Here is a 576,716-nt window from a genome sequence, read left to right on the forward strand (position 1 = left end):
AGTGCAAGAGTCTCTAAGGGTAAGACACTGACATGAGAGAAGAGGTAAATGACTGTTGTGTTTTCAATTTGTTCCTGGGAGAATGCCTTCTTCAGAACAAGTAAACAAGAAAGCAGGAGAACCTCACCAGATAGCAAGATAACTAGCCTTAGTTTTAAACCAGAGATGCACAGAAAACAAAGGCACCACACAGATTACGTTACATTTTAATTAACATTTTATGTTTGAGTTCAGGAATTGTTTATGCAGTCCTTACGAGGAACATTTTCTTTTGGATGTAATCAAAAGTCAGCATATATTTTTGGGAGGGACTTTGCCTTCTTGTATGCTAAACCTGCATTGTACAATCTTTGAAGTGCTGTGCTATTTTTGTGTGAGACTGCTGCATAGCTTTGGTGAGCGTGGCCCAAATCCTAGGAGTTGCAGACTGACACGTGCTGTAAATCAGATGCTTGCACGAAAGGACGATACAGCTTGCCTTTTTTCACTTCAAATTCTTGTGTCCACTTTGTACAGAATTCATTCATCAGTGGGAGGGAAAGCGTCATTTATCTGCTTGAAGTTTAGGGTGGTCCTGTGGGGACTCAGCCACAGGACTGGGAGATTTGAGCTGGATTATGTCAGCAGCAGCAAAAAAGGAGAGGAGCGTAACATACACTGTTAGCATCCATTTTACGCTGGGATCCTTGTGGGTCTGATGGAGTACTCAGTAGTGCAGTGCAAAATACCAGTTCCACACCGGAGAATCTGGTCTGTTATCTCTTAAAACAACTTGCATCAGTAACAGATATTAATGCAGCTAACATGTTTAGTTATCTCAAGTAGCAGGGTTTAATTTATATTCAAAACTTAATATGTTCAGCAAAATATGTCACTCTGCTTATTGTTTTGAACGTCCTGAAGCAGATTAATCTATCTAAGCAATATTCTAATATTAATTGTTTTATTTTTCTCTACGGGCTGTCATTTTTGTTGATGTGCTTGTGAAAAGGTGATAGTCTGATTAAAAGGCTTAACTGCATTTACAAACAATGCAGGGTTTTCTGTACTTCCAATGGTGCAGTATTTAATTATGTTAAAATGCAATTGCCCTAAATACTGCTTTATAAACTACTATTTCTACCTTCAGACCTTGTTTCCTTAAATGCTGACAGATTTTACGTTCTTAACTCTCTGTGTCAAACTGCAGACAACGTCCTGGTTCCTGGCCAAAAAAAGTATTGATGAATAAATACTATTTATTTAAAGAGACCATTAAAATTCTTCTGCTCACATTGACCTTTTACAGCCTGCTCACACCATATGGAATTTGATGTTTTCCTCATGATTTTTTCTTAAAAACACAGTATGCTAGCACTGGAGACTTTGTAAATGACTTTTCCTGCCACTTACAAAGATTCGTGGGATTAGGGAAAGAACACACAATTGCATTCAACAGGGCAGTTGTTGAACAACACCATTAAAAAAAATAAATCACAGAGTTGGAATATCTTTCAGTAACTGATAGGCTGCGGGATGCAATGAGCACAGGTTCCTGATAGGCTGCCGGATGCAATGAGCACAGGTTCTTACCTGTTTGGTCAAAATTACTGAATTATAGAAAATATAGGCTGAATGAAATGTTGCTTTTAACTGAAGTCTCTAGCACTAGCTGAATTTAGTAGGACAGACTTTTTGTCCATTATATTTTATAATCAGAATTCATAACTGTATACCAAAAGGGTATAGTATGCTGTAATCTCACTGTGCGTTTTCAGGGTAATCACTATTCTTTATAGAATTTGTAGCCAAAGACAGCGGTCTGATCATTTGCTCTGATGTCCTGTGTAAAATACCTTGGAAATGGTTCAGTCATAATTCATTCTGCCTTAGGGTAGAAGGATGGACTAGACCTACATGAGTAAATCCATGGTCCACAGGCCCTGATGGTATCCTAAAGAAGCCTAAACATGATGGCCTCATCATGTGTCAAGAATTGCAGTTACAACAAGCAAAATAAAACCTCATACAAATACATTTTTGTGTGAGTTGGCATCTATGTGCCAGAGCAGAAGTCAGGTTTTTGTTGAGCCCCGCTGTTAAGGTAATAAAGTTTACATTAATCTGTCAAATCAAGAAATAGCATCTTCCCTGATCAGAGTTTAATGGAGCACATTGGGAAAGGTCATGGAAGTAGAATAGCCATCATTTGCAATGCACCAGTGTTATTTTGTAAACTACATGAACACCCATATACTTTTTGTATAGCACTGCTGGTAAATTTGCAGTTGAAGTTGGTTTTAAGTAGTATTCTTCATTCCTACGTTACACTTGCTACGTTACAAGTTACTATTCCAGGAGGTTTCAGTGAACTGGTGACATGGAGAAACAGGACTACAGAAATGTTTTATGGTTTTATTATAGTAGAAGAAGCTATATTCCAAGATTTATGAAAATATGAATTGCAATGATGAGGTGACACTTAGGAAAAGGAAAAACAACTAAACAAAAACCTTCAGACAAAACCAATTGAACCCTTCAATTACGTTTTTTTCCCAGTATAAAAAAATCAACAGGGAAAGTTTAATCCGTTTGTAGCAACAGCGACAGTGAAATCTGTTGCTACATTGAAATGGCGATTGCAAAGGAATTAAGCCTCATGGATTAAAATATTCTAAATTATGTTTTCAGTTTTTTTCAGTGGACTGAATAGATACACTCAAGTACATTTATAATAAACAAGCAAAAAACCCCAACCCCCTACCATCTGTCTATAAAAAGCAGAATTTAACCATAGAGTCCTACATGGAATTTAAAATTAAGCTTTTACAATTTAACGTAAAAGCTTTATATTTGACTGACTTCATTATTGCCAAATTTTGGGTTAGGATTTTGACTGTAAACAATTTCCTTGTTACATTGCTGTTGCCTCAAATAATCTGATAGGAAAAAAATTCATGACCTACTTCAGTCTAATACTGTGTCTGTGTTTGAGTCCATTATCAAAAAAATGAAATATACAGTCTTAAATGAAAAAGTTACATCTTTTCCTACACAGTCACAACATCCAGATCTTGATACCCTCTCCAGTGCTCACTTGATGAAATTCCTTCTGGATTCATTCTGAAGTTCTTATTTCTTATTCCATTCTTAGCACTTTTAGACTTGCAATCGCGGACTTGTCTGTTGTTCATGAATTTATTGCTGCGCTGGGGTGTGATGTAAATGAACTTACAAAGCATACAGCTAAAAGCAGAAGCAACCTGTCCAGGGAGTGGAAAACGGTTAATGTTTAGATTACAAGTCAAAACGTGTTAACAGCACTGGGCTTTCAAACAGAAGTTGTCTCATTCCCTTCTCCCTTGCCGTCTCTTCCCAATCATGGGATCACTTGTCTGTCACGTCGGATTTGGTGCCACTCGGATTGCATGGTGAACTCATTCAATTTGCTAACTCAGCAATAAAATACACACTTTTACTGGGTTGGTATTCTGTCATTTTAGTGCCTAGAACATTCTTCGCCATGCAATTTGGTGGTTGCTAAAGCAGATGTTGTGGAGAGCTCGCAGGGATTTGGACCTCACCTTTTTGATGGTGCTGAGATGTTAACGCGGCTAAAGCTGGAACATGAAATTGTCTTTTTGTAGCTTTTATAGCATTGTTATATTTTCATTCTAAAATCTAGAAATGCATACCCAAGAAAATATATATTAAATAATTTTCCTCATTTCATTCGAAGATTTGAAAGTGTATCTTGTGTGAGTCCAGAAAATCGTATGTTCAGTTCTTGTCCTCTGGTTCAAAGATTTGAGAAGATCGCAAGTCCTGGACACATTCCAATCAGGGACTGATAAATCTTTGCTTAATTGAGCGTCAGCCATATGGTGCAGTTCAAAGGTCTAAGCAAAAATGTGCTGCTGATGCTTAATTTTTAAGCTTTACATTAGTAAAAATTCTTTTTCTGCCACTTTCTCGTCATGTGTCAACCTAACACTTCTCAGAAAAAAAATAGACCTAATACCTGAAATAAATATTAGCTTCAACAAGGTTCTCCAAATCATGTGTAACTTGAGGGAAATTAAGAGGTTTAAAAAATACATACTAATGATATTCTCCACGATATACGAAGTTGTAATCCTAATGGTTTTTAAACAGTTATATTACTTGGAATATTTTGTTCTTCTCAGAATGTTATACCTCCCTTTGTGTGAAAGTGGTAGCTTGATGCCTAAATAGCATTCATTATTCATAGGAATGTTATGTGGAGATGATGTTTTCTGCAGTTATATGTTACAATCCTTTACTGAAGTTATTCGGACACCTTTGATAATAATGTAGTAAATGAATTGAGTTAGCCATCAAGGCTAAACTAAGTAACATTTGTTCCCTTTTTTTTCCTGCTGCATTCAGCTTTTTGCTAGGAAATTAATTCCACTCATGCTTAATAAGATGCATTAGCTTAGAATTAAGTGTGCTATTCAAATCTGATTAGAACAGACTTTTCAGAATTTAGAGTCCTTTTCCTATTCACTGGTAAAATCCAGGTAAAAAATATTCATCTTGCAGAATATTCACCTTGCAGTAATCTGGTCACATAATAACCGGATCACTTACATAGCCTAACTCACATGATCAAAAGTCTCCAGTATCTATTGTCAAGTAATGGTGTCTTTGTCCCCTGAACTAGAGTCCTTTGGGTGAGATAGTTTTGCATGTGTAGGCTGCACTCTGTCATTGCAGGACTGTTCTTCGTAAAATAATGATAGCATTCTACGCAGTCTTGCCTAAAAAAAATCTATAGTTACAATCTGTACAACACATTCAGACTTCACTAAAAATCAGGCGGTAGCATTTAATACAAGATACTAGGCAACGGAGGATAGCTCCTACAGGTTGCAAGTGCATGATGCCGTCAGTCCATCATCAGGCAAAACCTTGCTATGGAAAGCTGGATGCCTGTCATTGTGTAGTACGCGGGCTGTGTTGTTATGTCCATGCTTTCAGTCTGTCTGCTTGTAAATCCAAGTTTCATAATACATGGTTTGGTATTTTGCCTCAGAGATTAGAAAGTGGGTCTTTATTAAAAACAATATTTAGATAAATGGAGTGCGAGTGAAGTGTCTAAAGTCGCCTTGTAAAAGAACTGGAATGATTGCCATGCGGTAGTTTGGATTCCTGCTCTCAAATCACATACCAGGCCAAAATCTTGCATAGGATTTAAATGGTTGCCTAATACAGTGATGTGAGCTCAACTGAAATCTGACAGATATTCCTGATCCAAATGTGCCAGGATAAGAGTGACTTTGATTTGTTCAAACTGCACTCCAGATATCCTTGCAGTGTGTCATCTGGATATCAGGATATTTAAAACGGTAAGTACTTGTAGAGATTTATTTTCGCCGTGCTTCAGTTTTTAGAGAGTTTGTGCAGCGATATTCCGGACTGGTCTTACTCTAACTATTTTTTCTGAGCTTTGGGTTTTTAATGTTTGTCTCAAGAATTCCTGTTCTTCTTGGCTCTGCTCTTCCAAAGCACCTGTGGGGCTTCAGGTTTAGTCTCCAGCACGAAGATTACATGAGCAAGAGCTACTGCATATTCAGCAGTATACAGCAGTATACACCACCACTCTTTTCTACAGGTAACACAGGCAGATTTGTGTACAAGGCTCAGCAGTTAGCTGTGCTGTTGATGGCTATGGAGTTCTTATTTGGGCCTTATTTCCTACTCTGTGTACTGCATTTTCATTTAGTCTCTAAACTCAAATATTTGTTTGTTGTTCTTTGTCAGTGTGAAGATTTCTAATATTGTTGCTTCCTCTAATGTTCTTTGCTGCTATCATTTCTTCTGTATGTGACATCACACTCTTCTGAGCAGTTTTTGACTTTTGACTGAGATTTTTTTTCACAGATACATGTGATGTTTTTGCCTGTTGATATTTGGCTTAACTTGATGTACATGTTTAAATTTGTCCCTCTTCAGTTAAGCAGTGAAGTTTGTGTTTGAATTTAAGTGCATGCTTAATGCACAAGCACTTTGTAGCATATGGTACTATGCCTCATTGTGGCTTTAGTTTTGAGCCCTTATTTTTATGTGTTGTTCAGCTGAGGTCCCCATTGTTGGTCATAATAGTTGCTACACCACCACATTGCCAGGTCTGGGTATTCAGAATCTATAAGCCTCAAAAATCAAATTTTTTGTTTGCTTAATTTTTTTTGTAATACATACAACAGATGTTGGAAATCTGAGTAAAAATTTTGAGTTTTGTAAAATCTTTCTAACATAAGGCAGAGGAACATGTCTAAAAAAGTTATTTATATTATATTTTATGTAAACTTTCTAAGAGAGAGGTATACCTCCAGGCCTCTTTCTACACCTGTGGTTGTTTTCCGAATACTTCATTTATGAACAAAAGCACTGACTCACACAGTGGAGCTGCCCAGTGGGCTACTGTTAAATGAATGTATCATAGAATCACAGAATAGTTTGGGTTGGAAGGGACCTTTAGAGGTCATCTAGTCCAACCACCCTGCAGTGAGCAGGGACATCTTCAACTAGATCAGGTTGCTCACAGCCCTGTCCAACCTGACCTTGAATGTTTCCAGTGATGGCGCATCTACTGCCTCTCTGGGCAACCTGTTTGAGTGTTTCACCATCCTCATTGTAAAAAATTTCTTCCTTATATTTAGTCTAAAACTACCCTCTTTTAGTTTAAAACCATTACCCCTTGTCCTATCGCAACAGGCCCTGCTGAAAAGTCTGTCCCCATCTTTCTTATAAGCCCTTAAGTACTGAAAGGCCACAGTAAGGTCTCCCCGGAGCCTTCTCTTCTCCAGGCTGAACAACCCCAACTCTCTCAGCCTGTCCTCATAACAGAGGTGCTCCAGCCCTCTGATCGTCTTTGTGGCCCTCCTCTGAACTCACTCCAACAGGTCCATGTCCTTCCTGTGCTGAGGGGCTCCAGAGCTGGATGCAGTACTCCAGGTGGGGTCTCACGAGAGCGGAGTAGAGGGGCAGAATCATCTCCCTCGCCCTGCTGGCCACACTTCTTTTGATGCAGCTCAGCATACGGTTGGCCTTCTGGGCTGCAAGCGCACATTGTCGGCTCATGTCCAGCTTTTCATCCACCAGTACCCCCACGTCATTCTTGGCATGTGATGCCAAAGAAAAAACACTAGGTGAAAATTAACATTGAAGTTGTATAACACCTTGCAATAAGAGCAAGGTTAAAATATCAAAATACAAGCTCTTCCTTTTGCTTTGAGCCTCAACAGGGAGTGAGATTATATTAATGGCTGTTAGGATTTTGCAGTTATCTTTGTAATGGTACTGGATATGGTTATGGCAACACTTCTACAAAGAAAACTGACTGAACACTGGCTTTAAGGTCACCGTCATTTGTATATTATGCATTCACTGAAAGAAAACCTTCTCCCTATGAAATCAGCAAGAGAGTTGTGGACCGTAAAGCCCTAGTAATTTTCACCATTCTGAATTGAATTCTTAGCCAAAATAACAGTCTCAGTATTTGTACTTTAGACAACTCTGTGGATTCTTAAATATAAACGTATAGTCCTTTCATAAATGGAAGAGGATATAATAGGTAAGAAAGCTATTGTGGATGGAAATCATGTCAAGTATCTGTTTTGAATGGGACTTTAAGAAGGTTTAGCTGGATTAGGCACAGGCAAAAAGCTTCTTTGTTGATTCTTCAGCCTTTCAGAGTGGTTTATTTTTCTAGCATTAATGTTTATTTGTTGTGTGCAGGATAAATGTGGCTCAAGCATTTGACAGTTTTTTCTCAGTTCATGCTAAGTTGAGTTTCCATTGCTGATCAAGCCTGTTAGTGAAATGTATATTTTTGTTACCCTGTTTGGTAAAGAGCAGTGAAGCACAAGCGTTTCCTGTAGAGAAGCTTCCACTTACAGTGAGAAAGTATATTATTTCTGCCACAGCTGCAGGGGCATTTTCCAGCTCTGCTAATTCCACATTCAATCCTATGTAGGATGCAGAAGGAATTAATGTCACTAGGGTAACCTGCTGCCTGGTTGCCGAAGAAATTACTGCTTTCTTCAAATCATTTAAAGAAAATTCATTGGCAGTATAGCTTGTTCACTTAATATCTGCTGTATTTGCTTACTAAATGCATCTATGTGGTAATTGTTGCTGCTGTGGGAAGTGGTAAGACTCCCAAAGAGATCATTTGAGGATTTTTAGTCAAATTATTAACCAAATATGTAATTCAATAAACCATTGTTTATTGTCTAGAGAGGTGTAAACTGATGTGAAGAGGGGCACCACCTAAATACTCTGGGATTTGAATGCTAGTGATAGTAGTGATGTGGCAGCTCTCTGCCACCTGTTTGAGCCTTTTCAGCTCTCCCTTCACTGGGGAAAACGAGGAATTGTTCCACTACCATCAGTACAGATCTTTAAATTCTCCAGGGTTCTAATACAGGTTTATGATCCTCTTTTCAGCCTCACTAATGTCTTGATACCTTCACAAACTTTGTATCATTTGTCTTCTCAACATGATGTTGGACTGTTTCCTCTCAGACGCCTTTTACTTGCTTCAGCAAGACTATTCCAGAAGAACAATGCGTTCATTTTAATCAGTTATGGAAGCTTCCTGAATTTACAAAAGCATGGTGCATGGATACAGTAACATACTACCTCAATACAGCCTACATATACTGCAGGCTTTCTCTGTGGATTGGACTGACACGTTTGTAAGTCAAATAGCAAGATCATGAAAGTGTGTTTTACAAGTGACATTTCAGTATGACTTTGGATGCAGTGTGTATGGATCTAATCCTATATTACTTGCCTAAGGGTACAGTTCTAAAATTAAATCACTGCAAGTACCAACAGAAACTGACAATTGCTTTTATCATCATAACTTTAACCCCAATTCAGTGATCTTGATGCACATTTCAGTACTATCTGGAAGCATTAGGAACTGCAGCAAATTTCATTTTTCTACCCAAGAACGATTTCCATAATTTCATAAAATGTTATTGGTAGGAGATTGCTTTAATATTTGCAGTTAATATACTTCTCACCAATGGTTTGAATTTTTTTAAATGAAAACTTGGCCATGTGTTTATTTGCTGTAGGTATTAATGTTCCTCTAGGTCTGAGACCAGAAGGCCAACTCAGGTAAGTGCTCAGAGATATCCATGGGAGTTTTGCCAGATTAGGGTCTGGAGATTTGAGCTCTAACCAGATTAGCCCAGATGGCCCTGTGCAGTGGGTCTCTTCTCTGTACACCAGAAGGGTGGAGAGCTGCTGTGAAGCCGCTTGACTCTCTGGCTGCATAAATGACTGCCCTGGCACCAGATTGTACCAGATGGCAACAGCTCCCAAGGCCCATGGACCAGCTGCAGGCGACTGGAGCAGCAAAACCCAGGTGTGCTTTCCCCCACTGTGTCCTCCCCTCTCTCTGCTCAGCTTGCAGGGGCGTGCGGCCTCCCATGGGGTGGACAACTCCACAGTCACTCAGGGACTCTTTTATGTCACAAATATCACCAGCTGGGGAGCTGCAGATGGTTTTCACTCTCATTAAGTCTTTTGTGCAGCACAAAAGAGGCAGGCCAGGCCAGAGAATATGTCCTGCAGATTTTGGCACCTAGGGTGATTCTTTCAATTAATACTTTCACCTGCTGTACAGTAATCTGTCCAGAAGTCTTGTGAAACGTTACATTTCCATTTGACATGAATGTTCTTCCAGTTGATCCTTTTAACCTTTTTATGTTTGGCTTTATAATGGTCATGGCAAAGAAACTCTTATTTTGGGTATTCAGCTTGGCCCATTGTCTTGCAGAGAATTGAATTGCTGGGAAAATATGACATCTTCATATAATATAGAACAGCATTTGTTGTCTTTTAACACTTCTAGCTGTTGTAAAGGAAAGTTACCCTCTCAAAGGGCACTGCTCTTTGTTCACTCTACTGCTGATCACACGGTGCTAGACGATGACCTTCAGTGATGACTCATCAAGTCCTTCTTTGTTTGCTGTAAATGATAACCAAAAGGAAGAGAAAGGACTTGGGAAGTGCTGGAAGATTGCTTTATTTTCTTTGTTTACTGTTTGTTGAAAAGTTATATTTTGCTTTTTCTGTACTTGTACTCTTACTTCTTAAGTAATTGTGTGGGAATTAAGTAATACTGCCAGGCAAAATGTATATTGCTTTTTAATATTAATGTCTAATTAATTAAATTAAGTATATGTCCACTTTTGTTGAGTTACCAATATCCAAAGTTAGAGCAGCTGAAAATCCCTTTTAGAGAGGGTGCACCCTTATGTCAGTATGACATATGTTTTCAGCCTGTACAGAACTTCAAGAGTATTGATTAGAAATGTTGGATGTCTAATTTATTTTTATGGTAAAATATTTTTACAGTTCCTTGCATTTTGCATGTTTTTTACTAAATAATTTCTGGGGGTGACTGAAAATTGTTTTTTCTCCAGTGAAACCTTTTCCAAGAACATAATATATATATTCTTTGGAAGTTTTAATATTCTAGTGCTACTGCAGTTATTTTTAGGTCCTAATCTCCACAAGAGAGTAATATACTTTTCCAACTTTCACCCAGTAATAGCTTCGCCTCAGATACATTGTAACTTAACTTTAAAAACATGTTTCTCGGTCCGGAAAGGTGCTGCCCTGAGCTGTGCACTGCACATCTCTGTTACAGAATGTTATTGGAGCCCTAGTGAAGACAGTAGGAACGCCCACTTGGTCAAAGGTCATTTTGTATGAGTTTCTGTCGCATTGGTTTCTTTCATATTAACTTTTTGGCAAAGGAGATATGAGATGGATCCGAGGGGGGCGGGGAAGCAATAGAGTTGGAAAGAGGAGAAAAGACAGCCGTTTGCTCCAGAAAAGCAGGCTGGTTTTCTCTATTTTTGAGTCTGTTGAAGGTTAACTACCCATTGCCTCAGTGCACGGCTCTGAAAAGTTACCCTATTCCTTATCAGCATCATGTCTGTAGTGTGTAATCATCTGTGAAGACAGACATAGAAATTCCTCTATGAAATGTGTTTATTTTCTAGTGTGCATGCAATTCTATTCAGTTACAGCCAAAGTTACATCTGGGGAAAATAGAAAAGAATCCTAAAGCATACCAAAGACACGGGAACTGTAAATAAAGAACTATTCCTGTAGCATCACATATAATACAAATACATCAGAAATATAAGGACAGAAATCAACAGGTTTGTAATTACTGGAAAGCAGTAGCGCTGAATTTCTACAAATGCTTTATATTTTACTATTGTTGTGATCGCTGCTGTTTATGTTTGGAGGGAAGTCAAGCGGATTTAAAGATTGATATGGATTAACATTTTGTTCAGTGGAAATAGCATTTTTCTAGCATTGGGCGCAAGAACATTCTCAAGATCCATTTTGAGGGAAAGAAACTTGAAAATCTAGTGTATGATTTATGTAGTTTTTTAGTTTGACAGATGAGAAGCCTTAACTTAAAGACAGTCTGCACTTGTGTCACACCATCAAAGGGCTTTTACAGCTTGCAAATCCACTAAGAATAATTCATTAGCTAACAGTTCTCATCTTCTCGGTTTCTCATCTTACCATCATAAAAATGTCACGATAACCAAAAACAAAGCACAAATAATTATAAATGTTATGAAACTCCTGGCATTACCCATCCTTATTTCTCTTTTCATCTTGTTTCAGAAAGTAAAGCAGGCATTATATTATCAATGCCAAGTCAGGGTACCGCAGAAGGGAGAGATGTATCTAAGAATGCCCAAATCAACACTAACCTATATCTGATCATCCAAATCTGAGCCTTTAATGGAAATCTAAACAGATTTATTGCAATGACACATCAGAGTAGTACTCTCTGAAGTGTAGGGAGTCAGGGAAAACTTGTATGAGAGTAATCAGTTGCACCCTGATCACTTGCACATTAAGCACGTTTAAGCTACAGCGTAAGTGCCGTTACACAGAAAAGAACCAGAACAAAGTTTTAAAGCTTCGGATAGACGGAAGAGTGTTAATGACTTTCATAGCTTGACCTACTTTGGAATACAGCCACATACACTTGTATCTGGAGCAGTTTGTGTAGTATCACGCAGAAGGGCTGAAAAGCAAATTCCTTCCTTCTACTGAAGCCCAAAAGTGACATGGGCTTCAATACAGACAGCATTTCAAGCCCAGGGCTTTGAGAATATGCTATAAGGTATACAAAATTTGTGGTGTATTTTGACGTACATTAATTTAATATAGTTGCGGTCTGGTTTTTCTGAAGAAACAGTGTCTACAGAAACCCATGTAGTTGCCCATATATTGGTAGAGATATCTATGTCAGAAGACAGATGTAGAATACAAAGTAGTTAGGACTGATGTGCTGCTTGCTTGTGGGAAGATTTTGCCTTCATGTGACTCAGAAAAGAAAACAAAGTGTGAGGCGTTGTCTCATAATAAGAACCAGGACCTGGATCACGCAAGAATAAGTCTAATGTGTCCATTTTCCCTGTCGTTGGCATTACCATGTTTTCGTTGGGCTGTGATTCTGTAGAGTTTCACATCACTGGTTCTCTGGTAACTCCTGTGTGTATTTCAAGTTTTCATTTCATTTACTTTTTTTTGTAACTACATTTTCCTATGAAAACATTCCTGAATTCATTGTGATGGACAAAGCACAAAGTAAAATTGCCGGAAAAGTAGGAAATGTAGAGCTGATCGCGCCTAACTGCTTTCAAATAGACAGGATAATTGAGAAAATGATAAAGGCTGGCTCATACCCAGGTCGATGGCACTGATAACTGTCAGGGCTAATAACCGTGAGTGAATTAAAAAAAAAAAGAAATTGGCATTTCAAAGCACCGTTTCCGTGACGCTTTCTCAGGAACAGCGGTTAAAACGCAGCAGCTGCAAGACCATTCCCGCCCCCCCGGATCCGTACGGGGAGGGCTTCGAAATAGGATTTACCTATTACGGGTGCACGGGCCGGGGCTCGGTGGGGCCCGGGTATCCCCCGCAGCCCGCTACCCTCCCGCGGGGCCCGGGCGGCCGCCGAGCCGCGGCCTGGCGGCATCCCGGCAGCCCCCTCCCGCCGGCGGGGCGACCGCATCCCGCTGCCTTCCTTTCGCCGGGGGGAGGCGGGTAGCGGGCGGCTTTGTTACAGCTATCCGCCCCCGGCGCCGCCCAGGCCCGCGGGGCTGCGGCCTCGGCCCCGGCCCTCCTCAGCCACCCCGGTTCTGCCGTGCCTGTCGGCGATCGCGGGGAAGATGCCGGCGCGGAGGCGGAGGCCGGCCAAGGGGCGGGGGGCCCAGCCCCGTCGCTGAGGCGGCGCGGGGGCGGGGGGCGGCGCGGGCGCCCCTGCGCGGGGAGGCGCTCGCCCCGCCGTGGGCGCGGAGGGGCCGCCGCCGCCACCGGCGGGAGCCGCCTGCTGCAAGGACGGGGTGACTCCGGTCGCCGCCTGGCTCCGCAGCGGCACGGCACGGCGCGGGAGCCGCCCTCCCCCGGAGCCCGCCACCGGGCGCGGATCCGCAGTGCGCGCCTCTGCGAGGTGAGTGGGCGCCGCCCGGTGCCGGCGGCAGCGAGGGACGCGGCTGAGCCCGGGGGGCGGCTGCAGCCTGAGGGGGACCGGGCCGGGGCTGGCCTTAGCGGTGCCGATGCCGCGGCAGGTGCGGGGCCCCCACGGCCCCCGCCCGCCGTACCCCCGGGGCGGGCCCGGCGCTCTGCGGGCCGGGGCGCCCGCTGCCCCCGCGGCGGGCTCCGCTCCCTCGCCCCAGCGGCCGCCTCGCCTGCCCCGTCATGCCGGAGGCTCGGGCGGCGGGCTGCCGCGCAGCCCCGCAGGGCTCCCTTCGGCTTCGTTTTAATCGCTTTTGGGCCATTTAATTATAAGTCGTTTCCTGCCCGGAGAATGCCTCCAACACTTTGTGCGACGCGTTTGTTTCCTCCGCTCTTTTTTTTTTCCCCTCGCCATTTAGGGTATTTATTTATTTATGTATAGGGCTGTTCTCCAGATTTTATGTAGCAGTGTCCGCGGTGGGGAAGAAAGATCGCTGCAGATTTCAAGCATGTTGTTTTCAAAACAGTGGGGTTTAATGTGTGGTTCTGTTCTTGTGTGCACGAAATACAGCACAATGACACTGGGGGGGAAAAATAGGCTTATATTCCTGTTCTTACCATTCTGTGGATTGTTTATTGACGTGGAGATCTCTTTCTCAGTACGCTTGTTTTTTTTTCTCTTAACCTTTTCTGTGCATGTCACTAAAAACCATGAGGGTATATTTAAAAAAGAAAAATAAAAAATTCTTTTTTGGGCTCTTTGATGTCAAAATACAGGGAGTGTGGTGTATGTAGACAGTAGTAGTTACATAATTTATTATCTCTTATTTTATTGCTGGATATATGTCAGGAGGATGGAGAGAGTATTTATAACTTTTTTTTTTTTCTTTTTTCTTTTCTGGGATGCTGTGTGAGGGAGTCTTTGCACTACACTACATTGCATTGGAATGTTTGCAAGAGGTTCAGCCCTAAATCCCTCCTGTACAGAGATCCCAGCAGGGGCCTTACCTTGCTTCACTTCATAAATGTCCAGGACCGCTTTCTGTATGCTTAAAAACTTCTTTTGGAGATTTTTTTTTCCTACTTCCCCCAACGATTATAGTATTTTTTTACTTTTTAAGAAAGTCAGTCAAACCGTTCTAAATATTTCAGTAGTGATTATTCACAGCACTGAGGAAGAGAAAGAAATCTATGTCATGGATGGATTAAAAAAAACTTCTTCCTATACGCAGGTGAGCAGTTTGCCTGCTTCTTAGACTGCTTTGAAAAATTTTTTCTTAGAAGATGATAGTGTGTGGTTGCAGCATTGGGTCATAAGGTATGATGTCATTATTAGCATATGAAAGGGACAAACCTAATGCTGCCTTTCAATCACCGCTGCTGTTCAGGCTCTCAATTTCCAAAAATGTGGATGCTTTCATGTCATCTGGAGATACCACAGTGGATGTTAGATGCTAGTCTGCATGTGTGTATCTGTCTTTCTCTCCTTATTTGTGTCTTATGCTGGAATTTAAACATACCACCTTAAAAGGCGCTCTGAGGTTGCATGGAGCTCATATGGTTGACTGGAGACCATTTTTAAAGTTGTGCTTAGTAGTAGTTTAACTTCACGGAATTGTTGTTGAACAGGCTTCCTTCCGTTCATCTGTCTCTATAAACAGCCTTCTGGTGATGCCAGTGCAAACTCGTGGTGTATCTTTCAGTCTCGATGGCACTATGGAATTGGTTTGGCTTGGAGCATTTGCCACTCTCTGTAAGGACCCTCTGCCTTCCTTAAAGACCTATTTACTACCTTGCTATTTATTTTTAAAGTCAGTTGAGCTAACGGGCATTTCTATTTATTTTATGCTTCCAGTGCTTTTTCAAATCTGATAGAATTCACAATGTTATGCCTTTAAGAAGCGTGTGATAGTGCAATGGCTGCCAGCCAGAAACAATATACTGTTTTATCAGATTTCCTGAGAAGAAATGGAATTTACTTTGTGTTGCCCCCTTTATAAGATTAAATAGTAATGCCTAACTGAAAAAAAACCCAACCCTTTTCTTCCCTTTATGTTCCAACACTCTTTAAACTGCAGCTAAAGCTCCAGTATGCTGCAAAATAAGGGGACTTTCTGCATATGCAATCTGCAGATTACATTCTTGAATAATTAAGTGTAACTCCTTTTCCATTTTTTCTTTTTTGATCCAACTCAGCATTTTGTTTTTTCAATAACTCTCCTTTAATCAGACAGAAACAGGATGCTTAGGCTATTGCATTTACTCCATTGGCTAATGTGTACTGATACAAGGGAGATGGTGACAAAATGCTTATTTGGGTAATGTTGCTTAATCATGGAAAATGAGATGTAAATGTCCACTTCAGTAGAGCGTTCAAAACCCCTTGTTTGAGGCCATAGCCAACAGTGCTGCCTTTCATAGTATGAGATGCTCTGAGTAGCTGAGCCTAATTTTGTTTGATCCTGCTGTCATCATGCATGGCACAGTCATAGCCTTTGTCTTCACACTGTCTGTTGGTGATTTTTTGGTTATATTACAAAGGGGGAGAGGCTGGAGTGAAGTTACTCACTCACCAGTACGAAGAATATTAATTTTATTGCCTAACAGATGTAATGGAACTGAACATTTTATACAGAAGTCCCCCAACCGAAATGGAGAAGAGATGTATTCTTGCAACCTTGTGAGCTTGTGTTTTGGCACTTCGAAGCTAATGGCAGTACATGAGGTGTTTATCTAATCACATCAGGGCCCTTTGCAAGATGAGAATGGGATTAACTGTCATTGTTACAGATTATTTTGATATTTGAGTTTAGTATCTAAAAGAAGTTCCATGTCATTTCCATTGAAATTGAATTAACTGTGCACGGTTTATATAGACAGTGATACAGGGCCTCTGTGATCTTCCTCCATGTCAGCTTGTTTGTGATCAGCTGGAATATCAGTGGTATTGAAGAAAAGGTTGGAAATGCCCATTTCTCTGGCAATAAGATCAAAAATGGTGATAAAGCTTTGTGTAGCGTGGACATGTGTTACAAGGGCACCTCTTCATGGGATGAGAGGCCAAGTAGGATGTGATCCTGAAATACTGTAGTCCTTGTAGAAGAGTTCAAGTAACACTTTTTTTTTTTAAATATTTTTTTTACAGAAATGTAGATGTCAGTGCCTGAAACCTGTGTGTTTTCTTAAAATTGATTGCATACTCAGTGAAAGTAGCACAGTACCCTCATTAAGTTTGCAGATGACACCAAGTTGGGTGGGAGTGTCGGCCTGCTTGAGGGTAGGAAGGCTCTGCAGAGGGATCTGGACAGTCTGGATCGATGGACCGAGGCCAATGGTATGAGGTTCAACAAGGCCAGGTGCCGGGTCCTGCACTTGGGTCACAACAGCCCCGTGCAGCGTTACAGGCTTGGGGCAGAGTGGCTGGAGAGCTGCCTGGCAGAAAAGGACCTGGGGGTGTTGGTTGACTGGTGGCTGAATACGAGCCAGCAGTGTGCCCAGGTGGCCAAGAAGGCCAACAGCATCCTGGCCTGTATCAGGAACAGTGTGGTGAGTAGGACTAGGGAAGCGATCGTCCCCCTGTCCTCGGCACTGGTGAGGCCTCACCTTGAGTACTGTGTCCAGTTTTGGGCCCCTCACCACAAAAAAGACATTGAGGTGCTGGAGCGGGTCCAGAGAAGGGCAACGAAGCTGGTGAGGGGTCTGGAGAACAAGTCTCATGAGGAGCAGCTGAGGGAGCTGGCATTGTTTAGCCTGGAGAAAAGGAGGCTGAGGGGAGACCTTATTGCTCTCTACAGCTACCTGAAAGGAGGGTGTAGAGAGGTGGGGGTCAGTCTCTTCTCCCAAGTAACAGGCCATAGGACAAGAGGAAACGGCCTCAAGTTGCACCAAGGGAGGTTTAGACTGGATATTAGGAAAAAATTTTTACGCTGAAAGGGTTATTAAGCATTGGAACAGGCTGCCCAGGGAAGTGGTTGAGGCACCATCCCTGGAGGTATTTAAAAGATGGGTAGATGGGGTGCTTGGAGATATGGTTTAGTGATGGTTTTTGTCAGAGTTAGGTTCGTGGTTGGACTTGATGATCTGAAAGGTCCCTTCCAGCCTAGGCAATTCTATGATTCTGTGCTGTCTTCCAGGTGTCATGATAAAACTTCTGAGTAGTTGTGTTAAAAGACTGCAGTCAGATTGTGAGTGCTCATTGGAAGTGCAAGCCCTCGACTGTTAGTTCAACATGTAGTCACTCACGTTAGAAGTGTATGCGTTCCAGTCATCCCTTGCAACATCTAGGAATCCTATTACTTGTTTTGAAAAAGTCAGTGTTAGGTTTCCAAGTTCTGCTGACAGGATGTATGGATTTAGATTTTGAGGCAAATGGCGAGTCATATCTCTCTATCTTATTATGAAGAGCTGTTCCTTCTTCTCATGATACCCTCTAGTACTGGGGAGAAAATGAAAAGTGACTGAGGCTAAGTCTGGTTTGGATGTAGACAGTTATGACTGCTGTCTTAATTGTGCCAGTATTTTGTGTTATGTTACTTTTACACAGTTTTATGTCCCAACTGTATTGTTTTAAGTCTGGGGAGGACTGGTATGCCGATACCTGTTGCTCAATGGACATTAATACCTGTATTTCATAATTTATTTAGCAAATTTTGCCCTGAACTGGCATGCAGTTTTGAAAAAAAATAGATAGTTATGTTTAAAGGTAGTTTTGAAAGGTGAAAATAAGAGAGGATCTTTTCTTTGAAGTGTAGTCATCAAGCTTTCTACATGGCAGAATTGCAGCTTGTATGTGTTCTGGAGACGCGGTAATAATTGAAATGAATTTGAAATTGTAATGTGAATCCAGCATTATTTGTCCAAAAGACCCAATTAGTACAGTCAAGCCAAACTTAATGGTTGAAATAGTGCACTATTTGTCCTTTAGAATTAAGGAAGTACCCCAAAGTATGTGATTGATGGGTCATCTGAGCTGTTTGCATTTTGGGGGGGGGGTTAAGGAGTCATTGTGACATAATTAATAACTTGGATTTTTGGTCTCTGTATTAGCACTGTAAATGGAAAAAATCTTGAAAATAAAGAATAGCATGTTGAAATAGGAAAAAAAAAACCCCAACAACCCCAAACAACTGTACTGTCGGCCTGGTATTTCTTGATGCTGGCATACAATAAATCATGAGATCAGCAGAGAAACTGAGGAGTTGTTCAGATAGTGTTTTGATTCAGATTTCTTAAGGTGCGCGCCTCTTCATTTGTGAAGCTGTATTTACGCACGTATAATTTGACTTGTTGACTTTTAGTCATAAAAACTTTAATAACATTGTCAATATACCTATATGCCTTGTATTGACCACCAGAGAAAGATATTAGGTAACAAAAATTAACATTTTGATAATAAGGCCACCTAAATATTGCATGGAGGACAGTCAGATGTGTTTTGTTAAGTGCTATGGTGGCAAGGATCCATTGGCTAGGATCCACTTGAAAAATCAGATTAAAAGTTTATATGCTTGACAAATACAATGTCATTAGTTTAAAAATTCCCTGAAGGCTAGTACTGTAATTAGATGAGCCCAAAGCATGCAACAGTAAAACTCATTTTCTTCCAGGAATGACCAGCAGCATCTTTAAAAAAAGAAAACATTGACTGATCCTTGTCGGATAGAGTAACCACAGTAAGAGAGAAGAGTTTGCCAGGAATGACTGTGACAGCTGAAGCCACAGCACCTTATGGTGAGTGGAGTGGATCAGCCGCACTCTGTTGGGGAGCAGCGAGGAATGTAGGGATCCTGCTGAAAGAACGCTCAAAAATGATCACTCACTAGGTGCCCCAAATCAAGGGCTTCACTAAATTGGATATTACAGATGCTGAGTATTGGCAAAGTAGCAATAAAAAAAATTACAAAACCAGCAATTTCCTTTGGCTCCTTATTGTCACAAAAAGGCATGTGCCCATCTTTATGGGATTCCTTCGCTCTCTCAAGAGCATGTGAGCTTTGTAGTGCTAGGCTGCAAAGTTCCAGCTCCAAAAGGTGCGCTTGTTAAGCTGTGTGTTTTCTTTATTTAAGATGCATTTTAAAAACAGCTGATCTGATCAGTTGATCATGTTATTCTTCTGCTAGATTACCGATTGGAGTCTGTTTTGAGTGGGTAGTTTGCTAAGAGTTATTTTTCCCACTAGAAATAACAAAAGAGTAGAGATTGTAAACTTATCATCTCTTTAAAATGTAGCTATAGCTGCATAAAAACCATAATTTATGGTTCTTGATTCATTGCTCTAATAAAAATGTCTACATTTTCTTCATGAACATAAAAATTGTTGTCAAGGAACTAATCTCCCAAATATTTGTATTGCATAGGAAAATAGGAAAATTGCAAATGTAACTGTGGTGGGCTCTCTGAGACTTGAAAACCTTTCGTTGGGGTCAGCAAGGCTATGGCTGTACCTGCTGTCTGAGTGACTTAGTGCCTGAACTTAAATGCTGTCCCAAGGTTGTGGCACTGTTTTATTGTTAGTGGGCTCCTTGGCATGCTTTTTGGCCAGTGTCAGCAGCCCAAACAAGGCACAACTCAGGGAAAGCCATGGACCAGGGACAACCCCAAAATGGGCTATGGATAAGACAGCCCCATTTTGTGAGAGAAGAGCATTTAGTGTGCGTGGTACTGCATGGCTTCAGCATTTGTTTTGTGGCCCGTTCTGCATATGAGTGCAGATGTAGCCATAAGGATGCTGCTGCATGTTTTTGCATAAGAAAAAGCTGCAATTGCATGCCGTTTACCTAGAGAAAAACAAAAAGCCACTGTCATTTATGAGAAAGCAACACTTAAGAAAGTTTATTGCATATTGTTGTTTTCTATTTGTTTCCGTATTGGAAAAAAAACTATCATAGAATAGAGTGGGTTGGAAGAGACCTTAAAGATCATCTAGTTCCAACCCCCCTGCCATGGGCAGGGACACCTCCCACTAGACCAGGCTGCTCAAAGCCCCATCCAACCTGGCTTTGGACACTTCCAGGGATGGGGCATCCACAACGTTCCTGAACAACCTGTTCCAGTGTCTCGCCACCCCCACAGTAAAGAATTTCTTCCTAATATCTAATCTAAATCACTATCCTGATAAAGAGTCTGTCCCACTCTTTCCTGTAGGTCCCCTTTAAGTACTGGAAGGCTGCTATAAGGTCTTCCTGGAGCCTTTTCTTCTCCAGGCTGAACAACCCCAACTCTCTGAACCTGTCTTTATAGGAGAGGTGCTCCAGCCCTCTGATCATCTTTGTGGCCCTCCTCTGGACTCGCTGCAACATGTCCATGTCCTTCTTATGTTGGGTGACTCCAGACCTGGATGCAGTCCTCCGTGTGGGGTCTCATCAGAGCAGAGTAGAGGGGCAGAATCATCTGCCTTGACCTGCTGGCCAGGCTTCTTTTCATGCAGCCCAGGAAGCGGTTGGCCTTCTGGGCTGCAAGCGCACATTGCTGGGTCATGTTCAGCTTCTCATCAACCAACAGCCCCAAGTGCTTCTGCTCAGGGCTGCTCTCAATCCATTCTCCGCCCAGCCTGTGTTTGTGCTTGGGATTGCTGTGACCCAGGTGCAGGACCTTGCACTTGGCCTTGCTGAACTTCATGAGGTTCACATGGGCCCACTTCTCAAGCCTGCCCAGGTCCCTCTGGATGGCATCCCTTCCCTCCAGTTGTGTCAGTTGCTCCACACAGCTTGGTGTTATTGGCAAACTTGCTGAGGGTGCCCTCAATCCCACTGTCCATGTCACCAACATGATTTTAAACAGCGCCTGTCCAACCCATGAGGAACACCACTCATCACTGGTCTCCACTTGGACATTGAGCTGTTTACCGCAACTCTCTGAGTGTGACCATCCAGCTAATTCCTTATCCACTGAGTGGTCTATCTGTCAAATCCATGTCTCTCCAGTTTAGCAACAAGGATGTCGTGTGGGACAACATCCAATGCTTTGTACAAGTTGAGGTAGATGATGTCAGTTGCTCTTCCCTTATCCATCAATGCTGTAATGCTGCCGTAGAAGGCCAGCAGATGTCAGATATGATTTTCCCTTGGTGAATCCATGTTGGCTGTTACCAGTCACCTCCTTATTTTCCATGTGCCTTAGCATAGTTTCCAGGAGGATCTGCTCTATGATCTTGCCAGGCACAGAGGTGAGACTGACCAGCCTGTAGTTGCCCAGGTTCTTCCTTTTTTCCCTTTTTAAAAATAGGGGTTATGTTTCCCCTTTTCCAGTCAGTCAGAACTTCATCGGACTGCCACGACTTCTCAAATATGACGGATAGTGGCTTAGCAGCTTCATCTGCCAGTTCCCTAAGGTCCCACTGCTGCATCTCATCAGGTCCCATGGACTTGTGCACCTTCAGGTTCCTTAGATGATCTCGAATCTAATCTTCTCCTACAATGGGTGGTTCTTCATTCTCCCAGTCCCTGCCTTTGCCTTCTGCGACTTGGGCAGTGTGGCTAGAGCACTTGCCGATGAAGACTGGAGGCAAAAAAGTCATTGAGTACCCCAGCCTTGTCCATATCCTGGGTAACCAGGTCTCCCGTTCCCTTCTGGAGAGGGCCCACTTTTCCCCTAGTCTTTCTTTTATCACTGATACACCTGTAGAAGCTTTTCTTGTTGCCCTTGGTGTCCCTGGACAGATTTAACTCTATCTGGGCTTTAGCTTTCCTAACCTCATCCCTGGCTGCTTGGACAATTTCTCTGTATTCCTCCCAGACTACCTGTCCTTGCTTCCACCGTCTGTAGGCTTCCTTTTAGTGTTTGGTCCTTGTTCATCAATGCGTGCCTCTCGGTGTTTTGCCTGACTTCCTATTTGTTGGGATGCATTGCTCCTAAGCTTGGAGGAGGTGATCCCTGAAAATATTAACCAGCTTTCTTGGGGCCCTCTTCCCTCCAGGACTTTATCCTATGGTATTTTGCCAAGCAGATCCCTGAAAAGGCCAAAGTCTGCTTTTCTGAAGCCCAGAGTATTGAGCTTGCTGTGTGCCCTCCTCGTTGCCCTAAGAATCTTGAACTCTACCATTTTGTGGTCACTGCAGCCAAGGCTGCCCTTGAGCTTCATGTTTCCCACCAGCCCCTTCTTGTTGGTGAGAACAAGGTCCGGTATAGCATCTCTCCTTATAGACTCCTATATCACTTGAAGAAGGAAGTTATCATTGACAAATTCCAGGAACCTCCTGGATTGCTTATGCCCTGCTGTGTTGTCCCTCCAACAGATATCAGGGTGGCTGAAGACCCCTCATGAGGACCAGGGCTTGAGAACGTGAGGCTGCTCCTATCTGTCTATAGAGGGCCTCACCCGCTTGGTCTTCCTGGTTGGGTGTGCCTGTAGCATACACCTACTATAATGTCATGTGTCCCTGCCCTCCCTTTAATTCTGACCCAAAGGCTCTCAGTCGGCTCCTCACCATGCCCAGGTGGAGCTCCATGCACTCCAGCTGGTCATTGACATAGAGGGTGGCATCCCCTCCTTGTTTCCCCTGCCTGTCCTTCCTGAAGAGCTTGTATCCTTCCATTCCAACACTCCAGTCACAAGAGCCATCCCAAGGAAGGCAAAAGCCCAGCTGGAGCTCAACTTGGCCACTAACATAAAGGAGAACAAAAAAAGTTTTTAAAAATACATCAACAAAAAGAGAGTCAGGGAGAATCTCCGTCCCGTACTGGACGTGGGGGGAAAAGTTGCAACCAAGGACGAGGAGAAGGCTGAGATAATGCCTTCTTTGCCTCCGTCTTCAATAGTCAGACCAACTGTCCCCAGGGTGTTCAGCCGCCTGAGCTGGAAGATAAGGATGGAGAGCAGAACAACACACCCATAATCCAGGAGGAAGCAGTCAGTGATCTGCTTCTGCACTTAGACACGTGTAAGTCTATGGGGCCGGATGGGATTGACCCAAGAGTACTCAGGGAGCTGGCAGGAGAGCTCACCAAGCCTCTCTCCATCATTTATCAACAATCCTGGTCAACGGGGCAGGTACCAGATGACTGGAGGGTGGCTAATGTGATGCCCATCTACAAGAAGGGTCGGAAGGGGGATCTGGGGAACTACAGGCCTGTCAGCCTGACCTCAGTACCAGGAAATATCATGGAGAGGATCATCTTGAGTGAGCTCTCATGGCAAGTGCAGGGCAGCCAAGCGATCAGGGCCAGCCAGCATGGGTTTAGGAAAGGGAGGTCCTGCTTAACCAACCTGATCCGTTTCTATGACCATGTGACCCGCCTTCTGGATGTGGGGAAGGCTGTGGACGTTGTCTGTCTGGACTTTGGTAAGGCCTTTGACACCATCCCCCACAGCATTCTCCTGGAGAAGCTGGCGAATCATGGCATAGACAAGTTTACTCTTCACTGGGTAAAAAACTGGCTGGATGGCCGTGCCCAGAGAGTTGTGATTAATGGGGTGAAATCTTCTTGGCGGCCGGTCACCAGTGGTGTCCCTCAGGGCTCAGTTTTGGGGCCAGTTTTGTTTAATATCTTTATCAATGATCTGGATGAGGGGATTGAGGGCACCCTCAGTGAGTTTGCAGATGACAGCAAACTAGGTGGGAGTGTTGATCTGCTTGAGGGTATGAAGGCTCTGCAGAGGGACCTGGACAGTCTGGATCGATGGGCCAAGGCCAACTGTATGAGGTTTAATAAGGCCAAGTGCCGGGTCCTGCATTTCGGTCACAACAATCCCAATCAACCCTAGAGGCTTGGGGAAGAGTGGCTGGAGAGCTGCCCAGCAGAAAAGGACCTGGGGGTGCTGGTGGATGGCCAGCTTAACATGAGCCAGCAGCGTGCCCAGGTGGCCAAGAGGGCCAACAGCATTCTGGCTTGTATCGGGAATAGCGTGGCCAGCAGGAGCAGGGAAGTGATTGTGCCTCTGTACTCGGCACCGGTGAGGCCTCACCTCGAGTACTGTGTTCAGTTCTGGGCCCCTCTGTACAAGAGGGACATTGAAGTGCTGGAGCGTGTCCAGAGGAGAGCTACCAGGCTGGTGAGGGGTCTGGAGACCAAGTCGCATGAGGAGAGGCTGAGGGAACTGGGCATGTTTAGTTTGGAGAAGAGGAGACCGAGGGGAGACCTCATGGCCCTCTACAGCTACCTGAAAGGAGGTTGTAGAGAGGTGGGGGTTGGCCTCTTCTCCCAGGTGAATAATGACAGGACCAGAGGAAATGGTCTGAAGTTGTGGCAGGGGAGGTTTAGGTTAGATATTAGGAAGAATTACTTTACTGAAAGAGTGGTCAGGCACTGGAACAGCCTGCCCAGGGAGGTGGATGAGTCACCATCCCTAGAGGTGTTTAAGAAACGTCTAGATTTGGCACTTCAGGGCATGCTCTAGTGGCAGAGATTGTAGGGGTTTTTTTTTTGTGTGTGTATGGTTGGACTCGATGATCTCAAAGGTCCTTTACAACCACAAAGATTCTATGATTCTATGATCATGTCTCTGTGATGCCAATAAGATCACAGCCCTGGAGGTGTGTGCATGTCTTTAACTCCTCTTGTTTATTCCCCATGCTATCTATATATACACACATACACGTTATTTCATTTAACAACAAGCTCCTTATGTTTTGAATAACACCATGTTGAGTGCTGTCCAGATCTTTCCAAAATGCTGTTAGGGTCTTGTAAGCATGCGTAGCAAAGTATCAGAACTAGAATAAATGTCGGAGTTCATGGTTGTTTTACATGGTGTTTTTGTCTCAAATGCTCACCTAATAATCTCTGAGTGTGTAGATGACACCAGTTCTCTGTTTCATTTCCTAAAAGGTGTTTTGACTTTCTTAGAATGAAATAACTTCCAGCAAAATGTAACTTGGTGCTAGCTCCATGTTTATGAACACATTCTATTAACTTGAGTAAGTGCGTATTATGAACTTGCTCTGAATTTGGATTATGTTCTGTCGGACTGTTAAGTGTGACAGGTTGATATTTTTCATTATGAAACTATTGGTTAATGTAGAGAGCCACTGTAAACACCGTGGTGCTGCTGCTCAGCGGTTGTAAATTGTCACCCTCCTTAATGTTCCACAGAATTCTGACAATTTCCACTTCTTGCCTTAGTTTGTGTCACACGTTTAGTTACACTGAACAGTTTAGATGTGGTTTTCTTCCTGATATCAAAGATGTAGGCTCTTTTTTTTTTTTAGGGTTTTTTTTTCTCCTTAGGCATTGTGTGAAACATACTGAATACTGCAAGTTATGGAAGGCTGATTTTTTTCTAGAGTTGATTTATGCATACCTTTATGAAAAATAGGTAAATAAAGCCAAATTGTCAGACTTAACGTTCTAAGCAGTGAACTAGTTGCTTGTTTAAAATTTTACCCCTATTTTTCTTAATTGAATTTGGGTGGGTGTTTTTTGTTTGTTTACTGCATTGAGGTGGGTGTTGTGTTAATTTTGCCTTGTAGTCCTGAAAATACTGATTTCCAGTGAGAGCCTGTGTCTTTTAAAAACTGACTCACTGTTTTGGAGGAAGTCTTTGCTTTTATGTTAAGTTGTTTCATTTCCACTTAATACTGATATTGATACTGACTGTGTGCAAAGGCATAGACTTAAGTACTGGATTTCTAGCTAAGGTAAGTTAATAGGTTAAATGCTTTAGCTTAAATACACTACAAAGAAATCTGGTTTTGACTTATGTTGAACTTAAGACAGGTTTGCCTCATGATGATAGGATAAATCACTAGCTGTAACAATTATCTGCCAAGGCTCTAAGAGCATGAAGTCAGGAGGTTTTTAAAGCTTACTTATGCTTATCTCAGTTTGTAAAGAGTTTGAGGTACTATAGATACAAGAAGCATGTTCAGCACCTCTTGGCGTGAGGTTCATCAGTTGTCGGTAGCTGTATGGAGACAGCCCTTTTTTAAGGGGGGGGGGAAAGCTAAGCAGTTTTGTTTCTTGCTTCTGTAGATAAACTTATTTCTATTACATTTCTGGATAATAAGTGGGTGGGATAAATATAGCCAATATAAGGAGGACTAATGCATATATTTAATTTTTCTTTTTTCTTTTAATGGGAGACCTAACATGTGTTGGCACAAAAGAAGCCTTTGTTTTAATCTTCCGCCTTTTTTTTTTTTTTTTTTACTGTAAATTGGTCATTCCTACACTGCTTGTTGGTGGTTTGGTTTTTTTTTGTTTGTTTTTTGACACAGTCCATTTTGAATCTGTTTGTAGAAGAAAATGTAAACCTCAGGTCTTGTGCATGTTGCTTGGTCTTCTTTCCAAGGTTTGTGTTTTTATTGTTGCCATCTAAGTGCTTTTCTTTCCAATGCTTTGATAAAAATCCACCCAAACAACTGGGAGACTGCTGTAGGGGAACAAAACACAAACTCTCAATTATTCAACCTGGAAAAATAGAAATACTTTCCCTCAAATCTTTCTTCTGTGTAATTTCAGGTTTTTTTTTGGTGAGGCTCTAATACATTAAAAACTTTTCTGACAGATTAATGTGATTTTTAAATTAATGACATCCCTTTTTTAATGCAAAAGGCAGTGTTGGCTATCTGTATATTAAACAAAGACTTTGTAACTAAAATATGCATTGATTAACCACATGTGAAATATTTTTAAACAGAACAGACAGGATCTTCCTAAGTGTGGATGATGAGGAATTCAGTCTTCCAAACACCTCAGAAATAAGAAAGGCCTGGAACAAGTCATATATCCCAACTTAATTTCCAAAGGAAAAACGTGTTGATTTACTGTCTTAGCTGATTGTGTGCCATTTGGAAAACAAAAAGCAGTATTAAAAGGGTGAAGAATTTAGCTTTCTACTAACTGTGCTTCGCGACTTGTGATGTAGGCTGTGAGTCAGCTGCAAGCAAGCCTTATTTGTCAAATAATTATTTTGATCTTAGTTTGCAACCCTAACACAAATTGATTAATGTTTACTCATGTAAGTAGCCCCATGAAAAATCAATATTGTAATCACTTCTTGTTAGTACAGAAATGGTTGTGAAGTCCCTCCCTGCCCCTGCAGCCTTGCCAGCAGTGGGGGCAGGACGGTTAGGATCCATGCAGTATCACATCAGGTTCTGATCGTGTGCCATCTTGCAGTCATGGATGGCTTATCCTTTTATTTCTCCTCTATCCAAAACACATTTAAAAGGCAAACATCATTCATTACCTCTTGGGAAAAACCGGTAATGAAATCTTTTACTTTCAGGTTGACAACCTAAGTCCAATGTGGATTGTTGAAGCCTAGAAATTGTGCCTTCTAAGGGCGGAGAAAGTAAGGGAAGTTTTGCATCATGTGGAGGAAAAAAATAATCTTCTCAACTGAGTTCTGTACTTAATGACTTGAATAAGGGAAGTTGGTCTTGTGTCTAATAGTATTGTTATTTTTTGAATGTTTTCAAACTTACTGAGGTTTACTTAAAAAGGAAGCATTCATAGGCCTGATTCCAGCTAATGTAAATGGGCATAACACTTAATTGGGCTACTGTGATTTACACTTCTTGAATCAGGCCAAGTACAGTTTAAATTGTTAAGTGGATTAAGAGAATGCAGTCTGCTTTGGCTGGTGTATCTGATCAGTTTTTCCTTCAATCTGTGCAATGTAGTAAGAAACTAGTTTAAAAATTTGGTGAAATATAGCTTACTACAGCAAAATAGCAGATGTATTGCATGATACATTCACATTTCCTGAATATGGGGGAAAAAGTGTTCTCATATGAATATTCCACTTTCCAAGTTACTCACTGGGTATCAGTATTACTGCACATACTCTCATCTTCGTAAAACCTTACATACTTCAGTCTAACTGAACTTGATTGAAGACATTTTATTTCATTAAAATGTAAGCGTGGGTAAAAATACCTTGCATTTTTGTAGCTCTTCACTTAAAAGTTCAGCTTTTCTTGTTGTTAGTTACCTGGAATTAAAACCAGTCCATACGTGATCTCTAGAGCATGAATATTCCAATATTTATGTTGGGTGTTATAGCCACATTTTCTTCTCCAGGTGATATTTTACCTATCTATAGTTTGCATTAGATAGCATAGCTAGGAATCTTTACTGAGGTGAACAGAATATTAGCTGTTTTACAGTTAGCAGGAGCTGAACGTATATGAGTGCAAACTGTCTGCTTTTTTTTTTTTTTTAAAGAAATATACAATAGATTTAAATATTTATCCATTATTCATACATGGAAAGGACCCAAGGAATAAAGAGTTACAAGTGATTATAGCGCTATTCCTCTTGGACCATGCAGGAAAAAATTTTGTATAAGCATTTGCGGTGGAAAGAATGAGTCGGATTGTGAACTATCCCATAGGTGTGCCGTTCTGGCACGATGCAGTTAGCAAAGCCCAGGATTAACACTGAAAGAACTGGGGATAAAACACTCTTGGTGGTAATGATTCAGCTATGGAACAGTCTTCCAAACCAAATCAGTGAAATCTGAACTCCTACAAATGCTTCTAGACTTCTGGTTTTGAGAAAGCCCTTTCGTGACAAATGATGTCTCAATGTGAAAAGCCCCCTCTTGCCACCCTTATCTTGCTTTCAAAAAGCATGTCATATAAAATGCTACCCTAAACAGTGCTTTTATTTCTTAAACATGACAACCTCCACTAAATCTGTTGAGGACTTCACTATTGCTTTTGATTTACAAACACTGTAATATTGGTCATGGTGGTTGTGGTATAAAATCCAAAGACTAGAGCATACATCCTCCTGTTTGCTGTTGAAACAGGACAGGAAAGTAATGCATCCCCAAAACACCATCAAGCTTCATAAGCGTCATACCTTCGTAGAAATAATGTTCGATAAAGAGTTATGCCTGACTTACCCTCCAATTGTTGAGTGATAGTTCAACCATTATGGAATTGATTATTTTAAATTTAGCTTGCTTATTGTAAGAGTCCAAGTGATTTTATGTAATATCAGATTGTGAGATCCTTTTCCCTCTGATTATCATTAGTGTGTGTTTAATGTGGCTTTTTAATTACAAAATGACAGAACTTCAATCAATTAAACTGCAGAACAAGAACAATTTGAGTTTTAAGAATATATGTTCTGAAATGTCACGTATCCATTATTTTTAAATTATTCTTTTGATTCCTTTCTTTGAAGTTTTCCTATCTTACCATCCTATATGTCCAAAAGTTCTTTCTCTTCTGATTTCCTTCCTTCACTGATTCCACACCCCCCTCCCCCCACCCCCCAGTTTTGTCTTCAGGCATCTCTGCAATTCTCTTGTCATTCTCATCCCTCCCCAGACCTCCGGTAATTTTGGATTTCTGCAGTTCTCTGCATACACATTCATTCTTATGGTCTTGGTCATCCTTTTCTTTCTTGTCCTTTTCTGGTTTAGTAAGGGTGGGAGCCTGTAGAGTAAGGTTGAAGATTGATTACCCTTGTGTAGGGTAATAGAAAAAACGTTTTTTAAAAGGACATACTCTAGCTATTGGGGACAGCTCTGGAGACAGCCATGCTGACCAGCCATGGGACTGGCAAAATGTGAATTGAAAGGAGGATTGTGCCCAGAAAATAGGGGATGTGATGAGCATTCAGCTCCCCCTCTCCTTTGCCTGGTCTGTAGCAGGTGCCTCGGGTCACTTTTTAGTCAGTTGCTGAAATCTGCCAGTGCGATAACTTTTCTTAAAGATACTGCATCTGAGAGATTGCAAGTCTTTGATGTCAAATTTTCTCCCATGTGTCAGGAAAAGGTGGCACACACTAGCTTTTGCTTTCACCTCCAGCAGCTCCAGTGCATTAGCAGTATGGAGAAACATTCACTTGAGATTTTTTCCTCTCTTCCTTAATGGAAGAGAGGGATGCTGTCTTCCAAAATATGCAACAAGGCAAATGGAACAAGGAGTGACAGGGATCAGTCTGCAAACTCATTTGCTGCAGGTATGCATATGATTTTTTTTTATCACTTGGAGTGAATTTTGCTGTTTCTTTTTTTTTTTCCGTAGAACTTAGCCATAGAAGATTAAGGTTAGTATACAGAAATTTTTTTAGTCTGTTCAAGAAATTAAAAATACAGTGGTATGCCCACACACAGAATACTAATTTTAGGTTAAGATTTTTTTTAGCAAAATCACGAAATTGTTAGAGCCATTTCTGAGCTGAGAACAAATTTGTAACATTTTTACATTTTCTGCATACAGTAAATTTGAAGCATCAGTCTAGACGCGATCCATGATGCTTTATTAGGCTTTGAAAAGCAATTTTATCAGAAGCCAGGAGTGTGAGTAATAAGTAAATGTAAGTGATTTATATGTACTTATGCAGTCATAAGTATTGCAGAAATATTGCATGTTAGTGGGGCTTCTGAGATTCCTGAATAATGAAAACCCTTTTCTGTTTCTTTTAGGACAGTGGTGCCTTAATTGCATCTGCTCTTGGAAATCCTTGACACAGGCAATTACATTTGTTTGGATTACTGGAAAAAAAATAATTCCTCTGGCACTTAATGATGTCCAGAAACCTTTTGTACTCTCATTTGCTTTGTTAACTTTGAATATTATCATCAACACTTAGAAACTCTATGTAAGCTTACTTCACTATCATAATTGATCCTACTGAAATGTGCTTATGTCTAAAATTCTGAATTTTGATCCTTTTGGCTTTCCTATCTAATGGTCTTGTTGGAGTCAGTTGCTCACAGCAAAGAATTTAAAAAGCAGCTGTATAAGGATTTCCAGTCATTTACATCTATCAGTGTCCTCTGTTCTTTTGGTCTGCCTGAATTCATACGTTGCGCTTGACTGCGGTTGCTTCATTTGAGGCACAAAATTGTGGGTTATGCTCTTGAATTTCTATTGTACTTGATGAGGATTTGGCATTGGGTAATGCCTACTGAGCTGCAGCTATGTTTTGCCCTGCAAAATAACATACCAGGTATATAATTCGTAACAAGAACATCAGTTAGTAAAATTAGAATACCTTTTCTTTTGGAAATCTGTGTAAGCAAACACGTGGTTTCATGGGAGATGAACAACTTTTGCAAAATTAAAGGCAGAAGTCACAGTGAAATTGTAAATGTTTGGTATAGCTTGATAATTAACACTCTTGCTCTACAGGTGTGCTTAGTTGCCAGTTAACGGCTTATTTTCACTGTTATTAACGCACTCAGAAAAAAGCTTGGCTCTAAGGAAAGAGGAAGAGAACAAATATGCGTGTCAAAATGCAACTAATTATTTAGACAAAATTAGTTTGTCTGGAAAAGACTCTGGGAATTGCATAAGCCATGTGTTGGATGTGTATCCATTACTGGTTATAGAAACCAGCAATACATGGCTGTAAAAGTGTGCTAAGGTAGAAGGCAAGTGCATTTCAGCATGGAATGTAAGATGAAAGATTGATTAAATAAAAGACGGAAATGCCAGAACACTAGCACTAATGCAGTTACTGAGTGAATTTCCTGGTACCATCATCACGCATTGTGTTTCATTTCTGTGTTTTGTTTTGGTTTTGTTTTTTCTCCTTGTTGTCATCAAAGTAGCTGCGACATATCCAATTAACAGTTTTATTAAACCTGCCTGACTACTGTTTCTGATATAGTTACTGCTACTATTTGCTTCACATTTTCTTTCTTCTCCACTATTGATCTGTGAGGAAGAAATGACTCTGGACTGTCTTTACAGTTAAAATATGTTCATACAAGTATAGGCAGTCAGTATCATTTTTAGGGAAATCACTGATCCACATTGGAAGTGTCTACCCATCACCTGAAATACCATAGTTGCCCTTGTGCACGCTCCTTGTGCTTTCCAAACGCTAAGTAAAAGGATTCTTTTAAACCACTATAAGCATCTTTTTAAAAACAATCAAACAAAAAAACCAACCCATAAAAATCCCACCAAAAAACCACAAACGAAACACAAAAACCACCAAGAGGTCAGTTGCGGTGCATTGCGCTGCATTCCGAAGGTGATCCAAGATGGACTTGCTGTGGTTTGATACAGTAAAATTCCACCTTCTAAAGTGGCTTTTCTGCTTTTCGTCCTTCCCTTTGAGAGCCGTAAGTGTCCAGCTGAGAGTGGAGATCTTGACAGGTTGCAGACAGAAAGAAGATCTCTAAAGTAGCTGTGAAGAACAGGACCACTTGTTCAGTGCAGGGAGCTGCTGTATGACTCAACTTTGCTTCTGTTGCTGATGATGGAAAAGCCAGCTGATGGGGTGGGGGTGTGTTTGCAATATATTTGTGATCAGGGAAATATAAAAATAAATAAAATGAATGGGAGGATTTTTGAAAATGTAGTTCAACAAAACGGGTTGGATTATGAAGATTAAAGAATAGCAAATAAAAGCATCACGCTTATTGAAAAGAGTAGCAATTTAGAAAAACTAAGTATGTTGCAAGCCTTAATGAATCCGTACATCTTCATTTGTTTTCATTAAAATCCTTGAGTGCAAGCTAACTTAAAAAAAATAACGTATGTTTTATTGTTTAACTTAGGAGGTGGAAACTGCCATTATTTTGGTAAGTTTGTCAGCTTTTGTGGTTCAGAAAGAGCCTCTGATGTAACATTGTCTTGAAACTCTTAACAGTACCAGCTCCCTAAATTAGTGTCTTGCCCTGTTCTTACTATATTCATTAAGCGGGAGGGGTAACAAGTTTTCTTCTTTTAGCAGCTGAAGAACAGCAGCATCAGAAAAACAGAGACTCGGATAGCTTGTTCTTCTAGTACAGTGTCCAGGAGATTTTATGCTTTATACGGAAGTTAAAATCACAAAAGTATTTTTTAAATGTACTATCTAAATCTGTAGTAATTTCAGAATGACTAAACATCTTTTGTCTAGATCTGCTATATTCTTAAAAAGCATGAAATAGCTTTAATGAAACTAAGTTGAGTGGATCTCTTATTTTCTTGTAAAAAAAGGCCAGTGAGAAGGATATGACAAATACATATAGAATAATGAAAAATACAGAGAACCTGAATAGATTTGCGGTTTTTGTTCATGGTTTCGGATAATGTAAAATCTAGGAGGCATCTAGCAAAACCATCATGGAACAAGCTTTAAGAAAGCATAATTACTTTATGGTTGTCATAAAGTTTTGGGGAATCTAAACCCAGATACATTCCATGACACTAGTACTTGGAAAGGGCTCAGAGCGGTGCACAAATGTGGCAAGATCTGGGGGGAATCAGAGGTGGAAGGTACAGTTTATACTGAATGAGCTGGTAAGACTCGGGGGGGAATAAACAGGCTTTTGAATATAGAAGCCCTTTTTCAGACATCAGGTAGCAGCACTAATCTTTGAAACTAAATGCACATTGAAAATAACAGCTCTGAGTTTAACTAGTAAGATAGACAGTAAGTTGGTCAGGTACCTGAGAGAGAATGTTATCAGAGATGACAGAATCTGTAAAAGAAATACCTGCAGTTTCCTTTCCTTGTTTGCAGACTGAGCTTACTGTTGTATTTGTCGTTCGAGGGAGAAGGATCTACATAATCCTGCTGCTAGCATATTTTATTTTCCTCCTTTTCCCTCTTTGGCTGGTTGCTTTGTGCTTATTAATGTTTCATAGGACTGATATTATATCATTCAGCATGCGTTTTTCATTTTTTTTTTGCTGTTGGTTTTTCACAGGGCAGATAACAGGACAGACAACTCTTGCTTTTTGCTGATTACAGGATATATGGGTAGCTGTACAGTTCTGGAACTGATGCTGTTGTCAAAGTGAGAACATTGAAGGGTACACGAAATATATGTGATATTTTATAATTATTGTACCTCCAGTTGCATGGCTGTTAACTGCGTTCTCCTCTGCAATTTCAAGAGGATAATTCCATAGCCTGATGTTTTGAAAAATACCAAAGAAGATGAGTAACACATACTAGACACCCATGATGTTTTCTCCCATTAGATGGCACACAGTGGCCCATGTGATGTGGGCTATGGGGATGCGTTAAACTTTAACTAACAGCTGTGCTCAAGGCCAGTTCTTAATGCAAAAGTGAGGGAAAAGAAGAGGTAGAACTTGACTGGAAATCAGTGTAACTATTGGTTCCCTGAAGCTACCTTTCAAAACAGAAAACCAAATTGACTGCTGTTGTGGTGAGACCCTCTTTTTATGCTTAGCTTTCAGTGTGGAGGCTAAATGATACTTGCTTTGGAAATACTGTTTTATGTCAATGCATTCATGCAGTAATTCTGTGTAAGGGAAGACTTTCCTGCTGGAGAAAAGCTTTGGATAACTTAATGACATTTCAGCCCACTGGCAAGTTGCAGGTGGTGCTCTGGCTGCTCTTCCAGAAAGCAGTGACTCATTGTGATCTACAGCAGGGTTAAGACATAGGTAGACCCTCATTGTGCTGAGTTTTAGTTGAACTGAGACATACATTTGGGTTTTTTCCACAATGTTTTCTAGACAATTACACACACTCAGTTGTGATTCAATAGATGTTCTTTTTTGAAAGAAATGCCAAGCTTGTTAAAATGCTTCTGGATTCTCTAAGAGAAGTCTTTAAAATGCTTTATATAACTTACTATGATTAATTGTTTTACGAGGTGTTTCAGAATAAGGAAAATAAAAGTTGTGAGAAAAACTGTGTGAGGTTAACTGGCTGAGAGCAAAAAATATGTAGCTACTATGCTTGGAAGGAAAGGTAAGTAGGGATAATTTAGCAGTTTTGCACTTGAATTCATGAAGACTGTTCACTTACAATACTGTTATGACTTATGCAAAAATTTACTGTAGATGTTGGTGAGAATTTTTGTTGTATTGCAAATTGTCTTCACTGAAAAAATCTTGCTTTGTTTTTTCTTATAAGCAAACAAAGCAGCCATAGATGCTTCTAGTGATTTGTTGGGATTTTCTTGTAAAATGGATTTTGATTTCTGTGAATGCACTACTAGTGCACATCTTGAAGCTTAGCCCATGCAATTGCAGGGATATGATATATACAGGTTGCTCAGTATAGACCAGCACCCGTATAAGTGCAAGGACAGTGGGAAAGCGGGTCTTGTCAGTTGGGGACTGTGAGGAAGTGGGAAGGAGACATAAAGAGAGTTGAATGACTTTAATTAAATTCAAATCTAATGGCCATGTCAAATCACCATTTAGTCTGTGGAAGGGTTCCTATGTTTGTCACATGTTATCGGCATGTTAGCTTTATTTAACAGGCTAAAAATAGTTAAACAATGCAATTATTACTATTCGTTGTTCTAGTGTCATGTTTCTTCATTTCAATTGATGATTTTTGGGATGAGCAGCATTGCACAATTGCTTTCTATTTCAAAAACAAAGAAAATGGGTCGCATTTAAGTAGACACAATGTATTGGTCATATAAGGTAGCCTGTTTGGATGTTAAAGTAAAGGCAGAAGAGACATTTCTCATGCTTTGATTCTCATACTGTCACTGTTGGACAATACCGTATTTCGTATTGTCAAGAATCAGTCATATCAAAGCCATTGTGTACCACTTGATTTCTTAAGTCTTTCTGCAGTTCAGTTCCATTTCTGTGTTATTCTGACAATATTAAATAAATTGATATATACATTTAGCTTTTCCCTATATTGAGCCTAGTATACAATATTGTATGCTTTGATGGGTCCCTGTAAGCAAAAGTCTACTGTAATTTTTTTTTTCTGGTTCTGTAAGTACGTGTTCACACTTCCGTGACTTTAATCTGGAAACGTTTGATCTGTAGCGAAGTTCTCGTCACTGGCTATGATTGAAAGAGGACCTTAATACTTGGTTGGTCTCCAAGGTATTTAGTCTTCATAGGGATATGGAAAAAAAAATGTTGGAGTTCATCTAGAATATGATTGTAACAAGCATGTTTTTGTTTTGCTTGCATATTGTGCACAGTATAAACCATGCTCATTTTTTGAAAAACTGATTTCTTGTTTTAATTTCTCAGGATTATCTGCTACAGAGCCTAAGCTAACATAATATTGTTGGCTCAAAGATAGGAGGACTGGGTCTTCTTTTTTTCCCAGGGAACACACTAAGTATATAGGAACACTTTGTAATCATAAGAACTTGTTGTGACATCATGACTGTACTTGACTTGTGTTTAAATTTTCACATGTGAGTAGCTATTTAGGAAAATGTGAATGTGAAATTAAATGTGTAGGTAGCTCACTATCACAGACATGTTTGTATTTTACGTCTTTATAAAGCATTTATGTTAATAACAGTTTTCAGAACAAGAAATTGTAAAAGGGAAGTTATGTAAAATAGTTTTCCTTTAAGAAAGGAAAAAGAAATGGTTTAATAAACACCATGGGCATTCAGATTCTAGCTCTGATGCACTTTTCATGAAAAAATTGGCTTTAATTCAAGTACACAGATTTGTAGGGCTATGTAGTTGAACTTTGTTTCATAAAATGAAAGCAGTCTTAAGCAGTTTTAAAAGATGTTTCTGATATAATTCATCTTTAGACATGAAAGAGGAACTGCAAAGCAGAAGTTAAATTTCATTTATGATTCTGATAGAAAGGTATGAGACACTGAGAGGGCATTGCACACTTAATTTTGAACCATATCTCAGACAAAAAGTCTTCATTTTCTTATGGACCTTGCAGCCAGAAGCTTAGTGCAGGACTGGGGCTCTGCATAATTTTTTTTTATAAAAAATGTGTTGTGTACTTGATCAGCCTTCAAAAGGTAGTTACTTCTGTGGTAGAAATGTGGGACTAAAAATTGGTGGCATTATGGCAAACTCTGGCCAGAAGGAAAGAAGATATTGTCCTTGTCCTGAACAAAGTTGCCAAAGAATTGTGGGCCAAATTTGAACACTAAGTGAGAAACCTGTGTTTTGTAGTGGAGCGTATTTAAGACCTGAACTGTTTTGAAGATGAAATCCCAAGTCATCCAAGTATTGAAGCATGTTTTTCAGTCCAGTTTGGCAGAATGCTGAAGTGCCTACTTAATTTCCATAGATGCTTAATCAGATGCCTGGGGGAGAGCTGCAGTTGCAGATGTGAGTAATTTAAGTCAGACTCCTTCCTCTTTTCAAAATCAGCTCTATTTTTACAAAATAGAATCCCTAGATTATCTTTTAAAAGCAGGTTCCTATAAGGATTTTTTTTTCCCCTCTAGAGAAAAGGTTTTAGATCAAAAAAGATGGAGACTTTTCTGTTGGAATGGAGAAATAAGAGTTTACGGACAAAGTGAATACTAGCGCTTCCTATCTTTGAAATAGCTTTTGAAGACAAACACAGATAAATTTAGTGTGTTATTACTTAGAATGTTCTTCTACCTGTTATTTTCTTCTTGTTTGCTGTAGATCACTGCGTATTTAAGTGCTAATATTTTGTCCAGGTTAAGATTTATTCATATTACATGTGGGGTTTTTGATTGATTCATGCCTTATGTGTAACACTGAAAATAAGTGAAATGCAGGTGAATGTTCTTTTTTGTGATTTTGTGGTATTTGGGGTCTAATGGGATTACTGAAGCTCGAGCCTTACCTCCTGCAAATCAGTAAATCAGTGTCAGTTTGGGTTCAGGCAGGTACTATACTGACCACACTGACATTACACTGAACGGTTGGGTGGTTAGAAACCAGGAGAAGAGGGGTGGTAGTAATGCTCAGGTCCTGTCTGTTCAGTGTGATATCCTTAGACAATCCAGGTAACGGAGAAAAGCAAAATACTCCTTTATTGAATTCCCTGCTCCCTAGTCAAAACAGACACAAAAATACAAAACAAAGATGTAACAGTCTAATTGGATGAAATAATCTGTTCCTACACCAGATCTGGCAATCTGCTTTACTTCAGTCAAGTGCTCCACGTTTGTTTAAAGCATTCTGCAGGTTATCTGGGAACGTTTGTCTAAGGAACACGATTTGGGCATTAAAAGGTACCACCTTCTCTGTGTGGCTCACAAAGGAGTGAAGGACAATATTTGTAGATCAAGAGATGCAGATCCCAGAAAGAAATGCTGTTCATTTCACAACTTTTATATAAATTCTTTGAAAGGTAAATTAAAGACTTCACTTTACAAAAATATGTGACACAGATTCTGCCTGATGGTAAACCTTGCATTTTTTTGTCCTCCATCTTTCCCAGTAAACTGTTTCAAGGTTCAGCTGCAGTCACTGCTAGGAAATTGCAGGCTGTTTCAAGGTTGAATTGATCTAACTTTAATTGTTAGCTGCTGGATCCTATTGCGTTATTATCAGCAAGGTTGAGGAGGTCTTGCTATCAGATCTCCTTCTCAGTGAGTAAATGCTTATGTCTGGTAATCAAATGACCTCTCAGTAGTCTCTTCATTTAGCTGACGTAGGCAGGACTCCCTAAGACATCAGAAAGGGAAAAAGGAGACGGCAGAGGAAAACAAATGTCAAATAATGGTAAGAGCGTAGGAGGTAAAGCAAATAAGATGACAATTACGAAACATCTCCCACTTCAGGGACAGAAAAATTGTCTGAGAAAATTTGAGTATACCTTTAGGTCTTTTCCCAGGTCTTTGAAGCCCTACACAAGACGTGAAATGGTGCCTGGCATGGCCAGGGGTGCCAGCGCGGATCTTGGCCAAACACTGCATTGCAATTTTCAATGACTGCAATTGCCATGAAACAGGAAGGCATTAATACAAACGTAAAGCTTGGCTGAGACACTGGGAATGATGTTTCTTTGAATTAGTATTTGGGATATTAATCCACATGTTTCATTAAAAAAAGCCAGAAGAAATATCATACACAGTATATGAAAATGTTTAAACACATTTTCCCCTCCAACATTATGGACTTTCCATTTACATCTGTATCCAGCGTTGATTTAAGCTCTAATTTTGGGACCCTTTTTGTGCAAATTTCCATTACATTCCTTACAGATGTGCAGAGTCTGCAATGTTGTAATCCTCTAAATTTAGGGATTTGTAAGGTAACAGAGGAAGGGCTAAGAATAGCTGTAGGAAAATGGTGATTGAAGGTTGCTACTACCAGAACCATTCATCCAGCCTGCAGCCCACTCTCTGTGTGCTCTGCAGCTGTGCCAGAAAATATGCTGCATGAATAATTCGGACAGTTGTGGCCTATTCCCTATTTCTTGGCTCAGGTTCAGAACGAATCAGGAGGTGTGCGCGTGCACATGCTCTCTGGCAAAATACCCTTTTCAGAAGTGTTGGAGGAGGGTGTGTAACCCAGTAATGTGTATGCTTGGTGCACGCAGACAAGTTCAAGGGACAGAGAGGAGATGCAGGATTTGTTCTTCCATTGACACTGGAAGAATCTTGGGTGTCTTACCTGGACAGGAAGACTGGATATACCATATTCTCCTGCTGAGTACAGGTCAAAACTTATTCTAGTCTTGTTGGATGAGTTAATACACAGCTTCTGGGGAGGTGAGATGCAAGATTTAATGGGTGAATTCTCCAGCCTGTGCCATGCTGCGAGGCAGATTGGATGGACTGAAATCCGTCCTTGGAAGCTAATTCTGTGGCAGTTGCTACATCTTCCAGGATCAGTGTATAGCCTTTGTACAGTTTTCAAGTGTTCTCATTTGTATTTTTCCCATGTTTTAAAATTCATTTACTGCATTCCTCTATTTTCCTTGTTATTCCTTCTACTAGCTTTCCTTTTGAGTCCTTTTAGCTTCTGCCAGTTACTGTTAGCTCTAATCCTGTTGGTGTAAATTTTTTTCATTTGAAAAAAAGTGCAACTTGGCTGGTGATATCTGGAAGCAAGCTAGTAACAGCTAAAGAACAAGTGGAAACAAAGTCTGCCAAAGCTTCCTGATTTTAGATTGTTAGATGAAACTGCCTGACTTGGATCTCATCGGTTTGAATTTTTCCTTTTTCCTTTTTTTTTTTTTTTTTTTGAATGGAAGCTGTATTTTGACTGTAAGGCTGTAAGGTGATACTGGTGATGATGTCCACAGAACCACAAGCCTCTCAGATACCTGTTTTTCCTTGCCCTATGTGACTATTGGCGCACCAGTTGGTGATGTTACCCTGTAGAATCATAGAATCATTCAGGTTGTAAAAAAACCCTTAAGATCATGAAATCCAACCATGTATGTAGCACTGCCAAGTCCACGACTAAACCATGTCCCTGAGCGCCACATCTGCACATCTTTTAAATCCGCCTAGGGATGGTGATTCAACCATTTCCCTGGGCAGCCTGTTAGAGTGCTTGACAACCCTTTCCATGAAGAATTTTTTCCTAATACCCAATCTAGACCTCCCGTGGTGCAACTTGAGGCTGTTTCCTCTCCCTTGTTACTTGGGAGAAGAGACGGACCCCTGCCTCTCTACAACCTCCTTTCAGGTAGCTGTAGAGCGTACTAAGGAGCTCTAGAGAGCTGTACTACAGCCTCAGTGTTTAAATGAACGTCTTCAGCCATGTTAGGTGTCTTGTGTTCGTGCTGCGTCACCCTAAGGAAATAAAAATTACCTACTGCTGAAGGGAAGAAAAAGCCTTTCTATTTTTCTGTGTGGCTCTGTTGCGTAAATAGCATAGCAGTGCAGCACTGCCGAAATTCAGAGTTCTTTGCTGATTAGTTAAATATACGCTAAGCTCATTTTAGTTCAAGTCAACAAGTGTGCATATGTTTGGTGTAGAGCTGGTTAATGAGCAGAAAGTGAGAGTGTTGGGAAGTCAGGCCATGGGAACTGGCAAGCTTCTGCCTCGCGCCAAGGCACGCCGCATCCATCCCAGGGTGAAGGCAGGCTGTCTGTTGGATGTATTTGCCTCGGGGCGGATCATGGAGCACTAGAAGCAAACACTGTTAATAGTATTAACTTTGTATGTTATACTGGTGTTGCATTTGTATATGCTATGTAAAAATAAGAGGCTCTTTGTGTTTTTAGGAAAACCCAAAAGTATCAGGAAATTTGATGCATGTGTAGCTCAAGGAAGCTTTGTTATCTGAAAGCAGTGGACGTTTTTGTTGAATAGGAATCCTCTCAGTGTTTGCAGGTCTTGTGAATTTTCTATTTTTTAACAATTCAACATCAATAGGCAAAATAGATGTCTTTCAAAGTACTGTCCCAGCTAATTTAGTGCAGAGAAAGTCGTCTTTGTCTCTTACTGCGTTGTTTTCAGTGAAATGCAAATTGGCTTTCAGGTTGAAAATAATACCATAGATATATTGCTAATAGGATATAATAAAGAATATGGATGTGTATTATTAAATAAACGTAAAGCTTTGGTCTAAGGAGGAATTTTGAATCAAACTGTATATAAGCATTGCAATGAAATGCAGATAAATGTAAGATTTAACTCAGGGTTAGGCTTTAGAAACACTTAACTCGGCTTAAAACTTAAGTGATTTTAAAGGTTGAGTGAAATGTGTATGGCTTTAGATTAATGAGCTATATAATCAACATATCAGAGTTTAATTTATTCTGTTCTTCTGGCATCACTCCTCTGGTTTCTTTTCTTGTGTGGAGAAATTCAGGACCAGTATCTAAGGTTTAACAGAAATTTTGGATAATTCATTAGTCTGATAAAAAGGGAATTGACAATTGATATAATTTCTTCTTGAACTTACTATGTTGGAAGGTATCAGACTAATGAATATATTTAGTATCAGTGTAAAGATAAATATAAAATAGATAAATAGTTAAATAAAAGATAAATTAAAATCGTGATTAGCTTTGAACTTGTGTATAAGAAAACATACTTGCATGAAGGGGGGGGGAGGTGACCCGTCTCTCCTAAAACTCTCATTAAACGAGTTTTGCTGCATAGTTGGTCCTGCTGGAGGATTCTGAATGTGGGATTAATGATCATCGACATGGCTTAAGTAACTATCTTCTCAGGGGTCTTCTCAGGCCTGAAATCTGCAGGAAGGACCTGGTGTGTGTTTTCTTTTATTCCTCCCCCGCTGCCGCAGCCCCCCCCCCCCAAGTGAGAATCATGCTTCTGATTATAATCTGTTATAAATTCGTGAGAGTTTCAAAGTAATAAGACCAGAAATTGAACCAGTCAAAGACGTTCTTGTGTTGTGTTTGGCTTGTACTGCTGCCAGTGATACGGTTTCTAATCTTTCAGGAAAGATGAGTTCTGCATCTTTTATCACTGAGATAACAGATAATTGTTACTGTCAGGATCGCTCTTCATTTTCTGTCTGCTTCCTTTCATTGAATGAAAATCTTTATTAACCTTTGCTGCATGTTAATTTTTATTTGATGTGGGTTTTGATTTTGTAGATGTTTATTCTGATTTCTTAGTTTTCTACTTCAGCATTTGTTGAGACTAATGGATAATGGTAGTCTTGCAAGTACAGCTTCAGAGTCTATACAACAACTAGTGAATTAGAGCTTGACCTAGAACAGTACCCTTCATCCTGTGGAGAGGACTCAAATACTGGTTTGCGGAGCTGAGAATGCTGTATTCTGAATCCAAATTTGCTGTCTGACTCTTGTCTACCATTTTCTACTTTCCTTCCAATCCAAATTTCATCTTTAACAATATACATCTTAATTTGAGTACACATTGCTTGCTGACCGATCTCCTTTTCTCTTTATACATGGATGCTTCCTGGATCATTTGCCATTAAAATTTTGTTCCATGTTCCAAGCAGTGAAATTTTAAGTCCCAAACTTTCTGTTCTGGAAGTCTGTGCATTCTCCCACTGCTGGCATAAACCCTTCACTGTGCTGCACAGATCCTGCACCACTCCAGTTTGTGTGGCACCCTTGCCATCAACATCAATAATCCCAGTTTCATTGTTTGCTAGGATAAGAGGCATTTCTTTTGTGGAGTGTTGGTTGTGTAATGCTTATAGTAGCATGGGTGCTTTTTGGTGAAACAGTGCATTCCTCCGCAATACTTTTAAGAGTTACAAAGAAGCAGCTACAGGATTAAAATTTTTGAAAATATATGCCTGTCTCCTTCATGGGAATGAGTTTCATCCTGCCTAACTAGGCATGAATTACTTCCTCAAGTCCCTTCCAATCAGGATTGTGCTGTGATTCTATTAAGGATGCAGAAAAATAAGCCTTCCACAAATAAAATTTAGAAAAGGCAGCAGAGGCTGGTTTATACAACATGTATGACTTGCCTAGCACTTCTGTCTCCAGGGGGGCCTTATTTGTGAATCTTCACACGTTCTCTTCTGTGTAAACAGGCTGCACAAATGGCGTTTAGTATTGCATAGCTGATGTATTAAATAAGGAGAACATACTTCAGGATACCATGTGTAGTATTTTTTGTTATAGGGAGACGATACAAGAAAATCAGAGGTAGGTCCTCAGTCTAGAGAAATAGAAGCGTAGAAAGCAGGAGGGAGGAAGAACATATGAATGGATTCTACAAATCATAATTTTTAAGGACTTTAGAAAAATAAACATATTTTCACAGATTCTAAGATGCTTTTGGCCTTTCATAAGCTTACTGAACCCTAGGGAGCTGCTAAGCAGTTCAAGGCTAAAAAAGTGCTCCTTCAGTGGTGAGGTTTCTCTAGTGGTAAGAGGGCAAGGTCGGCCTTTCATCTGCGTCTTTAACTAAACACTGTCAGTTGAGAGCATGATAGAGCTATTCTTCAGCATTCTTAGTGCTCTGGTCTGGCAGACCTGCAGAGAAGAAATGTCAAGTCCTACCTTGGATCAATATATGTAAGTTCCCACTGATTTCTTGAAAGCCCAGTGCTTTCTAAAACGCAGGCTCTAGCAAACTGGATATTGTTTTAAAGATTTTTGCTGTGCTGTTGACCTGCTAGCTGCTTCTCATTTTGATATTTATTTTCTCTCTCTTTAAATCTCTTTTGTTTACATTCTTCAGGGCAGGAATTGTTCCTCACTGTCTAGGCAGAGCACCTTGCTCGATCCCTGCTTGGTGACCTTGCTCAGTATCTTAACACACGAATACCCCCTAGACAGTTACTTCACTGTTTATTCCTGAAATGTTAGAATGATTTTTATTTTTTTTTAACAGCTCCATTAAAGTTGGATAGACCAATCTAAATTGAGTGTAGCCTTCCGTGAGGAATTCCAAATGGGAAGCTTCTCCAAGTTGATGCTTATGGATCTTTCCAGTCAATAATGATTTTGTTTAATAGACATTTTTTTTGTAGTGCAAGCTGTCTCTTCCCAAGCATCCAAAACATCCTGGGCATCCAGGTTTTGACTTCTACCTGTTAGAGAACACGGTTGTGGTTTTTTTATTTTAGTTTTTTTTTTTTTTTAAAGTTTGTTCCCACTGCCCAGACTGCTACCGTCATACTTCTGTCACCGTAAGGGATGTCAAAGTAATGGACGTTTCCCTGGGTTTTCTGGCTCCAGGCTAAGTGAAGATTTTTGTGTAATCCCAAGGTTCTGTAATGATTATGCCATTTTTAGAATGTATGTGAGTTAGCAAATTTTGGGATAGCTTTGCAATCAGAATAGAAAGCAAAACTTGAGGGTCGGATGCTTAGCTACATTTTTACCATGGCTACAGCAAATGAAGCTTGAAACACACAGAGCAAAGTCCATCATGACAGTTCTGTATAAACAAGTAAGTTTACCTTTGCGAACATGGGAAAATAAAAATATTATGCTATAAAAATCTGCACTTCTGAAAGGTTGATGAATTTAACCAATTCTGAAGAAGTCTAATCCCCTTGTGTAGTATATTTTTTTTTGAGTCTAGACAGTTAAGGACTTCACAAGTGAAGTTTCCATGTCAGTGGTTTGAGAGTGCAGGTATACTGTGGAAATGTCAATGGAGAGCAGGAGTTGTTTCTCAAACAAAACCTGACAGCTTCTTTTTGACTCCCATTGTTTTGTGGACTTCATGCTGGGCAGCTCTAGTTACAAATTCTGACCTGTGGTAAACTATGGCATATCCAAGCATTATAAAAGGGGTAGAAGGTAAAGTACGAGGTCCTCATCAAGTACAAGCTGGCATAGCTCCTTGGAAAATCAGTTACAATAACCTTGGTTTATGCCAGCCTACATATTCTTGGCATATGGCTAAGAAAGGTTCTTACAAATTGTATATAAAAATAAATTTCAAGGTGAATGGGAAGTTACTGTATATTTTATGTACTTAATCTACTTGGATCAGTTTTTAAAGATTCTAGTTTTCTCCATTGAGAGTTCATCAGTAATCATGAATGTCACACAAGTAACACCTTTTAACTTGCTTTCGGGGTATGATACTATTGTATGCTGTGATTTTGGATATACAGGGCTCCTCTAAATCCAGGTTTTACAATATTATAAATCTGATTTTAAATAATGAATTTTATTGTGTCGATATATGTGATGTTGGTGAGAGTAACATTTTGTCTTTAAGATTTGGATTTTTAATACAGGAAGGAAAACAAAAACCTGAAAATCATAGAATCATAGTAATAATTTCATGTTGTTAGGGAACTTAGAAAAGTACCAGCAAAAGAAGCACAAAGAGAAAAACCTCCAGGAAATGAAGGGGGACATGAACTATGGAATAGAATATATTAAATAATATTACGCAAGGGAAAGGATTGTTACTATATTGCAGTGGTATTAGCCTCTAACTATTGTTAGACATTTTAGTTGCGTGTCAGCAGAGTTCCTCACTTTCACCTTTTAATTTTGAACGTTTTGAATGAAATTAATTTTATTCCGACATCTCTCATTCCAGCATATTTTTATGACTTGCATGGAAACAGATTCTTTTTGTATTGTATTGTATTTTGCTCCAGTAATACCTGTCCAATGGATGTAATTTTGAGGATCTTTTTCTTCTGTAATGATGATCTGTCCATGATACCCGTCTACTTTCATGTGGGGTTTTTGAGCATTGCCATTGTTTGTTATAAACACCAATGAACGCAGATACTGTGATGACTCACTGGTGGTAAATGTCTAATCTATAAGTGTCTCTGGAATATTATAGTGTTACAGGCTTCGTAAATAAATAGATCAGGTAGATGTTGCAAACATCTTCTTGTGGAGGTTTTCCACAAAATAATTATTAGCGTGTGGTAAAAGTCGAAGTGCGCATGTTCTACAGAAAGGAAGAGTGATAAGGAGTGTTTTGATATAATTCCCACTATGCCAGAAAAACTTCCTAAAAAAAACGACATTAGAAGAGTGAAGTAGCAGCTATCAAAAGTATTTATGTATTAGTCACTCACTGAAAATGGTTTTCCATTTAATCCTGGAAAAAAATAGATATGATATATAAAATTTGATAAATGTATGGGTAATTTAGGGTGAAGGCATATCCCTCTTCAAAAGAAACAAATGCTTTGTTCTCTAAAAATGTATTTATGAATCTAAAAAATAATCTTTGTGTGGGAGAAATGGCATAAAGTTATATGAAAGATTCTCCTAAACACTATTAAATATTTTTGGAGGCTCAACTCTAACAAATGGCTATTATGAGCTCCTTACTTCATCCATGCACTACTGAGTTTTATTTATGTAAAATATCTAGGAGTCTGTACCCATGTCCCACTGGATTTGAACACTTGGCATGAGTTTTGTCTAAGTGCCGCATAAGGATTGTATAATTTAACATCATAAATACATTAGTAAACATGGATCCATATCTTTTTGGTAGATGAGCTTCACTGGAGGAAGGGCCTCTACTTGCAAATACAAAACATCTTAATTTTTTATTTAGTTAAGCTTTTGAATTTGAGATTTAAAAAAATTATAACTTCCACACTGACAATTTCCATTTATATGCTTATATATGTGTGTATAAATATATGTATGTGTATACACACACATTTTTTATAATATATATAATATTGTAAGCATGTCTGTATATGCCTACACAACACAGGCATCCTATGCATTTTACAACAGAAAAACTGAAAAATCCAGAACTGAGACATAGTAGAACTGAGGCTCCCGTTGCCTTGGTTACAAGGGGGATAAGTCTTTTCTGGACTGTTCACTCAGTGTATAGTATTTAAACAGAAAATGTATGAATATTTTCATAACAGTTTTGCTCACACACTGTTACGGTGTATCAGAGCACACTGTCGCTAATAGTTCATTTCCAGTTCCCTAATGCTAAACTTATGAATGATTTACTATCCGCAGCAGCAAAAGCTGCATAATTTAAGAGCAATGTTGAAAAAGGATGGCTTTCTGCTTGTGGCAGTAGACACCCATGCATAAAACAACTTTAAGGTCATGCTGATTCTTTTTTCTGTGCTCAGGAAATACCTTTTAGAAGTATGAATGTCAACAGGAGAGAGTAAAGGATGCCGGAGTCGAGCGTTCCCTCCTGACTGCACAGTTCAGCAGCTCAGCTCAGGGGAAGGGATGGCCCAGGGCAGGAGAGAGGAGAAGTGGGGGCTATTACAGTGAAGCAGTGGGCCCTGAAATGAATTGGCACAAAACATCAAAGCTTCTTGAAAGGAAATTGGAATACATAGCTCTTACGGAGTTTAAACACGCCTGGGTTTTACTATCTGTGACACATCCTATCTGAAACTTCTTGAAACCTGCAGCTTTGTGAAAGAATCTTTTATTCTTTGGTTGGTTTGCTACTGTACTTGTGACTTACTGATATACTTGTGCTGGAAGGGTGTAATAATTTTTCAAAAATGCATTGCATAACTTCGTTTTATTATTTTTTCAACTAGGCTGTTGCGAAAACTGATTTCATAGTATATTTGTTATCTCAGTACCTTAGTATGACCTGAGATATGTTCCTATGTGAAATTCATTCTGATTACAGAGAGCACCCATCTTTTGCAATCTAGCTGTATCGAACTGTAGAAATAGTTTTATGCTTTCCCCTTTGTCCTGCCCTCCTTAAATAATTTCAGGAAACTAATGTTTCTATAAAGTCAGTTTCATTACTGAGAAAGGTCTAAGACAAAAAAAGACACTCCAGATAAGAGGCAAATGACTGCTATACATAATGCTTCTCTCTCCTGCCACCCATAGATGCTTTGATGTGGGATAAAATTAAATTGTTACTGATTAGGTTCAGTTCTTCTCTTAGATTAGAGAGATCGAGTTCATTAGATTATGCGTTTACCCAAAGTAGAAAGGAGTCCTCTTAAATCCCAGCTACAGTATAGCAGGATTTTGCCTACATTGAAAAGATATGTGTGAATTCACAGTAAGTATTTTGAGGAGGTTATAAAAAGAAATAAGTAGTTTATCTGAGGTAAAATAAATTCATTTACTCCTTGAGAATACTGTGTCTGCATCACTTTCAGTTTTTTTAAAAGGGAAAAAAAGTGTTACAGTAATTTCACTAATAAAAATTATTTAGGAGTGTTTCTGAAGGATGATCACACAGGTGCAGTGAGTTGTGTAGTAAAAGTAGCTAAGGTTTGCATGTTTTGTTTTGTTTTTTTTTTTTTCCCTGGTTTAGACCAGTATTTTTTATCAAGTGATGTTTAGCACGAGACTAACTAAATTCTGCAGGCTTCTGCTAACAAATAGCAGTGGTACTTTAGTCTGTTGTACTACCTGTCAGTTTTGTGCTTTTCTTAGAGTCAATTTCAATTAAATTATAGAATCATAGATTTGTTAGGGTTGGAAGGGACCTTAAAGACCATCTAGTTCCAACCCCCCTGCCATGGGCAGGGACATCTCCCACTAGACCAGGCTGCTCAAAGCCCCATCCAGCCTGGCCTTGAACACCCCCAGGGATGGGGCTTCCGCCACCTCTCTGGGCAACCTGTTCCAGTGTCTCACCACCCTCATGGTGAAAATCGTCTTCCTACCGCCCAGTCTGAATTGTCCCTTCTCTAGTTTTAATCCATTCCCTCTAGTCCTACCATTACCCGACATCCTAAAAAGTCCCTCACCAGCTTTCCTGTAGGCCCCCTTAAGATACTGGTAGGCCACTATAAGGTCTCCTTGGAGCCTTCTTTTCTCCTGACTGAACAACCCCAACTCTCTCAGTCTGTCCTCACAGGAGAAGTGCTCCAGCCCTCTGATTGTCCTTATGGCCCTTCTCCGGACACGTTCCGCCACGTCCATATCTCTCTTGTAGTTGGGGCTCCAGAGCTGGACGCAGTACTCCAGGTGGGGGTCTCACGAGAGTGGAGTAGAGGGGAAGAATCACCTCCCTCGACCTGCTGGCCATGCTTCTCCTGATGCAGCCCAGGATGTGGTTGGCTTTCTGGGCCGCTAGTGCACACTGATGGCTCATGCTGAGCCTCTCGTCTACCAGCACTCCCAAGTCCTTTTTGTCAGGGCTGCTCTCAAGCCAGTCACTGCCCAGCCTATATCGGTGCTTGGGATTGCCCAATATAGGCTGATATTATTAAGTGATATGTGGCTAACATTTAGTAGGACACCAAAATAAAGATTCCAAAACATTATTTCCCCCAAAGAATGCTCACACGTAACTCTTCTGTGTTCTGAAATTGTTGGCTTCAAAAGGAAAAAAAAAAAAAAGCAGCCACCCCAGACCCCTAAGCGAACTTCTTTTAGATTTGTGAATAATCCTATTTTTTCCTATTTATTTCCTTCAGTTTACTACATCCAAAATCAAATGTAAGCTCAGTTTGCAGTTAATGGGTCAGAAGAGCCAGTTCCTTCTGCAGCTCCCTCTTGCAGTAGCAGTGAGTTGGGTTGTGTTCCTGTGTTCCTGCTGAGAGAAATAACGTAACGGTCCTTTCCCTTGGTGATGAGTTAGCGATAGAGTTTAGGCTCTTAGGTCTGATATTTATTAAATCTAATTGCAGACCCCTAGCTCTGCGCAGTAGAAGGATTGGGTCCCAGATAGCAGAGGAACTTCAGACAGAGCAGGAGTAAGGCAGTCTTCCTGATGGTGACTTTACAGAATGTGTTTTCCTTCTTCCTGGAGCAGATAGCCTGACGTATTGGTCTTATATCAGTCCTTCTGGGAAATGTGGAGAACAATATTATAGTCCAAGGTGGTTTTTCTGTTGCAATAATTGGAAAGCAGACTTCTCAAGGTTTTTTTTTTCTGTAGCTACAGATTTGGTACTTACGACCCTGAAGCCATATGAAAGTTTATTTATTTATTTTTCTTATTTACAGAAAGTCAGAACAGAATAATTATTCTCAAGTGAGAAAAGAGAAAAGCGGAAGGAACTAGTGGCATTTAGACACAGTCTTTCAGATGAAAAGACTGATATATGTTCAGCTTCCCTCAGGAGTGTTAACTTGGAATCGCCAGTTTGATAAATGCTTTTAAAAGAGAAAGTGTACTTAAATTCCTCTAGACTGGAAGCTCTTGCTCTGTCTCTCTGTGGATATATCTTTCACCACTTTCCCATGTCACTGAGGGAACACTGAATATGAATTATCACTGGAGATTTTGTGAGGAGAAAAACCTCACGTCTAAGTGTTGTGGTTTTAATTCTGAAGGGAAGAAGGTTGCTGGGAAATTGTTTTACCACTAATAAAAAACAGCAGTAAAAGTCATTGGAGCTGGCTGTATACATTTAACCACAACATTTCTTTGCAATTGCAGTGTCACCATGGAAGAAAGCAGCAGAATTTTTCTTTTCCCAGCAATGGTGGTGAGATGCGGTGAGGTGCATTATGTGTAGTTAAAATTCATCCTCTAGATTCTGTTTCTTCATATTACTCCAAAGTTATGTTGAAAGAATATAAATTAGCTTTGTAAAGCTTTTTCATAAACCTAAGATCTCAGGAATTCAGAGCTCCGTGCATTAGAAATATTTCAAGGTATTGTATTTGTATTGAGCCCTGGCTTGTATTGGACAGGTTTTTTTAGCAATTGCATTTAGAGGTGCCAGTTTTGCTTTGCTTATTTATAGCATTAGTCGGCCAAATCAGGTTGTGTTCACAGGCTGTGTTGGGAGAACCGTAGAAATGTGCTTAAGTAACTCAGAGTGATAGTAGTAGATGATTGCAGAGACAGGCTGTAATACGAAGGAAAATTACAAACACAAAAAAGCATAGCATAAGGATGGTGAAGCATCATTAAAAGCAGCTCAGCTGTTTAAAACTGTTTCACCTTGGCAGCAAAATGTTATTTTAATCTGCCATTTGGCATGTTTAGGTGCAACCCCGTTGGTTTGACTGTAAGCCTCCATTACAGTTTAGGTGTAGAACAAAAGAGTAGTTCTCTGAAAGTGATCAGTTGTGAGGCAGCAGCACTGAGGTCCCTTATGCAGGCTTTGGGTCCCTTTCTTAGAAAGGTGGCAGTGCCAATCTGGTTGGCTTTCATGGAGGGGGTGAAAAAAAGAGCAGAAGGATGCTCCAGCCCTCCTTTGGGGGGCTGCTGAAAGCTGGTGCCACTGCACCAAGAAAGCAGTGCTGAGGAGGGTTCTCCATCCCGCGTCCGTGCTGACAGAAAAGAATCTGCCAAAAAGTGGAGCAGAAGAAAGGAAAGTGGAGACAGTATGAGTGGGAGGCAGAGAGCGCCGATACTCCACACAGGGCGTGTTTTTTTGGCATATGCTTTACTAACCTTTTTCATTTCTGTTCTTCAAAAAATAGGGGTCTGCTGAGAATGAAAGATTATTGCATGTGAATCAATGGAGCGCTTTGCAAATACTCACTACAGCTTTAAAAAAATCAATGTAGTTATTGTTGGGGAAAAACTGATAAATATTTTGACACGAAAATAGAGAATGTCAGCCACTTACTGTGGAGAGTTTGGCAGTCTTTCCAAATTAGGCAATTTGGACTAGTTTTCCATTATTTTTGGCCAACTTTTCTGGCACTGAACTGGTCTATCAGAAACATCACAAATAATTTTACCAAAGTGAATTCTTGAGGAGAAATAAGATGGTACGCTTTTCTTTGTACAGAAAAGATCATATATCTGACTGACCTATGATAAAACAAATCTTCCTTTTACTTTTTTCACTGTGATGAGATATATCTTTGAGTGCTGGAAGGGTCGTGTGATTAGCCTCAAACTTACACATTCCCTTCAAAGGGCATCACAGGACATCAGGACATGCACTTGATTGCTGCAGTAACTTTTGGTAGTTAGAGGCATGGAAAAATAACGTTCCGAAAAAGCGTGTGAAAAGAGTTGAGACTATTATCTTTAGGAAAAGAAGGAAATAAAGGGAATGCCAAAAGCATACCAAATTATGAGTGTGTTTAGTAACTGTAGTTGTATAATCTAAACTCATAAATGCCATGCGAGAATAAGATACTGATGCGGTCAGGCTTGAACCAGATCCTTGTCCAACTGGAACATCAGCCCCTTAATTTAGTTTAAGCTTTTCTTACAAGAAGGGTCGGAGAAGAAAAGTTATTGATTGATAAGAAACTGTTCTAAAAAGAGTGGGTTTCTCCCAATGAGTAAATCGGACTTTATCAAAAGCACCACACTATTTGAGAGTAGTGCAGTTTAAGTATTTAAAGGGAACGTTGGCATTGTTGGAATTTTAGAGAGTCATTGCTGAAATAAACTTCAGTCTCTCTATTCAAATACTTAGTTTCAAACTATTGTACTTCTACACCCTGCAAGGCACAGATTAAAATTTTCCATGAGGCAAAAGAAACTGGTGAAAGTGAGGGCAGGCGGCAAGATTTGTGCTGTTTTCAAAGTATATCTTGACAATCAAAGCATGCACGTTTTCTCCTGGCTTGCAGACGTGGGACTAGATCGAATGAAATCTGCAAAGATTTCTGAGGATAAAAATTTCAGGAAAACACAAAAAGTGTTAATGAAGAAGTTTTAACAGAGAGATCTCTTTATTTAGGATGTGCAAGAGAGCTTCCCCCTCTTTCCTTTGGTTTTTGGACATGACTTCTGACATGGTTGCTTTTTACTGATTGTTGACCAAGTTTTCCTGGTTGGCATATTCACTTAGTTGATTTTGTCCCCTTGGAGAACAAGTTACCCTGTTGTGTTTAATGACTAAAATAAATTGCTTGTGCATATAGCTTTAAAATGTCATACTTGGAGTCTACTGATTTTTTTTCCCCCTTTTTTTTTTTTTGTTCCCTGACACGTTTCCTTTGTTAGACAATGAGTCACAAGCTGTCTTATCCTATTAATACCTTGTTAATTTTTTAATTTCAAAGTCTACTTTTGTAAATGTATTATATTCAGTAAATCATTAGGAGTACTCTGCTTCCCTAAATATCTAATAATGCGTTTCAAGGTAGTTTTATCAGTTTAATTCATTGACTACGTACAAATTGTATGGAATAACAAACAGCTTGCTAATAAAATCCTCTCTTTATTGGAGGGTGACAGCTTTTCTCTTAGATAAAACATGGCTCTGGATAACTGTTCCTGGCAGCGTGGCTTGTGCGTTGTGTTTTGTCATTCAGTTTTTCAAATCTTAGATCCTAGTGGTATGTATTAAAAATAGTTGGTAACAAGATCAACAATATGCACTCTGACAATACTCTTCAGTCTTTTTTCATAAATATTTTGAAAGTAATTTTAAATATTCACATAGTTGGTGGCAATACAGTACTAACACACATCAGGTACCAATTAGAGAAGCTGTCGGGTGCTGTGAAGGAGAAGTGAGGGGAGCTTTATATAGCAATTTTCAGTTGAATGTGTTGGGAGGGTTTAGCCCTTTTCTTAGTGTATCATACGTTGAAAAGTGTTTCAGGGATGGTTAAGATAATGTTGACACATACTGATAAGGAATCGAAGCAAATGGAGGAAGAAAAACCTCAAACCCAGAAAGTAATGAAAAATCTGCTTTAAAAGTAACAGTCATTTCTGTAGTTTTTATATTTATTTAACAGAATAACATTAAGATCAGAGATTTAGTTCTGGGACTCTCATTAGTTAAGAAATTTTATTGTGTACACTCAAATTGCCTCTGGTGAGTTCCTGCCTCTTTCACGCTCTGTTTTGCTCCCCTTCCTGCTCCCTAGTACAGATCCTAAAACCTGCCTCATAGGAATTTCAGTTCTTTTAGAAAAATATACCTGTTATTCTTATGTGGGGTTGATGTTAGATGTAAAATAGATTTTGTATATCCAGTATCTCACCTACTTCTGTTTACATCTTTAACAAAAATAATGGCATGTTATGAAATGCAGGGTGCCTACACCATGGTGTTGACTAATTGGAAATGGTAATGTTTTACAAAAACAACACAAAAACCTCACCCCACAGAACAACTGTTTAATGCCCGTGAGATAGTTTGTTGTGTGAAGTTGAATATTCCACTGTTGATCTATTAATAATGGAAGAGTTCAGTCATATCTGAACCGTGACTGTGGATTAATAATGGGATCATTATGAATTCTAGGTAAGGAGGAACAGCAGCCACTTTATGGCTTTAATGTCTGTTACGAGGTTAGGCTTGGTGGTGCTTACAGGGAATGGCATCTTCAAATTGGAAATTCGAAGTGAGTAAAATATTTGCTACACTAAATGTATTTCTGAGGTGTGTTTTTCATTCTATGATTAAGAAAAACAAGATCTCAATTTTGTTAGAGCTTTTTTGTCACAAGAATGTTACTTTATTTGGAAGACCTAAGGCACATGGCGTTTTAGGCTTTACCCTAGCGCCGAATCAGCCCTTCAGTCTGGTCCTGATCCCAAGTGCTCCGAGGTGGCAGAGAGGCTCCCCTTAATTTCAGCAGGAATTGAGTTGCCTTTACCTGGTTGCCATATGTTTGTGTGCGTGCTTGAGTTCATCCACTAAATGTTGTGATGCAAAATACCCTCTGGCCGCAGTTGGAATGGCAGGGATGATGATTCACTGGCCACACTGTTACTGGGTAAATTGCATTTTACTCTGTGCCCCACCAAATACAAGTGGAAGACGTATTTGTGCCTTAACACATAAAAGGTTCCTCAGTCTGTATGTAGATTGTAAAACAGCTGCAAAAGGTCATGCTGTATTTGGATCTGTTTGGTTATTGCTTATTAGACAGCATCCAAAATTATACTTTCGAGCAATAAGGAGTCATGCATTTTTCAGGAATTGTTTTTCTGGTCTCATATACTTAAATCACTTTATTTCTGTTGCCTGGCCTTATGACACCTTCTGACACCCTCTGTGGCATTCTGTAGTCTCTAGGAATTTCAGTGTCTATTATATCATGCATTCGTAATTAAATCGTGCCAGTAGCCTGTAGGTAGCAGAGGGTACTGTCCTGGTGGCTTAAAAGAATTTCCAGTAGAATTTCCTGATTTAAAAAAAACCAAAACAAAAAAAAAACCACACCCCAAAACCAAACCAACCAAACAAAAAAAACGCTCAAAAAAAACCCTAAACAAAACAACCCCACCATACATTTCTTAGCTGGATTCTGGTTAAAATGCGATGCACGTAAAACACTTTGTGAGCCTTTGTAGGCTTTTCTAAGTGCGTTGTTAGGGCATGAAACCCATGTGCCTTTCAGCCGCTGGGGCCAGGAGACCGCCTGCGTTCCATGTGCGCACCAGAGAACAAGTGGGACTATTTTAAGAGTGAAATGAAAGAATTGCAGACTCTGGTTAGCTCTGAAAGGCCAGTGACATGACATATAACGGGACCAATTTAATTTTGTGACCCACTAGAAAGTTCCCTGATGGATCTGTGGCAGGATTTTCTGATCTTTTAATTACCGTGCCTCTCCCTCTGCAAAACAGTCTGTTCAACCGCTAAGTTCGCTATTAACACTTTTTAAGAGCCTATCGATCTGTTTTTGTGTAACCTATGCTCCCTGTACATCTGCTGGTCAGGGCTGAACTCTGGTAGATCGGCACCAGCTTCCCCTGGCATTGGTGTCCGTCGCTCTGCGAGTGGTGAGGCTGATTCCCGACGGCGAGTACATCTCATCTTGGCGTACACAGGAACGTGCTGCCTCTGGATGTAGTTCAGGACCTGAGAGGTTACTACATCACCGAAATTCAGAGCCATGAAAGCAAATTCTAACGCTTAATCTTTTGTGGTCATGCAATACTTCAGTTTTGAAAGTGCTCATTGTTACTTGTGCCAAACCTTTGTCTTTATTATAAAATATTTGCCGGTTTGCTTTGAAGGTTGGCACATCATCGTAGCGTTTTTCCCTTGCATCAGAAGGATCAGTTTGCATATCTTAACACTTAAGTGCCACAAGCGTGGTCTGGCACTTTAGGTGTACCTTTGCTAGGTCTTTTATTCCCATTTGCTTTAGGAACTGTAGCTCTAAGGTGTCAAGGAAGATGCACAATTGCAGTGGTGATCCAAATTTACGCTGCCAATCCACTGCAATTCAGATTGGTTTTGCTAACCCAGCAGTTCTGGTGCTTATTTCTAGAAAATGCCACAAAACAAAGTAATAGGTTTCAGAACGTTATTTTCATGGAAGGTGTTTGGCATGAGTGTGTGTCATATATTTTCTGCTCAGAGTTGGTCATGACTTCTGGTAAACAGCAGTGAGAACTACTTTTACCTCTGTGTTAGGTTGGATGCAATTATAAAGCAATTTTTTCTTTACTGGTAAGATGAAATATTAGAAAACAAGTGTGTTTGAGAATAGCATGTTTCATAATTGACACTCTACTTTTGTTCTAGACAAGATACAGCATCTGATGGGATGCCAGCAATGCTGGTATATGTGTTCCTCTGTGACCAAGGAGAAACTGATTTAAAGTAATTACATTTGTGTTGGTGACTTTAAAAATAGTCTGCTTTGTTTCATGCCATCAGTACTAGTGGAAACCTCTCAATTTCCGGTGAATTTCTTCTACTGATCACAAACTAGTGACTCAGTGTTATGACACTTGGATTCAAAACTTTTGCCATGTCCAGTAGGGCTATTAATTTGAAGTTAGCTAACACAGCCTGCGTTATGTTGGTACCGGAGGCTTGCTGAGCCGTTTTCAGCACTCTGTGCTTTCCCAGCTGCAGTTGGCATCACCGGGGTGTATCGCAGTCTTGCAGGGTCTTACAAAAGGCTTCCAGTGGAGCTTTTTGAATGGATGAGTGATCTGATTCCTCAGTGTCTATAACGCTATGGCACTTCAGCAGCAGACCTGTGTTGTCACCAGATGTGGTTGTGATGGCAAGAAGAGCTAATTGCTGCTTCTGATAGTGTTTGTGACTTTCTGAAGTGTTCGGCTCCTGGATTCTAGCAGCATTATTTTAACAAGTGTTTTTCTGTTGTATCACTGCTTTGTCTAATGACTGGTATTCTTTTGCCGTTGCAGCATCCTTCCTGAGTTTTTGATGTTGGCAGCTGTAAGATTTATTTGTATTTTAGTCTGAGGTTTGTGTATACATTACAGGGTGGGGTAGGATTGTTAGTAAAGTACGACAACATCCTCCGCTTGATTGGGCTGCTTCTGCTGTTTAGGAAACACAACTCAAACTTGCTGCTCTGGAACCTGATGGAAGGGTGGTTGCCTAAACCTGACATTTTTTTCTTATTGAGCTACTGTAATTACACCATAGGGAGAAAACAATTTAGTGGTAATAATTAGTAATTTGACTGTAATCGTATGGTATACATAATTTATTAGACACATGATTAAAAAAAAATAAAGCAGTCTCAAACTACATAGAAAACCTCCAGCTAACTAGCAATGTTGATAGGAGACTTCATTCATATGTCTTAAAATGAGGACATTGTAGTTTTGGCAGACTATGGAGTCCAATCAGTATGCAGGTGTTTGTTTCTAGTGATTTCTCTTTAATTCTGCTCAGTAATAACCTACAGCAGAGGTTGGCTGTGACAATTTGGCACGAGTGGAGGCCTGACACAGAGGCAGTGGCATTATCTAACCAGAAAGCTGCATTGCATCTTACTTTTTGGAAAGGTGACCCTGTGAAGTTAACTTCCAAATGCGGGAAAATGCAGGGCATTTCCATTAACAGGAAAAAAATCCCCAGCCAACCAGGATAGGATCTGACCACCTCCCCTTCTTCTCTCCCAAGACTCTGGATCCTGAACGGTCGGGGGGGGGGATGTTTGTTTGAAGCCGAAAATGCACCTGTGAATAGTAAAGGCACCAAAATCACAAAAGATGTCAATGATGATGTGGGTTTTTTTCTGGTTCTGTGTATTTCTACAGCTGTGGTAAAAGACCGATTGTTTCTGGAAAATCTCTGATCACTGTGACTATAATGTGTCATAGGAAAAACAAACACAAATCCTGAGTGTTTGCTAGGATGAAGCTCTAGCAGGGGAAGAAAAGTGTGCTTTGCCCATGATATTTTGAGCTTCCAGTTTTACTCTGAGTTAGTGGTTGTATGTCTATGAAAACCTCAAATTTGAAATTGTCTTCACAAAGACTAAGCCAAGGACATTGCAGTGAAAATGCCTATCATGTTATCGCACCTTTTGTACTGAACTCCAGAAAAAAGATTAAAATGGTAATAGGTGATAAAAATATGTTTGTTTTGATAAACTGTTATTTAAAACTGCATATTTATTCATAAAAAGTTGAACATTAGCTCTGGTGTTTGTTGTGGTTTTATTGTTTATTTTTAATTAGGAATATATCTGTTGTGGATTAAATTACTTTTTTGTTTTTATACATTGAAAAATAGAGAAAGTTCAAAATCAAACCAGAATTATTTTTATAATACAGAGTTCAGAGTAATTTAAGATGATACTAGAATGCAGTGTGCTACGATTTCTTTGTTTTTGTTTCCTTTTGCCACACAGCATTAGCAACTGGTAACTCAATATGCGTGCTTTGATTTAAATACACCAAGGTCATTTAACATGAGTACACAAAACAAAGTGTCTTAAAAATAGCAAGAAATTCCTCAACATAAATAAGTGTAGGAAATTTATGACTACAGATGAGATTGTCTTAACTTCTGTTTATATATTTGGTGGTATGTGTGCTAGGATTTCTTGGCTGTATTTATAAACACTGATTTCAATCTTCTTCCGTTTCCTGGTGCTGTAGCACCTACGCCCTGGGGTGGATTTATATAGAATTGTGCTACGTTCCAGAATGCGCTCACTCTCAGCCAGAATTAGAGCAGTCTTTATTAAAATCTATTGTTCATTTTTATCTGTAACATGACACAATGTTAGAAATGAATGCTAATACCCAAACAGAATATTTGGATTTGTTGCGTTTGGCTTCATTTTGGACTTCTTTCCTTGTTGGAATGATGAAGGAATGAGGAGAATATGTGTATTTTTTTAAATTAAATATTAAGATTAAAAAGTAAAGATGTAAATTGTTAATTTCAGTTTTATTTAAGTCTAGTGGTTACATCTGCTGCTGTTTGTTACCTGATGCAGGAGTCTTCTTTCAAATGTATTCTTTCTAAACACACAAATGGGGGATGTGGACTAGGCTGCTGAGGGACGTGTGCCTGTTGGTAGATGGGTGAAGGGACTGTGAAAACCCACACAATTTGCTGCAGATTCCTTCCAACCTTATGGCAGAGGCTGGAGGTCTTCAGAATCCTTTATGCCTGGATCCCAGGGGCTTTTTTTGTATGCAACGATGAATTAGGTCCAATGACAACAATGTGAAAATGCACGGTGAGAGTCCTTTTAGCAATGGCCCATTTCTTCACAGGATGAAAATGAATGAAAATTGTACAGCCTGGAGAAACCCCGTGATACATGTCTCTATTTTTAGCTCTGCTTATTAAAAACTCATGCATATTTAATAGTAAAAGTATTAATTCATAATAGGCCTCATCTTTATATAGCCCACTTCATATTGTTGTCTTTTCATTAATTGTTCATTTAGATTCTGAAGGATTTCTGCTTCATCTAGTGCAGAAACCCAGGAAAGCAGCAAATGCAGCAGTAATCCTGCAAGAAAAAAAATTAAAGTGTATGATCACTGAGCTAAATAATGAATTGTAATGTGTACTCACAAGGCAAGGAAGCATGGGCGGTGATAGCTTTGATATCTCTAACTCCCTAGTGGTCTGCATTCTAGCTCAAAGAATTTTCTCACATAGAGAACACAGACCAGGCACTGACAAAGGCATATTGGGTACGCTTGCAGGTGATTCTATGATGGTGGTGGATGCGAGTTACCACAGGAGTAGAGTTTTTGTCATAGTGGAGCTCCTTAGGGCTCTTAAACATTTTTCTCTTGAGTGCAACTATGGAAACTATTACTTTTCTGTTAATTTCCCTTTTCCCTTCTAGTTCTTTCTTTGAAATTTAGCATGTGTCTCTGTGCTTTTAGCCTGTTCCTGAAGTAGACTGTGTTTCCGCAGAGCTGGGGTCCTCACCTCTGACGGCGTCAGCAATTAACACTGCAGCTGTTCAGCATTAAGCAGACAGAGACTTCGTATGGCGTAGAGTATGTCCAAGTGTCCTGCTGATGTTCTTGCTACACCATAACAAGTGCAGGCATCTTCTGTTAATACTTAATTCTGCTAAGTACTCTGTTTCTTGAATGATCCAGCTAAAAATTATTTAAGTAGTGTTTTCAAAAAAATAGTCATAGAATCATAGAATGTGTTGGGTTGGAAGGGACCTTTAAAAGTCATCTAGTCCACCCCCCTGCAGTAAGCAGGGACGTCTTTAACTAGATGGGATTGCTCAGAGCCTCATCAAGCCTGGCCTTGAATGAATAGTAAAGTAGTTGGTGCGTAGGAATACTGTTGTAGTGTCCAGGCGTGAACTTCTGAGCTAAATTATATTTCTGGGGAAAATCTGAAGTAGCATATAAAGTTGCAGTTTGCATTTCCTTAAAACAGATTGTTAGACTTGGAAACGTTTGTGTGGTGTTGTTTTCTGGTTTGTAAAAGACAACCAACAGAACCGAAGTGCGTAGAGTATTAGAAGTGATGTATCCTGTGAGTACAGAGGGCAGTATCATCATATACAGCCCTACTGACTTTCTACTTGGATTTATTGAAGCTGAAGATCAGCATCTGTGCAAACAGTGGAAACAGAATGCAGACAAATACCTGTTTTTTTCTCATTCTAGGCTCTTTTTTGCAGTTTATAAGGAAAAAGTTTAAAAGAGTGTAGAGAAGGTAAGTTTTCTGGAGGAGGAAATCTTTAGGGCTTAACATCTCTTGTTTCTGCAAAGATTATATATTTGATTCTCTGCAATATTTGTAACTTAATGTACTGAACGTAGTCAGCATGGCATTTTAGCAGTGTGTTAGTCACTGTGGTAATGCTGTAAGTTCTGCTCAAAAAAATATATATGAGCACGGGGCTTAATTTTTACCTTTCAGCTACAAGCTCTTATGTATTTTGAAGTGTTATGAAGACGAGGAATTGAAGAAAAGCTGATTAAAAGAAATTCCTAGTAAATCTAGGAATACTGTTACGCAAATGACAATAGTATTGAAATATTTTTGCTGATGGCACCTCCTCCTTAAGGACGTACCTTGCACCGTCAGCAAGCAAAAAGCATTGCCTTTGAGCAGGCCTAACACTTCTGCTATTGCTAGTGTCAGGGACATCTTTGGTGGCTGATTGCTTAGTATATTATCAGGAAAAAAGCTCCATTGAACTGTTGGCAAGCAGAAATGTTCTGACGTTTTATTTCAGCAATAAGTCTCCTCAAATATTTATGGAAATGCAGGCTCTTTTGGGGGGAGATTATTAACTGGTAAAATGTTCCTAATTGAAATACCAGAAGGGTGAAAGGGGCAGGAGGATGGGTATTTGACTGTATACTGATGGACAGTTAAATTCACTCCAGCAAAATTTGTCAGTTTTTAAAAATAATTGTTTCCTGTTTTCCTGTTCTACTTGATTGTATCTGTAGTTTATTTATAAAACTTAGGTACACAAAGCTTTGGGTTGGTTTTGTTTTTAAGGAGACCAACTGAGTCTTTTTAGACATCTTCCACCCCTACTTTCCAGTCAGTTTTACCAGGCTAGAACTTTTAAAAATTGGAGAATCAGGGAAATTTCTTATCTACAGACTGGCGGGCACTCATTTTTATTCTACTTTTAGTCTGGTAGCATGTTTCAGTTATGGAATTCCTGAATTTGAAGTCAGTGAATATATGTATTACACAAAGAAATGCTGTTTTTCAAGTTGATAATATCCTCTTTGTGACAAAAATGAATAAATAACATGATGAATTGGTGTGCTGCTTTGAGAAGAACAGAGCATTCCTGTGTTTCCTTATAATGTGGGAATCTCTCAGCGTGACAGATGTACCTGTTCTGTGGTGGTTTGATACCATTTCAGTGAATGAAATCAATTTTACATGGTAGAAAACTGAGCTTGCACAGGCTTGATAATGGGAATGATTGTATTGGATTTGGACTTGGATGAGTGGAGCAATGAATGCTCATTCATATTCATTGTACATTCCAGGGATTTCCATCAGTATAGAATGGATTTCCAGTTTAAGATTGAGTAAAAATAAATTTATACAATTGCTTATTGCATTGTATATATGCTAGCTTTAAATAACTGCCAAATAAACGCTTAATTCAGGCTCTGTTGAGTATCACTAAAATACAGCTGTCATTTATGGATGTGACACTCATTGAATAGTATCTGCATTGGTACAGATTGCAGAGACTTGGAATGAAACTGCAGAAATGCTCTGATAGTAAGTAGTAAATAATTGTACTACTACTACTGTCAAGTGCATTATTTTATAAACATCTTTTTGAATTGTGGCTTTTTTGGCCTGGCAGTTTTCCTTTCTTTTTTCAAAGGAACACAACTTTTCTTTGCTGTTTGTCAGGCTTTTTGGCATTGTACTCTTTCTTCTGGTTTGCGTTTATTTACTTTCCTGGGCAGACAGATGCTAAATTGTTCTTTTCTGTAAAATGTTTGTATTTTCGTGTTTACTGTCCCTTGTTGTGAAGAAGCCTTGGAGAAGACGTATAATTGGGGAACTCTGGGCTGGTGCTGCTGATGTTCTGGAAGTCCTAAAGACGGACTTTTTTGTCAGAGTTAGGTTGATGGTTGAACTAGATGATCTGAAACGTTCCTTCCAACCTAGGCGATTCTATGATTCTATTCTATGATTCTATAACAGGAGGGAGTTTCAAGAGAATTAAATGGGCTACCCATTTTTCCTGTCATTAATATGTCCTTGCAGGCTTTCACATATGTAAGTATGTGCCTATATTACAGTTTATTCACAGAATAATTAAATTCCCCTCCTGTGACAGAGTAGCTTCTCACAGAGATTATATTCTGTCTTTCTGGTATGGATATTTGAAGGGGGCTATGTTTTTAGATGGATCGTGTGACCTGACATCAAAAGGCTAAACTGAGAGCAACTGCATCAGTACTTCAAGGGAAATTCTTCAGGACAACCAATCGACAGCAACTAGCAGCAGACATATCAGTGTCATGAACACTGAAGATCAAACCTCTGGCAGTGGGCATTCTGATCTTAAAGTTTATATAGGGTAATATTGTATTGTAAAATATACCAGGCCGTGGTTTCATGATGTGCTGGGTTTAATGGCTACATGTCTGTACCTCCAGTCTCTGCCTCGTTGGTGAACTCAGCTTTTTGAGGGGTGTTGCTGCAGGTAAGATTACTGAAATAAATGAACTTCGTTAAATTACTTGCCACTCCAGGAGGAGGTTGAGGGGCTGGGTCATACATATGGAGCACAGCCTCTTGACTATGAAGTCACACTAAAATTTCCAGTCAAGCTTTGTTTCTTCATGTGAATAGTCTGGAGGATAAAAGTGTATCTGGTACGTTTCACTTAAATTTATCTGCAGTTTTTATTGCTGCTTCTGGTGAAAGGCAGGGATGAGTTTTAGGCCACAGACATCCTCTTGTATATCTGCAGAGCAATGCTACGACACATCTGCCGGCCAGACAGACCTCACAGCCTGGCAGCCGTACCAGAAAGGATGGTGTGAAACCCTCCATTATCTCTTCAGTGCAAATTCAGACATATGATCCAAACTCTTGGGGTTGAACACTGTAGTTCACCTGGCTGAGTTAGCTTGAAATGTTTCAGGGCTTGATTACTCCATCTTAGCAGTGGGGACAGCAGTGCGGCGACATGGGACGTTTGTAGACACTGACAATGCGGTATGTCAGTAGGTACACTCTAAAACTGGTATAACTGTAGACATGCCAAGCTATACATATGTGTATGTATGTACATGTACACTAGTCTCTGTGTACATATTTATGACCTTTTACTCTTTTGACCGGTGGCCAGATCCTCTGTATACTAGCTAGCTCCATGTGTGTGAGAATTAATACAATAAGTTGTACAGAAAGCACGGCAGTGCCTGATGGGCAGGCTGTGGAGACCTGTCAGAAATACCCAGAACTCTTCAGACTGCTGGTCCTCATAATAGACTTGGTCAGTAACTTACGCCTGATGTAAGGGAGTCGCAATTGGTGGGATGGAAGATGTAAGCCTTACTCAAGCAGTTAAGGTCATATGATAATAGGAGAGTGATATTTGTTTCCAGCCAGATACAAAAAAGATTGACTTTACAAATGAACTGTACAAAAATGCATTGAAAAGGCCTAAAATAGATATTTTGTTACTCTCTGAATTAACTCAGCTGTTCTCTGGCCAAATAATGTGCTGCATTGACTGTTTTTTAAAAATATATATTTATGCTGAAGTATATGCTTTTTCCTTAGGGAAGATTTTCAGCCAGTGTAAATTATATGGTGGTTTTGTAATCTGAGCTGATATTTAACATCTGAGCTGAGTCACCAGATTTGAATCCAAAGGAGACTAGAGTATGCATGCACACTTTCTCTCTTTCCTTCTCTTCCTCCTTCTTTATGGCAACATCCTTGTGAAATTTTAGCACAGTAATTTTTAGCTTTACCTTAAAACATCTGAATACAATTTCCAGAAGTAAATTCCAGTGCTAGTTGTGATTTCCCAGCAGTGAGTTCAGAGGATGAGTTAGCAGGCCGAAGGCAGGGTATTCTCAGCCCAGTTTACTTTTTTTGTTGTTTTGCCAATGGTATGGGCACGGCTCAGAGCAGGGTAACCAAGGAAACGGGCATCTAGACAAAATTCTCTCCTCTTTTGCGTGGTCTCGGGTTACTCCAACTACCTGCACAGATCAAGAGAGGGAGTGATTTGGGTGCACTGAGTGGTTTTTCAGAGGAGCCTCTGACTCTTCACTGGGGAGGCCAGCTTCCTAGCACAGCCGCCTGCCCGGCGTAGGGCACATAATTTTATCTGGCACTCCTGCAGAGATCGTTTGAATGGAGAAGTCAAAACATTTCTCTTAGGAGAAGATTTACAAAATGCTGCATCTTTCATGATGCTTCTGTTGACTTTCTTGGCAATTTTCTTGATTAAAAAGGAAATCTGGTTGAACGATTGTGAGCATATAGGAAACTAGCAAGTTTATTAAATTCTTTCGTCGTCATTGCTTCGGGCTAAGCTGCTTCTAAGAGTATCCAGTAATTGTCCTATTTTGAAAGTCTAGGGGGCTTTGTTAAAAGAGAAAGTGAGCAGATCAGCAGAAAGTGTTTCTGAATTTAACTTGTCTCTCTGCACTTCTAGACAGAACAATTTGTATTTCTAGACAGTTACTATCCAATAACTTAAAGTTGAATTAAAGTAAATTTGAATTTTACTTAATTTAAAAAGGAAGAAACAAATTTAAGTACACTTAAGTACTTAAACTATATCTAAGTCCTGTGTCAGTTATGATGGTAGTTTCCTATCATTTTTAATATATTTTCAAATGAAAGAAATACTCAGAACTGGCTATTCAAGGAAAAGCAGTGAATACAAATTTACTGTCAAATGTGTAAATTACAAGAACTGGAGAAAAGAAAGAAACATCTTTCCCTTTTAATCTCTCTGAGATATCCTCAGTAGCCTTGTAATTAAAAAGAAAAATGGTGTCAGAGCTGTAATGATGTGATTTTTCAAGTTTATATCATCTCTCTTTTGCACTGAATTCAATCACAAATTCTCTAGGTTTAGAATGATCATGTTTTTCCCTCCAATATATCCATCACTGGACTTATTTGTATAAATTACCTGCATAATTTATTATTTAAAACATACAGACCTAATGATCACTCAGGCATTCTAGGTAGCAATATTGAACAGTTATGATTATATTTTAGCTAAAGGATCTTAACCAGTTTTCTGCCTGGTGTTGATACTCGGAACTGTGCAGTTATGTAGTATAATGGTGGTTATATTTTTGAAATACCGAACTTCGTGGTCTACTGGAAAAATACTAAATTTCTGCTATATGATAGAAGTTGATTAAATCATCCTAAAGACTTAGAAAATTGTCATGCTCATGTAAGTAAAGAGGCCTTATTACCCTCTACTTGGTAAACAGTGGAGAAAAATAGAGATCCCAAATAGCTGATTTTTCTTGGCTCTTGAATACTGACAGCTTTTACATTCCTGCTTATCCGGGTGGCTGAATAGGAAGCATCCAAACGTGTTAGCTTAACTCAGATCTGATAAAATGTTAGCTAATGAAGAAAAATCCTAATAACCAGACGGTGAAGAAATTCCGAATTTCTGAGAGAAATTACATTCTGTAGATCGCAGGAAACCTGATGAGTAGAAATTCTTGGAAATATTCCAGGAGGAATAAGAAGAAAAGGACACCTGGGCAGAAAGATGAAGCTTTTTTTTCTTATTTCTTTCTGTATAGAAAAGGATACTTCATGTCAGCTTTATCTGATTTTATTATTATTATTTTTTTATATAGACCAAATCTGTCCCTCCAGATAGCCATTGGAATACCAGAATATAGGCCTGGAAGGAAATTTGAAGAGCTAGGGAGTTCATCTCTTTGTCTTGGGCAGAATCAGTTACTGATGATCTTGGTGAGTTGCTGGTGACTTTTACTGGGAGGGGCCCCTCTGTCCTGCTGTCAGAGGTACACAGCAGCAATAAAGGAGCTTGAAGACTTGAGTACTGAGAGCAGGATAAGTGCAGGCTGGTTAAGCATATGAGTTAACCATATGGTTAACCATCACCCAGCTTCTTAGGCAGGTTTTGCAGCTCGCAGTGAATTCTGACTATTCTCCTTTTGCCAGTTTCTAGCAAGTTTGAAGCCAGCGTATGGATAGCTGCAAATGGACTGTATCCCAGAAAATAGGCTAGTTTTGGGTTCTGTGGGGAGAAGAATCCCCAAATTCTGAATTTATTCAAGAAGCATTTTCTTTTCTTAGCTACTTAGAGCTGAGAGCTGGTCAGTTTGAGCCCTCTACTTTATTGCAGCATTTGTAAATCTTTGTCCTGAAAAAAGCAATGTCACACAGTGTATAACTGGGAAACCAGCATGTTTTCTGTTCTTCATATCCTTAATGTTTTCTTTTGCCTGTATAATTATGTAGATTGCTTATCTCAGCAGGGGAGTGGCATTTGAGGGAGATACCAAGCATCATCTGAATGTGTCCAGAGAAGGGCAACGAAGCTGGTGAGGGGTCTGGAGCACAAGTCTTATGAGGAGCGGCTGAGGGAGCTGGCGTTGTTTAGCCTGGAGAAAAGGAGGCTGAGGGGAGACCTTATTGGTCTCCACAACTACCTGAAAGGAGATTGTAGAGAGGTGGGGGCTGGTCTCTTCTCCCAAGTAACACGTGATAGGATAAGAGGAAACAGCCTCAAGTTGCACCAGGGGAAGTTTAGATTGGATATTAGGAAAAAATTCTTCACGGAAAGGGTTGTCAAGCATTGGAACAGGCTGCCCAGGGAAGTGGTTGAGTCACCATCCCTGGAGGCATTTAAAAGATTTGTAGATGTGACGCTTAGGACATGATTTAATGGTGGACTTGGTAGTGTTAGGTTTAGGGTTGGACTCAATGATCTTAAAGGTCTTTTCCAACCTAACATTGTAACAGGCTGCCCAGGGAAGTGGTGGAGTCACCATCCCTGGAGGTATTTAAAAGACGGGTAGACACAGTGCTTAGAGATGTGGTTTAGTGATGGTTTTTGTCAGAGTTAGGTTGATGGTTGGACTGGATGATCTGAAAGGTCCCTTCCAACCTAGGTGATTCTATGAATGAGGGGAAAATTTGGGGGCCAGTTGGGCTGGATGGTTCTTCTTGCCCACCTGATGTAGAGCAACAGAGATGCTGCAGTGCAGAGCAGTCCCCAAGGGCTCTCCCTGCTGAGCCGTGGCTGGCGGGCTGCCATATTGCACACCTCCTCGCCTCCCTCCTCTTGTGGGTGACATCACGTTACAGCGTGGTGACGTGAAGCCAATCCCCCAGTGAAACCTGTTAATCGTCGCTTTGCCAGCAGCACCCTCGGCCACCTGCGGGTGTCCGGCAAGTGACGGGTCATGCTCTCGGGGCCAGCCCTGTAGAGTCAGTTTACAGTAAATGCTGTGGGAAGAGGCTGTTGGCAGGACCCGTAAGCCACACAAAAGATCACTACATAAACAAGAAATGAATCACCGTTATGAGTAAGATAAACAGGGCAGCATGTGAACTCTGGTTTGTTTTGCGTGGTGGGGTGGGATTTTTTTGGTTATTCCTGTGTTGGAGCCCTTAGACTTTCATTCATGTATTTTTTTAAACTAGTGAATGTTTGACTACACGTCAGAAATTGTTTGACATTTCTTTTCAATCTCCTTTAGTGAAGAAGGTTGGGCAAGGGGATTTTTTCTATCTGTATTTGATGTATTAAGTGGAACTTTTTCCGAACTCTGGTCCCTCTATGATTAGTAGTTGAGGAGTATATATAGATAGAAATAATCCTGAACTTGTGCCATTTAGAGATTAAGAGGAAGTCAGTCCTGTTTCTCTCTAAGCTTCTTGTCAAGTATTGAAGAAAATGCTGTGATATGGATAAGCAGCTTTGGTACAGGTTTCACTTTTCAACTAAAATACTTTGCTAAAGTTAGTATCTGCTGATTTCTCAAATGCCTATGTTTTCCCTATGCTTTTGACTCGGTTTCCATGTTTCAGCTTGCCTTCACGAAACAATATTCTTTGCCAGCTTGGTCTGATGCTTAGCGAAATTGCTGCTCTGATCACATTCAGCCCGATTAGCCAAAGCTTCATGGCAGGGAAGGCGCACACAGCTAATAGAGGGCATCGTCTTTACAGCATAGTCTGGGTGCCAATGCTGTTAGTGGCGCTTAGCAGGAATTGAAGGTGGGAGGATGATTCTTATTTTCAGTCTCTGGTAGGATATATATGTTAGTGTACTGTTAGTTATGTTATTAATGACAGACATTGGGAATTGTTAACCAAATGCCAGCTAAGCAGTTCCTTTTGTAGGCAGGAAGGTACTGTGTAAGGTTTTCATCCCATCTTCAGACTGAATTTTCAGAGCGTGAATAATTAAAGTAGTGGCTCCTGTTTTCCCTTCCATCACTCCTCGGTTTTATGGCAATCACCTTTTTCCCCTTTTACAATATGAGTGTCATATTTCTATCTTTACAAATCTCCTTAATTAACCTCCCAGGTTACTGTGAGGTGCTACATAGCAGAGTGCTGTCTGACACTAGGGCTGCTTTACGACTTCTTTCACTGAATTTAGACAATACTCTAAAATCGTACAAGTCCTGCATTTTTGGAGGTATTTTTTCCATAATAAGAGCTCATTTCCTTGTGACTTTAACGTGTTCATTGCAAATTTATTTCAGTTGCTTTATGTCATTTGTTGGGATCATTGCTTAAATCATGACTTTAAGACAGTTGGATTTATGAGTAGGATCAGAGAAGTTACCCAGCATTTACATCTGTGGTTTACTTTACATTAAGAAACTGTAGTTATATCTGTGATTCACCAGAGTGACATCAATTAGGACTTAAGAAAATGGACTCTTGCAAAGGAGTTAATGTTTTTTTCAGGCTGTTCTCATCTCTCAAACTGTGGGATAGTCCTAGCTAGCACAAGTTAGTTCTCGTGTGTCCTTAAACATGGATGAATTTGTCCATCTGCCACATACAAGTTTTCAATATGTTCCAACAAATGCCAGTCCTGCCCCGGGTACAGCGTGTGGCTCTGCAGCTGAAGGAAATTTTTTCATCCCTCCTATTGAAACTTTGTCTTTAACTTGTAATCCTCCTGCATGACGCTTATTCTGCAGTGATTTTACTGCCGTAAAACCACTGTATACAACAGTACAAAATTACATAACTCTCTCGTTGTGGGACAGAAGAAAATTAACTTGCTAGTGCGCTGTCAGTCTGTTAATTAATCTCGCCTGATCTCCCGCTGCGGGGGGCGGTGGTACCCAGGCAGGTGTACGCGCTTCTGTGGTGGGCAGGCTCAGGTGCAAATCGGGGCTCTTCGCTGTGACATTGAAAAATTAACTGTTGGCGTGTGCCGCTGCCCAGATCACAAAGTAAAAAAGAAGGGGGATAAAAAAAAAAAAGGTGGGGGGATCGCAGCAACTGGCTGATCCCTGCATGTTTCACTGGCTTGTGGGGAAGTTGGTGGCTATTTCTTATTTACCTGTCTGGTCTCAAAGTCATCCAGGATTTTCAGATCTGGCAAATAATACTCCGTATAGAGAAGCAAGATACTAACTTACCTGGCTCTCATTTAAGAAGGCCCTTTTTACCCAAGTTTCCCTTTTGTCAGTGACACTGGTGTCAGAGGCAGAGTGTGTACGAACATGACAGAGAAGGAGTTAGTGAACCCCGCTGACGTCCAGCACCAAAAATAAAATCTTTTGTTTATGGAGCCAAAACATTGCTCATGTCAGGAAAGACTGTGTCGCGTACTTTGTGAAGTAAATATGGTAATCTCCATGTTACTTCCCTATATGTGGAATTATCAAACTGAATTTTTGTTTCTTTCCTTTTCTGTAATATTTGATGCTGAACCGTGTGCCGTGTGTGATGAATTGCATACGACTGGATGGGTTGAACTTTATTTTTCCCCTTTGTTGGTTCTTAATATTTCAAAACATCTTGAATTTAAGAAAAGCTGAAAAATAGCAGAAGAATTTGTGATACATTGGAAGAGAGCATACACTGAAATGTTATTAAACTGAAAATTGAAGATGAGTGGTAAGAAATAGATGTGAAGGCAAGAGGCAGTTTTTGAAGATGGGTCATATGGGAAAAGAGGGATGAATAGGAAAAGAAAACCCTCAAAATAGGAAAATGCCCCCCGTTTGTTTTTTTTTAAATTATGTTTTCTTAATCACATTCTTAGGATCTCCAAGTGCTCTACTTGTTTTTTCTTTTTAATAATTAAATGTCTTTTGACCTCTAGAGGCAGAGGTTTCTGTTTAATAAACCAGTTGTCAAACATTTGATTGATAGTGGTAGTGTACTGTAGCTCTAATTACAATTATAATACTATGGAAGTGGCCAACCAATCTATTCGCTTCTTGTGGGCTCTACCTAATTCTGCATTACAGGCTTCCTTGCTTGAAACAAGAAGCGTTATAGCAGGTGACAGTCAGCACTGTCTGACAATGCTTAGGTTATTTTAAGAGAACAAATGTGTCTGCATTATGATAGCCAAAGGCTATGACATGAAGAAGAAAGCCCAAGAATAATATACAGGTACCTCTTATTTGCCTTTTTTATATGCGTACATGGGCATATTTTTCTTATATGTGGTTATTTGTATACGTAAAAATAAGGAGGTCTTTCCCGCAGTATACATCCCTCACAGAAGATACTGTAGTGGAACAAATGATGTTGTCACTGATTAAGTTGCAATCTGGCCAGAAAAGTTGTAATAATATTTTCAATTAGTATGAAGAGTGTAAGGAGCCCAGGACACAATTTCTTCCCAGTGAGCTCTGGAGTTACTACTGGGCAGGAGGACTGCTTTGGTTTGCTTTGACTTTGGAGGAAACACATGATTCCTCTTCCAGGTGAATATAGTATGGAAGATCAGTTTCACAGTTTTCACTGAAAAACACATTACCAAAATATTCAGTTTCTTCTGAAAGCAAATGGTTCTGCCAGATGAGCACTGTTTTGTTTCCTCTTTAAAATAAAGAAAGAATGAGTTGATATAAACTATAGCTTTGAAAAAGCCAAACAGCTTTGGTCAAAGTCACTTAGCCTAGATAAGGAAATTTTCAAATACCTTCAATGGCAAGAGGTTCCCCATCTCCAATTCTCCTATAAGCTGTTCCCTCTCTTTTTCTATTTTGCTATTCTTGTCTTTCCTTTCTGATGATTTATCTCAACTTGTGAGTAACGTGAGGGCTTATTTTCAAATGATGGTACTTTTAGTAGCTATGGATAATGAGATGCAAGTTCTGTTTCTGAAGGTATAGTGTGATGACATTGGCATGACCGTTGCTGTGAAGACTTTCTAGTGTCTCCCCAGGGCTAGAGGAAAGCTGTTACATTTATAAGGCCTCTGTTTTCTGATGTATGGAAAAGAACAACAAAATCTGACTGCACAGATAAACTGTCATGGGCTAATTGAATATATACCTGTAGTCTGAGGTACTCCAGTCAACGGTCTGACATGGGTTTGTATGATATAGAGACTCTCAGAAGCTATGCTTTGTATCTTAAAAAATAAAATCCTTACAAAATTATTTTATAGTAGCATAAATCTGTGATACCACATTTCTAATGAAATATTTCCAACCTTATTAATATCTTCAACAATGATACTAATTCTGACCATACAGTGCATAGGAAGTATTGTTGGCAACTAACGTATGTAAGTGAAAGTACCTCATATACTGATTTTGTTGGTGGAAGATGAGTTCATTATCTCTTCACTCTTTAGACTACTGCCAGACTTAAATTAGCTTTGTTACTGTGGCTGTTCTTGCTTGATAGATGGACTTGGATGTCTTGCTTTCTGTTGCTTTCTGGCTTATAAATGTTATTTCATGGTATGTGGTTAACTCTGAGTTTTGTCGGAAGTGATTCATGCGGGTTTTTTTGTTTTTTTTTTTTTTTTTTAATGTACAGACACTCAGGTGGCTGCAGTGGTAAAGCAATGAAGTAAAACATTTTACTCAGTCCATTTTAGGCTTCTGTAGGAAGATTTTTGCGTAACTTGCTGTCTCACTTTAACACTTTCTTTTTTTCTTCCCCATGGTAGATCTTCGAACAACAACTTTTTCACGTAAATTGACAGAAGTGGAGAAGAGATGGCCAGTTCAGCCCGAGAACATCTGCTTTTTGTGCGACGTCGCAACCCACAGCTACGGTATACTCTGAGCCCAGAGAATCTCCAGAGTTTGGCATCTCAGGGCACCATGGCTGAGAACATGAACTTGCAGCGTGCCAACAGCGACACTGATTTAGTGACCTCGGATAGCAGGTCTAGTTTGACAGCCAGTATGTATGAGTACACCTTGGGGCAATCTCAGAACCTCATCATCTTCTGGGACATTAAGGAAGAAGTAGACCCGACTGACTGGATAGGACTTTATCACATAGGTAAGTCAGAGCCACGCTGGACTATTTCTGTGAGTTTCTTGCTTTTCTGATACATGTTCTGGCACACTACGTAATTAATCTAAAGATAAAGTTGAAGTAAGACTGCAGAAAAGTACCTTGGATTTCTCTTTGCCTTTCTCAGTGCAGTGAACTGTGTAAAAACATGATTCTAATTAATGTAGATCTGGTTCCACAATGACTTGCTAGAAGATGAAATGCATTCTTCTTAAACAACAAATGTGCATACAGTTTGCTGGTGGCTGGCTTATAGATCGGAAAATTTGGAGTATGGTATTCATCATGTAACTTCATATGCTTACTGTCCAATGTTTATACAGTTTTTTTGACAAGTAAATTCTTAACATTTGTGAAAAGGTATTTTGTATGTCATTGATTTTGTAGAACTGAAATTGTACTTCAATTCTGAAGGAGCGAGCATTTCTATTTATGAAGAATTCTTGTAGAAGGAAATCCTCTAAAGAGATTATTTTATGTGCTTTTTTGTGCCGTTCAGGATATTTCATAGGAGGAAGCTGGAAAGAGCTCTAGGCTGGCGTGCCAGGGCCTGTGGGCAGTGTGTGCATTAGCAAATAATGTGTCTCAAAAGGAGTGGATCAGTAGGTCAGAGCAGTTGGTGCTGAGACTCTACCATCAGCAGCATATTTGGGTTGGGAATTTCCATTGTATTATCTTTAATCAGGTCCCTAGATCCAAACATCCCTGCTGTGTGTGTGGTTTAGAGCTGGCCGAAGGACAATCTTTATGTCCCCGCTAAGAACTAGAGTGTAGCTAGCGGGTAGCTGTAGTGGCACATGGGGTTTAGTTGTCTTCTCAAGGAATCCAGTTCGCGTGCACTAAAATTACCCTTTGAATTTAACCAGTGCTCAGTAAGTGGGACGCATCAGTTGATTTGTTTCCAAATTGCACTGCTTCTCGGAACCTAATTACTGATGTAGAAAGGAACTGCCAATTCAACCTGTATAGCAGAAACTGGTGGAAGTGGGTCTGACCACTGGAATTTTGTCTGTACTTAGAAGTAAGCTTAGTGCAATGAAATCGGTCTCAGCAGGATTTTGGAGAGATGTTTGCTGTGCCAGCTTTTTCTCAAGATGTTCCATCTCTGCATCACTTAATGTTACGTGCTGTGTAGATGGTGCTTCCAGTTCTCTCTTTCTTTTTTTTTTCTCTTTTTTTTTTTTTTTTTGTCTGATATATTTTCCCACCATTACTGCAGTTCCACAAACTGGACAGTATTGACTTGTGCGGTTCCAGCGCTTACCTGGTTACAAAAGCTGTACTGGAGTTGCTGCATGAGGTGCAGTGTCTCCAGGGATGAACTGTGAATATGTGCTAACCTTTAAGCCACCTAAATGAAGGGTCTCCATAATAAACAGAAATGAATCTTCCCAACAGCATTAGCAACTGAAGTATGATCTGTGCTGTAAAATGCAGACTGCTAAATGGAGCTTAAACGTTCTCATTTAAATACACTGAGATCTTCATCTGAATAAAGGTTTGACATCCCTTCCTGTTTGTTTTTTCATGGTTCACAGCACTTTAGGGTTGGTATTCAAGGTGCTGAAGTACAGCATCTTTCTGTAAAATTCTCCTTGGTTCTTATTGTAGGCTGTAAGTGATTTTTGTCCTACATTAATGATTAAAAATATTTCTACTTTCAGTCTGTTGAGCTCCTAAAGTACAAAACAATGTTAAGTTACCACAAGGTAAGAATCCTATAAGGAACAGCCAAATTTATGCCTTCCTGGGCCTAAACCCCTATCATGCTACTGTGTAATACCAGAGTGTTTGACTATGTTGGGTTTCCTGTTTTCTTGTTAAATGGTGAAAGGTCCAGGAACTCAGCTTTTGTCTCCGCTGCCACTTGAAATCCATCAGTGCTGGTGAGAGTTTTGTTACTGATTTAAAATAGATCAGAGCAGTGTCTTTCTCAAGCAGAGACTTGTGGTTTCATCATTCTGAATGACGGAATTGCACATTTTTTACAACAGAGAGGTAAGGATGTATTCAGCCTGATAGGCACGCCTGTCTGTCTTTGATTTAGGTTTTTTGATAAGCTCTTTGAAGTATCTAGCATCTTTTACGAATAAAAAATGATAAAAATTGTAAGAGTACGATCTAAAAACTCGTAATTTGCGTAACTTTTATAGACATAACTAAGGTAAATTAAATCCCACAGGGTATAATCCAGGATTTTCAGTCCCTTGTAATAATTGCTGTGAAGTACCCTCTTACTCCTTTGGAAGTTCGGTCGCATCCAGAGGGTAGTGGTCAACGGCTTGATATCCAGGTGAAGATGGGTGACAAGTGGTATCCCTCAGGGGTCCACATTGGGACCAGTACTGTTTAATATCTTCATCAGTGACATAGGCAGTGAGATCGAGTGCACCCTCAGGACGTTTCCAGATGACAACAAGCTGAGTGGTGGGCTTGACACACCTGAGGGATGGGATGCATCCAGAGGGACCTGGACAAGCCCAAGAAGTGGGCCTGTGTGAACATCATGAGGTTCAACAGGGCCAAGTGCAAGGTCCTGCAGCTGGGTCAGGGCAAACCCCAGTATCAATATAGGCTGGGGGATGAAGGGATTGAGAGCAGCCGTGAGAACGACCTGGGGGGTACTGTTGGATGAAAAGCTGGACATGAGCCGTCAATGTGCTTTCACAGCCCAGAAAGCCAACCATATCCTGAGTTGCATCAAAAGCAGCATGACCAGCAGGTCAAGGGAGGTGATTCTGCCCCTCTACTCCGCTCTGGTGAGACCCCACCTGGAGTACTGCGTCCAGCTCTGGAGCCCCTCAGCACAGGAAGGACATGGACCTGTTGGAGTGAGTCCAGAGGAAGGACACAAAAATGATCAGAGGGCTGGAGCACCTCTGCTATGAGGACAGGCTGAGAGAGTTGGGGTTGTTCAGCCTGGAGAAGAGAAGGCTCCGGGGAGACCTTATTGTGGCCTTTCAGTACTTAAAGGCAGCTTACGAGAAAGATGAGGACAAACATTTTAGCAGGGCCTGTTGCGATAGGACAAGGGGTAATGGTTTTAAACTAAAAGAGGGTGGATTCAGACTAGATATAAGGAAGAAATTTTTTACAATGAGGGCGGTGAAACACTGGAACAGGTTGCCCAGAGAGACGGGATATGCGCCATCCCTGGAAACATTCAAGGTTTGGTTGGATGGGGCTGTGAGCAACCTGATCTAGTTGAAGATGTCCCTGCTTACTGCAGGGTGGTTGGACTAGATGACCTCTAAAGGTCCCTTCCAACCCAAACTATTCTGTGATTCTAAGTTGAGGACACACTTCTTATTTTCTCTAGGAGAGGGATGTTTGTGGGTAAATATACTTAATAATAACAGCTCCGTTCTTGAACACATTAGTAATATTCAACGTAGTTGCTGGAGGTTATCCATCATGTTCTTTCTTTAAAATGAAAACCATCTCACTTAGAAAACTGTTTTCCTCTGGCACTGCCTCCTGAACGCAGTGGACATTGTGTGTGGACACTAAGAAAAGATAGCGCTGGGGCTGTGCCAGCCTAGTGCTGTTACCTCCAGTGTTCCCCCACGTCTTGTAGTAAAGCACCTTTTTTCAAGGAGCTAGAAAAAGGCAAATATTTTGGTCGTCTTTAAAAAAAATGCACTGCATAACCAAAAGCGGAGTCCTGTGGCTTTTTTTTAAAATGTTGGTTGTACAACTAACTGTCATGAAAGCTGGATCAATGTTTTGAGGGGGGGTAGAAGTGGTTCCTTAATTCTGTAAAGGAAGAGAAGGTGAAATCCTGAAAACAAGCATCGTTCTGAGCTCAGGCATTAGTACAGAGAGAACTGGCAAAGGTCTGAGGCAAGCCAGGTACATTTTCACTTCAAATTAATTTCGTAGAATACATCCATTATAAAAGGAATTGAAAATGACTCACTGTGAAACTGTCTTGCCTCTTCATTCATTAATTTATTCAATTAGCGCTCTCTCATTAGTTTTCCATCATGAGGAAGCATTTCTGTGCTTCTGAGTGTGGTTTTACTGCCTGGTTAAAATTGAAGTGGCTCATTAGGAATCCCACCAAACTTATTACAGCCTTTTCTTTTTATGAGACTGACTACAAAACCACTGTACACATTCACCCCGGCGTCGCATGGTGCAGTTGGTCACAAGACTGTCACTGATCAGTGTCACTGCCTTTACTATAGGTGGTTTGCAGATGATGGGCTTACGCTAGGGGACAGTAGATGGAGCTTTTTCTAGTGCGGTACAACTTCAGTGAAATCTTTGGCCTGCTAAATGGTTATGAAAATAGGTGTTATCTTTTTAAAAAGAGAAAAGCCTAAGGGGAGAACCACAGAATCATCTTGTTCTGAAGGACTGGTAATTTTTTTTTTTTTTTTAAGTGCATGTGGATTTTTTTCCAGGCTTCTGTTTAAAGGGGAAAAAAAAAAAAAAAAGAGGAGGATGATCCTCTGCAGTTACTTTAGTAACTTTTGGTCTTTCATTTTTAAACGCAAGAAATTGAAGCTAACTGTGAAAAATTCTAAATAGTTCTACATCACTGAATTCATGTTCAGATTTTCTAGAACTTTGTATTTTAAGGAATGTTTTTAGATACATGTGCAAGTTTCCTAGTTTTAGTACCATATCTGTATCTTCCTCGGTTTCATCACGGTGTACCGCTAAAATGTGATCTGTTTTCTTGTTGAGGGACTGCTTTGTACAAAGGGTGTTCTTCTTTTCTGGTGTGTTTCTAAGGATTACCAAAAGAAAAGTGTATGTGAGGGACACAGTGTATTCTGTGAAGGCAAACATCCTTTTTCCTGACTATTTCTGGTTTTGTACTGTCTGAACTCTTTACAGTGTCAGTAGCACTTCTTGAACAGCCTTGTCCATCAAGTTTTATTGAGGCAGGCTTCTAGCTGCAGAGGCGAAATGCATGAAGAATGTGGATAACATATCTATAAAAGCACAGAAAAGCATCCCAGTGAGACTACATGCAAGGGAGAAATGTTATTTATGATGTTATTTATGAGTTTTAGCTCTTCTTCAGGTAAATTGAGTAGCGTTGCATGAAATGTAAAATTGTCAAATCTGAAATACAGACTTATCATTTTGAATTCAGCTTTAAGCTTTGCCTAGGATGGGCTTTTCATTTCTGCTTCAGGACCGGTTATAAGGACTGTCACTTGAGAGTGAAGAGGTGTGATGATATTCCGAGCGGGGGCTTTTTAGTAGAGGTATTGTACCTGTGCTTACTCTGAAGAGTAAAGGTAAATTTTCAGTCCTTCTGTCCTAGTGAGAAGAAAGGAAGAGGTCCATTGTCTTAATTTCTTTTTTTTTTTTTTTTTTTAAGAGCTAAACTTGGATTTAGTCTAAAAACCTTCATCTTTTGAAGTGGTAGAAGACTACAGAATTTAACAAACAGGTTTTGCATCCTGTTAGACCCATGAAGTTTTCTTGTCCAGTACTGACCCAGCTTTTGCTCTTTACATGTGTTGTTTTAAAAGTGTTTGTTCCGAGCAATATTTAAGGTACTAGAGTTTTACAGTGATTTTTTTGTCTAATTAAGAGGAATCTGAATCTTGCTATGGCAAGAGTGAACAGGCTCTGGAGTCCTGTAGTGAGTAAGGCTGGGAAAAGTATTGGACCCAGCTGGAATCAAAGAAGAGAAATGGATGGATATTCAGTTCAAAGGGTCTATAAGACATCCCAGTTTTCTTGTTACTGTGTACCAGGGTACTTGCAACAGGGTACCAGGGCTTCCTTGGGAAGTGGGAACTGTTGAAGATGAGCAGGTGGACTCTCTACTGCTCGTGGGATGCTGAGGAATGCGGAATCTTGAGGAGTTTTATGGGTTGCCATGAAGTCTCATATTTAAAGAAATCAGAAAGTACAAAATAAAGAATAAAAAGTCAGGAGAGAGAAGCAAACCCTACTTTTGTTTAAATAGATTAACTCCCATGGCCAAATTGCCCAGGTTGGCCTATTTTTGTCCTAATTTACAGAGTCCTATTTATGAGATGCATGCCCTTATTCTGGAGATCCTTAGCACATTTAAAATGCTGGTTATCAAAGGTCATTATATTTATTTCCATTAGCTGCTTTTCACAGGCTGCTTGGCTTTTTGTTATACCTACAGCATGGATCCACAATAGCATTATAAAAACAAACCAAAAATCAAAACAACAACAAAAGAAAACTGATGCAAAGTTATATAGGGCAATTCAGATAGGATGTAGGTTTATGCTAAGCTTCCTAGGTTAATGGAGTTCGGAGCCTTTCCATTTCAGGTCAGACAAGATTAAAAAGAAAAAAAGCTTTCACATAAACTGTCTTTAATACACTTAAAATAGTGGCTTACATTAGACAGAGAGATTATAAAATGTTAAGATACTTTATTCCCAGAAGACTTCTCTGGTTTCCATTATAGAAAACATACAAAGTAGTAACTTTATTATCTTTCAGAAAAGCCTGATTATTCACTTGATTATTTTTTTTCCTTCCTGTTTTAGCAATATGAGTACTTTTCTGTACTTTAAAATCTGAGCAGTACTGTTAATGTCTATTGACTAGTTACCAGGCATAATACTACTAATTTGTGGTTACTCCTCATTTTGGCTGCTGCTAATGTCTGCAAACCATGGGCTTGACTTCCTATGTAGAAGAGTTGGTCTTTACCCAGCTGGCTTCATGGTAGTCTTTGGCTGAGCCTTCCACGAGGCTGGTGTTGCACCGTTTGTTATCAACCATTGGGGATTTTGGTTTTGGTTGTTTGTTTTTGTTTTGTTTTGGTTTTTTTTATGATATCATCTGAATATCTAAGCACCATGGTGGTTTTTTTATCTTCAAAAGATAAGCAAAAGGAGTAGCTATGGCTCTGAAGCTCTGGAAGAGCCATACCTGTGTGTGTTGAGATGTTGGTGAAACACCCTCTGGAGACCTATGTGTAAATAATACATATAACAAAGCAAAATTCATAGTCTGCACTAAGTAGGGTTACAGGAGAGAACCTGAATTTATGTTGGCATGCATCTGGGATTGGCGCTAGTCTGTGTCTGTCTGATGCTGATATTTGTGATAAACAAAAGTGTGTAGAAAAAGCTGCCTTGAAATACCTCATTTGCTGGTGACTTAGTACTATTTAGGAAAAGGCCACCTCTTGAGTGGGCTAATGAAAGATGAAGCCACTCTAGTATTGGAATTGTATCCTAAAATCATATGTGGTGAGATTTACAGCAATTTAAAAAAAAAAAAAAATCTGTAACAAACCGAGGGTCTTCAGAAGCTTACCCTCCAGGTACTGCATTTCAATCTTACTCTTTCCTTTCTTCCTGGATCCTAACCCATATGGAAAGCTACTTTTTCCCCAGCGCAGAATTTGGTGTTCCCCCTCCTCAGTTGTGAGCTAATAAATTTTGCTCAAGAATCAGTGTATAGGCAGGATAATACCTTCTCTTTACTACAAAAGTTAGAAGACATGAATAGAAAGTACTTTCTCTATGTATTTTCTCTGCATGCAGCAGATACCTTAAAAGATGCCCTCACTACGTTAAAATACATTAATTGTATTTGTTGTAAGAAGAAAAGCATTACTTCCCTGCTATAAAATCTTGTAGGATGGTATTTATGTCTGGAAGAAGTTCAGGCTGTGACAGAGAAAGTGTTGCCAGAACATCCAAACTTTTCAGTTAATTGTGTTTTTAAAGTTTTTGAGATACCCCTGACCTGAAAACCAGACAAACGTAGCTGCAGGGAGGACACTTTCAGCTGTGTTGTCAGTATCTTTCCACTGCAAGAGGTTTTGGCATGACAACACTTATAATCCTTTGGATAGAAAGCAGTAGTCTCCCCACCCTGCCTTTTTGATTTAAGTGGCTGTTCCAGCAGATGGGAAGATGGCAAATACAAACACTGGATAATGGAAAGCAATATACATTTCTGAATTCATAATATTCCCTTTTACCATAAAACTGCCTTGTGTTAGCTTGGGGTTTTATTTGTTTGAAGGAGGTTGGCTTTCATTTTATTTTTTTAAGACATTTGCTGAGCTGTTTTCTGTCATCAAATCAACATGCCATACAGTATTTTCAAAATAATTTGGGAAAAACAGTTATTCCAAATCACTGGCAACTGGGTTGAAAAAGTAGGTGCATTAATTCATCTATTCATTTGTTTCATGTAAGTAATAGATTATGGATTAGTTTTGCATTATGCACAGTGTTAGAATTCCTCCTGTAAATTTTTTATGAAGTTCTTGGCTCCTTCATCTGCACATATTTATCAATGACTGTATGAATCTGAATTAATGGAGAAGTGTAATAAGCTGAACATTAAATAGAGTATGTTAAGGACGTGACTGATGTAGTTAAAACCAGTGTCACTTAAAAAGACGAGAAACATGCATATTGGGACTCTGAAACTAACACTGTATTGGTGGATATGTTTAATATAATCCTTTAATATATGCTGATATTGGATACACAGGTTCTTAAATTATAACTGGAGGAGGTTACTGAAAGTACCAATATTGATCTTGATCGGCCTCCTTTCCTAGGAAAGCTCATCAAGATGTATCTTGCAACTTACGCTACCTGAGGAAGAAAAAGATGCAGAGAATGGCCAGACCTGAGCATTTTAGAGCTCCTCTGGTATGGAAGAATTATCAGCTGGGCCTGAGCCGTACCCAGCCCTTGTACCATTTGCCATTTTGGCATAAGAAAGGTTCTGACGTGGGGTGCAGATGCTGCAAGAGTGCAGTTAAACTGACTATGCTTCGCTGGCGTTTACTCTTTGGGAAAAACAAAGCTCACAGACGCCTGCCTTGGCAGCGTTTCTTGTGTCTTTGCCCAGCAGCATCCAGGACTCCATCGCTGTCACTCTGGTGGGCAGCCAATTCCCAGGCAAGCAAATCCCGTGCTTCAGAGCTTTGTTTCAAGGTCTGGTCAAACTCTAATCACGAGATCTTGCCTCCTTTGTCTAGCAGTCATTCAGTGTTAATGTCAAACTGTTTAGTCTTCAGTTGTATTCCGAGTCACTAATCACTCGTTTCATCAGTAATGTGTCAGTAGTCCTAGAAAGTTTATAAAAATTAGTAGATTCATTGCCCTTTTCACTCCTGTCCCAACCTTGGGAATAAATTAATCCTTTATATCTCCGTGTGTGGTAATGCAAAAAATGAACCTACAGTTTCCATAAAAATAACATAGCCATTTTCCATGTACTGTAGTAAGGAGAAGAGGAAAAGAGGAACAAAGATGTGTTACTTTGCCTGAAAGAAGCGAAGTGAATATTGTGTTAAGTGAATGTAAAGGAGTTTATTTTGAAAATTTATGAAATATATTCAAAATAACTTGCATAGTTATGCAGGTAGATAATCAGATCGTAAGGGAAATGGACAAAGAATATTTATTCTTAAAGGGCATATTTAAGAATTCGATTTCAGCTTGATCTCTTCTTGCATGTCATTGTTAATTAACATCCAGCCCTCTTTAACTGTACACAGAAGAAGGTTTGATGGGTACAGGTTTCTAGTTTTCTTACAGAAAGTGTCATTAGAAATTCAGTTTCTGTTTTTCCCTGGCAATAATTCTCTGACTGTTGCTATTCAGTTGCCATTAGAAGTTTTCATTATTGGATGTGGTGTGAACGCTCATGCTCCACGAAACGCTTCCTACCTTGAGAATTTAAACTTAATCTGATGGTCATAAATGTGCTTCACATGAGTGGAGACACACTTGAGGATCATTTTCAACAGATTAAAACTGAAAGCTTGGACCTACTAGGTGTCATCTATGAAGAGGACAAAGAATTGAAGGCATTCAGTGTCATGCAAGATCAGGACCTTAATCGATGCTTTATCTTTGCCATCAAATGTGGAAGCGCTTTCCTGCATATGAAGTCAGTTAAGCCTAAATGGGTTTGACTTAGTAAGACAAAATATGTGTAGAAAAACATTATAGCAAAATAGCAGGCACATACCGTTGTCACTGAGATAAATATCTGGTAATGACCTCATAAAAAAGGAAAAAAAAAAAATCTTTCTGTGTTCACTCTAGTTTAATTTGTATATAGAGTTTCATGCATGACATAGTTCAGCAGATGGTAGCCTACAGGGAGAGGGAAAATTCAGTTCAAGTAATTTTTCAAAATAAATGCATCTCTGAATTTTAGTAGACTTACAGTCAGGCAGTTGCTTTCAAGATACTGAATGAGGATGCAACAATCTACCAAAGTCAACAATGAATAAGATTTCAGGAGTTATTGATGGAGTAGTATTTAATGTACAGGCAATAACATTTTCTTTGATGTATTCTTTAACTTGTAAATTAGTTGAGCAATAAGATGAAAAGTGCCTTGTCCAGTTTCCTTTAAAAGAAACCCCACACCCGTGATCTGTTTTCAGCAAGTAAAGTCAAAGACAACCCACCCAACATCAGTGGCATTTCACCAAATGATGTGAATAGCTTTATGACTTCTGCTGTCCATTTGGGGAGAGGTTCTGAGTCATTAGCACATAAGATTTCAATTTTGAAAAGCAGTCCTAATTACAGCACACTTAATTGAGTACACTGCTTCTCTCCTGCTCAAGCAGTTAAATAAAAATTACCGCTTTCCAGATTAGTGTAGATTACTGTCTTCAGTGCTCTATTTACTGGCCATTGGCTGAGCAGAGCTAAACTGGCAGAGCATACGCTCTCCCAAGAGTACCAACAGCTCCGTGCTGGTTTAGCGTCTTGAACGGGATGAGGGAGAGCAGCAGGGGTAGCTGCAGGGAGCCCGCAGGAGTGTGTAACCGGGAGTGAGAGGGACTCTCTCTTTGGCAGTAATTCCCCGCTGGACCCGCTCAGCTGCAATGTGCAGCGGTGACGCCAGCAGAGAGGGTGTGATGGGATGTGATTTGTAGGCTGCTGTAAGAGGAGTGCAAGTCTGAGTGCGCCTGTTGTCATCACTTATTTATGCTCTGGGTTTGCTTGTATTGCTGGGAGTAGCTGGGTTGGCAAGCCTTTGTTTCTAGTTGCGTCTAATTCTAGGTTCTGTTCTTTGCTTGCGGAGTCACAGGGAATTACTGCTAGGAATTTAAAGGAAATAATGGAAATGTTGTTATCTGTAGGTGCTTTCAAGATATTTACACAAATAATACAGTTTCTTTGCCTTCGTTAGTCTACCCAGTTTTGTGGTCCTTTTTTGCTGCTGCATGTTAATGCTGCAAGAGAGACCTTTTAGTTCTGAGATTCCATGCTAAAATATTAAATAAGCAAGATGTTTATCTCCTTTTTTGACTTACAGTGATGATTTTAATATTATTGGCTTTGATATTTGGCACTGGTAAAATGATACTGCTTCTAAAGAATTGCCACATGACCCTTGTGTTTCTTTTATCTTTGGTCTCATCCAGTTTAGTCTGCAGAGCCATTTAGTACTTGTCATAAGCAGTGTTCGGCTTCATCTGCTCTCATCTTTGTGACATGAACGTAAAGATTTTAGACGAGAAGTAACCATATCCTTTTTGTTTAAGAGGTAAATCTTAACCCTGAAGAAATAATCCATCTCATTACAAAGCTGATAAAGCATGTGTGTGAAGAGAAAGATTTAGGCAATGTATGTAGAAAAAAAGTCATTCCATTACTCTGAATATGATACAATAATGTTGAAGGGAGGTTAGTAGTTCTTGTGGCTATTACAGGAAAACTGTTTATATTCTCAGTGCATTACTCTGGACTTAACTTATCCTGAAAATTCTAACTTCTGCTGGAGTAGATTGTAAAGATCCTGGGCGATCTTCCAACTGCCTCTTTCACTCTTCTGCATCTACTGCGTGAGAGGTAATGAAGAATAGATTAGTAAGATGCTATTGCTTGGATAATGTCTTTTTACTTAGGATTGCTATGCAATTAGACATAATTCATCAGGACTGTGTCATAAAACACCGTCTTAATTTACAGTGGAAAACAGTCTTCCATTTAGCTAGGGCATGAACTGCCAGTTACTCTGAGGTAGGTTATTTGGTACTCGAGAATATTTACTAACATCTTGGTAATCTTCTTGATACATACTCACCGGAAACTCTGGTTATTGTGAATAAATTGAAGCTGCGTTTGGGTAGTTGGATATGAAGTACATTCTTCTAAAAACTGCATTTGGCTAAAAGTAGAGCACTGTGATTCTTTAAAGATGAGAAGAGCCTGTTAAATGTAACTGATTTCAAAATAGTGGAGCAGGACAAACTTGCTCTTTAGAGGTTGCTCACTATTCAAGGATCTGAATTACCACTTAGCATTACTCCAGTTCTCTTTTTGCTCGGGCAAATGTTGAGCAATTTCATTCTGAAAATTAACTTTCTGCTAATAAGCTACGTAACCTGCAAAAAGTATTTGGGGTTTTTGTTTGTTTGTTTTGGGGGTATTTTTTTAGGGATACATTGGCTTGCATTGAGTGTGTGATTTTTGTTTGTCTGTTTTTCTCCAGATGTCACTTCTCCTTCTCATATTTTTATACCGTATTTCTTCTGTTAAGGTGAGGAGGATTCTGGGAAAATCATTAAGATGATCAAGAAGTTGAATTTGCCTTGCCCTAGAGAAAACTAACACCACCTCCCTTGACTTTCAGTGTAATTTTGGGTTGAGTCTAATTTGGTTATAGGTTTCCTTTGGATGCTGGCTGATCTAACTTAGCGTGCATCGAACTGACTGTTTTGTGTGGTGCAGCATGGCAGGAGGCAGTGTGAGGCTGCTCCTCCACAGCCCGTCTGCTCATCCCGTGGTTGTAACTATTAGCTGCAATGTGAAACTGCGTCATTCGAAGAGCAGCTGGATCTCAGCTTTCCTGTATGAGATAAAGGCTTTAAAACAATGAAATATTTCTGGGTGTTGGGATTGGCATGTTTAGAACTTGTGTATGATGAAGGACTTAATGGATTGCACAGGGGTATGGTATGTTTTGGAAACCTCTTTGTTTGCCAGACAGGGTAAAGATGACAAATTATAGACAGGGAACAAGGGATATTCCGATACAGAGAAGTCATCAAATAGAAAAGTGAAGTCCAAGGCAATCAGCTGGAAAGACTGAACAGGCACTGATACAAACTGTAAAACTGTCAAGAGTAACGGAGAAAAGGAGAAGGAAGCACAAAGATTTTATTGTCTTGATGGAATCTGTCTGAAGAGTGACTTTGTGCTGCAAACTCAGGGTGCATTTTCCATCTATTGTGAGAACCCCAGTTGACCATTTCTTGAAGAGTGGGGTGGTGTTGATTCCCTCTCAGAACTGGCTGGCGGTGCTAATGTGTTCTGGGAGATTCAGTACCACATCTGGACCATGCAACATTTCCAAAAGCTATATGTGCATATGGAGTGAGCCTTACAAGCGAAAGAAGAGGCTTTGGCACCTTTGCCAGCCCAGCACATGGACATATGTCGTCACTTGGTAAACGTCTGGCCAAAGGCATCTGTTCAGCATTGTCGTGTTGCTAAATTTGTGTCTAATAGACAATGGCATAGAAAAGTTTTAATGAAAAATTGCCTTTTTTCACTTAATGACTGAGAATACTCAGAATGCTTGAGTTTCACTCTTTGTGCTTCACAAGTATGCAAGAATCCAGAAAAGGGCAAAAGCAATTTGTAATAACTACTGTTTCATGAAGTCTTTATTGTTTGGCAGATGGATTTTTCATTTGTTCCTGTCATGATTTCGGATATTCAGAAACATGAAACCGTGGTGATGTACGGTTTTTGGAAAGGCTGTAGAAAAGTTTCTGGTTCTTTGCTTTTGTTTTCAAAGAGTTGAGCTTTTACAAGACAGTGCACTTGATTACCTTGCTGGAGACCCTTGAAGGTTGGGACTTTTTGCTTCCTTGTCCCTGGGTGATGACCCCCCAGGTCACCAGAGCTCTGTGATGAGGTGGTTCTGTGGTGCGTTGCGCATCTCACTGAAAAGGCTTCGTCTTGGGATGTATAGTTTGACCATGGACTCTATGCCCCTGAGGGTAAGCACCAAAGACCTGAAATAAAGTTCTCATGAGGCATAACGGCAGCAATATTTTTAGTTTAAATATTGTGGAGAATCACTAAACTATTTCAGGGAGGGTTTTTTGTCTCTGCAGGGGAAAAAAACCAACAAGAACTGTGATACCTTCCTGATCAGCCATAGTATGTTGCTTTTAAAGTGGGCATAAGGAGAGTTACGATGATGGGAAACAAACATTGTGTTTCACAGAAAATATTTCAGGTTCTTTTAGAACTTCCTCCTGCTCATTTCTTTAGAAATCTAAGACTGACTTATCTTATTGTGTCTGTATTGGATGAATTTCTTCCAGGATGTGTTGGCTCATTTCCTTGAGTACTTCTAAATTTTCTGAATTTTTTTCAGTCACAACAGATAGCTGAAAAAGCTTTAAGGAAATGAGTCAACCTCCTGAAATAAATTGCTTACTGAATAGAGGATACTGCATTCGAAATCGTAGAAGCTCTTGATGGTTCTGTGGATACTAGTTTACAGATATTCTCTGAAAATCTATTATATGTACTCCATGCTCCAAAAGGATTTGGGAGAAAATATCCCAAAAGAGCACCTGAGCTTTGCAGTTAGAAGTGTAGAGTGTGTTTTCAGGTATCAGCACGAGAGAGGTGCGGGTAGGGAAGTGACAGGCGAAATCTCTAATGCAAAATTAAGGATGTCCCTGAACTTGAGTGTAAATTAAGAGGAGTAATGTAAAGATGCTGAGTTGAGGACTACCAAGCTTTCTTAAAATAGCACCCTGAAATCTGAAGGCTGCATAGGCGATGTTCTTCACTTCTTATTTCATCACTGGCAAACAATTTGCATTCTGATTTCGGGAGCCCTTTCTGACGGCGTCCTGCATCCCCTAAAGCAGGCGCGTTGACCCTGTGAGGAAAGGCCCACGACATGGCCGCCCTCCCTCCTTCCTTCCCTTCGGGGCTGCAGGAGTCCCAGCAGGGAGTTTCTCTGCACAGGGCTTTGCTGAGTCGCGCCACTGGCGACCGACTGGAATCCTACATAGTTAGTTTAAAAGTAAGTAAGAGGACACCTTTTAGTAACGTACATGTCTTACACAGTAGGTAGGCAAGGCTTCGGGATTTTCTTTGTTTCCCAAGAGTTACGCAGCAACTCAGGGACAGAAATGAGGACGCCAGCATCAAACATCGTGATTTGGGATTTTCTCTCTGATAAGTCAAACTAAAGTAAAACCAGATGATCCTGAATTTTTAAGAAGTTTGACATCTGGATCTGAACTTTGAACTTGGATGCAGCAGCAATTAGCTAGCTTGCCCTGCTTCAGTGTATTACACAGAAATAAAGCATTAAATACCATATCTCCAAACAGATGACATATACTGTCAGCTTTTTAGGCACTCCGGGAAAATCTGAATGCATGCAGATCACAACGGAGAGAAGAAAGCACAGATTAACTGCAAAGGGGTCGACCCTGTTGGTATCTAAAGTGTCTCAAAACAATGAGAGTCGGATAAATGCAGGTGCGGAATAAAAATACAACTGTGATGCTCTATCTAAAAGTTGCCCCCTCTGGACCCCACCCTGCAAAGGGAAGGAGTCGGAAGATGGTGCAGGTCTTTGCCTCTGGTTTTCTAGTTGTCATCAGTGTTTGTCCCTGACTGGCAGTCATGAACAATCGACTTCTACATTTCTCTTGTTGGAGCATGAGCATTGGCCATGGTAGTTTGATACTTTGATTTATAAACTTTTTAATATGACCTTTAGGAGTGAAATGGTGGTCTGTATTAGGAGTTGCAGCTGCAAGTTCCCCAGTGGTTTTGTCCTGGTGTTCAATGCAGCTGAAATAGTTTCTGAAGGAGGAGCACAGGTATTTTGTAGTTATTCTGAAGAGCGTGAAATGTAAAGGGTGAGGTGGAACCAGCAGACCTAAAACCCCTAAAACCAGCTATGATCATGAGCAATTGTAAAGCAGTTCAGTGTTGAGGGTATAGAATAGCAATGGCGGCTTTTTTCCCTCCGTTTTGGGGGTATTTACAAAAGAGTATCATGTGCTATATCTGTTACAGTTTCTCTCCAACTCCTTATAAATATTTCCAACCGTTTATGCTTTCCTGATAAAATCTGACTACTTCATTTTGTAGTTAAGTTTTTATTTAATCATTCCCATTTCTTGTGGAGGTGGCAAGGTTGGGGCTCTGTGACTCCATGGGGAGAGAATGGCTGCTGCATTCCTCTTACCAAGGGTAAGCAAATAGGCAGAATACTCATGCTTTATTTAAAAAAAATAAATAAAACAAAACCCAAAACCCTGAAACCAAACCAAAAAAAACCCAGAAAAAGGTATTGCATTAGTAGAGGTGTCCCTGTTGAAGAATCTGAAGAAATTAGTGATTGTAATGTATTTGGCAGGAACGCAGGGAAGAAAAACAGTGCTTGACGCAAGATTGACTTGCAGGTCAGCATACGTACCTGCTTTCAGCTCCAGGTTGAGGCATAGGGGATGGATCCAGAATGTGGTAGAGAAAATTGGCAAAAGTAGGTGGCTATAGCCACCGTGACAAACTGTCGGCACATTGTGACAAAATGGGTTTGGTCTCCTCAGCAAAGAACCGACAAGAACTTGTGAATTTCTGTCAAGTAAACAAGCCCCATGCTGCAGTCCAAGGGAACCTGAATCAGGTCAGGGACAGTACAAGAATGCAGGCACTGAGACAGAGGTGAAAAAAATTAGATTTCCTGTGCCTGTATACCTTGCAAAAATAGCATCTTTGAAAGTGTGTGTGCAAATTTAGAATATGCTGCGCTCCTGAACTATTTCTGGGTTATCCTGTGTCTGCTTGAATATTAATACAACGTATAACCCCACTATATTGTTTGGTGGAAATGACTGAAAAAAGCATGATGTGCTACTTAAAAGTGAACCGGGTCAGCCTTCAGTCATATGTGCATCCAAAAAACCCTTCTCCTTGTGTCTACAGTGTTTCCTTAATTGTGCTGTTAAATTCTGCAATGTCAGCATGCTAGTGCCAGATCCCAAAATGGGATAGTCTGTGTTTGCAAGTAATCAATGGCACACAATATAAAATTATACAAAAATGCAGAAACCACAGCTCAGCTGAAAATTATGCCCCAGGGACTCAGTTCACAAATTGTATTTAAAAAGTTTTCAGGATTGGAGCTCACTATATGAAATTGTGTATAGTTAAGTGTAATATAACAGACCTCAACAGGGTTTGGTGTTTTGTTTTGTTTGTTTGTTTGTTTTAAGAAAGCATTTTTATATACTTTTAAAGCCATAGGTTTCTTTTTTGTTGTTTTTGTGTATTGCTTGTCTGCTTCTTGGATATACACTACCGTATTAAGTAGTGCTGGCTGTTGTCATCTACAAATATGGGAATAATATATGTCTTTGGGAACATTTAAAATATTTTATTTCAGGTGCAACATTAGTAGTAAATGCTTAGAGATGATGTTTCACTTACAGCTTTTCTGTGCTTTGTAACAAACTGAGATTATCCTATATAATGTATTCATTCTGCTAATTTTTAATAGCCATATCAAATCTAAAGTGAATCATGAGTCCTTACTTCCAAAGCAGGAGGCAGGTAAAAGGAGGAATCTGGTCAGAGCGAGGAGTATCAAATACTTCTCGCAACGGTAAAGCATCTCAGCACGTTTGAAGTCAAATAATAGCAATGGCCTCATTAATAATTTGGAAAATATTATAATGTTTGGGTCTACCTTTATGCCAGTTCAGAACAAAGCTTTTTGGAATAAACTATTTTTGGGTTAAGTCACAGTAAAGAGCCTGGAAGAGCTTTTCAGCAGTGGAAAATCTCCAAGATGAGTGAATCTGCCATTAGATCTTGCCATCGTGAGGCACTGAGGGGGAGGTAGCTGGGGGAAGGCATTACTGGCCAGGAAAGTAAGTGGTAACGGTGACAAAGGTAGTGAAGGATAGTGATTCAGCATATTGCTTTAATAGCCTTCCTTAGCACGCTGCACCATGGGTGTGCTGTCGTTCTGCTGACCTATTATTCCTCTCTATCTGTAGGTTTCCACAGCATTACTTATCAGCCATTTGGATGCCTTAGCAAACATATACATATATAAATAAAATAGGAGGATGTTACTATTTGCTTAAGCTAGAGGTTATGTGGTTTGTAGAAAGGAGACGAGAAATTGCTTATGCAGAGGTATCCACAATATCACAGTTAATGGGTTCAGCTCTTAATAGAGACACAAGAGAGAAGCTTGTTTCGATCTTGGGTTATAACCTGTATTCTGGGGCTGTTACCTCTTTTTATTAGTGGGTTTTACATTTGGTTTAGATTACCAAAAAGTTGAAGTGTGACAAAAGTGTGTTGTTTAAATATAAATATTTTTCTGTATTCCAAAGCAGTAGGCTCTCTGACTTTCTAATAAATTCCCTCAGAAACCTATTACCGTCAGATGACAACAATAGCCTAGTTTGCATTCCTGCTTAAACAGCTCATAATATTGAAGATAAACTTAAAAAATAACAGCTGCTAAGGGAATGTTAAATCCCGCAAGATCCTTAAGAGATGTGTGCTGCAGAGACATATTTTATTGACAACTTTAAGAAACACGAAAGATTTCTAAAAGGCAGTGAGAAATCACTTGGAACTGGCAAGGAAAAAACCATTTTAAGAAACGTTTCTGTGTTAGACACGGGAATGGACTTGAACACTAAGAATGAAATGCCACCTGATACTGTGACTGTCTAAAGGCTGGAACCGATCAAGAAGAATATTTATTGGGCAATGTCAGAAAGTGCAAGCAATAATCAAATGCAATCAAAAGCAAAGCTGAGGAATCCAGAGGCAGTCTTTCCTTTCTTTTCAGTGATGAATCAGTTGTCTCCACCCAATGTTGAAGGATGCCACATTGCTGGAAATCCAGAGATATCTGTGCCATCACAATAGTTCCCGGGTTCAAACCAGCAACCATTTGAGAAAGCAAAACCCAGACTAACCTCCTGGATCCGTAGATGTCAGCTGCTGTATGTGGGAAAACTTTTACTGGGCATTTTGCCTGTTCTGGGGGTATGCTGCATCTAGGGATTCTTGTTTTAGCCCTGTGTCCGTAGCAATAAATAAACCTTTCACAGACACACACACACAAAAAGGCTAAATAAACACCAAGTAAAGCAAGGGCTGAACATACAGGAGTGATTGAGCGGTGAAATGAACCTCCATGTGACCCCTGGGGAGCGTGTCTGGTACTGACTTTGCTCCTTGCTGGTTCATTCCAGGAAAGAAAATAGAGCTTTGGGAAACCTGAAGGTGGGACTATCAAAAGCAAAATAAACCCACCCAACGAGCTGGCCATAAAATCGGCTGATGGATCATCGCGTGCAAAGGCTGGGTCAGCTCTTGGGGTGATGCTGGCTCTGTGGCTCAGAATATTTTGCACTCTGAGCTTTACGCCCTTGGTAATAATGAATTCATCTTTTTCAAATAAAAATCTTACGGAAAACCTGCAGTGATCCTGGCTGAAACTTTCATCTGCACAAAAAGCCACTTGTTGTCACTGGTGGAAGATATGCATATGTGGGTAGTTAAAACACTTAAGTCGTTTTCGTGGTTACACTCATTCTCCTCCGTGGCCATCAGCAGAACGTACCATCTGGCAAGGGAGCACCTCCTTCCCATTACACGCCTGAGAGCTCTCCGCAAATGAGATTTCAGCTCATTAGGATACTTCATACCCTTGCAGGAATTTAAGAAATACATACCTCTTTATCTGTTGTACTTTCTTCTGAGTTGCTTATTATTTGTTCAGTTCAAGGAAACAAAATATATTTACTGAACTTATCCTTTTTGTTTGTTTGCAATTTGCATATATGCAAATAAAGATCTTTTCAGAATTACTACATATACCTAATGAATCTATTAGGGCCTGCGGCTCTGTCATCGAAAGTTGTGACATTAATTGAGGATTAGAAGTGCAATCTCATGCTGAATTACAAGAGCTCTTGTGCTGATGGGTTCCTTTATTTTGATGAGTGAAGATCGTGAAGTTACTTTTCAGGTGTAGCTGCTTCTGGTTGGTGTTTTGTCTGTGTCTCTGCAGTGCCTGGAAGGTCTTGTTGCTCAAGAAGTTGCACATATGGTAGGTGACAGTTCCTGGTCTGAAGTGATTGAGCTCATCCTTTGTGCTGTATGAATATTTGCTAAATCTTGCTAAAGTGTAAATAATCCTGCCAGTAATATGCCTGTTAGAATAGGAATGGAAAAAAAGCACATCAAGTGGATAACACACCAGTGAATTCAGGTCAGTTTTTATAGAATATAATTGCAGAAATTGAGGAATTTGTTTCACTCGACTAAGTTAGAATGGGTCTTTTAAAATTATTGCTCATTACTGTGATCGATAACTAGTTCTGGCTTTCCAGCAGTTTTGAGGGTCATCTGTCAAGTTGAGGTTTTTGACTTGAAAAATTTATTAACCTATAAATTTTATTAATAAATTGTAGTTTCTTACAGTATATCATCATCTCAGTTTTAGGACCAGAGGATCAAAAAAAGGAAATAAGCACAATACTTGTCAAAAAGTGTTTGCAAAATTTATGTGAAATTTGAAAGTACTCGCATATCTTAATATTAAGTTGTAGGGCATGGGAAATAGGATGGCTGCTGTTGATTAGGCCTGGGATGGCTCCTGTTAATTAGGGCAGGAAGTTTTGTAGTTTATTATACGTGTAGTAACAGGCTTGATACTTGCCTTAGATACTACTTAGGGTACCCATCTTACCACTGATAAGGTTTCTGATAATAATGTACCAGTACTACTGTAAATCCCTTATGAAGTGGGGTAATTTCTTCTGCTGTATTGCTGGAGGCTGGAGGAAAAAGAAAAGGGAGCAGAAGGATGGACAAAAAGGAAATAAGGAAACTAGAAAATGTTCTGTGCAAGCCTACAGATCAGTAATAGCAAATATGCTGGTAATAAATTTATTCCGTTTCATGGAAAGCCAACATGAGGCATATGTAATCTGGAGAAATGGTAAGTACTCAAGCCTAATGTATCAGTAAGTTTTGGTGGACAGTTGCCAAGAACTTGTTTGCTGGTATCTGATTTTAAAATTTCATAAATACAAATAGCACAAAAGACACTTGTAACTTGTTTCAAAATACAGATTTAAAATAAGATGCGTATGTTCTAAAGATCTCTCTAGCCTGTTGTGCTTTTTATAGGTGTGCATTTCAGTGATGCGTATGATGTTTAAAGGGCAGATGTACATTTCATAACGATTCAAAATGGTGTTTTATTTTTAGATTTGCAAAGAAAAAAAAAAAGTACAAATAGCACACAGTCATCTTGACTCTATTTTAAGGCCTCTCGGTTATGGCAATTGTGTTTGCTGACAGTTCCACAAGAAGAACCTCTTTTTAAAGGGTAAGTCAGTTACAGGAGAATTACATGTGGAATAAAGTGTACTTAAGGTTAGCTTATGAGCTAGTAATGGTTCTCAAATGAGCATAAATTTTACCGAAATTAAACCCAGAAGAGGTCATTACGTCATTCAGTCTGATTTCCTATGTATTATGGGCCACTCAGTGCTATCCAAACTTTAACTAGCCTGAACATTCCAGTTCACAGAAAATTTAAAATACCTATCGTTGTCAGAGCGCAGCAGCAGACTGAAATTATAATAGTGATCTTATTGCAGAGGAGTTTTTCCAAGTGCATTTTGGGGGTTTGAAGGAGGGAGAGGGATGGGGTTGGTGACCCCAGTGGTAGGCATGGCAGGGCTGTCATAACTCTCTGGCCCTTCCTGAAGTGATTTCCACAGTTTCCACTTCAGAAATATTTGACTAGAAAAAAACCAAAACAAAGCAAACAAACAAAAGAACCCCCACAGAGCAAAACCCCCAGTTTCTCTGGTACCTTTCTGCATACATAAGCAGACAGTGCTGGTCCATAAAGAAACCAGCATGAAGGCCATGAAATAAATGACCCCTCGCTTTTTCACTGGCTGTGACATTACATATGATCTGTTCCCAGACAGCCACACCAGAGAAAGCCCTCTCTGTAAGTGCAGCTGTGCTAGCAAAGTTGTGCTTTTGTTGGTAATGTTTATTTACCAACTGAATTCATCCAGGGGCAGGATAGGCTATGTTGACAAACGCACAGCTTTGCTGGTATCATGTCTTCCACAGCAGGAATACTTTGTTGTATTTTCTAGTTTTTCTGGCAAAGACTTGTGATGGGAAGGCGGTTGCAGATAAAAATGCATGCCCTTTATTCCTGGGAAGCCGCAATCCTCTTCTGCGTGCGGCTCGAGCAAGCTCAGCAGCTCGTGCACCGCCAGCAAACAACTGCTTATCTGACACCATATAAGGCTGCGGTCGAGAAGGAAAATGTTGAAAAACATTCCATGGTAAACTTACACTGGCAGATTAAATATGACACAGAAAAGCTTAGATACAGCTTGCTTTTTTTTTTTTTTTTTTAAATTTAGCTCTGATAGTATTTACCCCAAAAATGACCTTTTACAGTTAATTAGGAAAAATAGCTTGTGTTTCTAGAATTGCTAAACAGTCCCATCCCAGAATAACAGGATTTTAGGAGACGTGGACACACGGGTTTTGGTTTGGTTGGTTTTTTTTTTTGTTTGTTTTTCTTGGACTTGCTACCATTGAAAGCAGGAGATAATCACTTTTAGGCTACAAGGTTGTGGGAGTGTTGGGATGTGTTTGGGGATATGGTGGGGAACTGGACATCACAGAGAGGGGCGTACTGAGAAGGAATTATGGTTGTGAGAGTGGGTTTGTATCAATAGTTTTAACAAGGTGCGAGACCCAGCAAAGCGCTTAAAAAAAGGGGGAAAAAAAAAAAAACAACAAAAGATTTCTGAAAGTGTCATGGGTGGTGCTACAGGAGAGAGACAGGCTCTCCTCTCCTTTTCCTCAATATATTGCTTGCATCTTTGCTATCCTCCTATGATAGCCTACTAAATTAGTCTAGTATGTTAGATTATAAGAGTAGTCCAACTTCAGTAGCCGTTGGTGGCCTAAATCTGACTTTCCAAACTCCTCCCTGCCTGGTGGCCCCTGCTTTTGGCTTTCCCCCTGAGGAATGTGCTGTCTCCATCTCCTGCAGATGTCATTTCCCCAAACCATCAGCAGCTGAGACGATTGTGAGCTGACACGAGAGGTGGTGCAGCTCTTGCCTCAGCTGTGTGAGGCTTCTTCAGGAGGAGGTGGAAGCATCCCTCACGCTATATTTACCCCCACATACAGCCAGCTGGACCTCAGTGAACTAAATGGTAGGTAATTTATTAGCATTTTGCAAATGTAGGGACTTTTCTGCAATATGATCAAGTGTCTAATAGCCTTTATGGCTAAGGGCGTGCCGTACCATCTGTCAGAGTTTATTCAGTGTTGTTCTCTAGCTTAATTTTTTGTCTAACATTATGCCTTTCTCAGAGTGTCCCGTCTTTTGTGGTGCGTTGCAGAAACACCCAAGTGGTGTGCGCGTGTGTTGCGTAGGCTCTGGCTTGCAGGTGAGCCTGGTCAGCTGGTGGTGACCCACGCTGTGTGGACCGCTTGTGCTGCGGGGCTGGCACGTATGTGAAAGCTGAAGTGTGGATGGGAACGGAATGCACGTCATTTTATGGAGGAGGAGGATTAATAAGATTTTCAGGAAAGAGGTTAAGCTTTAGGTCATTTCCTTCCTATTGTTACGCTTTTGAATTTTTGCCAGTGAGATGGGTGAAAGGATGTATTTTTGTCTTTGAATGCTTTGAATTTCAATGATGTCTTTACTTTGAATGCGGAGAAGTGGAATTCCACTTTAGTCCTGCCGTTGTACTGTATCATATGTCTAAAAAAATTACTCGTATTTTTTTTTGCAATATCTTTCTTCTATATTCTAGGTAGCTAATCCTTGGAGCTGCTGCTGCGCCTTGAAATAGCACATAGTGTGAGGGCACATGGAGGTGCTCTGATCCCTACCTTGAAGTGTATGTATAGTGTATGTATAGAAGGAAAGAAAATGTAGTCGTATAATTATTGAGAAAGAATAAAATAGCTCATCTTATGGCCAGCGTCAGAATAAAGGCTGTGTATGAAAATGAGAGTAAGGATCTTGCTACTCTATTAATTTAAGCTTCAATAGCAGAAAGGTTTCATTGTTTAGTGTTTGGAGGAGGTGCAATGGTATGGCTTCTACCTTTGCTCTCCTTCTGTAGGAGTGAAGTGTTAGAGAAATACAGCTTATTCCTGACCATCCTGCCAGTCACAGGTAGAAAAATGGATAATAGCTCTTGCTGTTTGAAGTAATAGGGTGCAGTAAACATAATATATGTGGTATGTAGGGGGTTGCGGAGGGCATGCAAGGGAACGCAAATGGAGTCTTTCCTCCCTGTCCACAGCGCAGGGGCAGTAAGTGGAGGTATGCGAACCTGAATTTTGGTTGTGCGAGGCAACAAATTGCTGCTGTGCAGTGAGGCACAAACACCTCCCTGTTTTTTTGACCCTGGGTCATGATATTAAATATCTGAATATTGATGATGATGATGATGATGATCCTTCACTGCTAATACAGCAGGACTGTGTCACCAGGAGGCCGATATTCGTGTCTAGGTTGGAGTTCAGAGTGTCACCCTGCAGCCTCTGGCAGTGCACCATCACCTCCATGTAGACCCCAGACAGCCGCTTCTCTCCTATGTGAGGCTGTGAGAGCATCTGTTGTACCTTTCTCCGCATCTTACTTTTCTGCTCTTGGTTTTCTCAGCTGAAGATTTGTGTCTTATATTTTCATTACTGTCCAAGTTTTCCAAAGTGTTTTAAAGAGTAATGAGATCTGTGATAGGATCTGGTAGGTGCTCGGGCAGCTTTTAAGACTGTCCAAGAATTTTGTTTTTCTCAGTGTTTTGGGGGGGTTGCTCTAGTGGCATTCAAGGGAGAACAGTTTCCAGCCATTTAGTACACAGCAGTGTTTTAAATTTCTCTTACAGTAGTCCAATTCTGGTGTTCTTTTCCCTCCTGTCCTTTGAAAATACAATTCCTAGAGGTGCTTATGCAAGCATGAAGTAATACAGTACTTTTCAGTTCTTCGTTAGTAAAAAGCCCATCTTACTTTCTTTGAAAGAAGCATTTTAATTTTTTTCTTGGAAAGTCTTCAAGCTGAGTATGAATAAATATTCCTGTAAAAGTTGGGGGGTTTCTCCCTGTTTTTTGTTATGTGATTATTAGTACGAGAACCGAGATTTGCTTTCAGAGCTTGAACCTAGTGCTCCCCAAGGGTACGTACGGTTTCATGAAATGTGTGCTGCAGAGGACTCGATCTGCAGATCGTGGACCAGATTGCAAAGATACCCTTAAGTACCCTTTTTGTTCTTGCAGTATCAGGGTCGGTTTGGCACGGTTTGGGTCCTTGCCATAAGCTGAAGGAGTAGGTGAGCTGCCAGCATCTACTGGGGGGTTGTGAGTAGTCAGAGTGTCTGGCAAAACAGAGCCCTGTCCCAGCCCCTGCGCTGAGGTGGCATTTACCAACCTGCAAGAGGAGAGGTAGTAATAACAGCTCTCTGCCACCTGCTTTTCCTCCTGCTCGGGGGTGCCCAGCGCAGCGTTATCCTGGGTTAAAGGCAGCTTCATCCCAGCCAAATGTCACGGAGCAGTCTCATCTTCTCTAAAATAACTGGATTTGTGGGGAAGTCATGCGGGAGAGTGAAATACTGAGTAAACAAAAGCCAGAACTTCCAGTGAGATCCTGCTGTGCTGGTTGCTGTGGCTGCCTTGCCGTCATTTCTAGGATTTAACCATCCTCCTGTTTACATCAGCCCGCCCCGCGCTGTGGGGCCGTGGCCGTGCCTCGGAATCCTCCCTTGGACAAGGCGAGGAAGGAAGTGGAGGGAGGATGGGGCTTCGGCATCCTGTACCCTTTGGAGGGGAGTGGCTGCAAATAGCTGAGCTTGAAGGACGTAATACTTTATATGTTTTAACACGGGCTCTTTGAACCTAGATAAACCCTTGATTAAAGGAGAAGAGGCAGACGATTGTGTGTAACTGCTAGAAACTGCCAGGGAGTTTGAGAACATCCTTCCAAACCCCTTTCCTTCAAATGACAAGAGGAAGGGAGAGGACAGACGCGCCTCGTGGAGCTGAGATTACACAACAGTGCTAATACAGAGCTAAAGCCTCCAAACTTGAGCTGCACAGGCTGAGTCCAGAAGGCAACGTTTGTGGAAGATAACATTTGTGATTGGGAACAGGAATGCTATTTTCAGGGTCTGTCCTGTGAAATGTTAATTTTCTTTTACTCATCGGTTTGTTAATTGGGCTCAGATGGAGAAATGCAGTTTAGGATCCACAGCCATCCTTTGGAACGGCCAGGTAAGCCTAGAAGGTACAACTACGTGTTGATCTTTAATTTCAGCAATGTACTGCATACACTAGTGCTGTCTTCTGTGAGAAATGTTTGGCTTTCACCAGAAAGCCTGTGAACTGTTCACAAACTGAGATGGGGAATTCTGAAAATCACAGAACATAGGCTGTACGTAGTAGGTTAGTATTTGTTTGTACAGTAGTAACTGATACGCAGCGTATTTTAAATGGGTTGACATGATGTAATTTATTCTAATAATTGCTTGCAATGGAAGCTCTGCCTTGAAATTGTTGATTTACTTACTGGCTTTCCAGAAAAGGAGTGAGGCCTCAGGTAATAAGGTTTGTCTTCTCCTTTAAATGTGTACTGATGCAGTTTTCAATTGCTTTTAGGCATATTTTGGATATAAGGGAATAATGGATTTAGTTCGTTAGTTCAGTACCCATTGTGCTGCTACTTTAATGATTACCTATGGATTATTTTATTAATTTTTTAAAAAAATATTTCTGGAATTAAAATTATTAGAGGTTACCAAAGTGAAAATACTGCACAAAATTTACTGTTACAAACATTCCTTTTCAGTTGCTCAAAATCCACAGTGAGTACTCTTTGGAATGTTCTTATTAATCTTACATTTTGGTGACAGTCTATTTTACTGCTTGGAGGTCTGTCCTCACACCAAAAAAGCGGAATGCATTTACTGGCACTGGGACTGAGGTTTTGGAAGTCATGCAGTAAAATTCATGTAAATCAGATTTATGTTTTACATTGGAAATGCCATTTTAGAGATCTCCTGATGGCTGGCTCAAAATTAAGTTCAGAAATATCCTCCGATGCAGATTAAGTACAAACCTGTTACTTTTAAAGACTGAGTGAAATAACAGAATAAAATAGAGGATGATCATTCTCAAAAGTATGCTCATGAGAAAAACTGGTGGCAGATCGATGAATCTCATCTTGAGACAAAAATATATGTAGCCTTGCTATCTACCAGCCTTCCAGCTCCTCTGATACATACTGTAAGAGAACACCTGACAAGAGAAATAACATTTAGATCATTGCTTTATAAGCTTCCCTGGGCTGAGAACAAACACCCCTGTTAATAACGGGATGCATCACTCACATCATCTTCAGTGTCCAAGAATTTATTAAAATTAACCTAAAATGCTAAGGAAGACAGCATTTTGACAATGTGAGCTTAATTTAAAATTTTGAATTAAGAATAAACAATACAAGCACTTCAAAAGATTTTGCATAAAACATCTTCCAGAAAGGGATGAAAAAATGGAGATTGGGATGTAAATCCCAAATGAGGATAACAGAATTATGCAGGGATACAATGGTGTTACCAACATGATTGATCTTTTCTGAGCTAAGCTGCGCGGATTTTTTCAAGAGCTGTGAATTAGAATACCCATATATGGTAGTGAGGGATGAAAATTGTAAAATTGTGTATAATTAAAACCATTCAGTGACATTCTGAGTCTGTTAAGCATCACCTTCTCTCTGAGCTCTGCATATAAGCGTCTTTATAAATGTGTTACAGAAAAGAGATCAGTATGCAAAAGTTTGAAGCTCTTAGATTGCTATAGGGAACTTTTAAATTTTATCACGTAACCTAACACTACTGACCACAGAAACTGGGACCAGAAGACGAGTTTACATATGACCAGTCTATGCACTGGGACTATAAAGCTTGTTTCAGATATTGATCAGTAGCAGTTCTTGTTATTTATTTGTTTGTTTGTTGATTTAAGTTATGCAAGATGACTCTGTAAGGTGATGGATTTCAGGTAGTTTATCCTTTTTCCTAAGACAGAAACAGTGAAAGCGATAAGATGCAAAGACCAAAACGTGAGCTCCGCAGAAGCCTCCTGACCCCTGATGTCAGTTACTGGTTTAGCAGGGCTTTCACCACTGTCTCCCGTAACATCCTCATGCAAAACTGGGAGTAGCAGCTGATAAACCAGAAGGTTGTGCTGCCATCCAGACAGGCTGGAGAAATGGGCAACAGGAATGTCACAAAGTTCAAAGGGAAATGCCCAGCCCTGCCCCTGGGGAGAAATAACCCCTGACAGCGGGACAGGCTGGGGGCTGACCGTCTGGAAAGCACCTTTGCAGAAAAAGACGTGGAGGTCCTGGAGGACAAGAAGTCGAACAAGAGCCATCAGAGTGCTCTGGACACTCATTGGCATCCTGGGGTCATTAGGAAGAGCCTTAGCCAGCAGGTTGAGGGAGGTGGTCCTTCCCTCTCCTCAGCACTGGTGAGACACTTCTGAGTCCTACTCCAGCTCTGGGCTCCCGCTACAGAAAAGGCACAGGCAAACTGGAGCTTTTTGTAACTCTTACTCTTTTATGGGCATAATTCTATTGCGTAAACTTAATTCTGTAAAAACAATACCTTCTTCTTTCATTACACTGTTCATCCATTTATCCTGCCCTTCTGTATTGCTTTTCACATAAGACAGCTGTACCGAAGTGGCACGTGCCAGAGGGAGCTGCATCCCGTTCACTGTCACATCAGGGCAGCGCTGTGGACGCAGGTGGAGAACTACGATGCTGACATGGAGAGCACAAGCTGTGGGTATTACAGATGCCGTTGGTATCTAACTTATCTTAAAGGGTGTTGTAATGATGGCAAAGCCTAAAAGTGGAAAAAATGAGTTCAGTTCTTAATACCAGGTTTGGCTGATTGCTTAGCAGTTAAATAAAGAAAACATTATTACTCAGAACATGTTTGCTTTACAGTGATTTCAAGGAGCTCTAGTCAGTGTGAAGTTCCACACAGCGATATATTTATTACTACCCACTTTTCATTGTAGAAGATATCTCACGTACGGTGATCTGTGCAGGGGTTGCAGCTCTGAGAAATAAGTTACTTTCTGTAATATTTTGCGTCTAAGAATTACTGAACATAGAAAGATACTGTGCATCTTGCGTTGTTTTATTTCTTCCAGAAGTGTAGACTCACTGGACAAGATACCAAATGCAGTAAGACAGCATTTTGTTGCATATTTTATGTTCTGGGAAGGGATATTTATATCTACTCTTTGGCCCAGATTCTGGAACAGCCGCCAGTTTCACAAACAGCAACAATTATCTGCTAAAAGGGGACTAGAACTTCTCAGAATTGAAGTTCCCTATGGAATATACATATATAATGTGTGTGTGTGTGTATACACATGTACATACATATATATGTTTTTGGGGAAGAGGAGCGATGGAGTGGTAATTCTGACACTGCTTTTTGTGCTCTCAAACACTTTTTTTTTTTGTGCAGCTGAATATTACTGAGGCTATCACTGTTTAACTGTTTTTTATTGCAGTGTTGATAAGTAAATTTCTGCAATATTGTGTACTTTATTGTTTTCATACTATTTGATTTTTTATTTTTTTTTTTGCTGTTCAGGTTTTTTTGTTAACTGAGGTTTGAAGTTATTTTTCCATATGCATTAGTAGTGTTGTATTTTTGCCCCTATGTGAATAACATCATAAAAGCAGAAACAAAATCAGCTGTTTCAGAAGAAAATCAAAGCTGTCCAAAATAAATTCTGTAATTTGAGTGGATTGCTGACAGGCAGTGGTCTGTCAGCGTTTTTTCATCCCTCTGTCTCTGCCACCTTCTGTTGCAGTGGCACCGTGCCTGTGGGCAGAGTATCAATGATGTAGTCTTCGTTGCTGCAAAGGAGACTATTCCTTCATGAAAGCGCTGAAAATCCAAGCACTTTCTTAAATACTGGATTTTATAAAATAAGGTGTAAGAAAATGTTCTGCTTTCTTGTACCTGTCAGCTCAGAATTCGAGACTCAGTTCATGTAGGACCTTTTCTGAAGCTCACTAACGTCCCTGTAAAAATTACCATTGACTTTACTTAGTTACTGATTTTAAAAAACAAAGAACAATTGCTCATGCGTTAATGTTGGAAATCTCACTGTTAAAGGCATATTTCATTGTTTCAGAGTTCCTTGATTTGTTGAACAAGGTAAGAATAAAAAAATTCATGTTTATAGTTAAAATATACCAAATAGCTGTCCTTCTGCTTAGAATGATGAACAGACTCTTTTCCAATTGACTGAATTCAGAAGAACTAGAGCATGTCAGGGGGGTGGTTTTTTGTCATACAATACATCTATATTTACCTAGACGTAATGAGAACACTGAATAATTTATAATGATCTGTGATTCAGATAACTGTGGAATTTTTAAAGAATCTGCTCTCTTTGGGTAGCGATGGTTTGGATAACCAAGTTTGTATGGTGGACCAAAGTGGGCACTAGTGTAGATTTGCTGGAAGTTAAGCTTCATCTCACAGCTTCCCAGAGTACTGTCTGTTGAAAATAATACTGGGGCTTTGAGTTAGGAAGGCAGATCGAAAAATAAAAAAGTAAATAAATAAAGCAACAGTGTATTGTTTCGTTTAAAGTGCCATTGCAAACCACATACAGGGATTATTTTTTTGGGAGGCCCGTGGGATGATTAACAGGATGTACTTTCAGAGTTCCTCTTTATATAGCTTTGAAAAAAATGGGAATACGTGGGTGAGATACAGCTTTGTTTACTCTGAAAGTTTTTCGCTGTAATGAAGAAGACGTATGCGTGTTTTAAGTTTTTACTGCCTTTGTGCCTGACTTTCTGGTGTATGCAGTTTAGGTACTATCGTGTTGATTCCTGAGGGTATTACGTGCTCGAGGATCACAGGCGTTAGGAGAACCCTCCTGTCCCTCCTCGTTGTCATTGAGATAACGACGAAACTGTTCTGGACTCGTTGGGATGTTGAGGTGTTCAGACCACAGCCTCCTAAAAATTCTCAAAGTCAGCCATGCCTGGAGGCATAAAAGTGCCAGTAGCTTGCCATGGCTGCCTCTTGACTCTCCAGAGCTCTTCCAGGTTGTGGGCAGGGTGTGTAACTTGCTCTCAAGCAATCACAGAAGTCCAGCATGTCTCTGGGAATTCTTTGTACGTCAGTTTGGTAGGATGCAAATGTACAGACGGCACTAATGATTCAGTACAGATATTGTGCATGCACTGAGAGGAGCAATCAGAATGAAAAGGAGGAAGGCAAGCTTTAGTGTAAGTTTTTGTTTTGTTCTGTTTTTAAGATAAAAGCAATAAAGCTGCATTGTTTGTTAATCTTTGATAAACAGCATATGGATTTCTAAAATGCAGGTGACAATTCCGTAATCTTATTTATGCGAGAGTTCCTACCGAAGTACAAAGAAAACGTGCTTGAATGGATAGGAGCTTCATGAACAAAGCCACAGCAGACTAAGTTCTTAGTGAAGTCTTTTTAAGATTACAGAATGCACTTAAATGTATGTAATAAAACAGGATTTTTATTTTTTTTTTTAATTTTAAGCCTAAGGGATATCACTGGAAAGAATTAGGATGTTGTGTTTGAGGTTGCAGGTATAATTGTCTAATTAAGAAACAGCTGCCTAAATGTTAATGCCTAAAACGTTATGATGCATACTTTTAAAGAACTTCCTGTGCAAAAGAAGTTAAGCTGGATTTATGTCAGCTTCTTCTGGCTCATCATAGCTAACTGTTGTGCCTGTTCAAACAGCTTCTCGCTCTGGTTTTCTTTCATTCATGCAGCATTCTGGGTGCCTGAATACAGGCTGGTAAATCAAAAACAAACCCCAGGACCTGTGTTTGTTACTGTTAGGACAAAAAGCTTAGTTTGGGAGGGGAAAATACTGATATTGCAAAGCCGATCTGCAGATACTTACTGTTTGCTTCTCTGTTCTCCTCTTTTGAATATATTTTGCTGGATCTTTCATTTGTATCTCTGGCTTACTATGTGACAGTTCTGCCCTTCTGAGCCTCTAACTCCACTGATAAGGAATAATAATACTGTACCTGTCAGAAAACTGAATATATCCAATTTTTTGGTGTATGTATAAAAATATTTTGTCTAGTTTCTAAAGCTTAAGAATATGTTAAAAACCTCTAGTTGCAATGCCATACTTTCTACTTAGGGCATGAATGCTCAATTTTCACATCGCAGAGCAGGACTGCTGTATAAAACGGTGTGGTTACTCTGTGATGAAGTTACAGCCAGCTATACACTCCCAACAGCACCTCTGTTGAGTTAGGGAAGTTTTGGAATTTAATACTTTACCTTGGCAGGTCACCTCCTGCAGGAAACCGTATGTTTGCTTTGGCTGTATGTATGTCTGCTCACTCTGCATAAAATGATCTACGGAAGTAATTTATCTTTTGCCAGTTAGTTTGATTTATTTATTTTTTTTAATACAAGTCATTTTTTGTATCTGGGCCTTTTGAAACAGAAAACCAAGAAAACTACTATCATAAGTACTACTTGACTTTTTTTTCCCTTTCCTCTTTCAGATGAGAACTCTCCAGCCAATTTTTGGGATTCCAAGAATCGGGGAGTGACTGGCACGCAAAAAGGACAAATTGTATGGCGAATTGAACCTGGCCCCTATTTTATGGAATGTGAGTACCTATTTATCCAACGCATATCTAAAGGCAAGCATGCCTTTATGTCAAGGCAAGTCAACAGGATGGCATTTGATATCTATTTTGTCAGTCCCTCTGATAAACCAAAGGAATGGATTGTTTTCCTCTAAGGGGCAGCATTTTCCAGTGTGCTTGGACATTATAAAAGTCAAATTGAACTTAGATGTACATTTGTATTCTAGGAATGTTCTTAGACAGCATGTTTCAGTTTAAGGGAGGAAGAAATTTCCCTTATGCAATGTCATATAGTATATACGCATTGAAAGATGAAGTCCCTTCCCAAGAAGTTTAAAATTTCAGTTAGACAAATATTAATGGTAAATGCACACAAAGGACAAGGTAATAAGCTAATAGTTCTTGCCAATGTTTGTTAGTATGAAGGCTAGATTTGTCTCTAGGAAGTGCCAGCCTCCTGTCCAGTTGCATCAGGATTTCTCAGCTGAAGTTTTGTTGAGCTGGGAAATCCCCTAAGTAATTTTGAGGTATTGAGAGTCTCTATGTGACTGGAAGAAAAGGCCTTCAGTTGAACTCTGTAAGGAGTATTGGTAGCCAAGCTTTGAATGCAAGAGCTATGCCACTCCGTTAGGCAACCAGGATTTATAGGAAGCTAAGCCACTCTGCTGTGTGCTTTTTTTTTTTTAAAAAAAATCTTTTTCTTTGTTTTTTTTTTTTTCTTTTTCATGAAAAAGAGCTGTCTTGCCATCTAAAGTATATGATCCCCTAAAGAAACTGATGTTCCAATCCTACGATGTTATGTCTGGGCTTGCTGAAAACTCTGATATGCCAAGCATCAAAGTGGCAATCAGTCCCAAAAGAGCTCTGAGCTGCTCTACCACCTGTTTAGCCTCACAGCAATGAATCTTCCTTCATAAATAAAAAAAAAAAAAAAAATGCTCCCACTCTGTTACTTCACTGTACAGTGCAGTGCTGCTAACTGTAGATCTTGGCAGAAATTTTTATTTTAATTAACTGATAGAACAGCAATACATGTATTTCAAGTGGTGTTGTATACCCTGTACTATAAATAATTATTAAAACTTATTTCTAGAACTCATCATTGAATCTTGCCAAGTTACTCTATGCGTTATGCAGCATATTTCTTTAACAACAACAAAAAAGCTTTACTAGGATAAAATTAAATTCAATGTCAGGAGTTTGTTACAGGAAAAAATGATTGAACTAAAGATAAGGATCAAGACAATTAACTTTTGTGGTGCCAAAGACAGTGGTATATTAAAGCAGATTAAAATGTATGTTAGAAGAGTTCATTGCCTCATTTTTCTTGTGCATATCTGTCAGTATTGTTTGCCAATATGGCCAGTTTGACTTCAAGGATGTTTGTATATTTTAGCTGGTTATGAGTTGCTCCATCATGCACAGAGATGAGGGCTTTGAACATTTATTTCATGTGAGTAACCTAGGCTAATGCTTCAAGAACTAGTTTTGAGTTAAAATCAGCTGCAACTGACTTCACACTTCGCAGCAACTGATAGAAAGAGTGCAGGATATACATTCTTTGGTTGTGGCTAGCTTTACTAGTGAACAGTTCTGCTGCCATACAATGAACAAGAGACAAGCAATTATGCAGCAACTGGGAACTGTAAAAAGGAATGTTTATGAGCATATGTTGCTATAGCACATAGTATGGCAGATAAATATGTCACCAGTGACACTTGTGTTTCTTGTGAGAGGCCAAAAATTGCACTGAAACACTTAAATGAATGTCAGATTCCACTTCTTAAACTAGAAGGCCCCATTGATATGTGACCATGTTTTCTCAGCAAGGCTTTTTCTTGTAGCTTAAAGGTGGCGAAGCGACTCTTGATGCAACTACAGGCAGTTGCTCTTTTTTTATTTTATTTTTTTCCCCCCTTTCTTTTTTATTCCTCAGATCACTAAATCACAGCTCAGGCAAATGCAGCAGGTGGCTGCACAGTTCATGTGCAACCACAGTGTTCCTGCCTCTGCGGTGCCGCAGCAGGCCGGGTGTGGGAAGAGCTGTGCTGTCAGGGTTCTCATCATGCTCTGCAGACAGTGACACTGCCCAGCCTGTGCCGGCCACGGAGACAAACGTAGCTCCCTTGTTAGCCTCTTTCTCCTGCTGCGGTGCTGGTATAATTAGTACTCTCAGTGTAGCACTGCGTGTGATGCCACTGCCATAGCAAGGGAGCAAGAGGGAGAGGCAAATGGAGAGGCTAACATCTCCAGGTAAGTATGTGCCTCATGTCCCTCATGAATACCAGGCCCTGGAGGCAAGGGGGAAGGTCTGGAGAGAGGAAGAGTGTTCCCCAGTAGAGGAAGATCAGGTTAGAGACCACTTGGCCAAACTGGACATCCATAAGTCCATGGGCCCTCATGAGATGCACCTGTGAGTGCTGAGAGAGCTGGCAGATGTTATTGCTTGGCCACTCTCCATCATCTTTGAAAGGTCACGGAGAACAGGAGAGGTGCCTGAGGACTGGAGGAAGGCAAATATCACTCCAGTCTTCAAAAAGGGCAGGAAGGAGGACCCAGGGAACTGCAGACCGGTTAGTCTCCTCTTAGGAAACTGAGGAAGTGTGGACTAGACGAGGGGATAGTGAGGTGCATTGAGAGCTGGCTGTGTGACAGGAATCAGAGGGTTGTGATTAACAGAGCAGGGTCGAGTTGGAGGCCTTATAACCAGTGGTGTCCCCCAGGGGTCAATAATTGGACCAGTATTGCTTAACGTATTCATCAATGACCTGGACGAGGGGACAGAGTGTATCCTCAGCAAGTTCGCTGATGATATCAAACTGGGAGGGCTGGCTGACACCCCAGAGGGCCATGCTGCCATCCAGCGTGACCTAGACAGGCTGGAGAGCTGGGCAGGGAAGAACCTAATGAGGTTCAACAAGGACAAGTGTAGGGTCCTGCACCTGGGGAGGAAGAATGTCAGGCACCAGTATAGGTTAGGGGTGGACCTGCTGGGAAGCAGCTCTGAAGAAAAGGATCTGGGGGTCTTGGCAGAGAGTAAATTGCCCATAAGCAAGCGGTGTGCCCTTGTTGCCAAGAAGGCCAACGGAATTCTGGACTGCATAGGGAAGAGTGTGGCCAGCAGGTCAAGGGAGGTCATTCTCCCCCTCTACTCTGCACTGGTGAGGCCACAACTGGAATACTGTGTCCAGTTCCGGGCTCCCCAGTTCAAGAGAGACAGGGAACTACTGGAGAGAGTCCAGTGAAGGGCGAAAAAGATGATTGAGGGACTGGAGCATCTCCCTTATGAGGAAAGGCTGAAAGAGCTGGGACTCTTTAGCCTGGAGAAGAGAAGGTTGAGGGGGGACCTGATTAATGTTTACAAGTATCTAAAGGGTGGGTTTAAGGAGGATGGAGCCAGACTCTTTTCAGTGGTTCCCAGTAACAGGACGAGGGGTAAGGGGCACAAGCTGGAACATAGGAAGTTCGATCAAATATGAGAAAAAACTTCTTTACGGTGAGGGTGACAGAGCACTGGAACAGGCTGCCCGGGGAGGTTGTGGAGTCCCCTTCTGTGGAGACTTCCAAGACCCACCTGGATGCAGTCCTGAGTAATGTGCTCTGGGCAATCCTGCATTAGCAGAGGAGTTGGATTAGATGATCTCTAGAGGTCCCTTCCAACTCTGAAGAATTCCTTGAAAATTCTGTGATTCCGTGCCTGATTATTGAAGTTAAGGTATCTCTGATGCTTTAATCTGCCATTATTTTCCAAATTTTGGAAAGAACTCTACAGTTGTAGATTTTTTGTGTTTAGAAATATCTTTGCTAAGAGGCAGAACATATCAGATACAGGTCATGGTATTAGGACTTTGTCATACTTACTCCTCACAGTAATGACATGCAGCAGACCATTGGTAACTTGACCATGCTTCTCTAGAAATGAAAGAAGCAAGTGGAGAACAATCCCAGATTCAGCAGCTATGTCCCAGAATTTTTGAAGCAGTAGGTCCAATAAGAGGCAACAATGTCTGGGGGACCAGCGTGGACAAAATGTGTAAAAGGATCGGTCTAAACTCGTCTGGAGACTAATCACAGCATAGGAATGCTGGTTGTATCCAACCTCCTGCTCTAACCGGGTTCAACACTTGACCTGGTCAGCTGTGGTTTGTAAAACACAGTATTGAAAACCTTCAAGGACAGAGATTTCACAGATGCTGTAGGTAACCTTTTCCAGTGCTGCGGTATTGTTCCAGCCAAAAAGATTTCTCTGGCATCCAATCTGAATGGCCAAAGCTTAAATTTGGGGCTGTTGCCCCTTCTATAATCTTCTCATAGAACTGTAATGAGTAGAGTTTATAATATTTGTCTTGCCTTAACCTCCTCTTCACTAGACTAAACAAGGCCAGATCCTTCAGCCTCTTCTCATGGGTCACATTTTCTCAGTCCCAACCATCTTTGTAGCACTCTGCTGTCCCCCCTCCATTTTGTCCATGCTCTTGAACCTAGGGACCCAAAACTAGGCACAGTTTTTCTCACCAGTGCCAAGTAGAGGGGTACAGTAACTTCCATCTATCTGCTGGCCACACACCTTCTAATGTAGCCTGTGAGGTGGCTTGTCGTATTTGCGAGGAGAGCACGTGCTGGATGTGCTGGCTCATATTCGCCTTGGTGTCCGTCTTGGGCCCAGTGCCGTTTCAGCAGGGCTGTGGCTTTGCCAGTCTGTTCAGAGGCTGTAGTGATGCACGGGGTCGTTCTACCCCTGGCGCAGAGACTGGCAAGTCTCCCTCCTGAACTCAATGACATCACTGTTGACCCAGTCCTCTGGCTATTGCTTGTTCTCTGACGTGTAGAGAAGCTGCAGAAAGCTGATGACAAGCTAGGTATATAACTGAGTTGGAGCTGGGGTTATGTCACGACAGGGTTTTCTGTCTCAGAGCTGTTTCCTGTTTGGAGCACAGACAGTGCTTAATTGCCGCCACCTATAGGCTGCTATACCTGTATGATTGGCAGGCTCCTTGCTCTAACTATACGCAAGGAGAAGAGGGGGATGTTTGCTGCAAGCCTGAGAAGCCTTGAACAAGCTCTGGCAGTGAGGACTGACGATGCTTGTTAATAGAGTTACGCTAAATAATTACAATTATCCTTTAGGATTTCCAGTCAAAACTGGCCTGAAGTTGTCTGTCTTTTTGGCAAGAAAAGGATCGGAATTTACTAATGTTGAGTGATGCGTTGACATTAGTCAGCAAGCATGTTATCCCAAAGACTTTGGTTGTGTTTTTTCCCTAGGCGTGTGAGAGCTTAGGGACATTACATACCTTTTCACCAGTAATGTAATATCTCTGTAGGGCGAAGTGCAGAGGATGATAGCATCGCTAACATGCCACATGCAAACTAATCTCACGCAGAAGGATTATTGCCATTTTAATTGCTTTCATATTAATCAGTGAGAATCAGCCGGACTGGGCCTCAGATTCCTTCTATGATCCTCAGATTTGGGTCTTTTAAGAAAAGCACCTTAGGTCTTAATTTGGGAAGCTGTTTTTCCGTAAGCATAATTGTAAACTTATTGATACTTTCACTGTGGTCTGTGGAATTTATGCTTATGTTTGAAGGTAGGCCTTAGATAAGCATTTTTCTGAATTTTGCATTACTGTATATCTGCAGTCTTGTAACTCAATTTTCCATTCATTTCCATTTCATTTCATCCCTGTGGATTCAGCATCTCCTGTTTCCCAAGCAAGTAACATATAAAGGAATAGTTTGCCATCTGCTCTATTCAGATCAAGTAACCTGCAGAAAGGAGGGCAGGGAGAGTCTCACCATCTTCATACTAAAACAGACATTAATTCCCCCCCCAGACATCCAAAATTAGCAAAACAAGGACGATCAAAGAAAACTCTCGCTTGCTTTAGACAGAAATCAACACCAAAAATTCTGTAGACTCTACCCTTAGAAGGGAGAATCAAAGGAATCAACATGAAATAATGAGAAATAAACTTAATGTATTCCAGAAATACAAGCAGCCTCTGAGGGGAGGGGGAGGAAGAGTATCCAAAAGAGAAAGAAAATACTTGCAAGTACGAAGTCCAGCTCACCATCACAAACAGCTGGTGGTGTTAAGCTGTCACCTCGAGACAAAGTGAGTGGCTCCGAACTGCAGAGCCAGCCAGTACAGGGGCAGGTGTTCCTCTTTCTTTTTCCTGGGGAAGGAGCAGAAGTGCCCTGCAAGCATGAAAGGGAACTCAGCCATTTTAGAGATTCAAGAAGGTGAATCTGAGCATCAGTATGCCCGAGATGCTGTTTCCTTACGTAGCAGAGGTGGCTTTAAAACATCCTGCTCTGAGGCTTGCTAAAATCTGGGGGAAGGGAAACAATGACTCACTAGACGGCTCCCTCAAGTTGTTTGCTGTGTAAACTGCAGAAGAATTGCCAAACGTGGCTGCAGCTCTACAAACAGTTTTCATCCTTCTGCAAAAGGAAGGAACAAGTTCCAGGAGCATTATCCTGGGGAAGTGGCAATAGTGTGAAGGTGCAACAGAGCTTAATGCTTTCGCCTTTGGTATGGTCACCTCGTAATTAGCATGGCATCAGACTGTTCGGTCCTTAAGTATGGCAGGACCTTTAGTCTCTGGTGCAAGAGAGGCTGCGATTGCCCCAGGAGAGGTTTTAGATGGCAGAGTATTTCTCTGGGTATAGCAGTCTGTGAGCTTGGGAAGGCAGGGGCTCTCTTTGGGGCATCGTGGTGGAACAGAGATGATGGTATTCCTTACGGAGAACAGAGCTAGCAGAAAGATGGAGTGAAATGATCCATGGAAAGGCTGGTGATACAAAAAGCATGTGAAAGGGAGCTTGAGTCTTGTGAAGACTAGTTGATAAAAGCTGCTGCTCGTTTATATACCGCTGCGTCTAAGACAGTTTTCTGCAATATGGGGAAGGAACGGCCAAGTCGGGGGTGCCATGGGAGGGAGAATCAGTATGGTACAGTCACTGCCACGCAACAGGTAACTGGTGCTTATGCCCTTCCACATGCAAATCCCCCAGAGGTTAAAAGCGGTAAAACAGGCCAGGGGCTATTTTCTGCTGCTGGGAGCAAGTGACAGGCGTGACTTGCGCCTGCGCAGCCAACCCTTACCCCTGTGTCGGAGTGGTCTTGTGCGCGCACTGGAGTCCCTGCCATGGTCCTGCCTGGTTTATTAGTACAGGCGTAGGCCAAGAGCCTCCTTTGAGACTGTGTTGGACTTGTATTTATAAGTTAGAGCCTTGGTCCCATGAGTAGTAATTACAGTATCCACAAGAAACACCTTCACCTACTTTACTTGTAGTGTAATGTCTTTGTTGTTATTTATAACATTTGATGTCATAGTCATTACCGTTAGTAGAATAGAAATATATTGATTTGCATGTATTTTCTTTACTGATGCTATGACTTTATGTCTTGAACGGTAATCCGTAGTGGCAGCTGCTGGGATTCATCCAGAGACTGACAGTCTTGTCACATCAATCATTTCCAAATCACCCTTGGGATGTTTGTGGTTAAACTACTTCTGGTGCCACACTGCGATACTCAGATGCAGTGACTGCACAGATGCTGTCTGTTTTGTACTTAAAATCTCAGGTTTGTGGCATGAGTAGACTATGAGCTGTATTTAGAAAACGTGGTAATATATGTGTTTGCGTTACACTGGTATGATATTACAAGTGAGGTTTTGTGTGGAGTTCCCTGTATTCAGTCCCTATTTCCATGAAGCTATAACTTTTGCAAAAATAGTGTATTGAGACTGAAACTGCCATACTTTGTAGCTAGCAGAGCAAACTCCCGTTTCCCTTTTTTATTAAAAAAAGCTAATATATATTGAAAGGAAAAAAATACTAGTTTAATAATTGATTCTGATGTGCATTTAACTTTTAAGAGCTGCTGTAGCAAGGAGTTGTTACTAGAGGTATGAGCAGAGTTTACTATTTTTAGTGGTTTTGACCAAAATGGTCAATGTTAATGAATGTTCTATCAACATAATTCATTCCTTGTATCCCGTCTTTATATTTTTTTACCATTTAAATTACATTCTGTAAAGGTCATTGTTTTCTTGCATGTTCTGTATTGTTTTCTCACATTGTTCTGAGTCTGGAACGCTTGTCTGTATAGTGCCTTGCAACCAGTGCCCTTTCAGTGGTCTGTCTGGGGACTCATGGTTATTGTCCCTACCTTATTTATAAACACATTCACTGAGTTAGAAATACTGCTGTTATTCTGCTATTTATATCTGTTGTCTCTTAACAGCTATTTTTGAGTATCACAAATAACTGAAACAGGATCAGGTCTTGTATTTTTACCTTTGTGGCAAGCCTTGTTGACTTCCTTAAGCTCCTAATACCCCCGGTGTTTTGTTTTAAAGGTTAGATTATAATGAAATGCTTTGCCAAACTGGAATATAATAGGCAATGCTCGTGACTGTAAATAAGAACATCTCCGAGTGACAGCAGAGTGAGCGGGGCTGGCAGGGGTGCGAAGGCTCTGTTACCTGAACAACCATTTGTCCAAGCAGTTTCCTCTGAAGCAGGATAGATGAAGAGAGACCACTGGGACATAAACATTTTCTGTTATTGATCCTAGTTTATCTAAAAAGCTTTCTGCAAGTCTACTTAAGTCACTTTCTAGGTTTCTTTTTTTATCATTCCTTCTGTGAAATAAATTCTATGATGTACGTGCTGAGAGAGACACGGCAAGTACCCTGAGGCAACCAGCTTTGGCACTTGCGTTCTGCTGCTGTTTACTACGCTGGGCTGTTCCCCGTAGGAAGTAATCAGAAAGGTACATGCTTAAAGTGATGCAGAGAACAGAATGCTAAATGTCCAAGCAAAAAGTTTGTGTTCACTGAACTGTCACGCTAAGGAAAAGAAATTGAACTGGCAGGATGCGCAGAGCACTTCTAAATTGCTGCAGTTGTCTATGAGGTGTTTGGGTTCAGCTAGGAAAAATTAGAGTTTAACCCAGTGCCTTTTCCCTGGATTGCATCTCCCTTTATAGCTTTGTAAAGCCTGAATGTGAGTGACTTGGTTTGTTCTAGTGACAAAGTTTTCTTAACTAAGTTTCATAGAACATGCTTTTATATTTTTCAGCTGAGTTCATTTGATGTCAGCTTTTCCTTACTGAACGTTGGAGGGCATACGTTTATATCTGCAGAGAGGCATGGATTCAGCCCAGAGAACTTCTGGCAGCTCTCTGCTGTGTCCAGGAAGTATTAGCTGCTGTGCGATTTCCATGCAGTTAGCCAGGAGCACTGTTTACCCCCGCAGACTGTTAAAACCCAGCTAGGATCTGACTTGTCTTCTGGAGGTGTCTCTGCCCATCCCTTCTCAGTGGAATGTGGGGTGGTTCCACCTCTAATACAGGCGTTTCGTTTGAGTTGGGTATATCTGGAGCAAACTGTTCTTATAGCGAACCCATTTGTTTTCTTGAATTATCAGTCTCCTGGAAAGAATGCACTCTTCTAGAATTATCTTCATGTGTTTATGCATTCCAAGTTTATGTATTCTGAGTATCTTTCTATCCTAAAGTAATTTTTTGATAGGACAAGTTAGAGTATTAAGACAGTAAAAAGGTAGTTGAAGTGGGGGACTTTGGGGAATTAGTGATGTTTTAAAAGCAAGTTATTATTTGGTGTAGGCTGATCTCTTTAGTATTGAATAGGCAAGAGTGTTTGGTCCATAGAGAGAAGTACAACACTATAATTTCCTCCAGGAGTTCTTTTGAAATTCAAATATCAGTGTTTGAGTCCCAGAAACCTTTGTTAATTCCAACATTTTTATGTAACGGACCTAAGCAGCTATAAAACTATGGTTGTAAAATGATAACAGCTATTGGCTTTTAAAGAAGGGGATTATGGTTTTATGGAGTGTTCCGATTAATTAACATATATATAACTTTTTATGCGTGTGTGTGGTATCTTTTAAATAATCATAGCTACCTCAATTCCATTTTGGTCTTGTTTCTAAATGAAGATGGAATTTCTTGTGGCGTGTATGATGTCTGGAGGAATGTCAGTGATAATGGGGCATGTGTGGTATCAAGGACACAGAGCTAGGTACATTTATTTTTTTTCCCCCATGAATGAAAATACTTTTTGTTCTGAAATGTCATATTTTTCTTTAATGAGACAGCAGATAGTCCTGTGGTCAGGTACAGATGTCTTTCCCTTGCTGGATTTACTGCTATTAACTTTTTCATTAAAGATCACATATAAAGCAAGCTAATTACCTTGTTGAGGGAAGAAGTAGGAAAGAAAAAAGAGAAGTGCAAGTTTTCCCCTAAAGGAAATACATGAAAGCAAGATGGTAGGAGGAATGAAAGAAACTGGGAAAACTCTGTAGGTGACACGTGCTATTGTGCAGTTTGTAGTATGGAGGAGTTCAGAGGAAGCCTGTGTGTTAATACAGTATTGAACTCAACTCTCTAAATATTAAAGTCCTGTTTGCAGATAACTGAACTTACTGTTTCTGAGGAGGTCTGTGTGTATATGGGGCCTTATTTATAGATAGTAGGCTGAGATGTGTTCTATCCGGACCAGCCACGGATAACTATTTTCAGTATATCTGGAGCTCAGGAATCCATCAGTCAAGAAAAAAATATTCTAATCAACGCTTTTTTCTCTGAACACAGTACAAGAAATGTCAGAAAGCTAGATCCTCAGCTGCTTTGAACTGACAGGGTTCCTCTGAGATTTCTTCTAATGTTAACTGGGATTTCTAGTAGCATTAGCTGCAAAAAGCTTCCTTAGCTATCTCTGGTCCTATGAAAGGATTGTATTCTTGCTACATACAAGATCTGGTCTTGCAAGCCCATATTCAATTTGGCAATGTCTGCGTGCTTGTGATGCCCATTTTACAATTTTGTGCTGAATGTACAGCTTCTCTTGTGTTAATCCTGTTGACACAATGCTAACAGCAGGTCTGCCATTCCTGTGTGTATAAATCCCAAACCAAATCAACACTGCTTCTGTTGGGAAGTGAGAGAAGAAGTCTCTGCACTGTGTTTTTAAGTGCTCTGCTTTTTCTAATTAGTTGTAGAAATTAATCCTGATGATATTTATTTTTTAAAAATTTCATTTATATGAAAAGGGATCATCAGATTAAAGATTGTTTTGTTCTATCACCAGACGCATACAGGTATTGAAAAGTACTGTATGCTTGTAGAAGTCATTGGGAGAAAGAAATTGAGGATCCAGACCTTGTAGCGCTGCGTTTCGGCCTTTCGGGGAATACACGTGTCAGTGTAGTGAAAATATATGACAAACTTCTGTCCGCTGTCATGTTATTGACTCTCTGTGAATAGAAGCAGCAGCTGATACCTCTCTGTTGCTAGGTTCTTTTCAGAAGTGATGAATTGAGAGAAGGTAGCTAGCGACAACAGACTGAATAAACAGCAGCTCTAGAAACTCTCTGAAAAATAAAGTTTGGGTCACATTAAAGTTGAGCAATGTAGCTAGAAAATAGAAGTCTTGGTGAAGTAATTCATTGTTTTACCATTCTCTCATGTAGTTGTAACACAATCACAGTGTGATTAAATGATGCTCAAGGCTGCGTCCTGGTTATGTAATATATGTATTTTACAAGGTGGATAGCTGAGCACTTGGTATAAATCCTGACAACTTTCACGAGTGCTCAAAGTCCCATTTTATGTGAGCCAGAAATTCTTGTGTGTTGATTTGGATATAAATATTGTTGGTAGGTCAAGAGAATTGCTCAGTTTAGGAAGAACCAACCTGCAGGTCCTGACCCATCATTTTTAGGTCTGATGATAAAGCTTTGTAGGTGACTAGAAATCCTGTTTGCATTTGGAATTTTGCTGTAAAGCTTGTGGTAAACAGAGCACGTTTTGACTGTGTGTGTGAACTCAGCTGTGGGGAGCAGGAAGTGGGACCAGCAGCTCCTCCACCTCCTGAGTCCCTGGAGGCTCCATCAGCCAGTCACTTGCCTTTGAAGGGTAGTTCTGAGGTGCCTCCTCTTTGTTCTGGGAGGAAGATAGTAAATAAACATTGACCTATAACTGCAGCAAATTTAAAAATAAATAAATAATCCTTTTTGGCTGAGCAGGCTTGCAGGATGGATGTCTGATACTTCTGAGCAGGGGTAAGTGGGTATTTTATCTTGCAGTAATGAAATACCTCAGCCCTCAAGGAATGATGCTGTATGTCTCAAAACCTTATACAAAACATTGCAGTTTTGTATTTTAGAACTACTGACGTATTGTTGAACCAAGTCAGAGGAACTGAACTGCCCAAACTTTTCATGCGCATCCTCTGGTCTGTCTGAACTGACTGCTGTAATTTCTGCTTGCCTGTGGCCATTTCTGTACCCAGAAGTAAACCCTTATCAACTTCACACAGAAGAGTTATCCCAATGGAGAAGGAAAACAGAGCGATTGTTCCAGATAGGGGAAAATCCCACAGGATCAAGGGCGGCCATAATTATAGCTGTTCTGCTGCGTTGGAGGAATGCAGAGGAACAACAGTGGGAGGTCAGGCTTCGGTTAAACATAATGCTCTTTTATTTGCAGTAAATGCAATTTAGCAAACAAAACTTTATTCGGGGGGACCGGAAACATGGTCCCACGTTCACCTTTCCTGTGTTCCAATATAAAATGTATCAAGCTTCCTTCAGGTATGTGTCATGCAACTTCTTCCAGAGTCTGACAAGAATCATTCTAGTACCAAATGTCTTGGTAACCCTTTTTCATAGCTGATTATATTGAAATAGTAGCAGAAATCTAAAATGCAGAATTAGGTAAATTAATTTTATTTTTTTTTTTTCCTCCCCTGTTAAGCAACAGAAGGTCCCAACACACAAAGGGGAGAGAACCAGATGCTCTGTTTTCAATTTCCTGTTGAAGTATTTCTGAAGGCAGATCATTGAATGATGGATGCCACTCATATAGAATGAGCTTTCAAGAATACACTGAACAGCATATTAACAGCTTTCCACCGTGGTCAGCCGTACTTGCATCTCCACTCCTACCAGAATGCCAGAACACCTGTAGGGCTAATGCAGAATCCAGACTTTGAGCTTGCATTTCACAGTATTTTGTCACACCCTCAAGTTGTGTCTATTTATTCCCTTAACCAGGATAAAGGGTATTTTTGGTTTAGCATACTAAACGATTGTAAAAGGTTTGACAGGTTATACAAAAAATGAAATCTTATTAGTGAGGCCCTGGAGGAGTTAATAAAAGATGCAGTGCTTTTAAACACTTTCATCAGTGGTGTGAAATACAGGGTTCCCAGTGATTTCGTCTGTGGATGATATGAGAATTAGTGGAAAGGATAAAAATTGAATCACAGGATGGTTCAGGTTGGAAAGGACCTTAAAGACCATCTAGTTCCAACCCCCCTGCCATGGGCAGGGACACCTCCTGCTAGACCAGGCTGCTCAAAGCCCCATCCAGCCTGGCCTTGAACACCTCCAGGGATGGGGCATTGACAGCTTCTCTGGGCAACCTGTTCCAGTGCCTCACAGTAAAGAATTTCTTCCTAATATCTCTAATGTGAATCTACCCTCTTTCAGTTTGAAACCATTACCCCTCGTCCTATCATTACACTGCCTGATAAAAGATCCATGGAGGATGATTGAGCAAGATAGGCACAGCCAAATAAAATTAATTTTGGTGTTGCTGACTTCAGAATGAAAGGCACGTAGGCCATGTGTCCTGCGTCTTAACATCAGCGTGCTACGTAACTTGTGAACAAGGAGCTGTAATGCATTTCTTGGATATATAAGCAGAGAAGCATCTTGTAGGACCACAGGAATGATCGCCCCAACCTTGTCCCCCCATTCAGCTTTGTTGAGGGTGATGCAGGGGTACTGTGTATACTCCTAGAGTCCATATGTCAACATTCATGTTGTGAAGGGAAGAAGGGGCAGCAAAGAGCACAACAGTGATCAGAGTAGGTGATCCAGTGATTTCTTTTCTCCTCCATCTTGTAAGAATCAACTCAGAGCAAAAAACACAGTTATCTTACAAATAGGGTTGTATTGTAATCCAGGAAAATATACCCTGAATCTCTACCCTGATTCTCTGCAGTCCTGTTTTTGGCTGTGAGAGAGCAAGTGATGGGACACTTGTAGCCTTTCTGTCCCTGTGCCCTTGGCTAAGGTTGGGGAAAAGCAGTGGAAGGCACGTTGTCCTGCTGCTGCTGCTGGGGGGCTCGGGGCACTTAGCATGTGTTCACCCGTGCTGCTCTCCCTTCCAGCGCAATTACTGTAGGAGTACGTAGTTCACTTGAGAATTATTCCTTCCATATGAAAAAAACCCCAAACTGTTCAAACTGCCTAAAAAGGATACCACTGTTTAAATCATCTTGTCAGCATAATTTATGTTAATGCATTCATCAAAATATGTTACCTTCTGTTTGAGAAGCAAAAAAAGCAGTTGCTTTGACAATTTCATAGATTAACAGGGTACAATACCTTCAGTACCACCTCTGTGCGTAAGGCTGTAGAGAGAGGTCCCATTTCCATGTGACTAAATAATTTAAGAACAAAACATATGTGTAATTATTTTTTAGTTTGCGAATTACAAATCTGTTGAAAAATAACAATTCACATTATCCCTATAATGTTGAAATGAACTTGTCTTCAGAGATCTGTACCGGTCTCATTTCCTTCCCCCTGGACACATACAAAACATACAGAAGTGGCTTTGTGTGAACTGCGGCTTGTGAATACTTAGACATTTCTTATCCAATAGTGACCGTGGATATCTCACTGTAAGAGATGGAAAAAATGAGCTGTTGGTTTTTTACTGACTGAGTGGAAACATAGTTAAAATTAATAATTTAGAAACAAAACCAGAAGGCAGCATTTACCAACTCTTTGGCTAAAAACTCTATTCAGACGTTTTGAGACAGGTTTCCAATTTTCTACAGGTTGAGAGAACATACATTTCAGTTACAGTTATTGCATGCTTTCACAACAAGGTGAAAGAACACAGAAGTCAGCCATGACTCCCTGTGTGCACGTGCGCCTTCCGTTGTCTCTCTCTTGCCCAGGGTCAGTCGTAAAGGGTTTAATGCGATTTTTGTTTTGTTTTCCAGCTGAAATAAAGATCTGCTTTAAATATTACCATGGTGTTAGTGGAGCCCTCCGAGCTACTACTCCATGTATCACTGTGAAAAACCCGGCTGTGATGGTAAGTGTAGCCTCGTTGTCAGACAAACCTGTTGATATAAGTCTCCTAGTTTTACCATTAACTGCAGTTTTTGCAAAAAGCGATATTGCCTGACAGAAATCATTAAAATTGGGAAATGCTTTTCTTGGTTTTGTATTTTTCATTGTAAAATGACATTGAAATCACTGAGCTCAGTGGAAATCTGTTATGCTGAGAACTTGATTTTGCTTGCTTTCAATTTTGTGGCTTAGTTTGTTGTAATTTAACACCATAGTAGAGTGTTTTCCCACTGGTTATCTGACTCAAACTGAATCCTTATTAAAAGTCTTCTTATTTCTTAATATTCAAGATGAAATTGTTGCTGAGGTAGCAACTATTAGTATAAAAAAAGAGACTGCAAAAATTACTGATTTTGTTGAGTGTTTGTATACCACTGAAATTTAGATAATTCTCTGACTATTGAAAATTATTGCTGCCTTTCTATGCTTTCATTATGAGACTTGTTCTTTTGAAATACGAAAAGTTTTAGAGGAATTTTTTCAGCTGTTTAAATACGTATTGGAAGAAGAGCCTTCCGAACTTGTATCCAGGTGCTTTTGATGGAAGCAATTTATCTAATAGGCTGGATCTTCAGTTGATGTGAAGTTTCACAGCGCATTTGATTCTTTGATATTAGCTGACAAATATTTAAGATCATGTCTGTTAGGATGTTGTCTTGACAACTGCAATGCTGAAGATACTGTAGAGCGCAAGTTATTCAGACTGAATAGCTTTTATTCTGATCCTGCACTTTTTCAGCGTTTTATGTTATATGCAAGTGCATGTTATGGCTATATGGTATTGTATGTGCTGTACTAGACTCTATATCTCATTATACCAAATGTTTTTTCTTTTTCTTAGAATTATAGAACTAGGTGATAACATCATTTAATTGTCAAATCTTTGTCAGATCTGTCTATGAATAATACCATTTCGCAGCAGGCATGTGAGCTCTTGATATTTTACAGAAGAAAATGTGTTACAGTTAATGAGCTTGACAGCCGCTGTCTTTAATATCAATTTATAAACTACAGACTGTAAGGTAGCCTGACTTTGAATAAAGGAAAAAAACACATCTTAAAATGGGCTGCGTGCTGCACTGTGTTGTTACTGAGAAGCAGAATGATTATGTTGGATGGAGAAACTGTTTGAACTTGTGTGTTTTCTTCACCTTGTCATAGTAGCCACCAATGTTTTTGAGATTCAGTGCTCAAAAGGACACCTGAATTTCTGTCTCTTAGTATGCATTTATTAACTTAGGAGCTACCTGAAGGACCTGTCTTTCAGAGTCATTGGTCAGTCCGGAGGGGTTCACTGACTGTCACTATTTAAATTTCTTTCCTTTGAAAGGTAGCACAGGGTCCTGGGGATTCTACAGAATCTACACTCCTGCTAGAAGGTGTCATTTTATAGAAACAGTTTTATTTGTGCTAACAATATAGACTTCCAGTAATAGTGAGCTGTTAGTTTCCCCTGATGAGAACGTCATATGACAGCTCGGATGAGACTTCCTAAAAATACCGTATTGGGTTAGTTATACGTAAGCATACCTATTACTATGTTAAATACCTCACACCGTTTTCATGGTTTTGGTGTTGAGCTTAAGCACTGTGTAGTAGAGACCACTTTGTTCTCTTAGCACTGGTCGTGTCTGTTGCTACAGAAATGGCGTTTGTGGAAGTGATAAGAGTCACGGCATGCCCACTCGCTTTTTTTTTAAGCTGCAGTAAGTTACCTGCTTACTTGGATGATTCTGTGTTTTCGCATTCCATGGTTTGGTGGAAGACATGTTTCTGGGTTTCCTCATATTGATGGCATATCACACCAGGTGTTTCAGTCCGTCTTGTTCTTGGATAAGCAACTAGCATTCCATTGTGTTCATTTGAACCAGTGGAAATGCAGGGGTTGATCTAGCGCTGAGAAACACTGTGTTACGCTGGATGAGAGAGAGCCTTTGTAGCGCAAAAAATCTAAGCATGTATGCTGGGATGAAATTTTGTGCTTGGCTCAGAAAAATTGAAGTTGCTGTTCAGGTCATAATGGAAAGAGGAAAAGGATATATAGCGAAACTATGGAAGTGCTAGGGAACACCGTTCACTTCATTATATTATAGCTGAATTGCAGGCAATTCCTGTTCTCTATAAAATGAAGTAATGATTAACAATGTAAACAATATTTCTCAAACAGAATCAGTGATGTGGCAGATAAATAGGTATAGAATGAGGAAAGCCTTTTTGTGGATGGATGACGTTTTTAAGAAGAAAACGTTGCACGTTAGAATGAGCCCAAAAGACTACACTGAAATACAGAGCATTCTCTGGCCTTGCCTGGGCAGCATCACCATCCCAGGGGGCTGCGCCCCTTGCTGCTTCCAGGGAATCTGCCTGTAGATGAAGGGACACTGATCCGGCTGGAATGAACCCATGGCTTTGGTGCCCTTGTAATTTGACTACCAGCCGTCACCGCCTGTGCGTCCATACAGAGTCACTGGGGTAATGATGTCGCTCTTGGTGGGAAAGTGACAGCGCAGTGTGCTCCCTCACGAGACCGCGGAGGCCCACGGGAACATCAGGCATCGATGTCATCACTGTTTCTTCATCACTTTGTTTGACTGCTTTTTTCATACAAAGTATTAGAGTTTTGCAGTGGGAGAAGTTGTCGCTAATTCTGAAACGTTTGCTAATTCTGATGGAATTCCAATGTGCTTGCTGATCATTGTGGGAAGTATTTGAAAGCTAATGGTATTAAATAGCTTAGGGCAATATAAAAAGGAATGCAAAGTGGGTTCCTCACAGCTACCATGGCTCCAGAAATCATTTATCAATCTGTTAACTTCAAACTGCTGCTCCAGCTGCTCGGAACTGCTTTAGATACTTCCTCTACACACATAGGTGTGCGAGTTTTTATTCAGCTTATTTTTTTTATTGTTCAGTACATCAGGTTACTTCCTGTTCTGTCGCTAGTACTAATCCCCAGCACCGTGTTTGGCTGAAGCTTTTTCGTCAGGCTGTGTCACCTCTTCTGCCTGGCAGTGAGCGCGGTGCCTACCTGGAGAACAGTTTGACTTTAAAGATGGCTCCATTGATGTCTTCATGATAGATTATTCAGCTGGATGCACATCTCTCTCTCTCTCGAAGGACAAATTCTTCTGCCAGTTGAAAGAGATGGACATTAATGAGTCATTAATATATGAGAAACTTTTTGTATTTTGAAGTAGTGCTTTACCTAACGAGGGATTTCAGTAGAAACCAAACCATAAAATCTGTGAAGCATAAGCTTTTAGGCCACATTCATATTTAGATATCTGTTGCACTTTTCTATTAAAAGGAGCTTTTGTTCATAGATCCGAAGGCTTTTGTTAGTCTCTCTTTGATGTGTTTGCTTTTTTTGTTGCACAGTAAATGATCTGTTTGTGGAAAGTGACAGAAGTTACACATGCTGTCACTGACCAGCTTGGTGCTTTGGTATTACCAATCCATACTGTTGATTGTATTTTACAAAAGGGAAACCTGTAAGAAAATATAGTCTCTTTTTCTCTGGTTAATAGTGTCTGCACGTGTTATTAGCCTATACGTGTCCTGTTTGGAAGATTCCTAGTACTGGCGCTTTAGCACTGTGTGGCATAAATGATATTTTCCTAGAGACGAATGCTGTAGCTTTGCCTGTCCGTGGTAATATGCTGTAGTTGGTCAGATTCTTCCCCTACATACTACCTTACAATTGCGTTATCATCCCCAAGCATATACAAAGCAGGTGAAAATTTCTGTGGTACATTTCTTTTTTTTTTTTTTTCTCCTCCTCTTTAGATGGGAGTAGAAGGCACGGATGAAGGTGCTTCTGGAGCCCAGCACTCTAGGAAATTAGTCAGCTTTACCCTATCAGGTAAAAAACAGCACTACTCTGTGTTTTACAAATTATTGCTAAAAAAAAATTAAATTACTGTTTTAAATAACATCAAAGATAGGACACTTTTTCTTTTTAGCCTCTGTAGGAGCACACTCTAGTGGCTTGAAAGATGTCATTTCTTTAGAACTTCTGTTTGTTGCAAACAAGTCAGTCATGAATTTCCAGGAGTGAAAGAAATGGATTTGATGGATCCCAGCATGAAAAATTTGGAGAGATCTCCTGTTTGCACAAGGGACAAGGGACAGTTCCTCTCAGACTGAAGAGTGGAAAACTTAGCCTCTAAATAAGATGCAAGCTGGTTCCATCACTTTGAAGTAGTAAAAAAACAATGACTGCAAATGGTGGTTTAGAAAGGAAAAAAGTCTTTACTTGTAACAGAGCTAAACTGTCACTACAGCAAAATAGCTGCAGGGGTACAGTCTACCAGCGTCACTTGTTTTGATTAGCACTTTATTCCACGGAAAGTCTTGTGTGAGACTGAAGCATATTCAGCTTGAGCAAAGAGAGAAAAAAATTTGCTTCTGAATCTTGAAGAGCTGACAGTGAAAACATTTAGAGAGTGTAGGGGTAAAGCAGAAAAAAAACCCCGCTTTTTGAAATGGTCTTTCAGCTGTTATCTAGGACAGAGCTGATTGATAGATTGTATAGACTCACATAGAGTACTATAAAAATAGTTGTTTTGTGAATTCTCAGAAACCTATTGGGTTCAATAGAAGGTTGTAACTGAGCCTGAGGAGTCCCCTAATTTAATTTTGAAAGGTGTATTGACTGATAGGTCTGTAACACGTTTCCTGGAACATTTTTTGGTTGCTCATTTGCACGTGCAAAGTTGTTGCTTTTAAAGGCAATTGCCCTTTATTTCATGGTATTTCTACTGTGTAGCTTAATTTTGAATGTTGGGTAGGATTTTTTTTTTATTTTTTTTTACTGAATCCATAGCCGTGGCATTTCATTTTAGTGCAGTGACTTTTGCCTGTGCGTATAAACTGCTCATCTAAGTATGTATGTGCTGGTTGCATTAGAGTCATGGAGACTGCATGCAGCATATTGGAGTACCTAATGGAGAAAGACACTAAAATCTTGTGCTTCAGCAAACCTAAACAGAGAAATATTTCCCAGTTAAGTTTAAAATCTAATATTACATTAAAAAAATACCCCTTTTTTTTGCTCTTGTTGAAGCTTGCGCTATCATTAAAGTCCTGGGCATGAGAACGTGCACCTGAGGAAATTATTGTTGCAAGTCTCGGGGGCTGCGGTAATGAGGTTTCCCTAGGAAGAAAGAAGCATTTTCAGAAAACTTTGCCTCCTTTTATGTGAGATAAATAATCTTTTTCTAAGTTGAGAGAAAGTGTGCATCATACTCCAGAGCAAAGTCGATAATGAGTATTTGAAGTTATGTTTATCAAAGTCTCAACTTTGGGAAAGTGCGAGTTCACTATATTGCCTCCCATACAGTTTTTTATTTTGGCCCCTCCCCCTTACCCAGAAACAGAGCAAGTACTGTGTTACGGTTTTTTTGTGGTTTTGGGTTTTTCTTTTTAAGACTGGAAATACCTTACATACTGCGAAAAACATTTGTAGGTGAGTTACAAGTTCATGCTTTTTGTTTCACAAATGACTGGAGGCTAAAATGTAAATGGGGATGTTGATACCTTTCCTCCTTATGTTCTCTTGGGAAAACACTTGACTTCCTGCTTTAACTATCTTCTGTACACTGGATCCAGTTAACGTATAAGTAAATTTAAGCTGCTTTACATAGTATTTTATGGTGAATTGATTTCCTGGATAATATTTCAGGAATGCGCTACTTTGTGAACTGGCTTTAATTTACTCAGTTCCTTTTCCCTTCCTTCTTGTTTTGCTTCATAGATATTAGAGCAGTTGGACTTAAAAAAGGCATGTTCTTCAACCCTGATCCTTATCTAAAGATGTCCATTCAGCCAGGCAAGAAAAGTACATTTCCTACCTTTGCTCATCATGGCCAGGAAAGAAGGTCAACTATCATCAGTAACACAACGAATCCTGTCTGGCACAGAGAGGTAACGTATCCCTTTTGAGAGGTGTCTGCCAGCTGATGCAGGGTACCAGGCTTGTATTTTCTCTTTATGCATTAGTCCTTGCTCTCTGAAGGCTGTGAGCTTATTTTGTAGCTAGTCATTTAAACTGACACAGAAATTGTAGTAATTTTAGGAACCCTGTTGTTGGCTACAAACAGCTATCATCTGCATATTTAAGCTGTGTATTTAAGCTGCACTGCTGTGAATTTTTCATTCCCTTCCCTGCGAACAAGAGTTGAACTCTCTCAACAGCTCTGAGATTTCTTGAAATTGCAAAAATAAATTAATTAAAATGGATTATATGTTGTGAGAAGACTCTTTAAGGAAAGGTACAATAAGTGAGTGTTTATGCTCAGTGATTGCAACAACTGTTCATTTGGAAATGATATTCTCATTGTGCGTAGCGGGTGGCAAGCTTTCAGTTTTGCCAGGCAGAGGGGATGCTCTTTGGTGTAGCCTCTGTATGTGTTGCTGTAGGAGGCATTACAGCACCACTCGGCAAGGGGGGAAAAGAAAGGCTGTTTGGCAGAAGCCAGTTTTCCAGATATGTTTATGTTGGGCAAGCCGTGCAGGTCTCGAAGAAGGAGCTTGGTCTCATAACTGTCTGTGAGCACAGGAGAGCCAGGCTGTGCCTTTGAAGATAAATGTTTACATGGGAAACAAGGTGAAAATACCGACCCGCATCCATAACTGTTTCAGGACCGGCGAGCAGCGTTCTTGATCTGCGCCTGTTTTCTAATGAGCAGATGCCTGTACTGTGTTTGATGAATATTAATGTGTTCTTTAGGAACGTTGAAAAATTGAGTGGGCTTTGGAAAATGTTCCCACAAATCATAATGAAACCAAACAAGCAGTAAAGCAGAACAGCAGGGGCAGCTTGAGCACTGCTGTGGGGTACTTGGTTGTGGGAAAGACTGTAGATGTGTGGAAGTCTTAAAATCTTAATCAAGGTTCTGATCTCTGAATTGATTCTTCATCTTTCTGTCTGTCCATCCATCTGTTCAGTAGATAGAAAGAAAATCTACTCTTATTTTTCCCCTTTTTTTCTCCTCCAGTTCTCCTTGGTTTTGAAGCTTATTAGAAAAGTGATAATGTTCCCTGGTGCACGTATCGTATCAGCTTGCTTTAACTGCTGTATCTTCCCTGTGGCAACGCTCTGACGACAGCAGCTTATGATCCCGTTACATATACTGTCCTAGTGGTGCAGAATTGATCCTGTTTTACATCTACTCCTTTCTGCAAAATAATTTGCAATTTTATAACAAACTGAGAGTGACAATATTTTAAGTTCTTTTTATCACAGGAACCCAGCTCCGACAGTTGCCCAGCATGAGAAAGTGTGTTTATTCCTGACCCAATTTAATTGCTGTTTTTGAATGTATTTAGCTGATGTCTACAGCTGAAGTGTTGTTCCTTCTTTTGTTCCTTGTTCAATACATCTTTAGCTATCGTGCCAGATGCGTATTAAGCATTGTACTTCGGTTGCGATTTGCTCAGAGGTCGTAGAGATGGCAGATAGTAAAAGCATAACCAGATGACCTTGGCTTTTCTGAGTAGGTTATACCATACTTTTTTGGTTTTTTATTTGAAATATCCTAAAATTTAGGGGAAAAATTAGAGTTCTTTTGTTCCTAAGGGAATTTGTTATCCCACTGTGCGTACGCGCCCACGTGTGTGTGTGTGTCTGCCAACATGCCTGCTCATGTATTTGCCCTGTATCACTTTTGAGTCTTGTGGTCATCTTCAGGCAGACTTGACAGAGCAGAACAGGTCTCAAAGGTGAAGCGTTCATAAACTTCATGAAAATGGATGCTAGACTGAAGAGAGTAACTGTGAAAATGTTCCCTCATAGGGAAAGGTGGAAGAATGATCTTACCAGACATCAGGAAGTCTTTTATGAATTAGCACCGTGTTGTTTAAAGGCCTCAAGTGCAGAAGAAGGTTCTTTGGGAGCTTGCTGAGATTTGTGAACTTTGGGGCAAAAATATATAGAAAATTATCCTCCTTTAGTTACAGTGCTCCTGAAAATACTGTAGTCACGTTGCCCTTCTGACTTCATGTCATGCATACAAAAAAACTAATGAGAAGTGTGGTGTTGGAAGGGAAATTCGCTAAGCACAGCCTAGAATGAGGCGTTTTCCGCCTTCCTCCTGCATTGACCTGGCTACTTATCTTTAACCTGATACAGTACAGCAAGGATTCCTTCTCTTTTTGCTTTCTACCATCCAAATTGAAGCCAGCACTAGGACAGATTGTATTCTCCTTTCTCAGGCATATCATGAAAGTGGTTTTATCCAGTGCAGTTTCTCACTGAGCAGTTATTTTCAAGGAACGATCAAAGGGTATGGGTTGCCTGAGAGGCTGGTTACATATGCAAAAATAAAGTGCTTAATAAATGATGTTGACATTATTTTGCAGTATGGAAACTTCCGTCATCGGTCATTGCTTTTGGAGCTCACTGCATGCTAGTAATAATTATGTACATACTTTCTGAATAAAGGTGTATTGATCTGGTGTCAAATATGTTCTTTCCTTCCAGAAATATTCTTTTGTTGCACTTCTAACAGATGTCCTGGAAATTGAGGTTAAAGACAAATTTGCCAAGAGTCGTCCGATCATCAAGCGCTTTCTTGGGAAGTTAACCATACCGGTTCAGAGGCTCTTGGAGAGACATGCAATTGGGTAAATTAAAATGTTCTTAATGCTAACTTCTGTTGATCCAGGAGAATCAGCATCTAGGATACTGGTGCAGAGCTGGCACAGACCAGCAAATTTCTACTGCATCTGTAGTGAGAAATTTAGTAGGAATTTTAATAGCCTTATTGCCTGACTGGAAGATGCCAGTGTTTCTAACCCTGTTCTGAATTAATGTACCCATGTTTGTGTTTATGTGTGTCTGTAATTTGTTTTCAGCTTAATTTCTTTACACAAAAAATGCTACCCTTGCAAAAAATCTTACCCTCTGTCTAGCTAGTCAAGAAGCAAGGCATTATCACAATACTACACGATTGTGTGCAAATTTTTTAGAAGAAGCAGATTTTGTTGTCTCACTTCTGTTAGAGTTCAACTATTTTTAATTGTAAGTTTAATAATCAGATACTTGATATCTGTTCAGCTAATTGGCCGGAACTGCAAGGCTATGACTCATTATTTTTCAGAGTGCTGATGGTACTACGCAATTAAAATTGCCTTTTGCTATGAATAGCACACTGAGGGGACTCCAGATTCATCTGTTGTGCTAGTTTAAAAATTTTCTGGTCATTTTTTGATAGCTAATTGTTACGGTATAACAATGCATATAAAGATGCAAGTCACTTAAAAACTTTTAAGAAGTTTTAAGATGTTTTATACTTCATGATGGTTACTGGAGGGGACCATAATATAGTCAAGTGCGTGATCCCGTGAGGCCTTCGTACAGCCATGTGCACTGAGAAGAGCCTGAGACTTTGTGGTCAGGTGCTGTGATACGTTATGGGTGGGAAGCAAATGGCTGGAGGTCTGCAAGAGATCCAGCAGTGTGTGCAAGAAATATAATTTTACATGTAAGACAGAGCAGTAATTGTAGAGTATATTATTTTGTTAACATCTTTTTACATTTATATGCTATATTTAACAAATTAGAAAAAAATAATTCATTGAAAGACAATGGGAGGAACTAAATTACTCAAATGTGTTTTGTATAGGACCTAACTCGAAGTGCTAAAGTTGATGTGTCTCCTTTAACTTTAAAAGGCCACTGGATGAGGCCCGTGAGGAATGGTGGTGAAATAAAATGCATATATTCTTCCCAGAAAGTTTAGGGACGTGGCAGTATCATCATGCTTTTGCACAAAAAGCAGGATATAAACGACTGGCCTCCTTTTTCACAGATATTGCCATCAAAGTAACAAGTTGCATAAATGGAGAAAATCAAATTCAATTTGAAAACAGTTTTCAGCTTAAAGTTTCCAAAGTGGTGGTTACACTGGTAAGTAAAGTAAGACTAAAATTGTAAGAGCAGCTTAAAATTTTGGCGATGTCTTCTGATACAGAATTTATTTAAAAACAAAACAAAAAAAAAACCAGCAAAAGCCTGCCCACTTGTTTCGTAGTGCTATCCAAGGGCAGTCCAGGTGTATATACAATCTAACTTTTCTAAGAAATGCTTCGAGTTTCAACAAATTGTGATAAGTTGAGCAGGCAGCTTTTTCTAATAAATTTGCACACTGCGAGGCACTCAAAACCAGCACTGTGATGCAGACTGTTTTCAAAACCTAGTTCAGGCTGCTCATTTCCAGGCTAAACCCCAAAAAGTTTTTCTGCTCCGGGATTCCTGTGAATTACTCGTTTGCTGTGTTCGTCGGTCCTTGTCTGTGCTTTTCCAAACCAGTATTCTGGAAGACGTTTCCTGTTTTCTCCTCCATACTTCAGTTCTGCATATTTGATATATCAAATCCTTTTAGGAAAGGAAGGGCTGTATAATAAATATATAGGAAGAATATAGGTAAGTATTCAGTTTGGGTTTGCCGTGCTGCAGTTAGAAGTGACATTAAATCCGTCTTGCAGCTAGTTTTGCCTCTTCATCTGTAATTTATTTGTCTATTTACAGTTTTTGCATGCCAATCAGTTGCCAGAGTTCCTTTTTCCTAGATATTGTAAAGGCAGACAACGCTTCACCAGAAGCTTTGCAAAGGAAAGGAGTGGTTAAAATACACATGAAGCAGAAATGTACCAAATGCACAATCAGCTGCTAATTCTCTTTTATTTTGTTTTTGGTTGAGCAAATAAAACATCTTCACTTTCTTCTTTTTCATTTTGGTGATGTCAAGGACAATTGAAATCCTCTCCTGGGTTAAAATGTGAACTTGAAAAGTTACCTGAACAAAGTATGCTTAACTTGCCCTTCCCTGTATTAATGATCAGTATTAATGAATTAAAAGGTGAAGTCCAGAACTAGCCGTTTTTACACAGACTGCACTGAAATTCTGCCTGCCTTTTATCTGTCTGCATATCTCACAAGTTTGCATAACAAAACGGCCAAGTGGCTTTAAATTTCATGGAAAATATGATAAACGAGCATGAGAATCATCTAGTATTGATTCAAATGAATACAGAGCAGACATTATTCGTGTCGTGGTTTTCTCTAGTCTCGAATGGTCTAGAGTGATACAAACTTTGTGTAAAAACTGTAGAAAACTCAAAGGGCAATCTTCTGAGGACGCCCCAAGTCTAGCTGAGAACTGTAATCGGAGTACAGTGATGAATCGCTGGCAGATCCTGGAGACACTACTATAATAATTTGACGTGCTATGGCCCACAGAGCAACATGGGGAGGCTGCTTTGCCTCGCATTGTCCGCTCCAGACTTTTTTTACTAAAAGTTAATGTTTGGGTGCAAACTGCTGCAGCTTATTTCAGTAATGACCTTGGCATTCATTGTAGTCTGTCACTCATATTGCAGTAGGAGTGCTCCCAGTAAGGGAGAGGTGTTTATACCAGTATAAATTTATTTGCATTAATAGCAGTAATTTCCTATGGAGGTCTTCAGCAGCGCCCCCCCCTCCCTTCAGCTCTCCCAGCTGGGCTGAGGGCGGCTGGGGCCGTGAATTCTGGCTGTGCCTAATAAGAACGTGTAGCCTAGGATCTGATCCTACGTCTCAAGCTGATACAAGTGCTTAATCAAATCTGAGTCCCACTGCCTTCAGTAACCCTTAAGAACGTATTTGAAGCTAAATCCGAGCATTAATAGCTTTTCTAAATAGGAATGCAGAAGTGCTTTATTGAATCAGAAAATGTGAAGAAACTGTGAATTTTGTGTATAGTAAAAACCACAAGGGGGCAGAAGGTTTTAAAAAATGAAAGGTTTTGTTAATTATAAAACATATTTTGGGTGGGGGGAAGGACGAGGCTAGGGGAAAGCGGATCCTTTGCAATTTGATTTTTTAGAATTTAAGAAGAGATTTAGGGATGTATAAGAATTGCTGGGGCACAGTCTGTATTTGGAAATGATCGGAAGTAGTTTGTTAGGCTGTTTTATCTGTTAACCAACAGTATTTTACACCATTGTTGGTGTTTGTGCTTTTCCATACAAGCCAGAGTATGTGGCTGATTTTAAGATTCTAGCAGAAATTACATGCTGTCACGCTGGCTCTTATCTGATAAAAGCCTCTGATAGAAAATACTGGGGAAAAAAAAGTTAAAATTATATAAAAAAAACCCCAACGCAATATCTTTGTTTTTGCAGAGACCAGGTTCTCAGCTATAATCTTGGCAGAAGGCTCCCAGCTGATCATGTAAGTGGATATCTCCAATTCAAAGTGGAAATCACATCTTCTGTTCACGAAGGTGAGAATTTGTCAGTGATCTGTATCCCCAGGTAGTTGTATGGAGAGAGTTTCCATGTATTTCTTGTTTCCAGGATTTTCTGTGATAATAAACCTTCTCATTTGTGTACAGTGTCTCTATTATAGATATTTTTTTTTTCTGATGGATTTCAAAGTTTAGATATGTCAGGTACTGCTTTGGAGATGAGAATAACAAAACACCAGCATTTACTGTATTGTTTCCTGTTTTGTTAGAAAGATTGTAAATTAATCTGCTTATGATTCTCATTTAATGGGATAGATGGGGTAGTCAAACTCATTGTTTCCCTTCACTCTAACATCTTTGCTCTGTAACACCTTTGGCTGAGAAGCAGTTGCAAGGAAGATTCCACTTGTACTTTCCTCCCCTGCTAGTGTACCTGGAGATCACTCTGTGCTGCTTAGAACCAAGAATATCTGTTGAATATCTGTTATGTTTATGAGAACGCGTGCTTCTATCAGACAATTCTTTTATTCCCCTTTTTTCTTGTTCTGAAGGCAACCAGCAGAACCTGGTTGGTACAGTTACATGTTTATCACATTGTATGTGTCTATTTATGTGTTTGTGACTGTAGATTCTCCTTCGCTAGGCTTGGTATAATCTCTTTGGTGAGATATTGCTCTGTCTTTTAACTTGATGTAATCTTGTCTTTTTTTGTAGCTGTGTAGTCCTGAATCTCATTGATGTTTTTTGCTCTGTCACCATTAAAAAAAACGCTTCTGTCTTCAGTCCTGTTTTTGTCAGGCACTCTAGTTCACTGACTTCACTGTTAAGGTTCTTGCAGATGTGTACAGACACAGCTGGATTATTCAACTCTAAGCCTGTTAATTTCCATGTGGGGAGTTACCATTTCATCTCTCAAATGAGATGGTTTATTTTCATTTCTCTTCAATATGTATTACCATAGCATACCTAATATCTCGTGAACTTTCCTTAAGTAGATTCCCATTCTTTACAGTGGAAAGTCCTATAAATTAACTCAAAATAAATGTTATGTATAGAATTTAATATCTGTACACAACTTGTGATTCCTCATGTCATCTCAGATGCTAGTTTGCATGCTGCTAAAGGTGTCAGTGACTGGCTTTGTGTAAATTCTACTTTTGGATATGAGAGGTATGCTGTAGAAAACTGGTTCCTTGGTTGTGAGGCTGCTTTTACTGACAGTTGGGCAAGATGCTTGGCAGTGCTCTGTCTTTTGAAAGCAAAATAGGAGTCCTTTAAAGTCATACTTACCCCCCCATAAATAGTATAAACTTATACAGAGAAAAATCTGTAACTGCTGTTGCAACGCTGTAGATGCCTCTATTGTTTTAATTCTATTTTCTTCCCTTAGTTGTCTGATTGAAATAAGCAAACATCTTGAAGATGTGTATTTTTATATCACTTCTATGACGCAGAGAAAATAGAACGAACTGTCTGTTGCAGCCTTGTGTTTCACATTCAGTCTTTGTGTCTCTGCAGATGCTTCGCCAGAAACAGTTGGCACCCTGCTAGGAGTAAACTCTGTAAATGGAGACTTGGGGAGCCCCTCTGATGATGAGGACATGCCAGCAGGACATCACGATACGTCCACAGTGTGTTCCAATGGTCCGGTCCTTGAGGAATCTTCTGGAGAAGCAATCCTAAGACACCCTTTAAGGACTAGTACAACTCTGGAAACAGACCAGGATGAGTTGACCTCTGGTGCTTCAAGATCATCACCTACCAGAGGTCGCCAGGACTCACTAAATGACTATCTGGATGCAATAGAACACAATAATCATCCTAGACCCGGGACGTCTGCCTGTGGAGAGCGTCCACGTGGAGCCTCCCCAAAACTGAGGAGTAGCTTTCCTACTGACACAAGACTTAATGCTATGCTTCACATTGACTCAGATGAAGAGGAGCATGAGCTACATCAAGACCTGGGTTTTCCATCTTCCTTGGAAGACGATGGTGGCTTAGTAATGCTTAATGGTGCTACAAGAAATGTTGACAGAAACGGTTTAAGTTGCTCATCAGATCAGGTAATGCAAGGGCCTGCAGAGAATGAAAATGTTTCAGCCTCTGAAGCTCCTTTGCCATCAACTGATGACCAGCAAGAGACTGTCCCAGAGCTTCCACCCTCACAGTTAGCAAGAGGTGAAAGTTCTCAAAGCGAAGCACCAGCAGACCAGGCTGGCAGTGAATCGTGTGCCGCTCAGGAGGCGGAACAGCCTCCTAGCAGTGCGGACGCAGGAGCTGCTGATGCTGCTGCTGGGAGCAGAAGGGGTGTTAGTGAAACGGAATCCATTGATCAAGGGTCTGAACCTTCCCAGATGTCATCAGAAACCGAGCAGAGTGATCCCGCTCGCACGGAAAGCGTCAGTGAGGCTAGTACCCGTCCAGAAGGGGAGAGTGATGCGGAAGGGGCAGACAGCTCTTGCAACGAAAGCGCAACTGTGCGACGTTCCTCCGTTGAAATGCGGTGTTCTTCTTTGGAAAGTTCCATGTTTCCTGAGACTCCTGCCTTTTCTTCTCAGGAGGAGGAAGAGGGAGCTCCTGCCACCGACGCGGCTAGAATTGAGCCAGGTGCTGAAACACAGGATGCTGCAAGTACTTCTGGTTCTCTGCCTGCGGTACAGTTACCTCAGGAGGAAGTACAGGAGGCTGAGGCAGGTGAATTACAAGACCAAGAAGATGCAGGAGAAATCTGGCAAAGAAGAAGAAGCTTGCAGGCGGCAGCTGCCAATAGCCAGTCTCAGGATGAAGAAACCGAAGGAGCGCAAGCAGCTTGTGAGGGTGCCACAGGACAGGTTGAAGGAGCTACTGGAGGTAACAATTGCAGGAGGCACTTTTCTGAAGTGACCTTTCTGCAGCCAGTAAAACTTATTTTAAAAAACTAACATCTGAAAATAAAGATCTTAATTTCTCAATTTCGTTGTCTTTCAAGATTTTGATGTTGTTGTTCCTTTGAGATTTATTCCCTTCCTCAAGAGACTCTTGGTGTTTTTGATTTAACAAAAAATCAAAACTGAAATATCCAAGATAAGTTTATTTTGAAACGGGATATATTTTAATCCTTGAGAGAGTACTGAGAAAGAGAATGAAGAGGAGGAACGGATTCCACAATATTACCCTCCTTGCTAATCAAAATGTTAATGGGGGGGAAATAATCCCAAAACTATGAAATGCAAGCTAGAATTTATATTTGGGTCTTTTCTTTGGTGTCTTTATAAGGGGAAGAAAATATACACGTGAATTAACGTTAAAATGTAAGGGTAATCAAAAGAAAGTGGGGGGGAAAAACCAAAATCATTTTTTGTCACACTCCAGGCTGTTTATCTTCTCTTTCCCAGTCCCTTATCTGTGTAGACAAATCCTAGCACAGCTGGAACCATGGGAGGAGTGCAATCAAACTGGATTTCTGAATGCATCTTTTTCATAACATTTCAAAAGTTTGGGGATCTGTTAGTTTCTTCCCTTCATAAACAGCTCTCTGATTTGGAAAGAATAATTTTGTTATTAATTTCAAATACTCTTAATATGGGGTTTTTTTGGACGCAATTTTCTAGCCATTTGGGACTCTGTTAGGTGTCAGGTTGCACCGTGTTTTTGCAGATCAGTGTGGCTGCAGCAAGGAAGGTCAATGAGCAGTTTCACCTCCCACTCTTATAGCAGGGTTCGTGGTGTCCAGGTGGAGCTTTGTCCTTGTCCCTTGCTGGGATATGGCTCAGGCACAGGCTGTTGTTTGCGTGCCTTGGATTCTGCTGGTCACAGGTGGATGCAGAAAGACCAAGATGGACCAAGACTGCAGCGCATTCTAGAGAAATCACTTACCCAGAACTGTAGATGTAGCTTATTTTGCCCCCCCAAAATAGATGAATATCGGATATATCCTAAAATATCATAGTCCCGCAGAAGCTTCAGCATGTCTTGTTCACTTTAGAGGCATCTCTAAGGCTTCCACACATTGACTGAAAAAATAATTTGTGGGCGTTTTAATTCCAGGTTCTCAAGCCAATGGCCATCAGCCCTTGAGGTCGCTGCCTTCGGTACGTCAGGATGTTAGCCGGTACCAGAGAGTGGATGAGGCTCTACCACCAAGTGAGGTTCTTCATACTTTAATTGGGGGGTAGGCTGCTTGGATCTCATTACTGAGACCTCATTATGTTTCTTTTTTAAATGTGAGAACTGAGAATGAGCAGCTGAGAATTTCCAAGTGAGGAGTGACGATGATTAAGTCTAGTGCTGTTTTGTAAAAGGCGTTGTGCTCAGTCTGCGAACTAGGAGGATGTGCTATGATAATTGTACCTGGTGTATACAGACTTGCGAAGTGACATTTGTGGAGAAGCAGGAAGGCGGAAGCGGTGCTGCCTTTTCAGTATGCAGCGCACATGGGTGGAGTGGTGAGGTGATGTACTGCGTGAGGCACTTGGAGGGAAAGATGTCAAGCACTCTGAAATCTCTGAATGCTTCTTGTAGGGGGATGGTTCACAAAGAAATATATAACATCTTTAATCTCTGCAGATTATGTGAAAGGTCTGTGTTTTTCCTTGCATTTTTTTGAGGGAGCGTGAAGACTTTTTAAATTAAAATAAACCTGGGTGTTAAGCAACAGTTAGATGAACGTACATTGACAGAAAATTGTAATTTCTCTAAAGCGTATGAAAAATACATTGCTCCCAATTGTTGGACTGATTCACTTGCTTAAACTCGGGGCAGTGAAAATCTATTCAGTATTAGATATTTAAAGAAGGGAGAAAGGACTGGAAAAAAAAGGTACACAGCCAATAGGTAAACATTACTTTAAAACAAAACAAAAAACAAAACCCAAAGAAAAAGTTAAATTTGGACCCACTGAAGTCTGTGGCAAAGCTGTATTAATTTAAAGAAGTCAGGAATTCAGATATTTAGGTAAAATGAATAGATCCTTATTTCATAGTATGGAACGGGACTGTGTTTGCTCTGTAAGTAGAGAGGGGAACTGGAAGGAGCCGGATAGCAGAACACAGATATAACTGAATATTGGAAAGCCTGGGTGATGAGAAGGTTTTGCTCCCTGCTGCTTCTGTTATAATCAGTGCATATAACAAATCAGTCCTGCATGCAGATCCTAAAGTTAATTAACTGCCACCTCAATAAGCCACTATTATTTTTTACAAAATTGTGCCTGGGAGACATATATTACAGTTGCATTTTTATCACTTTTCATACTGAAAAAGACAGAGAACACTACAGGAAATACCCAGAGATCAGTGTAATAAATGAGACATGCATAGGGATAGCTTTTATAGTACCATGGTGTACACACAGATTGCTTTTTGTGTTTCAGAAGCAAACTATACACCACAATAACTACTTGGAAAAACTATTGGAATGTTAATGGATCAGGTTTGGCTGTGTGGTATTCTAACATTCATGACATTTGCTGGGTTTTTACACAGTCACGCATGGGCACGCATATACACACCGCCCCTTTACAGTCAAAGCCCGATGCAATCTTTATGTAGATCATTCATTTGCTAATGTGAATAAAATCTTAAATACTAATTGTTGCCTAGATTCAGTTTTTCTCTCTAAAGCTCTCCTTTTGGATATGTAACAGTGTTAATATTTTAAGAGTGAAAAATTAGAGAAAACAGAATACGATTTTGAGTTATAAACTGTAATTTCTTTATATTTTGGGTTGTATTCTATTTGTTATTTCAAATTCAAATATTTGTCTATTTGAACAAGAAAAAGAATTGGAATATTTATCTAGTATTTCTACCTGTAACATGCAACATTATGCTCCAATTCCTACATTCCTAGGGGAAAATTAACAAATAAGCTTGACCACACAACCTTGATGAATTACAGTTTTGCGATTCAGCAAGCTAAGTTATTTGTAACACATTTGCCTAACAACAATTTAACTAACAGAAGATATCCTTGTCCATCACAACACGGATGCAGGTGCTTTACTTTAGAAGCCACTGCCCAAGTGTTTAAACTTCTGTGTTTAAAATTGAATGCAGGCAAAAACGCGTTTCTTCTGCAAGACCACATTACAGAAATGGTGACTGTGTGTCAGAATTGGATGTATAATCACCACAAAAAAAAAAAATATGAAATATTATACAGTGGTTTAGGGTTTGACACTTAAGCGGAATAATGAATTCACAAATTTAAACTGTTTTGGTGTTTGGGGTTTTTTTTCCCAATGAACAATTCTGTCCTTCTTGGAGTACTTCCATGTTTTGCTTTGATTACAAACTCTGGTTTAAAATTTTGAGTATTTTTATTTCATCAGAAGATTTTTTTATTTTTTTTTTAAATAGGACCTTTGCCCAGGAACATTTGTTTCAGTCATTTATTTTCTTTTTAAAAAATGGAAACACTTTTGAGAGAATGTTGAAATGTTTCAGTTTGCTTTTTTGAGATAGAAATGAAATTGTTTTTAATAACTTTCAAATGTGTTATATTTTGAATAGCAAATGCAGTGATTACGCCGTAAGCTTTGCATTGATGTAATGTTGTTATTTTTAAACTTGTATTTTAAATTTAAAGTATAATACAAAATTTTGAATTTTTTTTTCCTGGAATTGAAATTTGTTCCTTAAACGGTTCTCTTTATTCCTATCCTCTTGTGCTGCTTTTTCTTTTCTTCCTCTGAGCTTACTTTCCTGCATAGCTCTTGTTCACACTAGAAACGCTTTAAACACTAATGGGCTGTTTTGGTTGTGCATCATAAAGACAGAAGAGTAATTTGCGTTGGGGCCAGCTAAAACACGCAGCTGTCGTGGGGAGATGACACAGTGAGTTTGTCTCAAAACCTGCCTTTCCTCCCTCTTCGCGAGTCAGCTCAGGCCCTGCAGTGTAACGCAGCGAGCCACTTGGCTGCCTCCGAGAGCTGACAGAAGTCATAGGACACATACAGCAGCAAAGCCTGAGGTTTTAAGACTGTCAGTATTAAATACTGTACAGTAGAGTTTAATTCTCCTTCTCTGCTGTCAAGACATTTTTATGCCCACTTTCCTTATGGAGCGGAGTTTGTTTAGGATTGGTTCCTTGCCAGTGGTTTCTAAAATGTTACTGCAGTGACTGATGTTTTCACCTAGACTTGCAATATAGGCAGTCTCTTCTAGAAACCTTCTGAGCTCTCCAAGACTGTTTTTCAACTGACATGTAAATGGTTTGCATGTTTTCTGCAGTTGCTGGTGCCCCAAGAATCAGGCCTGTCTGTTTCTGTATATAAAGTATCTTAAATTTTTTTTTTGTTACGTGGTCCCAGCTGTGATCAGTGTTTTGGTATCATGCTTATTTTATAACCAGTTATTAGGCAGATAGTGTTTCTGACCCAAAAAGCTTCTGAACAAAGGGCTAGGTGTTGTGATGCACCTGGTTTCTGCTGAGCACTGTGAAGCCAGATGTGGTTGGGGAAAGGTCCCAGCGCTTTCGTCTCTGCTTTCCTGGTGTGTCTCTGTGGTCTAAACTTCTCACATTGTCTGTAGCTTGTGTTGCAAAACCAGTGGGCAGCATTACAGTGACCGCTTGCACAAGAAGTTGAATTTGATAAATTTGCAGAATCAGCAATTCTAGAACATGCATTTAGTATATGGAGGAGTTTGATTTGTTGTAATTGTCCATCTTTTCTGGCAGGTCTGCTTACCTTTCATAGGTACATGTAAACCCAGGGAGATCGCTGGAATCTGTTTTATTACTGTTACTACTAGCTGGGGAAAAACAATGACAGATACCAATTTTTGCCAGGTTTTTGGTACTTATCCATTGGCCTTTTGCACTGGAAATAACCCTCAGAGATAGGGTCTTGAATTACTTCAGTCCAAGAGAATTAGACTAAGTATCCTGATACTTTCTCTTTTTTTTTTTTTTTTTTCTTCCCTGGGACAATTACTGATTAGTGGGAAATAGAATAGAGAAATGAATAGAAATTATTAGATATGGATTCCACAGAAACTTAACTACAGTGGGGAATTTGATTTATGGGATAAAATAGAGAAAAGCCATGTCTCTTAACCCTTCAGTAAGAAAGTTCTGTGCTTGGAACAGTAGATTCAGTTACAAAGGTGACAGAGCTAAAATAAAGAAATAAATAAACCCCAAGCCCTCGATAGTTCACAGTATTTTATTGCTACTTAGACTGGGAGGCTCGAATTGACAGCCATGGACGGATTTTTTACGTGGACCACGTGAACAGGACAACAACATGGCAGCGACCCACAGCCCCCCCAGCCCCGCAGATTCTCCAGAGGTCAAATTCCATACAGCAAATGGAACAGCTGAATCGCCGGTAAGAATTACCCATGTTGTTTGTGAATTGTGTGTTTGCAAACCTGCATTCACCATTGTGAGACTGCGTATGGAGCCAGGTTCACAGTTGGTACTGCAGCTGGCCATACGTGTTTAATTTTATGTGGCTGTCCCTTTTAATTTGCATGTGAGCTTCTAGGGCTTTTATATTCCACCTGTGTTCGTAAGCTATGCGGCTAAAAAAACCAACTCTGATAATGGTTTCTAGAAATTCAAAAGGAGAAATTAGCAGAAATTAAAGGTCAATGTCAAAAAGCAGAAATGAGAAGTCAGTGTATATTAACCTACATGGCAGAAAAGACAAGCAAGCTCCCTTGGATCCAGAATTGGATCATAGTTACCATATGCTATATATAAAGTCCAGTTTTCTAACCCTAGGTACCAGAGCATCCGAAGAACAATGACTAACGACAGGCCTGAAGAGCATACAAATGCTGTGGATGGAGCTGCAGAGGAAACTGACTTTCACCATTCTAATGCAGGTTAAAAAAAATATATTTCCTTTTTCTGATTTCTTAAAGGGAGCACTCATCTCACAGATGATTTAATGAGAGTGACGTGGGCAGGAGTTAGGTTCTGCCTTCTGAAAGTCTGGGTGAAAATGAGACCATTTGTTTTCCTTGCTGTCTAGTTTTTGAAGACTATGGCTCATCCTTTTCAATACGCCGGAGAGATAAATGTGAGATTCAGAGCATTTTTCTGTCAGTACCTGACTGGGTAGAAGTATAGTCAGGAAATTTGCAGTGAAAAAGTATAAAATTGCGTGGTCTGTGTTATAAATATTTTGAATCTGCTACTGCATTTTGAAATGGTAGAATATAGGACTAGAAAGGACTTTGGTCAGTCATCAGCTTCGTCTCCATGCTGAAGACAGGTAGGATGCGCTGTACCTAAACCATACTCGGCAAATGCTCTCTGGTGTATTCTTATAACATGTTCTGCAGTTAGTGCACATTCTGTAACTTTTTTAGACAGTCTACTCACATTGTTTCTCTTATAACAATCTTGAATAGTTACTTCCTAGTCTCTCCTGTCTTTCCTCCTGGCTTGTGTTTTTAGGTCTCCAGTTATTTTGTTGGCCTGCTCAGGGTGGTCTTCAGTTGGTCTGCAGCTCCTGAGGAATATTTCAGACAATTAAATAAAGCTATGACTCTGCTGGACTGAAGAGACTGTGGAAATGTCACATGTCTTATGTACAACACTCCTTCTACGTTACTGCATAATTATTACTTTTTTTTGTCTGATAGTTTGACACTAGCCAACAGCGTTCGATCTGCTAAAGCCCGGTCCAGACCCTTGTGTGCAGAACTTCGGCACGGATGTCCGTTTTTCATCTGGTGTTTGTGCAGTTGATTTTCCCTACCTGCACGCAGGTCTTTGCGCTTTTAAATGTGTCAGTATGGTTTTGAATCTTGTCCATCCTGCTGTCCAAGTACTCCAGCGTCTCCTAGTTGGAGCAAGTTCTGTCCTCCCTATCCAGTCATTAATAGAATAAGACCAGACCCAGCTAGATCTCAGTGAAACATCACTTGGTGTACTCTTTTTGTTTGACATAAATCATAACTGCTCTTCAGCACATTTTTGCAAACTGCTGCGTACCCCCTCCAGGTGATTTCGTCTGCTTCAGATAATTTTCTCCCCCCAAATTATTCTGAGGATATCAAATAAACAGTATTAAAGGCCTTATTAACATCAAAATATGTGGCCTTTACGCCACTCAGGTAGTAGAAAATAACTTCATTAGTTGGTTATGGTTCATTCTTCAGAAATCCTGGTTATTTGTGTTTCTCCAGCTTGCTGCCTTCACGTTGCTTTAAGTGGTTTGACAATTAGTTCATGTGTCTGAGAATAGAAAATATGTCAACTCATCTATAGTTTCCTTCATCCTTTTTTTTACCTATTCTTAAAAATGGATATAATACTTAGCCCTTTTCTTTACTTCTGAGAACTTCATCGGACCTCCAAAATCACCACCCATGTCTCAGAGATTGCTTCATCTAGGTTCCTAAGTGTGTTTGAGTATAATTCATCAAGCCCAAAGGGTTTGAAAATCTCTGATTTGCGCCAGTCTTTAACCTGCTCTTTACCTATTCTAGCCTAAGAAGAAAGTTCTCTTTCTTCTGTTTATTAGTTCTTCTGGTGTCTGGTCGGTGTTAACTTTTTGAATGAAGACAGAAGGAAAGATCTTTTTCAATGAGCTGCAAGCATCATTGCTAGTTTTTCTTCTCGCTAAGCAGCACTCTCCTTGGTCATCTTCCTACTGCTAATTTACTAATACATTTATAAATTTAGTTTGTTACCCATCCAGTCCCTTGCATTAGTTGTGTGTTATTATGTGCTTTGGCTTTGTCTCTAGATGCTCTTGATATTCTCTTATAGTACTCTTTCCTAAATTAATCTAATACCCAAGCAATGCCACTCTTCCTTAAGTTTCAAGTGGTTGTAGAGCTTGTGATTTAGCAAAGTTCTCCCTTTATATATTCTTTTTTCTTTACTTCTGCCTTAGCTTTTTCCTTTTCTGTTTTTGTGCATGTGCAGCGAGATGGTTTGTTGTGCTGCAAACATACCAGTTTAAAGCAAATTCAGACTAAACCCTAATCAGCAAGTTCAGCTGAATAAGCTTTCCGTAAATCAAATTCCCAAGCCTCTAAACTGCAAGAAAGTTGCCTGGTGACACAATTTCCAGATTACCCAGACTGTGAGAGCAGACCTATCTGCAGCAAGTCACAGCATCTTCCAGGGTGTGAGAAGTGGCTGGTCTGGTGTACACCCAAGTTTTGTACGAGAGCTGACAAGCAACCGCAGTGCGTGCCTGGAAGACACTCCCAGCCCAGGTGTTCAGACATAGATTCAGGGGTCTTTATGCTACGCTGCTGTCGCTCCATAGACATGCTTCAGGTGGGAGGGCTTGGGGTCTGTTGTTTAAAACGTGTCTCTAAAAAGCCTCTTTTTAATTTACTTTTCCTTTACTTCTGTTTTCTGGTTTCCTCTAATGCTTAGAATGAACATCTTTATTTACCACACTCCCTTTTATCAATAATGTCTACCCGTCCATATTTAGAATTTTACTCTGTCTTCTTTTCCTCCTCTTTCTAAAACTTTTTCTTACTTTTCCCTCAGTTTAGAGTCTCATTCACTGCCTCTTCTTCTTTCTCTGTCTGTGGGATATTGTTCTTTTATATCCATGGTAGCTGCCTTCTACATGATTAATGTTCATCTGTGATTTGATGGGGAAGCGTGCAAGTGCTGCAATATGTAAAAGAAAGAAACTGTGCAATGTAAAAGATGGCATACATTTTAGAGTAAAATCACTGCAGACCCAATCTGAATTTGCAGTTTTTCATTCACATTAAAATATGCACCCAAATGTCCTGTTGATTTTCAAAGATAATTGGAGGGAACAGGTTTAGCACCGTAGCAAATACTACTTACAATATATTTTCAGTTCCTGGTACTGTTGAAAAATCAGTGCACTTCTACGGTTGCTAGGAGAAGACCCAAATGTTTACTGAAAGTTGAAACTTGAAAGGTAGTTCCTTGGCAACCTGTTTCCTACTTATATAAGCTGCTTAAATACCGTATTGGGATTGGGGCTGTGTTAATGGCAGTGATTTTTTTAATTTATTTTTTTTTAAAGGAGGAATGAAACATTTTGAAGTGTACAATGACTTTTATATCCATTAGTTAGCATTTAAAAATTAACTTATCTGCATACAGTTACAGTGTAGTGATGTAGGCTTGCCACAGGGACCTGCTTGCATCTTATACACGGGCACATGTTTGGTAACCCAAATAATTGGACGTGAATTACTTTTTTTTTAATGATTGTGCACCAAAAGTAACAAGTAAAAGTTACTGAACTCAAATTGTGGTATTTTCAGGAACTTCAGTGCTGTGTTAGAAGAAATTCAGGTACACTTGTGTGGATAATACTTAATAAATGTGAAGTAATTATATACTTAGTGCTTTTCTTGCTTGTGGGATTCAAATTGATACAGTTGTTTGCAGTGATGTTTTGGTAATGATTATTACTGGAAGTCCTTTCATTCACTTTGCTGTTAGATTTTCGAAGAGAGAATGTGCTGCCTCACTCTACCTCCAGATCCAGACTTACTTTATTGCTCCAGTCTCCCCCTGTGAAATTCCTTATCAGCCCAGAGTTCTTTACAGTGCTGCATTCTAACCCTGTGAGTATAGCATTTATAGCTGAAAGACTTTCACAAATACGTGCTTAAAAATATAGTTGTCTTGTGTACAAAGATATTGCTCAGTGTTTGATGCCAAGTTATTGGTAGTACATAGGGAGGCTGGCTAAACTCAAACACTCATCATCGCTCCTTGCAATTGGTGGGCTACCTGAGTTGTCCTGGTTGGCATTATAGCTCCTACAGTTTTTATGTTTCACTCAGTTCTTCATCTTTCTTATGATTTCTTATTGTTAACATTTCATTAAAGGTGTTTTAGGTTTGTTTTTTTTCAAACCCATAACTGTCTCTCCCTTATTCTCTCTCCTTGTGGAAAGAGAGAGGAGTCAATAGAAAGCACGTGCCATTTGTTTAGTGGCCAGTCCATCCTAAACCTTGACATAATTTTATTACATAAATTACAAATGGACATGCAATGTTAAGAGTATTTTTGAAAAATCAATAGGTGGAAACAATATTTATGTAGATTTGTGATAAGTTCTACAAGCTTGTGTATCTTTGTCCTGCAGAAAACTTCACCAGCTTTATTGCTGTATTCTATGGCTACTTCTGACTCATTATTCCAGAAATTAGAAAATATCTATGAAATCATCTACTTTTAAAGCAATTTTAATGTTATGGGATCCTTCACAGTTCCAGGGCCAAGTGTGGTAAATGGAATCTGTAATAGATTTCACACTTTGCTGAAGTGAGTCAATTACAAAATTTTGTATACCTCAAGCAAAATAAGAAACATCAAACACTTATCCTAAAACATCAGAAAGAGGACCTTTTTTTTTTTTTTTCCTACTGTTGTGGCTTAGTTCGAGATAATTCTTAAGGTTTTATTGATGATCAGATGGTTTATTTACAGTGGAAATGCTGTCTTTTGCAGTAAGAAGAAATTTTATCTTTTAAAAATATTTCCTTTTGTTACTTATTTTTCAGAGTGCCTACCGCATGTTTACAAATAACACGTGTTTGAAGCACATGATCACCAAAGTCCGGCGGGACACCCACCATTTTGAGCGCTACCAGCATAATCGTGATTTGGTGGGCTTCCTAAACATGTTTGCCAACAAACAGCTGGAGCTGCCGAGAGGTTGGGAAATGAAACATGACCATCAGGGCAAGGTAACCGTAACGCACATGCGGCTCTGGTTAGTGCTTGATCATGGATCTTGCGATGGAATCTTGAGATTGGAATTTCTCGTCTGTGCTGACAAAGCATTATATGAAAGGAGGAGGAGACTGGTAACTGTATGTTTTAATCGTTACAAGGAAAATTGCTAGAAAATCTGTAGCCTTTTTACAATGAAATAAGTTGTTTAAATTCCCTTGGATGTCTAGAACATCTTTTGAAATGAATTATCTACTGTGTAAATACAGGCAGTTCAGTGAAGTTCTCTGGAGTTTTGCCTGTGTACTGGTAAGATAATTTAGATATAAAGCTACTTTATTATTACCTACAGAATTTTTGTTATCATTGAACGATTTGTATTAGGTTTTTTTTCTTGTTTAACTGTCAACTTTTCAGGCTTTTTTTATTTTTTTCTTCTTCAACATCAAAGTCTTGAGTGGCATTCATTAGTGTGCGTTATTTGCACTTTTTCTCTTTAATAGCTGACCATTTTCCTAGGTGAGTCCTCTACCCAAATGCTAAGTAGGTCCACTGTTCATCAGTTTCTGAGATAAAATGGATGCACTTAAGACTGGGATAGCTCTGGGGGTGATCACTCTGTTGGTTATGTATTGGTTAACAGGAAAGAAATTGTGTGTAGTAAGTTTCATTAGTAGAAATCTTGAATAGTTGTAAGTCTTACTGCTTTTCAAAAAAGGTACCGCTTTTCAACTTCTAACAAAATATTTTAAATCACAGACATTTTAATAGTAGTAACATAATTTTAATGTAACTGTAAACTGGTGTGTCCTCACTATCTAGAATATGATTTTCTTTGCAGAAGATAGGAAGGCTAAAAATAGACTGTGATTGGCATGTGAGGAAGTGATAAGGCTATCAATTCATCTGAGAAGTCCTAATTAGGACCATAGGCATATTGAGCTTCTCAGTTCTTAGGTTTATCAGTCTTGGTACGGTTAGCTGTGGGACTCCATATAAATAATGATCTTGATGCTTGCAAAGATTACAGGCAGATTCTAAACTGAAGGGTAGAAAAAGTGCTTGAGGGTTGTTTTCTTCGTGGGTTTATTAACTCTGGAAAGCACTCTGGTTTTTTCATTAGAAACACAATTAGGAATGTGCAATTACACTAACCTTGTTCTTTGCCTCCCTCAGTCTTTTCTGTTTTAAGTAATTCTTTTCCTGTTCAGCTCTTCAGAGGCCAGTTTTCTCCTGAAGAATACAGCGCTTTTCAATTGACTTTAATAGGCGCTCCAGAGAGAGAATTAGACCTTTGGATTTCTGGTGTGGTATTTGGTAACAGTGATGCTTACCACAACATTAATCAACAAGAAGCACTGAATAAATCCCCCCTGGGATTTATTCACTTTGAAGAGGCTCAGTATTGTTCATTTTCATGATGTTGAATTGCCTTTGTCACAAATAGCACTTGTGGCCAGTAGAAAAGCCTATTCAGCACTCAAGAGAGATGATGGCCAGTAGATGGTGACACCAGTGCTTGATGAGACCAAACCGAAACTGGACCTGCCTTTATTAAAGCATAAACTTAAAGGGAAACAAGTAGAAATTAGTCATGCCACAATATATTATTGTATTTCCTTTCCCTGGCTACTCTTCCCTGCTGAGACAAGGTTTTCCTTTATTTTTCCAAGTATATCATAGTAAGAGGCTTGGTGCTCTTGCTCACGAGGCACGGTGACCGTTCTGACCCTTATGCAGTGCTGAGTAGTAGAGTTTTTACTCCCCAGTGTCAGTGCGGTCCTGGTTGCTTGTCCTCTTTGCAGGCTGTCTTCAGGGTCGGCTGGGGACTGCCTACCTCTGAACTCCCTTCAAGGCGGCACAGCAAAGCCCGGTTGCCCACTCCTCTCTGACTCCTCCGTGTATCCCTTACAGAAGATAAAATGAGTTTGGCGTGCAGTTCTCCCTAAAAGGTCTGGAATAACTAGGGTGTAGTTCCTGATTGGCATTACGGAGGAACCTTCGTCAGTCACTGACCACAGGGAGGCAGAAGACCATTGGAAAGAGTGGCAGCAGGACACACCATAGAGGCTAGCTTGGTCCACGAGCTCAACTCAGTCTGATGACTGTGTATACAGCAGTGTAGAATTTTCACGTGCATGCACACATGTATATACAGATAAGGACCCCAGTGCATGTGTGCAGTATATGTGTAAGCTTATGTTCATATTTTAAAGCCAGGTGCAAACGTATATACTTCTTAATTAGATCTCTGCAAGATGTGCAAATGCAGAATAAGTTATTGTAGGGCGTTTTTTGGTTTTTTTTTTTGTTTGTTTGTTTTTGTTTTTTTTTTTGTTTGTTTTTTGTTTTTTTTTTTCCTACAATGAATGAATCCATTGTACTTGATTAGTAATGTCTTCAATAGAAAGAAAAGGTATTTTAACAAGCTTCATAGACTTTAATTGGAAAGATAACTTGGGCAACTGTCCGTATTTAATGGACTAAATATAGTTTTGGCACTACCCGTCTTCTGTCAGTCTCTTCAAGCATCATAGATTTATGGATTATAGCTAGACAGGAGTTATGAGAGGAATTTTTCTGAATGGAGACTGTGAGCCACTGTGTTTTGAGCTCTGTGCCAGTGTCTAGATTAGCTCAAAGCCTTGAAGCTCCAATGATTATCTTCACTGAAGCTTCAAAGTAGTAATTTATGCTTTAAAGTAGGCTGCTACTAGCTGACCTGCAAGCATTCATATTTAATAAGGCATGATTGTCTTTAACTTAATGTTTAAACCGAGTTGCTTATTTAAATGTAATGCCAAGGAACACTACATGCAATGTTAGATTGCTTCATTCACTCAAAGAACTGTGGAGCTCATTCTTTGTTCTGTAGCAAAGAACTCGAGGTAGTGCTTTCTCCTATGTTCAGTCAGTACCTTTTTTCCTTCTAAGTGATTTTGCAGTATGATGTTGACTTACTGAAATCAACTTTTGTTTTAGTGAAAGTGCTTCACATCTTATAAATACACACAGACCAGACCAGATAAAATAGTAGATAGAGGCACATTAAAAAACGCTATACCGACCACTTGCTAATAAGTGAAATAAAGCTATCAATCAGGAGCAAAATTTTCAGAAAGCCTGGATATGTTCCAGGAGCCTCTTCCAGTCATTTTCCAGGCCCAGAACTGAAATTTCAGAATGGCTTTCATTCTGCTTTCCCACTGGTTTCATATTCTCTAATCTGTATATTTTTGCTGCAGGTGACATCGTTACTTGTCAAGGTGAACAAGCCCTGCATTAGGCTCAAACGTTCCAAGGAAAACTGCGTTTACTGAATACACTTCTTAGTTGTTGGACTGTGTAACAGTCAGTTTCAATTTCATATCTATAACTATGTCAGGTGATCAAGATGGAGTTCTTCCTTACTGTTGGGGTAATGCGATTCCTTGCTTGTAGGCACAGGTTACAGGTGCAGGCCGTCGCTGTTAGGGCTGTAGAAGGTTTGCTGCCCTCTTCTGGAGCGTTTCTAAGGTTTTGCAACTTCTGTGTCCCTCCATATGCTTCTCCTTCCTTGGGAAATGGAAGTATGAACATTTTCTCCCACCACAATAACAGTATTTAGTTGCTGTTTAGCACGGCACGCTGGTTTGTCTGCCTCCCTCCATAGCAGTCAGAAGAATTGCATTTTCTCTGGTCTGGCTATACCCAGCGGTCTCAAACAACGATTTCATGAATACTCTAAGCTGGCATCGCTGCCAAAAGAGCCAGTTCCGCTCTCCTCGCGTCCCTGGTGGACTGACCGAGGTTAGAGGGACAAAAAGAGAGTAATTTTAGCCTGGACCAGCTCCCCAGCTGGGCTCACTGTGTGGCTGCACAAACACTTGTGCCAACACAAGGCAGGAAGGGTGCGCGAGGGATGAAGCACGTGGTCAGGATGGGGGAAGATGAGAATGTTTCTACTGCTGACACCGCAGGACTGAATTGTTTATGAAGCTGTGGTCGAAGTACCTCACTGGTATCCAAACACAGAAATGGCTCCCGCAGTCCCCGACCACCTCTCTGCTGGTCCAGATTCTTTGATTCCTCAAACCAGATGTCACTTTCCTGTAACTCTCCTGCTCAAAACCAGGATCTTTTTTTGCCACTTCCGCATGTTTCCAGCATTGTGACTGGAAAAAACAAAGTGTGTTGAAATAGAACAGTGCTGCTTTCCAATTGCAGCACAGACACTGGAAAAAGTTTAAATTTCAGGGCTTAGAAACCTTTTTGGTTCAAATTGCGCAGAATTGTAGGAGGTTTTCGTTTTCCAGGACATGTGCTCCTGTGACCTTGCTTTCAGCAGATGGCTGACTGGCCAATATGCGGTAGTTCTCACTGGTTGCCTGGTTTAAATGTTTTCGTTGCCATCATCTTTTTGTCCCTGACTGACCTTTCTTTTTGTGGTTTTTTGGTTTTTTTGTTTTGTTTTTTTTTTTTTAATAAGGTTAGCGAACTTAGAGTAGTTGTATCAGGAGGATGGCAGAAATGCCTCTTGGCCTGTAATCATAGTTCATCACAGGAATGCAATCATGCACTTGACATACATACACACAATTGTGTTCATAATTACATGGTAGATAGTTTACAAAAGCGAATGGTTTTGCACGTAATGACATCTTTTTAGATGCTTATAAGGAAATGAAATGGAGAATACACCGGGATTACTTTTATCAAACATTTAAGTCGTCTTGACAATCATAATATAGCTTCCTACTTCTGATGCTTGTCAGATGAGAATTTCAAAGGGCTTTATTGACATGAATGAAGTAGGGCATTAAAGAATTCATCCCTTCAGTGAGATGGAAAACTGTTATCCCTCTTCTGCCTAAGGGAAATGCAAGCCATAGTAACGTGAGGAAAACTTTCCAAAGCCTCATGTCAGCGACTGAAACCTAGATCCTGACTAGACATTAACCTCAGACGTATTAAAAGAAGGTATTAGCTATATGTTCTTTCTTCTTTCTCTTTCTCTAGGCTTTCTTTGTTGACCACAATTCCCGCACTACCACGTTCATCGACCCCCGGCTTCCCTTGCAGAGTAGCAGGCCCACGAGCGCGTTGGTCCATCGGCAGCACTTAACTCGACAACGCAGCCACAGCGCTGGTGAGGTGAGTTGGATCTGCCCCTTCTTTTTGGGAACCACCGGGTTTTTAGGATCATCCTCTTTCACATTGTTCCGTCCACAATTCCATGTTGTGAGGACCATGATTCTCCTGTACTCACCCATAAATATTTATTATTTTATTTATTTCATTATTATGTTATTTATTAATATTCTGTTTATTTATTTGCCAACCATTGTTGCTTTTGAAATGTATGAATTCGGAGGAGAAATATCAGACACGAGTTTCTCTTACTTTTAATTTGCAGTAACCCTGTTTAACCACAGGAGAGCATCTGATTACAGATTACCAGTATCTGTATCCTGTCTTTCGCTGCCAAAATATGTATTGCTGTCTAGCATGGTGTCTGCCAAATATGTTGATATAACTCTGCAAATTAGAGGGGTACAAAAAAGTGCATGTGTGTATATAAATCTAGATATGCAACTTTCTGAACAAGTATAAAAAATCTTACCATGTGTAGGCTTATCAAACTGTTATATGCATTTGCATATGTATTTCATCTCTACGTTCTAAACAGAAATACATGGAAAATACTATTTTGTTGTTATGTCCCTGTGGACCATTTTCACCGTCAGTCTCCATCTTGTTGTTGTAACATCTTTTTACTTGTGAGCCAGTGTGTATACAGTGACTTAGACTTCAGTTGTACTTTGTTTAACCTCCATACTGTTGACTGCACATTGTCTTTTCAGGGAAGGGCCAGGAACGAAACGCCAGGAATTACAGATAGTACAATTCAGAATGGCAAGAGAAATGCTCTGATTTATCCTTTTTTGTAGCTCAGTCTTGTGGCAGATGAAGTTCTGAGAGGTCTGTTTTAGAGCAGGCATGAATCTTCTCTGCCACTTCTCTAAAAAGGCTTCCGCTGGGCTGCGGCAAGCGAGTGCCATACCACTGCCTGCATTTCTTGTCGTATCCTGTGTGAACGTGGTTTTATCACCCACGATACTTTCCACTCTCCACCCCCAATGTAAGGTATATTTTACAGATGGTTTTACATGGTATTTTGCATCAATTTGGTGATGTGATGTAGACAATGATGTCTTAGAGCAGGCAAGGAAGCTACAGGTGTCTTCATGTAGCTCTTTAGGTCCTCGATAAAGTAAAGCAAGTATTTCTGTTGCAACTGATTTATAACAGAGCAGAAACATTTTTTTCTTAACTTTACCAAATATGCACTAAAATTATCTTTCTTTAAGCAGTGTGCAGAAGTTCTGCACTTAAAACAGGGAGATTCATGTCAGCCATGCTGCTGAAGTAGTCAATGCTGCAAAATAAGTGTAGTTTATCCTACAGGAAGTCATCACGTATATTGCGTATACACAGTGCTGATTATCTGCCAGAATTTCCCACTCCACCTAGATACATGAAATTCCTTAAACCATGTTTCTACATCTAATTTTAGAAGTATTTCCTTGATACTGTTACAACTGTAACTTGAACTGAATAGAAGTATAATTCCAGATAGAAATCTCATACATAGCAATTCAATACAGTATTCCCGTTCTAGGATTAATGATGTAAAGATGTTCATTTATATGCATATGTATCAATCTGAATGCCACTTTTTCTTCTGCCCCTATGACCTAAGTATTGCATATTTGCAGCTATTTTTCCTATTTTTAAACCATTGCATCAAAGAACTGTACATTATTGCAAAATATGAATACTTAATGAAAAAAATTCTCAAAATACTTTCTTTGGATTTGCCTTGCCACGAACTTTGATGTTTTGAAGCCACTGACCCGGTTTTTACAGGGAGATGCGCTAAAGCAAACATGAACCAGTGCAAGGAATGCCTTTTTAGCTAAAGCTGAACTGCAGCGGGAAGCTGGAGCTAATAATAATGGCATTCCTTTTCCAGCACAGTGCCTACAGGAAATAATTCTTCATTTTTCTGAGAGGGTATTATCAGAGACCACAAAGGTCTTGGGGGAGATATCTCAGGACTTTTGCTTCTTCGTGATTTTAGAGTCTGGATTTAAAAACAACCTTTACAGTTATTTTATCTTTTGCAGTTAGATGTTTTGGAGATCTTTGAAGCTTGGAAGTGTAGTTCAAATGCTAACCATTACATGTAGGCAGAGGAACTGAGAAATAAACATAAAGGTCCAACAGGGTGAAAAAGAGGGTGAACAAAATGTTTTATATAGAGAAAATACAAAATACTGACACTGCAGAAATGGCTGAAGCCTTGGCACACACAAAACTGCAGAAGTTGCCCTGACATCACAAATGCTACCAGGAACACTTTTGCATTGTGGTTCTACCCTAAAAAATGTTCGTATGCAACATTTTTTAGTCTTAGAAGGTGAACACAAAAAAATCAGAACACTTTCACTGAATGATTGTAGGAAACATATTTTTACCAGTTTTGGACTCGTTTGCCTTGCCTGAACGTGAACTTCCTCCTTTATCCTCCTCTTTCAGCCACAGACTTGTTTCTGGTTCAGATTTAGGGAAGCTCCATTCAAGCACAGAGGAAATAGAGGTGCTAATGAGGAGCAGAATTTGATTTTTCAGAACCTTGGATATGGATAAAGGTGTCCATGAAGTACAAAAGACCCTCTGAAGGAATCCCAGTTTGCATTTTTTAGTCCCTTTTCAGAATGGGACTATTATTTAAAAATAGTAATAACTTTTCAATCTGTTTTGATTCTTCATATTAATAGGCACAATGTACTAAACAATGTTTTACTAATAACTAATTACGAATAATGTTTAACTAATAACAACACACAGCTGATTCCTGCTGCGGTGGTTACGGGGATAGTGATCAAGCAAAGCATTTACCTATATGCTTAGTTTTAAGCCATCTGAGTTTTCACTTTTACGCACCCAAGTACGCGTGCTGGCATAGAGCCACTCAATGTGGTTACTTGCACGTTTTCAGGTCGGAGAGGACTCCCGTCATTCAGGACCACCAGTTTTGCCAAGACCGTCCAGCACATTCAACACAGTCAGCAGAGCTCAGTACCAGGACGTGGTTCCAGTGGGTATGTCGGCATACGGCCTCTTTACAGAGAAGTTCTCCGTCACTGAGCGTGTCACGTCAGCGTGCGCTGCTGGGTTTTTCATTTGGTTGGGGTGGGTGGAAGTTATCATTTGTTACGATTATTTCTGTCCAATGGCATTTCCCAATTGTTCAGTTGGAACCTGCTGGAATAATGATACCCAAAGTGTCTGTGCAGAACCAAATAACTGATGTAAAACTTCTACCTTCCTAGCTCGCTTACTCTACACGGTGACAGGAAGAGTTGAAGCCAGTGAGCCAAGTTGTGGACTCCCTCTATTCCCAGTGATTTTTGTACAACTTCTGAGCATCTGTTTTGGCAGGATTCCAGAAAGTGCTAATCAGCTTGGAATTAGTCATTAGCTTAACTTCTGTTCTCGGTTACATACACACAAAGTTACTGACTTGTGTGCCGCCAAGAACAGAATTTAGCTTACTGAATCTAACAGCTGTCACATTGTGCTACATCAAGATAAATTAATCCAATTGACTGTAACTGGCTCTTTGTACTGTGGCACGTTTACTTGAAAATCTCTGCTAATTTAAATCCTTCCCCTTGCCATGGACATGGTGTGCATACACTGCAGGCTCAGCAATTAGTGAGTATTTGATATGGGTGTTTCCAATGACTGATTAATATTTGAGAGTGGATTTCAGTGCAGTGAAAACCAAGGTCCCTGCAATTTTATTCTAGCAATGAATATTCTAGTTTGACCTTGGCTAAGAGGGTGAGTGATAAAATATAATAGAAATTGCTAACAAAATTAGAGCTATTAATAGTGGGAAGGTCGTGTCACAATCGGATTTGCTTCGTAATCAAGAAGCGTGTTCCCCAAATGATAGTAGAATCAGTAGCCTTACATGAAAAAGCATTAACACAATACTGCTAAACTTAAAACCATGAAGATGAAGTCCGCTGTCATTATTTTTTCAAAACTCAGAAGAAATGCAGTCTTGTATCTTGTATCTCCTTGTTTCAGCATGATCTTTCTGTTGATGTTTTCAGCTTACAATGACAAGATCGTTGCGTTTTTGCGGCAGCCCAATATCTTTGAAATTCTACAAGAACGTCAGCCAGATCTTACCAGGAATCATTCACTCAGGTAATAAAATTAGTGAAATCTGCTATTCTTATTTCAGTATAAAATGCTAATTAGAATTAGTTTCTTTCATTAAAATCAGCAGTGGAACATAGCACATGATAGAATTCTGGCCTGTTCAAACATATTCATAAAACTATTAAGAAATAGTTGTTTATTGTACTTCTGTGTAAGTCTCTGTAATAAGGTTTACAAGAACAGAGGTAATGCGTTATTACCAAATAAAGGTATCTACAATAAAATGTTTTGAACAACTGGCATAAGAGATTTGCTAATGTCTTCAAAATGTGCCAAGACAGCTGGATGGCACGGCAAATGTGCCCATTCATTTCAGTATGAGTACAGCTGGGACTGTGAGGCAGAATGGCATTTGGTTTTGTTCTTAGCTTCTTAGTGCGCATTTACAGAAAGGCTGTCCTGACCTAATGAACTTGGAGGTAATGTTGTATCAATCCGAATTTTTAGTGCTTCTCCAAAATTTAAAAAATGTGTAGCTACAGGTTTTTGCATCGTCCAACATGATCCGATGAAGGATGATCTGTGATTGTTATATGGTTGTTATAGCTCCCTCGTATAGTTAGACTAGGAATGATAAAAAGTGAAATTCAGTAAGTGGCAAGATCCATCTTAAAGTGTGTCCTTCACAAAGACACTTTGGTTCATGTACTTGAGTGTAAAAGATGGAATAACTAACAACTTGGATATTAGTGACTAGGGCTCAAATGACTATCTCTTCTTCCTTGGGCATTAAATTTGAAAAGCACTGGTTTGATGGTTGCGGTCTGTCCTGTGCGGAGAGCTGCCAGTGAAGTGCTCTGTGTTCCAGGTGCCTATCCACTCTGGCTGGCGCAGTAGCCAGCACAGATTTTCATTTTTTTTTTCCATTCTCATAGTGTTACTTATTAATCCCCTTTCCTCCATGTCCTGCAAGTTCCCAGAATTCAACAAGCTGCCCTGTTTTGCAGTTTCCCAAAGCATTGTGTCCTAATGAGTTTTGTGATGAGGCTTCTATGTTAAATATTTGTTTTACCCTCTAAAGAAATCCTGGCTGACAAACCTGAAATGACGTACTAGCAGAATACACATTCTCTAGAAAATACAGAGAAAAGGAGGAAAATAAAAATCTACAATTCTCAGCCTGTCAAAACACTTCCTATGTTGCACCCCTATCACTACAAGCAGGTTTGTCCCACCAGGCTTGGTTTGAAATGTGAGCAAACTAATCTGTTGGGAAATAGTATACCATTTCTGATTATTAGTAGTTTTATTATTCCTTTTTCCTTTCCCTGGGGTGCTTGGCTTCCTTTACTCTGATAGCAATCAGACTGTCATTTTCTTTACGTGTTTTGTGTTTTTTTTTAGAGTTTCTATAATTTAAGAGTTCAGACTGTTCAAAAGACTTGTTTGTGTTATCACACTCTGCTTATTGTAGAACCTTGCTTCCTGACTAACGAATCATAATTTGCCACAAGCTGAGCCATTCTCAAGGGAAAAATGTTTTTCAGATTAAAAATGGAAGTTCGAAGGATAAAAGATACTGGTTTCTGTAACTCCTCATTTACTTGAGACTGTGTATAATAGACTGAAGATCTATGTCTAACTTGCCTGCTTTAGCAGAATGATTGGGGGTTTTAATGAACATAATTTTATTTTACATCAAGTAGGATTGTTCAGAGAAGCCATTCTGTTAAGCCAAATCGTTCCATTCTAGCCTTAGTCTTCGAAGTTAGTATATTTAAGGTAAAGTATCTTCCATTATACCTCTCCTATATTCTTCTAAAGCTGATGCTTCAGTAACATTGCTTATATTTTTATAAAGATCACAATTTCATTTCCCCTAGTTAGTCTTTTAAGACCCTGATTTAGCAAGTTATTGGAATCCGTGTCTATTTCACACGTGGTGAGAGTAAGCAACTCCAATGACATTGCTGTAACACTTGATGAATTAAGACCTAAGTGAAATCCCACACTATGAATTCTTTGTGTCATTTTCTTTTAGTGTAGTGATCAGTACCACTGTCAGTAATCTATTTCTTTGAGGACCTCAGTGCAATTGGAGAAGAATGATGATATTAATATTGCTATTACTATTATAATTATTACATAGGAGAGGAGGAAAATCAGTATTTGGCCAGTGGAAGGGCACAGAGATAATTTGAAAAGATTTCTTACATTTTCTGTCTAAAATAATCTCTCATTCCTAAAAAGAATAAAGAGATAAGAAGTTGAGGGTCCATTAAAATATACAATGAAAGTATATTACAGGTACGAGATTGTTGTTCAGAGGTTTTATGGTGGAGTGAGAACATTGTATTTATCATACTATTATTAAGCGTGTAGCCAGCATCAAATCTTACTGCAAACCACCACAGATGAAACTGTAAATAACGTCATGGAAAAGACTTCAGTCGAAGGCACCTGTTGTACATGAAACAGAATTTATATCTTAACAGCAGGTAAAAGGCATATATGTAAAAAAACATTATCAAAGTCACAACTGTCCCTCGTAGCCCCAGGAAGTCATGGACTGCGTTCATTTGTAGGGCTGCATCTGTGAGTTAATCCAGAAAACATCCTTCTGGTTCCTGGTGTTGCTGCCAACTAAATGCTAAGATATATTTTGTAATCCACCATGTATTTCCTCAAACCTTGCCCTTTGGGCACTGGTGTAAATTGGAGTAGGCTCTGGAAGTGTCCAGAGGTCCCTGCCCTGGGCACTCTAGGGCCATGCTTTTGCAGGCTGGCTTTGACTCGGCGCTGTGCTAGTGCAACCACTCGAGTCTTGACTGGCTGCAACCACAGTGTCGATGAAGCGGGTGCTTGACTCTCAGGACCTCTCTTCATGGCAAAACACTGAATTCCACACTCCTGCTACAGCCACAGCCGCCACCCTGGCGAGCTCTGGGCACAGCCTGGCTATGCCCTTTTTTCACCCTTGAATATGCCGTAAGTGTAGTGCAAGTTACCAGGCAACGTATGTTAGATCTACTCTTTGAGAACGTCTTTATGCACCGTGGTTTTAGAGACAGGTGGCAAGAAATTTGGTTTGATCCTTTTGTTGAAACTGCTGCACACGAAGTGATGTCTTCCAGAAATTAATCTCGCAGCTTAAACTGCGTGCAGCCACCAGCAGCCTTGTTACGATGTGGATTGCAGATCCACACAGATCAAAACAGGTCAAAACAGATCGGTTTTGGCCTTCTTGTTGTCACTGTTGGTAATAGTGGGGTAGATGGACCTCTGAGCTGAGCCAATGCTGCTGGTTTTATGTGGAGTTCTTTACTTTTCTTTTTGTTTGGGGATTTTCTCCTTTGGAATTGGGACAGTTTTTACTACATGGGTTTGGTTTTTGTTTTCTTTTTTGAAGAGTAAAGCCAAATTAGAATTTCTCTCTACTGTACCATCAAATACCTTGTACTGCTAGAGAGAAAATAAAAAGGATGTTCTTCTGTTTTAGAATGCAGGAAAAAACTCTAAAGAGAAAAAGAGCAGAAATCAGCCAAGGAATTTTATTCAATATAGATCCTAAAAACCTGTGTGTTACCATGCTGAGAGTTTAGGATGCGTAGATTCTACAGTAGTGACCGCGCTGGCTCTGGGAGGAAGGGTGTGCACTGGGGTGGGACAGAGGGGGAGAAATAGTACAAGGGTTTTTCTGGAAGATCTCTTAAATGCAGTGTGGCATGAAAACCCCGCTTTTAAAATCACAAGTGTGCATTGTGATGTATGGCTTGCATTTGTACAAAGGTTCAAAAAAAGACAGTACCTCTTTAAACAGTTCACTTTCGGAATAGTAATGACCTCTCACAGGGCTCAGCCTTCTACTTTGAATGCAGGGACACAGCTAGCGTGAACTTGAATGACTGATTTTTAAAAAAAATTATTTTTTTTTTAACTGTTTGGATGGCTGTACTACTTGAAGCAGCCCGAGCATTGAAGAGATGAGGGCAGCAGGAGAATCACTCCTCAGCATAAATTAGCTTTTGGGTTGTAATATTTTCCTGCTCAAGTGGACGTGTTGTGGCAAGGGAAAAAAAATGGTTTTTGAAATACAGAAGCATAACCCAGAGGTTTTTATGGTATACCCTGTACTCTTTCTTGTTGCTGTGGTGTACATTGGTGCCTTATTTGCAAAAGATATTTTGGAAGTCTTTTTTCGCTTACACAGGGAGAAGATCCAGTTCATCCGGACAGAGGGAACACCTGGGTTGGTGCGTTTATCCAGTGATGCAGACCTTGTCATGTTACTCAGGTAGGCACTGCTGCTTTCGATGCACGTATGGAATATGCTGTGGCAGCTGCTGAGGAGCCTTTCAGTGAGTAGAGCGTGCTGATTTCGTGACCTAATCATTTCCCTTTCAGTACTCCGACTTGCAGCTGGAAGAGCTACAACTCAAGGGTCAGATACTTTATTTTCATCACGGTCAATTTCTAGATGGTAGCTGGAGGTCACATTTTTTGGTAGAAGTGATGGAATGTGACGTTCTGTCTGAGGAAAGGCAAGTGCAAGATGGCTGTGCTTGCGATTTATATGGGTTTGCCCAGACCACCTTTCACTGTCCTGTTGCATCCAGCTCTGACGTTTGGAGAGGCGGTGCAGTTTAGACCTCTTTGCAAGAATGTGCATCCTGCTGCTTCAAGAATGCACCTCTTTAGTTCCGTGGTTTGGGAATGTATTTGTGAACATTCGTACTTGAGATGTGTTTTTATTACTTAACGTCTTGCTGCCTCTTCACTATGCTGTCAAGCATTGTCCCCTTTAATAAAGGAAATACAGAGTTCACGAAAGGGGAAGCTGCTGCTTTAGTATTTTTCATTTAAACAATTAAATCAAAAAAATCGGGCAGAGATTTTGCTAGGATTAAACCCTTGTATCTTCACGTTGTATTCGCATCCATTCTAAAAGCGCATGAAGAAATTCATGACTACATTTAAAATTGAATCTAGTGGAATAGGATTGGCATTAGTAGTAGTATTTTGAGGTCAGGTTGCATAATGATAATCCTTTCTGGTCCCTAAATCTCTGAATTAATTACAGCTATAAAAAAACCCTCATTTTAAAGCCATGCAGAAGCTTTTTTAAAATGCAAATATTGTTTCTTAATAAACCTTTTAAATTTTTGTTTTGATATATAATGCATGGAGGTGGCACAGGTTTTACACAGAAAAGTCTGGCTTCAGCTATTTGTTTCTAAATAAGGGTTGCACAAATGATTTTATCATTGCTCTTTGAATGGGTTTTCTTCCCTCTAGTGTTCTGTTAACAGCAAAGACTGCAAATAACTTATAATGGAAATAAAGCAAATTAAAAATTTTGATTGCAGTCTTCCTTTTGTAGAAAAGTATAACAAATTTTTAAGAGAAAAGTTGTAACCAGTGCCTCCCTAGAATAACTTTATAATAATAATAATAATATAATAACTTTATTCTTCACATTATATTTCTCTTAATCTACTTTCCCCCCCCCAAAAAAAAAATCTAACTGAAAAGCATTGCTTGAGGATTTTCTTCCCATTTTATTAATAATCTAATTGCCCTGAGGACATACTATTGATAAAATGTTATCTATGCATTCATTAGTTTCTTAAAATGTTGGATGCTAAACCTCAAGACTGGACCGAGTTATTGTGAGTAAATACCAGTGTAAAACTGAAGGTCGGCTAAGTTAAAATACTGGTGTACTGAGGTGATGAAATGTCTTTTCTTACCATTATTTAGTCTCAGTGGATTTTTACTTTTAACAGTATCTTCCAGCAGGGTGTCATCATGACCCTTCTCTATGAAACCCTGAGAAAACTGCACTCTAATCACGACGACTCAATCTTCCTGGGGCTCTGGACACCTGGGTTGTGTATCTGGCTTGGCTGGTTGAATGACCTTAGGGAAGACTGTACCCATGTCCATGCCTCTGTTTCTTCAGCTGGGGGGGAAAGATATAATTGTCCTGTAGACCACTCTGAGATGTAGTAAATAATTGGGTGGAATTACTGTTTCTGATATCTTTATTGTTTGGGAACACTGTACATTTTTTCATATGCTTCAGTAAATATAAAGTTGCAGCTAACTTAAAAGAAACAAACCAACCCCTATCTGTTTAGGGACTGAAGGAAATACAGTGCATCACACTCTTAAAAATACTCTTAAGAATGGCATTACATTATGCTTCAGGCGTTAGGAAGAAAATACTTTTCAGTTTCTTCTTCCGAACGTGTTGTTTGTATGCAACACAAATAATCATCTTAACTCTTCATTTAATCCAAGACTGAAGCAGTGGTTTATATTTCATCACATTTTCAGCATCAAAATGTAACTTGGAGAAAAAGAACACATGGTCATGAATTTAAAAAGAACTGCCAGAAAATACCCATTCCAAAAAAACCTCATGCAAAAAATTTTTCTAGGTATTTGTTCAGTGAAAAAACTTGGTGAGAAAAATCTTTTATTTGAACGTTGCTTTCATTGTTTGAGCTCTGTAGTAAAAGATTGGCTTGTGATTCTTTCTGTAGCTCAATTTTTGAAAATGAATTTTATATATGAGCTCAGCAGTTTATTCTTATCTGTGTAGTGTTTAACATCCAACATAGGCTTTGATATCAGATCCATTCTGATACTAGATATTCTGTCTCTTTTTGGATTTGCTTGTGTCAATTTTTGGGAAAAGACTGAAATTTTAATATAGATACAGACTCTATGTACCGGATGCAGTGATTAGGCTGCCAAATGTTTATTGGTTTTCTCTTAAAAATTGTGTAGCAATAACAGATGAAGCATGAAATAACTCAACCTGAACAGACTAGTGATATACCTGTTTCAGCAACAGTGTTAGAATTAAAGATAGTATAAGGAAATAACTTGTTATGCCAACAAGCTTACTATTGAATACGCTCAACAAGTTCAGATGTGATTCTTAATCCTGGAGACGTAGAACGTTTGTCTCTGCTCCTGGTCTTTGTGCAGTATTGCAGATCTTTTTCCAGGAAAGTGTGATTAAGGTTATTGACCCCTTGGTCACAAGAACACAATTTAAAAGAACCAAAAAACCACATACCCACACACTCCCAAAAGCCAAACAAACAAATTTTAAAGGCGATTAATTATATTTCAACCTTGAAAACAAATACCATGCTATGTATAGTGATGTCCCACAAAAGTAGTAATTACTGTTTTCTGGTAACTTTCAAGGTCTGATTGAGGGAATGGCAGTAAAATATTTTGTATCACTCTAAGTGTGCACGGTGGAAAGGAAGCAGGCTAGTAACTACAGATTTCTTCACAGAAAGTGGAAAAATGCCATTCATTCAAATAAACGTGTTATTTCTGATTTGCTCCTTTTTACCAGCTTGTTTGAAGAGGAGATAATGTCATATGTGCCGCCACATGCCTTACTTCATCCTAGTTATTGCCAGTCCCCGAGGGGCTCGCCGGTGTCTTCGCCTCAGAACTCTCCAGGTAAGTCGCTCAGGCACAGCTTCTGCAGGGACTGTAGGAGACCGTTTCTCATTCTTGGTAAGGACCAGTTCCAGATCAGTAAAGTCAGTAGCATGCTCTTGCTGCCTTCCCCAAAGTCAGAGAACAAAAACAATAGAAAAATGGTTTGACTGTATTTTTTTGTTTGCTTTCCAAATTCAAAATCACGTCAGCCTAAAGCCAAGAACCTGCTGTTTGAAAGTATAACCTATTCCCCTCTTCATTCCCCAACCTTTAGATGGGTAAAGTTACATAAGCTGAAGCACCTTCTGAGTGGTCAGTGAGCTTGTCACTGCGGTACTTTCATTATGATGGTGTCCGTAAGGTATTGCAGTAGAGCCAGTCCCATGATTTAGTTTACATTATGCTGCATACAATGACCTTCCACCTTTCTGAAGATACAAGTTCTGTTGCTCCAGCAGCAACAAAGATCTAGTCCTATTTTTGAGCAAAGTCAACAAGTGTGATTGCATTTGACTGTCAAACTTGAACCTTTGCCTTGGGCTCACAAGATGTTTTGCCAGTAGAAAAAATTGGCGTATTACAGCTTCAGAGGTTGTGATTTTGTTCTGACTTGTAAAACATGCAAACCTGTTGTTCACTGATGTGAAACACCTAAGTGACTGCTCATGCCAGGATCCTGACGCCTAAAGAATTAAAAATATGAGATGTAATAACTGTACATTAAAATGCCAGTTTTAGTGGGGCTGTGGGGCAATGAGTGACAATTTTATGTAAAGTCAGATTGTTGTCCCTTAACATGAGTTCAAAAGATAGCACGTTGCAGCTGTCTGGAAATGCACATGTCAGAATGGAATGAAGTTGATCACATATTAACTAAGTTGTGGATCAGAACTAAATTATTTCAAACATGGCAAGTTTCATTTGACCTCTGAAGGCTAATTACAGCAATTTGAAGTTTATAGATGTCGCTATTCTTAGTTTTCTCAAGAAAGATAATAGGTAAGTAAAATAAAATCACTGCAGTAAATTGGAAGTGGCTTAAGGGGACTTCTACAAATTTGATAACAAAAGTATAGATAAGTGGAGAACATTCAGGATGTAATTCGGGAACTACCTCTAGGTAGTTCCAGACAATAAGAAAATTTTATCTGAAAAAGTACTGTGATTTTTATGGGCATTTCCCAGCCCACAATCATAAAAAGCTTTGCCTTTTCAAGAAACCAGATTAAAACCATTCATAAACATGTCATGAGTGGTAGCTTTTCAAGCTGCTGGACCTCTGTAGGACCTATTTGAAGAAAGTATCCAAAAACCTTAATGATCTTATGGCATTCTGCAAAGCAGCAAAATATAATACTCACATGTATTGATATTTTTGGAAAATATATGGGTTAGATGTAACTGTTTCCCTTTGTTGAAGAGAAAGGAAGAATGAAATCTGGATGTTTGCACCTTATTTCCAACTGCAAACTTGGCAGTCTTTTATGAGTAAAACCAGCTTTGGCCTTCAGAGTCATAATTTCTTCATGATTAGTACATGCGCCGAAGCATGCTGGCAGGGCTTCACTCTAACAAAGTCATTTCAAAATACATTCAGTCTTTAACATGGTATTTTCATCTATTCCTCAAAGAAGCAGCACACAGTAAAGGATGAACAGTGATGGTTTTAGTCCTGTTCTCCTTAAAATTGTAATCTCTATTCTATTTCATAGAAAAATATAGAGAGACCATTGAATTGCCCTGTCAGTCTGCGAGTATGCGTGTTTGTGTTGGTGTACAAATGACTTTTTTGATGAGAAATTGTAAATAGCCCATCATTTCTATGAAGGCTCTGTGTTTTTCTGTCAGCTAAACTGGCTGTGCTGCACTGCAGGACGTTGTGTGTTAAGGATCCATTGTTCAGATCGGTCACAATCAGTTCTACTTTCTCTTTTGGGAAAGATGAATAGTCATGAAGATACTCTTTATATCTGCTTTAGAATATAACCTCTTTGAAAATCAAATACGATTATCACATCACTGGCATTTTTTAGCTCTTCCATTAACATCTTTTGTTCCCAAGGCGGACGTAATCACTGTAATTGCCCAGGAATTTCTTGGCATATGCATCTGATTTGCAATGAGGACTTGTCATGTGCTGACAGCATAATATACTGCTGATTTCTGAACCGTGAATTAATGTGTTACCAGGTTTATGCACTGCGGTATGTCTCAGCAAAAACTTCCTTCAGGGGTTAAGATTAAAGCATGCTTTTGTTGCATTTTTTTGGCGACTATGTTTTTGTACCCGCTTTGACCCAAAGCGAAACAAACAAAGTAGGGGGAAAAGGCCAATAACCAAAAGGCTGATTACAGTTTCAAGTTTCTGTAAGTTTTCTAGAGAACTTAGCTGAGTGTACCTTTAGAAGCCCTTGGTGCTCTCAGTAAAAGAGGAGAACCACAATACATTAATCAATGACCGTCATTTGTTTTTCCAGAGGGGTCCTGCATGTTGGAGCTCTGAGGATTCCCTGGCGCTTTCTGTTCCTCCCACACACCACTCTAAGCCTAGAACGAGTGGCAAGTGTCTTTCTGGTCAGACAGGTCTTTCAAAGACCTGTAAATGGCACCCAGTGTTAATACTGATCTCGCTTGTTCTCTCTGCGATCTCTGCAGAGAGATCGACTCTGCAGCTTCTTCCAGCAGCCACTTCCGCAGGATGTGCTCGTCGCCTTTGCCGTCAGACCCATACGCTTTGTGGCTAAGCAAGCTGCTCTCTTTTCCCCTGGTCTCTGCCCACAGGCTGAACGGATACACGTTTTCTCTCTTTCATAACCTGAAAACGTTGCGTTCTCATGCCTTCCCCCATAGTAGCAATAAATGTTTCTGTATTGGCTTAGTTTCTTACAGGGAGCCAAAAGAAAACTCATGTAAGGAAGTGACTGTCACTTAAAAGACAGAAGTCTACATGTACGTGCTTCTAAACTGTTCATTTGTATTTCCAGTGCATTATGGGCCTGTTAGATGACCACCTGTTGCAGATAAGTAGTTGACAACCTATGTATATTGTAGGGCATGAGAAATTTTAAACAACCCCTGAGTTTTTGTGGGAGATGTCTACACAGGCATGCAGGGGAGGAATTTAATGTTAAAAAAATGAGGAGCAAGAAGAGGAACGTAAAAGGGCTAGGATTAACTGCTTATTTGGCACACTGTCTTGCAGTCAAATCAATTGAAGTAATATATCCAGAGAGGCAGCGAAAGTTCTAATGGTCGTAATATTCAGAGTAGATGAGACTAAATACCTAATTTGTATATACTAGGCTTGTGCATGCAGAGGTGAGAGTATGCCTTTTTTTTGGCAAACGATCTCATCTCTCCCTGCTTTTAAGAAATTGACCCTCAAAAATAGTTTCTCAAAAATAAATTCACTTAGACGACCATCACGTATGTTCCTGCAGCTACAAGTGAAAAGTTCCACAAACTTAAATTTGGTAGTCTTTCCATTCTTCCAGTATTTTTCTTCCTTTTACTTCCCCAAGGAAAAACTTCTACTAGGGAATTTCCAAAAGTCTTCCTTCTTCAGCTTGATGTATTCAACAGGGGCACAGCAAAATTACAGTCTGTTTATGCTTCGTTTCTGAGTTCCTGTTTTTCTTAGTAAGATTAAAACCAGAACAGAGCAGAACATTTATTACATGAGCTATTTTAAAGGTTATACGTAAAGTGTACTTCACAAACAAAAGTTAAATCTTTCCAGTGGATTGTGCTGGTTTTTTAGTCCATCTTCTGCATTGACCTAGATTTGCTCTTTTAAGAATTACTTTAGAAATATGATACTATTCAAAATGAGCAACCAAAAAGTCTTGTATGCAGAGCAGATTTGAAGATATGTAGCTTTTACTCTTTATAAAGGTGACTAAACCAAACACATACCACACCTTTTGCTATTAAGGAGTCTTTTCAGTAGAGGATGGGACATTAATCGTTTCATATCACGACAGCTCATCCTTTGCGTATTGCTTCCTGCAGGTACTCAGCGTGCCAATGCCCGAGCTCCAGCTCCTTACAAAAGAGATTTTGAAGCCAAACTGAGGAACTTTTACAGGAAGTTGGAGACTAAAGGATATGGACAAGGCCCAGGGAAACTGAAGTATGTTGAAGAATCTCAATAAACTGGAGTTGTTTCTCAGGCAGCTTGCCTTCGCCTTGCACGTCTAGAGGCTTCTTCCCACTAGAAGGAATGCAGATGTTACGGTTACCCTTGCACTTCTGGAAATACAAAGCGTGTCATAAAAGGCTTAGTGTCAGCATGTGATTCATAGTGGAGGACACAGCAAGTTCTAAGCACTTCTTTTTTTATGTTTCTTCCAACTATATTTTCATACAAATGTTACCAATAAAGTGCCAAAAAGCGCTTTGGGAAGAGGCATGCAGAACAGGAAGCATCTGAATTCTTCCATTATGGCAATTGCTATGATATAAACAGTTATATTTTCTCATGTCTTTTTCTGTTGAAAAAACTAGGTAGGCTTATCTTCTTTACATCATTGCCTGTATTGGTATCACAGTCCTCTTTAATAAAGAGGACTCTTAAGATTAAATATTATTAAATTCTAAGGATCGCCTTAAAAACCTGCTCATATTTTTACTTCAGCTCTCTGAATGCTAGAGTGCTGGGAGTGAGGTCTTTCCTCCTTCATGTATCTGGTAATTGTGTGATTACATACTGTTGTGTTAAGGATCGTCATCATACGATACCTTCATAATTTTGTAAATTACCAAGTCTTGTACCAGGTATCGAACTATTATAGTTTGATACGCTCATAGTAGCCCTGAGGCACTAGAACTTTATTTTTTAACTATTTCTTCTATTAGAACGGGGGGGGGGGGTGGGGGTGTGTTAATTATTTTTATTCCCCTTGGTCAGTCATTTCTTGCATTTTGCAGGAATTAGTGCAGAGCTCAGACTTCATTTATATGAGCTTGTTAAAAGTTTTCCACAACTGAAATGGGATTAAAATGGTATTGTTTAAACAATCTTAGGAGGCAGAGCTTGGACCTTGTCTGCATGTAATGTAATGAAATCATAAACACTTAAAGCTTAATCTATGAAAGTTTTGTCAGGAGTGCTGGGGCAAATAGCTGGTAGAAGAAGATGGCATTTGCTACGTGTAAGATCCATTACATTTCTTCCACCTTTTTTCCCTGACCTATTTGCCATCACACCGTGGATTTTTAAGCAGAACAACAGCTTGATTGTTTTAATAGCAAGTTTTCTCGGGGTTGCTTTCCCGGGCATACACTGACCCGCTACCTTTTTTTGAACCAGGACCCCAGTACGACTTGCATACTGCCTGGGTCCTCTTGTTGCCCAGGTACCTTGGCAGTTCCTGGCCTCTCCGCTTCTGTGTGCAATCTGTGCACACATCTCTGCACAAGCAGCATGGCCAGCAAGGGCTTTGCGGGAGGCTGTGTGAAGGGGGAAGCTGCCTCTGTGCAGGCAGCAGCAGCTCCCAGCTTCACTCTGACTGACTGATCAAACGCACGCATAAGGCAGTATTTGAATATAAAGCATGCTAAGTTTCAGGAAACTAATTAAACACAGGTTTTTTGGCAGAAGATAAAATGTTTAAGTAAGGAGGATTCTTTCACCTCTTGTTTTAGATCTTTATGGCACTTCCTCACTTTCACAATTTTCTTCTAGATGATGTTTTCACATGCAATGCTTCAGTCTGGTTTTGGACAAACAATTGCATTCCTTCTAGACTTTTTGTCCCGTCACACGTACACTGGTGATAGTGTCAGGATATGTGATTCTGAAGTTACCATTCAGTGACTTTCCCACGGTTTTATCTTTTTCCTTGTTAAGAGACTGATTTTTACGTAAAAGGTTAGGTTCTTGCTTAGAGTAAGACTGATTTAGAGGCCCAGCTTTACAAAAGGATTTTAATTTTAATGAAAATGCCCGCTTCAGGACCTTTCCCATTGAAGCCTTTGATTTAAGGAAAAACCAGGGTAGAAAAAATAAAGCTACGCTTCTTTTTTATGAGAGACATTTCATTGAAATCTAAAGTAGATCCATGAGGGAAATAGACTAACAGACAGGAGCTGCCTGGTCCGGATCAAATTATCCGGCAGAAATGTGTATCTGTCTGAAGTAACCCTGTTACCTTGCAGTGTAAATAGTGTGGTTCGTGTTCACGAATTGCTGTTTCAAAATTATTTTGCTCTTCAGATTAATCATCAGGAGAGATCACTTGCTAGAAGATGCCTTTAACCAGATCATGGGCTACTCAAGAAAAGACCTGCAGAGGAATAAACTCTATGTCACGTTTGTTGGGGAAGAAGGGTGAGTAGAGCAGGGAAGTAAATGTGATCTCAGAACTCAGTGTGTCTTGCAGCTGCTGTTTCGCCAAACTTCTTGTGGTCTAGAGTGAAAAGAGGAAGGATTACAGTCAGGAAATGCCACATACATAAGCCTAGAACATACAGCTGTTCAAGATGACTTTTTAGGCATTGTGAAATGTAAAGCATTCTGCCTTTGCAGAAGTAATGCATGTGTTTATGTGAATTTTCACAATAGTTGGTGTGTGTTTCAGAATGTTGCTGGGAAAACAAAGAAAAAACAAGCAACTTTCTTATGTTATTCATATTTCTTTTCTGTCAGTGCTGACATTATATGCCCAGTGCTTGTCAAAAGACAGCTGCCATTTGTTGGAAGGAGGGTACTTCAAGGGTAAGCTAGAGGCTTAATCCTTAATTCAACTCTGGTCTGAGGCAATGGGAGCCGAAAGCCCTCAGTGCTACAGGAGGTGCTCGCTGCCTCTCCAGGCCAGGGCCTGTGTCACAAATAAAAGCAATTAGGCTGTTGCTAGTTTTCAGATAAACACAAATATTCCTGGTGTTTCAAAGTCACTTCAGGGAACACTCAGTCTGTGTCTAATGAAAGTTTAACGTGTTTCAGGTTGCGAGATGTGCGTTGTGAAGCAAGATGTGGTTAGGTTTTCTTTGCAAGTGAAACTGGAACGATGTACTATTTGCCTCTTTTGTCTCTTCACCCCTTTGTCAGATCTTAAAGCCTACTGCCTTAGACGCATATATTTTTATTGATATATCTCATTAATGTATTTTATACGTTCAAGACTTTATTCCTTGATATTTAGGAAACTGCAGCACACAGCTCTTGGAATGCTGTAGTGTGCATTATTGCCACGCGATGTGTGAGTCTTTAAAATAGTGAAGTTGTAGTAGAAACATCTCATACAAGATGAGATAAAATCAGTCTGCCTTTGAAAACCCCTAAATCCTGTTGTTTGTTCAAAGTTCACCCTGAAGTGCTTAGTGCTAATAAGGACTCACTGGAGTCTTAAAATAAAAAATGTTGACAGCTGAGAGCCAAGTGTGGACTTGTTCATATAAATAATATCACCCTGCTGTCTGAGGAAAAACTCAGAACTGGAATGGCAAGGCTGGTGCAGGATGAGATTACACTGTATTGACAGAGCAGGGCGGGGATGCAGGAACGAGGACTGTCTTGCACAGCCCTACCAGCCTTTACTTTCACAGCTGCAACCTCGACTCAGATTTAAAAATGAAAGGGAAAATTTTACCATCGTACCTGAGATAGAGATTGATCCAGATTGATGTCTGATGAAAGGAGACAGTCTGGCTTTTGCATTCCACCACTCTGTACAGCAAGATGAAGCGTGACCTGGAAATGGGGGTGACACATCCTGTTCCCATTACATCCAGCTTTACACAAGGCTCTCTTAATGGAAAAGAATGAGTTAATTAAGAGCAAAGTCAAATTAAAATGACGTCAATTCTCTATTTACAAATCTCTGTTTTGAACGAAGAAAGGATGTGTGCAAACAGTGTTGTTTCATCAGAGATGGTGCAAGGATACGTATCACATCAAACTATTTATTTGTCTAGGTGTAGAAAGACAGGTCAGGGTGGAGGGGAGGAGAACGATGAGGAGGAGGAATACTGAAAGTTAATTGCTTCCTATTTGCTCCTCCTTTTCCTTTTTTAAGTTTTTAAGTGGGAGTTTGCTCCTGCATTTCTTTTCCTCTCGGTAAAGAGGTGTAAGTCTTAGAGTCATGGGTAATGAAATCCCTGCAGATGAAAAGATTTTAGTAACTATTGATTTATTACTGTATAAATTAGTAAGTGGAGCAACTCAGGCATAGTTATTGCTGTTCATATGATTTTTATCATAAGTCTCATAATGTTTGGTATCTTCCTTGAACCTTCAATTTCTACAGTCGTGCAATTGTGATGCCAGTTTAATGATTTTACATTCATACTGCATGTGGTGATAAATGAAGGTACAAAGTATCAAACTTCCTTCAAGTTATTTCCCCTAAGTTCTATTAACTATTAGCAGAAGCTGCTTTACATTTAAGAACAGTAAATCTGAAGTATTAATGGTACTTCCTAGGAGACATGAGTCATGTTGCCAACAACATATTTCTCTACTCCTGAATACCCAAATGCCCCACAGTGGCAGCTGTTGTGTGGTTGCATACCTCTCATATGAAGTTTTCTCACCCTTGTGCCAAGCCTTTAATTGTGGGATAAATCTGACTGGCAGTGCAGGACTCTCGTGATTGATTTATTTAACATGACTCACAGTAACTCTGTGTACAAAAAGATCTGTATGAAATGGCTGGTCGTCAAGCACACAGTTTCTATTTTATCTTAAAATTTCGTAGTCGGTCTGATTCTCCCAGAAGTTTGCAAGAGTCTTCCAGATGACCCTTTGCTTGATCCTGGTATTTGTGCCAAGATTAAGATCCAACAGTTGTCCATGATACCTAACCATTTTGGTGGGGTTTTTTTCTGCAATTTGAGGATGGAATCTGCCCTTCTTGCCAGGGTAAAGATCTGTTTCAGTACTTCACTTCTGAAGCTTAATAGAAGCAAAGTGCTTCCAAATGACTGAAGGGAAAATGGCTTTTATTCAACACAGGAAAGAAGCTTTGTCCTCAACTTGATAATGGTACCTAACCTTTACTTTCCTGACAACTTCATCCTCAGAAACAACTCTCATCTAGGTTTGTCTTTTGTAAAAGTTCATGAGTCAAAACATTAGTAGCAGAAGTCCTATGTGAAAGCTGACCTTCTCTGTGATACATCCGTCTGTGCATTGTCTTAGTCAAAAGCAAGATCTCCTTAAAAGTCAAGTATGAAATCTTATATCTATAGAAGGTGTATCTTTATAACTCTTTGTTAGGATTCTAATAATCTCTTTTCCCCACAAGAAAATCTCTAGTTTCCCATTTTCAAACTCTACTAGAGCATTAACTTCATACTTAACTGAAACATAATGATGACCTGCAGCATAATGTCAAAATTCAGTCTCAGTGCTTTGTCAGCAATGAAGTTTGTTAATGATTCAGGAAGAAGGGGTTATTTAGATTCCTTGTTCATTAGTACCGGAATCTTGAAATAGCAAAAAAACCAACCCCAAACAACCAAAGGAAATGCACTCTCCAAAAGACATTTAAATGCGCTCAAGTTTGGAAGACAGACAAGAAAATTCAGACCAAGAAAGACAAATCACTGAAGTAATCTCAGATTATATTGCAGAAACAAAACAGAAAGATTATCCTGCAAATTGTCCTATTGTTGCAAATCTGCAAAGACAGAATATGAGCATTTTTCATTTTCATTCTTCATTTGTCAGATGCAGACAGATCTAATGTTAGCTCTTTTCATGTTTTCCCCCCCGCCCCCAATTATTTGGTAATATCCCTGTGGCAAAGAGGCCATTACGGCTGGAGCCAAAATTTTTGATGAGAGCAGCCTGCATGGAGCACTTCATTCCCGTCCTCCAAGCCATTCCATTTCAGAATAGCCCCATGAGGACTTCACATACCTTGGCATTAAGCAATCTTCAGGATAAGGGTTCTGGTTAAAATCTTAACCAATTTTAATTAAAATATAGCATAAGGAATGTAGATTTTCTGCATTTCTTTGCACACAGTGAACGCTTTATAGTAATGTCAAGTTTCTCTTTAAAGGTTGGACTACAGTGGACCTTCAAGAGAGTTTTTTTTCCTGGTGTCTAGAGAGCTCTTCAATCCGTATTATGGTTTGTTTGAATATTCAGCCAACGATACCTATACAGTACAAATAAGTCCCATGTCTGCTTTTGTAGACAATCACCATGAGTGGTAAGAATTATTTTTCTTTTTGTTTTTCAGATATGTTTTCTGTTGTTCTCCCTTGCAGACAACTGCTCATATCTGCTTGGACATACAACACAGAATCTGATCTTTTTAACCAGCAGCAACATAATCACATTTCTTTAGAGTTTCCTGATTTGTTTTCTTTTGTGGTTTTAAATGTTCTTATTTCTCACAAGGTCAGCAAAACTATGATTTGGAAAGTGCACCATGGGATTGTCTCAGAACACAACTCTCTGCATTTCTTGTACATTAGCAGTCATTTCATGAAAGCAATATTAGCCTCTCGTGCATGGCGGGGGAAAAAAAGAATGAAACATTGGCTTTTTGTCAGCTGTGGAGATTAAGGGAGATTTCAAACAAGTGTTACTGTATATAATTTGTCTGAGTCTTCCTAAAGAGTAAAGTCGTCTCCTCAGTGGAAAGACCCAATATACCAATTGGAAGGAAATCTATGGAGGTATCTTAATTGGGGGCGGGGGGAAGACTGCTGATTACATAGCTCTTAAGCAAAGTCTGTACGTACACACATAATACTAAAATAGTTATCAAGGATTTTTACTTAATCCCATTTTCACCATTATAAGCCAGTTTAAATCGCCCTCAGTTGATTTAAATCCTGGCATCACCAAAGTCTGTAAAGCTGTACTGTGAATATTAACAGAGGGTTCTGCTGTGTAGGTAGTTAGATTGCAGTAATAATGGAGTGACAGCTGTTCGTCTGTGTAGGACAGATAGGTACCGAGTTCTTATTTATTGGAAGCCAGTTATGAAGAATTCATATCAGAATGGAATTTCATTACTTGTTTTAAAAATTAATAGATAATTAAATGGTTGGCTGCATCCAGTTTAGTTAGTTGAAGCAGTCTACCTGTTGAATTACAATACTGCAATAATAGATGGCATATGCTGTACCGGAAAAGCAGAACATTCTGGCAAAAAGGGGAGAAAAAACCCCTTACGTGCTATGCAGCTTGTGCCAACGTTTTATATTCATCCCTGACTTCTGCAGTGCTGGACCAGAGACCCTGGGGGCAAGGGAGGCATAACCCCCCAGACCCCTTCTCTTTTTGGAGTGCTGGTGCCGGTGACAGCACTGGTCTTGTACAGGCTCAGGGGAGTTCAGAAAATGCAGCTGTGACAAGCAGTTACACGTGGAAGGAGAGGGCTGTGCATGCCACATCCTCATCTTGCAAACCCTGTGTACAGGCAGGCACAATAAGGCCCTAATCTTTCCCAGAAAAATGTTCCTGAGGATGCATAAACAGAAAGTTTAAGAAACATTTTCTTTGAAAAAGAATACCAGACTTAAATCTAGTTCCAGAGATGTGGAGGTTTTTTCACACTGGATCTTTATTCTTATGGGAATTTTTGCAAAGGCCCTACTATTTCAAAGCTGCTGCCATCTGATCCCAAACCTATGAAACTCCTCCCCGCCCCCATCCCCCAACCCTCCTTACTCACCTGACAAAATGAAGATAATAGGGTAAGAGAGAGAGAGGGGAGAGGAGGAGATCATTTAGATCCCATTGACACAGGACTGGAGAGCACTGTGGAACATATAAAAGCTTCAGGCTGCTGTTCACGAAAATATATATATATAGACCTCCATAATCACCAGTCAGAAGAGCGAGCAGAAAGGACAGAGAGCAAGAACCATCAGGCTGGGAAAGGGTAGAAAAACCTTTGGCCTCCCAGTAATGTGAAAACAAGCTAATCCTGTGTGGGGGTTTGTGAAGAAAATAGAGAGTGGCTACGGTTTTGGAAGATATGCTTTTATAAAGAGGCTGGTCTGGCAGGGGTTGATGGGGTTAATAGGGATTTGACATTTTTGAGAAGTTGCAACTTAGGTATCTGAGGGATTTTCCACACCCTGCGGACTTGTGTTTTTTCTGTGCCTTACTAAGAATGTACAAGAAAAAAAAAAAAAAGAAAAAACCAAAAATACCACAATTCAGACATAGCTATCTGATTTTAAAATGCTGTTTGGAAATATATGTAAGTTTTGATGACAGAGCAGTGTAGAAACCACAAAGTTTCAGTGTAACGATTGTAACTCTTTCTCTTCCAGGTTCAGGTTTAGTGGTCGAATTCTTGGTCTTGCTCTGATACATCAGTATTTGCTAGATGCCTTTTTTACACGACCCTTTTATAAAGCCCTCCTCCGAATGTGAGTAGAATTGTTCTGTCTCCTTTTTTGTTTGGTTCCTTCCCTGTGGGTGATGCCCTTTTGTGTATGGATAAATTATGGTGTTTTATCGTCAAGCAAGACAGGCCATTATTTATAACTTAATCATTTTATTTCAATGTAGGACTTTTTTTTTTTTTTAAAGTTTTATTGTTTCCACTTATGGTTATTAGCCAGTTACCTAGTAACTCAGAATGTTGTTTCTGATTGGTATGAAAACCTCCTGTTTTGTTTTAGCCATGTTATCAGCTTTCTTCTACAAAATCTTACGTTTGAAGTTGTACAATGAAATGCTGTGGTTTTATTCCAGATATTAATAGAGTTCTTATTCATTTGTCTTATAATGACTCACAGGATAGGATATGAATCACTTTGTATCTTAGACTGCAAAACCCATTCTCAGAGGTAGACCGATTGTTGGCAATCTCCATTTTAAGGAGCTTTACTTTGATATACTTTAGACTTTGTTTTCAGAACTACTACTCCTGTTCTTGCTGAAACAATGAGAGCTGCACTTGCTTAGCATGGCTGGAATTAAGACCTAATGAACTTAAGGTGCTTCACTCTTTGCCCTCCATTTGAAAGCTGTTTTTGAGAAGTCTTGAAGGATATTTCTCGTATAAAACATCATACATTCTAATAGTGTGGAGTAATGCATCCATTCCTATTGCACGTGTATTTTGAAAGTACCTAAATGCTAACAGAATAATTTTAATAAGAATGAGGATTTAGCTCAGATGAACTTTAATACCAGTATTGTGTGCCTGCCAAATTAAATTTATTGTTTAGCTTAGTGGTTCTCTAAACAGTAAAATTAAAAATTATGGCGCAGCCACCTTTGTACACAGCCTAATTCATGCAACTTCTCCATCTGAACCCTGGGCCTTCACTTCCCTCAGAACTGATGGGCCGTGCAGACCACCTCTGCAGATGGGACATTGTGCCCAATGCATCAGCTTTGATGTAGGGGCTGTTACTGCAGGATGTCACTTAAACTACACTTGAGTGTCTTCAAATCAATAAATTCTGGAGTTTTGTATATAACAAAACCACTTTGTGTCATACAGTAACTGCTATTACTATGCAAAACAAACAGATTTGAAGTAGTGTCTTCTTTATTCTATTGGCTCCCATTCTCAGTCTGTTTTTCAGGACTGTCCTACCTGAGTTTAGTTACTGAGCACATGCTACTGCCATCATCTGTATCATCATCTGTGTTTTCTTCTTCTTTATGTTAGACTCTGTGACCTGAGTGACCTGGAATATCTCGACGAGGAGTTTCACCAGAGTTTGCAGTGGATGAAAGACAATGATATACATGATATCCTAGATCTCACGTTTACTGTAAATGAAGAAGTTTTTGGGCAGGTGTGCAAGATTCTTAATTTAATTTCCTTTGTGTATTCTACTGCTAGATAAACATTTATTTGGAAGAATGATTATCATTCCATGGTGATTTTAACTTGTTTTTATAAAATTCTGGTTGATGAAAACAATGTTGAAATCTGAGTAGGGATTATTATTTGTATCTGGTCAAACATGTCTTTCTGGTTAAGGAGATTTTCTGGAGGCTATCTGAAATATCAAAATTTTGTATTGCTCTGCTGGAGGTAGTTTACCTGAATTTAAGTGCAGCAGAGTTAGTAGGCAAAGGTATTACAACACCTTAGTTACAATATTGTTTAGAAGACTTCACTACTTTAATAGTTGTAAAGACTCTTTTTTCTTCTCAGCTTATTCTTCATACTGAACATCAAGATTCTTCGGACTAAATGGGATTTTAAATATGATTTTATCAAACAAAAAGATTTTTTTGTATGTCCTCTTATTTCACATATTCCAGTTCGCTGAAGTCGGTCTTGGCTAGTGCTTTTGAGGAATTACTTCAATTTAAAAGCTTAAATTATTATAATCCTTTCTTTTGTCTTTATAATACTCTGTTGTCACTTGGTCATTTTCTTCACAAGATCACAGAACGGGAATTAAAGCCAGGAGGTGCCAACATCCCCGTCACTGAAAAGAACAAGAAAGAATACATAGAAAGAATGGTGAAATGGAGAATTGAGAGAGGAGTTGTACAACAAACAGAAAGTCTAGTTCGTGGTTTCTATGAGGTAAAAAAACTCCAAAATTAAATTTACTTTCTTCCTTTATCCTCCCAAAATATTTTTCTCCTCATATACATTTCCCAAATACAGAATTCCCCAAAACAGATACATATATAATCAGAAGTGTCTTTACACTATTGGGACTGGGGGGCGGTATCATTGTTAGTCATTGACTTAAACACTATGGTTATATCTTCTTTAAACTGGAAAATACTATTGATCACTATTTGTATGATTAGCAGTGAGTGCTTGCTGAGGTGACCCATCTGTTTCTTTATTGGGCCTTTGAGGTTTTTTGTGCGTATGCCCTACTCAGTGTAGTGCGTTGGCCTGAGTATATTCCAAGGTATTTCTCTCTCTCCTGTTTTAACATGGATAATTAAACTGATGTATTGAACTTAATTTGTCCTGAAATAATTCAGTATTATTTGCCAATAGAATTCTCTCCCAATCACTGCGATCCTCTAATGAAACTGAATGGAACTGCAACGGAAGAAAAAGTACATTTATTTGCCTTTAAAAAGAAAAAGACCTTAATTCTTTCCATTTGTAGAGAAATGTTACCTGATAAATGTTTTAGTAGCAGACAAGCCTTTTATGGGGAGGCAGAAATCAATAAATGAAGAAACAGTGCTATGTGTTTTACTTCCTTTCACAGGTGGTTGATGCAAGGCTCGTGTCTGTGTTTGACGCCAGGGAACTGGAACTCGTTATAGCTGGAACAGCAGAAATTGACTTGAGCGACTGGAGAAATAATACAGAGTATAGAGGAGGTAACCTTAATTCTGATTTGTTCGCTGGCAGTGTTGGGTGGCCTGGAAGTACCCCTTCCTAAGACACTAAAGAACCATCCCACGAGATAAATCTTCAGTATCCTCTGAATTTCTGTGGTTAAGTTTGTGTTAGGGGAAGGTAACTTGTCCATTTTGGTTGCTTCACGGCTTCCCCATGCAGCTCTTCCCTTACTATTTTTGTCTGGACAGCCTAACAGAGTGGCCTTCTCCACAGAAGGTACTGTGCTCACCCGCACACTAGTAGAGTACCACCCAGACGCTGGAGACAAAAGGAAACGGTAACCATTCTTAGGATCTACCTCTTCTCCACTGTCAAAGATGACAGGGAATTAGAAGTAATCCCAGTGACTGCGGGCTGGCAGTTGAGATAATTGGAGAACAATGGAAGATTTGGGAACTACTTCAAGAGAGATGGTTGCAGCGTCAGTTGCAGCATCGTTTGTAGCTTTAGATATATAAAAAGCACAGCACTGGAATATTTCAAGAATTGGCATTCCTGTTAGTGACCGATTAATGGGAGAAGTGCTCGCAAAAGCACTCCTAGTAAATTAATTCTCTGCCTTTAAGATTTTTAATGATTTCAAGAATAGTTTTCTCTCAGCTCTTAGCTAAGAAGTAAAATTACTGAACAGAAAGTTGGTTCTGTCAATCACTTCTGTAGCACTCAAAGGCTCTTCCTGTTTTAACAGGTTATCATGACAATCACATTGTAATTCGGTGGTTCTGGGCTGCTGTGGAAAGATTCAACAATGAACAACGACTAAGACTTTTACAGGTAAGAAATCAGCTGATCTGTGTAGAAATAGTCTGCAGCGTTAAAATTAGATGCTAAACTGTTTCCATCCGGGCATATGGCATCACAAACTTAACGGTGATGCTGCCTAATGGAAATAACCTTACAAGCCTCGGAGACTTCCTGTAATAATTCTAAGTGACTGAAGCTCACAACTATTTTTATAGTTTTCTAAGTTAAAAATACACTTAAGATAAAGTATCTGATGTCAATGATCCTTTACTATTGTTTGATTAAATGTACATTAAGACTAGTGAAGATAGAAAAGGAAGACTCTGTAACTGGTAGCTGATTGGGTAGAAATTTTAACAGTATTTGTGCAGCTTAGGAAGAAGAAAGCTTAGATGGAAATGAAAGTGCCTCAAATTAGAAAATTAGAAAATAATGATGAAAATCTGAAAATCAGCCCGATTCCATTTTCACTAAGTCAGCCTGCAGAATCCAGTCATCCTGCTGATGAAGGACAAAAACCTCTCAACAGAGGAGTATTTATACGTGTGGATTTACTATTGAGTTAATTTTTTTAAATTCAGGTTACGTCCATCATGCCTGTAAAGAAACAGACAACCCCCCACACCACACCATACCATGTTCTTGGTATTATGAAATCCACTGTTTTTAACAATTCAGAATTTGCATCTGATCATTGAGTTACCTATATGAGTGTGATGAAGGATTTTCTTTTTTTATTTAAGTACTTTATAAAGGTCTGTAAAAAGCAGTGTGGGACATCTCATTTGATGGAGAGCCAGAGATGTCTGCTTATATGTTCCTATCACATCGGTTAGCCAAAAGTTTTTATCATATCCAGATCGTTAAAAATTAAGTATCCTCTGATCTGTCAAAAACCATGTTTGCTCTGTTCGTGACAGGTTCTAACTAAATCTGCTCAACAGACAGCATTTCAGCAAACGTCCGTGGGCATTCTACCTAACCTTCAGAATTTAGTCCTTTTCTTATAGTATTTAATAATGGTTTGTAAAGATATTGAAATCCACACAGCCAAAAAGGCACAAGAGGAAGCCATTGTCATACTTTGTTACTTTTCTATTAGTTCCTCTTAATACAGAAAAAAGACTGTAAAGAAAAAACTCATTTAGGCCTAAGTTTAAGTAACTTGATATCAAGAGTGTTTTATTCTACAGTGTTTCTGTAGCATAATTACTCTTCCAAAGAGAAACCTTTGAAGGAAATCAGTCTGATAAGTTGTCTCTTCTAGAGTCCTGCCAGGAAATGGCCCGTTTCCCCTTATCCTCCATTCGGAGTAGCTTTTATTACTTGTGCCTCACAAATTTCCTTATTTTGTGAGCGCTTTTACATAAGCATTTGGACTTCAGTGGGTATGCTGACAGCAGTAAATTTCTAACCTGCACCATCTGTGTATCCAATATCCGTCATGTTTTGTTTGCGCTGGCAGTTTGTTACAGGCACGTCCAGCATACCTTATGAGGGATTTGCCTCTCTACGGGGGAGCAATGGTCCGAGAAGGTTCTGCGTAGAAAAGTGGGGAAAGATCACTGCTCTTCCAAGGTACGGCTGTGTGCGTATTAATGCTCGAGATACTTTAGAATATCAGTTACCGGGATAACAGATAAGCTGTTTGAGAAACATAAACGAGTTGTAACTGAATATGCAAATATACTATGGCTTACATGAAAATTTCCTTCTCCATTGTTCCAGCGTATGATGCATCCATTTTTCTTTGAACTCAGTTTTGTTCTCATAAGACGGACAAGGCAGTGTGACTGTGGTGGACATCCATATTGTAATGCTTTTTTTCATGGAAGATTATATTAGAATGGTATTTTGATTAGAATTTGATTTTTTTATATTTGATTAAATATGCAAGTATTTACTTCCTGAACATGTAGTTATCACTTAGGAGCAAAAATTAATAGGAATTAAAATTGAATAGCACTTGTGCCTGTGTCTGAGTGAAAACTGATATCAGACTTTTTGCATTAGACACACACAGCCTTTACGGTATAGTTTAGTGATATCGGTTTTATGCACTGTCCGATGTCAAGAGTCAACAAATATGGAAGAGGCAAGTTATGAACTGCAGAAGAGGTGTATTTTGACTTAAGAGGAACAAGAGAGAGTTGTTTTCAAAGGTCAACAGTAACAATACCAGGACTGCACTAATAATATACGAGTGATGCAAGAGAAATCTAGCATGGGCACTTCATTGACAAAAATTGTCACTTTCCAGTCTTTTCTATGTTGTGATCAGGCCAATATGTCTCTGGAAGATTTCCTTTCATCCAGGTCTATAATTCTGTAGCCTCTAGAATGGGTTAACAGTGGTTAGACATACAGATTAGTGTGCGGAGTGTGGGTGAACTAACTCTACTTAATCAGATCTCAGCTTTAGTGTGCTGCTTATAGCCTGTGGTGGTAGTTTTGGGCTGGGCTGATCCATAGAGGAAATTCAACCCTAATCCTAGCCCATTCGTCTTAAACAAGATACCTCCAGAATAACTTGCACTCAAAGTCTCTTTTTAGACACAAGGCGCCTGTCAGACACGCAGAGAGCTTCTCTGACCAACAACCCTTAGCTTTTTCCTCCAGCGTAAAGTCAGAGGCAGAGACGTCTCTGGGGTTGGCTCCTGCCTGCAGGCAGCCGTTTGAACTGCACTGAGAAAGTCAAAGACGCAGAAGCAGCACTGTGAAATCCACAGGCACAGCAGGTGGCCTTTAAACAAAGCCATCTCGCCAGTTTACTGTACAAATGCAAGCCTGGCTACTGAGGATTAAAGATAAGCAAATTCTGGAAATTTCTTATTTCAAATCAAATGCTCTAATATCTTTTGGGGGCCTACTAATACCTTGTAGCCCGGTAAGTCTGCTTCATAGTTTGATTGTGATTGACCTATGGTTTGATTCTGTTCAAAAAGAAAAAGCTTTTATTTTTAAAAAATAATTTCTGACTTCAAAATACAAGATTTTCTTGTGAGTTTAAGTAAGAAAAGATTGTGGAAGTCCTTCTGTATATTCTCAAATACTGGAATTGCTGGTGCCAACACGCACCGTTTGCAGCATGGCAAAGGTGAGGACGTGCCAGAACGGGATGCTCACAATTTCCTCTGAAAAGGATACGCAGAGCCCTGGTTGTAATAAACTGCAGAATAAAACTGCTTCCTGTAGTGCAGCACAGACAAATGTGTCAAGAATCTTTGCTACCGTAAGATGTTCAGCAAGTGTAGGGAAATGCCAGGCCTTCATGTTTAGGAGAATGCATTGAAACTGAAATTTCATTATGATCCCCTTGGTTAGGAAACATTTGATGTTTTTCTCTGTGGATAGTTTTTAACATACAAGTGTGAGAATTAAAATAAACCAACACCACACTTGTTAAAATGAAAACAACTGTGCACGACAAACATCTACCGTTGTCATGAGCTGGCCGTTCCTGCCATTTGTATGTGGAACCTTGATCTCATAAAAAACAAATGATCTTCCACATTTATGCTTAAATGGGCTAAGCCCTAAGCAGAAAGCAGTATTTGCATTTCTACATACCTAGCTCCTGCGTGCAGCATAGCTTCAGCTTGCGTCTTACCAGCTTCAAAGACTTACTGTGCAAACACCAGGTAGTACTGGCTTGAAGGTGAGACATCGTTAACCACGACCCCGAGTAGCGAACTTTCCAGAGGTTTCCAAACAAGCCCTGCGTGTGTAAACACATTACTGGATCTGCCGAGAATGCTGCCCTAGGACTCTGTGACTCTTACTGATTCTCAGATAACTAAAGCATTTGTGTTAAGGCACCGTCATTCACTCGTAGCAGTGTTACACTTTGCAAGTTGCCCTTTTGATTTCAGTGGGAGTGCTTGTGAAATTTGATAATGGTACGAGGGTGGCAAAAGCTAGGACTCAACAAGTCAGTGGACTTTATGTTTCTTCCTCTGTTTCTGAAAAAACTGCTGCACTGATGAAAACACGTAAGAATACCCATCCTCATCTCTTCTTGATTTTGAGACACAGAAGGCAACTAATATAGTGACTTAGATATGCGATTGTGGTCTTAGTAGCTGTGAATATAAACACAAAAGCATGCACTAGATATTTACCCAGTTCCCACTGTTCTGCCTGCTGTGTCATGAGTTCTGCTGAAGCAAAATAGTGAGATTTCGGTGAGGTGCGTGTCAGGTTGCCTAGCTTCTGTCACTGTCTTTTAGACTAATAAGTCAGGAGCCCTGAAAAGAGCTCTGAAAATATTGATTATTTCAGGTTTAGCTTAACTGTTGCTATCCCTGATGCCGCTTCTACTTCCTTCTTTCACCCTGTATTGCACATTACACTAAATCAGCAGAGGGACTGTTACTCTTTCCATTCACTTACATGTTGAGAAGTTGGTTCCGGGTTTGTGATATATACGCGCATGTGATGATTCACATGCAAATAGTATTTATGTCTGACTGCTGGATTTTAACCCTAAGTCACTCCATTTTACTACTCTAATCAAGCGGAAGGGGAGATTAATTTCCATCCATCAGGAACCAAGATGGTTTTTCATGTTGTCATAAAATGTGAGTCCAGGAAGATGAACAGTTAGTGCCCGTGTGGTTTGAAATGTTGGAATGGGAAAATACTGTCCGGAGGGAAAAAAAAAAATTTCTTCTTCAAGACTTACAAAGTTGCTTGCTAGGGTGAAAAAGGCATGTGTTCCCTCAGAAGACAAAGATCTTATGTTTTTGTCGTTTTTAATGACTTGGTTTTCCAAAGTAGGTGATTGCATTTTCAAAATTGCCCTCAAAATTAAGATAAAACTCAGTTCTCTTCATAAATGTAAACAACGTGCCGGCTCACTATTAAACCAGTTTGTAATGAATCCCTTGCTAATTATACACTATGTCTGTTATAATTTGTGGTTTTACAGCCCACACAGCATGATCCATAGTTCTAATGAGTGGCTGTCAGCCTCCTGCAGCAGAATCATGTGGTTAGACTGTTAATTGCCTAAGACTCTTCCACACTCTACACTGAACTCAAGGGATCACTGAGTTCCAGTTGCCCATTTGCTGCCGGGTCTAAATCAGTCTTGTTCTTCAAAAGGGAAATTTATTTTTTTCTTCTCTTCTCTTCTCTTCTCTTCTCTTCTCTTCTCTTCTCTTCTCTTCTCTTCTCTTCTCTTCTCTTCTCTTCTCTTCTCTTCTCTTCTCTTCTCTTCTCTTCTCTTCTCTTCTCTTCTCTTTTTTCTTTTCTTTTCTAGAAAAAAGTGTGGGAAATGGAATAATAATTTAATCTCTATCACACATACTACTTTGTAAGGATTTTGGAGAGGCAAATGAGGAGAACAAAGAAAGCTTTTCTCCAGGAGCCTGTGAGGGGTGGAAGGGTGGAGAAATTTTACCAGGCCCCTGGAGTACAGGGCAGGGAAATGCCCTCTCTGCTGTACAGCATAGCAGCGGACTTGAAAGCGTACTGTATCTGGGGAGGGTGCAAAATTCAATGCTTTTTTAAGTGATTGCATATTTGATGTTTGGACTGTGTTTATAATAATAGTATGACCTTCTGTAATGCGTATGCATTTCTTCAGCCCGATGTTTTTATGACACTATAAGGCTGTAACTAAGTGAATGTTTCGCCTTCAATGAGGGTTTGTTATGGACTCTTATGTTCTTAACAAACGCGATTAACCCACTTCACTTCATGTTCCATCCCCGTAGTTGGCAGCTGAGAACCACTTAAAACAGCAATTAATAAATTTGCTCCCATGGAAGGCAGCACTTTCGGGCTCAGTGGAAACTCGGTACAGGTCTGTCGTGGGCATTAGGATTTCTGGGAGTGGTTAGGTTAAATGAGGAGTTGCGTTTGCTGCGAGGAGGGAGTTTGTTCACTCCTTCCATTGACATTATACATTTACACTTAATACGGGTCATACTGATGAAGGGCAGGTCACTGCAGGAAAACTTTGGTTTTCAGCTGGATTGTATTTAAATAACTCCGTGATGAGTTTTATTGCAAAAGAATAAAGTATTTGCAAACAGAGACCTGCCAAAATACAAAAAGGTTTTTATCCTCTAAAATCAGTCTGAAGTAAGGCTTCGGTACAAAGCTTCAAAGCAGAAAAGATGCTTCCTCCAGCTTCTCTCTGCATCATTTCTTCCTGAAGAACCCATTGCATTAATAGTTATGCTGTTTTATTTCACTAGAGCAGGTTCATCCACTAGAGTGCTTTAGAAAGTATTATCCTTAGCCTGCCCTGAGGTCAGGCCATGATATCCATTGTTCTGCTACAAGCAGAAACCTTTATTATCTCCCTTTTCATTCCCTGGAAGAGGTTTCAAGAGTCAGTTCCAAGTGTGTCAAAAACCTGAGGTAGGTGGTAGACTTCAGATACTGAGAAATAAACCACGTGGTTGTCCTCTTAAGCAAGCAGGGCGGTATGCTGCAGGTACATGCATAGTTTTCTGTAATCACAAACTGTATTATTCTAAAGGTCATTGGCTTGCGGGGCCAGATACGTACATAGTGTAAATCAACACAGATGGTAACTTTGCAAGAACACGATCCATATGCCAAGGAAACGTAGAAGGAAGAGCATGTAACTTGTCTGCCCTTTACTATTGGGGGACTGTTTCTGGTATATCTAGAGTATTTTTTAATATTTCATCAAATCTAATATCTTATGTATATTCAGTGTACTGAAATATCTTGTTTATGATTACAAATATAGTATTCAAGTATCAGTACAGAAAAAAAATACTGCTTCTCAGAAGATACATTTAAAGCCAAGATTCCAGAACAGACTATTTGAATTGTACCATGCTATATCATTCTTTTCTCATGCACATTTAATGGTTAAAATTTATCCCACGCCTTTTGGGCTGTCAGTGTGTTTCTAAAGAGCTTCATAAATGCTTCTTACTGGCCTATTTTAATTAGAAGAAAGTAGATTAAACCTCACTACCTGTTCAATTGGACAACATCATTTGACAGAACAAAGTCTTCTGAAAGAATACTATCTGCCCCTCTCTATGCAAGCACATACCAGTCGGCATGTTCTCGTTTGAACTTTTTAAATAATGTGCTTCTTCACCTCCTCTTTTTTTCCCCCCCTCAGGGCTCACACTTGTTTCAATCGTCTGGACCTTCCCCCTTATCCATCATTCTCCATGTTATATGAAAAACTGTTGACAGCAGTTGAAGAGACAAGTACTTTTGGACTTGAGTGATACACAAACCACAGTGCCCAGCTCATTGGACTTTTGTGGATCTGTCTTCTCAAGGAATGAATGAACGTTTGTATTGGATTTCCTAGGGGAAAATTGTTTCACGGTGCAATTCAAATAATGAGGTTCCATGAAAGAGCTTATGAAGCAATTAAAAAGCATTGTGGTAGTGGCAGAATTCTCTACAGTGAAACTAGAGTGTGCCTGATGTGCAGGGAAAACCAAGTCTTGCAATCCATGGTTTTTCAGGACGGCCAAACTTCCTAAGTTTATGTTCTGAGCAAACAAGAAACGTGATCCCATGTTGTGATCAACCTGGCTACTGCAAAACTGACGTGTACCCGAAACCTGAATCTCATCAAAGTTGTTGAATAGAAAATTCAAGGCAAAATGTGAAATCATTCAGCCCCTTACCTACTCAGTAAATTATCACAAAATCATACAATAGATTTTATTATTTTTTTTAATTCATGAAGGTACATTACTTTATGCCATATGTTCTAATAGCGTATCCAGTGCTCGCTGCATGATGTGCACCAGAGTTCAAGTTCCTGGGGCAGAAGTGAATTGGAAGGAAAGTCAGCAACAAAAGGTGTCACAACAACGGCCTGCGTTAAGGAGGTTTGTGGAAATGTCTTTGCCAGTGGTGTGTCTGACAAAAGATGAGCTGTTATAATGAACTTAATAAGACTGATTTTATGCTTTATACTGCATGGAAACTATTTTAAGAAGAAACTAGCAATTTATCACAGCATATCAGGAAAAAAGCCCTAACACAGTGACTTCTGTTTATTTTTATAGGTTCATTATATTATGTTTTCTTAGAGTGTAAACAGGAAATAAGCAAACTAAAACGCTATTTCTGTTTTTTGTCACTTTCCATGCTTGAACAGACATTCTGCTAGTGTTTATTCTTTAAGCACTCTCAAGGGAAAAAAATGCCTTTTATTTTTATAAGAGTAAAAAAACTCCCAAAAATATTTTGCACTGAATGTACCAAAGTTGAAGGGACATCATGATCTGACTGATAGCAACCTGCATCACTATCAAGTATCTGTAAAAATGCTTAGGAACCAGGCTTTCTTCACGGTGCCATGTCTATAGATATCAGGACTGTGCACATAAGTAATAATTTTATAATACTATATATGATATTGTAATATGCATTTATTTTAAATGCATCTGGGTCATTTTTCATGCATTGGATAACTTAATGCAGTGGAGTTTAATACAGATATTTCATATGCTCCCCACAACTTTTTATTTGTACAGCACCATAAAACACTAGCTCATCTGCAAACCCACGAGTAACCTACTTTAAGGTGAGCCACTGGCCATAACGCCCACTGTCCCGTACCAGGGAGCACCTACAAGATGTAAACTGTTCATAGTGTCTAAGCTTGCATTTTCACTGATAAATAGTTTTCTTATCAAATGTTATTTGAAAGGGTTTTTAAGGCATATCAAACACTGCATGGACACCCATTTCTTTACACTTACTTTTGCTGAAATACACGAGGCTTGCTCGCGTCTATTTTTGGTACTTTCCTCCAGATGGTCTTGTGGAACGCTTGTGCAGCTGCGCACCATTTCTTGTACAGCTGCTGTCACGCAGTGCATCCACCACATTTTAAAATTCCAGGAAGTTGCACTTGGATACTGGATGACGAGAACATGAGTCTAGCCTTGCGCTAGCCCTCTTGATAGCACTGAAGCACAGCAAGCCTTGTTCTGTGGGAAAAGTAGCTTTTGAGGTAACATTCTCGCTCTGGAGACTCTTGAAAGGGTATCTCAGGCTGGTATCCTGCTTGTTCTTGTGGGAGTCTTTTTCCAACGGAGGTGAACGTCTGTGGAGATGTCGTCAGCAAAGACTGCCACTCCACCCGAGTCGGAAGGCAGGTACAGCTGCGGTGGTGGCAGCAAGGACTGAGAAAAACCTTCGGGTTTACTGAGACAATGTTACCTGTGCAAAGGAGAACCCACTTGCAAAATCCGAGTGAAAGCATTCTTTTATTTCAGAAACAGTTGAGCTTCTGCATGACATCTGGGACTCGCTTAAGTAACAGGTTTTCTTACGCTACTTCTGGCTGGTATGAAGTAGCAAAGAAAAATCCAAACACGTCACCCTATTTTTACACATATATTTATCAGTCTTTGCTATGATTGCATGTCACAGATCGTAATGCACATCTTTTTTCAGAACACAAATGAGCAGTAGGCAAACTGACTTTTCATCAGGTCACTCCAGCATGGCTCATGTTTCATATGATCCATACTCTGAGTAGCTAAAACTCTGGAACTTGAAGCAGAATGCAACTTTTGCTCGGTTGAAGGACTGCAGAATATTGATTTTTACAATACTGTGTTATCTGTGGTCTAAAAAAGGAGATTTCCCAAACTGTATCTACAAGTTTTGAACCAGAAACTCTTTGGAATGAAAAGTTTAAATATTTGGCACAAAGTAAGTTTATACTAGTCTGCCTTTTAAGTTATGCTTTTGTACAAATCGAAAACAATAAATGCATCTTGTCAATTTTTATTTAAATGTATTTACTGCACACATTTGTTCTATATTTATGCATTTATAAATAATAGAAATCACTCACGATGATCCACTATTCTGTAAAGATATGACAGGGTCAAAGTGGGGCAGCTGTCAGTTAAAAAAAAAAAAAAAAAAGAATTTAGAATCCCTGTAGCGTTAAGACTGAGGGAGACCAAGGAGAAGCTGCTGCTTCCTATTTTGCTGCCACCATCACCTGGGGGACCCTAGAAAAATGCTGTTTGAAAGCGACGAGGAGTAACTGCCCAGATGTGGCTACCCTATGGTGCCTTGAGCACTTGGCCGGCGCTTTGTGTTGATCTAAGTGATGCTGCGGCTCTGAAGAGATTAGCAGGGAGGGAATATACCCACATCTCCTGGCTACTGCGTGGAATATTGTCCCTTCAGTGTGAGAAGCCATTCCTGTTAAACATGACCCAAGTGAAAGCCAACTTGGACGTCTTTCAGAGGACTGCAACAGGCGACCACGGTGCTTTTGCTTATGATGTGCTGTGGCAGGCACGAGGGTCCAGAGAGAGGAGCTTTGCATTTCGGGAGGGGAAAAAAACCAGACAGCCTGAAGTAGACAAAAGGTTCCCGTCAGCTCCAGCGTGATGACAGCTTCTACTAATTTACCCGGCAGCATCTCCGTCAGACAGAGTCTGGCTGGGGAGGTCTCCGCAAGAGGTTAAGTGAGGTGCCCATGCTTCCCGCTCTGCCGGGAAGCGGAGCTGCACTTAAGTAAGGCATTGCTAGCCAAAAACCAGCGAGCAGGTCCCCTGGCAGCACAGGCAGGAGCCAGGGGCCTTTGTCCCCGGCGCCCACCTCGTCCCAGCATCCCAGCCAAGCAGGGGTGTGCTTTGCTCACCTGGCGCTGCCAGCAGTCAGTTGAACCCTAACACTCCTAAATACAGCGGAAAAGCTTGTAGTCAATGAAATTACGCAGTGTGGCCCCTACTGTAGCAAGCGCTTACCCGCTCAACACCTGTAAGGCAGCAGCAGTCAGGGCAGCAGTGTTTTCACCCACAGCAGGCAGGGGACAGCCATCTGCTGCCTCTGTCACACCGTCAGCAGCACCTTGCAGGGTGACACAGGGAATCACAGAATCGTAGCGTTGGAAGCTGCCTTTCAATCTGGAACAAAATCCAATTTAACACGCAGTCCCGCCGAGCAGAAGCAAACCTTTTCCCTCACCCCCTGCCTGCTGTTTTTCCTTAGTATTCATCAAATAATTGCCTTTTTTTTTTTTTTTTTTTTTGCTTTTAAACATAATTGTCCTTATCCTTGTTGTGAACCACCATAAAAAGGTGTTAATATGACTCAGAGAGTACCTAGGGTGAAATCCGTCTGCGTACACAGGCCTGCTGGGCACCACATACACTCCGCATGGAAGCGGTTAACCTCGGGTCACGTATGGTGAATATATGGAATCTTCAGGGAAACTGAAAATCTCGGCAGTAGCGTGCTGGCAGGACATCAGACAGAGTTTCTGGCAGGAGTTAAACTGGCAGAGGCTGGGACTGGTAGTTTGCTCAGTTTAAAATTATAGAAAAGAGAAGAGTTTTGTGGTTTCTTATGTATTTTTAATCCTTCTAAAAGTAAAAGAAAAGCAAAAGCTTCCTTCTGAAGCACTCATAATGGTAACATCTGGTTGCTAAAGGTAATCTCAGCAGTATGAATTGCAGATGTTTACTGAATTTCTGCAGTGGTTTATGGAGATACTCGCAAGCACGCTGTCGCGGGACTGAGGGAGCTCCTGTGCTCAAGAGGGGTATGTGCGTCAGCTGTGTTTGAATAGCCTGTGTAAGTTCATTTCCCATAGCATAAAGCAAGTTAATTCTTTTCAGCAAATGAAAATTTTTTGTATTAGATTATACTAATAGTTGTGTTTTTCTTGCTGTTGTTTTTATGTGGAGGGGTAACTTACCTGTTAGCACTAATAGGAATTAAGCAGTAAGTTTGGTCTCCAGTCGTAAGATTACAGACGTAGCTCTAACGTTAACCTTACAGTATTAATACTGAACCACCACTGCTGTTTCCCCTTCTCATGCTTTCCCCCCCAAGCAAGCAAATTGAACTCCAAGCAAAATTTCAGAATAGTTACTCAAACCTGGCTTCTTAAACTGTTCGTATTTTGGCTCAATTATGCGGTATGAAACAGAACTGCAGAAATGTTAGGGCTTGACTAGCTCACCAATTGCAAGTAAAAAATCCTTTGCAATTTTATTAGCACAACCACAGTGGCTGCTGTTGGAGTAGTCTTTTTGCCTAAATATTTTACAATAAAAAAAGGAGTTTAGGGGGTTGAATTTGAAATTGCTTGTTTGCTGGAAAAATAAGTATACATTAGGTAAATAGCAGAGGGAAAGAAGAACTTTATTGTAAGGCCAGTAAGGCTAAAAGCCGTTTTACAACCTATTTTTGTTAGCAGTATGCAAAATTATAAAGCTGACCATATAAACACACAGTTTTCACAGTGTGTGTTGGTTTATGTTTTGCATCTCTTCCAAATAGACCGCGAGCTTCATAGTGCTTCTGTTCAGTTTCAGACTGACTAGTTTCGGCACTAGACTACTCCTATTTAAAATTTTCATTGCTATGAAAAGTTTTTTATTCAAACTTTTCTAGTATTTTCTAAAATAATTTTACTGTAAAGAAAGGTATTGCTCTGGTTGAAACTTCATTTAGGCTCTACTTCATATGCTTTGCTCAGAGCCATGTTATGCCATTGGTATTTTAAGATAAACTCATGATTAATTTGAGAGTTCTATTTAGTATCAGTGATATTATAATGACCTCCTGTTCCCTGCTTAGAAAGGCTCCTTCTGACTGTAGGTAAAAGGATGACAGTCAAGGATTCCTCTGGAATGGTTACAATCCATTGTAGTCTCTGTATGTATTCAAAATGCAATTAAAATATCTCTTGAGGACTATGTCAAATAATTACTTACACACATTGATTAGCCCCCTTCTAAGTCAATAATTGGAATCTTGAACTTGTTTCCTTTATGTACCAAATGCAGTCAGATTACATTGCAGAACAGTAATAATAAAAATTTAACTACAGATGTATTCTGACAAATCTCTTAAAGTTATGGGGAATGCAAAAGGGACCTGAGCCGTGCTTCCTTCAGTCCTTCCTCCCCTTAAAAAGTTATGAATAATTAGATTTCTATTTTGTTTTTCAGTTGCGTCTTTTTTAGAGCTTTCACAAATTTCTCACTCGGCCCCTACTAGAAGGAACCTTGTCTACTTCGAGGGCTTTTGCTAAGCACTCAGGAGGTGTATTGTTCCACTAATTTAATGTAATTTTGTGCTGACATCAATGTAATCAGCTTTTGAATGTACAGACCTGCAAAACTTCACAGGACTCTGGTCTCCTTTATTCTGGGCTGTCTTCCAAAGGCTGGCTGTCCTCTCTCTCCCTTTTAACTGCACACAATCCTACAATCACGCAGAGACAGTTGCTGGCCACCTACGCTGACTGCAGCTATAGTATCAGAGTGCGTTTGTTTATTTTTTCGTCAAGAATTAAACTGGTCTCCTTCACAACAAGAGCAGCTCCCTTCGATCCAGAGAGTCGACAGGATCACAGTGACTCTGACATCTAGATTGTGAGCGGTTTAAGAAAAATAGTCCTTGAAGTTCTTTGGAAAACAGTTGGTTAGATATCCAGGGGTAAAATCTCCTTTCATTTTGGTTTTGCGAAATTAATAACAAGGTAGGGGATTTTTCTGGCAATGTTTTCTATCGCCAGAATTTCTCAGCCCCCATGGGCTGCTTCAGGCTGTTGGCTGGAAGGGCGAGTGGCTCTTGCAGTGAGGCAGGTGAGTGCTGGTCCAGAAATCACGGCGGCAGGTGATGTGTTACCTTAGTGAGGACTGTGCCTTCTCCAGATGGAGGCTTTGTCATACAGCCCTTGAAATGCTTTCTTCCATATCTGCATCCGTATCCGCATTGCCTGCTAACCGCAATACGAGCGGCTCCTGACATACTCCATTGACTGTACCGCATCTCCCACTTTAAATGAGAATTACAATTTTTATAGTTAGAAATATTCCTCTATCAGTATAAATCAGGTCAATAAAAGAAGATTTTGCTGAGACATCATCTTTGATTGCCATGCTGGCTGCAGTCAGACTTTGGAGCTGAGTAATTTTAAAATAGATTACTGTATGAATAAGCAAATAAATCTCCGCAGCCTCATAAATAATACTAAGGACGGAATGTAATTGTAGGTGCTGTAATGATAAGATACGGCAGTTTCACACAGCAGACAGAGCATACAGAATGCAACCGTGGAATAGTGCTGGAGAGAAGACAAGACTGAAAGAGAAGGGACAGAAAAAGGACTAGACTTTGCAAATAGTGAGCAGGAGAGTGAGATGTCCTGACCGCTGGGTATACAAAAGGGGATACTCTTTGCTTGAAAATTAGGCTGTGATAACGTACGCAGGAAAACGACTATTTATCATGAAGTACATTAGTGTTACTGTAACTGCAAGACATACTTTACCTAATTATTAGGTTTTGAAAATCTAAAGTACACAATCAGAAAACTTACTTCTTTGTTGGTTTTTCTTCTTTTATTGGTTTTGGGTTGTTTGGGTTTTTTTATTATTTGGACTACTCTCAGGAAAGTGAAGGCTTCTAAATAAGAGTGGTGTCTGGAAGTCCTCTTTACTCTTACTGTTTGTGCAAATAATTATTGTGTTTATTACTAGCTGCATTCGGCAAGAGAAATAGCATCTGATAAGAAGTTAAATCATCACTACGGAGGGTGACTTTCATTTGGCCTGTCATTTAGATGGTGAAATCTCTTAACATTTAGATGTGTGAAAATGTAGATTTTATTTTTTTTTAATTTTATTTTTTAGATGGTTGAGGTTGTGAGCTTATGGTTATGTAAGAACCGTGACTTTTCACAAAGACTGTTTGACTGCTTTCTCATACTGGGATTGATATGATGTTCCTAAAGCTTATTTAAGGTAATGAAAATATCCTCAATTATGTAGTTAGCTTTGGCCAAACTGATGCAAGTCTTGACTCCATTCACACTCTAATAACATTATCAGAAAAAAACTGTGCCAAGAGGGTAGGAAGATTTCAGCACCTGGTTCTCTACCTAAAAGCTGACCTGGTTCTTCACCTAAAAGCCAAGACTATTAGATAAGTCAGTATAAGAGTCAAAAGAAGAATTCCTTGCAAGTTTTCTTCTTTAACATGGTAACTGGGGTGGTAAGAGTTTTATATAAACTTTAGGTCCTAAACTAGAAGACAACTAGCATGTTGGACCATAATGGTTCAATAGTTCCATATAGCAGGACGCTTTCCTGCAATGAGTCTGCAACACTCAGGAGCCTGCTGTTTATTATCAGCATTGCAGGGAGGAAGAAGAATTATAATAATATTAAGTACAAAAATCATTTTAGGAGGATGCTTTTCCTTTGTACTCTGTTTTTCCTCGGAATGACACAGCCTTGAGGGCATCCGTGAATCCTGATCAGCAAGGCTGCTTTTTGTATAAGTGACTGAATATTTGTACTTGTAAGGGCTGGTACAGTATGGAAAGGAAAAACTTGGAAAAGAAGGGACATGGTGTGGAATACTGGTACCCCCAAGTCAGTCGATATTCTTGCCCTTGTTAGGCTACAGTTTGGGTTATTCAGCATGTTTGAAAGCGCATATAGTATTACAAGTTTTTGTAGCGGGGATGCAGGCATCCAGAATCTAACAGGTATAGAGGTGCATCTCCCTCATTTTTGACAATTACTTGATATAATTTTATACCAAGTTCTTTGTTTTTAAAGAATTTCAGGCACTGAGAATACAGAGTGCGTATTTATTTCTAAGCTTTAAGTAGAACACATGTGGTGTATTTTTTAATCCTTTCCATACTTCTCAGTTAAGTGTTCACAAGATTGTATATCAAATACGATACCAAGTTTTTCTATCTTTCTACAAGCTAATTTAAGTTTCATCCAAATTTGGTATATGTCTTTCACAAAATACTAAATGGGGAATATGTGCTTCAAGCATTAAGATGGTGTATGTCCTTTTCTCCATTTCCATTGCATTACATTTCACTTTTTTCTTTGAGGCAGAGAGAGCAGATATGAAATGTGTTGAGGGTGTTACAGGGGCACACAGTGTGTTTCGTTGTGCCTGGCTTCTAGGAATGTGCTGTAATGTTTGACTGCTCACAGATTTGCATAATTATCTACTCAGTTGAATACAGGACTGTTGTGTTGTATTTCCTGTTATTCAAAAACATTTGGGGAAAAGATTTTTCTGTGTATAATTTTATTTTCATACTGATCTCTATTTTGTTTAAGACCATGTTTCATCACGAAATCACTTAATTAAAATAAATCTTCTTACAAAATCCACTTTGGAAATCAACTCTTTTATTGTGCCTCTGAATATACCATAACATTTTTTAAATGAGAACCTCTTCTCTCTAGTCCTTTGCAGCATTTTAAAACCTTTAGAGGAACCACAAGATACTCTTTCTTACATCACCTTCTCTGGTGGCCTGGCCTGTGGAGCCTGGCACGGTACAAACTGTAATTTTTGAAGCAGAGAAAGCAAGGCTTCTGCAGCCATACGCAACATAAGTTGAACAAGAACTACATATGAAACAAAGGCCATCACAAATGAAGCGAACAAAGCACCAGATACTACAGTCAACGTGTTGGAGAGGCCCAGGCTTCACGAAAGAGTCTCTGCTTTTGAACGGAGCATCAGAACTGGCAGCGACACACTTTGCAACAGTGGCTGTAACACAAAAGAACACTGTATTTTCACAGGGAAATATCTTCAGGGAAAAATACATTTTTCTGTCTTTAATAAAAGTCAGTGGCCCCCACTAAAGATTCCCTCCTACTTTTATAACAGATTATACTAGTTCCAGCTAGAGATACTGGTCTTTATTCAACACTTACGCAAGGGTTCTCCCCACCAAAACAGTCCAAGGAGACGTTTGCTCCAGAATGGTTAAATGGCAAGTTGTCATTTCTCCTGTGTTTCATATCAACTCTTTTTAGAATCTAATGCTGAAGTGATTTTTTTTCTATTATTTTAAAACTTTTTCTAGAAAGTAATTTTGCAGGATCTTGCTGCTACCAGAAATGCAATCAAAGCTCACCTGAAATGAAACCAAGCTCACCTAAATCACCGAAGGGGAGCTGCTGTGGGAAGAGCAGAGGCTTTGAGACTTGAGCCCTTTCGTAGTTCTTGATGGCAGACTCATGAGACAGTTTCATCCAGATCACTGATAACTGACGCCACGTATTGAGCAATTGCTCATTTTTCCCTCAGTATAAAGACTGGAGTTTGTACAAAAGCTCGTGCCGGGTGACACTGAGGCAATTCTGGTGAGCAGGGACTGGGTGAAATACAGAAACTATTTGTCCGTTGCATTGAGGATTGCCTTTTCTTACTTCTTTCCTATGCACAAATGTGGTGGGATTCTTGCAGAGATTTTGGCATGGGCAAAAAGTCACATTTTTTAAACAACCTATATTAAATAAAAACATTATAATTCTTTTTGGATGAGGCAGGTATCTGTATTCAATGATTATTTCTAGAACCGACTGTTGCAGGTACGGCAGGAGATGGCATGCTCATTCTGAGGAACCTATGGCAAAATGTTCTGTGTTTTGAGTATTTCATGTTTTAGGTTGCCATTGGGTATCGCAGAGGTTGCAAGAGTGCTCTCGTAGATGTTTGGGACATGGGTAATCTGTACAGGGCAGTGGAGTGTTGAGGGTTTTTTCTTTATTTTATCCCCACAGAGTGAGAGGAACAACAATCACTGTCAGTAAGTACAGGAGCATCACCCCTAAGACAGCCATCTTTATGCTATAATGTGAGATGCACTGAACCAGCACTGAGCCAACACAGACACTAGCGGCCTTCCAGTACCTGAAGGGGGCCTCTAAGAAAGCTGGGGAGGGGCTGTCTGCAAGGGCATGTGGCGATAGGACGAGGGGCAATGGTTTAAACTAGAGCAGGGTGGGTTTACATCAGACGTTAGGAAGAAGTTCTTTACAATGGGGGTGATGAGGCACTGGAACAGGTTGCCCAGAGAGGTGGTGGAGGCCCCATCCCTGGAGACATTCAAGGCCAGGCTTGATGAGGCTGTGAGCAACCGGATCTAGTTGAAGATGTCCCTGCTTACTGCAGGGGGTTGGACCAGATGACCTTTAAAGGTCCCTTCCAACCCAACAAATTCTATGACTCTATGATTTTTCAGCTAGCCTACTCTGTGTGGTGTTCTGGCATGCCAACTCCATGCTCTTCCGCCAAGCAAACAGCTGTGGGTACTTTGCACAACAACGATCATCCACTTCGCAGGCAGATTGGCTCTTGCTTCTTGAAGGCTGCAGTAGCAGAGGCAACATGTAGATGTGGATCGTTCCCCATGACGTTTAAACTGCAGGATGCTGAAGATGCTCATGTAAGGCTTTGTTTTGCATGTGTTGTCACATTACTTAAGCGTGTACTGCCCTGTGGAATGGTGATGCCACAAAGAGACTTAACAGCAAGTGGAATTACTTATTTGCCTTATGTTTTTTGAGGCTTTTTTTGGTGCTACAGATCATGGTTTTTCTTTGTCAATGTCTGGTCAAAGAAGTTACCACAAACGAGTCGGAGAAGGACGCTCTGACATTCTCAGCTTCCATCTAAGCAGCTCTTCATGTTGTCCACTTGTCCCCCACTGTAGCAACGCAGTTATCTGCTAAGAAGGGTAGGTTGCTGTCTATTTAGTCCAAACTACATCAACCCCATGATGGGTTTGAGTTGAAATCAGCACTTCTTGAAGGAACCGAGCTTTTTCCACAAGGTTCACTTCCTAAAACGCCTATGGCTCTGATCAACGTGAGCTGTACATCACAGCTTTGTCAAATGGGTAACTGATGAAGAAGAAATCATTCTTTTGATGAAAGCCTCTAAAGACTGTAAAAAGCCAGCTTTGTAATGCATAGATAATGAAGGAAAGCAAGAGAAGAAATTATTGGTAAGAATGGGAATTATGAAGCTAACACCTTTGCGACAATTAAAAAACAGCAATGAATGACCAGGTGCATGCATTAGTAAGAAACACAGTTCATGATCTTGCAGCATTGTGACCTTCAGCCTGCCGTTCCCCCTTCTCCACCCTGTTTGTCATTCTCTGTGGTGGTGTATCTAAGTAAATTCCGAAGTCCTCAGGGTGGAGTCCTGCCAATTATACCCTTCTCCAAGTGCCGTACATGTTTCTATGGCATATATAAACAGATAACCAAGACTACAATAACACGCATGTCATGAAGCATTTTTAGTATGTATTTGGTTTTCAGAACTTAAAGGGAGAGTATAGGAAATCCTGGCCTCGAAAAGGATGGATAAAGACACGCAAGCAGCTAAGGAGACAAACATAAGCACTGTCATTTACTTTTTGGCACCATGTGCTATAATAACCTAAAACATCTTAATTGTAGTCATCATTTAATTTTACTCCTGTGGATCATTTGGTATGTTTGGAATGCTGCTTGCTTTTCATACTGCACAAAGAATGCTTCTCAACAAAACCAAGCATTTCTGCATGTTGTATTTTTATTTGGCAGATGTATTTGAAATCATGTTGTAACGAAGAAAGGGTACGGTCTGGAGCTCTGCACAGATGGTGGAACTCAGTGGGAGAGAGCACAGATTTTGGACTTTTTCTGTCAAAAATATCCACAGCTAAGTGCTAAACATCTAGATGGAAAGTCAAGCATTACCAAGAGTTAACACTTGAGAAGCAGCAGCTCTTGTTCTTAGTAGGTATATCTTCTTGTGCCAGCTGCATGGTAGAACATACTCCAGAGCCTTCAAGAATACTTCAAATTTTCTCAAAGTGCGTATCTCATCTTCATTTATACTACTTTAACTAATCTTAGTGTAAGCATTGCTGTGGCAGCAGGACGTAGGTACTGTACTTGCCATGCACACAGCAATCACCCATTTCACTGGCAGTGCCATGGCATAAACAAAATTAACCTAGTAACTAATGGTACGCTGCTGAAATTTAAATTTATAACTCTTAAACTCTTATGCTACATTACTCTTACTGCCTTTATGGCAAGTCTATTATAAAACGGATGTTTGCAAATTTCTAGGGCAGCTGGTTGGATTGCTTCACAGAGGAAATCAATTTGGCAAACAAATTGCAGCTATTTTAGAACTCTGTCTAATTTCAACTTATTTCTAAATCATGCTTTTGGCTATTTTATATCCTCAAAAAGGGTCTTTGAAACCACAAGTTAAAGTCTTCTAACTTTCTCTTTTTTCCCTTGGGGTTCTTAAAGCAAGAGGCTCTGAAGACCCGGTTGCCACTTACATGCATGAAAAAAGGGATTGTCAAGCAGGCCCTGTGTGAGCTGTGTACTTGTGTAAAAGTAATAAAAAGTAGGTTCTGGTCCCGTTTGAACATGCATATGCAGATGTCAGGGAGAACTGGTGTACCGATTTCTATTTTTAACTGGACCTAGCCAGTAATACGGTCGCCTGAGACTTTGCAAGCTGCGTCATAAACAGCATAAAAAGCATAACCGCCTGCAGCCGCTGCTGGTAAGCGCACGCAAGTTTTGTTCTTGTGGTTGTGGGTTTCTTTCTCAGATCCCCAGCTACGCTGGACCAGAAAGGAAAGAAAACGCTGCAGACCTGGCAGGTCTCCCCGCGGCCTCCCCGGCAGCGGTGCCATGGCTGGCTCTGTGCAGCTGGCCTTCGCACCATCGCTCCTCCCGCACCTTGCGCTACCCCAGGGCCTCAGCCTTTCCCCTTTGTTCTGGTGCTGCTGCATGCAGCAGGCACGCCGATAAGCCTCATTACGGTGTTTAGATTAAATACAGCCCTTTGACTAGGAGGTGCTATCGGTGCATCTCGCCCAAACCAGCCGCTCCCCTCGCCCTGTGCTCCGTGAGGCGGCTAAACAAAATGGCTCTTCCGCAGCTGCCCCAGACGCGGACGGGCCGTCAGCCGGCGACTCACGGTGCCGCTCCGGTTCGCCTCACCGGCTTCCAAACAACCGGCCGGCCCTGCCCCGCCGGGCTCAGCACCCTGGGCCGGGGCGAGGCCGCCGGTCCGACTCGGCGGGGCCGGGCAAGGCCGCGAGTCCCGGCACCGCGGGAGGACGAGGACGAAGAAGAGGAGCAGGAGCTCGTCCCGCCCGCGTCGGCGGCACCCCCTTGGCCCGCACGAAGGAGCTCGGACAGGCGGCACCTGCCACCCCCCCCCATAGCCGCCGCCAGCAGCGCCCCAGCCGCTGCCCCCGCCCCACCCCAGCCGCCTTCGAGGGGCGAGGGCAGCCGGGCGGGGGCGCTGCCCGGTCGGAGGGCGCCCCACCAATCGCCGGGCAGAGGGCTCGCCCCGCTGGGCGCGGATTGGCTCTCCGCAGCCGAAGTGGGCGGGCCGGGCGGGCGCCGCCGGGGCGGCCACATCTACCGGGCTGCGCTTTTCAAACCCTGGCTGTGCGGGTGCGGCGGTTGGCGGGTGCGCGGGCCGGCCGGCAGCGCGTGCGGCCCGTTGCGGTGACCGTTGGCCCGTGAGGGGTTTCCTGGGAGTCCGGCGGAGAGAGGTGAGCCTGCCCGAGCCTGGGGCTGCAGCTGCCGTCCTCGGCTGCCGCGGGTGAGGGCGGGCGGATCCTGTGGGGCTCTAGGTGGGTGGTGGGAGCGTCCTGCTGCCTCCCCCGCCCGGGTGTCGGAGCTCGCCGGTGCGCGTCTCCCCGCCCCGGGGAGCGCTGGCGGCAGCACCCCGAGGCGCGGGGGTGCCGGCAAGGAGAGCTGGGGCGTACCGCGGACATCTCGGGCCGGGTCCCACCCTGTTGCCGGCGGCCCGTCCTGACCGGGTTTCAGCGCACTTGGGAGCGGGCGGCCCCCGCGGGTGCTTCTCTCCGCCTGGCAGTCGCCCCTGCGCATCTAACGCTGGCCGCGGAGTGGGGCGGGTCGTCGCCGAAAGGCTAAAGCGCGGCTGAAGTGAGAAGGTGTGTGGGGACAGCCGTCTGACGGGGCTGGCGCTGAGCCGAGGTCGCCGCGGGGCTCGCCGGTCTCGGCAGGGCGCTGGGTGCCCGTCACCCCTCGCCGCCGAGGGAGGTGGTCGCCTGCGGTGTCGTCCAGTGACCTGCTGCTGCTCATCCGTGGTCCTTCTCCGCTGAAGCTGAGCGTCTTCCTAGCCCGGAGCAGGGACTTGACTTTTCTTGGAAACAGTTAAATCAAGTGGCTTTTTGTCCAGTTAAAGATAGTTTAGTGGGAAGTTTTCTCTTTGGTGGGAAGCTTGCAAATTTCTGGGAGATCCATACTTCTAATGTCTGTTACTCGGGGCTTTTGGTGCAATGTGTAGCAACACGGGTATCACTTTTAACTTCGGAAATAGTTAATGTATTAGAACTTATGACTTTTTTCACAGCTAATTGGATTTGAAACTGGATCTCATTCTCCTGAATAGATATGTGCCTGTTAGTGGGTTTGTGTCTGCTGTGAATATATGTTTTTCTCTATTTTTGATGACACCAAGCTAAAAAGAGGAGATGCGGTATCTTACCAGGCAGACAAACTTAATTCAACATGACAAAAGTTTTCCTTAATAATAACTTCAAGAATAGCAATATAAAATGAAAGCTTACGTAATAAATTTGATAATAGTAAGCTCTTAATCAATTAGCCAACTGCCTAAAATAAATAGATCTTTTTGTGCTGAAGTACTGCAGTAACAAGATAACTTTAACTGTTAAACTGTATTTAGTAAGTACAGCTCTAAGGAGAATCGTGTAAAACTTCAGACATCTGAATGAGTCTTTTAAATGATAAGGTGTCATATAATTGGGATAAAAGGAAGGGGTAAAAGGAATGCATATTTGTTACAAACAAGGCAATTCAAAGGTTATATGTTAGATTGTATTCTTACACCTTGATAACTTTTAGGAAGTTATTTCATGCTTATCAAATGCTACTTTGTAGATATTCTTAAACTGGGTAGTTGGTTTTTTTTCCTGCTAAAGCATGAATTGTGACTTAAATCCAAAGTAGTTCCAATATGAATATCCATGTTCCAAGAACTAGTAGTTGGAACAATGTTTGATGGGTACTGGATTATATTTGAATCATAATTAATTCGAGTGCTCCCCCAGAAGTTTCTGATAGTACATTTCTGTCATTTGAAAACTGAAAGTGTATTTTTGTAAGTTTGTTAACTGTATCTGAACTGTAATTTGCCTTGTGATTTTTTTTTTCCCCCCTTCATTACTAAAGGTAAACCTACTCTTTAACTTAAAATAAACCATCAATTAAGACTTCTGTTATCCTTCAGTAACCTTTTTCTGCTTTGCTTTTGCATTTCACCTGAAGAGATGCTTCAGGCCTATAAATGTGAATGCCAAAACCCAGTATTTTTTACTGTTGGGTTTTTTTTTTATAGTAGAAATAATGTGGGTGGCTGTACCATCATAATGTGCTGTTCTACTGGTTTATTAAGGTAATTTAATCAGGATTACTACATCATTTGATTCTAAATGATCTGAACTTGCAAAGAGGATGTTGTACATTCATGCTGCTCTCTGACAATTAATCTAGAGTTAAAATGAAACTTAGATGAGCTATGAGTGAGTTTAATAGGAAATGTGAATCTTCCCACTGGGGAAAAAAAACCCAAACCTTTTTTTTTTCCTGTGGTTAGCTATTCCTGCTGTGTTGCAGACAACAAACAAGAAGGAGTTTTGGTTAAGCTCCCCAGGGATACAAGTTAAAAGTGTAAATTTAAGAGAATTGCTGTAATTTACCCAGAATCCAAAGAAGAGTTAAAGCTTATTCGCAGAAAGCTAAAAGAAAAAGAAAAAAAGCAAAGCACATATCATTAACAGGTAAGGAGTTATTAGCATTTTTACTAGAACTTAAGCTTATCCCTAATATTTTTTGGATATGCTCCAGGGGAAAAAAAAAAACCCCACACCTTATCTCAAATGTTAAAATTATTTATTATAAAAAAAGAAGTCTTTCTGTTAATTTTCTTAGCATGTCTTGATTAGTCTTCCTTTCCGGTTGTATTTTTTCAGTGATCAAATGTTTTGTTTTCAGGTCACTACTGCACAGACTTAAGGGTATTCTAGTCTGATAGACCTAAACTTTAATATTTGTATATTTTAATGCACTGTAATTATGGTATTTCCAAAACTCTTAATTATTTTGCTTTAACAGGTGACTGGTAGAAGAGAGAGTGACCTGTTCCTGACTATGTCGAGGAGAAAGTTGGAGAATAAAAGCCTTTCTGGCTTGTTAGCCACATCTCTGCAGACGCAAATCAAGACAGACAATTTCCACAATTTTTATATGCTTGAATCAAAAGAGCTAGGAAGGTAAGATTATTCATGTTTATTTTATTTTAGTAAGAGGAATTTCTACTGCAGGAGAAATCTTTGTGCAGTGATAGACCCTTTCTAGCAAACTTTTATGGTAACAGATGGGGAATGAAGTATGCCTCTCCCCTTCCCCACTCCCTTCTTTGCAGGCTCCAAGCGATTCTCTAGGGACCGGGAAAAGGTATAGTGAGACATAAGTTGCCAGCCTTTTCCATGTCAGAGAGATTTAGCCTGTTTTTGTAGGCATGTAGATCTGGGATTATGTTCCTTTTCTTCCATTTCCCCTGTCTGGTCACACATCACATTCCAGGTGATGGAATAAATTAAACATAAACTAAAGAAAAGATGACATAGGGTAAGGCTGCAAGACAAAGAGTGTGGATTTTGAGTTGGTTGTTTTGGTTGTTTTTGTTTGTTTTTTTAAATTTTTTGAAGTCCAGAAAACAAAGACGTTTTTCTCTCCCCCTCTTGCCCTCAAGCAGTTAGTCTAAGTTTCTAACAACCTGCTCTTTCAGAGTAACTTTGAAGGCTGCTTCCCTTGGTCATGTTTGCAATGGTAAAATACGAAATAAAACAAACGAAAAAAACCCACCTTGGTATTTATGGTATTGTTTCAGATTTCTGAGTTAATGCTTTTTTGAAATCATTGGGTTAATTCATACCTTGAAAATATTCAGGGACTTCGGTGTAAAGCCTTGCAATCATAATGTCATGGTCATGTTTCCAAGCTGCTTGAACAGAAGTGGCATAGGTCAGTCCCACAGTTATTGTGCCTCACTGTGCCACATAGTGATCCTTTGCACCTGTAACTTGTTTTGTCAGCAAAGATGCTCTTCTACATGTGATTTTACAAGCTCTTTAGCTTTTATTGTTCTGCTGGTTGTGGTTTGTTTGTTTGCTTTTTTCCTAGCGTGTGCTTTCTCTGGTACACTTTTATTAAAAGTGCACCTTGCAGCCCATAACTTTCCTCTTTTCTTACCCCTTTATCAGCTCTACTTTTGAATTCTAGGCTCTACAGAAGCAGTTTATATGCACCATCCTCTAGAACTCCACTGTTCTTAAAATGCTGGGTTTTCAGATTATACATACCTGTGAGACGATGTCTAAAGCAAACAAAAGTGTAGATTTTGCAGGGATTCCAAAAAAACAGTCTTTAATACTTTCTGCATACGCAAAACTAGGCATAACAAAATAAGTGCCAAAATGCAAAGAAACAGAAGCAGAGTAGTATGTTTTCCAAACATATTTTTACTTTTGCTGGCCTAACAGTGTGAGTATGCATTTTTTTTTAATGTTTTAAGGGTTTACAACACTTAAGTGATGCAAAATTCATCTTTCTTTGTAGCGTCTCTAAAAGATTTAATATGCTTTTCTTTTCACTTGCCACTTTCTTCTTCCTCTTCAGGTTACTTCGTAAATGGTTCTTTTGTTCTTCTCTTAAGCTTCCCATGTCCTATTTCTTCCTCCCACACCCTTATCTTTTAGGTCCTTTGGTATTTAAGACACTGACTCATGAAGCAGGCAGGTTCTGTTTAGTGGGTTAAGTAGTTTTGTCCCCAGTGTGGGGATGGCTTGGCTTCTTTTGAAGTAGTTAAATTTCTGTGGTTTATAACTTGGGATATGAAAACAACTTGAAATTGTTTTTTATCTCGTAAAACTGGGCTCTAAAGTGATGGTTAAACAGTTGCTTTGCAGGCAACAAGGAATGGGAACTGCTTTGCTTGCTTCAGTGCAGCACTTCAGATCTCACTTTTTTTTTGGTATCTTTGGGGAGAGTCCACTGCTCTAAAATAATTTTGTGTCTTAATAATTTTGTCTTAATAATTGGCACACTACAAATACAGCATAAACAAGTAGAAAGTCTTACATCATCTATCTGATGATACTGCTGACCCTCAAAGCTGTTATCCCTGCAGTGACTAGAAGGAAGATGTGCAAAAACTATCAGGGAAGATCTTGCTGTTCTCATGAAACTCAACCAGTTCCCCTTTTTTAATTTTAGAGAAACTTTTGTGGTCGACAGATGTGATGTTAAAATGAGAATGTAAGCTATGGGGGAGTATCTTAAACTCTGGTGTATTATGAAATTCAGTTCAATAACTTCAAATGCTCTGCAATAATAAGCTGGTTTAACAATTGAGAAAGGACCTGGCCATTTCATGCTTACAAATATTTGCTAAAATGAAGAGTGTACATGTATCAGAATGTAAATAACTTTCACCTCTTAAATTAATTTTTGGTTTGAGTTTTGTACTCTTACCTTTCTAAATTTAGTGCTTTAAAAAAAGGATAAAGAAATCCAACAACTAATTGATTTTGAAATCATTTATGACAGAGAAGCTGTTTTGTTGAATTTATTTGTAAATAAGCAATAGCAATATGATTAAAGGTCAACTTTACACACTTAATAATTTAGTCAGACTGGTACAAAGTGTATTTAACATATCATTATTTGCAAATGGAAATCTGATTTTTCATGAGATGCTCATAGCTTTTATGATTAAACACTGAAGTATAGATTTTTCAAAAAAAGCCTCACACATGCCTTTTTTTTTTTTTTTTTTTTTTTTTTTTTTTTTTAGAGATGTTCCTTTCAGGAATTAGGTGTTTTTCACTAGAAGAAAGGCTAAGCCTGCAGGGCAACATAGTCTTTTCTACTAAAAAAGCTAATTTTGTTGAAAAAGCACAGGTCAGATAGCTTGTACTGACCTTCTTCATCAAGTTCGTTCTTGGTATGCTGTGATAACAAAAAACATGCATGGAAAGGCATTGTATTTTCAAAGACATAAGTGTAGATCTTATTCTTTGTACACAGTTTTGTACTGTTTTTAGAACTTTATGCAACTTATTTTACCCCTTCAAGTTGTTTTTCTTTAAATAATGTTTCTTGTGTTATTTGAAAACACTTTGCAAGTATGCAACTAGGCATTTCTGGGAATGCAAAACTTGCGATTATAAAACTTTGTTTTTTCTGGAGTTTATAACTTGGCTTAAAAAACTGCATTTTTTCCCCTAATTTTTTAAAAGGTCAGCTTGGTGTTTTAACTACACTATGTGGTTTTCTTTTAAAAACATTTCTCTGCCAAAATACATTTTTGTTTCCATACCTAAACGGTTGGCTGGGAAATAAAGCAGCGCACTTTGTCTAACTGTAATTGAGAAAGAGAATGCTAAGTAGTGAGTGTCTTTCTGTTAAGATGTTTTCAAACATTTTGCAGACACCTTTTTTTTTTTTTTTTAAACAGTACTACGTAATTTATGGAGGGAAATTCTCTTTATGACTAAAGTTTTCTGCACTGAAAACCTCCCCCCTGCATAAATATGCTTTATTTTCTATGTTCATTGTCTACATTTCACAGGGTTTTGCTTTTTTTATTACTGTGTCCTGTATGTGCTATATTGTGGTTGAGGTTTTTTTTAATATAATATTGCCAACCTGAACAAAGCCTTGAGCAGCTTGGTAGGATCTCAGAGCTGGCCCTGCTTTAAGCAGGAGATTTTGCTAGAGACCTCTAGAAGTCCCTTCCAACCTCAGTTGTTCTATGATCCTACAGTAAGAATGTCCATGTAACCTGATACTCTGATTTAATGCTTAGTTAGTCTGTATAAAAGGAATTGTACTGGGTCTCCACAAAGCTTCATCTAGCTTGGTATCATTTCTCCTACAGTGGCTGAAAGTGAACGTTCAGGGACTAGTGTAAGAACAGGCCAAACATAGCACTTTTATTATTTTTTATTTTTTTTTAGTTTCCAATTATTTGCCATGCCTTTTTATTTCTAATGGCAATTTACATACTTTTTATGTCTTGTGACTTAATGTTTTCCCTTTTATTTTGTAGAGGAAGATGTGCTGTGGTTAGAAAATGTATAGCTAAATCCACAGGCCAAGAGTATGCAGCTAAATTTTTAAAGAAAAGAAGAAGAGGTCAAGACTGCAAAGCAGAGATTCTTCATGAAGTTGCTGTACTTGAATTAATGAAATCTAATCCTCGCATAGTTAATCTCCATGAAGTCTATGAAACAGCAAATGAAATCATCTTAGTATTGGAATAGTAAGTATGCCTTCATCAGATGTTCCACCTTTGTAGTTACAAATCTGTCAATATACTCATTTTTTGCATGAGTTGCCTGAACACCCAGAAGAATTACAACAATGTACTATATACATTATGATGCAAACATTTCTTTATGATATACTTTACAAGCTCTTAGGGACTTATTTTGCGTGATTTTTTTTTTTTTTTATGTAAATGCAAAAGTTGCATCAGTTGCTGTTAATTTGAATCTTTGGGTTTGTACGTGCATTTTGTTACATCCACAGCTAATGAGTTATGTCAAACAATATGGAATAAGGCATAAAACAAAATACACCAAAACTTATAGTAGTTCTGTACTCAAAATTTTTAAAAAAGGACTTAAAGATTTTTTTTTTTTTTTTTTTTTACAAAAAGCTATCAAAAAATAGAGAGATTCTTTCTTCCCACTGCATAACTCAATTTCATAGAGAATTTCACTCAATTTCAAATTGAAATATTTTTTGTGCCTTTAAATACTGTCTCAGGAGGGTAATTTTGATGAAAACTTGCCTGTTTAATTAGAGCAGATTATTTCTTCTGCTAGTTGGATTATTGTAAAAAAAGCTTTGATCGGTTTTCAGCTCAGGCTAACCTAACATAAAACCTGAATGCAAACTCTAAGGTGTACACTTTTTTAATTATTTTTTTTTTCCTTCAAGAATCTTTTATGCAAGCTGGCTGGAGAGAGTGTCTTGAATCTCATAGAAAGTGCATAGTGCTTTGATGCATCTTAAATAATACTCCCCAAAATTGTAGCCCTGACACCAAGTACACAGCTTTCAGAGAAGCAGAGCACGTCCATGTTCTGTGGACTTCAGTCACGCTTCATGCTTTTTGGTGACTGAAAACTTGCTATTCATTTGTGGGTTCTGAGCTTCTAAATTTAGTGGGTTTTGTTGTTTTAAAGCTGTTTGGCTTTTGGACCTGTTTCCTCAAAAATTCTCACTTCTTTTTAGATGTCCCTGTGGCTTCTCATTAGCTCTAAAAACAAGTCTAATTTGGGAATTTAATTTGAATTATCTGTTGTATTTGCTGTATATGTAAATTTTTGTTTGGAATGTAAGGAACATAAATGCAGTTTGGGAAATTAATTCAGGAAGTCTTTCTCTAGGATTTAAGTTTCATGTACAAAGTATTTGAAAAGTTAATAGTGGACTGCAAACACCATGGTAAATTCCTTCAATTTTTCCAAAGAATGTAGTTAGATAATCTTAAAAAAGCTCTTCTTCCTGGAACCAGCTGATCTCTAGAATATTATTTGTTGTTCTGAGAAGCATAAAATAATAAATAATTGGAAGACAAAGCCCAGATGACAAGTTTTGAACTTCTTGTCAAGTGCGAGTTTACATAAAAGCCATATTGATTTTACTGTTTCTGTTTCGTCTCAGCTGCCCTAGTCTTGCTTATTAAAGCTCTGTAATGAAACAAGTCCCTTGTACTACATAGGTGTTGATGGTCTACTTTGTAGTAATGCTCAGAAGTCTTGCAGTAAGTGTTCTATTGGGATAAGCAGAGGGCTGATATTACATTTCTAAATTATGTCCTTCTGTAGCAGAATACACAGATTTTGTTTGTTTGTTTCTCATTATCAGAACTCTGAAGCAGTACTTTAAAAGAATTGCAAGAAATTAGTTTTACTCGTATTTTATAAGGATTTCCTATTTAGCCGTATTTTTTCTCCTACATATGGTCCTTGCTGTTGTTGGATTGTATTTGTGGGGTTCTTTGGAAGATGTAGTAGTAAGAATCAGTTTGTGTAAGGACACATTTTCTAAATAAAGGAGAGAAATGGATGCTAGTTCTTAAGGCCATCTCTGGAGAGGGAATTACTAAAGACATGAATACTTCTTCAAAAGCCTCACAACAGAGATTGTTACTCTTCTAATCTGGCGGTCAAAGGTAATTGGAGGAATCCAGTTATTCAGAGACAAACCTGGCAGCTGTATTAATTCATTTTACAGCATACCAGGCAGCTGTACTAATTTTCAAATCTATCTAGTTTTGTTCATTGAAGAACTAAGCAAGGCCCTACAGACTTAGATCAGTGTGTCTAATCTGCTGCCATTTCCAGCAATGGCTGTAGAGAGATGCTATGTAGGAAGAGTTAAGGAGCATATGAGCCTGTCCAATTCTTGCTGTCCATTCTCTTTGCACTGTCCCAGCAACCAGAGGTATTGTACTGAGGATACTTCTCTGCCTGTTCTTTTTAGTGTCTGTTTATGGACCTATAGTCTGTGAATCTGTTTTGTCCTTTTTTGGACCTGGTGATACCATCTACTTTGGTGGTAATAAACTCCAGGTGTTCATTACCTTCTGTGTGAAGAAATACTTTCTTTTCTCTGTTTTCAACTAACCAGCTACTTTCATCAGGTGCCTCCTAGTTCTCATATTGTGGGATTTGGTGAATAACAGTTGTTTGTTTATCTCTAAAGCAGCTTTAGTTTTTGTAAGCCTCATTCATAGACTCCCCCACAATCTTCTATCCAAACTGAAGAGTCTGTGTCCCTTTGGTTTCTTCTTGTAAAGCAACTGTCTGTCCTCTTGCTTGCCCTTCTCTATATCTTCAGTAATCTTACACACTTCTTGAAGATACAGAAGCCAGAACTACATGCTAAGGTCTTATACTGAGCATCATTTTGCTACATTTTGTTTCCAGTAACCTTCCTGATGATAGCCCTGTATGTTGGCTCTTATTTTGGCTGCTCTGCAGGTTGGTGCAATTATTTCAAAGAACTGTCAATCAACCTCGAGTGCTGTGTCTAGTTTTGGGCCTCTCACCACAAAAAAGACATTGAGGTGCTAGAGTGGGTCCAGAGAAGGGCAACGAAGCTGGTGAGGGGTCTGGAGAACAAGTCTCATGAGGAGCAGCTGAGGGAGCTGGGGTTGTTTAGCCTGGAGAAAAGGAGGCTGAGGGGAGACCTTATCGCTCTCTACCTGAAAGGAGGTTGTAGAGAGGTGGGGGTTGGTCTCTTCTCCCAAGTAACAGACCATAGGACAAGAGGAAATGGCCTCAAGTTGCACCAGGGGAGGTTTAGACTGGATATTAGGAAAAAAATTTTACACTGAAAGGGTTATTAAGCATTGGAACAGGCTGCCCAGGGAAGTAGTTGAGGCACCATCCCTGGAAGTATTTAAAAGACAGGTAGACATACTGCTTAGAGATATGGTTTAGTGATGGTTTTTGTCAGAGTTACGTTGATGGTTGGACAAGGTGATCTGAAAGGTCCCTTCCAACCTAGGCGATTCTATGAAAATTTCCTGAGCTGTACCTGCCAGTTCAAAGTTTGGCATTGCGTAGGATTCTATTTGGTTATCTTTCTGATTATGTCTTACGTTTATGTATGCTATGTGTCATCTGGTGCTCTTTTACTTGCTTTCTCAGTTGGTGCTGAAACTTGCTTGTTAATGTCTTCCTTGAACTGGGGAGCCGAAACCAAGATGCCACATTCTAGCTGTGGTCTGGCATGCTGGGTAGAGTCACTTGCCTCAGTCTACTAGCTGGGCTCGTTGTTATGGCCCAAGGTGCTGCTGACCTTCTTTGCTGCCTTCAGTTTGCTGTCTGTAACTCCCAAATCCTTTTCAGCAGAGCTGTTCCGCTCTGTACCCATCTGGTTGTCCACCTGTTCAGACCGTAATATAGTAACTTGGATACAAGAATACTATGGGAGACAGTGTTGAAAACCTTGTTAAAGTTGAACTAGATGACATCCACTGCTCTTCTCCTTGTTTACATTTTATCATAAATGCAACTAGGGGAGACACTACTGATACCTCACAGCTCCAGCAGGTTAGTGACTGTGTTTATCCATGTTGTCCATTATCTAGCTTTTTTTATAGACTCATAATTTTGCCAATGATGAAATTTGAGCTTACTGATCTGCATGAAACGAAACAGCCGACACTGCAGCAAAGTGTAGAAGTATAACTAATAAACCACATGCAACACAGTTATTTCCATGCTTCCTTTATGCTGTACTAATAGTAGGGTTTTCTGTAAGCAAACAAGAGCCTTTTTCCCAGGAAGATGTATTTGAGATGCTGTGTGAAAACATGAAGTTTGTCAATCTCATCTTTGTTGCTAGTGTGGAAATGGTAGATTTCAAAATGACAGAGCTGGGTCCTTGTATTTCTGAATATTCTGTGTCTACTAGAATTCTGGAGGATACTGCTCACTAACTGACTAGGCAACTGTGTATCTAATCAGCAGCACTATACTACATTTTCTTCCTGGTACCTTTCTGATAGAAATACCTGATTTTTAGTCTTCTATCAGAATGGCAGGGCCTAGGATGGCAAGTATGCAGTTTCCTCCTGCTCCAGAAATATCCTTCAGCGACTCTAGCTGTTCATTGCATTCTAGTTCTTACATTTACACCACAGTGGCACCATGTAAAAAACCAACCAAACAAAAAAAACCCAAAAAACCAACCCAACATCAAAAAAACCTCCCACAACATTATTTTTACTCCCAAATTCAGAGAATAAGAATACTGCTGGGCTTTCTTGATTTGGATTATTTACGGAACTGGTCAAATGGAAGAAATTTTAGATTTGACTTGAAGAGAAAGGCTGCTTCTGTTAGGGAATGATGACAGAACTCATCTTCCTAAAGGCATCTTCACACGCGCTTACAGGAAAGCATGCTTGAGGGTACCAACACATTATGAGGTTTTCAGCCACAAAGTTCTGTTTCGCTGTCTGAACTGCTGTTGCCAGCTATGAGGAAAGAAAAAGCATCATCAAATTTTTATTTTTTTTCCTATTCTAAATGTCTTGGCATAAGTGTGTGTTCAAAAAAAAAAAAAAGTAGCAATAAGAATGTTCCCAGCCTCTCTGAGAATATGAATATGATAAATGAATATATATTATACAAGTTGGTACTATATATAAATTTTTTCCTTACTAAAGCTTGAAAATACAAATTTAATACATAAGTGTTCTTGAATGTGTTTCAGTGCTGCTGGAGGAGAAATATTTGACTTGTGTGTCCCAGACCTGGATGACAGAATTGGTGAAAGGGATATTATAAGGCTTATAAGACAAATACTTGAAGGACTTTGCTGCTTGCATGAAAACAATATTGTTCATCTTGATTTAAAGGTAAGACTGCAGCAGACTTTTTATTGTAGTACTTTAGTATTATGATAATCAAAGTAGTTTGTTAACTACATAACAAGGATGTGAAAAAGATGTGTATTAGAGATTAAACAATTTAAAAAAATAAAATGTAGTAATAAGTATTGCATAATAGAAACTGAAATGTCATTTAGTATATTGGGGTCTTTTGTAGCTTATATTTTATTAATTGAGAATTAAATCCTTTCTATTCTAGCCTCAAAATATTTTGCTGAGCAGCATCAATCCTCTTGGTGATGTAAAAATTGTAGATTTTGGTATGTCTCGGAAGCTTGAGAATTCTAGTGAACTGCGGCAGATCATGGGAACAACAGAGTATCTAGGTATGGAAGAATTGCTTCACAATTCCTGGTGTGTGGTTTTGAGAAGACAAAAACAGTTCATGTAATGTGCTTATCAACTTAACAGTCATTACTGGAGAAAGAAAAACAAGACAAGGCAATGTGTTCTGAGCGGGTTCTTTTTTTTTTTTTTTTTGAGTAGTCAAATATTTGCACCAAAAAAAATCCCAAATTATATCAATAAGTGCACTTCTAATTTCATGGTATAGTATTTGCTGTGATGCAAACTGTTAACAGCCAAAATTTCTTGTTGATTTAAATTATTTTGATTGTAGTTTAAATACAGCATTAGTACGCACAAAGAAATGTTCTTTGAATTAGGAATGCTGTTTAGTATGATGATTTAATGAGATGAAAATATTCCTCGTAAAGGGAAGAATTGCCGTTAACACTTAACTGTCTCCGAGGGGCGGCTTTCCTTAATGATCTGCCTGCACTCAATGTTAAGAGCACTTCAATCTGTAGTGAATAACTTGCTATCTAGCATATGCCAACAGTCACAAAATTGGCTTGTTCATCTGGCCTTGCACTGTTAACATGCTGAAGGCTTTATGCACTCCCCTTAAAAAGATCTATACTTGAAAACTTCTTAGAAGAATCTTTTATGTGCATGCGTCTGATTAGAAAATATCTTGGGACTTAGACAGAATAGACTTTAGGCCATACAGAGCGATTTTAGTGTGAACCAGTTAAGCATTTGTATGTCTAATCAAATGGAAATAACTTTTTTCAAGCCTTGTGGCTTGAAAATAATAAATTTGGTTATTGAAACTGCATGTTTAGTCTCTAATAATGGTTGGCAAAAAAACCGCTAGAAACGTAGTGCATGATTCAAGGCCACTTGAGTAATATACCTATTAAAATGTTTTTCTTCCCCTCATCTCTTTCTCTAGCTCCAGAAATCTTAAACTATGATCCTATTACCACAGCTACAGATATGTGGTAGGTTGTATATGTTAATTCATTTTATTGAGGTAGGCGTGACCACTTAACAATCTAGGGGACAGATCCAGATTCTGATGCAGTTTTATCCTGCTTCCAAAAATACCCTTCTATTGGTGGGCTGACCAAAACAGGGAGAGTTGGGAGGGGAGGGAGCCCTCAGGATATAAATTGGGGTTTACGGGAATTACTGTATATGGGTCTGTTGCACACCTAGTAGGGAATGCAGGTGGCTTTTGAGCATGCAGAGTATAGGTATTTGTTCTAAGGCAACAATAACAATGATTGCATAGCATACTTTAGCTATTAGTTACTCTCGGATGACATGTGTCAGGTATTAACTACTCTTGGACGCTTCTCCCTACCCACTTTTGTATCATTAAATAATTGTATTATACAATTGATAAGAAGTATCTTAACTTTCTACTTCTTATCTTTAGAGCAATAATTGCAGAATGAGTCATAAAAAATGAGACAAGTACCTTAAACTAATCCACAACTTTATTAAGTATACCTTTGTAGCCTAACTAATTTAATCAGCTATGTTAGTGTAAAGGCTAGCTTTGGGATGTTTCCTTAAAAACATAAAATATTCATATACTCTTCTTAAGCATCTAAATCATTAAAATTCCATTTTAAAGGTTGCTATGATCTAATTACTCCTTTGACATTCTCAACTCGTAATAGTAATTAAATGTTAGTGAATGTTTTTTAACCACTTATTTGTCTGCTTTTGTGGGAAGATATAAAAACAAACTATTGGCACTGTACTTAAAATGTCAAACCCAGTAGCATGTTTCCACACTGTAATGTGTACTAAGGTTTCAACTATCAGGTCACAAAACCATTTTTATTATGCATCAAGAAACCACCTAAGACTTCTAATAAATCACATGATGTGTGGTACTCACATTGATGTTCTTAGGGAAAACCATCTCAGCAAGAGGATATTGTAACACAAATGTCGATTGTACAGAGAGGTTGACTAAATATCAGTCTTTGATACTTCATCCAGAATTGTAGTGAAAGATGGGGTTTTATTTACATGCAAATTAGAATGTCTATCCTTTTGCGGTTCTTTCTTCCAGAATTGCTGTATGTCCAAGAGCGGGCTGTGTAAAAGTGATGTATTTTATTTTCCTAACAATCTCAATGGGAAGAAAATGGGGTATATTGAAAATAAGCGATTTTCAAAAATCCCTTCACTGAGATATATACATAGCTTTCCTTGGGTGTGCATATGGATACATGCTTGAAACATAAAAGTGAGGTGTCACGTGATGTTTCTAATTCTTTGAGTGTAGCATGCATCAGGAAGCTTGATCTGCAGCACAATAAATATGGGGGTATATTGTTTCAGTATCCTAGTACGATTATACGTTGTGTTCTTATCTCAGGAACATAGGTGTAATTTCATACATGCTGCTGACGCAAGAATCTCCATTTGTGGGAGCTGATAATCAAGAAACTTACCTTAATATATCTCAAGTTAATGTGGATTATTCAGAAGAAACATTTTCATCAGTTTCACAGCCTGCCAAAGACTTCATTCAAAAACTTCTCATTAAAAATCCCGAGTAAGTAACAAACTCCTCCGGGCAAGAATCTTATCTTCTATGTTTATGGAACACCTAGAAAAAGTGAATTTTAATTTGGAAGCTTAATACCACTGATATGATCAGTCAGACATCTTACAAAGCATTGGTATTATCAGCTGGATATTTAAAAGTGTAGGTTTATGCTTTTCTATAATGTATGAAAAGGATCTTTGGTTCACTGTCTGGCTGTTATTGTAGTCAGGCTTCTGCTTTGAGTTTTGTATTTTAAGATTCTTTATATTTTCATTCAGAGGACAGATTATTAACAAATCTAATTAAATGTATTCTAGGAAGGTCATGTTCTTGTCTATAATTTAACATTTTATTGCACAATTTGGAGAGAAAAAATGCAATCTTTTTGATGCAGTGCTTTCTTGTTTCCTGACTTATCTTTAATATCTCTTTCTACTTTAATACATTTTATATAAGAACTTGGCCTGTCAAAGTAGCCGAACTTTGAGAAGATAGTCTTTGAGACTGGTAGAATTACAGACATTAACTAACTCTGTCTGTGTTCCTGTATAGCTTTAAATCTGGATTATTTTTTTAACTGTTACATGAGCACATGCAGTAAAAAAAAACAACCAAACAAACAAAAACACAAAGAAAAACACCCTAAAAGGTAAGTATGGGAGAACAGTCATGTTCTACTAGGCGTGGTCAGGTATTATCAAGTACAGTGCCACGTATTGTCATTTTTGGTGAGACAGTGCAGTCCCTGTCTTCTTCAGAGAGCCTGCAGGAAGTAGGAGTGACCCTGTTGTTTGGTTGAGAAAGAGGTTCTTTGATAGGAGGGGATGATGGGAGATGATATCCATGAAGTGCCTACTGTGATCAAATAAGGACGCCATATAAATTCATGTCTGGACAGGATCAAGGATGAACAAGTGTTTTCTATTTTGGCATCTCACATAGAGAGTTTGTCAATATCTGGAATAACTCATAAACACCATAATATCATAAGGAAAGCAATTATGAAGAGCCTGCTTTGATAAACATTGGTGTGAACCTGCAGGATGTTTGACGTTCTGTCACAGTTACTACTCGCTTTTTTGCTTCTGGGCATCTCAGAATCTTTATTATATCCTCAATACCTCCCCCGCCCCACCTGGACTTCAGGAGAGCAGACTTTGGCCTTTCCAGGGATCTGCTTGGCAGAATACCATGGGATGAAGCCCTGGAGGGAAGAGGGGCCCAAGAAAGCTGGTTAATATTTTCAGGGATCACCTCCTCCAAGCTCAGGAGCAATGCATCCCAACAAAGAGCAAAAACGCCAGGAGGCCTGCATGGCTTAACAAGGAGCTCTTGAACAAACTCAAACACGGAAAGGAAGCCTACAGAGGTCGGAAGCAAGGACAGGTAACCTGGGAGAAATTGTCCAAGCAGCCAGGGATGAGGTTAGGAAAGCTAAAGCCCAGACAGAGTTAAATCTGTCCAGGGACACCAAGGGCAACAAGAAAAGCTTCTACAGGTATATCAGTGATAAAAGGAAGACTAGCAAAAAAGTGGTCCCTCTCCAGAAGGAAATGGGAGACCTGGTTACCCAGGATATGGACAAGGCTGGGGTACTCAATGACTTTTTTGCCTCAGTCTTCATCGGCAAGTGCTCTAGCCACACTGCCCAAGTCGCAGAAGGCAAAGGCAGGGACTGGGAGAATAAAGTACCGCCCACTGTAGAAGACCAGATTCAAGACCATCTAAGGAACCTGAAGGTGCACAAGTCCATGGGACCTGATGAGATGCAGCAGTGGGACCTTAGGGAACTGGCAGATGAAGTTTCCAAGCCACTATTTGAGAAGTCATGGCAGTCCAGTGAAGTTCCTGCTGACCGGAAAAGGGGAAACATAATCCTCATTTTTAAAAAGTCTCACCTCTGTGCCTGGCAAGATCATGCAGCAGATCCTCCTGGAAACTGCTAAGGCACATGGAAAATAAGGAGGTGATCAGTGACAGCCAACATGGTTTCACCAGAGGCAAATCGTGCCTGACAAATTCGGTGGCCTTCTATGACACGGTTACAGCATTGGTGGATAAGGGAAGAACAACTGACATCACCTACCAGGACACATTGGACATTGTCCAACAGGACATCCTTGACTCTAAATTGGAGAGACATGGATTTGATGGATGGGACCACTCAGTGGCTAAGGAATTGGCTGGATGGCCGCACTCAAGGAGTTGCAGTAAACGGCTCAATGCCCAAGCGGAGACCAGTGCCAAGTGGCGTTCCTCAGGGACATATTGGGACTGGCGCTGTTTAACATCTTTGGCGACACAGACAGTGGGATTGAGTGCACGCTCAGCAAGTTTGCCAACAACACCAAGCTGTGTGGAGCAGTCGACACGCCGGAGGGAAGGGATGCCATCCAGAGAGGCCTGGACAGGCTTGAGAAGTGGGCCCATGCAAACCACATGAAGTTCAGCAAGGCCAAGTGCAAGGCCCTGCATGTGTGTCAGGGCAATCGCAAGCACAAACACAAGCTGGGCAGAGAATGGATTGAGAGCAGCCCTAAGCACAAGGACTTGGGGCTGTTGGTGGATGAGAAGCTCAGTGTGACCCGGCAATGTGTGCTCACAGTGCAGAAAGCCAGCCGCATCAAAAGAAGCGTGGCCAGCAGGTTGAAGAAGGTGATTCTGCCCCTCTACTCTGCTCTAATGAGACCCCACCTGGAGTACTGTGTCCAGCTCTTGAGGTCCCTGTAATACAAAGAACATGGATCAGTGGGAGCAGGTCGAGAGGAGGGCCATGAAGATGATAAGAGAGCTGGAGCACCTCTGCTATGAGGACAGGCTGAGAGAGCTGGGGTTGTTCAGCCTGGAGAAGAGAAGGCTCTGGGGAGACCTCACAGCAGCCTTCCAGTACCTGAAGGGGGCCTACAGAAAAGGTGGGGAGGGACTGTTTATCAAGGAGTGTAGTGATAGGACAAGGGGTAACTGTTTTAAACTGAAAAAGGGTAGATTTAGATTAGATATTAGGAAGGAATTCTTTACTGTGAGGGTGGTGAGGCTCTGGAACAGGTTGCCTGGGGAAATTGTGGATGCCCCATCCCTGGAAGTGTTCAAGGCCAGGCTGGATGGGGCTTTGAGCAGCCTGGTCTAGTGGGAGGTGTCCCTGCCCATGGCAGGGGGGGTGGAACAAGGTGATCTTTACGGTCCCTTCCAACCCAAACCATTTTATGAACATTAAAATGTAGAACATGATCAAAACTGTAGTAGCGCTATAGTAGGTTATCCAAATGAATGGTTTTGCAAGTTTGTGGTTTGTTTGGTAGTGACTACATTTTGGAAGGGTATACACCAGTTTTTGATGAATTGCAAGAGTAAAAGACTGCAAAATGTCACATAGAGTTGGCGACATGTTATTTGGCCCTCCTTGAAAACCTAAAGACTGAATATTCATTAGCCTCCCTATTTACAGTGGTCTTCAAAAGCATAAGCATGTGCACATATATATACAATGTTGTAAACATTCCAAGGGACTATGAATACTAGCTGAGAAATAACTGTTCTTTGTTCTCATGAAAAGCTTGCCTTTCTGACACTCAGCAGTAGGGGAAACTGTCAACTAAAATTTAGATGCATGTTGCCAATACTTAACCTTAACTATGATAGGATCTGATGTGTTTTTCAAGCAGCAGTGGTAGTGGTGGAAAACCAGAAATATTAACTTTTTAATGCCAGTTCTGCTTAAGATTTCTTAGTATGCGTCAGAGCTATTTTAATTACACTTTCAGTATTTCTGAAATCAACTTAAGTAACTTTACCCTTTTCTTTTTCAAAGGGAAAGACCCACAGCAGAGGCCTGTCTTTCTCATTTGTGGTTGCAGCAAGGGGAGTTCATACTGTTGTGCAGCCCTGAAGAAACTTGTTGCTCTTCTCTGATGCCAGGACACACAACAAAATGCTCAGAAGAGCGGAGTGTAAAATCCAATTGTAATGGTACCTGTAGCCACAAGGAAGACAAAGAAAACATTCCAGAGGACAGCAGTACAGTCTCCAAACGTTTCCGTTTTGATGATTCATTGCAGTATCCCCAAGACTTCATGACAGACTTCATATGTTAATATGTAATACGGACTTTTATTAAATGAATTTAGCATAATCTATTCCAGTGGTGAATATAAGATTATGGCTTGCCAGTTTATGCAGCATTGCAGCATTGGCATACTGGAAATGCACTTTGATTCTTTTATGCTGGTGCTTCCTTTTCTATCCATTGCTGGCAATGGATTTAACTCCTGAGAAATTGGAGTTGTTGCACCAATAAAATGAATTATTTTTTTTAAGAAGATATAATTAAATATTTTTGCACTTTTCAAGTTTTAATCCAAAATTGATGCCAGAGTGAACAAATTAAAACCTGAAAATGAGTTTGTTTAAACTCAAGCTTTGCCAAACAGTGGCTGAATATGAGCACGTTTTTATGACTAGCCTTAATAAGAAATTGGTCTAAGCAGGGAAACGGAATCTAGTTGTCTTACTGGGCTTCTTTGTGACCATTCTCACTGCTTTAAATGGAAGCTAAAGTTCGTATGTTTTGGGACTATGATACATCTGTTGGGGCCATTTGTAAAACTGCTTTCTCTCTAGGATCATTAATAGTTAACAAGTGTTTCTGCCTTATAGATCTGGTCCACTTCGGCATTATAATGCATACTCTGTGTTTTTCCTGTGCTGGATCTCTGGAATGCTTGAATAGAAAACGGGTAGACTGTCAGTCCTTGCATTAGTGGTCCTTTACTTCTTATCAGGAAGTTATATTTGAAGAGGGTAAGGGTCCCGTGGTCATGTAAATATCTGATGCACTTGTTAGTTTGCTTTCATCAAACCTCTGAAATAGTGTTGTCTACCTGTATTGACCTATTCCTCATCTTAAAAAACCAAAACCAAACAAAGCCAAATCACCAAAATACCCCAAACCAAAAAGCTTCCTTAGAGTTAAAAGTAATAACTGAATAAACTGAAAATAACCATTTTTGCCAGTGAAGCTGCAATTAAAAGCTTTTCATTATGCCCCTCTAATGTAGAAGTGCATCTTCCTGTCAGTTATTGTTATCCGTGGTAATTTAGCTTCATGCCCGCTCTGAGAAATGGACTGCAGTGTGTTAGTATTTAAAGACAAACTACCTAATAATTGTTTTAAGCCTTAAATTTGGGGTTTTTAGTGGGTTTATTTTTTTTAACTTCGTTCTTCCACTTCCTGTTTCTAGGCTCTGAGGAAATAATGCCTATGTTAAGTTTAGACTTAGAGCAAATACCAATCATGCCATAACAGCCCGAAACTAATACTGACAAGATAAAATCCTAATTGTAACACTCGGGCTGGAAGTCTTTTTGTGTAGGGAATGTATTAAAACTCTTATAAATATTTTGAGAGCAAATGGCACTTAAAAATACTTTTGGGTTTTTCCACTCCTCAGAGCTTAGTCTTAATAGTCTTGGATTTGGTTTGTTTTGTATAATAAAATATCACAATCAGTGTGCCTGTGGACTTGTCAATAGTTAGGCAGATTGAGGTTTAGGAACAACATTTGAATGAGAGGTGAACATAATGAGTGGTAGAAAGTTGTATTCTTATCTTTCTTTGCACAAGACAGGAACAGTTTCGTGGGTTTTTTAAAATAGATTTCAATATAAGGTATCACCACAATGCATGGGGGAATTCTGGACTATTGTCTTTATTTTGGGTGACACTCCTGTCAACAAGTGAGAAGTTGATTGAGGTGTAAGGCATATAAGGCTATCTTTCACCTTATGTTTGTCAGAAGAAGTTGTTACAATCCAATAAAAATGGAAATTATGTTGGTTAGATTTCAGAAAGGGGAGGTGACATTTCTGATAGACAATTTACATCTAATTCATTGTTCCATCTCACCTATCTTACTCTTGCCCATTTTAATTTATTTATTTAGATTAGTTGTCATGATTTTTTGAGTTGTGAATAAGAAACGCTAGGCCCAGAGGTTATCAGTCTTAATGAAAGTTTTAATTGAAGAGCTAGATTAGCGCAACCCACTATCAGTAACAACAAATCACAGTTAAAACAACAACCAGTATCATGCGAATATAATGATGACCTAGCACCCATTATGCTGCATGTCTTACACCTTAGAATAAATGTGAGATTAAAGGATACAGAAGCGAACATGGTCAAGCATCCTTGGCCAGGAAGTATTCACTGCACTAATGAATCGCTTCACCTGCCCCAGCCAGGGTACAGCCCTATAAGGATAGCGTTGCCTACATGCAGCCAGACAGTGAATTCAAAGTTGGTATTTTGCTTTGTGGTTGCTCCAGTGCAGTCTGCATCCTGGCAGCCCTTCGGCAGCCTGAGTACAGACAGCTAGTAGTAACCTTGTCATATGGGGTTCAGATGCAACAGAAGTAAAAGTTTTCCAAGACTTAACGTCATGTGAAATGAAGTCACAGATATATTCAGTATGGATGAAGCTCAGATGCCTAGGTATAAATGAACCACACTGAATCTCCTCTATGTATTAATTCTCATGTAACTTTTTTCAGTGATACTGATAATATATATAATTATAAAATGACTTTGCTGGAGGCAGTTGTTGGATTGTGTTCAGGTATGTTATACCCTTACTCTTCAAAGTCCTTGGCTTTTCCCAGTTGGAGTCTTAACCTTTTGGGTTTTTTCCATCAGCATGGAGTCTAATTTGAACCGGGTAAATGAAAAATATGAACTATTTTATGTGTACTCAGAAGTTAAAGTTCACTTAAGATAAAGAAGAAACTGTCAAAAAGCTATAATGGATAAAGGTAGAAAAGAATGTTTATAAAAATTTTAAATATTAAAATTCTGCAAAAATATTACTGAACTACAACAGAATTACAACTAGGAAGCTTGTGAAAGTCTTTGTACATTAGTATTCTATTTTTAACATCTGGAGAATAAAGCTGAAAGCATATGCCAGCACTTTATGACAAAGTTGTTATTCCTTAAGATTTTTTTCATGGTATCTGATGTTTACATTTCTTAAAACTTTTGGAGCTAACTTATCTTTAAATTTAAATACATGAAAATTGGTCTTATCCAAGGAACTTAAGTTTTGAAGACTTTATTTGTACTTTATGTAAAATTTATGAATCAGATTTTGTTTGGATCAGTGCATTTGGTTTATTTAAAAATACTATTGTGCATGCAAAACTTCAATTGAATGTAAATACATACATTGTAGATGATTATTAGCCCGTCCTGCTTCTTGCCATATTACTGGGAATTACCAAGTGTAAATGAGTGATGAGTAACATTTTAAGATGACTGAAGTCATATTTCTATGCAGTTCATGACCTTTTTATATTAAAATAAATAAATACGTGTTGCCTTTTTTCAAAATGTCTGTGTTTTCATTTCTTCACAGAATCAAAAGGATGGTTGAGGTTGGAAGGGACCTCTAGAGGTCATGTTGTCCAACCCCCCTGCTCAAGCAGGGCCACCTACACCTGGTTGCCCAAGGACCATGCCCAGATGACTTTTGAGTATCTCCAAGGATGGAGGCTCCACCTCTCTGAGCAACCTGTTCTGGTGCTCAGTCATCCTCACAGTAAAAAAATGTATTTCCTTATGTCCAGATGGAACCTCCTGTGCTTCAATTTGTGCCCATTCCCTCTTGTTCTGTCACAGATCCCCCCGGAGCCTTTTCTTCTCTAGGCTGAACAGTCCCAGCTACTTCAGCCTTTTCTCACAGGAGAGGTGCTCCCATTCTGTAATCATCTTTTTGGCTCTTCGGTGGACTGTCATGTATGTCTATGTCTCATACTGAGAAGCCCAAAACTGGCCAGTCATTTCACCATGGAAGTTTTATCAAGTTGCTCAAGCATGACTTCCCTTTGGTGAATCCACACTGACTACTCCTGATGAATCATGAAACTTACCAGCTAACTTCCTGGAACTGTTTTATATATGCCTGCTTTTTATACATATAAAGTTGAATGTTCTAGTTATGTCTTGCAGTGTGTCTTGCAGAATGGTCTAGTTACATCTTGAGGTGATACTTTTTGTGTTAAATTCTAATAGCTTTTGCTGAATGACCGTGAAAGGAAACCTAAATGGAATGTTTGTTACACATATTACCCCCCTAGGGTACTAATTGTACATTTGTTTTATTTTCAAGTAGATGGCTGAATTTAAAAAAACAAAACAAATTTCCTTTAGAAAAGAAATTACACTCAAAAGAGGTGGTAACCCATTGTGGCCTGGATAATATGTTTCCTACAAAGGCGTGTTTCATTGATGAAATGAAAGCTTTCTCATTGTTAGAAATGCACAAATGGGCTTTCTTTTTAGTGAAAGAAATAGTGTATTCATGTGCTTGGGTTGGTGGTGGTTGCAGCATTAAGTTCAGAAATTATCTGAATATATTTCCTGCATTGAAGGGTCTTATCAGGAATGCTGCCTTTTTTTTCTTTTTAAATTTTTTTAAGACTTCTAGAAAACAAACTATTCTTTTTAACACTAGTAGTGATTTGAGACAGCTTGAAATTTGTCTTTTTAAAGGGCCTCCTAAGGAAGGAGACATGCTAGAAAAATACATCGTCTAGATATTAGCTGACTATCTTCTTACCAGGACAGCTGTGCTTGTACTCTTCCCAGGTAAGGTAAGTTATGCTTGGAAAAATATATTTTAAAATTGGGGCAAGATAAAAGCATGTGACTAACGTGTGTTTGTTTCAGAACCAATCATCCTGTGCCTTAACAACCTGGCAGCTGACAGACTTGAAAATACTGCTTGGCCCACTCAGCATTAGAGAAGCGAGCAAGATGCAGAATGAGTCAGTGCATTGAAAGTCTACCAAATTAATGGTAACATTACAGGGCTGAACTGCTGAGTCACCTACCGGTACGTGAGAGCATAAGGAAATTTCTTAATTAAAAGCAGGTACATGAATTATGACATAAAATTCTTATCTGGTTAGCCCATGTAGTGTTAGCCCCTGTTTCATGTCAGAGTGCTGGTTTTTGTTGCTTTCACAACACAAGAGGAAGATAAAGGATGATTTTTTGACCCAGTAACACCTGTGACAAAACTGTTGCCTTCCAGTGAAATGAAGACTTCACCTTTGAGAAGAGTGCGAAGAGAGGCTTTCGGCGACAAACAGACTTGCATCCAGTCAGTAAGTCAGCATATCTGCATGGACCACAAAGTATTCATGTTTCCTTTGGTGTTATGATATTCTTGATATCTATTACTATTCTTGATAGTAAATAAAGACTCATTTTGATTTTTTTAAACTAGCCCTGTAGGTGCTCAAGCTCATTCTAGTGCTCCTTTGGAGTGGCTGTGAAGATGAAATAGGAATATGAGTTCTGGCCTGTAACTTGCTTTGTTTCTCTTGACATAGATGAACCCAGAACTCTTCACTGTCTTTCTTTAAAAATCTTTTCTGCATTGCAGTAACTGTAGGATTGTGTAATACGTCTGTGCTGTTATTGTGGCGGCTGTTCTAAAACAATTTGGAACGTGATCTTTCCTTAATGGTCAGTAGTTCCATTGTGATATGAGGAGAAGACTTAATCTGACTAAGCATGTGCTTCTTATAGCACAACGTGTTTCTGAGAATGATTTTACAATCAGTATGTAAATAACTACTGATTTTCTTTTAGAGAGGAAAATGCTAGTTTAGTCCTGTCTTCAATTTTATTTTTATGCATTAATTGTTCCATACTTAAGAGATCTGTATAACAAGACCTGATCTAATAAAGATTGTAACATTTAAAAAAAATATTTTCAAATGGGGGCAATTTTCTAGTATTTTGTAGGAATTACTTCTTACTTACAAAATCGCTACTTGTATTTGTGCTTCTATATTTTTAGTCTAGGTATGCCAAAAATAAAGTATACAAGAAAACACATAGACCTGGTTTTGTCTCTTAAAAAGATTTTGAGATGAAAAATGTATCCTTATTTTTTTTCCCCACTGAAAACTTGCCTGAAGTGTCATGTCTCACCATGAATGTGAGTAGAAATGTTAAATTCATTATCTTTTGAAATAATTATCACATCTAATTGTAAGTAAGTAAGTGCTGGCCAAAATTCACGTCCTGCCTATGAATGTAACAGAGTTTAAGTATCAACTCTTGATTTAAAGCCCTTAAACTTGAATTTTGATGACTAAAAGTTTTTCCTTTAGAGAAATAATTACCAATCATTAAAAAGTTCCCCACTATTAGAAGCCTCTCTGAAAAAGCTTTGCTTGCTTCATTAAAGGTCAGTACAATGTGAGATTAATTGCTTGTTTTATATACAACTATAGTGAGTCCGTGAAGGGTAAATGTGAGAGAACTTAAAAATATATAGATGCGTACATACTTAGTAAAAAACAATAGAGACAAAAGAGATTTTAGACGAAGTGGAGTACAAGAAAAGGTATTATGTGGAAATACATTTTAGTACGTACTCTTAGTGTTCAGTTGAGATTGCCGTAACCGCTGGAGTGGTTTAGGAATACAACTTTGAGAGACAAGCTGTAGGCATTTAAGAAGCTGCAATTCCATTGCATTCAAACATCTTGTTCCATTTTCATGCTGGTTAATGTTTTTCGTTCTGTCATATGAAACCTCTGGGGAAGGAAAAACCCCTTCCTGAAATTATTTTTAAAGCAATACCCAAATCTGAGAACTTTAATTTTTGTACGCACAGAAGTTACTACCTTTGTTGTACTTTCAAGTGTTATTTATTTGCTCTAATCAAAACATACAAAGCTTACCAGTAACTACTTTGGTTAAAAATTGAAGGGTCACTTTTTTCACATTAAAAACAAAACATCTGTTGTTTTGGTACATGGTATTTTGGCTTAAGTTTTGTTAATTCCATGGAGTAAAGCACATTGTTAACTACTGTTTAATACTTTTGCCTCTGTTTGAAGGGAGAAAGAAATGTGTTCTTGATTACTGGCACTCTAGAATTTAACCGAGGCATCAATGTGGAATACAAACCCCATATCATTGACTCTTTCAGAAAATGAAAACTTAATGATAAAAATGTTACTTACGGCCTTTTTTCCTTTCTGTATTTTGTTACTGCATCACTGATTCTTTTTTTGGTGCACTCACTCCAATCTTTGCTAAACTGTTTATTCTGTAACAATATAGGAACTGTATGATACTGACTGCCTATGTTCTGTTGACTTTGGCTAGTAACGATAGATTTTATTTTTTTTAATAGCTTGCTCCATTTTTTAAATTGCTTTTAGTGCAGTTCTAAATCAGATGCTGAGGAGTACTCACTTAATATTTGTGTGTACTCCCTTCTTCATCCTTTTGCGATTTTATTCTTTTGATCTCTGAAGTTAGATTTAGATTGCTTTATTAGGCATGAGTATGGGATTTCAGATGGAAGTGAGATGTTAACCAAACACAAGAAGGCAAAAAGCTGAGTTGTAAACCATTTTTTCTGCTGTGTCCTACTGTGCCCTTGGAAAATCTGATTAAAATCAGCTGGTATTGTGTTTATGTAAATAAATTGTATTTAACTGGTCACTGCAGGAAAAGAGTGAGATGAGGGGGAAAAGGGAAAAAGTAGTTCTTGAAGTTCTAAGTTCTCTCTTAGAACTAAGAAGTTCTTAGTTCTCTGTAAGAAGAAAGTTCTTCCGATAATGAAAAATACTATATACACAAGAATTTTCTCTACAATGTTCCTAATATTAGCAACCTAAATGCATCTTTCCTCCTCTGAAGAGTAAAAGCAGTCGTGCTATTTCCAGTTTCCTAACCAGATAATGAAAAAACAAAACGTCACTTTCTAGCAAAAGACATCACAGCTCCTGACAGTGTATGGTGATGTGCGCTGAACATGCTACTGCCTTCTGTAGGTACAGTTTCTAATCGTTGAATGACTCAGTATTAAAGAGAAATAGCAAGGATTTCCCTTTGCTTGTTTCCCAGCTAGACCCTTGTATATTATAGGCACTACAGCGTACAGCTTGTTTGAATCTCCCTAAGATATGTTGAGTATGAGGGTATTTCTCAGCTCAAAATCAAAACCAGGCTTTGGTACTGTTTTAGAAAATGCACTGGGAATTCCAAGTGATGCTGAATTTTCTACAGCTGGACAAAGCAAAAAATACCCTACTGGTTCTTTGCCTGTGGTATTTTAACAACGGGGCTTTTTATGTTTAAAACGTGATATATAGACTCTTATAATGCTCTATGTACTGTTCACAAGGTTGGTTACAGGCCAGAACTCATTTACAGGGGTTTTCCAGTAAGCTAACTCCACTGTAAACTGTAGTGCTGCCTTTTATGTGTTGCTACTGTGAAAACATAACAAAACCTCTCCTTTAAAATTCACAAACTTCCTAACTTTGCAAGAGCTGTTTCAGATCCCATTGAAATCCAAACCTGCTCACAGCAAAGTGTTAGAAGTCATACAAACCATACCAGTATTTAGATTGGTCAAAGCGTCAGATTCATAATGCATGGAACACCCATTGACTACCAATGAAACAGAAAGAGACTTTTATTTGTATTTTCTTGTATTCTTTAATTTACTGACTTTGGGGGTGTGTGGAGGTGGTGGAAGATTGTTTAAATACTATGTCTGTTGTGCACGAGATGGGCTGAAGCATGATGTGGCACCGGAAAAATCTTCTGTTGCGGTTTAGACACTCCAGTCCAGCCACTAGAACTCATTGAGAATGATTTTGCAAGCACAGGTGAGTTGTTTTGCATGTTTAGTTGAAGCACACATGTCTCACTGCTTTGCCTAAAGACAAGCAGCTGCATTTGCTTATTGATACACATCAGTTAATTTAAAAGGTAGAAAGGAATGCCTGCCTAAACAGCAGTGCATGCTACATGCTACTCAAAGCAATTTTAACTATAATTTTCCTGAAATTGGCAGGCCTCAAAAGGGTATCAAGCATTTTCTACGGGAAGACAATCTCAGTGAAATAACAGCAAAGGTGAAATTCAACTTCCTGTAGCTGCAAATACATTGCAATATCTTCAAAACAACCATGCAACGCTACAGGCTTGGGGAAGAGTGGCTGGAGAGCTGCCTGGCAGAAAGGGACCCTGGGGTGTTGGTCGACTGGCAGCTGAATACGAGCCAGCAGTGTGCCCAGGTGGCTGAGAAGGCCAACAGCATCCTGGCCTGGATCAGGAATACTGTGGCCAGCTGGACGAGGAAAGTGATGTCCCCCTGTCCTTGGCACTGGTGAGGCCCCACCTCGAGTATTGTGTTCAGGTTTGGGCCCCTCACCACAAAAAAGACATTGGGGTGCTGGAGCACATCCAGAGAAGGGCAACGAAGCTGGTGAAGGATCTGGAGAACAAGTCTCATGAGGAGCAGCTGAGGGAGCCGGGGTTGTTTAGCCTGGAGAAGAGGAGGCTGGGGGGAGACCTTATTGCTCTCTGCAACTACCTGAAAGGAGGGTGGTGCTTAGGGACATGGTTTAGTGGTGGTTTGGGCAGTGTTAGGTTGATGGCTGGACTTGATGATTTTAAAGGACCCTCCTGACCTAGACAATTCTATGAACACAGGTGTAATCCATTCTCTGTTGTTTATCAGCTACTAACTGTGTCTTCAATCAGTAACACCTGAGCAGGCAGCTGTGCTGAACCTTCAGGGTATTTCACCAAGTGCTGCTGTGACCAAAGACAGGCCTCTGCTTTGTTTATAACCATGTGCTGACTACAATGTTGTTTGTTTCCTACTAATTTTCTTACTGCATGAGAAAATGGTTGACTACTGAGCTTCCTACTGTGTGAGAACATAGTCACTGAGCTGACATTACAAATAGTGATAACAAGACAGTTAGAAGCAGTTAATCAGCAAGGACAGAATAACAAGTAGTTAATGACTTCAAGGTTCTCTCCTATGTCAAAATACATACTCCTATACCAATTAGGATAGAGCTGTGGCTACTTCAAGGAACATCCTTACCATCCTCAAGAAGCTGGCAAACTTACAGAAGTTGGCAAACTTACTGTCCTGAGATGACTCAACACCTTAAAAGGATAATGTGAGGAAGGGTATCCCTCCCCAAACAACTACCCAGGAACTCACGCCTGCGCAGAAGTGTCTTGCCGATGCTGCAAAATTTAATATGCATGTGCAAAAAGGCTATTCGGTCATCCTAATGAAGATGTAAGCCTAGGTGGAGTTATGTATTAGGTAGGCGGAATTATGAGAATCTTTCGTGCATAAGTAATGGGTGAATATCCCCGGTAAGGTGTGCTAGATGTATGGATTTCCACCTAGCACCCGACGCCGAATAAAGCATTCTTTAAACCACTTTTGGCTCCAGCTGGAGGATTAACGAGGCGGCTGTAATGAGCCGCGCCGTGTTTTGCCGGAGAAGGGCGGCAGCGACGGTTGAGGGCGGCGCCGCTCGCGCCCGGCCGTTGGGAGTCGCTGTGCGCGCGGCCAGGGCGGCGGCGGGCGGCCGGCCAACGGCTGCGCTGGCCGCTGCCAGGTAACGGCGGCGTCCCAACACGGCCGCGCAGGCATGGCCGCCCAGAAGGTACCGGGGGCTAAGGGGGACGCGGCGGCAGCCGGGCAGCCCCCGGGCCGAGCTGTGCCCGCAGCCGACAGCGTCTGCCCCGGCTGTGGACGGGCGGGGGGCTGGGGGTCCCGTCGCGGCGCCCGGCTCGGCGCGGGGCGGGGAGCAGCGGGCGGGCTGAGGAGAAGCGGCGGGGCAGAGAGCAGAACGCTCGGGTGCGTGTGGCTAACGGAGGGGAGCTTGTTCTGATCTGGAAAACGTTGTTTTGCTTTGAAACCTTAAATAACAAGGTTGACTTAAGCTTCTGAAATTACGTTTTTTATCCCTGGTACTTAATTTAGTGCTTGTACTCTGTAAGCGGGGACCTGGTGGGGCAGCGGTGTTCGTAGAGAAATGCTTCAGTACACAGCCCCGTGAGCTGCGGGCTGGTCGTGGCTGATACCCTTCAGAAAAGTTAAACCGTGGTGTCTGTGCTATGAACTCCTTAAATGAGGTTTTTAGAAGCAACGTAGTCCTTCTTGCAGCTGCCCAGATTTCTTTTAATTATTTTAGCAGTGCAAATTTAAACAGATGGTTTTGGTTGGGCTGCTGCTGTTCCCTGCAGTGTTTTCAGAGAGAGTAACTCTCTCCGAAAGGTATCCTATTATAAACCACAGAAACGCATTTCAGTCTTGAGCATGTTAGAAAATGTTATGTCATAAGCCCTGTCCCTGGTTTGGGTTTTTTTGTTTGTTTGGATTTCTGTTTTGTTTTGGTTTTTTTAATCATGAACCATGAAGGGATTTTAATTCAGTTTGTTTCCAGAATTGCAGGAACTGTAAATACTGAAGACAAATGCTGATAGAAACTTCTAGCTATGAACATGGTTTTAGATCAGAGGGCATTAACTGATACTAATTTGTATTATTTCTCTAGTGTCCTGATTGGGTTGTAGTTGGTTAATGTAATTAAAAGGAAGACTGCACTCTTAAATCATGTTGTCCTCCTGTTAGTAAGTCAGTCGTGTTCTTTTAGTCTCTTTTGGTTTTGATATCCTCATTCAGGTTTGTTTTCTTCTAATGAAATGTGTGAGATATTTTAAGTGTAACCATTTATTAACTTCTTTCAGTGAATTAAAAGTTCACCAAGTTTTCTTTGGGTGGTTTTCTTCTTGAGGTGCATATTCGAGTGTATGAGTTGGCTGCTCATAACTATCTGAGATAGTCCTCATTGTCCAGGACTCTCTTTTTAGTACATCTTATCAGCAATAGTAAGTTTGCAGTATAATACTTTAAAATATTGTCACTGTCTTCAGTGTAACGAATTTCAATGCTGAATTTATCAGTACCAGCAGCTCAGAGGTTTAAGTTGTGGTGCTGAATTCTTTTTTTTTTTTTTTCAACAAAAGAAAATCTAAACAAAACTGTGCAATGTTGTACATGAAGACAAGGTATAGTCTTAGTCATTTTTGTAGCCCTATTATTTGTTAAAAACGCCCAGGTTTCTGTTATTTGTTTCTAACCAGGAATCTAATAATTAAGACTGTGCACCTTGTCACTGAGAGAAATAGATAATACTGTTCCAGGAATTCAAAACCATTTTCTCCTACTGAAAAAACTAATTTTTTTTCTATTCTGTTCCCTTCAGAGGGTATTAATTAGATAGCATTCACCATCTGTTTTAGAATCTGGACTAAAGAAACATGAGCTTTATATTTCAGTCTCATTATGCAAGATGTGGAGAACAAAGAGCATGTCTATACTCAAGGTTCAGAACCACCTAAGATGACTGCCTGAGCCAGCTCTACTCCAGCAGCTGTAAAGTTGTTGACAAACCAGAGTCCATCAGATCACCACTGAGACGATTAGGGGGTTGGAGCACTTGATGTGTGAGGAGAGTCTGAACTACATGTGTTCAGCTTGGAGAAGAGAAGGTGGCAGAGGAGTGTAGTTACTGTCTTCCAGTGCCTGAACTAGAGAGAAAATGGTGCCAGATTCCTCTTGGTGCTGTGCAGCAGCAGGAGAGGCAACGCTCTCAAGTTTCAGGGAGGGAAATTCTGACTAGGCATAAGGATGACAGTCTTCACAGTGAGATGATTAAGCAAGGGAGAAGGTTGCCCAGAGGGGCAGTGGCTTTAGAGGTCATCAAATCTCAATTGGACAGGGTGCCCTGTGGAATCTGACCTAAATTTTTGTAGTTAGCACTGCTTTGAGAAGGAGAGTGGATCATCAGAGGCCATTTTCAGCCTATTTTTTATTCTATGATTCTATCGAAGTGTGTTTGTGTAGAGCTGTGTCCAAGCCAATCCATACTCTATCCATAGGCTATGCTGCATCCTGTAGGCCTATTGGCTCGGTAAGGAGTAGCTTTATGATGCAGTGTGGATACACTATTAGGAGTTGTATTCATGCTAGTATTACAAAAGACTGGTAGCTGTTATGCAGTCTGTGGTAATAATCTTTTTGCAGTTGAATGTGTTAGACTACAGAGAAATACATGGCTTCATATTTTCCCAGTAGAGTTACAATTGCTTCAATTACCAGACAAAAAGCAGGCTCATCACGTAAATCTTTCTGTATTGGTTATAATACTGCTTTTCACTCATTTATGTTGAAATAAATTCATTATCTGTGTCCCTGTGGACTATGAGACTGGTACAGGGGTTAGAATTTCAAGATGTGAAAAACCTTGCACATGGACCATGCCTAACTGCCAGATAAACAGGCAAGAGCATTAAATGAGGGACAAAAAGAGATATGTGGTTATTGTGGCATAGTCTTTGGCAGTCACCTTTTCTGTGATTGCCAGAACGCTAGATTAGAAATATAAAAATTGGCCTGCTTGGTGTTTAGAGTGCCTTAATTGAGCAGGTATTTTGATCTCTATTCAAAGGGAAACCAGATGTGTTTAATCGCATTTGGGGAGAGAAAGGGAGAGGATGGATCTTTTGTTCATTGAAGGACTAGTGCTGTTGATTTTGAAACAAGATAATGAAAACATTTTATTGTACGACTCCCTCTTGCAGCTAGGTGATAGTCAAGGAGTTTCTCCCCATCACATTCAGGGGAGAAGTCCCTAGAGCTGGAATGACTTTGCTCGCCTTTCGCAAGTTGGACCACGGATTAGTTTATGAAGAGATTGCTAAGAGATAATGTATGTCTATACATATTTAGAATCATAGAATGTGTTTGGTTGGAAGGGACCTTTAAAGGTGATCTAGTCCACCCCCCTGCAGTAAGCAGGGACATCTTCAACTAGATCAGGTTGCTCACAGCCTCATCAAGCCTGGCCTTGAATGTTTCCAGGGATGGGGCCTCCACCACCTCTTTGGGCAACCTGTTCCAGTGTCTCACCACCCTCACAGTAAAGAACTTCTTCCTAATGTCCGATCTAAACCTACCCTGCTCTAGTTTAAAACCACTGCCCCTCGTCCTATCGCCACATGCCCTTGCAAACAGCCCCTCCCCAGCTTTCTTAGATGCCCCCTTCAGGTACTGGAAGGCTGCTATAAGTTCTCCCTGGAGCCCTCTCTTCTCCAGGCTGAACAACCCCAACTCTCTCAGCCTGTCTTCATAGCAGAGGTGCTCCAGCCCTCGGATCATCTTTGTGGCCCTCCTCTGGACCCTCTCCAACAGGTCCATGTCCTTCTTGTGCTGAGGGCTCCAGAGCTGGATGCAGTCCTCCAGGTGGGGTCTCACGAGAGCAGAGTAGAGGGGGAGAATCGCCTCTCGATCTCCTGGCCACGCTTCTTTTGATGCAGCCCAGGATGCGATTGGCCTTCCGGGCTGCAAGTGTGCGTTGTTTGCTCATGTCCAGCTTTTCATCTGCCAGTACCCCCAAGTCCTTTTCTGCAGGGCTGCTCTCTATCATATCATCCCCCAGCCTGTATTGATAACGAGGATTGTCCTGACCCAAGTGTAGGACCTTGCACTTAGCCTTGTTGAATTTCATAAGGTTTGTTCAGGCCTACCTCTTTAGCTCGTCCAGGTCCCTCTGGATGACATCCCGTCCCTCTGGCCTGTCAAGCCCACCACTCAGCTTGGTGCCATTGGCAAACTTGCTGAGGGTGCACTTAATCCCACTGTCTAAATAATTGATGAAGATATTGAATAGCACCGGTCCCAATACGGATCCCTGAGGGACACCACTTGTCAACCCTCTCCATCTGGACATCGAGCCATTGACCACCACCCTCTGGATGTGACCATCCAGCCAGTTCCTTATACACTGAACAGTCCACCCTACATCAGCCACTTCCCTCAGGACTTTGGGGTGTATCTCATCAGGTCCCATAGACTTGTATAGTTCAGGTTCCTCAGGTGGTCACACACCTTTTTATCATTGTCAGATTCCTGTATTCTGAAGGAGGTTTTCTTTGGAGCCTGACTTGATTTTTAGCTCACCTGAGAATTGCCAGAGTTAATCCTTGACTGCAAAATTCATGTAAATAGTTAAGTGCCTAAAACTTGTGTGAGTTCTGCATCACAGCAACTGTATTGATAAACAAGTCAGGTTGGCTAAGGGCAGCTCGGGTACATCTACACAGCCTTTCTGTGCTTTGTATCTTTCCTCTGTTACAGCCTTTGCATAAGACGCAAGGCAGAAAGAGGACAGCTGTAGCATAGACAGGGAGTATTACTACAAGTGCAACTGCATGGAAAGAGGTGGCATGGGCGTTGCCAGTGGCATTGGTGGTGGTGTGAAACAGAGGAGAAATAGAAGAATAGCCAACGGCAGTTGTGTTAGAGCCAATTTAAATAACTTTGCAACTAGGTTGTCTTGTTTGTTTATAGGAAGGTGCTGTACCTTGATAAAATGTGCTAGCCAGAGTTCTGGGCATGGTCAGAGTGTGCTTTTGGATAGATAGCTTTGATGTCTGATGCTGAGGAATCACCGTTATGGAAAAGTAGAAAATGCTGGACACTCTTAAATGAAAGTTTATGGATTAGAAAAAAAAGGATCTTTTTTTTTTTAAAAAAAAAAAAATGACTGAAGAAAGGGAATAATAATTAATTGTTTATTTATATTATTTCATGATTTCTCATAATGCTTTAATGTATATCTTGGCAAAAAGGTAACATAAATGCTTCCCAGCTTAAAATTAATTTTCAGTGATTTTTCAAAAGCATTTGAGAAAGTTGAACATGGAAACACTCTAGAAAGAAAAGGGAAAGTGACATGAAATTATATGTGTAAAAATTATTATATAAGAGGTAAAAATGGAATTATAGCTAGAATATTAATATTAAGAGTAATTTAAATGTCTAGTTGTGTTTTTCCTTTTTTTTTTTTTTTTTTCAAGCCTAGTCCTAATGGCAAAGAGAAGTTGGCAAAGAGAACAGTGAACTTACTACCACAGTTGTCTCAGGTAGTTTTGCTGGCTTTTTTTGTATTCTTTCATTTTCAAATATGTGTTACAGCTTGGTTATGTAAAGGCCATGGTTCTCACTCAAATATATGCTGAGGTATATATTCTCTCTCCCTCAGCACTACGTATGTATATTATATATGTGTATTATATCTGTATGTGGAGCATTGTTTATATTTCAGTATTTGGGAAACATTGAAAGTAGAGTATTTGAACAACTTTTAAAATATTTAAGTAAGGTATACAACTAGAAAGTTTACAAATATTTACATAGAAGTCTAGTGGAAGGCGTCCCTGCCCATGGCAGGAGTTTGGAACTAGATGACCTTTAAGGTCCCTTCCAACATAAACCATTCTATGGTAAGTTTAACATGCTTGTCTCTAGTGATCTGGATATTTAGAATTTGAGGGCAGCGTATAGGTGGTCATTTATTGTATCATTTTTAAGCTGCCTTATTCCTGCTGTATATTAGGCTACAGTTTCTTTGATTTACTATGTTTAAGAAATCTTGAAGTGTGTGTTAGTAGCACCTACAGGAAGTGTAAAACTAAAATATAAAATACATATTACAGGCAAGGTCTAAACCACTATGGCAGCAGACTTGTCCTTCATTCCATCTGAGCAAAGAACAGAAGGATGATGAGTCAGATGAGTTTACTGTAAAAAATGAGTATTCACCTGGTAAGGTTAACATTTTTAGTACTACTAAAGAAAACCTCTCAGAAATGTAAACATATATGCGGTATATTTGAACTTTTTCTTTAAACTTAATTTCAAAATGTATTTTCTGCAAGGAGAATATTTGAATGTGAGATGCAAGAGACACAAGATACAGGATTCTAGAGATAATGAAGCAGGTGCTGGACCATCAACTTCTACATTGCAGAGCAGCAGTCATCGGAAAAAAAACCATGAAAGTTTCAGAAGTGCTCTTGTTAACATTATATTGTGAGTTTCCTTATCTCTGAATAACGTGTTTTTCCTTTTTGATATATGAACCAAATTTTTAAATTAAATTATTCTAAAATTTTGATGATTGCGAATTGAAAGTATGTATATGAGCATGAACTATACCAAAAATTTTAAAAGCTGAACCTTAGCAGGTAAAATACAAACTTGGCCACAGGCTTCAGTCTTCTTTTTGAATCAGAATATCTTGTGCTCATTGTAAAGTTTGGGCAGTTATCTTTTTTTGGTTTTGTTTGTTCACAACTGACATGTAGGATGCCTATATATTACTTATGCCAGTGAAATGTATGTGAAGAATGTGACGCATACTCTTCTTTTTTTTTGTCTTAGACAGCAAGACCTTACTGAAGAACAGCTTCCATCCCTTGATGGAACCCAGCCTCCAAGAGCAGTTTCTTCTACACTAATAGAGAAAGATATTTTGGTAGCTAAAGACTGTTTCCTAGAGTTTTAAATGAAATACAGTGCCAGTCATTTATTGTAAATATTGACACAATGAGAGATGACTAACAGTGACATATTCTTCCACTATTAGTTTCATACAAAGTATTATTTATGATGTTACTATTGAGAATGGAGCATTAGGAATGTACGGATGATTCAAAGAATTGCAGAATGGAATAGTAACTGGAGGATAACCAATGTCAGGAAGTAATAAATTAATATTTTATACACTTGCTGAAGGCAAGAATAACTTGCAAGGGCGGATGCACTGCTTTATCTGAGCAGAAGAATCCGTAAGACAATTCTCTTTGGATTACCCTCATCTAAGAGCTAGAATGTTTTTCATTCTCATTCTGGTTTAAGATACTTCACATGACACAATTGTATACAAAATTTTGTATACAAAATCTATTTAAAATATATTAAGTTAATTTGTGGATAAACCAGTTGAAATAAATTCATGTGTTACTTCCTGACATTGGTGATCTTCCAGTTTATATTCCATTCTGCATTTCTTTGAATTTCAGCTGATAACGTTTCTTCATCTATGTTTCCTTTAATGCTCTGAGGTTTTGTTAATCAGATTTCATGTGCCTAAGTAAATGCTGGCATACAAGCAGATGTACTTATATGTGGTTATACATTCATATTTTGAAGCAATGCATTAGCTGTACATTGCATATCCACACAAAACTCTGCAGAATGCATGGCTTGCTTTTTGAATACGTGATGCAGCCCCAGAGCTAATGGATAATAATGGCAGCACTGGAATGATGAGATAGACAAATTTAAAATTTATTTAAGGAAAAGATTGCTACTGGAACAGTGTAAAGGAGAGGCATCTTTCCAGAATTGTAGAATTGTAAAAGCAAAACCAAAACAAAAACCAGAATTCTATGAGTTATGTCTATTCTTCAATGACATTTTTGTTATTTAGCTCTTATTAGAGAAATGGAATGAGACTTACGCCACTATACTCTGTTTTTCTATCTAGACAGCTTTTTATTACTATTGTGCCAGCTAGTATTTGGCAGGCTGATATGAAGGTATTTACATCAGATCTAGTGATGCATATGGAATATACAACATAAATCAGTACAAACTAAAAATAGTTACATTTATTTGTACTAAATAAGCCCATACGTCTAGCTAAACCTGTAGTAGCAATGTCTTTCTAGTGCTGGACTTAACCGATGCATCTTATTCTTTCATCCTGCAGAAATACTACTATTACATTCGCCATGGAATTGATACAGCAAATGTGGCCCCGATGGATGAATCATGGCTAGACCACATCTTAGCTTTAATTCCACAATGTCTGAAAGTACTTGATGAAAGTATACGTTCACTGACTGATGAAGTCAAAGAAGACTATCTTTTGAGTGTAAAAAAGGCTATAGGTAGATTTCTGGGAGTTTACTTGCATTTTCTCCTAAATTGCTAATATTCAGAACCATTCATTGTTGAGTGCTGTTCACGGCTGAGAGCTACCATTGTGGAAGAGTTATATAAAAATGCTCTCCTGGATGTTAGAGGCACATTTTAATAAAAAGAATACTCAGGCTTTCTTATCCTTGTAATGATCAAAGCTAGTATTACTCAGTATTTTTGATCTTTCAACACTTTTAAAAAACATTTTATTTTATAAATCCCTACTTAACAGTGTACCTTTCTCCTAAATCCCTTTTCGTGTATATCTAGATAAAACTTCATTTCAATGAGTTGTGCATTTGGACGTTTTAGTTGAGATATTGAGGTACTGGAGCATGTCCAAAGATCAATGAAGCTGGTGAAGGGTCTAGACAGAAAACAAGTCTTATGAGAAGTGACTGAGGGAACTGGGGTTTAGGAGGCTTACGTTAGTTCTTATAGCTCTCTACAACTACCTGAAAGGAGATTGCAGCAAGGTAGGTGTTGGTCTCTTCTCACAAGTATCAAGTGATAGGACAAGAGGAAATAGCCTCAGTAACCTCAAGGGAGGTTTAGGTTGGATACTAGGAAAAAATTCTTCACAAAAGGATTGTCAAGCATTGGAACAGGCTGCCCACGGAAGTGGTTGAGTGACCATCCTTGGCGCTTAGGGACATGGTTTAGTGGAGGACTTGGTTGGCAGTGTTGGGTTTACGATTGGACTTGATGGTCTTAAGGGTCTTTTCCTGTTCAAAATGATCCTATGATTCTGTTCCTTTGCTAAGCTTACTTTGGCTTTTCTTTCCTTTCTTTTTTTTTCCCCTATACTTTTTTTCAGTTGACTTTGTTTTAAGAGACAGCAGGGAAAAAGATGAAGACAAGAAGAAAGATTTTCTTCCTCCTCATCGTGCAGAGTAAGAAAATATATTTATTCAAAAACAATGACTAGAAAACAGTGGGGTAGAATAGCATGCATAAGGAGCAGTCTTAATAGTGGTAGTCAGTGTCAGCTGTAAATAAGACTTAGTTATTAGTTATGTAAATTCAAGTAATGATTATACAGTGTCTTTGGAAAAACCCTGGAAAATATGTGTCTACCTTGAAAGGTTGTTTGGAATTAATTTTGTTTAGCAGTGGTTAACGGGTAAGAAGTCTCAATTAATCCCACAGCCTTTGAAAATGGGATGTAGTAGGCCAAATGCCGTTGTATAAAACTGCATTGTAATAAATGGAACAATGTCATGTTCCACACAGATGTCACTGAAGCTCTGTCTTATTTACAGGTTGTGACAGTTTGGCTCAATACATACACATTTAAGAATGTAATAAATACAGACTGCTTTGATCCTCTGAACAATTCAGCAATATGTAGTATAAACACTGGTAGATTTTTCTGGATGAGTTTTTCAGTATGTAGCAACCTCTATACTGAAGTGGATAGATGTGGCCTTTATTTAGAGTAATGGACTATCTCCATTCCATTCACACTTGCCTTAAAAACTCTGCAGTCTACTGAAAGCAAGTATAGTGCTTCTCCCAGGATCCCACATCTGTCCAGTGTGGATCAGACAACTTAATATCAACTTTTCTAGAACATGCTTTAATTCTCCCTAAGATGTGAAAGTGAAGAGGTACCTCTTTCACAGTTATAGCCCAAAACGTAAAATAAATTTACCTTGTAGAGGAATGATGTCTTACAAACGCTTCAGAAACAGAACATTTCCACCAATATCAACCAGGCTCTGTTTTGGGGGTAGTATTACTGAGTGAAAGGTCAGAAAAGGTTTGGTTATAAATGATTTCTGGCTTGTAGTTTGAGATAGATACTTTCAAATATCAAATGGTAGGCATTAGAATAAAATAGAAGGGGTAACTTTGACAGATGTTTCTTAAGCCACTTGCATCTTAAAAAACAGAAGTAATATTTGATGAATTTATTGTTATTATGTTCCCTAGGTAAGAGGCCATCCGACGTCTAATTCTTTGTAGATCTTCCATATCTGCTAGGAGCTGTGTAGGATGTAACAGTAGTTTGTATATAAGCTTATGCCACATGCTTACATGCAAATCCAAAAGTACAAAATTCTCCTACTAGAATTATCATTGGTAAAGCAGTTTTATTCCCTTAACAGTATTTGAAATATGAAACTTTCTTCTAAAGAAATATGTAAGATAGATGTGGAAAAACTGGAATACAGATTCAGTGAGAAATAGATAAAAGTTTTATTTTGAATCAGAATTATTTTTTTTAATAGTTCATTATCAAAATGGGAACAAAAGTATTACAAATATATGAGAAATTTGTCACAAGTGTTTTTATTTTTCTCTTGTGTTGTGGTTTAACCCCAGCCAAAAACATGCAGCTGCTTGCTCACTCCCCCCAGTTTGGATGGGGAAGAGAATCGGAAGAGTAAAAGTGAGAAATCTCATGGGTTGAGATAAAGACAGTTTAATAGGTAAAGCAAAATCCGCACAAGCAAGCAAAGCAAAACAAGGAATTTGTTCACTGCCTCCTGTCGGCAGGCAGGTGTTCAGCCATCTCCAGGAAAGCAGGGCTACATCACGCATGATGGTTACTTGAGAAGACAAACACCATAACTCTGAATGTCCACCCCTTCCTCCTCCTTCCCCCAGCTTTATATACTGAGCATGATGCCACGTGGCATGGAATAGCCCTTTGGTCAATTGGGGTCAGCTGTCCCAGCTGTATCCCATCCCAGCTTCTTGTACCCTCCCAGCCTGCTCGCTGGTGGGGTGGTATGAGAAGCAGAAAAGGCCTTGATTGCTTAGCAACGACCAATACCAGAATTTTTACAGATTTGATGTGATGAGGATAAACATATTGTAGAAAATTGCATATTAATTGTCTAAATTAATTATATATGTATAGTGATTTTGTTACATGCTAAATATAAGGGACCATGAATAGGTTACAGATCTCTTAGGATTTGGCCAATATTTCTCATATATTATTTCTTTTTTTTATACAGTGGTCAATATTTGAAGACTTTTTTTGATATCTGAATAATGTGTAGAAAGCTAGATTTATCACCTGAATTCTGTGCTTTCTGAGATGCAAATAATTATCTTAAAGTAAACATATAAATATTTTGCTTCTTAGCAAAGCTATGTTCATCCCACTGTTTCTTGTTGGGTTTTTTGTTGTGTTTTTGTTTTGGTTTTTTTTTTTTTGTTTGTTTTTTTTTTTTAGAATAGAAGTAGTGCCAAAACCTTGGAACAAGTCTTTCTTGTCAGCATGCCATTACCTGAAAGAAAATTTGCATGCAATAAATCCTTCAATGCTTGCTGTTCTGAACTTATGGGAGACCTCATTTAAGTAAGTATTTTCTGTATCTCTTAAGTCAGCTGCTTGATGACTTCAGAATCTAGATTTCCAAGATGCCCCACTGGATTTGGGACTGCTACAATATATACATCTGAACACTGAACATGGATAATAATGGCTTTGTTCAAAAAGCCATTATCACAAATGTATTTGTCTGTTTTCCCTCTAATTTTATGCTTCAAAGAGTTTCTGCCAACTTTTCCTCTATAGCCGTCAAGGTTTCTTATCTGTACTTGCCCAGAAATCACATGGAGCACTTTGCCATCTTAATTTCCTTTGGTATCTAGGCAAATTTAAGCAAGAAGCTACACATGCAAGTTGAATAGTTTAGCTGATTTGTACTTGATTTTCTTTAGAGCTCGAGTGAAATGCCATCTGGACGTGGCAATTTTTAATTTTCTTTTTTGTTTTTTTTTTTTTTTCCTACAGCCTGTTCCACTGACAATTCAATTTGAGGCATTGTGTAGAATGTTCATTGTATAAAAAGGCTCCAGAATGGAGCTGCTAGGATCTTATCTTCTCTAAGGCCTCTCTTTTTTTTTTTTTTTTTTTTTAATTTTATTTTATTTTATTTTTGTTATCTTAGACTCTGGCAAGCTTCATGCTTCTGACATGTTTGAAAAATAATTTAATTTTGGATATGACGTCCATTTTTTTAAATAGTCTTTCTTGCTTTTAGCGTATTCCCTGATCTCAGTTTAAATTTGACACTTTTTTTTTGGTCTTTCTCAGGGCAAGAATATTCAAAACAGTCTGTCTCCCAAACAGGGAAGGGTTGCTGTCTTGCCTAGCAGGGCGCTTATGTTTTTCCTCTTATCTGATTAACCAGGGAAAAAGGCATTAGATGGGCTGCTGTTTTCTTCTTCCCAGAGCAGACAAAACTGCTCACTTATTTCTTGACTGGTGATAGTAAAGAGAATGAACTGACCTGTCCAGGCCAGGTGCTGTAAGAAGTTGCAGGGAGTGTTTTGTGGGTTTGTTTGGGTTTTTATGTTGGGTTTTTTAGTTTGTTTGTTTTCAAATTTTTGTTGTATCTGCTAAGTAGGAGACAAAATTCAGACAATGTCTTTAAAAATATAAAAACTTAAAATTATTTTGAAGCTAGGTTTCAATTTATTTATTTCTAGATTATTTTATAATATTTGCAAAAATCCACCCGGTCCTAGAAAGGAATGCTATTTAATGCATTCAGAATTTTAAATGTTTGATCCTATATGTAATGAGTAACATATATACAAACTCTGATTTTGAAAATAGTTATTAATCAAATACATAATTACTATTTCAGTTGAAGACCATGCAAACGGACAGTACTGCAGTGCTTATATTTGGTTGTTCTGAAACAATAGAAGCTAATTTCTGAAAATAACATTATAAACATAACATAAAAAACAAGATATAGTGAACATGCTCCTAAAATATTCATGTTATATTCTGTTTCAGAAATTTACGCCTTCTTGATACAGAAATATTTCACAACAAACAAGAAGCTGAGGAACTCTCATTTTTCCAAAATCAAGTCATGAAAGAAATTGGAAAATCCAAAGCGATTTTATCGAAGAAGTATGATCTAGTGTATCCGTATTTTTTAAGTTACAGGGAAATTTTTAACTTCAGGTGCTTTTGAAACTCTGAACTTTCTGGAGAGAGAAATAAAAACCCATTTTAATAATACATATTAAGGAAAGAGATGCAGTGTTGTGAAATGCTTTGAGGCCTATGAACGAAAACTGCTGTGTAAATATTGAGTGTGTTATCATGATTTGTGCAGTTTTCTTATTCTGCATTTTGGTGTGACGTATTTTGCTCACTTCTTAGAGGACCATTAACAATATATGTGTTTTGGTCTGTTATGACAAAAGCTTTTTTTTGTGGTCTCATTGGTGCTGGATAAATGAGAAAATACAATATTGCTACTATAAATAATTTCTGACATTTTAGAATACAAACTGTGATATAAATTTTATTATATAAGACTTTACCCATCCATGCTTCGCACAAAGGAAGTGTCTTATTTATTGGAAGATTAACCTAGTATCACATCAGTAACAGTATCTCTGTAGAACATCTGTTGATAATTTTGGAATTTCAGTTTGTATATTCTCAGTTTCGAAGCTGTTTATCCGAGTGGAGTCATCCGAAAAATGTTGTATTAATGAGATCCGCTCACTTTAGAGGTTATGATTAAGATTTTCAAAAGTAAAATATTTGGATATAATAATGTTTCTATATTCAGTCTGAGAGGTTTTAAAAGAAGAAAGGCAGTTTTCTTGGTAGTGCACTCAGTATGCTGCAGCTAAGTTTTCAAATAAAGCATCAAAATTGCTAGGCCTTTTTTAGATATTTGAGGCCAAATTGTATTGTTTGTACACATCTGATCTTTCTTTAACCAATAATGCTTGATTCCTGCAGTTATGTATTACTGCATTTTTACTATTTCAGGTTTTAATTAAATAATACAACTGTCAAGACTACTGTAGTCTCAAATACTTGTTTCTTCATTCTGTTAACATTGAAAGTTTTTATTTCTGTACTTGTCTATGATTCTGTTATGTATTGCCTTTACCATTTTTGGATGTATTTCTTTCTGACCTTGAAGATGCCGTTCTGTTCTTTCTGCTGCACTCTTCTTTCCTTCCTGTTTCCCAGCAATGCCAGAGCTAATTTCAATTTGGTTGCAACTAGGCAGAATTCCCTTTGGATTACTTCCACATCTTAACATCTACTGGTTACAAGGATGTATAACAAACTGCACGACCTCTGGGACTAAATGTGCTGCCTGTGAAGCCTTTCTGGCCTGAGAAGTAGGAGACCAAAGCAAGATAGCAAAGCTGTCTATCATAATGTGTTATATTTTAAATATGGTTCTGCAATAATAGATAACATTTTCAGAGACACAGTTCCTTAGAATTTAAAGATACTACCATATGACCTACTTAAGTTAAACTATAGTTTTTCAAGTATACTGCAGCAACTTTTAACTGCATGTAATATAAGCATTTATAGCAATCAACTTGAAACCACAGGTTTATTAATGCTAATAACTTGAAAAAATTAAAAATATTGTGTTCTTTTAAGGTGGTTTCCAGAAGTGCAGAAAATCTTTTACCAAGGTAATAAACGAAAACAAGTTCCCAGCAATGCCAGCATTACTAAATTAGAGTCTTTCTTCGATTGTGCTGCCACTTTAATGACTCATCAACTGCAACATTTGCTTTTGCATTCAATTCAAGACTTTACAGATTTAATTGTTCAACCTGCAGTAAGTAGTCTTTCACATGCACACTAGCAGCATTGTTTTCCATGTATAGACAATTTATTTCCTGTTTATTTTGCTTCTTTTGAAAAAAAAAAAGATAGAAAAAATAAGTATGAAGTCTGGTAGCAGGTGCCTTCTGGAAAAAAAAATACTCTTTTAGGAATGCATTATTTATTAAGTAGATTTAAAATAACAGGGTTTTTTTTTTGTCATGTAAGAAGGGAAATATCAACATATTTTAAATCTGTTATCCTTAAGAACATACTGCAGTCAGTTAGACATACAGTAGAAATTCATTAATAAAAAAGCCATTTGCATCTTGCACTAGCGCTCTCTCTCCATAATACCCATCTGTGAAGGGAGTCTCATCTTCTCTCTGCTATTAGCAGGTGTTTACTACACGCTTTGGCAGAACAGTTCTTTGGGGAAAAAAAAGTAAGAAGGAAGGAGTTTCCTTTTGCACTCAGATAATGTCTGTTGTAGAGGTAAATATTTCTTGTTGATATTTGATGTCTTGGAGTGCAACTGGATCTTCGTTCAGCTTTTTGTTAATACAGCCTTGCCATCAAATATCCTCAGAACTCTGGCTCCAGGTAATATTGATGAAAAAACACACAGAGAATATAAGGAAGTAAGGAATCATGTGGAAAGAGAGTATATTTTTTTCATTCCCACTCCCCTGTAATTGCTTTGTATACTTCTGAGTTAAGTGACCTTTGATGTCTGCAGTAGTATTTTCTGTTCTTATTAGTAATAGGTACTTATTTTCTAATTCTTGTGGTTTGAGGAACGTGCAACAATTTATTGTAGTTCAGACAATTATTCTACCAGCTGATGACCCCTCCCCACCCGGGAAGGGGAATTGGGAAAAAGCAAGGAAATCGGAGGGCTGAAATATAAAGGGATTTAATAGAATAAGACTAGATAATTAACATTAATAACACTAAAGAACCAATATTGATACTGATACCAATATAAAATATACAAGGATTATACTCAGACAGTTCTATCAGTAGGAAGCTGTGTGCTCTCAGCAGTGAACAGCAACTCTCAGAGGCTGCAAGCGCTGGGGCTTGGGGGAGAAGGCCTCAGGGGTCCAGCACTGGGGCAAGAAGTTCTCAGGATCACAGCTATCAAAGGAGAGAGAGAACTTCTCAGCAAGCTTTCTAATTTACATTGATTGTGGTGTTCATGGTATGAAATATTCCTCTTGGCCAGCTTGTCAAATACCCAGGTCTCGCTGCTCCTCATCCCTGAACCTGGCTAACTCAAAAACTCTAAGACTTTTAAACCCACATACCATAGCTGGCTGTAAAGTAAATATTTTCACAAATTCAGACACTAGAGCCTTCTAAAAGTGCAGTTTTCCCAGGCATTAGAAGATAAATTAGTCCTGTGTCACTCAAACCAGGACGCTAATCTTAACCTTCCTAATGGTCATCCTATGCTACCTGGTAGTGATAAAATGCTTCCTCGTGTTTCCTAATTAAAATTTAGTGTAGTTAGAATACGTTAGCAGATGCAGGAAAGTTAAGAGATGTCTAATCCAGATTATAGATAGGATGAAGAATCAAATTATGCCACCAAGGACAAAAGCGTGTTTTCATACTGGAATACGTGGGAATCCATACTGCAAATATAACCCTCATAATACTTAGATTGGTTTTTGTGGATCAGATTCTTGTTTAGCAACAAAATTGGATGTAACACTCTTTTCTCTCTTTTTTTTTTTTTTTTTTTTTAAAAATGTTAGTGGATTCAATGACTGGTCCAGATGACGAATGTACTGCTGTATTTCTGTATTCATGTATTGCTACACTTATGATGGCTGCTACTGCAAAGCTACTCTGCCTCAGTCTATGCAAACAACTTTGTAAAAAGTTGTTGCCTCTGGTGTTTAGAGGATGTCTCTTGTGCCTGTATTTCGTCTTAATGAACATCAGTTTATGTGACTTTTATCAGAGATGTACTTAGGTTAACTAATATGTTACTTTCCTTTTTTTTTTTTTTTGTGTGTGTGTGTGTTAGAAATCCATCCAAGCCTACAAACACCCAGGTTTTATCCTGAGGCTGATCCTTCAGAATGATGGTATTAAATTTGAACCTGACTTTAATGACTTCAAGGACATATTATCGAATGTTTATGCTCTTATGATTGAAGCAGTCAGTGATATACCAAGAGTTGAGACCAAATTATTTTCGAAGTGGGTAAGAAATTACAATTCTCATGGGTTTTGTTTTATCATATTGTTGCTACGTGTAGTTCCTAGGTATTTTAATAAATAGCCCTATTGTCAGAACTCATATAGTAATATTATAATACTCTTTCATGATATATGGAACACTTTGAAATCATCTAAATTTTATTAATGAAAGGCCCAATCACTGTTCTCTAAGCAAATAAAAAGCCAATAATTAATTAGTTTCTTCTATGAGTTATTTTGTGCAACAGCTACTACTAATGTACTACAAACAAAATTGATGCATTTCAATTTTAAACACATTTCTGCAATATTCTGGATAATATATTCTATTTTGATACTGGGAAGGGTACTGTCTCTTTAAATATAGAAACTTTTGAATAGACTATCCTTTAAAAAAAATTGAAGCCATAATTTTTAAGCAGTTTATATTTTAGTTGGTCAAACAGGAAACAGTCCAGACTAAGTAAAAAGATTTTGTGAAATAATAATAACGTACCTTCTTGGTTTAGAATAGCATGTTACTTTCAGTGTAGCAGTCTTAATTTTTTAATGTATAGAGAGTGAAAGTAATGCTCTGTGGTGCCTCTTGATAATTTTCCAGAGAGCTGTGGAAGGTGAAAATTTCTTTTTTCCTGAAGGAATATCATTTGGACATTCTGTTGCCCTTTCTGGTTAGCACCAACTTGAATTTTAAATAAAGATACCAGTCCTCAAAATTTTTGTTAATATGCTTGGGCACATGACCAACAGAAACCTGAGTAGTGTGCTGTGCTTTATAAAAGCACTAATCAACAACATGTGAACAGACAAAAGACACATCTCAGGCGTGTCTAAATGCACAAGAGCAAGGCTCTAGATCTTCTGTGGAGTTGCACGAAAGTGCTTTCCATTTTCTAATCTTACAGATTCATCAGTTGATAGCAAAATTGAAATTGTGCCTGTTGTTCAGGAAAAATAAAATCCATGTAGATTAAATTTAAAATTGTTGTTAGGATTGCCTTGGGTGGATAAGTATGTGGACTCCTGAGTTTCTGAATGAAGCAGCTCTGATTTCTTACCTGATGGAGGCAAACATCCATAACCTAGGATTCAAAAAAATCTGTGAGCAGAATGTAAATAGCTGTATATACAAAATTAGGTTTGTAATCAGACTTTAATTAGAAAGATTTTAAAGTAACTTTAGGTTGATTTTTCTATACTATTTTATTTCCATGACATAACTGAACTACAGACAACTGTAAGTTGAAAATGTGTATGGGTTTTTTTGTGTTTTTTTTTTTTCAAAGCCAAAAGGTGAGTCCTCATCAACTGTCTTGAAGCCCGTCATCCTACGTGAGATCTTGGATGAACATAAGAAAAGGATCAGAGAAGAAATTATCAAAGAAAGTGCAGCATCTCTGGGACATCTCAAGATGTATGATAAGTATAGCTTCCTCATAAACAAACAAGCTGAACAAGATATTGATCAATTCCTGACAGAGGAACATACCTTTGAAGAAATGAAAATGGAAATTATAAAGTACCAAAAACTTGCTAAGGAAATAAAATACACTTCTAGGAAGGTAAATTATAATAATATTCATTATAAGATATGGATGTCATTTTAATGTTGATTTTGTAGTAGGAATGTTTTAAGTCAAAGGTGATGATAATTATCTGTGAGATAATTAAAGTGAAATAAAATTATTTTTTTCAGAAAAAGTTTTTCTGGGGTGTATTTGCCATACTTAAGTCAGACAATTATTTTTGCTAGTAATTGTCTTGGGACTTCTGAAGGCAGTTCAGAAGTGTATGTACATGCTCTAGTGACAGAGATTGTAGGGGGTATTTTTTGTGTGTGTATGGTTGGACACGATGATCTCAAAGGTCCTTCCCAACCGTGAAGATTCTATGATTCTACTTCAGAGTATGTTCTTAGAGTGAAGTGTAAAAGAAAGTGTGGGTCCAGCCATCTCCAAACTGCTTCTAAGGCAGAGAGAGGATCCTTAACATGAGCCACATTTTTTTTGTCCCTGTAAGGATATTCTGTGGTGAGAATCCTTTGTCTGTCCATTCTGAAAAAGAACTCAGAAGGCTAAAGTGGTTTTGCTTAAAGTGTTTTTCTCCTAGAATTCAGTGCAAACCCAAGTTCTGGAGAAACTAGTACTTAATCCTAAGGAATGTCACGTGTCTTTAATGGTAAAGCAAGATTACCGCACTTTAGGTACATCTCAAACTCTGTAATTTCACTGGACGACATTCACTGCTACAGACAGTAGATGCCCTTCCTTTTTCAGGAAGCAGATTATTTGTCAAGGTAAAAGGCGAAGGAAGTAAGATTTATACAAAGTTCAATGTGCATATACAGAAGAACAGTTATTAGCAACTATAGCTTTTTCTTTCCCTTTTTCACTTGCAAGTTTTAAAAGCATTTTATGATTTAACTAAATTCCTAGGTGAGATCCCTGACATTCTGCTTAAGACAGTGAGAGAAAATAGGTAAAAGCTATTCAGTGTTCTGACAACTGTTATATTTGTATTGCAGTATCTCCGTCTAGGAATGTTTGAATTGCATTGTGATGGATTAATAAGCGCTTTGGTAAAGCGAGCAGATAGTATTTGTGAAAAAGTTATTTCCAAAATGTTCAAAGATCATCAAGACATAAATGTGAGGTAACTCTCAAACTGAAAATGTGTATTGAAATGTACTTAATTTTGTTTCCACTATAGAATTTTTTTTAATCCTTAAAGGGTATGTTGATCTCATTTTTGCTATTATAAATGTATGTGATATGCCCAAGGATGATTAAAACAAAACACACATGCCAAACTCATTATTTTATGTATTTTTCAGACTATGCGATGAGTTCGAGAGAATATCAGAAAAAGCCCTTACTACACCGTCTAACACACAGGAACTAATGGAACTTAAGGTACTCTCTTCTTTTTTTATGAGTTCAAGCAAGAAGTAGCTACTGATACTATTGCTCTGGCTTTAAGCAGTAGCATATGCAAGTTGCTTCCTTTACAGGTATGATTCTGGCCTTGTCACTGGTGCTATATCTGTATTACAAAATAGAAAGGGACAGGTCGTCTTTGGCCGTGAGGCTAAATTTCATAGCCTGGCTCTCATACATATGGCTAAACTCTTTTCCCCACCAAAATGTCATGGTTGCAACCAGACTGCCTATTTGGAACAGTCCTTTGTCTCTTCTGTCACTTGCCCTGTACAGTGGCATTGTTGGTGAGAATGCCATTTGGGCCAAAACCCTATATGGCAGCTGTCTCAAAAGTGGGGGGTGTGCAGCCTGGGAGTGCACAAGATAATCCATTGGAGTATGTGAAGGAAACAGTATTTATTTTTATCTAAAAAAAGTGAGAAAGAAAGTAAGCTTTACCAATATTTAATATACAGATTGACCCTGGTGCCCTAACTCAGTCTGTATCAGAGGGTCCTGCGTCACGTACGTATGTGAGGTGTCCTGAGGAAAAAGTGGGTGTTTCTCAATACGGAGGGATTCACAGTGGCAACCTCACTTATTCGCTTGCTTTCAGTGTATTACTGTGTATTGCAGTTTGTGCACCCAGTTAAGTACATTTATGTGTTACGTTATCTGGTTTTAACTAACCTAACCCTCACAAAATGGGCAAGTGGCTTAAAAAGATTCCCTCAAAGAAACTGCAGATTCAAGATAATACTAGTAATGCAAGCACAAGGGATCAACAAGAAAATGGCAGAGCTGAAACTTCTAGTACAAGCTCTTCATCAGCCATATTACGGGGTAAAAATGATGATGGTCTAATCCGATTTGACAAGTTGGCCAAAAAAATTCCAAATTATCAGGAAGAGTATTCAAAATATGAATTTACATCCATTATTGTTAATGATGAACTTTGCCTGAAATGTCTATTTTGCTTTGAGATATTAGTTAATGATAGTATGAAAGCAGTACACTTAGCAAGAAATGTAAAAACTAAGTATCCAGATCAGGAAGAGAAACCTCTACAGTTTTTTGAGTGAAGTTTCAAGTCATGCATTACTCAATCCAGTACCCTGCAAAATGCAATGATCCATGCTTAGAAGACTCAGAAGCCTTCTCTTATTCAATAGTGAAAGAGAAAAAGCCACAGACCAATTGGGAAACAATTGTTCTTCCTGCTGTGGTAAAAATGGCATGAAAAATTATATTGTGACAAACTAAAATGCATTTCTTTGTCAGCAAATACTGTTGGAAGGCCCATGGAAAACATTGCTGAAGATTTGTAGGCACAAGTAGTAGAACAAGTTATGCAGTGTGGGAGATTTGCTATAGATCTGGACGAAAGTAGAGATGTTTAATATATCTCAGTTTATGGTATTTGCTAGATTCTGTTTTAATAATGAAATAGATGAAGAACTACCTTTTTCTGAGCCACTAAAGGAAAGATGTATTGGAGGAAATATATTTTCAACAGTAAATGACTTCTTTAATAAAAATAATGCTTTATGGAAAAACTGGTCAAGTGTAGCCACTGATGGAACGGCTTCTATGACTAGAATAAAAAAAGATAGCACCATGCATGAAATTCATTCACTGCATCATTCATAAGCATGTTATGGCAGAAAGACATTGGAGCCAGAAGTGCATAAAGTTCTACAGGATGTCATCAATGCGGTAAATTTTATAAAACAAATCTTTAAATAGTAGAATCTTCAGAATAGTTTATATTGAGATGGGCTGTGACCATGAAGATCTTTTGTACCACACAGAGGTTTGCTGGTTATCTTGTCGCAAATTCCTTTAAAGGAGTTGTTGAACTTAAAGATGAGTTATGATTTTTTCTTTTACAAAAAGACAAGTATTCCTAATTTCACTGACCTTTTCTGTGATGACAAGTGGCAGTCGCTAGTATGCTACCTAGCAAATATTTTTGGTAAAATAATGACACTTAATCTGTCCTTCAAGGTAAGGTAACACCTTTAAGAATGAGTGAGAAATTAACTGCTTTGCAGAAGGAAATCATACTATGGAGACAGCATTTTGAAAACATGTGTTTGGAAATGTTTCCATTGTTATGTGATTTTGTTGCTGAAAAATATGTTTTGTTGCCCCCTGCTAAAAACTCTCATACCTGTACACTTTACAAACTTGGAAACAGAATTATCGAACCTGTTTACAAATCTTACGAAGTATTTCAGTGGGTCTTGAATGCATTTGTTAAAAATGCAAAAATGCAAGAAAAACTGAGTGGCATCAAGGAAGATGGAAATTCACTAGATGAATTTTAACAAAAACCTTTGCATAATTAGTGGATGGGATCATGATTTGGTATTAAGCACAGCCAATGATGCAATTCTTCCATTTTGATCTATGTATCTTTGAGGGTTTTTTTTTTTTTAGACTATGACTGACATTAAAACAAAGTATTGAAATAAACTCAATTTAGAACCAGACCTTTGAATCTCTGAATCTCAAAGTGTTAAATCAAGATTAATGAAGCATATTCAATCACATTGCTCTCACTAAAAATCTTGAGGTACTGAATGACTTTTTCACCTTGGTCTTCACTGGCAAGGGCTCTAACCACACTGCCCAAGTTGCAGAAGGTAAGAACAGGCTATGGGAATGAAGAACTGCCCACTGTAGGAGAAGATCATGTTAGAGACTATCTGAGGAACCTGAAGGTACGCAAGACCATTTGACCTGATAAAGTCTATCCATGGGTCCTGAGGGAACTGGTGGATGAAGTTGCAAAGCCCCTTTCCATTATATTTGAAAAGTTGTGGCAGTCTGGTGAAGTTCCCACTGATTGGAAAAGGGGAAACATAACCCCCATTTTCAAAAAGGGAAAAAAGGAAGACCTGGGGAACTGCAGACCGGTCAGTCTCACCTCTGTGCCTGGCAAGATCATGGAGCAGATCCTCCTGGAAACTCTGATAAGGCACATGGAAAATAAGGAGATGATTGGTGACAGCCAACATGGATTCAACAGAGGCAAATTGTGCCTGACAATTTTGGTGGCCTTCTATGATGTTGCCATAGCATTGGTAGATAAGGAGAGATCAACTGATGTCATCTACCTGGACTTATGCAAAGCATTTGACACTGTCCCGCATGACATCCTGGTCTCTAAATTGGAAAGGCATGGATTTGATGGATGGACCACTCAGTGGATAAGGAACTGGCTAGATGGCTGCACTCAAAGGGTTGCAGTCAATGGCTCAATGTCCACATGGAAACCAGTGACGAGTGGCGTTCCTGAGGGGTCAGTACTGGGACCAGTGCTGTTTAACATCTTTGTCAGTGACATGGACAGTGGGATTGAGGGCACCCTCAGCAAGTTTGCCAATGACACCAAGCTGTGTGGCGTGGTCAATACGCTGGAGGGAGGCGATGCCATTGAGAGGGACCTTGACAGGCTTGAGAGGTGGGCCTGTGCAAACCTCATGAAGTTCAAAGAGGCCAAGTGCAAGGTCCTGCACCTGGGTCACGGCAATCCCAGTCACAAATACAGGCTGAGTGGAGAATGGCTTGAGAGCAGCCCTGAGCAGAAGGACTTGGGGATGCTGGTGGACGAGAAGCTCAACATGAGCCAGCAATACACGCTTGCAGCCCAGAAAGCCAACTGTATCCTGGGCTGCGTCAAAAGAAGTGTGGCGAGCAGGTCGAGAGAGGTGATTCTGCCCCTCTACTCTGCTCTGGTGAGACCCCACCTGGACTACTGCGTGCTGCTCTGGAGTCCTCAGCACAAGAAGGCCATGGACCTGTTGGAGAGGGCCATGAAGATGGTCAGAGGACTGGAGCACCTCTGCTATGAAGACAGGCTGAGAGAGTTGGGGTTGTTCAGCCTGGAGAAGGGAAGGCTCTGAGGAGATCTTATAGCAGCGTTCCGGTACCTGAAGGGGGCCTACAGAAAAGATGGGGAGGGACTCTTTCTCAGGGAGTGGAGTGATAGGACAAGGGGTAACAGTTTTAAACTGGAAGAGGGTAGATTTAGATTAGATATTAGGAAGAAATTCTTTACTGTGAGGGTGGTGAGGCACTGGAAGATGTTGCCCAGGGAAGCTGTGGATGCCCCATCCCTGGAAGTGTTCAAGGCCAGGCTGGATGGGGCTTTGAGCAGCCTGGTCTAGTGGGAGGTGTCCCTGCCCATGGCATTGGGGTTGGAACTAGATGATCCTTAAGGTCCTTTCTAACCCAAACCATTCTATAATTCTATGTTAATATTAGTGAAAGCAAAAATATTTCTGTAAAATTAATGAATAAAAATTATTTAATATATTGTTTATTTCATCTTCACTTAATAATTTTTTAATTTCTTTTTTTTGCATGCTTTATTATGTACATAATATGTTAGTACAGTAGTATGTGTGTATAATTTCTAAATAAATATACATATATTCAGGGGGTATTCTCAAAAATTTCTTACTGATGAGGATGTGTGATCTAGAAAGTTTGGAGACCATTGCTATAGGGGAGCATGCTAGCAAGCGGTGTGGCTGGCTGGAATGCTGATTGAGCCTCTTAGTAATATAGGTATTACCTGGAAGTTTTTTCACTGATTTTCATGAAGCAAAACTTGGAATAAGTGCGTGGTTTTATTTCTATGCCCATCTAGCTAGTGTAAGTAGATAACAACTAATTTCTGTAGTGTGGGCAACATGCCAGTAGAATTAAATTTAGACTGTGTTTTCTTCAGGCTTCTGAACAGATAGTGTAGTTAAACACTGAATGTCTCTTGGCTCTCCTGAATTAAATTCAAGCAGTTGGATTAGGTGTGGAAGACTCAATATCCATTCCCAATATCCTAAACTAATCGAAGAGTTGAAATCTGAGACGTAGGGAACTTTAATATGTATTTAATTCTTCACAAGACAACTTTAAAAAGCACTCATTGGCAAGTTGTATGAAGTAATTTTGTTGAATGATCATTTAAAATTTAGCAGATGTAGGGTTTGCAGTTCGGTAACTGTAAAATCCCATCTCCTCGCTTACAAATACCACTTCTGTAATCAAAACCCTGCTGTTTCTTTGATGTATTCAGGCTCCAGTTCAGCAAAGCACTTATATTCACACTTGAAATGTGATGCGTCTTAGTCGCTTGCTGTTCAGCAAAGTTCTGATGTATATGCCCAATGTTAAATGTGTGAAATACAGGAGTTTGCGTAAAATAAATTGGATGTCTGAGTGATTCGAACTTTTGCTACAGTGAAGTTTAACATAGGATATAATTGGAGTAATTTTTTCAAGCAAAAAGTAAAATGTTTAGAAGCCGAACTATGTGCTGTCTGAGAATATGGCGCCTTTAAAATGCTGACATGTTATGCTATAATTTTGTGTTGGAGAATAAACAAATTGCATGTAATCATGTGTAGCATGACAGCACCACACTTTCTTTCCCAAACCTGCGACACTTACAACAGGCTGTCTGGATTGGCTTCTGTTAGTCCAAATCCTTGTACATACAGCTTCACCCATTCTTTTGAGTTTTATTCAATAAAATAGCTAGGAAGGCAGTTGTATTAAAAATTTTATGCTGTAAAAATGGCGAATACCATGCTGTTCCAAATAATCACCTTTTCAGCTCACGTATTTCTAGTTTTATTTCATTTTCCTTGTAAAAAATAAGCTTATAAAGTTCAGTATTAATGACTTCAGGCATTATTTTGTCATGAAATTATATAAAAAATTTCTTCCCTTTTAATTTCTATTCCACAGGCCTGTGTACAGAAAATGGAAACATGTGACATGCTTGAACTGGAGCAGAAATTAGTGGATGCTGTAAATTGCATTGCTTTCCTGATAGAATGTGTCAACTTTTCACCAGCAGACATTCGACTGAACACTAATGTTTTCCAATGGCATGCACGAATGCCAGATATCTTTGAAGAGCACAGAAAGATAATTAAAGAAAAAACAGATCAATTTCAAGATGGTCTTAAGGTTTGTAATGACAGTATTTTAAAAATCCTTGAGCTACTAATTTTGAATGGCATATAGGACGTGAAATAATGGATGGAATAACCTTTTATTTTCACATATATTTTAAAAAGAAGCTCGAAGTAGATGTTTTTATATTATTCTCAGTATTAACTAATTTTTGCCTGCTTTCCACTCATTTGTTTTACACATATCCACAAGTACTGCAAGACAAGCAACATTTCACATTTTTCACTCTGAAAGGTCTTTGGCTACAGAACTTCCAGTGATGTTGATGAAAGTTGTCTGTATGTGAAATAGTGAAATTCAGATAGATCCTCTAAGGACAAGTGCATGACTTAATTTATGTCCCTGAGCAATCCCTTTGGAGTCAATGTCAGTATATGAAATTTCTATGATAAAAAAAAAAAGCATTAATTTGCAAGTCTGATTTTGCTGTTAGAATAATAGCTTATGTTATGTTTTATAACATAACTGCATCTTGATTTGGGTTCGTTTTATTTATTTTAATCTCTTATATTTTATCTCTGTTAGAATTTTTCATTATATTTACTAGGCTTTTACAGTACAATTTGTTATATTATCTAAGTGATGGGGCCTCTCCACAAGGATTGCTAATTACTAGACTGTTGATCTGTTATAGTTACTGCCTATATACCTGTCTGCTTTGGTTTTCTTGTGCTCCTTAGTCTCATCGTCATTTTGTCTTAGATCATACATATTTTGAGATAGTGAGCTTCTATGTTTATGCAGTACGTTTAAAGAAGAAGCTGGTAAGTGTTATTACGTTATAGATAAATGTGGAGCATAGTCTCCGTTATGTTGAAACATTTTATTGCTTTGTATGGTTTAATGCTTGGTTTCAGAAATTGACCACTACTGATACTCAATGCAAAATATGTGTTGAGGAGTTGTATATACAAGGAAAAAGCTATCCTTGGAGTGTATGGTTTTAAGACAAGAGACACTTCTGTCTTGTGAAACTGTTAATCTTTGTCTGTCATTTGATTAATCCTATTATTCTATTTAAATTTGAGATATATTAGGCATTTGAATTTAGCTTTCTATTATTAGCCTGCTGACTATGTCCATCGCAGAAAGCAGAAGTTTTAATGTCCAAATATATCCTATGACATAGAACCCAAAGTCACAACTGTCAGGCCAGTAAATCACTGCACATAACAGTAGGATTCAGGGCAAATTCTGTAATTTGGGTGGAATAGATACTCATGTGCAAATATGTTGGATGCCTTGGATTTTCTGCAAGTATAAAGTGTCTTACCATAGCAAATCAGAACAGTTATTCCTTCTTTTTACAGAAATTTATTGTGACTTTTTTAAATGAGTATATGCTTGCTTGATGTTTAATTAGATACGCTGTGAACAATTTGTTGAGGACCTGAAAAGCTACTCTAAGCAGGTTGAAGAATTTAGCACATTTGGAGATATTGAGGAAGTCAACAGGTATTTGAAGAAAGCTCAAGCGTTAAAGACAAAATTGGATCTTGCTGTGGATAAGGTACAGATTATAGTCTAAACTAGTTCAATAGTATAAATTGTAAATCAATATTTGTCAGTATCAACAGTTTGCTCAGTAATGCAGTTGCTGAGATGTGGCAAAGTAATTCTTAATTCAGCTATGAAATGTTTTTACGTGATTTATGACAAACAGCAAATTTAATGAGCACAATAATTTGTTACTATGTGGTCTTGAGTTAATATGTCAGCACTTTGCATAGTGAAAGAGTGGATTAAGTTTATGTAGGTTTTCATCGAAATTTTAGTTTTATGTTCTCTGAAGGGCAATTCCTGATTGTCATTATTACCTCCCATCTGTTAAAAACTCCATGGTAATACAAGTTATAGAGGAATGCCCAGGTATCGCTTTAAACCTCTAACTATATTCCTATATTCACTGGCATGAATGCTGAGCTGTTACTGTTAAAGATCGTTTTAACTGCAGTTAATTACATCAATTACATAATAGACTGGTTTAGTAACTCAAAACTTGATTTGAAGCTTGTTGAAGATGTGAGAAAAACCTCCCTAATCCCTGTGGTAAGGGCCTGGTATCATGAACAGCTTTGTATTTCAGACCTCGCTTATATCTCAACAGATTGATCAGTTTAATTCAGAAGAAGAGTCCTTTGGATGGCCAGTATCTCAGTACCCTCAGCATAAAAACATTCGAAATGCTCTTGCTCCATATCTTCATCTCTATGATATGACTGTTGAATTCAACAGAAAACACAAAGACTGGACAGAGGGATCATTTAAAGAAGTGGATCCAGACAAAGTAGAGGTAGATGTAGGAAACTACTGGCATGGACTGTATAAACTAGAAAAAACATTCCACAATTCTCCAAATGCATTAGCAATAACAAGACAGGTTAAATCAAAAGTAGAGGAATTCAGATGCCACATTCCCCTAATCCAGGTGATTTGCAATCCTGGTTTGCAAGAAAGGCACTGGGAAGAGATGTCAAAAATTGCAGGTTTACCACTGTTTCCTTCTGAAAACTCAAATGTCTTGTCATATATTAACTTGCATCTTGAACGATTCCTAGAAAAGTTTGAGACCGTCAGTGAAACAGCCAGCAAAGAACATTCATTTGAGAAAACTTTAACGAAAATGATTTCTGAGTGGGATCAAATGGAGTTCACTCTTCTTGCCTATAGAGAAACAGGAACCCATATTTTGTCATCTGTAGACGATATTCAGATGTTATTGGATGACCACATTGTCAAAACTCAGACTATGAGAGGATCTCCATTCATTAAGCATTATGAAAAGAGAGTAAGGTAATTTTTTTCCTAATAGAAAGTCACCAAGCAATGTTACCAAACGAAAAATCTTTTCTGCTTAATGTATAGCATAAGGACTTCAAATGCTTTTGTTTATCCTCCTTAAGCAGTGGATTAATCTCATTTTAAAGGTCTGAAGCTTTTTGTCGCATGTCAGCTACATGCTATTTAATCCCATAAAGCTGATTTTTACTCTTAATTAATGATATGTGTAGTTCTAATGGATTGGAGAGGTTGCTAAACCTTTTTAATGCTCGCTGGTACTTAAGACACATCGTAACATTACCTTTGTTTTAATAGATAAAACATATCTGAGATGTAGATGGAAAAGTTGTAGACTAAGAGAATATAGTCTAAACTTTCTACCTAAATTATAAAGCTACGGAATCTTTTAGCTCTTCAGTGATTAAAAATGTTAGAGCTTATGTAAGGGAGATGAAGAACATGAAAACAAGGCAAATTTCAGGGAGGTGATGAAAGATGTTTTTTTCCTAATGCAGAAAATTAAATGCCAAAACTTAGTTTTGTCTCGTTCCTCAATTAATATTGTACTTGCTTCTTAAATCCCCCAAATATAGCTGTATCATGGAAAACCAAAAAACTTTCATCTAAAGTTTGGCTATAATTATCTAGCTACATAAGTACCTCCAAACGCCCATTAACCTGCAAAAATGCTACTTCAGATTTCAGCACATATTCAATAAATATGAATACATACATGTACATTCTGATACGTATTAATTTTCTAATTACTACTGTACTATAAGAGTTCCTTCCATATTAATGTAAAATGGTAGTTTTTGCCTATTTAGAAAGAGTAAGCACACCATGGTGATTTCATCAGAGTTTTTTGGTGACTGACAGCACTTGTAGTAATACAAGGTATTACTATTACTTCAGTCTTTGAGATTTAAGCGATTACACAATGGTGGCTTTCTCAATAACCCAACAAAGCACGTAAAATTCTGGATTGCTGCCAGAGATTATTCCAAATTCCTCATCTTCATTTGTGTGTATTTTGGTGTAAGCAAATTAACTGACCTGCCTAACTTACTTCATGGAAAGCTGCATTTTTCTCTACCTCTTGGTAGAAGCAAAATCACCAGAAATGAGGTACCGATACCTAAAAGATGAAAGAGGGACTTTGGGTAGAAGAGAAGGTACATGCAAACAAAGTTGTCTGTTGTTTAGAATCTGTGGCAGGTAAATGAGTGAAGTAATAAGTTAAGTATGTTTTCACATATATCATTTTACTGAACTCAGTGCAGCCCATGTGTGAGTGTCCTGTTGAGAAAATTATTGCCATGGTTCATTTATACAATATATATTTTAGTAGCACACACTTTTTATAATAATTCTATCTGTACTGTCCAGTGGTATGAGGGTTGTAAAAAATGATTAGCACTGTTTTTGTACAGGGAAGAAGAATATATGTTACAGGATTATAAATAGCATTTTATTTTTATATATATTTTTTCCAAATTGCTTATGTCAGTGAATTAAGAATACCAGTGAAATTATACAACTGATAATATCACATCTGTTTGATATTGGTGAGATAGTAAGAAGTATCAAATGGTGGTGTTAATAGTTTTGAAATGATACAGAAAAATTGAGGACACTTAGAAAAAATTATAGACTAAAGGATCTTGAACTTCTGGCTATCAAAAGGAAAGACTGAATAGCTGTTGAATTACAATATTGTGTACTCATAGTGGTGTGCAGTAATAATGAAGGACTCTCTAATCTATCAGAGAAATGTGTTCAACATCCACATTTGGAATTTGAAGTCAGGAATAAAATGTGACTTAACCATTGGGCTATTTACTACTTTAAATCTTTTAATTAAGACCACTGTCTTTTTAGGACAATGTCTACATATTTTTGGTTGAGTAGTTTAGGTTACTTTTCATGTCTTTTGCCATGTCAACCTGTTTATCCTAGCAAACAGTTAGAACTATTAGTCTGGGCTTTGTTGTATGCCAGAAACCAGATTACATACTCAGTTGAAGGGAATTTGTCCACAGATACTATTACATGCTAAAGCGTGTGCTGCATTTATTCACTGATACTGATAGTCTATTTATTGGATTAACCTAGTTCATTAAATCCTACAATCAACCTTACAGATGATCCAGTTGCAGAAATTAATGTGGACTTAATTATTCAGGAATTCAGGCTAGGTGATATGGTATTCTACTGAAATCTTAAAAAATATACCTGTTGCACTTGCTGATGAATGTGCAAATTGCCTAAAAGATCTTAGCAGTCTGTGAGAAATGTTTTACTGGAAGCATCAATTAATGTATTTGAACTAATGCTATTTAATAGGGAATGGGAAGGAAAGCTGCTGTTGGTACAGGATATCCTGGATGAATGGCTGAAGGTTCAGGCTACTTGGCTTTATTTGGAGCCAATTTTCAGTTCTCCTGACATCATGGCTCAGATGCCTGAGGAAAGCAGACGATTCACTACTGTGGTTAAGACATGGAAAGACTTAATGAAATCAATTTCTCAGGTAAGTACCACTGTCTTAAGAATATAGAGTGAATTTGCAGTATATACCAAAAAAAAAAAAATTTGCTTGTGATAACATAGTAATCTGCTTTCTGTTTCATTTTACCCCCCTTCTTAGATTATTTTAAAAATTATTTTGCAGAACTGTTTCACATAGAAGCATTGATTGTGAGGGACCACTGAAGTTCAGTTAGTCTAACTTCTTTCTAAAAGCAAAACTTTGGCCAGCACTATATCAGGTCAACCACAGCTTTGTTTAGCCAAATTTCAGAAACCTCCAAAGGCAGAGATTTCTTGCAGATTACCTCTAGAGAATTCAGTGCTGCGGTACCTTCCTAGTGAATAATTTTTTCCTAATGTCCAAGCTGAACCTCTCAAGCAAAGACTTGTACCTGTTGCCCCTTGTTGCCCAAGTGTCCCTGCTGAGAAGTTGGCTCTGGTTTTTTTTTTGTTTGGTTGGTTGGTTTTGGTTTTTGTTCTCTTTTTCAATTGCCCTTCATGTAGTTGCTGACTACAGTTAAATTCTACCTTAATGTCTGCTTCACCAAGCTGAAGAAGTCCATCTCTCCCAACCTCTTTTCATAGGCTATGTGCCGTTCTGCTGAGTAAAATTAAGCAGCATATAAAACAAAGTAAATAGCAATGATCCTGGCACTGTAGGTCAATAGACAGGAATAAATGAAATTTTACACTCATCATTCCTTTTGAAAAATGCTGTTTATTTGCATATTGAATGGTAGAGATGCCTCTCTGTAACTTTAAACTGTTTAGATATTTAACTTGCTTCAAAAGTGCTATTCTGATCCGCTAGAAATCAGCAGGTAAGGCAGTTGTCAGACACCATCACTGTACATGTCTGGCAGTTCAAAGTGTTACTGTCTTGCCAATCTGCTTCTTATTTGACCCTTTCTGGAAGTTAGCACTGTTATTAGGATCAACTGATGTGATTATATGCATGCTCTTTGCTTCAGTAGTTAGATGTTCTGAGCCTTGTTTTGGGTTAGATTGGCTATATATTTGCCAGCCTAACTGGATGAAGAACAATCCTATAATCTCTTCTGCTGACTCTGCTGAGAGGACAATAGCTTCTAGCAAAGAGATGGCACTAGTAAAGGAAGAGGTAACATCTGAAACCAGCACAGCTGATTCTTCAGCAGTTACGTGATCAATGGTCTGAATGCATGTTCTACAAATTCTGTTCCTCAGGGAATAACCAGTTACTTAGTAACTCTGGTCATCCTATTATGTAATTCTGATGATTCTCATAATGATTAGAGAAAACTGCATTAATTCTGAAAAAGCTCCCTAATATCAAGCTAATTTCTAATACGATGTTGCATTTTAAATATTTTTTTAACTGAGCTTACTACACTATTCAACAGATTGTGGAGGTTTATGAGGTCCGCTTTTTCCATGGTAAAGACATAAGACTGTCCTTTGAAGAAAAAAGTTATAAGCCTTGTTTCCATCTGTCTCATGCCTTTGCAGAACTTTCAGAGATCCATTAGATCATTAGGGCAAATACTAAAATCTTCATGTGGTCTAAAATGTTGTGGTTTGAGCTCTTTTCAGATTGCAGATATGGTGTTAGCGTAGAGATACGCAAAATGTGTAGTAGACAAAAAGAAGCATTTGCTTAATTTCCTGGCAATTCAGCTTGACCACTTAAAAATAGAGTTATTTTTCATTTTTTATTCTCTTTTTGTTCTTTCTCCTTCCCTTTCTCTCCCTTTCTCTCTCTCTTTTTCTCCCTTTTTCTTCCTATGTCTTAAACTCACCTCCCCTTTCTTTCTCTGTTTTTCTTTCTTCTGATTTAGAAGAAAGCAAGGACTTTATCCCATAGAGCTGTGAAATCAATTGTATTAATTTTGGGGAAGAAATTGCATAAAAATAAAAAAGGGCAAGAGTTTCAGAATTTTGTTGAGTATTATGTTTCTGAACATTGTATGCTGAATGATCCATTTTGATAAAATCTTGTAATTCAGATATTCAGTGCTAATTAAATACAAATTATTTTTTGAACGTGATATATGTTATCACTGGCAGAAAAAAAAATCATCTTTTGTTTGTACAGGAGAGTGTAAACACCAGAATACGAGAATAGAAGTTTAACAACCTAAAGTTTGATTTTGGCCAAACAAGTAGTCATTATTTTCCAGAAGATGGCACTCTGTTTCCACAAATGCAACATTTGAGTCTCATGGCTTAAAAGAGTGCTCTTCTCCAGTCTATATGAATGGTTTTTCTTAAAGCATAAAGCTAACTTGAGTTTCTTTGTGCTGTTTTGCATTTATATGCCATTATATTATAAAATTCCTTTATATGCTTAGCTTTTCATTATGAACTTGAATAATCATATATTATTCCTTTATTTTGAATATCTAATTTAAGCAATGCCCATTAATGTGTGTTAAATTACTTAGTGGTTTAATATCCACTTCCCATAATTTTTTTAAAAGATAGGATACGAAAGATTTTCTATCTTTGTGGGGAAGAAAGCAAAAAAAAAAAAAAAAGGCAAGAAAAAAATTCCCAGGCTGCAACCTGTATTATGTTAAAAAATATATTTAGAAGCTAGAGTTAGTGATGGTCTTTTAACAGGGTACTCAATCTATTTTTATATATTTGATTTATACTGTTTTCTAGATATGGTTTTCTCCCTAATTGTCCCTGACAGTGTCACTGACAAAATAAGTCACACTAATGTTTTGAATGACTGACAATGATGGCATTCGCTTTTTTCTTCAAGCATTAGCAGAACTGTTAATAGGAAATGTGTGTTGAAGCATAAATTATTTTTTTTCCTGACATTTTCTCATATGAAAGAAAAAACAAGCAGGCATAATCCTATTTATAAAACTGGCAACGCAGCTTTGATTCACTTTACCAGTTGTACTTATTCTATTTGCTGATGATAAACATGCTAAGAAAGGGAACAAAACCTCTTTGTGTTGACAATGTATAGTTATATGGTTGTTTGTGCATTAAAAACTGTTATATAAACCTAATTACACACTATGTTTGTGTGCTGACAGCTTAATTGTCTATGTATAGATGAAAAGTATATGTAGTTATTCAGTTTGTTCTGGTTTGGAATGGTGCAAGAGGCAAGTAACAGAAGGTAAATATATTTCATGTACAAAGGAACACTATGATTGTTGTATTAGGAAGGTGAACCCCCATGAAGATCAATTAGATAAACACACGATTCTGGTTTTTTTTTCAGTAGATTGGAAGTATATGTGTAACATCAGCAGGGAATTGAACCAAATCTGAATGCACATTGCGAATAATTTCAAAATGTTACGAGTTTTTGAACTGAAACTGAACTTGGAATTTATTATTGAATTCTCCAAAATGAAGCTAAAGAGCAGTCGGGTTACTGGGTCAAATCTGCATTGTCACCCTGTGAGGAGTTTGTTTCTTACAGATAGCTTTTGCACCTTCTGGGTTTTACACAGCAGTCTAGCCTGTCTCATCTCATCTGTCCCTTGCAACATGAGTCACCCGTGCTTCTGCTCTGTGAGACTGTTGTTCTGCAAACACTATAAGGACTTATTCTGAGTAGGACATTCTGTATTTGTAATGGGCTCTGACAAAACTGTTCCTAGGGGAAACAGTCTGGGTACATCTTTGATTTCTGCTGCCTATTGTTGGAGTACTCTTTGTTGTTAGTGTCAGCAGTTCTTACAGCCCCTCAGTAGATTCACTTGTCTGAAATTCTCCCTCTCGATCTCTTTAGTATTTCTTATGGTTGGATATATCTGTGTCTTTTTTTATTTTAAACCTGGATGTGTGTTCTATGCTGCGTGCTTACAGGTGCAGACTCAGTGGGCAGAGCAGAGGGGACCTAAAGGGTTGACCGCCATTTTTAGTTATCTCTGTTTCCATCTCACCTGCAGTCATTCTGGCCCCATTCAAATTCCTGGGAAATGCAGTCTGATTTAGGTGGTAAAGGAGGAGCTATAGCAGAAGCTGTGTTCCCAGACTTTGGGAAGTGGAGCAGGGGATTGAGATTTATCACTCTCCATTTTTTCGCCAGGACTTTGTCATTATAGAACATTATGTATTGCAACATGAGTGGGTTTGAATCAGTTCATGGTTGACAGGTCAGTTAATGTACTGGCATGGGCCTGAACTAGAACTGAACTAGAATAAATTCAGTCACAAGTGAACCCAAGCCCATACTGGAACTGAGTAGAAGCATTTGCTTGGTTTGACTTCCTCATCATAAATCTGCATAATTTGCTACTTTTCAATGGGTGTCTCATTTTGCTCCCAAAACCCCATACTTGGTGAACAAGATTAAAAAGGTAATGAAGATTAGGCTATAAATTGGTTATAAGGCATATTAAATGCTAGGACCTCATGTTCAGACAACTGTAGTTCTTTAAATCTTCTTAGCTTGGCAACCTTTAGGTCTTTTGCAAAATCTTTTTTGTATTTGTATCAATTGAGATAACTTTCATCTTATGCAGTAGCTTTTCTAAGTGTTTACATTCATTTAAATTGAGAGGTTAATTTGGGAAGAATTAGAAAGCACTAGAAAGAATTAGGAAAGCACTATACATCTTTATATATTTTGTCATCTACACAGTATATCAATATAAAGAAACCCAGTGTTTATCCATTAGTTTATGTTGACAGAAGTTATTCAGCTGCTATTGTAAAAAGAAATAAAAATACATTTTTTTATATTCTTAAAGCAAGTATAACTTTGACGTTTTGCTACCAAAGTCTTTAAATGTTTATTTAGCTAGTAAATGTATTAGGATCGAGAATACCTTTTTTAGATCACATTACTAGTTAATATTAGTACTGAAGTGTCAGTGTTGCCTATATACAACTTTGCCATCTCAATACTTATAATCTTGTCTATATATTTTATGTGGAAGGAAAGATCATTTTTTTGCATTGTACTCTGATAGATGATTGCCATTTAAAATGTGTGACTGCATTGTTGTCATAGAAGTATGTTTTAATTGTTCATGTTGCTTAATTGAATAGCCAGCGTAAATTAATGTTGCTCCAACAGAAAGATAGAAGTTATGCTGATGAATTGATCCTGTTCTGAAAATTATTTTCAAAAATAATAGGTCATGTTTTGAAAAATTTGCTTTAATACCAACTGTCTAACTACTTTTCCAGTGAACCCTCGTAATGAAGACAGTTAGTAAATTGTAACTCTGACAATGGTTTGAGTAAAGCAGAATTTGAAATAAAGATTCATTTTGCTTAAGACTTCTTGCGGTGCTGTGTGGTGATTTACTTGAGAAGGCATTAACATTTTTATCTGGAATAATTTCTTTTCCAGGACAAACGTGTGCTGACAGTAGTAATAATAGACAAGATGCTGGAAAAACTGAGGAAATGTAATGAATTTCTGGAGATAATTCTCAAGGGACTTAATGAATACCTAGAGAAGAAGCGCCTTTTTTTCCCCAGGTTCTTTTTCTTATCTAATGATGAACTCCTTGAGATTCTTTCAGAGACCAAAGATCCTACTCGGTATGGTAATATTTAATAGGTGTATTTGCACTCACAGCGCATGCAGATAGTCTTGTCATATTGTTTTTCTGAGCCCAGAATTCTTTTTTTCTCACTGACAGAGTATTAAGTATCTACTTGGTTAGATTTTATGATAGGTGAATACAGAGTAATTTTTAATATGGGTAATTAAATTCAGTTCTGTTTTCTAAACTAGTAACCCTTCTATATGCTGGTTTTCAGAAGACTCTGAAGTCCATATAGTAATTCATGGTGAAATTAACACACCTGATTTTTCCCACTAGAAAATTGAATATCAGATGAAACCTGTATACCACTGACATGAGTTTTACCTTTTTAGGGGCAATCCCAATTAAAGTATTTCAGAAGTTTTTTTGCCAAGTTTTAACACACTCTGGGTTTTCTACTTCCCAGCCTCATTCAGGATTAAACTGCAAAAAGCGTAACTCAGTATAAGTCTTATACTGAGTGGAATTAACTCTATGAAGATTCCTGAAGAGGTGATCTTGTTAAGTGATATAGCCTTTGCTATAAGCAGAGGAACTGGGGTTTGATTCCCAATGTACAGACTTGATAGTGTGCAGTGAATGCAGTGCAAGGTCATGCAAAACTAAAAAGGAAAATAAATAATAAAATGCCTGCTCAATCACAGAGAAATATTCATACAGTACAATGAACAGGGCAAGATATCTTATGAGGGAAAAAAAATCTTAAAGGTTTATTTATTTATTTATTTATTACAAGCTATTGTGTTAAGATTGTACTTGATTGCTTTACTCAAATTCCTTTATGTTTACTATAGTTTGCTGGGAAGGTATAAATAATGGAATTTTATGTACTGTAGGTAGATTATCAGTTAAAGAAAGAATACTTGTTTATCCTTACTAGTTTATATGTTACAGAGACTGTACGTAATATTTTACATCTTTTAACTGATCTTCAAAAAATACTCTGGTAAGCATCTTGCAGGAGGTAGTACACAATAATTATTGTTGAGGATAAACTTTTTTTAACAAACTTAAAATGATCTTCTAAGTAAATTGTTCAGAAATATTTTTTTTTTTAAATTAGATCTTTTTTGGTAGTATCGGCAAGAAAAAATTGTCAGAAGCTGTTTAATACTAGTTTTGTTTTTTAGAGTACAACCTCACTTGAAAAAGTGTTTTGAAGGCATTGCAAGAGTGGAATTTACTGATGTGTTAGATATTACACACATTAATAGTAGTGAAGGAGAGACGGTGGAACTCATAGAGACAATCTCGACATCAGAAGCTAGAGGTCAAGTTGAAAAGTGGCTGGTTGAACTGGAGGCAGCTATGCTGAAGTCTGTCCACAAGGTAACAAGTTCTAACCTCTTATTTTCTAAGCTAATGGCATTCAGCATTGATTTCTTCAGTGAACAGTAGCATATACTGGAATCACTAGCACCTATCATGAACAATAAAACAATGAATTCAGTCTTCAAAGGTTATACTTTTTTTTTTTAGTTTAGTTCTGCTGTCAATTTCTGTTTTTTCTGGTTGTAAAATTCTCTATAATTCTTTAAATAGTAGACTCAAAACCATTTATGCCAAGGAGATTGTTCTATGCTTCATATGGTATTAAGGAACAAGATTAAACTGGAAGATTGTCCATGTATTTTTTTAACGTTCCTCTTAGTTATGACTACCTTAATCAAGGCCCTTAACTCTTCTTTTCGGTTTGTATTGTTCTAGCCTTTACAATGTCTCATCATTGTGTCGTATATTTAACCATCTCTGTCTTCATTTTTGTGGTACTTTTCAGTATCAAGTGAGGTAATTAAATGTGCACACACTTTCCCTGGCACTGTCTTACAGTACAACAGTTTAATAATTGTAGGAGCATATCAGTACTGAAGAAAGTGAAAAACATGATCTATTTGGTGCATATCAGACATGGACAAACTGAGATGCATGATTAAGAAATGGTTAAACACCATTTGTCTGCATTTAGTCGTGACTACAGAACTTTTATAATGATCTAAACCAGATAACATTTACATGGTTTTAATGTCAATACAGACACATTTTCCCCTCAGGTATGTATTTTTTTTATTGATGCTATAGTGTGTATGGATTGTTAAAAGTAGAGAGGCTTGGAACTGCAAAACAAATGGCAGATTTTCACTCAGGTAGTTTACACTTCTTGTCTGAGGAGCCAGCTAAATATATTGAGGAGTTTGTTGATAATAAGAGTTTTTTCTTGCTTGGTTTTTGTTAATGGCAGGAAAATAACCTGTTGGTATAGACGGGAAGTTTGTTTCTAGTGCAAGTTTTGATTTCATTGGGATTATCCTTGAGTGGCACTAGAACCAGGTTAATCATTCTATTATTAGAAAATACACTTGAAGTTAGATATTAGTTTAAATAATATGATCTGCAAAATTAAAAGCTCTGGATTTTTACTGGCATGAATAGATGAAAAAACCTTTTAGTTTGGCATATTGCTTCTAAGTAAATTTTATTTTTACTTGTTTTCTAGTTTCATTGTAGATGGAGCTAGAAAATTTTAAGTATCTGATGGCAAGAATCATTTTAGAATGTGTTGTGAAATCAGTTCTCAGAAGTTTTGTGTGATCATTTGGTTCATATGATATTTTGGGTTTTTTTGGGCTTTGTTGAGAGATTTGCTTGCAAGATGTCAGTATTAGAGTTGAATATGCGGCTGAATCTAGACTGATTTATTTTTTATTCTCAGTAATACAGCCTAACCTAAATTAATTCTGAAGCTGAATATTATCTGTTTTCACAGGTAATTATAGTTTTTTTTTTTTGTCTAGGTAATTGGGGATGCACTTGAAGCTTATCCAAAAACTCCACGTGTTAATTGGGTAAGAGAGTGGCCTGGACAAACAGTTCTTTGTGTATCCCAAACTTTCTGGACAATGCAAGTACAGATGTCTATTAGAAATGGCCAAACGGTAAGAATATCTGAAATTTAAATTTAAATCAAATTGGTATAATGCAGTGTCAGATCAGACCTTTGGTAATAACCATTTTTGATGAATAGGTGTTCCATGTAATACTACTTTATCTAGATACTTTAAAGCATGGACTTCAAGGATCACATTTCAGGTAGATCTTTAAAGACTGTGAAGTTAATATTTCCTTTTGGATATAGGCACCAGTGCTTCTGCACTATGTCAAAGTGTGTTCTATTTAGCTCAACATGTAGATTACATGTTTCTGTGCAAGCAGCCTAGTGGTATATTCAGGTGGTATGGACTAGCATAGCTTGTCTGTTCATCTCTGGTTCAGAAGTCTAATTTACCTTCATTAATGTTTAGTGCTTTTTATAAAGATGGGCTAGGACTAGCATTAGAAGATATATACCATTCTCACCCTTGTCAAATAATGAATGTATATGCCTGACTGATACAGAATTTATAATGTTAGATAATGCTAGTTGGAATAAAATTTTTAAGGCATTGAATTAAGATTCAGGAAATTTGTTTTGAAGAACCTTTCTTCTGTTTATCACTAAGGCTTAATGCTGTCACCTGTTGTATTTGGAAGTGTTCCAGAATTGCCACCATCAGATGAGACAACTAGATTTTCATTCTCTGATGTTTGGACAGAAAGAAACATCAAGTTTTTCACAGTTATACATAAAGTTATAACTTTGTGATACTTTGTGATACTCTGTGGTAGGCAAGTTGGAAGAGGGAATTAAAGGAAGAGGAGGACATTATCTGCTAATACAAGCAGTAAATCTTGCAACAGATCCAAAGATTTGGAAAAGATTTGAAAATATTTTCTTTTCCCAGTAATAAAGGAGATCTTCAGTTTCCCGGGGAAAGAAATAAGGCTCCTACATAATCTGCACCATTTATCCTCAATTGTTGAAAGACTTTCAGGAAGGAGAGACAAGAATTTTAATCTTAGAGATTTTAGATTTTTTAAAAAAGTGAAAGCAAACCTCTCCTTAATGAGTCTGTGGTTAATGTTGTTAGTGACTAAAAGAGGAAGTTAAGGAAGTGTTAAACTAATTTACTTTTGGGAATGTTTGTTAAGTAATTCTGAGCCTATACAAAAGCTCTCGTGCTGGTCTGTATCAAGCCTTTTCTGTAGGTGGGCATCAGGGAAACCTGTCCTTCCTGTAGCTTTCACTCAAATTCTGTTGTAGTGGGGATTCTGCTCGTCTGGCTTCAGCCCAAGGATCTTCGTTCTGCTGTGGAAAGGGGCTTTTATGTAGTGAAGCAGCAGAGAGACATTTGTATCTCCTGACAATCTGTCACAAATCTGCAGCAAGGAGAAGAGCTCAGTCTTACAGCTGTCTCTTTTTCTTCTTATTTTCTTCTTTCTCTTTTCCATTGCTGTGTTGTATACTAAAGCATAAGAAACATGACAGACAATCAGTGACCAAGTGAGAGGCCAAAAATACTGCATTCTGCCTGAAGCACTTCAGTGTTTCCTTGGACAGGATGCCAATATCATTTAAGTCACTCGTTAATATTAAATGCGTGTTCACACATACATGCGCATGCATACACACACATGCTCCCTTTCAAACATTTTTGAGTTGTTTCATATTTTTGAGTTAATTGTTTCCAACAAATAACTGTTGTACATAAATCAAAGGTGCAAATTTCTTATTAAAATCAAACAATGAACTAAGATGCTGTATAAAACCAAAGATGTTTCATATGTTTTGAGAGCATTGTCTTGTGGATCATGTGCATTCTAGGTGAAATACAGTCATATATGGTCAGAAGGATTGCACCATGGAATGTTACTGATGTGGGAGTTGAGGACATATTCTATGTCTCAACTGATATCTCATGTTTGCTGAGGAAAGCTTGGTGCTGAGCAAGTGGGTTATTATCCCTGATTTGAGTGAGATGTTTCAGATTTTGCGCTGGTCAGAACTTCTAATGCAACACTGTAGAAATTGAACTGCTTTTGAACTCTGTGTTTACTGATTTATTCTCGTAAATAAAAAGAAGTCACACTAAGCAGATGATTATCCAAACTTAATGTTTGGCAAATAACTACCTGAGATGAGAGATCTCAAAATCATCATAATCTTTTGAGGGTTAGCAGTGCCAGTGTGTTTGGAGAGGAATAACAGGCTAGCAGGCAGAAAAAACTAAACCATACCTAGATAAGTTTTTCTTCAGACAAATAGAAGCCATTCCTCTATAAAAACATGCTTTGGTGTGAAGGTATTACTATGGTTAATTCCCACTTTTTATTTCAATTCAGTAAGGTACTTCATCACATCTAAGTACTATCATGATACAGGTGCTTTCCTTAATTGGGTCTTTCCTGTTCACCAGCAACTTACTAGCCTGAAAAAATCTACCACTTACTGCGTAAAGAAATTAAGTTAACTGAATAAAGATAATAACCAGAAGTCAGTAAACTGGAAAATTGTAGAAAAATGCATTTGCTTGTTACTTTTTTGAATTACAGATGCATTATTATTTCTAACTGTTGTGGGACATAAAGGTATTTTTCTAGCATGACAGTGTCATAGAATGTATCCCTTAACCATAAAAAGTGTATTGTATACATATAAGTAGATCTTTAAAACACATGTGGCATTTTCTTTTTCTTAATGTATTAAAAGATAAGGACTATTCCTGTGTTCCAGGAAGAAAGTAACGTATACTGTTTTATTTCCAGATAGGTATCATTGATGTTTTACATATTGTTCTGTAAAAGTATGTGAAAGAAACCCCAAACCAACAACCCTATTGAACTATCAGTGAATGAAGGACATTGTACTACTATTATAGTGAGAAGGATCTTTTAATACAGCGAAATGAAAGTAATATAAGAAAAAATAATCATGCCTTAGACTAGACACAACACTTCTTAACTTCTAAAAATTTTTGCAGGCACTAGAGGATTTTCTGGAACAGAATAATCGACAGATTGAAGACATTGTCACCTTGGTGAGAGGAAAGCTATCTAAGCAGAATCGAGTGACTCTAGGAGCACTTGTTGTGCTTGATGTTCATGCTAGGGATGTTCTTGCATCTCTAGTAAGCAAGAAAGTCAAAGATGAGACTGACTTTGAATGGTTAAGTCAGCTTAGGTACTACTGGGAGGTAAGTGATTGCTCTCAATCCTATTAGAAGGTAATTTCTGTTCACAGTTTTTCAATTTCTGCTTGCTTGCTGACACAGAGAATGGTTACACTACTATAAGAATTTCTGCTGATAAGAGAATACCTATAACCAATCATTTTATGGATTGCTAACTAGAATGGCCAGTAGCCAGATGCAAACAGTTTTTCATCAAAATTACTTTTTTTCATCACTGCTGAGTCTCAGTACGTTTGCTGAATTTGCAGGGGGGGTTACAGATAAAAATTGTTCACTCGACTGTATTTTGGTTTTCTGATTCTGTGGGATAGAGAATGCTATAGGGACGACCATTTTCAGCTAGTGGTTTTAATCAGGGTTATTGTCAATATTATTTTGTTTGTTCGTTACTCTTATTGGAAAAACAACAATGTTTATGCTGGATAGTGGTAGCATACAATATTCTACATTCATCAGGACAAGAATTCCTGTAATATATTGCATGTGAAATTTAAAAAATGGTATAGGTAGGGATCATACATTGCTGTATCAGAGTCATCAGTTTGACCATAATTATGGCTATTTGTCATGATTACTTCTATTTACCTTTTAGAAAGTCTATTAACTTTCTAAGTAGTTACACAGGACAGTGTTACTCTCCAATATGGTTAGTGGGATCTTATTTTTTAGGTAACAGTTAATGTATAAAATGGTCTTTTTGTGTCGATACTTTAGTATCTATTAATTGGCAATTTTATTTTTTTATTTGAGTCACATTGAAACTAGTGTCTCAGAGCAATCAGTAGTCTGCCACGTAGCTGTTTCTAACAGGATTGGGCCTGTTAAGGAGCTTGAGAAATAGTGTTGAGTTGTGGGTGTGGGGTTTTTTTTAATTATTTATTTAATCTATAAAATAAATTCCTGGTTTTTTTTAGGAAGGGCATCTACAAACAAAGATGATCAATGCTGGACTAAGGTATGGATACGAATATCTGGGCAATACCCCTAGGCTGGTTATTACTCCACTTACAGACAGATGCTACAGGTAAAAGTGCAAGTTACTAAATGTACTGTATTAGCAACATTTATTTAGTTGAGATATTTTAATAAGTCCCTGAGAATAGACGATTCCAGAATCGTATTTTTTTTGTGTTCTAATGGGCATAATTAGAATAGGCTATTTCTTTTGGTGGAATAGAATTGGTCCTGCATTAATATTTTAATTTAAATTTGTGATAAAATTAATCTTTTGTGACACTATAATTAGTGATAAATTACAACCAGATTTAGATTTAGAAAATGGAAAGTAATCTATTGTCTATTATGAACTTCTAGTAAACTTCATACATTACTACACATTTGTAAACTACAGATAGCCAGAAACAAGTAAACTGTACCATGATAGGAAAACGCAGACATGACACAAATTGTGAAACGTTTCTAGTAAAATTTAGAGCAGCTGGAAAAATAGCATGAAAAATTTGTACATCTTTTTTTCTATTATTTTGTTTCCAGAACCCTATTTGGTGCACTACACCTACACCTTGGAGGTGCCCCTGAAGGTCCTGCTGGAACTGGAAAAACAGAAACTACAAAAGATTTAGCAAAGGCTGTAGCTAAACAGTGTGTGGTTTTCAATTGTTCTGATGGATTGGATTACCTTGCATTAGGAAAATTTTTTAAGGTTTGGATAAAGTCATATTCTCAATTATATTAAAGCCCTTTAATTATTTTGGCACTTGAAGCGGCCTTAAGGTATTTTAAGTGTGTCTTTCTCTACTTCCAGGCTGCTATATAAAGCTAGTATTGTGCAGATAAGTCTTACCATAACTAAGAATCCAACCAAGATATCAAAATGGTTTTTATGTGCTTTGAAAAGGAAATGTACCATAATGATTTTATTTACTTTAAATAGGCCATTTCAATGAGTCCATTTTTAATAGCTGATTGTAAATTTTAGAGGGCTTGAGGTTTAATCTAAATTCTGAATAAGCTGGTAAGAGTCATTATATTATACAAATCAAGCATATATTCATTTCGATATTAGCCCCAGTAGGCAGCTCTGTATCATGAAAATTTATCGTGAATGGACATCTGTGTCTTATAGTCCAGTGTCCTGATTTGGACCGGAATGATAAAAAAATAGAGCAACTATGCTTTCTTCCCTGGCATTATTCTCACCTTCTGAGTCAGAAGTGGTGTTGGAATGATGTGATTTGTCTTCAAAATTCAACATGATGGAAGTTTACCAAAATAAGCTACATTAAGAGGTTTTATTTAGAATGATGAAAGCAAAATTCTGTGTCTTAAATGGGAATTTTAGATTTACTGTTAACAAAGCATGAGGTGCCATCGAAAGACTGCCAGTGCTGCAAAGATGGTACAGTAGCATTTGGGGACCATATCTCAGAAAAGACCTATGAATTAACCAGAACTGTAGGAAAAGAGAATTATTCTTTAGTTGCACTTTAGGTAACGTGGTATCCCATAAGATGCCATAACCAAACAGTTAATTTTAGCCATGGAGAAATCCTTGTGTTTTGTCACTGTGAACCCTGTTAGCAGAGATGCAAAAGATGTGTAGATCTCTTGGAGGCTTGTTTAGTGCTGAAATCTTTCCCCTTTGTCCAGTTGCAAAATACAGACTATAAAGGTCAAACATGCAAAATATGTGTATTTGATACGTGCTTTGCATATGACGGAAGAATTAGGATTTTGGATTAGTTTGTACAGGTTTTTTGTCTTTTTTTTTTTTTACAAGTAAACTTAGTTTTTATACTTCTGTATTCTTTTTGAAACAAATTCTACCTGAAATGATTTTGTTGAGAAGTTAGTATCATGGATATAAGTCCTTTCTGTGCATGCTAAAACTTTTTCTTATTGCAGAGTTATTTTGATCAGCATGTCCAAAATAAGTAGTTACCTATTAATTACTCATGTATCTGTCTCTTCTAGGGTTTATTGTCTTGTGGGGCATGGGCTTGCTTTGATGAATTCAACAGAATTGATTTGGAAGTACTCTCTGTGGTTGCTCAGCAGATTTTTACTATCCAAAGAGGTATTCTGTTATTTTAATCATCTCTTTCACTTACATATGTCAATGAATAATAAAGATGCAACAAAACCTGCCCAGCAATGACATTAGTTTTTATTTCTCAATAGGCATTAATTCAGGATCTGATTTAATAGTATTTGAAGGAACTGAACTGAAACTTAACCCTACATGTGCTGTCTTTATTACCATGAATCCTGGTTATGCTGGGCGTTCAGAGCTTCCTGACAATCTTAAGGTATTATTACACTTGTGATTTTATTACTTTTAATAGCTAATGCAGAAAGTAAAAAAAGAAATCACTTTTTGTCAAATATAGACATTATTAAGAATATTTAATATCGGTTAACTTCAGGTTTTTATTACACTAGTGTAAAAATCATCTTCTCTCAGAAGAAAAAGAAATTAAAAAGGATAATTAGACTGAAAAATAGGAATAAGCTAAATTTTAAAATGTCAGGAAGTGGTTGCTTGATTCAAGGTCTGACAATAAACAAAAAGTTAAACCCACCCCCGTGTGTTTCTTGGCTGAATCTGAAAGTTCAAAACCTCAAAGGAGTGCTTTGTAGTGTACAAGCAGTGAATAATATCTTAATATTGAATAAAAATGTGGGGGGGTTTATTAATTTATGTTTTTTCTGATCTTTTTGTTTGATCTAAAGAGACTTGTGGTGGTTTTAATGTAAGAGATTTCTATTATAAATTTATTATTGAGTGATTATTACAAGAGTGCTGTATCCTTTTTTACCCTTTAAATACATTTGTCCTGTGTCCATAGAAAGAAAAGGAAATCTGAGCAAATATCTTGATATCAAAAACGTAAAAAAGTACAATATTTGTAAATATTTCTCAGAACTCTCTGGGAAGTGTACTCACTAACACGTAGTATGAGTACAAAAATACTACTTGTATCAATAAAAAGAGGATAATTTTAAAAACTTTCTGGTAGAATGTGACTAGTAGTGAAAATTTTGAAAGTTTTTGAAAGTATTCTGATGCTTGCTTGGCAGAACAATGGTAAAAATGAGCACAGGTTTTGCACTTCCCCATTCCTTCTAGAGATTGTGGTGTTTTATGTGTTTTTGTTGTTAATCTTGAATGAAGACGACCTACAACCATGAATTGTCACAATGAAAAATAAAGTATTTCTAAATGTTTATGGAAAGCCATTAAATGTATTGTAGTCATAATTGTGATAGTTAAATTTAATTGTTTGTCACTGTATTAATGACATAATGAAAAAATAGTGTTTATGTAATTCTAGAAAAAATGTTGTACATAATAAGGCGGTATAATTTTTTCTGATGTGATTTTTCCATATGTTTAATAGGCTCTCTTTAGAACAGTAGCTATGATGGTTCCTGATTATGCCATGATTGCAGAGATTGTTCTGTATTCTTGTGGATTTGTTTCTGCTCGACCTCTATCTGTAAAAATTGTAGCTACATATCGTCTGTGTTCAGAGCAGTTGTCTTCTCAGCACCATTATGATTATGGAATGCGAGCTGTGAAGTCAGTACTCACTGCTGCTGGCAACCTGAAGGTAAATGATTTTTTGAATTTTCTTTGTCATCCAATAACTTACTTTTGTGTCTCTTTTGTAACAGAAGGTACCTTATTCTATATAATGGCAAGTAGCTGTTTAAAATTTCATCCTGTGATACCTCTGAAAATGGAAAGAGTATGTATTAGGGCATAAGCTGAGGAAAGTCAAGAAGACATAAAGCTACCTGGCCATTCACCACAGCACTTGTTACTGAATGACGCGCCTTTTAAGTGTGCTGATTATCTTTCAGGAATTCTAGTTAAATGCAAATTTACTGAGTTGTTTGGCAAGTTGTCCACTGCTTTGCTCTGCTTTTCTTATCAGGTTCAGATGCCTTTGCCATAGTATGTGAACGCTTTCCAGTAACACACTGGCGAATATCTGACATGTGACTTTGATCACTCTTTTTATCTTCAAGAAAAATGGTGTAGGATGTAGTATTTTATTTTGGCTTGCATTGTGGATGAATGTATACATTTTACTAAGAAACTAAACTGTTTTGTATTAATTCAGTTATTTTCATTTAAGTAGACTAGTATATTTTATAATTCTCTTCCATTCCAGTTTGATTGCAACCCATAATCCTACTATCACAAAAAAACCCCTACAAACCCCAAAATCAGTCACTAAGCTATGTATTGTGTCAAAAGAGGCACATTTTTATTTATTTTTTTTTATAATCTGACAGAGACATCCATATGCAAGCTTTTAGAATTTCGACTTTGCTGAAGGCAGAAGTTTTATATCAAAGTCGGGAAAATTATTATTCTTAGGAAGAAAAGGAATACATTTTAGAAAGCAAAAAAACCCAGTAGTTTAGGAAAAAATGTCATATAAAATTTATAGTAACACTCATCACTGGGCATAAACTAAAGTGAAATTGTCCTGACTGTAGAAACCTACTGAAAAACACCTTGATATAAATGTATAAATATTCATGCAGAACATATGTTGTTATCAGTGGACCAGACCCTGCCAAAATAATTGCATAGATGCATAACAGGAAATTTTCAGTAAAACAGGCAAGTTTAGCATCTGTTTCTTGCAACTCTAAAAATTAACTAACATTTTTTTTATATTTTTTAGCTTAAATATCCTTTGGAAGATGAAGAAATTTTGCTCCTTAGATCCATTACAGATGTCAACCTGCCTAAATTCTTGTCTCATGATATACCACTTTTCGAGGTAGAAAACACAGGTTTTTATATACTTGTTGATAAAAAATATTATATAACAGGTTTACCAGACAGATGGACCAAATACTTTTTTAGTCTAGCCTGTAATTATTTTAAAACTGTTCCTTCCTAGCAAATATAGAGAGCATTTGGATTTTGATAGTTTAGATCAATGAAAGTTTCTGCCAAGTCTACTGCTTGAAATGGTAACACAAAAATTTTATATATTGTGTATTCAGTATTTCAGAGCACCTTATAAGTATTCTTACGAAATAGGTAGGTACTAATAGTCTCCTTTTTATAAGAGAAAATTTGGATTTTCATTTAAAACATGCAAAATAGTAAATAGACTAAGTGGCCCACATTCGTTCTTGTCCTGAGTTGATCTCGGTATGGAACTGAGCTGGAGAGAATGATTTGTAACTTGCTCCCCTGATTTACATGATGCACTAAAACAGTCAGTCAGTGTCCTAATATGGGCTATTCGGATTTGATTTATAATCTGTTACCGCAGGATTGGTGTGTTTAATACACCTCTGATTGAACCAGACACACCCAACAGAAATGTGAGCTGTTAACTTTATTAGGAAAAGTTTGCAGTCTTTGGTAGCTGTGAGCTTTCTGTGTCATGTTAGAAAAAGAAGGGATCTGGGCTGGTGTATATAGATGTTTGGAAACTGCGAAAACATTGTCCTTCAGGTGTACCTTTTTAAACATTAGTGGAAAGATCTTATAGATAGAGCCGTGGGAATTTGTGTGCAGTTATACACACAGAACATCAAAAGCTCTCATTAGTTGTTTTGGATAGTAAGAGGTATATTTTAGCAGTCATATTAGTTGCAATTATATTTTCAATGCATAATACTTATTTTTCTGTAATTTTAAAATGGAATACAATGAGGTAATTTCTGTAAGAAAACATACACGAGGGCATGAAAGTAATATGGAAGCCCTTTCCTTTAGGAATTTTAATAAAATGCCTTAGAAATCTGAAGCGCAGAAAAGGTAATTGCATTGCCCAAAGTTGTATGAAAGCATAATGAATTAGAAAATGAACATACGTCTCTGGACGCTGTTATTCTAATTTAATTAAAATTCATGAACATGAAGGGGGAGACTTTGTGTTTTCGTAAGTTTTGAAATAGTGGAGATAAATTTAGAGAAGTTGTCTGGGAAAATTGAAGCATCTTCACTTGTTGTTTCCCTAAGTTTCAGTCTTTAAGAATAAGAATAGTAATGTGAAGTGTACAGAAATTAACTCTTAAGTACATTTATGAAGTAATACTATAAGTTCACTTTCATAGAATAAAAAACGTGAGTTACTTTAGAGATTAAATAGCCTTGCACACACTAATATTTTGCTCATTGGCAATACCCCCAAAAGAGGAAAAAAAAATTAAGTTGAAACTAGGAAGTATCACATTATTGACTTGTAAACAGCAAAAGATGGCTAAGGAACTTAAGGGTCATAAATAGGGTTAAAGTAGATAATTATGTCAGTACAGAACAGATGCATGTTACAAAGAAAAACACTGACAAATGAGCATGTTGCCACAATGTCACTGTAATTAGTTATCCATTGTGGGACAGATTTAAGGGTCAGCAGTAAGTTAGGCCTAGAGTATGTGGGAATTGTAATAGCCTAATTCCGTTAGTTCAGGAATAAAGTAGCTTTGTTTGAAATTCTTATCAGACACAGAAAGAATTCTAAAAAGATTGAAGTTCAGCAGTAGTAATGTAATTTAAAATTTTAAATATGATTTTAAGGATTATTTCCATTTTTGTTATGACAAATACTAATTTCTTCCCTTAACTTATATATTACACTTAAGAGAAATGGGGAAACGCCCACATCCTCCATTATTCATTTTCATTTTGCTGGTTTTGCCTTTCTTGTCTCCAGTGTAGTCAGGTCCATCTGGCTTGAGATACACAGTAACTCTTCTGTGTTTATGTAGGAGTATGCAAATGATACATATTTTCCTGTTTTGTTTTGCTCGGGACTCTGCTTCACTTTGTTTTAAATTATTTATAGTCCTTCTAGAGTTTTGAATCTTGATTTTTAACACTTAAAAAAAGATTTTCCTTTAATACTATGCTGTAGTATATTGCATTGGGCCTCTCATAAAGTCTTTGGGCCCTATTAATTGCTTCGTTTATAATATTGACCCTGCTCTGTTCTGGAGAAGACACTTTTGCCCAGCAGTACAACTTATGCTGTGATACTGAGTGGTTTCTTTTAGTATGGTATTCCTCCATTTACCCATATTTATGTCATCCATTTTGTAAAAAGGAAATGATTAATAGATTATTTTTTTCTCTCATTATCTTAGTGATAAAATCTAGTAGGCATAGAAAGACCATATTCTTGCACAAGTGTATAAAATTTCAATTCTTTAACAGAGAGTGTGGAGAAAAAGTGCAGAAGAGTGACTAAAAGAAATTTTACATCAAATGTGTTTCAGACAAGAAAAGCTGCTCACCTTGAACACAGCTTGATATTTCTATTTGGGAAATATGATAATTTTCATTGGAAAAGCCCTGGTTTTGTCATATTCAATTGTAAAACATGCCTCTGGTAGGAGGCACAGAATGTTAAATGTATTTTAATACACTTCAGTAAAAAAACCCAACACTTTAAGGTCAGGATGTGTTAACAGTAGAAACTAAGAGTGCTAAAAGAAAACCAAGGCACGCAGTCAGAAGAAAGCAATGTACAGAGTAACAGGAATAATGTCAAAATAATGTAATTCTAAGTTCACCAATAATTGCTGACATTGTAGTTTCTAAAGAATATGCTTTATTTTGAATGGTTTTTTGGTAATCTTTGCTTTCCAAGTTGATACTGCAGCTCTGTCTAATTGAAATGATAGCCCACCGATTCTTTTTCTCTATTGTTATATCTTCAGTTTATTCTGTATCTTTCTTGTTTTGTTGTAAGCAAAACTGCAGAAGCTTTGCTTTTAAATTTAAATTTCAGATAATTATATTTCAGTTATCAAGAAAAAAGTTAAACACTTTCTCTGCTTTCTAACTGCAAGATTTATGAACTAGTTTAATAAAAGCTAATGTTTATCAGGAAAGAATATATTTAGATAGTTAATCCCTTTCTGTATGCCCAGGTAAATATGAAAAAGATACATGAAATAAATATCAATAATAAATCTTTGGCTCAGACAAGGTGTGGTGAAATTCATAATTATTTTATTTTAATCAAAATTGATATTAATCTGCCTAGTGTCAACAAAGGGTTGATTAAATGAGTTTCAAACCACCTTACTGTGAAAATAAATGTGCTTTCCAATTAATTGTTTGGATAGGGTATTACTTCTGATTTGTTTCCTGGTGTGAACTTACCGAAACCAGACTACAATGACCTATTGGAAGCCATCAAAACAAACTGTGATGCTATGAATTTGCAAATGACTGACGTATTTACTATGAAGATCCTGCAGATATACGAGATGATGATTGTGCGTCATGGCTTTATGATAGTTGGAGAGCCTTTTGGTGGAAAAACATCTGCATATCGAGTTCTGGCAGGAGCATTGGGAGACGTATGTGAGAAGGTATCTGAACATTTTTATAAACATTTCTGGTGCAAAATTATTTTCAAAAAAATTTTATAAACATATTTTAATATTTATACCGAATACAAAGTTTACTTTAAGGAACTTAAAAGTATAAGGAAAAGCCCAAGAATTTGATTGAGACTCTGCACTTCCAAAGTTACATAAGATAGGATGACCCGATTTTAAATATACACATTTTGTACATTGCACGTGTTTAAACATACACATTTTATACATTGTGTCTCATCATTTAGAGAACACATGACATTTTCTTTAGATTTTTTCATTGGATTGGACAAGGAATGAATTAGCTACTTAAATTTTATGGTAAACTGTTCCTTTTGAAAGCTCTATACCAGGTTTCAAGCTTACTCACGAGAGCTATTGAACTCTCTCTTAACAGAGATTATTTTGTTTAGAACTACACCAAGCAATGGATATGCTCCATAAACTCATACAAAGTTTTGAAGATATTCTGATAAGGATATAATAAGCCTATGTAAACCCAGGAAATTAAGTAGTCTCAAATTTTGATTATTTTTGAAACCAGAGTATCTAAATTTTTCAGACGAATTTTGGATCTGAAACAAATCCAAGATCTGTTCTGCTAACGGGCTTTTGACCTGGCATAGGAGAAGTGGGTAATAATTGTTATCTGTGGAACATTTAAGTGGTCCAGTAGTATAGCTATACCAAAATCTTGCTCAAATTCAAGCCATCAGAATATTTATATTTCATATGGGATCTCTGTAATCCTGCCATGGGCTGTGGAGGCTTTTGCAGAACAATCTAATCATAGTTATTGTCTTCAGTATTCTGTGTTTTAAGGGCCTCTAGATTCAGTCTAGTCTGATCTGCTAGGGTGGAATGTAAACCCAGTACGAGGCACTTTTGTAGCTGTTTCTGAAATGAAGCGTTTAGGATTTGAGACTTGAGAGTTGCCTGGCCCACTCATTGAACTCCAGGCACTTCCAGAGAAAAATAGTAATGACCACGAAGCATAAGTGATCTTCAGGACGCTGAATTTCTTCAGGCTGGCTGACTGGAAACATGCAATCAACCACCTTAGCAAAATTGTTTCATTTCCTTAAAGGTGATCTTCAGACAGGCACCTTGTATTTTTGGGCAGACATAAGCAAGACTGGATTGGCTAGACTTTCACATTGGTATTGCTATCAAACATCTCTATTCTTCTGATCATTTGTTAAAAGCTGTTACTTATTTACTTCCTATACTATAGATCAAATTGTGAAGCTTTTCCTTTAGGTATGTAGGAGAAATTCTGTTCCTGCCTGTCACTCCAATAAAACGATATTTAACTTTCTGCTTTTCCTTTTAATTCAGTGAATCATTGTCTACTCCTTCCCATTTTTGTTTGTTAAGGGAAAAATTATGTGGTAGAGTAAGAAATTTTTATCTGATGATTGTCTTGCTGTTAGCTCAGCTTCTCAGTCCCCTCCAATGATTAGTTGAATGGCCATCACACCTATTGGAGTTTTTTCTTTTTCTTTTCTCGCCCTCTCCAAAGAACTGGTATCAAACTAATCAAGACAATTTCATTTTGATTATGATAACAATTGCTTTTTTGGAGGATTTTTACCATCTTGAATAAAATCTCATCGATCCAAAACGGTTAGTGTTTAGTTCTGGGAACTCTTGCAGCTGTATTGGGACTATATCTGAATTTTATAGTTAGGGAGCATTGTGATGAGTAAGATGAGGAGAGATTTGTGAGGAATGAGGTAAGAAGCTGCTAACAGAAATAATACAAAAGAAAATTATAATGTACATGCACATCTTGAAGATTATAAATCTAATTTTTTGTCATTGCAACAGTGTTTTAATTTTTTAGCTGGGAAACTGTGACGAAGTTGCTGTACTCGGTTTTTTTTTAAATTGTATTTTTGTCATGCTTGAGTGTTTGATGTTCACATAGCTTATAACTCTTTTCAAGAAGATATTGTCCATTTTCCCCTTTCTTTAAATATTACATTTCCCTCTGAATATTCACTTTGCTGGAAAAAAAAGTATGTTAGAATAAGTTATAATTCATTACAAACTGTCAGAAAAAGAAGTTGCAATCACACTTTTTTATAAACATACTTTTTGATCCTTTGAAATAACATAGTAAAAATTCCTGCATTTTATATTTCATGATGAGAAACAAAGAAAGATTATGTGTACCAGTGGGAGGAAGGCAGTCAGAACAGACATGAAATCATACCGAATTCCTGATTTCTTAGTTCAAATTTATAACAATAGGGCTATTTTTTGGAAAGAAAGAGGTTTTTTTCTTAAATCAGGCATACCTGTTTCTTATATTTTAAGGCTATAGTAAGTAGCTGTTTAAATGAGTGTTTGCAGTTTGTAACTTTTTCTTGTAATTCGTTCCTGTAGAACAGTGGTTTTCAGCCACCTCATCTCTCATGGCTGTGGTATTAAATGTCGTATTTAGTCACAAGGAGAGAAGAAAAGAATCAGTTGACGTTTAATCAAAAAGTAAAATTAGATATCTTTACGTGGTTTAAGCATAAAAAAAACCCAACAAGAACCAACAACCCAAAACCCAAACCAACTTTGTAACATCATTTTGACATCAATCTCAGAAATTTGCCAAGGCAGTCATATTTATTCCTTAAACATGGGAAAAATGGGATAGAGAGACAAAGGGCTCAGCCTGTTGTAATCTCTGTAAGTGTAAGAATAGAACTTGGGTTTCTTGATGGACTGCCTAATGTCCTGTTCACTAACGTTAAAAAAAAATAAATTATGTCTTCATTTATCAAGCCACTGTTCGGTATTAAAATTAGACTTCCAACTACCTATGATAAAGTTGGGATAATGGTCCTCAGACACTTGTGAACCATCTTTCAAGTGTAATATGTGTAATGTCTTTCCTGCTGCAAATTGATGAAATCTTTATGAAGATTTAATAATATATAACTGTAAAATGCAAAATAAAACAAATAGTATAATAAATTGCATGTTTGATGTTAACAGATTTTATTACTTTTGTGTCTTTAGGGGCTGATGGAAGAAAACAAAGTTCAGATCACTGTTTTAAATCCCAAATCCATAACAATGGGTCAGCTGTATGGACAATTTGATCCAGTGTCACATGAGTGGTCAGATGGCATCCTAGCAGTGAGCTTCAGAGCATTTGCTTCTTCCCCAGTAAGTGCTTAAGAGGTTTAGAGAATTTTGGGAAATGACTTTTCAATTTATACATTTTAGGTTTTAATTCCATGTTGTTTTCACAACCATTGTAGGAATCATATACTTAATTATTTGAATGCAGAGACTTGCAGTTTGGCTAGATTGTAGTGTGCTTCATGCAAAGTACCTTTTGGATGCTGGTGAATTAAGATTTGTGTTTCAGAAGTCCTTTTGTGAAGAAAAAAATGTTTGTTTATTTGTTTATGTATATTATAAATAAATGAGTAATTAATTTTTCTACCATATTGTCACTCCTTATTTTGTCTGATTATGGCCAATATCTGTGCTGCTTATGTATATGGGCATTTTGATGCTTGTTTTGGAAGAAGCTGCTGTCTGAGAGTGGCTTATGGCTGACCTTCCATTAAGGTCCATTGAAATATTTTCACTGAGTGTAATAAAAGATCTACCTACCTGACAGATACGTTACTTTTTGGTAGTGATTGAAGTATTGGACTTTTTGCTCCTGTAAACTTGAATAAACTAATAGTATATTGAAGTTGATCAGTTGATCATCTCTGATAACATTTGAAGAACAGCACAACTGCTTTGTATTTTCCTGTAAGAAATATGAGTACCTACGACTGTTTGCTTATATTGTGAAAACCCAGAAAAAACCCCAGATATATTATATTTAGATATTACCATATTCCTTAAATTAGTCCTATTGACTTCCATGGTAAGGGTACAGCAGGTATTACTGATGAGTAGTAATTTGTATGAACAGTCTCACTGTGTCATAAAGTATTTGAATATGTTGCAATTTTAGAGAAGCAATGTACTGTGTTGCAAGTATAACTGAGAGAAACCAGTCAAAGATATTAACCTTCTATCATTAACTACAGTATATGCTTTAAAGTTGTAAAACTAAATTGTGAATATAGATTGTCATTTCTGGAACTGCTTGTGAATACAACCCTGTACTCCGAGTATTTTCAATTATTTTTTGTGGAAAATAACTGCAGATCTAAAATATTTATTTTATAGTAAACATAGTAAAATAAATTGCGAATATTTGATAAATATATTTTCTGCAAACCAGACTCCAGATAGGAAATGGCTGGTTTTTGATGGACCAGTAGATGCAGTATGGATTGAGAATATGAATACGGTGCTTGACGATAATCAAAAGTTGTGCCTTATGAGTGGAGAGATCATCAAAATGTCACAGGAAATGAGTCTTATTTTTGAACCAATGGATTTAGAAGTTGCTTCTCCTGCTACTGTAAGTACCTGTCTTTGAAAGACTGATTACAGATGTCTTTGATTATTGTGATATATATTCTAATTTTAAAAATATATATTTAACTAAGAATAGTAATTATCAGTTTGTATTTCTTCGATATATATTTAAAATAAAGAACACTGTAGCTTGGTTTTCTTGTTTAATTTTTTCATAATCTTACAATATGATGTGAAAAATTACATATTTACATGTGTAATGTGAATTACATATACAGAAGACCCTGTAACTGCTAAGAGTCCAGCCCTTACAAGTGCCTGACAAGAAAAATAAAATCAGTCATGTGCAAATCTTTAGTGTCCCAGACAGATTATCGTAAAATCAACAATCACTGCATTTCTGGCACCTGTCTATATCTGTCTGTTTTTTCTGATGGCACTTTGTGGAATGCAAAAATTATCTCTTGAATATGAATAGAGGTTCAGATAATAATATAAAGAGAACAAAATATCTGCATAGTCATACTGGGAAGAAATTTTTACTTAAAAATTATGTAAAACAATTAAAAATTGAAAGTTTAGTACTCTAGTAGTCAGTTTATTATCTTTTGTGAAATTAATGTTGGGAACTAATTCCATTTTAGAGGAACATCTGTCTTTGACATTGTCTCGTGTTGGCTGAAAAAATAAAGCAAGGTTTGAAACTTGTCTGTCTCAGGGCTCACAGAACCCCACTGTAGACTTTATACCAGCTTCTAATAATCCCAGAAGTTGTATGTTATAACACTGAATGTTATTTTACGTTCTTGTAGATAGGAAGAAGCCTTTGGAGATCGCATAATATTACATGCATCTGTTTGTTTCTTTATTTTTAGGTTTCAAGGTGTGGTATGGTTTATATGGAGCCCAATATGTTAGGCTGGAGACCATTAATGATGTCTTGGCTAAATACGATGCATTCAGGAATCAGCTCTGTGCATAAAGAATTTATATTAGGCCTGTTTGACAGAATGATTCCGCTCTCTCTTGAGTTTATCAGGAAATACACGAAGGTAGGATAAAGAACGTTTCTGAGAAACTAAAAGGGTATGAATTATTTTCACTTCCAAGTGCCGAAGGAACAAATTCTTTATTTGGACCATATTAATTTATATTTATTATTTTTTTAAAAGAGCTGTTAAGATGAAGGCTGTAAGCAAGGTTTCTGTGTGTATTGTTTAACTTGCATGTGAATATATTTTAGACTCATTTATCCTACTTTTTTTTTATCTTCACAGTGAGGAAAAAAACCTTAGCATCTAGTAGCCTCTTTTCAGTGAGTAAAACACATCTGCAACTGAGAGAATTTCTTCTTTCTTTCCAGGAACTGTCTCCTACTTCAGATACAAATCTAGTTCGTTCACTAATGAATCTGATGGACTGCATGATGGATGAATTTGCTGATGAAGCCAAAGTTAAAGCAATGAATGACCGTGACATTTCCTCTTGGCTTGAGGTAGGCTGTTAGTTTAACATACAGAATAGGGACTTCCAAACCCAGGCTTTAGTGAAATGGACTTCACAAGCAATAAAACCTATATTTCAAAATCAGAATACATATTTTGTAATGCCCATAGCGGAAAATACTATTACTTTCTTTATAATTGATACCTAGTTGAATCTGACGTGTTTGATGTCTTGATATAAATTTAATGAATTTTATACAAACCAGCTGAAACTCTATATGATTCTCCAGTTGCTGGTATCTCAGTTTATTACTTGTTAGATCAATTCTATATAAGTATTACAATTCATGTAAAGTCCTGTTAACAGGCATAGCCGTCACTGTATGAGATGGGCTTTTGATTAACAGAAAGATAATCTAAACTTTTCTGGAATAAAAAGCAGTCTATGCTTGCACTTTCTCTAATAGTGGCTCTGCGCCGAGCAGGTCAGGCATTTTGCTGCACAACCAACGTGATCAGATGCTGATAGTTAACATAAATGGTGTTCTATTTTACCAGCAGCATGGTTCCATACTATATACATAAAATTAAGTTGGTCCAGTGTAATTCTACTGTGAATTATGGCAAAGATTTCTTTGACTTCAATGAATAAGAACTTTGTAATATGTAGGTACTGAAGTTACATTTTGGTTTTTTTCCAAATCTAGGGTATTTTTTTGTTTTCACTGATATGGTCTGTAGGAGCTAGCTGTAAGGAAGATGATCGACTGAAATTTGACAAAGTTGTACGAGAAATGCTTAATGGACCAATTAGTGAGGAGACAAGAGAACGATACAAATTGTTGAGCAGTATTGATCAACAGCCTTCAAAAGCTTTTACAGTCCCGTTTCCAACAGAAGGAACAATTTATGACTATCGGTTTGTCAAACAGGTGAGGATTGCAAAATAAGATGTGTACTTCCATTTTGAAGTAATCTTTTATGAATGCTACAAGGTGCTTATTGTTATTGTAAATTTGTTTCTTCTGCCTGCTCCTTTTATCACTGAATAGGCCAGACAGTCCACCCTTGCAAGCCTAGTGATGGTCTAGTGTGCTGGCTGGGACTTGCAGTATCCAAAGCCTGTCTTTTTGGCTACCAGAATAATTGCCTCTTCTGGCAAAACAAGTTTGCAGAAAATCTCAACCAGTTATTTTTTCTGTTATTTTTTTGTTCTTGATTTCTTGCAAGTTTTTTTTATTTCAGATTTCAGCCCTTTTCTTAGGTTGAGGAAGCACTTGATATACTTTATGACATAACTCATTACTATAGTAAGCTACTTCTCTGCCTCTTCTCTGCTCCTTTTTCCTGGGATAAAGATAGCATCCATGATGCATCTCTCCTAGTGGAGAATAAGACTTCACACACTGGATCTAGTATGCTCCAGAGAGTCCAAGATAAATATACCTTTTTTTTTGAGTTTGTCATTCCTGTGAAGTCCTGTTGCAGTATAACGAGAATTACTTTTGTCTAGATTTCAGCTCATGCATGTTTCCTGCATCTTCCCAAGGAAAGCGTCTGAGATTTCAATCAGCAGTAAAGGCTTTATGTCTTCTGATCATAATCGATAAAAACATGTTTTTCCAGTAAAGGGGTTTTTGTGTTAAGAGGTGGGAATATGCCCCCTCTAAGAAAGACTTAAGGAGAGAGAAGTCTCTAGGAATTTCATGACTTTTACTCAAGATAGAAATTTTTGGGGATATGATGGAACATAGAGTTGTTTCAGGGCTATTTACAGTTTTTTAAAATCTCCGTATATTAATTTACTGCTGAAGACTTTGACATCTTTTAAGACTCCTCTAGTATGCTGGTCTAAAAGAGAAAGCTTTGCTGTGGTGCTTCATCACAGAAATTATTCTACCCTCAAATTTCATAGTTTGGAGGTATTTATTATGAGTAAGAGTTGGCGACTGACTGCTTTTTTAAATTTTAGTGATTACATTCATACAGTAATTTCCTATTTTATTACATATATACTATATATAATGTATATATGAATATATGTATTTTTCCATTATATATATACACATATATAGCATGTGTACAGATGTAAAAGGTAAGATAAAGTCCTTATCTTTCAGTAGTTGCATGCTTCAGGACAAAGGCATTATGTTTCTTTTAAATACTCTCAATTGAAAACACTGCATTCTGAAACAAACCTATGACATTTTTTAATCCTTTTAAAAATTGGTTGATAGCCACATCTATTAAGTCATAGAGCTTTGATTTTTCTATTTCCATTGGTTCTGTGCTGTTTTTTCCTGTTTATTATAAATGTATGACTTTTGTGTAAATTAAAATAGGGAGCAGGAATTTGGGAACCCTGGGTGGAAACACTCAAATCAGCTCCTCCTATACCTCAAGATATGATGTTTAATGAAATAATTGTACCGACTCTGGATACTGTTCGATACATGGCATTGATGGAATTGTTGACAGTGCATCAAAAACCTTCTATATTTGTGGGGCCAACAGGAACTGGAAAAAGTACCTATGTTACCGTAAGTACTTTTAATACTGACATTAGACTCCTTTTATAAGGGGTAAGATGAGGAATAATTTGATAATGTTTTTAAAATAGGAAAATGAGACATTAATTGTTGGATATTATGAAATTAAATTATCAGCAACTAAAAATGCAGTTCGTAGCAAAAGGTGCTGGCTTGGAATTTTTGTGTTGTTTTTTTTTTTTTTTTTCTTCTCCGCATTTCCAGACTAATTTCTTAAGAAGCGCACAGATATCCACTGGAATAAGCTCCTAATAGAACCCAAACAGGACTATTCACTTTGGTTCCTGCATTGATCTACTTTGCATTGTGATTGTAGATATAGTTGGGACAGTCCACAGACACAGCAATGCACAAAAGACTAAACCATTTAATAAGTCATCCAGTTGGGATTGCTCAAAACAACAAGAAAATAAGTGCATACATCCTAGAGTTAGAAGCAGTAAAAATGTGTGCTGCTATTATTGTGTGAAAGTTTAGTAGCTAACCTTTTCTAGTCGGATACTGTTATGGAAATTCCATGCACTGGAAAACAGGGAAGAACAAGAATTTTGCCACTGAAAGAAGTGTGAAGGCAAAAAAATAATAGCAGTATTAACAAAGAATTCTGTATAGAAAAAGACTATAGTGGGAAGGGAAATTGGCTAGTCAAGATTTTCCCAGGCAGTTTTCTTCAGATAACCAGTTAGCTATATCTGCTCATTACAATGAAAAGCAGCTGCCCATTTCAAGAGAAAAAAATTTTAAATCAAAACAATTGTGTGTGCCGTATTATAGAACGCCAGATATTCTTTTCCCATCTTATCCTTGTCTTTAAGCGAAAATAAAAAAGAAACACAAATAAAAACAACAATTTAATTTGACTTTAGCTTTTGGCAGTACACAATTTCTGTTATTTCTGAAACAAAATCTTCTTGTCAAAATACTAATATTTGATCTAGTTTTAGGATTTTTAAGCTTGATATAATCTTCCTGTAGAAAGGAAAAAAAGGATAGGTTTTTTCAGTATATAAACAGTTGTTTCAAGTCTTTCATTTTCTAGGAAGTAGCAATGTCAACAATGGTTTAGTATTTAAAAAAGTTATGTTATACATTGGTATCTCATATCAGCCATTTTATCTAGACTAACATTATACTCTGTATTTCTATATATGACAGACACAATACATTAAAAGGCCTATTAAGGTAGTAAAATAGAGAGTACAGAAGCTAGTAAATTCTACCTTATACAATAATTTGACGTCTCTTGCACGTTCATTATGATAAACTCTTGAATTGCGTGATCATACACCTTTTTCCCCCATGCCGTAGGACTCCAGTCTTACTGCTAAGAATATTAGTCTATTTACATTTTTTTTAAAAAGAAAAAATACTTTTATGTAGAATCTCTGCTCCACTTGCAGAGCTTCAAAAACTTGCAGGAAAATCAGGAAAACAGCAGCTTTAGGGGATGGATTCTGTCCCTGTCAGTGATAGAAGTCATCTGTAATAGTAGACAAGTCATCTAAATCAAACTTCTCACAGACAACAAGTTGCTGTTATCTGAAGTTAGATATTTAACTGGATAATATTTTGCCCATTACCTTTCCATATCTTTGTACTGGTGTGTACCATAGAAAAGCTTGTAACAAAATTATTAATTTTGTCTTTGAATATGATTTAAATTCTGTTTAATATAAGATGAGCACTGAGCACTGAAGAGTAAACAAATCATTAACAGCTTTTTTTAAAGTTACCAATGTGCATTTTTATGTTGAAGGAGGCAAGATACACTTAGTTCTGAGTGTGCCTAATGATTATCAAAACACATGATAGTACGTAATAAAAACATTTACTGTAAATAATTACTTAGTACAACCAAATCCAATGTATTTCTCAGAGCTTGTGAAATTCTAATCAAAGGGAATAACAATCTTGTAAAAGGCATTGTAATTTCAGGTATTAGAATAAGAAATCAAGATAAATGTGGGTTTTTTCATCTTTTCCATGTCTACAAATATTATGTTTTCTGTCTAAAGGGATAAGTCAGACTTGTATAATTGAAAGCAGATTTTATTATCTTTTTGAAATAGTTGAGGCAATGTGATTTTGGCATAGAGTATTTCCTTTTCTTTCATCTTCAGTCACCAAGTGGTGGTTTGTTCAATTTAATTTTGTCATGTGGTTCTTAAAATAACAATGGTCTAGATTAAAAGTTTTAGATAAATTTTAATTCTTCAGGGAGATCTGACAGATACTATGGGTTAAATCCTGATCCCATCAATCTTTCTGGGTGACTGTTAAAGCCTGATAGGCAATGGAACTGAATAGAATAGAACTGAACAGGAATAGAACGTTCATGCTGGTGAGGTTCACTTACAGAAATTTCCAGATTCGGCATTTTTCACTGGGTTCCATCTAGATCTGTGGGAAAGTATACTTTTGAGGCGAAATGGGGATGTTTGAGTGGAGATATGGCAAAGCCATTATTGCATTTTTAGCTGATGGGATTCCCAAAGTAAATCATAAGAGAGAATGAAGAAACTGTTCTCTGAGCAGCACAAAATTGATTTTATTTGTTCTTTTTTCCCTCCAGTATGTCTTTTTGTAGAGGATTTTGCTTCTGTTGATTGCTTCAATCCAATCAGCGTGAAGCCTTTGTACACTCAATTGTTTTGCAGAGGGAGCAAAGCTTGAAAGCTTTGTAAGCAGATAAAATAAAATAAATTTGGTTTCATGGTCTTGAATCTGTTTTCTTCCTTTTGGGTGATAAAAATGAACTGTGAAGTTACTAACTAAGGATTATTTAATTTAGGTTTCGTTACTTTTCTGAAATAATTTTGAAGAAAATAAGTATTAAGACTGGAAGGAGATCTGTTCGTAAAAGACTGTACCTGGAATATTGATGTCAGAAAAATAACAAAGCTTATGTAAAACATTTGTTTATAATGAAGAATATGACTAGTGTCCACCGCTCAGTTCATTTCTGGGCTGATAGTTATGAATGATATTTCTTGGGAGTTCAGAACTGATCAAAAGTATAAAAGAAATATGGCCATTGAGTCACGTTGCTCTATAGCTTCCGTAAGTTTTTGTTGTTATATTTTTGTGCAGCAGCTCAGATTTTTCCTTCAAGGATAGAGCTTAAATGTTCTTTCTGCTGGGAAGATTATATGGTCTGGAAGGTCCCAACAGCTGTTGACAGAGATTAGTCTAATCATTAGAGACATTACTTTATATGCAGTACTGCTCTGTAGCAACTGCAGATGGAAGGGTACCTTCCCCCTGTGGTTTTACTCACACGTGGGTAAGAAATGAGTTCCATTCAGACTTACTTGAAATACTGACTTTGATCCAGATTTCCTCCAGAGGTTAAATTGCAGCTAACGTAAGGGATTTTGGAAGGTAGTTAGAATTATAGAACACTACCAATCTTGATGGTAAAGCTTATCTTTAGATATTCTTGCTATGCCCTTCAAAGGAAATATTCCTGGAAACTCTTCAAAACTAAGCATAAATATTTGGACCTGCAGATACTTTTGCAAATTTGGGTGTGGATTAGTACAGGCAATATATATCAACACTAATTGGTACTATGAAGTATTGTGTGTGCAAAATATTAACATACTGAATTTATATAATACGCAGGGAGGTTTGTTCGTTTTGGGTGTGGGGTTTTTTTTTGAGAAAATGTGAACATGTCTATGTTGGAGGTAGAAATTTTTCTCTGATGAATTAAGTTTATTATGTTTTGAATATTCAAGAATATTGGTTTATCTGATGAAATATGATTATAAGAGTTCTTTTATCTTAGAGATAAATTACTACTTTATCATTTTAAATTAAAAGTTACAAAAATGTCTGTTTGATTGCTATTTGCTAAAGTGCTATAAAATTTGTTTATCTATGTATATAGTTTAACTTTCTCCTCTTCACCATCCTTCCAGAATTTTATTTTAAATAATTTGAATAAAGAAGTCTACAAGCCACTGCTCATTAACTTTTCAGCACAAACTACAGCAGCTCAGACTCAGAATATTATAATGTCCAAGCTGGACAAAAGGAGAAAGGGAATTTTTGGACCTCCTCTTGGAAAAAGAATGGTAACTGATATATTTCCACATGTAAATAAGTGTTTAATGCAAACAAATATGTGAATGCATTCTTTTATCAGATGAGCACAGGTGATATTAAGAAACGATGCTCAATTTGAAATAAACTGTCAGAGTTCTAATTCTTCTAATTTAGATTATGCTTCTCTCCTTCTTTCTCCCTTCTCCCAGACATATGCATCCTGTTTTAATCAACAGAAGAAAATGTGATATATGATATGATATTAATAGCTGTGAACAGTATTTTCATACTTCCCCCTCCGTATTTTGTGATATTATTCTTGAGATAAGAGTCCTGTATGGGTGAGCTTGTTGCTGGTATGAAATCAGTATTGAGAAATCAGCTTTGAGCATGAGGTTAGACTAGAACTCCAAGGTTCCTTCCAAACTGGATGGTTCAATGATTTTGAAAGCGTTAAAGGAGATTTGAATCTTCTATGTTGTTGTCACTGATGCCTGCCAAACCCTTCAAGATCAACAGAACTCTGAGTACTCAGAAGCTTGAGAAGGATATTAGAGTTAGACCTCTCTTTCTTTTTATTTTTTTTTTCCCCCCAGTGAGCAAATAATTTTCTCCTCTGTCTAGAAAAGCTGCAATGAGACTGAAAATTGAAATCTCAGGAGTTACCATTATCTCTTTTTTTTTTTCCCCAAGCGAGATCAAGGAAAAATTTAACTTTTAAAGAAAATGTAAAAATTATTATGTTTAAAATGCAGTGATAGATGTATACGATTTAACATTGGTCCTTTTAGGATGCCTATAGACTTTTTGTATTTGGGGCCATGTTTTTTTCTTATCTTCAGTATTTCCCAGCTATTATCTAATAAATGCTTGTTAGCAAGAGCAAAATGTGTTAATTTTAGAAGTTCCTTAAGGAAGTACCATTTTAAATTAAAATGTTTCAAGGTCTTCCCCTACCTCTCCCTCCAAGCTATTCTTTTAAGAGGTATTTTAGACCAATCTCGAAAATGTAAAGATACTTTGAAGGGATAAATTTTGTCGTGATCTGTAGTAGTCAAGAAAACTTTAAACCATAGTCTCACTGAAGTTTGACATTTTTGTGGGTCTTTTTGACTCCATCTTTTTTTTTCCAAGAAAAGCGATATAAGTAGCACAGTAAGGTTTAAATAACAATTATTAGTTTACCCTCTTTCATTAAATACACTTAGAAATAAGAAGAGAAACGCAGTATTTCTCTCTATAAGTATGTTTTGCAATGGCTTTAGAGTGGCACAATTACTTTTAAGTTTGATTTTTATTTAACTCAGCAGAAATTCCATTAAGAGTTTAGGGACGCTTTTCAAGAACATGAATTTATGTGTATTACTGCCGTTAATTTTAATGGGACTGGGTGTGCACTGTTTCCAGAATCAAGCGAGATGGTGCCATATATTCAGTTAAAGAAATAAACACAAAATCCTTTATGTTTTTCTTTTCAGGTTGTATTTGTAGATGATGTTAATATGCCAGCACGAGAGGTCTATGGTGCTCAACCGCCAGTTGAATTACTACGACAGTGGTTAGATCACTGGAATTGGTATGACCTTAAAGACTGCTCAATGATTAAACTTGTAGATATTCAGATTGTGTGTGCAATGGGACCACCAGGTAAGAGATGTGTCTTACACGCTTTTTGCTGTTTCTTTGGTTTCCAAAGGCAGAATGCTTATTGATGCATAGTTTTACAATTTGGGCCTTTATGGCTAGGGAAAGGATTCAAGGAGCCCTTTCCTTGCAGGAAACATGAACAGTATTCATAGTGGAGTGGTTGAGGAACAGCAGAGAGAATACACAAGCCTGCAAGGAAGAAATATTGCTTTTCAGGAAGACAAGAATGTATCTAAAAAGTATTTATGAAATTAATTTGGTCTAATGAGACCCTTCAATGGCCTTCAGTCAATTTTATTCTTCTTCAAAACTTTTCTAAATAGCACTAAGTGGTGTTCTTAAGTAGATAAACCTTACTTTATTTGGCCAAAAGAAAGAAGTAAAGCATATGATGTAAAGAGGTCATTATATTTCTGTTAGCCTATATTCATATTGACTTTATGACCTAATTAGCTAAAAAACATTGAGTCTGGCGTATTTTATCATTTAAATTTAGGAATTAATTTTTTTTTATGCTGTTATGTTTGCTTTTAAAGATTCTATACAGTCTATTTCCTTCACTAGAGCACGAATTTTTTTTCACAGAATTGTTCACAACCCTGTCCCTAATATACCACCTAAAAAGTTTGTCATAGCTGAGCACATTTACAGTGTTTAATCAGGCTATGATTGGTGCTTTTCTTCTCTTTTGTGCCTCAGCCTCCCTGGACTTTCCTCCTTTCTTTTGTAGTGTTGTTTATACACACAAACATGCACCCAAACATGGCATTGAACCTTCTCTGCTGGTAATAATTTTGTGTTTGTGACAGTGATGCATGCCCATGGGATAGGGGTCTACTGCTGTTTCACCTATCTGGTTTCCTAAAGAAGCAAAACTACTTCTTAATAATTTTAATTTAGAGGCAGTGTTCATCTACAGTTCAATGCACTTGATCCTAAGTATCAGTCTGTGGAATAACTGAGCAGAAGGAAACTGTGAAAAAATGTTAAAATTTTATATGTACATTTTTCCTAAAGCTTAGGTGAAATTGTGACTAGTATTGTGTTCTGGCATAACTTAATTGCACAGGGGTTTTTTTTGTAGTTGGGTGGGGGGTTTTGGGGTTTTTATTATTATTATTATTATTTTAAATCATAAATAGCCAAATCTTGAGGTGCTTTTTCTGTAAAGCATCCCTTCATGCTACGTTCCAGGGTGATAGTGTAGAAGTGACTTTCAACTGCTCTGAAATTGGGTCAAATTTTCCTTTTCCAGGAGAAGTTTGTAGCCAGTTTTATTTCAGTACTCTTCCGGTTGAATGGTGAAAAATGTATGAGTTATGGTCCTAACTATTTCTGCCAAATATCACAATTAGATTCAGGCTGAAAAATTTATTTTAGTAGCTTTGTACGGGGAGCTACTCCCAAAACTCACAAAATTATATTCTCCTTTCCAGCCTATGTTCATTTTTTTAATCTTCTAATAAGAAATGAAAATCTGACATCTCTACGTGTATATAGTGCTATTGAAGCAAATATAAAGCTATTTAAAGAACACTTAAAGCTATTTTGTTAAAGTTAGGTTTAAAATTTATATTAGGAAAGGATTATCTTTTGGCTAAAATTCAAATTTATATCCGAATAGCTTGTGTAATTTTGCCATCAGTGCACATGTAAACTTCAAGAAGCATCATAAACTGCTGTGTCTGAGAGATGACCTTAGTTGGGGTAGATGGAAGTAGGATGAATAACTGGCCTATTTAGCATAAAATACTGAGGTCCCTCAGCAGATACTAGTAATGCATACAGTTAAGTATAGTACTTTTCAGTGTGAGCCTGCTGGCTGAATCAAAGATGAATATTAGAAAAAAATTGCTAGGCCTTTACTTGTTTGTTTTAAATTTTTCTATTAGTTATAGTATTAATGCTTTCTACTATTTAGGTGGTGGTCGAAACCCAGTAACACCACGATTCTTGCGACACTTCAATACAGTTACTATTAATGAGTTTGATGATGAATCCATGTACACAATTTTTTCTAGAATCTTAGACTGGCATCTAAGAGTATGGTAAGTGACCTCTATGTATTGGGAAAAATCAATGTCAGTTTTTAAATTATGGTACTAGGAAGTCTCCAAGATACGTTTGTAGGACATTGCTCTTGAAAAGAAATTATAATCTTTTATATCCTGTGACTTTTGAGTTATTCATTATTCCACAGAAGTAGGGCTCATCTTAAAATACTCCAATGGTAAAGTTCTTGTTCTGAAGTCTCTAACAAAGGTTTAGATTAGCTGAGGCTAATTTCGTTAGTTGAGATATTTCAGTAATACAGTATGCTTTGGTTTATAATAAGTAAGAATAGAATTTGGTTAGTCATTATTCAAAGAACAGAACTGGAAAGTGCTCTTAAATTTCCTGTGGTTTGAGAGGGCTTACTCTTTCTTTGGCCTTTCACCACTGCATGATTTTTAATTTCATTATTAGGAATGGACTCAACTTTCATTGTCTATCCATTCTAACAGGTAAGCCCCAAAAGATGCTCACTTTGAGGGAGAGAGCTCCCAGAAGACAGCAAGGGCTATTTGACTTGACTTCCCTGTTGCTGTTGTTAAACATGAGGGGGGAAAGTGTATAACTATCTGTCTACATAGTCAAATTTGTCAGTATGTTCTACGGTTACTAGGTTTGATTTGCAGACTTAATCCAGTGAGGGAACTAAGATTTTTAAAACTGCCTGTGAGGAAGTATGATCATAGAACTTAAAAGTCAATGAACTTATAAGTAAATCAGTGAACATATACAATATTATTTATTAATTCACAAGCTAGTATGATGGGATTGTGAGAATCATTCTATTCTTACCACCTTTTATAACTTGTCAGTTACAGATTTCCATCACAATATGTAGAACTGACTCCGCAAATTATTAATGGCACCATGCATATCTATAAAGAAGCTATGAAGAATTTGCTTCCTACCCCAGCCAAATCTCACTATTTGTTCAATCTCCGTGACTTTTCACGTGTTATTCAAGGAGTTTGCCTGTCAAGGCCTGAAACAACAGAATCTGCAGAAATGATGAAACGTCTCTGGGTTCATGAGGTAAATCACCTAATACTAAGAAATTATATTTATTATAAACAAGAAAAAGATGTGGATTTGTGTATTAATCTTTTTGTAATACCATGTCCTATTGGCTAATAGCTGTTAATTGGCATCACACTTATAAGACAGGATTTTGTAAACTGTATGGGCAGAGAAAATCAGACTTTTTCAAAGTATGAATCATATCTTAGTAGAGAAGTTGATTGTTGATACCTTCACTTTCATGTGATTATGTAGTCTCTGTTTGCCGTTTTGAATGCCTGAGCAGTCCTTACTATAACTTCTCTCCTTCCTCCAAAAAAACTCAAATTGACAGTGAGAAGAACAGCAAGTAGGCTGGAGTTACTGGAAATTTTGAGTGATTTAAAGTTTGGTCCCTACATTTTATTTATTTATTTAATTAATTTAACTGCGGGGCTTCCTTTAGAAGAAATTCTTAGTCCATCATCCTTCCCCAAAGCAGGATCACATAAAGAAAGGAACAACAGGAACTCTTGAAGCGTTTTTTTAATTTATTACAATTCTCTAAGGATGAAGGATGTTTAGACTTCCAGACAATCTATTCATGTTCTTCACTATCTTTTTCATTAAAAACATTTTCTAAGATCCAGTTGCAGTCATCTTTGTTGAAATACAAACCCATAACTTGTCCTATCTAGCTGTAGTGGAAAGACCAACATGTTCCCTTCCTCTTTGCAGCAGCCTTTTATGCATTTTTATGCATATTTATGCGTATTTATGTAATAACATTTATGTACATATATATGCATAGGTGTGTGTACATGTGTTTCCATATGAATTTTCACATTAATTCAGAAGTAATATTACTGGGCTCAACTGTTCAAATTAATTCTAAATATCTATTTTGGTTTTTTCTGTGTAGTGACATTTACGATCACTTATATTTGGAAGCTTTTTTCAGAATTGTATTTGTTTTATCTTGTTTAAAAGAAGTTTAAATTAAAGAGCAGAAGCAACTATTAAAAGTATTTTTATTATACAGGTTCTTAGAGTGTATTATGATCGCTTGGTGGATAATCCTGACCGGGCTTGGCTTGTTGGATTTATCCAAGAAGTAGTGAAAAATGACTTACATGAAGACTTTCATGAACTTTTCCACAATCTGGACTTCAACAATGATGGCAGAGTGGAAGAAGATGACTTACGTAGCTTAATGTTTTGTGATTTTCATGACCCTAAGAGAGAGGACACTAAATACAGAGAGATTGGCGATGTGGATCAGTTGAGATTAATTGTAGAGAGTCACCTTGAAGAGTTCAATAACATGAGCAAAAAGCCAATGCAGCTTGTCTTGTTCCAATTTGCTATAGAACATATTTGTAGAATTTCCCGTATTCTGAAACAGCCTCGCAGCCATGCCCTCCTTGTTGGTGTTGGAGGTAGTGGTCGACAATCTCTTACTCGATTAGCAGCCCATATGGCAGAATACAATCTTTTTCAGGTTGAAATAACTAAAAGCTATGGCATTAATGAGTGGCATAAAGACTTAAAAGTCATACTAAGAAAATCTACTGAAGGGGAAATGCAGGGAGTTTTCTTGTTCACAGATACACAGATTAAAAAGGAGTCATTCTTAGAAGATATTAACAACTTACTAAATGCAGGTGAAGTACCAAACCTCTTTGCAGTAGATGAGAAAGAAGAAATCTGTGAACAAATGCGTCAAATTGATCGCCAACGGGACAGGACAAAACAGACAGATGGCAGTCCTACAGCTCTTTTTAACATGTTTGTTGATCGCTGTCGAGATCAGCTTCATATAGTACTGGCAATGAGTCCCATTGGAGATGCTTTCCGTAATCGCCTTCGTAAATTTCCAGCTCTTGTCAACTGCTGCACACTAGACTGGTTTCAGGTAAAACCAAAACTTTTGTTGGGCTTGTTATTCTAATGGAAATGTGATAGAAACATGACTTCATCCCCTTTTGTAGCAAGTAATTCTCTTTGGTCAAGTTAGCAGTGAAAAATAGCTTAAATTTTCTTAGTATCATATTTCCAATTGTTTAGACCGTTATAACTGTTCTGATTGTAATAAAGGCCAGTATAGGCTGAATGAAAAATCATCAGGAAAATAACTGATTGTGGTGTAAGAGTATAACTGAATGACCATAGTACTGTAGACGTTACAGATTTCAATATGTAGTATCTCCTTCCGTTACCAAGACTACCAGAATCTAGGGTACCAGTTTGAAACTGAAATACCTGTGAAAAATACAGGCAATTTTTTATGCAGAACACCATATTTTCCCCCCTTCCTCTGCAATAAAACTATATTCTATCTGACTGTTACGTGCAAAAGACCTTAGAATATTTAAGATGTAGAATTTAATCATATAAAGAATCTGAGGAACTTTAATTTCATCAAGTTTTAAAATGTACTACTGTTTCTTTAAAGGTTATTTTGAAGAGGAAGAGCAGAGACAGTTATACACACATATAGACATACTGAAAATGAAAATTTTTCCTTTTAGTAACAGTATTTCTACTGGATGAAATGAGACAGTGGGCTTGAACGGAACCTTTAAGTAGTTTGGTTATTTCCAGTTCTGTTATTGTGCTGTTTAATGATCTTTTTCATCATGAAGTCATTTGTCTGTGCTCCAGTCTCTTTATCTGTGAAATGGGGTAAAGATAGCTTTTTGAAAAATGTTTTGAGATTTATGAGTATGAAGTATTGAATAAAAGAAAAGTATTTATTCTTTGTTTAAGACATGGCCTGAAGATGCATTAGAAGCTGTTGCCTCTCGCTTCTTGGAAGATGTTGAAATGTCGGAAGAAACTCGAAGTGGCTGTATTGATATGTGTAAAAGGTTTCATATGTCTACTATTGTTTTATCTGACTTGTACCATGCAGAGCTTCAAAGGCACAACTATGTTACACCTACTTCATACTTGGAATTGATCTCCACTTTTAAAAGTCTGCTTGAAAAGAAACGCACGTAAGGATTCATAATGTGACCTTTTCTAAAGGAACATAAGTTCACAAAAAATGTTATTTTCTATGTCTTATAGCTAATCTGAACAAAACAAGTGAATTGTTTTTAGTTAATTTAAATTGACAGAATGGAAGATGGATAAAATGTACTCTTAGGACACATGCTTGCTTATTGGACAAAAGGTTTGACTTGATGCTCCCAAAATATACTTGCATTAGACCACTTCTGACATCCCTGATGATGTTGCTATATGTTGATTATGCAGCCTGCTTACTCTGTGGTTCTCTGGAGGTTGTAGGGAAGATGATACCTGGTAAACTGGCCTCCAAGTTGCTAGGTGCTTGCTAGCAGGGTTCAGCTGTGCTGTGCATTTGCAGAAGGGACCTCTGTATGCATGAGCACTTCTATTCTATTCTCATGGCTGGTGAGGGAAAGTGCCTTTTTCTTTCCTTCTCATTGATAAGACACTACCATAACAATTAAGAGAAGTGCTTAATTTGATCAACAGGCTGATCAACAGGCTGCATGCAGCAAGAAATTCCCGGAATAAAGGAATACAATTTTGAGTGTAGTGATCCGATGCCTTTGGAATTTCTTGATTCTCGCGCTGTTGGCTGTCCCCAGAGCCATTCACATTCTGCTGCTAAAATTATTTTCCCAATTATATTAATACTATTTCAGCCTCACCTCAACTAATCATTTTCATGAGTTGTATCCCCATCTCTTCCTTCTCCTTATCTGTTACTACTGTACCATGTTGATTTTGTAGCTCTTGCCAACAAAGAGGCAGAAGCTTAACAATCACTTATTTGCCTATAAGTGATCACTTATTTATCTGTATCCCAGTCTCCGGGTATACATGATAGAATAGTTAAAGACTATGGCTCAAGTAATGCCTGTTATGTTTACTATTTGTTGAGCAAATAAAACAAGATTGGCAGAGCATTTTATTATTAAGAGTAGTGAGAAATTTGGGGAATGGATCCTAATAAAGGAAGTGATCAAGTATTGATAAAATATCTTTATAATAAATAGCTATTTATTTTCAGTAAGGTGACGAAAATGAAAAGAAGATATGAAGTTGGCTTGGAGAAACTGAACTCTGCTGCATCTCAAGTAGCCTTGATGCAGTCTGAGCTGGAGGCTCTGCAACCTCAGTTATGGGAAGCCAGCAAGCAGGTTGATGAGATGGTGGTCGTTATTGAAAAAGAATCTTTGGAAGTAGCCAAAACTGAAGAAGTCGTGAAAGCTGATGAAGCAGTGGCAAATGAGCAGGCTATGGCGGCAAAAGCCATCAAAGATGAATGTGATGCTGACTTAGCGCAAGCCATGCCTTGTTTAGAAAGTGCTCTGGCTGCCCTTGACACTCTCACTGCACAGGTATGGCTAACAATGCATATTTATGCACTGGAAAGGTATTCAGATGTACAAAAGCATGCAATATCTGCCTTTTCAGATTTTACATTATACTTAAACAGTTTTATAATTTAGAAAATAATTGAAGTCTTTTAGTTTTAAGAAGCAAAATATTACTTTATTTTTGTTGTCTAGTGAAAAACTTATAAGGCTAAATTTTTATGGAATACAGGATCAAATATTATCCTGTATATTGTATTATCCTATATTATTTTGACTCAGCAATTAAGAAGTTATAAAATGTATGGTTTTTACTTTCTTATTCAGAACCTGCCAGCCACTCATCTAATATTTTTATATCTGGTCTTTCGAAGTCTAGAAATTGAGGTTGAAATTCTATGTCTCCCCATATTAAGGGACCACTTTTGGTAAAAGTATGACAGTGGAGGAAGCAGTCGCCTTTGATTTTATTGATATTCAGGCTGTCTTTGCCTGGATAATGTTTTGCTCATGGTGGGATGAAAGGGAGTCTTCCAGATTGTAAGAGTGAGGATGGACTAGCTCCAGCTGTTGTTGCTGAAAACAAGATTTTCAAAAACTTTCAATGAAACTTTCAACCAAAGCAGGTGGTTTGTTATCTACAGCTATTGGTTGGTATCAAAAGTGTTAGATTCTGGCATTGTCAGATCATTGGCATGCTTTGTGAAAATAGTAGGTGGCTACTTAGTGACTTCAAGGTAATTGCATTTTACTTGTGAATAACAAGACAAGAACAAGGCTTTGAAGGCTAATGAAGTAATACTTCAGCTGCTGTCAATGCGTAGTGTATCCAAGCGGGGAATATTATAATACAAGAGGGAAAAATAAATGGAGTAAGAACTTCAAAAGGAAAACCCCAGAGGATTTTTCTTCAAATTTAATTAAATAGCTCGGTGAACACAAAAAAAATCTGTGTGTAGCAAAGCTTAGAGTACCTGTACAGGACCCTTGTCCTTGATTGACCCTTGACCCTGGCCACCAGTGATGGAAAGCAGAGCAGGACACATGTTGCAAACTGTGCTCATAAATCCATGTACATAAATGTGCAGAGTAAGAGCTTTATTTGGAGAAACAGACCTATACATAACTCAGTATTGCTGAAATAAGTATCTGCAGTCAAAAGGAATTGTGTATCTCGTGTGGTTCATTGTTCAGCAAGAAAAAGTATAACAATTTTCAGTGTTATTTTGCTGTTGACATCTAAGTTTTGTAGCGATACACATGGAGACACAGGAATTTAGAACTAGGAAGGGACCTCTGGAAGTTGTCTTCTTCCATCTGTAACCTGTTCCACTTTACACATTTATCATTAAGAAGATTTTCTTGGTGTTTAATCATTACAACTTAACCTTGTTACCTTGTTTTCCGTCCTGCTCCCTGTGGACATGGCTCTTTAGCTTTTACACAGTTAAAGACTGCACTCCTTGATCTTACCACTTCTAGTTTTCTTTTCTGTAAAGTGAGTAATCCCTGTTCTTTTAGTCTTTTCTCATAAATCAAACCAGCTTTTGTGGTTATTCTTTCTGGACCTTCTCCATACATTCACTTCACATGCATTGCCCAAAATTGAATATAGTATTTCATCTGTAGTTTTGCTGAATGCTGTGTAGAAAAGGATTACTGACACGTATATTTTGTCATTCATGCTAACAGCTGTTTCATTTCCTGAAAACCTGAAAACAATAATTATTGCTTTCCCTTTCTTTTTTTTTTCTTTTTGTAGTAGTTCTACTATACTTTGCCATTTCTGCAGTTTATCAAGATAATTTTTTCCTGCTATCTACTCCGATGTAATTGCATTTCCTCTCAACTTCCTATCAGTTGGAAATTTAATAAACTCTCTCTTTTCCATCATTCATTTCAGTAATGAAAACAGCGTGTAGGTCCAGACCTGTGCGACCTTGGTCAAATCTTTGCTATGTTTTGACAGTTATCAATTGTGCTAGTCACCTATTCACAGTTAACCATTTAGAGACATCACATGCAAAGAGTGTTTAACATTTTGACTCTATATATCATTTACTTGTATCTTACCCTTTTCACTAAGTACCTAGCCAGCACTTTTCTTGCTTTTCTGTTACTGTAGTTACAGAATTTTTTCTTGTTACACTTCACATTGCTTTTACTTGCAGCTGAGTTTGAGTTTAGCCTTTAAAATAGTCTCCTACTCTGCTTACAACCCTTGGTTGTATTAATTTAATTTGTATTTGTCCCTGATCTTGTTTCCTGGAATGGCTGGCTAACTTTGATTGTTCTTCCTCTCCAAGAACTTCCTTCCCTGATGATCCCATCAGCCAGTTTTCTGACTGCCTCATTGAAATTCCCTGGCTTTATTTACCGTCTCATGTTTTCCTTTCCTGAACACTTGTGTTCACGTATTGGTTAGTTAGGCTGTTTTGGTTTGGTTTGTTGTTTTGTTGGTTTTTTTGTTTGGTTAGTTGGTTGGGGTTTTTTGTTTTTGTTTTTTTTTAAAGCTTGTAGGTCCAGGAACTATAGTTCACAGTTTCAAGGAAATAATTGTCCTTTTTTTTTTCATCTAGTCTTAACATTTCTCTGTTTTTTTGTGGCGCAAGTGAACATTACCAGAACTCAAAAGATACCTCTTTCTATCCAAATTGTGAAGGTTTTAGACCTGAAATAAACCATGCGCAAGCTCCCAAAATCTAACACTAGTTGGCAAAATAAACATGAGAATCTAGAAATCCTTTAATTTATTGCAGTATGTATTCTCTGAGAAAAGCTCTTAGAAAGACGTATTTGAATTTCCGTGCAGAGTTATTCTTTGGGAAGAGTAAAAGTGATTATTTTCCATAAATCTTTAGTTTACAAACATCTTGCTTAATTAGTTGTACATATATGTGTAGAAGTGTTTAATTTTTTAATATTATTATTCTATATTTGAGGTTAAAACTTTCCTTATTAATTTCCTGCTATTTCTTATAATGTCAGTACTTCTTACACAATAGTTCTCTTCCTTTTATCTGCCTCTTCCCTCATTCAGCTTGCTCTGGGAGTTTAATAACTGATCAGAATAATAATTGGATTATTTTCTGTACTTGGAGAGCATAGATCTTTGGTTCTCAGTTGAAGGCCGCTTTTCCCTTATATTATCTTAAATCTACTAATCCACTGCTCTTGTGATCCTATAAGCTTGGAAGTATTGTGTTAGAGCCTGAAATGAAGGGTAGAGCATAATACTGGAACATCTGAACTCCGTAACTGAGGTGCAATGCCCACTACTGAATTAGGAGCAGAAAAAGTACAACTGAAAATGAATTACAGATAAGTTTGTTTTTTTTTTTGTCTCCTCTAAACTGACTGTTGACTAGATTTCAGATATTTTTGCTTACACGTCAGTGTTAGTTTAACCTACATAGCCCCTTAAAGAAAGGGCCCTCGAAAGCCCCCTAGAAAGAATGGAGAAAAATGAAATAAAAATTTTGCAAAAAGAAGATGAGGTGTATATGTACGGACTATGCAGGCTTGTGCTAGGACTTGAGATTATAGTGTATTTAAAATTATCAAGTGTGAGAATAGCAAATGTATATGGAAAAATACTATCTTGACATAAAAAGGATTATTATTTCTATTGTAACAAAAGAATTAATCCACCTATGTTCAGAGCTCTAAAGGTGTTGTTTTTAATTATTATTTTAAGGATATTACAGTGGTTAAGTCCATGAAGAGTCCTCCTGCTGGTGTCAAGCTTGTAATGGAAGCTATATGCATCCTTAAAGGCATTAAAGCAGATAGGATTCCAGATCCAACAGGTTCTGGAAAAAAAATTGAGGATTTCTGGGGTCCTGCTAAGAGACTTCTGGGTGACATAAGATTTCTTCAGTCTCTTCATGAATATGACAAGGATAACATTCCCCCAGCTTACATGGCTATCATAAGAAAACAGTATCTTACAAATCCTGAGTTTGTACCAGACAAGATTCGAAATGCTTCCACGGCAGCAGAGGGTTTGTGCAAATGGGTCATAGCCATGGAGTTTTATGATACGTAAGTATGTATAAAAATAATAAAAAAAAGTTTAAAATAAATGTCATTAAAGAGATCAGTTTATTTTAACATCAAGAGAGATGTGAAATTACTTCTTTCTAGTGGGAAACTTCTGCAAACAAGCAGTCATAATGATTCATTCATGTAAGATACCTGATGTTAAAGTGTAAAGCCTGATTTTCAGTTCTGAATTTTTCTAAAAAGGCATGGGAGCAACAATATGTACAGTTAGCAAATAAAAGGTAACTTCCTTTTAGAGTGTTGCACAAAGTAGAGGCATTATTGAAGTGTCTTTGGAAGCTGCTGACAGTCATATCAAGCCTGAAGGATATTTTTTGTTACTCACTGTATTTGATGCACTGAAAAAGTGTGCTTGTTTTTTATGATATTTCCTAATTTAAAACATCTGGAACTCACATTTAACAGTAAATCGGCTGTGGCCAACTAAGGTCAAGTTGCCGTTTGAAAGTTGACTCATAGTAAGTGGCGCATGCCTTCATTTGAGACTTTTTGTTACTTGACTAAAGATTAGTAAATGCATACTTGGTAGAGTCCTCAATTCGAGAACAACTTTTAACATTACAAATACCAATTATTAGAGAGAAAATTAACTAAAAAGGCGGACTTAAAGGAGATCTGCCTGCAACTTACACCAGTAGAAGAGGGGATTCATTAATTATGAGGCTAATACTTGTGAAATACTGTTTCAGTTGAGCATAGGGGCATTCTAGCATATTTTCTTGCTTGTTGTTTTTGGAAAGATAAACAATATGTTTTCAGTTATATGTTACTTCCAATATTCCCCTCACAAAAATATCTGTGTAAAAGATTGAAATCCTCAAAACTGGAAAACAGATCCTTATATGTGAAAAGCTGTTAATTTTTTTAAATTATTATTTTGTGTACACAGTCGCCTGTGTACACAGTATGTGTATGTACAGTGTCTATGACTGTTACTTAATATATATGATTATCTGAGTGTTTCTAATGGCAGAAATCCATAATGGATTCTAAATTGTGATCAAATGAGACACACAGTTTGGAAGCATAACCCTTTTTGCTTTTAATCGTTACCTGTTATTACAGCAAATTTTGCAGAAACTGAAGTATCGGCACAGAAACAAGTGATGAAGTACAAACCAGTTGTCTTCAGATATCATTAAAGTATGAAACGCAATATTGCATGATCTGCTGAGTTGCTGAGTTTTCCCTTCATTTTTCCTGCATTCTTTTTTTTTTAATAGTAACACTGGAATGAGGGTGTATCTTTCAGATGTTTAATTTATTCTTTGACTTTATTTAGAGTGGCAAAAAATGTTGCACCCAAAAAGCTAAAGTTGAATGAAGCTGAAGGAAAATTAAAGATTGCTATGGATGGTCTAAGAAAGAAACAAGCAGACCTGAAGGAGGTTCAAGATAAATTGGCTGTACTCCAACAGACACTGGAATCCAAGAAACAGGAGAAGGCTGACTTGGAAAATCAGGTATATGATGCAAAAGATGAAGTATTGTTCTGTTGATATCCAGAAAAGTTATTTAAAATTTGCTGCTTTGTCAATTTATTTATTTTTTCCTTTTAACTGCCAGTATGTCAAACAAGTCGTACTTTTAGATAACCATCTTTTTATTTGGGTGTCATGGTCTTGAAGTTACAAATGGGCAAAGCATGGGGAATAAATGCTTTAAAGTAATAGAAAATGTAGATGTTATGAATTTACCAAATGATATCCCTCTCCTATATCCTCATTCATATCTCCTTTCTTGTGAGGGGATAAAGTTTCAATGATTGTAGTAAGAGTTTGATTCATCCATTAACTTGCAAGTCAGCACATTTAAAGTATGGAAAGTTTATGTATGCCTCCTGTGCTACTGCAATTTTGAGAATGTTTTTTGTAAACTCTGTTCCTGACTGCTAAATAGCTGTTCTGTGTGCAGAAATAGGCAAATGTAGAAGAGGGTATTATTTTTTTTAAAGTTTTGCACTACATTGTCTTGAGCTTTTTTTTTTTTTTAAAAAAAAAAGTATTGGAATTTGAAATGGAGTCTTAATTCCTGTATGTAGTTAAACTCATCTGTTTGCGTGTTTCTTCTGCATCCTGATTCAATTCAGAAGTAGAAGGGAGGGATAAACTACACAAGCAGTTTATTACTGTGGTATAAATTGACTGCTATGGTTACCAGAAGAGAAAGAGGATTGATTGTAACAGCAGCAAGAATTGCCATAATTTTCCTCCTATCCCGTGGCTGAAACGTGTCTCTACTAGATAGTAAACAATTCTAACTATTCCTGGTATATCATATTTTTTTGTTAAATTATAAGCATGCCTGGAAAGATGGGTTACTTAAAAACTGACAACAGAAATGCAGATTATGTACTCATAAGGATGGCTTTTTTGCAGAAAAGAACATACCTACTTCTATGAGACAGTGATCTCTTTAAGGTGTTTTTGTTTCTCTTATGAAATGTATATCATTTCCTTGACTATTAATATTTTCCATAGTGCATGCAAAGCTATTTTGAATTGCATGTTTTATACTGGTTGTCTTTCTTTTTTTGGAAGAAAATGTAACTGAATAGACTTTACTGTGCTGGTACTGAGATTGTTTTTGTTCTTTAAACATTTCCATTATAATAAGAAGGTGTTTTCTTTCTATTTGATGGAATTACCTAAGAAAACATGTGCACAAGAAAATAATTCTTGAACGCTTTTAACATTTGTAAAAATTTTTTAAAGTGATCATGTAATATAATCAGCTTTTTTTTTTTTATTCTGAGGTTGACTTATGCAGCAAAAAACTACAGCGAGCAGAACAATTGATTGGTGGCCTTGGGGGTGAGAAAACTCGCTGGCAGGAGACTGCTTTGGAGCTGGGAAAGCAGTACATCAATTTGACTGGAGATATACTTATTTCATCAGGAATTGTAGCTTACCTAGGAGCCTTTACCTCCAGCTACAGACAAGTAATATGTATAGTGATTTTGTCCCCATGTATTGTAATAATCTAAATTTTATTGATTTTTATTGTAATATAAAGTTTATATTTGTAAATGATGTTTTAATAGAATTCATAAGTGGAACTGAAAGTGTATTGTAAGACTTTGAGTTTTGCTTATAAGACTCTTGGAGGAAATTCTTCCTTCATTCTACTGTACAGTACTTAATGCTGGGGAAAGCATGGAGTCCTCTGGTTGCTTCTCTAAAGCATTTGCCGGTAACTTTATACGTCATGGCTCTGGTTACTCCTATTCCATTCAATGTCTAAATTCTCCTTAAGTTAAAAGAAAACAGAATTAGCTTCTATTTCAGCATCAGCACAGTTAAGCAAGTTCTGAAAGCGGAGTAATTCTGTACAGAAAGAGACGAAACATACAGTAGCTCAATAATATAGCAGATTTGTGCCTCTAACTCATAGTGAAATAAACAAAAATCCTGAATAAAAAAGAATTTTGACAAGGCAGCTGATTTCAGATATTATAATTTTTGGATGTCAACATTAGCCTGACTTTGAAAGTTTTTGAACATCAAAACCTGCCACTGAATTCAACTGAAGAAATCGATGTCCATTTTGTTTGAAAATCAGATCCAGGGTATCAAAAATTGCTAAAAATTAAGAGAGAGAGAAAAAAAATCAATGTACCTCATTTGAACGTAGAATTTGTATATAATCCTTATGTCTGCTTTTCCTTCAACGTACTTCCATTGTCCATTTTTCTTTAGAAAATTTTGTACTGTTCTTTCAAGCTATTGTTTTCTTCATAATGTCCGTTTTGTGATGTTACTATTTTAAAACTTTATAGAGTGAGAGTTTATGGTGTGAGTATTTATAGTGGAAATAAATAGTCAATAATTTTTACAATTACAAATTACATAATTTTGAGAGAGCATTCTCTTTTATTCTTAAAACCTGCATTGTGTATAGTATTGTGTCTGGGTAGGTAGGAGTACTATTGGTGAAACATCTTAAGGGATGTTGAACTGTATTCCAGGCAAGAGTAGTTACAGGTGCAGATGATGTGCGTGTTTATTCACTAAAAATTAATACATAGTGTTTTAATCTGAAAAGTTTAGTGTAGTTTCATTCTCTCTGATGCCATGGTTTCTTTCTCTGTGCAACAGTAGGTATAGATTCCTGGTTGCTTTTTCTTACTCATGATTGTGCAGACACGTTAGTTAGGTATCTCTTTCAAAAATTGTCAGAAAGCATAATCACTTTTGTGCAGTTCTTCATTTCATCTGCTGCTATGGGTTTTTTTCCCCCTGCGGTTTTCATAAGAGAAAAAGTTATGGTATCTATTGGAATATCAACTTTGTTTTATGCAAATTGATGATTCCTTCATTCACCACCCCTGTGAATGTCTAGCCCTCAGACCATTTCCTTTAACACCGCATTTCTGAGTTTTGATGCTTAAGGCTTCGCCAGCTAATTTTTAGTTTAGAATACTACAGCATACTTCTGTGACCTTACACCTGGCTTTCATACAAGATTGTGCCTTTCATATGATCATGATATTTCTATAAAATTTTCCTTCTTTAGAAGCATTCGTCCTAGTGGAATATGCTTTTTGGTTTACATATTTAAAGGTGTGTGTCTTCATTATTATTATGCACTATGCAAACATATATAGCTTACACAACTGTAGTGAGTTAGATGACACAGAGAATAGTGAAAAGCAACTCCAAATGATTGTTAAGTCCTAACAAGTGCTCATTATGTGTGTCCTGAGAGCTAAATAATGAAGACTATTTTTTTAAGTTAGAATATGTTTCTTCTACACTCGTTTTATAGCATAGAAGACTATTGATGAAGTGCTAAATAAAATCATACCAAGGCTCTGACCAAATAAACTTATATTTCATATATAGAAATCACATACAAAGGCATTTTTAGAGACATTTTTAGACATTTTATACAGAAGCGTGGGTTTCTTTCCATTGGAAGATATAGTGATCTCGTATGTAGCAACTATATGGGAAATGGGTTGAAAAATACATTTTTTAATAGTTTGAAAATTTTGTGAATAGACAGAAGTTTAGTTAATATTTGTTTTCTTCTTATCTAGATGCAAACTAAAGAGTGGGCACTGCTGTGTAAAACAAAAGACATTCCTTGTTCTGAGGATTTTTCCTTAACAAATACCCTGGGAGAACCGGTGGAAATCAGAGCTTGGAATATTGCGGGACTACCTTCTGACATGTTTTCTATTGATAATGGCATCATCATCTCGTAAGTTAAAAAAAAAAAAAATTCATTAAATAGCTTCTTTCAACATCCTTTTCAGTTATTATTTTTATAGACAGTTTTCTACTGTATATCCAGTTTAACAACCAGAGTTATAAAATGATTGTAATGTTTAAATTCATAAGAAATAGTAATAATACTTTTTAATTTCATCATATAAAGTTCTTAAATCTGTGAATTCAATCTGTGAATTCGCTACCCCCTTAAGGCATAGTAACAAAATGACAAAAAAAGGCACATGTGTATCTTCTACTGAAGGCAGTAAGGGAGGTGCAAGAAGTTAGAATAGAGAATGTCTAGTCTCCTTTCTTGCAGAGGATGACCCCGACCAGCTCCTGCCAGTTTCTTCCTCTGTTTCTTGCCTTTTATTCTATGTACTGCTAAACTGCTTCAACAAGAAAAAGTGAGATAGGCCTTTCCTGCAATAACCTCTGATTTCAGAAAGGGGTGCTTTCACATCATGTCAGGCAGTTGACAGTTAGATATGGGACTTCTTCATCCATGAGAGAGTTTTAGATATTGGATCAAAGGTGAAAAGGTGTATTTGTACTGACAATTTGGAGTCTGTTTTCTTTAGGGCCTCATTCCCCTAACTGTCAATACTTCATACAGACTAGTCATTCCTAGGATCCGTTCTGGAGCAGAACAACCTGGCATATTCCTAGACAAAAGCTAAGAGAGCTTTGGGTTAGTGTGGGGGACCTCTTTAGTAGGCAGTATGAATGGGGCACCACAAAGTCTGCTTTGCACCCAGTTCAGTCATCAAAGAACTTTTTAAAAAAAATATTAAAATGGGAATTCATAGCAGAGACTAGATTTTTGGAGTGCTGGAATTTACTAAGTGCTATTTATAGTTGCAAGCTTGGCAGTTGCAATTGTAGCTTTCTGTTGTAATGTGGTTAGTATGACAATAGTCTTATCAGAAGTCGAAAAAGTTATGACAAGGAAAGAAGGATTTATTTTTCATTTTGTAATCTCCCTTTGTTTTTAAATTTTCTATTTTGTAATTATCTTAAGCTACATGCAAATAAAATAATTTGATTTTGTCTCACGGTACATTGTTTGATCTAAAGCATTTTTGAAAATTCTATGTATTTAAAGATATTCTCATTGTTATTTGAAAAGTGACAGAAATCCTGAAATCTCAAAATTCCTTATAGAAAGAAAATATGATCCCGAGAGCTCTAAATCTAATATTATTGCCTTTCACTTTTAAGATGATTCTACGTTCTTATGTGGTATTCTAATACATGCACATCTGGGTCTCACATCAGTCACTAGAATTATATTTGTCTGGGCAGAGTTAATCTGGTATATATCAATGTCACAATCAGTGCAAACATAAGTGATTTGTATGACAACGTATATCATGGGAACTGACCATATTAATGTTTTAACAACTAGATATATCTACAGCTCACTGGTGATTAGCTTTAGATTAACATGCCTGCTGATGACTGAGATACGTACGGCACTGACAGTTTGTTAAATACGGAGTTGGATGCCTACAGTAGGCTAAGCTTTGTGACCTTGCGTAAGCAGTTATGACTCTCATTTGGACTTGCATTTGTTATGACTGTAAACAAAAAACCTCTCATTTCTGTCCAGTGTGCTTGCCAATGCATTACTACTGACTTTTAGCTTTTAGGTTTTGTTCTTAGCACAGCTGAAGCTGAATTGACGGGGGAACAATGTTGCTATAACTGCTTTTCTGTTTGTGATTGCTACCCATTTACTTAACGTCTGTTGGTTCCCTTTTCTGTATATTGAATAAATAATACTTATAATTCTTTTCCATAGCCAGGTTAATGAGCGTCAAGTCTATGATAACATGTGCCTAACATTTATGCATCTTTTTCACAGTATGCTACTGCAGAAACTTGCTAATATAAATTTTTAATTTTTGGTACTGTTTACATGAAAATTCTTCTCACTGTTTGAGTCGTCTAATGTTGTATAGCACTGGCGAATGAATACATCTTTTACTGTAGAGTGAATGTTAGTTTTTCATACATAACTGAAATTGTATATTATAGGGCTAACTTTTGGAAGCATAGCTGTGTGGATAATACTTTGGCTTTGGCAGCTGGATAGGTGATAAAGTGCAAAATGAAACAGATAAGACAGAAATAGTGCACTAGCTAAAGAAACTCAACATACTTTCATTTGAGTTTAAAAATTGGCATTGATTATACTTCAGGAAGCAAAACAACTTATTGAAGTAAGAGGATATATGCTGAGATTAGGAATGTATATGTAACTTTTAAAAGTAATTACTGTATTAATAATTCAATCACTCAGGCTAAACAGCTGACAAACGTTAATGAATTCAACACTTCTGTAGTATATCCTAACACTTCACTTTTGTAAAGCTTTGATCAAAATTCTCTTTGAACTAATGGAATGATGATTAGCATTTTAGAACTAAATAATGATAGCTTTTAATTTTGAAATGTGAGATAGAATCTACCTCAAATCAATGATACGTATTACTCCTGTAGTTATGAATTTATGGCTAGATGGATTTTATATTAGGACCCCAGGAACCATATTAAATGCAACTCAAGCTTTTTATAACAATAAATTTTTTAAAAAGCAGAATTAGAGAGCTATTCAAGGACAATTTGCAAAGATACACAGTGACTGCTTATGCATTCCCATCAATAAAGAACAATTTTATTGTTGATGAAAGCTATGTGTGTTTGGCTGTTATTAGAGAACAATTCTTTAGTTATTCAGTCTTAAGTATTTCATGTCCATTACACAGTAATTCTGAAATAGAATATGCTGAAAATAATATATGAATGAAACTTTGAAGTAATTAGGGAATACATACTGTCGATTTTGGCTGAAGTTTTCTCAAATCTTAAGTTCTTATTTTAAAATAAGAACAAGCAAAATTATTAATTACATAACTATTGTCTGTTTTAGAATGTGCTTAACATGTAAGTTTACAGTGTTCAGTTTATAGTTTGCAATTGCTGTATCGCCTTGTATTATCTTACTCTCAGAATCACCTGGGTCTCTCTTTGGGTGCTCATAAGCAACTGAATCACCTAGCAATTTGGGAGTTCCGCAATTCTTTAAGCACACTTTGGATCCATTGGTGAACACTGTTACTTACTGTGAGATTGTCTTCTAATACTGCTGACACTACTGCCTCATCTGACAGATGTTCAGATTTCAAATCCTCTGTTTGCTTCTCTAGACCTACTGCATTACCAAATTTGTCCTTATCTGTGTTTGGCAAAGTATTCAAAATACTTGTAACTTTACAAAGACTGCACTTTAACTTTGTTGATGTCTGCTTAGATATCATGCCGCCCTGGTGGATTACAAATGCATTTCCTGAATCACTGAATACATTTTACCTGTGAAACCTTTTTCCTTTCATGGTTAGGCTGAACAGGGTCCCTTCCAGGTGACTCCTTTTCCTAAATTATTCTACAAGGGGGAAGAAAACCGTCCTCCTTCGCCTGGTGAATGGTCACTCCCAAGTCCAATTTGTGATCCATAACACAGAAATCTTTGTAATGTAACTCCATGTGGTAGAGAACACTGTAAAAAAATCTGTGAAGTAGTTACTAAATCTGGCTACATAAAACCCAGAAGTTCTTTGTGTCTGTTGCTGCTTTAGGATTAGGGATTAAAACGTAGATACCTTTGAATCTGCTTATATATTTCCCTTTATACTAACTCTAAAATGTCTCTTTAGTGGAAAATTCCATTTGTTTTCAATTGAAAATGCTCACTTATGTATATGACTATATCAAAGCTATTCAAAATTTCAAAACTTAGAGTGATCTTTTTATTTTGAAAGTGTTATAAAATTAAATGCAATTAAATTTTCTAGGAAGTAAGAAGTCTTATTCTAAGTACTTTCTTTGAAAGAGGAAAATTTTTTTTGAAAACAAAGAACTTTAAGATTCATCTGTCTCCTGTTAAATTCATCAAGGATTATACCTGAGTATGAGCCTACTAAAATTTCATACTGATGCACTTTTGTTTTAATGACAAAAGGGAATAAATTGCCTTAAGAAGTACTTTGAGGTAAACATTTAAAGAGCTTATATTTCAGTTTTGTAAGTTTGAATTTTTCCCTTCAGAAATGCAAGAAGATGGCCTCTGATGATCGATCCTCAGGGTCAAGCAAATAAATGGATAAAGAACATGGAAAAAGCCAATAATTTGCATATAGTTAAACTCAGAGACCCTCAATTTGTTACAACACTGGAAAACTGCATTCAGTTTGGCAGTCCTGGTAGGTTAATAACTAATGAAAGTGTAAATTACAGAAAAACCTGGAGGGGGCACAATTAGCTAAAAAATGAAACTCCAGTGACTCAAATGTTCTCATAGTTAAGGAAAACAGAGAAATCTTTTTCTTGTTTTGAATCAAATTAGTACTGTAGTAATTGAAGTCCTCACCCCAGGTTATGAGATACTTCTTAGCACAAGATAATTATAATACTCAGTTTAATTTGTATCTTTTAATTGCTTTATGAGATTTGCCATTTGTTTGTTTTCATGTTACAATAATTTTATTTCTAAAAAGTAATGTTGTTTTTATTTAGCTTTTCAAGAGTATAAATACCAGATTGCTAGGCTGTGATCATTAATGATTCTTGTATTCTCTGTAGTATCTGTATTGCAAGTCGTCTTATTACCCTCAAATAGAAATAAATTAATGAAATGTATAGTTACAACTCCAGCTATTTTTCAATGGCTAACAAGTAAAGAAATGGATTGTTTATTCTCCATTATTTCTTTCTTGATTTTGACAATCTCATATGCTTACAGTGAAAACTGAAGCAGACTTAGTTACCCAAAATTATTTCTGTGGCATGTGACATTTAATTTGTTGTTATTTCTCTTTTCAAAAATGGTAGCCTTAAACTGCTGTTCTAAGCCATTGGCAGCAGTAACAATAGCATTTAGTTGCTTTTTTTGCAAATTGATAGAATATTAAAAAGAATTAAAGGTACATTTCTTTGATTCATTTTTCAATCAGCTGAGTAAGAAACATTAACTTTATCTCTAGGTATTGCTGGATTCATATTTTTATTTTCACACTGTAAATATAGATTATACATATGTATTGTAAAGAACAGTCAATCGGTAATATAAATGGCAAGAAAGTTCTACTAATTCTTACGTTATTTTGAAGTGCTACTGGAGAATATTGGAGAAGAACTTGATCCTATCCTAGAGCCACTTTTGCTCAAACAGACCTTTAAGCAATCAGGGAGTACATGCATTTGCCTTGGAGACTCCACAATCGAGTATGCTCCTGAATTCCGCTTCTATATTACAACTAAGCTGAGAAATCCACATTATCTTCCTGAAACATCTGTTAAGGTGAGAATTTTGAAAATGAATGTGCAACTCTGTTTTAATTTTAAAATGATTCCTTGGCTAAAAACAGGGAAGAAATTCCGGCGCTTGTTTATTCCTCCTCCCCTGCCAAAATTGGAGTTTTTTTACACTGCTGGAAGACTGGTATCATGTCAGAAGTGTTGACATTTCTCATGTCTAATACTTCACCTTGCAATACTGTCATTCTTTCATACTGTCAGGAATTTAATTAATTAATTAATTTTAACACCTTTCCCAGTCTGTATCTTGTGATACTATTTAGTCACCCTTTATTATAAAAAATATTTACAAGGACTTAATATAATAGTCACCTCACATGCAAACTCTACATGATGCTTTTATATTCATGATTTTTATCTGCAGTATAGTTAGGGAGAGGAGTCTGAGCAAATGCTGGCATTGTGCCTTGTTTATAACAGATAGAAAATATATTTACAAATGTATATATTTGATAACTGTAGCTATTCTTATTTTTCTGTGTTAGGACAAAAAAAAAAGTAGTTTTCTGCTTTAAAGAATAAAATTGCTGGTTTAATCTTTTTGAAATTGCTTGGGAGATATATTCCTCCTTTTATTTGTTATTATTTTTGAAGAACTGTTTATCGAAAAGTATTGCAAATTTACACTTTTGTTAAACATAGACTATACCAAAACACAAAACCTTGAAATCAAAACTTTTTAAAGTATTATGATATTCAGTAAAATGGAACAGTAAGTTGTTTCAACAATAAAGGAGTACTGATGCAGGAATAACGGACAAAAAATAATGAAAGATAATAACTTCTATTCACTTCAATGCACATCAAATCACCTATACATTGATCTTTTATCAAGAAGGTAAATAGCTGCATGTACAGAAAAAAAGATGAAATATGAAAGGAAGAGAATAGCCAAAAGATTTAGAGTACAGATGACAGTTATTTCCTAGGAAAAGTTTTTTACTTAACAGACAGTTAAAATCTCCTAGTTGCCAATCAACAGTCAATATAGTCTTTTTTTTTTTTTTTTCTTCCCCAGAATATAAAGTTTCTAAAGATAAATCTTCTCTAGTTGGTTTCCATTCACAGACATAAATAGTTAATTGGTCCAACAAGGAGCAGTTGCTTCGTTACATGGTTGGGGATACTCCCAGCTACACCACACGCTGCTGAGGTAGCTGACTAACGTGGCTCACTTACAGGGAGCAGAAGGCAGAAAAGTAATTTCTAAATATCTTAGTCTGAAGCTAATTGCAACATCCATTGGTGAATCTGTCCTGAGGATTATTCAGGAGCTAGCTGATGAAATGAGTCCAGGGAAAACAGTTATTGATATGATTATCATATTTCACAGAAAAAGATTGTACTGAATTCTGATGTGACTTACATAGTGAAGCCTGCAAAGAGACATAGGTCATGGATTTATGTGTATTTACACTACATAGATATGTATTTGCAGTTATGAGCCATTTGGAGTAGTTTTTTTTTCCTGTTTCTAACGTTATTAATTAAATGTAGTAAAACCCACTAAAAATCAGATAATTTTCAGTGCTGCTGAGGGAAAGGTGACTTATTCACATCCATAAAAATATCATTCTGTCCATCAGGGACCAAGAGAAATGTAGAATGTAGACAGGAGTTTGCACTTAGACCTCAGAGGTTCCAATGTCTGAACCAGACAACCTTTCAGAGCATGGCAGCTCTGATTGAACGCCATTTGTAGCTAGCCTTTTACTTTGAAGAAGGGAAATGAAGCCTATAGAAGACTCTTGAAGTTTTGAACCATTAGGTCCCTCTTATATTTCCCAGTACTAAAATTGTTAAATAAGGTGAGGAAGAAATAGGTCATGATACTTGTGAAGATCTTATTGATTCTTAGTGTCATATAGAACTGAACCTCCTCTCAAAATTCCTGTGTGCAAGAACAGTGTGATATGCTATCTGTGCTCCTAAATTTTTTTTCAGATGAGGCTTACTAGAACCAAAAACTATTAGTGATGTATTTTAAGAAAGTTAAAATATTACCCCTCCTAACTTTACAAGGTAAACTCATGAAAAAAAGCCTCAAATATTTGGACAACTTTCAGATATTATTAGTGGCAGAAGCAGATCAAGACAAATTAACTTCACAGGTATTTCATGTTCTAACTGATCACTATGTTCAAGGCTACTGTGCTTACGAAACACAAATCAATGGTATCTGTACCCACCAAAAAAGCCCAAAGAGAATCTGTAGTCACTATTACCGAGTCAATTAATTGAAACCAATATTGTCATCAGTCTTGATGATTGATAAGTAGATTATTTTCTTGGTTTTGAACTATGTGCATCAAACTATTTTCTAGACTTCTGCTGGTAATGTATTCCTTCCCTTTCTCATGTAAAATATTGTACATTTTTGCCACTTCTTCAGCAAGAGCATGTGGGTTTTTTTCCAGATCCATTATAAATATGTCATGGGATGGGAATTCTTTTAAATAAAATTTTTTTTTCCAGTCACTTATTTTCTCATGAAAAAGAGACCATGATGCTGTCCTAATTCTAAGATGCAAATTTCCCTGTAATAATAACATCAGAAATTGCGTGTGAACAAGGCCATTACAGAGAGAAAATGTATGTGGTAGAGGCAATAGTATTTGTTCATATTATATGGACCAATCCCTTGAAGCACTGATATTCAAAGTTTCAGTGTAATTTTGAGGAACAGATATTCCTGTCGTATCCCATTTATGGTTAACTTTCTTGATTAAATCTGGAGTTAGCTCTCCAACACATAATGTTAAAACCTCAGCTGCAATTTATTTACTCTCAAAGTTTGGTTGAGCATATTACATGATATTTTACAATCCTCATCTTGTAAATGAAGAAGCGTTTTAATTGCGTCTGGCCATAACACTGCTATCTTTTAAAAAATATTTCTTCTAACAGGTAACATTATTGAACTTCATGATAACTTCAGAAGGAATGCAGGATCAGCTTCTTGGAATTGTAGTTGCAAGAGAAAGGCCAGATCTTGAAGAAGAAAAACAAGCCCTCATCCTTCAAGGGGCTGAGAATAAAAGGTATCAAGATAACTTCCCTTGCTAGGGATAGAAGCAGATTGCAGTTTAACAAAATAAAATCATGGTAACTAAATTTCTGAGACCTTTTTTTTTTTTGTTTGATTTAACAGGAAATTCAAGACTGCTATTTTTGAGACCCCAAACTTAGGCTTTTGTTTGTTTTTTAGGCTGATTTGGATGCATGCTCTTACACATATTCCTGATGGTTGTGCCTTTCTTCTTCTGATATGTCTTCCTATTTCTGTGATTATTAGGAGCTGCATTGCAGGTTGTGTAATTGCAAAATGTAGCTCTTGATCCTGTTCTCTGTTTTTATGCATCCCTTCCATGGTGTTAGCATATGACTTGCTGTCCTCATGAATTTTGATTAGATATTAATGGTTGTGTTTTAGAAATACTCTCATTGTATGCTACATTTGCACTGATTGTACATGACAAAGAGCATCTTTCCCCATGGGTCAAAGCATGAAATATACAGTATTCAAAGTGGTTTGTCACTTCCGATTTTTGATATCCATTTTTAGCCTGAAAGTGGCTAAATTTTTCAGAAATTTAAGGGACTGTTTAATAAGAAAAAAAGGTTTTGCTATGTAAGTTCCATACCATGAATAGAATCTACACATTGTCTTATTTTATAGAAACTAACAGAAAACAGCTCTAATTTTCATATGTGAAAAATCTTGTGTATTATTTTAGGCAGCTAAAAGAAATAGAAGACAAGATTTTGGAAGTTCTTTCAGCCTCAGAAGGAAATATTTTGGAGGATGAAACTGCTATTAATATATTGTCTTCTTCCAAAGTTCTGGCTAATGAGATTTCTGAAAAGCAAGCTGTAGCTGAAGAGACAGAAAAGAAGATTGATGCTACTCGTATGGGCTATCGTCCTATTGCCATCCATTCGTCAATCTTGTTTTTTTCTATTGCTGATCTAGCTAACATTGAGCCAATGTACCAGTATTCACTCATGTGGTTTATTAACCTTTTCATCATGTCTATAGATAATTCGGAGCAGTCAGAAGTTTTACAAACAAGGTAAGAGTGATACTTCACCATTTGTAATCGGTGATATATTCATAGCTACTCCAGAAATGTTACTGCCATTTCTCCAAAGTGCATCATCTCATGCATTGAATTTTGAAATATTTTTTGTATATATATATAAATATATATGTGTGTGTGTCAGATATTTTCCTGGAAAGTAATTTATTCATAGAAGCAAAATGGTACAATACATTACAAGTGCAACATATTCCACTATTTCTGCTTAGTAATTGCTACCTCAAGTAGTGTATGAAATTACGAAGTATGCGTTAGATAAAAGTGGTCTGTTTGCTTTGGTTTTATGTTTCATTTAATGTGACTTTGTATGTCTTCAAGGAACAGACAAGAAACTTTTTCACACAACTGGTGAGAGAGAATGAAATCTTGTGACTGGGGTTGACTGTAGAGTGTGCAAGGCATTAATTATTAACCCAACCTTTTTTTTAATTCAGCTTGATTATTGTTTTATACTTAAGGTGTCACTCCCTCTTCCAGCTTGTTCATGAGAACAGGAGAAACTCTGCAATCTTTGATGACCTGAATTTATTTTACATATGATGGACATCACTATTATGATCACATTAGGATTATTCAAAATATACCCTTTAAGTGAATTATCTACACAGAGATTTTTTTAAAGAAACTTTTTCAGTGTTCTGTCACATCAGTTATAAATTCTACTTAAGTGACTTTATTTGGTCGTCAAACCACAGGGCATTGCTTCTGTTACTTAGCTACTTGCCTGTTCATCAAATGAACAAAGGATGGGAGAGGGAAACTACTCTCCCAATTTGTATATAGAAAATTTTCCCAGTTAATATTGCAAATGGCAATTTCTGAATTATCCATTACTGTCCATATTTTATTTAAATACAAGGAAGTTGGAGTACCTGGTAAGGTAGTACTTAGTGTGTAGTTTAATGTGTAGTGTTCAGTTTAGTGGCATATTGGTTATTTTTTAATTAGAATTTAGTCAAGGTCTAGGCAATCTAAGTCTATCATAACTGTTTTATCAAAGATATTGCTACTAATCATTTAAGGCAGATCTTAATATTTTGGTATCATATTTGAAACTACATTCAAGGTAGTCTTTACCAATAAGGCAATCTGTTTTCTATAAACCTAGCTGTTTGACTATGTCTTACTCAAGTCTCAAAAAAACCCTGTATGCCTGTGCGCCTGAATTAAAGTGAGCAATAAATAAAATAATCTCATGTTGATTATGTTGATTCAGAACCTTTCTGTCAGCAGAAATACAGAGATACAGGACCTGAATCCCAGCTGACAGTATGCATTCCTAGGGAAGGACTTGTGTAAGCCCGTTTTGATAATTTTGCCCAGTGAAGGCAGAGGAAGTCAGACTCAACAGAAAATTCTCTGTGAATTAATAATTCACATAAGACTGTTTATCTTGAGCTATCTTCTCTAGTCAGGCATTCTTTACTAGAGGCTCTACGCTGAGATTTTTTTAATTAATCTTTTCTCATGCAAACCATGTTACTTCTCTAACTTGAAAAAAGCTTCCATTTTGTCCCATGGCCATCTTTGTGTCAGCATTTTGTGTATAAATTGTATGTATATCTGTTTAGCTGATGAGGAATCAGTAATTTTGAAAGGACTTAAAATGCTAATAAAAAAACAGGCACATTTATATATTACAGCAATATAACAAAAAATGGTCTATTTCTTGTTAGATTAATAGAAGAAAACAAAAGTAGATTTAAACACAAGACTGAAAAGGAGGCAACAGATCAAACAACATAGCTTGCTCTCAATCTCGATCTTCGGTCAAAAGCTTTCCGCTTTTCAATTATAATAGATCACACTTGGGTTTCTGAATGATCTCCATGTCAGAACTGGAGGAATACAAATTCAGACACTGCATGTCTATCCACCCAAATGGGCTTTTCCTTATTTTGACTAGGTATTCAAGGTATTCAAACTTAAGCCTTTATAAAACAATAGGTGGCCTCCTTGCTTTGTATTTAAAGGAAGTTATTGAAAATAAATCACAAAGTTTTAAATATGTTTGTATTATAGTGTATTAAGGAAAATACTCTGTAGAATGGGAAACATATTTCAGATAATCTTTAAAGATGAACTGTTTTGATTTTCACCCTGGTATTTATATGCATAATGAACTTTAAAATTGCTGCTTTTTTCTGCCCCTTCCAAAAGAGACCTCTCACTTCCTCTGAAAATCTTGTATTACTAAGATGTAATTGCACTTAAATGTGTTTTATGTTAGTTTGCTGTCTAAATGGTACATGCATTTAATGATTGCTTTGGGGTGATTGACCAGAGAATTTATTAGAACAAAGGAGAGCTAAATGGTTTGTAATAGATTTCCAGAGTGTGCACTCTTTAGAGTGATATTAACGGAAGGTTGTTCTCTTTTTGACACCTGTAGGTTGAAGATTCTCAAGGATCATTTTACTTACTCACTTTATGTCAATGTCTGTCGCTCCCTCTTTGAAAAGGACAAGCTGCTCTTCTCTTTTTGTCTAACTGTGAATCTCCTGAAATACGAAAGATTGGTCAGTAATTAATAATAATTTGCAGTTTTATATGATATGTATTAAACTGCATATACAAACTATCAGTAAAAGGAGCATACAGGATAAAAATAGAAAAATAAGTTTATATATAAGTTTAGAAATGTAAGTTTATATTACTTAAGCCTCAATTTTGTGGTGTTTTGTTTTCATTTTAATAAGCAATTATAAGTATCGAAAAAGATTCTCTAGACTAAAATAAATAAATAACAAACAGGTATGGCAAAACTGAGCTAGATGATAACAGTTTTTCTAAGCATTACTTAAAGCAAAGCCTAGCCTATGTTATTCTTACTTTGCAAAATTTTACTGTAATGTATTCTGAGTTCTAAGAGCATATCAAAATGAATTGTTACCACTGATTTAAGAAACTACACATCTTTTTCACGTAAGGTGCTAAATGTGCTTATTTTTGCATAGAATTCCTTAAAATCAAACACTTGTATTGACTGAATTATATTAATTTCTAGTAATTCTTAACAAAATATTTCTTCGTGGGATTTTTTAAATTCATAATTAAATACACACATTTTAACCATATCATCTGCAAAACTGTACGTATGATTGCTTTGGGTTGTTTCTTTCAGCGTAATATGGAAAAGTTTGTAATTTTAGAAACTTCTGAAATTTTTATATTGGGGAATATATAGCAGTGAATTCTTTCAAGAGCTGACAGTAGTAATCATGGAACACCATTCTCCCATTCACAGGGACTTCAATTTACAAATTCAAGCCATCAAAGAAATTCTGAAATAAAGGTGTATTGAGAAAGGAATGAGATGTGTAATAGGTTGATATTTCTTTTTAATGCTTAGCCTTGCATTGTAGGAAAAGGTTGCAAAATGCATGGTTCCCTCAAATACTTCCAGTATTTTTTTCCTTCAACATTTTGGGATTTGAAGAATGGGTATAAAAATCAGTTAACATTGTTCATTCCCCAAGTTAGGAATGCAGATGAATCTTTAAATTGGCTCGTATCTTAGGTTTTTTGATTTCTTAAGTTCATGTTTAACTGAAAACCAGACACCGAATACTTTGGCAATTAGCTTTTATTAGTTCTATAGGAGCTTTTTCAACTAATGCAAGAATTCAGATAACTCTGTTGATTTCCTAAATAATGTACTAAACCCATTAGATTTTATTTATTTAGTCCTGAGAACAGTGTTTTTCATTGTAGATTAATGAGAATGAGTGGAAATTTCTGTTAACTGGAGGCATAGGTTTGGACAACCCCTTTTCTAATCCATGTAGCTGGCTTCCTCCAAAATCATGGGATGAAATCTGTCGACTAGAGGATTTGCAATGCTTCACAAACATTCGGCAGGATTTTACACGACTAAAGGATGGATGGAAATTGGTATACGATAGCTTGGTATGTTAACATTCCTGATTGCTTGCATTCATAAGCTAATTAACACATTGAAAATATTTATTCAGCGAAAAGAAAGTACTGTCATTTTACATGATATATTCTTACATATATGAATGTAAATATTTAAGCGAATGGTGTGTAGTAGTAGATTATTGCCAATTTGTCAGGTGGCTTCTGAATGATTTGAATTGAATTTGGATGGGAAAAAAGCAACACAACCTGGAGTGGTGATAGTGAAATCTACTGAGCTTTAGGCGAGCACTGTCCCCTGTCAGCCTAGGCATTTGTTTACCATGTGTCGTGGTTTAGCCTCAGATGGCAACAAAGAACCACGTGCCGCTCGCACGTGCCTTCCTAATACAGGAAGGATCGTAAGAAAAGGCAAGACTCTTGGGTTGGGACAAAGGCAGTTTAACAGAACAGCAAAGGGAACAGGCAAACAACAAGAACACGGATAGGGGAATATACAAACGCGATTACGGAACCGCCGCTCCCCGACCGGCCGGCCCCGGGACGCCCCAGCCTGCTTTTAAGCAGCAACTTCCTGCCCCCTCCCCCGGCAGCTCAGGGTGGGCGTGGCTCACATGGCATGGAATACCAGGGAAAATTAACCCTATCCCCACCGGAACCAGGACACCATGCTTTGAGGATGCCTTTTCATGTTGTTATGTAGCATGCTGCTTTCCTGGATAAACGTAAAAAAACAATTACTGCCATTTAGAGAAACTGGAGTGGAATTTGGGAGACCGTTGATTCTCAATTCTGACAGTGACCTGATAGATGCATGAATGACTGACTTTGTCTTTAACTTCATCACTATTTCCTTAAAATCTAAGATCTTTAGATTAATTTTACTCCACATTTGGGCACTTGTTTCATCTTCACAGTGGTTTCATAACCACTTCCCTATTCAGATAATACTGTCCATTTGTGCTAGTCCATTGAACCACCTCTCTCACTATTAAACTTAAATGATGAAAATTTATCATCAAAATTCAAATGACTCAGGACTTCTTACATCCATTTCAAAAAGATTAACTGTGTGTTTTATTAATTGTAAATGTCAAGGATTTAGAAATCCTATTTAAAAAAATGGTCTTAAAGTATGCAAAGAGGGAAAGAATAGATTTTTGGTTGGAAATGCTCATAAATGTGTGATGATAGACATTTAAGAAACTGAGCGGCTGTAGCTCCTTCAGTCGTCCAGATTGCAGGAAACAGGCAAATAGCAGAGACAAAGTTTTCCTTGGGCATTTACAAAAAGATTGAGGGCAAGTTGAGGGCTTTAGTTTTTCTTTGGGAAACAGTTGCTTGGAAAATGAACAGAGAAATGATGGCATTTGAAAAAGATATTGAGGGAGGGGAGACTACTTTGTAAGGCACTTTGGGATTATAGCTTTTTAAAGCAATGCCTAATATAAATGAAAGGTGCTGGCTTTCAGAAGTAAAGATTCAAGATGTCTGTGATAGCTATGTGTATATTCACACAGCCAAACTGAAATAAGTAGAAACGCCTTCATTTAAGTGGCATTCAATAAAATGAGATCTATAGAATCAGGTCATCAGTTGACTGATAAAGAATCTACTAACAGTTACAGTGAAGCCAGGAACATTCAGTAACTGAACATTGAGTGCTAGGTCAGAAGGAATGGCATTATCTATCGCTGTCCTGATACAGAAGAGTTGCTATGCCTTTTACTTGTTATGTGAAAACATTTTCATTCCCCATCTAGCTTTAATACTAGTACTTTCATGTGAGTGCAGTGGAATTTTCAAAAATGCTAGTTAACAGATCTTGGGCAAGATTCCTTTTTCATAGCTGTATTTTTATCACCAGTATAGTTTATCCCCAGTAATATGCAGCCAGCTTTTTTTCCTGTCTTGTTGGTGATATACAAATTTAAAATCAAGGGGAGTTTCATGTATGATGTGTGTTAGAGAGAGAGGGCACACAATCAGTGTTGCTTGAGCCACTTTGTCATCAGCAACCATAGACTGAAGATTAATGTTTTTCAAAGGACTTTGAGACATACTTTTTCTCCTCCTACTCTTGTAGATCAGGTTGTTCCAAAAGTAGGGGAGACCTGACTTCAACTCCCTAACTCAAGGATTCCCTGTATTTTATCTTAAGTTGTATTGCATATCTTGGAGTAGGGACCAAAAGTCAGTTCTTCTGTAGCTGGCTGACTTAATCTCAAAGCTAGTGCTGCATCTCTTCTCATGGAGAAGCAAAGGCTTTTAAGCACTCTGGCAGAACTCAATGGAGCCTTCAGTGCAACCTTCACTCTTCAGTGTTTCCAAATTCACTCAATTTTCCACAAATCTTGCAACTTTTTTCGCTAAACTCTTAAATAGCTGTTATAGATGTCATTCTGAGGTACCTATATTCCCCCATATATTAATATAAAAATAATGCAGCATTCTGGACTCTGATTTGAAACTAAGTGCCTAAAAGCTGGGGAAGGAGGGAGCCACGCTCCAGATCCTTAGCAGAACATGACCACCATTGTGATTTGATTTGCTAAATCAAAGTTGCTCAGAATGCAGTTTGTGCAGGTCTGTCTGCATACCTCTGTGCCCAACCCTCTACAGGCAAGCCTAAGAGGCTCACCACCAGAGCTGTAATACCAGTTTCCAGACAGACATACTTAGCTGGCACTGTACTCCGGTCTAATAAGAAGTTAACATGCCACACAACCACTGCTGTTCCCAACCCAATAACTGCAACAACTACTTAACAGCTGCATTATTCATAGGCCATTTACAAACTGAGTTCGCTGGTACATTGTTTGACTTAATTTTCCCATTCTTGTTTTCTCCATTCAGATGTCTAACTCCTAGTTATCATGTAATACTGTAATGTGATTGTCATTGATTATATGGTTATCATCATTGTAATATTGAAGAATATTCTGTTCTAACAGAAAGATGGAGGTAAAGTGCATTTTCAGGATTCCTCCAGCTCATTCTTTCTCCAATTTCTAGAGAAGACCTTTGTATTATTATCTTTTAAACACATAAAAATTACTATAACTTTTCTGCTGTAAGAGAAGCTTCTTAGGTGAAGATAATTTGAAGTTCTTTTAAAAAAAGCTTTAAGCATGTCTACCCCACTTCTGTAGATTAATACATCATGAATTGATGCATCAAGTTAAAAGATAACTTACTCTCACTATAGGTAATTCACAAATGCCTTAAAGAAGGTTGAAATACATATATTTTTTAGGAACCCCAGCATGAGGATTTTCCTGCAGAATGGCAAGACAAGTTGGGGGAGTTCCAAAGGATGCTTATCATTCGCTGCCTGAGACCTGACAAAGTATGTACACAACTTTCACCTTATTCAAAGGGGTCTATCCATCTTAGCAAACAAAAGTATTTGCAAGTATGCATTTCAACTGTGCTGTCTACAACAGTCTATTGTAAAGGAAAATACAAATTAATGAGACTTCAAAAAAAACAGCAAGTTTGAAATTGTCATTAATTTTTTTAAAAAAAACAGAAGGGTAGGCGTTTAGCTTTTGTTAAGTTTCAGTGTACACACCAAAATTCCCAGAGCTCTTCCTCCTTGAGACTGTCTTACAAACCTTCTGACTTCCCTTTTTCAGTTCACCTGCTATTTTTGCTGTTGTAACTTTTTTGGTGGACATCACTATCTATGGTAAATTTTGTCTGATCTAGGAAGATAATTTAATGGTAAGCAGGAGAGTAGATAATGTAGGTGCTTAAATTTAGCAGTTATTGCAGGCACACAGATTAATTTTGTTCTATGGAAAGCATTTTGAAGCAGAACTGTTATGAGTCTGTCTAGCTGTAAGTCTTGAATGTGGCACAGATCACAATAGAGGATCATGGTTGTGAATCTTTATTCCAAAAAAGTCAACCTACTAAAAACCAGAATATAAGTATTTACTTAGACATTTTTCATATATTCACAGGTTAGTGAGACTACTATTAGTCCACACCTAGCCATAATGACACAGCACATTGTGAAAGATAGGAGTTAGTATAAACAGTTATGACTTCCAGAAAGCCTATGAAAGGAATTATCTACACTTCCTCACGTAACTGATTAGCTTTATATTAGTACTCAGATAAAATGCTTGTACCGTACGTAGAAGACGACTTTTAGAGAGTCAGACTTTACACTTCATTTCTCCTGAAGTTTTTTTGACTGGCAGGATGAGCTTTCAGAACATTGGTCAGATGGATCAGCATGGAGAGGCACTGGCGGCGGCGGTGTATACTGATGCTTGGAGACAAAGTTTTCCACAAGACGCTGCCTAGTTGCGGTGACTTCTTCTTCAAAAGCACGTATTATGCTTTGGCCAGTTTTATACTTAAAGCAAAGCAAGAGTGAGACTTTCAGTTGAGCAATTTAACTGTCTAGTTCAACTACATTCAAATTTAGATCCTCAAAATCCCACTCATCTTTCACTGATTGTAGCTTAGAAGTCTACTTTTGGCTATGGCAATGGTGCAGAGCAGTTTGTCAGATATTTCATATAAATACTCCCACTTAATTCAGAAACTCCTCCACCAGCCTTGCCAGTAGGACTCCATTCAGTTACCACTTTTGATTATGTCTAGTATACTTCTGCTTTTTAAGTAAATCGTGAACCTAGTGATTCAAAATACATCTGAACAGATCAGGGAGGGAGACTTCAGTTTGATTTTCTTATGTGTGAAGAGGTATGATCTCACTTCTTAGGATGCATTAGGATATTGGTGCTTCAAGGTGGCAGCATGCTCTGGATCAGCCCTAGTGCATAGCCCTCCAAGCTATTGGTGGGCAAAGTGTCCCCACTTGAAGCTACTGCTTCAAGTTTTCTATATGCAGTACTTAGAAATAAAGTAACATTACGGCCAAGACCCAGTTTGTACCTTGAAACACTGCTCTAAATAATTCACTGTTCAGGTTAGATAACAACATCATCTTCTCGCTCTTAGTCCACCTTTTAAAATATCAGACTGCTCCCACTGCAGCACGTGAGCCTGTTTTTATGTATTTGAATCTGTTGTATGGGGAACTTAAATACTTAACCTTGACAGTCTCCAGGTATATTTTCAATACAGAACATTATCAGCAAGGCAGAGATCTTATTTGTGCAAACCCACCAGGAACTAAGATGCAGAACCTTTACTATGCCTCAAAAAACTAGGTTCACTTGGTTCTTACCAATCTATAGGATTAGTGTCATATATAAAAGATCAGCTAATTGAAGCAGTTCAGTTTTGTGTGCTTTTGTATGTCAACACTATGGCATGCATGAAGTCCCAGAAGTGGGGAGGAGTAAAACTGGATAACTGTAAAATATTTAAAATGGGCTTTAAAGTTTGAAAGCCTATTTAGACTGTAGAAATGGACATGTGAAGCAATGGTCCGGTCAAATTGTCTTTTCATATGTGTTGTTCATCGCTCCTGAGAAAGACAGAGCTGCTCATTGTAGAACTTCCAGGACAGATTGATTATTGCACCCAAGATATTTTTTCTGCTGTAATGAGTTGTTGGAAAAACATTGCTACAGAAACAGGTTTTCTTTCAAAAAGCTAGACAATAGACAACACTGAGAGGTGTTTAGGTGCAGATTTCTTGGCCAATAACGCACATAAATCATTACTTCAGAATAAGTAATTTTCTAGCCTTACACAATCACTCCTTGCTGATGCTTGGAAATCTTAGAGATGGAAATTCTTGTTTATATTCTAGCTTTGAATCTTGTATTAAGATTAATTGGTTAACACTTACAACTAAGGTTCTCAGCCGTGTCATCTCCAGCATGTAGTACTCCTCCATTGTCAGGTCATCAAAGTGCTTAGTAAGGGATAAAAAGCCACAGCTGTGACGTTTGGTGTGTTCCTCCCTGCGATGTAAACACAGAATAAGAACCCATATTAAGCCCATGAAAGTTACATTTCAAGAGATGAAGAAATCTGAATAGACAGGTCTCTTCAGTACTTCTACTGATAGACAGCAGAAAAAGTATCATACAGAAAATGTGATACATATGAAATAGATTTTAGTGGATCTCAGATAACAGCTAGATGCGAGCCAAGAAGACACAAGGGAAGATATAGACTGAGTTTACAATGTCTTCTACTTTGTTGAATGAAAAGCATTTTCTTTGGAGGCAAAATGAGAGCATGATGAAGAATTGCATGGGATATAATTAACAAATTATGAACTATTTCAAGGTTACTAAGTAAGACAAGGTTTTGGTACGCTTCAGTTTTGTGTACTGTTACAGAAAATTTGGCAATTTTGTAACGAGTAAGGGGGTGTTGCCAAAGAAGTTTGGAGGAATACTTCCAGAACATTGTTACATGCTTACCATGGGTCATCATTTGGTTCCCAGCCTTCCAGTTCGATCAAGCAAAAGAAACATTTTGCCACATCTGGTTCATTTTCACTGGGACAGTGGACAAAGCCCGCCTTTGCCATCTGCAGGTGACAGTTGAGAAGATTAGAGCATCATCCAACACAATGCTCATATTCACATCAGCAAGCTGTTTCTGAGAGCTTGCAAATAACGCCTTTCCCCACAACGTCTATCAGCACAGATCACGCTGAAAAATAAATTTTAAGTGTGAGGACTGCAAGCAGGTCAACAATCAACTAGTAAAGGAACAGGCTACAAGTAGTGAATGGATTTCAGCATGGCTGTGGTAACTGCAGGCTACTGGAGTAGCTTTGTTGTACGAGATAACATCTAGTAGATGCCACGCAACACAGGCGTTTCAGTAGAAGTGCGTGAGATCTGCCATAGCCAGGACTTCAAAGAATATTTTCAGAGAAAAAAGTATAGTATAAGACCATGGACATAGAAAGCCTTTAACTTAATAACATAAGATATGTAACTAAAATACTATGTCTTTAACTTCTATGATTTCCTGTCACTTTAGAATCACATCTGTCTGAAACACTAACAATTAAGTAAGTTTGTTTCAGTTACAGACTTCACACCGTCTCATATAACTCTTGCAGTATGTATCATCTGAGATCCAGCCTGGAAGTTTCATTTGTGTGCCAAAGTAGAAGTCAGGTGGATTTTTTTAATATTCAAGTCAAAGCCTGCAGGGACACAAACATTAAGTTTTCTAAATTTCATCCTTGCTGCAAGATGGGTGCTCATTTCTTTAAATATAGGCTTCTTTTTCATGAATGAAAATTTGCAATCAGAAAGACTACATAATATGAGAAATTAACTTTTAAATGACAAGAACAAAAAAAAATTGAAAACAAGAGAAGTAGCTATTTCAACTCTGTAGCTAGACTTAGTCAACTGAACATGCAGAAGCAAATCATCCTACTGCAGGATTTATGAGCAGGGAACAGAGGAAAGTTGGAGTATTCAGCTTTCTCTTCAGGCTTAGTGGAAGCTCACAGCTCTCTTGAGCATGAATATATTTAACAATGACTTCACATTCAAGCGCAATATATAAAAAAATAAGGCATAGTCAAAAATACCCACTTTTAGACTTACATTCTCTGGAGTGCACTTGCAGTTCTCTACAAAAGGCCACTTTGCGAAGGTTTTTAAACGATTCTCATATTCATACATATCCTTAAAATCACTCAAGAGCTTGGAAGCTAAACCAGACTCTTTCAAGAGCATCTCCATCTATAAAGCCTGCAATTCGGATAGCCCAGAGCCTCCCTCCTGCTCCCACATTTAAGGCGTTATACTAATTGGTGACGCCTTGCACCTGTAAAGCAGGATAAGTTTTAAACTAAGTAAAAACCCAGGTGAGTATGAGCATGACAATCAAGAGAAAGGAAGCTACTGGAAGTCAGGAACTCGGTCACACTATATGTTTATTAACTGAAAGTACCTATGCTAATGCAGTATGAAAATTACAAATTTTATAATTGAAATGTCAAAAATGCAAGTTAAAAACTTTATGAATGCAACAGTTTTACGTATAAAATTTAAAAAAATATTATACTGATTGTGACCGAAGTGGTTGAATTAACATTGCTATTTGAAACCTTTATCATTTCTTGAATTTCGTGTGCAGAGATTAAATGTTAGTATCACATTTGCAAATACTGTTGCATTTCTTTAATGAGGAGGTGGTTATTGTAAAATATTCTAGAGTGTGTTCAGAGATAGAATGAATTGTGATGTTTAAAAGAATTATATCTGTAAGGATCAAAGCATTAAGCTGTCATTTTGTAAATTTCTCTCATTTTGGTACAGAGCCCAGTTAACTTCAGTGGGAAGTTTAAACACCAGTGTGTACAAGACTGCTGTACACAGCAGTTTTCTAAGCCAAGATCTTAACACCTTTGAAAGGTGTTGCATTATGAGACTTGAAAATTGAAATTCTCTCCATAATACAGATGGAGTAAGTGCAGAAAAAAATCCGGCTTCCCATACCAGCTGCTTAGTCTGTCCAGATGTGGTGACAGAAATGAGATTAAGGATCGTTTGCATAGGACTTCCACTTTCAACCCTCTTAGAGCATCTTCGAGCTTAAAGCCTACTTTTTGCCTGGATTTACACATGCTAAAGCACTGATTCCTCTGGAAATGTACTTGTATCTAATTTTATAGGCAGGGATACTGTCCTTGAAATTTATATTAAAATGTTTAGAGTAATATATGCTAATGCTTACACAAAAATCAGACACTTTAATTCTATTTTTTCTTTTTTTTTTTTTTTTCAGATAATACCAATGGTGCAGGATTTTATCATTCATAACCTGGGACGTCCATTTATTGAGCCACCTCCATTTGATTTGTCCAAAGCATTTTCTGATAGTCACTCTTGTACACCGCTGATATTTATACTTTCTCCTGGTGCCGACCCCATGGCAGCCCTTGTTAAGTTTGCTGATGACCAGGTATTTTCATATCTCCAGGCTTTTTAAGTATAGTTGATGCGTGCGTGTGTGTGCGCGAGTGTGCGCGCACACGTATGTTTGTATGAAGCAATGAACTTTATTTAAGTAGAAGTTCAAATGCCAAAGTAAGGTCAAAACCCTGTTTTTAACTGCTCAAAAACATGTTAAAATTGATCTCGTGGTTCTCTTTAACACAAAGCACTAATTAATGCAAGTGGATTGTCTTTAGGAATGAATAATTTGTCTATTGTTTATAAGAAATTGTATGTTAAATATTTTTGGCATATTTTATAATGTGATGTCATGATCTATTTAATTAATTACTTTGTGTAATCTCAAATGGAAAAATGGAACAAAGCCATAGTGATTTAAATGCTAATTGTAATAAATCTTACCTGAAAAATGGTATTTTTTTCTAATAAGCATATTATATTAATTAATTAAAAACCACTGTATTAATATAGGACCTTATGATCTTGGGTGGCATTTACACCTCAGAATTAAAATATGAATTTTTGTTGGCTTTGACCAGTACTATGGCATTTAAAACAAAAAAGTCCCAACAGCCTAAATCAGTTCTGATGTAGAAGGGTATTGTTATAATACTAGAAAGTTGCTGTTTTCTGTTAAGATGTTTTTATTTCATTTCCTGACTATTATTCTGTCAGAATTCTGTGCTGCTGAGAATGACAGACATACTTCAAGTCCCCAACCACTAAGCTGTAAACGTAGCTTGCATTTTATAGTAGGTTGTCTACATCCTTAAAGAGCATGCTGTTTTCAGGAGTATTTTGAAACTGGCAGAATTTTACAGTCCTGGATTGAATGGTTAAGTAGTTGAAGCTTTTCAGTGGAAAACAGATGAAAGGTTTTTCTCAACTGGAATGGCGTGAAAAAAGATTTAAACTGTACTTTAAGATATACTGTACATTAAATATTTCAAAAATACGTATAGATGTGAACTCTCATAACAGAAGGTTTATGTATTTATGCAATATTATTCTTACTTATAATATGCTTTCTCTATGTAGGGATATGGTGATACAAAGCTTAGTTCACTGTCACTTGGTCAAGGCCAAGGCCCGATAGCTGTGAAAATGCTAGAGAAGGCAGTAAAGGAAGGAACATGGGTAGTTCTGCAAAACTGCCATCTAGCAAGTTCATGGATGCCAATACTGGAAAGAATCTGTGAGGTAAAAATAAATAGTATCTTCTTATAAATACTTTTGAAGGCATGTCTGATCCATACAGGCGACTGAAAAGCCAGCTTAGTGTACCTGATGGTGATGCCCATTATGTAAGGGTAGTCATCACATATTGATTCCATCTCTTTCCTTCTGCCTGCTGGAGTAGAAAGTGCTCACAAACAAACACTGTGGGGCTCACCCATTCCTTTAGTGGTAAATCCCAGCCACTACAACGCTCTCTTCAGGCCCGTTAAGTTCCATCATATGTTTATTGCTACAGAAAAACAGTATGCTAAGGAATTTTACTCTGGAACAGCTATAAGTTTCCAAAGAGATACGACTGTACACTTCTTTCTACACCCCACCCCACCTCCCCTTAATAAACTTAAACATTTCTGATGTATTCATATGATTACTGTAGCCCTTCCTAGAACAGCTGTATGACAGTAAATGGGAAAAGTATACATTCTGTTGCTCTTGTGATACAGAGCCTACGCTTGGTTTTGTTCATATATTCCACAAACATGCACAGAGAGAGCAAATTTTAGTTCCAATTACTGAAGTCTTGAATAAAAATACACCAGCGGTAGAAGGAAAGTTGTCATTCGTAACTGTGACTTTCACTATAATCACATGTAAGCATCTAAGAAATTAAACTTTTCCCACTTTAAAAAAATTTGCTTTAATAATAACACTTGAGGTATATATTAATCTATTGTGTCTTCCAATTGCCTGGGTTTATGTGTGTTTATTGTAGGAGCTAAACCCTGATACAACACATCCAGATTTCCGAATTTGGCTCACCAGTTACCCATCTACCACTTTCCCAGTGTCTGTACTTCAGAATGGAGTGAAGATGACTAACGAGGCACCAAAAGGCTTACGGGCCAATATAATACGTTCGTACCTGATGGATCCAATATGTGACCCTGACTTTTTCAACAGCTGCAGAAAACCTGTTAGTAATGTTGTATTGTAACTTCGTAAATCAGACCCTGACAACGGTGTATGTATGCTCAAGGGGAAAAAAAACCCCTCCCAAATTAAATAGCTGTCGTCCACTGCAATGAAACTGGTATTGCTTACTGGCAATAGCGAAGTAAATTTAATTTTTATTTTATTGCTAGTCTCCTACATCTTCAATTGAGATTTTGTGGTATGACAATAATACAACGCTCTAGTTTTGTTTTTTTTTTAAAAAAGAAAGACTGGGAAAAAAATCTTAACTTCTCTTTTCAAAATTAGATATCTGTTTGGAAGCATATTTTACATTATTCTTCTATAATTAATGTAGTTCTTCTAAATCACATCATATACTTCGCTAAATGGTCTCAACTGAAAAGCAAAACAAAAGCTCCTACCTGAAGGCTTTCTTTAAAGGCTTGAAATCTATCTTGATCATGAGGGGGGGAAAAAAAAAAAAAAAAAAAAAGCAGAAATATTGTATGAACAATGTTTTATAATACAACAGTGTAAAAAAGTATTCATTGGTACATTATCTCGTACACATAGCTGTAGGTGTCATGTATATTGATTACATATACAGGGATATACAGCTTTAAAAAAGAAAGCTACCCCTGACTTATAAACAGTATGTTAATAAGGCAAGACCTGCTGGGTTTTGCGTGACTCAAAGACAGCACTGCTGTGCAGGACATGAGAAAAAAAGAAACTGTTTAACCCATCCATGAATTATTAATGGTGTTGCATTTGGTTTTAAGGCTGAGTTCAAGACATTGCTGTATGGCCTCTGCTTCTTCCACGCACTGGTGCAAGAAAGGCGAAATTTTGGGCCATTGGGCTGGAACATTCCATACGAGTTCAATGAGACTGACCTGCGCATCAGTGTGCAGCAGCTGCACATCTTCCTCGACCAGTATGAGGTATGGCAACCTCTCACAGGAGTCACTGGTCCTTGCGTGCAGTTTCTAGGACTGTCAGTGATGTACCAATGCAGGCTGAGTGCTGCCACGGCAGCAGCTTAGTGTGGGCCGTGAATTAGAAACCAAGAGCTACTTGCAATAGTGCTAACCACATTCATTTTAAGTGGTTAGTGTACCATGATCAGTGTGTAACTGATGTGGGAAACTTTCAAATTACAACGTAGAAGTTCTGCCATGCAAAATAGAGCAGCATTCGTTCCCTCTATTTGTCTTATTCATTGGAGTCTTACCCTATGTCTAGGCAGGAGCTATGGATTCAGCTCCTGGTGATGTTACTGCAAGCTGTAAAATACCGAACACTTAATTGCTGGCTGTGATTCATTCAGTGACAGCGATAATATTAGACCCTGAACTGTTGTAGATTAATAACAACCTTGATCTATTTGTGTAAACTTGGCAGATGAAGTTTCCTTCCCTGCTTGCAGAGCTAGGCAGTGTTTCATAGAAGCCTCTCTGGAATTTGCTAGCAACACATGACACTTCCTTATGTGTCAGCGTCCTAAGCGACCCACTACAGCCAGAATCTGTTAAAGTTATGGCTGGGGGCAGGAAGGGGGTGTTATTTTCAAACTACTGTCAGCCTGGTTTTGATGATCAGTGTGGTTAGTAGGTAAATTGTGATTCAGCATGAGAAAGCAAATTCATGAAGGTGTGCGTTTCTTTTCCTGCAGGAGAGTGAAGGGAGGGGTCTGAGTGCGGGTGTCCTCCCCTTATATGACCAAAGCTTATGAGCAAATGTACTGCCTAGCAGGGAGGGAAGCATTTTAATTTTTTTTTTCCCTGAAAGACAATTTGTATGTAGTAAACAGAATTCTTGGTACTTTTTTCAATTGATTTGCTTTATCTCAGTTCTCTCAGCATATCATGCACTCCTGCAATGACTTCCTATAAATAATCTCTTATCACTCCTGATTTGTTCCTTTCATGTGCCTAAGAGGAGTCCAGCTTCTCCCAACTTCAACTTTAAACATGTTTGATTTTTATTCAGAAATTTATGAGCACAGATACAGCCCTGTGACAGCATACGTTTATTTCAGAAGTACGTATAGCCAAACGACTAGAGATAGTTTTGGAAAAGTTTTTCATACACTTGTACTCAGGGAATTCCACACGCATTAATATGGAAATTTTTTGTGCTATTAGTCTTCAAAAGAAGCAATGCTGGGGGACTTGATGGATGATTATTAAAGTATTTGAAGATCAGGAGATCAGTGGTACAAGCATGAACTAGCAGAAGTAAATAAGAGCTTTTAAACTTTCCAGTGAGAATTCTCTGACTTCCAAATAAATTACAGTTATACCAGAAGTGCTAAGCTGTAGTTCAGATCATTGTCTTGCTTTTTTTCAGGAGGTGCCATATGATGCTCTTCGCTATATGACTGGAGAATGTAATTATGGTGGCAGAGTCACTGATGACTGGGATCGACGTACACTACGTAGTGTTCTAAACATGTTTTTTTCATCAGAAATCATTACAAATGTAGATTATAAATTTGATCCAAGCGGCCTTTATTTTGCTCCTCCTGAAGGAGATGTAAGTATCCCAGAACAACAAAATTACCAAAAGCTAATTTTTTTCAAAAATAGATCTATCTTTACTCACAATGATATGTGCCTCAGTGCTTACTGCTGTCACAGTTCACTTTTGTGGCTTCATCTCATATTCTATTAGAACTCGTTTCAGCAGCTTCTAAGAAATGGAAATGATGCAAACCCCCCCCCCCCAACTACTGCCAACTAAATCGACTTTACTGTGTGAGGCAGCACACTTAGGGGACAATAAGGGAGAAACCCAGCCTGGTGAAGATAAAAGCATTATAAAATAAACATAAGATAATTAGTTGATCATATCTGCTGGACGTAGAAAGGACGTGGTAATCAGCTTAATTTATCACACAGGAGAATTATGTTCACATCAGCAGAACGCCTTCGGACACTTGGCAAGCAGTGGGCCCAGTAAGGGACCACAGCCCCTCGCACTAGGTGCCTTATTTTGTAAGAGAACTTCCAACGGCTGTCAGAAATTTTGTTGGAAGTTATTTAAGCAAAGCCAATCCTGATTTCAGGGTAAAAGGATGGACGGAAGGAATTCAAGAGGCACAGTCAGCCCCTGTATTTCCTTTTTATATCTTAGTTTACACACTGTATTCATTACACTAGGAAAGTTTGTAGTAGTTTTGAGAGTTGTTTGCAGCATGTCATGGGCCTCTTTGGCTGTTCTGCATCTCCTTTTAAGTCTAAAGTATTTTTTTATCTTCCTTTTTTCAGTACCAAAGCTATATTGAATATACAAAGACACTTCCACTGAATCCTTCCCCAGAGATATTTGGAATGAACGCAAATGCTGATATTACCAAGGATCAGTCAGAAACGCAACTGTTATTTGATAACATTCTTCTCACACAGGTATGTAAAAAGTCACGCACCATCTTACTGTAACTTTCTACTCTATCTCCACATGAGTATGCTTAGATTATTTTTTTTTTGTTTTTACTGTACCTTATTGTGTTTTATCTCCATTCTGGTGGAATTACTGTTCCACTTACGAATTTTTTAAGGCTTTTTTGGTTTTGTATTTTTCCTGACTGTCTTCCTAAGGAAACGTATCTTCTGTGATTGTACAGTCAGTTTGCATATCTTCTAATCCCCCAGCTTTTAACAGTTTTCACCTTCTTGGCCAGTTTTACTCCAGTTTGTAAACCAGGTACAATTTAGGGACACTATAGTTCCTGTAAGCTTCATGAGAAAAATTCAGAGCTGAATATAAGGAGCAAGAGGGACCTGGAGGGACAGGGAGACACAGCTTGGCACCGCTCTCCCGTTTGACAGCACTGGCCAGCCAGTGGTGCTGCTGGGCACATTGGAGGCAGGGGGAGAAAGACTGGTTTACAGTGGAAACAAGATTCCAGCGAAAAAGCGAGGACACAAATCTGTAGGAAAGCACATTTTGTTAGGTCTAAGATAATAACTTACCACAATAATATAGGAGATTCTGAAACAAATGAATTTCAGTCACAGGGGAAGAGGGTTGGAACCGTAATGATCTTTTAAATAATGCCTTTATAACAGCTCTGTTTTCCTGCATTTTAACTACTGACTCTCCTAAGTCCTCTTTCTTTTCCTCAAAATAAATCCAAGTTTTTGGCGCTCTCTAGTCTCAGGCATCTGGTGGTGGTGCAAAATCAACCGATGAAGTTCTTCATGAAGTCACAGATGACATCCTGAGCAAACTCCCTCCAAATTTTGACATTGAAGCAGCAATGAGAAGATACCCAACCACTTACACTCAAAGCATGAATACTGTGCTTGTCCAAGAGATGGGACGCTTCAACAAGTTATTGCAGACAATACGGGACTCCTGTGTTAACATTCAGAAAGCAATAAAGGTGAGCTGAAGATAACCTTTAAAAGCATATACCTGGAACCTAGACTCAAATCTCGGAGCTATTCATGCAAGTACCTTAGAGAACCGACCCTGAAGTCTGATTCAGCTTGGTCAGTCAAACATTTTAAAGAATCCAGATTCCACACTGATTTATTGTTCTGTATCTTAAAACTGACAGGAGTACATTGGAATATAAAAGTATTATTGGGCCTACTGTAGAGAAACCAAAACAGAAAGTTTTTAACTGCAGATTTGCTAGCAAATAAGACAAGCAGTAACTAGGTTCACATCTCTTTTTCTGTCTCACTGTCATGAAAGACTGAAGCACCTCACACAATTTCTTACAGATGAAAGCAGATCTCCTCAACACCTCAAATAAACAGCAAAATTACTCACAGTGAGGATTACAGTTAAGATATCACAGTCTAAAATCAATGTTTGCTCTCAGTAGGAATCAAAAGCTACAGCTGTGCAAAATGCAGAAAAAGGCAGGAAAAAGTCAGTTTGGGTAATTTTTATTTATCCTATAATAGCTTAAGGCCGAGGAGGCATTTAAAAACACAAAACAACCAACCAAAACAAACACCACCCCTCTCCTTGTTAAAGCCAAACTACAAGCTGAAAAGTGCCACTTTAGAATAAGGCGCTTGCAGCAATGAATGTTGCAGTTTTCAGAAAACTTTAAATAATAATGAAAAAGAGCATTTACAGTTAGTAAAACTCAGAAGTGCTCTGTGAAGACCATGTTTCTGGGGAAAGACTGCAAGGGAGAATTTTCCAGTATGGGCAGCTTTCTCCAAGAAAGGGTATGGACCTTTCCCTGGCCAATCTAGTGACTAACTACCAGATCAGACAGAAGACTCCAGCAACTTTTTATGAAATCCATTATGTCCACTGTTCTTGTTTCCAGTGTTGCTCCTGTCTGACTTAGCTAGAAGGTCATAACATCTGTTGGACAAAGAGCTATGTTGATTTTTAATTGTTAAAGCAAGGCTGTTCCGCAAAGTATTTTGACATCTTCCTTTCCAAAATTTCTTTTAGGGGCTAGTGGTGATGTCTGCTGAACTGGAAGAAGTGGTAAACAGCATTCTGAAAGGGAAAATTCCAGGACTATGGATGAGTAAGTCTTACCCAAGCCTCAAGCCTCTGGGCAGCTATGTGACTGACTTCCTTAACAGACTGAAGTTCTTACAGGTGAGCACACTCCATTTACACAGTTTTGTTCAATGCTGCTTATTATTTTTGTCTATTGATCTCCACAAGCGAACAACACACGTGCACAAATTACTTCCACTGAATAACTGACAGGTAAAGTTCAATTCATTTGGGCATCTGTTTCATACAGCTGTTTGCTCATCACAGCATCTAATGAAGCACTGCATTTTGCCACATACCCTGCACCCCATAAAGAGCGCTGTAGTACCTCGGTAATACTGGGTGACAGAGATTGCCTTCTCAAGTGAATTTATAAGGCCCCTTATACTGCATATAGATCTGGTAGTAGTAATGAAGTTTAAAATAGGAGTTGGGAAAATACTGTTGAGTTTTTTAAGTGAGAAAAGTTAATTAATAAAACATTTTAACACAAAATCTTATGCTGAAGTCAAATACCAAGCTTTCAGTAGGCTACTGGAGAAGAAAGCTGGTTGAGTCAGGGAGAAACAGTGGGGTTCCTTCACCTATAAGACTGCAGATTCCAAAAACTGACTTTAAATGAGTAATATCCAGAGTCTCAGCAGCATTCCGTGGCTTAGTAATCTCAATCAACTGAAGAAAACCAATCTCATAGCAGGTTGCCTACTCCATACCTATTGTAAGAATCCTAAATAAAAAAAAATAAAAGGCAGGGTTTGTTTTTTTTTCTTCTCTCCTTCTCTCACTTTTGCTGCTGCAGCTGTGGTATGAAAATGGACCTCCACCAGTGTTCTGGATTTCAGGATTCTTCTTCACTCAAGCATTCTTAACAGGTGCCCAGCAGAACTATGCCAGAAAATACACCATTCCAATAGACCTACTAGATTTTGACTATGAAGTGCTGGAAGATAAGGAATATGAAATGGCTCCTGAAGATGGTAAGTAAACGCATGACACAATTATCTGCCTTTGCTGATGTATTCAGACGTTAACATTAATTTGCAGACTCAGAGTTATGCAATTAAGTTAATGGATTCAGCTGGAAAACATACACCACTGCCTGGCTCCCCATGAGATGCACAAGAAGTGAAGAGGCAAAATACTATTTAAGTCCTTAAGAACTGCTGAGATTAGTTCACCTCCTGGGCTAGCAGGCAGATATAAATCAACAGAGGACGCTCCTTACCCCAAACTTCCCAAAACGGATCAAACTTTCAAGTGATATCTAACTTGCCTTCCCCCCGCCCCCTTTATTTCACTCCATTAGCATATATGTCTGAAGACGTCTATTTTCCTAAGACAAGGAAAACCAAACATTTAGTTGAGAAGTTGGGTATGCTACTGTAACTACCCTAGAAAAATATCTTACGGATACGTTCACAATGTGCAACAGGGGCTTGCTCTAAGGGGGGAAAAGCCCTATTTTTTATTAAACCACTTTATTATATACTACTTACCTTAGGTTCCAGCTGCAGACACTTTTGCTAGCTTGCCCTTCCTCAGAAAAAAGGACAGGTTAAATGGAACTGTTCTTAATACTCTTTTTAACAGCTTTCTGAGGATCAGCTTGACTGGAAGTTGTGCAGAAAGAAGAGCTTGGCAGGTTGCCTGGCAGAGCCACACCTAATCCATTTCAAGTCATTTTCTCTTGGGGCAGGTTTACAGAGCACGAAGGTGCAAGTTTGATGAAAACAGATGTTGCTGTAATTTATTGTTTCCTTCTGGAGAGCTGATGGAATGACAGCTGTTATTCTGTCATGACATCATGACATGCCAAAATAAAGTTACTTATGTTTTTTAAACATTTAAAGATACTTTTTTTTTTTCACTCTACTACTCTAATGAGCCGCTTTAGAAAGGTATAAGCAAGTGGTAATTTGAAACATAAGCAATGAAATAATGCGAAGACTAACTAGTTAAAGACTGTTTATATGCTCACATCTCCAAGTTTGGAAACATTAAAGCTGACAATATGCAGTACATACAGAAAACTTTATAATAATGACAACTGTAAAAATAGTGGCCTGTACTTTGGAATGACTTTTAACTTCCGCCGCTGGCTACACCATGATATCGCTAGACATCATGATAGCGCTAGACACATAACTTTATAAATCTTTATAGAATTGTAATCATAATAAATTGTAAAGCAGTATAAGATTGTGCTGTACTCAACGTTATTTGATCATCACTTGGAGCACACAATATTGACAAAAAGTCCCACATGATCAACTGACAGCAGAGTGCGCTGCACTGGCTGCTGCTCGCAGCTAGAAGACATTTTCAGTTTTTGCCTAACATGGTATCTTTTCCAACTGATTCAGGGGTCTACATTCAGGGATTGTTCTTGGATGGAGCACGCTGGAACAGGCAAACTAAGAAGCTAGGAGAATCTCATCCAAAAATCCTCTATGATACAGTACCTGTGGTCAGTATATGCATTTTATAGTAGTATATCCCAACAACTACTGTAGTCTTGAAGGAAGTAACAGGGTAATTCTAAAAAAAAAAAAAAAATTGAAACGTTTTGTTTTGAATTAGAAATTAAGTGTTTGAGAGGAGCTGAGAATCTTCCGCTAATAATGACCAGTGACAGGAATTTTGGTGTTGCATATTTTGGGAGAGGAAGCAATCTGCTAAGAAAGAGGAAACAATAAACAGCTTTTCAGGGCTACCTGTTAAAAAGCAAACAAACCAATGTCAAAATGCTTTGGCCAAGCCAAGACTGTTCCCCTACTTTTTTTTTCTTTCCAACTGAGATGAAAAGGATTATTTTATTCTTTACTGCAGATATGGCTGAAGCCGTGTAAGAGAGCAGACATTCCGCAGCGACCAAGTTACCTGGCCCCAGTGTATAAGACCAGCGAGAGAAGAGGAACCCTGTCGACTACAGGCCATTCCACCAACTTCGTCATCGCAATGACCCTCCCTTCAGACAAACCGCAAGAGCACTGGATCAGACGGGGTGTCGCCCTGTTATGTCAGCTTAGCTCATAAAACTATCACAATTTATGGAGGTAGGTGCATTTTCCAGATCACTTATAAGGGATGCATGTCAGTCCTGAAATGCCACGTAAAAAGAGGAATCAAAATGAGTGTGTTTACAATGTTGCATTTGTGCCTTTCATGAGATTTGAAACAAAATACTGAAATATAAAGGTGCACAATAAAACCTTATAAAAACCAACAAAAATAATTTGCTCCTTGAATAATTTTATTTTCTGAAGGCTCCTTATTTATAAGGAACATACATAAAATGAACACAACACTGTTGACAATGAACAAAACAGCATTTGATCATTTCCAGCTTTATAAAATTTTAAAAAATGATTTAGTTATAACAAAAAGCCTGATAGCTCAGCAAGTTATCTTATAGGACCATAACCACATTTTAAACCATAGACTCAATTGTTAATGGGAGGGGAAAGAAAAATAAAATTAAAATTATTAAAAAAAATAAATCACACTGCATCTAGCAACTACAATATTTTCTAAGCATAATCACAGCGGATTGAGTGCAATGTGATCTACATCAAAATTCATATGGGATGTCACACAGTGACAGCATTGTAATATACAAGTAACATTTATGCCCTCCAACAAATACAAGTTAAATGAGACTCTGGATTCAAGCAGAATGGAATGTTGAAGCCAAGTAGAAATGTAGTGGAAGTCAGATTGTCTGTAACATGACTCAAAAATGTATATTAGAATCATCTGGAATTCAATACTGGTAGAAACACATAGAAGAAGTCACAGCTGTTACACTGCTCTTCATAACTTGTAATAAATACTAGAAAATAAAAGGAAACAACCCATATTTAATGAAAAATACAGTACCTACCTTCAAGGACCATGTTTTTCCCTTGTCTGAAGATGGTCTTGGAAGGAAGTTAACTATTTACTATAGAGGCAGTGTGTTAAGCTATAACCATATTCCAACTAATACAAAAGTAAATATACTACCCGAAATATAGAAATCTTCATTTGAAAAGAATTAAAAGAAATAAACTTTAAAAAAACGATTTGACAAAATATCAGTTCAACCACATAATGACCCCCTTATACTCGACAGAATTAACAGAAAAGGAAAATTAAGGGTCAGTTTAATATACGTAAGAAACATAGGTTGTTTAAACTTAGATGCTCAGAAGGTATCCAGTGAGTTAAGTCTCTCTGAAAATGGTACTCAGTGACCTAATATGGGCACTATGAAAAATGTCACCCCGGATCTTTACACTGCAGAAATTCAGTAATCTGAAGCTAACAGCAGTGTGTTTGCTAATTATGGTCCAACAGTAAATGTGTTTAAACGAAAAAAAGAAAACCTGAGTTCAGAGCATGAAATGGCTGCATGCTCCAACTCTGGGCTTTTGGCTTCTTCACTGAAGAAACTGCGCCCTTCTTTGACATGGACCCTTAATACTGTTTCTTGATACTACATTAGGAAGAAATACTGGCAAGAACCAACCGATATCTTTAAAATACATGAGCTGCTCTCAGTAAAAACTAAATTGAGCAATAAAGCTTCAAAAAGTAAAGGGCCACAGGGAACACACATTAACTTGAAATGGAATGAAGATACCAACTGGTCACTAAAGGCGTTAGGATCAGTGTTTTTAGCAGCTACACTGGCACCAAGCGGATCGAAACAAAACTTACAGCACATAGTCAAGATACAGCTTTTACCTGGCATACACATAAAAGAAGACGAACTGTATGTTTTAAAAAAGGCTACTACCATGCTTTGGACTGGTACTACAGAATCAGCTTGCACTCTTCACAAACTCACAATTTTTTTTAAGGAGATGGGTACAAAAAGATCTAACGCATGTCTGGCAATATAAACACATCAGCACAATCCAATCTAGGACAGCTGATCCCAGCAAGTTAAGGCCCAAATTTTCAGTCTATCCTTCCAAATTACACATATTACAGATCTACCACATCTGCTTTTTAATAATCTAATTTAAATACCAAAATTGTAAAAAAATATCATAGAAATGAACTCCTTTATGCTGGAAGTAGAAATCTTCTTATATACTCTCTACTGCCAGAAATGGCTGGTGCTACGATGTCTGATATCGAAGCATTGTAGAAACAGGTTTTGAGCTGATATTACAACATTGTAAATAATCTACCAGTACTACATACACAGAGCAGAATTTAACCTTTGTGCCCAGGTTCTGTAACCAGCATCTTGCACTTTGGATTGTTTTAACATGAAGAGGAGAAAAGACTCCAAAATAATTGTTAAAAAATGGAGAAATTCCCATATGGATTCTCTGTTAAAAGAGTTTGCACAAATTCACAGCCACAATTCTTCAGTAGTTTATGCTGCAAGTGACACACAATGCATGTTTAGCATCTGTAAAAAGGAACCAGAAATAGCTCAATAACTCCAACATCAGGGATTTCCCCAAACTAACACTAATTTTACTGCATTTTGCATTTTCCTACTAACATCAAGGAACAAACATCAAATAAATCTTGGTCAGGAAAACATCGTCAAACTGATCCTTGACAGAACATAGCACTTTGCAGCATATATTGCAACAGCCTGCCTTCTTACACGTGAAGTTATGATGATGGAGTGCAGCTTAATGCATGCTCTAAGAATTTAAACAGCGTTTAGGTTTTGGGTTTGTTTTTTTAAAATTTTAACCAGCACAGTGGCTTCCAGTCATGTGCTGTTGTAACATTTAATACTTCAAGTCACCACTGTGCAGAAGAATCAGCACAGAATTAATATATATATACACACACACATGCACATATATATATATATGCATGCATATATATATATATACACACACATACACACACACGTATCTCTACATATATCTCTATACATATATAGAGATATATATGTGTGCTACTTAAGACTTAGGTGGCACTAAAAGCTTACTCAGGTTCCTTGCAGAGGTATGAATTTCAGCTGTAACATTTTCTGGGTTCTGTTCAAATGTACTAATGAAATGGTATTTTCCCAAATAAGCAGATCATTCACTATACTTTTTCTTTCTTAAGCAAGCAGTGCTTCCCATAGAGTACATAGAACTTGGCACTTTTTTCTCATATTTAGTATTTTCTAATTGTTGATCACTTGAGTTTAGAAGATGCATTGGGTAATCTCATCTGATTGGAATTAGAAAAAAAGGAGAAGTCAATCTACACAGAAACTAATATCCTGTACTTGTGTAAGTAGTGCAAGCCACTGCTTCTCCTCTGAGCAATGTGCATACAGTGAAACAGTGCAGACTCAAAGCCATACAGTAACATTGTTGTAACCACAGTGATTACCAGAATTAGGTCAAAACTGGATGTCAAGCACGATTTTATCTTCATAGAGGGCAATGACCAGCATGATGGCAAACCCAAGAAGCAGGCCTAGATTCTGAAGAATGAACTGCCCCACAGGACAGTAACCGTGCTCTTCATTATCTCCGTCTCCATGAAGCATTTCTGGAAGCTAAAAGGAAAAATAAGTTTCAAAGTTATTTCATGTCTATTCCATTTACACACAGACAACTTTACAGGATTACACTGTCAAGAATAAACACTTCAGGATTAAGTTATAAAACTCTACCTAACTACTACATTTGATAAAAACATCATTACATCACGTATTTACAAAACAAACTAAAAATGCCTTTCCTTTCCTTTGGAATTTTTTTTTAAGCTTTTGCTGGATCACACATCTACTTGAACTTTGTTCCTCAAGATAAGGACCAGCCCAGCATTCTTCCGAGTTCTGCTCTTTCAAGTTCTTTTGCTCAATTAAAATCAAGTGATGCTCAAATAAACATAATAAAAAGCTTTGTCTATTGCCACAGTAATTACATTGCTATAAATATACTCCATATAATGACTTTGCTGATTAACTTAGACATTCATTTGTCATGTTATATGCTTACCCATATTTACATACATTTCCCTTTTAAATATGGGAATAATACCTACAAGTAATTAAAGAGAAATTCCATGTGAAGCTATACAAAATTCTGAAAGCTCTGGATATTACTTATATTCCTCACCTATGAAGAAAAGTCAAATAGTACTGACAAAAATCAACAAATAATAGTGGACTTGGAAGATGTAAAAATAAATCTTACGAAGTATCTTACAAAACCACCCATACAGAACAGAAATAACTTAAAATGTTTAACAAAGAAATTAAGTCAAGAAAGCATGAGGTAAACGAAGGAATTCCTTCAAGACACACTTACTACAGAAAAACAGAATACAGAACAAACCAGAAACTTCAGGTAATATGCAGCACAAGTCTCTGTTTATTGCTCTTCATTAGATAGGCTACAATAGTTTTCGTTACTCTGAGTATCTCAATACTGCACAACAGACAACGACAAATCATCAGAGCATCAAATCTGCTTAAAACCCAAATATACTACCCATCTGGTCTTGTATCGCTTTCAAAAAGAGACATAAAGCTGAAAATTAATTTGACCCACCGAGTGTTTAAATATAAAAGAATATACAAAGTACTGTTAAGTCATTAATAAGAAATGAAGTAATCACAGACTTTACTGAATATTGCTATATAGCTCTCCTGTTGGCAAGCAGCATTAGTTGCAGAACTATTTTCTTTTTAATAAATCAGAGTTGTAATCACCAAGTAATACAAAACCTAATCAGAGAATTGTGCTAGAATTGCTGCTGCCAATTCTCACCTTCATGTTTTTTGAACGGAAGTTGTGCACATAATTCAAGTTTTGTAATCAACTTCTACAGAGACATAATATTGCTGTTCCAAATCTAAAGATGCTCTTAAGAGTGATTAACGAATATTCTGGCATCTGTTTCAAAACCTAGGAAGAGCACAGTGCTCTGTCTCCATAACGCCCAAGGTTTCTGGTCACGGACATGAAGAGTATGACGAGTGGAAGTGTAAGTCTTAGCTATGGGTAGTGACAGCTGCCATATGTCCCCAAATCTGAATAGCAAGTACAAGACCCCTTTAAGATAGAAGAAAAGGTTACTAAACAGTAACCAGTACTATGGGCACACTCCGCATCACTGTCTTCAAAACACTGATCTATTTTTACTGTCACCATATCTGAGGAGGCGTGCACATGCTCCTCTCTCTTGTACTCAGAGCCTGAGCATACAGGCAGAGCAGGCCAGGGCCACTTTGCTCTCCCTCAGCTGCAGAATCCCAGCATAGAAAGGGTCCTGGAAAACCTCTGAGAGAGAAGGAGGAAGGTAGAAGGAGGCTGTACACTGCAAGAACTTGTTACTGGCAAAAACCACCCTCCTTCCATCTTGGAGATGTTAGCACTCTAGGAACCTCTGGCATATTCACATTTACCTGGAGGCAAATCTCCTTGAAGTACCTTATTTGAATAGGTACTGCCCAACTGCTCTACACTGTACTGCTTCAACTGATGTCTCTGCAGTAGCTAAAGGACGTATAAAGAGAAATTCAGATAAGCAGCTTGTCAGGCACGAAGAAGAAATTTTTCAGAGAAGCCACAGATGTTTTTTTGAGATCTGGTGGAATATGCTCCAGATGAAAATAAAGGCTTCACCTTAGCATTACTATAATGAGCTTTACAGTGCCAGTTATCTACTTTGACAGCACCTCTACAGATTACTGAACTTTTTGCTTTATTGGCTATTGATGTGACCAATTTCAGGGACCATATAAAGAGTTTGGTCCTGTCAATATTAAAAAAAATACCCTCTTGAAGTTGCAAGCTTATAGTTTCAGCCCTAGAGATATAAGGAATGAAAAATATAACAGATAAATTTATTTTCCAGTAAGATTAAATGATTCAAGTTGGACTGGGAAGGAGTATAGGAAAATTCAATGCACCCATTCAAACCAAAACAGCAGTGTCAGGAAGGAGGATATTATGATTATTCTTCTAATAGTTATCACCAAACGAATGTCACGAGATCATGGAAAGCCTCAAGGATTTAGAAAGGCCTGAGTTTATGTTCTACTGGAGAAGAGTGTCCTTACCATTAGAAAACACTTAATTAGACAAACTTCAGGACAATTGGATGCAAAAATACCAAAAGGTCCCTTCTCAGTGGGCTGGCGTAAGGTATGGGTAGGAAACTGAACCCGTGTGAACCTCTGTATAGCTGGGGAGGGATCAAAGTCTGTTCTTAATAAGTGTCAGATGACAAGGTCTTTGAGAGGAGGCAGATTATGGAAACATCAAGACAAAAATGGGCTGCAGTTTCAGTGTGTCTTGCAGGACCTTTCCTGCTCTCATTTAGTTAAACCATTGGGCTTTCACTATTTGGTTGCTACTATGATGACTGAGGAAGAGGACAAGGAATAAAAGAATGACGATACTGCTTTCCCTTATACCTGATGTCTTCAGTCAAAATAAGTACAGGAAATAAGTATCAGCCACAGGACTTATAAGCGAGTGATATTTCAGTAATTATAGGCTACTGTAGAACATCTGAAATTGCACGAAGGATCACTCTGAACTAACTACACAAGACACTATTTAGCAAGCCCTGAAAGGACTTATTTACCTTATAATAGATTAAAGTGACTTCGTCACTAGAGCATATTTACAAATTAAAGTCTCCATAACAAAGTGAAATATCCCATGGTGTGATGGCCAGCGCGTAGCTTCCATGAGTCCTCGTCACAAAGAACCTAACTGCAATCAGCACTGAATGATGGAAGTTCACGGGAGCAGCCTCTGCCCCCGTTCATGACTGCTAATGGGACTAACACGGGGTCTTCAGAACCAAAGCTGAGTTTAAGAAGTTCTCAGACGTGGAGGATGCCACCTAGAGGCAAGCTGGAAGCCCCACTGACACTAAGTTTCTCAAGCACCAATGTGGCAGGACTGCTGAACACTAACTGCAGAACAGCCAAGACAGCTTCTGCTGAAACCAGGAAATTCAGCGGAAAATGAACCCTTGCTTTCATCAGTCTTCACTAATGCCTCCATGATACCACTGAGGCTGAGAAACCAGAGTGAGCAGCCACGGCTAGGAACTGGCAACTATTGGCCACAGCAGCAAAGGGAAGAGGGATCTTCATAAAGTCATCTGCTTTAGTTGGCGCTAGGGAAATAATACAACCAGCCCACACCAGAGCAGACATCTGACAGCCTCACGGACAGTGATCTGATAAAGATGTGAGGCTGTTTGAATGAGAATTGCTGAAACCCAAAGTCTGGGTCTGTGGCTTGAACTAACTACAGATGCCTGCTGCTTTGACAAGTCAGCCAGTGAGAGACACACATCACACGTTTCACTCCTGCACCAGTTAACTTTTGAAGAAGCTGCTAAAAATGTGGTTTGAAAATGGGATAGTCGGCACAAACATATGCAGGAGAAGAGAACTAGCAGTGTAGGCTAACAGAACTACCAGATATGGCAACAAAATCTCTGAAGAAATTGGAAAGCTGAAGAAAATGCATCGTTTAAACTACTTCAGAAAAATAAAATATTCCACTTTACCCACAACTGAAAACTGAAATGGCTGGTCCTCATTCCAGTAAATCCCAATCCTCTATGGAGATGTCACGAGGTTAAACAAAACCTCTACTGGAACATCACTCAAAGCCAGAACTCCAGTTACATTTAAGTATTTTTCTATAAGCAGTATGTAGCCACACCAGGTGATCCAAGTAGCAATCTACTGGTAATAGGTAGATGGCTACTTACTCTGAGGAGAAAATAACAGCTGTGAGGAAGCTTGCCTCTGCTTTAGGTGTCTGTACTAAGAAAGCATAGTTTGTGAATGAAGCAATGGAAATCCAGGGAGTCACTCCACAAAAAGCTGTCTGAATCCTTATGAATTGAAGCTTTAACTAGGTTGGAGCTTCTAGTCTAATTGGTAAATAACTTAATGCAACACAGGATCTGTCCCTAAAATCGAGGGAAGTGATGCATCTTTTTCTCTGTATATTAAAGCAGAAAGAGCATTACAAAATATGCCAAAAATGAAAACTGATCTCATCATCATTGGGCTTGGTAAAGACAAGAACTGAGAAAATTGGCTTATTTAAATGCAGCTCTGAAGCTGCTTAGGAGAGAAAGCGGGACTGAGTATGGACGGATACCAAGCGTGCAAGTGCATTACTGCCTGAAGGATCTGGATCTACGGCGTACGCACAAATATAATGTACCTATATGTTCTTGAAGCAGCAGCATTTTTCCACTAGATAATTTTTTAAACAGCTAATCACCACAAGAGCCGTGTATTACCAACTGCTCATGCTAAGGCTTCAGACCAGAATCCAATCATCTTTCCAGAATGAAATATATAAAGATTAAATTTTAGTGAAGAACAATTCTAAATACTGGATTGAACTCCAGCATCTAACGCCCCATCCACAAAAACAGAGATTCAACCTATTTTTATTAGTGGGAAGTTATTATTTTTATTCATTTATTAGTGGGAAGTGTGAATGTCTTTCCCAGCCCCGCTGTAGTTGTAGTTTTTGTATTTTAACAGGAGTCACTGGCAGACTTCGGTAGCAGAAACCCAGACAGGCAAGCACCTATAAAACTTCGCCACGTCTCTCAAAGTATCTGCCAACAGTTTAAAAAGTCGTACAACAGAAACAGACATCTACCGTCTACAGATATTTATGTGTTATAACAAAAAAAGTTCTGTCATAGATGCCATTTCATGTCCTAGGTTTTATACATGGAATACAAAAACTACAACAGAATTAAAATAATCTTACCATGTCAACCAATGCCACATAGAGGAACATGCCTGCAGTGATTGCAAAGATCCACAAGGTGATGTTATTAGCGTACTGTCCCACTGCTGTGCCTATCAGCATCCCTACGTAAGCCATCATGGCAGACAGGAGGTTGTACACAATAGCTTGCTTTACTGTCATACCTGCTTTAAGAAGCACAGCAAAGTCACCTAAAATGGAGACAGAAGACAGGGGTTTAGTATCAGTGCTTCTCAGGAGAGCAGGTAGATAAATTAGCCCACATTTATTATCTCACCAATCCAAGGCATCACTAAAGTGAAAATGCTGCCACATAGGCTCAAAGGAAGACTGGGCAACAGGATATGACAACTCTTATAAGAACTGTTTTTATGTGCAGCAATCTCTTGATTAAAATATGATTTAAAGGTGCCTATTCATCATGCTGATTGTCAGAAAAGTGATCAATGGTTAAAGGTAAATGGAGAAGTCTAGATCTGGTCCTCCCCCAGAGAATACATCTGTGCATACAGACTTGTCTTTACATCACGGAAGTTCTTCATGGCACATAAAACCAGAGGCTTAGTTTTGATCAACACCTGAGAAAACTCCTCTTGGCTATATACACCTCATTCTGCAAGTTCAAGAGGAGGATAACGAGGCATTAGTCTCCGCAGAAGGTGCCGATGAATTTGAGAAATATAGCATTAGGAAGAGTTACATTCAGAATGACTTTACATCCATGATGAATCCGTTTGCTTGTTTAAGATATGCCAGGTTAACATGTTTTATTTTGAATTCAGGACAGCTCTGCTAAAATTGCTGATAGAGGTAGACATTCTATAAAGATCTAAATTTTCATCTTGTAATCAGCTGTGAGAGTTTTACTCCCTTCAAACAGAACTCTTGTGAATAAGAGGAGTGAAAGATGATATGCAGTCATGACGGTAATTAATATAATATTCTCATGTCAGATGTGCTAGAAATTAATTGCTCAATCTAGAATCAAAACAAAAATATGCACAGTGAACTACTCACTTCTTACCCAAGGTTAATTTAATCATGTTAACCTAGCAAGTTATATGCATACCAATATATATTGCAATCCTTTATATACTGCAGCAGCAATTGTATAGCACCGTTGTCAAACCATGAACATCTGCTCTATTATTTCCCATCTGTGCCCATTACTTACCTTATACTTAGTATCTGCTTATATAAAACGCTTTCATTCCTCACCTTTAAGGGGTTTTGGAGTACTTGTTTTACCTTACTTTTGATCATTCAGAGCTAGCAGATCATCAAGTAAGCAAGCTGTGAGTACATACACAGCTTAATCTAGCACAATTTCACGTTACTAGCGAAAAAGACTGTGACTCCTCTCTCTAGCTGCTCTTTTCTAAGTCTCAGGGTGCACTAAAATTTCATGTGATGTGCCTTATGGCTCACAGGAAAACAACACATTTCATCATGGTTAGCGAACCCCAAGACGAAATGCTTCAATGAGGGGGGGAAGAATCAACAGCACTGGCAACGATGCCTACAGGCTTTACCCTAAATAGTCATCCACACCTGCTGGACTCAGCAACAATTGGTACAAAGCATCTTCTGAAGATCTCCACAAAAAATTTTACTTAGGTAAACTTGTGTTTACTTATGTAACTTTACTTAACTTTGTGTGAGACAATGCCACACAGAATACTGTGAAACTTTCTCTATAAAATGCAGAGGTATAACACCAAAATGTATATTGTATGCTCCTGAGAACATTTTAAAAACATGTTGAAAAAGCTTGACAGAACTGCTGTAACTAGATACGAGCCAAAATAATCCTGTATTAATATTCTCATTATGTCCTCTGAACCAATATTGCTCCACTACTCTCTGAAGTTCTGGTCACTCTAGCAGCATCTGCATTGCATTATGCTTATCAGGACGAGTATCACAACAGCTTTTAGATAAATACTTTGTCAAGCTGAAGTCACTGAACACACTGAGTTCTTATGAGGCGTGCCTGAGGGAGCTGGGGTTGTTCAGCCTGGAGAAAAGGAGGCTGAGGGCAGACCTTATCGCTCTCTACAGCTACCTGAAAGGAGGGTGTAGCGAGGTGGGGTCGGTCTCTTCTCCCAAGTAACAGGCCATAGGACGAGAGGAAAGGGCCTCAAGTTGCGCCAGGGGAGGTTTAGATTAGATATCAGGAAAAAATTTTACACTAAAAGTGTTATCAAGCATTAGAACAGGCTGCCCAGGGAAGTGGTTGAATCACCATCCCTGGAGGTATTCAAAAGACGGGTAGATGTAGAGCTTAGTGATATGGTTTAGTGATGGTTTTTGTCAGAGTTAGGTTGATGGTTGGACTCAATGATCTGAAAGGTCTCTTCCAACCTAGGCGATTCTATGATTCTATGAGTTTATAGAATTAGTTACCTAATTCATGGGGAAGCTCATGGCAAAATACTGCTATAGATGTACTAATTCCTCCTGTCAGTCCAGCACTAAAAGCTGCTCCTAGAAAAAAAAAAAAATTCAAATGATATTTTACTACTTTCAAGTCAGAAAATTTAATCAACAGATTTTCCAGAGATGACACCCTTCTGTTAGAATCCACGCTCTAATATTTTTTCATTATGCCTGTGTCCTGTCTGTATATAAATTGAAAATACTGGAAGTATCCTAGATGTACATTACCACTGCATACTTTGTTACTCAGTTTATCTGAAAGACAAATCCTGGGAGAGGAGAACACAACTGAGCGAAATACAGATGTAGGCAACAAGCTAATGCAACAGCACCACATTTACATTTACAGGAACTCTCAAGTACATCAGGATAGTCAGGAATGCACATGAGCAACAGTCCAGTTCTCTCCTTTCCAGGTTGGAAATCCAAACTAGTGTTTAACCCATAACCTCTCTATTTCCTTTATGCTTTTTGTAGAGCACATTAATAAGTCAGACCTGGAAAAATAATAAGGAGAAAAACACCGGCATAAACCTCTTTCAGTAACTTTTGTGTAAGCTAATTTAATTCAATCAACTTTAAGTTCATACCTTAAATAATTCTGAGGGGAGAAAACTGGTATTAAATTCTTATACTGTAGCAGAGAAAGGCATAAGAAGAGCCTGCAGCGAGCGGTCAAAACAGGCAAAATGAAGTAGAAAGAGAAGACGTAATCTGAAGACAGAGAGGAAATTTAACTTTCCTCTGGATTCCTCATAACTTGATATATTAAAAAGATTAACATACTTTTCTAAAATCTACATTTTACCAAACAATCAGCCTTTTGGGCTTGACACAGGAATATTTAGAAATGGAGTTTCAATACAGTGAAGTTCTCAACAGATGGCGTAGTGATCCTTTTTGGCCTTAGAAGCCAGTGTCTAAATGTCTTACCTGTTTAATGTGAAAATGAAGCAAAAAATTAATTTTTATGGAGTTTAGTTTCTTTAGAAATTGGATAAAGTGGAGAAACTGTAGTAGATTCCATTGTTAACTCCAGATCCTAATAAGTAAGTGCCTTATCCCCCATCCTTCAAAATGGGGATGTTCCTTCTGCTGGTATTTCAGAACCCTGTGCACTCTTAGTAGCTACCTTTGTAAAAATTTAAAAGTACGCACTTTCAGTACTCTCATCATCATTTTGACTTGTATGACCTATATTCAAATTAATGTGTTTTAAAGGTCAAATCACATTTACAGGTTTATGTGATTCAAAGTTGATTTCATAAATCTAATAAAATGTTTGGTACTTCTAGTTCTTCTACATTTGGCTACAATAAATCTATAATGACCACAAGCAAAAGCAATACTTTGCTCAAACAAAAATTAAATTATCCTAAGTAGTACTTTCAAAAAATATTATTTCAGTAACCTGATTCATAGTACATTTATTATTTACAAGAACTGTATAATTCTATGTATTAATAATAATAGAAATAGTCTTATTATTATAAATGAATATAATTATAAATAAGACTGAAAGGCACGTATTTATTATTCAAAAGCAAATACTAAGACCCAAACAACAACTGTGCATTACATGCACTCCATAATTCATAAGGAGATTTGTCTGCACCTATCGTCATTTGGCAGAGACAGCTGCTAATTACTACCGATACAGTAATCCTGGTGGAAATAGTCACAGAATGTTAACAAAGGGAAGACTGTTACAATTCATGGCCTTTTAATTTCTGCTCTGAAGGACATTAAACAATGCCAGTAACCACAGGAGCTAACTGGAAGCCTTACCTGTGATCACTGATAAGTACAATATTACCAAATTTACTAAAGGTGAGAAGAAACTGTTGAGAAATACTCAGTGCTTTTGCTTACCGATTGCTAAGCCATCACTAAAGTTGTGAATGCCATCTCCCATAATTACCATCCAAGCAATATTAGCTATCCCAGTATCTTTCAGGTCTTTTCCAGAATGACAGTGGCCATGGGAATGATGGGAATGTTTGTGATGCCAGTGGTGACTGTGTTTTCTAGCTATCATTTTATCTTCGCCATGGCTGTCATACTCTGAATCGTGAAGATCATGCTCTTGAGCAGCATGTGAGACATCGTTGTGAGAATGATGCATATTGTTGTCCTCTTCTACAGACAAGAAGTTCTTGGGAGGGGATTCCAGCTGGCCATCTAAATCAGTTAGTTCAGTTTCATTGAGTCGATCTTCAGATAAAACTGAGTCATCTGCTCCTACATTGAAGCCAGTTGGGAGAGATGCTGCGTTAATTCTTATTTAAAATATCACCAGCAACTACTGCATCATTGAGCTAAGAATTTAATTGCTTCGTGAAAGCAAAAAAAGTATTTTAACACATCCCAATCTACTAACTTTGTTGTCAATGTTCAGCCAAAAAAAATGAGTTTCTCACTGCCCCATTTTTTCACTAATTCGCATGCACAGCATACAGAAGTCTCCACTACGAGGCAACAGCACTGCATCCATAGCAATCTGTAATTTTGCTACTGATGAAGTTTATGGTTCAACACCGGAAAAGGACAGTTGCCAGAATGATAATAATGTTTCATAATCTGTAGACAGAATCTGAATGGCTAAGGAAACCTTAACTGGCTACTCTCGGTGCGTGCCCATACAGGTCACAACTCAGCCTTCACTGAAGCGTACCAGGATCTGCCACTGACGCAACAGATCTTTAAATAGTTTCTATATTGCATGCATCTTTGTGTCGGAATCTTGTGTCATATAGTGAGCTCCTTCAATGTAGCTCATTACCCTGATAGCAATCAAAGCCGTTTTTACAAAAAAATACGAAGTGAGAACAATGCAGAAGGCATACGTGCATGGATTTAAAGTCTACTAATATTTCTGAAGTGTTAATAAATAAAGGAAACTGGCAATCTATGTGCCAGGAAACAAAACCAGTGGTGCAGAAAAAGCAGTTTTGGACAATGAAGTTACTAGCTTACAATAATTCATCAAAAATATTTCAGAATCAAAAAAAAGGAAACATTATTTGGAGGCTATTTAAAAAGAAATCAAATGGCCATTCATGTCAGCGGTAGCGGTACAGCAGTTCAAAACTCAAATTCAGGATGGGCTTCCAGTACCTGTAGTACAAACGATTTACTGATCAACAGAGTGCACTTTCAGAACACTGTTATAAAACTAGTACATACTCCATGCCATTAGAAGCAAAATTCGTCTGATCGCCCATTAAAAGAAAATGAAGACATTTGAACTAGATGTACCACCATCCTCACAGATGAAAGTCTTTCTATGTTCTATGTCAACGTCCCAAATCCCATTTTAAGTTGTTTGAATGGAGAAGGCTACAGTCCTAACTCTCCCTTCTACAAACGATTCAAATTAACAAAGTTGCATTTGTATAAATGTAGCCTATGGATTCTTCATCAACCAATTAATTCAGCAGCAATGCAGGCAACGGAAAGGGAAGTTTATGAAGCAAAGCCCTTCCCCTTCCCCCACCCCTTCAAGAAGGGTGATAGAGCATTCAGACTGTCATGAAGGAACGGTATGTGAAAGTTGGTTTGGATACTTGAGGAACATTCAGGATACTTGGTTGTATTTATGCAAATAAATTAATTTTGTTTGGCCTTCTCAGCCAAACTGTAATTGGTCAGAGGCTGGAATCTTCGAAGTGTAACAGATATCCCCTTTCAGGTTGTGTGTGTTCATTTTTGATCTAATTTTTGCCAGGGCTGAGCTAGTCAGGCTCAGCTTATCTAAAACCACCCCCAAAACAAACAAATAAAAAAAACCCCAAAGAACCACAGCCACCTAAAACCTGACTGCTTCAGAAGTCTGAGAACCATCTGTATGGCATATTAGGAAGTGTTCAAAGTGCCCTCAGATCTAAGGAAAACAAAATAAAAGGAGACTTAATAGGGAAAGCCTATTAAATCTTATTAACAATGATTTGCATAATAGCAGCAAAACTGTACAAGAGGTTACATGCTACATGCCATAGGTTACATGCCATTACTTTGAATCTCATAATCAGAGAAAATTCTGAAAATGCCTACCTGCAAGGGGTTTGAGCTGAAGCCAGTCAGCATCTGGTCTATTATTTAATTTGTGATCGGAAAGTTTCCTTCCAATTGGTGATTCTTCAGTCTGTTTTTTCTTGCACCATTTCTGCTTACTCTGCAACAGGAGACAGGTAACATCTGGTTTGTAAAAGGACATCGATGGAAATAAAAGAAACTCAAAAGTTGTCAAAAAATCTCTTAAAAAAAAGACTAAGTTACTCTCTCTTAATATGCCTAACAGAAGTATGTACATGATGCCACAGATTGCTCCAGCAGCCCAGAAACCCATGTATATAGGGTTATTATATTTGCTTATTTTGTTCAAGAAAGCAAGCGCGCAGCAAGAACAGCTCCTCTATTTTGTTCAACTTTAAGTTTTACACTCCTATAACTTCCTTGTATTTTCCTTTAGAGAAAAACTTGCTACTTTCCTATCTGCTGCCCATACAACGGAGATCACAGATTTGCCGCAGCAGCCTAGGGGATTTAATTATTTAATTAATCTCAAAGAAGATATGCTCAGTGTGACAGCTTATATCTCTCTATCGGAAGATCTAAGAAATGCCTCCTCCAACACAGAAAATCTTTTGCTGCCTGCACAGCTTAGGCAGCAAGTCTGATGTGAAAACAGAGGATTTTAAATTTCTCCATGCACGTTTTGGGAGAAGCAGTTATAGTTTCACCAAAAAAATCAAAGTCGAACGATGGAGGCAAAAGCTAAAAGTGTATTTATAATGACTGTTGAAAGAATATGGCTCTTTGGTGGCTTGACTTTCTACCCACTGTCACACTCCCCCTGAGGTACTTGCTCTACTTTTATACTACCATCATGAATACAGCGTGCTCCCAGCCCTAAAAATCCAATCATTTTCAGGGAAAGGAGTTAAAATCTTACTGGTAATTTATAGAAAGCAGAGGTCTGCGAATTCTGGCATTTTTTCATACGGAAAAACTGAATACCTCTGTTAGACTGGCATTGTTAGCTAATAGTATACGGTTAAATTTCTTGTCAATTGTCTGACAATTGTCTGGCTCTGTTACCACTTCTTTCCTACATACTGCCTTTCATATTTTTGCAAAACGATCACAGTGCTTTAGAGAAAGAGCTGTAATCTCTTTTTACTTAGATCTATCTCCAAATACATCTGGCCAAAAAGCAGCAACTTCCCCCACCAGATTTGTACTTGGTCTTTCCAAATTACCTTGTTAAGAAAGGCAACCTCTTTTAGAAAAGGGTTTCTTCACGTGAAATCAAACAGAATGCAGATTAGCACCACTTCACGTTCACAGAATAATGAATCATCACAGACAATTCCTCAACACTTGGAAGATAACTTCAGGTAATATATATTTTAAAATAGCCTGCAATTTCAGTGCGTACCTTTTGTTTATTGTAATGCTTGTACATTCTTATACAATGTTCAATGATGAACAAAACATAAATGCCTCCAAGTGCCACAAGACCTTTCAGCACTGGGTCATTTTCTTCTAGAAAGCCTTCGGGCTGTACTCCATGTCCGTGGGCATGTCGATGAGACCGCTTGTGTTCATGAACATGACCTTGGCCATGGTGGTGGCTGTGGTTGTGGCCTCCATGTGACTATTAGGAGAGAAAATAACAACACAGCATGACCTGGTGCCATCAGGAGCCTGAAATGGCTCCAAGCTCAGATGACAAGATATGTAACCCCACCAGAATAGTAGCATAAATGCACTTTTAAAGTTGGGTTGGGTTTGTGGTTTTTTGTTGTTTTGGCTTTTTTTCTTTATTTTTTTTTTTAAATACAAAAACATTTTACCACAGAAATTTTTCATTAGACTATTCATTACCCTAATCAATAAAAAACTATTCCTCTGGGAAATTTTTAGGGCGGGAGTGGGAGATAATCTAACTTCAGCTTTTTTCTGTCACAATGCTGAAGATAATGAGACTGTCACAATGCTAAAGATAATGAGACTAACGCTCAGAAATGTCACAAGGAATTACCATTCCTACACTCCCATTAGCAACCAAACCTCATGATTTTTTTTAACTATTACAGTCAATTACAGCCTTAATTCTGATCTGAAATATAAACTTTCAAAAACAATAGATGATAAAAAATTTGTATTAGCACTTACGCAAAGAAAACGTGTAAACATTAAGTCTTTTTGCTATAAGAACTAAGGTAACAACATTTTAGAAACATTTCTCCTTCTAAGAATTACAGTATACCATCACAAATTAAAAACTGCTTACCTTCCCAGGAACTTGGACATTTTCTTGATTCGGTAAGTTAGAGGGTACTTTCTCCCCAAAAGCTAGTAACCAGGAAGGTTAATTCCCCTGATGTACTTTTAGGTGGTCCTGATACACAAGTATCAATAGGCAAGAGACTATAATACTGCTAAAATACTCTTGTTAGTCTCATTAGGTGTTTTAAAATACTGTGACAGAAGTTAAACTATGAATAAATAGACAACTACTTTTTTCTTTTTCACTTAAGAAACACACATTTTTCTTTTTCCCTTTTTTCTTTTTCCCTTTAGAAACACATATTTCCTTTCTTTTTGTTAACAGAAAGTCTTGAATGCTGTTTCAGGATGTCCCTCATAGTCAAATCAATCTACACCTGCATCAGTGAACATTTATTTGTTGATACTTGTCAAAGCACTCTTTGAAAATTCTATATACAGTTACAATTAAGAATAAAAGCTAAGGAAGCAATACTTACATGTGGCAACAGATGGAGCAGTGCATCTCCACTCATTGTTCCTACAGCCAGAGCTACCAAGAAAGTTAGAAGAAATTTGAAGCACCATTGGTTAATGATGGGAATCAAGATCACACCTAGCAAGGAAAGCAGGCTAATGACGGTGATAGAGATGATACCACAAAACCAGGCTGTGGGAAGAAATGAATACAGAAAGGTTGTCAGAACAATACTTGTAAAACTCTGAAGACTGATTAATGACTTTCAACTATCTCTTAAAAAGGTGACTTTCCTTTAGCCTAAGTTGTGTGATTGTTCATTCAAAAGGTGCTGAAAAATATGAAGGCAGTACCGAAGTTCACAGCAAAATATACACAGGCTTATTCATGGTACAGTACAATATAGTGAAAGACACGAGAAGACACTCAGCTAAGAAGAGCCCCAGCAATTCTTCCTGATTGTAAATTCCAGGCTTACCTCTGTAGCCCTTCATGAAACGCAAAAAGCAAGAGATTTCATGTTGGAAGAAAAACATCTTTGCTACTTAACTTACTAGGGCTTTATGAGCACTAATTCATATTTAACATTTGTTTTTAACACTATTCTGATGCAAAATTTAACTGGAATCAATATTTCTCCATCTTTGTTAGAAGTAACATGTTCAGGTAGGCATCATTCTCTTCACCTGGTGCTTTGAAATATACATTTTTATTTATGAGAAATAATTAAGACTCAACCTTTGACAGATGAACTTTAAAATCAAATGCTATAATAAGAACTTGAAGAGCTGAAAGCAACTTGCTACCAACAAAACGCAGTACATGCTCATCATGGTTTAACCCCAGCCAGCAGCTAGGACCACGCAGCCGCTCGCTCAGTTCTCTCCCTCCCATCCAAAGGGGTAGGGAGAAGAGAGAAAAAAGGAGGGAAAGGGAAAAAAACCAACCTCGTGGGCTGATATAAAGACAGTTTAATAGAACAATAACAGAAAAGGAAAATAACAATAATAGTAATAGTAAAGGAATATACAAGATGAAGTAATACAACGCAAGTCACTCTTGCCACCTGGTGAATTGGTTGCCCAGCCTGTCCCGAGCAGAGATCGAGGATTCCCTCCCCGCCCCGGGCCAACCCCCGTTTATACACTGAGCACGACATCTATGATACAGAATATTCCATTGGCCAGCTTATTATGTCTGTGATCCCTCTCCACTTCTCTGGAAAGCTGACAAAAGTCCTTGAATAACATAAACATCACCTGGCAACAACCAAAACAATATGCATTATCAACATTCCTCTCATACCAAATCTGAAAGACAGTAGACACTAGAAAGAAAACGGACTCTGTCCCAGCTGAAACCAGGACAATATTTTTTCTGAGAACCTCTATTGTCATTCGAAGAAAAAGTGATAATGGGATATGGTACACTCAATGTAATGTTAATTAGGGAAGATGTGCAAATTTCTATATGACATGGAAAAGGAGGAATTACACAAGAAACAGATCCTATAAGCAAAGAAACATGACTCTTGCAGTCAGCATCTCACCCTTATAAAAATATTTTTTCTTCTACTTTTCCAAGTCATCAGTAAGGCTAAGAATTAAAAAGTGTTGTGTTATTTTTCCTCTCTCTGCTTCTCTATCACTGCTCTTGTTTCTTCCCATCACAGAAACTTCAAAGAAAGTAAGAACTGCTTAATTCCAAGAATACAGTTCAAAAGGTTCACAGTCCCAAAGACAGGAATAGTTGGGGCTCCTATTTTACAAACATTAACTGTTTGAGCTGAGATCTTTCATGAACATGATCTCCTCAATCTGAACTTCTTTTTTTTCTTCATTTATTTTAAATTAGCTTAAATGCTTCAGGTTTTTTCCTAGCTTCATTCTTAACCAAAAATGTCCACATAGTTTCCCAAGTTTAATGGAAGTTAACAAGTCCTCATTTAAAATCATTAGCATCTCCATACTTCGGTGCACGATATGATTTCCTTACATCTACGAATGTCCGCTCATTTTTGATCAAGTTTTGATCAAGTGGAGGAAAATATCCTGGGAAATGGGGGGGCAGGGGGAGAGACGAGAAGACAGGAGGAATTAATATGTCATCACTGCTCAATGTATTTTATAATTTAGTAGTCAAATGTCACAAGAATTAGATCTGTATCAAAAACACTACAGACAAGACTTTGCCACTAGGACTGTGGCTGCTGCAGCCTGGTCTGGTTCAACACCAAAACTCACAATATCTGCTGTTTCTAATTTTATTTTTGGATATTCATTCTTATGAAGTCTGTAGCTGTCATTCCGCAACAGTACAGAAAAGGAAACAATTCCATTCAAATGCAAAGGGTACAAGAGCACATCCACCAGGGAAACTGACTGGAAACAGCTTTAGAAAGTACACAGCATACACGGAAATGCATATTGATACTGAGGGGAAAACAGAGCTGGTGAAAAGGCAAAGACTGCCACCAGAGGAGGAACTAAAAAACAGAGGTTGGAACATGGGAATACAAAAGTAGGTCTAGAGTGGAAGCAGAACCCTGCTGACCAAAATACTGCCACTACACAGCCTTGATTCATCCCCAGAGCACTTCAATCATGTACTCTGGATTAACAGGCTCTGCTGAAAGGAACAGCATACATGGATTTGTAATCCAATACTGAATCATAAGTAGCCCAAATAAAAATTCCACAGTTGTTTGGCAGGACATTGGATCTCCAATCTGGACACCAACATTATTATGTTAAGTGCCAGGTTAAATGACCAACAGCCTTACATGGAGAAAAATGGAAAGGAGATTATGCCAACTGGCTTAAGTCTCATATGTCATAGCATAGGTTTGGCAAACGCATCTCTGAAGGCCTTACATACTCTTACGATTGATACAGTATCTAAAGACGGCACCATGATTGAGATGAGGCACATGAGAATTAGAATACGGAACCTGTGCATCTCTCAGTCTTGGTCGTCAGCTTCTGTCTCTGTTTAAACTCTTAAAAAATGGTATGGAACCAAAATTATCAGCAAAAGCTTGCTGTCAAGTCAAAGATAAAAACATCTATTATATACAAAAGCTATGCCTGATCCCACAGTGACACACAAGTACAAACTCTCATATAAAAAGGACTACTAAGGAAGACAGGAAAAAATTCTGACTCAAAATTTTATTGAAGGATTTCACTCAACTGTAGCGTTCAAAACACTAAAATATTATGGAAGTAGAACTAATATGCAATATTATGAACACTGCAAGAGCTCTTAAGTTATAAAAGAACTCGGTGTACAACACTCCTAGGAATACTGTATGAAGCTCGGTCAATGAGGTGAAGCTATTGTGCACTGGCTTATAAAATACTTCTGTGGAAAAAAGCAAGAGGGAGGTGACCGGACAATTTCTTCAGTAAGGGACCTCTGTTCCAACAGTGGGTAGCAAACAAAACACAGTGTTTGCACTAGATTTGGACACCTATCTGTAAATTAAAACAGACTAAAAGGGTAGTAAGGTGGACTCCTTGTAAGGCTGAGCACAGTTAGCTACCTGCAGACTTTAAAAGAACGCAGGCTAGCAGAAAGGCTCCACTGAAACAAAGCCTCCCTGGGTTCAGGGAATGGTAAACTCCAGGGAACACTGGCATCTGCACAGGCAGATTTACAAGACATATCTGTTCTGAAATACATCTAATCAACAGCTCTAACTGATCTCCATCTTTAAAAAAATTGCTCACTGTTTATTGTATCACTTCTGTTAGCTTGATGGATAGCTGGTTTACCTTTCCTTTCAAGTTAAGTTGTTTAGGAGCCCTCAATGGTAACAAGGCCACCTCTTCCAATAGGTACACTGTGAAAGCTCAATTGTATGTATAAGCCCTTGAAAATCCTCTATTAGAAGATGTTACAGAACTATCTGTAAATTACAGGAAGAAAACCCAATATGGCTTCATAAGTTTTTGGTCGTCATTTAATTAAATTACGTTGCTTTAGAAAACTGCACTATTAGAACTCATGGAAACCTTACAGGTTAGTATCAATGAACAGAAGCAGTATTGGTCCATTACGTTTTTTTGAAAGCTTTAATTAAAACTAAAGCAAAACACAGAAAGCTAGTGTTTGAAAATGTCTGCATCCTCCTAACTTTGGCAAATACTTGTATCTAAACATGTTTACATTAGCTTGGGTAAGAACACATTTTCATTTTAGTAGAATCCTACAACGCGCAGATTAAGTTACTCTATGACTGACATTTGTCCTACACCTCCCACAATTCCCATATACCAGTTAAGATTGGTTATTCTGCAATTCACTTACTTAAGAGGGAAAATTATTATTACATCAAACTGAAGTCTCACTGCAGTTAATACAACAGTATACAGGAAACTGTTATGAAGAATAATTTATTATTATCTAATGAAGTTGACCTGTTTCAGAGGTTACTGTTTGTTTTCAGAGCCAAGTCAGTAAGTTAAAAAACAATTTTTTTACAATTAGCTGGAAAATGTGTTGTTTATACTCAATATATCAGATGCCATAAAACATGTTAAGTGTTCACAATACCTTCACTAATTTTGAAAATTAAGTCTCTTAAAATGTTTAAGGTCTTCGAGCTGAGATATTCATCAACTCCCTTAATCATTACAGGGAAAGAAAATACATTATTTTAAAAAGAAGCACTGATCTGTAGAAACTTTCTAATTAAACTGGTTCAAAGCATGTGCAACATGGCAGTTTTGTACACGGTTTCAACATTTTAACTGGCAGAAAATGCTTAGAGCTATTCTACAAATCCTCTTGGTAATAAGGCAGGGGTCAACTCTTACTGCAATGAGACTACCCCACAAAACAATTAGCTACCATATAAAACACACAGTATATTTGGTTTACAGCAATCTTTGAACAGTTAACAAGATAGTAGCTGTGTCACTTCAGGAGATTTATGTATAACAAGTTAATTATTTTAATGACTCCAGCATTGTTAAAAAAATTTACCAGCAATGCATTCTTTCCATCAATTATTAAAATCTATGAGAACGTAGTTACTTCAAGCTTTATTTCTAATGATGCTAATAAGGACCTATATACTAATCAATATTCACAATTACCAATATTCACAATTACCAATTACCACAGCTAAGCATCTGCCAACAGTTCCATTATAATTTATGAAAGATAGCAGTAGTAAACATGTATTTTAAAAGTATACTCAGTTAGGACAAGGGGTAATGGCTTCAGGACAAGGGGTAATGGCTTCAAATTGGAAGAGGGGAGATTTAGATTAGATATTAGGAAGAAATTCTTTACTGTGAGGGTGGTGAGACACTGGAACATGCTGCCCAGGGAGGTTGTGGATACCCCACCCCGGGAAGTGTTCAAGGCCAGGCTGGATGGGGCTTTGAGCAGCCTGGTCTAGTGGGAGGTGTCCCTGCCCATGGCAGGGGGGTGGAACTAAATGGCCTTTAAGGTCCCTTCCAACCCAAACCATTCTATGATTCTATGAAATCACAACAATGGATGCTGCCCTTTTACTGCTTTAACAACAGTAGATACATTTTTAGTTTAGAACTATGGTAAGAACAAAAAAAAGTCTACTGATTTTTACTCAAAGCGCACACACACACACACTTAAAACTGCCAACAGAGGATTCTGATTGAATACTTCTCATATACTAAGGAGTAGTAAAAAATAGTTGGCATCGGAAGTCAGAAAAAGGAACTGTTGTCAGAAATGGCAATTCAAATGCTCTTGTAACTTGCGTAAGTCTTTATATTTCTTAAGTTCACAAAAAATTCTGGATGTCAATTCTACAAATTTGCATCACTGCTAGAATATAAAACCAGTTGCATCTGAAATCATATTTTCTAGTGAATGAACTGTGATGAAGGTGCTGTTCTCTATTCCTGAATGAGTATATCCAGGTCAAATTTATTAAGAAAATTTGTGCCAAAGTAACACTGCAACTTTCCAACTTTGAGATAAACATATGAAACGCCTCAGTCACACTAAGAGAAAAAGACATAACATATTTTAAATTATGGAAATAATCCAAAGTGTGGGTGGACTTGCTCATGCCTAGAGCTCCTCTGCCTCCAAAGATTCTGTACCTTGCCTATGCTCCTATAACAAAAAGAGTCCAACATATAAAGATATGTGGGAAGAATCCAGGCCAAAATGCCTGGGCCACAGGCCCAATGGTAGGACATTAGGCCTCAAAGACACAAGACAAAAAAAGAAATAAAAATAAGCAAACATAAAGTAAATGTGAAAATAACAAAAAAGGATAAAATGTACAAGAAAGAAAGGTATGCCTCCCTGAGCCATGGTTACTTAGGAGAAGCTATTATACCACCAAACAGGACGCTATTTCTCCTGACTTGAAGGAGCACGCTGTCTCAAATTTCTTCTACTAAATATGTTAAATTTCAACCATTCCTTCACTCTACAGTCAATGCTAAGTTGTATGACATTTCAAACTTTGAAGTTAATATTTACAATGCAAAATAATTGTGAAGGCTTTAGATGTTACACACCTACCTGATGCACCTGTTTTATCCTTATTCTCAATTGATGCATTTTTACTTTTCATGAAATCTTCAAGCTCATCATAATGTACAATACAAAGTCTTCTCTCAATCTGGTACAGCAAAGCAGGACACATATATACAAACATTTCAGGAGATATTGGAGAGCTGGTTTCCAGACCATAGTACCGTAGCAGCTGGGTAACATTTAAACACTGCAAGCAAATCGTACAAAGAAATTAAATATGAAAGCAACTATTTCATTAAAAAAATACCGTTATGGAAAATTTAGCACATGATTTAAGAACACAAACAGAAAGTCGAAACACTGGTCCACAACCAGTGCTAAAACATGTCTAAGCTGATCTAAGTGGTTTTTGAGGGGAAAGAAACAGTAAAAATATCTGGACTATAAACTCAGTCTCCTAACACCTATATAATTTTTGATAAATGTCAGGGAAAATAAGTTTCCATATTCTTTACTATTACACAGTACAAGCAATGCAGAAAGAGCAAAAGGAAAGGAGTGGAAGAACATAAACCCAAAACAGGTTTTCTAACACTTCTCTTCACCTACCAACCTTCTGTGTTTGGAGTTTCACTTTTTAGTTTGGTTTAAAACCTCAAACTTGGCACTCACTCCATCCTTTCCTATCCTGACTTCTAGTTTAAAACTATATCAAAACGTCCTGCTTCTGTAAAGGGGGGAAGAGAAAGTATATTTATGGTCCTAGCAGAAATAATGGATGCTGAAGGGAGAAATGGAAGAGCTTACGCTGAACACAGTGCTACAGAAGCTCTATATACACTGCTTCACTATCTCTTAGGACAAAGAAATTAGAAGCATGTTGAAAAGATGCAGGTGTTTCTTTTAGCAAAGAGTCTCCGTGCAGTTTCCAAAAATGTTAATGATCTTCAATGCAGAAAGAAGTCCAAAAAAAGGTGTGTGGGGGAAGTATTCATGAATATTGGGAAGGGAAGAAACCCCACAAGTAAGCAGGGTATCTCAGAAAGCTTTAAGTATCTCCTTTATACAGGTAAATTGGCAAGAAGATAGATTTTTGAGAAAATATGTATGATGGGCAGACAGAAATGAAAACTCATAAAGTAAACTCAAAACTGTGGCAGTGGCCTTTAGTGTTTTCACTCTGCTACCTGTATTAGACAAGGGTTGCCAACGTGCTTCTGCATTATTTGTGGGCATGAACCTTGAATTATTATGCAACAACAGCAAAAATGAACTTAATGGTTCTCCATTTCATACTCACCTCTTCACGATCACGTTCATCTTCACTGTGATCCTTATGACTACGCATTGAAAAAATGGGATGTTTTCTTACACTATGATGTGCCTCTCGCTTGCTGGTATGGTGGTGTCCATCCTCATTACCTAAACTGGAATCTTGATGTCCACGACTAGTAGAACGATCACTACTGTGTTCATGATGGTGTCCATGCAAGTGAGATGCATCATGTACATGACCATCCTTGTGAACACGACCGTGAACACGATCTGGGGCATAATCCCGTGTAGCATTTCCTGAAGTCTCACTGATCTTCTTTTGCTTCTTCTTCTGTTTCCATCGTTTTCTTTCTGGCTGATCCTGAGTAGTGTTTGTCTCTGTTGAAGGTTCATGGTTCTGTTCTCCATGTTCACTATGACTAACTGAATCATTACGAGAATGATGTGTACCATTATGGTCATGATGATGTAGATGAGGGTGGTGATGATGGTGATGGCGACTCTGATCATGAATGTGTTTGCCATCATCTTTTACTGATGGCACAACTGCGTCTCTCTCAGGGTCACATTTATGATTTCTCTTTGCGGCCATACCAATCGTGGTTTGGTTTTCTGAATCTGAGTGGCTATGAGGATGGTTACGAGAGTGAGAATGCTTTCCTTCCTGTACTTCTAAAGCATATAAGTGAGAAACGTGATCATGGCCAATATCATTATGATTTATCATCACTACTTTTACCTCTCCTAAACCAAGGCTTACTAAAAGTTTTTCCAGGCCAAAAAAAGATAATCTTCCATTTTCACCGTAACGATCAAAAATCTTTTCAATGTAGTATTTTTGTTCATTTTCAGCTTCCAACGTTGAAAATTTACTCGGCACAGATTCTGTTCCTCCATTCTGCAAGTAGGACATATTTGAAATCTGATAGTCATTATGGTAGTGTACATCTCCCTCTTTAGGACTGTGGTCGTGTCCATCTTCATGGCAATGATTGCACTGATGAAAGATAAATGTCAGCAAACAAATGATGCAAAATTTTGTGTGCATGTGTACCTTCATCTCTGTTTCCTACAAGAAACACAAGGGGAAGCACTTAGGTGTAAAAGTAATCTCAACATTTGTACTACATGAGTATCACTCTGGCACTTATTTGTACCAATTGAATGACTCACAAATCTTTTTAGATATTGGTGTTAACAGAATAACAATTGCAGTATTTTTACTGAAATAATTGCATTAATGTACTTTTCTGATCCAACAGTAAGATAGGCTCTGTGTATTTTAGAGATGCAGTCTTACATACCATACTTACAGGAGAGTTACAAGAAAAAGATCAGCATTTACAGTCAGTCAGAACAATTTTTGTGTACATTTTCAGAGGCATCTATGCTTATGATAACCTATAATATCGAAAATCTTGCTAAGACACAAGTTACAATAGAAGAAAAATTATTTAAAAACAATATTGTCTGTATTTTCTTATTTATGGGGGTGACAGGCAGATAACACAGCTGAAAACCCACACACATCATTTGTTCTCTTATGTGCTGCTAAAGTACCTCTGCTAAACACACGCACTGCACCATTCCCTATTTTGATTGGTAATTAGTGATTTGAAAATGTTATCATTAACCAACTTTGATGTACTGCTTAAATGTTCATCTTTTTAGTACTTTTTACTTACATGAGTTTACTGATTCCAAAGATCTACATGGACCTTAATTTAAAAATAAAGTTATATGGAAAATGTCTGTTTATGCAACTCAAAAAATACTGTTAATGCTGAAATACTCTAGCTCAAAGTAGTTAGTACTGGTTTTTAGAAATTATATCGTCTAGCTAATGCGGTTTTCAATTTAGTATTAAATGTAAGAAACTTACTATTCAACATCAGGCAATGAAGAAGACACTTGCAGAAGTCTATCTTGCATTCAGAGTTGAAAACAATTCGCTATTTTACAAAACATGACAGTTTTATTTTCTTTACATCTGCTAGCAAAATATATATAATACCAGAATCATTATTATAAAAGAAACTTTTAAGAAAAAAAAAAATCCAAGTTTATATAAAAATCTTATCAAACTAGAAAGCTAAACATAAGCCAAGAACTGTACTTTATGACTTCTATTTTCTAGAGACTTATTTTGGGTAGAGAATAACTTCTAAAATACATGTTTTGTTAAAAAAAATAGTTTAAACACTGCCAGGGTTTTCTAGCAATACGTCATGTGTTCTGTTTGGTACCAAGCCAAATGGAACGTCTAATATTTACAACAGTTCCGCTAGATACACGTAGTAGGAAATCAAGCCCTCCTATCAGCAAAGGAGCAGACAACAAAAAGAAAGACGCACGGAGCTTCCCAAGCAATCTGAGCAGTTGAATGACCATTTAAAAAAGTTTAACAGAGTTCACTAAAATAGACAAAGTTAATAAATACAGAAGTAGGGCTTTTAAACATAACTACTCAAATTTAGAATATGACTGAGGAGGAAATGAGCTGAGAGAAAGGATAAGGACGGAGCTCCATCCACTCTGCTTTCTCTGTACTCGGATGCTACCAAAACACTGCAACAAATGCAAGGATGTAAGGTAACAGGAAAACAGGTCAAGTACGCTTTCATCTCTTTTTACACAGAGAGTAGTTTTAGTTCATTATGCACACCCTGACTAGAGCTGCGACTGACCCTACGTTCGCAAAGATATCAACGTATCCTAAAACGCTATTGACTTTAAGACATGAAATGGTAAATTTAGGTGTCCTTCTCAGGCCCGCCCTAGCTGCTAAGTAAAAGTGCTCTGCAGCAAACCACAAATATTTAAAGTCCATTTTAATTTCCTAAAATATTAGCTTGATGTTTTGCGCTTAAAGACTTGCAACCACATTATTGCATCCCCCCAGAAGAAATCTCTTGGAAGCTCCTACACTTGCAACAGGTTGACAGATAAAATGAATCAGAGGAAAAAAGGAAAGGCATACCTTTTAATGACTTTATATAGCAAATCAATGAGTTAACACAGAAGACTGGGGGAAAAGTTTTTCCTGTTAACCTTTTAGGATGAAAATTCAGTTTTCACTGGAGCTTCAAACACTTGCAGAACTCTCTTTTGCAATACTGACCCAGATACAAATCTAAGATCAGAAGAATATCTGTTCATCTGAACATCTGCATCAAAGTTGATTCCAGGGACATCAGATAGGTCAATGCGTATCATCATTGTATACTATTGTTTTATTTTTATAAACAACTGTTCAGTCATCAGTCTGGAATGACCGCAGTTTGTCTCCAGTTCAATCACCTACATTCCAGTTACTGTCTTAAGAGCTGCGACAAACCTTTTCAAGTAGTTTAGTATCCCAGTTCATCCCCAAAATTTACTGAGATATTATTTTCATACAGTCTTTTTCACTCACAGACTCTATTTAAGGCATCCTTAAAGTTCCTATAAATACATCACTGGGATTAGTACAGAAACATTAAAGCACCCTCCAGAAGCTTTTTCCATTCTCCTCTGAGGAAACAGGTAAGTACAGAGTTGTTACTGGTGGAGTAGAAAGAAACAGCTTGCAAATCTTTATCCAAGAGTCACTGGACTGAGTCAACCTTCAGATTGTATGATTGTCTGGAAACTCATTCCATAACCTTTAAATAAAGAACATATGGTCTTTCTCACACAGGCTGAGAACCTGGGCTCTGTGGCTTACATCATCCCAGGAAGCAGAAACATTCTGGCAGTAAGGAAAGGTAGGGACTGGATCAGGCGTATGGCTGGTGACAGATCAACAAAGCTCCACATTTCTACAGGGATACGCAGATTTTCATCAACTGAGGATTTACAATGTTGGCTGTTACTTAATGTGAAGAGCAGGTTGAGGATCTGGAATAAGCAGTTAAGGTACATGCAAGACAAATGAAAGCCCTGGGAGAAAGCCGAACTTACATATGCTTGCACAGAAGCCGGCAGCAGCAGGTAAGTACATGCAGTATACTGTAACGCTCTCGCAAATTGTTCAGTGCCTTTTTAACTTCAGTTTCTCAGTACTGAAAGCAGCATCTCAAGTTTAAGTAAAATTCAGTTACTCAAACAATACTACTTTTGTAGGTGAAACACCTTTTCTCCTCCTTTGCTGCATAATGGTAATATAACCAGAACAAGCAAAGTCAAATTATTCTCACTTAAACAAGCACGATCCAGACTAAAATATCTCTACCAGGAAAATCATGACTAAAGCATGATCGTAATCCCTTTCACAACCTCATGATCTTTTTCATGTGACTGTCTCATACAATACTACTAATACATTACTTTGAAACTTCAGTCATGCATCCCTAATTGTGGTGTTTAGCTTTGAATGGTACCTTTTCTCCATGCCCTAATGGTTAAAATTGTTTGTAACCTATGATTGTGATTCATTGTTAAAATACAGGAGCCAACAATATCAGACCAATTTCAAAATCAATTAGATGTCTCACTATTTTCAACTAAAATAGTAATAACCCTAGCACACTATTTTTAATCTCTTTTTACATAATTTTCTGTCCCTTCTATTGTAATTCTTGTTACAGAAGAAAGATGCTTACAAAACAAATGTACCCATCATAAAAAGTCTCAGACCAAACAAATACTGGGAGTTGATTATTTCTTTGTTTCTTTTTAAATGAGCTTCATTATGTTCCAGGCAGTTATAAATAGCTGTCATCTTTAACCTGTCAGGCAGTATTCATATGTGTAAAATACTGGAAAGCTGAAGTCCAAATTCTATATTTCAGCGGCACAGAATTGTATATAGCCGATCTCAATAGAAGAACATTAAGACTCTTGAATCCCTTCAAAAGAATATGGAAGGGCAGCCTGAGGACAAGGCTACATCAAAGCTGGAAAAGATTCTGCCTATTATTGCTGTCAGCCTTTGCCTTATTTTATTCACTCTGATTCCCCGCTGCCCCCGCTCCTTCCCTCCATAGGTCAGTGATGGTCAGGCACCCAAAAGGGGGGGACATGAGGGAAAACATCTAGCGATGCGATGGTTAAGAAACTAATGCACCCAGAGGCCAGAGCTGGAAATAACAGCACCTACTACATTTCGTTGAACTGCAAACAAGAACACGACAAGTCTTGCAGGAGACACCTGGGCAGTGGAACAACCCCACCCTAAGTCAAGCTGCAAAGTTAGAACAAACGTGTAAATTCAGAGTGGATAAGATAAATAGATCTGGCACACCAACTGACGTTTCAGAAAATGCACACAGTGCTGCCAAATGCATCCCCTCCCCTCCTCATTCACCAATGCAAGCAAATCATTCATACTAAACGCAGCACTGATTGCACAGCCATACACAAGGTTCTTAAATCAGAGGTGTGAGATCAGAGTATCTGAGCAGTACATCAGCAAGAGTTATCTTTTCTGTATGGAAAACTCCCAACACCTCTGTGCTAAACCACCATCTGCCTATGGCGTTTCATCTATTAAACTAAACGCACCTATGATAAAAGCTGATTTATTATTTTTTTTTTACAGCCTTTTTCATTCAGTTTCCCTTGGATCCCTGAAACTTCTCCATAGTACCGACTATTTCAACTGTTCTTTTATAGAACTTTATTTTTGAGAAGACTTCATTTAAAGCCTGGAATACCAACATGATTTTGGGGGACATTTTTATTTATCACCAACTGCTTCACGGAAACTAGAAAAATAGTTCAATAGTTAGCCTTTACTTAAAACAACAAACTTTGATTTAAATAATGTTTACAAAATGTAAATGCAATTGAGAGTCACATCTACCATTTCAGTGTTTGCAACCCACATACTACAGCATTTTTCTTAGTGTACAATGCTGAGTATTTTAAGCGCCCAACTTTCTTCCTCCCACCCCTTTTCCTGTCTGCTCCCAACAATTTTAATAACCTGAAATATTTGTAACATAAATGCACTGGATTTCTCCCCTTCCCATGCTCCTTCCCAAGTTATTTTAGTTTCTCTCCCTTTTTGTTCAACTTTCATTCCTTGCTTTCTCTGAAGAATGTTCTGCCCTTTTTTTTTTTTCTATCTACAGAAGAGATCTTCAAAAACTATCTTTGATATCTCTAAGTAGATACTCAGCTTGAATACCACAGTGACTAAAGTGCCTTAGCAAGACTTCATGGGCAACTTAGAAGTTTCACACCAGACAAAAATACCAAAACCACACTTCAGCTAAGATAAGAGAGCGCTCAGAAAGACAACAGGTTTTAAAAATAAAGACAAAGCAACATTCTTAGCAAACTAAGATATCTTCTCCGTTCAGCACCGAAAAGTTAAGCACATACATCATTCATTTCTACTAAGAACTGCTCAGAGTAATATATAAGAAATGGCAATTTATTTGAGAGAGATAAATATTTCTTGAAATAAAGCTACTGACTACATACACACCGTTTTTCTTACAATTCCTGAAAATCAAAATTATTCCTTATACTGCAGGTATTTACTCCAAAGTACGTGCAGGACAGATGCCTGCAGTCCCCCACCACTTCCAGTACAGCAGCTGTGCAATATTTCATACTAATACCCAGTTCAAACAAAGGCTGGAATCTGAAAATCCAAATGAACCTACTCTTTATTTCCTACATTTAAATTTTTTAACAAATGCCAGAATATAAAGTCCTATTAATCTAGCACATGTTTTTAGGATAAATGATTGGGAAAAAAATATTCATGTGAAATTATTATCTTGCTGTTACTGAAAGACACTTTAAGAAAGCCATAAAAGCATTTAATTATATAATATTCTCATTTTATCAGTCTTAAGCTGACATTAGTTTCTGGATATACAAATAGGAAAACATGCTACAGATCTAAGAAGTTACAATTAACAACGTCTAACTTTAGTTCTCACCCATCTCCTGTATTTTCTTCCCTCTTCAATTTCAGTGAAACAGGTTTGTGGACTTAAGTAAAACTCACTCATTTGAAAATCTACAGCCCAGTAGGAGGGGCACTTTGTAAGAACAGACTATTAACTAATTGATACAAACCATATTTGCTAAGTTAATACCAGATAAGACTTAAATAGTACAGAAAGCATTTATGCATAACTGAACACACCATGAAAACTTTTTAAAAATGTGAAATGTGAAGTATTTGAAATGCCAAATCCCAAGCACACTAGAAAGTGATCCTAAACTAAGACAGTAGGAATCTACTAGCTCAGTTATCCAGAAAGGGGCATTTATTTTATTTTGAATGGAAAAAAAAACCTGGACAGCCTTCTTCAAAAAGGACAGTTATTTGTAAGAAATTGTAGAGTACAGGATCTTTCTCAGAGTTCAAAAGAATATAAGAACATCGAAACAGTTGGAAGTTCTGTAAGTATTAGTTCTGCTTACCAAGAATAATTTTTCAGCCATTCATATATAAACTGTATGTAGTCCATAAAACATCTATGAATGCACAAAACAGAACAGAGATGGTCTGATTTTGTGCCAACATTCTACTGTTCAATTAGGTCCTATTAAGATATCAGTGTTTGTAAGAATGAAATATTTGAAAAGATGAACCAGTTACACCTGCATTTTAATATTTTATCCTTCTACTTAAAATAAGCAAATGCTTTTGTTAGAACTAAGGCTGAAATTCAACAAATACTTTAAGATGGTGTAGCACTTAAAGCAGTGGTCCTGCCCTCCCCCGCTGCTTCATTCATTCATTCCCATTCCCACAAAACCATTTTTATATACCAGCACATTTGTTTGCTGATCTGTTCGCTGTGCAGCTGTGCAACTAGATTCTGCTGAAAAATAGTCTGGAAAAAGAAAAAAAAAAGATTATTTTCAAGACAGATTACTTTTCCTATCTGGTTTACCGTGCAGCTGCACAAACACCACAGTCCACAGAAAAAAGGGCAACCTTGCTTTCGGTGGCAACACCAGCTTACACATTTGGTTGATCTGCAGCCTAGTATTTTGGCTACTGCACACATACAACAACTGCCCACCTCAAAATGTACTCAAATAACATTGAAAAAACAGTAGTGGACAAATTTCCTATTGAAAGACATTTGAGAAGAATCTCTCCAACTATCCCTTCAACACAGAACATAATAATGTTTGCAATGAAGTGTTAGAACAGTTGCAGTACTTTTGTTCTTCCTATAACTTAAACCGCTACACCTATTTCATCCTTGCGCTACGTTAAAGTACTTGCAGTATGTTAAAAGGCATTAGAGACATATCTTTCATATGCATTTAATTCCTACACTGTTACAATTAAAGCCCCTCTATCACAGCTACAATCCAAAAAAGGAATTATGCATGTCTACTATTAAGCTGATGACTTGTCTCACTTAAAAAAAAATTTACAAAAGCTATAAAGTATAAAAGTCCATTGAAAAATGGGACTAAGGCACGTTTGTTTTGCATGTGCTATGCCGAATTAGTGCCTGAGGGTTATGATTATTAAAGGCTATTACTAGAATTTACAGATTGCAGATTTTTTGCTTGACAACATATACCTTCGATTCAAATCTGTATTTTTAATTAGAAGATTTAATTAATGAACCATTGTCACAGAGTTTTGTAAGGCTCTCTGTCAACACACCATTCAAATTCTTCTTAGCAAATTCATTCTGTCAAGAGTACAAATCAAGAGAACTACTACTCTTCTTAGGTGAGAATACAACCTTCTTTTCCTATGGGTGGTAAAGGAAATTTGGGAGACAACAGGCAACTACTGGAACCACTCACATCTTGAGTTAGTGGGCTCCCAAAGCTGTCTTTGTTCAATAATAGTGGGAGACAAAAGTGTCCATAAGGACATCCTGCCAGATCCAGAAGTAACACTTAACTAGCTTACGTGTGACATAAAATAGTCATATTTCAAAACATATTTCAACAGGCAGATCCACCAAGAAAATGCCCAGCTCAACCAAAACGTGTCGCTTCCATCACATTTCAAGTAGGACCTCAACAGAAGTCATAACATTTCGTAGCTCTCATTTATTTTAGCCAGGATTATTGTTGAAGAACTACAGGGCTACCCATTACAGGTCTGTGCGATGATCATGAAGGTGACCATTCAAACTGATCCAAATACTGACTGACTGGCTTCAAAAATCAGTCATCGTCAAACTAACCTTTCTTAACAAGGTATTAAAGCAACTTTGAAGGGACACAATTAGAGGCGAATCAATGCAAATGTAATATATTTAATACCCAATATTACTCTTACAGCAAGATTAGAGACAGAAAAGGGGAAAAGAAGCAGAATCCTTAGAGCCTTAATCTAAAATGCAAGCAGAGATGTCTTCTTAGCCGACCAAATTAAAAATACTGATGGGCTAAAACTGAAATCTTAAAACCACCATTACATACTTCCCTGTGTCCACCACCTTGCAAGTGCGGGTACATTCTAACAGCAACACAGACAAGCACAGACACATACTATGGAAAGTGAGACTGCATTACCATTTTTTCTAAAACTACATTACAATTAGATCTATCTAACCTAGACTATGTTGTGTGCCATTTAATTTGATCTAATATTAGTTCCTGGCTTTTAAGGTAACTATAATTTGGTACATTCTTCTTCTAGTACCTCTCCTGAAATATGGATACTCCCCTATAATTTCCTTGAGCGTCACCATGTCTTCTTCCTTTCATTATAATTTTAATTATAAGGATTTTCTAGACTAACTGATGATTTGATTTAATACTATTGTGGTCACTATCCTTCCCATTGGGATCACTAGGACATTGAAGTTTCCTATGTCAATCCTTGGATCACTGACATCTTTCATCTTCACTGATTATTATTTTCCCTTGCTATTGGGGCCTTCTTCATTTTACATGATTCTATAGGCTCTGCGTAATTTCTATAACCCATTTCTGTAAAGAAAGAACACTTTTTATCAGGAACCCGCTACTTTGATACATCCTCCCAATTACCTGAAACCTGTAAATGTTAGTTAATAAGCAAGTGAACCAACTTTTTGTGATTTTGCCAGCATTAAAATTAAAAATTGTTTCTAGTGTCGTACTACAGTACAAGAAACGTCTGTTGGTTGTTGTTTTTTTTAATTAAAAAGAAGGGAGCTACTTGCTCCCTGGTCTCTGACCTTTAACACAAGTGATTAGTAAGTGTATCTTGAAACAAATCCAGTATTTCAGATGAACAAGACCATCCTGACTAACCAAGAGGCACATTCCGCAAATGGTGGCGTAAAATATTTGCAGGTTTTCTGGTTTTGACAAACAGAAATGGTTTGGCAGCCTACCACTGAAATTATCAAATTTCTCCCAAAAAGATGTTCTATGCTCTTTGCCACTGATAGCTGAAATCAAATGAAAACTGGACTGTACCTCTAAAATCAAAGGGTCAAGAGTCGCTTTTGACCATTATTTCGCAGGTTTAACTTCAAAACTATTTAAGATTCACAGAATGTAAACATTAATTTCTCTAACAAATGCTTTATTATTCCATGGATAGTGGAGTCAGCATCTTCTCTTAAAAATATCCTCCCTCCTTCCCTCTCCTTTCACTACTGTAATTGACAGTACATCACCCCCTTCCAGAGTCTGCTGAGCGCATCAGTCATATTACAAAATACTTGACTGTGATCATATTAAAGTTATCCAAAGTAAATGCATTATGTGATCAGGGTTGCACATCTGTTCCACAACATCAAGCCAATTAAAACTACTGTATTTCAAATTACATGTTTAACTAGTTAACAGACTACAAAACAGACTTGTGGTAGAAAATGGCTTAAACCACCAGGGTAAACTGACAGAAATCTATCAAACTGATACACATCAGCAAAATTAAAACGTACTGGAAGAACTGGTTAAGAATCAAGACAGTTACAGTCCGTCTACACCTCAAACGTATTTTAACACCTAAAATAGCTCAGCTTAAAATATCATTAAACATAAACAGCATGAGAGTTTAATCTTGAGAACAGACAAACTATTGATTCTAGCTAACCACAGCAGATGATACCTAAACATTTGTGTGCTGCTAAGAGTCTGAGGCTTTGCTGTTCTTATTTCTAGATGCACAACAGTTTCTTGTGAATCCTCTGATCCTCTTCATAGTCATTTAAGTTTTTATGATATCTGGTAACTAGAATACGCTGTCTCCTAGCAGGCCAGGTTAAGAAGTTAAAATAAATAGGTTAGCTGTTTGGCACTCAAACCATATCTAGCTAATGCTAGGCCCACAGTCCCTGACCAGAGAAGTTTTCAATAGAGCGGAAAATCTCATAAATTGATGCCTGAACATTAAAGGTTGAAATACTTTTTTTTAGAAATTTGGCAAGGCTAATGATGTATCTTATCTTTGGCCAGCGTAACTGTATCCTCAAAGGAAAGCACAACAAATAAGTAAAAATACCAAAAAATATTTTCTTTTCTGATAGGCTAATTTCGCTATTTCTGATTAAACTACATGTACTTTCTAGTACTCAGCTTTAACTTTTATAATGTAAATGTAATGTTTAAAACGTATACTACTGGTAATAGGACAGTGAGGTAGAATGTTACGGATCACGCTATGCTTACTGTCAAGAAAAGTAAAACCAAAGCAAACCACAACAGCACGTACAGAACAGAAAACGGCAGAGCACGTGAGGTATCATTTCAGTATTTCACTATCATTAAATCACTGCTTGGAACTACTGTATGACTTATTTGATAAGATATAGGCAAAAATTAATCAAAAAATGTACTTCTTCATAGTTGAAGTACAATCCTTTTATTTGAAGAACCATCTACTCCTCTCAATGTTTCCCTTTGAGAGTATTTTGTTTATAAAATGTAATTAATCCTTTGCCTTTCATGTCCACATTCTGAATTTATTGTTAACAATTAAGCTACAGTTATAGAGAAAATTACAGTAAATTATTTGTAGAAACTCTCAGAATTTTTCCTAAAGAAGCCTTTTTCCATTTCATTACTATTTTAAGAAATTAACAACAGTACATTGTCTTATTCCGTAGTGCCACTTTTATTTGTCCATAGCCCAATCAACTAAAAAAAAAATTAAAATATTAAATTCATACATTTTTAAGAGGTTCTTGGCTTAAATTATACTGCAATTGAACTATGAGAAGTGGTCTTATGCATCAAAGGCTAAAAAGTACCATAATACACTCTTTCATTAGACAAATGCAGCTACTTAGCACTGATAAATCAGTAGCTTCCATGGAGATTACCAAACAAAGTACGGTCTTCAAAGACAGTGAAAGTATTTTTACATCGCCTAGCATAACTGTTTACTGCAATTAATTTGAACACAAAGTTTGACACACAGAAAACAGGAGTAATAATAATTTGCTATAGTTGCTGCATTCTTATTAAAGCATCTCATCGAAATCTATTAAGAGTCAGCATTAAAACCCTCACATTCCTTCTCCTACTATTGAACATACATAGTTAGCAAAAGCCAGCACGAGAATTTTTGCCCAGAGCCACTAAAAATGAACTTCTGATGGGACTCTGTACCTTACTTTACAAGATACAGATACATAAACTTAGACCACGCACTTTACAAAACTCTATCTCTTACCTGTAATATAAAGACAGTAACTGTGTAAAAATACAAGTTTTAGCACGGGAGGCAATTTAGGTTGTGTTTCTTCAACAAAATGCAAACAAAATAAAAGTCTAGAATATATTACAAGCATTAAAAAAACAGCTATAGACATATTACAATAAAAAGCTAAATTTTGTATATACATCCTACTGCAACTACTGTATATTTACTGAACATGTGGTACAAGTCTTGAGAGCAACTGGACAATTCAAGCACCGTTTTTATAATACAATGCCTCTGCTAGACAACTGCCTCAATATGCAGTTCAGAACAGGAGTAACAGAAAGTCTGTCCTGTTTACATATCATATCAGACATCAAATAAAAAGGAGTACTTTATTTTTAGCATAAAAACGTAGCAATGCAAGGCTACCACGTTATTTGGACTGCAGCCAAGTAGGATTCAATGCAAGCTAGTACAATTTAGAATTGTACTTTTAGGTTGAGATATTGTCTTCTATAGACAGGCATTCAGCTCAGAGTAAATAAAATGCTTCAATGTTCTGCAAACAGAACTAGCCAATAAATACAGCCTAAATGATACAGTTTGCATTTCAGGGAGCGAGAGTACTTATCGAGGTAATGGAGCCCTGATGAAACGGGGTCTTTCTTTACAGGAATGGATTACAGACATTACATAGAGCCTTGAGAAGTAATATAATCATCAGTTAAAATTTGATAGTAAAGAAGCTCTTCTGGACTGCTCTGTGTATGGTATGAATGAAGCAGTGCCTACAGTGGCAAGATAAGACTTAGTCACACTTAGACGCACACCCGCTCACTATTCCTCCTTATAGGAAACAGTTGTGGTATTATTAGTTATTGTGCAAGGTGAGTTAAAGTCAACTTTCAGTTGTACAAGTGACGTATGGTTACTATCATGAACCACCTTAGAACTAGTCATCCTGGGATACGGTGCTACTCAGTCACACTTAAAATGCAAATCAGTATTAACAACGATATAAATACTACTCAAAAAAAAAAATCCACATCAAGAACCACATTAGCACCTATTTGAGGAGAATACCTTGGAGATTACATATATTTTTCCTTTGTTTTGCTTTGATATACCAACCAAAGTATGGCTGCATGCTATTGCCAGCAATTAAGCTTGGTTAAAAGAGGAACTATTTATAGATATCCAGTCACCAGCTGTAAATCAATTATCATATACAGTTATCCTTCAGAATTCAAGGTATTATTTTTGTCCATTAATAATCATCACACTGCAGTAATAAAAATGCAGCTGTAATAAAAACTAAGTAAATAAAAAATAAAAAATAAAGATCAATTTATGAATGTAGTACAAATCAGGTAATCTTGAGATATCTTTGTATATAAACTGTATGAAAGCACCTACCTGGAATTCACTTTTTTTTTATAGCAATCTTTATTAGGAGCTGTGATTGGAAACTATTTCTAAAGTGTTTATAACTTACACGCAGAAACGCTGTGCAAAGTCTCTGTTGAGGAGTACATTTATAATTTTATGCAAATCCTGCGATCTTGTATAAAACTTCCTTTGTACATTCTTAATCTGAAGAGCTTTTTATCTCACATATGCATTTTATCTCGCAACGAGACTAACCACAGGAATACTTTTACAGGACTTCATTTGATTAATGAATTTCAGACATGATCATAGTTATTCATTAACTTCCAGTATTATGCAGACTTTATCTCAAGTCTAGATCAATTTAGCTACCTAATATCATGCCTACAAAACTAAGTCTCTCTGTCACTTAATCACTAAATTGAATCCATACAGAATACAATTTTCTGTACCTCTTAACAGTTCAGAAGTTACAGGGCTCTAACTCCTCCCTAGTTAATATACCACATTTCGTACATACTTGATACTTTGTTTGATACTAAGATGATGTGACCATCAACACAGAGGAAAAGGAGGGGGAGGTTTCTATAGCAAACTTCATCATAAGACTACAGACATATTCCTCACAAGTGAAAATGAGATTTCTCTTTGGGCTGCTGCTCAAAAAAAAAAAACAAAACAACAAAAAACCCCCCAAAACCCACAAACCCCAAAACTACAAACCCACAGAAAAAAGAAAACCAAACAAAACCCCAAAAAACAAACCTGGAAATTAATTTTATTAATTTTCACAGCCAAAAATTTCTAATAAACACAAGCAAACTGTGTTTGTTTGCAACATTTGGTAGGTTCATTTTGCTGATGTTCAAGATCTGTTCAGGAATATTTTTTACTCTGTTGTTGTCGTTCACAAAGCAGCAGTAACAGGCAAATACACCTATGTTCAGGCTCTCCAGTAGACAATGCAGTATAAATTCTGTAATAGGTCCACCCGTTTTAGTAGCAGTCTAATTTTGCATTAGTAAAACCAGCAGATTTCCTTCACTCTCATCCTACTGCTTTGGAAAGCAGCAACCTACAGAAAAGGTGATAGCCAGATGAGAATGAAGCTCCTAGGTCATCAAAAGCTGAGGGAGAAAAGACAACAGCTGAGTCATTCCTCCTCTGCAGCAGCCAAGTCAGAAAACAGGGAGAGAGATGAGGCAGCACAATGGGACACCCAGAAGATGAAAACTGTTCCAGTGTAATGAACTGTGTTCCCCAGCATGGGTACAACACCCTACATATAATTTCAACGTCCCTTCTTCTCATAAGCTTTTGAGACTGACATGAGGAAACCATCTTCTCAGTCTTTCATGCTGCCTTCTAGCTTGTTGGGTATTAAAAGCTGTACTGGGTTTGAATCATCACAAGAGGTAACACAACACAAGTGACTTCAAACTATTTTTTAACTTCTTTACTCCTCAGATTTCTATTACCTCAGAAAAACTGGAGAAATGGCCCTGATACAACAGCACATGAAATATTATGAATAGGTGGACAAAATGCAGTGCATACCTTCCTCTCCTTTAGGAGATGACAGTGTAGGCAGGACATGGTTTCCAGCATTTCAATGGGTTTTTGAAACTTAAACCGTTTGGTTTTGTTAGCTTTGCCTAACTGTCACACAATTCATTACCAGATTTTATTAGGTATATTTCAAATAATATCTCTGTTGCAATTTAAGAATGAGCTAAAAAAGATCTAAATTCTTTCTGCATCAGGTCTTACTTCAGGCCTTTATCAGCAAGCTAAAATCACTAGTTCTCATTTATAACAACTTGAGTAGCCCACCCCCAAAGATGGATAATTTTCATGATAAAATTAATTTAGAGAGCAATTATTTAAAACAAGTTGGACTCCCACAGAAAAACAGGAAATTATACAGGTTTTCTTCATATTAGGAGAACAGAAACTGCTCCCCGAAAGGCATAAATTATTGGTATTCACAGAACTCTGCCTGCAACTAGAGCTCGATGCTGTGAAATGTATACCTACACAAGGAACAGAACTACTGCAATTAAGCTTTCCTTCCTTCAAAGTTCTACTGACATTTTTAAAGGCGTTGAGAAAAAAGTCAGGATACTTTCATTTGACAATTCTGAAAAATACTATAAAATAACATACTATAAAATAGCAAATGTTTTGGCAGTTGATAGTGAAACTGTGAAGAAAACGGAACGTGGTTTTCTTGTTCTGGTATAATTTTCGTTGTTGACACACGCAGTTGACACACGCCTGTTCATTCTTGATTCTGTAGAATAGTTTGTAAAGATGCCACAATATTTCTACTAAGTTTCACCACAGTTAAGGACCGAATTGTAACTTACAGGAAAACTTTCCTGGAGCTTAGCTTTTAAGTAGCTTGTGTAATTTTAATTCTGTAACTCCATCTGATGAAAACACGTAACTGTTTCCAAATCCAGACTGATTTATTTTATCACTGATTTATCAAGTGCCCATCATATGTTCAAATAAACTTTGACTTTTGTAACAACTGTGACGGAGACAGGAATAACAAAGTCATTACAATAGGCACAATCATGATCAAACATTAAAACTGGACAGCCAAAGCAAACAAGTTCAATCATACTTCCTTTGGGTCTATATACACCCAAACTTGAAGCCATGTGTTCTGGGCACTAACAGTTTCTTCCTACTGGAACCAGCCATTGCTTTGCAGAAAATGTATTATGAATAGAAGGATCTAAATTACAGTCGCTTGACTGACTTAGTGAAGAGCACAAAGGAAATCTATGCCAGGTTGGATATATTCATTTTTCCATGTGTATACACTTATCTTATTTGTGTAAATCAAACTACATAGAAAGTACGTATCTCACTATGGTTTCCTACTGATTTTTCGAAAGGAATGGTTTATCAACATGCAAGGGCTAAGTACCATATGAACTCAATACCCTCCTAGTGACTTTCCAGATACAACTATAGAAGATGGATATTGTCACAATATCACATAAATCTTAGTTTAAGATCACTAATTAAAAAGAAGTATTTCCAAGCATTATAGTAAATGAAGATCAGAACCAGGATCTGTGCTTTTTCATGCAAAATGAACTTTCTGGAACACGCCTGAATTACATTACGATCCAATTTCACTAGATTTGTAATGGGAGAAACAAACGTTAAGACAGCTAAGCCTATGAGCATTATCTGTGCCACTTTAAACCACGACTCTTCTGTAATTACACATTTCATGGCTGTTTAGATACACACTCCAAACTTAGTACCTGGTTTTTATTTAAGCTAATGTGGAAAGTACAAAGACCTACATGAAAGCTACGAATAGTAATTAAAACAAACCTCATTGTTTTGAAGAATTTTTTTTTAAAAAACATAGGCAGAATCTCCTTTCATGTTGCCTATTCCAGATAGGCAGTTGTTTACCACCCTTCTACATCCACCTTCTGTGGACACTAAGGCACATTCCCATATGGAACTGCCAGCCCTTATCTTGTAAAAGACACACAATTAATTCACAGTCTATATACAGGCCCTATTATCTTTTAGAAATAGATTGCATGGCTGCATACTTTTTTCCTCAAAAGCATGTAGGTGTTGAAAGCAGTTTAAAAAGAAGTGCTGCAGGACAATAGCACCAATTTTATTTTAACAGTTGATTTAGAACAGAAAGTTAGGAACATGTAGTCGCACTGCTCTCAGCATTCTTGGGAACCAGATTAACTTTTTCACATTATTTTCTTACATTATCATACCAGAGTATTAACCTCAGAATAACCAAGTCTAATTCTTGATTTGGAGTTGAGTAGTATGCCTCACCAGCACCCACAAAATACCTATACCCCTACACACCTCATGGAAAGCACATCCGTAAGTGAAGGAAAATCAGTGTGTTCTCTATTAAAATAGAAGTTTTAAAATGTAATAGGACACGTTTTGTATAGAAATAGTTTTTTATGTCATTTTATCAGTTACTACTACCCAGAAGGGATACTAGAACATACCAGCCGAACACCCCAGGTATCACGTGTTAACTAGACAGCAATTCTGAATCTCTTCCACATTTCTGAAAACTAAGCAGGCCTTCCAGTGTGCATTTCTCAATGCTGTACCAGGCTTCACGTATGACAGGTTCCCTCCGTATTGTGGTACAACATCCCGTCTTGATAAAAAAAAAATTGTGATTGTTACTCCAAGACATACAGCGTTTCGAGTGCTAGAAACCAGCATTACTTCTAACTCGGGCAACTCTTGCTCAGAGACAAGAGTTTAAGAGCTAGCAGGTATGAACGCTTCTAACAGAAGCCCCCCCCCAAAAAAAAGACAAAGATAACTAAAGATTTAAAGAGTAATTTTATTCCAAGGTTTCAACGTTAAGTATATGTTTCCAAAGGATGCAGCATATGCAGTAGAGATAGTTGAGAACAGTAAATCAATTCATTTCACTCGTGATTTCTGTGTACGGTATACTACAGCCACTGACAAGAACCTCCTGACCCTCTTTTACCTCTGCTTAAGGTTATGCGCGGGTTACAGCCCGAGCACCATTTTTGCTAACTAGGAACTTCAAGCCAAGCAAGATTTAATCGCGTGGCTGCTCAATATCCGCCATCACCCTTACTGCCCCCAAACAGAGCTGGCAAAATACTACCGAGAGTCCTTCACAGACACAGCTCGGAAGCTCGCCCCCCGCTCCCCCTTTTCCCCATCCCGCACCCCCGCTGCACGCCACTCTCCTTACAGCAGCACCCCGTGCCACCCGGGAAGGGACACCACCTTCCGCCGACGCTCGGGGCCTCCACGTGGCCGCGCAGACACGGCTCGGCGGGGATGGGGCGCTCCCCAACCTCGCTCCCAACAGGAAGGGGGCGAGAGGAACACGGCGAAGCCGACGCCAAGGAGCGGGCCGGCCCCGCGAGGGGAGGCAGCCCGGCTGCCGCAGCGGCCATGCCACCCGCCCCGCCGGTCGCAGCGGGAGCCCGCGGCGCCCCCCGCCCCCAACCCGCCGCCGCATCCTGCCGCCCCCCGCTCTCCCGTCTCTCCCTCTCTCTCTCCGCCCAAAACGGCGAGGGCACTTACAGCCCCGCCGCCGCCACGTCCCAGTCCCCTCGTTAAGGGCGAAGGGGGCGGGGAGGGTTTACCTGCCGCATGGTCGACTCGAGAGGAGGAAGAAAGGGGGTGGTGAGGGGGGGGATGCGCCAGGGCCGCGGCGACGCCTCGTGCTCCGCTGCCTCAGGGAGGGGAGGCCGGGCACGGGCCCCCCCCCAGCCGCCGCCCCCCCAGACCCCCGCCGGCCCCCTCCGCCCACCCGCCAACCTCCCAGCCCGGCGGCGGGTCTCGCCGCCGCCGCCGTGTCCCCCGCACGCCGCTCCGCATCGCGGGGAAGGTGGTGTCCGTTACCACCGATCGCCACCGGCTCCTTCGCCTCCTCCGCAACCCCTAATCATGCCCCCCGCCGCCAGCCCGGGGCCGGCCGCCACCCTCACCGCAGCGCCGGCCGGTTGTGGGGGAGGGAATGTAAACAAATGGGGTTTTATAGCTACCTCACTCGAGTGCCGTGTGCATCTCCCTCTCCGCTCGGTACCAAACCGCCGCGGCGCCTCCTCCTCCTCCTCCTGCAGCTCCTGCCGCCGCCGCCGATACGCTTATTCACCAACACGGCTACGCCAAAGCCCCGGCGCGCTCTCCCCACTCACCCCCTACGCACCATGCGGATCGCACTGCACGCGCGTCCCCACAGCCCGCTTTACCCAATGCGGAGCCATTTCCTCCTCTCCCCCCCCCCCCCCACCCCCCCCCGTTCCGCTTCACTTCCCCGTCCCCTGCTCCAGCACGGACTACGAAAATGGCGTAGCGCCTGTCTCCCCCCCCTCCCCGCACACCCCCTCCCCTCCCTGCGGCGGCTTGCGCTCATCACTCAAGCGATCGGGGCCGGCGGGCGGACGCGCTGCCAGGGCAGGAAGCGGGAGGGCCCAGGCTTTGGGCCGCGCCGGCGGTAGCGGTGCCGTCTGCGCCGTCTGCTCGGGCAACGGCTCGGCTCAAGCGCTCCCGTACAACGGCCGCGGGGCCCGGGCGGCCCCCGCAAGAGCCTAGCAGCCCCCAGGGGCGGGCGGTGGTGGGGGGAGAAGCGGAGCCGCCGCCCGCGCCCCGGCGGGGGGTGCGCGGCCTGGGCCGCCGGACGCTCGGCGGGGAGCCGGGCCTGCCGCTGGAGTCGGGGCCAGGCCTTCGCGGCCGGGCCTGCGGGCGCGGGGCTGCCCGTGCTCCCGATGGCCTGGCGGGGGGGGAAGGGGCCGTGCGGGAATAAAGGGGTATTCCGTGGGTAAGAGCTTGGCTTCCCTACCGAGGTGCCTTTCTGGGAACGGAATGCGTATTAGACAAACACCCCCACCATATTTTTAAACAGAAAATCCTGTCATGAAATAAAAGCAACGCTCGTCCATCTAGATGATAAACGTGCCCCCTCTTCCAGGTGGGGCCCTCATCACATTCGATACATACGATTCCTAGACAACAGCTACAGAAATAAAAAATAAACAACCCAGAAGGTAATACCTTATGTAAGTTAAACCCCTTACTAGAACAACACCGAGGATCAGTGGGCATCTTGTTTTAGAACGTAAGACCAACAATAGATGGGGGTCCTTCACATCAAATACTGTTTGGAAAAAAACAAAAAACAACCAGCTTATTTAGTAGTGGTTATTTATAGAAAGTATGTTCAAAGGCTGAAGTGCTGTCTTAGGAAAATTTCAAATAAGTTCTGGGTTGTTTCATTTTTCTTTCTGAGAAATCTGCACACAATTTTCACCACGTTTTCCTCCACAAATAACTGATGATTCCATGGCAGGCTTCAATCTACAAGCAAATCAACCTCCCCCCTATTTGTTAGAGAGGCATGCATTTTTCTTTTAGACTCTTATACTACTGAATTGAACTAATTCATCTAATCTTTTCTAAACTTGTCCCTTTGTTAAAGCAGGTGATTCGCACCAGCAATACCCTAAGTCTGGCCTGGCAGAGCCAGAATCCAATCCTGTCCACAGTCCTATCTCAATCCAAGCCATACTCCATGGTTATCCACCCCAATAGCCTCCCAAAGTCATTATGTGAATTTTTGCTCAGTGACATATCCCTAGAAAACAAAACCAGCTTAAAATACTTAAAATGTAAAGGATTAATAGTATATGTTCAGAAACCACAAGAAAGTTGATATCTGTAACACCCCAAAAAAACACGTAAGCATAAAACTGAAGTCACAGTGCAAAAGAAAACCAGAGTAAGCTTCTCTAGATAAGATGAATATTCATTATAATGCAGATAGCGTAACAAACTGATAACTGATAAAGACATGTAAACCTGTGGAAGTTCTGGACCTAAGGTCATATCAGCTTTGTGTGTTGTGCTACACCATATCTTTTGGTATGCGGTCCTGAATCTTTACTGAACTTTTCCAATTACTCTTTTTTTTTTTTTTTTCCCCATCATTTTCATGCCCCAGTGACAGACTTTCTAATTTCAAGTCTCCTCCAATGGCTTTTTCTCTCTTTAGTATCTATTTTGAGGTGAAAAAAATGACACCTACGTTCCCTCCCTCATTTTTTCCCAAATATCTTACCAAATCGATCACTAGAATACAAAACATACTAGTCCAAAAATCTGACAAATTCTGCTCAGGTCAAATTTTAGGGACTGTTAAAGTAATTATGAGGTTCTACAACAAACTGTCACACCAGGTAATTTTATATTGATTTGCATGATTTCTGCCTCAAAGGCAGGTCCTTTATCTCCCAGAATTTTTGTACAGCAAATAAAATACAGCTTGAATTCTAACATTGGTCTTTAGACACCTACTACAATACCCACTGTTCATCACTAGGTGTGACTGCTTCGTGTTGCTCTTTGGGATAGAAAGAAATCCACTGAGTGCAATGAATGTAAAAAAAAAAAAGTAAAGTTTTGTATCTTCTTTCTTCGAGTTTATTCTGAGTGAATTGTACATGCTAATAAAATAGAGTATGTGGGGTTCATTAGCTTTTCTGAACAAAATTCAAATGATATAAAAATCTCATAAAAAACAAAATCAAGAACTCCAGTAAGAGCGCTACAATAGATGAATTGAAATTTAGAAGTTTAATACAGAAAGGTCCTTTAAAATTTCAGGATTGATTGATTTCATACTAGTTTTACTGTATTTAAAAAGCTTAGAAAATTTAGGTAGGTGGGTAAGGAAGCTTTTCTGAAGGCAACTTTGCCTTATTTTCTATTTTTTTTATTTGCCTATTTTCTAGAGATTCACACAAACAAGATATACCAATAAAAAACAAATCTCTATATTAGTGTTTTCTCTATGCAGAAGTCCTCTCCAGCTGTTGCTCCAACATGTATCTGTGTAGTTTAAATCCAGAAGGGACCCTTCCTAGGCCTGCCAGCACTATGAGATAAAGTATCCTTTCCCGTAGGAAATGAGAGTCTCATTTGTGTTTGGAGTTAGGCTGTAGCCTTCCCAGTTAGTCTGCTCAGTGCTTTGCTCTTGATACATTGGAAAGCCTGTTTGTATCTAGAATATTTTCCCTATACTTGTACATTGTATCTTGCTATTAGGTTACTTCTCCGTAGTTTTAATCATATATTTTAGTACAAGAACTGCTCACACATCAATATTTAAAGAAAACAAAGTATGAGTTTCTGTACCTCGGCTTAAGGAACCCAGAACAAAAACTATTAAATCAGGCATTCCTATGAAAAGCATGCAGCTGAGAAGTATGCTTCCCTGTAAAGCGTGCGGAGCAACTTTCTGTGCTGCAGGGAAGCTGGTACACCAGAGCAGGGTAGCCAGCGCTGCGAGAGTGCTGATAGCTTGAGATAACACAAATATACGCAGCAAATCCAGGTTGACTTTTCAAGCTTCAAACAGAATTATACATTACTGTACTTTTAGAACAGAACTGTCTTTTTTCTCCCCTCTCCTCTCAGGGCACTTACTTGCTGAGTAACACTGCGTGGTACCCGCTTGTACGTTGGGCTGCAGGAATAAATCCTGTCAAAAAATAATGTAGAGGGGCTTGGGGTAAAATGCTGCAAAAGCAGATTGTGGCTTCTAGCAGGGCTCTTCTCAAGATGGAGTCCTGTCCAGAGGCACATGTCCAGCTCCAGTACAGTGCTATGATCTCTTTCCAGTACCCCGTGGACCTGATGCATGTGGTCAGCAGACCCGCGTTTCGGTCAGCTAGCTGTGTTGGCACAGAAGACGATAAAGGAAGAGACAGGATATAGTGTCATGCTTCAGTTGTGAGACACAGGCCTGAAGAGAAGATGTGAGAGATTTGACAGAGTTTGACAGATCTCATACACCCATTTCTCTTCCTGTCCTCCCTTGTAACAACCCAATTGCATGTGAGGGATAGAAGGTTTACATATATATGTATACGCATAAGTAGTTTGTTTAGAAGCAAGATTTTCCTCACTATTAATTTACCCCCTAAAGCACAAGTCTCTGGCAAATTCAACTTTTTTGGTTGAAGAACCCAACTTAATTTTCTTACTTTTGAAATATTGGTGTCTCAAGAAAAAGCCAAGATGATGACTTGAAACACCAACTTCCTCCTTTATTTGAAAACACCTTATCCAAAGATTTAATCAGAATTTAGGGTAGTTTGAATGCCAACATAGCTGCGTTTGTGGTATATATGTTACATGTATATTTTCTTTCCTGTTCTTTAAAACATTTTTCTAGCTTCTGTCCTTGCCTTTCATTCATTCTAAGAGCCTGAATAAAAGTCAGAAATGCCATTTCTTATTGACAATGGCCAACAAGTATTATTCAGCTTGCTAAAGAGATTAATGGAGATTGCAAGTGGCAGAATTAACCTTGAGGATGCAGAGAATGGCTAACAGAGCACAGCTATTGTTGCCAAGCAGAATGATTTTACCAAATGCCTTAGGAGGGAAAGAGCTTTGCTACAGGAGAGTTTGCTCAGAAGTGCACTAAGAAGAGCTACTGAAGTGAAATATCAGGAAATCAAACAGGAAACGTTTTCTTTCCTCATTATCTGATTTCCTAATCAGGATCTCAAAATAAAGACCTCTTGACAGTTATCTCTTCTGCCTTGAAATTACCGATGTACTTACTATATCACCATATGTGGTTAGCTGTGTCGTACAGATTTACTTGTACCTTCACTATTTGGTATAGTGGTTTGATTTGTACTCATTCCCAGGCTACGTAAAAGGACACTGAGATCGGGTGCCGAAGCAGCTAAACTTTGCTTATGGCAAGGACGTAAATTAAGGTGTTTAAGCATCAGGGTGAGCTTAAATACCACTACAAGCAAGTAGTGATTCTGTGATTAAAGCTCATGCTTGGAAATAGGCAGTGATGTTCTCTGGGAGATTTCACTGCCTCAGGACTACTTGGCTTTTTTTGCAATGAATTTAAAGCCCAGGTTTTTTTAACTCCGAGGTCATATATAAAAACAGTACTTTTAGTAGAGAGTATATATGCTTTTTTCACATTCCTGCTAAACTGGGTGTTCTCGTTTAAGCCTTTGCTTGGCAGATTTGTTTAGTTAGTTCTAATTGGTTTCAACTGTATAAATTCCAATGATAATTCAAAGTAGATCTGGCTAGTTTTGCACGAAGTAGAAAGTATAATTTGAATGTTTCTTTACTCATAAGATGGGACAAAAATGGAAATCCATCTGAGTTTTTTTTTTTCTTTTTTCTTTTTTTAAAACAATTCTTGCCCTTCGTCTCTTACAGGAACATGCAAATAGTCCCCTGTTCGGACAGTATATATACATGTATGGGCGTATGTGTAGATCTTGAAGCAAAAGCACTGATTTAAATGACACAGTCTGTGTTAATTCGAAATATGGTACTAGTATAAATATTGACAGAAAATTAGTTTAAACAGAAACTCATTATTTTTATTTTAAACTTGCCAAAACAAGATACAGGTTTTAAAGATCTTTTTTTCAGAAGTTTTTGAGTCAGTCCCTTTGTGGGAAAGGGCTAGGCTTTTTGGTTTTGTTTTCAAACACAAAACTGACATTTTTAGTGAAAAAAATAGATGTCTTTCATTGGCTCTAGACTTCAGGTTACATAAACATCAAAGGATATAAGCAAAAGGGTGTGATACTGCGGCAACAACCGAACTACTTTTTTCACACAAAGCTTTTTTCTGCAATATGGAAAAAAGCCAATACGACTCGTAGACCTTTGGTTAGTTTTGCAAACACTAGTACAGCTTATCCACAGGAAAACTCTTGCTTGGCAAACTTTACTTTATGAAATGAGTCTCCCTTTGTTTTGCTATTATTTGTTTTATACACAACTTGCCAGCCCTACTGCCTGAAGCAGCCAAAAGCCCTTTCATTGGATCTGAGACACACGGGATTTGCTGGTAGCAGGACTGGGATGAGATTCAAAATGGAAGATATTAGAAAGCAAGAACAGTGTGCCACAGCCTCCTTCCTCTCTTGCAGACTGGGGTTTATTTATTTTTCTCCCTTCCTTCCTGCCTGTTGAAAACACCTGTATGCACTGGTTGCAGAAAGATCTCGTCTTCATACCAAAGGATACGACCCAGACTGTGTGCTTTGTCATGTGCATAGTTGATACTGCTCTGTCATGCCTTTTCCTCTTTAGCCTTTCACTTATTATAACAAGCAAGCAGAACATAGGTTTTGGATTGACGTATCTCATCGGGTTATGAGATTATTATGGGTTTTTTTAGGACAACACAGTAAAAATGTCATGATGGGACAGAAAGGCCAGTCAGCTGCTTCCTTCAGCACGAGGCTGGGGTGAGATATTGCTGAGCACAAAGAACTTTTGGTCATGTCCATAGAAGAGCTCTGTATCAATAAATATAGGATATTCTCTGCTGGAGCTAGGCAGGGTTCAAAACATTAAACAAAGCCGTGTTGACCGGCTGGGTGGGATAAACTGAAAATTCCTCTAAAACATTTACACTTATGAAAGCAAACTGGATTGATTCCAAAACTGACTGACCTCACCAAAGAGGAAATATTGACTTTAATGCAATCTTTTTACATGCTGAGGAACTTGTTTTACGCCCTTTTCTCAAACAGAATGGAAAAATTTAATGATACTGTCCCTGGCATTATTTGAAAGAATCAGTGAGCAGATTAAAGTAAGAAAATGAAGTTCAGTATCTTTTATGTCAGTCCCTGCCAATTTTTCACCACTACTTTGGTGACTGGCAGTCTTTATATGTGAACTAGACTTAGCTGAATAATACAAGCGTAGCTCTTCTAAAGCTAGATTTTATTCAGCTCTGTTGCACATAGAAGTGGAAATGACAAATTTTAAACTCCTGCAATTCCTCTATTACCAGCAGGCAGAATCAGGAAGCCAAGACATCCTTAAGTTACTGGCTGCCTGTTTTGAATACCTCATGAAGGACTGATCGACTACGAAATTTCAGCAGTGGAAAGGGGAGTCAATATGAGCTACTGTGGACATGCCTCAGTAACTTAAGGTTGAATGAACGGGTAAGGACGTTGTACAGCCTCATCCCTTCTTAATCACAGATCCGAAGCCTCAAGGGGATACCTACAGAGAAGACAGGAGACAAGAACATGCACTGGCAGGGAAAACAAAGAAAGATACTGTTTGCAGAAATAAAGCAAATTATCAAACGGCTGTTTTGTTGTTTTGTTTGTTTTTCTTTAAATCAACTATACCAATTACAAAATTTAAAATTAACAGAAAGTCTCTCAAAATCAAAATTATTGAAGACTGGCCCACAGTTCAGGGAAAGAGTTGGCTTAAGCTTAGCTGTGTTTATCCTTCCATGCCTGATAATTACGTAAGTGGGAATTATAGTGAGCAGTAGGATGCTGGCCTTCAGGGTGCCATCAATGTTAAAAGTACATCAAATGGCTTGAAATGTCAGCATGTATTGAAGTTGTTGGGGTTTTTCCCCATGATTTACATTTTTGTACTTGCTACACCCGTATTCCACAATGTGAAAGCATGTTAAAAACCCCCATTTCTACAGAAAATAAATAAGGAAGCACCAGGACAAGTACGAATGACGTTAGGAAACACTCTGATTTCCGAATCTACAGAAAATAAACAAGGAGGCACCAGGATGAGTACAAATGACATTAGGAAACACGCTGATTTCTGGATCTTTAACTACAACCATTTAACAATACTACTAGGTGCTGCAGCTTTCCCCCCCCCCCCCATGTTATTGCTTCAAAATGCTGCAAAGAGTTGGATGGTAATTGCAGTTTTAATGACACAAGTAGGAGTATGAATTTAAGTGTAAACAGCTACGAAGAAGAGAGTAAACTTCATCTGATACACAAAAAGATGAAGCATAGGGACACATAGAATATGGTCTAAATGCCAAGAAATGTGAAAATCAGAGAGGAATACCAGTGAAATTATATAGAGAGTCAGGCCAAGTGGATGCTGCACAGCTAGAAGCTGGGAAGTGAGGCAGAGAAATGGGGATGCCTGTTTCATTGCTATTCCTCATCTGCATGACTTAGCACCCTCACTTGGTGCCTCTTGCTGTAAACCAGTAGTAACTCCACTGAGAGCAAGCTGTAGCAGCAGAAGGATAGAGAAACACGGTGATGAATAAATCCCGTTCTCCTTTAGAAAAGGAAGAGAAGTTTTGAAGCATTTCCTTGAGCAAGCACGGGACTAGCGAGACTGCTTGTGGAAGAGAGGATATGGTCACGCTTCTTTGCTGACATGTCAGGTGATGCATTTGTCACACATTAGAGCACCAAGAGAGCTCTGAGAAAACTCAAGGGTGGGAATGCCAGTAAACAAGCAGGGAGAAAATAAAGCCATTTCTGTAATGGTTGAGTTGGGCTAACATTGCTGAGATAACTAGCGGACTGTCAAACTCAGGGGGAGCAGGCCAGTCTAAGACAAACTTAGTGGCAGTTTTGTCAACAGTGAAATTGGAAAGAAAGAGGAAAAAAAAGCTTGAGAATGCTTAATTTCACTCACACTATTTATGTGTTTCCATCCTTCTCAGGTAACCTTCCCTTCTCATATCCTTTGCATCTCACTTTATAAATATAACTAAAAATTCAAAGGGTTAACTCACATGAGCCTCTGTGATAACTCTAGTGAAATTCTTGTGGACTTCTCCAAGAAAAACATATGAGTTAGAGTTCATGAGTTTTGTTGGTAAAGCAGTGCATTCCAAGGATATTTAAAATACAATGCTGAACAGCAAAAACTGTTATTTATAAATGGTTAATATTATTGAGTCCATACCAAAATGTTCCACAAGCATACAGTGATGCAATGCAAGGCTGAAAATTAATTGAAAAAGAAAACAAATATTACTGCCTTTTGGGCAGGTGGGGGCAAAATTCAAGGTCTTGGGAGTGAACTACTATTTACTTTTTCACGTAATCGCGGTGCCATTTCTCAATATGTCAAATGTGTTTGCTTGTGGAACTGCTTCCTACAGGTGGCTTTCTCTAAACATGTGAAGAGTACACCGGTATAACTTGTGAACAGTTTTTCAGTATAAGTTACTGTTGAAGTTTCTTAGCTATTTCTTAGAAGACAAAAAATCACCCATGAAGGTGCTTCACCCTCTTCATATATTAAAGTGAGTAGCTTTTGGCTATCACACCACTTATGTAGTTACCTAAACCTAGTACCTTAACACAGTAGTTCGAATCATAGCCTTACTTTGAACAGTACTTACTTCAGAGAATCAACTTTTTCTCTTTTTTTTTGCAGATAGTTTAGTATAAGTCTTTGTACTTGTGTAAACGCTGCAATTTCATTCACATTTTCAGAATTACTTTTCTATTAATTGTTACATATATGAGACACAGATCCATGGGATTAATTGCAAGTGAAATCTGAAGTTTGAAAGCCTGTAACCTATCAAATTTCCAGTTCACTGAAATCCTGAGAGTAAGTTTCTGAACAACATAATATCCTTTGGCGAATCAATATATGTAATGAAAAGAAGGAAATTGTACACAGGAGCTTCAAGACGTTGTTTCTTAAAACTAACTGGAAGCTAAAACGAAAGTCAGTACTTTCTAACAATTTGCAAGGAAGCTTGGGATAAGAATGTTTTAGGCAAGGCAGTTACTTGAAAAGCGACTGCTCGGGGCTCCCCGGCTCACACGTACCTGGGCTGAGCTGGCTCATTGCCAAATTCCCAGGTGAAGCAGAGGCCAGATTCTGGGAAATTCTCATCCCAAAACCAGTTTATGGAGTTTTACTTAAGTTTATCTCAAATGACCGAAAAGTATTTAGTTTGGACAGTGTGATTCCAGGGTAACATTATTTATATTACAGGGCGTGTCAAATCCATAGCATAAGAATGACAAGAATTCATTGCTGTTTTTCCAAGGGTGCTTCAGTTTTAATGTAATCTACACTTCATACCCTAAAATAAAGGTATACAAATTTTGTCCCCATTATCTCAGTATCACAGCTATCGCTAATTAGGCAAGACCAGCCTTGATTGCGCAGCTTCTTAACAGCAGTGAATCAGAAAACAAACTGCCAGCCATGATGCACCTCCGTTCCTGAGAGCAGCACGCGCACGTTACAGAACGGATCAGTCCACTTACACAATGCTGAGTGCCAACTTCATCATTCAGGACAGCAGTGTCTGATTCTTGTCACTTGCCTCTTTCTCCTCTTCCTCATTTACAGGAGGGAGAGACTGCATGGCCTATAGTCACTTCTCTCAACAGGAATAGTTGCTATCTATGCAGTTTCTTTTTTGAACTAAGGTATTTTTAAGGAACTGTTTGAACGCGGGGGTTTTTATTGTTATTTATTATTATATTGAAATTGAACCTTGAGCTAGTAAAAACAATATTATGGTAGCGCTCTAGTTCTAAAACCAGAGCTGCTGTTTTCACAGGAGGACACTTCAAATTGCTGCACAAAACTTTTAAGTGCCGAGCACTGAGATGTGTGCAGTGTACAAGCCCCACGTACTGCAAACAGTGAAGTAGCAGAAGGCTATTTTTCAGAGGTTATTGGTGAGAGTTTTAATTGTAATTGAAAACTTAATGCAGATTTTTGCAGGGAAGGATGGGGTGGATCAAAACTACCGCAACTTTTGCTATTTTTTTTTTTTAATGCCACTTGTGTTGCACTGTGAAACAGCACAGAAGCAGCATTCATCTGAAAAGTCAATGATCTCCTGAGGGCTAAAAACAGAGTCAGTCTTCATGCTAATATAACCTGATCAGTAATCATTCAAGAAAGCTGAGCGTAGGGAGGAAATAACAAGACTTCAAGAATTTGGCAGAGGCAGATGGAATTGCCCCAAAACATCTCTGTCTATTCATTGCACCCAGAGCAATTCCGTCTTCATCGGGTATCCCACAGCTTTCTGTCTTGCTATGGCTCATGTTCAGCCCTTTGTCTGGAACAACCAGCGAGGTCACACAACCGTTTTTGATTGTAATTCTATCTAAATAAAGACAACATAGAACTTTGCTCTCTTGTCCTCAGAAAGTCTGCTTTCCTAAAGTCTGGCATATAGTGAAAGTGACTTGGCCACAGAAATCTTTTCAGAGACAATTCAGTCTTCATAAAGCAGTGGTTTGTATTTTCAAGAATCTCAGCAAAAGGAGCCCACCTTTTTGTTCCCAACGTGACTTAAATTTATGGTCTCATCTGTGCAGAGGCCCCAAAGAGACAGACATGTTGGTTTCCAGTTGCAGAAAACCAGGCCAGCAATTTCGTTCCTTCTGGAGACAGCATTGCCATGTCATTTTCTGACAGTCTGTACTTCAGCAGAACCTACTCTGTAAGGCAGGTAGAAAAAACATCTGACAATGTAAATAACAACTCATCTACTCTTTAGGTAGAGCAGAAAAGAGCAGCGTACTACTGTGTTCTGTAACCTGTGCTGGGGTGGGGCTCATGGGTGGATGAAACTGGACTTTTTTTTTTAATGGTCTGTGACACCAGGATATCTTGGTGTAATAGAAGAGAAGGAGAGAGGATTGACAGCAAGCTCCTGGTTGTGTGCGCGCATTTTGGTTTGTTTGTTTTGGTGTGTTGTTTTCCCAAAAAAAGTCTGTCTCTTTAATGATGCCAGAAAAAATATGCATTGGTTGTCTGTGCTGGTGGTGAGGTGTGTGCAAGATAGGGACAGTCATGTTCACAACAGACCACTTGGAATGCTACAAATCCAAACGTACTCAATCTAGAAGATGCTCTAAAATAGATTTCCACCTCTGAAGCAGTCCTCCCTCTCTGATTCTTTCTTCTCTCCTCCAGTTCCTCCTACTGCTATTACCAATGCCAGAAAAATCATGTCAATATTAGGGCATGACCAAATTGTCATTTGTTTTGAAGGTCAGGGAACATAGTGCTTAAACTAGCGCTGATGGTCCCTCTGTGACGGCATTTGCCAAGGCGGAATCGTAACTGCATAGTGACAAGTACAGAGGAATCAATAGGAAAAACAAATCTGTTGCTGATAACGGCTCAACTGTAAAACTTAAGCTATTTATGTCTCTTCACTGTCCAGTCACTCTTCTCACTGCAAGCCTTTGAAGTCCCTAACCACTGACTGTTATTACATAGCATCTCTCAGACAGCCATGCCCTGGTGATGTAGAGGACATAGAATATACACGTGCTCTGTTTCTGGGATACAGATAAGAAATAGTCTTCACAGAATTAAGTTTTAAAACAGTTTTCCTTCAATATCATAGAGGAAGAAGCAGCTTGAGAATGCTTTCCTATTTGATGCTTGCATAGAGACACACACCGGAACAGCCTTTCACTACGCCGCTGAAGTTAATGCCCTAATAAAACCACCTTCTCCTCAAATGGGCTTTGTTTGCTTTAGCCTGACTTTATTTTCAGGGGATTAAAGCTTAGCAACAATATTTGTATGGTCTTGAAACTTTCTTCTGTTTTCAGAAAAAAAAGCACTTTGTTAATGTAAGTTTAGAGAGCAGGCAAAAAAATTTCCTTTAGTTTCACTTTGCCACATTCTAGGAGAAGTGACTCAGACACCAGAAACCTCCCACAAAAAAAGCTGACTGCTAGACCTTTTTCAGAGAACTTTCAATGTTGATCTTTAACAAAGGTATAAAAAAAGTTGTACATAATTTTGAGATACCTATAGCAATACTACTTTGTTGAGATGTTTGAAGATAGGATTTAATACAATTTAGTCTTAAGTACTGCAAAGCATCCACAAACTACTAGGTAGGAATGATTACTGAAGTGCTTAAAAAACAAGCAAGCCACAGCAAGTGACGTGACACAATTTTCTTCTTTATCCATGCACTCAAAACATATACATTATCTTTGGCAGAAAGTTGCTTTCCATGTGACAAGCCTGTGAGCTGTCGGAAAAATTGACACTGATGTTCAGTAGGGAACAGCGAGTCCTGTGGAGACAACGGGATGTAAGACTTTCCTCCCTCCGCCCCGCATTGTGCTTGTGGCTGGTGGAGTTCCAAGAGAATGTGGAAAAAAGATTATTTGGTTTCTATTACCCTGAAGCAATAATTTCCAGTAGTCACTTAGTGAACATAAAGGAAGACTGCTTGGTTTAATTTTTTTCCCTGAAAATGATGATAAAACAAGTTTATAAAGAAACATGGTACTTACCATTTCTCAGGCTCCAATTCAAGAGTTTAAAACATATTGCTGGCTTTACACAGGCAAATATTTACCTTGACTCAGTTGCTTTGTAGCTCTTTTCAAATCAATGGGAATGTAAATGTGCTATGAGTGAGGCACGTGCTTTAGGGTCTTGCTGAATCATGTCCTTTGCATGTCACAATCATTACTGAAAAATGTGGTTGTGACCATACACCAAATTAGGACAAGAAAATTTGTTATGGAAGGTAGAACGTGGCAGGACATGAGGCTGGTGTGCATGCAAATGTGTGTGCCTGTGTTTCCTGCCATAAGACTACCAGGCAGATCTTTTCCAGATTCTGCCATTTCTGGAGGAGTCCTAGGTCCTAGAATCCAGGCAATTTGAAAGCCACATTATTTCTTTAGATATGTTGCATGCAAATTTAAAAAAAAAACCAAAACAATCTTGATTTCTGCCAGGTATGCGACACCATAACAACCACCATAACAACATAACAAATCTGTTTTTTTATGAAATGCTTTATACATGTTGAATTCAGTGTGAACCAAGACGACGTTGTTTCTTTCTCTATTTGATAGCAACATTTAAGCCTCTCTAGTACACAGAGAAGTATACATATACTGCTCCCAAATATTACATGACTCTATGAGAAAAGCAGTATACCAGACAACTGATGCAAAATGTACTAAGATGAACGTGCTCACTTCAAGAAACTCTGGATTAAACTGCAAAGTTAGTTTTGTTTCTCAAGTTTCAGTTTCAATTGAGATTTTTTAAAATGACAATGGAGAAGAAAAATTATAAAAGATAAACCCAACATCTACAATTAATCAGTAATGCATAGCTATCATTAAATGGCATGGCTTTGTTTCTTTCCCATCTTTGCACATGAAAAAAGGCTCCCTTCCCTCTCACCCCTTCAAGAAAATTGCTTTAGCTTTTCATTTCTTTGAGCCAGCACAGAAAATTTCTGGGTATATTTCGTTGTAAGCAGCAAGGTGTTTATTGCTTTCAACTGCCAGAAGTTGTTGCTGAAAAGTATGCAGCTTAGACATCCCAGAAATTATGTGCTGTCTGCTTTAATACACTGCCTCTCTGCTTTGCCTTCATTTGCTCATGTTCGTATTATTAGCCTATAATTATTAAGTCCAGTTTACTCATGATGACAATTCTGTGTCAAGAAAAGCCTTTCTATTTCTGTGCTGAGGAGATTTAGGCAGAACATTAAATTTAAAAGCAAGCTGCCACTTTGTAGAAATTTTCCGTTTGCTCTTTGGGGCCCGCTGCCATAGTTCAGCTGAAGGAAAAGCCTAAGTGGAGTTGGCAAGGGTAGCAGGAGAATGAAGCTGCTACCATACATATTGTCCAAAAGGCAGGAGCTGAGGCTTCAGACACATTGAGCCACGTGTACTAGCCTAGTCTCTACAAATAAATGAAGTACAAGCCCCTCCCCCAAGAATAAACAAACAAGATACCACTATTAAAAGGACACATAAAAGAGAATAAATAATACGAACTAAATACAGAGGGAGATTGTGATATGTCCAAAAGCGTAGGTACTTGTATTTTTGCAGGAGTTTAGGTAAGTTTCTTATCATTACTTTGTGTTTATGTTAACAATTTGCTAAGTTTCAAATCCACAAACATCTCTTGGTTTAAATTTATAGGAAGCAAAACCTATATTTTGAGCTGCTGACTGGCACCATATAAGTTTAGTTGGAAGTCAGTGACGAGTGGTGTTCCCCAGGGGTCAGTACTGGGTCCAGTCTTCTTCAATATATTCATCAATGACCTGGATGAGGGGATAGAGTGCACCCTCAGCAAGTTTGCTGATGACACAAAGCTGGGGGGGTGGCTGACACACTGGAAGGCTGTGCCACCATACAGAGAGATCTGGACAGGTTGGAGATCTGGGCAGAGAGGAACCTTATGAAATTCAATAGGGGCAAGTGTAGGGTGCTGCACCTGGGGAGGAATAACCCCATGCACCAGGACAGGTTGGGGGCTGACCTGCTGGAGAGCAGCTCGGTGGAAAGAGGCCTGGGAGTCCTGGTGGACAACAGGATGACCATGAGCCAGCAATGTGCCCTCGTGGCCAAGAAGGCAAATGGCATCCTGGGGTGCATCAAGAGGAGTGTGGCCAGCAGGTCGAGGGAGGTCATCCTCCCCCTCTATTCTGCCTTGGTGAGGCCACACCTGGAGTACTGTGTCCAGTGCTGGGCTCCCCGGTTCAAGAGGGACAGGGAACTGCTGGAAAGGGTGCAGCAAAGGGCTACAAAGATGATTAGGGGACTGCAAGACCTCTCTTATTAAGACAGGCTGAGGGACTTGGGTCTCCTAAGTCTGGAAAAAAGACGGCTGAGGGGGGACCTTATCAACACTTATAAATACTTAAAGGGTGGGTGTCAGGAGGATGGGGCCAGGCTCTTTTCAGTGGTGCCTGGGGACAGGACAAGAGGTGACAGGCACAAACTTGAGCATAAGAAGTTCCACCTAAACATGAGGAGGAACTTCTTTACTTTGAGGGTGGCAGAGCACTGGAACAGGCTGCCCAGAGAGGTGGTGGAGTCTCTGTCTCTAGAGACATTCAAAACCCGCCTGGACGCATTCCTGTGCAACCTGCTCTAAGGTGACCATGCTCTGGCAGGGGGTTGGACTAGATGATCTCCAGAGGTCCCTTCCAACCCTATGGTTCTATGAAATTGTTCTTGGAACACATGTAATTTCAGATCCGGAACTGTAGTCCTGGAATTTGAGCAATGCCTATTACCAGAAAAGGCACTTTGTTTTACAAATAAAACACTACTTAGAAACTCAAATGTAATACCTTTTTTCTTTTTTTTTCCCCGACCCTCCCCCCGGCAAGATACATGAAGCCTGAACCAGCAATAAGTTCTTTGAGGTTTCATGAGAATGTGCTGAAAGGAATAGCAGCACTCTGTTCATTCATCTTTGCAAGACTAACTACAATCTTGTTTAGCCAGTTCTTTTGGTCATCTTTCCCTCCTAATTTTTAAGATTAAAAATATTAGGTTGCTATTTAGTTTTCTTGCTTGACCTAGCAGTGCAGCACACTAAAGAGAAACCATTGATATTGGTTTCATAGAATTCCTGAACCATGACAGTAGACTTAAAGTTGGACTGCAGATTATTTGAAGCTGCCTCACATTTGACTGACTACGCCATTTTAGCATGAGCTTTGCAAGTTTTTATGGGAATCTTTAAAATGTATTTTGAATCAAGTTATGCAGCATAGAAAGTGAAGTCATGACCACTTACAGAAGACCAAAACATTTAGATTGTGATACCCAAAGACTCTGCTAATACCAAGAGTCAAAGCCCAGAGCCACTTTTCTAGCTATAGTGCATGATGTTACGATGTTAACTAAAAACTAAAACCTGAAGCTCCCATGAATTTTGGTAAAAAAAGAACTGGGTCTAACTATTGAATTCTATGCTTAATGTCTTCAAGGCAGTTTATAATAATTTTGATAGGAAAAACTATTAATTTGGACAAACAGCTTTTCCATATCTAAGTCATTACTACTCCAGCAATGTCTGGAGATTTACAAGAATGTCTTACTAGCTTTAGCTCAAACTAGCTCAGCTCCTTTTTCAAGGATCAGATCTCTCCACTTACAGTCAAAATGGATTCTGAATCTGTTTCACTAATGCTTAGACATGCTTAAATCTAAAAACATTTAATGCAGAGATGGAATCAGGGTAAGTGGTCTTGCCAAAGAATGGATCAAGCATCTTATAATTAAGGAAATAACATATTTTAATGAGTTCAGAGGTGGAATCTTACTAGATTGCGGCAGCACAGCAGGAATAGAAAACTAGCTGTGCCCTGAGGAAGGCTTTGAAGCTGAAGCACAGGAAGACACGTTCAGAGAGCAGTTAGCTCAGCCAAACCTAATTAGGTACGCAGCATTCAGCTTCTTAATAGACTCTGTCTTCATTGATTGACACTTCTCATATGAACAGGTTTTTTTATTAGAAAATTGGGGTTTTAACAGATAGATTAAAGATCAATGACCTGAAAATGAATTATAGTCTCTCAATTTATCTGGTATAAATCTGAAAAATTTATGTATTTAACTTCGTATTGTCAAGGATAAATTCTTTCCCACATTCTTTCCAGAGTGGAATATCTGTTGTGGGAGTAACTGGTTTGTTTTAGCATTTCTCTCAATGGTTGCACATTAGCTAAAATAATGGTATTTTCTTCTATTTCCTTACTTGAAACTTTTATTCATACATTCAACTCTAAGCTACACACCAAAGAGACTTTGCAAATTTAAAATTGCAACATTAAAAAAACCCTCCAAAATACCCTTTATGTATTTATACTTTAAGAAACACAAGAATACAGCTTACAGCGTTCCCCCAAAGATACAAATGGACACTATAACAATAATTACTGCTCTTTTTCCTGTTTCAGTGTCCTGTGAATTCTTCGGGGTAGTTTCTATTTACTTATGGGGGACAACGGTTTAATGTTTTCAAATATAGTGACTTGGGTTAATAATACCTTACCTAACACTTCAAGAATAAATAGAAGAAACAGTAAATTTATTTATTTAACATTGAAAAATAAGCACAAAATTTGCTTTTATTATGGTTTAGGCTGAGCTGGCCACTAAATGAATGACAGATTCTTTTAACATCTCCCGTCCCAAAAGAGAAAAGAGAGAGAATAAGGGAGAGACTTACGGGTTGAAAAGAAACCAAAACTACTTTAATGAAATGTGAAACTAAACCTATTAACAATAAAAAGAAAAGATAATAATATTAATAAGAAAAAAAGGAAACATATATCATATATACAGAACTAATATTGAGCTCCCAGGATGACGATCACGTCACCAGCAGGCACTGGGAAAGTCCCGAACTGGACTCAACGATGGACAGGAGCTGGATTCAGGAATGCATGGGTCACACTCAAAGGCAAACAGAGTCCTCCTAGGATGCTGGCCATTGAAGAAAGAGGATAACCCTTTTGATCCCTCAGCTTTTATACTGAGCATGATGCAGATGGTATGGAATACCCCGTCGGGTCAGTTTTGGGTCACCTGTCTTATCCACTCCTCCTCACAGGTGCAGCCCCTCTACACTCTTCCGCTTCTGACCCTCCAATGTGTCACATAAAGTTAGCTGACCTTGGTAGTTACAGCAGTAAGTGTAAGCAAGGGCCTCTTTGCGTACTGTTCCTTGGTATTAACTATAAACATTGGACCTTATCTGCTAGAAGCAGACAATGTCTGAAAAATATGCTGTTAATTTCAGAGAGTGCATTCAGTTAGAAAACACTTAACTGAAAAGTAAAACTACTGAAAAGAAAATTGGTTCTGTTCTATCTCAAACCAGGACAGGCTGTTAAGGGTCTGAGTTTTTCAGGTTGAATTTTTGGACACAGAAAGACTTACAGGAAAAAGAAAAACCCATTCAGGCGGTAAAGCTGTGTTTTTAATTCCAGGAGTGATCTGTCTTTCTCTGTTAAAGAGGAGATGCTGGATGTTGCATTTGTAGACTAGCCTAATTCCACTATCAGCAGGAGCTGCCTTCTTGCAGTAACAGTAGTGCTTCACTGGAGAGGACTGATACCCCAATCTCTGGAAAGCCAAGGTGCTTTCTTTTGTGTGAGAGAGGAAGGTCTAAGGTTAAGCCAATAATTACACCAGAGAGATATGAATCTAATAGCATTGCTGGGATGTCCTTCATCTTAGGAGTCAGTCACAGATTTGCCTCTCTTGAACTACAAGTTTTACCTTCTGTTCTTCCTTCTGGCTGATGAAGACTTTTATTCAGGTGCAGATTTACTGAAGGTGGTGTGTGAAAGTGGGCTACTCTAACTCTCCTCTTAGTTCTGCCTCTTGTTGTTTTCCTCCAGAGCTAGCAGCCAGTAATAAGAAACTGGAGAAGGGTATGGGAATGGATAGTGATGGAGATAATAATGAACAACTTGTTGAGGAGGTGGTAAGTCGTAAGCACCCTTTGTCCAGATGGAATTATAATAATGATTCTTCTTGGCCAAGAGAAGACAGATACAGTCATAAAAAGCCACAAGTTTTGAAATTCTGCTAATCTAATTGCTCTGGTGACCCCAATTTGGTTCTGATGATGAGTACACATTTGAAAATCATATTAGCTGATGTTCTGAACCAGATACACTGCCCTCGCTTCTTTCCTGAGAGAAATGAAGGGGTAACAGTCTACTAGCTACTCTACATCTGAACTGGAATTGGGTTCTTTTTAAACAGAGCTACTGCTCTATAGAAAGTCTTTTTTGGGGGATGTGGGTGTGGGTGTTAACTACAAGCCTCTGTTTCAGGATGCAGTTCAAATATATCTGAAGACTGGACGGCAGGAATTGTCAATTTGAAAAATACAATGAAGATGTACAGCGTGGGCTTGCTTCACAGAAGGTTTTTGAACGCAGTTCAAGATTGTCTCAGGGTAATTAAAACCCAAGGGTCATAATCAGTTTCAGACAAAATTAAAGAGGTGGAAAATGCACATGATTATATGTTTACTGTTTTAATAGAACAAAATAAAAGTTTTAACCTGAAGAGAGGTATAATGGAAACTAATCTGGAACACACAAGCGATACTTGAATCAGGCGCCTGAAGGAACTGGCAGTGTAAAAAAGCTTTCTGTTCCCACCTGTCCCTTCGCAAAGGTGGATGGCAGATATGTTGAAGCAGCATTTTAGGGAAAAATTCAGAAGGTATTACTGAGCTGCAAGAATGCCTCAAAGGAAGTGTCTGAGAACACGCAAGTAGCTCATTTGACACATTTCACTGATTTTTGAAGTGACATGGGTTATGAGGAATTATTTTTATCTTCAGCTTTGGCAATTTTCATAGCGTACAAAAATGTCCTTGAAGATCTTGGAAAGCAGTTCTAGCTATCTGTAATTCATACGTCCTTCTTCCCAATATTCAGGCTCTGACTACATTAAGATTCCCGCTAGATTTCTCACACTGTTGTATCTCTAGGAAAAAGTTTAAGAAGTTGCTTTAGCAATAGAGAATTACCTCAGCAATGGCAAACTTTCTGACACTCGTAATATCCATGCATTACATACATGGAGATCCCCTGGAAGATCTACTGGTGTGAGACCATCAGGCCAGTGACACTTTTATGATTTCCAGGAGAGTCTTCTGCTCATAGATAGAACCTTGTTTGAGAGAACGAACCACTTTGGTACATCAGTCCCATTCTCAGTGAAAGGCTTCAGAACTCCTTCTCACGTGCGGTTATTGCATATACATGCAACAGCATGAGCTCTTTCACTCATAATTGGCTTTTATCTGCAGATCTGTGGCATCCATTGAGCAGGGATCCTATTGCAACTTACATGCAGGAAGTTCCCTACACGTGTCACATTTATTGTGGGACATAGCAAAGGATGCCCTTGCAATACTGTCCTCATAGACATACTGGCAGGCGGTAACCCTGAAGTATGACAGAGTTTCCATACAGGCCACTTCTCCCCAGACAAAAAGAGGAAGATACAGTGATTCAGGTCTTCCTCTTAAAGTCAGCTTTGGGCAGGCAGGCCCTTGAATCTGCATCTAACCTCAAAGATACTGTCTTTTTGCCCTAATCGGAATGGAAAACTGAGCCTTAAACAGGAACATAAAGGAAAAACGAATTTCTAGAGCTCTCTTCCAAAGGTAACTAGATGATCTTGTTTTGGACAACGAACATTAACTTGACATTTCAATTTAATATTAACTGCGTTATAAATGATGACATAAAAGAAGAATGTCACATTGTCATTTCTGATGCTACTGCAGCCCTATGCAGAGGCAGCAAAAGTGACTTAAAACCAGTCATAAGAAAGGAGATGCAAAAACTGGAAGCCACAACTACCTTCAAATTTTAAAAAATTTACTATTTGATTTTTAGTGGATTTTCTGTATGGACCTAGAAGCGCACTTGGTGCTTCAAGGTTAAACATACTGAATTAGTGTTATCCTTTCTGCTTGCCTGAGGAACAAGACTGGTAAATGAATGCAGGTAATTAAAGTATGCTAGCAAGAAATAAGACAAACATTGTAATACTGAGGCTTGGAGGTTGAAATTAGAAGCACAAGAAAATCCCAGTAAGTTACATACTGGGACAGATGCACAACTGGGAACACAATATAGAGTTTCTGAGAATCGGTTCCACTCTGTCTCCTTGCCTAATTTTCTTTAGAAGAAAGGAATACAACTCATGCCTATTACTTCAAAATAATTTAATGTCCAGTACTTCTTTAACACAGCTGCACCTGGAATGACATAGTAGTATGTAACTGGAAGCTTAACAGAATGAGTTCTAGAGAATAATGAAGATAATAGACCAAATGGTTGGGGTGGGGGAAGGGGAAGGGGAGGGAGTTAGGGAGGTTGATAATCAGAAATACTAAAAAAAAAAAAAAAAAAAAAAAAAAGAGAGAGAGAGAGAAGTCTGTTGCTCAAATAAGAAATCCTAAAGGCAGTGGATATTCTGGAATAAAGATGAGGGTGTAAATTGGATGAACAGGAATAGATTTTGAAAATGCAAATCTAAGATGAAAAGAAAAAGGGAACTGAGAAAGAGACAGCAAAAGGGATTAGGGAAAAAGTCATGGGGAAGTTTTGTTGACTGAAGAAGTGCAGTGACCTTAAAAGAACAAGTTTGATAGAGGGAAAGGCTAAGTAGTACTCGAAACGTTAAGGAGATATTTTACAAGGCAAGACACTCTTCAAAATTTATCATGATCAATTTTGATCAGGATTTGAGTTTGTACAGTGCCAGTTCAGGAAAAGAAAGAAACCCTAAACTCCTCTTTGATTATGACTTTGTTCCTGAATCCTCTGAAAGTTGCCAAAAGACATAACTTTCAAAGAGGATATTGTTGATTAATCCATACCTTTGGTATTCTAGGTAGAATTGCTACAATATTAGTTAGTAGTTTTGGTTAGGAACCTGTATATTCATCATATAGAAGTAAATATGTAAAAAGATTTATGCAGGCACAATCTAAGTGAGGTGACAACACCTTTGAAAACCTCTATATCACTTAGGACTAGACTCTCAAAAGAAATACACGTGGTGAATGTTTCAATGCCTGAGTCAATGTATCCTCTCCCCAAAATACAACCTATGTTCCTGTTCCTTGTGGAATACCACTCACAGCAGCTGACACACTGAGCACAAACCTGCCAAAATTCAGTGATTGGAAACATTAAGTATTACTAGTTGCACAGGCCCCTATCTTAATGTATACCAAGGAGCTTCTTGGCTGATGTCGCCAATCCAAAGATGTTTCTTTGGCTCTGAATTGTCATCTCTACAGTAGTCCATGCACCTTAATGGAGGTACACTTGGTTATCCTTTGGATACCTTAGGGTGATACTGGAGAGGAGTGGGGAGGACACATTACGAAAATGGTTCAGCATCCCAGTTTAAAGTTTATCATGCCTGTAAAGGGTGGAATACCTTGATATTAGTTAGGTGTCTTGAAGTCATTAAAACCCAGGTTATTTAAGAACATGTAGCAAGATTGTTGATACAAAATCCAAAATAGACAACTGAATTGCATACAAAACATTTACAGACAGAAGACAGAAATGAGAGGGAACCATACAAAATCTACTTATTGCAAGACCAGAAGTTTCTTCCACTTCCCTTCTATCTAGCCAATATGCTGTTCGATTCTTAACAGAGATGTTCAGAGACTCAGTCCTTTTTCATAATTTATATCCTGAGGGATACAGGGATCCGACCTTTGGGAATCCTCCCCCCCCCCCCCCCCCCCCTTTTTTTTTTTACTACCAACATCCTGCTTGGGGAGTTATTAAGATTCAAGGCTTCCTCCTCACTCCACCCTGACAAGAAGGATTTCTTAGTATTCATTTGGTCCCAGGTAACTTCAGAAATCCTCTCTCCTTGCCACTGAGTGTCCCTTTATGCTTTCAAAATGCTCATTTCCTTTAGGCCTATCCATGAGCAATTATGACCTGCCTAGACAGTAAACTGGTTATGCCAATGGTGCTCCAAAATCCTAAAGTTTTAACCTGCAAAACACCCTTTCTTGTCAAGCAGTTCAAGACCCACTTTCACGCTTTTATCACGCAGTTTATCATGCAACCTGAGATTTTACCTGCATATGTAACCTGCCAATCTTATTTGATATAATTGCATAACTCGGTTTACTTGCAGTTTATCCAAGATCAGTTCTTATCTGAAATCAATCACTGCAGCATTTTGTGAAAATGGGTTTGGGAAGACAACCTCCTCTGCACCCTAAGCATTTCCCTCCAAAAATTGTTTTTGCGGACAATATGATCTTGCCACCTTTAGATTTGATATGTAACTTGAGGTGGGACCCCTAACCCTCGCTTGTCTTCAGTTACTGACGAGCCATCACTGGCAAATTAAATTTTCCATTACACAACACATTTCTTAATCTAAAAAAAAAAAAAAAAACAAAATCCCAAACAAAACCCAACCATTTAAAGCATACTTTTTTATACATATTGCCTGATAAGAGTGTAATAAATTTATTATAACCCTTTTTCAATGCAGGCATTTGGTGAATCCTTTTGGAAAGTTATCTTCTGTTCTCCCACCTTCACATTACTGTTCATCTGTTTAATGTCTAAAACAACTCAAAAGAGCAGTTCAAGAGGAAATGATGTCATTTAATCCTTTCTTTTTGAGCTTCTTCTGAGTGTATGCCATTAACACTCTATAAAGGAATTGTGGGAAAACAGTTATGACGTGTCATTAAAGACTGATGATGATCAAACTAACAGCATGTTTCTCAGGCATTACTGCTTAGCACACCTGATTCAGTTTTATTCTTCACTTATTCTGTATGTGTCTACTCTGTATGTGTCTACTCTTTTTTCTTCTGATCATCCAGGAGGTCTTTACTGATCAAACTGGGTATTTTACAAAGTCAATAATACATGCTGTGAGTCCAGCTACAATCTATTTATCAAGCTGATGAGTGCTTTTAGTGTGCAACAGGCTTTCATACCATCTTCACCATGCTTGGAACTTTAACAGCCAAACCTCCTACATGAAGAAGTTGCAAAACTTGTAACGCTTCCAAATTAATACAAGATATGGTCCAATATATCATTATTACATATGATATCATGGTTCCCACTTGTGAACCAACCTCCTGGGAGTCTATTTTATGCCCATAGAAATGTTTAATTTAAAAATATAAACCTAAATTTCCAGGTTTATTGCTTCTGTTCACAAACTGAAGGAATACTCTCTCCTTGCTCCCCCTGATGTTTCATAAACAGTCGGTGGGACAGGAAAAGCTAACTGACTTCCCGTAACTCCTGCTTTAATAAAGTAACTGAATTCTGCCCTCAGGTTTACGCCTACAGACTTAACGTTAGGGAGATGAGAGCAGCCTTGAATTCTGGTTCTGCCACTGCAACTTTCTTAACAATTCTGTAGAAGTTTATTATATTTCACCATTTCATTGTCTGGTAACATACTGTCTGCTCGGCTAGCATAACAGAAAGAAATGAGATATCCTATTATACTTACTGACTGTCCTGGAGATGAGTGGACTCTGTCTTCACAGGGGGAGGAAAAAGGCAAGAGATTTTAGTCTCATACATGTAAAGCATTCCCTAAGCCTCTTACCCACAGCAGTGCAACAGAAGACTACTGGGGTAACATTTTATGGACAAGGAGGTGCAAAACACATGGAGGATGTTTATCAAATGACACTGCTACCAGGAACTGATCATGAAACTTTTGGGTACTTTTGGGAAAGTGTTTGTCATGAAATGAAAACTACGTAAAATTCCTGCCTCTCTCACTGCCTGTAGCGGCTTTGTGGATTCCCTTGAGATGACTTGCAAACAAAAGACATCAAAGTGTGCAGAGGACATGGTTATGTAATTGTGAAGTAATTTCTGCACTACAGAAATAAGATTATGGTAGTAGTAAATTATTTCCTTTTTTTTTTCCTTTTTTTTTTCCTTGCATCAGACAATAGAACATCAAATAACAAAGAATTAAGAGAGTTAACTTGCTTCCTGTTGCCTTTACGTCAGTTTTGACAGGAGGTCATTACAGATAGTTTGTTCAGACATAGTACTAATATTCTTCATGTTCTGCTGGAAAAACTGCACATTTAACTAAATAGAATTAGTATGATAAACTGTAATTATCAGCTGTACTTATTTAAGATACCGAATATATGCCAAATATCTGTTTGTCTTAATAAGTTGCTTCAACATTGCAAGCTAAGGTTAGACATACGGGTTTTGCTGTGTTAAACATGCACATTATTCAAACCAGGGCAACTGATCTGTAGATTACACTTATTTGTACAGGTAATTGAAACAAATTAAACTCTCCCCATTACAAAACCATATTTGAGTGTTAAATATTTTATTGTTCAACTGGGATAGAGTTACACACTTACTTGAAAAGCGACATGGTTGGGAAACAAAGTCAGGCTATTCTGTGCCAGATTTTAAAGTCTGTCTTCAGATGCTCCTAATATAGTTTTAAGTTGTTTTCATCATCAAATTCGCATTATGCCCAGAAGCCGATCCCCAGTCAAGCACCAAGAAGCACTTTCTTCACACCAGGAATAAACAATCCCCCCACCTCTACGCCTGTCGAAGTAGCTGCAGCTGGTGGAAAGTGATGCACCCACCGGGCTGTGGGACAGTCTGGAGGAACAGTAGCAGTGATTGGCAAAAGAAGACAGATACTGTTAGTCAGAAGAGAAGCACTTAGAAAAGGGTGTTCCTCCATCCAGGAAGGTCTCAGTACTACGTGTGAGAGACTTGCCTATCCAAGTCCTTCTAGGAGCATCAGAGGGGCTTTGGAGTTGTTTAATCATATTATTATAGAGTCAAATAGTAGCATTTGGTTCCCCTAGTTGGATAAAATGCAACTATTTTGGGAAGGCTTATTATATATCTATTAGGCAAAGACTACAGATCAGCATTAATTACCAAGATCTAGTTTAGTTAATCAAATTTACCTTTCGTTTTTGCACTAATATATTCGTCGTATAATTTAACGTTTTGTTGTGAACATCTTATGTTATTACAATAAATTATATTTTGTATGGTAAGAATTTAAAATTATGTGAAAAATTAATGTGAAAATACCTACACACGGAATATTTTAGTACTCTGAGGAGTAAAAAAAAAATCATTATGATTACAGAGGAGTTAGCAGGACTGCTCAACAATTTTCTCTCGAGTAGACTCCTAGGACAGAAAACAATAACAAGTAGCTCACAAATATAATTTCCTTCTAGGTGCTGGGCTTTTTTACAAGGTAAGACTGATACAGCTCAGGATTGTAAACCTGTGAGTTTTCTATCTAAATAACTCTCAAAGCTCTTTTTAGAAGAAAAGGGTCAGAAACTTTTTCTGTCTTGCACAAAAATGGTATTTCTAGGTCCCTCAAGTTTGGAAGAAGAAGAAAGTTCTGATTGCAATTATTCTGTCAAACTCATGGGACTTCAGCACGATCTAATTGCAAAAATTAACTATTTCTTAGTTCATTCAACCAAGGATAGAAATCCAAGTGTTTGTTATAAATGAAAAATAATTTTATTCCTAGGTGACGCAATAACCAGAAAGAATAAAACTGCCAGAGCAGGAGACTTTAATTTATGTACAACCCCCGAGCAATGAGTGACACATATTTCAATACAGATAAACGTAAAACAAGGAGATAGGACCAATGAAGAGATATTTGCTGATAAGAGGGAACAAAAGACATGTAAGTGCAGGGGAAATAAAAATAGACACATCTTCTGTTCACAATACACGTAAAATGGCCAAAGTGATTAGGGAAAATATCTCCATGTAATGAGGATGGATTATAGCAAAGAAACGCACAAATTGCCACTCGCATGAGAAACAGCAGCAGTGGTCTGCTTTGTTACTTTTTTTCCTTCTCCCTTGAATCCAACCCTTTTTCTGAAATACAACACAAAACAGACTTAAGATGTAAATATATTTTAAAATGCTTTGGAAGAAAACCAGCAGCTGTGCGAGGAATCCTTTACAGATAATTCAAAACTGTTCTTTAAGGTCTGAATTGTGAAGACACATAGTACTTGACTTTTACCCAGTCATTTTGATACCTCAACTTGCATCTGTTGAATCTTTCCCTTCCCTGTTGTCATTTAGTGGCCCTGATAATTTACTTTGCATTTGCAGATGACAACTTCTGTAGAAGTTGTTTAACAAAAAAACCTCTCATACCCTAAAACTACAGCCCTGGATGCCGTTTTTTAGCTGTCTGAAGGATGGCCAGAGAACATTTTGAACATGGAGTTTTTTAATTTATTTTTTTTTCCCCAATGTGAAATAACAAGAGAATTAATTTGTTTTCATGAAGGTCAGATCTAGAACATTTAGAATTTGACATGTAACCAAAAGAATAAAAACCCCACACCCCCAAACAGAGCTATCCATTAACTTCCTTATTTGAAAGCAAACTTTGGCATAATCATTTCAGATTTGCTTTGGAAGTGAGGGGAGCGATGGCTGAAACAGGCCTGCAATTAACCACTGAAGATGCATCCCATAGGTAAGGAGCAGAAGGACACGTTACGGTTTTTTTTTTCCCCAAAAGGAACACATCAGCAGAAACACAGCATATACCTTGTAAAAATCAGTAGGATTGTAAAAAACACTAGCAATTTCCCTTAGTTCTAGAATGGGGAAAACTACACGAGGTCAAAGCCCCGTAGACTTGATTTTACATTTTCTTAGGAAAGACTTAAAAACAATCTAAACACTAAAATACACATACAATTCCCCTTTCTCCCCACCCCACCCCCCCAACGCACAGTGTATTTGATCGTAGAAAATGGAATGTAATTGGTGTGCATGGAATAAAGAAAAATAAAATAAGCTGAATGGCTTTTTAATGCAAGTTACTGTTTAGGTTTGCTGGAAGTAGTTGGTTTAATCATTACTGTACAATCTGGAACAAGATCTTAACTGTAGCTATAATGGCCTTTAAGCTTTCACTCTTCAGATGCAGATTGAGCCATTCAGTTTTCATCAACTTTACCCGGATCATGGTCTCTGAAAATGAAGTACCTGTATTTTTTTTCAGCAATTCCCATGAGCTCTATGCTTGTTACAGGGATGGCTTAGCTGGTGCCAGCTATTCGTATTTATAAAACCAAAGTGTTCCTTCTACTTCCATTATTCTTCCCTCATCTCTTCTAAGCTTTCTTTGAAAAGAAGTGCATGTCACTTTATGTTAATTCCCTTTTTATCCTTCACCCATACTTCTGGTTAGAGGTACTTGAACTAGGGTGTGTACTCGATTCAGTCTGGCTGAACTGTCCCCTCCATGACCAAGCCTCTGGGGTATGGGTTGCAGTAAGCCTGATGGTTGTCCTGTGCACATGCAAGTCATCTGCCCCCGGGAAGTCTCTTAGGCCATATACTGGAATGTGCCACACACATGCTGCACAGCACATTCACAGCTGCGGAACAACCGATCTGTTTTACTGTCCTGGTCGCTATCAAGTTGCTCTAGTACTAAACTCAGCTTCCTCTGGATACGTGGGGATCCAGTCGTCTGCACTGCTGCGCATCCAGTAGGTCACTGCTCAAAGGCAGATTTAAAAGGGTCGGATTGTTACAAACGCTGTGCACACAAAACCACCCTGCCAGCTCTTTTATTGTTAGTAGTTCACATGGGAGGGGTTGTCTGCCCATGCTCCCTTCTAGATCATGATCTGTCTTGTTGAGAAGGCCATGGACCTCTGCCCTTTCTCTCCATCCCTCTGCTCTGACTGTCTGTGTTCACCAGAATTGTTCTCCTCAGTGAAACCCTAGTTTATGCACAAGCTAGGTTTGTTGTGTTGTTTGGTTTTTGTTTTTGTTTTGTTTTTTCTGCTGGAGTCTGAGCAAATTTTTTTCAAGGGACCCTTGTTCCCACCTCCTCACCACTGGTGGCAGGCAGCAGTTGTATCTTCGTACCAGTAAGTATTTAGGTTTATTTGGCTTCATATTCTGCAGCTTCTTACACACGGTCTCAGTTTTTAGATGACTTCTGCAAGATACACACAAGTACTTCCAAGCTTATTTATAGAATGTTAAATACTCACTAAAAACAATGGCCTCTTGTTTATCATTTGCTGATTTTATACGCACAATAGGAATTCCGAGACCCAAGTTTGACAGGCATTATTTAATGAAGACAGTATCAAACCGGGCTGAGAACAAGTATTCACTCTAACCATACTGCCACTTCTATGGAACATCCTTTCTTGAAGAAGAGAGGGTTATCATCTGTTTTGTAGATAGCATTTATAAACCACAAGGGTTTTTGGTTATCAATAAAAACCCAACAACCTCTTAGATTTTATAGATTAAGTCAGTAGCTAACCGAAATGGGACAACTACCAGCAGACAGCATCATTAAGCTTAGTCTGTGCCACTATTAAACCAATGCCTGTGCCTGCTTTTGAGATATCAACTGATGGCTTGAGGTGCCTTTTCTTGGAATCAAGATCAAAGTTCTGATTATATATGGTCATTAACAACTTAATGTCTTTCTCTGACTTCTTTTTTTTTTTTTTTTTTTTTGCAAGAGGGGGCGCGTTACTGTTTGTGGTGTTCTTCCTGCCAAAATCCAGTTTGGGTTGTTAAGCATTCCCTTTCCAGTGCAGTCTGGTTTTGTTACCGCCTGCTTTATTGGAGAGAACATCGTGCTTCAGGGTATGCATTTGGTAGTTAATATAGTTATTATCAAGTGCACCTTTTGCAATACCTCTGCATTTCACAACAAGGAAGTACAGTGTTGAAGGATCCCAGAATTGTGTTCCCTGTTTTTTCACTGCTGAGGTTAACTAAGATCCCAAGCTGTTAGAGCTGTGTCTCACAGAAGTGAGTAACAGTGGCCCATATTCATCACCTAATTAGGAGCACAGTGGCTTTAACTCACCTACACCGTGTGCTTAAAATCTGGACTATTTTCGGAGGGCAAAGTCACCTCTGCAGAGCCTATGCCTGGAACTGCTTCATTCAACAGCATTGCATCTGAGTTAGGCTAATTAGCATTGAAGGATGGGAACAGGCTAATTCATTGCATATAGTGAAGGCAACATAGAGTTGTGATGCCCAGCAGCAGCAAAAGCAGAACACTGGAATCTAGGGCTACAGGAGAATCTCAAGGAGAGAAGGTTGCTGGATCTCTCATTCAGCATCTCTCTGGTTTGAGCTGATCAACAGTCAGTAGCTGTCCTTATATAAATTAATTTTTTTGACAGAGAAAGCTGCTAGCATGCAAGCTTATTGATGGTTTGGAGGAAACGGGCTTTCTGAATTGTGTAGGTATTACTGCTGGTATCTTTTGCCTCCCTTTATAGACCAGACACGTATTTCCCCACAGTAATACAAAGCCCAGCTCACTCCTATGCAGAAAGCTGCAACATTAGCATCAAAAGATCATACTAACAGCATATTTGGAACTTAGGCTTTTGTGAGCAAGGAAGCAGCTCACATGAGCACTGAAATGCTTATTTTCCTGTTTGCCATTCCCCTCAAGTGCTACAGCTGTTTACCTCTTTTACCAATGAGCAGCTAAAGGGCAGGGGTAGATAATGAACGTTTGGTAACCACAGAAGTATCTTTATGCTTTACTCAGAACTGGGAGGGCATTCAGCATCATCCGGTTCCTGGTGACTCTGGAAGTCAACAGGAACCCAGGAGCTGAGCTTAGCCTCCCTTTTGGCAGGAAAACTACCACCTGGCGAACCACTTTGAAAGGCTGCAAGAAGTAATCTGGTTTGCAAGCAGGCTGTGAAGCCCTTTGTTCTCACAAAGAATAAGCCAGAGATACTTCGCTGCAGTGATGCTGATCAGAGAGGGCCTACTGACGACATGAGGTGCAAGATAAAAGGAAGCAACAGCGCTCGTGGTACAATGCCCAGCTCCGCACACTTCCAGGGCAGTTCCCAGCCAGGTTCTCAGGTACTGAAAATGATTTGCTTGAAGGTCATCCATTCTTCTGTGCTTAAATAAAGTTTCTGGTGAAGTGTTAGTCATTCACAGAAGAATTAAAACATCAGACGCAATTACACGCCAAGAGATCATAATATGGTTACACTGGGCATAAGGCCAAAGGGAAAGTAGTTTGTGAAACCTAGTTAAAAAGCTCGTATAGTATTAAGAATTTTCTAGGCTCTCTTCCATCCTTAAAAATCGTGATCCACATATATACACAATTTAAGCGTTGCATATTTGTTTGCAGGCTCTTTAATCAGCTGAATTAAAAAGCAGCCACTGCAAAGTGTGTATGTTCATAAGAAGTTTATGGAGGCCATTAGATTTAGTGGTATTGTATGTTACCTTACCTTGTGCTTCCCTGCAGGAATATACTCTTGACAACATTTCCAACTTTTGAGTTAGGAAAAAGGACCAGTCTATGAAAGAGAGTTTCAGGACAAAGCAATCAATGATCCCAAATCAGGAAAAGCCTCCTGTTTAAGATGAGGCAGTGTGATGATCTGAGGACTTGTCTACATTACATACTGGAACGTAGAGCAAAGATCCTGAGGCCAGTACCGGAACTGAAGGCAGTGTAACTGGGCAAACGTGTCTCTGTAGGACTGGAATTAGTAGCTGCTACTCATTGCTTTTGGTTGTGACTCAATGTAGGGGACAGAGAGGATGGTCCAGACAATGGATTTTAGTTGTGGATACTCTGGTTAATGATTAGGGAGAGGGAGGTGACTTCTGGCAAAATTGAAAATACTGTCCAGTGAAGATGACATTTTCTTCCCCTCACTTAGAAACCTTCCCCACCCCCACCAGCTGTTTCCCCAAGTTTATGACTATTGTCTTTATGTTATGGAATATGTCCTTATATTAAGCTTGAGTTCCTGTCAATAGGAAGGTCATGTTACTAAGAGACAGCTGGAGCTAAAATGTTATCATGCTCACAGAGGCAGTTTCCAAGGTAATGCAAGAGCCCTCTCAGAGCGCAGGACTTCTTGCTGACAATTCTACTGACGTGTCACTTCTTTGGGCTCTCAATCTCCTTCTAGCATGTCCGAAATAAAAAGCAGGTAGAAACAGCACAAGTACTAGCTCTGCTGCAGACTGGATGGAGCTCTAGCAAGCTTGAAGGGACCATGTCTGCAGTTTCCAAAGTTATCCTGTGTTTTTGGGAAAGACAGTTTTGGAAAACGCTTTAAAGAAAGAGATTCCATCAGGCTTTTAAATCTATTGATCAATTTATATGTTTTAGACTTTCTCCACTAGAAATAGACTAGAAACACTTTGATAGAAACAGTTTAATCCAACTGCTGGCATCCTTTGCTGTTCTCTTTAGCTCCTAAGTTGAAAAGATAAACTGTCTTTACTGCATGGGTCTCCAAAGCCCCCGGTACCTTTGGTGTTCAGTGGATGCAAAAGCAAAGGTTTGAGATTATAAACAAGAAACAAAGGATGAAGGGAAGCCAGGAAGTCATCAATCTAGGAAAAAAGTAAAGTTTTAACTTTGGCTCCTCCCAACAACTGATTAAAGGCTAACAAAGCAGTTTGGCTGGAAAGACTGCTTCCCTCCCAAGCCCCCAGGTAAGCAAGAATTGTAAATGCTTTGGGGAAGCGGCAGCAGAAAAAAGGCAGGGGATTGCTATTAGTATGGACTTATTTGAAATGGGCCCAAGCAAAATCTAAGCAGCTTTTCAGCTATGAGGTGTGTTAATCTTAGCTATGGATTGGAGCTCTGCAGCTCACAACCACCGTTAACTGAAAATTTTATGTAATATGTTTAAACATACAAACTGATGTAATATAGCCTGGGTATGTGTTTGCACGACAGCAAACAAGCAAGTGGTAGCCACACACAAACATGCATACACAATCACTTGATTTCTTTCTATTCAGAAAGCTTTACCACTCAAAACTATTGCCACAAATGATGGGTTGAAGACAAGTGCTCTACATAGAGCTAAGCACCATTTACCATGTGAGAAGTTACTTGTGAGGTGGATCGAGCTACAGATCTGAAAGACACAGAGGTATTACGGTCACTATCTACATCAATGACTATTGAACTTTATTACAATGGTAACGAACCTATCAATTGATAACAGATGCGAGGGAGGACAGAGGTTATAGCACGGTAAGGCAGTACTGATGAAGGATGTGTGGGTAATGAAGACAATTCTCGTCATCTCCCTCCTCCCCCTCTCTCCTCATGATTTTGCATATAAGGTCACTGTGTGCAGGAAAGGAGTGAAGTGCAAGTTTCTCGCCTGCAGTCGAAAAGGTAGGAAAATTATTGCTCCCACCACTCCTTGCTACATTTTCTGAGCCACTGGAGGATCTGTTGTAGAAGAGAAGTCAACTCTGTCTAGGGCCACATCCTAATGTTGGTTGCTGCAGTCTAGCTGTAGTTGTTATTACTATTCACAAAGAGCTATGTGAAAAAAATGATTGCTTGATCACCTTATTTCTGCCAGGAATGTGCTATTTTAAGGGATCTCTTGCTATATTATTTTCACGAAGAAAAACCTGTGTCATTACCAATATTTCTACAGAGAGCTGCATTTTAAGCACTACTACTCCAGAATGAAGACAGCAAAATCTTCAGGACAAGTGTTTTAACAGCTGCTTGTAAGGAGGGTGTACAAGGAACTAAAATGGGGCTACATGCTAGTGTAGATGGGAAAGCATAGGAACGTAGAGTCTTTTTTTGTTATTATTTGATGGCAAATCACGTTTCAGGTTCATGTTGGCCTTTACTGGTATATGAAATGGAAACTAAGTGTATGGAAGAGGGTTGAAGTGATGTGGAATACTGCCCTTTCATTTCCCCAAATGACACCCCACCCAACCCCCAACCCACCCCCGATGATGGCAGCATATCATATTTCATACCTTAGCAGCACCTATAGCAGGAAGGAGTTTAAAAGTTTTTACATTCTTTTGTTCATAAGTGGGAAAACTACAAGCTTTCATTGATGTTGAACTGAAAGGAAGTAAAATAAGAACACAGAAATAGCTTCACTAATATTCAAAAGTTGTCACATGTGCCAGCATCATTTGGATTTAACAACAGATTACCAGGATAATTGAAAAAAAAAAAAATCAACTCAAAACCTCCAAACCACAACTCCAAAACTATAAAGAATAAGTCTATTTTCAATGAAAAATCCAGAAGAACCTGTGAGTGGCTATATTGCCAGATTTACACCGTATATATTATATATAATTATCAAATGACATATATATGAACCCATTTGGGAGAAACTAGTAGGAGAGCAAAGGATAGAACACTTTGAATTATGATGGAGCAAAGGATGGAATGCTTTGAATTATGATGCTAGAAGAGTCCAAGCTAACTGTAGGTCCATATAAAGCTACTGAAAAATATATAGCCAATTACAGGCTAGAAATGAAACTGAGAGCAAGCCAGCAGCACTAAGGGGAAGTTAAAAAAAAAAAAAAAAAAACACAAAATAAACCACACTGAAACAAAACAAAGAAGTCCAGCCCAAAAAAACCTGCCCCATAGAATAACTGAGATCCCCTCACTGGCAGAATATGTTATGATGCAGAAGGCATCAATGCCACAGCCACTAGCAGTTACAATACACAGTAATTTTCAAAACAGAGTCTGGATAAAGAGTACAAAGGAAACCTTCCCTCCCTCCCCAGTTCTTCATTGAGTTACTGACATGAATGAGGTGTTCAAACACTGACTAACCATGGTTATCGGTTCTCTGGAGGACACACTGCAGCACCAATGAGAACTGCCAGGCTGAGCGCTGGCTGCAAGTTTCTCATCCGGCAAAAAACCCTCAAACCTCAGCAGGCCTGGACAGAAGTATGGTACAGCATGAAAAGAAGTGTGTGCCTGTACAATTGCTCCCTGACAAGTTCACTACAACTTGAGAAGAGCCGAATTATGCTCACTTGCGTGTGGGCATAGGCTGGAGGTGCCAGTCCTTTGCATATGTCCTTCTGGCTCGTTTCCAGAGGTTGCAGCAGATGAGGGGGCAGGGGAGAGGAGGAACATCAAGGTGGCAAGAAGATGCAATGCTGAGAATAACTAGATTGTTGAGATCTATTTCAAACATCGGAACTTTCTGTCATGGCAGTTACAGCCACAGTAAAGTCAAATGTGTCTTTAAATGAAACAGCCAGAAACCAACATGTTGGGCTGAGCATCTTGTGAAAGTCTGTTTCATTTCCACTAGACTTCAGTAGGCATTGGACACCTGGGCTTCACTGGACTCTGAAAAATGTCAGCCTTAAGTTTTTGATTGGGAAGCGCAAGGGAGAATTTTTCCAGGTTGTTGGGAATAAAGTTAAGTGGATTTGAGGCAGGAACTCTTGAGAAATCAAGACCAATTATGTTGCTTTGGTTGTAAGAGATCAAACAAGTCATTACCAGATTAAACATAGTTTTCATTCTTTGGAAGCTTTGCTAGATCACATGGCTCAGGCAGTTAATTTAAGAACTAGCCCCTTTGAGTTTCCCCCTTTGTTGTACAGATACAAGCAATTCAAAATACACTTGGGCATTATGCTTTTGTAAGCTATTGGACTTCAAGTTTTCCTCAGTAAAACCTTACCTGTGAAATAGAAAAACAGACCAAATATTATGGGCATTTTAATACTTACAACAACAACAAAAAAGCACACAAAACCCAAATCACCCCTCGAATCCAGTGCTATTTAAGTTTGCAAATCCAGTTCCTTGAATTAAATTTTTCTGCCTGACATTTAAAATTAGTTTTACTTTTCAACCCCTATCCATAAAGTATCACTACTCAAAAAACCAAAGCAAAACTATTTATATGTAATAGATAAAGAAAAAGAACAAAAAGGAAAAGCAAAGTCTGGTTACCAATGCCATGTCCAGCAGACAGACTGGTTTCAAGAACTAAGGTGTGATTAATTACCTCTATTAAGGTTTTTAAGTATCTCTATTAATTATTCCTGCAGAGGTACTAAATACAGCCAACATGTTTGGCTGGCTTAATTAATGACTCGCATAGCTGGGAACATGGACAGAAAGGCTGAAGGAATGGTAAAGGCTATTGGCACTAGACATGACTAAATGACAAAAAAGAATGTGATAACTTTTGGTTTTATTTCCTTACTTTAAGCCCTTTGGAATCGAAAAGCTAGAAGGTACTTTTAAATTTATTTCTTTCCAAGTTCATACCTTTTTCATCCTGAAGTCATAAACCAACACATCACTTCCTAAAATCCTTTAACATCTAGAGGATCATAAATGCTTTATAAGTTTAACATAATAATTGCCCTTACTTTTATAAGCATGGCAACACCAGGTAGATGGGCTCAGAATTCAGCTTAAAACCAATGTTAGATACCAGCCAACACAATCAAGAACCCATCTTCTAGATGTGTTTTAGCTGGAGTTAGTTGTTTGTATGCTTGTCACAAATAATTAGTCATGAATGCATTTTAAACTGCTGACAGTGGAATTCTGGGGAATTTCTTTTTCTTCATACAGCATTTTTAAACCTTGGTTAGTGTTCTAAAGAAGTAACACAATTCAGTTTCATTTTAATATATAATCTGTTCCAGCAATCTGTTAAATCATATGTTTACGTTTCAAGTAAAGGCCCAATTACTAAAGTTTATTCACTTTTTTCAGTGCAACTCTATCAAGAATTACTGCTGATCATAGCTCACAATACTGATAAAATAAGCTACAGTTAGTCTTCACACCAGAGTAAGATCAACCTGCTGTTACTGAAAACTCACAATATTTATTGCAACTTGACGGTGGAAATTCCTGTTTATTAAATCTTTTAACCTGTAGATCAGCAGCTCATTTCTCCACATTTCTGCATGCTTACCTTTAGGTCAGTAGTAAGGCTTTCTCAGAAATGGGTTAATGCTTTGGAATGCTTACAGGGACTCAACACTGTCACACAACAATGCACACACACACAGAGGATTAAATGCAGCAATACAGGCTTGCAAGAAGTTCTGCTCTACAGCAGAGGCAGTTAGTCCCTGCAGGATCAACAGAGGGCATTTTACTTGCACACACAGACTTACTTAGCTTTACATATGAGGTACTCCAGTGAAGTAAAATGGACTATTTGTGTGCATAAAATAAGCATACATGGAAGTCCTCAAAGGCTGTGTATTCAAGTTTTCACCCATCTGTTCCCCAACTAAGCATGTGGATTTTCAGTTGGATTTTCTGGACCCAGTCCCTTGCACACTCCATTCCTCTAAAGGCCCCAGATTTGTCCTATGGAGTGTAAAACGGTACGTTCCTTGTTCCCATGTTCACTAGAGAGAGCAGCAGTGAAGCGAAATGAACTTCACCTATTAAGAGTTTTCAGCTTAAAAGATGATTTTCAGTTTTCACTGTAGACACCTTCTGATCCTAAAATTCTTACTATATCTCCAGAAGCTTCAGAACTTGTTCTTGGGGCATGCTGCCACAGTGTTTGTCTTGTGTTTTGGTCAGAAGACCAGCACAATTTATTTCCCTGATGCTCTAAGACTCTCTGCTCTCTTGAGTTTTATATTGAGGAGGCAGTGAAATGATTTGTTGTCTGTTCAGCTTCCTTGATACTATCCGTGTTTCTTCATTGAAGCGGATTGCTTCCAAAGACACAGTATATTTTTTTCCACACAAGGTCTCTCTAAGCTGCATTACCTCACTATAGGGACAGATAAAGCATGTCCATGTAGAGTACTACTGTGATTCATTTGGCAGGCAGCTATTTGTAAAATATTGTAATTTTGTGTGCTGAAACCACAGTTCAGTCAATCTGTGAACTAAGACTTGCTTTCATTTATTTCAGATTTTCAACTAGCAGCCTACCCCACCAGACTCTTATTTAAGGGTTGATTATCCTTAATCTTAGTATTGCAATGGTTTTACAGTCTTGCTTTGTGTATGGCATAGTATTTAGAAATAGCCAGCTTGTCTAGATGCTAATGGTATAAAAATGCATCAATGGAGAGGAGCTGGTTCTACTGTCAGTTACATTGAGACTGAATCAAAAGCAAATTGAACACACCAGTGTTCAGATCAGGTCACTACCTAGTGCCGAATATTTTGTTTGGGACTAAGCAGGACTAATGTGAGACAGGACAGTCTGCATGCGCATTATTATTTTTTATTTAAACATTTTTGAGATCCCACCATTTTAATATTTCTCAGCTGTGAGACAAAGATCAGATCACAAGAGGACTGATACTAAGGAAAATTGACTAACCATTTGTGACCACAGAGGAATTTCACTGAGAAGGGGAGAGAGGGTAAGCAAAAATGAAAGAAAAGCAATTGGACTGAGGAGGGTTGAAAATGAGGGAACGATTCAAGATTTCACATACATGCCAACCCTTCCGTTCTGACTGCTCCATTTCTTGTAGTTGTTTCAGGCTCTGATTAAAGCTTTTGCTTCTTCAGTGGGGCACTGATAAGATTTCTTTCACTGCTACGTTTACTCATTTGGATTCTCTACTGTCAACCTAGAGCGCTGCCTTCCCCTTCATCAGGACACTTATTAAGTGTGCTCTCTCCTTCACCTGTCTTGTGTCTCACTCTCTATCCTTTACTTGACCATCAACTGCCACCCCTTAAGAACTTCATCTTTCTGTTCCAGAAGTCTGTTTTCTCTCCGAGTCATAACTATGTTACTACGTCTTCTGCAAGCTTCATGTCACTAGTTCACCACTAGCTGAAGTAGCAGCAAGGCTCAAACCACCTTTAGGTCAAGGAGGTCAAATACTTCTCCCAAGTCCATTTCCATTACTTCACTGGAACAGAGAGAGCGCCAAGAGCTTTAAGGTAACTTCCTGCTCTGCATGAGATTCCTGAAGTGTTGCTTGTGTGCTGAGATTTCTGTATAGTACTTTTGTACTGGCCTAATTTTGTCTTCATTCTCCACTAACTCTAATTTATTTTCCTAAAACTTGTGAATTGGAAGCTTTTTGACTCCAGCCCCCAATTTCCTTACACCATTTTTAAACCGAACATCTGTGGCTCAGTTAGAATATTAATAAATATTTGAACACAGGACATAGAGAGATAGTGTACTCCTAGAGATTAACAAACGGAGCTACACTCGGTTCTTACAATAAACATCTCTCTCACATCTCCTTTCCTCCCCACTGCATCTGATATGGTATATAACTGCTCAAAGCTTTGCTCCACTACAGAGAAACTGGCAAGAGAAAGGGAAGCTAATGGCTTCGTCTATCAAGCTTCCCTCTAGCCCAAAGCTGTGTACGGTCCCATAGGGGATCTTTACTGTAAGCAGTTTTTATGCTGCAGAATGAGTGCTAGCTTACATCCTGTTTTCATTTCTGCAGATGAAAGTTTACTTCCTAAACAATAATGGTTAGTGTTTTTGTAATCTCTTGATTAGACAGGCTATATAAGATGCCACGTTCTTTGAGCAACACAAATCGTAACTGGAGGCTTGAAATCTACACAAGGCACATAGACCCTCGAGTCTTACTGTTACTGTGTACAGCGTAGTTATGCAGATCAGCAGGATTACCTTTGGAGAGTTTATTAGGAAAAATCCTGTTTATTGATTTACTTACAGACAAAAATACAGCCAGTACACTACTTCCAGTCGAGTTCCTGATCTTTGCCTCTACGCTATCAGTTCTAAAACACGAAGAGATCATACCTTACTAATGCCTAGCTGTTCACCACCTCCACTACCTTTGCACCATTTGGTATAGGCATTTCCAACAACATCAATCAATAGCAATACATTTCAGAGTATCTGGTACTCCATCTTTCTTTGTCTCACCTTTATATTCAGCTCATGCATTTGATGAATTCTGTATCCTGGTATATTAATAGCTTCCTGTACTAATGCAAGGGTTTTGCTGTTTTTATTTTGTCAGCTCTGCAGGTCCAGCCAAGGATGTGCTGAAAACTTGCTTAAAGACCATCAAAAATACGGAAGCTGGGAGGATAATTGCCTTTTTTTTTTTTTCAGACAACAATAACTCTATACATTTATGTTTTTGTCAATGAAAATCTAGTTTGACCTACATACATTTCATTATTGATGACGAACCAGAATGAAGGAACCTATCTTGGCTTTCAACTCTGATCTGAGTTCAAGCTTAACACTTAAAATAGTGATAATAGGATTTTCGTTTATGAGATTAATCACCTTTGATATGAACTTAGAGAAACAGATAGTGTTTTATAATGTTTTCCAATATGTACTAATCACTCTTTAAAAGCATACTGCACTTCAGATATCAAGATTTAAACCCTCCAAGAATCAAATCTCATTTCTCACTTAGTCTCGTAACAGGTAAGTGAACACAACAGATAAAACATGATCTGAGCTGGTTAATGGCAAAGCTTGTAACCTTAATAAGTGTTACTTGCTCGTCACTTCTTTCTCACAAGATGCACTTACAAATGTTTATAATTTTGCAAGATTTCAGCCATTTGGGCTTAAATATTCCATGCTCAATGTACAGATGAGTGGATTTTATTAATTTTTTTTTAATAATGTGTGTTTAGAAAGCTCTGTGAATTCTAGCAATTTACCAAGAATTATGGTAACGGGTTTTTTCCTATGCCTCACGCAGCAGACTATATGTATGAAAACAGAATGAGAGGAACACATGCCAGGGAGGGATCCTGTGCTGTTCCAAGGAAAAAATAAAAATAATCCATCCAAGTTTCGCCAAGTTATAAGCTTTTGATAGAAGCTCATAAATGCCACTTGGACGCCCCAGCATCTTAGTGTCTGGCAGTGGTATACGTTTATACTTGCTGATTATGCCCAGGTTCCTTCTAGTTCCTAGCACTGATTGGGTCTATTCATAGCTCTTCAGACTAGACAGTGTATCCGTAACTCAAGAGGCAAAGATGGACGTTCCTAGTAAAGCGAACATTGGACCAGGGAAGGCACTGAAGGAAGGAGCAGCCTATAATTTTTTCCTAAACTCTCAAGGATTGTCTTCTTATGGACATTAAGGAAGAGGAGGAGTTTTAAGGCAGAAAGCCAGAAAGTATTTTGAAGAGGAGTCAAATGAAACAAAAATCTATTCTTGCAGACCCTTCATTGACAAGCTGTTTGATTGTGAACAAGCTAGCCCTTGTACTAGCTAGGTCCCATGCAAAATTGTGTCGGAAACGAGTCTGCAGGCTCCCCTGCTCCTTTTATTTTTTTTTTTCTGTGTGTAAAATCTTATTTCTGTGATGTTAATGACTTAAAAATATGAGTGACCTCTACACTCAGCAAGATGAATGCAGACTCTATAGACCTTCCAACCTCAGCACTTCTTCTAGCTCTGCAGACTAACAAAGAGAGAACAGAACAATGGTTTGTACAGATTTTTTTTTCCCCTAAATCTTATTCTAACCTCAGCAATATGCAAATGATTGCCTCTACGTTTAAAGTTAAACAGACATTAGCCAGTTCAATCTATCCTATCCCAAGCCAGTATTTTAACCATGGACTTCAGAGCATCTTGCAGCTTATTGTCCTTACTTAGCATCTCTATTACAGTCTATTTTCCTGATGATTTGTTTTCCACAGCTTCTCCAAAACAACTCAAAGTCATTGTAGGGCTGTCATTTCAGCTATTGTTTCCACAATGCTTTAAAATGGCAGCTGTAGAAATAAAGCTGGCTCTTCATTTACTGTCCTCCTCCTATCCCTTGGCAAACTCTATTAAATGGGGTGAATCTTAGGAGTTTACTTCATCACAGGATCCCAGTTTTAGATCAAGAATTCAGGTGGAGAAGAGTGGTAGGATTTCTATGTATATGCACATTATGGGCACAACTAGTGGTGAATTTCATGTGGGATGTTATTCACTCCAGCTCCTACTTCCTGGTGATCCACAGTGTACACATACAAGGTCATACTTTGCCATAGCCTGCCCCCCACCCCTTGAAAAACCTACTCTCGATAGTGACAGATGATATGACAAAGGGAAATCGCAGATTGGGAGATTAAAAATGGATGTTAGGAAAAGCTTCACAAGGAGTATAGTTGTGCAGCACTAGAACAAGTTACCCAAAGAGACAGCAGAATTTCCACACCTTGGAAGATTTTAAGGACTTGCGTAGACAGAGCCATGGCTGATTGGATCCAGTGTCTATGACAAGGTGATCTCCAGAGGTCCCTGCCAATCTATATTACTGTGACTGCACTGCTCTCAAGGGTTAATATACTTGTTGCCTACACTGCAATTTATTGACTACTTCAACCCCTCCTTCCAGCCCATGACCTTGTGGTGTCTCATCACAAGGGTACAGAGTGCCAGGGCTGAGAGAAAGGAACAGCCTAGTCTTTTGGAAAATGTCTGAGTTTCTGCCCACTTCTGAAACAGCTGTCCTTCCTGTCCCACCCATAGCAGATACCCACCATCATCATAGGTTTGCTAGTAACAACATCCATGGTGCTGGCCTTCTTCCTTGAGGGAGCCCCCACAATAATCAAGCCTTTTGGGCAGCAGGCGAAAGCCCAGACTACATCTCAGTTAACTAGGTAGGAGGCGACACAAGGCTGCCTGAACAGTGCTACTTAGTTTGCTGCGTTGTTTGTGTGGTTTGTTTTGTTTTGTTTTTTTTCCTGGCTATATTGGACCTTGTTTTGTTACCCAGCTGGTTTAGCCATTGTTTGAATACTATCAATTGCTCTTGGCTGTACAGGACTCACGTTCCACATCTCTATTTTTTCCTGTAATTTGATGGCCTTATCGGTAAAGGTCCTTCCCTGTGGAACATCTATATTTAGTTAATTTTGGATTCAGTCTTTATCTTACAGTGACAGCTGGACCCTAAAAAGTAGCTTGTGAACACGTACATGGAAAGGCATAAAGGATTCCAAGGGCTCACAAGAACAGGAAATGGGTCTACAAGAGTAGGATAGATAGGATCCCTAAGTGGATAAAGATAAGAGGTAACTACAGATACCAACTATTTAAAATGAATGGGATGATAATAGGTAACATGAAGATAGGGGAAGGGGTTTTGGGGAACAACATAACTGAGCATTGTTTGGGATACATGTATTAAGTAGGAAAGTGGTGCTGCAGACATGCTGTAAGAAAGCAGATTCGATTGCTTCATACAGGAGGAGAAAAGTGGCATTTCTGCTTTGTTAAATAGTAGGAGAACAGCTCTTTCCCCAGCAGATCAAGTATGTTCCTTGCTTTTTGGAGAGAAGGCTCATCTCCAGCTGGGAATTCCCCTTAGTAACAGTCCCGAATCCTCACAACTTCCAAATGTTAATTGGAGCATTTACAGCATTGGCAGGGTATGTTAGAGAGCTGTTACAAAAAGCAGGTTTAAAATTACTTCATTAGCAGCACAGAACAAGTCTGTTAGAAAATAGAAACCATACTTTTACTCTCAGACTCACTCTTAGCTTCTCCTACCGTATGCCCCCATGTTTCTTGTGCCACACCATGGTTATTGGGAGAAGATCCTGCAGCTCATCTCAAATCTTACTGGGATCAGCATGGACAACACCTAACATATTCACAGGCAGCTTCTCTAGCACTAGATATAAGAACTCTCTTCCCTGCTCATACAATGGCTCTCATAAAACTCTGGTGAACTTCATTATCTTTACAAGCTCTCCTGCCAAATTCAAGTTGAAAGTGGCCAACATCTCCAAAGCTGTCAGGGGAAAATGAGACAATATAGTCCTACAAAGCTAGATTATTTTAAGTCCTTAACATTGCGTTCTAATGAAGCTCGCAAAAGCTATAGCAGAGATTATGTTCCTTCTGCACACCTGTTAGAAATATTGAAAGTATTTGGCAAATGGTTAAGTTTCCCCTCAACCTCTTTGATTTCCCCATAAGAGAACTTCAAAGCACGTCTCATGACAGGAAATCCAAAAACATTTGCAACCTTCTCTGCAAAAGCCATTTTTACCTGGCTTCCTTTTACACTTCTGCTAACACTCTGCTAAGTTTTCTCTGAACTATCATTATTAAGAAACTTTCCAATAACAACAGAGTATTGTTCAAACATTTTTCCTTAACTCCCACTCATTTCTCAGAATAAAAACCCAACCCAAAAAACAAGCAACCCTTCCAATCCCTCATGAAGTCAGAATATATGCCTAGACAGATGGGAAAGAAAAATGTTAGGCCTGGTTTATACTTATGTTGAAGGCACAGTTATATTTTTAAAGCAACCTGTATCATCAAAATCTTTGTTTACTTCAAGCAATTTGATGGTTTAAATACCCTTTTTTTTTTTTTTTTACGTTGTCACCTACACACACACAGTTCATCCTAGGTCTCAGCAAAGAATGACATCAAGCAGTGCTTTTCTGGAGCTGTTTTCTGGCCACCCAGCATTGGCATTTTGCACTGGCCATTGGCCAGTCTTTCTGTGGGCTTCTACATGCTCTTGATCATCTTGACCCATTAGAAAAACCCACTTGAAGCTGAATTGGCATGAGCCAATTTGGCTCATGAAGATTTGCAGCATTCACACTTCAGGCTTCAGCATGGTCTCAGGCACAGTTCTGGGATTTCACCAAAGAAGGGGAGGAAGCCTAGGCACACCCAAAATGAAGGCTGAAAAGACTTATTTCACCAGGAAACATGGAAGACATGAGGTTGTTTCCTGAGTGGCTGCCCTTGTCTTTAAGCACTGCTGAAGAAGCACAACTTTTAGCTGAAAAGCAGAGGCTGCAGCATCTGCTGCTTGCCATGGAGACAGTCTGATGTGCTCCAATGCAGTTCACCTGTGGTGCCAGCTGAGCTGTCTGATTGCTGGCACATTCTGCAGCTGCGGGGCAGCCACTTGTAGCTGAGGCTGGAACCTGACAGCACATGAGTGATCCCCAACCCCTGGTTTATGCGTCCCAAGTGAGAGGTGCTGTTTCCCACGTGCCAGGCATTCATGTGCAGCCAGGCTCCAGTCCAACTGCTCACTCCAGCCAGCAGCTCAGAGGCTTGTCAGGATGAGTATTTTCAAAGGCTTTTCAAGCGTTCCTCAGCATGCATGCACACTTGTGTCCTCGGTATCAGAGCTCAGCACGGTGCACAGTTTGTTAGTGGACCTGCAAACTATTGCGTCCCACAGTTTAGCCTGGTTTTAAACAAGCTGGGCAAGTCATGCAGCAGTGCCACAAAGTTCATGCCTGGCCCAGACATGCAAGTGGTTACTGTCCTGTGTCATCCAGCACTTTGAAAATGGTTCTGTAGCTGGTTTATTCTGGCTTACATAATTAAAAATATGCAACATATTAAGATGATGCAGAGCAAGAAAACCCAAAAAATTCTTGTGGTCTTTCTCTAGTGTTTTCCAATGAGTTTCTCCCATTTTGTAGCATGAAAAAAGTCAGTGCAGTGCTTTAGCTATGCACCGTGATATGGCTATCTATACCCACTAAAGGAAAAGTCACTTTCATTTAGCGTGGATAGCCATATGCTGTATACCCACTGTTCACTCAACATTTGCTGTAGGCAATTTAATTCATCTGTACAATACCTGGCACCAATTTCAAAGACAACTTTTCACCGGAGGCATGTCTACCAAACCTTCTCAAATGGAGAATAAAATATTTAAAAAAAAAAAAATAATAATGTCGTTTTCAGGAAGAGGTTATAAGAACATACATGTAAGAACTGTAAAAAAAACTCATACAAGATCTTTAGTTTGACCTATCAAACGGTTTCCCTGTGCTTCAGAATACTCAGAAAACAGGTAAAAATCTTGCAAATGCTAAGTTTAGTCTCTGCTTACAGAAGCATTTTGTCATATAGTTATTGTTTGTAAGTATTTATTCTGTTCTTTCTTTCAAATTCCTCATTGCCATTGAAAGTTTTCTCAAACTGACAGTAAGCCACATCTGAGAGGCTGTTTTGTTTTACCATGCCTAAAACCTTGAGATTAATTGCTTAATGCTTGGTATGGGCAAAAGTAAACCACAGAAACCTGGCAACAACATTTGAGTCACTAATGCTCTTTCTCAAGCTATATATTACTGCCAAGTAGCCCCAAAATTAGCACAGATTAAAAAGAAATCATAAATCAAAGCTAACATTTAAAGAAGTACCCTGAAATTTCTGTTTGAATAATGGATCCAAACTAGAGTATCTCCAGCTGAACTGTGCTGAAGCTCACTGTGAATAAGCAATATCCATCAATGGAAATGTTCAAGGAAGACAGACCATGGCAGTACCAAAGAGGTTGTAAGGTTAAAGTTACTACAACAGTGTGGCTCTGAACCTGTAAAACACACAAGCTACTTCGCGCATGTGGAATTTTATGGTTTAGCTGAAAGGAAAAGTGGATACAGCAATTCTGTAGCAAAGTTTCAGGGTTAGAATTTTACACTGATAAAGAGAAAGGGTTGTAGCAACTTTATACAGGAAATGCTTAAGTAAAGGAGGGAAGGAATCCATATATTTTAATCAAAATTGAAATATTTGTCTTGAGTATGACAGAAGTCTTACAGAGAATGCAATTAGTTTTTCCCTAGTCCTTTCATTACAATCAACCAAGCTGCATTTGAAGTCAATTATAACAGTACCGTAATCCCTGTCCCCTAAGTGAGGTTGCCAACCTAAGCTTTATTTTATTTCTGGCTTACTGTGAGTTTGGTGTGCACAGCCAGAATCCACACTTTGGATTTGCTTCTTTTTAGTCAGTTACCCAGGGGACAGCTGTCTGTTGTTGTCTTTTGAAGAAAACCCAAAACTATACAGTACTATACAAAACTATACCTCCTCATACTGTATAGTCCATGCCTGACAATACCTATTTTAGGCTTGCTCTTCAAACACACTGTTTCTGTGCAAAATGGGTTTGCCTCCCTCCATATCCCCAAATATTTCCTGCCCTCTTTCCTCAGGTTTTGACTCTAGGAACAAGTATAATCCCAGCCATCCACTGATTTCTTACAGATTTCCCTTTGCCTTACAGAGGCAGCTGCTCAGCCAGTAGCAGCATCAACACCAGGCATTGCTCTGTTCTGGCAGCCTGTCCTGCTTTAGTGCACCTTCCTGATGATGTCTCACTACTGCAAGACCTGTGCTAGCAGCAGGATTTTTTCCTTTCGCCATCTAAGAAATTCTCCTAGTTAAATAGCACCACTATATTTCATCTCATTTTCTTAAGGATTAAATAGGGTACAGAAGTTCAACAGAAGACACACTGTGCCTGACTGGTAACTGTGCTGCCATTTCCTGATCTTCAAGACACCTACTATGCAGTATTGCTGTGACTGTAGCCAGCTGCTCAACTAGCCAAGAATAACCTCATTAAGGAAGCATCCAGATCATCTTCCACCATCACAGAAAGCGATTCCCTCCCCTGAAGGCCTTACAGCACAAGGAGCACAAAGCAGACAGCACTCAGATTTCCCAAGCCTATTGCCTTTCCTGCCTCAGTGTAGACTGATTCAAGTTGATGATTTACAGATTCATATTTTTTCATCATGACTTCTTGGCCTTTTAGTTCATGGCACTGGTTTAACTTGCAGGGATTTTGTTTGTGTGAAGACAGATTCCTGATGTCTGCTATGAGCAGTCTTTCAGCAGCTACCGCACCATGCACTGCTTTGTTCCAGGGTGGGCTTACCTCTGTACTCACCAACACATTGCACTTAGGCAGTTATTACCTTCTCATTTAATTGTTGGCCATTCACATTGTAGAATGCATATTCCCTATAGTACACACCCCACAGTGCTTCCAAGCTTGCTTGCTCAGTTTGGTGAGCTACTTTGTCTGATTTGGAGAAGAGTCACAGCAATATAATGACCAACAAGATACAGAAAAGGCCCCCAGCACCAAGTCGAGACAGAGGATCTCCAACAGAAGCTTTTGAAGGAAGTGATTTTGGCAGACTTCCACTGTCCAGTCCTATGACAAGAACTGTTTCATACAGTTCCCTGACTTTAAGCACAAATAGCCTTTTAAAGGGGCTTTGCTAAAGTGTAAAAATGCTCCGAACATTTTGGTAGAGATAGGTAGACAGTGATCTTAGTTATGACTAACTCCAACTCAATTCTGTGTTAGCAGCACTGAGTCTTAAATGCAAACATTACAGAAAATAAGACGAGAAGGTGAGGTCTAAGTGCTTCTTGGTCAGGTGCTAGGACCTTAGGACCTTCACAATTGTCAGGCGAGCAATGATGTGAATGAAAAAAAAATATCCTGAAATGGACAATGTCTAGACAGACATTAGACAACTTGGTGAGTATGAAATATTCCTGACCCATATATATCCTGGAATCTGACCAGCATATTTTCCTGGTTATTGAAGACTTATACAAAGCAACAGAAAACCTATACACAAACTGCTGTTGTGTGTCAGGTGGCAAAACATGGACAATGTAGAAAAAGATATAAAATAGAAGAATCATATTCCACATTCGTCTATTTCTGGGAGACATCCCATAATGTAGTACAGAAAAATCCACCATAGCTCGTAGCATGCCTTCAAATACCTAAGGAGAATGCTGCCTGGTTCATCTGGCCAGTGTTCTGTGCTTGTGATAAACAAAGTGGCCACCTCGACTGTTATAACTTGCACGCCTTTTTTCAGGGACAAAGCTTGTCTGATATAACGTTAAATCACTCTAAGGCACAATTTTCTGATCCTCCTTTCAAACAAAGGAGAATATCCATCTCAGATCAAGTCTTGGGGAACAGGGGAGAAGGAAGCTTCCAAACTGCCTTTGATAATAATTTTTTCTCTTCTGTTTGTTATTTAAAAAGCTAATTTTGCTTTCTGGATCAAAGCTAAACAGACTAACAGTGAGCAGCAAGGTACAACAAAAATGGAATGTGAGCCACAGTGGATGTTACAACCTGCATAATCACTCAGTGAGGCTAGCCATGTATGTTTTTTATACACTTATATAACATATATTTTGCAGGTGTTGTTAGTATAAAGTTATGCTATTATTCAATCACACTATGAACAACCCTATCAGCATTAGATAGGATACTTCATATATTAAAAGTTTTTAATCAAAAGCTACTTTAACTTTTCTTGATGCTCAGATCCTACAAGAGAAATCTGACCTTGATCTTCTGTTGACAGAACAAACCCATTGCATTAAATGTACAACACAGTACAGATTCCACAGAAGTGATTGCCCAGAACCAGTCAAGCGTTTAGTCTTCTACTGGATTTCTGAAAGGAGAATTATGGTACTTGCACACACTTATTAAAAGGATAATGATGCTGAAGAAATTAAACAACCTACACATGACGCCTCTAGCTGTTGTATAGTTTTCTTGCAGTATGCTTTAAAAGGCCATTGACTGCGTCCACTTTTTTCCAGATGCAGGGAAGTACCTTCCTTTGAGACTGTGCCAATCTAAGCTACAGAGTTAGTCATAGACCATAATGGCTTAAAATTTTGAAGAACTCCAAGATGAGAGCACCAAGCTCATGTTCGGGCTGGAACTCTGGCCCTGGTTGTTTCAAGTCCAAGGACAGCCTACAGCCTGACTCAGTTCTTACCTAATGTTGTAAAACATTTCTAAGAGTCTCCCTCTTAATCGTTTATCAAGAAGTGCTTCTTATCCCAGACTTATGGAGGATAACTGGGCAGCACAAGAGTTATGTCAACTGGCAGTGCTTAATGAGGGCAGGGCTCCAGCTTTATATCAAGAAAAAGCTTTTAAATAACAAGTTTCCTTCTGCTGCAACTGGCAAGCTGAGCTTGAAGTGTATCTTCCCACCCCTACCTCTGCAGCAGTTAGCATGTAACGTTACAGGGAAAATAAAAAAATAGAGCAACTTCAAAGAGTTGGTTTTTAATTTAAATTAAGACACCAACTATTGCAGCTGTTTTAACAGTAACCACCAGGAACCAAAACCAACAAAGGCTTTTAAGGTCATTTTACATTTTATTCTTCCTGGAGATATGCAATAGGGAATCTCTGTTGCAGCCAAAGTTTGCAGAGATTTAGATGACCTGTTTCCCTTAACTAATGCATTCAGGCAGAACTACAAACTTTAGAAAGTTTTAAACTGACAAGCACAGAGAGAGTCAACATGAAAATGAAAGACAGCTCATGCTGGAATGCCGTGACTCTTTAAGTCAGTTGAGGAAACTAAGTTTTACAGCTTTAAAATTACTGAAGTAAAGAAGAGCATCTTTAAGATGCAGGTATTTCAAAGCTCTGTCTTTGGTGGGGAGTACAGCAGAGGGACTCAGTGGGTCTTGTTTACTGAAGCAGATGCGGCTTTGGACCCTGGGGAAATTGCCAGACAAAAGAGAACAGCACAGAGCTAGCTTGTGTTAATCATCTCCTTTACAACTGTCTGTCTTGGTGCTAACAAGCTATAAAGAGGACAGAACCAGATTCTTTACAGTGGTGCCCTGTGACAAGGCAATAGGCACAAACTAAAAAATTGGGAAATTAAACCTGAACACAACACTTTTTTTTTTTTGTGGTTTTTTTTTTTTGTTTTGTTTTTAAAATAAGCTTGTGGTCAAACAGTGGAACGGGTTGTCCAGAGAGGCTGTGGAGTTTCCATCTGTGGAGATGCTCAAAAACCATTCGGACATGGTCCTGGGCAACCTGCTGTAGCTGACTTCGCTTGTGCACCACTGAAGCTAGAATGTAGATCCCCAGCACTAAGCTGCAATTGCTGGAATAGTGCTTATTTACATTGCTTGAAAACTGATTCCTTACACTGAAATAATGTTTGATTTTTTATTTTTTTTTGGCAGGACTTTCAGAAGTTTCAGTAGGTTTTCACATCTATACACATTAGCAATGTTGATGACCCAAAGTGTTGTCTTAAAGAATATTCGATCTGTACCCCGATTGAACAGACCTCCCATAGAGTGTTATCCAAAACTTGTTAGGAGATATTCAAGGCTGTTTTAAGGTCTGGTGATTTGCCTGAATTCTATTCCTGACTGAGATGGCATGGTCAGACTGTTCTAGGGCAGTATTGACACGACGGGTAACGTCTGACTGCTACTACAAGTTGACTACCACAACACAAAACAGCAGCAACTGGCAAAGCAGCCTTTTGTAAAATCACCTAAACCAACCTCTGTCAAAGTTAGCACGCAGACTTTACTTTTTGGAGCAAGAATAAGGAGCCACTTCCTACTTCAATAAGGTGTGTTTCCTCTGACTTTCCCGGGGCTCCAGTATATCTCTTGAAAACAACACAGAACAGATCATTACATTTGCTAAATAAAGCTGTTATGGACTATAAGTACACCTTTAGGAAGTCTTGAGTTCAACATACTTTTTAGATTTCACATCTGGTATGGGGACTCAAGTAAAGCATGTAATTCCACTTACAGGACTAGACCTATCTGTCAGCAGTACAGCTCTTACACATCTGCAAAAAGACAGCAAGTAAGTTTTTGACTTTCTAGTGTCAAGAGGGAGAGGATGGAAGTGATAGGGAAATGGACAAAGAAACAAACTCGTTACAGGAACAATACATCAAGTTAGCCTCTTTTCAAGAAACACAGCCTGTAAATGGGGCTATATATCTACACATCTTAACAGCCCATCGATATAATGTGACGCTATGCTTAACACTGTCTGAGAAGTGGTTCCGTTGTTTTGCTTAATCAGATACACAACAAATTGAAAACCTTGAAAAGGAAAGCACTGAGTAAAGCCCAGAATCTATTACTTCAGAACACATTATCCCCTCTCCTCCTAAAGCAAGCATTGGGGGGAACGCCTACCTCATAGTGGTGGATGTGCCACATGTTTTGTGTGACTACATGAAGCTAGGCCAGAATTAAGTTTTCAGAACAGGATGCCCAAGGAAAGACAATATTCTAGTTACTGCTAGTATCAAGAAAGAGTTCTCAAGATTACCCTGTTGTTCAGGTAAAAGCACATGCCTTTTAACCATATGTACTTAAAGATGCACTTTTGAACAACACAAGCCTTCAAAGTTTTTGCTATACCATAAACTTCTTTTGCAGGAGATGCAAAGGAAAGAGCAAAAGCTACTGGAAATCAATGCAACAACAACAAGCGCTAAGATTTTCAAGGTGTCCCTTTTCCTATAATGATTAGAGTCAAAATAACCTCTAAAAAAAAACAACCAACACCAACCCCCCCACCCCCACAAACTCCCCAAAACCTCCACACCACAAAACCCCCCAACCTTCTGAGACAGAAACATGTCAACTGGACATTGCCATAGTTCTGTTTCCAGTTAGCTAATATTTTTAGGCTATTCTCACCTCTTACCTAGTATTTGCTGAGAAGAACACGCAGCTGCAGCAATAGCTTATTGTTTAATTCTCCCAAAGACCCCCAAACCCTGACAGAATTAATATGTTGAGTTCTGTTCTATGCAGTCATTTTGAGTTTATTACAAACCATCTTTTATGGTTTATATATGACTGTATTATGTCATTATGTATTATATAGTCATAAAACAAGTAAAAGAATTCTTTTTATGTTCTGCTTATATCTAATAGTTTTCCACTTGACTCATGGACCAGTCCTTAAATAATACCTGCTTGTGCATAGGAATAAGACTTATTCAAAACACAGAAAAAGCAAGGGCCCAAACCCATCATTACAGCTGAGTACATTTTGTATTACTGTGGGTAGTGCCATTACACCACTGGTGAGGTTTGGCATAACTGAGCCTTCCAAAACAAAGGCAGACAATGAATCAAACAAAGTAGAAAAGATCCTCTCTAACAGGCTTAAAACTTTAACAGCAAAAAACAAATCATTGTCTTCAAACTGGACCCCACAGGGTCATGCCGCATACAGCCCATGCTCGGTCTTTCACACACTGCAAAAGAGCTCAGCATAACCTCTTCCTCAGCCATTGCTCAAAAAAAGAATAGGAATGCAAACAGACTTACCTGAATATCCGTGGGCTACATAGATACTAGCACGGGCTGGATCCCCTTTATACGGCAGGCCTCCCAGTGCTCCCTGTTCCCAATGTTCAAGTAAAGGACTGTTTATTCTACCACACTGATAAAAATCACCTCAGAGGGGCCCAGAGCTGCCCTCATAGCTCATAAATTATATAGCTTTACTCCGCTTGGCACAGGCTTGAACCCTGTTATAATTTAGGTTAAAAGACAATGCAAAGTTTCTGCCTTTTCAGAGCCCTTCGGCAGTTTTGCTGCTGAACCACAGGGTCTGGTCAGGCCTCTACAGGTGTTCTTAATTAGGAGAGAATCCACGTAAGGTACTACCCTTAAAGACATATGTCTTCTAAGCACAAGCCTTCAAAACTCAGCCATATCATACCATCATCTTCACTGAGTTATGCTTACAAAGAGCACAGATAAAATAGTGTTTAATCAGAACTGCTGTTTCCCTTTGCAAGCAAAAGATCATGAAATAGCTATCCTGCAGTACGAAAGCATTGAGTTATCTCATCCTAATGTGAGTACCTAGTTGATTCACCTTCCTGCCTTTGACTTGCTTTAACACTTAGATTTAAAAAGTAATTCTGTCCTTGGAGGCAAGACTAGTGTATAAAAACCAGCACAGACACTTCTTGCAGAATTTGATTATCTTTGGGAACATATCAGCTGGCCTCTTATTCACATTTTCAAGAGAAGACTGAGTGACTTTTAAAGTAAAGACTTCAGAGAGACAGTGTGAAATCATGCACAGAAATAAATACACAGCTGTGGCTTGGATGATCATTAATGGTGTATAGCCTGTGAGGATATATGGAAATAACATTCTTCACTTTGGAAGAGTCAGAGGAAAAAAAGACACAAGCGATTAAGCCACACAGTGTCATGAAATATATTAGACCCTTTCTTAATGCTGGAGAAAATGAGGCTGGCTTAAAAAAGCATTGTCACTGACATGCTCCAAAGGGTTCTTCATGGCAAGTGCCTTGTCTTTCCAGGCACCAGGCTCCCAGTGCAGTCTAGCAAGGAGTCTGAAGCAACTAGCAGGACTGAGACTGCAGAGATTTGTCTTGTCAAAGGTTATAAAATGCTGTCAGTGGAGCATTATCCTGTTCCCCGAATTATGAACAGCAGAGCTGTTCTGTGTCTGTGTCTGAGCTGGTTGGACCTTCACTTTTGATTGTCAGAGGGTCATTTATAGCCTATGGAAGTTCCCTACCAGGTTCTCTGCGGTGAGACGCTGCTCCTGGAGGTTCCTGCCTTGAACCACTCTGAAGCTGTTGCGCTGTTTCAGGACTCTTCAGATCACTAACTGCAGAACACAAACTTCAGAAAGACTTCAGAACTGAAGGGGCCAGGGCAGGATTCCACCTGTGCAAAAGCAGCATAAGGTTGGTATAAATGGCTCTAGGCCTATGATACCACATTTGGGGTGCCATTTTAGTACCTAGAGCATCCCTGAAAGTGGAGGGGTAACATAAGGCTGCCTTTGTCCTCCCTAAGTATTGGGCTATGCCATCTAAATTACAATTTTGGGATGCACAAAGGAAGATGGAATATTCATGCTGTTCCATTTGAACCTAATTCAGATGTTATTCTGAACCATGTCCTATAATAGCTCCCACCCTTTGCCGATGTTTATAGACAGCTTAACAGCACCAGCCTCTGCATTTGGGCTTCTCATCAAGATGTCTAAAGTATGTGAAAAACTTTATAGAATCAACATCTGAGCTGTGCGGAAATTTGGATCACCTGATAAAGTCACAAAATACAGTTATGCAATTTCTGTGGCATAGATCAGCAATGCAATCATAGGGAAAGCCTTCCCAGGGAGAATCTCTGGGTTAGATTTTGATCTGATTGACCTTATGCTAATATAAGTTAATTTTCAGATTAATTTAAGAAGGGTGGTTTTAATGTCTCGGTATTCTCACACACACTTGCCTATTTTCAGAACTGCGCAGACCACATTTTCATTGATTACAGGACCAAACATGAGTCTGCATATACATGATATTAGATGTACAGCAGCTGTTTTTCAGGACCTCCATTCCATGTTGCTGTAACAGCGGCCTGAACTGAAGCTGCCCAGAACTCTCATCTGCCCTGCAGCACGCGATGCCAAGTTCTTCTCCAGGAAGGGATATTTTCTCTTCCCGATACTGGCCAGTGGATGTTGTAACAGAATATATGATGAGCAGTATGGCCATCAAACTATAGTGCAATAGGTGGTTTTTTAGCAGCAGGTACTGAAGCTTGCCTATGGGATGCATTGGACCATGAGTATAAAGTCACAAGGTGGGCTGAAGGGAGGATCAACTAGTGCGTATCCCAGTTGGTGTCCCGTACACGTCAGTACTGTAACATAATAATATTTTGATTCAGTAGGTGTTGTTTCTGAGGGCTTCTAAATAGTTGCTGAACATTTTTCACCATCTTTTATTCCAGAATCCTTCAGCCTCCAGTTTATACCCAACAGGGTATAAATATTGATTTTCTAAGTTTGCAAGGAAACACTGTGGGAAAAGGAGTGTTGGGAGACACTGATTTCGAACTTCACATTTGTGCCATTTCGTCCTAACTTGATATAAAAAATAGTCAATCAAATTCTGCATTCAGTCAGCTTCTTTTAAGCGGAACTTTTCTGGCTTTATACAGATGTAATTGAGGACAGACCTGTGTTCAACGCGTTGCCATCCAAATTAAATTATATTGGGTCATATTAATTCAGTTGCTTCAACTTGCCTGTTGGCACCTCATTCAGAGGTGAACAGATAAGATACTGTTGTGGTTTAACCCCAACTAGCAGCTCAGCTCAGCGGCCCACACAGCCACTCGCTCGCTCCCCCATGGTGGGATGGGGGAGAGAAAACTTGTGGACTGAGTTAAAGGCAGTTTAGTGGGTAAAACTGCAAAACAGCTGCGCAAGCTAAGTAAAATAAGGAATACATTTACTACTTCCCACTGGCAGGCAGGTGTTCAGCCAGGTCCAAGAAAGCAGGGCTCCATCACGCATAACAGTTACTTGGGAAGACAAATGCTATAACTCCAGACATCCTCCCTTTCCCTTTTCTTCCCCCAGCTTTTCTTGCTGAGCATGAGTGTCATATGGTATGGAATAGCCCTTTGGTCAGTTGGGGTCAGCTGTCCTGGCTGTGTCCTCTCCCAACTTCTTGTGCACCCCCAGCTACTTGCTGGTGAGGTGGTATTTGCAGCAGAAAAGGCCTTGACCCTGTGTAAGCGCTGCTCAGCGGTAACTAAAATGTCCCTGTGTTATCAACACTGTTTTTAGCACAAATCAAAAACATAGCCCCATACTAGCTACTATGAAGAAAATTAACTCTAACCCAGCCAGAACCAGCACAGCTGTCATAGGTATTTCTAGGTGAAGGAGATCTGGGGAGGGTCAGGAGAGGATAAGACTAAATAGGTACAGTGAATATAGTGTTCCAGTTCACCTTCAGGGCTACTTTGAGCCTTGCACAGCTCTGAGAAGATAGTAGGATTACTTTCCCCATCTACAATGTCTTTTCATCATCAGCTTTCCGAATCTGCAATTACTCTCGTGGCAGTTGTATAACTCATCTATCCCATCCCAACTATGAAAAGACCATTTTCCCATTTTACACAAAGTAAATGCCAGGCTAGATTAAACTTCTAAAAAAAGTGATCGCATTCATCACTGAATTCTGACTGTTCAGAGTATGAAAAAAGGCCGTATAGCGCATAACAGTTATAAAAATGTAAAGTCACTGTTTCTTACCTTATTTGGCCTTAAACTGATCTCTTTTCTGAAAAGTCAGTTGTTAGTGCAAAAATGTTATGAATGCCATTCTGGGAAATCCTGATTTACTCTCTGCATTATATAATTCTAACAACACCGTCCTTCACTTTTTACAAGAAATCTAATTTTTTAGAGTCATCATATGGATATAAAAATAAAAAACCAGACAATCAACCCTAATAAGCAGCACACAGTGTCTCACCAGGGAGAAAGAACGCCTAAATTACGCACAGAGGTGTCGTGGTTTGGGCTGGACTGGCCCCTGAAAAGAATGGCAGATGCTGTCCCAAGCCTGCCCTTCAGGGAGAGGAGGGAGAGAGAGAGAGAGAGAGAGAAGTTTAAAATAAACTAAACTAATTCGATGAAAAATTAATAAAATAATAAAAAGAAAATAATGAAATATATACAACATATACAACCCGTCTTGAGCTTCCAGAATGACCATTACGTCACCGGCAGGCACTGGGAAAGTCCCAGATTGGGCTCAGTGATGCACAGGAACTGGATTCTGGATCTGGATTCAGGAATGCTCAGATTGGGATCAAAGACAGATGAACAGAGAGAGTCCTCCTCAGACTCCGGCCATTGATCCCTTGGCTTTTATACTGAGCATGGGGTGGATGGGATGGAATAGCCCTGTTGGTCAGTTTTGGGTCACCTCTCCTGTCCACTCCTCCCCACAGGTGCGGCCCCTCTACACTTTTCCACTGCTGACCCTCCAATGTGGCGTATAACAGTTAGCCGACCTTGGTTGTTATAGCAATAAGTCTAAGCAGGAGCCTCTCTGTGTACCATTCCTTGGCATAAGTTATAAACGATCAGGTTTTATCACCCTGGAAGCCGACACTGTCTTAAAAATACACTGTTAATTTCAGAGAGTTCAGTCAGTTAGAAGAGGCTTAGCTGCAAAGTAAAATTACCGAAAAGAAAATTGGTTCTGTTTTACCTCAAACCAGGACAAGTGGACGGTAGTGAACAGGACATTTCTATCTCCACTGAATTCAGAGGTGCTCTGAATGGAATTGCTGGCTTAGAGTTGGTCAGTGTCATCGGCTGAATTAGGAACCTACATTTGGTAGTGGGACTACTTCCCACTGTCTCTTCTGAAGTACAGTTTTAGTTCTGGATGTCTAGAAAGTCCTCAGCATCACCTCAACAACTAGTGCCAAATTGCCATTAATTTCCAAAATGTTCTAATATGAGAAGTAATTACGGAAAATAAGATTCTTGGCTGAGGGAAGCTGATATTATCATTCAAAAAAAGATCTGGCAAAGCAACAGTGGTAATGATATGAAAAGTAAATAAGCACAGGAGATATAAAGATGCTGAGTTGGGCAGGAAATTATTTCTAATATGAACTAAGTCTCTCTTTTATAATACTCATTCCACCAAAATGGATGCATTTAAATTGCTGTTTAGATGCCCTTATTCATTGTTGTTTACAGCGTATTAGTTTAAATGCAGAATTCATTTAATTCTGGCTAGGTCAGTAATTGTGCTAATGAACAAGGTGTACCCTCAACCATTTGCTTTAAGACGAATAAATGCTCATTTACAAAATAAAATGGCTTTCTTTTTGTAATTTCATAGAGGCAAACAAAACAAAAGTGCTGATCCTGTGCAGGCTCAAGTGAAAAGTTAGATGTCATGAAAGTTTAAATTAAAGACAAGACAGTTTCTCATGCACTATAAAATCTGTGACTGCCATGAAACAAGACCCTGCTTAATATCCATGCACTTCAATTCGCAGTAATAAAAGTTACAGAAGAAGCAAATTTATTATTATTTGATTAACTAGTTAATCGCGTTGTTATAAATAATTTAGAGAGTTTCCTTTTTCCCACTGGTAAATTCTTGATACAGAAAAATTACTTTGGTACCGATTATTTATAAATAGTTTTGATTAGAGCCTTCATATTTTCAATGCGTGTTTGTACTTTGAATTGCTCTACAATGAATAACTATGAATTTAATCCTGTGGTGAGAATGTCACATGTATAAACAATTATTTAATTCACTGCAAAATAGATGAGGAAGCTGGCTAGGAGCTTAGTAGTTCAGCTTTGTAAAATGGTTGCCTTGGTCTTCTTGCCTTCCCAAATAGGGGAATGACTGATTTTTTTAAAAAACTAAATATCTTCAGGATCTTTTGTAACCCAAAGTTAAAGAGTTCTTTAAATCTGCTAGCTCATAATATCATGCAATCCAATTTCATCTATTCTCAAAGGGCCCAATTGAAAGCTTTGAAGCTAATGTAGATCAGTTTCTTCATTATTTCTTAATAAATCACAGCATGATCAGTGAGTTCTGTGAGACACTTCTGTGTCTTCTGCATCCTCTGTAGAGAGTGCGCTGGAAGGCAGTTCAACATATAATTTGGAGCATGGCATGGCAATTTAATGCAGAGGACAAAACCACAGAAATGAAAGTTAACTCATGTATGAAAAAGGCCGGAGTGGATTTAGAAGTGTTGCACTTCTGTAAAAGAACTTCCATTTAATGGAAGTGGTGCCAATGTGCTTACTGACTGCTTGAACACTGGCAGAGAACCTAACATGGGTGCCTCTTGAAAGCAGAGATGGGGAATGAGAGAAAAGCCTTCCAAAACTGTTCTATTGGATTTCTCACTTATGAAATGGTACGTATATCTCTGAAAGAGTAGTCTGTATTTACAATTGTAATAAAAGGTCCTTCAGTTTTGTAAAAAAAAGAAAAATGTGAAGTTAGGGCTTTGTCCAGTAACGCAGATCTCTGTCCTGTTTTTAGCAGTGACACATATTTTAAAGATGCACTAGCAAACCAGCAAATTATTTATTACCTGTGTCAATCTCCCAGCTTTAAAATATGTTTAGTAATGCAGGCAAAGCAGCAAAATGCTACATTACCAGTATCTATTTTCTGAAGATGATGATGGAAAGAAGGGAAATGAATTGTGATACACAAGTAAAAACCGAAAGAAAGTAAGTAGGTGGGCACAGTAAAGTGGAGAAGGGTAAGCAATTGGAGAAAAGGATATGAAAGAAGCGAATTATGAAGCAAAACGGAACAAGAAGCAGATGGGAAACAACCTGGTAAGGAAAGTAATTTGATACAGATACTAATTTACAGTAAAAGTATGAAGTCTCATTAAATACACAACTATAATGCAAAGGAATACTCTCACAGAACTTGTTTTGGCCAGATGTCTTTGTTACTGAGTCCCATAAAACTCAGTTAAGTTTTATCTCCAGTCGGAAGGGCTCACCTAGTCTGACTTCTATTCCATATACAGTGCATTTCACCCAGCGTTCACTGTATTGAGCACAGTAACTGTATAAAACAAAATATCTGGCATTTTTAAAAAAAATCTGTTTTAAAAAGCTACATTTTCCCCATATTCTCTGCACCCTCTAGGAATATCCAAACCTTCAATTTATTGGAGGCACTAAGTATAGGCTCTTCTTTTATGTGGCCAGAGATCAGTCATGTTCTTAGAAGAGCTGCCAAGAACTAAACTGTCTTTGAGAATGACTTGCTACAGTTTTCATTTTAAGCTCAAAACCTTTGCAGATTTTACTTTCCTCCTTTAACACAAGCATTCAGCGATAACCTGTGAATCCAATTACAATGTATTACTCAGAGGTTTTCAGTTTTGTTAATTTCTTTGTAACCAACGAAAATATTCCCTTAAGAATGTGAAATACCTTTTAGTTTATGAATTCATTTGAAGAGATGCCATCATTCCACTTACTACCCGTGTGTTAAATTAGTACTTTTCAATTCATAGACTTCACCAATGAGCCTCCAGGACGTTTTTTCCTTCCCTGCGCATAATAGGACTTCCTACCTTCCTTTCTGTCTTAAATAGAAAAGTGAAGTCATTGCCAGTGTTTAGGCTCTAGGCAGTTTTTGGCCCCAAGATTTTTTCTCACAGTTCTTTCCTCCCCCCGCTGAAGACACAGTGATTATACCTGTGAAGTGCTGACATGTCAGTGCCTGTGCGTGTAGGAACCTCTGCTTGTCAGTGAAGCTCTGCCTGGGCACTAAGTACAGGAGCGTTAACTATAGTGTGAGTTGAGACGGAACTCAGTACCATAGGGCTGTGTTTCTTCTCCTGCATAACCATCTGAAACAAAGGCTGCCCCATCATCCGTGGAGTTTTACTGTTATTAAATCCCCAGACTTCTTAAAGTCCAAAGAAAAGAATTCACCAGCAGCTAACAGTACTGTGTCCTCAGTTTACTTTAGTACATAGAACCAAGTTTCAAGGTTTGAAAACGAGCCTTCTTCCCTTGAGTTTGCTTTCTGTTTGGTAAACATTGCTTTTACTCCTTTTGCTACTTCAGCAGCAGAGGCTGGGGTAGTTTCTTCCTCATAGTCTGCTTGGAAAAATCTTAAGAAATTGCCCCTACAAAACTAATTCCTTTTGGTTAAAATTATACAAGCCAATGAATTACTTGTCACCAGACATTCAAGTTTTGACATGTTTGCATTTACACCAGTGGCTCTGATATTCTGACTTATATTCTGACTGATATTATAGGCCTGTTAGAGTTAAGAGTGTATTTTATTAGTTGAATACTACTTCAGTTTGGTGAATTATAATAAAATGGAAAAACCCTTGTAGGCATCTGGAAGTACAAATATATAACTCTTCTGCTTATGTTCCACTGAGGATGCTGAAGAACACCCTGACCTAAAAAGATCAAATAGGAGGCTACAAATCATGCAAACTGACTAGATTTTTGTTAATAAAATCTTAGAAGGTAAGAGGGGATTCAAATGCTCCACTGACTTCCAAGCATGCAGTGTTTAACAAATATTCCATTCAGAGCATTTTCCAGTGTAAAAATGACTCTTTTGTTTGTGAAATTTTTCAACTATTAGGTGAATCCTTATAATCTCCACTCTCTAGTGCCTGAAACCTGTGTTGGGACTTGCATTCACCCTCATATCCAAAATGATGTAATGAGAAAACAACTAGTATGCTTAGTCCATTAAGGAACTAACATGGAAAGGCTTGGAACACATATTTTTGCAATTAGCATGTTTGCTGACAAAAGCTATTTGTGTGTTGATGGCAAGCTATATCCTTATTACATTTTATACACAGATGGGACTGCACATAAGTACCTTGAGAGCCGAAACATGTCTGATACCAAGCAACTTTCCTATCCTTTAGAAAATGCCTCAAGGCATGGTTGAGGAGAAATTGCTTGGGTATGGATACCAAACTTCAAGGTTAAATCTCAACTACAAGGATAATTTATACCGTCTTTTACGAGACTGTTGTATGCCGTTGCTTCCATCGCAGGGTAACGTGATGGAGCACAATGCTGCTGCTGAAGTTGAGACATCCCTTAAGTGTCTACTGTATCCATTAGGCTCTGAAAATTGCAAATCACTGACTACATGAATTACTCTGGAGCAGTTTAGCATGTGTGTGGAGTTTTCACTATCAAAAAACTCTGGCGATTCCACATTAGAAAGTAATTTTCCATATGGCTTACTGCGAATTTAGGCACATAAACAGATACTCATCAGTGATATTTAATGCAGTTTATTGAACAGGTTTACAGATTAGGGACATAATTTTCAGAGCTTTGTCAGTTTCTGTCTGAACACACTGATTATGTGCTTGGGAATTTGACTTTTCCCCTTGTATTTTACTTTCCTTTGTTCTCCATTTTGATGATAAAAGGTAAATGCACAGGTAGGATTGTGCTGATGCAGTGGAAACATACTTCAGTGTAGTTTATAGACAGAAACTCTGCAAGAAATAATGTTTATGTGATCATCTTGTCTTGCTGCAGATGTTTTAGATTAAGCTTCTTGCTACACAGTCTGCACAAAATACATGAGCAGATACTATAATATGTTGCACAGAAAATTGATATGGAATAGAAGCCGATGTGAAATTACAATGAGCAATTTAAGTGCAGACACGGCAATATCTAGTTGTTTGCACTTAAGTGTTTATGAGCAGAATAGTAACTGAACACAACAAGGACCTGCTCCATACCCAGGTCCGCTGAGTGCCGTAAGAGTATATAAATATAAATAGTAACATATGGGGTATGGATTCATTTGTACTCTCAACAGTTTTGAAACATCTTTCTTTTGATACAAGGAAAACAACAGAACACAGCAAGTATATGACAGTGTGCAAATCTGTCACAGCCAAGGAATAAACAGCCATAGTCTCATCGGTTCTCTGCCTCCTCCAAAAGGAGAGGGGGAGAGCCTGCTTCGGGTTTGCAGCCATGTACATACTTCCCGTTCAAAGTCCTCAAGGAAGCACAGGCTGTCAGCACAGAGCATGATAGCGAGTGTTTTTCTCCTGCAGGGAGAGGGAGACCTTATAACTACTGCAATCAGTGTTCTCACCACACTTACTATCCAACTAACACCCTTCTCCAGGAGGAGAAATGTCCTTCTTTAGTGCAAAGACTTTGTGGACCACAGCTGTGCTTAATGTCATCCCGCATCAATATATCTATTCACCATATAAAAGAACAGCTCTAGCTGCCCATGGATTCTCCAATATATTGATGTGCCTCTCAAAAATGTTCCTGAATGGCTGTTATCTCAACCTCCCTTCTTCCACAGCCCTGGTATAAAAGAAGAGGACTATCTAATCTGTAAGATCTGAGTTCATGCTCTGCAGGGCGCTGGAGCAACCCAGAAGGACAGAATGCTTCTGATCCACTTGATGCCTCCTGACTTCAGTGCTCAGTGAGGAAGCCTATCTGACTGACAAGGCACAGTGGCACTGTTGGTGATGTGACCTCTGGGGAACTGCCTGTCATGTCACATCTGGGTTTTTTGTCTTGTTTTAACATCCAGAATTGGGCCTTCAATAATTACTCAACTCTGGTTTGGAGATCTGTTTTTTTCTCCTCCATAGGTAGATTTTCTGTTTCCTTTTCCCAAACCTGCTTTTCTTTGGTTTTTGGGTTTGAGTTTAGGTTTGGGTTTTTTTATTTTTTAGGATTTTTGACATGCTTTTAAGTAAACTTTGGCACTTGAGGTCTTGAAGTTCATCCTTTTTAATAATTGGCAATATTTCTCTGGTTAAGGAAGGTCATGGCTAAGGTTCCGGGATTAGGTATTGTTAAAAGCTGCTGTACCAAGTCCCTCATAAATCATTCCTATAAACCACCCAGCAGATTTCTCTTCTAGTGTTTGTCATGCTAACATGATTTCAATTCAGAAAGAAAGGCAAATGTTATTAGTGCTCAATGAAGCAAATGCAGGAGAGGATCATTTAACATAACACTGATAAAACTGGCTGTAGGTTACAGGAAATTTCTTGTCTGAGTTATGCAAATGTCTTAAGTTCCTGTATTTATGACATTTTCTTTTGAATCATAAAGTTTGATATGTTAATTTTATGCATAAACAGATTTTTGTTGTTTTTTTTCCAACTTACTCTAAGCTTCCTCAAACGAGAAATACCATTTTTTAGGTATAAATTTTGCAGCCTGATTATGAAGTAACAGTATTTCACATATAGCTCTTAATGACAGAGAGAGAATTTTGAAAAGATCTGAACATTAAAGACAAAATATACCACAGTAACTGAATAATACTGCGGTAATTTGTAAAATCTGATGTAAGCACAAACTAATTATGGGGTCTTCACCTAAGATTCATAACACGGGCAAAGAGTCTGGTAATGTAGCATCTTCATTGCAGTGACTAATATCATCCAATCTCATCAGTGACTAGTCTCATCTAAAAGAGGTCTATTCTTTGATGTCAGTCGATACTGGATCAGACTTTAAAGGGAATTAATACATAATTATATTATAAAAGCCTTTTTAATTTTTATATGAATACTTAAATGACCAACATTAATTATTGCTTTTATTGTTTGTTTTGGTTTTTTTTTTTTTGGGGGGGGTGTGTGTGGGGGGGGACAGGGAAAGAAGTAACAGATTAAAGTATAACTAGAGGGGAAAAAGGATTTCCATCATACGAAACATTTAAAGGTTTCTACATCCTTTTTGGATATGAACTACTGTAAAAAGTTAAGATTTGGATTTTCTGTGTCTGAAATGCAATTCTGAAAATGCTCTCAAGCTTGAAATAGCTCATTTAAGAAATTGTAATGCCTTTTTTTACTTTGACTCTGTTTTAATATAAAGTATATTTCAACTTTTTATTTTACTCTACTAAATCCTAGGAACTGGTCTGCATCAAAAGGGATGTAAGCATACACTTGCGATAGTCTGGCTTTATCAGTAGCAACTAGGGCTATCACATTCTAGTTAAGCTGACAAGGAGAAACATAAAGACACACCTCACAATAGCAAGAATCGATTTTGGTGTTTGTGAAATATTTCATCCTGGATATAATTTTTTAGAGGGGCCATACGACAGGCAATTGACACGGCTCCTTCCCCCCATCAGACATGACACCTAATGTCCCATGAAGCAGTCTGAAAAAGGGTGTGCATATTATGGGGCAGAGTGCAGATGCTGCTCTTTCACGGCAAGATTTATGCTGACAGAGCTCACTTAGATACCTTTGAAGAAAAGCAGCTGGAAAAACAAGGCCTATGGATGAATTCTTGAATTTCTTCCAGAGACAAAGCGACCCAGACCAATAATCTGTACATTCCTACAGTGGCAGAAAAATGCATACTTATGTCCCAGCTTTACATATTTTTTCCTTGTATTCTGACTTACAGGGGATACTGTTAAACAGGCACAAACCTCTGATCTTTCCCAGGGTCTAAAGATTTCCAACTGTAAATCCCAGGAATGCTGCAAAAGTTATTAAATACTGTAGTGAAGGGGTTCTGGAAATAAAAGGATTTTGAGGCTCTACTTTAATGAATTTTCAAGCTGTTATCTTCCCTCCTTATTTGCACATTAGTCTTTTTAATTGTCCTTCTCATTGCCTGCAAAAATTCAAATTCAGAACAGGTAGTTTCAGTCTCATCCAGCCTTAGTTGTTTCCCTATTAATATCCATGCAAAGTATTAATTACTAAATTGAACTTGCAAACATTTAAAAAATGTTTTCCTTCTCTCTTTGAAAGCATTTCATTCGCAGTACAATTCATTAAAAGCAATGAAGCATCTCAGGATGCTTTTTTTTTTTCCCTTCAGCCCTCAACTGACACACTAAATCTTATCCTCTCTTCTCTCACTTTTTTTCTGCTCCGTGGAGCAGTCAGGCTAAGGATCCTCTGCAGCCCTCTGGGACTAAGGAAGGTGGCGCGAGGAAGAAGCTGCAGAAGGAATATGTGTGCAGCAGGGGGGGAAGATCAGTTTGGGAACAGAAGAATTAATTGCTGGATGTTGTGAGTGTGTGGAAAACTAGGTCACTCTAATTTTTCAGACTATTTTAAGACCAGATAACTACTCACAAACCAGCAGTGCAGTAAGGCCAGAAACTTTTGACGGGGCTTTTAGAAAAGTCATAGACATCTGGACAAGTGGGAGAGCTCACAGGATGTCTGAGCTCAACAAGGAGGAGCTCAAGAGGTTTTAGTTGGATATCCTACCATATAAGCACTTTGTGCATTTTCTGAGTAATCACAAAATCTCATTCAGCTGACTTCCAAAGCCAACCAAGTCAGGCAGTATCTTTGCTCCTTAAATCACAGGCAGAGCCTCTTTCTGTCCCTCTCCGACGGAATTTCTTCTCCAGGAAGTGTTGTCTGATTTAGGTCATGCCAAGGTGCCACCAGTTTGACTTGCTTGCTAGATTTTTAGTATTTCTATGGATTTGACTTGTTCCTTATCATGAAGATTATTTTGGTTATGCAAAAGCTCTGTTCTGCTTTTTCTCATTGAAATGTAGAAACATGACCACTACTGTATCTTACTGGATTATTTTATCCTTTTTCTTTTTTTTTTTCCTTCTTTCTTAATGCTGTCTTGACAGCCAGTCAATTTTCTCCCTCTAAAGAAGCCACTCAAAAGGGCAGGAACACATGAGATAACTCCAGGGATAGTAAAGGAGAGGTATTTTTAGTGTAAGGGAGACACAAAAAGGAATTAGTTTATTTCATTTGAAGTCCACGAATATCCTTAGGTTTGAGGCACGTTGATGTCATGTCTGCTACACTGAGGACAGACACTTCAAAGTGCAGAGACATTCCACAGCACTTCAAGGAATTTGCCCATCTGCAATTAATGCTGAGGAAGAAACACTCAAACACAAGCAGCACAGCATTGTAGAAAATCCAGGTGGGATGTTTAACAAACCTTCCAGATTTATGAAGTAGGGGATTTATATTAGGAGTGTGGACTATTTGCTTTAACACAATCACTCACTGGGATAAGAAAAGCAGAATTTGCTCTATAAGTTTGTAATTGTTGAAATTAATAACTGTGGCTCATCACTCTCTGCAGTACTATACCAATTTACTGTGCTCTTTTATCTCAATTACTTTCTGTGTGTGTCATATTTCTCTATTAAACTTCAGTAATTGTAACACTATGATAATAGCATTGACATACTGAGTATTATAGGATAGGCTATTTTACATTATTCTGACTGCCTTATTTATATTATAATTATTAGTGTCTATATAAATGTGATTCATTGAACTAATAAGGTTTTCAGACAACTGCCATAGCTCATTGATTTTCTTCTCTTATGCAGGAATTTACCTTGCACTGGTAGTTGGATTTCCCTTCACTTTTAATGCTGGCATTTGTAGAATAAAGGCCTTCCACTTTAGCCCCATAGTAATGATACTTAATACCTCATTCTATCTTGATTCCATTAAGCTGACAAAGCAAATGGTAAGTACAGAAGTTATATTTGCTCAACTGATCTGTTCTTTTGTTGAAAAGTACTTCCAAAAGCACCCATCTCACTCATCCCTGCAGAAGGGATGACCAAAACGTGTTTTTTTTGAGGTTGGGATAATAGTATATTATAATTTGTGTTAGTCCTTTGTTCTTGACATATATTGATTTCCTTTTTGCTAAGGTGACCTTCATACTCTGGCTGTGTTGAACACAAAGGGTATTTATTTCAAGGTCCTTCCTTGCATGCTTAGCTAAATCCTGCTGATGCTACAAGAAATTAGAGAAAACCACAATGTCAGGAGACCCCAAATTGCAAGTGTTGACAGGTCAGAGATTCCATTTCTGCAATTTCAAGCTGCGGTAAAACACACTTTCAAAGTTTTTAGTTTTAGAGTGTCTGACTTACATTTCAGATATTTATTCCAGCTGCTGGAAACAATCATAAACAGTGACACCACCATCTGGTGGGTAACACCTCCGTAAAATGTTTACCTTTCTGTAGTCCCAAGTGTTTACACAGGATAAAGGACTATGTAACCTGAGTGAGAAATAGAACCTAGAACCATCAAAGGTCTGTGTTTGTTGTTGTGATATTTTGTCATTAGTGGTACAAATTCCCTGCTATGTTTGTTGATGCAATATGGATGCAAATACACTCCTTATTGCTTCTTCTAACTAACCATGTGGGTAGAACCCATAAACATGATGATCTTTGCACAGACAGTGACTGTTAAACTTTACTTTAGCAGAGCTTATTCCCTGCTACAGTACTATCTAGATGTACAGACTCATTATTGATGCAGACAGTTCTGAAAGTAGCAGCAAACAGTAAGAAAAATGGCTATCAAGGCAATTATTTTGCAGACCAGGGAATAATTGTGGCATACCTAGCTGATTTATCTCTCTGTCTTTTCTGTCCACAGAACATTAATGTATTGCTTTGAGTATCTTCTCAATGGAAAGAAAATGAACGAAATAAGGACTTAGTCAAAGAGCAGCCATGTAAAACTGGGGTCTAAGTCTGGAACACGAATTAAACTCTAGGCTTAAATAATTTGCATTTTTACTGCAAAGTAGATGAGGTAGACGGTGGATAAAAGGTTAAAGTCTACACTAAATTCAAAGTAATACAGACCCTTTTTTCAGGTTTTGATTCAAGAATTTTTGTGGGTGGCTTATGCAAGGATTGTACAGCCATTCCCAGACTACACTGGAAAGGAATGGGAAATAATAATAAAGCTCCTCAAATGATAGTTTCTAGGTAAGAGACTGTCACAGAACTTCAGTCAAATCATAGAGGACAACCAAGATCTGACTGCTTTTTGTAGTGGCCCAAAAGGATATTAGGTACAGCTATCACATGTATTAATATTACTAACAAACAGAGGAATCTCAAAAGGTTTGGAGAAGTGTTTGAAAGGTCAGTAACCATGGAACTGGTAAAAAACATCACAGGATATTAGTCAGCTTTCCAATGCTTTTTGCTACCAACTGGCCAGAAAATAGGTGAGATTCTGATGGAAATGCTGTCTATTCCTGGGTCTGCTGGTCCTTGAAAAAGAAGATGTAAATTACTCAGTAGTTCAACTAAAAGTTTCTTCTAATTTTCCCAGCTGATTCAAACACAGTGGAATAAATTTACCCCTCTAGCAACTGAAGAGATTTGTTGTACATATAAACTGTCATGAAGCTCTTCAGCAGAGAATAAATAAACCACATCTGTAAAAAAGCCAATGCTTCCCACGGATCTCATTTCCCAAAATCTAAATATCCATTTATGAGTGAAGAGACTGTCTGTCATCACATAAGTAAAACTACTTTCCTATTTTCAAAGTGCTACCTAGTTACTCTGCAATATGTAGTCCACCCATCAGTAAGTGTCAGATTTTTGCACGTAAAACTGCCATTTCTGGTGTCCTAAAAGCTGCTGCTTTCGTAGTTTCTCCATTACTGCCTATCCTGAGCTATGCATCAAGAAAGGTGCACATTCCAGTTCTTCAGAAGCTCAGATAAGGAAATCAATTTTACTTCATGAAAGATAAAACTATTGGACTGGAAGATTAATGAACAATTCCAGTCACTTTATAGCAGTAGAGTCTCAGTGATTGATCCCAAACCAGACAAAAGGCTTCTACTGCATCACAAAGCTGGGATTCTGTACAAAGAGAAAGGGAGACTGATAAGTAATTTGTGCATGTCAAAAAGTTGCTACACAGTTCAGTATAACTAGCAATTTACACAAGAAAGACCCAGAAACTGAAGCAACCTGTTTCTATTGAACTGGAGTACAGTGCAAGGATGTTGCTTCTCTTCCTTAGTCTTCCACAAGCACTAAACCAAGCCATAAAAAGATGTTTTCCATATTTGAGCAAGAGAATTAAGTAGATTCTGTGATTACATCTGACAATTATTTTTGTTTAGAGTATTTTTCTCTGCTGATAAACTGCAATTACCTGCATAATTTAAAATACATTGACAACGTAATTATATTGCAGACATTTTTGCAGTGTAGATATTGTCATTCTGAACAAAATGATCTTTCAGGACTGTTCATTTGAATGGCTATTTTAAATAAAAAAAAAAGAAATGGATGTAAAACAATAATTTAAATAAACATTTTAAATGAATGCTATTGGGTTGTCAGCTTCATGTTTGAAAATGTACTTAAAGCCAGATCATGAGAGCAATGCAATTAAGATATGGCTTGCAGATGTAGCATCTATAAATAATATTTCAGAAAAAAACCCTAAAGAATAGCCTTTAATTTGCACTAGAAGCAAGTCCTAGCTCTTGTTTGCCAGTGCTAATTTGGTTTGTTAGTGTTTACTTGAGTCTGAAGTATTCAGATACAAAACCTAAATTCCACACAATCGAGAGTATTGCTTTGTTCTTATGCCTTTTTGTGTATTTTCTACATCAGTCAGTTTTTCTTTGAAGGTTCCTCCTGCTAGACTCATATCATGAAGACACTTTCACCCGCTTTTACCTTCTTATGAATCTCACAGACAAAATTTGTGTCATCATCTGGAAATACCAGCACATGTTTAGTACATCTAGTTCAGGATGCACTGAAAAACTAATTTGTGTCAGATAATGTGTCTGAGAACTCCATTCTCATGTAAAAAAAGATGCTATAGTTTATTACGGACATATCATACCTTTAAGTCATAACTGTGAATGAACTTTCATTTCGGTTCCTATGAAAAATATGTTGATTCTGTTATTTCTGTGTGTTAGTGTATCATGGGTCAGTTTTCTTTTTAGTGCTAAAAAGGCTGCATGGACTATTGGTAATATTTCCTGCTAACATATCGATGCTATATTACCTCACTTTCCCTGTTTTTGTTTTTACATGGGAAGAGCATACTGTGAATTCTGGGACAGGTGCAAGAGGGCATACGTCAAAATCCTTTTGCTTAGAACATGAGTGACCACGTGGATAAGAGTGGACATTGAAGTGGTTTGAAGACCATTCATCACAGAGAGCCATTGCTCTAATGCTGTTGTAGCTTGAATGAGTGGGAGGATGGCCAGGGAAGAGAGAAAGAGAAAGGCAGTGTGGTTGGTCTGACTGAAGTACGCCTACAACTAAACCAGAACAAGTCTGGTACCTGGAAGGACACCTTAAGCCACATTTTGCCTGGAGCATGCCTAATATCTGCCTACAGTTGAGGAATCAGATACAATCTAGAAAGCCACGCCTGGCTTCCTACGGGTGCCCGGTATGCTTGAGGTTCAATTTACCACAAACCATTTCTTAACTTTAATGGCTTTAAGTAGCAATGCGTTTGAAATCTCAGTGGGCTATACGGTTTCAAAACCAAAATGCTAGAGGAAAAAGAGGCAGTGGGAGGGTTCTCATTCTAATCCTGTGTTTGTTGCTGGGTCTGACTAATTTTAGGGCACAGCTCTATAACCGCACTGATGCTTTGCTGAAGTTAAAAGGGTTACTATTTTAAGGATTGCTTACTTGTTGAAGGGTTGCCTGTTAAACATAGTCACCGATACATATCAAGAAAAATTTCCATTAATTACATGAGAAGGCACTATTACCCATTTAAAGTTAAATATTACAGAAACTAGACTTTCTGTGTAGGATGTCTGGCTATGTGTGAATATTAAAAAGAATAAGAATTATTTTTAGAGTTGAACTGTTTTGGGCGAGCAGTGAATTGATAATGGGCTTTCGGTCTGTAGTCTCACATGAAACATCTGAGGCTAGCTTTCTGGCTGTTGGCACATAGTTACTATCCCTAGCAACTATTTCGGTCAGGACATCATATGGTAATGAATGCCATGAAAGTCGACTTAACAGTTATATTATGTATACTATATATAGCGATGGTATATAATAGTGACAGAGACTCTAGAATGGAGAAGTGAAAAATGATAGAAAACAGAAAAAAGATTATTTTAAAATGGCTTACAAAGATCAATTTAATACTCATTCAGATAACTTCTGCCTTCAGTATGAAACTTGGATTTTACAGGAAGATATGATTTGACCTCATTTTAGAACAAAGAGGAACACATTTTAGCAGATGTTAAGTTAACTTGATCTTCAACTAATAACCGTATGGTGCTGAACAGCAGGAGGTATATCCAATGTCAGCAGAGCTCATTGAAGGTGTAATCCTAGTTGTATACCGCACATTATGTAGAATGTAAAGTACCTAAGCATTTTTCAGTATTGATTTCAATACCGTGGTAATTAAGAGCAGGTGCATATAAATTAGAAGAGAGGCACTCTAATTGTTACTAATGAACTCCTTCACAATAAGAACTTTACATAATGAAATGCATAATTAAACATTAATGACCAAGATCATTACTGACAATTTTATTCCACTTACACATGATTTTGGCCTTAGGTGAAGCCTAATGTTTTAGTAAAGCTGTCATTCATGCTGCTGCTCCTTTGTTTGCTTTACAACCACATCATATTCTAGCCTTGAAAAGTCTTCTGGATATTGATTTCTAATACAGATTTAAAGGGACACTGCTTCCAGATTCAATCCTGCTTCTATCACTAACAACATAGGTAGCAACCTAATAAATTGCACCAGGTATTATGATGAACCAGGAAATCTTGTGGTCCAGTATCTCTACAAAGCATTCATCAGGAAATCCAGCCTACCATGTAAGTATGAATGTTTTAATGTTTTAAAATGCACTTTGATTTTCTCTAGCTACTTTACAGTCACACTTAACATTTTTCAGCTTTACTTTTAAGTGACTATTTTTACTGCAGTCAACATCCTGCACCCTTTTCCCTTCCATGTCAGCCTCTGAGGAAGACAATGATTAAATAGCTGCTCTTCCATGGCTTACGGTCTTATCCTCCAAGCTCAAGGCTAGCCTAACCTAGTCTTTGGTTATTATAGCCTCGATACAGGATATTTGGGAGTAAGCTGTGCAAGACTAGCACGGTGCTGGGCTGCACTACAGCTGGCCCAGCAATCACTGAAATTCGTCCAAACAGCAGAAGAGACCTTTAACCTGCTGTGTGCCATAATACCTGTCCAATCAAAGGAGAAAGATAACTTGTGTTTCACTTGAGCATAGGTAGTTATATTTAGGTAGTTGAAGAGGTTGGTGTCACAGTAACATTTCTACTTGGTCACTGATTCAAAATCCTTGCTCTGAGAAATGCCAACTGCACAGTGAAAAGCCAGCAATACTCCTACTGCTTGTCCAAGCTTTGTGATAGGGAGTTGCTTTTAAGGGCTGTATTTCCAAGGAGTTATTTACAGTGTACTACCTGCAAAAATTCAATAATATCTCTTAAAAAGATCCCATTGTTTATCCTTCACTTGTTTTCTACAATTGTTTAGGATAGTAAAGGGTTGTATTTAAAATATGAAAGCTTATTTCCTCTATAACCAGTAACAGAAAAATCTCTAAAAGTTTGGAGATAAAGCATCTAAAGCTCAATGGCTGTGGAGTGGGTAAAATGGGGAAGGACATTCACCAGATTTCCAGTACCTTTTCCTATAATGTGATCAGAATATGGTCTTTCTAACCAGATTCTTACTTAACTATTTGTGCTACTGCTTAAAAAGTAGCTGATCCAAACTTAATGTATCACACCTGCTCCTCTTGTAATCCTGCATAAACTGTTTTCTCTGTTTTAGAATAAATCAGTCAAAATCTGTTAATTTTTCTGTGCTCCTACACAATCTCCATTTATTTCCCAAAATGCAAATACACTTTTCTTTCATTGTATGACATTTCTACTATGGCTTTTCTTTTTTTCGTTTTCAGTGTCCATACAATATTTCCTATTTGTTCTGAGAGTCATAATTTGCAAAAACAGACCCAGAATTGCAAAGGAACCCTACAAGGTTAAATAACCGGGCAAATGAAATGACAGGTGAAACTGAATATAAATAAATCACATAAATGAAGCACAACAATCAAGCATGAAATGATGAGTTCCAAGCAGAACATTATGACTCAGAAATCCTGGTGTTACGACAGTTGTATGAAAAAGTCAACTTAGTGCTCAGTAACAGTCAGAAAGGGAAACTGCATCTCAAAAACCAGAACTTTAGAAGTGGAAAACATTTGCCAAAACTATGCTAGTTTCAAAATGTCCCAGGAATGCAAATGTTTGCAGGCTGGGAAATACTAGTTGTACATACATATACGCTCTACCTATTCCTACATTCTTCCCTTGGCATCACAGATGGAAGAGAAGGCACCTTTGGTGTGACCTGGTAGAGCCATGCTACGTTCCTATTTTCAACAATATATGAAGAGGGGATATTTGTATATGGGGAATATAAAGATTAGTGACAGAACTGTGACTGAAATTCTTCCTTAATTACTAACACAATGGGCTTGCCATGTTTGCAAGCAATGCTTACCTTGGTCTTGCTCTGGCTTCAGCATGGTTAAACTGTGTGGGTAACCAGGATCAATATACTTGCTGCTGTTCCTTCCTAGGAGAGAATTTGGAAATTGTCAGAGAGCTTCCATTCCTTAACATAGCTAACATACATAGACTGCGGGCTGAAGAAAACAAATCGAAGTTTTGATCTGTTTGGCTTGCTGTGGACCAGACGACCCTTCGATTTTTGTTTTTACAATACTAATGTAGTCTGATGCTTATGCCTATTCTTGTCACGTCTTTGGCAAAGAGAATGACTATTTGTCCATAACAATTTTCTACATAATATATATAATTTATGTATAATACAGAAAAATTTATTAAACACAAAACCATGGGTAATCCCTTCAGGAAGTTCCTAAGGAAAAGACTGAAGGAAATTGGGAAGGAACGTCAAGGAAATTGTCCCTTTATGCATACCTAATTTCACCACTCTTTGCTTAGACATGGGCCACTAGCTGTTATCAGAGACTTTTGGTCCATCCTGTGTGAGTTCAATCTCACAAGTCTCTGATCACAGAATCTATATTTGTATAACAACAGTGGCAAACAGCACTTCACAGTCTTTTATGAACCCAAATAATGTATGATATTATTTTCAGATAAAAATATTGACATATAATAATAATTTAGATAATAACTATAAATGCCTCAGTTATATTTCAGCATCTTAATTAACTAAATATTTTTCAGAAGAAGAAAGAGGTTGGGATCCTGCTCATTTTGAGTGCATGCAAAACATCCCCCTTTCAGTGGGCGGTTTGAGTAGCAAAGAATGCAGGAGCTGGCTTAGAAAATAGGTGGAGAGAGCCCATCTGTAAAGGAGCTGTCAGCTCCGTCTCCAGGCACATCCAGTTCTCAGCAGCTGGTGCCAACACAGGCACCAGTCAGTGCCAGCTCCAGTGATGGTTTGTGATTAGGCAGCCTGTGCCCATCGGGGAGGATCAGACCCGGGAATTGGACTGTGTATTCTCCAGGGAGCCAGGGCAGAGAACAGGGCAGAAAGTTGATAGCAGGGAGCTGGCAGCTCTGGCTGCCGAATGAGTGGGTTGGTATAACTGGAGCTGTCTCAAGGCAAATGGCTTCATTCCTAGGTATAATGAATGGCAATAATCAAGTCTAGAAGTCGTGTGTGTGCATCGCTGTTGCCAAATTGGAGTCTGATAAGAAAGGACAATCTTCTGTTGCTCTGCAGAAAGAAGGTGACATTTTAGCAGCCACTACTCTGGATATTTAGATGCAGCAAAAAAGATCTCCAGACAGCACATTTCTTACGTGAACAGAGGCCACATACCTCTGGTATAGTGACTTAACTGTGTTTGTGTTCATTTTCTACCACCAGCTCTCTTAAAATTTAGTCATGTTCTTCAATGGGGTTCTAATAAATTTCAGTTTGCCAATGGTATTTTAAGGTTATACTCTTTTCTTGTCCTTTGTTGTTGTCCCTGCATTGCTGGTCTTTACAGAGAATCATTTGAACAATAGCTACATACAGGGGAATTAGAAAAAGGAAAAGAACTGAACCTCTCTGGACATCACCTGTGAAGGGCTGAGGGGAACAGCTGGCTTTCCCAGTGCTTTCTGCTCAAAGAGAAAAGATTTGAGATATCTGTATTTTTCTCTAACTGACAGTGAGGTTCATTTGCTGGTGAATAACGTTAGATACTACACTCTGCAAAATAAGAATAGTGCAGTATTGTTGTCACTAGAAAATGGAGTTAAAAAATGATGTTGACTTTTGGTGTGTCTTGAAAGTCTATATACACAGAAAACAAAGTTAAAGGAATATTACTTTGATACGCTTGTACAAGGCAACAAGAGGAAGGTGTACTGCAGTAGGGTGCCTCTTTTCTTATGCAAAATCCCCAAACTTTAATTTTATTCTGGAAAATATAATTCCAAAAGGATTTTTCATCAGTGATCCCACTTGAGAGCTTCTTGTGCCTCTAGGAGATGTAGATTGAAGTTTTATCCAAAAGGAAATTAAAATAAAAAGCAATTGCCTAGTAATTTTGCCTCAGAGAAGAAAAGCAGCTACACGTTTTAAACAAAAATGTATATACCACAGGGAACTGGGGAAAAACACATTTTAAACTTAAGGAGGAAAAAAGCACCTTCAATAATGTCACACATATCAGAGTGTATGTATATCTTTCAAGTCAAATCTGCCTAATCTCCTAATAAAAAAAGGTTTTAGAATTATCAGCAAATTGAAAGACGACATTAATAAAACAATAAAGATGGTGTATTCTGATCATGCCTTATCCACCACGAAACTATTAGCTCTGGTAATGGAATTTTTAATGTTGATTATTACATAATGAAAACATATCCAGATTTGCAGTTTGCTGGGGTTCAATAACACAAGGAATATTGTACAAACCTCTGGTCTATGCAAATTTTCTGTATCTCCGAAGGTCATATGTCTCTCTGATTCTCCCAAGTCACTGATACTCAGTACTGCTTATGTCCTTAATGATCACACTTGAGTGCTTTTGGACGCCTGTATAGTTCAGCAGCATGAAATAAAACCAAGTAATACCTAGGTAACAAACTTCTAATTTTTCATGTTTTTGTGTGTGACTAAATTCTGATTTTAGTTATATTGAGGTAATCTCATTTAGCTGTCTAAAAGAAATGTACGCCAATTCTGAGCTGAGGCATTTTTCAAGTAAAATGAACTGCAATAGTTTGTTAGCTATTGTCTGACTCATTAGAAGCAGTACTTTCATGTACAGAACCAGAAGAAATATTTTTAGGTACACTGAGCTTTATTTAAGAAATAATGTACTTCAATAAAAACAGCATCATATCTATTACTATTATTATTAATTACAATCATAGGAATGAGCAGATTTGGAAAAGCTCAGTGTCCGGAGCAATTATGTTTTGTAATTTCTGGGATTTTTTTTTTATTTCTAAATTTATCTTGCCCAGGAAAGCCACTTGGAATTAAAAAGGGAAATCAGGTGATATTACGATGAAAATATTGGTGTGATTAATTACCATTCATGGTTAGTCAGATAAACTGCTATTGGCGCTCAGAAAGCCACACACACTATATAAAAATACCATTCCTTTTTGCTGTGTTATTTCTAAAAGTTTATAAGAAAAAGAATTTTTTTCTAAAACTCTTCAGAAGCTGAGATTTCTCATTTTAGATACTAAAAGTATCCCAAGAAACAAAGGCTATTATTATTCTGGCAAGTGTTAGGAGTGCCAGTCATACTTGGAAATGATCAGAAGATTAGATGAACAGAAGATTTTCTGTTATACCAGAACTCTATGGAAATGCTTTTTAACTCAATTATGAAATACTGTGAAACTAATCTCAGAGAAGCTGAAGCACTGATGAAAACAGCTTTATCTAATGGCATTGTGGCACCATTCAGGAAAGTAATGACTAAGTATTTAAATTTGCATTGTTTTTACACTTTTGTGAGAAAAGGAAATACAAATAATATTTTTATATATATATATATATATAGCGCATATATATATATATATATATAAAATATCAATACCTGCTGGAAGCTAATGCAGACTGAAACATGATTTTTGCTGAACAGAGCAGAACTTGGGCCTGTACTACAATAAGCAAGCTTTCACCCAGAGGAAGACTTCCTCTTTCGTGAGCATGAGGGTCAAACAATTTACTTAGTCTCAATAGATAAAATGCTCTATGTTAAGCGTGCTGGTACTAAAATCTGAGCTGCTCCCCCATTCAGACACAATGTTATAATCTCAGCATCAGTGATACACAGCCACTTACAGCACTTCTCATCCTCCTCCCTCAGCTTTACTGGTATATGAGGGAGCAACAGCAAGCACTCGAGTTTGAAATTGTCAGAGATTGCTTGCTTTTTATTATAGATGTATTTTCTAGGAAGTGTGTGCCTGCTCCTGCATCCACTGGGCTTTATTTGTAAACTTTCATCTGAAGCACAGGAGCGATTTAACCTCGGCAGTTCCGATCTGAAATGATAATACTGATGAATTAAAAGATCTTTCCACGCTGAAGAACAATGCCTTTCATAGTGACAGTTCATACTGTCACTGAACATACATCTGTTCAGCCTTGTTCTGAGAGAAAAAAGAGGATCACCTCTTCTTCCTCTCAATCTGTGTATCACATCATGCCTCTCTCAGTCTGCCACTTTATGATTCATTACCTAAAGGTTATTTTCACTGTGGGATCTTCATCAGTTCTAGGTGTGCCATTGATGATGCACTGGGGTATCTGGATCTGAAAGATGACTTATATCATGTCTGACTTTCACCTTATTTTTTTTTTAATTAACACTCCCTTCCCCCACCCGCGATTTCTTTCAACGGCCACTTTTTGGACACCATCCCAGTGGGCTGCAGCTCTCTGTCCATCCAGAGGCAGAGTAAACATGGGAATCACTGCTAGCCTGTGCTGGACCATAGGTTGAGTTACCTCAGTTCTCCTCTTTGCAAGGCAAGGAAAGGGCATGGCAAGACTCTTTAGCCATTAGCATTGCTGTTAACATACCACCATCCTCTGTATCAATCACCCAATTAACCAAGCACTTCCCTTGATTCAGGGCCATGTCTAAACCATACTAGCTCCTTCTATATTGTTCTTCTAAGATACTCTCCCTCCATTGTACCCATCTGCTCTCTCTTGCTATTTTGTTTGAAAGCTCCTTTTGGATCTGCATTACATTAATCTGAGTCAATGGCAAAATTGTATTTTCTATCTCCGTTTCCAGGTTGAACATTGGCTTCAAAGGGAGGAGTACTTCCCCAGAGTTTTCCTCTCATTTGCTTACACCATTTCTCTGAATGGAACTGAGACAGAATAGCAGCTCCAAGTCCTGTTAGATGCTGGGTAGACTGGTTTAGGTAAATAAGGTTCCTTTTTAAAAAAATTGCAGAGTAATACGATAACAATCAGTTTTTGTTCTTGAACATCACATTGACAGCATCTTTACAGACTCTTCTACCTTTAAGGAAGCCATAGAAACCTATAAATTATTTTAGAGTTAGAAGGTATTTTAGACAGAAAATGAAGAAAAAATGTTGAGCTGACAGACAAATAGCAAGATTCTGCCAGATATTATGGCTGTTTACATTGCTAGCTGTTTGAGAAGTAGAAAAATGAGTCTGTCAATTTTGTTACTGACAAGTGCATAATTCACTTCCTAAGTAAACTCAATTAGAGACATAGCTATGGATGGAGAAAGGCCTAAAGCTAGATTATGGTCTATAAATGGATTAGAACCAGATAATTGTATAATGGAGACTAAGTAGCGACTTCTGTTATCTTAGGAGCAGCAAGAGGTGCTTGGGAAAGCAGCTATTCAATATTAATCATGGACTACCTTTGTGACAGAGCATTGCTTTTCATGATTTATCCAACCAGAGCACAAACGTTGTTGAATAATTGCCATGAGTTCAAGAAATACATGCAGCTTGTCGCGGTTTAATTTAAATCCAGGCTCTGCTGTATAGCTGGAATAATCTTCTGTATCTTCTTTTCATAGCTGACTTCTAAAGAGAAACCTAGTATTTCTTCTCATAGCTCCCTGGCAGAATTCTGCAGTGCATTACACCAACAGAACGTCAGAGCTGTATTTCCTATCTTAAGCTGCATTTCCTATACGGCCAAGTCTTTTGTGTCATAGTGAAATTCAGAACTGGCCCTATAATTTTTTTCCAGGATACCTGCTCATTTAACCTTCAGCAAAGCTAAAATGGCGACTTGCCTCTATTTTCTGTGAGCGAGTCTTGCATATTTGCCCTGGTGCAGATGAGCAGTAAGCTGCACTGCCGCCTATTCTGTAAGTAAACAATGGTGATTTTACTTTGGTGTTAATGTGCAATGTCCAGGCATATAAAAAAGCGAGGGACAAAGAACAGAGGAAAATTTGGAGGGGAGCAGAAGTGATCAGAACGCCAGGTTCTGCAGGAGCACACAGAAGCTGGTCAGGAACTTGGGTGAAGTGTCAAACAAGAGATTTGGACGACAACCAGGAATGAGAAGGGCAGCCAGACTGGCAGGAAAGGCAGGCTTGAAATGGGGGTTGAGCAGATGAGTTTAGAGCTACTATGGCATTGCAGTTCCCACTGCCTTGAACTGAAACTGGGGTCTAGATGTCAGTTATAGGGAAACAGAGAAAATTGCATTTCTGTTGCCACTTTTTTCCGCAAGTCACTTTGTTACTGACAATGTAAGTTTTTTTGAGGTATTGCTCTAAAAACACACCAAGAGTAAGCCACCCACTAAGCTAATATATGCAAGATTAGGGGAAATTCCACACTTAGGGGAAATGCAAACATTTTTTACAGAGCTTTAATTGTTGGCTGCTTGAGATTGCTTTGGGGCTTAAGACACTAGATTAAAACCCAAAGAAATGTAGCTATGGGAAGAGAAGAGTAAAGATCTGTTATAAGCAAATACATCACACCTCTGCTCTGTTTCATTGGCTATTATTTCCATATGTGTGTGCATGTAGCAACTGTAAGAACTACACATTATAGTAAAAACAATTCTAAAAATGTCTTTTCATTCATATTTTGGTAACTTGAACTGAGCATTACACCTCTTCATGTTTGTATGATCAGGGAAACGTTCACATGGTGGAAGTAGGTTCTCTCTTAGAGGACACAAAAGCCAGATTACTCTGGCATACTAGAAAAAAAATAAATTCTCATTTCAGCTGTGAAGAGCAAAGAGAAGACATATGAAAAATAAATATAACAGAATCTCAGTCGATTTGCATTTGCTGCAGGTCTGTGCAGGGATTTACATAATTTTTGAGGAAAAATTACTTTTGAAAGCTGCGAATTATAACTCCAAGAACTGAATGCAACAGATTGATTATTCAATCTGTTCAAACACAGATCAGAGGGAGAAGCAATTTGATCACTGGACAGAATTTTAAAATTGAATATTTTATTCACATTTAAAGAAAGGCTCTCAAAATTAAGAGCACTGGGTACAATTACAGATATCTGATTAATATTTACTTAAAAACATAATCAATTTTTCTTCTACATTTGAGATTCATCCACTAAGGATAGCATACACTAAGAATAGGACAGGTCGGTCTCAGCTGTGAAATTTAGATCTGGGTCTAAACAAAGATTAGATGTGTTTAGACCTGAGTTTTGATGTAGTTCGTTACAGAAATAACATCCAGTTGAGAAGCTGTGATTTGAATGCACCAGATTTTGATGACATTTATATTCAGACAAGTTTCTGCATGACATGAATATCTCAGGACTACAGGACCTGCGTAAACTCAGACATACGTCTATATGCAACATGTAAAATACTCCCCAAAATATTTGAAAGTTGCATCAGTTCATTAGCTTAAAAAGAATCTTGTAATCTTGAGTCCCGTCCACCGAATTTCATCATTGATTCACTCAGGAAATGTTAAGGCTCCACTCAGAAAGCACAGCACCAAATGTCAAAATATTAGTGAATCAGAAGTACCAAAAAATAGCTTATTTTTTATATGTTTTCACTATTTTTTATTTCTGCAATACCTTTCAGAAAACTCAGTTAATATTTTACTTTCTTTTCAACAAATAATGCACTAGACGTTAAAATGTCTGTCATATAATGCATTTAAATGACTGTATACTATTTTTACCCTGAATTGAAATGAAAGACAGTCTTGCTAAAATATATAGCACTTAAAATAGCCACCTCAGCGTTTTGCAGAACGCTATCATACGAAAAATATTGATATTCTCTTTCTCTTCAAATGGAATTAAAAAAAGTCCCAAATTCAGTTAATTTTCTCTAATGCAAAAAATGCCTTATGAAAGGCACTCTTCACAGAAAGAAGATAGAATTTGGAATTCTTAGAGGAAATGCATGTATTCTTTTCAACCCTATATCCAGAAGACAGTGTAAGGATGGTAGAAGAAACATAACCCAGACTGTGACTGATAACAGAGCATACAGACAAAAAGACTTGCTCTCCCTTTATCACCTCCACTTACCCTGTATTCCCAGTTACCTCCCATTTTGCAGCCCAAGTGCTTTGCCAGCTCTTCATCAGACTTCCTTAAGGCCGACTGGCAACTCATCTGTTATTATCGTGTCTATATAACTAAGTTGTTTTGTTCCTTCCAAACAACTCTACTAAGATCAGGGCTCCATATCCTGTTTGTCCTCCAAAATGTGGCAGGGATGTTTTTTCTCCTTCTGATCTCACCAAGCTGCCTTCCCTCAGTATCACTGTCATAAATTAGTAACTTGAAATCATCAAAGCCTGAGAGTTTTATTGACTGATCAAGTATTAGAGAACAGAGTCTCTATATCAGACCCTTTATCTGACTGCTGTCTAAACACAGTACACAAATCGAAGCATTACGTCTCTCTGCCACTCATGGTGGAAAGAAAGAAATGCGTTGCGCTGGCGGTGGGAGCGCACTAACACTATTTCTCCAGACACTGAACCAGAGCAACAAAACCTTCTGCCTGTCTCCTAGACTTATTACCTTACATAACAAATAAACCTCACCAATTAAAAAAAATGTCACAACATAGATCTGTTTTAAAATGCCAGTGCTAATGCTTTAACTATATTTCTATATTATGGACTGAAATAAGGAATAAGAAAACATTAACAAAATGTTAATGTTAATAACTAAAAATCCTGGGCTAAGTAGTTATTTCTGAATTATAAGGAATGAATATGTATCATCCAAAACAATAGGGAGCCGATTAATCATAGAATCATAGAATTAGATAGTCTTTCTCTTCTCCAGGCTGAACAACCCCAACCAACTCTCTCAGCCTGTCTTCACAGGAGAGGTGCTCCAGCCCTCTGATCATCTTCGTGGCCCTCCTGTGGACTGGCTCCAACAGGTCCATGTTCTTCTTATGTTGGGGGCCCCAGAGCTGGATGCAGTACTCCAGGTGGGGTCTCATGAGAGCAGAGTAGAGGGGCAGAGTCACCTCCCTCGACCTGCTGGCCACGATTCTATTGGGGCAACCCAGGATGTGGTTGGCTTTCTGGTCTGCAAGCACACATTGCCGGCCCATGTTGAGCTTCTCATCAACCAAGATCCCCAAGTCCTTCCCCTCAGGGCTACTCTCCGTCCACTCTCCACCCAGCCTGTATTTGTGCTTGGGATTGCCCCAACACATCAAAACCCAAAAGAATTGATGACAAGTCCAGAATTAGTGACAAGTTGAGATCCATCAACAGATGTTTTCATTCAAAGTACATTGAATAAAAAAATGCCTTTACTACTGGCCTGAAGGCCCCCTCTGTCTTTCGTCCTATTTAAAGAAGATACTAGTGCTGGTGTTTTTAGGTCGATTAATCAAAAAACGTGTAAGCTCCTGTTCTCCCTATACACACAAGGGGGTTTTTTTTAACATTAAGTTTAAATATACAAAAAGTGCACACAATAATAGAAGTGTTTATGAGACTGATGACAACATGATGTAATTTACTGCCTTTAAAGGAATGCATAAAAATTCTCCAGGATTCATTTGGAAAAAATGAGATTGATAGAATCAGCTTCAGTTCCATATACTTTTTCTTTTTCATGTTGCTGGAAACCACTGCTGTGCCTTGTTTTGTATATTTTGCAACTATCTCTCAGAGAAGATACATTTCCATGATGGCTGAAAAGATTCCTGCAAGAGTAGATTTCTTAACTGTCTCTCTTGGGATGCTATATAGTGTAACTAACTTCTAAGATCCTCCAATGAAAGATGGTCTAATAACACATATTACAGACTGCTACTGTTAATAGACAATGAGAATTGACTGTAAAGTTGAGTGAGACAGAATTCTACTAGAAAAGAAAAAATAGCATACTACATCTTTGCTTCAATGGAATGTGTGTATGGACAGTGGCACATAATAAATGTCTAAATTACATTTTACTGTGTATTCTCATGCATTGATATTTACAAGCAAGTAGCTAGCTAACTGTTACAAACTCACATCGCAGTTCTGCTCTTATGTCTCAGCACATACCACGTTTAGAACAATGACGATCTAGAAGATACTGAGAAAAATCTACACATGTGCACAGGACAGACCTTTGTTCCCTTACTTTATTTACTTACTTTACTTTATCTTGATTCATGGGATACTTGTGCACATATTCAAAGCTTATGCCTCTTCAAATGCTTATTTGAATTATAGAGGACATGATTGTTCTGAGCAAGACATTTGCCAAGTGAGTAGCACATAAATTGACAACTGATCTTAGAGGAAATAATATGTAAGAGAAGTACTGCTCTTAGAAGACAGTTTAAAATATTCATAAGGCTATTGAAGAAGGCTAAGCAAAAATTTCACGAGGATGAAGAGAAGAGTTCACTGGAGAAAGAACCCATTACTGTTAAGACAGCAGCTAGAGTGAATAACATACCAGCTGCTCCCATTAAAGACCACACTTTATATATGTTGTTTCAAAAGAGTCTGTAAGTTTTTGATATTGTCTAAAGTTTTTTTGCCTGTATGTGGGTGTGCCTGAGTGAAATCAGCAGGCAATTTGGTGAATTGTCATTCTGTGTGCAAGAAAAGTGTAAGGCTGGAAAAACAGACTAATGCAGGACATGGAAAAGCCTCCAACACAGACTTGCTCAGGTCACTCTCAAATCTCCACCTGCACAATACCCACTTGAGGAAAATGAAAATGGAAAGAATAGCCAAGCTAGAATTTGCTGACAAGCGCAGATTCAGACTGTGCATGTCTCTGTTTTCAACAACAGCGACAGCGAGGAGTGTCTTTTTGAAGGTTTATAGTGGGAAGTGGGATGCTGAAATACTAAAGTAGCAGATGGAAGAAGTATAGACTAACATAGCAGTGATGGGGTAGTTATGGGTGGCAAAGAGCACCAAGTCTCCCCATTCTGGGTGACGTGAGACAGTGTGAGCCCAGTGACAGCAGAAGCTGGGAGGAGAACAATGGGTAGCTACTGCCTTGGAGCTTGAGAGGTATTTGGAAAAAGAAGCAGCAGGAGTCACAGGCACACAGCCAAGTGCATCAGAAAGGACTAGTTGCTGTTAAAGAACCTCATCTACATCTGGTCAGCTGCTACAACGGTAGGCCCTGTTATGGCCACTAAAAAAGATAAACTGCAGCTGCGCAGTGTCTAGAATGGTGCAGACCTGCGCACATAAATCAGAAAGAGAACAAAGAGCAGTGCTGCTGAATCAGTTGGGATGTTTCTTTCCCCATGGCTTTTGTGTCTGTTCTGAGCCTTGGAGAATGTCTTTGCAAACTGACATGCAGCACAGGCAGCTCTCTCCAGCTCTTCAGGCTCTCAGCGTTCCCTATCCTGAAAGATGCTGGCTATTAAAAAGCTTTTAAATTCTGATTTCAGAGGTGCTCATCCCTTGAATCTCCAATCCGTTCAAAGGGTATTGCAAATAAATCTTCCTCAGATTGTATTTAGGTGAAGAGAATTCAATTATCTTTCAATCGCAAGGCTGAGACTGCTTATTTTTTGTTGCAGACTGACAGATTTTCTTTCATTTTTTGCCACTGAGAATTTATTGCAATAATGTTATTGTTTTACCTTCAAACTAGAAAAAAGTCATTAAATAATAGACAAAATACCCACTTCCTTCTCCCCTCTTCTGTATTTCTTGGGAGTCATTGGTTTAAGTTTTTCTTTCTGTTTGTTTTTTTTCATCTTTGTGAATTCAAAGTTTCAAGTATGCATTAAGAAATCCTAGTCCTGCAGTTTCCTTGCAGACAAGTTACTTTATCTGACATGTTGGCTATCAGAAGGCTAAATCTTCATCATCAAAGCTGTGAATTCTATGTGAGCAAGGTCCTGTTCCCATTGGAGTTAATGTTGCTTGTTGCAGATATAGGTTCTACCTCTTAGGAGCAATTTGAAGAGGAAATATTGCTAATTTAGAGAAAACCTGAAGATTGGAACAATAATTTTAAAAAGATTAATCAAGAGTCCTAAATAGAACAAGCTATTTAAAATTAGACATTCAAACAAGTCTAATTTAATTTTCATGTGCTGGAAATTATAAGTAGATACTAGAAGCTTTTGCATTTTGGAGCATATAATCTCCAGAGACTATGATCAGAAGATCTGGATGCAGGATGGTGATTCTGTTTCCCATACTGACACAGACTCTTCTGGCTCTTCAGATCAAAAATGTTGTGCAGGAGGAAAGCACTATTTGTAACAATCATGAGAATTAGAAATAAGCTATATTAATAGTTTGCCATCTGTCAAGAGGGAAAAGTCAGAAGTATGGTTAACTGAGATGCTTTCACTCTTTTGCTACTAAATAAAGTTTAAATTTAAAGGATACATCCTTGAATAAACTTGTAGTTAAATGTCAGAACATATTCCTGCTTCAAAGCAGAGTTTCAAATGTGTGCAAAGGGCCCTTCTTAGCCTCTCTGCATGCCTTCTCTTTAGTGTTAAAAAGTAAACACAAGAGACAGCTTTAAAATCACTATGGTAACTGGAGTCACCTGTGCATCCCAGAAGTCCTTCACATTAATGTTTTGTCAAAATCTTCACAAAGGTAGGGATTAAAACCACTGAAATTAAGGCATTAGAGACAGTACACATATTTGTCAGGTCACTGTGTCTGTAACAGAGTTCACTTGAATGTGCCAAACAGCCTCTGCGCCTGCCAAATGTATTGCTCTGCTTTCTGCATTGAAACATTCCTTTGGCACAAAGGGCTCCAAATATTGCGGTGGCAGAAGGCTCAGAGTTATCACACAAATAGTATTGATACCTTTTACACAGCTGTTTTACTCTATCAAGGATGAGTACAAATGGAAGGGGGCAAAAGAAGAAAATCTGAAACTATAACAAAAACTCTGAATAAAGCAGGGTTTCTCTTGCAAGATCACGTTTCTTCTCTAATTACTGCTAATTAGTATTAGAGGAAATGACTATGAGGTGCCAGTTATGAAATAAAAAGAGAATGGGTACTGGCTTCATTTGTCCTTTGAAAACATATTTATTATTAATTTCTTGTAGCCATTTTTAGATTATTGAATGAAAAAAGGCCAATAACCTTTGGCATGAAGTACAACAGAGAACTGTCACTTTTTCCCTCCTCTCCCACTTCACTTCCTAACATTGCCTTTAATAACTACTTATGCTTATTATTTACCTCCTACAAATTTATAAAAAAAGTGTACGGCTTATCATACATTGAGACATGGCCTACTAGAATTGGTAGGCATTGGTCCATAGCAGAATGGTCTAGCTGATCTGCCAGGCCATTAATGGGTCCATACACCCAACAGCGCCGGAATGGCAGTCTCTTTGGAAATCACTGGTAGAGATTTGAAGTCAAATGCAAATGCATGATGGTATAGCACAGATGATGGTGCATTAGGGAGTGGAAAAGTTTTACCAGAGTACAGGAAATTGTTAAAGAATCCTATTTTATAAAATGCTTTTAATCACTGTCCTGACTTGTGGTCTGACATGCAACATACCTCTGCAAGGTTTTCATATTTTCTTGTTCCAAGGAAGGGCCACTGAGCTCTAGGGAAGGCAGATGGACAAATAAAAAGTGAATTCCAGGTCGCCATCAATCCCTTGATAGCTAATGGTTGAACTGCAGGTCAATGGGAATTTTCTTTGTCTTTTTAGCATTAGAAGTATCAAAACCCATGATTCTTATGGAAAGGGGAAAGACCAAAGATTCAGTCAGCTAATGAGAACATAAACTGCTGAGATCAAAATGTCAGTACAAGCACTTGGTCTGAAATATGGCGACCTAATCACTGGAACTGATGGATAAGAAGAGAACCATTTCACATCTGACAAAGCGAAATGTAATTACTATAAAAGTGGTGATAGGGCAGGTAAATGACTTGCCCACAAATTTAAAAAGTCAAACCTAGTTAATTATATCTCGGCTAATAAAAACAGCAGTGATAAGACTGTTACAGATTGGTGAAAAATTAATGAAGTCTTTAATGAACTTTATGGCAAATTACATAAATCAGAGCTAACTTAATAAAAGCCCAGAAGATTTTTAGTAGTGATTAGATTTTTCAATTGCTGAAAGATAAAGAAAATAACTCTACTAAAACCCTCTCTTCTCTACCGGACGATTCTGAAAGACATTAAAGTAGTGGAAACAAATAGTGCCAATGAATGATATGTTCAACAGTGAGATCATTAAGTAAGCTTAGAGTTTTATTTTTAAATGGTCATTTGCAGAGCTGACCAGAGAGTATTTTGAAAACCCTGCATATCAAACAACAAAGTCAATATTTCTTTTTTGATGAATATGAAGAAAGACTTGTGCATGCTGTGTAGACACACATATAAAACAACACATTTCACACAGTGAAGGTTTTGGCTGGGCTTGCAGTAAGTGATAAGCAGACTGTTTGTAGAATTGTTTCAATAATTTAAAAAAAACACCCCAAAGCCTGAAGAGGAACAAAAGGCAAACTTAGTTTTCAACAGAGACAAGCCAGATTCCAAGCACTTTAGTAAATTAGGGCTCCTCACAGCACTACTGTGAGATAACTTTGCATTAAATATCCAAGTGTTTGCATGTATTGTATATATTTTAAATAGGCAAAAATTTCAACAGGGAGGTTTAGGAATAGGTACAGACAGCACTTGGGGCCTCGTTTCCATTACATGTCAATATGTTTAAAAACTTAGCTTTCCTTCTTGCCTCTGAGACTGTACTTGCAATGAAACCATCAAGAATCATGTGTTGAAAACTTATTTCAGATTCAGAGAAGAGCCTAGGCCTCCTGCAGGTTTTTCTAATTTATGGTACTTATCAGGGACTAGTAAGGGAGAGGGAGAGAAGAATTAAAAAGATTGTGCCCTATCTCCTAAACCCTGCCAAGAAGCTTTGGCATGCCAAATTAGTCACATGAGAATCACAGGCAAAGTCATTAAAAAGCCTGGTTTATTTCTGAATTTATCAAACTGGTGAAAAGAAGTAGTCCTACCTAATTTTCAGAGCTGCAGAGTTATATGAGAAATAATATTCTAAACAACAACTATGTCTGAGCCTATACAAATAGAGAAATCCATTACAGGAGCTAAGGATATCATGAAAGGGTGAATGAAGAACAGGTTTTGTGGCTTGCTTCCAGTGAGGCAGCACTGAAGAGCTGTAAGACCATCATATAATTTGTAGATGCAATGACCTTCTCTTACTGTTTTATAAAAACACTCTACCCCTCCAACAAATTTTGCCACTCTATACCCTCCACAGCACCTGTAGTCACATCACAGCATCAGAGATCCCCCTTAAGCCTTCCATATTTCCAATAGCAACCCAGCAAACCTTTTCTCTGGCTACCTGTAGAGCCAGTACATTGCAGGTAGGCATAATTAAAACCATCCCCATGTGAATTATCCAATGACTCTGAGTGCAGCTGGACCATCACTGTGCCTAGGCATAAATATGGAATTTTCCTTTAAGACTATCCTTGTAGCTCTCATTTCAAAAGAAGCTGAAGAAGTGTGCTCAAACTCTTTGTATATAAATGTGTAACAATTTGTGATGAAAGTGTGCCTCATGCAGAATTTTGCTGTAACCATAGCAACTTCCATTGAGAGAGACATCCATTGTAAATCTATAAGGATCTCATTTAGAAGAGATTTAGTTGTACTAGTCACTGATTTATGAATATTCCAATCATGTAAAAAACACCCCAGTTTCTTACAGAATTGCTTTTAAATAGTGCAGCTGTGTGAATAAGAATGCTGTCAGAAACATTTACATTGAACAGTTTCTAAATTTTATCTTATGTTACTTCTGCAACTTCGGTATTTTGGAGGCTAAATTGGAATCCTTTGCTAGAAAATCATTACAGGTTTACTTAGTCTAGCTTCTAGTATTTCACTGGTTTTTACCCTATTATATTTTTTATATGCAGACAACTGGTAAATATGTCTTTCTTTAAATACTGAGCTCCTGGGTTGTGTGTGGTAAATTCAGAAATAAAGGAAGGCTCCCCCCTCTTAGTACTTTGGCTGTGAGCTCTCCTTAAAATCATTAGCCTCTCCCCTAAGACAAAATGCTGAATCAATGTTTCCTCATGTTTCTGTCCATCTTGTAACCTTTCTCAGTGGAATATTGGCCTTCATTTTTCACTAAATTTTTTAAGTTCTCAGATGGTGGACTTGTTTCTTAAGGTATCAATCTCAGTGTTGAAATTTGGGATAGTTGTGTTGTGCCTTGCTGACAGGCTGATTTATCTACTTACAACCACAATTTAGGATACACAGAAATATGTCCTTAGAGAAGAGATTAAAAATTTGTTGAGGACATTGAGGTTACAGTTTATACATATTGTTTTTAGTATTGGTTTACTAGTACAGTCAAATGCAGAAAGAGAAAGAATCATGAATCACCTAAGCTCTGTCTGCTTTTCTTAATTCTAGAGCAGAACAAATCCCATTCAAGGTGTACTTCTTTGCATGGGAAGGCATCAGCGGGACATGAATAAAGTCAATATATTCCAAATAGCTTTTCAGACATTCAGAGCAGCACCCTCAAAAGAGCACAGCTCTGGGGACAAATTAACACTGGTGGTGTTGGATAACAGAGCGTATTCATGAAGCAAGTATGCGTGTAACATGGCTATATATACTGGTAATTATTTGGAATTTTTTTTTGGTCTTTTTTTGGTACTGTTCTGATCGCATTTACCTGGGTATTAAAACCAGCACCTTGAGAAGCCCAAGGGCCTTCCAACAAACTCTGCCTGATGATTAACTCTGCAAAGACACGAGAGGCTTTGGGGACCCTCGGATTGCAAGCATCCAAGCTCATACAGACCACTTGGTTTTTGTACTGATGGCAGAATTTCTGCAAATTTTAGAGGTCAGTAATATCTTTTTCCTGAGAAAAAAGGACATACCTCCTGATATGGGTTGGGAAAAAGTCAGCAAGTCCATTACTAAAACCCATCTGAAATGTCTAAAGCAGACTTGGCCTTTCACATAAATGCATTTTAATACTTGAAGTTCAATGTGTTGTTGAGGAAAAAAAAAAGCAAAAGACTTCCACTACCCTCCTGTTAAATTTGTCTAATGAAAGAATACTTAACTCTTCAGACATGTTAATTTTTCAGGACCTTTTATGTAATTATTCATTTCTACCCTTTCCTTCTCAATGAGAAAAAAGAAATGCTGTGTGTACAGCTAGAATGCTTAATTCAAACTCCCTTTTCCATTACTCCAGCTCTGATACACCCAAGTATTTATTCATGTCTTGACCCCTTTTTTCATCTCTTTACAAATCAGACCAGTCTTAGGGAAGTTTCACTTTATCAACAACACTGCATCCTGCTGCTCAGATAACACATCTTGCATGTTAACATTGCCTGTAGGTTACAATTCTGTTGGACACCTTCATGGTAAAGGAAGAAATGTCATAAGATTTGGAGGCGGCTGCTTTCTTCATCTTGCCAGAGGGTTTAAAGCAATTAATTGTACCTCATCAAAATGGCAGTCTTATACAGACCATACACTTATCCTATTTTCTCATTTATCTTCCTTTTAGTACAGTGGTTTGGGACTATGCTTTAGAATTTGAGATATGACCCACACCTCATTTTTAAACTAAAAACAGTCCTCCCCCATTGTGATCCCAATTTTCTAAACAGGTCACTCTCTTATTTTTGGAAGGAAGCAGTATGCAACTTCGGGCATTTTTTTTTCCCCTCAAGTGCACACAGGAAAGGGAAGATGGAGATTTTAAGAGTGTAACAGACACAGTATATGCTCAGCCCAAAGAATGAATGCATTTAAACATATCTGTGGCTCTAGCTTCAGTCAGGGTCTCATTAAAGTCTGTAGCAGCAAACTTTCCAAACTGTTCCTTGATTTTTGGCTCTCCCCATTTTTGAAACCACAATTTGCCACCTTACGGGATTATTATCTACAAACTCAGAGCACTTCCCACAGCACTTCCCTCTCACCTGGAGAACTGCCACTGAAACACAGGCTGGAGTTGTTCTCTCCCATACACGCACGTGAACAAAGGAGAATGAATGACATGGACTGAAGCATGGTTGGATAGCTGTATCTGGCTTAAGGTACATATTAGATCTCCATATGTTTTTAGCCAGTGCCTTTGTAACTTTCAGCCTAGTAATGAGTTCACATTTTTAAGTCTTCCTGTAATAAAGGAAGGTCTTTTTTTATATTATGTCAGTTCTTTCTCTTTTATTGGAAATAGAAGAGTGAAAGGCACACCCAGCTTATGGGATGGATGGGTTGAACAAGCTTTCATTTACTATGGCATGCAGTAGTTATGAACTAGGATTTCTTTGTATTCCATAAACTTGAATCTGAAGTTTCTAAGAGCAGCCATTCTTCCAGTGAGACAAGAACCATTTTGTTCTGACTGTGGTTCACAGCATTCACATATGCAGCGCTTCCTCATGGGAATCTCAACTTTTGTTTCTTTCACAGTGTTAATAAAAGCCAGATCAAAAATATGCAGTTGCCCTTTGTTATGGAAAAAACAACAGTGATGCTGCAGCTGGTTAACTAAGCGGTAAAGCTCAGGGACAGGAACAATTCCCTGTGCTCTCCTTCTGTCACCCGCCAAGCCAAGGGAGTACAAAACTATCTTGAAAAAAAAAGAATTCTGAATTGTACTTTTAAAAACCTTCCCATCCTTTCAGTTTGGTTTCCACTTCCAGTCTCTGTGCATGAATGTATTCAGATATGAATATCAGCTTTACTATACAGCACCAAACCGTCATTTAGCTGCTGTATCTCATAAGGCCAGGCAGCGGGGGGAGCTGATCTGATTGCACATAAATTTCATGTGGCTGCTCATTTGTAGAACGGAAGTAACTGTACTAGACAGTTGCACAAAATATTTAATTGGATAACTTACCTTGGCTATTGTCAGAGCCAGATTAGGGGATAAGTAGAACATACCAAAGCCTTCAAAGCCAGCACCTACAGTAACACGATTATATCAGTATCTCAGATGTGTTAATAGCAAAACAAGACAATATTTCTAGCCCTTAATTATGAAAAAAAAGCCGGAAAGCCTGAAGGCACCTCTGTCATGATACTGAAATATGCTAAAAACCCCAGGCTGCCTTAATTCAGGCCCGGGAGTCAAGCCCATCTCTACTACCTAATTAATTGTAAAGATGAGCTTGCAGGAAGCACAATTATCTGTATTTTCTGCTGAGTTTCAAAGTATTTGGCAAAGATATAGGCAAAATTTTGTATTTGCTGAGCAGGAAATTTGTCACTCATTATCATTTCAGGAAGCTAAAAGTATTTGCAAATTTGGCAAATAATTTAAGTCAAAGTAAGTAGGGAATTTTACAAGAAATGTTTCAATTTTCAATATAGCTTTGTTCACTGCAGCATTTTCCATTTAAAAGTAGACTTTTTTAAAAAAGAGAAATGATTTCAAACAAAAATAACACTTCATTTGATCCACAATATCATGTTTTGTGTTCTGCCAAAAGACCCTGAAATATTTTGCCTCTTTGCAATCAGAAATAATTTTCTCCATCAACACTTTTCACCTAGGCCACAAAATTCATATCCCATTACCTTACCAGTGCCCTGGAGTCCAGTGTGGATCATTTCTGATACAAGAGTCACTTGTATGTTAAAATGGAAAATCTAACGGGGACACTACCAAAACTCAAAGATGTTCAAATACAATCTTGTTCAGAACACTTTCCATGATAAGTATTTTCAATTTCTAACTAAAGACTTTTAAAACTAGTAAAACCCTACCAACTTGAAACAGCACTGGTGTTTGTTTTGAGCTCATGTGGCTAGGATGCTGCAGCAGTTGGCAGGTGATGAAGGGGTCCCTTCAGAGGAATGTTATCTTTAGTAGCAGGTTCCTGGTCACACTAGAGCAGTCATGCACAGCCCTGCTGCTCAGGGTAGAGGTTTTTAGAAATCAGTTGCTGCTGCCCGAGTGTCAAACTTCTCTGAGATAGCGCTAACACCAATCAGAAAAGCAACAAACTACAGTTGCTGAACGCAGCTTCAGTGTATAGAGAACGATTTATTTCTCTGGAAGGAATGAATATAATACAGTAGTCATTGTAGAAAATAAAGAATGAGGTTAAAAAAAATAATGATTAGTCATTTGGGCCCAAGATTTTAGGAAGTTTTGGAAAGGGTTTATTTTAAATACAAAACTTGCACAGGAAAAAATAGCAGTAAATGTTTACGTGCTCACTGCAATGGCAATGTTGGTTTTGTTTTGATTGGAAGTAATTTGAAACTGAAAAACAGTGATAGTACGTTGACACTGAAGAGCTAATCAGGAAAGAAAATCTAAGGAGCTCATCCACATGCAGAAACCACTCCTGAGTAGATAACCCTTGTTAACTCTTATTCTAGAGCTTAAAATGCCTTATTCTGATCTCAGAGACTCTGAACTGGATTAAAAAGCACTATTATTCTGTTGTAAGGATTTGCCAAAAGAATTAATCAGAAATAGCTATTCCATCTTAAATTTAAAACCTGTTTTTACACGAATTAATGACCACGTAGAAAAATTCTAACTGAACAGTCTAAGTCTAAGCTCTTCCTATGAACTTGAGCTACAAGATGTCAGGGGATCATCCACCACTATTGAAAATTGGGGAAAAGCAGTTAAGTCATTGCACCAAGACTCTGTGTCCAGACTTACGGAGGCTGTGCCAGTAACTAGGTGGGACAATGCCAAGAGAACGCTCCCTGTACAGACTTGGTGTTTCTCTTGCCTGAAAAGTTGCCACAAAACACGAAAGTGTATAGACCTCCAGAAGAATTTAATAAACCAAAAAGAAATTGGATACAGACCTCAAGAAGAATTTAATAACCCAAAATGAAATTGGGGAAGAATACAAGTGCTGAAAGCATTTATGCTGTTACATAAAACTAACTTCCTAAAATTAAATCCAAGGCATTACTATTAAGATCCTGAAAATGTTTTACTACACTTAATACAAAATACCAATTAAATATAAACAAAAAAATAGAAGTGTTATTTACTTAAGTGTCAGTGATTACAATAATATATACACTCTCAACAAGCAAAACCATCTTTGAATTTTTAAGGTTTGCTTTTCTTAACCCCAGCAAAATAGAAGAGGAAGCAAAAAAGAGACGGAAGCACTAGTATTTTGAAGAAAAAAAAAGCACAGCTCTTTTTTAAGACTTGGCATAATGTTACTTAGGAGCCACCTCCCTTCTTCACCGCTGTTTCTGTTGATGCCTCAAAAAATAATTCATCTGCAACTTGTATTAACAATTTTTTTATTGTATCACATCTTTGCTTTGCTTTTCTATTACTGCTAGAGGGGCTTACTGTCTAACCCTATCCAGTCCTCAGTGCCTGAAAGTCTATGATCTTCCAATATGTCTGCGCTCCCCCTCCTTTATAAGCACTTGCAAAGTCACAAAGTTAGCAGGTCTAGTGATCTCTGCCGCTGCTAAGGAAAACTTCCTACTTTTGCGTTACAGCTGCCTGGGGACACACTCTCTGCCTGCTATTCCAGAGGGAAGCTGCAGCAGTGAGTCCACAGGCAATAGCAATTTGATCGTTCAGATTGTCTCATTACTACTTTAATATAAAAATTAGGGCCATAGAGGAAAAAATAAAGTTTGAAATTGTCTTGAATAGCATGCCTTAAAAGTTCCGAAGTTTGGTGTACTTTTGTCATTCCTACTTGCTGAGAGGGTCCTGCTGACCTTTTTGTTGTTGTTGTGCAATGGACATTCACATTTCCCATACTTGGAAATATATCTACTATTTAGTTGGAACTCATTAGAGACACTGAGTTGAAGGTAAGAGAAGATAATATAACCATAACCAATATTATACTATGAAACCTTTTTTTCCACTCCCTCCTTGTCCTTAAGCTCTCAAAGTGAAAGATCTTTAAGACTAGACCTTTGCTCCAGAGTTTTGAACAGGCTGTTGCAGCATATCATGCAGCTATTTAATTTGCCCCGAGGCTGAGTGATGAAGCCCTGTGAAGAATTCTTTATGCCTGACGACAGTAAACAATGACGAAGGATGAAAGAACCTCCTGGGCTACGTAGGAAACGAGATATTTCTCAGTTGTGGGAAATAAGACAAAATGAAAACATTTTTTCTTAATTCTAGGATCTGAAACCAGTATCGATTTAATAATGTTAGGCCCTAATCTCTCCAAAGCAGCTTCCCTGAATTGGTGATGTCTACTGGTCTTTAACTGAATGTATAAGTTTACAGAGACAAGTATGTAAATGTTTGCAATGTTGCAATGTTTAACTCCTTCATTCACTCAGTTTAGAGAATGTCTGCCAATGCTGAAGGAAACATAACCCTAATGAAGCACTCACAGAACGTGGTAGAAAATCTAAATTAATCTCTGAGGTTTTTGAAGTATTTATTAAAATATATCATAATGCAGAATGTTTTTCAACCACAAACACAACCTTGTTACTGTGAATTTCATTACAAATTTTCAGTGGAGATAGTCATATATAATTTAATATAAAGTGATAAACCTTCTAATGGTATTTTGGTTCAATCCACACCAATTAAAAGAAGTGTAACAGACATTTTCTAGAATATCAAAAAATCAAACAGAAAGAATGATGAAATGGAAAAATTTCTATGTAATTACATTTAATTCTTTTAAGAATGTATAAGTCTGTTTCAAAGTTGATGAAAATACTACTCACTAGTTCAAGATTTTCCAAAGTATTTCCACGCACATTTCCACTAAGATTAACAGAAGAGTTCTGAGTACACTAAACAATGATTTTCCTTGATGTAGCAAAACCATGAAAAAGTTTGAGGTTTTTGAAAGCACATTAAGACTTGTTCTTCTATTCTGGGATGCAGGAATTTATTCAAATGTCTGTTCTTTCAGTTTTCTACTTATGCCAGTCACCAAACCGGTCTCTCTTTTTTGAAAAATGCAACGGACACCTTTGTTGGGCGTCCTGGCAAATAAAAGCAGATAAAATAACTTACTTGGTATATGTGAAAAATGGTGAAATAAAACTTGGTGAACTCCTCTTTAAAAATTACAATCTACAGAAACAAATTAATTTTTCTCCTAGGAAATTTGAGTAAAAGTGACTCATGCACAGAGATACCACTGATTTTCAAGCCTTGAAATGTGTAAGAATCTAAGAAGCATAAGAAAAAATGCAGCATCCACTTGTAAAGGTGGCAAGACTGTGTTGATTAGTAGTGCTTCTTAGGGTGGTGCAGAAGTAGAAAACCTAGGAAAAAATTGGCTTCAATTCTCCTGTTTTCTTATAGAAGGTAGTTTAATTCTGGTAGAAAAAGGAGTTAATATTTTTAGTTTTCAGTCCTTCATTAATGATTCTTTTTCTTTTCCTCTCTCCCCCTTGTGAGTAGGGTACTGCTCAAATGTTAACATGCACAGCATGATGATTTCATTAAATCATTTGCTAAGACCTCATACATAATCACCTCATTGAAAAATAATGAATAGTCATTTATGTCTTGTCAATTAGTAATGTGTAATGATAAGGACTGATATTGCTTTAACCGTTACACATACCTGAAGTGGTGAATGCAACTTGGTGAGAGTTGGAAAAAGCAGTTAGACTACCAATGGCATACTTAGAGAAGGCAGTTTGGTTATTGAACGTTAACTAGATAAGAATGCCTAATTCAGAATTTAGTCTCATGTCAAATATCAATTGTATATCATTAAGGGATACAAATTTAGGTTTTATTTTATTTTTGATGATATGCAATTACCAGCAGGCTTCTATCTGCTCGGCTGCTTTTAGGTTCCTTAAGACATTTCCCTTAAAGGTCTTCTAAATTGGTAGATACAGAATTTCTATGGAAAACTGTAAGCACTTACTTGTCCTGGGCGAGAGATGATAGTATTGTATTGGTACAGAAAGGATAGACTGTTTTTCGTTTGTATTGTATAATTCTCTATTAAGATTATGGTAATGAGTCTTTAACAGATAAGCCTATAAACACCTTTGAAAACACCAACAAATAGTTCAAAATAGAAAGAAGAACAAAGGCAAACGGGGGCTTCCTGTAGTTGTGGTTTAGCATCTCTGATGATGCCTGCCTTAAAACAGAATATATAAGTACAGAAAAAATGAGACTATGTCTTCACTAAGCAAAAGGATATTTTCTTGACAATGAAACAGGATAGCGATCTTGAAAATTCCTAAAACAACAAATGGTAACTTAGCTTGATCCACCTTCTTAACCCAAAGACAAGCTCATAACTCTTAGCTACAGACTGAGAGACCACTTGTTACTGCTACTTGCCTACATCTTATGTAGGTTTAAGGATGACTTTTTCTCTATTTAGTAAGAGCATACCCAGGGACATACTTAGAGTCTCAAAAAACAGTTGTACCAATACTATACAAATAGGACCTACGGAGCCTCCTTGAAAATATATGAGCCAAGAATTCACATAACTTACCTTCAGCATTGACCATACTGACTTTTAATTCTTGCTGGAAAAATCGGTCCTGCCCATGGCTTTTGAATGCACAAACTGTATAAAATCTTTTCTGAGATTTCCTTGAAATCCTGGTGCGCCACTACTCTAGTATCAGGCACAAAAATGATTGTCATGCATCATACCCATTTTGCTGGGGTCAGTGGAGAGCTTACCAGAAACGTACATTTGATTGGACTTTTTTTTTTAAACACATAAGGCATTAAAAAAAGTGACAGTTCTAAAGTGTTCTTGATAATATTGTAAAATTTCATGGTCACTTTATTACAGCTGATTTGACTGGCATCTCAAGGGAGGACAGTCAACATTAAACAGCTCTCAGCCTTTTTTTTTCTGTCAGAGATTCAAAGTGCTTTTGATGGATTCAGAGACTCTTTCATATGATATTTTATTAACTTCTGCAAACTGTATGAAAACAATTCAAAATATCTCATAGATAAAACAGCTTTAGCAAGAGCTAAACTGAGTCCCACGATTCTGCAATATCCCATATGGTACCTCATATGTCACAAAACCTGCCTGGATCTTGAAAGTGAAGGTGATTTTTTTCCCTGTAGTACTTAAATCTGCATTACAACAGACCAAACACAAGAATGCTCTCCTTCCTGGCTCTCCATCTTGGAAAAATGCTATTTGTATGTTGCTCTGTGCTTACAATATCATGAAATAAATTTAGTACTTATCTTCCAGTGACTACTGCTTGGGGTCTTGGAACTCTCTTGATATTTGCAGGCATGAACCACTGAAGAACTTGGCTTATGAATAATTAAATACATAAACATCTACTTCCTATTGGAAATGGAGATAAACAGCATCATCTCAAAATACCTCCTGATACAATCTCCCATGCTGGCCTCAGATCTATGAGATACAGGTTTCAAATGAAAGATTAGGGACAGTCCTAGTTTGCCACTGATCGACAACAATAGTTTTTTCTTGCGTTTAGTTCATTATCTGTGCTATCTCCTACGCTCTTTTGCAAAGGAAGATGGTAACATAGCTCTCAACATGCTAAAGCATGAATGAGGAATAGCAAAAAAATTTTTTATACGGGAAATGTGAAGCCATATGGAATTCCTTTTCATAGCATAAGCAGCTGTTTTTATAGTCTTTCTTTGGAGATTTCTTATTAAGTGACTTTCAACATTCACAAGGAGAGAACACCAAGTCTCTATGGAAATCAGGCAACTCTGGCACTAAAACCACTGCTCCTTCTCTAAATGGTAAGCATTGAGAGGCTTGGCCAGAAATGGATGTGTATTTGCCATTACTGGCACTTGATACTTAAAACAGTCATCTGATGCTCCAAACCATAAGGTTACGCTATGGTATACTATGCAAAATCACAACTGAAGAAAACACATTTATGCAGTGATCTATTGCAGGGGGGGAGGTAGCTGACATGACCACCAATGCCCAGAATTTTTACTTTTCATCTAAAACTCAAAAATACATGGAAAAAAAAATATGTACAAAACCAGTGCTAGTTACAACTGAAAAAAAATAATAATGAAAATTACTACTACCAACAAACTTCATTTTGTGTCTTATAAAATTGGACTGATACCAATATCACACAAAGATAATGGCTGCTGAGCCATTAAGCAGATAAATGGAAAAATGGAATACATGAAGAAGAGATTGCCAAAGCAAGGCCAGGTAATAGGCATGCAAAAAAACATTAATGAAGAGCTTCACACTTCCTGTATAGAACACATACATGCACTGAGGACATACTAATTTTTTACCTTCAAAATTGAAGAACTCACTAGTTGCAGCTTCTGATGTACAAGAAACAAAAATATAACAGCAATGCCCAAACACAGTACTTACTGAAACTAAAAAAAAATATCTGTATGTTAAAGTTTTGAAATCAACTAGAGCATTAACTGGAGACATTTACATAAAATGCCTGTAGTGCCTTTATGATGATCCTGCTCTTACTTTTCCACTAAACGTGGTGCGATCCCTTGCAGTTTTTTCTCACTCCATCCTGACACATCAGCTGCTTCTGGAGTAGCAGTTGAATTACTTGAATTCTCACTACTCTACCAGTAAACTGCATTTTGATCTTCTATTTTGTTATCCTGGCAAGGGAAGTGATAATTACTGAGATCACAGGGGCACCATCTAAAAACACTGTCACCTTCCAACTGTGAGGCACAAATATGCTTGTCCTACAGGAACAGCAGAGACCTTACTATCTATGCCAAAATTAAGTTATGGAAACAGCTTCATGTCTGCAGTTAAAATAGTTGCCATTTTTGGGGAAATATGGTATTTTTAGAAAGCATAGCAGATTGACCTAAGTAATTATCTCATTATTCACAGATCTTTAACTGGTCTGTCTTAGGCATAATTTTTAATGTAAGCAATTACACAACTACTATTTTCCCTGCGGGTAGCAGAACTGTCCGTTAACTCAGAGACTTTCAATGACTCCTATTCAAACTAACATTCGTTCTACAATCTCCACTGTTTCTCTCTCCAGTGCTCCCTTTGCTAGGCTTGTCTTCCAGATAGGCACATGCTTTTTCTGTCTGCCATTTGTCTGAGTGTGCTTTAACACTGATTCCTTTTCCTTCATGTTTTTGACCACAAAAATGAAAGTACTGGACTTCTGTAGACTATAGGTTTTGACTAGGACAATCAGGATACTTGGTAAGAAAGTCTGCTTCGATTTAGTCCTCCTACTTGCCACAGAAAGCAACGCCTCAGGCTAGTAGATCTTTTCTTTCTGGAAGAACAATGATTACCTAATTTGAGAAAAATGGCTGTTCATAAGGCTACCAAGAATCATTTACTGATTGATAAGGGAGGGGATAACTATCATGAAAGCTGTTATTTTGCTGATTATATGAATGAAACCATCGTTTAAAGAGCTTTCTGGCAGTAGTTTCTAACTCAAGACTTCTATCAATTTAGGTTTTCTCAGCAGGGTTGTAAGTGGGCTACTTCACACCTGTCCTTCACAGAGCTCTGCTGAGGAAGAAAACAGGGGAAGAGCTTGCCACTAGTTACCTACCATTTAAAAAGAAGCGTACGAGAAAGAAGTGTGCGTTTTTCTAGCATGACTAGATTTTCTCTGCCCTGAAGATTCCTTACCCAAAAGCACATTTTGCTGCTAATTATTTTTACTGTTCTACAGTCAAATAATTGTAGCGCGGTTGCTGCTTTCCTATTTCTCTTTGAGAAGAGTGCCACATCTTTCTCTACACACACCTTATTAAAACCCAGAAATTGCCTTATTCTGGAGAAAAGAAATTTTACACAAATAATATTATACAGACAGAAAGAATCGGAGCATAAATTTGAGGATGATATTTGCTTATAAATCAAGTGAGAGCTAGTGTATGTGTATTTAAAAGGAAAAATATTCAGTGACATAATCAGGACTGTTTAGAAGAAAAAAAACAAGAGCAATGTTTCAAAATCAGAGATAAAGCAGAAAAATATTTCAAGAAAATTGCATAGGAATAAACTGCTTAACCACTTGGTGTCACTCTTAACTCGTGCTTGAGTTAGCTCAGTGCTTTCTATGCCAGCAGGAAACACAGCTGTAATAAAGAAAACTGACAGACCAGGGAGGGTTTCACTAGCTATATTTTGGAAACAAAATTCAGATGCTCAGAGATTCAAATAGACTGACCTAACTATTCTCTGGAGGCTGCATGGTGGAGTCACGTTTTGTAAGGACTTGCTGTCTCTGAGATAGACAATGACCATTCATATTCCCTGTCGTCTGCAAAACTTGATCTATTAAACCCGACCGTTTGATTTCTTACCATCTACTCTCTAGTTCTTAACACATATTGCAGTAGCTATCTTTGTGCATTGTTTCCAATAGAAATGAACTTGTTTGAAAAAATGGCACAAAACCCCTGTCTTAGTCACTCTGGTTAGTGAATTACTGCGCCTTAGTTGCAGGATTGTACTTCTTACATGAGCAACATGCAAACCACCAATTTAAAACTTTTTAAAATAGTAGCCTTAAAAGCTAAACTGGTAGCTGACTTCTACACTCTTGTAGGCCACATTGCTAAAATAATCTGAATCACAGAATCACAGAATGGTTCAGGTTGGAAGGGACCTTAATGATCATCTAGTTCCAACTCCCCTGCCATGGGCAGGGACACCTCCCACTAGACCAGGCTGCTCAAAGCCCCATCCAGCCTGGCCTTGAACACTTCCAGGGATGGGGCATTGACAGCTTCCCTGGGCAACCTGTTCCAGTGTCTCACTACCCTTACTGTAAAGAATTTCTTCCTAATATCTAATCTAAATCCCCCCTCTTTCAGTTTGAGGCCGTTACGCCGTGTCCTATCATTACACTCCCTGATAAAGAGTCCCTCCCCATCCTTCCTGTAGGCCCTCTTTAGGTACTGGAAGGCTGCTATAAGGTCTTCTCGGAGCCTTCTCTTCTCCAGGCTGAACAACCCCAACTCTCTCAGCCTGTCTTCACAGGAGAGGTGCTCCAGCCCTCTGATCATCTTTGTGGCCCTCTGCTGGACCTGTTCCAACAGGTCCATGTCCTTCTTGCATTGAGGACACAGAGCTGGATGCAGTGCTCCAGGTGAGGTCTCATGAGAGCAGAGAAGAGGGGCAGAATCCCCTCCCTTGACCTGCTGGCCATGCTTCTTTTGGGGCAGCCCAGGATGTGGTTGGCTTTCTGGGCTGCAAGTACACATTACCAGCTCATATTGAGCTTCTCATCCACCAGCACCCCCAAGTCCTTCTCCTCAGGGCTGCTCTCAAGCCATTCTCCACCCAACCTGTATTTGTGCCTGGGATTGCCGTGACCCAGGTGCAGGAACTTGCCCTTGGCCTGGTTGAACTTCATGATGTTCGCACAGGCCCACCTCTCAAACCTGTCAAGGTCCCTCTCAATGGCATCCCTTCCCTCCAGTGTGTCGACTACGCCACACAGCTTGGTGTTGTCGGCACACTTGCTGAGGGTGCACTCAATCCCACTGTCTATGTCACCGACAAATATGTTAAACGGCACTGGTCCCAGTACTGACCCCTCAGGAACGCCACTCATCACTGGTTTCCATGTGGACATTGAGTCATTGACTGCAACCCTTTGAGTGCTGCCATCTAGCCAGTTCCTTATCCACCAAGTGGTCCATCCATCAAATCCATGCTTTTCCAATTTAGAGACCAGGATGTTGTGTGGGACAGTGTCAAACGCTTTGCATAAGTCCAGGTAGATGACGTTGGATCACACTAATGCTGACAACTGCAAACAGCACTTTACTTCACGCCAACAAGCATCAGGCAAAACATGCACAGCTGCCCCAGACATCTTGTACAGCTTTTGCACAGGATTGTCACCTTACAATGCAGTGGGGAGATCACTAACTGATTCCCACCATGAATACATTTCTCCCAGCTTTATGTTAGCAACAACATTTGGCTTTCATCAGCATCACTAGGAGTGTTACTGGGAGTGAGAGAACTATTTCTCAGCAGAAATGTCACTGACAATGCACCCTTCACCAATGGGATGAAGAGAGAATAATAGGTGGAAGGGAAGGAGCAACATTAACCTGGATCACAAAGTGCTTGAAAAAAGGTAGCTAAGGAGACAGACACTGCTATTACATTACAGCTTCTTAATTCTGCTGGTTTCCAGGGAATTGACTTTCATATTTATTGCCCACAGAGAATTTAGAAAAGCAATATTTATAAACCAGCATACTCATATTTATAGTGTGGCTTATTAATACGCATTTCAGAAACAACATGCTCTGGGATTTCCAATATTTGAATGCTAAGAAGAAGAAAAAAAAAAGTTATGAAAAAGCACTACAGGTGTCTTCTGCTGGCTTTCTGTTTACTGGCAATGTTCCTGATGTTGGATATCTGGAAAGCATATTGGAATATCCTTAGGTGGATGAAGAAAAAAAACCCCAGAGACCTGCATCAACTGAGTGTCACTTCTCTCTGTTTTTCATCAGAAGCTTACTAATATAACTCTGCTTTCAAAAAAGTATCAACCCGAAATTCCTCAAAAGAGTCTTTGAAGAGGATAGTAATGTTTTTGTAATTTCCTGGCACAGAAAAATCCCAATCTGAGAGAAGTTTTTCTGTCTGCAAAGCATCAGAGTTGGGTCTGGAATCTACTTTACGTAAATCCTTCCTTTTTAGCTCATCATCTCTCTCAACACAATCTGCAGAACTTTCTTTTCCTTTTATTTTTTTTTCTTTTTTAAATTTAAGTTCTTTCTACTCATTATGCATCTTTTCTACCGCAAAAGGTATTAGGAGAAAAGCAGCTTATCTGTCCTCTTTTCTTTCCCCATACCACCATCTTTTACAATGCTTCTTTCCATCTTTCTTCCACAGGGTGATTCTGGGCACCACATATAGTCATTTTTCATGGTACTAACAGCAGAAAGGCAAATATGGTGCCAGTGAATCAGAATAGCATTACTGGTAACTCACTGAATGAGATGCAGAGCAGCAAAGAACTGGCCAACTCCTGCTTCAGCGGACACTCTCTCCCTCAATAGTACCTCTACTCGCAATTCTCTGCAATAGTTTGTAAACTCTCTGCTCTTGCTATCAGTCTTTCTCAATAATGTTAACCTACTTTATCTTCAGATTTTCTTCTGTGAGCTTAAAGTTTCATTCTAGTTTAGCGAAGGGGGATTGCAGGCAAAATAGATTGATTTGTTCAATGTTATACAAGAATTCTGTGGGTTAGCAAAGAAATGAACTGAAGCCTACTGAATGACAGGCTACACTACCACATCCTTGCTATCTTCAATGGCTACCTTACACTTCTATATGGATTTTCATATTTCAAGGTTCAGTTCTGATTCTGATTATAAACCTGGAATAAATCCAGTTGAGATGCAGTCAACATCTCACATTTCGGGACCCAGGAAGGATGAAAGCTGCAGTTGACCAGGGTTTAGCTTTGTTTTTGCTTCCTCATTCTGTTTTGTGAAGTTTACTTCCAACACAGAGCCTGCCTTCTGGAGTTTTCCAGTCCTTCAGTCATAAATATGCCCCTATCAAGTCAACTCCTTAGTTCTTCCAACTAAGCTGTTCAGATCAACAGCTCCCTGGCATCTGCAAAGCACATAGCTGCTAGACTGTTCTAAGCTTAAGATGGTAACAATACCTACTTTCAAGTTATATGATCAGAAATGGTGTTTCACAGCAAGGGCATCACCTAACCAAACTTGCTAACACAAAACAATAGTCTTTTCAGCTTATTGACAAGAGAGTCATCGTATTGATGCATCAAGCCAATTCTGCATTCACTCAGAGTTTATCTGAATTAAAAGAACATCAGTAAACATACATAAATTAGTTAAGTCAGGCACAGAAAGACAGGAGATCTTCAAGAAGACTGCTAAGGGTCCATTAATAGAGTCATTGTTTAATCGTTCATTTCTGACTGCTCTGTCAGAAAAACAGCGTTTTCCCTTTTATTCCCAAGACTTGTGACATAGCCTACAACCCATCAGCTGAGACTGGTAAAACACTACCATCTTCCAGATCTTGGTCTTCCCATTACAGAGGCTTTCAGCCCATCGTCAGTTCCACACAGCCTAAAAGTCTTCCAGTTTAGGACTCAAATTCATGAGCGAGGCTGTCTTCCCTCAGAAAATCCTGCAGTGCTTCCTGTTACTTTGTCCTCACTGCAAAAATATCTCAGCTAATGATGCACGGGTACCAGAAAATAAATACGAGTGCTATTCATCCTAACATATCAAGCTGTAGCTCCAGACAGCTATGCAGCAATTGCCTTTCATCCAATATACTGTTGCTGACAATAGCCAGCAAGGGGCAGTTTTCACTGGCATCCAGGTTGTCGCAGTAATGGGCCACATGCACAGAAGTGGACAAACTTAGGATGATCTGCTCTGTTCTTCTCCATTTCCTTTATCTCAGATCTCTTCAGTTTTTAATCTCTTGATCACTGCCACTAACCCTGCTTTCATCTACAGATGTCTGTAATCACCAGTCACCAGTTTTCTGTCACTCTCTCCTCACTTTTTCCAGCAGGTTGCCTACCTCTTCCATCCTAGAAAACATAGAATCAACATTGGTTGATTCAGCTGGATTTTAGTGATTTGAGATTAAAAGTTACAATATCCTATCAAGAACCAGGTGTGATATACTACAACCGTCAAGGAGAGCTCTAACACACAAATTAATGACTTTCATCATGGGATACTTAACAGGCTAGCGTACTGTGGTCCATTGCTTCAGGTCACCATCCTCTAAACTGAAGCTTTTCAGCTGCTCTACTCACTGTAGAGATTTTTAGTATGAAATGAAATATGACGATTTAAGTTAACCTACCAAGATGCAAGAATATGTGACTCTGGTTTGGCGTCTCACCTACGGAAGTAACTTGAAGTTTCCAAAAGGACTAAGGGATGGTGGAAAAGAAAGAGAAACAAGCATCCAGTTTTTTAGTTTCATGAAATAAATCCTGAGCATCTAATATTAATGTACCTAGGGTTTGTCTTAAATCTTGAAACATGAAGATTTTATTTTGCAGTATTTTTTGAGACTTACTCATTCGTATAACCTTGGTTATTTTAAAAAAGTAAAAATATTCTGTCATTTTGGAATCTGAACAAGTATTTGGCAGGTGGCAGTCAGTTTCACTGAGACGTTAAATGTTCAATTAAAAATATTAACCAGTTATTCTCAAGACATAGATATTTTTCAATAATTTTTAATGATGAAACTATAGCAAGAATAAAAGTATTTTATACACTTCAAGTGTATTCAGAGATGTGACAGAAAGCAAAGTCTTCTGTATAGATGTTGTCAAAAAAGCCCAGGACAGAGGGTATAGTGGAAAATACGTTCCTTCAGATAAAAATCCATGAGACCCACAGAAACTAATATAAGCCTTCCCTGCATTTTTCTTTTTTTTCCAGGAAGATGGTAGCTATTAGCTGCCGATCGCCAGAAAGATCCATGTAGTTCAAAGAGGAGAAATTTATATTTCCTCTCTTTGGTCCTAGTCATACCCATGCTTTTATGTATTTTATGTTGATTATTAAGCATGACTGCAATTATGTTACTTTCATGTGTTCAAGCAACACCCCATTATTACTTTTTAATATTATTTTGTGATAGAAAATTTGAAATTGCTGATAGCTTTGTTCTCCCCATGTGATTTCTTTTATTAAATGGTTTTCCTATGTAATATAGGAAGTTCATTAAGAAAGCAGTAAGCTGAGGGATATTACTGAAAGTATGTACTTAAAGGAAAAGTACGTAGTCAATGGAAACATACTAATTGGTGTACATCACACAACAACAATTCTTTCACTAAGAAGTTAAAATTTTATGAACCATTTTCTTTTTGCTTATGTGGAAAGGCATTAATATTCAGGCATTTGAAATAGGGTACACCTATATTATATATACGTTTTGTATAACTGCCTGGTCTTGAAGATATCAGCAGAGCAGGAGCTGTTTATTGCTTTGCATGCTCCAGACAAGCAAACATTGCTTAAGTAACTTTAAAACAAGGTAAGAGAATAAAATTTATCATGAGGTTGAAACCATAAAAAGAGAAAGGGACCATACCTATTAGATATTGTCTCCTTTACAAAGGAAAGATGGATTGATAAAAGCTATTAAAAACTTGAATTAATGCATATTTTATAGACTCTACAGCATTAAGGGGAAGATTAAACTTAAAGGTGGCCATTTCAGGCTTTATGCAGCACTTCATAATTTTATTTTCATCCCTTGAAGTAATGTGGGTGTAATGCCAGCAGACCAATTATGTTACCAGAGTGAAGTACCCATCTATAGCAGCTTTGCTTAAAATGCAAAACTGCAGAGACACCTTCTCACTAGAGTTCACTGTTTTGACACCATACACAAAAATACCATCTTTTTATAGGTGATATATTTTTTTCCTTACAAGTTTACTATTTTGGTAGATTTGGAGAGGCATTGAAAATTCTCTAACAAAATAACATCAAGAATAACAGGATTAGTTACTATAATTTAATTGAGTCAATATGAAAGACTCAGAATATGATACAAAACCTATTGGAGCTAAAGAAAAGAGACCCACTGGCTGAAAAAAGTAGCTTTATGTAAAAATCACTCAAATTCACAGAACTAAAAGCTTGTTCCCATATTTCTGAGTGTTGAGATCCCACACGTTCTACATTTGAAAGCAGAATCTGTATTGGCAAGTCATTCAGAAGCTAGCAACAATGTGGGGAAACCAAGAGATATGGCAGGGTCGAAAGCCCAAGCCAACCCCAGATGCCTCCTGTAGCTGAAAAATCAAGGATAGAGTGAAGAGAACAAAATTGAAGAAGAAAATGGAGGAGGTATGTCGTAAAGAAAAAAAACTATTTAAGTGACGCACAAAACACAGAACCACTCTTACAAAAACTATAATGTATTTGCATCCAAATCATTGTAGTGATCATCATTGTGAAAAAAAGCCAAGAGATCTGATCTATCAGTTTTCAATTTCCAAAGGGGAACTACATAAAATTGTGTAAGTTTATTACAGAAGGAATCCTTCGTTTTATTACAGAAACTTAATTAAAAGGTACATTCAAAAGGGTAGTGTTTTCAGGTGTACAGAGATAATTTTTAGGAGTACAAAGATTGTTTACAGTGGTTACAGTATTATAGAATTGGAGAAAACGCACATTAGTTACTAAAAGGTTTTAGAAAGAACAAATATAGGCAAGATAGATGTAACAAATAACAAGAATAAAACCACTGATGAACTTGCTAACAGCATAAAATCTAAAACTAGCTTCTTTCAAACATACCAGAAGCATGGATGCTGCCTGAGATTCTGTAGGGCCAGTACACATTTATAGTAAGAAAGAAGTCCTTAAAGAAGTCAAGAGAATGAATTCTTTCTCCTACACTCATTGAAAATTAATTTAGTTAAGTTATACCACAAAATTCCTTTATGATGGACATGTCAGACAGACCATCTCAAATCTAAGTGTCAGTAGAATAGAACAGCATTAGGAACAAATTGGTAAAATGAATAAGCAACAAATCCCCAAGACCAAGTGATATTCAGTAAGATGTTCTAAAGCAGTCAGGTATGAAATTACTGTAACGTTGTAATATATAACCTTTTCCTTATAACTACCTTGGTGCCAGAAAAATAGAGGAGGCTAATGTGATACCAAGATTTCAAGACACTTCTTAAGGGATTTGGAGAACTACAGACTAGTAAGCCAAAGACAAGGAGTTTCAGAAGGTTCTCATGGCACTGAAGGATAAAGTTATAAAAGGGCACATAAGATTTAATGTACAAAAATCTAAAAGAGATACACATGGGAAAACAATCATAACTTTAGACATACAGTTAGAACTTCGAATTTGCATTGCATTTTTCATACATATTTTTGGTGAACATTTTGGAAAGCAATGTTTTCCAGCAATGTTTGATCACTGCTGCATAAGAACCCAAATTTGGAATCAAACCTAAACTTAAGGAGAAACTGTCCCAAATGGAAAGGTAAAAAATGAGAGTGTTTCCAACAAATTTTTGCAAACTGAAAAAATTAATCACTAAATCTTTATACATTTGACTAAGTTGTATCCCTTGTAATTCAGAATCCACTTATATTTTGTTTCCTTTATTAAGCAAAAGGCACTTTTTCCTCATCTGCAGTCTTTAATCTCAGTCTTTTATACTGTAATCTGAACAAGCCAAATATGCAAAATTCATTTCCCTACTTGGATGCAATTTAGAGGCCAGGACTGATTTAACTCTTCCAATTATTTATCAATGAGATAATTTTTCCTTTTGTTAATGAAATAATAGGGTACAGCTCTAGCTGGTGTGTCTTTATGTCAGCCCTCTCAGACAGCATGCAAACTTTCTTGATAAATTTTAAGTTCTGTGAATGATGGGTGGGAAACACTTAAGTTCATGAGAACACTCAATACGCAGAAAAATTTCTTACTGTAAGCACCACATAGATCAGTAAAGAATACCTTCTTTGCATAAGGTGGGGGGAAGATTTAATTGTCTGAGCCAGAGACCCTCAGGTATTTCAAAGATGTTTTGTAAAAAATATTTTTAAAAGCTATGTAGCAGAGAGATTGACAGCAGAGAGCAGAGGTGAATTTTTATGAAGACAAGCTTGTACACTGTCTCCTGCATGAATTTTGCTTATTTACAGAGGAATTGCACCATGATATACTTTAATACACACTGAAGAACATAAAAAAAATGCAGCTTCGTCCAGTGAATTGCATAGAATACTCTGGGGTACCCTCCTAACTCACTGCTGGGGAGTAAACCACTACACTCTCCCATGTCCCTGCCTTGCACATCTGACTGCAGCTTAGTGTGAGTTCACACCGCAACTTAGTCCAGTGGGGAACCCATACGTCCATAAGACCCTTCTTGGCACTGTTATGAAAAGAATGGCATTGCCATAGTAACGGCAATAGTAATAGTACTTGCATAACCATAATAAATAATGGGAAAATAAAGTAAATGGTAGCACAATGAACTAAAAAAGACCACCTTCATAGGAAAATGTTCTTTCACATGTATTGTTTTTTTTAAAAAACATAGTATCTTCCCCTATGTGACATGGAAGGTGTGATTTTTATGAAGTATTTGAAAACAGAAAGATGTCTTTATCTACAACTAAAATGCCTTCCTCTCTGAAGTACAGTGTAGTAAGTGATTAACCAGCACTAGCAACTGAACACAGCTCTTTAGGGTGGGAACTGAAGAACATAATCGGTAAATAATGCAAATTACTGCTAATCAAATAAATTAATTCATCTCCCATGATTAGTAAAGAATTCAGTTCCATCTGCAAAGTGCTGTCTGTAGCAAATTCAGCCCAAGAATATGCAGCTTGATCAGTAAAGTTTGTAAATAACTTTGCAGCTGAAGTATGTTGTTCAACTAGTGAAGATGTAGCTCAGTTGCCAAAGTACTTCAAAAAATCCACAGCTGAGATATGGAGGAGCTCAGCTAGAAAAACAGGTGCCCGGATTTGTGACAAATTAAACTAAATCAGGAGTGTATTCATCTTCAGTAACAGTACATACAAAGAAGAATCATAAATAATACCTCAATTACTAAACTGTGCAACTCAGTTAGCAAAATATACAACTATATGTCTGGAGACCGTACTGTTAAATTAATGAATGCATCTCAGTCAAGGCATGGGGGGAGCCTGGTCATTACCTTATCACCCTAATGGCCATGGTATTTGGAAAGTTACTAGATTGGGCTGTGGCTGGAGGACAACAACTTCCCAGGGAATAATACTGAACTAGGAAAACATGAAACTGCAATGTATTTTCCCTTCCATAGTTTCCTGCACTACTAACAGCAAGCAGGGTTCTCTGCGGGACTGAGGTGTGTTTTCCAGAGATGCATCATGAGACTGTGGCTTATGAGATCTTTTAGGATAGCTTTTTTCTGTTTGGAGACAAGAGCTGGGATTGAAGTATCGTTTATCAAGGTGTCTTCCATCATTACTATCTTGTACCTTGGTACATTATCTTTGGATGTTACCTACACTAACTGCAGTTCATCAGGGATAGTTTCTGGTTTTTTCCTGCCCTGAGTTAGAGGTGACTCTACGGTGGTAGGCTGTGCTTTCATACTCAATAGCAGTACTGCTCAAACCAGCCTATGTAGCTAATCCCTGTATTTTGCTGTCAGCAAAGGAATGAGTCAAACTGGAAATTAATGTGGCCGAAGAATAAGATCCTTCCCTTTCCAACCTTCTTTCAACCAAACTAGAGTCCTGCTTTCATTCACTGCTCAGCAATGTGAACAGCTTTGGGAAAGGGCAGTGGAGGCAGGAGTGTGTGACAGGGTTTGCTGGCACTTCTGCAAAAGATGCATGAGACACTATGGCCTCACCAAATTTTGAAGCCTTGAGAAGTCAAAGGTTGCATTCTGAGTTCTGTATTGACCTGCTGGCAACAGCTACAATCTTAGTGGTGTGCAAAGTCAACCAAGAAGCTGGAACTAGGGCTATGCCTGCAGATTAATCAAATTGGAAGTATTTCCACAGTAACATTTGTTTGCAAGGCTCTTGTAAGGACAAAGCCTTTATTGCTGTCTATTAAAATTTGAAGAGTCGAGAACAAGACAGAATCTTAAGGTAGATTCTATACCGTTTTCACATTGATTTCCCACATTTCAGCTTTGAATTCTACCAAAAAATAAAAAGCAACAGGATTGTAGAAAACTTCTAAGCTGCAAGTTTGCTCACTGCATTACTATTTAAACTTTTATTTGATGTCACACTTTCAACAAGCTGTATCAAAAATGTTTTCATTAATCCCTAAATATAGATGTTTAAACACACCCAAAATACAATGTGCTAGATGTCAACTAAAAGTTAAACACATATTAATATTTACTTCATGTGTAAATATCACTTGCTTTGATATAAGTAACACCAAACTACCTACAAACTGAACAAACAATGACGTTAGAACTCAGTTAAAATTATTTTCCTGTTGGTTCCTTTACACAGTCCACTCAAAGTCTGGAATTAAAGTGAAGTTTTGCTCTCTAAGGTGCTCTTACTAAAAGTTCTATTCATATTTTGTTTCTTACTAATTTTCATACCTAATTGACTTTTTAGAGGTAAAAAATTAGCATGGCAAATATATCCTGAAGTATAGAAAGCAAGTGCTTCTTGCACAAAATCTAGTAATAAAGATTTTTAACAAGTCAGTTGATGATTCAAACCCCTTCCTTTGTTGGCTCTTACTTGCTAAGAACACAAAGAACAGTAACTGGAAAATCTTCCTCTATCACAGAAGGCATTTAGGAGGCAAATGCTTTAATATTAAGATGGTCACACACATTGATCCATCACCACACTTTAATACTTCAATGAACCAAGACACAATGGTAAGAAGGATGGTACTAAATTCACAATTTTACAGAAGGAATGGCTTTTTTTAAAAAAGAAAGTTCATCTTGATTTTAAAGGGAAGAACACTCCACATCAGAAAATCACATGCCTCTTTTCTCTAGTTTTTATTTTAGAATCATAGAATCATAGAATCATAGAATTGTTGAGGTTGGAAGGGACCTTTAAGATCATCGAGTCCAACCTTTAGCCTACCCTGACAAGAGCCACTTCTAAACCATGTCCCTCAGTGCCCCATCTACCCTTTTTTTAAACACCTCCAGGGATGGTGAATCCACCACCCCCCTGGGCAGCCTATTCCAATGTTTAATAACCCTTTCAGTGTAAAAATGTCTCCTAATATCTAATCTAAACCTCCCCTGACGTAACTTGAACCCGTTTCCCCTCGTCCTATCACTTGTCACCAGGGAGAAGAGGTCAGCCCCCATCTCTCTACAACCTCCTTTCAGGTAGTTGTAGAGGGTGATAAGGTCTCCCCTCAGCCTCCTCTTTTCCAGGCTAAACAACCCCAGCTCCCTCAGTCGTTCTTCATAAGGTTTGTCCTCCAGGCCCCTCACCAGCTTTGTAGCCCTTCTCTGGACACGCTCCAACACCTCAATGTCCCTCTTGTAGCGAGGGGCCCAAAACTGAACGCAGTACTCGAGGTGGGGCCTCACCAGTGCCGAGTACAGGGGGATGATCACTTCCCTAGTCCGGCTCACCACACTATTCCTGATACAGGCTAGGATGCTGTTGGCCTTCTTGGCCACCTGGGCACACTGCTGGCTCATATTCAGCCGGCTGTCAACCAACACTCCCAAGTCCTTTTCTGTCGAGCAGCTTTCAAGCCACTCTGCCCCAATCCTGTAGCGCTGCATGGGGTCGTTGTGACCCAAGTGCAGGACCCGGCACTTGGCCTTGTTGAACCTCATACCATTGGTCTCAGCCCATCGGTCCAGCCTGTCCAGATCCTTCTGCAGAGCCAACCTACCCTCAAGCAGATCAACACGCCCGCCCATCTTAGTGTCATCTGCGAACTTACTGAGGGTGCATTCAATCCCTTCATCCAGATCATTGATAAAGATATTAAAGAGAACCGGCCCCAGCACCGAACCCTGGGGGACACCACTTGTGACTGGGCACCAACTGGATTTAACTCCATTTACCACCACTCTCTGGGCACGGCCATCCAGCCAGTGTTTTACCCAGCGAAGAGTACACCTGTCCAGGCCATGAGCAGCCAGTTTCTCCAGGAGAATGCTGTGGGAAACAGTGTCAAAAGCTTTGCAAAAATCCAAGTAGATAACATCCACAGCTTTTCCCTCATCCACTAAGTGGGTCACCTTATCATAGAAGGATATTAGGTTTGATAGGCATGACCTGTCCTTCACAAACCCATGCTGACTGGGCCTGATCACCCTGTTCTCCTGCATGTGCCGTGTAATGGCACTGAGGAGGATCTGTTCCATGACCTTCCCAGGCACCGAGGTCAGACTGACTGGCCTGTAGTTCCCCGGATCCTCCTTCCGGCCCTTCTTGTGGATGGGTGTCACATTTGCTAACCTCCAGTCAGCTGGGACCTCCCCAGTTGTCCAGGACTGCTCATAAATGATACCAAGTGGCCTGGCGAGCACCTCTGCCAGCTCTTTCAATACCCTTGGGTGGATCCCATCCGGCCCCATAGATTTGTGCACCTCCAGGTGCTGAAGCAGGTCCCTCACCATTTCCCTTTGGATTAGAGGGGCTTCATTCTGCTCCCCATCCCTGTCTTCTAGTTCAGGGGTCTGGGTGCTCAGGGAACAACTGGTCCTACTGCTGAAGACTGAGGCAAAGACTTCATTAAGTACCTCAGCCTTTTCCTCATCCTTGGTCATGCGTTTAGCAACTACTAGGGACCAACAACATGCTATATTGTAAGTACAGACTGAAAGCAGACATTTTGTAAAGTTCTAAATCATAACTAGTGGAATTTATTCATCTCATAACTTTGCAGGAAAACATATATTTCATGCTTGACCAAACAGATGAATTTCATAGTCCATTGGAGAGTGGCAGTTATAAGCAATTTAGTATTTAGATATCCCCCTTAATCGTGCATTGAATGACCAAATGACCACTGCCTTCATTGAGACATAGAACAAAGCCAGAGATAACAGGGCACACATCTGTTTTAATAAAGTTAGGGTAAGAAGATTGTGGACTGAACATCCGATATTCCCAGAGGGAGCTGTAGCCTTAAAATTTACTGGCCATTGACTTGATAACCAGGCATAGGACTGCAGGAAATGCTTTGTTGTGAATAATTCATCTGCTGCTTCTCAAGTCAAGAGTAAAGTCTTGGGATCTGCTTGTGAAGAACTGCAGCAACACCATAACTCATATTCAAGGTGCATTGTAAAGTTACGCCTTGTGCATTTTAATATCTTATGTTCTAGCTGAGCATACATTTGTGTCTTGCCTCTGTTCTAAACAGAAGAAATGCTGAACCTAATCAGTCTTCCCTGTGTGCACTCAGTCCCAGTCTCCATGCAATTTCTATGGGCATAACTTTATTTTCTGTTCAATTCCTTTGCACTTCGTAAAGCATGGAAGCCATACAAAGGCTTTCTTTATATTCTCCCTTTTGAACAATTAGTTGCCAAGTCATTTCTCTGCCAAAAATAAAATGCTGTGATTAATATAGTTGGGTGTTTTTTTAAAAGAAATGTTCTAACTCTAAAATGGCTGACGGAACTTTCCCTTCCAGTTCAAAAAGCCAAAACCAACTGTATCAAATTAAATGAGCATCAAACAATACTTTGCCCACTAAATGAAAGCAGAATAACTCCAAAATTATCCCAATTTTCTTTAAGAAAGCAGATCAAATCAATGTTAGCTATTGTGAAAAATCTACTTGGTGAAAATTGTGACGTTGTCATTAATCATGCTTATTTTACGAGTTTGGTGGAACAAGACCCCCGGTACTCAAATAGTAAAACAGCAATAACAGCAAAGACCTGTACACAAAGAGGTTACAATTTACCCAGAAAAGATACAAAGAAACAGCTGTGGATTGATGGAAAGAGTGTTTTGTAGCCAGGATTCTGCTGTGAACTAAGTGTTCACTAATCAAAACTATTCTGTTACCCGAACTATGGTATTCTCTGCTACTAAACGTAAAATCAGAAGTTCAGTTTAATGAACTATTTTAACAAGTTTTGACAGAGGGTTATACTGCAAAGGTTTTATATCAGCATAGGCAATATTATATAGAACATGTATACATTTACTAAGTAACCATATCAAACTGTTCATCTAGTATTCACTATATGATACAGAGCCTGCAAAACAAAACACAAGAGATGTAGGCACGGACGGGAATCCATGCATCACTTCTATTTACAATAGCGTAGAATGGTTTAACTTGAAACAGCTGGGATTGTTTATGTAATTGATTCAAATGTGCATTCAACTTGTTTAGATCATCAAGTTGATTACGTAAATGAGCTTTCTATGGAAGATGATGAGTATGGGTTTTTTCCCTTGAGTTCTAATATGGTGTAATGATGATAAAAAAATTGTCACCAGGAAGACAGCAGCAGTGTTTAAGACAACTATCCACCTCTGATGGCAAAAGAGCAGCTATGTGAAAACCTGTGTTCCATGTTTCCCAAATGAGCTATGAGGTAGTTTGATTTATATAGAACAAGAGGAATTTTGAAGGTTTAAAGGCCTATCCAGTGTCACCATAAAAACCAAAAATGAAATATTTTTGATACAGATAAAATTCTGTAGATCCTCAACTACAAATTAATTATTCATAGAATCATGGAATCATAGAATCGTCTAAGTTGGAAGGGACCTTTAAGATCATCAAGTCCAACCATTAATGTCTACCTGTCTTTTAAACACCTCCAGGGATGGTGACTCCACCACTTCCCTGGGCTCCCCTCAGCCTCCTTTTCTCCAGACTAAACAATCCCAGCTCCCACAGCTGCTCCTCGTAAGACTTGTGCTCCAGACCCCTCACCACCATTGTTGCCCTTCTCTGGATGTGCTCCAGCACCTCAATGTCTTTCTTGTAGTGAGGGGCCCAAAACTGAACACGGTATTCAAGGTGCGGCCTCACCAGTGCCGAGTACAGGGGGACAAGCACTCCCCTAGTCCTGCTGGCCACAGTATTCCTGATACAGGCCAGGATGATGCTGGCCTTCTCGGCCATCTGGGCACATTGCTTGCTTATATTCAGCCGGCTGTTGAACAATAACCCCAGGTCCTCTTCTGCCAAGCAGCTCTCCAGTCACTGTTCCCCAAGCCTGTAGCATTGCGTGGGGTTTTTGTGACCCGAGTGCAGGACATCGCACTTGGCCTTGTTGCACTTCATACCATTGGCCTTGGCCCATCAATCCAGCCTGTCCAGATCCATCTGTAGAGTCTGTAGTCTCTGTGGTCTGTGCTCTTGAAAGACACAAACCAGTATGAACTGGTCTGCACCTTCACTGATTCCAAGAGCAATTTATGGCCATAAATTTGGTTTAGAAATTGGAGAAATTGGAGCTTAGTAGCCTTGCAAGTGCTGCAAAGAAGCTTTAGAAACATTTCAGCTGTCATTTAGAGATATTAGCTTTCCTAAAAAATAATTTCACAATTAGTTTACTTGTCTTCTAGACTTAAATCTCCTAAATTAGATACACCAAGGGAAAATAAAGACCTACTTCCAAATGAATAATTAGGATTCTAGACAAAACTCTATTTCAGATGTTACATCGCTAAGCATGTTTGGTGCTATTAGCCTTCAGACTGTGAACTTTTGGGTTTATAATCCTGTTGTTAGACTAATAACAAATAGATTCTAAACAGATAAACATGTGGACTCAGGAACATTCATTTAAAGATTAAAAGCAGGAAGGAAAATTAATATTGAAATAGGATTATTTTGTATTTTTTTTCAGTATCCATCTTTTTGATTGTCAATAATTATAAAATAAAAGGATATCTGGTACATAAATACATACTTGAAATTTTTATTAGTATTTACATTTGAATAACTGGAAGCCAAAATTTTTGATGGAAAGCTAAGTAGGTTCAATTTTTTCATTTACAATTTTTTCAAGTTCCTGGTTTCCAATTTTCGTTTCCCAACTTCAGGTTGTTTTGTTTTAAAGTTACTTCAGTGCTCAAATAAAGTAACTTAAAACATTTAAATATCATTTAAGGGATAGACATTGGTAATTAACTTAATGACATTTTTTAAGACTAGGAATTGGCACCGTGACAATTATGAATTTTTGCATTTAAGTATTTTATAAATCAGAATATTAGACTTATTGAAATACTGTCTTATTGGTGTTTCTAGCAGATTGTACTTCTAGAAGCGTATGTTGCAGTTAGCATAGTAAGCTGTATATACAGCAGTAAGAGTGGAAATTAGTGAATGAACACAACGGTCTGAAGTTGTCTGGCTGAGTTTATTGCCATTGACTTCTTTGCTTTTTTGCATTTAGACCAGAAAACGATTTAACGCTGCTTTCAAATGATTTGACATTTTCATAATATTAGTCACTGTTGAGTCCAAGACTCTTGATTTTTTCTAGACATAATATAAGTGGGTAGGTAGTATAAAATACTGTGTCTCAAGAATGAGGCCTATAGTTTCTTTATTAATTTTGCTAAACAAAACACTTCATCAATTTCTGAGGTAGACAACTTATTAACCAAAATTGCTGTCCTTTTAAATTACAAGAGCTTTCCTCCTCTTTGAACTCGTGCCTCCTTCTTTTGGAGTGTTAAATGGCTTATCTTCCAAGCAGTCCTGGAAAAGTCTGGTTTCAGGACAGTGAAGCAATGTGTCTACTATCTACAAAACTTATTCTTGGACACTAAAGAGCTAAGATACTTGATTGAAGTTTTTTTTATAATCCTTTAATATATGAACATGATCAATATAATAGAGATAGGAAAATATATTCACAAACATGAATGCATATAGAATCTGTGATTTCCAGTAAGAGACACCTGTGCCCACATAAACACAGAGCCATTGAACATATTTATCTTCTAAATAGCCCTCATGGTTTGGTTATCTGTTGGCATTCAGCGTATATTTCTGTGACAAATTCATTTTTCGTGTTCACCCTTCATGTAAGTCTGTAAACTTTGTGCATGCTTGTAGTCATACTTTTTATGGTATCTCTGATAGACAGAATCCGGTCTTTTGAGGAGTCTCTAAGGTAATTTCCATTTGAGCCATTACTATTCAATGGTGATAGTAATGTAGGAGGCCAGAGATCACTCACTGCAAGCTCCACTGCTGCTGAACTCATGCCAGTCATGAGTACTACAGATGTTTATTCTATCAGCAGGTGGAAACTTCATGGGCCATTTTTCCTTCTTCCCAAGGGTAAATGTCAGTTTGTTTCAGACTTGAAAACTTGCTTTCTTGTCACCAGGTCAAAACTCTGACCTAATCAGTAACAGCAACATTTTAGGTTAGACATTAGGGAATCTTTGATACATTAGCTGCTGACTCAAGCATATGTCCATGAAACCAGGGAAATATTCCTTTCCCCTTTGAGACTCAGGTTTCATCTTGCATGTCTGATATCAAGGCAGTGCAATGTGCAGTTATTTTTAGCAGATGTCATGTCATTTTTATCTTTGGAACAGTTTTAATGGACCATGGATGAGCCATCAGAAAAAAAATAAATTGACTCTCACGTGGATTCTATGCTTACATAAGCATAGAATGTTCTACACCATGAACAACTCTGCACTAATATATTATAAAATTTAGAATAAGGTACCCATTAAATATGCTAATAGAAGCATAAATGCATTTCTCCTTTACGTCACCAGTACAGCATTAAAATCAGACAAGCACATTTCATTATTTTTTTCATAGTCTACAAAAATCAGGAACCTGATAGAAATCACAGCACAGGGTTCAGAAGTCAAATGACTGGCCAGTTGACTGTAACTAAGCAAATGAAGCCACAGCTCAAAAATCTTCCCTTATTGAATATGCTACCAGAATTCATTGGACATCGTGGGTACAGTGCTACTTGTCACATACACTGATATGTCTCTGAAAGTGCCATGAACTGCATAAAAAGAAGAAAATGGATAAAGAAAGGTTTAACGTCCACTTCCGCTGCTTTTCAGACTGCTCTGAAATTGAAAATCCTAAAACTACCACACCATTTACATGTCTTCAATCTACTTGGAGCAGCCAGTTCTTTCAGAATGAAAAGATATGTTCTAGTGCTAGTCACTCACCCCCACGCCTTAGGACTTCCTCAACCAAGAAAGAAAGAAAGGTAATTATAGTAGGTGACTCCCTTCTAAGGGGAACAGAGGGCCCTATTTGTAGACCGGACCCATCCCACAGGGAAGTCAGCTGTCTCCCTGGGGCCAGAATTAAGGACATACGGAGAAAACTCCCTTCCCTGGCTTAGACATCAGATTACTACCCACTGCTGATATTTCAGGTAGGTGGTGATGAGGTAGGTACCGGAAGCCTAAGGGCAATGAAGAATGACTTCAGGGAGGTTCAACAAAAGCAAGTGCAAGGTCCTCCACCTGGGGAGGAAGGATGCTAAGCACCAGTATAGGTTAGGGGTGGACCTGCTGGGAAGTAGTTCTGAGGAGAAGGATCTGGGGGTCCTGGTAGACAGTAAACTATCCATGAGCAAGCGATGTGCCCTTGTTGCCAAAAAGGCCAATGGAATCCTGGGCTGCATAGGGAAGAGTGTGGCCAGCAGGTCAAGGGAGGTCATTCTCCCCCTCTACTCTGCACTGGTGAGGCCACAACTGGAATACTGCGTCCAGTTTTGAGCTCCCCAGTTCAAGAGGGACAGGGAACTGCTGGAGTGGGTCCAGCGAAGGGCAACTAAGGTGATTGAGGGACTGGAGCATCTGCCTTATGAGGAAAGGCTGAGATTGCTGGGACTCTTTAGCCTGGAGAAGAGAAGGCTGAGGGGAGACCTTATTACGGCATACAAGTATCTAAAGGGTGGGTTGAAGAAGGATGGTGCCAGACTCTTTTCACTGGTTCCCAGTGGCAGGACGAGGGGCAACGGGCACAAGTTAGAACATAGGAAGTTCCGTTCAAATACACGGAAAAACTTCTTTACAGTGAGGGTGACAGAGCACTGGAACAGGCTGCCTGGGGAGGTTGTGGAGTCCCCTTCTCTGGAGATTTTCAAGACTCGCCTGGATGCAGTCCTGAGTAATGTGCTCTGGGCAATCCTGCTTTAGCAGGGGAGTTGGACTAGATGATCTCTAGAGGTCCCTTCCAACTCTGAAGTTTCTGTGATTCTGTGATTCTGTGATTATTCTATATGCTCATACAGCCCATAGTTTCTCTCCAAAGATGCTGAGGTTTTGAAAAAATAAATGAATTAAAACGATACATTTTTTTCTAAAGCCACTTACAACAGTACCTCTCATAACTGATAGCTTTATTGTATGCACATATTTGTCCTTCTGATCTGAAAGGGCAATGAAATTAAATTTAATTATGTCTTACTTCATTTGACTCTATAAAATGACCAACTATTAGAACAACTATGTAAAAAATAAAGCTAGCTCTGCACTCTCTGCCAGCTTGCAAGTTACAGTTTTGATTGGTACTATCATAACTCCATTTTACTAGGGCACAATAACATTAAAGTTGGTAAGATTTATAATCCTGTAAGTACTGGCCTGCGCAAACAAGATCCTTTGGAATGGAATCAAAGTTGATTCTACATTTTCACCCTCTAACTGAAAAGCTGTATTTACAGTTACATTACTGTGCTGCATATTTTCTGCCTGATCCCAGGGCCTGAATAATAGCGAGGTTTCATTCAAGACAATCACCTGGATTTTGTAGGCCTGTTAGCTTTTGAAAGCTAGGCACAACTGCATATTTCTAGAGGCATTTTATTATCACCCCTGCCACTTGCCTGCTTTTGGATCTTGGAAAAGTTATTCCCCCTATCTATACTTAATTTTCCCCATTTCTGAAAATGGAATATCATTGCTAATCAGTAGAGCACTTTGAGGTCCTGCAGTTCATTGGCCAGGGCGGAAACAGCATTGTTATTATTACTATAAAGCCATATATATATATCACTGCATGCCTGGAGCTTTACTGAGTTGTCCAAATAATCTATGTCCTGTGATTACAAGCACTGTAACTTCCTGAAATACAGGAAATAAACTTGAGCTCAGTTTAAACCCTTAATGTCCTACTAATTAAAAAGGCAGTACTTGTGTTAAGAACTGTTCCTTAGGCAGAAAGGTCTCTAGGACTAGGCTTTTATTGTAAGGAATAAAACGATGAAAATGCGTTTTTAATTCTTCATGCAGGTCATGACTACTTATAATAAATACATACACATATATGTATATAGATTAAAAAAATAACATTTCTGAGAACCAGCTGTACAGTTGCCTATAGGCTGTTTCAATTCTGTATGTTCAATTTCAGATATACTTTCATGTCCCCTAGAAATTGCAACAAATATACCCAGCCAAATGTTACTGCATTGCACAGTATTCCTTAAAAAATTTTTAGGAGAGTTATTGTATATGGTGTTACTTTAACTCTGTCCTGTATTTAATAACGGAATATCGTTTCACTTTCAAACATATGAAGTGGAATCTTTTGCCTTTAGGTAATCCAACTCATGATAATTTCAGTGAAAAAGTTTCTTATTTTCTGAGAATTTTCCTCACGTTATTTGCTTTCAAAATTCTGGGCTTCAGGACCATATTCTTATCTTTTGTGTCTTAGCATTGTCCGTGAAGAAATTTGATTCCATTTTACTATAAAATTTACTATAAAAATTGCAAATGCTGGTGTTCCAGTCTGAAGACAAATGTACCAACAATCCTCAGAAGCAGCTACGTTTCAGATGGCACTCAAAATTACAGATCTATCAGAACTGAAATCAAAGGCATGGTAAGTGATACTATCTGGAATCTTACTCAGATCCTACAGGACACAATGGAACAGATCAACAAAGGGAGATGACTGGATATTTTTTTTCATTTGTTGAGTCTCAGTGCATAAATGGCGCTCTAGTTCATATACTTTTCTGCTAAAACCATGGAAAAGCTAATTAGGGAATTTCCAGAGCATTATTTTTTAGTTTTAACATTTAGAGATTTCCTTGTGTTAATATACTCCCTGCATGACCCATTTTGTAATTAAGAGAACAGTGTATTTATTACTGTTTCTAAAATTCTACCAAATCAGCTTCTTTACAGTTTTGTCTCAGGAAATCTTATCCAAAGTCTATAGAGATCACACAAAATAATCAGAAAGGTCTTTGAGGAATTTGCCGGCCCATGGAGTAAAATATCAAAATAAAAACTGGAGCAGAAAAAAATATGGACTATAGTATAAGTTACTTTAAGACTTATATTAAAAAGCAAAAAGAAAGACAAAACTAACTTAAGAGGTCAAGAAATTGCACTCAACTTTTTGAATAGACTTTTTGCAAGACACTGTAAGCAATCTGTTCGTTAGGAGGAAAGACATCACCAGTCACAATATCCAGGATCTAGATGCTGAGATATCCTTCTTCAGCACTAATAATTTCCAATTACTGGGAAATCATATGAAAGGAAAATTACATCTTAGGTGGTCCCCCTAACTTCTGAATGACTTCACCCTCCTCCTTATAATGAAGCAGCAGCTCAGAAAACCAGCAATAGAGAAATCACAAAGACCATATGATGATTCTTCATTTCAGCACTATACTGGATATTACATATAACAAAGATTCATCAGTTAGGAGCAGTCTTCAGCCTGGAGAGAAAATGAACCTGTGAAATTGTGAATATTATAAAGATTCTCTCTGGGGTCTGGCAGATGTTGATTTCCACTGTCATAAATGTACTTGAAGTAATGAGAGTATTAAGACAGCGTATACACAAACAGTAGAGTTTAGTAGTAAAAAACACAGGGAATTGATTGACATTTAAGCAAAACGAAATAAAATTTAAAAGGAAAAGAGTAAAACTACTTTCCATCAGTGCTTTCCTACCGGAATCAAATCACATATGAATGAGAGCTGATGGTAATCACTATGAATCAGAGCTAGAAATTATGGAAAAGCAGTATAGAAAGCAAAAAGACATGGAAAGAAGTCTGTGGCTAGCAGAATCAGTGAGTATGACACGTTTTTTACATATATCAGGAACAAAATGGTTCTAGCAATAACTCTGATCTACAACTAAAATCAAATAATAGAAATAATAAAAATGAAGAAATGCACATATCTGTATCACAGGACAAAAATGAAATATTTTTTATTCAGTAAAAATGGTAGAGCATCTTAAAAAATTGTACTAAAATCTTAGGTTATCATGTTCATATACCTAATAACAGGTGGGCAACACATGTGCCAATGATCACTTTCAGGCAATCTGAGATTAAACTCTTGGTTGGACAGAACTTTATTTTTACGATTACCTTTGTTACGAAGATTTCTGAATGTCAAAAACATAATAGCTGTTTATGGTGAAAAACCAAATGTGCCTTTTCTCCTTCTCTGATTTGCTTTTAGAAGTCATGAAGAGTCACGAGTCATCTTAGAAACTGATCCACCCTGATATGATTAAAATGACTTGCAGAAAATAGCACAGTGATACAACAGCAAAACAAAACCAATAATGAATGATAACACCCTAGGAGAACACTGATAGAGGAGAGGCAGGTGACTTACAGTATTTCAGTGGCTCATTTACTTTGATTGGAATATCAATTCATCAGTGCGGCAAAAGCAAATTTGCTTTTCAAAAGAGTTGAGAGAAAACATTCCTTCTTTCTTTTTAAATTAAAGATGTGTAGAAATTCAAGGCAATGCAAATACTGTGAATACTCTCCAGAACAAAGATGATCTTGCTCTTCTTTATCATGTTATTACAGTCCCCTCCCCCCCGGCAAATTGATATGTTCAAATGTTAAATAGGAAACCAGTGCATAGATGTCAAGCTGTCAAATTAGATAGAAACTGTTTGTTCACCCATCATCTATGAATGCAAAAACCTGTATGTTCATGGTTAAAAAGAGACCAAAACCAAAGGGACCTCACTGAGCATATGAAATCTCAGTACTCCCCTAAACCAGCTCCCAGGCTGCAGAGGTGAAAAGGAAGAATTAGGTGATTGGTAAACCTTGTAAATTATTTATTTTGAATTGAACTGACATTCCCACCATGCAGTAGGCAAAATTCACTCCAGTTTTATCAGAGCAATTCCTACTGGATTCATGAAGTAAATGTTTATATCTTGCCTCCAAGTTGAATATGGCTTGCTTGCTTCTGTTTCTCACCAGGCTAGAATCAGCTGTGATCTATACATAACGACACACACGTGCTCTATTGTTACGTGCATGTTCTCTTTGATTTTTTGATTTTACTCATCACAGCAAACATTCTTCTTTTTTTTTGCAAAGGAGCTATGGGTGTTTGCAGCATAGAAACATACAAACAGTCACTTGTAACTGCATGGTAAGTCTCAAACTAAAAGTGAACTATTTGTGAATGGGATTTGCTTTTCTTGTTTTTTTGGTTGTTCACACTCCTGACATCTCTTACTTTTTCCACTTATTTATTAGAACCGGTATTTACAAGTATGAAGGAAACAGGTACATGGCAACATTGACGGGAAGTCATTACATTGATGGGAAGCCTTTATAGATACAAGAAATTAATCAGATGAAAAATATTAAGGCTTTTCTTAAACATTTGTTCTTTCTTACATTAATTAATTATTGGTGCAAGATCTGCAGCCTGAAAAGGACTACTGATTTCCAGTTTTAAAAAGTGGATGATGATATTTTATGTATCCACTGAAACTGATTTATTAAGTTTACTGCTTTCACAGTCCTGTGAAGGATTTTAATTTCCAAATTATTGTTAAGAAAAAGTCACTCTACACTAAAATGAAATGATTTATGGGATATGCAAAATCCTTAAGCTTTTCCTTTTCTATAATACATACTGAATTTGTCATTATTCTTTATGTACAGCCCTGGTAAACTAACTGAACAATTGCCAGCAGGAGTCCGAAGTCAGATGGAGGTGAAAGCTTAAAATATAAACGTGTGTATAAGAATACAGCACTACAAAAAAAACCTTCTAGCATTGAAAGATGAAACCAATCACTTTAGGCAGAAATCATGTGGCTACTTTTATTTTTTTTCTTATTTCTCGGATGACACATTTGAACGATCAGAGTTTTATTGAACTCTTAGTAGTAGGCATATGGACACTGTGCTTCCTAAGGTTACCTCTGCTTAGCAAAGTCCTGCAACTATTCACAGCTGATAAAATATTCTTCCTTTTAAATAGCTGTTCCCCTTCTATAAACACTACTTGGAGACTCCACCTGCAAATCAGCTCATTATCAAAGACCTCAAATTATCAAAGATTATAAAAGAGACATACATTTCAAACTGTCAGAAGCTTTACTGGCTCCCGTGCCAGAAATCTGTTTTTCTTGGAGGCTTACTGTATATAATATTGGGGGGCACATGGAGATGGGCTCAGGATGGAAAAAAAATGAGGGTGAATGAGACAGTTTTGTGTCTTAGAAAGTGTGAAGTACTAGTCTGTTAGCTACTGAGAGAAGTTCAGATGAGAAGGAGAGGTGTTATCAAAGTTATATATAATAATGTTACTATGTCAGATCCTGGGAGAGGCTGGGCATCTGCTGGTCATCCCCAGGGACCAAAGAGACCATTTCTCTGTTTATAGTGAAAGATGTAACAAAATTCATATGCTCTTCCAAAGGATCTCAATTTATTTCTTACTTAAATAATAGTTTTTGTAAAATTCACTGAAAATCTTAGAAGATGCTGTAACAGCAAAAAGTATTACAGCACCAGCTCACATTCTTTTTAAAACAAGGTTCTACAGCATTCATGTTTCATCTATTTAGGCATCTCAGCACTTTCTCTGTGCTCTTATTTGCACTTTAACTGCTAAAGTAGGCAGATTTCTTCACCTATAAGAGGTGTTTTGGGTTTGTTTTTTGATTTTGGTGACAGTTTGTAGGAGTTCTGAGAATAATCCAGATCTCACTATTTTGATATTTATATTTTTTTGTGTGTGTGTCCAGAAGGGAAGAAAAAATTTCTTGGTTATCTTTTGCTTTAGTCAAAAGCTAAACGCATTCTTACATTACAGTGACTCTTAAAAAAAAAAATTCAAAAAATCTCACTTGTGAGCTTAACTGCCACTTTATTTTACTTATTTTATCCATCTTTACAGAAGATTGCCTGAATCTAAACTAAGTAATAAGAGTTAATACCACGACATGTCACTAGAATCCAAAGCAAGTCACCTCAACCTCAAAATAAATTGCTTGTCATGAGAAAGGGGCATGTCATAAGCTAAAGCGTGATGTATACAATACTATTTTAAGAAGTGGTGTTTTGCACAGGGCAGCAGAAGAAATCCCATAAAAGGGGTTACAGACACAACCTTACAGTAGGAATCACAGCGCAGTACTGAGGTGGTATATGAATTTTAGCAGATCGGGTGCAGTTTGTAATCTATGCAGCATCTGGCTGTATTCTACCCCAACATTAGAGAGAAAACAAGTAAACATTGTCCTTGGGGGGGAAATATGACAATAACATATACACATAAACATCTCCTTATATGCAGAGAGCATTTAATTGTGAGCTTGTCATTATGAACTCTTTACATGTTACAACAGATTACTCCTTCCCAGTATGCATTTTTTCTTAAGTTCTCGTCAAGGCAAGGGAAAATTTATCTTTCTCTGCATATCAGTGAGATATGAATTCTATTCAGCATCACACATTTTTAAATGACTGTGATGCTATAATAAGGCACTAACACAGCAGCATGCTCTGCATACCAATGGCTACATTTCTTATGCAGGCTCACTTCTGCCCAGTGGAACTGAGACTTCTTCAGAAAAAGCAATGCAAATTACTGCATTTGCTGTTGGGTCATGTAACAGAACTTCACAGAAATGAATAAGGAAAACAAAGCTCTTTTCCTTAGCCTTTACAAACCTATCAGCACGCTACCTGAATTTTATTTCAGGCACTGCTGACACACAGGTCACTGTAGCTTGCCAGAATAGGATACAGGATGGAGGACAGAGGACCTTTTTTCTGACAGATTCCTTAGCTGAATGTGCCCTTCTCATCTTGTATTTAAGTAGCGGAGAATATTCTTAGGTCAAGAAAAGAATAAACCCTTGTTTTCACTCAGTTCAATGCTGACAGTGTTGGAATAGTGGACTTGCTGTTTTGGTTCACTTGTCCTAATAACCTGTCTGTACAATAGCATACCTTTCTACTCACTTTAGACAAATTTAAAAACTAACACAAGGCAAACGTGACAATGTCTGTACGAGCAACTTAATCTGTCAGGATGGAACCCAAGCTCAGTTCCCCAAGGTCATGTCCCATAAAACCAGTTAAGCTCAGTTGTGAAGTGATGCCATCGAGTCAATGCAACTACTCAGGCACCTGAGACAAAGCCCACTCTTCTGTGCTCTGCTGGATGCCTCACACATGCCAGAACAGGGCCTAAGAGGGATGTCTCCTTTTTGTAGACATCTGGCTAATGTAGCAAATCTAGCCTTTCTTTTCCCGGTTAAAGACAAATGCTTCCTGTCAAAGGAACAAGGAAGTTACTGGGACTGGAGGGTCTTATTTGCAGAAGTGTGGGGCAAACGCTGTCATATCTCCCAGCTTCAGATCCCTTCTTCAGATTCAAGGTCTGGATGCTGGACAATGCAGAGAACAGCATAACCGTTACACTTTAAAAAAGAGTACTTGGTTTCACACCTGCAAAATGGAATATTAATATCCAAGATGCTTCTTGCAATGGATCCCTTTATGATCAATGACTTGTACTCCTAAGTGTGTCTATGAGAAAAAATAATAAGGAGCCTTAAGACTGTCGTAAGATATATTTTTCCATTTATATCCGAAAAAGCCTTTGCATTAAATGTGGCAAAACGATCTTTTAAGTTCAACCAAAGTCACATTTTTTCAATGGCAGTCTCGTTTACGGCAATAGCAGCCCAGTGCTACATTTGCAGGTTTGGAGGTTAAATGTGACCAACTCAGCTCAGCTCAGATACAAGAATGTTGTTTACAAGCAGAAGCAACAAAGCCATCCTAATGAGACTCTAGGGTGTAAATTAGAGATAAGAAGAAAAATCTCCCAATTAAAATTTTCCTAAAGGTTGAGGGCTTAAAGCCATTAGACATTGTGGTCAGATCTGGATGCAAAAACAAAACAAAACCCCCAAACCCTCTTAGTTATGATGAGGCTAAGACAGAACAACAGAGGGTGTACACTCAGAGCCAGACAGACTATAGGCAATCTGTTATAATAATAGGTATGTGTCTAGACTTAAAGCTAAGTTCTGAGAAACTACTGTTGTTGAAATCAGTGAGAACTCTGCTAAGGAAAAAGGAAAAAAGTGAGCAAGGTACTTCAGCATTTGTCCATAATATATTAAGCATTGCACACACAGTAAAAATGCACAAAAAGACTTCAAATGAACCCCATTTCAAGGAAAAATGAACTATTTCCAATTGACATTTTTAGCATGTGCCAAGTGGTGTAGATTTGAGTCTTGCTTGTCAGTGTACTAATTTTTGTTCGAAAACATGTCACATTTATGAAATGAGTAAAAAAACCCCATCAGTCTATCTAATTAAAGGTTACAGTTTTAGTCTCGGAAAATTCTGAGAGTCATTTGCAGAGTCTGGTTCTGGGTTTCTTGCCTGACTCATTGCCAGGAGTACAAGTACAGGACCTGCTCCTGTGAGGACTGGACGCCCACCAAAATTATGTTTAGCTATGGCTGTACTAGACCTACTTTTCATATAGAATAACTGTTTGTCTAGTAGCATGGAATGAAAAACGTGGAACGAGTTTCTGCATTTTATATATTCCCTATCTGAACATGCAATAGATAGAGTGCCTAAGGGAGAGCTGAACAAATGCAAAACTTCTCAATTTCTAGACCTCCTCAGTTTTCAGGCTTTTGTACAGCTGAAGTCTTTTTGGGAGGGGAAATTAACAGCTAAGCCTTGCTAGCATGCGGGAATAGGATGTACAGCTGTACAGAAGTTCAGATAATACCACAGAAATTTGAGCCTATTCTGACTCCATCTGCAGGGGACTAAAATGAAGCTGATAAAAATGTCCAGGCACCTTAGTATTAGCCCACCTATTCTTTTGCTCACCTAAAAGATATCATGCACTTCACTTTAAAATTCCCTTCAGTTCATGTATCTTCCACATCTTCCTCATTAATTTCGTCTAGCACCTAAGTCAAGAAGTAGTAGTAAGACTTTCAGGTTCTTTGAATTGCACTAGAACATATACTCCAATTCCTACAAAAGCCTTCTGAGAAGTTCAGGAATTATCAGATTTTTCCATTAGATTGATTACTGTGGAAGAATAATGCCTTCATTTTTAAATTTCTGTGGCTATATGGACAGCTTAACTTGCTATCAAATATCAGATGTACCTTAACATGCCTAAGGTCCTCTAGCTCACTGAAAACCGAGCTGCCAGCCTTAAGCTCTGTCCTTTCAGAAATATAAGACCAGTGCTCTGGACAAAAATGATGGCATTTCCCCTAATTCCAACTGGACATGAAAGTAATTGGGAGTCACTTCCTAACAGTAGCAACTTCTATTCTCGTCGTACTCACATGAATATCAGTAGTGTAAGCCAAAGTTGTATTAATAACTATCCTACTATCATCCCACCTCTTACCAAGCATTTACAACTTCCTAAAGTGAGTAAAGTTTCCAGCTTCTTCAAACTTCCCATTTTTCCTGATCTTCGCTGCTTCCTTTCAGTCTGCCTGTCCTTCACTTTACATATATGCAAGCAACTGTTTTTCCACATACACTTCTTTAAAGCAAAAACTAAAACTTCAGAGGTTATCTCCTTATAAAACTCTGCTTTCCCAGTTGACAAATAGCTCATCGTTCATTCTTATTAAATCAGCATGTAAATTCATAAAAGGTGACCAGGGAAACTGGATGCTTGCTGCCATTATAAATCTGCTTGAGTGTCTGCTGGAGGCATGGCATGCTCTTTTGATATTATTATGCTCCTAATGATTACCATGAGTGCAATAAAAGAAAAAAAAAGCATTAAGAAATAGAAAAGAACAATGCATTTTATGTTAATTTTGTCCAAAAATCCTCAGGACGTATCATCTTATGGTACTGTCAGGAAAGCTGAGGGAAATAGCCTGGAAATCTCTTTTATGATTATTAATGAAGATGATATTGCTTGGTTTGGCTACCTGTAAGTTCCTGGCAAAATTCTTATTCCCTTGGTGCATTTTATTCCACTCCCTCTTCTTCCCTTTCTGTCAGTCAGCATCTTTGTTTCCTTTTATTTGTATCAAAACAAAGATCTTCACTGTCTACTGAAAGACTTCTGCTGATTTCAGTGTGCCTCAGAGAAAGTTGTAAACTTTGCCAACAGTCTGTCTGCTGCCTGCCTTCATAACTTTATGTTTTCCAGGCCTGACTGAGATTGCACTGCAATGCAGGGATCCATTTCATTATGCTTTCTCTCCTTCAGTAGTTTTAGAGAATGATGAACTAAATAATGATGAACAAAATCTGGGCAATCCCTGAGCTCCGCAGACACTTGGCACCATGATGTATCAGTCAAAACATGGCACTGTATCTCGCAAGAGCAGTCACTTTCATATATTATTTTCCTGAAAACTAGAATTTTCTTTATGCAGTAAGACATACATAGGCTTGGAACATTTCAGAGGCCCAACTGCAGAACACGTAGGGGTAACCGAAGTACAAGGTGTCTGGGACAACAAGAATCCCAGGTGTCTCAGCAAGCCTTCCCAGGATAAATACAGCATCACTGAAGACTGCAGTGTTCTGGTATCTATCTTTTTTTTGGTTATTGAATTAGGTAGGTTAAAGGTATCTTGGGTATGCTGGCAACTACGTCGTTTCTCTGTTGGCTCCCCTTCCCCTTATATACTTTAAGACCCAGTTATGGTTTCCCCAGCTAAAAATCATTAGTTTTGTCTGAGGTTCACTGAATGGCTTTGCTCAAACAGTTATTAAGTATAAGCAGATCTTCAGAGAAGAAAATACAGGTTTGTTGTTTTTTTTTTTACTTCAGAAGATATCTAAGACTAGCAGCTCTTGTAAAAAAAATAAAATATTGTAAAAGGAAATACAGCAATTATAATTGATACATAAACAAGAATAACCCTTCAAAACAGAAATCCTTCGTTTCAATTCAGAATTGATATTAGGCAAAGCTTGTTTTTACTGTGCCAGGGTCTTCAATGTCAGCAAATTTGAATAATTTAGTAAAACAGCCATGTTATATAAAATTGATTCACATTGTGAGGCATCTGCAAACATGCATGCAAACATTAGAAGTACCCGACCTAGCCACATCCCACTAACATAAAGCTGTAGTTATTAAAACAAATCTGACATAAACCACATTATAGAGAACATACAGGTTCTTTCTTATTTTGCTCTTCTTCTCAATCTGAAATATATATATATTAAGTTATAATTTAAAGTCTTGACAAAATTTTCCAAATCCCATTATGTCTGGCAATGAATTAATATGAAAGCAGAAAGGTTGTTTGTTTTCAAATTTGCATTATAAATGGCACTAGACTTTAGATAGAAGAGGGCCGTTTGACTAACTCATTTTTAAATACTGTATTAGTAATTTATTATATTTTTAAAAAAGTTAATGTTTAAAAATACACCACTTTATTGTAATAGTATCATTGTACTGCATTATGTCTGCCATTAAAGCTTCACATATTGGAAAGACACCCCATAGGAAAATAAATGACTGTAAGATAAAAGACCATGACCTTCTCCCATCTGCCTTGTTATCTTTAAGTGTGATTTACATGTTATCTCTAAAACATGCTCATACCTATGTTTTTAAAAGACACAGATTAAGCTTTTTGATGAAGCTATCCAGAATATTTTGATTCTGCAAACATACATGTTACTCTGCTGTAATATACATACGAAAACATGCACATAAAAAGCTATTGACACCCACAAAAATGGTGAAGGTGGAACAAAAGTGTACATCAATGCTAAAAATCACAAATTACTACTGATTGCTGTTATTTTGATAAACAGAAAATTACAAAGGCAGTAGAAGGCTGAGATAAGCAGAAAAAAGAAAAGCAAGTATGAAAATAAATTCTTCTCTCTTATGCGCTAGTACAAATTTAGCATCTTTAAGAGGTTACTTGAAGGCAAATTTAGACCCTAGTACGGCAGTTACAAACTCAGCAACAAGACATAGCAGAAGAACCACTTTAAACATTGAAGAAACCTTTAATATTGGAAGAAAACAGATGAAGAAATATGGTGAAGGGAGTAATCCCCTCCAGTTATCTTTGGCATACAGAGACATACTTTCATGTTTAGCATATGGCCTCCACACAAATCCAAGGGATTTTAAATCAAGCTCTGGAAACTGAGAGTCAACCTCAACCCTACTCAGATGAAAGTAAATGGTTCTGCTGAATGAATTGGAAGAATAATGGTCTATAGCAAACGGGGGGAAATTGCCTGCAAGAAGATAGGCTGCACTCGATATTGTCAATTTGTTTATACCATAGCTTCCAAATACAAAACATCTAAAGCTTGCACTCAGCTGACAGAAAGGTATGCTTCACAGAAGTGGCCTCAGAATACAAATAAATTGGATACCACTTAGAGACTTGAAAGCCATTGAAAAGCAGTGAGATGAAAGGCAAACACCACTGAAAGTGACAGCAATATTTTCTTCCAGAGCACAGAAAATGTAAAAGAAGAAAGAACTCTTTAATAGCATAAAGAGAAAAGATGCCGTGTGCCAGTAGTCAAGTACCATACCACTTCATGGAATTCAAGTAAGTGCTTCAAAATGGGGCACATTAAACAGCACTGCAGTCAAAAATCCCTCTCCATTGTTTTCTCAATATAGTGTGCCATACACAAACATAAGAGAGGAACCAACTATGGATTGTGGGGTAGGCAGCTTTGTCTTCACCTGTGATTACTATTTTGCCATAAAGTACTGAGGGATTAATATTTGAGTTAAAACTACATCGTAAAATATTTCATTTTGCATAACTGTACTTTGTCTAATGTTTCCAAATGTCTTTTTTAATGCAACATTATTCCATGATACATTGCTATATTAAAATGTCTCATGACATTAGCTTTACATCAAAGTTTAGAACGCTGGTATTTCCCACATAACACTCAGCCTGCTGAACGTTTTTACATAAATGCACACTTTTTAACCAATCAGGCATGTCTTGCTCATTTTTCAAAATATTATGGCATATTACATCTCAAAATAAAAGCTTAGACACTTGCTTTTCAGACAGATGAGTTTCCAATTGCCAGCAGAAATAATATGGCTGCTAACACCGAGTGAATCAAATTTAGATGATTTTGGGGAGATTATTGAATTGCTTTTTACAAAACACATGAAAGCAGGTGACAGTCTCACATGCCTTTGAAATAATTTAAAATGTTTTTTTCAAAACACTTTTATGTGCTTCATCTGCTACAGCAGGACTGCTAATAACAGACTGTCCTTTCTCACTGCAGTGCAATGAGATGAGCACAGGAGAGAATTATGTTCTTGACTATGTAAGAAGTCAAACAATCTAGTGGTTGGGAGCAGTGAGAAAACAAAGTATGTGGATCAAAAAGTATATCAGGAATTTTGTCCCAGGTTAACCCAGCCTGCTGATTGTTCTGTGTGTGTAGATCTGTACATGTGGGAAAGGGCTGAAACCGAAGGCATAATGATATGATAAGAAATTGCCTGGTTACACAAGAAGTGTGTTTAGAACGATGACGGATAATTGCTGGAACATATATATACTGGAAAGTATAAAATAAAAAAAATGACTATTTCTTTATTAGCTTTCACCTTATGCAGAGAACACAGATTTCAAGCAGTGCATGAATCAAAAAAAAAGTTCAGAAAACAAATGTTCCACCTCTCATAGCATAAACCACAAGTCACTCCCCATCAGATTATAGTAATAAAAAATTTGATACAAAGCACAAATACTACAAGACTATTGTGCACCAGAGGCAAAAGGAAGGAAGCATCAACTACCCTGCTAACATCTTCAGTTCCTGCAGTAGAAGGGAAATAACAGAATTTATGTTAAATGAACATTTCCAAAGCACAGTGCCTCCCTCAGCTGCTTCAGAGAAAGACGTATTCCCTTCTTCAAATTTGGCAATAGTTTAGTGCTGAGTATGTGAGTACCTATTGGGTGGGCACATTCAGTGAAACCTCAATACCACAAGATGACTTGCAAATGCCACACAACATTTTGGTTCCAGTTGTGACTGATACCTGTCTGTGTTCAGATACCTATAAATTATTTCCGTAAAGTAACACACTATATTAAACTCTGACCAAATCATGCCAAAAGTGTGTGCGTGCATAAATATATATTATATAAACACAAAAATACATCTATTCCCCCTTCCATCTCTTTCTTTGACAAAACATTCATGTATTCTGCTGACCTCTGATTCCAGTTTATCACTGCTTTGACCAACATACATCTGAAAGTTATTTTGGGGAACCTCTGGACCAAGCATAAAGTTTATGAAGAGTTTAATCAGAAAAAAACCCAGAATTAGTTGAAATTCTGTGGAGGCAAAGGGGTCTGCTGTATTTTTTTTCTTTTTATTCCTGTTATTTAATATTGGTGGATATAGACATAAAGACTGTCTTAAAAGCATTTACTCGGTTACTGAAGTGAAAGGCTGTCTGTGGCGATCTTTTATAGGCCTACAAAGCTGCATGATGGGAGGCTCAGTTCTTTGTAGCTGGTGGCAGTTGAACACTAGAACTATACAGAGCTTTCAGTGAGATCCACACGTGCAGATAAAGCCTGCGCTGGGCTAGGGCAGACTGCATTTGCAAGTTGGCTTTGCTTTACTACAACAGATTTTATAACTACAAAACTGCAGATGAAACTGGTGGGGTTGGGGGGAATTGTTTCCTATATTGTAGGCCCCCATAAATATTATGAGCCCAAGGTACTGCCAGCAGAGACAGATGAGTCATCCAATATATTTCCAATAAATATGTTTGAACTTTTAAGTGATTTTACCCCAACCATGCTTTCACCTCTTTTGAATTTACTTCTGTGAACATTTGGAGCAATGAAATTTTGCTGGCACAAGTTTAAAAGCATATGCACGATGCTCATGGTAACTACGCCTGCTGGACCACAGAATATTTAGGATTGAAAGTGCCCACACTAATAACTACATCTTCTGGTACAAGAGTTGCTGTTCCATTATGGTGGTTGGAATAAAAAGGAGCCATCTCAAATAATAGTTTTCTCATTGCTGACAGGTGCAGCTCTGCTGTTTCTGCTTCTTCCTTTCAACAGCCAAGGCTTCAGGGCTTCCTCCTGCATGCTCATTGCCTAAAAGTCCATTAAAATGAGAAGAGGAAATTAAACATACACTTCTCTTGGCATTGATGCTGCATGGTCCAATCCTGTCAACATGTGCTTGAATGTTTAGCTCTTTTGACATGTTCTTGTTCATAAAAGGAAGCAGAGCTAAACAGCATATATCTGTAGACTCAATATTAATGGTCCATTTTACTGACTTTCCTTGTGAATGGGAGCAGAGAGATCATTAATATGAAGACACAGTCCTGAGATAAAGACATTTTCATGTTCTCATTAAGGTGTTTCATATGCAACAAGAAACTATTAAATATGTGTATATTATAGGTATAGATCAACACCAGCTGAACATGCTATTAGGCAGTGAACATAAGGACATGATAGCTGTTTTCCCCTTTGGACTTGCCTTACTACCAAACCATCAATGAGAAATGCTTAATTTCATCTATTTTTAAACAAAAAAAAAACAAACACAGACAATTCAAAGTATGACTGCCTTGAGGAGCTGTGAAAGTCCAATTAGGCCTAGATGTCATTTCAGATTTGATGACTAAACATGCAGAAACATCATGCAAAAGAAAACATTATTAAACGTATCTGCGTCTTAATATACTGGTAGAACATAGGGAATGGCTCAATTAAGCACCTGTGCTACAGAATGCATATTAACTGCTTCTAAAATTACACTGAGTCCCTCTTTGTGAAATTAATCTCCCCAACCATAAAATGAGACCTTTACTTCTTTCTGCAGTCTTATTAATTGCATGGCACTTCACTGGCTCTTGTTGAACTGAAGCTGGAGAATTAGGCCATAGAAAGGTCACTTTCTTTCTGCTTGCATGCTAATTAACGAGATCTAAACAGCAGCTTGTGTCTAGAAGCAGAGTAGATTAGGTTGTATGCAAGGAACTTTCCAAGATACGGAAACAGAAGCAGGGCAATACTATGTGGTCTAGGCCGTGACTACAACATATCGGGCTTGACATACTGTTTTATGAGCCACCTTCACAAGTGCCAGTAGGTGGTCATGATCTATAACTATCCAAAAATTCTCCAAGTTTATTTATGACCATCCAAAAATTCTTTGTTATTTACCACAAAGAGAAAAACGCATCCCCCTCACCCCTGCCCTGTTAATGGTAAAGCTATAAAAAAGGATTGTTTCTCCACCTCAGCACAGACAGCAGGAATGCAGACCTACACTTCACTGACCCTATACCAAGTAATTTGTAGGGGAAAAAGCCTTATGTACTGTCACAGTAAGGTCCTCCTGTGAGGAGCTTTCCCCCCCTCCATAAATGCGGTTTTTACTACCCCAGTAAAGAGATTTGATCTTCCAGCTCTGTCTAGAATATCATTAATTGTGTTGTCTAAGTAACAACATCACACTACAGTCTTTAGCTGGCCATTATGGAATATTTCCCTGCAAATTTACATCTGTGTTATCAATCCTTTGTTGTATCCTGTCCACGCTTTTCCTGATACGGGTACCCTGAGAAGCTGAATCTAGTTCAAACCTCTATATTTGTGCACAGTGCTATCAGTTCAGATTAGAGCATGCCATTAAGACAAAATTCTTGCACAGGCAACCAGTGTGGAAGAGAAAGAACTATGTATGTAAATATGGTTAGAGTATTTTGATATCTCTGATACAGGAAAAACTGAATCCTGGAATCTTGACTTCCTTTGTGTCAGTTCTGGCATTTATTTGGCATCCTTGCTCTCACAGCTTATTGTGCTGCTAAAGCCAGGAATCTGTTTGACATGGTAACTGTAGCCAAGTGTTTCACTGTATTTGAGCATTGTGCCTGGCCAATCACCTATGGATAACTTTTTCTCCCTGCATGTGTAATATGAACAGGCTAAAACAATATTTCAGCTCAAAATACTTCACAACTCATTAAGTAGGTGACAAACATTCACAATCCAAACCCTTTCTCTATATTAGAAATGGACTGAACAAGACCAAACTAGTAAAAATCTTCAGAGTCAGACCCAACTGTAAAACCTGAGGTACATCTTTCTTTAATGGATACTGCATATGAGCAGTCAAATCTTTATATAAACGTTAGAGAAAAAAATGTTTGTTATGACCAAACTGCAAAATACCCTTTATATGAAAAGCTGCTAAGGGTACGATCATGCTAAAATAGTAGAACTGTAATATATTAAGAAACAAATCAGTAAACACGCTTTGTTGGCTCTGTACACGTGCTCTTATCACTCATTGGTACAGATAAAGATAAAGGACCAAGACCTTTTATGTTTAGGGGACTATAATACCTCATACCCATTTTCCACTGGTGTAAACAGCATTATAAAGGTCAAAAGTGATCCATTCAGCATATATAATAGACATTCATATTTTGCAGGCTGCTTCCTGAGTCGAGTCCTTATCAAAAGACATGATGCCTGTATTTTCAGTAACTTCTACTGTACATAGTGACTGCCACCAGTGTGAAAAGCGATGACAGCATCTTGCAACACCTTGAGCAAGTAGAAGTCTGTGTAATATGTAGGGAAGATAAGACCCACAGGATTTTTTTAATTGCAGCTATTGGTTGCCAAAGCAGGAATATCACACTGAATTTGATCGATAGTCCTTGTAGTCCAGGACCTTAATTCTGGTGTTGGCCAGTACTGAAGGCTTTGTAGGAAAGCCTTTACATATAAGTCACTACTATCTTATACTCAGTAAAGAGAGACTGACACAGATAGAGTGGAGAAACCTACCATGGGTACACACAATACAAAGTAATGGAAAATTAATCCCTTTTATTACACCAACTATTACACTGACTATTGCTTCACCATGGAAAGCAATTGCTTTCTGACCTCTGAGGTGATCTGTGTTTGCCCTGAAGCAAATGGACAAACAGCCCTTGTAACAGCCCTCGTAACTATCCAAGACAAGATAAAGAGTGTATCTATTCAATTAATACATTTCTATGTAGCAAGTCAAATTAGATTTCACAAAATAATGGGCTCTCTTAAATCAAAACATGACAAAAGATAACTAATAAGAAAATTTTTTTGCATAACATGGATAAAGCATTTAACAGATTGCTGGCTTTCTGACACTCACCCTCTGGGCTTATATTCCATGAATGAAATTGCTACTGCGGCTGTCAGTGGGTTTTCCTATTTGTTCCTTCCACACTGAAGTAGTCACTTTTAATTGATGAAAAGAAATGACAATGAGCTCAGAAGCTGTAGAAGTGTTAGGTTTAATGTTATATTAAAAAAGGAAAAGCTAACCTTAACTCCAAAACCTGCAGGGAAGCTTTGCATGGAGAGCAGAATAATATGTGTACTTTAAATAAACTACAATGTATGTAAGTATTTTATTTTCAGAAAAGGACTGGGTATGAAAAAGGCAGTTTTCTGCTTTACAGATGAGAAATTTTCAAGTACGTAAACTATAAATATAATAAACTAAAACAAAAAAAGGGAAGTATTTTTTGATACTTTTTTCCTTTTGCTTTGTTTAGCCACTTCAAAAGTTGATTATAAGGTGATTAAATACCACCAGACAATCTGCATTCAGCAGTTCTGCTGTCAGACATCACATACAGGAATGGTTTGCTTAGCCCACAGAAATCAGACCAATATACAGTAACTCAGTTCAAAAATAATAAAATACAACTGGGACATCCCCTCAACCCCCCTCATTTCATGACACTCACTGACCCAATGAATAAATGTTTGCTACTGCTGAAAGTAGCCCTGAAAATGTGATGATGAAACTAGAAGGAAAACAAGTTTTTTTACTGCCAGCTATTTCTCTTCAGGAGAAATACCAGTGTGCTCACGTATGCTGAGGCCTCCCCCTCCACATTTCTGAAAATCAATGTCCTAGTGGTTGAGAGGCAGAAATTGGAAACGCTCATGGTGGGTTATGGTGTCCTAAGCAGCACGTCTAGTAAAGGTCCTGAATAAGGTAGAATTTTATTATGAGAGGGTATTCTGCAGAAAGAAGTGAATTATCTCCCACACATTCTGCTGGACTTTTTTTCCTCCATTGAGATTCCTCTAGGCTGACAAAACCTTTGAAAAGTGCAGGGGAGGATCTCCTTATGCTGAGACACTGGTCAATCTACAAACATACTTGCTTTCCCTCTTTCTACGAGGCTTGCTGCTTACACTACGCACATGAAAATGAATTTTACTTCAAGTTCTAGCCATTTTACAGCACAGTGAAGACTGCTACATTTAAACAGCAAACTGCTTAGGAAGCTTAACATGACCCATCCCCAGCCTACACGGCTTTAAATAAAGTAATTATTGACTATTCTCAATATGAATTTCTAGATTGTAATTGCTTTATTAATAGAACTTAAAGTTTTGGAGCATAAAATAAAACTTGAAGGAAAACACCACCTACAGATATTTTCATAATTTCTGTTTCTAAATCCCACTGTACTTTTCTGAGGGAAAATCTATTTGCAGAAAAATGCAAGTAAATTGTTACTGATGTTTTACCTACCAGTAATTTAACAGCTGCATTCAATTCCCAAATGAAACCTGAAATAAAACCACTACAAGTAGGTTGATCTGAGGGCTCACCATTTTCATTTCAAAGGCTTTTTTTAACATTAATTTGTCCTGAGGCATAAATGAAGTATAGACAAACCATATTAGATTTTAATTTGCTAAAAGTAGATTACAGGTCTTCTCCACAGAGACGTTGAACACACAGTTCTCACAGAAGTAAACTTTTTTTCCTGAGTACAGACGGCAATGGCAGGTGCCTATGGAGAACTGCAAAGGAGGCTTTTTTCAAAGGGTAGATCCTGTAAAGTGCAAATATTCTGACTCTAAGCCCACAAAATACAATCAGTAGAGAAAGTTAAGTTTAATAGAGCTGGACTTGAAATAGAAGTTAATTCTGTGTTTGATTAAATTCTTCAATTCAGAGGGAAACTATTAAACTATTTAGTCAGTATTTAGATTGAAAAGATCTAAGATCCTTCACTGCTCCCCCCCCCCATTATTTTAGATGTTCTCTTCTCCTATCAAGTGTTATTTCTCAAATCCAACCAACTTGAAGGGCAGAAATACATATGAACACAAGGGGAGGGTCTCAAGGCCACTGTTGTCTCTAAGTGACTGTGCTGAAGATTGATGGGCAAGCTGTTTCCATATTAGACTTTTAAGGATAGTGACAGATTAACGGTACAGAAGCCACTTTATGGAAGGAGGCTTTGAAACCAGAAATGGTAAATTAAATAACCCTGGATAGAAATCTAGAAGATAAATAAGAGCTCTCAGACCTTCAAAGCTCTAGGACATGCTCTGGTTTCCTGCTGTTCATTTCAGCTGCAAAGGACTTGTTCTGACTGAAAGCAAAAATGGCACCCAAAACTCATCTCAGAATTGCCCCAGAGGCCAGCTTGTCTGGAGAAGAGTGGGTAGGAAGAAATTTCTTTGCCTTCAGGCTACCTCCATACAAGTGTGGCTCCCATGGAACTGTACTAAAAAAGACACTCCTGTTAGCCTGCATGCCTGGAAGGAGTTTCCCATGTCACGTTTCATGTGTTTGCTTTGAAGCAGGAAAGAGTCAGAGAAAGAAAGGAATGGATCAGTAGTCAGTCTGACTTGGAATACCCATGAAGCAGTTCAGGTACATCCTCCAGCTCTTTCCCCATCATTATCTTCAGCTTTGTGAAGGCTTCCAGGGAATCTGATAGTCAGAGGTGAGGTTCTCCACTCCCACATCTCTTTTGCATGGTTCTGTATGACTGCTGGTGAAAAAGCCCAGACTCATTATTAAGCACCAAGAGATTTCAAAATCCCTTACTCAGAATCCAAAAGTGTTCGCTTTCCCTTCCTTCCACTGGCAAAGCAATCTGAAACAAAACAAGTTTCTCCTGGAAAACATACCAGTTTTGTCTGAATCACCAATAAGAAGTATTTATGTTTAGCTATAAAAAGAAAAAGAATCCCCAACCTTTTCCACGTAACCAGTCCATTCACTGATTGATAGCTTAGCCACAAAGCACTGAGTTTTATAGTGACTCTTGCCTTTTTTCATTGTTTCTTCTTCTTCTTTTTTTTTTTTGTCTGATTTCTTGTGATTTTTTTTTCCTGCTCGCTTTGAAATACAGTTTCTGAACTGCAGGGCATAGAAACATAAGGTTATAAAGAAAAAAGTAGAAGTCTTTTCCTTAAGAAAATGAGCTGTTTCCAATTTAGGTAAATGCATAATATTACTGCAGTATTCTCTCTGTTTCCCTGCAGTTATTATGGAGAACACCTGCTACATACACTGGGGTCATTATTTGGTGATCCAAGGCAAGTAACAAGTTGCTAAGGGTAACCACCTTACAATCAGTTCCTGGAATCACATGTGATTCATGTAAAATCCTGATTAATAAAAAATTAAACAAGAAGCTGCTTCTATGAGTTCACATGAGAACTCTTTCTGGCTCCAAGAATCTTCATTCCTCATCCCTGAAGCCAGCCTGTCTGGTCCCTCCTCTGCTCAGCAGTTTCTCTTGAGCTGCTGTGACTTTCATTCTCATTCTGCTAATCCTATCATACACTCTGGAAACTTCTCCTCCCTAAATATCCCTCCACCTCCCCAAGTTTGCACAGGGGAAAAAAAAAGCCTTGCCTGGAAAAATATGTATATTGGGAGATAAGAACTGCGGCAAAGATGTCTACACTGAAGCAGTGTGATAACACGTGACAGTCATTTTCTCTCCATATAGGATGTCATACAACCTCTTAAGAACACTTTTTTAACATAAAACGTGTTCAGACACAGTCTCTTTCCAGTACCTACATGCAACTGAAATCATACACATATAGTAAAAGCCTGAAGAAATTTCCAAAACATATATAAATTAAGTATAATTTATATAGTCCACCTGGTTTTCACTGACGCAGGCATAAGACTACAAACACATGTGGACCACAGGCATTCTGCAAGGAGTTCTGAGTAGGGCACAGCTAGCCCAAGGGCTGCTTCAAATTATGTGGAGAAAGACATTTTAGTGCCTCATCCTGAAATGCAGAAGATCTGAGTATGGCATAAAGCCATTGTATTGTTGAGGTGTCACTGGGAAAAAAAAAAGTTGGAAATCAGGATGGTATCTACAATTTGTCCAACGAATTCAGTACAGTGACAAACTTTAGAAGATCATGTTGTATCCAATCCTGGCAGACAACAGAAACCTGGGGGGAGGAACAAAAAAACAAACCCCAGAAAAATAAAACACTGTGCTAAAAGGGAGAGACCTTATCTCTGGCTTGCAGGACTGACAGGGAGCTGGAAGAAGTGCTGGCTCTAGAAAGGCCAGTTGTGGAAGACACAGAAAGCAAGAGTAACATCTGGATGCATTTTTGCCTTTGAGGAAACACGTGCTATCAAGTTTTCCAGAAGCATCGTAGAGTGAAATATGCTCTCTTCAGTAAAGTTTTAAGGTATTCTTTGTTGTTCCTTCTTAATATGAAATAGAATTCTGCTAGAAACTACATTTTGTTCTTGGAGTATAGGAAAACACAACATCAAGAAAGTATGCCCTAAGAGCAAACAAGAAATCACTCCAGGAAAAACACCTTTTTTTCCTGTCCCAGAAGAAAAGTGAGAGGTTATAACATTTAAGTTGTGCTGGTATATTTATTTCTCAACCATATTACCATTGCACTCAAGGCTGGGTTCATTACAATTGAGACATTTACTTCAAACACGTGAGTTACAAATCCAGTTATTAAAAAAAAAGAAGAGGAAAGGTACCTGCAGCAAATGCTTTGGATCTGAGGAAGGCAATATCCCTGATCTTTTAAGTTACCGTATTTTCACAAGATAAAAATCAGCACCAGGTTGCCGATATTCCTCTAGTGCATCCTATTCCATCTCCATGTAAAGCTCACTGATCTAATTTGAAAAGGTCTGTTCCAAAGCCCAGTAAAGCCAATGGGGATCACTCTATGATTTCATCTGTCTTATGGTACAAATGTAAACTCTGTATCACCTTTTTTCTAGGAAAAAAAAAAAAAGAGCTGAAAAACAAAATATTCATCTGTGTAACTTCATGGAGAGTATTAACAAAAGGACTAAGGTTTCAAAACTATGTAAAAGAGGCAGATTTCCACTAACTAAATGGAAATTTAATAGGAATTAGGCATTCCAATCCCAGAGGTCTCTGAAAATCCTGACCAAAATGCCTGACTCGCCAGCCTTCTCTTTTTTATATTTATTGTATTTTTTTTTGTGTTTCTGTGTATTTCCATCTACTTATAGTCATAATAACACAATAAAGCTAAGAAAAACAATTTCTTATTAACAGTGTGCACTGGATTTTCTACCTCTTCATTGCAGATCCCCAGAACTCCCCTAGCTGTGCATTTAATGTGGGTAAATTATTGAGGTCTGAAGTAACTGTTAATTTAATTTAGCACTGGAAAATAAAAACTGAGACAAGAGAGCTATCGCTGTATAACAGCACTAGGGAAAAGTTGCTTATTATTGACCTGTAATAATTTGAAAAATGCTTACGAGTTCTTTTTCAATTTCACTGCTTTGCCTAACATAACACTGTTACCAATTCCTACTGAGGATAAGAAAGTTAAAACTGTAACAAGTGCACAATTTTTAATTTAAAAATTTAATTTAATACAGGTGATATAGACACAAATATTAGAATATTGTAGATTAGCCAGAATATTAGAAGCATAAAGAGGAAATGATGCTAGAATTAAGTGAATGGATGTTGGGAGACAGGACTGACACACTACTTACTCTCCAGCATATTGGACATAAGAGAAAACTTCTAGGTATGCTTTCAGAAGCAGAAGTACAACAAGGAAAGAGTCTTCTGAAGTCCAGATCGAATACTTCACTGAGACGCAGAACAGACTCTTTGTCAGTCAAAGCCCAGGTGCCTTGCAGCCATAATTCTGCCACCCTTCTGTGTAACAGCCTATCTTGGACCTAAAAAAAGGACTACCGAAAGGCTTTAATGAAATTCTTCACTAGTTTTCAGTCTTTCTCAGGATTGCTTCATCCACAGGTAGTGCTTTTCCTAACGAGGAGTTCCATGGCTCTTCCAGCTTTGAGGAAGCTCTTCCAGCTCTTTCAGTTACATGAGGTATAGCTGTCTTTGCAGGACTGATTTAGTGACATGTGTGATAGCTGAGTGGGAGGCAATAAAGCTTGAAGTAACTGCAGCTGCACATATTACCTTTCCAAAACAACCTGACCTTAATTAGTCAAGTAGGCCACATTGAGCTAAAGCTGGGATTCTGCTTAGCAAAACCAAACGATTGTATCATCTATCACATCTAATAGAACAGGTTCTTGAAGTGCAAGCCAGGATGCTGGACTTAAATTCTTGCCTTACCATGAGATCTTGGGCAAGTCACCTCAGTTGTCTGTGCTCTATTCCTTCTCCAATCTTTTTCAGCTTTAACTATTTAGGTTATAAATTTTTTGGACAAGGAACCCCCTTCCCCCTTCACACATCTCAAATAATTAACAAAGCCCTAATCTCAGATGGATCTTGCATACTTCATAGCAATAAAAAAGATGTTAAAGATGATAAAAAAAATGACAACACACTTGCTTTTCCACAAATATTCAGTGTTACAGCTTGTTTGTTTCTTCAAATGATCTGTCAAACTCTTCCAACTTGCACAATCTGTTTACAGTTAATAGAAACCTGTGCAGGTGGGAAGGGCTGCTGGTGTCTGTTTGTTTGCAGAAAGGGCAGTGGGAAGACAGTGGTGAAGAATTTAAAACAATGTAAGAAACACATTGGAATGCACAGAATACACTCTGTATGCCAATATTTGACTGTCCACACTTTTAATAACCAGTTGTGAACTAGAAGAATAAGTGCTATTCGAATATTAATTCAGACGGAAGATTTCTGAAAAAAGAATGTACATTACATGCCAGATAAGCTTACTGAGCCTTTAGGGACATTCTGATGAACACTGAAGCTGGGACAGGTGATGACAGCCTCTGAATTAAGCATCAAATGCTAAATACCATTTATTTCCTTAATCAGTCACAGTTAATCCAATTTCTTAATTTGTAAGCCAGGCTTGATTGGAATGGTGAGAAAATTTGCACTACAGAGTTCTAAGCCAGTTTCAAGAGTCTGTTTTTTACCGTTATGTTACTAAGTATAAATAAAATATATTTGTTTGACTTTTTAAACCATTGGTTAATTTCAGTGCTTGTTCCATTCTTTACTTTCTCATGTAGACAAATAATGAGATCACATATGTAATGTTTTCTTACGTGTTCCATTAAGACTGGATAAAAATCAGTGAATAATTCTTTAAAACCAGCTTCCCTCTTCAGGATGTTAATAATTCTTGCTGATTTATTATTGATTCAAAGAAAGCACTCCTCTTTGTTATGACAAGTGTCTTGGCTTTTTGGAGGGAAACAGCTGCAAATATTAGGAAAAAGATGAAATTACAGATAATCTTCTATTTCCTTTCAGTGCATAGGGATCTGTCAGTTTACCAGGGGAGAGAGTTTGCAAGAAAGAAAAAGCCTTTGATTTTTGTTGTTTTTGTTTTGGAAACATTTAAGAGAAAATCTTGGGTGAAATAATGGAACAGAAAGAAGTTTTGAAGGACATACTGTAATGAAATAACTGAGACATGTCCAGGAATAATTACAAATTTCCATCCAATAACAGAGCATTATGTAGTCCTTTGAGGAGTGGGAAGTTGGACTTGATGATTCTTATGGGTCCCTTCCAACTTGAGATATTTTGTGATTCTATGATATGAATTATTTAAGATGAGCTGTATGTACTGAACCACACTTGCCTTTGACATCCATCACGTCTTGTTACTGACAGCGTAGTCTAGTGCACAAGCACTCTGATTTTCAGCACTGAGGACTATGCAAAGACAGGCAACAGAGTTTCGGGCTCGTGCCTGTGTCTATAATCACTTTTTTTTTTTTTTTAGCAGAAAGTATCTTGTGTTTTTTCAAAGGAGAAAGGGGAATGAAACATTAGACTGAAATACCACTGCCATATATAATATCGTAAGACTTTAGCTTTACTGACTTTGTAGGCTCCAGTCACCTTTTCTCAGTCCTTTTGATATTCCTTAGTACCGACTTTGTGTGTGTGAGAAAGTTCAGCTTAGCAGCTGTAGCACTTCAGGAAAAGCACTGATTCCTAAAACACCTCAAACAGCTCATAAAATACTCCTTCCTTAGAGATGCAGCTTCATAAGTTCTATGTTTATAGTGACCTACTTAGTAATAATACTGGAAAGCAAGCCAACATAACATTACCCACGCTTCCAAAAGCTGTAATTCTTTTACTTCAGATAGCAAACACAAGGGGGTGGTGGAGATTGTATCATGCCTTTTCTTGCCACTCCGAGACGTATCTAAGATCTTAATAGCCCTCCTCCGCTAGCTCACAGCCTCTTCTGACTCATATGCTTCCTACTCTTTCCTTTGTGATAACGTTACTCTGTCTTCTTCATTCACCTTAAGGGAAGTTCCAGAAAACTGGTATCCAGAGAAGTTACCTGCTTCACCATTTTGTCAGATGAACACCTATTACCTAACAGATAACTCCTAGGGCTGCAGATGCAATTTACTTACAGACTTAAAGACTCCAGCCTACAGATCATTAGCATAAGCCCATAATAAAACATATCAGTCAGAAAACCACAGTCCAGTCATAGAGTGAAATCAAAGTTCAGGCTTTCTTTAGCAGCAGCTTCCCTGAAACTTGATGAGTGAAAATAAAACAGGCAACATGCATTCATAAATCTGACTCAGTTATGGATTACTGATGTAGTTGGAAGTAAAATTAACAGTATATGGGCATAGCAAGTTAAAAATCTCTCTAAAATATACACTCCTACATGTAACTGTTATTAGGATTTATTTTTTTTTTCTATTACTGAAAGGAAGAGAGAAGATTCTTAGTATAGTAGAATGGCCTGATCAAAAAAATGGCCTATTCCTTTGAGGCAGGTATCACTCTACTTCGCACAGGCTTTTGGGATCTTAGACAATATTTGTTCCATAATCTCCCTGTTCTCCTATAATAAAAAGCTGCTGTATATTAATTATTTCCAAGAAATTTTGTTTTCAATCTCCTAACCATTTAGTTCATCAGCAAAAAACCAAAAATCCTTCAAAAGAAAGTTGCTTTGGGAAATAGTTCAATCCTTCAACTTTATTATTAGAGATCATCAAATTAAAATGTGAAAGTAGTACATGAGTGGTAAAATAAAGGTCAGCTGATGGGAAATGTTTTTAGTAAAAAAGCATATTCAGAATTAATAGTAAAAAGCATGGTTGCTTCTGCAAAATAGAAGAGATGTTAGAGAAAACAGCTTGTTCAGACAAAGCAGTTTCAAGTTCCTTGAAATACGTCTTTCAAGGTCACTATCACTGTAGAAAAGGCTGTTGGGATACCTGTAAGCTCTTATCTGCATTTTATGTGTTGGCTGACTGACTTTCTGATAGTAAAAGAACATAGTAGACAAATAGAAAACCTCTCCAAAAGCTTTTCATGAGGTATGTGTGGGATGTCATCAGGCAGGTAACAGTAACCAAGAATAATGTGAACAGAAGCTGCTGTTTAGGGAAATGGCTTCTTTTCTGAAAAAAGTGTCTATAACCATTTGCATTTATGAACAATTCGTGCTACAGATGAGATAGGCACAGATTTACTGGAAAGAGGAAACAATAAGGCTTAAAGTTAAGCGGGTTTTGATTAACTTTAGATTGATTTGGAAACAGCACTAGTTTTCCTTATTAAACAAATCCTATTTTTGTTGCGTGTGGAGGTCTGCCTTCATGATAGGGCAGTGGGCACCCCTGCTATGAGAAGATTCTATTTAAGTGCAAGTGCCATCACAAGATTTTTTCTGAACAACTACACATGAAATGTGTAGTTGTATGTGTACAACACAACAAATACACATACAATGCTAGATACAAACACTCTGTACTACTATGCATAGGAAAAAAGAAATGAAGCATTACTTCCAAGTCTACTAATTTCTCTCAACTCTGCAACAGGACACCGTTGTCCTGCTACAGTTGAACAATGAGAGCTCCACTGCTAAACAGGATTAATTCATGGAATACTTGTCTTCAGTATAAAAAGTACAGAACTATGCCTTTGAAACATACATTTAATTGTAACCTGTTTAATAACACATTCAACCTACAGTCTACCATAGTTCTGTCAGAGTAATTAAAGACAACAAAGAAATATTTTCAGTGATAACATAGGAAACTGAAAGGGAGTTTTGGATAAATTATCATGGAATTGTGGGCTATAAACCACAGGGCTTTGAAATAACACAGTCTTTAGTATATCACACTGTGCTTGGACATGATTTTATTATACAACTAAAGCTGATGAGTTTAGAATTTGCATGCAACATTAAGGTTTACTTCTGATTTGTTGAAGTAATTTTAACTGTAAAACAGTGTGTCAAAGAGGGAAATAGTTTAAGATAGACTTAAAGAGAGGGTTAAGGAAATGGGGGGGGAGGGAGAGAAAATGTTTGTTGCTTTTCTTCTTTGAACCTGTATTTAGAAACAACTGAACATTCCTGTTTATCCACTGAGTTGATATACAAGCTGTCTTTTTCATTTCAGAGACTTGCTAGTGAATTCCAGATTGTGTCTCCTTTTGATTCACCCCAAAACACAGCTAAAATGGGTATTGAGGTTAGAACTTTCCTATGAGTGCCAAGCACACCCAGATTGGGGTGGGGTGCAAAAAAACCCCAAGCTAAAACAAAACCCCCAAGTAGCTATTGCGGTTCTTTACAGAATTGAAAAGATGAAATTACAAGTTAAGATCTAAATCACATGGTGCTACAAATACTATAGCTAAAAGAGGCATTAGAACCTTACCACCAAGAAAGAACATATGGAAGGAACATGATCTCCATCACTGCAGGAAGAAAGGAGTATCTTGCTGTTGGTCTTCAGCAGCTGCGTATCATGAGGTTGTTAACTCTATGCCCATTTGCTTTGAGGAACGCTGCCCCATACAGCCCTGCTTACTTGATCAGGCAAAGGTGAAAGGTTTGAGTAGCCTACACAAGGAAGCAGAAATGGTTCTTACATAGCTTTTTAACTCTATGTAGACCCTCAAGCCATGTGCCATTGTTACTGAGTTACTACACACGCATAGCTTAGTACTCTGTGATGAAGTATACAAAGTTGAAAGTTTTCCCTTTCATTTAGAATTTAAGAGATACAAAGCCCAAGAGGAATTTTAGATCTTTGGTTGTCTTCTTCCACAATTTCAGCAACTTGGAACAGGTTTATTTTTCTTTCTCATCAGGCACCTAAGTGTCACAGCAATACTACTTTCTCCTCCAAATAACCATGTTTGCAAAATTGTGTTAGTTACAAGTTCAGAAAAGACGACGCTTTAAAAAGCATACCCTTCTTCATTACATTTTCTACAGCAGTAAATTGTCACTCTAATATGAAAAAAATACTTAGACTTTAACTATGAGATTTTCAGACACATTCTGTGTTGGCTTACCTCCACTTTCCACTGATTTTTCAGGAAACAGAACTATACTAAGTGAAAACCGTAAATGACATCGAGGAATTCAGAATTAAGATGTCTAAGAATAAGAGGATTAAAACAGAGTCTTCTGTAAATTGCAAACCAGATTCTTGCACGCTACAATTCAGTGATTCATTTTTTTTTTACACTATATGGACAGTGACAGATTTAAGAACATTCAGAATATTAAACATTGGTTAGGTGATTTTACTGGACCAAAGTAGACTGCTGAATGTGAGTTACTGACAGAGAGAAGAGTTAAAACTTTTACTGAATTTGCTCCCAGAACCAGATTATTAATATATTTTATCTTAGTTATGCTGAAAAGATGAAAATATTATGGTTTGCTACAGGTGTTCTAATCTATTTGTGTGCAGATGTTTGCAGCTATTTTTTATTATATATTTGATACCAAATACTTGGTAACTGATACATTATGTGTTATCACTCTTAAAGCTTATGCTGACAAGCAATGGCACGTCCCTTTACAGCACCACTAGTCATGACACCTTTCTTTGCATACCTCAGTCATTTTGCAATACGCCTATGCCTCCCCACAATGAAGAGCTGGCAGTGAAAACAACAGCCCCCCTACCAAGCACACAACACCACCCCCACAATGGCATGCGGAAACAAAGGTTTAAGAGTGACTGCCCACAGAGTATGAGGGCGGAAAATCATACCCCCATAGTCAAAGATTTGTGCTGATAAAGATTGCCCTGCTCTAATCCTATCTATATCACAGCTGTTTTGGTAACAAATGGTATTTTGCACAGAAGTTATTGCTGCAGAAATGTCAGATTTTCAAACTAGCACTTTGCTTCAATGATTAATCTCAGGTCATATATTACAGTACTGTTTAACAATATTTATTTTAAAGTGCACCTGCTGCTATGCACAGTAATATATACATAATAGTAACAATATCTAAGGTCAAACAACAGGTTAATACAGCATCCAATCTTAAAGTATGATACATTTACTAATTCAAACAAACATCAATAGCCTCTGAGGTTAATATTCTCAAGATTCTACAGCTTTTGAATTTTAATAGTCATAAGTTTTAAAGGGAGAAGTTGCCATTGCGATTTTCCATCTGCTGCATAGCACAAGCATGGAACTCAGGCAGCATTCCTCTAGGAAGGTCATTGCTTCTGTTTGAGTTAAACGTATTCTAAAAGATACCAATCTCTTCTCTACTCGTGCATCCTAGGACACACCTTAGCCCACAGTCTCCCAATAGAACTGTCCCTCAACCGGTTGCCCACTGTGCTTTCTACATCCTTGCCAGAGTCACTACCTCCCAGATACGTTCTGATGTCACTAAGCATGATCTACACTTTTCATACTGAGATATAGCACCTTTATTTGGCTGTATTAAAATGAAGGACATCATATTGGGTTGCCAGGCATTAGATGGCTTTCTACAACTAGCCTGTCTTGACAGTTTTTGACTCCACAAAAAATATGAATGTTCAATTCCCATTTTAAGGGATGCTGATTATCCTCTTATACCGTGACAGGCAGCGATACAACTCAGACAAATTACCAGACTGAGATTTACTTTTCTTTCTCTTCAGGAGGTAGTAAGACTGTCTTGAAAAGTGTTGTGACTCATCAACCTCAACATAAAAATCCTGACAACTGGTTTCTGTGGAGAAAGATTACTAAGTGCCTGAAGTAAGTTGACCTCACTATCATAACGTTAATTTATATACAGGTAGTATAAGACATATGGAAATACCATGTGGGGAAAAATAATTATGCTTTCTAACAGCAGAAATTCTACACTGCTTTCCATTTTCCTTTTTGCTCTGGAACTCTAATATGCTGAAACCACTCACGCCAGAAATACAGCATTTTTGCTCTTTTTTCCTCCCTTTCCCCATCTCTACAGGAAAAAAACCCCAATCCTGAAGTTCTGTCACTTTCTTGCATGACTTCTGTATCTGGTGCTGACGAATGCAAGCTTACACTTGACAACTCTGAAGAGGGTAGATAACATGCTGCCTGTGATTACTCATCCTTCTCTTCGAGTTCCCTGTCTGGCTTGAATATATCTGATTTCACCTGTCTCTCATGTGATTTTTTTAAAACCCTTTGGAAGGGGCACATCTTTGTTCTGTGTTTGTAAAACACTCAGTATGCTGTCCCAGGACTTTCAGAAACATCTTCAGTACACCTAAATAATTCCATACCCTACCACCACTTTACCTACCGTCACGGTATGGGGAAAAGCACCAGTTTGTGGTGCCAAAACACAGGACTACCACCATCCAGCAAGGTGGCACGAGAAACTTCCTCTCATGAGGGACCCACAGAGCATTTTGAAACACAGATGTACTGACATCCAGTACAGGGTTCACAAGCCCATCACTGTTCAGAGATACTAAAATAAAGCTCATCATTTGACTTTCAGTTTTGTCTGAGTGTATTCCTTTATTGCTTCTGGATGTATGTCAGTCTGCAGCTCCTAGGTACTATGACTGGACTTACTGCAAGTATACTGTTCCTCTGAAATAGGATATGAGCCAAGACAGGATTTGTCCTCTTGGATCAGGTTTAATGTTTACTCCTACTTTTTCACTTCTATCTTCCCACCAGCTTTTGTTTTCCCCTGTAATTTTTGGGGTTTAGAGGTTCTTTCCTAATAAGCACCCGCAGCAGGAACACAAACTGGGATGAAGATGGTTTGAACAATTCAGGAAACTTAGCCAGCCATCAGAATCAAGCACCTGGTTATTCAGATACTCCCTAGATCTGGATGAGCATTTTGTTGCACTTTAACTGTAACACAGCAGTATGTATCTCTACTCTTTTATTGTATTGTTTCAACTCACAAAGGGAAAGGAATAACGTGATCACTAAAGCTGTGCTTTTCTTATTTCCACTCCTTTTTCCTGAAGAAAAAAAAATAAAAAACAGGACAGCGATTCATTCACATGTACAATGTATTTTAATAATAAAAGGTACTTTCATCTGTTCCAGTCTATAGCAAGTACTACAACATTTGAATAAGTTTCTCATTTTAAAAGTAACCAAAAAACAAATATAAAAATATATTGCGCTTGGAAACTCTGGATTGTTTTTCACTAGGTCTCTGAGTTCAGGCTAATAAGGAGTTGCAAAAGGGGAATTCCCATTACTCTTCCCTGGCTTTGGATATTCTCTGATAGGCTGAGGTATCTACCACAAACTGTTCTAACCTGCTTCATTGGCAACAGAGGAATGAACTGATCACACTGCTTTCCCCTACCACCCATGAGAAATGCTCAAAAAAAGGGATATCCTCCAGGAGTCGGGTCCACCCTGGTTAGACTGTCTCTCATGAAGGTCTCTTCACCTTTTATTAGGATTGTCTCAAGTGAGTAATCATCAATATCATGTAAAATTACCACATTAGCCAGGGCTGCTTTTACAAGGTAAAAAGTGTGAATTCCTTGTTTTTACTGGAGAGGCTTTCACTTTGCATAAAAGAGAGTCACAGAATGCTACTTTCTTACCAGGAAAGGAAAGATTGAATAGCACCAGATGAGTCTTTTGCTCAACTGAGCTTGAAGGTGGATCTGAAATTATATCACCAGCACCAAATACATTTAACCCAAGACTCATTCAACTTGAAATAAGTCATTGTGCAGAATCTAGTTCCAAAAAGATTTAAAGAAAATAATCAAGCCTTTAATAGTTTTGCATGTTAGCAATGAGTTGTAACTTGAGTGTTAGCAGGCTTTTAGAAGTGTTTCTTGGAGATAAAATTTGAATAATCTATGTGGTTTAATTTAAATAATTTATGCATAAAGCACTGCAAAGCTATAATTGTAATTATAATGTTCAACTCAGTAGCAATGAGGTGCATTTGAAGTTGGATACTGATTGTACTGTATATCTTATGCTCCAAATTTCATTTTGTTTTGAACAAATCCTTTTGAGCACAGGGAGATGGCTCAGAGCTTCACAAAAGTTCCTGAGTGAAGTTTTAGAGAGTTTCTTTTCTATACATTTTCTATCATTATTTAAAGTCTGAAATCCAGTCTTCCACGCTTCTGTGTCATGGTGATAAAGTAAAGGTGGCTGAAAAGTGCCCCTGGTCAGAGAGGAAGGACTTTTCTACTCTTCTTGTGAAGGAGCAGCTGTTCCTATCAATAATTTCCTGAAGGAAAAGGCCTGGAGTGTAAACAATATTTTATACGGATGGCAGTGGAACTGAGTATGTTATTTCTGAAATTTTTTGCACTTCACTGTGGAGAATGGATTAACCCTGTGTGACATAAGAAATTCAAATGTTATTTGCTTGAATTAAATTAAAGGGTTAAAGTATTTTGAAGAGAAAAAAATTTCTACAACAAAGTAGTGTCATCTTAGTAACTTGGTTCATAGAGAAGGAACATTATGGCATTAGGAGCACTTCAGGAACTGCATGTTGAAGCCTGAACAGACATAAGGTTTGTTCCTACCACTCTTATTAATACTGTTATTTTTGAACTTGTAAAACATGCCCATAAACAGATGCTAAGTGTAACAGGCAAATCCCTAAAACAGCCATTCAGGATGTTGGGCAAGTACAAGGGGAATGGACAATATATACTTGTGCACTCTTCCTAATTAAAATCTGTCAGCATTGAAGAGTGAAGGACCATTGTTCTAATCTAGTAGGGCATATCTTCTTGTGTGGCTTCCAATGATAACTGAATGGGTAAGTAATGTTCAATTTCAAGCACTAACAATGCACTCAAAAGAATCACCAGATTTTAAGTCCCTTGAGCAACACTTCCAGAGGCCAACCTGGAAGCAAGAGAGCACACTTAAAGATTCCACTGCTTAGTAGCAGTTCTTGGAAGAAGCCCAGAGATATTCAGGCAGGTTTCAGGCACAGACAATGAGCTCCAAAGGTTGAATAAACAACTGTAAAATTTTCATGGGTGAATGGGGAAAGTGCTTCTCAATGTCAGGAAGAGGTAAAAGTTTATATCTGCATTTCTTTTTATGGAGAATATGCTGCTCCACAACATATACTGCTGCTTGAAAAGCAGCTCTGGAAGATAATGATATGAATTACTGGCTTACCCTCTTTGCAAGTACTGCATTTTGCTCTTTCCACTTTTTCCAGCATTACGCGTGATGATGGATGATCATACTCACCCCTTGCCCATCCACATCTATTAGAAGTGCAAGGTCAGTATACCTTTCCAAAATATGGATGAGTAGTCTCTTTAAGATCTTGTATCTTAAGAATATTTCATGTAAAAAAGGTAAGCTAAATAACCAAAGGAAGAAGCTTATCAGAGGAAGAAAGGCAGCTACATTTATTTCAGGAGCCTTCTAACAAACTTATTCTTGAAAGTGTTAGAACTAGTTAAACCAGATGGCTTCAGAAGCTTAATATTTCAGTTAAAGCATTAGAGCTTCACATAGGCAGGAAAACAAGAAAACAAAGTAAGCGCAACTTTCTTCTAAGCTGCTATCATAATACGCAGCCAGCATGCGTTAATAAAGGAGCTGTCATTATTCCAGCTAACCCCTATGATAGGTTTCTAATCATAAACTAAAAATACCTTGATTTTTCTCTTCTCTGTAATAGCTACATATTACTGTAATTTTGTTTTAAAACTGGAAGATAATCCATTCTTTGCTTAAATGACTTCTTGCAACATTAAGTCTGAATCTGAGTTAGCAGGACCTTTCTGTTTCTCCTTTGAGTGGCAGCATTTTCTTGGAATGCCGCAGGAAGGACATTTTAGGTGTTCAGAACAGACCAAAACCCCCAAAAGCCTCCAGTCAAAAGCCTGAAACAGTGCTGAGATCAAATGATGCTATGAGACCATGAGCAGCAATTGCTCTTTTAGCACATTTTAGTTCTACCATAAGGTATCTCTTTGCTCTTGGGAAGTATAGGTATTCCGTAAAGTCTGAGCTAGAAGTCATTTCTAACACATGCAACTGGACAGCCATTTAGGAAATAAATGAATTTTCCTTCCCAGAAGGCCCCTGGCTTGCCACTTAAATTTCTTAGTCAACGCTGCTGGAGCTGCAGAACCAACGTGTAGAAGAGCAACCTACAGCCAACAGGCTGAGAAGTAAGGCAAAGGGCTAAGGGAAACGCAGTGCTACCACTACAGTGTGAAGACAATACGGTTGGGTCACAGTGAAGCCATCAGCAATGGAAATGAAGTTACCAATTCAGTATCATTTTTGTTTCCCATTAACAGGTCATGTAAAAGACCCAGCTTGAGTTAATCAAGCTATGGAAGTGGTGATTACACACAGAAATTATGCTGTGTTTGTTTTATATATATAGTCCTTCCTCATACCAAGGCAAACAAGCTGAATGTCACAGGGACCTGTTGTGTTCACATCTGTATCAATGACTCTGAGGAGGTGACATAGTGCTCTGTCAAGTTTGTAGACACCAAATGACACCAAATTGGTGACACCCTTTGACACATTTGAAGGCAGGGCTGCTATTGAGACAGACCTATAAAAGTCTGAGAAATGTCACAGGAAGGAAATTCAGCAAAGACAAAAGCAGAGTCATGCGTCTGGAAAGGAAGAGCTCTTTGCAACAATACAGGCTGGGAACTAAGGGACTGAGAAGCAAAGAAGCCTCACAACATCCTGGCTGTATTAACAGGACCATAGTCAGTAGGTCAGGGGAAGAGAGATACTTTTTACCCGGTACTTGTTAGAGCTTTAGACTGACTTTTGAGGGAAAGGAAAAAACACCAAATGGTTCAGCAGCAAGAATAAAAAAGAAGTCATGTTTAAAAAGAAAGTAGCTGCTAAATACAACCTGTTATTCCAAAATTAAAGTATTGTGAACATCCAGATAATGAAACAGATATACTCTCATTCCTGGAATTTAATAAATTGAAGTTGATAGATACTGTGCTCTTGATCTAAGATAAGCAGCTTTATCAAAGTAGCCAGTTTGATAAACAAGCAATCTGTGAGAAATTAAAAAAAAGAGATTAAGCAAGTGAAACCTTCAAAAGCCATGCATTGCTTCTTTAGTGGTCAAAATTACAGCTGCTGTAAGCTTTATAGCTTCAAGCTCCTTTCGAATCACTATGAACACACACAGAAGGCATTAACCAGTCATCCCAAAAAATACAGCTCAATTTCTAGATTAATTTTCATTAAAACTGCACCTATATGTTCATTTTTGCTAAAGAAACCCAGTACCAGTCTGCAAATGCTACCAAGTTGTGCCACACCAAGAGTAAAGACTGCCAGAGGAAAAAAATTCCTGCTGCTTCAAAAGCTGCAGTCCTTAGTTTGGAGTTCAAACTGGTTTGGCCCCATGTTTTTCTCGCAATAGTTCAAGATGAATGGATAGAGAAGCTAGTAGTACAGAACTGGTGGGGAAAAGAATTGATTTTTTTTCTAGATGCCACAATTCAAATTTACAATCATACTTCTCTATTTCCCAGCAGAAAAATAGTTAAGGTTTAGATTCTAAAAAGTTAAGGCAGAACAAGATTGGGTGAAAACTAACTGAAAGCAATTACATAGGATTTTGCACCACTTTAACTCAATTGCTTTGTAAGCTTATTTAAATTTTAATCAGCCTTAAAACCAGTGTCTGGCAAGTCCAAATCATTATCTCTGATAAAAAAAAGCAGAGTACTCCCTCTCAAGACATACACATCATAGACTGTTTGGAAAAAACCTCACAAAACCCCCCCAAAAGCCCAGTAACGTGAGGTAAAGCCTGAGACAACCTGGCTGCATTCCCTGCAGCAAAATCCAAGATCACACTGTCCCATAAAAGAGCTTGCATTCAGGGCAAAATATGCAAAATAAATCTCTAAAATGAGATATTCTTGATAATGAACAACACAATTCCAGACTCCATTCTGGGTTTTCTTTTACTACTCTAAAAACAATATCACTTTTGCAGTCCATGATGATGGAAGGCTTCAGCTGTGACAGTGTCCCCTGCCAATCAAAGCAGCCATGTTCATTCAGCAGTTTTACCATGCTTCTCTGACACTGCCTGAAACAACACTCATGCTGTAACAAAAACCCAACGACAGGGAAACCATATCAAACAACCCAGTTTTAACTAGCTACAGTAAGCCATGAACCTGAAACAGTCAAGATCAGACACAATTACATTGACATATTGAAATGTAAAGTTAAAAAAAAAAAAGAAAAGAAGGGGATGTAGAGGCACATCCACTACACATGACAGACTGTATGAAGCTCAGCTCACTCATCTGAGTATTTCTATCCACCCTACCTAGTATATTACATATATCAAAGATTCACGTGTGTATGGATATGCACATGTGTGTGTGTGTGAGAGAAACGTGACATGATTAGAAGTTATATTAAAGAACATGGCAACTGCAAACAGCATATAAATTCAAGGGTTCAGATTACCTGTAGCACAAGTCTCAAAACAAAGACCTTGTTTTTAATATCACATATACTATATTTGTCCCACAGCAAGCAGCTGTCTTTTATAACTGATGTCTGAAGTAACACTGATTGATGCCGTTTCTGCAATCATTTTCAAACTTTCCTCTTTAACGAGGTGAGCTGCACAATGGCAGTTTATTTACCTGCTGGCAACCCTTTTCTTTGAAGGGTCACTGCTCTTAATTATAGTCGCACCTGCTTACTGCTTTGCTTTTAGGTCTGTCAAGGTTTCCATTATAAATCCATTTTTAGATGTTTATTCCGTAATACCCTTCAAGTCCACTGTGGGTTGAAGCAAGGCTCACAAGGTCTTGGCAAGTATTTTTCCTAAGTAATGATGGCTCTTTTGCTCCATCCCCAATAACTCAGGAATACCTTTTTCTGCTGCTTCTTTGTGGGAAGGTTATACCTACTTTTTCCTAAGGAAACAAGTATTTTGCAGGTAGAAAAGCCTTAAACAGAAATGGTTATCACATTAGAAAGTACAATAATCTTGCAAGAAATTGCCTGCACCCAAAACCACAGAGTTTGGTATTCTGCTATCTCAAGTTTCTTTCATCAGTTGGAAGGAGTTGCTTCTCTGCCTTAGCTCACCATAATCACTATATGAAATTAACTTATTTTCTTTCTCACCCGCCTTGCCTATTATTGCAGGCCTCTTGGCATTTCCTTTATCCTGAAGTCAGGAGATATTACTCTTGCTGAAGAGATGGAAGCATCTACTTAAGCTTGTAGATTACCTACTTCATGTTTCATATTACATATTACACTTGTCTTGGAATGTTGAAGACAACAGAATGGAAGGTATCCTATATATGCTTTCTCATATGGAACAAGAAAAAAAATAAATCAAAGCTACAAACATCAAAAATCAAAACACCTGTTGCTCAGTCATGTTAATGTACACATTAGGAAAAGACCAGACTGTCACCACAACAGTGATGCGACTGATCAATGGTGCAAGTAGCAGAAACCCAACAGATAAGCAGTGAACATAATTAGCTGCTTAACAGCAAGCAAGCAGACACTGGAAAGTGAGTTGTGTATGCAGTGCCACCTGTGGTTGAGAAACAAGTGGCACATAAAAGGTACTCACGATTTTTTGTGGGAACATAAACGAAGCTTCAAGTCTCACAGCTGCAAATTGCAGGGTCACAACTGCATGTGCCCATGACACACTGGAATCTTGCAGAACAACAAGTAGTGAGATCACAAGCCCAACTTGCTGCACAGTGACCGGGAGTTTACTTTTCAGGTTCAGTTCATGAACCCTTATCAATCAACAACCTCAGCTCATTATGTTGTGAAACTATTAACTACCTATCTGGCTCAACCTCTAATGTAGACTGAAGCTCTTAAGGTCATGCAAAAACAAACAATAAGGCCACAGAAGAAAATATTGCTTTAGTATGGAGTTCAGGGTTTCAGCTTTGTCATTAGGGTGGTAACCGCTGTGACAAGAGAGACTCTTTTTGCAAGTAATTGCTGGGTAAGTTATCACAGGAAAAGTAGGAAAGGAAGAAAGTGTTTGTACTAGGATTGACAGATACAGATTGTGCACACTGCTTTCCTTTCGCAATGTCACGTTTCTGAAATGCAGAAGTATTTTTGCATTTTCTAATCTACTTCTAGTTGTGCACTAATATATTTTAATATAATAAAAATTATATTAAAATAATGAAATAAAATTATAATTTTTTAATAAATAAAAATTATATTTTATTTTATGCATTAGTTGTGCAGCTAGAAGGGCTGCGTTGTGGAAGACAGAGTATCCCTTAACACAGCTACATAAAACTTTTTGTGTTAGCTCTGACCCTGTTTGAAAGGGTTACACACTAGCTGGGAACAAAAATATTCTCCCTTTAAAGTTTTCATCCTCTCTTACCTTCCTTTCACTATGATCATCTGAATGACATTATCTTGCTTCTGATCCAAAGTGGGTAGTTCAATAAATCACCCCCATTTAAGTAAGTGGGCCTACAACAGCAGATTTAGAATAACAATGACAAACATACAGGATTTCTGGTCTTTGACTCAAAGAGATGTTCAAATCTACCTGTTCCTCTCATATATCAAGAGGTCATTGTCTTCTGATATGTAAACAAAACTAAACTTCAATACCATCCAAACTCTAGAACTTTATGAATTGAGAGGTGACTTCCTAATTAATATAACTAGAAATTAAGCAGAAATCTTATTATCTAATTACTGCTTGGACAGATAATAGCCATTAGGAGTCTGTTGTTCTTATTTGAATACTAAATGTCAGAAGCCTGTGTTTCTGCTACTACTTATACTCCTCTATACCTTACAAACATTCAAAAAGCCACTGCAAACTGAAAAACACCAGGTTTCAGTCCATGGAGAAGGAAAACCCATATAAGTACCTATGTTGTGAAAAAGTCAGACTTACTGGAGAGGTACAGAAGAGTACAGTCCTAATCTTATTTCACATTTCAGTGATATTCTGGGTTAAAGGCACACATGGCAGATACTAGACTGCACAAGTTAAGATACTTCCACCCATATTCAAATGTACACTGCACGGCTAGGTCTGCCTGTAGGTCTAAGGTACGGAGTTACTTGGTAGTGGTGTGACATGCCATTGTATACACCGGCAGATTTCCCAATCCTCCACTCCAGACAGCTTTTGCTCCAGGGCAGAACCTGCAGGAAGATCTGTCCCATTGATTCAGGTCCTTCCTTTAATCTTAGCCTTTAAAAATTGAGGGTATGTAGGAAAGATAAATAAACCCCTTTCTGTTTTACTGAAATCCTCTAAAACTTTAAAAAACTACAGAAATAATAATGTAAAGGCATTATTTTTCAGTAGTCCAGCACCAGTCATTACCATGAGTTTGAATGCCTTCCATGTTGCCAGTTTAAACATTTGTTGGTGTGGGGTTTGGTTTTTTTTTGTTTTTTTTGGTTTTTTTTTTTTTTTTAAAATATTTCCTCTGCCTGCATGCAGGAATTTATATATTGTAATCAGTTAATCAAATATAGGTTTGTACATAAGCAAGCCAATTTCACACAACCACAAAGATTTGGCCATGTAAAGACAGGAAGTTTTTGCAGCTCTGATTAAAAAAAGCATGCAGAAATGTACGCATCCATGTAAAAAAGGAAAAAATGTCTTCCAGGCCTAAATTACATCTGGTTTTCACTTTCAGTGGAGCATCAAAAAATTACCAAAAGGATTTTCACCATATTCAAAATGCCACAGAACTATTTAATGCACAGACAACTTTTTGGGAATAGAGAATATCCTCTCCTCAAAAGTGACACTGAAATTAACATAGAATAAATAGCTTTCTGATGTCATCATTTTAGACTTGCAATAAAAAAAAGGGAAAGCGGTGGCTTCCTTTGATCTGAATTTAGTATTGCAGTCCCTTGTTATTTCATGTCATCTCAAGAACTAGATGGGAAATGATTAATACCAAGTCTGAAATCTAGATAGGAAAAGTGGAATTAAAAAAAACCCCACACCTAAAAGGACAGATACACTGCAATAAATTTATTTTGCTTTTAACTTTGAGGTGCTGCAAAGCAGAATTTCTGAGTGTGACAGGATAATGAAAGAGTTATACACCCCCCACTACCATACTTTAAGATATTTTTACTGCTTCAGATAAACAACACCTCTTTCTTTTCCCCCTAGGATTACCTGAGATACAAGGTGCCTGTCTCTAATTTGGTGCCACTATCACCAAGCTTTCATTGGTCTTGATAGTCTCACTGGCCCTTTCTTTGCCCCATCTCTCTTCAGAAGTTACTGTGGTACAATAAGCCACACATCACCTTTAAAGGTGACCTTCAAAAGAAAGAAATGGGTTTGTTCCATTTCTTTACAAATTAAGAAGCAAAAAAAACCAAAAAAACAAACTGAAAGGTTTTGAATTGGATATTTTGTTTTGGCCATTAAATTTATTCACCACTAACCTTATCTTCCCTGATTTTCCCATGTAACTCCCATATGTATTTTACCCAAATTTAATTGCATTCAAGTGGTAAGTTACTTTCAGCAAATAACTCAAATTTCTGAGCACAATTTGGGAGATGTGATGCAAGCGTGAGACACAGAAACCCAACCAGATTTTTTTTTCCCCACTTGCTTTTTTAAGGTGAGCTAAGACAACAACCAATCACCACCAAAAAAAAAAGCCGCCCCCCCCCTGCCCTTTTCTCCACTGAACGTATCTCTAGATGAGACTAGGGACAACTCATAGTGGGACAATATAAGAGATCATTGCTCTCAGCTGGCGACATCAGAATTGTACACACTCTAGACTCTCAGTCACTGAAATTCAGTGCTTGCTGTATTCACATGAACAAATGCTTATTAGGTGTAGGAGAAAAAGGGTTCTGAACTGCAGTGACTGAGATACCAACATAGATTGTTTCTCCCAGCTGTAACATAGAAGAGAGAACAAAGACCATCTCAAAGACTCTGGGAAACTGGAGACACTGGATACAGCATTCTGCACATCCACAGACTTAGCACTCATTGGCATCATGGCCTTCAAACTTGGCACTGATAGGCCCATAAATTCAAAATGGCAGTACTCACAGTGGAGGGTAGGAGTACGGTGAACACTTCCAGCTCCCTGGCAAGACAGAAGACATGCTTAGTTTCTTCATGTGTCACATTTTTCTACATCTCTATTTGACTACACAGTTACCAGCAAACACTGGGATTTTACTCTAAAAAAAACATGCAAAAAAGATTGTAAATAGACAGACTAAAATATATACCATTCTTCAGCATCCAGTGTCTTGTTTAGAAGACATCTGAATAGCATTCAATAGTTAAAAAGAAAGCTCAACCTCTGTGCCAGGTACTCCATTTTAACACTTCAGAATCACTAATAAACTAATCCACACAGTACCTATTATTGGCTTATATATTCAATTGATTTTTGATATATTTTGTAAGAAACAGTGGATACTGATTATTTCTTTGATAAGAATGTGAACTGTGACATCAGCCAACTTCTGAATAATCCTGGGCAAGCACATTTAGAAGAAGACAATGTCCCTTCTGCATGTATTTTTTCTTTTTCTTCTTTTCAAACTCCTGCTATTTCATTCTTTTGCAAACCCCTTAGTGATGATGGAAGTGATTACAAGGCCTTGTCTCTGACCCCACTATACCAAAAGTTTTTGTGGTAGAGAACTTCATGCTTTGCATATGCTAAAAATTAAGACGGATTTGTTAGTGTTACATGTATGTGTGTTCAACTCTTATTTTACATATTAAAATACCAACTGATTCTCTGAGTGCTGTTTTTCTGATGTTGGCACATATCACTGTGATTCTGATTTAACTGGAACTGCCTACGTACTAGTACCAACTTGTGTTGAAAGAGATGTAAAAGACTCCAGAAACCAAGACAGAAAAACAGGGTAAGGTTCTTCATTACTTTACCCTGTAGTTAAAGCAAAGAATTAACTATGTACTGTTAGGACTGATTATTTCATGTTACATTTCATTACAGCCTTCAGAGTAGTGCCGTTTTAAGAATAAAATTTTACATATATTTTACAATATAACCAAACACTGTGAGAAATTGCAGTTTTCCTATCTACTTCAAAGGTGAAGCAAGTCCCATATAACACCAAGGGGTTATATTCCTTTATCACCATTTTGGGTGCATTTGCAACAAGTAAACTGAGTCTCGGAGGTGCCTGAAGAGCCTTACTGTGCTTTCAAGCTATATTTGTATCATGTTTGCCGTCAGATCCATTTTCCAGAGAAAAGAAAAAAAAAACCCAGAGGCACAGGTAACTCACCGGGCTGCAGCAGGCCTGTTCCCCCAGAGCCCAGCCACCAGCGCTCCTCGCTGCCATCCTGTCATTGGAGATACAGTTCTCAAACCAGCTGGCAAGAGGACCCAGGCCAGCCTGGCAGCTCCCTCTGAAACTGCTGTTTCCCTTCCCTCGGCCACTTTGCTGCCTTTTTCACACCTTTTCTTCAGGGAAGCTTTTTTTTTTTTAAAGCTCCCTGCCAGGCCCCACAGAGCCCCTGAGGCCGTGAGGCGCTCAGGCTCACCGCTAGCCTAGCCGCTGCACACGCTTCCACTGGGCCGCCTCAGCACATGAGGGGCCCCTTCCTGCTCCTGGAGCTCCCCCCACAACATACAGCAAAGTTATCCACCCGCCTGCTCACTGAGGCTTTAACGCTGCCCTAAAAAACACCGTCCCAGGTCATACTGACAGCCCAGCTCACGGAGCAGCCTGGAGCAGGCCTAACATCCCATGGCAGCACTTGCCTGCTCACCTGCCATAAAGCAGAAAGACTTTACACCCCTAACACAGCACGTTGCCAGAGTGCAGATCAGAGCAAATCACACTGCCATACTGGGACAACGCAGACTGGACAGAGGAAGCCCAAAAGGGGCATTTCCACAGTACCTGTCCCACTCCTCCCACCTCACCTCCACTTAAGCAGCTCTGGGGCCCAGTAAAGAGGCCCCACTCTCTGAAAGAGCTATATCCCCTACCCCTCCTGAAATAGCCGCCCAGCCCCTCCGGCCGCCTTCTAGCCCCTTCTCCCCACCTCAGTGGCCTCAGCTGTGCTGGGGGCAGCCACATTTCCTCCCGGCAGCCTCAGCCTGGCAGCTCAGGGACTGCCACCCCAGGCACACCAGGAGGCACATTCCTTACCTAAAGGATAAGGACCCAGGAGGAGGAAATTAAAGTACTGATCAAAGTGGTTTTCCCCAGGCTGTAATTCTTTCATCTAGCCTGTTACAGTGTGAGTGCTGGCAGAGGCTCCCTCTGCAGATTAGGAAGGGTTTTAGTCCATTTTGGCAGAGGGGCAGCAGGGCCCCCTGACCTGCGTATCATAAGTGTTGTTTGTGGCGTTGATAGCTGCTAAGGCTCTCTCATTGCTGGTGAAGAAACAACTGGGGAAAAGGACTAGAATCCACATTAGAAACTACTTTTGGTTGCCTGAGGAAATGTGCTGTCATTCCCTGACAGGCCTCCCCACACCTCGCTGATTTCAAGCATCTGACAGAAATGAAAACCTGAAAGTACTGCGTTCCTACAAGCATCATTGAAATTGGAGCTTTTTTTTTAATCTTTTGGCATATATCAGCGTGTTTATAACCTGAACCAGCCATTGCATGACAGCCCCTTGGACAGTGAGGCCGTATTCACAGAAATAGCTGGAGTATCGGCACCATCGCTGTGGGAGGATTTAGGGACGAAGGCCCTGTCTTCGCTTCAAATCAGAGTAAGTAATTTTACAAGAGAAATAACTTCTTAATTTATTCAGAATTTAAAAAAAAATCATATTGAAAATGAAGTCTTAGGGAATTGGTGTGTTTGCATGGAAAGATATTATAATGGAAGGACGATGCCATACGGTGTGGAAGCGAGGATCGTGCTGTCTCCTCGAGTGTTTGGTAGACTTTCTGGAAGGAGATCCAAAATGTCTGTGAGATCAACACTCTGTCAAGTCTGTTTTAACAGGGCAAGGGCCAAAACCTACAGTTCATTTACAGGGTGCCCTTGGCGGAAAATATTTGCCTTCAAGATCTGGAGTTAGTACCGGGACTCTGGTTAGGAGAGACTGAATGCTTTGCTGACTCGTACTATATATAATGAAAGCTTAATAAAATAGAGTATATCTAGTTCATGAAGTCTCTTGATATTGTGTTGTAATTTAGTCCACCAACAGCCTTTATTTAAAGTTGGATTCCATGAGTCCGTTATAATGAGCTAAAAAGTGCACGGATAAGCAGTTATTTCTGAAAATGTGGCTCCCTATCGATGTATGTTTTGCACAGCCTGTATATCTTAATTGAATTGAAATGAGCATGGGACCCTAGGGTTTTTTAGGTCTAGTGAGGCATTAAATACTCCAAAAGCACAATAAAAAATGAAAAAAACCCACACTTCTCCAAACTATTGAACCTTATTGCTTTAGCTCTAGGCACAGCACCCCTACTACCTAGCAAAAATACACAAAAACATTGCTACAGACATTCATGGTCTATATCTATAGCCTTCATACCTATAATCTTACTTATCTCCTGCACTTTTGAGACACCCATCTTTCTGTCTTAAGTGCTCCTATCGTCTCTTCAAGTTGCCTCACATTCTTGCAAGTGCTCATATTTTTTTCCTCTTTTCTTTTTGAAGCCGCTTACTCCAGGAGTACTTTTGCATTGACTAGAAACAAATACAGTTTTGGCCATAGTGACAAGTCATTATTCTCTGTGTTCAGATGGGGCTCTATTTTACTTATTTCTCCATTGGAGCTGGATTAAGATCATGTAGACATGTCTTGTAAAATTTTTGAATAATTTGTGCTGTGTACATGGCTGCATATGTCAACATGAATAACAACACAACACTAGCTGTTCTGTGTATTAAATACACAACAAATTGAAGCTGATGTAGAAGAATGATCTAGCTCAAAGTAAATAGCAGGAGTTAAACTCCTTTTCCAAAGCAAATCTTTTAAAAGATTAAGAGCTGTTGAGTTAAAAAACTGTTCCTGTTCATTATCACGCTTTCTGCCTTGGGCTGATACCAAGTATCAGAGCAATCCTGAATACTCTAACTGAGCCACTGTTCAACCTATTTTTGACTGAAATTTGGAGACCCCAGTGGGTTAGGCAATTAGAACAAAGATCTGAAGTCTTGGATGCTTACCTGAATTGGGCTGAACCTCTGAATATTTTTGTTCGCCAGTCAGTTTTGGATGATACTATTTACATTGTCACAGAGGGAGTATTATTGATCACCTTCCGCTTCCACGGCTGTTATAGTGTCAATCAAAAACAAGCAGCTTGATAACATTCAGACTCCAGCTGTACAAATGTTCTCTTTTTGGGGCTCATTAGTTTACTCCAGCTGGCATCTTTTCAGCCAGAAAAAAAGCACTGGTGTTTTCCTTCAGTATAAACAAAATTCTATGAAAATATTTTACATAAACTTGAATCCCCTTTAATTAAAGATGATCTTTCTCAAAAAATAATCAAAAGAACTCTTGTTTAGGCATTAGAACTACAAGTGATGCGCTGTTAGGATGTATCTTTTTTTTATTCTATATTTTGATATCTCAATCAAAGATCATTGGTAGTGAGTGAAAATGCACAGACTATGGAATAGACTTGAAATCAAAGACTGAAAGATTTCATTATGCTAGAAGGAGTTGTTTCCCACAAATTAAGATATGTTAATTCAAGTGCCAAGCAGAATACATTGATGGATTGTAATGTAGAGCTGGACAAAGAAAGGAAGGTCTACTATTTTTATGCATTACTAAATTTATTTCACCTATAAGGAAAAGAATATTGATTTCATTCATCTCAGTCAGTTGCTGGTATGACTGAAGAATAATTCAAATTCAGTGACATCGGCTGTACAGATGATGGTACTGTAGCAGAGGATGGCAAGCAAGGTGACCCAAGAGTGATAAATGTAATTTCATTGGAAGACATCAAAAACAGTCTGTCTTTAACAGAAGGTAGAGCAGGATCTGTAGATTCTACTGCTCCTGAAGTCTATGATAACCTTTGTAATGTCTATAGGTTTTAAACTATGGTTCAATTTTCATTGTACTTACACCTAACCAGGATGCACAGACCAAAAGAACGATAACATGGAACATCATTGACTCTTGATACCTGATGGTATAAGTTGTATATGTATGTATATATATATATAACTATATAAATCAAAGGAGTTAATGTAGTTGTAATTAAGTGGTGAAGCAGTTCATAGGTGGAGAAATTATTTACATAGTTCAGCGATGTGGGCCTGATTAAAAATCATATGAAGTAAATTAAAATATTTCCAAGTCACATCAGTAAGTTTTGGATTAAGCTTCTATACCAAGACACAGTGAAGTGACGTAGATTTGTAATTTTGCTTTTTGCGAAGAACCTTTTTATTGTTTTGAGAGGTGGGTTCTTTTCTAACCTTTGTTAAAGTAAGATATTATCTTCTTATTTTTCCACTTAAGGACTCAGTACAACGTAATCACATGAATAGCCATCTGAAAGTTAATGACATGATCCGTGTGCTGAAAACTCAACATTTCTGTAAATTGTTGTCACAATGACTTGAAACAAAACTTCAGATACCACCTCAAATGAACAGAAATTAATTCGTATGTTCTTTGCACTTGGTACAATTCTAAATAGTTACATTTCAAGGACACTAAAAAATCTGATCTCATCAACATTTTCTGCTGAAGCTGAAATTTCTTACTTTGATGGTCTCAGCTTCATTTCAGCTAATGGTATGCAAGAAAGCCAAGACTCATTGTATTTCTTATAATCCAAAGAGAATTTGTTTCACACACTATTTACATATTAGGTCTCTGAAGTGAAAAATTAGTACCATTTTATATAGTCTTATTTTACTACAAAGGCAACCAGTTTGAACCATATCAGACTACGACTACATGCACATGAACAAGAATCAGGATTGACTACACACTGTGTCTGCTCATGGCTGCCAAATAAGCAGGCACGGGGAGGAATAAAGCAGGCAATAATTCTTTAAGGAAATCCTGAACACATGAGAATATATTTGAAATTTGCATGTTTTTATCTTGTTTCAAAACAATGTCTTGGAAGTACAATTCCAGGGCTTTGTTTTAGAATAAGCTTTTTCTGAATGAGTAAATAGGAGACAAATGTGTGAATTCAAACCAAAAGTATGAGGGATTTAATCTTTATTGGGTCAACGGGATTGAAATGAATCTGTGTTGTATGTAAAGCCTTATGTGGGCACCAGACTCCCTGCAGAAAGAGGTATTTACCTTAAAACATTTGCTTACCTCTAAGTCCAACCTGTTTCTTTTCTTGTTACCAGTAACAAAAATCTTTCACACACTTTCTATCTCCTTGTGGATTTACATTGTGTTCTTCTCACATATTTTTACATTTCACATTGCAAATTTTGTTTATGTAATTGTGAATCTCAGGTAAAGTCTTCCTTTCATTTGTTTTGTCTAGCCAGTATCCAGAAAAGAACACTTCTTGGGCTTAATTTTCAGAGATTCTGAGCATCACAGAGCCTCAGTAAGGCATATTAGTCAGGACAAGAAAGTAACAAGATTTGTGCCTAACCTGAGACATCTAAGTTTACTTTGAGACACCATTGTGCCTTGTGCAATAAAATACTGGGGAAGTCTTGCTGAGTGGATGGTCCCTTCTGTGGCATCCCATACCTTAAATCTCTCTGTCATAGAGAAGCTCATACTGATACATCTCAGAATCTAATCATGGTAACAGGACTCATTTAGATTTCTAAATGTATTTTTATTCCAAAGCAGTGTTAAGACGGAGGCCAGTGGCATCCAAAGCACAGCAAAAGAAATACGAAAGTTATTGTTTGGTCCAAGGCACAAAATGGAGTTCTGACGTTTAGAGTCCCAATATTTAAGATATCATCAACAAGTATTCTCTGACTTTTATGATAGCAGCTAGAAAATAGTTTGGGTGCTGTTAATATTTATGATCTGCAGTATTTTGTATTTTTTTACAAAGCATTTAATTGCTTGATCTGAATCTACAATCAGTGACAACAAAACAAATAAACCCTGATTTTGGTGGAAGTGTTTTACAGTTTTTCCACCATCATGAATCAAATTACAAGATAACTAGCTGGCTTGATGTTGGAGCTGAAATCCTTATCATTGTAACCGATTCAGATATTGAATCTTACTTTAATATTTGCAAAAATGCAAAGTAATTTAAACAATTAACTTTATTAAAGAAAATATACAGACTGTAGGAGGAATGAGGGAATAGGAGAAAAAATAAAAAGAAAAGTGAACAAGAGGGAGAGCCAAAACTAAGTCAAAGTACATTATTGGTGGAATCTGCCAAATAGCAGAAAGGCAGTTTCCATCCAAAGTTCTGTTTTCCTATAATTCAGAGCTGTGGCTGCAGTCGCTCCCTGCTAAACCAGTGTGGCAGCTGTGCAAACTCGACTTTAAAACCTGGTATTTCATGTGTTTACTTGGCATTTACGTTCCATGAGGTTCCTCTTGAGTGGATTAATGCATACACCAAGCAGTTTTCTCTGGAATGGTAGAAATCCCATAAAGGTCAATCCTTATCTTCCAAAGCGTCATCAGATCAGAATTGAAATCTGTAAGTTAAAGCTGATAAAAATGCCATTTACTGCCATCTTTATTCTCCTCATCCCTAGAAAGTATGAAAAGAGTTAGTATCTGCCAGAAGGGTCTGATTATAACTATTTTGTTTGTGGGAAATCCCCCCCAGAAGTATCTTCACTCCTAGAAATAGAAAGAAAAAACAAAACAAAACAAAAAGGGAACAATGTGACTTTTAAAATGTTTTTTAGATCATACCTGCAAACACGTCAATTCTGGCCACCCCTTAGTTTCCCAAGTACATCCCTAACAGTTTCAGCACATCTCAAGAGATCAAATTATTTAAGTGTGAAGATTTTTATATTCCAGATATTTTATTAGATGCCGTCATTTGATTCGCCTCTCAAGTTATGGAAAGAGCAAGAACAATTCACAGCTTTCAATGGTATTTATAATTCTGTATTTTAAAGGATTCATTCTGTAGCTTACCATCTATGTTTTCCATTACACTGAAGTTAGTATTGGCTTGTGAGCTCAGCTGACTGACTTCTGACGTTCCTTCTTAAAGTAACTGTGTTGCTGCATCCTTCTGGGACTCTGGGTTTAGAGGCTGCTTATTGTATCTCTATTATCTATTATCACACAGTTCTTGCGTAGATTATCTTATAGATATCTCCAGCACTTCTGTTACAGTTTACTCAATTGCTAACCCTGGAGAAGCCAAAGTCACTGGGAGAAGTATTTACTCAGACAATGCATGTTAATTCAACAATGAGAGTCCCTGATTAACACAGCAGGACTGTGTTCTTTAGTATATTCTGCATTCTGAAAGCCAGTTGTCATTAATAGAGATTCCAGCGCTGATCAAATCATGAAAAAGACCTCTGTTGCCTTGCTAAACAGTATCTGGGCAGTCAGCCTGCAACTGTCATCCAGCTGAACTTGCTAGACGTTGGCAAAAGATAGAGCAGGCTAAAGAAAGTTTCTCAAGCCCATGCAAGAGTAATTTCCTTTCCATCTGCCACTGTGGAACATGGTTTCCTTTTCCCAGCCAGCAAATCTTGTGAATGCCTGGAAAAATTATGCCTTCATAGTATCACTTGGCCTATGGTTCTTCTGAGATCATTAGCAGCGCGCTTTTTAGCAGCTTTTAGTCCAGTCACTTCCCTCAGAAATGCCACCATGCTATAATTTTAGTGCTGCTAGTTGTCCAGTGTAAAAGGAAAAAGCCCGTGTAGTTATGTAAAGCAGTTGGCCTTGATGCTAATTTGAGGCGCTAGTTTGGGTTATAAAATTCTTAGGTTCATAGGACACCCAGTTTGAACACCAATATGACTTCTTTATCAGTATGACCAGTTCCTTCTTATACCTTTGTTTTGCCCTTCCTTTGCCTTCACATCCAAATACCATGAAGTGGTTGTATCAGGTGTTCAGTCAGTCCTCTAGTCTGGCAAGGTTAACATGATGGGAAACATGGTTGATTCAGGAATGGTGATCTAGTCTGAACAAAATAGGAAGTTTAGAATTAAATGATATCTGAGCAGTTTCAATTAAATGAAAAAGAAAAACCACCAAAATTATCTTTTTATTCCATCTTTTTTTGTACTTTCATATGATCAGGATAGGGAGCACTAAAGTATATATATTTTAAAATACAGTCAAGTGAAAACTGAGTGGAGAATTTTTCCTGTTTATAACTACATCAGTGGATAAACACCAAGGAAACAGAATTGTTGCATTAGCCAAAGACCATCTATATGTGGGAGCAAATGACCATGAATACATTTAGGATTACAATGTATTCAGGTTTCCAATCTTCAAAGGGATCAGATGTGAGAACAGCTTTCTAATAAAACTTTGTAATAAACCTAAGGTATTAAACTTGATCGGTTTGTGATCATGGTTAATTACAATAGCTGAGACTGACTTTGTATTTTAGGGTGCCCCTACCAGAACTGAATGCCGTACTGCCATTTCTAGATGCGGAGGTTTTGACAAAATGAAATTTCCAAGCAAAAAATTATACAGAAATCACATATGAAATCTAATTTTTTGACTATGTGCTGTTCTCCTTTGTAAACTCAAATATGCAGATGTCTATGCATATGCAATCCATTTGTTGCTGTTCACATTTAACTGTCTACTCTAGCAACAGAAATCAAAGCTAATTCTAGGCCTTCATGGCATCAGACATCGTCTGTCTCACACACAATGGCCAACATGAGCTCTGAAACCCATTCAAACATTCATCAAAACTTCCTGCAATTAAATGAAAGATACCAATGCTGTGCACCTTAGGATATGTCTGTGCTTCTGCGACACAGCTGCACCAACCTTTATGTTTAACACATTTAGGGTGGATCCCTGGGAATAATAGCTGTGGTCCCTCTTTATGTATGGTCTTGTTTTAACTAGAAATGTAAGCAATTACAGGAAGATTCAGCACTAACAGATACGTTATAACTAACAATGCCTTACTATTAGGATTATTACATTGTGTTGGTACAATGTCCCTTTTTTGCTTTATGCTCTTCATTGCTATTTAATTTTCAGTTCCGTACCTCTTTAGACAAGTATTTTGGAAAAATATAGGGCATTTAGCATGGTATTGCATTCACAGACAGATATATCTCCTTTGATTAACTCTCATTTTTCTGGTGGAAAATGAGCAACAAGCAGTGCTTTCTTTTGTGTTGTCCTCTTTGCATGCCATTGGGGCAATGGCTTCTTCTCTTGTTTAATTTCTACAGTGCCTATATCACTGGTGTTCTTGGAATCAAGTTCATGAACTGTTTAAGGGTATTAAGAAAAACAGCAATAATAATAACTTTTTGTTAGGAACATGAAAGATTTTGCAATATTCATTGTACTCCATCTATACAGTATACTTGACATTTAGTTGAGTTTTAATCATGTGTTCTTACCATATTCAATAGTAAACATGTTTGAAAGTCCAGTCAATTTCTTAAGCTATACTAGCTTAATGAGGCATATATAGGCCTTCATAGTCTTTGCACGTATATGGTAATTTTTTGATTAATAGTAATTAATGAAATATCAATGCACATTTGAAGTGAATGATGAAAATGATCATCCAGTCCTGGTAATGAATACACTAAAACAACATCCAAGCAAGGCATCAGTGAGGGAGAGTCTACATAAATATGCCTCAGTTTTCTGCTGTGTTAAGTTGAAATCAAACAATATTTGTTTTTACATTGTAGAAGGTCCCAAACAGATTTGATTGACTGCTTCTGCTTTCCCCGCTTGCTGTTTCTTCTCTTTTTTTTAAGCTACTTCCTCAGTGATGTATAAGAATGGAAGCTAGCAGTGAGCAAAGGTGCCAGAAAGATGGGAAATGCAGGTAAACACAGAATCCATCAGAAAATCATATTCTACATCTGTCCATAGATCAGAGTTAAAGACCACATTATAACCTATTCAGTCTTTCACTCTTTTCACAAACTGATGATAAAGGATCAGGACAACAGATTTGACAATATTTGTTCAGAGGGAACTGGTCAGGCATGCAGTGTGAGCCAGAAACCACAGCAGTATTTTAGGAATAAGAGCTACTGTTCCTCTGCCTTCTCTTTAGATAATTTGTTGTTCCTGTTCTTGTACTGTTGCTTTGAATTGTGTTGATATAAAAACAATAGATACTGTAATGGTATTTTGTACTTCTGTCAAACTTTTCAGCCAAGGACTTCAAAGCACTATTCAAAATTACTAATTCTTATGTTTCCAGCAGATGTGTTTACACAGGTATCAAGGTATCAGGGAGTCTATTTTACACAGCCCGACCTTTGCTACAAGTGCTTGTCTTCGTTATGGTGGATAGATAGGGGAGTATTTGTCAGATGCTTTGTTCTCCCACAAATAGGCTTTGTTATGCACATGATAGTTCAGGGTATGTGGACCATTATAGAATGTATGCCTAACTCTGGTACTGGTAAATGGACTTGCCTTCCTTCTCAAGTGGAAGAAGCCTATACTTTGTGGTACAGAAAACCTCGCTTTTGCTTCCTGTTGAATTACCAGTGCTTTACCTTCCCATTTCATTTTGTGTAGTTCTGTGTGTCTGAGAAATGTCATGGGTTTTATAATCACAGGGGAGAGACAAATCCTGATGTCAGTGAGAGAGACTGATTTTTTATATATCAGCAAGGAGGATGGCCTGAAAATGGGAAGGAATATGCACATTCTGACTGCATAGGAGGCCTGCAGACAGAAGAGTGGGAAGAAGCTATTGACAATGTTAAATACAGTTATTTAGTTGGATAGATGATCCCAAACCTGGGAAGCTCTGTAATGCTTTTTAGTAGGGTTGCACAGTAGCTATGCATAAGAGAAAGAAAAAAGGCAAACCTTAAGAGGGAAATCATAGATACTTTGAAGTCAGTAACAAAGCTCCCCTTAACTTTATTTGTGCAGGATTTCACTTTGAAAAGATTGCAGAATTGTTGCAAGAAGAGGGTAGATTTGGGAGAAAAAAACCCTTACACTAAAATTTAACAGACTGAAAAATAGTTTCCTGTGAGGAACATCTGAAATGCTATTCCATGAGCTAATTAAAATTTTCTTGGACAAAGCAGTTGTGACTATCCTGCTACATGTTGGATGAACTAATATGCCTTTTTCATCTTCTGACTTTTACTATACTGCTATAATAAAAGACACAAAACCCAATTCTTTCCAGTGGTTCAAGGAACTGTTTCACTTTACAAAGCTAGAAATGTGCCAATTCACTTGGCCATGTCCCTTTAAGGTGACATTCTAATAAAATGTGTTCAATTATTCCAAGTTGGAAAACTTGTACTATCCTTTTTCTATATTCAAATGATTTCACACATTTTTGACACAGTTTATCTCATTCTCATTTTGCATCTTAGCTGCTAGAGAGTCATAGTTTCTGGATTTCTTTCTGGTTTTCTTGCAATACAACCACAAAGCATAAATATCATGCACAAACTTACTTTTCTTTAATGTGATAATGATATAATGATGAGACAGGAACCTTGTTTCTGTAGAAGTAATTCTTTTCTTATACACTGTAAATGGAGAATTATGCTATCTTCTGTTTCTGATGAATGGAAATTCAAAAGCAAACCTTTCAAAGAACTTAATTTTAAATCAAATATGATTAAGCACCTCAGGTGTTTAACAGAATATGACGGGCAATGTGGCTTTACCTAAAAGAAAATTGAAGAAAATGGCATCTCTCTGCTGTGAAGATGGCAGAGATCGTAAGTTACGTAGGAATGACCTCTGTGCTGAATGAAGGCTTTGCCTCAGTCTTAGCAGGGTTTATAAACACCAGTTCTTCATTGCAAATATGGAAACTAACCTTATCACAACTGAATTAAAACATGGCTAGAAAATGGGATAAAATGTAGGTAGGGTTGTAGCAGACTAACTTGATACAAGTTTGGCAGAGTTCTGCACAGCCGTGTTAAAAAAAAGATGTACTGGAAAGAAGTGCAGCAGGCTAGTAAAATGCTCAGAGGGAAGGGGAATGGCTCTTGATGGCACATGTTGCCTGGCATTGGCTGTGTACTAGGCAGCCTTGTTAGTGCAGTGGTGAATTCACAGACCTTGTCTGTATCTAAGCATCTCAGACCTCAGTATTACCTTGGTTGAGCCAGCTTATGCCTGCATACTAAACACCCTTACAGAAAAAGCCTGAAAAGCTTAACTTGGTAAAATCACAGCTGAGACAAGGTGTGAATGGTGTCTGTAAGTTGCAGAGGGGAACTATCGATTTCAGAGGGAAGGCTGGACAAAGATTTGGGTGAAATCCTGACCCCAGTAAAATCAGTTCAAACTGCTGATTTGATGGGGCCAGGATTTTACCTTGAGTAAACTGCAGAGATTCTCCTAAGTGTTGATTTTTCCTGGCAATGCAGAACAGCTAGTAGCAGAAACACACATTAAAACATCAAAGCCTTTACATGCTGCAGTTCTAAACACTTCAGCATAACTTTCCTTTTCTACAGTCAGAGTGGTTTATTTTCTCCTGTAAAGAAGAACTGGTAGCATGCTCTCTGAAGGTAGTGCCATGCTGTCCTAAGGTGCATGTTCTAGCAATACATAGGCATTTTCCTAGCATGAAGAAAATGACTAATTAAAATTTAATTAACATATTGAATGCCCTGGACATTTTTAAAGGAAGAGGTACTTGAAAAGGAATGTCTTTTACTCACAGTTTCTAGTTCTTCTCCTTTACTGCCATGAAGGAGCAATTAGGTAAGCTCATTTAAAAAAAAAGTAATCCCCATTTTATATTTTATATATAAGAGAGAAAATGTAGTGAGAGGCAGTAAAAGAAAGAGCTGGAAGCATAAATGTGAATTAAACTTTCAAGGCAATTTACTATAGTGCGAGGCCCGATTTCTGCATGGTTAGGTCCTCAGTTTTTACGTTCACTCATGCTGAATGACATGCAGAGCTGAAGTATGTGCCTAAATTGTGATGGTTTCACTGGGACATATATACAACCATAAAGTTAATAGGTACCATCAGGAATAAGGATGTACTAAATTAATTTTTTTGAACACATGTGTCAAGTCACAGATATTGATGTTTCCTGGAGGACAACATACTATTCTCTCGGACCAGAGGAATGAGGAGTGATAAGAAAGACTTCTACTCACACCTACAGTTGTTCTGGGACTGCACAATTGCAGCAATATAATTTAAATTCAAGAATGTATTATAGAGACTTTATTTTTAATCTATTACAAAACCAGCCACATATAAAAAAGTACGGAGCTTGTGGGAGGAGAGCTACAAACAGACAAAAAGCCCTTTAACTTTTCTTCTCATCACCGCAGGAAAATAAATCCTTCCTCCTGTGCTTCTAGGTCTCTGTCATATTTAGCAGAGTTAAAGCTAATTTCTTATTACCGTTTAGTTAATTCTTATACCAGGTCTCCTGAACATACCTGTTTTTTATTTGAAAATGAGGTTCACATGCCATGGACCAACAAAGGCAAATATGGCAAGTCCTCTGATGCTGTCTTATGTGTCTCAAGTTGAATGTGGAAAGTCCATTACTGTGTCTTCAAAAGTAATTTCAAAATGCAAATGTACTGGCTAGCAGATTCTTATCTCAGAAAGATAGGCAATTTCCTTGCCCCGTGCTCATTTATTTTTCATAAAGAATGAAATATAGGGCAGAGTTTTTATTTGTTGACAGTTATCAGCAGTAACTCAGACTCAACACTGACCTAAATTCTTCCTGCTCAGAAGCGCTGAAGTAGAAAATAATGAAGGCAGTGTTGTTCTCAAATGCAAAACTTGAAATTGCTGGAATGCCTGCAAGTTCAGTTTTACTGTTCAATTCCTTACAGTAAATCCTTATGTAGAAAAATTTACCTATTTGCTAGGTATTCCTGTACTAAACTAGATACCCTAATATAATATTTTATCTCCTTTTTCCCTCCCAAAAGCCCTTTTAATAAACAGATTGTGAATATCATTTATGGAGGAGTGAGAATCCTCAATTTTATGCCCAGTTGTATATCTTTTATTCTTCATGTGCATGTGGAATTTAATGCTGAAGCAAAGCATTATGGAATATCTGCAAAGAGTTGGATGATGATGCTGTTGTCTTTTGTGTTGCTATTTGAAATTAATCATTTGGCCAAAGTAAATGTTTAAAATTCAAATGTCTTGGTCTTCTGCTGCCACCTTTACAAGGGTGAATATTTTTATGACAGAGGGGATTCTTGTTTATGGTGTTTGGTAGCTTCCTAATGATGCATCATTTTAAGGAACATTTATTTGAAAAACAACCAAACAACCTCATTAAAAATAGTGTTAGTGTGTGTCAGCGCTCCTAACAATCATCACATCAGCAATAGCAGTTTTCATCAGTGACATTTTTATTTTACTAGAATAAATTACTCCAGCTAATGGTAATTAAAGCCCTGTGTACAGCTTTGACATCTCAGCAGGAAATCCCACCTTTCAGCTGAGAGGTTTTGGGGTAAGATATAGATAACAATATCGTAACTTCCCAGTATCCATTATACCCTCAGGTAGCTTGGTAGGCAGCCAGTTGTCTCATATACTGTCTCTGAATGCCAATTTATCTCAAACGTCTTTCTTTTGCTGTTTCTCTTCCTTCATTGTATTTACTGTAGTTGGCCAACTACTGATTTCTCTCTGACATTAGGGGATTTTTTTTATACACAGGGAGCTGTCTACCTGTCAAAGACTTCCTTTCAGTCTCCAGGGGTGAGAAGAGCTGAACAGAACGGTTGGAGAAAATAAATTGCTTAGGAGCATTCCCCACTGTGCTGAATCCAATGCAGAAATACAAATGAGAGCAAATAGTGTAGCCAAAGACTGCCAGCACCTGTGCTGCATGGATTTTTGCAAAGCTTTTGACACTGTTTCCCACAGCATTCTCCTGGAGAAACTGGCTGCTCATGGCCTGGACAGGTGTACTCTTCGCTGGGTAAAAAACTGGCTGGATGGCCGTGCCCAGAGAGTGGTGGTAAATGGAGTTAAATCCAGTTGGTGTCCAGTCACAAGTGGTGTCCCCCAGGGTTCGGTGCTGGGGCCGGTTCTCTTTAATATCTTTATCAATGATCTGGATGAAGGGATCGAATGCACCCTCAGTAAGTTCGCAGATGACACTAAACTGGGCGGGCATGTTGATCTGCTTGAGGGTAGGTTGGCTCTGCAGAGGGATCTGGACAGGCTGGACCGATGGGCTGTGACCAATGGTATGAGGTTCAACAAGGCCAAGTGCCGGGTCCTGCACTTGGGTCACAACAACCCCATGCAGTGCTACAGGATTGGGGCAGAATGGCTTGAAAGCAGCTCGACAGAAAAGGACTTGGGAGTGTTGGTTGACAGCCGGCTGAATATGAGCCAGCAGTGTGCCCAGGTGGCCAAGAAGGCCAACAGCATCCTAGCCTGTATCAGGAATAGTGTGGTGAGCCGGACTAGGGAAGTGATCATCCCCCTGTACTCGGCACTGGTGAGGCCCCACCTCGAGTACTGCGTTCAGTTTTGGGCCCCTCGCTACAGGAGGGACATTGAGGTGTTGGAGCGTGTCCAGAGAAGGGCTACAAAGCTGGTGAGGGGCCTAGAGGACAAACCTTATGAGGAACGACTGAGGGAGCTGGGGTTGTTTAGCCTGGAGAAGAGGAGGCTGAGGGGAGACCTTATCACCCTCTACAACTACCTGAAAGGAGGTTGTAGAGAGATGGGGGCTGACCTCTTCTCCCTGGTGACAAGTGATAGGACGAGGGGAAACGGGTTCAAGTTACGTCAGGGGAGGTTTAGATTAGATATTAGGAGACATTTTTTCACTGAAAGGGTTATTAAACATTGGAATAGGCTGCCCAGGGAAGTGGTGGATTCACCATCTCTGGAGGTGTTTAAAAAAAGGGTAGATGGGGCACTGAGGGACATGGTTTAGAAGTGGCTCTTGTCAGGGTAGGCTAAAGGTTGGACTCGATGATCTTAAAGGTCCCTTCCAACCTCAACAATTCTATGATTCTATGATTCTATGATTCTATGAACGTCTCTACACAGGAGCAGGGGGAAGCTTGACCTCCCTGGCATCCAAAAAGGCCAGGGACAGCCCATCCTGTCTCGTGTTGTTGCTGATTTTAGGTATACTATTGCAACGTTCTTTGGCCTTCATCTTGCAAGAAAAAATACATGCTATATGTTTAGTTTTACTTCTTGATGTGTTGGAGGATTTTGGAGGACTGCATATCAAATAAAAGAACAACATTCTTTCTCTTTGCAAAGGGTAATTCCAAGTACAATAACGTGAAGTTTGTGCAACCTTATTTATGTGAAGGCTTTTTTTTCCATGGATATATTTGTGCAGCTGATTCTACTGTGGTTCTTCAGAGGCAAAGAAAGGGACAAAAAAGTAGGATATGTTAGGAAATAGGCTGTTATTGTTGGAGTTAGTGATGGACCCTTTGTTAGTGTGCAAGGGAGGGAGAAAGTCTGTGGTGTTATCCTGGTTCACAGAGCAAAAGTTACATTTCCTCTATACATTTGGTCTAAGAAATGGACTGTGAAGGACCTTTAGGAAAATGCACCATATAAAGTTTTGCTCCTGGTGAGCACCCTGCTATCCATCCGTAGCGAGGCTGGAGATAGATCTGAACAATATATTTTATTTTTCCTAAACAGCTACCATATACAAGAGGGCCACACATGGCTTTTGTATGTTTATTACCAGTTGTAGCCTGTGCATGTTTCATTTCCCATACTACCATTCCTGTCAGCTTCAAAAAGATGATGGTCGAGCCCTAAGGGGTTCCTTGTGCTACTTCTGCCTTGTACTTGTGCTACTCAAATGTGCTGCTGCTTAAGGGAGGACTGGGACCCCCAGGGCTCTGCGCGGAGAGTGTCTGTGCAGCCACAGGCTGCAGTCAACTCTGAAGAAAAGGAATGAAGGTGGAGGTTAGGCATTTTGCTAATACGGCTTTTTACTGCCTCTAGAGCATTCTGGTTGACATGAAAATAGCTACCTTACCATAAGATGTATTTTAGTATAGTTAAATTTGGACATTATAAAAGAGTATGGGTATGTTGCATAAAGTACGTGGTTTTGTATACTGTAGGATATTCTACTAATAGAAGATGTCACTTTACTAATGTAATTTTGTATTATTCATACTTGCATATTGAATTTTCACTTTTCATATTGCAATTTGTATTTGATCTCATTATTATACCTTCCTAGACTGCCATACCTCACTAGGGAGTTGTTAGGTTGAGTATTTGGTCTAGTTTTATTTTCTTGTTCCTGCTGTTCCCTTCAGAGGTATCGTTAAGATGAGAATTTGATGTTCTGTGTTTTTAATCATTTGTGTACCTCAAAGGGTCATTAGACCTTGTTTTTTGAAAATGTGCATGTGTATATATAGAGACTGATAGATAGATGTACATGCATATATATTGTAGTTTATGTTTGTATTTTTGACGGGAGAAGATAATGAATGAAGTCATGTATGTAAAGCAAAAAACTTAAATATGTCATTGCTAATTAATTAATGTTGAAATAAGAAGGGGCTTATATCCTGAGTTCCTTTGAAAATCTGGCTACTCGTATGCTTAGCTAAGTATGGATTAAGGTATTTAACTTCAGATTCTTATGCATGAGTGAGCTACTCCTCTAAATATAGGTGTGCATGTATACTAAAAGTTGCATGAATGTATAAACATTTCCACTTCATAGTACATCAATATTATACAAGGCCTATTCCAGGATGCTATTGAATATTAGAAAAGGATGCCTCTGAAAATAATTTAATTTATATTTTGAAAGTTGACAGAAATCAACATTAAGACTATAACATTCTGATTATTATTAATGTGTCTGCAACACTGGGAAACGTGGACTTCATTTGCATCCCAATTGAGCTGTCATCGTTATTTCATCATTACAATAATGAAATAAACAAACATAACTTTTTTTTTTTCCCCCCCTAGAAGTTTCATTTTTCTCTTATTCTCTCTGGGTAGTAATTCCTGGCTGTTCTGTACTTCTCTGCTGTCCTTGATAATGCACAGAACACTGTACAGTGGTATCTCTCTTGTATAACCTCTGTGTGCCTCAACCTTTTTTTTGCCATCTTTTTTTTGGGTTTGATTTCCTTATTCATCCCTGCCATTGCAGGGTGAAAAGTCAGGACCAACCTTTGCAGAAGGTAACCTGACTTCATTAAACTGTTCCTTGTGGCTCTGTGCAGTCTGGTGAATGAGTTGTTCATAGTTCTGTTTCCTTGTCAGGAAAACTTCCTGGAAGCCCAAGGTGAGCCCAAGTTCTAATTACATGTGAAAAAGCAGCATTTTCAGTCAGAAGAAATTCTTTCCGTGGCAAATGATACATTATTTTTCATGACAAGGCTTTCTTGTTATGATAAAAATGTCTCTTAAATGGCACAGTTCCCTTCTGAACAAAATGAGAAAGCTCTAAGGAGTAATTCTTATATGAAAATAGACCATTCGTTTTAGACATATTGCAGGTGTGAAAGAAAGACACTGTCCAGTCAGGGATGTAATTAATAAACCTCAAAATCTATGTGGAAGGCATTATTCACAATTCATTGGTAAGTAAATGTGGGCATTTTGGTGCACTATGAACTTTTGCTAAGATTGGTTTCAGTCAGGGAGAAGTCACCTGCGTCAAGGATTGCTGTTCTGCTGTCCTGCTTTTCTATTACAGGAATAAAATGAGCAGATCAGATCCCACCTATTTTTTGATCTTCTGCTATTCTATTTAGCATAGAAATGAAATTATGCACCTGGGAAATATAGTGTAATGAACACTAATTACATTATAAAAGAGATATTTTCCTCCATGACTGAAAATATATGTATTGTGCAAGAAACTCCCTGGAACTCAAATGTAACCCTACATTCATTCTGTGAATTTCAATGTTAGCCAGCCTACTTCTGTCATCTCTGCTTGCTCTCTGCTGTAAATAAGCAGTTCTGTTCATTTGTGTCACAGAAGCAAACATGTTTTCATGTCCTTTGTAGACATCTTCCGATACTATTGGCATGAGCTTTTTTCCCTAGATTGCCTACAAGCTTTTTATGAGTGCTCTCCAGCAGCTCCAAATGGCTGGATCTGTCTCCCCTGTTGTGGCATAGTACAATGTTCAGGACAACAAAATCAGGAAATACACGATGTTTGGAGATAGTTTGAGATCAAAACAGGATGACTGTTGCTCTCTGCGTGGGAATGTTAGCTCTGCAGCACATCTGATATATGAGTGTTTGTCTCTCAGTATTGCCAGATGGGTATAAATCTGCGCTCTCAGGATTTAGAGTGCTAAATTTGTCAAGATGGCATTGTGAGAATATTAGCTGCTAGCTGCTAAACTCTCTGTTCACCAAGAAGGCTGCTCTTGATGCTTCCTGATAAGTTATGTGAAATGTTTGTCATTTTTATTTTTCTTCTTTTTTTTCCAAAATTTCTTGCCAGTGTTTATCTTGCC

At 38.4% G+C, this 576,716-nt stretch overlaps 5 protein-coding genes across 12 annotated transcripts; 3 read left to right on the top strand and 2 right to left on the bottom strand.

The window, feature by feature from the left end:
* Positions 1-13,267: 13,267 nt before the first annotated feature.
* HECW2 (HECT, C2 and WW domain containing E3 ubiquitin protein ligase 2) lies at positions 13,268-196,096 on the top strand. 4 transcript variants are annotated; one of them, XM_063340740.1, is made up of 30 exons: positions 13,268-13,516; positions 19,128-19,251; positions 73,079-73,419; positions 106,102-106,209; positions 121,254-121,348; positions 125,173-125,248; positions 127,142-127,311; positions 129,869-130,011; positions 133,552-133,652; positions 135,135-136,466; positions 137,643-137,738; positions 141,777-141,927; positions 142,326-142,429; positions 146,010-146,134; positions 147,080-147,265; positions 152,250-152,384; positions 155,296-155,398; positions 156,422-156,518; positions 160,684-160,767; positions 163,855-163,964; positions 167,958-168,078; positions 170,164-170,277; positions 173,957-174,109; positions 176,193-176,291; positions 177,548-177,677; positions 178,277-178,423; positions 179,076-179,190; positions 179,901-179,986; positions 181,422-181,534; positions 187,074-196,096. In XM_063340740.1, exons 3-30 carry the CDS (start codon positions 73,128-73,130, stop codon positions 187,183-187,185), a joined length of 4,698 nt encoding a protein of 1,565 aa, XP_063196810.1. In that variant the 5' UTR covers positions 13,268-13,516; positions 19,128-19,251; positions 73,079-73,127; the 3' UTR covers positions 187,186-196,096. The 4 variants fall into 4 exon arrangements, with proteins under 4 accessions (XP_063196810.1, XP_063196809.1, XP_063196812.1 ...); XM_063340739.1 differs by lacking the exon at positions 19,128-19,251; XM_063340742.1 differs by lacking the exons at positions 13,268-13,516; positions 19,128-19,251; positions 73,079-73,419 and adding exons at positions 99,415-99,758; positions 102,215-102,330.
* A 4,975-nt stretch (positions 196,097-201,071) lies between these two features.
* On the top strand, positions 201,072-223,530 carry STK17B (serine/threonine kinase 17b). Of its 2 annotated transcripts, XM_063341794.1 has the most exons (9): positions 201,217-201,326; positions 203,420-203,603; positions 203,938-204,095; positions 207,938-208,150; positions 213,130-213,274; positions 213,507-213,633; positions 214,545-214,593; positions 215,991-216,170; positions 219,973-223,530. In XM_063341794.1, exons 3-9 carry the CDS (start codon positions 203,974-203,976, stop codon positions 220,253-220,255), a joined length of 1,119 nt encoding a protein of 372 aa, XP_063197864.1. In that variant the 5' UTR covers positions 201,217-201,326; positions 203,420-203,603; positions 203,938-203,973; the 3' UTR covers positions 220,256-223,530. The 2 variants fall into 2 exon arrangements, with proteins under 2 accessions (XP_063197865.1, XP_063197864.1); XM_063341795.1 differs by lacking the exon at positions 203,420-203,603 and having other exon boundaries at positions 201,072-201,326.
* A 7,061-nt stretch (positions 223,531-230,591) lies between these two features.
* Positions 230,592-346,553, top strand: DNAH7 (dynein axonemal heavy chain 7). The gene is made up of 64 exons (XM_063340416.1): positions 230,592-230,678; positions 235,939-236,004; positions 236,578-236,686; positions 236,800-236,953; positions 237,305-237,398; positions 238,638-238,818; positions 239,667-239,742; positions 242,040-242,165; positions 243,618-243,737; positions 245,253-245,436; positions 247,462-247,641; positions 248,924-249,199; positions 250,162-250,289; positions 250,471-250,549; positions 256,316-256,540; positions 257,910-258,056; positions 258,654-259,339; positions 261,674-261,860; positions 267,174-267,367; positions 268,506-268,704; positions 270,168-270,308; positions 273,231-273,443; positions 274,355-274,464; positions 274,935-275,103; positions 276,375-276,477; positions 276,582-276,709; positions 277,802-278,014; positions 279,104-279,202; positions 282,513-282,761; positions 285,789-285,938; positions 287,023-287,205; positions 288,038-288,214; positions 288,526-288,657; positions 289,315-289,539; positions 290,950-291,147; positions 295,080-295,235; positions 296,685-296,853; positions 298,775-298,901; positions 299,718-299,937; positions 300,944-301,816; positions 302,671-302,900; positions 303,947-304,277; positions 307,951-308,297; positions 309,601-309,781; positions 311,074-311,259; positions 313,360-313,523; positions 317,645-317,799; positions 318,706-318,896; positions 321,821-321,954; positions 322,651-322,986; positions 325,406-325,532; positions 326,728-326,922; positions 330,149-330,241; positions 335,593-335,769; positions 336,801-336,962; positions 337,714-337,914; positions 338,678-338,839; positions 340,248-340,433; positions 341,168-341,305; positions 342,055-342,285; positions 343,326-343,478; positions 344,179-344,356; positions 345,743-345,846; positions 346,209-346,553. The coding sequence occupies exons 1-64, from the start codon at positions 230,664-230,666 to the stop codon at positions 346,413-346,415; spliced, it is 12,030 nt and encodes a 4,009-aa protein (XP_063196486.1). The 5' UTR covers positions 230,592-230,663; the 3' UTR covers positions 346,416-346,553.
* On the bottom strand, positions 325,437-334,544 carry LOC134518127 (baculoviral IAP repeat-containing protein 5.1-like). Its single transcript, XM_063340421.1, has 5 exons — positions 334,407-334,544; positions 333,255-333,364; positions 332,672-332,786; positions 331,032-331,261; positions 325,437-325,514 (listed from the first exon to the last, which is right to left on the bottom strand). The coding sequence occupies exons 1-4, from the start codon at positions 334,542-334,544 to the stop codon at positions 331,073-331,075; spliced, it is 552 nt and encodes a 183-aa protein (XP_063196491.1). The 3' UTR covers positions 325,437-325,514; positions 331,032-331,072.
* A 168-nt stretch (positions 346,554-346,721) lies between the features above and the next one.
* On the bottom strand, positions 346,722-416,246 carry SLC39A10 (solute carrier family 39 member 10). Of its 4 annotated transcripts, none has more exons than XM_063340418.1 (10): positions 416,152-416,246; positions 372,089-373,132; positions 370,834-371,035; positions 364,324-364,493; positions 362,991-363,209; positions 361,604-361,724; positions 359,423-359,791; positions 357,518-357,598; positions 355,112-355,302; positions 346,723-349,890 (listed from the first exon to the last, which is right to left on the bottom strand). In XM_063340418.1, the coding sequence occupies exons 2-10, from the start codon at positions 373,121-373,123 to the stop codon at positions 349,732-349,734; spliced, it is 2,547 nt and encodes an 848-aa protein (XP_063196488.1). In that variant the 5' UTR covers positions 373,124-373,132; positions 416,152-416,246; the 3' UTR covers positions 346,723-349,731. The 4 variants fall into 4 exon arrangements, with proteins under 4 accessions (XP_063196489.1, XP_063196488.1, XP_063196490.1 ...); XM_063340420.1 differs by lacking the exon at positions 416,152-416,246 and adding an exon at positions 391,528-391,670 and having other exon boundaries at positions 346,724-349,890; positions 364,324-364,376; XM_063340417.1 differs by lacking the exon at positions 416,152-416,246 and adding an exon at positions 391,528-391,670 and having other exon boundaries at positions 346,725-349,890.
* Positions 416,247-576,716: the final 160,470 nt, after the last annotated feature.

The sequence above is a fragment of the Chroicocephalus ridibundus genome, chromosome 7, assembly GCF_963924245.1.
Source record: "Chroicocephalus ridibundus chromosome 7, bChrRid1.1, whole genome shotgun sequence".
Classification (NCBI taxonomy): Eukaryota; Metazoa; Chordata; class Aves; order Charadriiformes; family Laridae; genus Chroicocephalus; species Chroicocephalus ridibundus.

Coding starts and splice junctions, on each gene's coding strand:
- HECW2 (XM_063340740.1), top strand. CDS start 73,128: ATGGCCAGTTCAGCCCGAGAACATCTGCTTTTTGTGCGACGTCGCAAC. Junction 170,278..173,956: donor ACGTTTGTTGGGGAAGAAGG/GTGAGTAGAGCA, acceptor TTCTCTTTAAAG/GTTGGACTACAGTGGACCTT. Junction 179,191..179,900: donor TAATACAGAGTATAGAGGAG/GTAACCTTAATT, acceptor CTGTTTTAACAG/GTTATCATGACAATCACATT.
- STK17B (XM_063341795.1), top strand. CDS start 203,974: ATGTCGAGGAGAAAGTTGGAGAATAAAAGCCTTTCTGGCTTGTTAGCC. Junction 204,096..207,937: donor GAATCAAAAGAGCTAGGAAG/GTAAGATTATTC, acceptor TTTATTTTGTAG/AGGAAGATGTGCTGTGGTTA. Junction 208,151..213,129: donor ATCATCTTAGTATTGGAATA/GTAAGTATGCCT, acceptor AATGTGTTTCAG/TGCTGCTGGAGGAGAAATAT.
- DNAH7 (XM_063340416.1), top strand. Junction 259,340..261,673: donor CATTATGAAAAGAGAGTAAG/GTAATTTTTTTC, acceptor GCTATTTAATAG/GGAATGGGAAGGAAAGCTGC. Junction 345,847..346,208: donor TCTATGATACAGTACCTGTG/GTCAGTATATGC, acceptor TCTTTACTGCAG/ATATGGCTGAAGCCGTGTAA.
- LOC134518127 (XM_063340421.1), bottom strand. CDS start 334,544: ATGGAGATGCTCTTGAAAGAGTCTGGTTTAGCTTCCAAGCTCTTGAGT. Junction 333,365..334,406: donor GCAAGTGCACTCCAGAGAAT/GTAAGTCTAAAA, acceptor TGTCACCTGCAG/ATGGCAAAGGCGGGCTTTGT. Junction 331,262..332,671: donor CACGGCTGAGAACCTTAGTT/GTAAGTGTTAAC, acceptor CTTTGCTTTAAG/TATAAAACTGGCCAAAGCAT.
- SLC39A10 (XM_063340418.1), bottom strand. CDS start 373,123: ATGAAGGTACACATGCACACAAAATTTTGCATCATTTGTTTGCTGACA. Junction 361,725..362,990: donor AGCATTACAATAAACAAAAG/GTACGCACTGAA, acceptor CTCCTGTTGCAG/AGTAAGCAGAAATGGTGCAA. Junction 357,599..359,422: donor TAGTGATGGCTTAGCAATCG/GTAAGCAAAAGC, acceptor TTTTTTTTCTAG/GAGCAGCTTTTAGTGCTGGA.